This window comes from Amphibalanus amphitrite, unplaced genomic scaffold (genome assembly GCF_019059575.1).
Source record: "Amphibalanus amphitrite isolate SeventyFive unplaced genomic scaffold, NRLGWU_Aamphi_draft 000212F_arrow, whole genome shotgun sequence".
Classification (NCBI taxonomy): Eukaryota; Metazoa; Arthropoda; class Thecostraca; order Balanomorpha; family Balanidae; genus Amphibalanus; species Amphibalanus amphitrite.
The window spans coordinates 228,433-805,148 of record NW_024881707.1 but is presented as its reverse complement, the minus strand read 5'-3'; the positions used below and the strand labels follow the sequence as shown (position 1 = coordinate 805,148).

Below are 576,716 nucleotides of genomic sequence, written 5' to 3'. Positions count from 1 at the left end.
CCGCTTGTCAAGCAGCAAGAGTGGACGGCTTGGCTATCAGCTCTAAATGAAGTGAATGAATTGTCAGTGAATCGTTGTGTAAAACCTGATAACTTTGGAGACGTAGTATCTTGTCAACTTCATCATTTTGCTGACGCCAGTGAAGTAGCATACGGAACGGTTTCTTACATCCGGCTTACGAATGCCAAAGGACAAATCTGTTGTTCTTTTCTCAAGGGCAAGATGCATTTAGCGCCTCTCAAAGGAGCTACAATACCTCGTCTGGAGCTCATGGCGGCAACGACGGCGGTAAAAATATGCTCCCTGATAGGTGATACCATTGAATTCGATGATGTCGAGCATATATTTTGGACTGACAGCACCACCGTTTTAAGGTACATTCAGAACAAAGCGAAGCGTTTTCACACCTTTGTAGCAAATAGATTGGCAATAATCCACGATGGGTCAAGGCCAGAACAATGGAGGTATGTCAATAGTTCAGACAATCCAGCTGACGACGTGTCTAGGGGTGTCCAAAGTAAGAGATGGCTGAATGGACCTGAATTCCTTTGGAAGGACAAAGGCTTTTGGCCCTCAGCACCGATCGCCTTCAGGGAGGTGACGGAGGACGACCCCGAAGTGCGAAAAACGGCGATATGCGCTAAAACTGCGATTGTACCAGATTCTGAAACTCCGATGGAGCGGCTCATTTTACATTATAGTCAGAAAGAATCCCTGCTCAGAGGATTGTCGTGGCTGTCACGATTTACAAGATCACTTAAGGAAGGACAGAAGGGGTTTATAAAAATGTCTCCCCCTTTGTGCTATGAGGAGCAAAGTGAAGCAGAAAAGAAAATAATTCGACATATACAAGAACATGAATTTCCAAGGGAGTATGAAAACCTGTCAGTTGGCGCTGAGGTACCAAGAACCAGTCGATTAGTGAAGCTTCACCCTTTCATGCAAGACGGTATCATTAGGGTAGGTGGAAGATTAGCAGAGGCTTCGATTTTAGAAGAAACAAAACATCCTATCGTTATTCCGAGTCGTGGTCATTTTACAGAACTACTCATTACGGACGCCCATGAAGCCGTAGGGCACAGTGGGAGACAGTTCACGCTAGCGAAACTTCGAAAACGTTTTTGGATTCTGAAGGGAATTTCAAGTGTAAGACGTGTTCTAAACAGTTGTTTGAGTTGCACTAAACTCTACCGACCACCTGAATCACAACAAATGGCCAATCTTCCGTCTGACAGAGTGCAAGCTCAAGAGCCACCGTTTACGCGAACAGGTGTGGATTACTTTGGACCATTTTATGTCACTCAAGGTCGTTCACAGGTCAAGAGATATGGGGTCATATTCACCTGTCTTGCTATCAGGGCCGTACATCTGGAGGTTGCTGAAAATCTGACGTCAGACTCATTCATTTGCGCCCTGCGCAGATTCGTTGCACGTAGAGGTAATGTTCAAATACTAAGGTCTGACAACGGAACAAATTTTACTGGAGCCAACAGGGAACTGCGCTTAGAGATGACAAGGTTATCAGAAAATGAGCATGTGTTACAAAGAGCAATGCTCAAGCGAGGAATTACATGGAAATTCAACGTGGCAGGCGCCTCCCATCATGGTGGGGTGTGGGAACGTCAGATACGATCCATACGAAGAATACTCGAATCCCTTTTAACATCGCAATCGCTCAAGGAAGAGACACTCCGAACCATATTTTGTGAAGTTGAAAACATACTGAACAGTAGACCGCTTACGCCAGTATCTAGCGACGTCAGGGACGATCCACCTCTCTCGCCAAATGACATTCTTCTTCTGGGAGGACATGGTGTAACGTTACCATTCGGAGTCCTCTCCCAGGCGGACCATGGAAATAGAAAAAAATGGAAGCAAGCTCGTCATTTCGCAAATGTTTTTTGGACACGGTGGAGATCCGAATACTTACCGACTCTACAAGAAAGGCACGTTATGACAGAAACAAGAAAGAACTTTCAACCAGGAGACACAGTTCTGCTTGTTGATGATAGTGTTCCCAGAGGCCAGTGGCCACTCGGTTTGATTGAAGCTGTTCGAACTAGTTCCGATGGATTGGTTCGATCTGCGACTGTCCGAACAAGAGGGACAGTAATGCAGCGCCCAGTGACAAAACTGGTGAAGTTAAATTGAAACCTCTCGTTTTCGACCCCTCGTGGTTTCAAGGGGGTGGGTGTTGGCGCCGCCCAGCAAGAGGGTTCGCCGCAGTGTGTATACGCGAGAAAATTGTCACGCGATTTTATAATTTCGAATTCAGTATTTTGTTTCCGTCTCAGCTGGAGTTTATTGCAAGTTTATTGCGCTAAATTGAATATGGAGTATAGTTAGGTGATATTTTGTGTTAAGTGTTAACATATTTTGAACCCCGCCCGCAGACTCATGTAAGTACGCATTTTGTTGTGGTAATAGACACGACTTTCGTTAGTAGTGAGAGTGACGATCTTGGTTATATCTGTAACGTTAGATCTTGTATGAGATGATTTAGGTAAATGCATAGTGTTGTTGTCCTTAAACCTATGTCTCCAAGTTGTATGACGTGATGTCATGTATTCCAGAAACGGCAACATGGAACTCAAGAGAGATATGTTTGTTTCTATTATTTGAGTAAGAAGATGCTCGAATAGTGCAATTAGACCGTATTGAGTGCGGTGGTAAAGGCCATAATTGATTTGCTGATTTAGCGTAATCAATACTAGCCCTCATAGTAGTTTTCCACGTCCATTTTAAAAATTACCGAAAACAGTCATCCTATGGTAGCACTGTCGGATCCAGAAAGGCGGTCTTGGACGCTGCGGGGGGGGGGGGGGGGTGTATCTTCAATAAAGCTTTTCCAAATTAAAAAAACTCATTGGGTTCCATTTGTTACGCAGTACGCACTGCTGTGCAGTTTAAAACAAACTTAAGTCTCAATAAAAGTTGTTTATAGCACATTGTTGTCGATTTCGGGCGCTGCGAGGGGGCATTTTCCCTGGATCCGCCAGTGTGTGGTATTAAATAATAAAAAAAAAAAAAACTGAAAGCTCGCTTGAATAATGCGACGGTAACTTGGATCATTTCGTCTTTGAATCCACCGTTACAGCGCACCGTCACTGTTACAATAAAGAAGAAATCAACACCATCATCATATCATTGCATTTATTTCAGATATGTAATTCCAGATTTTGGTCTTCCTTGCCAATTAATGATGCCAATCCATGACCAACTACACTGTAGTTATGATGGATGAAACTTAACAAAACGCACTCGAATTATGCGACTGTAATGCTATTCTGTATTCAAATTTATCGTCCAGAGTGAAGCTGTCTAGGCCGACAGTCTCAGGCGAAGCAGGCAATTGACGTCAGATCAGAGGCCTCTTGCACCAAACTACCTAGCTAGGTAAAATCGAAAAACCGGTTTCAGAACGGCCACTGTGATCTGTGAACGGCCAGTCACGGCCAGCTCACAGTTCAGTCACAGCTACACTGGCGGTGGTAGCACGGGTGGCTGGTGCTGCAGGCAATTGAGTCGCAGTCGCAGTTGTTGTCGGTGAGCGTCCCGTTGATGACAGTGGTGCGCCAGCACGGGTGTGACGAGTCGCACGGCGTCAGCTGGTTGCAGTCGCAGCTAGGCTCGGTCTCGTTGCCGCTGGGCAGGCGGAAGCAAGGGAAAGCCGGGGGGCAGTACCGCAATTCTGCGCAGTCACAACTATCCGTGCAGTTGAAGTTGGGGTTGCCCGGGTTGCATGGCGGACCTGAAAAAAGATTAGGTTCAAGGTGAAAATATGTCTGAAAAAATGTGTCTTTTTATATGGCTGTTATATAAAACGATATCTGCTTAATAAAACGATCATCAAATTCTGACAAGCAGAGTCTTATATGTTCTTGTAACCACATTTGTGCGAAGTCGATATGTGAATTAGAAATGGTGAAGCATGCACGTCGCACGAGTGAACTTTTTAATTGTGAACTATCATAGTTAAGGTGTTTTACGGGCTCAGAAAATTTTAGGGTATCGGCCTGCTTTGGCTTTTGCTGCATTGCTCAGGCCACGCCCAGGCGGCGCTGACTCCGGGCGGTTGGTGCCATGTGCTGACAACTTTGGAAAATAGTGGAAAGAAGTCAATTCATATATTTCAGGAATCGGGTCGTAATGTTGAAGGGCCGTTGAGCGCCTATAGCTAGCATCTAGGGTGCTTAGCTGACATTGTCCAAGCTAGTGTTAAGTCTATGGGCTTAAAGAGAAATTATTCAAGCGTCTGATTCCCAGCGCGAGAAGTTCTTGGATGCCAGACCAGACGAATCAGCCATTTGGAAATTAGGCAATTTTGGGATGAATTACTTCTGATTGGGGCCTCAGGCACCTTTTCATATACCTCACACTGAATAACACAACAATTTCGGGGGTAAAATCCTTACAATGGCTTATAAAGAAAAGATTGTTTCTTCAAGACCAGCTTGCGCTTCATTTTTACCCGCACCCTCGAAATAAACGAGATCAGGAACCAAAATTTAAGTTGAAAAAGGCTAAGTTGAAATACATTTATTCACGAATTCGATGAATATTTTAGATGAGACCAAACACTCACCCTGCCCCTGGCCGGCGGCGTAGAAAACCGTACTGGCTGCTGCCAAAAACAGTACAAAAAGCGTCGACTGCATGATTTATGATGAATGTACGATATGAAGCACAATGTAAGAATGTGGACATCTGGCATACGGGTCAGTTTTATACAGTTTGTGCGTGACCTCAGCTGTCATTCTGACACGTGATGGCGTCAACTGTGACGGAGATTTATCCAAATGTCACACTGTGTGTTTCTAACAACCGTTTGACGCAGGGTAGTGGAGAGAAGGCAGTAACCAAGTGAAGCCTGGCTACTAGTGCTGTCAATTTCAGAAAACGTGTGTCCGATGTCCGTCCAATGTCCAATACTTACGTCGACTGTCCGTCCAAAAATATCCAAGCCAGCCATTTGTCCAAAGATGCCCGACACCTACGCAATATGTTGAGGATTATCAATAGACATGTACGGTTCTCCAGGGTATTAGTCGTTGGTCGCTCGGCGAGCGGGAGGGCAACCAGTTCCGCCCCTGTATCGCGTGCCCCCTTGCTCCGCCCAGTTACGCACGAGCGTACTCCACGCCGCGTAGTAGCGTGGGGAGGGGAGCGTTAGAATGGTGGCATGTGTAGAGGCTAGAACCGGTTTCCACCGCCATGCCACCGCCCAGCGACATGGAGCGGGGTCAGTGACCAGGGCGCAGGGAAAGGTCAGAGGTCAGCTATAACGTAGAGCTTTGTGTCTCCCTCCCCTCCGCGTGTAACGGCCGCACGACAGCGGCCGGCGGCCGATCAGGCTTGACATGTCAAGGTCACCCGCAGTCAACGGGCTCGGAGGGTTGGTCGAGTGCGCGTCCGTGGCTGACGACAGTCTCGACCATGTGCTATGGTGCCGATTAGTGATGTCAATTACGGAAAATCGGAATACCGGTACCAAACCAAATACCAACCAAAACCGTGGAGAAATACCGAAACCAAACCAACTTGGGAACATGAGCAAAATACCAACTTTTTACCTATTTCTTAGCCTCCTAAACATTAGCAAGGGTTCATGATACCAACAAAATACCAAACACATTAGCAGTGAAATACCAAATACCGAGTTGGTATCGGTTTGGCATCGGTATACCAAAAAGTTTGTATCCGATTGACATCTCTAGTGCCGATAGACTAGGGTGGGTAATAAGCTTTTGTTCAGTGCATATGGCTGCTCGGGTGCGTCATCTGATATGATGCTTTGTAATGTGTATGATACGTTTAAAACCTCGCTGGCAGTGGCCGAGAGGAGAAGAGGGGGCGGGGAGACGGGTGCCGCCTCCACATGTCTATTTGCTGCGAGAGCTGAAATTTTGCAAACCTGACCTTTGATTCCAGCCGAATTTGTATGACAGCAGCTGTATTTTAACCCTCGCTCATATTGGTGTTTTGCCAGCGTCTAGCATAAAGGGGAGGGGGTCCGTTGGACCCCTTTGCCGTTCAGACCCTGATCGAGCTAGAGCTTCGCGGAAAAAGAGCGTATTGCCCGTGACGAGAGGAGGCCGTTGATACACAATTTTAAGGTCCAAGGTCATTTGTTGACTTGATAAGTCAATATATACTCAAAAGTCGGGAAAATCGGGACCTGTTAGAGCCTCTTAAAGTGAGGCTGTTATAAGGTTTTGCGGGGGTGCTGATCACGAATTTCAAGTTAACTTTTATCACAGATGATGTTTTCGTGCATCTAGTCCAGGTCGGGTCAGGTCAGGTCAGGTCACATGTTACGAGGGAACCAAAACTACTTCGTAAATGCTCAAACGGTTTCTAAATGCGAAATCAACTCCAAAATCTACCCTAGAAGCATGTAGAACTCGAAGCAGTGAACTAAGGTCATCAAAGGTCAGTGACCTGACTGACCTTCACGTGACCTTGATACCCACTAGAATCCATGGGATCAACATCCTTTCACATGTTTGATCGCTTAAAGCCACAAAAAGACAATAAACGCGCTCATAATGTGAGTCAAAATACGCTAAATCGCGATTCCGGCCAAACATATCTCGGAAAACAGGTCACAAGTCAAAGGTCTTTTGAGTCAGGGTCATAAGAATTTTAAGGGTAGGCGTAATATTGATTAACTTGAGGGTACTGAAAGCTTCGTCGCGAACAGCCGCTTTTTGCGCGAGTTATTTGCGAAAAACTGAGAATGGGGCGTCTGTTCGACACCCTCTTACAAGTGCGAAGGTTAAGGTCAGGCCGTTGACCAATGACGTCAAAAGTGAACCTCTGTAAGGTCCCAAAATGTTGCGACGTCGCAACACCCTTCGTGCCAGGGGACCTTTCACTGGGTAATGAAGCTTATATGATCTACATAATACTATCTCCTAGAGGCCTCACAACTTGAATGTAGTTATCTCGTATTTTTCTTAAGAGTCACCTGAAGTCAAGTCGGTCACGCAACTTCACGATTATTAATCAATGGGGAAATATGAAAACTGTTATTTTGGCGCCGGGAGCCGTCTAAAGCTATCTCAAGCGCATTAATTCGTGATATTATACAATCTTTACGAGCCCCAGCATTTACTTTTGCATTCTTGATCTTAGGCGACTTCATGTATGACGTCACTAGGGTCACAGGAGTTTTCACCAAAAAAGTCCCGATCAAGTTGAGCTATAGCTCAACTTGAGCTATAGCTCGACTCGGCTATAGCCGAGTCGGGAAGCCACCAAAGGACTTGTGAGGACCTACCGAATCAAATAAGCGATACGACCTCCTTGGGCCAGCTTCGTGGACTGAGTGGCTCTGCCCTGATCATGACCTGAGGTGAACACCTTAAATTGACCTCAACAAAAATAAAGCGTATACTATTCGACGCGCTTGAGCATGCAAAACTCGATGGTGCCATTACCTTGGCTCTGTATCCAACTATGGTGAAGTTGTTTACCAAAAAACCGATCCCGCGACTTGGAGCACTTATTCTGACCTCAGAGTTTATCGTTTGACCTGAGACATTCAACTCGGGCACCAGCTGCTGCATCTCATACGACACACGCGCTCAGTTTTATCCGGAAGGCGCTAGCTCAATTAGGGGCGAAAAGACGGAGAGGGGTCGTAATCGCCCCCCCCCCCTCGGCCTGGGTATATGCAGAAAACCCAAAAGTCTGTTGAGGGTTAAGCACTGAAGTGATATATTATGATATGAGAAGATATAGGTCAAAACAAGTATGCGGGTGTGAATAAAATTGTATTTCAGGTGCCTGCCTTTTTAATTATACGTTCGATTTGCTTTAGTTATTGGTAAGAACAGAGGCAACCAGGAAGAGCGCCCCTGAAGAAAAGGTAGCGCACTTGACGGGTGCGATTTTAAGGTCTAAGGTCAGTCGGGGACCTCTAAGTTCGGGTCAAGCGCTCCATGTTAGGGGTAGAAGAATGGGGGCAAAAAAGCATCCCGATTTTGGCAGCATCGTCTTCGTCATGCTGTGTCACGGCACCTATCCACTCCCTCGCCCGAAATATAGTTCCCTTTTTGTATCAGTTCTGGCATAATCCCGCACATTATGCTGCATGCTGTTTGTCATGAAAAACAATGCATGTTCAGCTACGTTCTACGCAGTACGCACTAACCTAACCACCATCTCACCATCCATCACTAACCACCATCCCGTTCTGTGCTCCCTTCCACCCCACACGAATCAGCCGAGATACAAGTCAGTCGGGCTAGCGCTATCCTCCCCTCCCTTCCTGACTGCACAGCGCTGAAACCTAGAGCCGAGACTTCCCGACTCCCGAGCGCGACCTCTCACCCCACGCGGTCCGAAGGGTCGGCCGTTGCCTAAGGGCGCGCCGCCCGCCGGCCACCCGGATAGCCTCTGCCGAGTCTCCCTTTCATACACCGTTTACTACGCGCTCGACTCATTCATGATTCTGTGTTTCCGCGTTCCTCTCGTTAGATGGCTCTACTGATGTCATAGGCGATCCCAGGCAGATTGCGGCCAGAATACCCCAAACGGCAGAAAATGAGGTTTTTGGTGAATATCTCGGAAAGTATTTGGCATACAAGGATGCAATTTTACAGTCTAGTGGTAAATGTGCATACACACAATTCGGGTTCATACTTATGCATTTGAACATAATATAGGACCAGATATATCCAAAAAAGCAAAACCAACAAGACTTTTACTGGAGAACCGTACCACCTACGCAATTGTTTACACTCAACACTGTTATTTAATTTGCTCCTACCATTACCAGCTCAAAAGTGTTAATCATATCGAAAGCTGAGTTTTCTAATAGCCAATCAATGTTAAACACGATTACTTTATAAAAATGTTGAGGTGTAGCAAGCGATTGTCCAAAGTTGTCCAAAGCCTGCTGTCATTGTCCAAACGAATTCCGAATTGGACATTGGACAAAATCGGAATTCCGAAAATTCAAGTTCCGATTGACACCACTACTGGCTACAGCTTTGTGCCTTTTTGCTTTCATGTGTAGCAGCGCAGCGGACCCTTTCAGTTTTTAGAAGTTCACAACAGCGCGTAATGTTTTTTATTAGGGGAGAGTGTTCAATCTGCGCCCGGTCTCCTAATTGCGCCCTCGTCATTTTCTGTGAACCCAATAGGTCGATTCAGATTGGTGTTTAGAAAACAATTTATTAATAACAATCATCAAAAAAATATTTTTAGACCTACCGCTATCAGCGTCAAAGGCTGTAAGCCGCCTACTTGGAGTGGTTTTGTAAAATGTAGTGTTTTCTTATCCTGAGCCTGCTTGCTTATTGAACTGTTACTGAGTGTTCGTGAGGAAGGGTGGAGTAAAAAGTGATTTTAGTAGTATTATGGTATATGTGCCGGGTATGGAGAGACAAAAAAAAAAACAAGACGGCAAATGCATTATCAATATTTTGCTGCCATATGACACATTCCGAATTGCGCCCACACAAAATGCGCCATGGCATGGGCGCATTTAGGGCTAAGTCAAGACATCGAGGCTTTCAATGTTATCGTATTATGTTATAAAAAACGGTCTTTCAATAATTGGTGTTAGAAGCCGGAATTTGACCCCAGAAGGTCTGAGAGGCCCGTACTGACCAATAAGGACATTCAGGGGAACATTATCGCCCTTGCAAGTAGAAGGGCTAACTTTGCATGGTTCTTTAATGCATTATTTCACGTGGCGCAATTAGGGCATGCTGTGCCTAATTGCGCCTTTTGCAGGGGTTAGGAAAACCGGAATTTGTTCCAATAAAATGTACTTTGATTAAAAGAGTTGAGGTAGATTTAACTAGAAAAAAAAAAACATTAATCGGTCGTTTTTAGGAAGAGACCGAATTCACTAGACACATTGCTTAACCCTATTAGTGGCAGGGGGGTTGTTTTTATCCACCCCTCAGTTTTTTCGGGAATATCTCCGAAACCGCTGAAGCTACGATGCTGAAATTTTCTGACTTTTCCTAAAACTAAATTGGGCACATTCCCTGAAAATTTCAAGTTCATACCTTTACCAGGGGCGGCTCCAGAGCACTGGGAATTGGGGGGTCCTATTCGTGAAGCGAGTCATTTGGGGCGAAGATTACGATGCTGATGTATTATAACTGTATACACCAGTTTTACGAACATTGAATGAAAGGTATCATGTGATAACATATACAAAGTTATTGTGCATCCTCTTTTGACACGTTTTTGCTATAATAGGCGGATCCAGGCGTCCAAAAAGGGGGGTTATGTTTTACCTCCCAACATAGGTGCCCTGACACCGCCTATGCATGACCAATACAATTGTAGTCGTTTTCTCATAAGAAAATTGTAACATAACAAGACCATTGCCACCCTTTTTAGAAACAGTACCAACAAAAACCTTATTTACTATACTTTTTGTGTACCCCCAATCTCAATTATCTGTATCCGCCTATGATTTTTGAAAATGCATATTTTTAGGATCCATGTGAATTCCTGGTTCATTCTCTATCGATCGGCAAAAGTTGCGTTAAGATTGGTTCAGAAACCTGGCCGTGATAAACAGTCTAAAATGTATCTGCAATTTGCCCGTTTTTACCCCTCTCTACCCCCCCCCCCCTATTGATATTTTTTAATTTTTATTTTTTAGAAATGTAGATCACGTTAAGCGAAATCGAATGCCGTTTGAATTTTGAAAATCGGCCCGTTAGATCTCGAGATATCAAGGGGGGGTCGTAAACAGCCCCCCCCCCCTGCCACTAATAGGGGTAGCCAGGAGCCTGCCACTAATAGGGTTAAGCACAGGTTGAGTTTCTGCTTAACCCTCGCCCGTAAACGGCGATCTGCCACTTTCGCCCATGCAGGGGGGGGGGTTGGTGCGACCCCCCTTGGCGTTTGAAAACGGAGCGTCGTAGAGCTTAGCGGAAAAGACCAACGGATTGCTCTCGCCGAGATCTCGCGATTGGTGGTATATTTTTTGGTCCTAGGTCAACATTTGACCTACTTTTGACCGGTCAAAGGTCAAATTTTCGGAAAAATAGACTTTTTCAAATTTTCCGCGGCGATTGCGGCAAAACGGTGGGAGATATCGACTTGAAACCTTCACTATCGTGTTCCTTGATCAATTCTCTATCGTTTGGTATGTATTTCGTTTCCCTAGCTCTAAAAATGGCGCGTTGGGAGCGCCGGAAGTCGGCAAGGTCACAGTCGGCGGCAGAAATTCGAAAAATCAAAATTTAAATTTTTGAAATCTGATTGTATTTTTGGATTTGGGATGTCCATTTGCTCCCTATAGAAGCTAATATTGCTGCATATTCCCATTGAGGTGACAAGAATTAGCAAAATAGTGGTTCGGGCGCTTTTCAAAAATAGTACCGGACGCTGTTCCTCTTGTGACGTCATAGCTCCGTGACCTGACCTGACCCGGTCAAGTTTCTTATACCATATGATAGCCAATACTTGCCCCAACATGCATGGGAAGTTTCATCACGATCCATCAACCGATGTCCGTACCACCGGCAGGAAACCTCGGGCGTTGGCACTCAGTTTGTGAAAATCCGGCCGGAGGCTGTTCCCTTTGTGACGTCATAACTCCGTGACCTGGCATGACCCGGTCAAATTTTTTTATCAAAAGATGCGCAAGGTTTGCCCCATAAGGTACCCAAAATTTGGCGGCGCTGCGCGCCGCCGTTTTTGCACTTTTTCCGAAAAACCTCAGGGGGGGGGGTTGCACCAACCCCCCCTACATGGGCGAGGGTTAAGCGCGCGCATAATGGTAACTCTCCCCTATACTATAGCTTACTTCAAACTTGTTACACGCTCTTGCAAGCAGAAAAGGTAACCAGCGCCCCGTAGGGGGGGGGACACCCCCGTCTTTTTCTGTATAGATATCTCTTTAAAGGGACCCTCCCACCTTAAAAAAAGTTAATGAATTGGCATGAAAGTGATGTCGCTCGGTTCAGAAAGAGCAAAAACGAATATCTACCAAATTTCATCGAAAAATATTCACCGGTTTTCAAGATATTAGACATTTACTTTTGTTTACTTTTTGGGATCTCCGCTGTTCCTAGCGACTTTATTTGAAAGTGCGGCATTTGTTGCGCGCAAAGCAGCATATACCACCGCGTGCTACAAAACGTTTAAGTCAAACATTTAACGGACGTTCGAAACCCTGATGACGTCATCAGATTCCCGTAATGGTTAAGAGATAGGGACCACGCTGGTCCCACCCTGCAAGTAAAGGGAAGAAATTTCTTGAACACCATAAAGCTGCGGGGGTTGCGACCAGGATAAATGGTGGTTTCTGAGCCTGGCCGCAAACTTGGCTATCTCAACTCAAAACTAATGTTAAGGTGGGAGGGTCCCTTTAACGACTGCAGCTATCGTCACCATACTTTCAGGACCCCTCCAGACATCAATTTTACACGTAGTTACTAAAATTGTTTGCTTTTAAAAAACTTTTAAATTGTTAAAAAGTTTGCTTAAATGTTCACAGCAGTTCGAGGGAAACCAAATCCGCGGAGTTTTTGGAATTTGCAGATGTTTTTTTTTTTGGGGGGGGAGAGGTACCAATGCTCTTCATATAAAGCGTCCTAGACTGCTTCTTGGATCCCCCTATGGTTTCCCCGGTTTTCCATCCTGGGCAGGTATAATGTATGTTATATCTGCCCTGCCCTACCTATATGCTCCCCTCAAAATTAGTATGCCTACCGCATTGCATCCGTAGGTTAATTTCACAATTCACACACATATACGGTTGCATCGATCTGATATTTATGGACTCCAATTTTTTTTTTTTCACGGCGGTGTGCCTATACCTACATTATGAACGGGTCGGAAAACACAATTGTTATATAAGGTAGGTACTTCGTTATTGCTATTATTTATCGATAGCTGTTGCTGTCGGAAATGACAGATATCTATCAAATGGTGCTGCTATCAGCCACCAGGCATTATTTAATTAAATTGAACCGCATAGTGACTGCTGAGCGCTGAACTCCCAACGCCTCGTCGAAACCCCTGCGACCTGTCGCCATTCGGCACTTATGACAGCAGTTCATGTTTGAAAGGTCACCACCCGCCGCGCCGATGGCGATCGCTCTGACAAAGGGAAGTGTGCGCAGGGCAGGGCGCCAGGCGACTCGAGCTGTGACCTCGGGTCTGACAGTCCGACGCGGAGGTGAAAATGTCGAGCCTCGAACACCAGCACTATCGGCTATCGCCGTGTACCCGCTGAACCGGCTGCCTTGATCTCTCGAGCAGCTCGCCTCCCGCGACCCGGGCTCTCTGGTGCCGTGCCCACGTGCCAGGTTCTGACAGTCGCCTCGGGAGGACAAAGCGATTATACCAGAGGGTATATCCAATACCCGGTATTGGATAGCTTGTCACAGCATTTTTTCTCAGGCTTTTGGACGAAAGTGACTGCGATATAATCAGAGTTCAGTAAACGTTCAGGCTCTAAATTAACACGCGCACTGCAGGGGGGGGGGGTTGTTTTCAACCCCCCCCCCTGTGGTTTTTCGCAAATTGCGAGAAAACGGCGGCGCGTAGCGCCGCCAAATTTTGCATACCTGTTCTCACAACTTTTCCACACCTTGAGTAAAAATTTTGACCCCAGGTGACCTATGGTCAGGTCACCAGGTCAGGTCAAGTGACCCTACCTCGAAACGTAAATTTCGAAGTTTGCAATCCCACCAAGCCCACAGTTGTTGAGATATGATCTTGAAACCCACAGGAAATAGTAAAGTCATCACGAGCTACAACTTGTATATCTCGGAATTTTTATATCGATGACCTAAGGTCAGGTCATTTTTGCGACCGGCCCATTATAAGTCAATGGGAGAAATTTCAACTTACTCTGAATGCCATCCTATGACTTCAATACGCTCAGGATCATAGTATTACAGGTCCCTGTTGGTGATTTCACCGAAACATATCACTTATAACCTTTGGAAGGTGATCTCCAGGTCATCTTAGGTCACCTGAGGTCACCAGCGGTTTTTCTTCAATAACTTGAGATTGAGTAGAGATAGAGACTCCGTTCGACGTTTATCGTGTTTTTCTCGTCAATGCGGATCGAATGATATGCAACATGACCTATTTCGGTCAGGTCATGACCTTGACCTGAGGTCAAATTTTCAACTTGACCTTTCGAGGTCATATTATATATCATTCGATGCGCCTTGACGAGCTAAGAACGATGGCGTTCGAATCGATCCTCTGTCTTGTGTGCAAGACAAGTTATTCAAGAAAAACTACCGCGAAATTCCTGTTGTGAAAATCGTAACATTTTGTCTTCGGTGACCTCTGGTGACCTCGTTTTTGACCTGACCCAAAAATGATCTTAGTATTTCTTGTCGATCTCATCTTAACCTATCCAACGCCGTTTACCGCTTGTCGCTACGTTGCGCCGTTTTCGAGATCTCAGGGGGGGTTGTTTTCAACCCCCCCCCCTGCAGTTCGTGTTCGGCTCAGACCCGCTGCAGTGCGCGTGTTAATGACCAGTGACATGACTCCATGGCTTGTCAACCAGGAGAGTCAGAGCGGAGCGGTCCAGAACAGGAACGAGTTGTAGAACGAATTAGGCATTCATGACGTCAAAACTGGTCATTGCCAATAAGGATTGGGTGGACTTCAGTCTTCAGTAGGTACAGGTCTCGCGGGTTTTAGCGGTAGGTTTTGCACCTAGAAAATTTAGTGTACTTCAGACTATATCTTCGTCGTCTTAAGCTTTTAAGTGTTGAAGATGCGATCGACTTGTTGGGTAACAAGCCGGCCATGATCGTGTAAAATGGCTTCATCGTAGATCGATTAGTTTCTGATATACATATAGCCGGAAATGTAAAAGTGCAAAACCTACCGCTTAATCTCGCGAGACCTGTACATACAATACATACATGCACAGTGGCGCAGCCAGGATTTCGTTTCGGGGGGGTCATCGCCTCCAAAGCGGGCCCCCTAGTGTGCGGGCCCCCACCCATTTTTCAGAATCTTTCCATATTTCATACGCATTCTGCTGAGCGGGCCCCCTTTACCTGCATGATCCCAGCAAACATGCCCACATGGGTCCCATATGGGGTGAACATGGGCTAGATGGGCCCACGTGGGACATGGGCTACAGATGGGCTACCCATATGGGCCCCATATGGTATAAAAATGGGCCAGATGGGCCAAACGCATGTGGGCTGGAGATGGGCATCCCATGTGGGTCCCATATGGGGTGAACATGGGCCAGATGGGCCCACGTGGGACATGGGCTACAGATGGCCACATGGGACCCATATGGGTCCCATGTGGGCGCCGCGTGGTTCCCATATGGGGCCTACGTGGGCTGGCCCATATGGGTCCCACGTGTCACCCACTGCCATTCCCATGTGGGGCCCATATGGAAGAGGTGGGGGGCCCATGTGGGCCCCATATGGGAACCATGTGGGCATGTTTGCTGGGATAACCCTGAGCGAGTTTGAATCGGAAAATTTTGATAGAACAATAGTTCGGTAATCACCCGGTGTTCAATTTCCACGTGAATTGACCATGACAGAAATATGTTACTATGACGTATGAATTCGTATCTTTCGAGGCCGAAATGTGCCCCTTCTGCAATATGCATAGCATATATGCAAACTGAACTGTTGTCTGCTTCTGTCGGACAAGATTTAAGCAGTCCCACGTGCCTGTCCTAACTCAGTCATCTATTGGCTGCTGTAGTAGATTGTGCTTTATTCTTCTTCATTACGTGATTTCGCTCACAAGCAGTTTTAACCCTCGCCGGCACAGGGGAAGGGGATGATGCAACCTCCCCCCCCCCCCTAAGGTTTTTCGCGAATAACTCGGGTAAAAATCGGCCGATCGCGACCAAACTTTCAGTACCCTCGCGTTGATCACACCTACCCTAGAAATTTCATGACCCTGACCCAAATGGCCTTTGACCTGTGACCTACTTTCCGAGACCATGTTTGGCCAGAATCGCGATTCGGCGTATGCCGGCTCGCATTAGCCGCGCGTTTGCAGTCTTTTCGTGGTTTCAAGCATTCAAACATGTGAGTTGATGCTGCTCCCATGCATTAGGGTGGATGTCAAGGTCACCTGAAGGTCAGGTCAGGTCATTGACCTATGATGACCTCGGTACTTTTTCGAATTGAATTATACATGTTTCCAGGCTAGTTTTTGGAGCTGAATCCGAATTTAGCAACCATTTGAACATTTACGAAGTAGTTTTGGTGACTTCGTAACATGTTACGAAGCTGCCAGAGGAGGCTGGCACGTAGGTATGTACTACGAATACCCGGCAGGACCCCTACTGGTTGACCTGACCTGACCTGGCCCGACCTGGCTTAAATGCATAAAGACATCATCTGTGATCAAAACTAACATGATAACTATTCATGATCAGTACCCCGAAAACCCCTATATAGTTCGTTTTTCTTAAGTTTGCCCCTCACTGTAAACGTCTTTTTGAACAAAGCACGAGAATTGCTAGCTGAATTACTGAGAAAACTGGTTAGCGCACATTGTATTGTAGATATGAACAATATTTTCAAAATCAGTTTTGAACACCGATGATTTAAAGTACCTAATGTTAAGCGCTGTGCAATTTATTTATCAGTTCAGACATAATTCCTGAGAAGTCGTCTATCCCTGTGGGGCTGTAGGTTTTGGCAAATACGAGCTACGAGTCTGTGAAATAATGAATAAATTTGATGAAATTGATCGTCTGTAAAATTTGGTCAAATCAATGTGCGCCAACCAGTTTTCTCAGTAATTCAGCTAGCAATTCTCGTGCTGTGTTCAAAAAGACGTTTACAGTGAGGGGCAAACTTAAGAAAAACGGACTATAGCAGCCACAATTAACGACGTTTTAACAGGTCCCGATTTTCCCGATTTTTCGGTCATTGACCTGACCTGAAAGGTCAACCAATGACCAAGAACCTTAAAATTGGGTATCGTCGGCTTCCTCTCGTCACGGGGAACACGCTCGTATTTCCCGCGAAGCTCTAGCTCGATCATGGGCCAAACACGAAGGGGTCGTACCACCTTGTGCCGTCACGAAGGGGTCGTACCTCTTGTGCCGTCGAAGGACGCAAAATGGCCGGAATGGCCTGTGCCGGCGAGGGTTAACGCGCTCATATGGGACATGTATTGCCATGGGCCGGGTTTGTTGTGGCGTGGTGATGTGGTGACGTAGATTCTGTCTGCTATCGAGGTCCCGGCATGGTGTTACTTAGCGCGGGGTACGGGCCCGACCGTTGCGCCCAAGTGCGCTGAAATTTACGCAACTTATAGATTAAGGATGGGCAACGTGCCTTTGAGGGTCTCAGCTCGATCGGATTGATAGCGAGCACATGACGCGTGCTCAAAAAGTGCAAATTCGCGTTATGGACTTTACATGTATGTATAAATCGGCTTGCAAAATCGGGCGAAAATGACTAAATTTGCCAGACACTGGTCCGGTCCCCGTGCAGTATCTCGGTAACCGTGGGCCCCATCGCCACGGGGTATCGTGTAGAGAATCGAAAGGGCTATCGAATGGTGTGCGGTGCAGGGATGGCACGCGCCACGTGCACCCGTGAGGGCACTTATACTGGGAAATTTACGTTTCGGACAGATTTGGGACTTAATGCTATTTTCGGGTGACTGTTTGACGGAGCGGGTTCAAACAACGCCTGTTGGCAAAAGAAATGTACCGCCTCTCATGGAAAAATTGTGAAAAGCTAATTGATCAAAAACAAGGTGGAACAAATCGCTGGAGAGAATGGTATTTGTTAATGACTTACTTAATTACACGGGTTTTACTGCATAACCTGGTACGTTTGACAGTTGAAAATGGCATAGTTGGAAAGAGCATTCAATTTTGTCCAAAATCCAATCATCGCTTTTGCATGACGAGCAACAGTATTCTTAAAAATATAAATGTTGGAAACCTCTACGTAGTAATTTATCGATGGCTGTCATTTTTCAATAACCTACGTCAACCGTTGTTATAAACTACACATGACATGCTCTATAGTAGAACGCATGCTTATCAGACACGAGCACCTCGATGCAATGGATATTTTTTCTAAATCCAAAATACTTAGCCGTCAAAAAGCAATCAACCGAAATGGATACATCACCCACGGACACAAGACCAACCAAATGCCCACCGATCGAAAATACCCCTTATTCGCTTTGCGGAGCAAGCGGGTCACCCTAGCGGGCCCCATTCAACCAGGGGCCCGGGCCCTATCCACACGGGGGCCCGGGCCACGTCCACCTGGGGCTCCGGGCCCCGTCCACCCGGGGCTCCGGGGCCCGTCCACCAGGGGGCCCGGGCCCCATCCATCCGGGGACCGGGCCCCGTTCTCCCGGGGGCCGGGCCCCATTCACCCGGGGGTCCGGCGTCCACCCGGGCCCGGGGCCCGTTCTACCGGGGGCCCGGACCTATCCACGGGGGTCCCGGGCCCCATCCACCCAGGAGGCCCGGGCCCGTTCTCCCAGGGGCCCGGATCAATTCTCCCGGGGGCCCGGGCCCGTTCTCCGGGAGGCCCGGGTCCGTTCTCCAATCTCCCGGGGCCCGGGGCCCGTTCTCCCGGGGCCCGGACCCATCAACGGGGGGGGGGGGGGGGCGGGCCCCATCCACCCAGGAGGCCCGGGCCCGTTCTCCCAGGGGCCCGGGTCAATTCTCCCGGGGGCCCGGGCCCGTTCTCCGGGAGGCCCGGGTCCGTTCTCCAATCTCCCGGGGCCCGGGGCCCGTTCTCCCGGGGGCCCAGACCCATCAACGGGGGGCCCGGGCCCCATCCACCCAGGAGGCCCGGGCCCCATCCACCCAGGAGGCTCGGGCCCGTTCTCCCAGGGGCCGGGCCCGTTCTCCCGGGGGCCCGGGCCCCGTCCACCTGGGGCCCCAGGCCGACCCCTCACCCGTGGTGTCCCAGTAGGCATTTCTCGAAGCGGGCTCGTCCGATTAGATTAGGGCCTCGGCTCCTCTCTCTCTCTCTCTCTCTCTCTCTCTCTCTCTCTCTCTCTCTCTCTCTCTCTCTCTCTCTCTCTCTCTCTCTCTCTCTCTCTCTCTCTCTCTCTCTCTCTCTCTCTCTCTCTCTCTCTCTCTCTCTCTCTCTCTCGAGCGGGCCCCTGACGGAAATTTCGGGGGGGTCAGCTGACCCTCTGACCCCCCCTGGCTGCGCCACTGTACATGCAATGCATAGCAGTGTTGAAGAATCATCATAGAAATATCCTTCACTAAAGATGTTCTAAAGCCTTCATCTGGTATAAATTTGGTAGCTTTGAGCACCAGCTGACTGCAAAAGCATGTGCGACGATATTAGCGTGGCTGAGACTATTGCGGCGCACAGGTGGTATAGGACGTATAGGACGTTTAAAAGCTGCTACTTTAGGCTCATTTTTGCTAAAATGAGGCCTCTCACAGCGGATGAAACGAAGACCTTCTTCGAAAAAGTTGCAAGATAGTGAGTATCTCTTTTTTGTCATGGGCCACAGTAGTGTGTAACTCCTAAGTTGATAGGGATGGGTGGAATGAAAGCCTAATGGTATTAATATCAATTCAAATGGTGGCATGTGTAAGCATTAGCAATAGTATTATTAAGTTATACTCTAACATTCTGTCTTTGTTCCATTAATAGTTCTTTAAAGTGCTCAGACGGTGGATCCACGGGGCAATGTTGATGTGTAACTGCCTGGGCACCAAATGACATGCAACAGCAAAGCCAGGTGGCACAGTTGGCAACCTAGATGACAATAAATTGTGAATCTAGGTCAGTACACACCAATTAAAATTAGGTGATAGGCTAGTAGGTACTTAACGCCAGCTGAATGGCAACTAAGCATGCTCTCTTCTAACTAAAAATTGAATTATGAAAATGTGTCTATAACTGCAGCTGTAATTGAGAATCAAAACCAGGCCCTCATTTCTGGAAGTCCAACACCTTACCAACTGATCTAGGGGATACAGGACATCGTTGTAATGCATGCTTACTACCTACATTCCATCCCAGGGAAAATGACTAAAGGGCTTGTGGTGCTGCAACAACTGGAGGCATATGCTCCAAATATCTTTCAGTTCACTCATTGCACATTCTATGAAAATAAAAATGTTTATTGGTGCTGTTTCATCCAGAACATTATGGTCATGATTGCACACTTATCTAGAGATTTATCACTGTCTGGTACCTAGCACTTTATGAAGGTTTATGAAACTATGTCTAAGTGAAGATTTTTGTTTAAACTACATTGGCTATCATTTCTTAAATAGGTACTGTAACAGAGGCGGATCCAGCTCAGAGTTTTTTTTTGGGGGGAAACCATAACAATTTATCGATTCTTTCCATGCATCATCCGTAGGCGTAATGTTAAAATCATGCCGTTTGGGGGGGGGGCAAATGCCCATTTTGCCCGCCCTGGATCTGCCACTGTACTGTAACGTGTCTAAAACTTTATAAACAGTTTAGCTGAGTGAGTGCCATTTTCACTTACCATCAGAACTTTCTAAAATTGCATGGCTAATTGGCTGTTTTTATGGTAACCTTGGGTACCTAGCATGTTGCAGCTAATTTTGCAGTGTAAGTGCTTCAGCCATGAGTTGGCTGATGGTTGATTTATGGTGTGGGTCATGATTGTTATAGTTCGTTTTTCTTAAGTTTGCCCCTCACTGTAAGCGTCTTTTTGAACACAGCACGAGAATTGCTAGCTGAATTACTGAGAAAACTGGTTGGCGCACATTGATTTCACCAGATTTCACAGACGATCAATTTTATCAAATATGTTTACTATTTCACAGACTCATAGCTCGTATTTACCCATACCTACAGCTCCACAGTGATAGACGACTTCTCAGGAATCATGTCTGAACTAATTAATAAATTGCACGGCGTTTAACATTAACGTTACATCGTCGGTGTTCAAAACTTATTTTGAAAATATTATTCATATCTCCAATACAATGTGCGCCAACCAGTTTTCTCAGTAATTCAGCTAGCAATTCTCGTGCTGTGTTCAAAAAGACGTTTACAGTGAGGGGCAAACTTAAGAAAAACGAACTATAGCTATCAATCATGGTGATGACACTGCAACAATTCCTACTAAACACATGTATATGGCATACCTTTATTCAAGTAAGAGTGATTGGCCCTAGCCAAGACCATGATGTTAATTTCTAAGTATCAACAGCTTGTTTGAGTGGGCTCTGTTTAAGCCATAGCCCATAGGCATCTACTCTAGCTTTGCATCATCATAGATACATTGCAGCTAGTAAGGCAATGACATGTGCTTATACATCAATTTCAAGCTGGGGTGCTTATTGATTTTAACTGAGACTGATAAAAAAGATGGATTGTACATTGTGAATTGAAAGTGAGTGCGCTTTCAAAGTTTGTCTGAAATGTGTTCTAGCTATCACCAAAAAATTCCATCTAGGCATTCACATTTATGCTTAATCAATTGCATTTACTTGATGCTGATTGCTTACCCTGTATGGATGAAGGTAATCCATGGCTCAGTGTTAAGCGCTGTGGTTCGTGCATAGTGCTGTTATCTGGTGGCGGTAGGAAAAGCTTAGGTTTATTCCTGGCCGTGATGGCGCTCGCTACGCCCCCACTCGCAGCAGTGTCTGCCTGTCATGACAATGGTCCACGACACGTGATACCCATTGCCATCTCATTTGATATCCCTGAAGATCACCAAACAGATAGATGACATATTCCTGATAACGACAGCTCACTTAATCACACCCTGTAAATACTCCACCCATCAGCTCCGTACACTCACAGTCGCAGATCCCCGCGCCGCCTAACTAGCACACCCCGCTCCGCCGCAGTATCGGGGAGAACATCCGACTGCTGCTGGAGCGACCCGACGGCCTCTACTGTTTCCGGCTGCACAAGGACCGCGTCTACTACATGTCCGAGGCGCTGATGCGGCACGCGCTCAGCTTCCCGCGCCACGCGCTCATCTCGGTCGGCACCTGTTTCGGCAAGTTCACCAAGAGCGGCAAGTTCCACCTGCACGTGACGGCGCTCGAGTTTCTGGCCCCGTACGCTCAGGTGGGTTCGCCTCTGGTGACAGAACGGCGCGTCTGATGGGCGCTGGAGCTGGCTATGTTGTTTTCTGTGAGGATAGTGATAGGAGATTGACCGGATGATGTAATCGTATGAGTGGCATTGAGTTAGTGAGGATTTATGGAAGGCTGTATGTTATCTGCTGTTGAGTTTTTCCGCGTGCTTCTCTTCTGGTAAGATTCAATGTCTTGTGCTACCATAGAGCACCTACACAGAGTCGACTGGCTATGTAAATTTTACCGTTATCTCCCCGAACTCTGAGCCATGCGCTGACGCCTCCCCGCCCTCTTACAGCACAAGATCTGGCTGAAGGCCTCGATGGAGCAGCAGTTTCTGTACGGCCACCATGTGCTCAAGTCGGGCCTGGCACGGGTCACAGAGAACACGGCCAAGTACCAGGGCGTGGTCGTATACAACATGAAGGACGTGCCACTGGTGAGGACGCGTGAAGGGACAGAGAGGGGGGGGGGGGGGGGTGAGCGCCCCAATCGTGGAACGTAGATCATGTGTCATACAGGGCCAGTGGTGCACTTAAATTCATGGACAGCGCACTTTATAAGCCAGGGATGGCCGTGGATGTTTCAGCTCTCAGCCTTTTCTCCCTTCTTCTAAATTTCTCCACAAGATTCAAAGTGATGCTCAAGACACTGGCCTGTGAATGAAAATTATTGTGCATTATGGCCATGCCTTTAAACATAACCGCCAGCCTTACAACCCATGCACCCGTCCTTAGCCCTCATAAATGTACCCGGCTGCCCAGTGAAAATCGTGTGGAAACTAAGTCACGATTTGCGTTGCGTAACTGGTCAGACGAATCGTGATGGTAATACGTCACTAGACCTGCGGGCGAGTTGTGGTCGGAGAAACGGTATAGGTTCGCGCGGGGGTCAGAAAGGTCACTAATGATTGCATGCACCTTGGGTCCTGGAGCTCGCACCTATTGGCTCTTTAGTTAGCGCGGGCCTCATCGAGAAAATCAGTCAAGATGCGATGAGTTCGTGCCTGATAACAGTTAGCCAAGCTGTGTATAACCAATTTATTTTGGTGTGAGACTTATTGGTGAGCTTTCATACTACCTATGACACGTGGTCACGATTATTCATTCAGTGTCTAAATCTGCCCTTCATTTCCCAGCGTGAATGGTGAGATCACGTACCGCATCGTTATGCACTCTGTAGGTTCTACTATCGTGGGAGATGCATCCTTATTTCTTGTATTTATTTTCCAATGGCTATTTGTTTACTTTCCACCTTGTCGTGTCATCAAGATGTTTTCTTGCGAGAAGAAGAACAGAAGCCTAAGCTCAGGCGGTTTTCGGATGACCAATATTTTAGCAACAAGGGATCATTGGGTAATGGTCCTTTTATTTCCTCCTGCTTCACATTCCTGCGGATGTGTAGCACTTCCGCAGAAGTGCTACACATTCACAAAGGAGCGTCTGAAAATGACTCTGGTCGACCACTTGAGGAAGTCCTGGGCGCGGGATCCTTCAGAATCGTTCAGTTATATCCATTGCTGCTTATCCCTCTATAGTCATGCTGCTCCGCACTGGGAGGCCTCCAGTTCGATTTAACTCTGGATTCGTTGGGATGTCACGCACTAATCCACTATCCATTCGCTGCCTGCATTTGTGACCCTGGATCATCACCAATTTACACACAAAAAATCCTTTCACCGTTCTTTCAATCGTGTTTCCAATATTAGCCTCGGATGTGTCCTGATCGGTTCCAGCTCCGTGTCGGCGGCTCTGTCTGTGTTTCCTAACTCGCCACGGTTTGGTAGCTCTGTCCTTCCTCCGTCGGTCGTCTCCCAGTATGGTGCATCCTGTCGGTACGACCCGTCAGCGCGCCTCTGCCTGCCACATTGTGTGGGACGTCGGCACTGTCCTTCTGTGTCTATCGGCGCCTCCCGCTGACGACAGCTCACTGGTATTGTTCTGTCCGGGCGAGGATATAGGGAGACCGTACAATGCGTCTAGGTGTGAGACGGGATGTGATGCCGGGTAGGCGGGGTGAGGATGGTGTCGTTTGGAGGTGGTTTGCTCCGGAGCGGTTTCTAAGTGGTGTTAAACCTCCAGAGTTTGTGCGTTTGAAGTATTTTGATTCCAGATAGATATGTCAGTCAAAACCTCGAAGCTTTATGTGTTTCGGTGATGTTTCTGTTTCGTTCCGTTTGGTTCCTTTTTCCTATCCTGTGTTTGTCTACATCGGTCGAAAATTATTTTTGGGGGGTCTGGTTGGCTCGTGCATTTTGTTTTAGCTTATTTTTAGTGCTGTTACTTGTTTCTGCTTGATTGCTAACCACGCTTCTTTTCCAGCTAGGGCTCCTGTATCTAGCAATTGAATAGGCACGTCCGATTATCGAGATGTGGAACATGTATTCATTCATTCATTCATTCATTCATTCATTCATTCATTCATTTATTCATTCATTCATTCATTCATTCATTCATTCATCGATTCATTCGTTCGTCCATTCATTCATATGTGCATTGATTCCCGCATTCATTCATCTGTGTCGGTGTGTTTATTCCTTTTGTTCATCTTCACATGTGCTCTCGCAATGGCTCTTGGTGTCTAGTAAATACTTAAGCTCATTTCGTTTGTACATCCATCCTCCAATCCAATAGTTAAATCCGGAAACACATTTTTATTCGTTGGTTTTTCGTTCACCTCATTCACATTATGCACTTTCATTCATTCCTTCATGTGGTGCTGTATTCGTCCAGTTTTTCGGTCATCAATCCACCCGGCTGTCGATCCATTCGCTAATTCCTCCCGACATCACCATGTATCATCCGACGAAGCCTCTGCCGCCCTTCTGAAGTCTCTGCTCCTGTGTGTGTTCGCCAGGGATTCGGCGCGGCGGCCAAATCGACAGCCGAGTGCCGACACGCCGACCCGACGGCCATCGTGGCCTTTCATCAGGCTGATATCGGCCAGTACATCCGCAGCGAGGACACGCTCACCTAGTGACGTCACCGTGACGTCATTGGACCACGGAGGAGAGCGGTGTATCTCGTCATCCGGCGCAGGATGAGGGGCGTTTGTTCCAAGTGTTTTTATTGAATATACCTGTTTGTGTTAGTCGGTTGTGTTGGTACTTGGTAGTTGGATGCTTGAGTAGTTGGTATGATGCTGGGATAGTGAACGTAGGACATGGACAATGAACAGTGATGGCTTTAGTTAGGTGTGCCGAATGCTTTGAAGCGGATTTTTTGTTTTGCAACAATCCTGGTGATAGTCAATTTGTCGGCTACTAAGACATTCAGTCGGTTTCTAAGCCAGTAGCCTATCTCGTCACTTCCTGCTAAATTTCCTGGTCACTAGTTACATAAATGTATCGGTTCATTAGTATATGGTCTATCTTGTTGCTTTCTGATAATTTTCATGGATGTCGATAATTATGCATAATTTGCTTCTCTGAAAAGGTACTGAGGAATTTCCCGAAAAAAAAAACTGGGAACATCTGCTGATCTCTGATCAACCTTACCCAGCCGCGAGGACCCGCCTATAATTTGTAACTGTCTCCATCTATGGATCCATCTAGATGGCCGTGACACACGCCGGAAATCTTACATAAATTAGTCACTGGCTAGTCACGCTGATAAATTAGTGACTCGCTAGTCACGCCATGAATCAAATACTCCCAAGATCACCTCAGCTGTTCCCATCTCGGATCCATTCTCCGCTCTCGGCACTCGCTCGTCCGTCCATTTCGCTGCCGTGGGCCCTGTGCGTGTTTTCTGTGTACGATTTCCATCGGGTGGGTCGGGGATTGCGACACAGGTGCCACTAATTGCTCGCTGCGGGGAGTGGCGGGGTGTGGTGATGACCAGTCCCAGGGCGGAGGCTGGGCGGTGGGACGGTGGAACGGTGGGTGGAGGGTGGGAGAGGGCGGTGGTCTCATGAACTTAACTACCCGAGGACTTGGCTTGTGTCTTGACTAGAAAGGCATTTTATAGGTAAATATTGAAAATAGCATTATCAGTCTTTTTGCTCCGTTTTGAAGAAACGTAAAACACTACTGCGCAAAGATAACTGCAAGAGATGTGGCTTTGGTAACGTTCATTATCTGTTGGTAATGCCCAGAAGTTATTGAAGTTACGGCGGTGACCCTACCGCGGTGGCGATGCCCGACCCGGCGATACCACTGAAACAGCTGCGCGTGCGTCTGCGGGCCGGTGTGCGGACCGGGCCGGGCGGTGCCGGTGAAACTGTCCAGCGCGCCGCGGCGCCGCTGACCCTGCCGACCCCGGCCATCGGCCCGCTCCGTTTCTCCGTGCCGCTGGCTGCAGCCGGCGGGCCGTGCCGGTGGCCGCTGGCGGGGCACGGGAGTGGCCCCAGAGAAACCGACGGCCGCCGCGCCGCGCCGACACATTGTTAGAGGAGGCTAGGAGGGGATAATACCGCATCAGCGCCGGTGGCGGCTTTGTCACGCTGAGTGGAGTGGCCGCGGCTGTTGGGTGATGATGGATGGGCAAACTCGAATAATGGTCGTTGGGGCGGAAAAGCACACACGGGAGGTAAATGTGTCCAAGCGAAGCTAAATACTGAACTGATGCGTATAATTTGAAGCCGAAGCGTACTTGTATAGCCAATCTCGTTTTTAAATGTTATTCTGAGCCGACTGTTTATGTGTGACAGAGAGGCGTCTTCCCAGCCATACTTCTTTCAGTTTGTGCGTAGTCCTCACTCCTCACCAACTCATTGGTTGGACCACCCCCAGTTACATTGCGCGTATCTTTCATGTATCATAAAATCCCTCATCCCGACCCATGCCTTCTGCAGCATTCAAAAGCGAAAGCGACAAGCAGCTTCTGCGAACCGTTTACCGTTCATCGCGTGCATGTTAGAGCTGCTCCGTCAAGCCGGCAGTGAAACTGATGACTTCCGAACGGGGTCTGGGCTTCCGTAGTTCTTGGCGGGTCATGACCTGGCTGTGGCATCAACAAAGTTTTACTCAATATAATGCGCCTATTTTTAGTCTGCGAACTCCCATATTTACAATGAAGTGCCTCATCAAATATCAAGCACCCTTACATACTTTATTACTGCCCATAGTGGCAAGCTAGCAAGCTAGCTACAGTTGTAAGCAGGGGTGTCGATTTTTCAAAATGGTTGGGGGTGCTCAACCCCTGCACCGGGTGAAAGATTGCAGCTTTGCCATGGGGCACAACCGTGCAAGGCATGGTTGGGTATCCCCATAAGGTACTGATAATCACGGGATTTCCCCCCCCCCCCCATCAGGTTCAGGGGCCCATCGGGTTATTCGGGCCTGAGGGGCCCTGCGGCGCCAATTGGCCGCTGAGGGTCCACGTTGGCTATATTTAGACTCAGAAGGGCCCCACAGGGCTCGTAAGAACACCTCATGGGCCCACAAGTACCAACATTAAGATCTCCATAAGGGCCCCAAGCCAGCCTCTGAGGGCCACTTGCCGGCCTCTGGGGGTCTTAACCGGCCTATAGGGGGCCAGCTCTAGGAGCTGCACACCCGCCTATAATGGCCCCACACCCATTTCTCTGAGGGCCCATATAACGGCGACTGTAAGGGCCCTCACCGGCGCCCCTGAGCGCCACACCGGCGTCCCTGAGGGCCCCACACCCCTAACTCTGAGGCCCTACACCAATGCCTTTAAAAACCCTACATGGGCGGTTCTGAGGGCCATTGTCAGTTACCAGCGACCCTGACGGCTCACACAGGTGGCTCGGAGGGTCCCAGTGGCGTCTGAGCGCACCATGCCAGTCTCTGAGAACCCCACAAGGCTCCTGAAGGCACCGGTGACCTCTTGATATCTTTTTGTCGGCCTATGAAGGGTCCGTTCCGTAACAGCAGTTCTGAGGGCCCCACACGCGCCTGTGATGGCCCTAAGGCCTAAACCAGTGTCTCTGAGAGCCCCCACAACGGCGCCTGTGAGGGCCGTCACCGGCGACTGCGAACCCCCCACACCGGCGCCTCCAGTCCGAGGGCCCCACATTGCCATATCTGAGGGCCCCACACTAGTGCCTCTTAAGGCCCTATATCGGCGGCTCTGAGGGCCCAGCATCGTAGCTTCTGAAGGCCCCACTAGTGCGCATGTGACGGCCACCCTGCCACCGGTGACATTTGAAGGCCCCACACCGGCGACTCTGAGGGCCCCATCGGCGTCTGAGTCCGTTCCGGTCTCTAAAGACGACCCCACAGGGTTTCTGAAGGTACCACCGGCCTCTGATGGCCCTTTGCCGGCCTCTGAGGGCCCGTCGCCGGTCTCTGGAGCCCCCTGCCGGCTTGTAAAGGGTACGCACCAGCAGCTCTAAGAGTCCGACACCCGTGGCCGTGTACGACGGACCCACACAAGTGTCTTTGCAATTTAACGTCTTTTTTCGCCCTTCTTCTTAACCCTCGCCCATGTAGGGGGGGGGTTGGTGCAACCCCCCCCCCCCTGAGGTTTTTCGGAAATAGTGCAAAAACGGCGGCGCGCAGCGCCGCCAAATTTTGGGTACCTTATGGGGCAAACCTTGCGCATCTTTTGATAAAAAAAATTTGACCGGGTCATGTCAGGTCACGGAGTTATGACGTCATAAAGGGAACAGCCTCCGGCCGGATTTTCACAAACTGAGTGCCAACGCCCGAGGTTTCCTGCCGGTGGTACGAACATCGGTTGATGGATCGTGATGAAACTTCCCATGCATGTTGGGGCAAGTATTGGCTATCATATGGTATAAGAAACTTGACCGGGTCAGGTCAGGTCACGGAGCTATGACGTCACAAGAGGAACAGCGTCCGGTACTATTTTTGAAAAGCGCCCGAACCACTATTTTGCTAATTCTTGTCAGCTCAATGGGAATATGCAGCAATATTAGCTTCTATAGGGAGCAAATGGACCTTCTAAATCCAAAATTACAATCAGATTTCAAAAATTTAAATTTTGATTTTTCGAATTTCTGCCGCCGACTGTGACCTTGCCGACTTCCGGCGCTCCGAACGCGCCATTTTTAGAGCTAGGGAAACGAAATACATACCAAACGATAGAGAATTGATCAAGGAACACGATAGTGTAGGTTTCAAGTCGATATCTCGCACCGTTTTGCCGCAATCGCCGCGGAAAGTTGAAAAAAGTCTATTTTTCCGAAAATTTGACCTTTGACCGGTCAAAAGTAGGTCAAATGTTGACCTAGGACCAAAAAATATACCACCAATCGCGAGATCTCGGCGAGAGCAATCCGTTGGTCTTTTCCGCTAAGCTCTACGACGCTCCGTTTTCAAACGCCAAGGGGGGGTCGCACCAACCCCCCCCCCCCCTGCATGGGCGAAGGTGGCAGATCGCCGTTTACGGGCGAGGGTTAAAACTAACTTTTCTTTTCTTTACATCTTTATTTCATGCCTTGTAAATTGCGTAATTGTGTTATTTTTTGTAGTGAAAGACTGCAGAACAATTATTTTCCTCAAGCAGAGTTAGTAGGAGTTATTGAGGGACAAAATCATTGGGGGTGCCCGGAAAACCATTGGGGGTGCTCATTTGAGCATTGGGGGTGCTGCAGCACCCCCAAAGGTATACAAATCGACACCCATGGTTGTAAGGATTTTGAAGAAATGCGTTTATTGGACGCTGTCTAAGTCACGCTTCACTCACAGACAGGTTTATGCGCCGAGCTGCGGTCGTCTGTATAAATAATGACACGGCTCAGTGCACAGTTACGCTGACGGCTATGGCCCGCCAGTGATCGAGCTATCCGAGTAATCCGGTAAAACTGCCGCCCTGTAATCGGCGGGTGCCGCGGCTGCGGTCGAGGTCGCACATCTCATTATGGCTCCTGACGCACTCAGCGCTCTGAGATTCCCACACACAGCACCGAGCTGCAATCTGGGATATGTTCTAATGGCGGCCCCGTGTATAACCCCTCGCGATGTTGGTTAATGCCAGGGCTTCGGAGTCGGAGTCGGAGTCGGAGTCGGTCGGAGTCGACAGTTGTGACCGGTCACCGGAGTCGGAGTCGGAGTCGATTTTAGAAACCCGAGCCGGAGTCGGAGTCGGAGTCACCGAAAATCTGTCGACTCCGCAGCCCTGCTAGGTCTGCGGAGTCGGAGTCGGGAGTTGGAGTCGGTCGGAGTCGACAATTCTGCCCGGAGTCGGAGTCGGAGTCGGAGCTGGTTTTTGAAAGCCGGAGTCGGAGTCGGAGTCGGAGTCGCCGAAAATCCATCGACTCCGCAGCCCTGGTTAATGCGCAAGGGACTTGGCCGCTCTGCCCAACCTACTGGGAGCTCGACTTAGCGTTTTTACGCTTTCGAACGAATATAAGTATCACATTGATGTCACTGATATTTTTAGGGTGCCAACGTCAGTGTTCCTGGGCCAACTGAGGCAACATGTCTGGAACCGATGAAACCAGTGATAGGCTAATAGTCAGTGGCACATAAAGAAACGGCTTAATCAGTTTGTTAGTAGCTGGAAGGAATAGTGGTCAGTTGTAAGGAATTACCTACAGGCTACATATTTCATTACCATTGACATTAAGCTGATACATTTATTCTCTTTGTCTTTGCAACTTAACCCATTAGCGTCTTGAAAAGGACAAGACTATTATTTACGATGCATGTGAACAATGCAAACTTGGATGAAATAGAGCGATAAATCAAAGATGAAACAGCGGAGCCATGAAACAGGCATACAACATAGAACAATAGCTCTCGTTTTTCATGTCACTGTGGTCCGTCCGTTCAGGACTGCAACACAGCACCTGAGAATGGTGTGTTTCGCGTTCGTGGGCCACGGCTCGCATCCTTCCACGTTCACACTCAACAGTCGAGAGTGACCTGTCAAATTAGCGTCACGGCGGCCTCGTCACCGTCCGAGTACCCTCCTCGTGAGCAGAGAGTCACGGCCGTGACCTGTGACCCGGCGTGACCCACCGCAGAGAGCTCAGGTCACAGGCTGGACGCACGGCGGCAGAGGCGTGAATAAAATGACAGAAACTTCGCCGACAGTGCGCATATGTGTGCTACCAAAAGCAGGACTCTGAGGAGGAGAGTGCCAAATTTTGTCCCGCAATCACTCGGCCATCGACATTATTGATACGCAGTATATGTAGTCGATTCGATTTCCTCCATTTCCTTCTGATCACTCCAGTTCACTGCATCGTAATACCTCTCCGTACCACCAGTTTCCGTCACTTTTTCCGAGGCAGCGGCCGCGCCAACAGAGAAAGTGGTGGTTGTTCGGAGTACGAGGCTCGAGCTGACGGTGGCGGTGGCAGAGACGGGTCCGGTACGCGGCGGAGGGCGGACAGCGGTGTCGGGCCGATCCTCCGCGGGTGGTGACCGTGGTATCACGGAGCGGGTGCCGTGACCCGTGATGATCCGTGACATGTGATTGGAGGAAAGGAGGGACGAGGGATGGCGTAGTGATGTGATGGCTCTGAAGTGCGTTAGTGATAAAGAGCGAGAGTGAAGCGGCGATGACGTTGAAGTGGTGACAATTTAAAGGTGTGGACGTGATATGCATCTGAATATCGGATAACGGCCGAGATATTGTGCCCGTGAATAGATTTGTCTCTGGATCAGTCAACAAGCGTTCACGGCAGTGAAAACAGTGGATGACGGTCAACAAAATTCGGTGGTGATTTGAGGTGAACAGTGAGTGAATTAAAACTTTGGTGTCGCTTATCGGTGGTTTACTGGCTCGTTTACTGGCTCTTCGTTGGCTAACAGTCTGCGTTCCAATCAAATTGACGGAGGAGTGGCGCCAGAAGTGACACCTGTTCCGGTTGCAAACTGAGGATGCATTGATGCGATGTTCGGAGAAGCTGTGGCTCGGTACAGCCGACCCTGTAAAGTGATCGCATCTGCCGAGTGTCAGACAGGGTGGACACATCAACAGCAGCACCACAATGTGAGTACCTACCGCGGTAATTTGCACCAAAATCACCTGTGGGTATGTTTATTACCTTATGAGCGTCGTAAGTACATAGCAAGCATTTTGTAAAAACAAAAATAAAACATGATATCAAGACCGTCGCTCAAGTTATGTTTTATCCACCATGTTCAATTCAACTGCGCAAAGCATTAGTCACTATAGTTCGTTTTTCTTAAGTTCGACCCTCACTCAAATCGTCTCTTTGAACACAGCACGAGAATTGCTAGCTGAATTACTGAGAAAACTGACTGACGCACATTGATTTCACAGACGATTAATTTTATTCAAAAGTATTTCTTCCTGGCTCTTATTTCCCAGACTCCTAGCTCGTATTTGCCTATATATACAACCCCACAGGGAAAGACGACTTGTCAGAAATTATAATTGAACTAGTCAATAAATCGCACGGCGTTTAACAGAAGGGTATATTATCGGTGTTAAGAACTTATTTGGAAAATATTATTCGTATCTCCAGTACAATGTGCGCTAACCAGTTTTTTAAGTAATTCAGCTAGCAATTCTCGTGCTTTGCTCAAAAAGATGTTTACAGTGAGGGTCGAACTTAGAAAAAACGAACTATAGTAGGCAAGTTGTGAGTTTTTATCACTATAATCGTTGAAAATTGCGATAACACTGGGCTGGGATAGTCACGATTATTCAAACCGAGCTGCACGACAGGTGGCGTAAGAAATACTGGCGACATGACTTCTGGGAAACAATTTGGTTTTCCTGTAGGTATGTTGAGGTCGAAACCTACCTTATGTCGTTTACGACACATTTGTTTGATATTACTGAGTAAACCTGCAATGATTGAATTTACTTTTTTTTTTACTTATTCTACTGGCTTTTGCTGATGCTGGGAAATGATGCCCTTAGTTTCTATAATGTGTGCGTTTCGCTAGAATATTTAATAAGTCGAAATTTAGGCAAAACAAGGCGCGCTTCAAGAACGATCACCATCACATTGTGTGCGCCTCGCTATTCAAAATATCAGCTGCCCGACTCAGTGATAAGAGCCTGTTGGCACAGCCCGGGCCCGTTGTGAAATAGATCAGCGTAACAGAAGACGCTCTGAGATGCCCAGATGTCCATTTCTGAGATCCATATAGTGTCAAGGTCATCATCACTCCCGCTGTGTTTCCCTCCCACCGTACCTGGAAGATGAATTGTCCATAGTTTCATCACCAGGTCACCGACAGCCGAACGAATGCGTTCCACCCTTGGAGCGTCCTGACACGCTCCTCTTAGTCCGTGGCGGAATGTGCCTTACGTGATGAGGACGAGTCACATAACGTGTAACACTGGCGGATCCCATAGTGACACGTGGTCGCTGTTTTGTGTTGTCATTTATACCGCCATCGCCTGGCGTGCGATGGGTCGCGGTTTGTAACTGGCCTGCTTTGTGACCCGATGTGTCACGGCCGGCACGATCCCTACGGTGACAATTGGGCGCTTAACGGCGTGACGGAGGACGGTACATTCGACGCGCCCATCTCCCGCTTCGCCGGCTGATAGGGTGAGTGATGAAATCATCATGACCTCTATAATGATATTTTCTCCTTCACTATATAAACGCTTCATTAATCAGCAGACAGTCGGCAGTTCCTACAAACACTTTGTAGAGAAGATCCCTGACCTCTGGTTAGCTATGAAGCGTTTATCTGGCTGATGTTTCCTGATGCCGTTCCGCTTAGTGCTTATTGCATATGTTGCATAAACATGGGTTACATGGCAGAACACAGCCGCGAACAGGCTGGTTAGTGGTAAGGTTAGCACCTCGGCTGCTCGCTGCTAAGTCGCTGACGCGTCATCCCTGGCTATGTAGAACGGTGACGGCAATGTTATGACGTTAAATTTATGTAATGCGCGCACAGGTGAGCACCTTTGGCTTGGACCCGTGGATATCTCAGCGAACTAGCAAAGAAACGGACTTCTCGCCAACAGAAAGAACGAGTTTCACATAAAGTTGCGTTAGGTCCCGCTGGGGGAAAATTGGGCCCCGGTATGAATAGTTTTGCATGCTGATTTGACTTCTCTCCTTGGGTCCTGACTAAACGCGAATGAGGTAAAGGTAATCGCTCGGAATATGTAAATTACATTTATTTTACGATCCTAACGGTCCAATCGACTCGCTAATAGTATTAACCGAACAGTAGCTGCGTGGACCTCTTCGAGCTATTGACATGCCTCGTTGGGATAAATTATGGTACAGAAAACTATCCGGGTTTCATGCGATAATTTTAAGTTTGTCAGAGACGCTGCATATATCCGAATTCACACCACAACGTATAATGTATATCAAACAACAACCTAGAGAAAATACACCAAACGCGTGCATCTTACTTGATATAAGTGCATGGGTAGCACTTATGACATGTCGTTCCGATGATATACGCATGTTCATTTAGTTCAACCCAACTCATTCCACGATAATTCACTCCGAGTTTCACCTTTATAACCCGAGACCTTTAATCGGAAGTCACCCACTCGCCATTTCCTCTGTACTGTACGGGCGGGCTTTTTGCACTTCCCGTTCCTGTGCATTGCGTCGTAAGGTAGGTACGGTTCTTATCATTCGTTGTAACAAGAACATATCGGCGACTGCTGAACGTCTGGCTGGGTTCCGAGCCAATGAACCGGCGGGCCACTGCAGCTCCGGTTCCCAGCCGTGAGCAGCGGTCAGGTCGGGCAGAGCTCGCCGCGCGTGTTTGACCTCTCTGACCGTTGCGACACAGGCACAGTCCCGGTACGGTAAGACCAGCCGCAAACGGCACAGCCACTTCATAGGCCACGGATGATCGGCGCGCAGAGCTGAGGCCAAATAAAGAGGCGAGGCTCAGCGATGGGTGGTGTTTCAGAGTAGGCTCAGATGCGCTGGGTCATGGGAGGTTCAAAGAACGACCTTGAAACGTCAGTGGTTCTCGTGGCCGATGTTAAAACGCAGCCAGTGTGGCTCACAAGTAATTTGGGTTGTTACTGGTCAGATAAACCAAGAGATAAAGGGTGCAAGTGGATGCGGCAATAGATGACACGATTTATTACAAGACCCAGGATTAAAATCGCATGATTTTAGAGTGATGTGTGTGCTTGCAAGTCGCTCGTGATAAAAAACAATTGTTTCGAGAGCGAAAACTATGAAGGTCCGGAGCCAGTCAGGGCTCGCATGGCCATTAATTCATGTGAAAGTCTAAGTACTGTTGAACGCCTATCGCATTGGTGGCTCCCACGTGCGTGATTTCTGAGCAGTTGCTAAACCGACTGACGTGACTTACGTGACCGATCGGGAGAGATGAAACGCTCGGGTGTGTCGGCGCACGTCCCCTCTCTCTCTCTCTCTCTCTCTCTCTCTCTCTCTCTCTCTCTCTCTCTCTCTCGCTCTCGCTCTCGCTCTCGCTCTCGCTCTCGCTCTCGCTCTCGCTCTCGCTCTCGCTCTCGCTCTCGCTCTCGCTCTCGCTCTCGCTCTCGCTCTCGCTCTCGCTCTCGCTCTCTCTCTTTCTCTCTCTCTCTCTCTCTCTCTCTCTCTCTCTCTCTCTCTCTCTCTCTCTCTCTCTCTCTCTCTCTCTCTCTCTCTCTCTCTCTCTCTCCTCTCGCTCTGTCCGGCGATAGTGCCCTGTGCTGCGGCCGTGCGGCGGTCTTCCATCACTCGGTCAGCACACCATCTGGTTCAAGGTTCCCTCCCAGCGAGATAGACAGTGTTCGGACGTCCCGCCGTGAAACGAAACTCACCAAGTCACGTGACCCGTGACACAGTCCGGGGGATCTGCACGATATGTGTTTACGTGATATACAGCAATGGGAGGGCTGCTGAACCGGGACGAGATGCCAACTGTCAGTTGAAGCTTAAGTCGAATTTGACTTCCCATGTCTCGTCTCTAGTCTAGATCTATGGTGGAGGCGGAGGCTGAGGAGCCCAAGTGATCTTCCAAGTGTGAACCGTATGATTCCGTGGGTATGCAGCTGTGATGTTGTAATGACCATCCAGCAGTCATAAAACACCAGGTGCAAGAGGCGAGATAAGTGGTTCGTGCGCACTCGCGTGGGCCGGAGCGCTGGGTGGTTATCTGGTGATCAAATTATGGACACTTTCTCCCTCCGTTAGCTAATGTTCCTCATCAGTCTCCGCCCGGACCCACCACGCCTTGTCCCGATTTGACCGTGTAACAAGTGGAGGAACGACCATACATACATCTGCACATTGTATTCAGTCTAGTGTAAGCATTTATAATCCAAGCGCACAGATGTCTATTGAATTTCGGACACACACAATTAAAATTACACATGCTTTATTTCAAAATAATGCCGATAAGTTGAATTTAGTGCAAGAACAGTTGCCAGCTGGTCAAGAACTTTAACCTTTCATTCACTTTTATTGTGGCCAGCAGCAGCACGACATAAAATGTGCTCGTCAGATATCGAGTCTATCTCAGTGAACATTGAACGAGCACTAAAAGTCGAACAGTAAAAACACTCATGATAGCAAAGTCACTACAAAGGGCCCGATACTACTGAAGCAGTTTGTCACCGTATAAAAACGCTCGTTGACCCGGCGGGGAGTATTCCGTTCCGGTCAGTCCAGGTGGGTCCGTTTTAACACGGCTTCCCCGGGCACAGGTGAGTCACCACTATCGCGCCTTTCCCGCCTTATGGACTGATGCAGGTTCATTCCATTCGCAGCACACATCGGCCGTACAATGTCACTCCGTCCACATCGGAAAGGTGAACATTTAAGTCCAGAGATGGTCTCCAGTCTGTTCTCACACCCCAGCACAGAGCTCATCGGCCTCGACATCATCTTATCATTTGTGTGGCCGACCCAGCGCTGCTCAGCGTCGACAGTCTCCTCTCGGAATCCCTCAGAACAGGTCAAGGTCCTCCACTTCGGAGACTACGATGTTCCCGTACTTTTGACGTTTCTTTTCCCCCACGCACCTCGACTCCTCCAGCCTGGTCATCGCCCTGCTCATCTTGTTGGTGCCGTGGATGAGCATGGTGCAGCGCATGTCGGCGGCGCCGTCGACGGTGGCGCTGTCCATCAGGTCGGCCGTCAGCTGGTCGTGCATCTCCTCCCGCGTCATCTTGGGCGGCCTCGGCTTCACGCGCGGCGTCGCCTCCAGCCAGTCCAGCAGGTCGGAGAGGAACGTCTCGTACTCGGTGTCGCAGTAGGAGGCCAGTGCCTTTGTCGAGGCGAATGCAGAGAACTTCTTGGCGGAGCTGACGCCGCTGTCTTCAGAAGAATCGTCGCGAGCGACGCCGCGCGCGAGAATGGAGTTTTGGATGCAGGCCGACACGGCTCGCAGGAACAGACGATGGTAGTGCCTGCAACAGTTGTTGGGTGGGGTTGGGGAGGGCGCGGGAATTTGGTTAATGGCACACCTGACTGGGCAGTTTCAAAGCGCACATGCTCATATATGTAGCAGAACCATTAAGTGATTGGACGCATATGTTGTGCGAGTCTTATGACATGCGTTTTGCATATTATCTTTAAATGCTGAATATTTACTGTTAAAAGTTACTCTTAGATGCAGCAAACGTCCACATGCAAACATAATGTGCGGTATCTGAGAACGGTTGGATGGCCATGCCTACTAGGGTGTTTCATTACACTATGGTAAAATAATGTTGGTTCAAAACTCAGCCACATCGACTTTGCCCCAACTCTACCCGTAAAACTGAATCGATTGATACGCTTGAAACCCAAATTTAAGTATATTTAGGGGTCGCACACTTTTGTCACCAAAACTCGTTACACAGAGAAGGAGGCACATCCTTCCTTGGTGCGCTTGGGCAGCGCCTTCCAGTTGAGTTCCACGACTCGTAGGCCATTGTTGTTAGGGCCCTGCCGCCCTCAATAGACCGTTGCAGAGCCCTCAGATGCCAGCATAGCCCCCGCAGCCTGGTAGTGTTGGGGCCCTCAGAGGCCGTCGCTGGGCCGCCTGAAGCCAAATGGGCCCTCAGACTTGAGTTGGGTCTAGGGCCGTCACGAGGGCCCTCAGAGACCGTCGTAGAGACCCTCAGGGGCCAGTGGGGCCCCTGGAGTCCTGTGGGACCCTCAGCGGTCGTCATGAGGGCCCTTAGTGGTCGTTATAGGGCCCCAGGGGACAGAGTTCGTCGTGAGAGCCCACAGAGATCATCGTAAGGGCCCTCAGAGGCCGTCATAGGGGCCCTCAGAGGCCAGCGTGGCCCCTGGAGTCTCTATGAGACCCTCAGCGGTCGTCACGAGGGCCCTTAGTGGCCGTTGTAGGGCCCCAGGGGACAAAGCCCTCAGGTGGGAGCCCTCAGAGATCGTCATAAAAGGGCCCTCTGAGGCCGTCGTGGGGGCCCTCAGATGCCGTGTGGAGCACCAAACGTGGCTCGGGACACTTCTAGCCGGTGTGGAGGCCCCGACTACCATGGGGCGCTCCTGACCATAAATAGACACCCCGGATGATTCCACATCAGTGTTCGTTTCCCGATCACTGGTTTTCAGGAGAAAATGTATTGGATGGTGCGACGGGCCCCTTGTATGGATTTTGGGGTGCAGCTGCACCCCCTGCACCCCCTATTCCGCCGCCACTGCCTGGCTTTCTCAACCATATCAGTTCGCAGGAAGACTACTCATGTTACGGCCAGAAACAAAATCAGAGATGAAAAGTCGCAGAAATGTGCGACCTCTAAACATCATCAGAATGAAGTGAAATTTTACACAGAAACTTGTAAGCAGATGACATTTGAGGGGAACATCGATATGACTCGCAATATGGCACTTTGAAAATGTGAAACACCCTAATGCCTACATATGTATATGCAGGCTTTTACAGCATTTACCTGGTGGGTCGCGACCGATATGAATCGAGCTTCGAGACTCGCCTGTAGTTGCTGATGCTGGACGAGACTCCTTACAGAACTCACCCGAGGCCGCTGGTGCCAGCTTAGCTGCTGAAGATAGCCGATAATCACCTGATGTTGCTGGTGCTGGCGTGGCTACCATTGGGAGCCGTGGCTCACCTGATGCCGCTGTTCAGGTGCCGCCGTGGCTCACCTGAGGCCGCTGGTGGTGCCGCCGTGGCTCACCTGAGGCCGCTGGTGGTGCCGCCGTGGCTCAGTCGACTGGTGACCTGCTCCACCGCCTCGCGGAGCTGCTGCTGGGTCTTGGTGACCTGCTGCTGCGCGCGGCGGCCGTCTTTGGCGGTCAGCTGGTGGAAGGCCGAGCAGACCAGCTGGTGACGCGGCCGGTCCGCGTCGCGGAGGTGGAAGAAGTTGATCTTCTGTCGGTTTCCGTGCGGTGTGCAGATCAGGCGACCGTTGTCGGCGCTCACCTTCGGCATGTCGTCGTCGAGAGTGACGAACTGCGACCGTCGCGGATCGTCCGGCGGGATGGGCGCCATGCAGAAGATGTCGTTCTCTGCGCACCGCTCAGCTTCGGACACAGTGAGACCGTCCATGAAGAAGTAGCGGTGCATGTGGTCTGGGCCCACTGGAACCCTCTTCGGTTTATCGCTGGGTCCGTCTGCGAAGCTAGGGTGTTTTCTTTTGGCGATCTCTCGCACAGCGTTGTTGATTTCCTCCATGAGCACGAACATGTTCTTCTCCGTGGTCGGCTTCAGTCTCTGTTTGATCCTGTTCACCACGCCTGGATCAGTGGTGCGGAAGCGGCGGCGTCGCCGAGTCGGCTCGGAAATGACCACGTCGTAGACGTACCGCCGGCTGTCCATCACGAAGGTGAGGTCGACTCGCCGGCTGCTGGCGGGTCGACCCTCCGCCGGGGATGTGTGGCAGCGCACCGTGCGGCTGCCGATGGCGAGCAGCGCTGGAAGCACTGCCAGGGAGGGGCCGTTCAGCAGCAGGTCCAGCACCGTCTGGAGATTCTTCACTCGCCTGCGTCGCTCGGAGCGCTGTGGTGGCTCGCAGAGGTCGAAGGCGTGCCACGCAGCAGCGATCTGTCTAAAGCGACAAGGGTCCATGCTGGTAAACAGTCGGCCGCTGTTTGGACGATGCGACGATTCCTTACAGTGCGCTGAGGTTTGCTCATCCTTCTGGTCAGACGATGACTTTGTGTCGCCTTCGTCCTCCCTTCGGAGACTGAACTCGCTCTCTACATCTTCGATGAGCTTTCTGAAGTTGCTGGGATCCTGTCGAGTCCTACCGCTGGGCTCACGTGGGGGACCATCCCAACGCTCGTCACGCGAGTGATTTGATGCGATGTAGATCATCTGCAGGATGAATACTCGCAACTCATCGGGCACAGTGTCAGTCCAGTCACGGAACCTGCGGTCAGATTTCCTCTGTTTTGCATGTCTGTTCAGCTTAGCGCAGAGCTCCTTGAGGACGGCAGGGTTCAGGTGCCGCTCGAGGAACATCTGGAACGGCGTCAGTTTGCCCGCCTTGTCTGGGCTCTCGATGGTATGCCGGTGCAGTGCCATGCACGTCATCGGATCGTCCAGAGAAGGGTCCAAGAAGTCTATTTGCCGGATACACCAGAGATGATGTCGGGTGAGATACATCGCGGCATCTTTTTTGCTCATTGTTGCATATTCTCCGTTTGTATTTGTTGCTCGTTTGCCGCTACTCCAGCTGTCTTGGGCTTCTTGGCAGTATGAATATGGGATAGCTTTCGGGTTGTGATGGAGTCCTAATATGAGCATGAGGTCATGCAGTAGCTTGGGATTAGTCTCCTCTGAAGAGCCGGCCTTACCTACGTAGTCCATTATGCTTCCCTTGCAAACATGGTCGAGCAGCCTCTTTTGTCCGTCTAGGAACTGAAGAATGTGTCCCTTTGTCAGCATAATCTCCAGCTTTACAGCAAGTTGTTCCAGATGCTCGTCGCCGACGTGGGCGTCGCAGAGACAGTGCAGGGGATTGTTTCGCTGCAGTATTTTCTTGCAAATGTTCTTGGCGTCTGATACCCTCTTCACAATCTGCCTCTGAAGAATGCTGCTCAGCCCAAATGGATGCTCATTTATATCTGGTAAAGGTGGACCTGTGCACTGGTCCTCATGATTGGCCTCAGAGTCCAGGCTGCTCAAAAATCTCAAGGGAGATCGCTTGTATGCGCGCCCACTCAGTACAGCTTTGGGCAGGATGCGACCAGCGCTTTCAACATCCTGTGGAACTTCCGGGACTGATGTAGATGATCCTGCTTTATCTGCTCTGCTTGTGATTCCGCTCGTGCCAGGAAGGTCAGAGCCCGCTTTCGTATCTGGATCTTCTTGAACCTCTGAACCATGCAAGTCGTTGCGTCTAGAGGAGACGTTGAGCAAATGTCTGAACGTGTGAGCATCAAAGAGTTGTTTTTTGAAATCACGTTCCGATAGACCTCGTAGTGACTCGTCGATGACACCTTGGCGATCATCAATCCGCATGAATGCAGGGTGCGATGAATCACCGGTGATTTTCAAACAAGATCTCTCGAAATCTGTCATGTATGTTCGCACCTCGTCTCTAGTGATGTCGACGCCTGGATGTTTCACGTGAGCAAACAGTTTGGTACATTTTGATAGCCTGGATGTGTCCTGGTAGGTCAAGTCGTTGACGTGGCTTCCTCTGGACTGCTCCGGCGCACGATTTTGGTTTTCCCGCTCGTTCTTTGCTATTTTGAAACCAGAAAAAGTTTGGTAAGCCGCTTCGGACTCGACGGATGCTGTTGAAGAGGACGGTGCGCTGTTACCTTGGGAACTGTTTGACTTGTCGCCGGTTTCTTTCTCCTGATCAGTTCCAGTGCCTTCTTCAGGAATAGCTTGCACAGCGAATCTTTCTCCGTTTTGTCCTGGTGACTTTGATGGACTAACCGATTTCGCTAAGGCTGCTCCGATTTCATCGAAATCACTACCGCCAGATATCTCTCCAGAAGACCTTCGTCGAGAACTCTTGGTCACTGTTGACGCGCTACCTTTGATCGTAGAGGCGTCTGAGGTGTTTCCGTCATCCGTAGCTAACGTGACGTCTTCTCGTTTCAGGCCTGGAATACTCTCCTCGCGAATTTCTGGTCTAGCATGAAGTGTGCCTGTGTGTACGCTTGCTTCAGACTCAGCAGCGACCACCTCTTGATGTCCGTCGTCAACATCATTCGATGCTGATGTCACTGACGGACCAGAGCCCGAAGGCAGACTCCGGTCACCTGCTGAGCTTTGCTCATGATGCTCGGCCGTCTCACAGTATGTACTGGATTTCTGGTCTGCGGGAGAAACTCGGCCAGAGCCTACGCCCAGCTCATCATACACAGGCGAAGCTTGACCTGAGTTTGACGAAGATGAACCAGAGCCGATGGGTGCTGAACTGCCGTCCATGGACCCGCTGCGTGTGGTTGAATCGTCCCTCGAGTGTGTTCCGCTACCACCCCCACTCCCACTACCGCTGCCACTGCCACTGCTGTACAGATAGCCACTGTCTTTAGACTCTACTCTTGTGATCCTGGCGAGAATGGTATCGGGTTTTTGTTCCGCAGATTTCATGATGGGAACGTCAGGAGTCATCTGCTGCCCAGAACTCAAGTCTGAAAGCTCTGGGGAGCTTGAACTTGCATCCAGTGTTTCTGGCCTGGATTCGTGTGTAATTTCATCAGGGATGTCACTTGAGAAAGACTTCGGTGGCTGATTGCCTTCACCTAAGGAGTCTAGGGAATCATCTTTGTTACTGTCTGCTGCTTGGATGTCCCGATAGTCAGTGGACGACAAGCAATGGAGTTTGTCTGAGCTGGACGTATCTTCTTTCTCAGTCTCGAGAGTTTCTTCACGGGGTTCTTCCAACCTTGAAGGTTCTGCGACATCCTTCTGAAGAGAGTCCTGATCATGAGCTTCACCTTCGACGACTTGCTCTCGTCCACCAGCAGTTTGTGATGACTCTCCGTCCCCCTTTCCGTGTGGTCCAGTAGCAGTGGTGGGTTTCTGGTCTTGTTCAATGGGAGGCTTCCGAAGATGTTCGCTCGGTTGGAGAGACTGGACCCAATGCTCTGGCTTCATCCTCAGTTTCCACATGTACAGCACCCCATTCCACGAGTAATGAGGTCCAAGTCTCGCCGCCCTTTCTTGTCCACTGGCAGCCCTAAGCTCAGCTAAGAAGGTGTGCCTGAAGGTTCCTGGTTTTGGCATCCTTTCCTCAGTGAACAGTCTCTCTTCCTGAGGAACCTCCTCGTGCGTGAACGGCATGTCCAGATAGTACTTCTCCGCCATTGGATCGTTGATGGAGATCATGGTTCCCCAGAGGAATTCACTCAGTCCCGCTACGTGGGCAGTGAGAAGGGCTTCTTGCCTAACTCTTTTCTTGTCATGAGTCTGCAACCACTGCATTTCCACGCAGTTGCGGTCCACTCTAGGGAACCATGCCTCGGCTTCGACATCGGCTAGGCTCATTCCTGGTCTGCACCGAGGTGGTACTGTTCCGTGTAACTTGTGGTCGTCACCTTCTATGAGAAGCCCAGCACCCCTCAGCGAAGTAAGGGCGACAGCCACTGCGAAGCTAAGGAGTTCGGGACGTATCTCTGGGTTGTCCTTACCATGGAAGGGCAAACGAGTCCAGTATCCTGCTATGAACGCAAAGAGCGACTGGATGCCTCTAAGTCCCACCAGCACGGAGAAGAGATGTTCATATTCCTGCGGTCGGAGGTCGCGGGTGTTGACCCTCTCCACGGTGATTAGCGTGTTGGTTGGCGGCGGTTTGTCTACGCCGGTTTCTACTTGCGCTCCCCTTTCGTGCTCCCAGATGCGAAAGGCCGTCTGCTGAGGGTGTAAGCCATTCATCTGTTCATAGATGAGCCTTGCTCTTCCGGTGGTCGAGGCGCGTGCCAGGCCGATGTCTCCATCGCACTGTTGGCACTGATCAGTTTCCACATGATACGCCTTGTAGAAGGAATCGAAGGTCATGGCGACTACTGGGAAACTTTCATTAGCAGCAACAGGGCACTTGCTCGAACATTTGGATTCCTCTTGACAGCGATAGATTGGGATTCCGTCGTCGGCCTCAACGAATTTGTAGCCCTGCACTCTCTTGGTCGGGATTCCTCTGCTCAAATAACCCAAGTGAACGGTGCAGCTGTTCAGACATGGCGCCGGTAATGCAAAGTGCATCAGTGACCCGTCCTGTTGTCGCTCTAGCAGATCACTGTGGTGCCCTCGCCACTGGAAACGTGGTACCTGCTCAGACTTTTCAGTGCTGGCGCCACTACCGTGCTGATCTTCCTTGCTGTTCTGCTTCGTTGATGTGCCGGAAGTGGTGTCCCCACTACTCGAATGCTCCTTCGGGCGTGCGCCTCCGCCTGCCTTCGTCTGCTTCTGCCGTGCGCCTCCTTTTGTTTCATTTCCTACGGGCTTTGCTCCGTTATTTGTTTGCGACTGTTTTGGTCGTGCTCCAACGGCTGCTTCAGATGTTTTGTTGAAGACATTTTCATTGCTTTTTTCCCCTTTTCGTTTGCTCCATTTCGATGGGGATCTCTTAGATGCCGATTCTTCACCTGCCGAGCCCGACAATGTCCCTGGTTTATTTCCTTGCGAACCGTTTTTGGACGCCAACTCGTCTTCAGCAAGGGTATTGACAATGGTTTCAGCGAGTTTGTGCAAAGGATTACTTGAAAACTGTCTCAGTCTCTTCAGCCTATGCACGAGGTCACCGATGCTGTGCTCTATCACTTCACTGTTGTCAGACTGAGAGGCGTCTTCTGCTGATGGCTCACCGATTTGTTCCGCAGATGAACCTTTCTGACGGTCGACCTCTGACTTCTCCTGCTGTCGAGAGGTCTGGGGCTTTCGCTCGTGTTCATGAGAGGTATGTGGTTCCGTGCGCTGTTGTCCAGAGGCCTGTGGCTCCGGCTCCTGCTGTCGAGAGGCCTGTGGCTTTGGTTCCTGTTGGCGGGTGACCGGCGACTCCGGCTCCTCTTTTCGATAGGTCTGTGGCTCCTGCTTCTGTTGCCGAGAGGCCTGTGAATCTGGCTCCTGTTGATTGGTCTGTGGCTCATGCTCCTGTTGAGTGGTCTGTGGCTCATGCTCCTGTTGATCAGTGATCTGTGGCTCCTGCTCCTGCCGTCGAGAGGCCTGTAACTCCTGCTCCTGCTGACCAGAGGCATCTGGCTCCGGCTCTTGTTGACGGATCACCCCTTCAGATTGATGCTGAGAATCGGGATCCGGACTCGGTAAAGTGGCCGTATCTGGTAGCTGCTGAAGAGCAGCCTCCATTTCCTCGGAGACTTCCATTTCAGGTCGCTCTCGTTGTGCAGACCGCTAGTCCTCGAGACCTGTTGGACACACAGGGAGTACTGTGTGAAGGTACTACGTTTGTCAACACTTGGGAGGCAGGAGGCTCAGAAGCACTGTCTCGAAAAAAGCAATCACCCATATTTTTGCCGGCGGCGGGTTCTTACTAGTGGTGCCTATCGGAACTGGGACCTTCGAAATTCAGAGTTTGTTCAGTGTCCAATTCGGAATTCGATTGGATAAGGGCAGCAGGCTTTGGACAACATCGAATAACCACTTGCCACGCTTCAGCATTTTTATAAAGTGATCGTGCATAGCATTGATTGGCAAATAGAAAGCTCAGCTCTCGATATGCTATACTCTTTTGGGCTGGTAATAGTTGAGGCACATTGCGGTGGGGGGGGGGGGGGGGCCTTGTTTGTTGATTGGGGCTTTAGGGCGCGCCGACTGCTAAGGTCATTTTGCGCCCATAACGTCGTACTAATAAAACAAGTGTGCCACAAGAAAGAACCTTCTAGATACTAAGACTAGAAAGTAAGACTCGATATAAAATAGCAAGGTAAGATAAAACAGCGCAAAGGTGTCGTCCTAGACAACTGACTAGATGAAAGGACTAGAGAGGGCTAGTTGGATTGGGGTCAGGTCGAGTATATCACTTGGAAGTTGATCGAACGGATAAAAGAAAAGATGTTGCCGGATAAAACCCAGGGTGACTCGTCACCCAGTAAGCGGCGGATAGTGGTACCCGGAGCGATGCGCCCGAGGTAGCGTGTCCGGTTCGGTTCAGCGAGAGGACAAGATAAAAGCACGTGAGAGACAGTGAGAGGCACGGTACACCTGCGACAGGTGGGCTGCTCTTCTCCGCGGAGGAGATGACCATGCGTGGCATACGTATGGCCGATGCGCAGCCTACATAAGACGACTTCGTTATGTCTGTTACTTTGCATGGATGACGACCAAGGCTCGAGAGTTGGCTTGATATCTCTCAGCTTACTGCTCGCGCGCGAGTCCCACTCTGCCTGCCACTGCGAGAGCATGGAAGATCGTACGACGGGATAGTAATCCCGGGCAGGCAGAGGAAATCGCCGAGTGTAGGGCGCTGCGGCAGCGCGTCTCGCGGCGGCGTCAGCAAGCTCGTTGCCTTGGATTCCAACATGACTGGGAATCCAGCAAAACCGGATAGTTTTTCCGGACTGTTCCACCGAAGTTAGCCGAGTTAAAATGTCCTGAATGATCGGGTCGTCAGGATTAAACCGTCGTAAAGCCAACAGACTGCTTAGTGAGTCTGATAAAATCAAATAGAAAAAACCGTCGGACACCTCAATAAAACACAGAGCCTTTTCGATGGCGACTAGCTCTGAGGAAAACACCGAGGCGCTGGGTGGAAGGGAAAACGAGCGGGTGTCCCGACCAGCGACAAAAGAGCAACCCGCTCCCTCGGATGTTTTTGAGCCGTCTGTGTAGACTGAAATAAAACCATCATACGAGGCTATATGCTCCAAGGCTCTGGTTTGTGCTTCATAGGACAGCAGGCTATCCTTTTTTACTTCGGAAAGCGAGAGGTCTACCTGCGGCGGGGCGTTTCTCCAGGGTGGAGAAGGCGTTCCCCAGATACGCCGAACGCCGCGCAAGGCTATATTCGATGTAGAGAATAAACCTCTCATGCGTGCTCCGAATGGATGACTCGTCCCATTACCAGATGAAGCAATGTGACGCGAAAAGACGTACGGGTACGTCGGATGCGTCGGGAATTGACGTAGTTTAAGAGCATAACGCATCCCCAGCGTCTGACGGCGGAGAGAAAGTGGCGGCTCGTGCGCCTCAGAAAGAATGCTGCTCCTGGGCGAGGTGCGGAATGCTCCGGTGGCTATTCGGAGTGCTGCATGATGGACTGTATCCAGGACCTTCTTGCTGGATTCACTCGCTGAATCATAGACAAAGGAAGCGTAATCCAGCTTCGATCGTATAATCGATCGATAGAGAAGAAGAAGGGTCCTGCGGTCCGCACCATAAGATGTGCGGGCGACACATTTTAAAACGTTCAGGGATTTAAAACATCGTTCCCGAAGCGTTCTAAAATGTTCTCTATACGTCAAACGACTGTCAAAAAAGATTCCAAGAAACTTCGCCACCGGCCGAGTAGGAATCACCTGTCCATGGAGCTTGATTCCCAAGGCTAAGTCGTCACAGCGGCGGCGGCAAAAGTGCATAGCGACGGTCTTCGTTGTTGAAAAACGAAGGCCGTTGTCGTCGCTCCACCTCTCCAGACGGGTTACAGCGAGCTGCAACTGTCTGGCAACGTGACGGGCGGTCGTAGCTGAAAACCAGATCGCGAAATCATCGACAAATAGTGATTTGCCGATAGATGGTGCGAGATTGTCGCCAATGTCATTGATCGCCACAGCGAACAGCGCCACACTGAGCACTCCGCCCTGAGGAACTCCGTTCTCCTGAATAAAACTGCTCGAAAGACGGCTGCCAACACGGACTTTGAACCGACGACCCGATAAAAAGTTCTTGATAAAGAGACCCATTCGGCCACGTATGCCGTACTTATGTACTTTGGAAAGTATTCTGTGTCGTAACACTGTATCATAGGCCGCCTCAATATCAAAGAACAGTGCTCCAAGGTGCTTCTTTTCAGTAAAACAGGTGCGTATCTCGGTGTCAAGGGCTAAGATGTGGTCCACAGGGCTGCGGTGTTTTCTAAAACCGCACTGGGCGTTTGTAAAAACACCGTGATGTTCCAGAAACCAGCTAAGACGCACATTGACCATCTTCTCCATCAGCTTTGATAGCGATGATGTGAGAGAGATGGGCCGATAATGGAGAGGGTCATGTCCCGACTTGCCAGCCTTCAAGATAGGAATGATAATGGCTTCCCGCCAGGTCTCAGGGAAGGTGCCAGTCTCCCAAAGCGAATTAAAGGTTGCTAGCAGCGCCTCGAGGGCAACTGCGGGGAGATGACGGAGCATGTCGTTGTGGACAGCATCCGGACCTTCTGAGACGCTGCGCAACGAGCTGATGGCAGACGTAAGTTCAACCATGGTGAAAGGCTCATTGTACACGAAATTTTCAGCTGTGCTGAAGTCCACGGCGGCTGGTGCAGGTCGTGAGGACTCTCCTCGGCAGCGCTGATAGAGTGCACGGCCTATCGTCTCTGCGACGTCTGAAGGGTGAGCTATGTCCGTGTTGTTCACTCTTAAAACCGGAAGCGGAACAGAGCTGAACCGGCCTTCAATGCGCTTCATGCGTGCCCATATCTGGGTCGTAGGAGTAAAACGGTTTAAGGAACTTACGTAAGTGCGCCATGAAACAGCCTTTGCCTCTTTTAAAACGCGTCGGGCAAAAGCCCGCGCTTTCTTAAAAGCGATGAGGTTCTCAGTGGTGCCACTCCGGTCAAACTTTCTAAAAGCGCGTTTCCTGGCACGAATCGCGTCTCCGCATTCCTTGGTCCACCACGGAACAGGAGGACGACGAGGCTGGCTCGACGTCTTGGGTATGCACCCGTTTGCGGAATCAATGAGTAGGGACGTAAACTCCTCTGTGGATATCGCAGAGGTGTCGGCTCTGGATAGAACAGAGGCCTCTACGGCGGTCTGGAAATCGCCCCAGTCGGCCTTCCGAAGATTCCACCTGGGTGGACGGCTGCCTACTACTGGGGACTCCTGGTGCTCCAGCCACACCGGGAAATGATCGCTCCCGAGTGGGTCGTCATGGACGAACCAGTTAAAAAGCTGAGCTAGCTGCGGGCTGGCTAAGCTCAGGTCCAGAGCCGATGTTTGACCGGAGGGTGTTGTTAAATGGGTGCGCTGTCCTGTATTTAAAATACAGAGCGCCTCATCGCGGATAAAAGATTCTAAAAGTCGACCACGAGTGCCAGTCGTGTCGCAACCCCACGCCAGGCTATGGGCGTTAAAATCGCCGACTAGCAGGACCGGAGGTGGAAGTTCATCGACAAGTCGATGTAGCTCAACCACCGGGAGCGCTCTACCTGGTGGTAGGTATAAAGAGCACACGGTCAGTTCCCGGTGGTTGAGATCAACTCTGGCGGCCACCGCCTGCAGGGGAATCTGCAGCGGCACCTGGCGCGCAGGTACGCTATGGTGAACCGCCAGAAGCACACCTCCATGGGCAATGGTCGGGGTATCTAGGTCTCTTCTAAAAACAGAGTAGCCCTTGATGACAAAGGTGATATTTGGCGCTAGCTTGGTCTCCTGGAGACCTAAAACAAGGGGTGTGCGCCAACGGATAAGAGACTGTAGGTCCTGGTAGTTGGCCCGGAGGCCTCTACAGTTCCACTGTAGAATAAAAGGCGTGGTTAAAAAGGCGCAAAAAGGGCGCGTATAACATGAGGCAAAGGCGCACGCAGATACCTGACTGGCCACAAAAAAGGTAAAAAACACCGAGAGAAACGCACCTGGTCAAAAAGCGCAATAGCGCGAAAAAGATAAAAGGATAAAAGAGGAAATGACTAGAGTAAATGACTAGACTAAGTCCTCTTTTTCCGAAGAGGCGCTCCCCCCGTAGCGGATACGGGGGTGCCCCGAGCCCTCTCGGTGGAGTCTGCCTTCTGCGGAGGCAGATCGGGCGTGGGGGGGCCTATTCCCCCCTCCAGACTTTTCGCTATATCTCCAGAACTACTGGGCCAATCGTCACCAAACTTTGAGTACCCTCCAGGCATCAACTTTGCACATTGTGACCAAAATTTTCCAAAGGCTATGATAGGTTGGCCGCAAATGACGTCAGAGTGACGTCATGTTCTGCCGTTTTCGACCTAAAAATAGGTTTCGCGGGAAGAGCTTTCAGGCCTATAGCTTTGAAGATACAGAAAAACGTTTAAGACGTAAAAGGTGTAGAATGACCAGCGCTACAAAACTGTTCTCTCGAAATTTTGAATTTTTACAATTTTGACCCCCAAAAATGAAAAAAAGTATTTTTTGAATATAATTGCCGACAAATCCAAAAAAAATCGATTTCCGAAAAAACGGAATGTTTCTGCTAGCCGTCACCGACTTCTATTCACATACCAAATTTTAGATCGATACCTCTTTTTTGGCCAAGTTATAGCGAAAAACTGTCAAAATTAATGACGTCACATTTTTAAACTCAATTTTTAGCCATTCTAGACCACGTAGCGCAAAACAAAGAGCATCATTAGACTCGCCGTGACGAGCTGCACCGAATCGATACCCATGTAATGCAAAAATATCAACTTTGAAATTTGACCTTTTTTGACCTGACATTGACCTGACCTCCACCAGAAAGTGACCTAAACCGTTCCTGATGTTCTTATAACCAACACCATTTAGTTTGAAATGAAAAATTGGCCATAAAACATGCATCACACAGGCCTAGTAAAATTGGATTCATGCGCTGACCCTTGGTGACCTGACCTGTGACCTGACCTGGTACTATCAGTGATCTCTTATAGCAATATATGTACTAGGCAACTGACGCCTTATCGCTGATTTTCGATAAAATGCGTTTTCTTAATGTTATAGCGCATTCCCTAGAAGACCCGTGACCGGCAAAACAATTTATCTTTGACCTGAGCTGTGACGTCATCGGTAACCCTGAGGTCAATGAAATTGGATTTTCTTCGACAAATTTGACAGGGCTTTCTAACGCCGTTTGAGTTTTGCGGATCCGTCCAGTAGTTTCGGAGATCGAGAGTGGGGGGGGGGGGGGGCAACAATAGCCCAGATCGTGTTAGCAGACTTCACCAGGGCGCGGGTTAAAAGTAAATTGGATAACAGTGCTGTGCGCTAAAACACGGAAAAATGGTGCATGGACGTGTTTCGATTATTAAATCTTCATCACCATGAGTGAAAAAAAACAAGATCTATCACACACAAAAAAGATATTGCGTAGGTTTCGGACATCTATGGACAAATGGCTGGCTTGGACATTTTTGGACGGACAGTGGACGAAAACACCGGACATTGGACGGACATTGGACACACATTCTTGAAAAAGTTACAATAAACGAAACGTCGGGTAATTTTTGTTGTAATATCTTGCATATTTATGAAATAATTGTCACATTGCAACTCAACACTAAATCTACTTCGTAAATGATCAAATGATTGCTGAACTCGAATTCAGCTCCAAAAACTAGTCTAGAGAAGCATGTAAAACTCGAAAAAGTGGACAAAGGTCATCGAAGGTCAATGACCTGACCTGACCTGACCTGCAGGTGACCTTGACACCCACCCCAATGCATGGGATCAACATCATATCACGTGTTTGAACGCTTGAATCCACGAAAAGACTGCAATCGGGCGGCTAATGTGACTCGACATAACGACAAATATGGCCTGGAGAAATACGTCACAGGTCAAAGGTCACTTGGGTCAGGGCCATGAAATTTTTGGGCAGATGTACAGTTGATTGACTCGAGGCTACTGAAAGCTTCGTCGCGATCGGCCGCTTTTTACAAGTTATTCGCGAAAACCCGAGGGGGGGGGGGGGTCCGTTCGACGGGTTCCGGACAAAATATCGAAATATAAAATATTGAATCGCAAAATATCGAAGGTACAATATCGGACTGATAAAGTATCGAAAGCAAAATATCGAAAAACGAAAAATTTTGAATTGGAAAAATATCGAAGTTGCAAAATATCAAAAAGCATTACATCGAAATGTCAAAATATCGAAATGTCAAAATATCGAATTGCAAAATATCGAGAAGACAAAATATCGAATGCAGAATATCGAAAAGGCATAATATCGAAAGCAGAATATCGAAAAGATAATCTCGAAGGCAGAATATCGAAAAGACAAAATATAGATAGCAGACTATCGAAAAGACAAAATACCGAAAGCATAATATTGAAAACAATCGTTGGTGCATTGACATTTCCAACAATCTTTGCTTTGAGATGCAATAAAAAACTTTAAAGAGGTTTCAGGTTGGGTTGAGTTGAGTTGGGTTAGGTTAGGTTAGGTTAGGCTAGGCTATGCTTGGCTGGGCTAGGCTTGACTACACTAAGGACATCCCACACTGGACCTCGCATACGGGTTGCGAGTTTTTGGGTTGAGCGGCTCACACTGGCCACGCTGGTGTAGCGTATCCTTTCTTTTTTATTTTGCTTTTTCGATATTTTGTCCCTTCGGTATTCTGCATTTGATAACTTGTCCTTTCGTTATTTTGCTTTCGATATTTACGGAGCGAGCGAAGCGAGCGGAGTCTCATACTGAATTAACCCTCCCCCCCTGTGGTTTTTCCTGAATAGCAAGAAAACGGCGGCGCGCAGCGCCGCCAAATTTTCAGTACCTTTCCGGGCATCAATTTGACACCTTCACACCAAATTTCAAGTCTTAGGTCACCTTAGGTCAGGAGTTATTGAGGTCAAACTGAGGTCATGTTCGAGCAAAAATGAGCAAAAAACATGCAATCTTGAAACGCTCACCAAATCTACAGTTATCAAGCAATTTCAAAGTTCTTTATATGGTCTAATAGACAAAAAGCGGCGCTACAAAACTGCTATCTCGGATTTTAAAAATTTTGGGTTTTTGACCCAAAAAATTTCAAAAAATTGATTTTTTTTAGAAAAACTAAAAAAATCCAAAATTTTCCGAATTTCGAAAAAACCGGAATATATGTGATAGTCCCTGCGCTCTTCTATATACATACCAAATTTCAGATCGATATCTCGTTTTTTGGCCAAGTTATAGCGAAACAACTGTTCAAAAATGATGACGTCAAATTTTTGAACTCAATTTTTAGCGATTCTAGACCTCGTACGGCAAAACAAAGACAACCATTGAACTCCCCGTGACGAGCTGCATCGATTCGATACCCATTTTATGCAAAAATATCAACTTTGAAATTTGACCTTATTTGACCTGACCTTGACCTGACCTTGACCTGACCTTGACCTGACCTTGACCTGACCTTGACCTGACCTTGACCTGACCTTGACCAAAACGTGACCTAAGCTGGCCCCAAAGGCTGCCTGACCCACATAATCGCATTTGTCATGTAAAATGGACCATACAACATGTATCACACGACACTTTCATATTGTGACCCCCCAGTGACCTGACCTCAGTGACCTGACCTGGTATCAGTGACCTCAACTAGCAAAATATGTGTTTGAAGAACATTTCCCCACCGATGATTTTCAATGAAATGCATTTTACTCGATTTTACAACGCATTTCTTGAAATGCCTGTAAACGGTGAAAATTGGACCTTTGACCTGACCTGTGACGTCATCGGTTTGACCTAGGTCAATAAAATTGGGTCACAAGGTAGTTCCCTGATAGGGCTATCCAACACCGTTTGCCGCTTGTCGCTACGTTGCGTGGTTCTCGAGATCTTAGGGGGGGGGGCCAAAATGGCCCCCCCAACGGGGCGCGTTGCTCGGCAGAGCCCAACGGGGCGCGGGTTAAAGGAAGACTGCCACCTTCAAAAAGTTTTCTCAGATCGGCCTATGATTTATTCCCTGGACAAAACAAAATTTTAGAATTCACCTGACAAAGTATCATCACGTGAATCGCGAAAAAAATTGTCGATTATCATACAATTATCAATCGGTTAATGTCTAGCGACAATGTTTACACATCACTAGACTTCAAGGTCATAAGATTATTACATTTTATTTGAAAAAGTAAGGTATTTTATGATTTACTAATATATGATTTCATAAGAAATTGGCCATGTTTAATTTATTTTGCATTTAAGTTCGTAAAACATTTAAAAATCATGGCTCATTTGGAATGGGTCTGGCCCATGTTAAACCCCATTTCCCACACTTTTTTGGAAAAAATGAACTACTGAATATATAAGTTTAACTTTTATTTTGACACTCCAAAATTCTTCTCTGATCTCGAAACAATCAAAGTTTTGACATATATTTACCAAAAGATAAGAAAATTCATGTTTCAAAGTTATCGATAAACAGTAGAGATGTCGGTTTTCTTGGACTAAAAAAATGGCATCAAACTGAACTTTGGTCTCCGATTTCTCGCAAACGGGTTCGAATTTCGGAAAACCGACTTCAGTCTGGGACATAGGTGGCTCAGCTCTAGTGAAAACCGTTTTGTGGAAAAAAAGGTGGCAGTCTACCTTTAAGGGAAAATCCTGAGTATGAGCGGCCGGCCGGCCGGCCGGCCGTGGGGACGCTCTTCAAAAGCTAATATCTTAGGAACGGGACATCCGATTGACAAGCGGTCTTCTTTACTGAATGTCACTTGGACGTAAAAGTTCTGTGGTGTGATGGCCACCATGCGTTCTTGCCAACCACCGCACGTGGCGCGTGGTAAAGTTGGACATTTTTTAACCCGCGAGTTGCTGGGGGGGGGCGTTAAACGCCCCCACTTTTTTCGCCGGGCCATAGCATAAAAACGGCGCGCCGCAGGCGCGCCAAATTTTGGGTACCTGTAGGCAATTGATTGAAGTTTATTGTGACAAAGTTTCAAAAAAATCGGTCGGAAAATTTTTGAGATATCGAGGTTTTAGTGACGTCATGATTTCTGAGTTTTCGACCAAAAACGGCATATCTTAAAAAAATCATATAAAATCACAGAATAGACATACAGACATGCCGTAAACGCCATTAGATTGCCAATACCATGATCAATCAAATGGCTATCTTCGATTATTGATTATCGTTCCGAATTTTCCATACTCTTGAACTGAATCTTGGCAATTTTTCGTGACTACTTCACGACCATGATACATGCATTTCTTAAATTGAGCTTTTTGAGCCAAACACGTACACATATGATAAAATGAATGTCACCATCGTGTTCTACGCCCCAAATTACCTATAAAACATGTGTCACAGGCTGCGAATATCAGTTTTGATTTTCGGCGATATGTGCCTACCCGGTTGACCTGACCTTGACCCTGACCTATGCTTGACTGGCCCCTACATGGAGCTGACACTCTTGTAGGCCTTATATGATGGATTGTGCACCGTTTGAACAGAGTTTATGACGAGAGGCGCCCATTGCAAAGTCCTGAAGTCCATGCTACTGAAAGCCCGATTTCAGGTGTTTGACCTGACCTTGACCCGACCTGTGACCTCAAAATTCAACTTTAAAGTACTCATCTGAAGCGTCTCGTCGCGCTCTTTCGTTTGCCGCCTCGTGCGTTTCGCTGCGCCTATTGGTTCTCGAGTTATCGGCTGGGGGCGTTTAACGCCCCCCCCCAGCAAACGGTGGGTGGCGAAATACCCCAGCAACTGCCGGGTTAAGAACCCCCAAAATTGCAACCTCAATAACGGCACAACGGCTGGGCCGATTGAATTGAAACTCGGTACACAGTTAGGTCTCCATCAGATAATTCATCTGCATGTGTTAAAGTTGGGGTGCTGCTGCACGTGCGCACGTGCAGGGGTCGTTTCCAGATCTCGAGAACGGCTGGACCGATGGCGCTCAAATTTGGTACACGGTTAGGGACCAGTTAGTAGGGTGCCGTGCACAAGTCAGTTGGGACCCATTTTGCACGTGCGCACGTGCAGGGTGCCGCTTCCAGATCTCGAGAACGGCTGGGCCGATTGTGCTCAAATTTGGCACATCGCTAGAGACCGGTTAGTAGGGTGCCATGCACAAGTCAGTTGGAGGTACCCCCTCGAAATTTCGCACGTGCAAGGCCCACCCTCTCGCTCGCTCCGTTAGTCGCCCCATAAGGCGTTATACTGGTTTATATTTTCAATGTTTTGTGGTCGATATTTTTTCCTTTCGATATCTTGCATTCGTTTTCGATATTCTGCTTTCGATATTTTATCTTTTAGATATTGTCTTTTCGATATTTGACGTTGGATATTTTGTCTTTTCGATGTTATGTCTTTCGATATTTTGGCAATTCGATAGGTATTTTGACAGTCGATATTTTGCTATTTCGATATTTTGCTATTCGACATTTTGCGATTTCGATATAATGCGACTCGACATTTTGCGATTTCGATATTTTGCGTCTTCGATATTTTGCGACTTTGATATTTTGCTTTCGATAATTTGCGTTCGATATTTTGTGATTCGAAATTTTGCGTTTCGATATTTTGTCATGGAATCCCGTTCGATACCCCCTTGGTTGCGGGGGTCCATAAAAAGAAATCTGAGGTCATAAAAAGAAAGCAAAGTTTCTAAAATGATTCTGAATGATATGTAAATCATAGATCTGACATGTGGCTAGTCAAATGAATGGATGATGACCTGTAACGTCACATGAGGGGTCAGTCTGGACCAATCAGAAAACAAACGCGTTGATCGTAGGCAACGGCATACTGAATTGCTAATATTTGAGTCTTTGAATATATCTCCGGCATTTTTCAAAATTCGTAATAAATTTGAACCAGGCTCGTTTTATGATGTCAAACCACTGGCGGATCCAGGCTTGCGTTTTGGGGGGGGGGGCCAACTCATGCTGGAGCCAAACCTAGGGTACCCCCAAATCCTGTTTTCTCATCGGATTTAGGCCACTTATTTTTCGTCACAGCCCCGACACTATGATTTTTTTTAACTAGAAAGAAAAATATATAAATGGTAGCCCACCCGACCCATGCCTTTATATTACTTTGTAAGCACTTACCATTGCTTTTGTCGACCAGTTAACCCGCTTCGAGTCAGTGCTTGGGTCCCTTTGCGGGCCGGGAGGTGGTAAAACACCCCCTGTCTAACTCGGCTCCTAGGCCACGCACTGATTGAACTATGTTTCATTATCGTTTGGGGGAGGGGGCAAACGGGCCACTTTAGACCTCTGGGAAGGTGGCATGGCCCTAAATGCCCCCTCCCTGGATCCGCCAGTGTAAGAGACCATTGGAGCTGCAGTTGGGTACCTCAGACGTCAGGGTACGCCCTCAGATGTATAGGACTCGCATGAAGACCTCTTATGCTATAGTGGACTGAAAGGACCCAAAGGAGCCTGTCAAGGGCTCCCGGAGATAGACGTGGGCCCTCAGGAGCCCGCCAGAGCCCCCAATAAGGGATAAGTGAGGCATACCAAGTGCCTGCAATTGCATATTGCATAAGCCATAACGCCTTTACAAATCAATATATTATGTATCAGTGGCAGATCCAAGGGGGGCCACATGGGTCATGACCCCCCTTGGTGCCCGGGGGCACCACAGGCGTGTCAGGGGCACCACCGGCTTAGCAGGGGCACCACCAGCCCGCCAGGGGCAACACAGGCCTAGCAAGTAGCAAGGGCACCACGGGCCTGTGAGGGGCCCCACAGGCTTGTCAGGGGCACCCCAGGTCTGTCAGGGACACCAGAGACCTGCCAGGGGCGCCGCCGGCCTCGCAGGTGCACCATGGGCCTGTTAAAGGGGCACCAGAGACCTAGTAGGGATACCACAGGCCTTACAGGGGCACCACCGGCCTTACAGGGGCACCTTGGGCCTGTCAGGGGCATCACAGTCATGTCAGGGCCCAGGGGCACCAGCGGCCTAGCAGGGGCACCACAGGCCTGCCAGGGGTACCACCGGTCTAGCAGGGGCACCACCGGCCTCGCAGGGGCACCATGGGCTTGTCAGGGGCCCCACCGGCCTCGCAGTGGCACCACCGGCCTCGCAGGGGCACCACCGGCCTCGCAGGCATCACGGCATCACGCAGGCCGCAGGGGCACCTTGGGCCTGTCGGGGGCATCACGGGCCTGTTGGGGGCACTTAAGGCTTGTCACTTGTCAGGGGCACCACAGTCCTGACAGGTCCCAGGGGCATCAGCAGCCTAGCAGGGGCACCCTAGGCCCGCCAGAGGCACCACAGGCCTGCCAGGGTCCAGGGGCACCACAGGCCTAGCAAGGGCACCACGGGCCTGTCAGGGGCACCTCAGGCTCCCGTGCTACCCCCCCCCCCCCGGATCCGCCAGTGATGCCACACCACGCGAAACACCGCCAACTACCAGCTGCCGCGCCATAAACACGTGCCAACAACAGTCTTTTTTTGAAGGTCGACTCCGCTCGCGCAACTTTTGACTGACCCTCACTGCTACCATATTGCTTCCATATTATGCTGTGGAAACTTTACTTCACCAAGTGGCTAAAAACCTCCATCAAGGTATATTTTCTTAGAAATTTTTCTGACGTTTTGGGGGGGGCAAACAGGCCACTTTAGGCCTTTGGGGGGGGGGGCATGGCCCCCGTGGCCCCCCTGGATCTGCCAGTGTGTCAGACCATCGCTAACTAAACTTTAAAGCATGAAAATTATGACTGGCTAGACAATTTGAAGCTTTCTTGCAAGATTATGAGCTAAGATGCTTCGCACATTCTGGCGTCCTAACCGTGAGGTTCGGGCCACCCACCCCGTTGATCCTAAATCAATAAAAAGATGCTTTCATTGAATGTCCCCGTCAATAAGTTTTATTTTTGTCGCGCAAGGTCGAAAATTTAACTTCTTATTTCATTCGAACAGAAAAATATTATTGATCTTATTTCATGGTGCATGATTGAGCTTACCAAAATACATATGGGCCCAAGTGACCTCCATAAAGTAAGCTGTTGGCCGCTTATGCGGTTCCTGGGCTCTAAGAGATCAAGGTAAATACCAGCTACGAGTATTATTCTCATTGTCGAGAAAAGAATATGAAACATGGCATCGGCCCATACCTCCCGGGCCATGGCCCATACCTCCCGGTGTATTTTGATGGATCGAAAAAGCACATGATTTGATTTATTGAAAGTTATCTCGAGCCAAAATAGTTGATCCCAGATGCCTAAATCAGGCACACTTTGCAGGCGAAAGGCAATTTCACGTACCTACACAAAGTGAAAAACTGGGCCTAGCCACTGCCCACTGGAAGAAAATTGCCTTTTCATAAAACCGGCCCATACCTCCCGGGTCTCCCCTACATGGCCAAAACTGGCTAGGAAATTTGTGTCACATTCTACTTGAATTATTTTTAAAATCAGTGACCTTTTTTACCTGAATTTGGCCTTATTTTTTATTATTTCAGCTTAGCTGTAATAGCTTCATCAATCTACTGGTCGTATACGATCTAAAATTGGGCTCGATATCTTCGATACTTCGTTCGCTACTCGGTAGAGCTCAAAATGTGAATATGCTCCATGCTCCAACCTTTGACTTTCAAATGCGTTGAGCAATTAATGTTCTGTTTCGGTCCATATTTTAATATACATTGCTACACCATGGATAACGTAAATGTTTTTTTTTGTCAAAGACGTAGCAAAGTTGTGCCAGTCAAGTAAGCATATGTAAAAAGATCAACTTCCATCAAATTTTATATATTCACGTCAAATTAAAGGGACCCTCCCACCTTAAAAAAGTTAATGAATTGGCATGAAAGCAGTGGCGGATCTAGGATTTGAGTTTAGGGGGGGCAAACATTGCGCCGCCAGGCAAGTCGGCGAGAATTTCAAACATCCAGTCTTAGGGCCAAAAAAAAAACGAGCTACCCCTATTTTTCTCCTCGGATTTCGGGAATTACTTTTTTTATTTTTTACATTTTTGTCAGTCCGGCCAAGCCAGGGCAGCGCAAAAAAAATTTGCAGCCACCCTGACTCCGGGAGATAGTTAGCCCGCGCCGGGCCGGGGGTGTTTGAACACCCCCTTGCGGTTTTTCGCAGATATCTCAAAAACGGCGGCGCGGAGCGCCGCCGTTTTTGGCACACCTGTTTGTGCATTTTTTCCGCACATGTTGTGAAAATTTCAGACCCAGGTCACCTTAGGTCAGGTCACCAGGTCACGCCAAGTGACCTCACCTCAGAAAAAATAAGAATGCTCGTCATAGCTACACCGACTGAACGATTGCCTTGAAACTTTCAGCGATTGATTAAAGCAACACTATCTATAAAATGTGTATCTCGGAATTTTGATATCGGTGACCTAAGGTCAGGTCAATTTTGCGGCCTCTCCATTATAAGTCAATGGGAGAAAATTGAAAAGCGTCTGTTTTGCACGAACGCTACTCTAGACACTCTCAAACATCGAGATGTAGGTAAAATAGACACACTGAACCAGAAAATGGCAACTGTGACCCCTCGTTATGTCCCCGAGGTCATCTCAGGTCACGAACAGAATCTAACAGTTTTTCGATGCTAACTTCTGATAGAGGAGCGCTAGAGCGCTGAAAACGCCTTAGATGTGTTCGGCTCGACGTTGCGGATCAGCTGATATGCAACATGACCTTTTCCGGTCAGGTCATGACCTTGACCTGATGTCAAATTTTCAAGTTGACCTTTCAAGGTCAAATTACACTTCATACGACGCGTCTTGACGAGAGGAACACGATGCTGGCAAAAGTAATGTCATAGCTCTTTTGAGTCAAAAGTTATTGCCGAAAAACCGTTTTTCGTAAAAACGGCTATTTTTGGAGTTTTTGCCCTCTGGAGGCTAAACTGTTGACCTGAGGTCAAATCTGAGAACATTACTCAGAAAGGTCTGTAAAAAGGGCTATCGAATGCGCTTTTTTGCGGCGCTGTAGCTCTATCGGTTCCCGAGATAGCCGTTGGCAGTTTCCAAAATGTTGAAATAGTCAACATTTTACCTTTGGTGACCTCTGGTGACCTGACCTTTGACCTGACCCAAAAAATGACCGAAGTGTTTTCGTCCTTATTTTTGACGTTCTTTCGATTGCCGCTTACCGCGTGTCGCTACGTGGCCCAGGAGCCGAGTTAAAAGGGGGGTGTTCAAACACCCCCCGCGGCCCGGCGCGGAATCTCAGAGCACCGGCCCGGCGCGGGTTAGAGAATAGCTCACCGGCGCTATGGACGGTCCGTCCTCTACCTCCCGCATCACCTCGGCAAGACCTCGTCCGAAACGTTCGCCCGCGCCGGTTCTCAAGGGCTTCTGTATCCGGAGACCGATAAGGGTCGCAGCAGCAGGTTCATGTGTAAATGCCCACGACCAAAGGCCACATCAGCGTACCTGCGATACTATACGCAGTCAGGGTTGCCACGTAGTTAAACGTATTAACAGTTGTTTCCGGTAATAGAAAATGAGATCAGTCGATTAAGAATCCCAACAAGAAATAGACGAAGAACAGCGCATTTGTTTTCGGTCCTGCATTTATTGATGCAATTACAATGAACATTCCTTAACTTTGGGACTAAACTTCGCGAGCTAGCAAAATTATACAGTGTTACTTTCGAGAGGAGATAAACGATGCTTCTACAGACTACATAGGACCACAGCGCAACAGCTAACGGAATCACACTGAACAGCGTTAAGTTCCCACAACATACTGAGCTTCTCCAACACCTCGCAAACCAAAAGCTCTGACTGAGCCTTTCTGTGTTTGTCCCCGTTAGATAACGGTATGGCTCATGAAAAAGCCGCGATTGGTAATCTTCTTTACGTTATTCCTCTCAGAAACCTATCTCGCACTTCATGCATACACATATGCAGCTCTTGTAGAGACTCTCGGACTTTGGCACCCTTTTGGCACCCCCTTTGGAAATGGCTGTATCCGCCTCTGGACATAACTAATGTAGCCACAGTGGAAATGCTAGGTACTAATGGATATTTAGACCCACCAATATTTTTTCAGCTCCTACACCCATGCTATCTAGCAATAAAATATTATGCAAACATTTCTTATATACCCATGCAAACCCACCACTGTACAACCGCTCACCAGTGTGGTGACCCCTGACCCCACTGGAGTGACAGGCGTCTGGCGGTCTGCTGTTGACGGTTTGTTTACTTGGTTCAAGGTTTCAATAAATCGCGTTATTTTTTTTTCTTTTTGGTAGCAGTAGCAGTAGTAACACTGCTGATGGATGATGGACTGACATTCATGGGGCGGAGGACTTTTTATCAGCTCACAACTTAATATCACGAATATGACAACCTTCTAGTCCTCCATTTATTTCACATTTTCTTTTCAAACACCATATTGTTAGCATTCAAGTTGTAGTTTTTTTAGGGGGGGGGGGGCAAAAAGATATGTTTGCCCAGAGGTTTTCCGTTTAGGGGGGGCAATTGCTCATTTTGCCCCAACGTAGATCCGCCACTGCATGAAAGTGATGTCGCTCGGTTCAGAAAGAGCAAAAACAAATATCTACCAAATTTCATCGAAAAATATTCACCGGTTTTCAAGATAATTAGACTTTTACTTTTGTTTACTTTTTGGGATCTCCGCTGTTCCTAGCGACTTTATTTGAAAATGCGGCATTTGTTGCGCGCAAAGCAGCATATACCACCGCGTGCTATCAAACGTTTTAGTAAAAGATTTAAAAATCGTTAGATCTCCGCTGACGTCACAAATTCTAAGGGGGCATCCCAATGCATTAGCCCCTTAGAATTCGAAAACTGCAAGTTTGAAATTCTATATCTCCTAATTAAAGCATTTTTCGATGTTGTGAGTGCCCAAACTGGTATTTTCAGGCCATGGCCACCAATTTGGCTATCTCAACTCAAAACTAATGTTAAGGTGGGATGGTCACTTCAACCCGCGCCCCACTGGGGTCTGCGTATAACACGCCCTACTGGGGGGGGGGGGGCTATTCATAGCCCCCCCCCCTAACTCCGAAACTACTGGGCCGATCGTCAAAATTCAAACGGCGTCTGATAGCCCCGGAAAAGCTGTCGAGCGAAACCTAATTTCATTGACCTCGAAGTCACCGATGACGTCACAGGTCAGGTCAAAGTAAAAATTATTAGCATTTTGGCTTCTTCCCGTTTTGGGCTCTGGCCGCCGTCTTACAAGTCAGATCAGGCTCATTTTTGGTTCACACACTTGTGAACAGATGCTCTAGATACTCTGAGGGTACCAAACTTGTACTTTGATTTTCAGGTCAAGGTCAGGTCATCACAGGTCACGAAAATATTATATCATCCGTCGGTCACGTGACACATGTTTTATGGTCCATTTAGGCCAAAAATTTCGAATTTGATGTCGTCTGTGTCATTCGAGGTCATTTTGAGTCAAATTTAGCTTTGGTCAGGTCACTTTCAGGTCAAAAAAGGTCAAATTTTGGAAGTTAAAATTTTTCAACAAAAAAGGTGTCTATTGGATGCAGTTTGAGCTCAGGAACGCGATGGTGCTATTTATATTGGCGTCCGATGTCAATTTTGTGCTGAAAAATTGATTTGAAAAATTGATAATTGTTAATTTTTTGCAATAATGCGTATAACTTGGCCATTTTTGAAGATATTTAGCTAAAACTTGCTAGAGTTAGTCATAATAATGCGTTCTATCACATATATTCCGGTTTTTCGAAAAGTCAAACAAAGTTTGAAAAAATGTAAAATATAAAGTTTGAATTTTATTACATAAAATTTTCGAAATTCTCAAAATTTCGAAAATCCGAGATAGCAGTTTGATAGCGCAGTCTATTCTGAGTCCTCTCATGCAAAGAAATTGGATCTAGCTTAAAAACTGAGCTCTTGGGAGCGATTGCCGTGGTTCAATGTTTTGCGTCGAAATCGGCCGAACATAACGTCACTCTGACGTAATTTCCGGCCGACCTATAGTAGGTACGAAGTTCAAATTTTGACACAAGATGTCAAATTGATGCAGCCGAAGGTACTGAAAGTTTGGCGTCGATACGTCAAGCGGTTTGGAAGTTATTGCAGAAAAACGGGAGGGGGCTATAAATAGCCCCCCAGTGAGGCGCGGGTTAATGCAGGAGAAGGTATGCTAAGTTTCACGTTGCTAGCTTAAACAGTTAAGTTATTTAATTAAAAAAATAATCAGCGGGGGTCGGATCTGGCGCCGCGGGTGGTTGAGGGTTAAAGAAAAAAAAATATTGCAAATAGTTGGCAATATTTAGGTAGTTGAAAACATTTGAATAGTTTTTCAATCAATCCGAACACGAACATCAGCTATATTTATGCTATGACATTGAATGGGATGGCATTCATGCACGTATGCTTCTCATATACATACAGAACACACATTTCACGCCGCACATACATGCATCTCTGACCAATTGAGCTTTTGGTCTTCACCGCACCCTCGTCCACTATTTGTCCGTCTCCCCCCCCCCCCCCCGGCTATCGCTGAAATCACCCGGCCGGCCAAGGGTCCAGCCCGTCTGCCCGACCCCGCTCCGCGTCGCGTGGGGGGGGGGGAGAGGGCGAGCGCCGGACGGGCGTCTGCCGTCTATGCGAGGTCGCGCGGGGGAGGGGAGAGGGGAAGAACAGACGCTTGGTTGTTTTGAATAAGGGGCGAATATGGCATTGTGCAGTAGAGGATATGTCCATTTTCCAACCGCTGAAACTAGTTTCAATTCAGATGCTTCAAATATAACAATATTTTGGAGAAAACGCAAATTTTAATCATAGACAAACATAATGTTTATAAATTTGATGGGCGTAAATTTCTTGCAGTTAAAACGACTGACTTTCTTTTGCAGGCTCAGAATGTTATCAGTTACATAATTACATATTACGCATAGTGAGTGATGTGTTTTATTCAATTCAAGAGGACAATTTTCGACATTGGCTTAGACACCATTACTTTCTGAAGAACTTTATGAATAGTTAACAAAAAAAAATCAAGTGATATGTTGAGCAAGAGTTAACAGCGTGATGCGTATTTGGAGAGATATGTACTTACATTGATGATTCATCCCGACTGAACGCGATGATTGGTATTGCCGGGGACGGGACCAGGAACCACGGTGGCAGTTGTCCGCCCAGTTCCGCACCGGGGCGGAATGCGGCACTGACCGCGATGTGCCCCTCCGCGCCGCACTGTCCCCGATTCTAGCCGGCCCCGTGTCGGACCTGCCCTGGGGGGTCGCCCGGGGCGGTCCAGATGGCACCGAGGGGGCTGGGTGGACCCCAAACGACGCAAACAACTCCGGGACGGCGCTGACCAGACTGGTGGGGCCGGGGTTCAGACCCAGCCGAGACGAGCCGACTGATACGGGAGGAAGCCATGGTCCTTCCAAAACATCACGACTGAGTGATGTCATCGGAATACCGATACCAAACCAAATGCCAACCAAAACTATGGGAAATAGGTACCGAAACCGAACCAACTTGGGTAAATGAGATAAATACCAACATTTGATCAAATTTTCAGCCTCTTATACATAATTTAGAGCTTATAATACCAACAAAATACCAAAAGCATTAGGATTGAAATAGTATCGGTTTGGTATCGGTATTCCAAGACATTGGTATCCAATTTGAATTGACATCTCTAATCACGACCCCTATCTTAAATCACGCCTACTTCAGTTGGGGAAACTACGAGGCGAACGTCAAAAAATGGATTGGTCAATAAATGGACTTTTGATGACCATATATGGGCATAAATGCAGCCCCTACTACTAAGGGTGAAAAACGGTATAACAAGCCGGTACTTGAGGTATCGCGTCCACTTATTGGAGAGAAAAGGCTTCGATTTTTCACTTGGAATTGGTGTGATTTGATTAAATTCGGCGAATTGACCCGAAAATGGCGATAGGAAAACGGCTTTTCTGCAGGTTCTGGGCGTCGCAATCAGCTGGCCATTCAATAAATGGATTGGTTTTATGAAAGAAAATTGTTAAAAGATTTAATTTAATTACAATAGGGGCATTCCACGTCAAATCGAACAAAAATCGGCTGTTTTGCACCTTACCATCAGCGATTTCATTATAAATTTGTGAGCGAGTTCCTGTGTCGCCCTGGACCTTACATTGATGTTTTTTGCACATTCTGACCACAGGTCTTCTAAATATAGGGCATCAAATTTTTACAAAATGTTGCATCTTTATTTTTTTGAACGACCATAACTGTGGTTGTACTTGTTTGATTTGAATGAAATAAACCTTACTCTTTAGGTAATTTCTTAAGCATTTGTTTAGAATTGCATCGACTTAGATATATGTCCTTGAAATTTGCTTAACTCTGTTCTTAAGCACAAAAATTGAAATAGCAAAAAACACGCCACCTTCGATTTGGCTCATTTTCATATATTTTATTGCCTACCATATTCTTAACAACCTGTGAAAAAATTAGAGTGGGCCATTCATAAGTTTTGAAGAAAATGGCACATATGCAAACGTATGTTAGCACGCGCAGTGGAGGGGGAAGAGTGAATTTCGCCCCACCCCTCCTGTTTTTCGCCAATATCTCATAATATTGATGCGAAATTACTTATGGCTACCTGTCCAGAATTGAATTGCACATCTCATCGTGCAAGCAATAAGAAAATCGGTTCACAACTGTTCTAGTAATAGCGGTGTAAAGTGAACATCCTGTCGCCGCGGCGACGCGGCGACTCGGCAGCCGGCGCCGACCGCTACGCGCCGCCTGAATTGTAGACTGTGCCGGGACGGAAGGAACGGTTCCGTCTTTACATCGCGCTCCTTACCGCTGATTACGTTCGATTCGCGTCAAATTTTGTGAGAAGACTACGAAATGTACAGGCAATCTTATGGTGAAAGAATTCTGAAAATAGGTTGGTAAACAATTGAAATATGAAAGTGTAAACACAAAATTGTGACTGCTGCGTTTCCCGCGTCGGCCGATCCCGCCTCAGCCGGCGACATGTTACTCTTAGCAGGACTCTAACTGCCATATTTATTATCGGATTAACTAGAAATTCCCCATACATACTCAAAAAGGTATGTTCTTTCGTATAGTGAAGATCAAAAGACGTGAAGATATCGTTGCGTGATATTGTTTTCGTTGAATTTATGTCATGATGCATTTCCACACGGCTCAAAATTCACCGCCAAAATACCGTTTGCCTGAGACACTTTTACAATGGAACGTGAATGCTTGACTACGATGACTATGCATTTCCATTCTCGCAGAGTTTGGGATATCACTAATCAGCAATCATTCATTTCAGAAAGTGTACACAAGCAAGCATGTCTTGACTCTGTCTTTCAAGGTCACGCGCGGTTGCGTGATGTTGATGCATGAAAACGGCGTTTGCCGCGAAAGTTATGAATGGCCCACTCCAATTTTTTCACAGATGGTTAGGAACATTGTGACGGACATAATATGTAAAAATTACTCAAATCGAAGGTGGCGTGTTTTTTGCTATTTGAATTTTTCTGTTTTAATTCAAGGTCAAATGCATTTCAAGGTCACTTCAATTTAATTTTATAATTAAAAATCAAAGCCTTATCAATTGCCTACAAGACCCTGTTAATATCATTTTGATACCAGAAAAGGAACCAGAGTTATAAGCATTTAAAAAAATGATGTCTGGCATTTTTGGCTATATTCGATGACCTATATCTCGGCGATACGTTATCAAATTTCGAAAATATTATACGTAACTCAGTTTTGAACCATGCCCAGTCTGCCTACAAATTTTCAGAAAAATCGAAGGGGATGACGGATTTCGGTGTTTGATTTGACGTGGAATGCCCCAATAAACAAAAATATTTAATTATAAAATAATAACTTAACTACAATTAGAAAAACCATAAACAAAATAATAAAAATAATGACATTTTTAAACCACGGTACTGCTTACATTTTTTGGCGCGTCTGTTTCAATCCGCCATATTTGCCAATCACGGTTTGACCTTGCGTTGTAACTCTGCGATTTAGAGCCGCCAGTTAATTATGCACCGGGTGAGTGCAGGCCTTGTGTGGTTAAAAAACATTCTTATGCCTTATTTTTTCATTTGAATGCTAAAATTCATTGAAAAGATGAAGTTGTCTGATTTTATGACCATATATGGTCATCGCCCCGCCCACTCCAGCCGCTGATTGGCTAATCCAATTTTTGTTTGGCTCCTCGTAGTTTCCCCAACTGACTTTATTTGACACAACTAACTTGAAACCCGCTGGTGTCAAAACTGATGCAAAGTGCCAGAAATTCTCGATTTTGAAATCATTGGCTATTGTCTATTCGATGTTTAACACCACTCGTGAGAAAAACTAGCTTTGAATTTTTTGAAGATGGCCTGGCAGACCCCACGAATGCCGTCCGCCAATGGTACCTATAAATTTAATGCTTGTAGAGTAATCTTGGTTTGTAGCACCTTTTGACAAACACATTTCGCAAATGTCGCTATGCTGCAGCCACGGATGTATGCCTATACCCGAATAAACGTTTGTGTATTACACGGATAGTTAGATCCGCTAGAATTAAGCGTTAAAGTAAATAGACGTGTATATATTATAGCGTTTGTGGTAATAGATGAAATCACTGTTCACGCTGAAAATTACTCGCAGTGGGTTTTAGCTAAACAGTTAATAATTCCGTTAAATTCCGTAAGTTTGCCACAAAAAAATCTTTGTTATTTTTAACCCTCGCCGTGCCGGTGCTCTGAGATTCCGCGCCGGGCGGGGGGTGTCTGAACACCCCCCCCCTTCTAACTCGGCTCCTGGGCCACGTAGCGACACGCGGTAAGCGGCAATCGAAAGAACGTCTAAAATAAGGACGAAAACACTCAGGTCATTTTTTGGGTCAGGTCAAAGGTCAGGTCACCAGAGGTCACCAAAGGTAAAATGTTGACTATTTTAACATTTTGGAAACTGCCAATGGCTATCTCGGGAACTGATAGAGCTACAGCGCCGTAGAAAAGCGCATTCGATAGCCCTTTTACAGACCTTTCTGAGTAATGTTCTCAGATTTGACCTCAGGTCAACGGCTTAGCCTCCAGGCTCCAGAGGGCAAAAACTAAAAAAGAGCCGTTTTTACGAAAAGCGGTTTTTCGGCAATAACTTTTGACTCAAAAGAGCAATGACATTACTTTTGCCAGAATCGTGTTCCTCTCTTCAATGCGCGTCGAATGAACTATAATTTGACCTTGAAAAGTCAACTTTAAAATTTGACCTCAGGTCAAGGTCATGACCTGACCGGAAAAGGTCATGTTGCATATCAGTCGATCCGCAACGTCGAGCCGAACACATCTAAGGCGTTTTCAGCCTAGCACGCCTCTATCAGAAGTTATTAGCGAAAAAAATGTTAAATTCTGTTCGTGATCTGAGATGACCTTGGGGACATAACGAGGGGTCACAGTTGCCATTTTCCGGTTCAGTGTGTCAACTTTACCTACATCTCGATGTTTGAGAGTGTCTAGAATAGCGTTCGTGCAAAACAGACGCTTTTCAATTTTCTCCTATTGACTTATACCTAATGGAGAGGCCGCAAAATTGACCTGACCTTAGGTCACCGATATCAAAATTCGGAAATATACATTTTATAGATAATGTTGCTCTTATCAATCGCTTAAAGTTTCAAGGCAATCGATCAATCGGTGTAGCTATGACGAGCATTCTTATTTCAGTGGGGGAAACTGTGGTCAAATCTTCTATTTTTGGAAGCCTTCCATTTTTGGAAGGACCTTCCATAAATGGGTATGCATTTTCCAAAAATGGAAGGCTTCCAAAATTGGAAGGTCTAATCTCAGTGTTCCCAACTGTGATTCACATTCTTTGATTTAAGTTACGGCCTTTTTAAATGTGTAACATTAATAGTTGATTTTGCCATTTATGATCATTGATATAAGGAGAAGCAGCAGTGCTAGTGTTGGTAATACAGGCATGCTATGTCAATGTACATAGTGATATAATAGCATGGTGTCCTGGCGCACTGCTCTCTTCTTCTACTTCTAGAGGACACATAGAAATTCAGAAGAGAAAACAGCTGGTCAATAACCAACCAGGAGGAACACAGCTATAGCCCTGACAAAAAATGGTTTAAATTAAACTTACTATTCCTCATATAAATTGAATGAAGATTCATGCTCCTTCGATAGAAAGTAACACGAAAAACGGCGCAGCAACGCCTATTTAATTCGTCCCATATTCCGGAAAAAACATTGAAAAATGACGAGACCTCCACGCAAATGTTTGGCAAAAGCCTTAAAAAATTGAAATCAACCACACAATATGCTAATAAATGCAGAAAACGGCAACAAATACAAGTTTTACTCGCCATTACACTCCCGAAACCGCCGCACTCTGTCCAGACAATTCCGCACTGTAAATAAAGTCGGCGGTATCGAACAAGCATGGCCCGTCACTAAAGTACTTTTAAGGATATTTACTTTTCGTTTTTGATGCTTTTTGCTTACAAAATGTTTGATAAAGTCTTCTAAAACCATCGTTTGTCGGTAAATTTTTGTCAATTTTCCACGACTCATTACTTTGAAAAATTACCTAAAATACATCCACGCTAGGATTTAGGCATCCACGCTAGATTATGGACACTTCACTATGGCGAATAGAAAGCGACCAGGGGCGATAGTCGCATTTGCCTCATGTTCGGCGGAAATCGGTAAGTTCCAACATATGCGCAACATTTTCTATATTTGGGTACGATGACGTCGTCAGCGTACCCATTTTTGGAAGGTGCGTACCCATATATAGAAAATCCTTCCAAAAATGGAAGGCTTTCTAAAAATGGAAGATTTGACCACAGTTTCCCCGACTGATTTTTTCTGAGGTGAGGTCACTTGGCGTTACCTGGTGACCTGACCTAAGGCGACCTGGATCTGAAATTTTACCAACATGTGCGGAAAAGATGCACGAACAGGTGTGCCAAAAACGGCGGCGCGCGCCGCCGTTTTTGAGATATCTGCGAAAAACCGCACAACCGGTGTTCAAACAACCCCCGGCCCGGCGCGGGTTAAACTTACTTTATACATTCTGTTGTTAAAAAGCAAAAATGTATTTATCGGATGATGACATTAGTGTTCCGGAAAAAACATACCAGAAATGAATCAGATGAATCGTTATTTAGAATAAGAAGCAGCTCTGCCTAGTTCATGTTTCGTAGGTGCACGTATTATATGCTAATTATAATCATACGTAGACATACAAACATAAAAGCGATTCATAAACAAAACGCACACCACAATGTTCACAGCTTACCTTGTTATCGCAAAAAAATCCTCCTACAGCTGATGCCGGCTCGCCGTCGCACGGGTCACGAGCGTGTGAGGCCGCTCGGCCGCCGGGCCCGGTCCTCCGGTCACCCGTGCCCCGCGGCGGTGAGGTCACAGGGGCGGCGCCAGCACCGCCGGTCGGGGAGGCGCCGGGCGCGGCTTGGGTCGGTAGTAGGGAAGTCGTGATTGGAGATAGAATAAACTCATCCTACGCAGGATACTTCGTTTCGCGCTTGATATGTCATGTCAAGCGGTGACGGTATTTGTAGTGATGAAAGATATATGTCATGCTATGGCCATCAGCTTTTTTTATTGCAATTCAATGCGACGATAGAGGCCTTGTTTACGGCATTCCCGTATAAGTTAGTTTTACTATTGAGCTCTTGGTAAGTAAGCGAGGTATTTGGCTGTTTCTATAAACGTTTCGCAACATTGATCCAATTTACAGGTCAGTTATATGCAAACATTCGGAAAATTGCCGGATCCACGCCTTCCCGTCATCTCGCCTGTCCATACTCCTCCCTCCCTCTCTCTCCGGCCAGGTGCAGGTAGTCCGTGGGATCCCTCCCGACCCCGGGGGCCACGCCACATTCCACCTGGGCCTGCGGGGCCGGTGAGCCACCCGAACGGCCGCCGCCGGCTCTTGGCGCCCGCCGCTGCCGGCAGATACCGTCCGAAGGCCGCGACCCGCGGAGGGTAGGCCAGCAATCGTGAGAATCAGCCGCCCCTGCCGCTTAGCCTTTTCTACCGATAACGACCTAATACTTTGGTAATTTTTTTTTATAGTATCATGGATGATCATTTCGCTCAGTTACAACTGCTGTACTTTATCGGGTGACTTTCTTACATGAAAATGACACAATATGTAAGTGTTCATGCCGTTTTATTAGACGGAACACTCCTCTTCCGTAAGCGCCAAGAGCCCACATGTATGTGTACTTTTTTGTCCTCATGACACCATTGCCGGCCCACCCCGACCCTGACGCGGCCGCCCTTCCGTCCGTCTGTCGTGTCGCTATCAGAGCACGCCCAGCACGCCCAGTACGGCCGGCACGCCCACCGGCCGCCGCCGAAGCCGGTCTCGGGGTGGAGGGACGCGCCGCCGGCCCCGGCGCGCTCTCCGTATTTGGAGAAGCAGGCTGGGTCTCAGTCGGACACAGGCGCCCGGCCGGCCGACAGCACCGGACCACCTGTGGGCTAATCGCTCTCTGGTGCCGGCGGGGAGGCGGTGGTGGCTCCCGGAATGGTGCTGGTGATTTGGTGACGTGGTGCTGGTGACCCCGGTGGTCGTTTCGGCTCTGTGGAGTGGAGAAAAGTGGTGTATTGGTGGTGAAGCGTTGCAGTATGGGAAGCGACTCGGTGGTCTGACTCGTGGTGCCGAGTGTGCTGAGAAGCAGACCTGCCGTCTATACGCCGATGCAATGATTAAGCTCTTTCGCCAGCTCAGTGATCAGTCGGAATATGGGCCTCGGTAAGTGACCAGCAACCTTCCGATGATCAGGTGGTTTTATATTCCAGTCATCGTCCATGAACTCATCGAAAAGCAAACATGGGATTCCACCTGCGGACACATTATTCTGCGGCTTTATCAACTCCGTGCACATAACTATTACGTTATATTATTACTATTACTATTACTATTTACTATTATTACTATTTACTATTATTACTATTACGTTATAGTTATTTACGTTTATTGCCGCGTGGTTTTCTCATCCGGGGCGCTTTCTGAGTGGTTACTGGTTAGCCGGCGGGCGGGATTCGGTGTCAAGGCAGTGGCAAAGGTCAAGGCATCAATGTCAGATTATGGCTCGGATGAGCACGCCCCATTTGTTTAGAGTCATGGCCTTTACACGGCGGCATACGTGCGGCGAATGCAGAAGCAGGTTCTATTTAGTTCGTGCCTTCACCCAGCTCGCCGATTAAATGCCACGACTATTCAAGCCTGCGGTAATTGTTCCCAGCACTGCATGAACAGTGGGTCATCTTTGTGGGAGCTGCATTCATCCAGTTGTATTCACGGTGTAGTCCCTTCTCTCCAACTCACCTACCGTGCCTTACAAACCAGCCCGTTTAGGTGCCTTCCTAATTACTGCCGAGTTTCGTAATTGGCCTGTGTGTCTCTGTTATGTCATATTCAGCGAAAGTAAACACCCGCTGGCCTGCTACCATGCGGCCGCTTTTCCCTGCTGCACTACCCCAGTCTTCCTGTGCCACCGGGTCGGCGGTTCCCACGGGGCGGCCACTTGCGACCCGGCTCGAAATGGCACACCGACGTAAGCCTTGTAGTGTACTTCCGACACGAGCTCCTTTCCTGATTCACATCGATGATAAACCATCAAAAGACGGCCGTCAAATGTCATTGAACAGGGCCTCGGTCTGTGAACTGTTGTTCGTGCGCTCGTTACTTACTAAAGTTTTAGTTCCCTTCACTTTACATTATATTACTTGCATGCACTTAGCTCCATAGTGAAGCGCGTTTGCACTGTTCATTGATCCTCGTGTCCAGTTTTTCCAAAGAAATTATGATGGCTAAAGTAGCACAGTGCAATGCTTTGCACCGATACGGTTGACACTGAACATTGGACGGTCCTATATCTCTAATACATGACTACCTAGAATCAAGCCGGATATCACCATGGGTATCGTACTGTGCCGTCTTTCGTGACAAATATTGAATGGCCGCTGTCGAGCCGCGCCGGTGAATCTCTCGCTACCGACCCATCCCTACCTCCCTCTGTACCCTCCGTGCTGTGTTCGACCTTGGACATAGACGGACGCTGCATCTCCGTGCATACATTTCGCGCTCATCTGGTGTGGACTCCACCCTGGAATCGGATTCCGCTCTGAGCTCTTGGTCGGCAGAGCGTCTTTGTGTTCCTCTCTCTCGTGTGTTCGCATGTGGGTACCAGTGCCCTTGAGGGCAGAGTTGCTATGGCCCTCATGGGAACCGTACTTATTTGACTTTTACATCAATGGATTTAATCAGTCCTTCCTTCTTGGCTGGCCAGTATTTGTGAAATTATTGATTTATAAAAAAAAAACATTTTTCTCCTTTAAACAGTTTAAACACTTTAACTGTTCGAGGCGTAGGGGAGAGTGGGGAAAGATGCCCAGGGTTTTGCTATGTCATATATTATTCGAAAATGACGATGGGAAAGCAAAAACTTGGAGTTTCAACGGAAGCCGACATCATTTTTCTCCAAAAATATCAATATTATAACCTTTTTTGCCATTAAGCATTTTCCTGAAGAAGTGAAAGGGGGCATCTTACCCCACAGGGTGGGAAAGACGCCCCCTGACGTTGGGAAAGATGCCCCCTGCACTATAAGTGACATAAATGGGCACGTGAATCGCCTGAACGAATCAGTAGTCCCTTCGAGCCTGCAGTAGACACCAAACGTCATCATAAGGGCCCTCAAAAGTAGTCGTAAGGGGCTTCAGAGGTCATCGTTAGGGCCATCATAGTCCAGCACGGCCAAACAAGCCTCTGTGGTGGCGTTCGGAGACCACTGTGGGGCTCTTATAGGTCTTCATGATGCTTGAGGGCCCTCGAGCCCATCGTGGGCACCTCCGATGCCAGCGCGGCCCGTGGGCCCAACGTGGGAGCCCTCAAAGGATGTCGTGAGGGGCCCTGGAGCCAATAATGGGGCCCACAGAGGCCGTCGTGAGGGCTCTCAGAGTCAGATGCCGCCCAAAAAGTCGCTATGTGGGCCGAGAGACCGGCATGGGGAGCACCCGACCGTACTGGACTCTCAATAGTCCAAGATCGGCTTTTGTCTACATCACAAGTATGTAATAAATGATTTGACGGGCTGTTTGAAGGACAGCCTACGGATTTAGGGGGGCGTCTTTCCCCATCAGGACAGGGGGCATCTTACCCCAAGGTACCGAAGTAACATTAAATCAGTACAATTTGTTAGCCATAAAACTACACCCTGAAACAAACTTTTTGGGACACAGTGCACGCATGCAAATGTATCACGACTATAGTAAGGGACGCAAAAATTATTTACCTTCTTTGATATTTACAATGTTCTGACACCAAAATATTTTTTGAAAGCAGCAAATAAAAAACATGCTATCATCAGCCAGCCGTTGCTCAACTGAGCTTTGCAATTTTGTGTGCAGTTAACAAGGCAGGCTTCCGCTTTACGCTAAGAACATTAATTTCCAGGTCCGATTTTTTGTTTCGCCGCTAGAGGGGGTGGGGCGTCTTTCCCACCCTGGGCATCTTACCCCACTCTCCCCTACGAATACCTACCTATTGAGTAAGGCGGAAGCCTGTCACTCGAGCTAGAGCAGTTCGCTGTCGCTCGATAGTCGATACACATTGAAAAGAAATGACCGCGTCGTGCTGTCACGCAACCTAAATATTGATAAATCCAGTCCTAATAGCAGATTCAATTTAAAACACTAAGAAATCGTGCTGCTTCACTCACGGTGCTTCGAATCACACCTGTTTTCTATTGGCAGTTGTGTACAGGTTATATGCTGGAAGTAATAGAGAATGGTCTCTGTACAGTCTGTCTTAAAAGTACCGCGCAAAGTAACGGTGGATCATTCAAGCCTGGCCGAGGAAGGGCGTGCTAAATTTGAGTCACCGAAGCAATAGGGTTGGGACCTATCTGCATGCTCTGTATGTTTTGGTAAAATAAAAAAGCTCAGAATTTTTAATGATTTAATTTAAAATCACTTTGTTAAAAAAATGCCTGGTTAGTTCAGAAATTAATTATTTGTGGCTGAAAACAACTTGCTTCTGATTGGTCGGGCTAATCATGACGTCACATGTAGGTATATAACTGTCTGTATATTTGGCGCAGTTGAGACATACATTTTCTATGTATTTTCCTATGGTAAATCGGAGTGATTGGTCGTGTTTTCAGTGTCTCTTTATTTTGCGCTGGTATTGCGTGGCTAAGAAGTTTTATCAAGAATGGCATATACTAAAATGTTCCTTTAATAATGGAGCTTCAATATCTGTGAGTTTTATTGGCAAGCGAAAACTGATTTCGCTGTTATTTTATCTGGAAATTACTCATTTTTTTAGGTCAATATTCAAAATATTTTACGGGAACAAGTTGGCACTTTTTTTTATTTTTGCACTCAAATCGCGTGCGATTTAACTGTATTGGAACTTGCAAAGAAGCTTGGTGATTAATTAACTGTGTTGTTATGGCACTGTTTGCAAAGCATGGATAATGAAACTCTGCCAAAGACTTAGCTACATAGCAATGCCTCAAGTAATACGCAGGAGGGACAGAATTCAGAGTCCGATCGAGAAGAATCGGTGCAAATGCTACGAAGACCAGGCAGCTCTGATACAATAGCTAGTCGTCTCACTACTCTCACTCCATTAGACCAGCTGATTCCTGACAGCACCGACTCGGATGCAAAGATGGAGCTCATCTTCCAAGCCAGAAACCAGTTCTTTGATGGAAGATGTGATGCTGCCTCTGTCTCTGCTTTGTTGGCCACTTTGGACGGGGCGGAGCTCCGCTCCTTGCGTGAGCGGTTATTCGCCTGTCATCCAGAAATAGTTCCTTCGTTTGCTGGCCGTTCCCTGATTAGGTGCAATACGGGGAGCTGTAATCAGGGAAGTAACTTTCCATATGAAAGGGGTGCAGGTGCACCCCCGTCCCCCATCCACTAGAAGTGCACCCCCATAGGCCATAGGCTAAGCGGCGTCCCACACGCCGCCCCACACGATTAGCTCTAGAGCAGATGGCGAGGGTGATTTCTCGGCTACATTCCATCTCGGCGTCGTGATGCTTGTGGGCTTGGAAAGCGTCCAGTCGTATGTAGGGTAGTGTAGGGGTAGGGTTGAGTTCAATAAGGTCCTTACATTTGAAAGGTTTGAACAACCCGCAATCAGCACAACATACCACAAGTTAAATAAAAAACTACCAAACTCCGCCCAACTAATATTAATAAACATTACAGCCAAACTAATGGCCTAAATAAAAATATATCTCAAATCCTAACAGTTATCGCGGGTGATGGCGCCATGAGTTGCTATTATCCAAAACAGATGCAAATAAACATGTTTGTATGTCCTATGTATGTTTGTTTTAAAAACGTTGCAGCGGCGCTGGGAACTGCAGTCTTAGATCTGGGTATGTTTGGCATCTGCTACTCTTCATATATGTACACATTAACCCTATTTCGGACGGGGAGACCTTTCAGGATTTTCTTGTACAATTGCCAAACGCCGCGAGACATTCAGCTCATATTTGGTGACTTTTCCTAAATGCTCATTGCGCACATCTCAGCAAAAAAAAAAAAAAATGCCGGGTCAGGTCAGGTCAGGTAACCAGAGCGGGTTTGTTGACCCCACCTCAGAAAAGTTTGCAATCACGTCAGAGCTTGAGTTTTTCACGAAGTTATTTCCTCTCATCAAGTCTTCAAAACAGTACCTGCAGTATGTGTCGTTTGTATATCTCAGAATTTTTGATCTGTGACCTGAGGTTAGGTCAGAGTCGTGACCTTTACATTGCAAGCCTATGGAAAAGTATTGAAATGCGACCTGCACCTCGAGTAAACGAGTCAAAACCACCCAATTCTTTAAGAATTATGACAAATTATCTTATCTGTAATGATCCAGGTGCCATTTACTGACAGGGACACCGGAGAGGGTTATCTGAGCCGAGATCATGTGAGGTGATATCTACCATACATCAATGCTCACAATACTTACAATACCTATTGACAATGCTTTTGCTTACAACACTTACAATACTTACGATGAGACCAGCAAGCACTCTGCCGTTACAGTTCTAACTTCTGCTTCGAAAAACGACGTTACACACATTCGCTGCCAGCATAACATGTATTGTTTGACAGTAACAAAATACAATTGACATCTGAACCCCAAACGGACCGCCATCCACTCAAATTTTATAACCCTGACCGGTCAGGGGGCGAATGGAGGTCATTTCCTGGGCATTACGCTCAGCCCTTGCACAAAATATCTCGCCTCACAGTGATCATTACAACAATAGCACCGACTTGATAGTGGATTTCAAAGTACTTGCATCAGCTCTTCCTGCTATTGCAGACGATCATCTCCTCAGGGTAATGTTGTTCGGGACATGAGCGAAGATCGTTTTCGGAGTTTCATAAGTGCTACTGCAACAGCCTGGCACAAAACAGGACTTGTACGCTCTTCTCTGCACTTTGCCCTTCAGTATATCACAAAAGAATTGTTTAGAACCCATCTTACGCAGTACGCTTCTTTCACAGTCTCCCTTGCCACCGTAGGGCGTAGATAGATTGCTGTTGCTGGTAAGTTAAGGCACGGTAGATAGAAATTACCTCGGTTCTCTACGCCTTAAGTTATTTTCATAAAAAAAAGAACAAATAAATGATCAATAAGATGACAGGAATGTAAACATTTTAATCGTAAAGTAGTCCAAATATTGGAATGAGCTTTTGCTTTTCAGCATCCTCCGATTCATCATCTTTATCATTTGAAAATTCGAGGTACATAAAATGTTTATCACGCGCTCATGTTAAGTGGGAATATAGTACACGGCAGACACATCATTTTTTGACACTGAACATTTCATCCGTAAATGTTTTAGCATAATTTAAGGTTAAAAACAGCGCGAATGGCAGAGTGAAGCAAACAACATTTTTCACCCATTGATATAACATGTAATCTGTGGTGCGCCAGATGCGCCATTATTTGTCAACCGCAGAAGGTGACATGTGACGTAACAGCATCAAGAGCATCTTTTTTCAAGAACTTTTCAAAACAAGTTTCCTATCTTTCTTCCCCCATTTCTCTCAGCTTATTGATTTTATGAGGCAATGGTATGCACCATAAATTCTGTGAAAATAGTTTGATCATTTTCATGCATTCTTAAAAAATCGAGTTCCCAACCCCATTGAAATCCTCGTCCATTCCCCAGGTCAACTGGTCCGGTGACTTTCAAATCATAGCAGGCCCTTCCTCGGTCAGGCTTGATGGATCCACCGTCACTGTGCGTGGTACTTTTAAGACAGACTGTACACTGACGCAAGTTTTGAGGCCTCCTGAGCCACGGAGTGAATGGACAATAGGCTGCCGAATTCTGACCGCAAACACGCCCATGTTAAATCACACATCTGAGTTATCATAATGCAGGTGATACAATCATAATGCATCTGCATTCTGCATGCCGGCCTTGGAACAGGTTTTCTCGTACACGAGTGTAACGTAGCAGCTGCTTCCGAGGTCGTTTATGACGTTTTCATTTCTTCTGACGTAAGGGTAGGGCAAAGGAACGCACCCTGAGGTAAAATGTCTTTTGACGACTCTACGGCTAAACTACTTGCAAACATATTTTTTATTGGCGTTTGATTTTGTTTTCGGATGGTAGTCCCGATGAATGAATAAATTTTGAACATGCTAGCGTTCGTGCCGCGCGACAGGTGAGCAAAAACGTTATTTCCTCACATAGATGTTTGACACGCCATTCCATTTGTGATGTCTACCTACCTTCATGTCTGCCTACATATACGAAGACTAATAGTTTATTCTGTAGTTCTGTCAAAGGTACGGCGTGCATTTGTTCAAATAACTTCCCGTCATTCCTGACTTTTGAGCTTCCTTATGTGCCCCACAACCGTTCGGCAATTACTTCGACAGGTTATTGTGCCATTATGGCACCATCGAATTAGGTATCACGTCCTCCTATCCATAGCTGATTGCCTTTAGATCGCTTTATCGATAATTCAATCGGTGCGATTAATTTGATGGATTGAACCACGCCACACATGTATGATCCAACTCCGAGTAAGGCAGATCGCTCCGAATTTCTGATCGTTCTTCAGGCATCGACTTTCAAATCATGACACAACTACACAGCTGGCTGACGAATAAGGAAGACCGGCGATACAGTTACGTCATCAAATTAAAATATTTGACTCATGTGGGCGCTGGGCGGCGGTCGGGACCGCTAATTAGTATGCGCTGATGACCATGATTTTGACAGATCGACTTGTGAAAGTAGGAGCGTGTTTAAAGACAGACTTGGCGTTTTTTTTGCGGTATGGAAGGGAAATAGAGCAATACTGTCGTGCCTTGATTGAGGAAGGGTGATACCTAACGTAGTCTCTGGTGTCCGATGTTATAATTTTGTTCGTTCCGGTGTTTAATAAATGCATTATGCTGAAATAATGCGCTCGGTCGTAACTCTAAAAAGTTAGCCACATTTGCTCCTTTTATGCAACTGATATAATTTCAAAGAGTTGAGTCATAACCCGCGCTCAAACCTGGCCTGGCCCATAACTAACGTTGAACTAACACGCTCAAGAGATGACGCCTCGCTTTGTTCCCCTGTGTTCCAGGCTGGCTCCCGCCGCGGACTCCCCTCCCAGCGGGATGACGTCATCAGCACCTCGGCCGCGGAACCCTCTGCGTCGGCTGGCCAACAGTCTGAAGTCGCACACCCGTCCGACGGTGGTCCGTCGTCGGCAGCTCATCACCGCCGACCCCTGCCGCACCAACATCGAACACCTGGTGTTCCGCTCCGACCCGCGGCCGCAGGAGGGCAGTACCACCGCTACAGGTGTCGCTGCGGTCGCCGTGCACCGCCGGGTGCGCTCAGCCTCAGCTGACGGAAAAGTGTGCGGCTCGCGGTCGCCGCCGCGACAACACCTGTCAGAAAACGACACTTCTGGGACGCTTCCGCGGCGCGGTACTGTGGTTAGAGTCGACGGGGAGACTCCACCCAGACGAAAGCCTCGTCTCCGTCATGTGAAGCCCCCGGAGATACCCGGTACCGACCGGGGTGACCAATGGGACTGGCGACCCCCGCGGCTGGGACGGCTGACAACCAGCGTACCCGATATCCTCTGCAACATTCGAGCTCCACCGGAGGAGCCTAACTCAGACTCGGACGCGTCTAACCCATCCTCTCCGCTACAAATACCTGCCTCATTATACCACTTATCCCGCCTGGACAGTTCCGACTCGATTCGATCATCTGAATTATCACCTCATCCCAGCACAGCCAGCGGCGCCGGCCCGGGTGCTCCCCCGGCAGTCAGAGACAGTGCGTTCCTGCGCCGGGCGCGTGCCAAGCCGGTGCGCCGTCGCTCTCTGACTGTCACCGTCTCCGACCCTAACGAGAGGCGGCGCTCGCGGCGGCCGTCTGGTCGAGAGGTCATGGGGGCGGGGCCTGGGCCGGCAGCCGGCCGGCCCGGCGCCCTGGGCCCGGCGCTGATTACACATTCGGCCCGGCCGGCGGCGGCCCTCTCCGGAGAGCAGTCAGTCGCGGGCCAGCATCCGACGCGCACGGCCCGCGGGCCACCGACGGCGCACATTCAGCGGACAGGCGGCGCGCGCGGTCCCCCACCGGCGCAGGAGCCACGCGGCGGCGCCATGCGCGTGGCACGCTACACCGCAGAGCCGCCACCGCCGCTACCGCAAAACGTCTGGAAAAATGGAAACTCGGCCGATTTTGGGTTACATGGCCAGCCGAGTAGAACATGCGAGTCGCCGCCGCCGCGTGACGGCCGGCCGCGCGTCAGTGCGTTCCCGCTGGCGCTGCCGCTGCCGCCGTCGCCGCGGCCGGCCGAGCGCGCTCAGTGGTCGCGCGGCCCGCGCGCAGGTAGCACCTCTCGGCCCGGCACCGCGCTCGGCCGCTCCGAATCGCTGCACGACTCCAGCGCCAGGGCGCGAGAGAGGTTCTTCGACGCGCTCAGTTCCACCAGCGAGCGGCTGAGACGCAGGAGGAACTCCACCTGGGACTCGACATCAGCGGAGACCGGTGCTGGGCGGGTGCTATTCCCCAGTGAGCGTGTTAGCGCGGCGGACAGTGTCAGTGACCGGGTGAGAAGTGAGACTGTGAGCGGTGAGCGCCGAGAGACGAGCGGTGTGAGCGGGACGGTGAGACGCCGCGCTCACAGTGAGACCCGGCGAGAGGACAGTGCAGTGAGCGCCGCCGCTGGTGACAGACTCAGACAGAGCAGTAAGTACGCGGCTCCCCGTGTGCGTGTGTCTCGGACTGAGAGTGTGGACGGCCGCGTGTGGACGGACTCTTTGCGCAGGTACCGCTCGCTGCCGCGGCCGCGCTCGCCCAATCTCCACCCGTCGATTGATAGTATCGACTTCCATCCGTCGGAGCCGATATACGACACTCCACCTGGCCGGCCGCTGCGGCGCGTGTCGCGAGATGACCTGACCCTGGCGGCGGGTCAGGCCGAGGCGACAGACAGCGACCAGGAGATGCCCGGGCGCGTCTCAAACATCCCCGTGTACCGGCGTCGGCCGCCCGCCGGCGCCGACAGCTCGTCGGCCTGCAGCTCGACCGCCGCTCAGAAATTTGCCGACGACAGGGGCAGACGAGCCCCGACCTCCACCACCACCAATGGTAGCAGCGGCGGCAGTAACAGCGGGCCGAGCGCCGCGACCGGTCAGCGTCAGGGGCGGCCCGCAGACGGTAAACTGATGACGTACACCTCCCTGCCGCGGGCCAAAATCGAGTACTGTCCCGAGACGGAGACGGGATCGTCACGGAGCAATATCCGCGGCCGCGGCGCCGGAGCGGGTCTCAGGGAGGAGCGGTGCTCGTCTCCAAAACCGCCCATTCACCCCGGCGGTAAATCGCGCCCCGGGGTCAAATCGGCCGCTTCAACCAGACGTACCGCCGGCACAGGCACGCTGAGAAATGGCTCACCAGCCGCGAGAGACACGGAATCGACAGCCAACGGTCGGACGAAGACAGCTGCTCAGACAGACCGGCGGCCAGGTCTGACTATCGACACCAGAAACAAACCTACTCGGCGAGAAACGGCAAACAGCCCTCGGCCGGCGACAGAGAACGGAGCTCGACCGGGCAGAGGCGCGCCCTCGCCCGGTTCGTCAGCACGCTCCACGCCCAACTCGTGCCCCATCTCGCCCCAATCCAGCCTCAGTCCCAGCAGTCCGAGGGACTCACCGCGATCGTTCCGCTTCTCCGGGAATAAATACTCGTCCGGTATTCCAACACGGCGCAGCAACGGGGCTGACTCTGTGGGCGGGACAGAGTCCCCGACGAGCGGCTCTTCCATCAACCTCAGTGACATCTCCGGCCTCAGCGCGCTCACCAGTCCTGAGTCGAGCACGAACGGTGGTCCAACCCAGTCGAGCGCCTCGCGAAATGGTCGAAAACTGCAAAAACCCAGTGAGCAGCCGACAGCGCGAAACGGCGCCGCCACCGCTGCTCCGGCGCTCAGCAAAAACACGTCCAAAACATGGATCGGCTCGGAGCGTCGCGGCGGCAGCGTGGGCTCGCCGCTGTGTCGCTCCCAGGAGAGTGTGGCCAGTGGTGTGGGCTCGGACAGTGCGCCGGCCTCACGCACCGCCAGCCAGAGCTCGCTGCACGAGCCCGGCCGGCTACGGCGGCCGAGAGCCACGCCCGGCCGGCTGGACGCCGGAAAATTCGGCTCCAGGTCGATCACAACCATCCGAGCGAGAAATCTGAGCAAAGGCTCATCCGGCGAGAGGGAGAAGGAAAATGAGCCCAGGCAGACGGCGGCCGGCAGAGCGGGAAAGCTCACCGATGCTACCAGCACGAAAACAACCAACAAAAACGGTCTGAACAGCGTTCCCGACACGCGGTCCAAAGCGGCTCCAACTGAGAAAGGAACCGGCACCGGTAGCGATACGCCAGCAAACAAGTCTAAGGTGAAGGTTCAGCGATCTCTCAGTCTCCAGTCGGCGGCCAAACCGAGCCTGCCGCCCAAACCGTCCCACCTGCGGCCGCCGGCGGCGCTCGGCGCGGGCCGGCCTGACCCGCTCACCTCCCTGCCCAATATACAGGGGCTCGGCACCGATACGTGGCGACCCGCCGACAACGACACGTGGCCGTCACGTGCCGAGCAGCAGCGCAGCTCACGTGCCGAGGCCGGCTCGGAGCCGTCTCGGCGGCTCGGCTCGTCTAGCTCCCGCCGGGCCGGCCGCGCCGCCTCCCGCGCCGCTCCAGACGACAATAGGGACGGCCGCGCCAGGGATGCGTCCCCTTCTGCGCCACCCAGCGCGCCGGCCGAGCGCCATTCAAGCTCCGTCGAGCGGCGGCGCCGACCGGACACTTCCAACGTGCCGGCGTACAAAAACCGCCGCGATCCGGCGCCGCGCCCGGACCCGACATTCCGATCAGAGGATGAGACACTGTCGGCCGAGGGGCGGCAGAGGAGCGGGGTACAGCAGCTCGGCTCCATTCACAGTCCCTCGGACCGGGAGCCGGAGTCTGAGCCGGGCCGGAGCCGGGAGCCGGAGCCGGAGCCGGCGCGGCCTCTCTATCGTCAGAGTCCGGACGGCCGGCGCAGCAGCGGCGCCGGCTCCCTCACCAGCCGGGACACGGACACCTGTTCAGACAGCGGATCCATCTGCCTGCCGGTCCCGACCCCGCCGAGGAAGCAGAGCGTCGACAAGGCCGTCTACTCGAGTGTGATCCACGTGAATGGTACAGAGGACGGCCTGGTGACAAACCGTACCCGACTGCAGCGATATGTGGACGCCGGCGAGCAGGTTCAGGCAACAATCCAGGGCCAGAAGGACGCCCAGAACGAGAACAAAGTCCGCCTCTCGCTCAACGTCGACGGCGACTTTCTCAACAACCAGTTCGACGCCATCATCGAGACGCTGAAGCAGGTGGCGGCTTCCGTTCAGGAGCAGGGTAGCCGACCGGCCTCCGTGGCCATGACGTCCCGCAACTCGGACCCCATCTACGCCGAGATCCGCTCACCGCGCACACCGGTCGGAGCGTTATCCCCGGAGCCGATCTACAGTGAGGTACGGTCTCCGGTACCGGTGCGTCCCGGAAGCACACCAACCTCCCCGACCCGGGCGCCGCCGCTGCCGCCGCCGGTCACACCCAGAACGCAGGCAGAGAATGACGCCTTCTTCGACAGCTCGCCGACACTGGACGAGCTGGCCAGAAAGCTACATGCCGACGCCAGGCACCTGGATGACGACTGTGACTATGTCAACTTCCACGACCTCGAGTCGCCGTACCGCACTCCGCCGCCGGTGGCCCCACAGGCCAGTCAGCTGATCGCCGGCAGACGAGGCGCCGACGCGACTCCGCACCCAGACTACGGCAGTCTGCCGTACTCGCGCAACCTGGAGTCGGTCCAGGAGTGCTCGGAGAACGGTTCGAGACCTGACTCGCGCGACGGGCCGGCCAGCTTCGAGCGGCTGCAGCGGGAGGCCAAGAAGGCGCTGTCCCGCAGTCTGAGCGACAAGGGCGCGCCGCCGCGGCCGGCGCTGTCCGTGTATCGCGCCGGCTCCGAGTGCGGGGACGACTCGGCGCGGTTCGGCACGCGCGGAGAGCTCGGGGCTCCCCGCTCGGAGCGCAGCAGCTGCCAGTTTCTGGACAGCGACGGGTCAGTGTTCTCCTCAACGTCAGACGTGTGGACGGGCCGGGATCTGGAGAGTGCCATCCACACCCTGGTCGGCGGCGGACTGGGAAAAACACGCACCCGCAGCACGGGCAGTGAGACGGCGGCTGAGCCGCGCAAACCCAAAATCAAAGAGTCCACCTCGTCGTCGTTCCTGTCGCGTGACTCCAAGCTGCGAGGCTTTGTGCGTAACGGCTGGCGAGTGGGCACCCGCCGCAGTCACAGCTCTAGTGACGACTGCCGAGACTCGACCATCACCATCGACGACTTCATCGCGTCGCTGTACGGCCAGCAGGGGGTCTCACTGGAGGCCCTGGGGCCACACGCACCTACCGAAACACGAAACCGATCCGAGTCGGAACGACGCGCACCGACCGCGCCGTCAGCCTCGACGGCATCGACGTCTTCAACGCACACTCGCGGTCGGAACGCGAGGAGTAACAGCATCACGGGCACGGAGCCGGGCGGGAGCCGGGGCCGTCCGCCGTCCGACGAGCCGCAGATGGAGGAGGAGGGCTTCGGGCGCGACTCGCCCGTGCCGCAGCAGAGGTCCCTGTCGCTGCCCAAGACGTTCCTGGCCGAGCGGTACGGCCTGGCCGGATTCAAGGCGGCCATTCCCAGGTGAGTCCACCGGCCGGCGGACTGGCTGGCGGGGCGGGGGGTGGGGGGTGGGTGGGAGGGTTTCTCCATGCTGCTTCTCTCTTCTCAGAGACCCAAACGCAACCAGCTGGATATTTTTCGGTAACTGACAGTGTTATTCGTAATACATTATTTCCAAATGTGCGTCTCCAAATATGGTCAAAGTCGTAATCCATGAGCGGTACGATCCATTCTTGGAGACGGTGTTCTTGCCGCTCTCGGTACCTTGTTCAATTTGAAGCGTTTACGTTAAATGGATACTTTGGAGGGTAATATTACTGCGGGTTGAACTCCGTTTGATCTTGCCGGCCCGCTTCTATAAAAGGCCACCATTGTTCCGTCCCCGCCGTCTCATTACATTCTGGAGAATTAATGGTCGAGCGTTCGCCCTGGTACGACGCGATAAATTCGCCTCGTGGCGGGTCGCCTGCCATACGGCCTGCCAGCCGGCATCTTACTTAACCACTCACTAACGACCCCAGGACACCTAATCACAACATTGCCGAAACGCAGTTTTCACACAATCGCTTTCCTAATTTCGATGCGCCCGACTTGCGCGCGTTGCCTTCGCTCCCCCATCCATATACCTTCACCAGTCGCTACGCTTTGGTCGCTGCCTCAACACCCCTCGTCCACTCCATTTCCCAAGAGTCTCTCTGTCCCGCTCGCCCGTCCTTCCCGACACTGTGGTGACACGGGCCTGATGACAGCCGGCGGCGGCGGCGGCGGATCTGGCGACATTCCTCGATGTGGTTACCGTAACTCGGGCCGTCGAACTGTAACGTACCGGTCTCACGGCTCTGTCAGCGATCAGAGGACGCCGCGAGGACGCACGGCCCGCTGCGGCGGTCTGTTATGGTCTAATGTAGACACTGAGGTGGTGTTATGTTTGACGTCTGATGTAAAATAGGATATGCGAGGCTGTTTGAACTGAAGCATGCTAAAAGTCAGATGAGCTACATATCAATTAACACAATTGAGTAATGTGGCAAAAAAAAAAATGTATGGCTCAGAAGGAGCTTGCACGATGTCCCTGTCACCTCTTCATATGAAGTCACCTCTACATAGAACCATGCGTAATTACCATGCCCACAATTAATCCCCAGCAAGCTACGGAGTAGCAGCCAACAGATATCAACTACGTAGCCACATCCATTGTTGATCTCAACGCTCATTCATCCTGTCCATTCAACTCTGGATGCATCTCACCGCACGGACCGGGCTCAGGAGGGCTCCTCTGCATGTTTCGCCGGCGTGGTGGGCGTGCGGGCTGACCAAATAAACACATCCGTCAGAGGTGACGCCAATTGGCCGGTCAGCCGCGGGCCGCACCGTCTCGTCGAGCTGCGATCGTATCTGAGGTCGCGGGACGGTCGCCGGACCCTGTCCTTAGACCGGCGCCAGTGGAGATCTTTGTCGCGAGCGAGAGGTGCTCGACAGATTGCCGAGAGGGTCGGAGGTATTCCCGAGTGGTCACTGGTCCCTGATGTTGTACGGTGGTTTGAGAGGGTAAATGAAAGTTCCCTAGCTGGCCTAAGAAACGGTGATCTCTTCAAAAAAGAGTGACGGAGCAGCTAACCGTCATGTGCTTGCAGGTTTGTTATTGGTTCACGAGAGTTCCCATGGGTAACCTAGAACATATAATTTGAAATGATATCGGTTTATGTACTGTCTCTCGAAAGATTCTCGGCAGACGATCCCTGTTGCTTGATCGGTCGCCACTCGCCATCTATTCTAGTTCGGTTGTGAGACATATAGGTGATAACTGAGGAAACCGGGGAAGTCCGTCAGTCGACTCTGTTTCATCATTGGATATGACCTGCTGTTTACAGCGGGGAATTCCGGTGACGGAGGAGAGAAACAGCGTGTTTGGCACTTTTGCTCAGCTCAGAACCAGACTCCGTATGTTCAGATATCTCCCATTACATAAACACTTTGGATAAAGCGCTGGCGCAAAACCCTTTTCATCACACATCTCAGTGATCAAAAGCCTGTCGTGGGATTTCCAGTTGTTTGTGACACTGGTCGGCAACATACAAAGCCTCACCTTTTTCAAACCAGAAGCCTGAGGAGTGAGGAGACGCTCTCCATGTCACACCACAATCTCGCCATGACAGAACCGCCGCGGTTGTGGCGTCTCCCTTACGTCAAACTCTGACCCCGGCTTCCCTCTGTGGTGTCTCATCCCACCCCCATGCATTACCGCAGTCGCCTACTGGCGCTGAACAAATATACACCGAGAGCGCTGACGGTGGGCACTCGCCGGAAACAACATACCAACACGGGCGGCAGGAGCGGCAGGGCATGGGGATAGGGAAAAACTATTGGCCTGAAAGTTGAGGTTGACGATGATTTCATCGGGTTATAACATTTCATTCTTCCCCTCAGATGCTCCATCTGGAGGCTGGGCTGTTCTGTTTGTCTTCATTTCTTGTTTCACCTTATTCTTATTTGCATCGGCTGATTTTGCACGTTTATTACCGGTCCAGACATTAGCCATTTCTATAGGTCCCACCGTGGCTGGCCGGGTTCCCCACACCCGCCCCGTGTCACCGGCTCCGGCGCCGGCTCGCGCGCGACCCTGGGTGCTAATTGATGACCGCCACTCAGAATGGCGGCGCCACCCGGAGCCGTTTGTCATCGGTCTCCTGCCAACCAACTGGGGCTATCAACCAGACGGGATAAATACTTAGCCGACTTAGCTGCATGGAAGGGGTGGTGACCTGGGGCATGTATCGATCTTCCTAAGTGGCGACTGGAGTCCATCGGCAAATGATAACGGTTATGAATGATAAACATAAGCTGTATGTGTTCCGAGATGTAAAATGCCGGCCCGTTTTATCGGTGTTATGTTTGCGTATCGATAACACTCAGCTGAGTTTATGCTTGGAAAATCAACGCTGCAGCGATATAGTTCGTTCAATATTTATTCGATAGTACTGCGTTTGACACATTGTAGAGTGACAGCTCGGGTACCGTCTGAGCATTTAGTCTAACGCCGTGCTGGCGCCCACGACATTGCTGGGCTGGCTGAGCCGACTACTGAACTCGCATCAGCGGCATTCATCACTGTTCAGCAGTAGCCTGTCACTGGCACCTCATGAGCCGAATCTGGCATGACTGGCAGGCTCAAACAAATCCTCACTCTCTGCAGCGTCCATTCTAAAACCATTCACAGTCAATTCGACCCGTTCTGCCATCACATCCGTGCATTACCGGCATTTATCACCTGTGGCGCAGTCCGCAGTGACTTGTCGCGTGCTCGCAAAAGCCGTCCGCTCCTTCACGGACGTTCCGGTCGGCTCTGGGCCTAACGCGGTCGCCTACATTTCTATTTCTCACGATTTCATTTTTTCTCGCCGGCGCACTACCAATTTACACTTTTCTGGCGTGTCGGAGAAACTTTGCTGCCGCGGCCGGGCGGCTGGGCTCGCCATGGGAACTTGCCTGTCGGCGCGGCCGGTGACCGGCGCGCCGTGCCTCGTCGCACCGCGCCCTGCACCGCGCGGCGCTGCTGAGAACAATGCTCGCGCTCCGTGCAATGTGCATAGCCCATGGCAAGCGTCCGTTGTGAACGCAACACCCATGCATGCCGGTACACTTCTCTCGTGCACTCCGGCTGTGCACTCCACCCCTGCACTCAACCCATGCACGCGTACGGCAGGCGGCGACGCTCCTTACACCAGAGCACAGCCCCGGCACCGCTTTAGGGCTCGCTGAACGGGCCATCTCTCTGGAGGCTGTTTTCCCGAAACGGTCGGAGCGGCGGACCTACGATCAGACCCGCGCGCCGTCTTTAGAAGTTCCGGAACCCCGCTGGGGCCCATTTGGCGATAATCCGCCAAATCGCGCCGACAAGAGAGCGTGAGCCGGGCCGTATCGGGCTCTTCGGTCAGCACCGGTCAGCAATGGTCACGCCATGAGATGGTCGGAGGCCCCTGGCAGCGGCGGGGTCATAACATTCCACCGCGCGCAGATACCGGTATCGGAGGGATCACACGTGAGGAGGAGCGGGCCGGGACGGTGCACGCGGTCCGGCCGCTGGACTGGTGACTAAATGAAGAAAATTCAGCTTATCAGAATGCTGTTTTATTCATACTTCTTGTTTATTAGAATTTTTGTGAATCCCATAAAATTATCTCAAGGATTAATATAAAAATGGTTTGACGTCGAGCTGCACAATGCAGAACTTTTTATTTTGTGACAAAAAACTGTTGTCAACGTTTATTTAGTGTCCGCACGTTGCAAAATGCCGCATAACTCACTTGCACTGTAGCACATCTTCTTATCGTGGACCGGCAGATGGACGCCTGCTGTATCGCCACCTCCCCCTCGTCACCCTGCACTGGGTTTTCACGGTCGGGGCTTGCAGGGGTCACCTCGGTCGTCACAGTCGGGTGTCGCCGGCACCAAGGACGGCGGGCGGGCGTCTGGGCCATTGTGGGCCCATTTGTCGACCGATTGGTGCCCGTCAATCGTCATACACTCGTCAGACGTTATACGTCATCAGACATCGTCTGGATCGTCGTGGTAGACAGCTGGGAATTCGATGGATTTTCTCATAGGTCTCTTACTCATAAATAAATAAATAGCAATAAAAAGGTTGGGTCCCGAGTTTTCACTGAAATTGTGTTATCATGAGGGCCGCTGCCGGCGTGGCTCAGCGGCAACGGCTTTCACCGGCGGCCTAAACGAGCGCGTCAAACCAGCCCTGTTCCGTCGATCGGGCCCAAATGGACTCCCTCTCAGGCGGAGCAGGAGTTATGGGTGTTTCCTGATTAGAGGTCGAGTGCCAGAAGCGACGCCCGCCTCGACGGAGGTGGCCGCAGCGGCGCCGACGACGGAGGCCGGACTGATCGCTTCCTGCGCCTGCGACGGGTGACTGCTGGCTCATGATGATGTGGTGGTTGGAAGTCTCGGTAGGAGAGGGGCCCTTTCTGTGTCAAAACACTGCCTGAATCAGAAGCTGCGGTTCCGAGCGCATATCCGGACTCACCGCAGTTACAGGAGTGGAAGCCACGACCTGTCTCCCACCAAGAAATCCGGACATACCAGTCCTCGACGTAAAGAAAACCGACCACGCAGTCGGTAATTTAAATAGCTCGACTGTTCGGGTCCATGCCACGGCGGAATGTATGCACAGGTTTCGTGGTCGGTCACGAGTGGGCGGGACGGGAACATCCGGTTTCCGGCGCGACCGCCGCCGATTTTTTCACACGGCAGATCATTGAGCCCGTGTCGGACAGAGGCAGAGCTGAGCTGAGGCGCAGTCGCGGCTGGCCAGCTGTTTACTTCCTATAATTGTGGGCGGATGTATGTGTCATTAGCAGTGGCTTATCGGCGCTGTGTGCGTCTTCTCCCTGGGCTGCCATGAACACTCTGCCAGACCTGTTTGAGTCTCTCCAGTCTCCACTGCCTCATTAGCGCCACCAGTTAAATGACCGGCAAATGACCGTCTCGCGTGTCTCTAACCGCTCGGTGATCTATCCGCTGGCGCCTCCTCCCCTCCCCTCCCCACTTGGAGCACCCACCCCTGTGTGGGTGGGAGAGGGGAGGGTGACGGGTCGGGGCGGGGCGGCAGACGGGCGCGCCACCGCAGAGACAATGCGCCGCGCGCGCCCACGCTGGAACTGAGTGCACCCAATTCGGCGAGCCAGAAGGTCGCCGGCACTCGCCCGGAACCGCAGGATCAGGAAACGTCCGGTCCGGCGCCGTGCCGACCGCGTTCGACCGCGCCGCGCGGCCCGCCGATGGAGGACGGCTATTGTGACAGACGAAACACCCGCGCCGGGCGACGCTCGGGACGATTTCGAACCGCGGACGGACTGAAAGGCTCCCGCACTTCTCCCATACTTCACCCGATGGGAGTTATTCACCGATGAGCACCGGGCTGGATTTCACCGGCGCTGGTGCGTGGGCCTTGACATGGTTTTTATCGGGGACCGCCCGCAGTCGGCAGCTTCTGTTCCGTATTCTACATTGGGGAACAGGTGCCGGCTCTCTGTCGCGCCGCTCGCCGGGCGTTGGAGCGCGCCGGAGTGCGTGTGGGCGCGTCCACATGCGTGTGAAGTGCGTCCAAGTGCCGCGCATGGCGTGACTGAGCGGGGCGCCGCGGAGGGGACCGGGCGCGGCGCGCCGGTGACGGATGCGACGCGCCGCACTCGTCGCTGGCGCGCCGCCATATGCCGCGCGCCGCCAGCTGTAGCGGCATGCGCCACTTCCGCCGCAGTGATGATGATTGTGGCGCATGTGCGGCGCCGCGCGGACGGCTCAGAGCGGGATGTGACGGCAGAATGGGGATCGGCCGTGACACAGCGCCAGTGGAAATTGACAGGAACAGGTGACTGACATCGGAACAGGGGGCTGCTACAAGCGGACGACAAGCGCTCAGACGGACGCTGCAGCTGTGGCGACCTTACAGTCGCTCCATGTAGGTCAAAGTAGAGCAGTGCTGATACCTTTTCGGAGAACCTTTGAGAATCGTTTCGCTGTAACCACTTAGGAAGTTCTCCCCTACTGTTTGCAATGTTATTACATCGTCGTCGTTAAAAGGCCGTAACGGAAATGCCAACGCCTGAAAATAATTATCCACGAGCTCTGTTCATTGTGATAACCTGTCAGCAACCACTTACGAGGATGCATCAGTTAATCTCTATCGGACTCCAGCCCTCCAAACAGCTCGTATTTCCTTATGCATAGGCTTCAACTGAAGCATTTGGGCCACTGCGATCGCTTGTCCGTGCATGCGACTCTGACCCGTATCGTATCCCCGACGCGGTGATATAGGTGTGATATTTGCGCCTCTCCCTCGGTCGCACGTGGTCGGTGCGGTGCTGAGATCGGCCCGCCACGATAGGGGGCTGACGGGCAGCGGGGTTCGCCGGGCACTGGACGACCGATGCTCGACCGATTCCCCGTCCTTGGCACATATTAGCTCCCGCACCCGACTTCACATGGGCGAATGACGCGGCATACATATGGATAACTTGGCGAAGTCGGCTAGATATCGACTGTTTATGCACCCTTACTTATAGCCTAATTGACCGGATAAGCACTCATTGCATCAGTTAGCGGTGCATATAAATTGGCTCATTGAGTTAGCCAATGTACCCATTAGGTATGTCACACTTCCTAATGTCTTCATTGCCATGCTACGTTCCAGCCTGAAGATTTTTATCCAGCTGTAACAGCGTCATTCGAAACATCCTCGTTATGTCTCTATCCCTTCACATTGTCCAGCCGTATCATTGCATCCCATTGTCCGTCCTGCAGGCCGGCACTGAACCGTCACGACCCTTGCCCGGCCCGACATTGCCGGCCATTCAATGTCGTGTCACGCGGCGTTACGTCTGCACACACGGCCGACTCGGAGCCCGTCACGCCCGGTCGTGACGCAGACTTTGCAGACAGAAGTGGCGCGGTCACGAGACGGGGACGGCAGGGCAGCCGCCGGCTCCGTTCCCATCCCGCCGGAAGCGCCTTATGGCTAAAAATTGTCACGGAGTGGGCTGATTATGGCTTTAGAACCGACGTACATAAATATGGCATGATTGATGATCAGAATAATTGTTGTTTTAGTGCTTGCTGGGACGCAGCGAGACACACTTTTTGTTTTAAACTGTGATTTACTTACGTACTATCAACTGAATTTTTACCAGCACATTTTATTCTTTGGCCGTCTGATATACCATTTTTTTTAAAGTATGCGCTATTGCCACTATTTACATCGGAATCAGTTTGAATATAAATATATTCCCACTCGGGGAGCCCGCCTCTGCTGGCTCGGCGGTACCGGCGCCGTCTCGGGCACGAGTTGTTATGAGGCCTTGCCGGGCAGCGCGGTGAGCCAGCAGAGTGACCCGGTGGCTGTCGGTGGCCTCGGTCAGCCGTGACAAGGTCGGGCCGGACGTGACCGGCCGCCGGCGCCGCTGAAACGTGCTCAGCTCCCCTAACGCAGGAACCGGTCCGCCGCCTCCCCTTCCTACCCTTCCTTTGGATAGACTCTCAGTGGGTGCCGCCGGGCCTGCCCCCGTTCCCGTCCCTGTCCCCGCGGCCCACTCTCTGCCCCTCCCCATACAGGAACAAAACCATTGATGAACAACCTGGAACTGGGCTCCTCAATTATTTTTGTAGTTATATAAGTTCAAAATTCACAGTCTTTTAGCGATTTATTTTCTATTTTTATTCAGGAAACGTTAGCCTCTTGCACCCAGTTTATAGTGCGCCATTGGCAGTCAGTGGGTCGGTCAGTGGCAGTGCTGCTCCAAATTTAGGCAGGTTGGGAGGGGAGGGTGTGCGACCAGCTGGTGCGCAGCATGTGAACGATGGACACAAACTGGCGCACGTGGGGTGAAAGTGGGCGTTCCACCGCCGGGCGCGCCGCGCTACCGAGTGTCTCCGTCTGCCGGACCGCCGCGCCGCGGTGGCTGGATACACCGGGCGACTTGTAGAACTGCTCTGAGTCTGCAACTCTGGTGGGTGTTGATATTGGCTGGCCTGGTATGACACTCATTATGCCTATGCATATTGGCTGGCTTGTTAATGACACTCATTCTGCCTACGCACAGTCCTCAAATTGTAAAAACAGGATGAAAGAAAAATTGAGAGTCCTCAGCCAGTGACTGATAGAAATTTGTAAGAATTGCAATGCGTTTTGTTTGTTATTTTTTAACGGTCGATACAATCATAAACTGGATTTGAAATTCGGATCGACAAATAACGAATGTGTCTAGCAGTGACGAATCGCTAATACCATCATTCCACTTCCTTCTATGCTGATTTGGACTCGGTCTCTTCGCTCCGAGGCCCGCCGCTAGCCGTGCCCTCGCCACCGCCATATGTGGTCCTTCTCAGAGGTCCTTTGACAGGTCAATCTCCGACTGATATATGGTACTCATAGCGCTAGGGTCGCATACGCCATTAAAAGCCCGATGTCCGCTCGATGCATCTGATAATCTGACATCCATCCAACTGTAATATGTTAACCTGAGGCTCATTAAATTAAACTAGGGTGTTGTGGTGATACCAAACCCTGGACTGGAGTATTTGGCTCCTTTGGAGTCAGCTCTCGGTCGATCTGTTACTAACGACATATGTGGGGATTTACCACGGCTTCTGCATCTGATGGTACCAAAGTATGGAAAAGGGCGGGATCATTCCGGTTATGTCTTTGCCTACTAGGTAACTGAACTGACATGTACAATAGTTACTATAGAAAACTCGATAATGAAACATGTGTGATAGGTATATAATTGGCCTCTCACAAATTATAACAGACATGCTAATAATATCTGGTCTTGTGTAATTGTCGAAAGCATGCCTGTCATATTTTCGAAATTAATGATAGGAAGACATTTGTTGAATCGTGCGTGACGATATTTCATGTCTGTTTGTATAAGAAACTCCAAGGAACTGGAGTACATTGTACAGAACGTGGATGTCATTAGTCAATCAAAATTTCCGTCAGGTAACCTCGAGCAGTTGGTTCTAAAATCAGGAAGCCAGCAACGTTACCAAGGAACAACAGCTTTACGCAATTTAGAGGTCAACTCACTACCGTGTTTACTGCCTGGCCGGCCGATCATTGCTGACGCTGGCTCACACTTTGAAGTACTGCTAATGCATACCCATTGCCGTCCTCAAGCACCCATTTAACTTCAACATCACTGTTACCCGGGGCTTAACCGTTTCATGCTCTTAAGGTCCCGTAATTCCCTCAATGGGATTAAGTGGGCCAGCGGACAATACATCCCGATGAGGGCCTGTAATCACCCTATGTAAGGCTCCTGAAATGCCGTTCATATTTTAGCTTCACCATGCAGGTCAATGTCAATAGCGTCAAAATAGGCTGCTTGGCCGTCTCGAAGTTGATAGCTACAAGCTTGTTTTCGTCCGCTGCCGTGCGCGTTTCTTGCCGGATCACCGGCTCAGGCAATCTCCATCAGACCTCTGGGTGGCGCCTACCCCAGCTCCACCCATCCAGGGCCTTGAATGCAGCTGATTCAAAACCCTCCGAAGCAGCTCACGAGTTCTATTCTGTTGGGCCGCGTTCGGAGTACCCTCGTCGCGTTCGGACCGGTCTCGGGCGCGGGTCAAGGCCGCCGGTTTTTGTGGGTCCTCTCAGTCGAGGAACATCGATCACAGGTAGTTGATCGGCTGACGGGGCCGGTAGTTCGGTAATAGACGTCCTGCAGCGGGACAGGTGTGACCAGGAGTGCAGCCCCCCCCCAGGCGTGGCCACTTTCCGGGCGGGGCGGGGCGGGGCGGGGCGGGGTGGAGGGACTAGGTGGAACTGAGAACACCTCGGGGCTGAGGTGTGTCAGAATGACGAGAGTGCCCGTTTGGGGAGGAGCGCTTTCAGTCACGTACTACCGCGAGATTTGGTCCGAAGCGAGAGGTTGTCGGTGATTGGCGACCTTGTCGGTGATTAGTGATCTTCTTTTTTAACTCAACTACGAAAAACGTACGCCTTTGACTTTTATCGTGATTTATTTTGTCAGCCCAATGTATTCAAATGCATTTTTCTTCCTACATATGTTCAAAGGTCTTTAGTCTGAGACTTCATTGCATTAAATCAAGCTCAAGTATATTTGAACATCGCCTGAGCCTGAGATTACACCGCAATCCGAGCATCCTAATCCCCATTTCCGCCGTCAGTTTCTCACACAAACCTCAGCTCGTTCTTCCCGCGCTGGGGGACCCATGACCCTGCCCCAGTCGGTGTCAGTCTCAATATGACGGCCTTGCTTTCACTGATGGGCGCGCCCTCCGCTCGGGAGTCGGACGCCTGCTGGGTATGCAACTCTGGTGTGACACACGCACGTCCGAGGCCAGGGCGGCCCCACGGGCCCGCGCGCTGCAGCCACGTGGCGCGCACACGTGCTATTCCTGCCACGTCCGCCATTAAGGGTTAATTGTCCGGCCGGATCGGCTGCTTAATCACTATGCCACTCGTCGTCTGCCTGCTAGCTAAGCTGGTTAATTCAGGCCTACTTATTAGTCTTTTATCGCGCTTGTCGCGCTGTCGGCTCCCGCCCCAGTTCTCATTAATATCCTTGCACCACGCTAAGTAAACCTGCATCTTTTTTCTTCTCAGCTTCTTCTATATTGTATTTTGGTTCAAGTCTCTTGGTCCACTATTTCTTACAGATATAAATTGTGATGCACGTTTGATCCGTTGCTACCAAATCAACCAAGTTTAATTAGAATACAGGAATGAATTGGGATGCACCTTTGATCCATTGCTACCAAACTCAGCCATGTCTCAATCCCTGTCACGCCCCATGTGTTCGGTTCACGTTCCATGGGACCTTCTCAGCTTGACGCCTCGTGCCGCCTCTCTCGGTCTGAGGTGACCTCCTCAGGACAGTGGGACGCCGTGATCTCGCATCAATCGGTCAGGAAACCTTGGGTGGCGCTGCGGCTATGCGCCCAACTCTCTCCATATAAGGAGGACTGGTGCCGCGCCGGTCAGGGGACGATTGAGGAAGAGGATGGAGAGATAGGTGTGTGTGTGTGTGTGTGTGTGTGTGGTGACGAGAGAGGTCACTGGTCGGGGATGGTCCTTAGAGAGTGACGTGGAAGGGAGAGAAAGAGAGAGAGAGAGAGAGAGAGAGAGAGAGAGAGAGAGAGAGAGAGAGAGAGAGAGAGAGAGAGAGAGAGAGAAAGAGAGAGGGAGAGAGAGAGAGACATGGATGGAGAAAAGAGAAGGGAGAAGGGAGGGAAAGAGAGGTCACTGCACGTTTCCGGGTGATGTGCAACAGACCGAACGATGACCAGATAGGCGACCAAGATAGCAAGACAGAGACAGACAGGACGAGTTTGGAAGATTGAACTATGAATGGAAAAAGGGTGCAGATAGTTACAGTTAACGGTCTGGTGCATAATGAATTTATTGTTATACTGGAAGATAGCATCCGGTGAATGTGTCATTCCGGCTCCTTATTGTACCATACTTAAATAAAAGTTGTGTGGAAACGTCTTGTTTGATTTTTTAAAGTTATTTAACATTTAAAATCAAACTTTATAGCCAAATTTAAACCCCAAAATTGTAATTTATCAGTTTTTATGGCATTTCCATTCATTGAATGTTAAATGGCCATTTATTTGTCTACGCATCGCTGATTCATTTTTAATGCCGTTAGATGTCCACCTCTGCCACTCAGCACGCTAAGTGACCCCACCGCCGCCTGTATGGGGGCGGGGGTGGTCGTGACGCGACCCTCGTCCGTCCCAGGGGTCCCCCGGCCCGCCCACCTGATGAGCCAGCGGTGGGAGTTGAAGGTCGGCGCTCGGAAGGTCACGAGTCATGTCTACCCTCAGAGTGGCTCCTTCCCGGGGAGGATGCTGCGAATACGATGAATCGCTCTTTTTTGCTTTGAATGACATTTTCCCTTTTATTCGCCGCCAATTTCACCTAGCTAAACAGTTCCCCTAATATTGCTAATCCTTCATGCCTGACTAGGTGAAATATCCCTGTACGCCTAAAAAAATGGGATCAAATTACGCCTCGCACTATTATTTTCATTAAATCACATTTCTAATACTTACGCCATTATTATTTACTCAGTAACAGAAGTGCAATCGATTTTCTGCCGCCGCGCCGCCTTGTCTCCATCCCCTGACCCACGGCGTTGAAGTCTCGGGCTGGTGTTACCGTCGTGTGGCGCGTCGCCGTCTCCCGGCCGTGGTGCTACGCTCCTGTAGCAGTGTCGCAGTCTCCGGCTGCGCGCGGGACGCGGTCGGCCGTGGCCCCCTCCGCTCCGCTCGCCGCCGGCTGAGAGCGCTGTCAGACGTGTCAGCAGTGTTCTGCACGCTCTGGGGAACTGGAGCGGCACTGTCGCGATAGCCGGCGGGTCCGGCACGCCCCAGCGCCCTCCCCATCCCTGCCTACCCGCCTGCACTGATGGCTGCCCCCCCCCCCCCCATACAGTGATCGTCTCTCTTTACTGTGCTATTGTCTGAGGCGCAGTAATTTACTTTCTTCGACGCGCGGCACACATGGCTTAGTGCCGGTGCGTGGCTCTGCTCGCGTTTGATTATCTCGCGTGATACAGAGGGCTCTCTCGCGCGCTGGCCAGCACCACATGTGGAGGAAAATGAATCGAATTCAGCGCCCGTATGTTCATGGTAGGCGCCTCTGGCCAGTGAATGGACAGACACGTGGCAGATAGTTAGCTTACTTGCTCTCATCTCGTTCATCTTATCGATGGGCCTCTCCTGTTTGCGTTTGTCCGTCGCTGGTCGTTGGCGCGTGGTAGGCATCCAACAGTAGCAGATGTATGAGGTTTAGGCAAGGAGGACGCGTGCCATGGCAGTTAACTGCGCTATCTCTTAGTACGTGATCTCTTACGGGCGTTTTACTTTAATCGCACAAAGAAAATGCTATCTCTGATGACTCTGAACCACTTGAACGCGAGGATAAGCGGGACACTTCTCATTCTCAGCATCACTATTATAAACCATGTGGATGCCGTGTTTTTTTTTTTGTAACGAAGATGAATGTGAATCAGCCTTTAGTTTTGCCATCCACAATAAGTAACTTCACTACCTCACACGGGTGTCTTAATACCGAACCAATGGACTACCATCTACCATCCGTCCCAGCACCCATCCTTCCACCGCGCCTCCCAATCTTGTTTACTCCCGGGGCTACGTTAATTGCCGGCAGCTCGCAGTAATCGAGACGCGGCGGTCAGGCTGATAGGCACGCCGCCGGGCCTTCGGTCGATCTGTCCATCTGTCTCCCGATGAGGTCATGACCCCGAGGGTCAGCCCGGCGCCCGTCTGGACGCCGTCGGCAATTTCGTCACCGCTCTGGCCATTGTTTGGGGGCAGGGGTCACGCCTCGCGAGCGGTGCTCTGTTTTGTCAGGGTCTGCGGCGCTGAGGGGAATTGTTTGACGTTCAGAGTGTCAGGCGGAGCTCAAGTGGGCGGCTGAGCGCAGCGTTCCACGTCCTCTTTCGGCCGACTGAAGCTGTTTAGTGTCAATAAGTGGATGACAGTTGATAAATGTACACAGTCTGGCTCTATGTCGAACAATGAAAGCCAACTGAATGTGCATTGAGGGGCGTGGAAACTTCCATTATGAAATAGACTACTGAAAAAGTCGTGTATAGGTCCTGTCACGCTTAAATACTGCGCAGTCGTTCTCCCACATAGCTCACTGATGTCGGCCAATAATAAACTATTGGCTATCTCCTGGCCCGGTCTTGTCACACCTTGTTTAGCCGGCCGGCGTTGTCAGCCCAACATATCACCCCCGCTCGGTCACCGTGACCCGCTGACCTCAGAGCATGGCCCTGCTGTCTGTAAATTACTCACCGTGTCCGGAGCAGGGCGACCCGTATCGCGCGCGCGTCACCCCCGGGGCACCCTGTGACCTCGGTGACCCCTGTGACCTTTGGAGATCTCCGTTCTCGCTCCGTCGGTATCAGGCTGCGTTTTGATCGCTGGATACCCTAATAAACTCACTTGATAGCGGGCATTATGGGCTATTATATCACGCACGCCGCTCGAAAACAATGTCGGCGCTTTCCATTTTACTAATGGTTTCATCCACGTCCGATCCGTTGCGGGCGTTGATTTCAATCCTAGAAACGTCATAAATCAGCTGATGGCTCCACTATAATCACTGGCCGCCTTTGTCTAGACGAAACTGAACACAATCCTCGGCGCGATTCGGCCGCTTCGCTCTTAGATCGCCTGTCTGGTTCCTCCGCCTCTGGCTGATTAACTGGGGGAGGAGTCCCCTCCCCTATCACCTGGCCTAACACGCTGCACGTGACCGGGTGGGGAGGGGAGTGGGCGGTCAGGGGGTGCGCACAGAGGGGGTAGTCGTCACGGGCAGCTGCGAGCACCCCCCTCCACCCCGCCCCGTGACCGGAAGGGGTTCATCCGGCCGGGCCAGCCGCTGTCCAACGGTCACGAGACCGTGACTACTGCCTGATGGGGTGGCTGGCTAGATCACCGTGCCCACCAGTGGCTGGTCGGACGGTCTTTCATAAATTTATGTATCATTTTGCGCTTCAAGATAGTTTCTTTTTGTAGCGTCAAGAGGACACACCAAAGTGTACTCGCCTTGGATACACCAAATCTCAATCGCACCAAAATGGCTCTAACGGCAATGCCAAAATATTTCACATGCAAAAATACTCGGCTGAAAATGGCGGTGGTGTTGACACGCCGGGGACCGAACGTGTCTCGTTACCGGCCCCCTGGCGAGGTGTGCTAACCGCCTCTGCCGGGTCGGGCCGACGGGAGGTCGGGGTAGTGATGGATCGATATGTTAGTCGGGGTAGAAACACGCGGGCGCGGTGGTCGGCCCGCTGTTACAGCATCGCACTGCAGGGTTGTCGGAACCGAGTGAGGTGGCCGTGATGTCCCTTCCCTTCGTCCCTGTCCCATGTCCCTGCCTGTCCCTTCGTCCCTTTGCCTCAGTGTCCGTCCCGAAGAGGAAATGGTGATTGAGCTGAATGGAAGGTTGGGTCTCTTGAATCGACGATAGAGCCAGTGTTGTTGGCGCTATTATTGTCCGCATCCTCGCTGGACCGTTTGTATTTTCGTTAACGGCCGCTAGCCGGGGAAGCTCTCGAAAGATGCAGATCCTTCAATAAACGTCCCTCGGGACCTTCTATAAACTCTCCTCCCCAGTGAGGCAGGGCCACCCCAGGTGTTTTGAAATGAAGTGTCTGAGCTGAATATTTATGCTGGGTCGCTCATTGAATAGACATTCCTGCCGACACGGCAGTCGCTGTTATCACAGAAAACACTCGAGGAATGTGTCATCGCTGTCGTACTATAGAGTGGTATTCTTGTCCCACCCTCCGGCAGTGCGTGTGAAGGTTACCATAACATGGCCAAATGAAAACCCGTGCATCACCTTAGCGTCTTCTTAGCGCACAAACAAGTTGGCTGCCCTGCTCAGTTGGAGGTTTGGAGTGAAGAAGGCTGTTCTGCCGCTTGTAAACACGTTTCTTCATTGCCCGCATTTTGAAGACGCCTGCGCAATCAGCTGGTAATGGTGAAGCTAGAACAAAAAGAAATATGACATTTGAAATGATAAACCGCCTTCCGCAATCATGTTGAGATTGCCTTTTTTACTCGACGTATTTAGATACCTCTATGCCCCATCTAGGTATCATATCAACATCGCTAAATATCAGGCCATGTGCTTTGATAAAATTCATATAAAACACCGCTACAACTTCCTAAGAGAAAAAAGGGCAATGCAAGAACTTAATTTTATCGGACTCCGAAATTCACCTATCCACCTGAATATAAAACAGCGTTGTCCTATCGCTCTCCTCAGCGGACGCTTGTGTCACTGCTGAACTGGTGTTTACACTGTCACTCGGTGTAAGAACTCCGCTGCACCGTCACTGACCGTGGGTAGAGTTGAGTCGGTGAGACGACGGCCAACCCGTGCGACCGGAAGGGTCTCCTCCCCAGCCGTCACAGGAAACGAGCCAACGGCTATCGACAATACGCCGCTCCGTAAACCGACCGGGACCGATTGGAAACGAATGGGGTGGATCGGATCCGATCGAATCAGGGGTGAAGGATTGGGCTGGGGTTGATAAAGGCCATTTGTCAGGGTTCGGTATGGCTTTGAATTGTTGAATGTTGAATGGCACCGTATATCGGTTTGCATTAGGCCTGATTTTTGATGAATGAGTATGAAACTTTTGTGGCGATTGGCTGAGCAGGCACTTGAGATCAAGCTTTTCATTTATCACATGCTGGTTGCCCTCTCTGTTTTGCTGCTATTATTCTCACCATGTCTATGCTATCAGTGCTTTTCCTTTAGAGGCTGAGATAGCGCTTCACCTCAGAACCATTATGACGAACATGGCTTTAGCCATTGGCCAGCAGTAATGGTATGACGGCCGCTGGGTCTGCGATGACCTAAATGCCATCTTCAAAAGACGGTGCAATGATGCGCATACTAAATGCGCAAAAAGGTCAGAGTAATTGTTTCTGAAATTACATCTGCTGATTTCATTTAGCCGAAAATGGTTGCTAATGGCTGATGGATGGACATATCTAAATGGTAAACTGTTGTTCTGGTGACGCAATTAATGTCAGGCTATGAATAATGACGCTGTTATGGTCCTATAGCAGAAAAAAACCTGGCTTCATGGGTGGTTGTGCACTGTGCATTGTGCACTGTGCAGAGTGATGCATTATTCAGTCATGATCCTTCGTTAGTCGTCCAAACAACCTCGTCTCTTTGGCGGTGCGTGAGAGACGTCGCGTGGCGTTCCCAGCGATGTTTTGTTGTGCGCACCGCGGTTTGTCCCGAACCGCAGAGGCCAATCGGCGACCGGGGTCACGCCAGGTCACACCGGGTCAAATCGTTAGCGCGCTGACCCAAAATCGGTCGTGACCGGCTCATCAGGGTCGCGGTGGGGCGGAGCCCTACCTCACCCCCTCCCCCGCCCCTCGTCCGCTGGCAGGCGGGGTCCATCTGATCTATTGGCCCCGCCTTCATAGCCTCAATAGTGTTTATTGCTGAGCCGGGGCTGCTCGGCTGTTGTGTCGTCTCATAAACATGGCAGCCTCGACTGACTGCCAGCGGCTCAGGGTCATGCTGCCGCGCGCGCTCGCGCGGTGCGCTCCGCGCCTGAACTTAACCCATTGACCCCTGACCTTGTGCCTTGTCACCGGGCGAAAGGCGTCTGGAATCTTGTTAGTGCCGAACGGTTTGAGTTGAACAAACAGGCTGTCTCGGGGAGCATCGTGCAGTTCTTGTCTAGAGGGAAGAAACTGGTTACTTCCCCAGGACAAACACGCACGAGGGTACATTTTGTAATTTGTTTCCTCATGGGAGAACCAAAATATGTATAATGCCTTGCTTGCATAGCTTGATCGTACCGCTCTAAGCTGCTACACAAGGTTGCGTATTCTTAATACAATCAACGGACTTAATATGCGAATCATCTGAATCTGTCTCGCACGCTGCCCATTCAAACTGAAGGTAACGGCCATACAGCCTGCAAACTCCGCCATAATCTACTAAAGATTGCCGAGGGTCACACAAGGCCGTGCGATCAGCTTCTACCGACCGAAAGATAATGTAATCCTCAGAGGGGTGTCTTCTCTATCTGCAGCTCACTGCATGGCGCGCACTCCCATCCCCGCCGGCTGTAACCGTCCACGTTATGAAACCCGTTGGCGAGGCTCGCCACGCCTGAGAGAGGTCGCCAAACACCGCGCCCTGTGGAGTAACCGGTACCCTACGTGCAACATGGTCCGAATTCCGGCGCCAACGGGCCGCGAGCGATGTGCAGAGGGTCAGATCTGCTCTGAGACGCCGCCGGGGCGGACCTCGAGCTGCAGGGGACGGTGGTGACGGGGAGATAAGGTCGGTGACCGAGCTGTGAGGTGTGAGTGGACCTGCGTGCCGTGCAGGTCTTTATGTCGTGATTGTGACGTAGCGCCCAGTCGCACAGTGCTGGGGTTCGGTGGTCAGTGAACTGAGTTCGGTACGTGACGCGGCCGGGCTTTGTCGCCGCCTCTGCGTGATCAGTGGTCACTGCTGAGCGAACAGCATAGGGCACAGTACGCTACCCTGGTGTACCCACCCCTACCGACGGCCCGATCACTGCAGTTGGAGGGACGGCCTGTGACCCTGTTTGGGCACGGGAGTTGTGAACTCCTGACCTATGCGGCCCGTCAGCGACGTCCGCGAGCCATCACGTCCCGGACCGAACGCCGCACGATACCCAGAAAAGTTGACGCGTGGTTACCGCGTTTGGTGTGTAGTTGCAGCGAGGGACGCTGCGGTGGAACCCCAGTTGTTACCAGTGATTCAGCGTGGTGGCAGGGTTGTCTGCGTCTGTCTCGGCTCTCCAGTCCACAGTGACGTCTCTCTCAGATCAGTGATGTCAGGGTGTGTGGTGACGTAGTGTGCGCGGTCGGCAGAGAGCCTCGCGCGTGCTGTGTTGTCCGCCACGGAGCGCGGCTGCGGACGGAAGTCGGTCTGATAGCTAATGTGGCACACCAGACGCGCGTGGATTCCAACCAACGCTTCCTCTGTGGTGTCATTGTTGACTGTGATTTTCTAGTGTGAACACTGAGTGTCAGTGGGTCATATGGGGACTGCCAACCATCTGTAACGCAAAATCTCCTCATCGGCCGGAAAAGCGCAACGAGAATAGCTCCATGTCAAGGCCAAACTATCCGCCGCCGGCCATCCTGGCTGACCCGCATTCGGATGAGAAGAACACTCGTTGTCGTTCCGTGAACTGAGGCGAGTCGGGACAGACAGACTAAACCACGGCTCCTGTGGATGCAGACTGGAGACCGGAGTTCCAGACGAGTGTCGAGCTCCGGAGATTGAGTGAACACGGCGTGCGACAGCGGCGTGCGTGAGTGAGCGAGCGGCGCGTGAACTCCCGCTCTCAGATCGATCATGTGTGGCGCGGCCGTTGACACGCGTCCGTCGCCGTGGCTGCGGCACTACAGCGTGACACTAATTCTGCCCGTGTATTCGACAAACAGGTGAGGCCGCCCGCATATGGTGATGAGCCGCGGCGAAAGGGAATGCGGAACGAATCCGGCGCGCGCCGGAGATGTGTCGAGGTGTGTGCGTGGGAAATTGGAATCCTCAGTGGCCAGCTGGTAGAGGTTGGTGGGTAACAGGTCTAGGTAGAGATATTTCCAATTACAAGAGAGATCGCTGTCAAGCACACAAATCAAATACGCCTGGATATTAATCTCAATCGTACTGGTGCATGAGACCCAGTGAGTACACTGGACACAGACGTCTTTAACGCCCTTTAATCTGACTTTCATAAACCAGGGAAACGGTTGTTTTCTACTACACCAGTTGTATATTGATGGCCCATCAGTCACAGCTTCCAGCCACTTTGTGTGAATTACCCGGTGGGCGCGAAAGCTCCCATGTTTATCCCAGTCAGTCATCCGTTTCACCGGCGTGAACCACACCCTCCTCCTCACGTCCCGGTTCCGATGCAGCGCGGTCCGCGTGCACACCTCGCTGCTAACGTCTTCACTATGCCGCCGGCTGCTCGCGCTGGCTAGCGTCACGCTCTGTCGCACAATGTCTACCGGTCGGCCCGGGCGGATCTGGTGGGTCGTGTCCGGCCGTGGTTAGCTCGTGTAGGATACGAACCAACCGACTCGCCTGTAACGGCCGGCGTGTCGAGCTGGTCCCTCGTGGAATCGCCTGGCGGTGGGGTGGAGTGGGCCAGTCCTCGGGAGACCCTCCCCTCGGTGACACCGATTTCTGACCGCTGCGTGTCCCTCCGCCCCGCCCAGCAGCCCCGCCCAGCCGTCCGCGGCCGGCGTCCAGTGTCGTATATCCCACTGACCGCCACCGCACAAGGCAGACTTTCACTGTCCCTTGGAAAAGGAAAGCAGGTCTTGGAAAGTGATCCGAGTCCGGCTGGTCTGACAAAAAAGCAGACTTTACTGCTTCTTTACCCTGGTAAGGTGAAGACGTGATCTTTACTCTCGTAACATTATTTTTACCTCGCCACGTTCGCACATTCTGCTGATTGCTGTAAGCGACTATTGGCGATTTAATGAGAACTCTCCGGGAGCATAAGTCACGTTTTTGATGGATTTATTGCCGGGCAAGGCACACGGCCATTGAGTGACCCGCCTTGACCTCTCAGTGCGGCACCTTGTAATTGACACGTTGCGAGTGTCGGAGCGATCAGCAAACCTGCAGTTTGCGCCCAGCTCTGTGGGCGCCACGACCTTCAGTTTGATGATCGATTGTATGCCGCTGGAATGGCGATGAAGATGTGATCGTAGTGGTTACGAATGTCGGAATGGATCGGCTCAGACAGTGAAAATGTGGTTGAGTTGAATGTCGTGATATCCAGCCAAATATCTGTGGATTTATTACGGAGCGAGCGAAGCGAGCGTACACGGAGAAAAATAATTACTCCCCCCGGGAATCACGATCCCCTATTTGGGAATCAACTGACACCCATGGTGTAATCCGATTCTGAAAAACGGTGTCCATACACCGTTTTTTAGTGTAAATTGATCTCGGTCAGAATCACATACCCAAGGGTCATTTGACTCCCAAAATTTTGACTCCCATTTTAGGTGTCGTGTCAAAAGATCCTGCAAGGTGTCAGTGTAAAATGACACATCTAAGCGTTTTTGACGCTATCATGAGGAGTTTTTATATCCTATAGGTGTCATTTCACACAGTTGAGCGTTTTCGCAATCCACGACTCCCTTATTAGGTGTAATTTGATCCTCAGTGGTGTCATAATATTCCGTACAAATGACTTATTGAGTGTAATTTGACCCTGGGTAGTGTCATAATATTCCGGTGTCATTTGAGCCCCATTGGGTTCAAATGACACCGGGAATGTTATGGCACCACTGAGGGTCAAATTACACCTAATAAGCGAGTCACGGATTACGAAAACGCTCAACTGAGTGAAATGACACCCATAGGGTTCATGATAGCAGTATAGCGGCGGAACATCTTCAATTAAGGGGGGAACCGATAGATCCAGCTCTCAAATTTATCGAGAGATCCGTAGGGATCACAGATTCGAGTCTCATTTTTTGCTTGAGATCCTGTGAGATCATAGATCCTCACTTATTTTTTGTCAGCACAGAAATAAAAAAAAAACACTTGTTGCAACGCATAACCGTTCTGTTTGAGTGATTTTATGTGCTCGCACGTCATAATCCATAGTTTTGTGGCACTTATTGATACAGAAACCCTTTAAAACATGGTTTCAAATGTTGTGCATGGTGGGATCCACTCAGATCATAGATCCATGTTCTTGATTTATCGTCAGATCGTATGAGATCATAGATCCAAGATGAGTTTTTCACGACGGATCCGATGGGATCATAGATTCTAACCTGTTACCTGCAGTTTGCTTCGAGATCCACTGAGATCATAGATCCATCGCTCGGATCCATGCACATGTTTGGTGCTAGCCATGGCTGGTCCGCTACGAAGATGAAATAGGCAATAGCCCCATCAGCAGGCTGCACTGTCAATTTGCGGACGAAGATTTGTGGAAAAATGCGAGACGAAGAAATGCGGAGACGAAGAAATGTGCGGACGAAGAAATGCGAGACGAAAAAATACGGAGACAAAGAAATGCGAGACGAAGAAATGCGAGACGAAGACATGCAAGACGAAGACATGCAAGACGAAGACATGCAAGACGAAGACATGCGAGGCGAAGAAATGCGAGACGAAGAAATGCGAGACGAAGAAATGCGAGACGAAGAAATGCAAAACGAAGAAATGCGAGACGAAGAAATGCGAGACAAAGAAATGCGCGGACGAAGAAATGCGGAGACGAAGAAATGCGAGACGAAGAAATGCGAGACGAAGAAATGCGAGACGAAGAAATGCGAGACGAAGAAATGCGAGACGAAGAAATGCAAGACGAAGAAAGGCGGAGACGAAGAAATGAGCGGACGAAGTTTTGCGGACGAAGAATTGCGCGACGAAGAAATGCCATGCAAAGATTTGTCCGGATACGCTGCGGTATCAATTGATTTTCGGTGACTCAGACTCCGACTCCAGTACCGGCTTCCAAAGTCTACTCCGACTCTGACTCCGGCCACAGTTCTGTCAACAACTCCACCCAACTCTGACTCTGACTCTGTAACCCTGGTGCGAACCACAGCTCAGGTCCAGTGGTTTGAGTCAATGGCCGGCCAATCAGCAAGCTGCATTGTCGTGTGACGTCATTTGTGTTCTAGCCATGCCGGTCCGCCACGAAGATGAAATAGCTCGACCTTGCAGGAAAACCGTTAGGAAAGCCGTTGACTTCAGTTGCCGGAAGTGTGCCCACGTGGGTGCGTGTGGTGTGAGCGGGGAGAGGAACTTATTTGAATTAACGCGCTTGTAATGTCGCCAAACGTTGTTTAAAGTGTAGATTTACTTCAAGTGATAGTGCTTTAACGATAGACTTCAGATTTTATTTGTAGTTTGCTCAACATGCGTATTTAAATAACGAGGCGCCCTGCACTCGGCGAAATTTTGAAGTAGGACAAGATAGCAACGCCCCATGGAGACGGAGGTAAGTTTTTATGTCATTAAGCAGCAGAATAACTCTACCTAAGTAAGTAGCAATGATCACCGGTTGATGGAACATTGACATTGTTGAAATGTGAGTAATTCCTTACGGTGAATGGAGTCACGGACCCATGAGCTTTACGATAAGTTTTCATTAGATTTCGCCATACATTTCGTGCCCAAATGTTTTGGAATTTATTGTTGCATATAAAATAAAGAATGACATACATGTATTGTTATTTGCGTCACGTGGTTAACAACTGCAATTATGACTCTGTTTGAGAGTGTATTTTGATCCCATAAGGTGTATGATTCCGAGAATCATTTGACAATATCTGGTATAAAGACTGATTGAAAAGAAGACGTCATCGTCAATAGATAAAATTGTAGCTGCAAGGGTGAAGACACATGTAAGCTACATTTAAAGTCTCGTTGCAGTCTGGCTAATCGTTCCTATAAGCTTCAGAAGCAGAACATACCCATGGGTATGTTGGTTAGTTGTACGGGGACCCGCAGTTGCTACTGTACAGCGACCCTGAGTAAATTGTCCCAGCACCCTCACAGGGAACAACGAAAAGCTGTCAGAGGGCACGCACAGAAAACCTCAGCTGCTCTTGTACACGGACCGACAGTCGATATCAATGTTATCGGTCGTTACTGGACAGGACAGACGGCTAGAGTTAGGGTTCGTGGACACTTCCTAGAGTATTATGACTCTGATTTGGGGTGTATTTTATACCACATGTCAAATGATTCCCGGAATCATACACCGTGTGGGATCAAAATACACCCTCAAGATCCGATTACTCCCTGAAGTGACACCTAAAAGGGGTGTTTTTTGAAGCGTACCAAAAACGCGCAGTTTCCAGGAGTCAGAATACACCCGGAATCAGACTTTTCAGACACTTCCTAGAGTATTATGACTCTGATTTGGGGTGTATTTTATACCACATGTCGTCAAATGATTCCCGGAATCATACACCGTGTGGGATCAAAATACACCCTCAAGATCCGATTACTCCCTGAAGTGACACCTAAAAGGGGTGTTTTTTGAAGCGTACCAAAAACGCGCAGTTTCCAGGAGTCAGATTACACCCGGAATCAGACACTTCAGACACTTCCTAGAGTATTATGACTCTGATTTGGGGTGTATTTTTATTCCATAAGGCGTATGATTCCGGGAATCATTTGACGACCTACGGTGTTAAAATACACCCTCAACCAGTGTCATAATACCCTAGAAAGTGTCTGATTCCGGGTGTAATCGGACTCCAGAAAACTGCGCGTTTTTGGTACGCTTCAAAAAACACCCCTTTTAGGTGTCATTATTTTTTTCAGTGTAGTCTTTCCTTAGATTAACGGAAATTTCTGAGTATGAGCGGCCGGCCGGCCGTGCGGACGCTTTTGCGAGGCTTATATCTCAGCAACCACTTGACCGATTTACACGGGGTAATTTTTGTAGGGTAGCTTCATTCCTTCTACCAAGTATTGGACTATTCCCGATGCATGAGGGTGACCCCTTATGCACGTGCCACGCGCAAAACGAAGAGGTGTCAGTTTTGTATTTGTTGCAATATCTCGGTAACTACTTGGCCGATTGCGCTGAAAGTTGGCATGTAGGTAGGCACCCACTAGGCACTGCATATCCATGTGCCAGAGATGGGGTGCTGCTGCACGTGCGCACGTGCAGGGGTCGTTTCCAGATCTCGAGAACGGCTGGACCGATGGCGCTCAAATTTGGTACACGGTTAGAGACCAGTTAGTAGGGTGCCGTGCACAAGTCAGTTGGGACCCATTTTGCACGTGCGCACGTGCAGGGTGCCGCTCTCAGATCTCGAGAACGGCTGGGCCGATTGTGCTCAAATTTGGCACATCACTAGAAACCGGTCAGTAGGGTGCCGTGCACAAGTCAGTTGGAGGTACCCCCTCGAAATTTCGCACGTGCAAGACTCACCCCCTCGCTCGCTCCGTTAGTCGCCCCAAAAGGCGCTATACTGGTATTAATTGGTTTATTACGGAGCGAGCGAAGCGAGCGGAGTCTTTCCTTAGATTAACGGAAATTTCTGAGTATGAGCGGCCGGCCGTGCGGACGCTTTTGCGAGGCTTATATCTCAGCAACCACTTGACCGATTTACATGCGGTAATTTTTGTCGGGTAGCTTCATTCCTTCTACCAAGTATTGGACTATTCCCGATGCATGTGGGTGACCCCTTATGCACGTGCCACGTGCAAAACGAAGAGGTGTCAGTTTTGTAATTGTTGCAATATCTCGGTAACTACTTGGCCGATTGCGCTGAAAGTTGGCATGTAGGTAGGCACCCACTAGGCACTGCATATCCATGTGCCAGAGTTGGGGTGCTGCTGCACGTGCGCACGTGCAGGGGTCGTTTCTAGATCTTGAGAACGGCTGGACCGATGGCGCTCAAATTTGGTACACGGTTAGGGAGCAGTTAGTAGGGTGCCGTGCACAAGTCAGTTGGGACCTATTTTGCACGTGCGCACGTGCAGGGTGCCGCTCCCAGATCTCGAGAACGGCTGGGCCGATTGTGCTCAAATTGGCACATCGCTAGAAACCGGTCAATAGGGTGCCGTGCACAAGTCATTTGGAGGTACCCCCTCGAAATTTCGCACGTGCAAGACTCACCCCCTCGCTCGCTCCGTTAGTCGCCCCAAAAGGCGCTATACTGGTTATTTACATCATTATCCTATCTGTGGATTGCATGAATGGCTTTATGACCATTACTTTATGACCATCTGCACTACATGTGGCGCCTGTGGTCCTGCGCTCCGACCTTGATCGCCTCATCCAGGCCGTCGATCGGTGCCGCTCTGTCCTGCCGCATTCCTGCGCGCGTCGGCCCGTACACCAAGGTGTGATGGATTTCGGGGCACGCGGCGCGCACAGCCAGCACCTCACGCCCGTCCGCCCAGGGCCGCCGGTCAAGGCTGAACGCAAAACGGACCCAGATCACGGCGGGGTAGCGCACGAGCCGCCGCCGGTGTTCTCCTGTTGACGGGAGAAGCACGGACGGGATGGCTGCTCCACTTCTGGCTCCTTTCACCGCGTGACTTCCGTTTTGTGTTAGCACGCTGTCGATCGATTCATCGACGCGCTGTTTTCTGGATAGATGGTCGCGCTGGCCCTTTTGCTGTTGCGGTTGTGTGCTCCCACGGATGCAGTCCGGCCGCGGTGGTGAGGTGGTCTGATTCGGGATCGGCTGCTTTCACCCGGTGTGTCGTGTCCCGTGCGTGAGATCTGAAGACGGTGGGAGTGTCGATCGGGCCCAAACCGCAGACCGGCCGGAATATAGGGGAGAGCGGGGCCAGTTGAACCACTTTTTATATATTGACATGCACAGCGAGATCTAGTTGTCATATCGAAAAATGCACAATGCCATGAAAAAATATGCTCTTTTAGCTTTATTTTAAGATATGTAAATTATGTTTCAAACATATTTTGCTGCCAAACGCATGCTTATAAAACAGCTCTACACCCGTTTCAAATGACCCCGATGCGAGGGTCAATTGAACCAGCCCATGGGGTCAATTGCACCTATCCTTAACAATGGGATGTTTTCCTCTCTAAGGCCACTTTCTTAAGGAGATATTTTGTCCGGTTTACTTTTCCAAATGCTACATTTAATAGGTCGTTGGAAAGCTAAAAGTGCAAAGTTCCTCATAACAGGTGACATAAAGTACATAGACTATGGTAAAATGGGCGGATGAGGAAAATGAGAAATATCTCAGGCTATAGTGTGCTTTCAAGCAAAAGGCTGGAGAAAAAGGGGTCAAAAATTGAGCTCTATGAAACTACTAGGTATTTCAGTTTCAAAGCTCATTTCAAAGTTGGACTATTTCCTTTAATGTTTACAGCCCCTGAACAATAAACATTGCAAAGGTCACCGGGGTCCATTGAAACGGCCTGTGGCCCTGTTTCAACTGACCCTCAGAGAAGCGTTTCAATTGACCCCATCCGCTCCCGCCATCTCGCACGCGCCATAAAGCATATGTCAAACGAGCTGGAGGGACGGCATCATGCTGAATGAAGGGCCAAATAAGGTGTTATTCCGGAGCCAGGAGTTCTTCTTTCAGCAAACAAAGGTATATGAGATATCACAAAATATTCATAAAAACGATTTCTCCCAAACGCCCCTCAAAAACACAAAAACAAGTGTCAAATCAAAATAACCGTCCGTTTGCCGCCCAAACGCCGTTGACAAAGGAAGTGGTCGAGCGCGGATGCGCAGTGGTGTCGGCAACGCCATATGTTGCATACTGTTGAAAATAAAGCCATGTTTCATCTGACCCCGTGTTTCAACTGGCCCCGCTCTCCCCTATTGAGTGATTTTGGGGTTTTAGTCAGCCGTAACGGTACGACTGGTAGTCGTGAGATCCACTGATGGAATCATCTTCAAATCCCGGTCACTCACAACAAAAAGTCTGTGATTGAATCATCCCCAAGTGAATTCTCTCCTGCGCGGAGGTGACAGGCTTCTGTGCCTTACATACCACGCACCAGCCGACCGACCCCGCTGCTCAGCTATGAGTCACAGTCGTCCGGTCCGTAAGGCGCTGCTGGCCCGGATGCCGATGCCGTCAGTGTTTATATGACATTGACCCAGCGCGAGCAGCGACAAAAAGTGGCGACAACCAGTCCGGCCCGGCCCGCTGCCGACGGAAGGCCAGACTAGTGTTTGTTCGGGCTACGACGCCAGGTTTGTCAGGTTGGCAGTTGCCACTGCTTGGTGACAGTTCAACTTTGATCCGACTCCTTGCCACCACCGCACGCCTCCGAAATCTGGACTCGGGAGTCTGAAATCTTAACCCTATTCCTGGCGGGCTCCGCCGGGGCAAGAAACTGGCGGGGGGGGGGGGCCGATTCGGCCTCCCCTTCAGATCTCAAAAACTACACATCGCAGCGACAAACGGTAAACGGCATCGGATACGCACGGTCAAGATCTACAATTTTTACTAAGGTCATTTTCAGGTCAGGTCAAAGATGACGTCACAGGGGTCGAAAAAGTCAAAATGGCGGCGCTAGATATGGAGAGAGTTTTTCTCGAATAACTTTCGAATTAGTCAAGATAGGAACAAACTAAGGGCATCATCGTGATCCTCTCGTCAATCCGCATCGAATGATATATATGTTGACCTCGAAAGGTCAAGGTCAAAGGTTGACCTCAGGTCACGTGACCTCGAGGTCATCATGTATATCATTCGATGCGTCTTGACGAGCTGAACACAATGAGACCATCCACGCGTCTGTATCTTGTTCCTGTACGGAGTTATTGGCCAAAAACCTTTGGTGACCTTTGATGACGTCACATGACCTCACAGCTGCCCAACAGCAAAACAGACCTCAAGGTAGTGAAGGTTGATCGTATATGAAGTCATGTATGGTATATGGGGCCATTCCGACCCGTTTTAGTGGTAAAAACAGGGAGTTGATTTTTCCCCCATTGACTTATAATGGGGAGGTCGCGAAACTTGACCTGACCTTAGGTCACCGATATCAAAATTCCGAGATATACAAATTGCACATACTGGTACCCTAACTAAAGCCTGAAGAGAAGAACTTGATCGGTCAAAAACTCTAGCTCTGGCGTGATTGCAAACTTTTCTGAGGTAGGGTCACCAAACCGCCTCTGGTGACCTGACCTGAGGTCAGATCAACTCAAAATTTTCAGACATGTTGCGTAGAAGCCGTTTAGGAAAAGTCAGAAAATTTGAGCTTCCTAGCTCAACGCGTTTGGGAGAAATAACCAAAAAACCTCAGGGGGGGGCTCCTGAGGCCCCCCCCCCGCCAGGAATAGGGTTAAGGTTTATGGAGAAGCCGTGCTCTCCGTCGGTTGACCCGCGTCGTAATGGATGTTTCACACCGAACCACATTCCTGACGTCGCTGTGTGAAAACGAAACTCACTCACGACTTCCAAAAGCTCGCCATGTGAAAATCGCTTCGTCACTCGCCCGTCCGGCGCCTCGTTAGCTCGTCCGGGACGATTTTTAAACCCGCCCGCGTGCGCGCCGGACTCGCTATGACGTCATTGAGAGTTCTGAATCCAGCTGAGAGCGGTAACAAATTGCCGCTGGCTGGGCCGAGCACGAAATGGCTGCACCGCTCCCCGTCTTCCGTCACCATCCGTCCTGCGAGTGCCGCTCCAACCCAAACACACACTATCTGGGTCAGGCCACCGAAACGTGTTTTATCTCCGTACTCCGGACGTGCTCGGCGCTGTTATTTGAGCGAACTGCTGGCCAATTCGCCAGGCCTTCTGCAGTGGCGGACTAAGTCGTCTGGAGAAACATGAAAGGAGCGGAAATATAACATATCGACCAAAACGTCTGAAATGTTTGTTTAAACTTCAAGATAGATCAGCAACTGTTGTTGGACCTAATAACTTGTCTTATGAAAATATTTATCGTACATAACGCCCATTCGTATTTCAACAGGCGTGTCGTGGATGACGTCAAACGTCTCTAAACATGACCACACACCCGTTTACCCCCGTCCCTGACTCCGCCTCTGGCGAGCGCCGCACGCTGTACGCATCTGCGTGCTGGCTGCCGGCGGGCCGAGGCGTCTCACCTAATTGCCGCCGGCGCTGAGTCCCTGATGGAGCGGTGTTGACATTAAGCGATAGAGCCAATGGTCCCGCCTGTTTATCTGTGAGGTGGGCGCGATAAGTCGCCGGCTCAGTGTAGAACGGACGGCCGGCGGGGCGGTACGGTAGTGAGGACGGTACGCGGTGACCGAGCGCGGCGGGGCGGGGCAGGTCAGGCGGAGAACGAGTGACATTTGATAGGTTACTCGGACAGGCTGCTAAAGTGCGGAGTGACACGAGAACTCGAGTGGTTAGACGGACAGTTCCGGTGATTCCGTGCGTTCCTGTCGTGTTTCGTGCGAATGACACGGGGTTGTAATCCCGTGCGGAGCCTTTGACAGCTCAGTGACGCCCGATCTCCTTCTCGTGTCCTCCGTCGAGAAACACGTGACCTGACCTCAGCGCGGTGCTACCCGAGCCGGGCTGCGGTGATCGCCGGCCGCCCCTCAGGGTCGGCTGCTGGTGACCTCTGACCGCAGAGCGGGCCGGGCTGAAACCCCGCAGGAGCCTCGGACCGATCTGCAGCGGGTAGCAGTGACTCAGGCAGGCCGCCGGGCCATCACTCGCCGCTGACAGGCCCGCTCCGGCAGTCGCACAGAAACGCTGCACGCGTCCGTTTACTCTCCGCCGCGAGGGAAGTGTGCAAAGTGTGCGCCAGTGTCCCTGCAGTGATCGCAGTACAGTCCCGTCGGTGACGCCAGTGACTTTCGGTGACTGAATTCATCCAGAGAGATCCACAGTAGCGCCTCGTAGTGCATCGACCTGTCCTGGCGGGAGTCGCGTCCAGCTGGGTCTGCGAGTGTGCCGGCCGGCGCGCGGACTAAAAAAGCCCGGACCATATGTGTCTCGTTAGCTGTGCCGAGGTCAGCGGTGGGGCGCGGACTGTGAGCGACATATGATGCCCAGGTGGCGGTGCGCGCTGGCGTCTGTGTTGTGACGGCCGTCACGTACGCTGTGACGGCTTCCGGCCGCCGTGACGCCCTGTGACGGGACGCACGCCGACCGTCTGAGGCGTGCTCCAGACGGTGCCAGGACTGGCTGGAGGGTCTGAGTCACCGCCCCGGACTGCGGGGTCTGGGTCTGGTCCGCCCAGCGCAGGGAGAAGTTCACAGAAGGGGCGGAGCGTCCGTGAACTGAGACTGGAGTGTGTCGTTAGCTGTTGGACCGATTCAGTGAGACAGTGGTGTGTTGCATCAAGAGTGAGGTTACGGTAAACCGAGTGAAGCCAGTGTAAAGCTCACTTGTGTACGGACGAAGTGAAGTGAAGCCCTACGATGATCGTCGTCTCGGTGCTGTTGCAAACGTTGCGCTGCATTATTTAAGCCCCTCCCCGTGGTCCTACGTGACAACATCGTCCCTCCCACCTTACTAATTCCACTCTCTCCTCTCATCTCGCCGCCATGTCTCTGGAGGACGCCGTTGGTCGCGGTCTGTCCATGTTCTGGTCGGACCGCGCTGTCGTCTTCCCTCCGACACCCACTCCTCCGTCGGAGGTACTCCGGCGACGAGCCACCCTCCGCTCCGAGCGCGCCACCTCCAACTCCCCGTCGAAAACGACGCGTCGGCGCTCGGTTAGGTTCGCTGCTGACTCTAAGCCACCGGCCGTGAACAAGAGACACACAATGGCATTTGGAGAAACTGGTGTGATGTCGGATGTAGGAAAGATGGCTGCAGAGAACGCTGAACGCAAAGCTCGGACCCTGAACTCTGTCACAGAAGCTGTCAACCCCACCGTTGTCGGCTCGTCGATGTCCAGTCGAGAGCCGCTGGATGGACTGCTCCGCACCACACGGGGACTGCGTTTGAGTGGGAATAGTGCATCGCGCCAGGCTGCTTGGAACGTTTCATCCACCATCGCTGACTCCGGTGGTGCTGGGACTGGTGTCTGCGAGTGTGGTGCCCATGGAGTCGCCACCGGCGCCCCTGGTGCCGCAAATGGTGCAGCCAGTGCCGCTGTCGCCACCTCTGAAACTGTTGTTCGTCGTACTACCTCTACTCGTCTCAAATACCGTTACAAATCCATCAGGTGCGCCTCAGTGGGGTCAGATCGGGGCGAAAGTATCCTCTTTCCCAAATGTATGGGATGGGCCGAACTAACACGCATAAACGATCCTGAACGGTGCTTGTGAGATGATCCAGGAAAACCGCGAGTCTATTTTAACGACGACAGACTAACCGCTAAATTTCTTGTCTGTCACGCCTAAGTGCCGACCGGTCGTTCCGCGGCGCACCGTGCGCTGACCTCTCGCGACTCTGGCCGCATTCTGAGGGCAGCGATTGTTACCGCTAACGTCCCTATTGATGGTCCGACACCTCAGGCGCTGTTCTGTCCCTATCAGATACCGATCGACGTTTGAGGAGCAGCCCGAGTGTTCACACCCACGTCTCTAACGGTGCGCCGCTGTTGGAAGCATTTCCGTGGCCGCCTGTATGTAAATTCTAATGACACGGAGTAATGTATGTGTCTATGCCTCTGACTGTTGAACTGATGGTGTCTGTCTGTCTGTGCCCGCAGCGTGCTGTTCCCATGGCGGAGAGGGGACTCGAACCGCGCCTCCGGCCGCAGCAGCGTCGGTGACCCGGACACGGCTGAGGACACGAGGAGCGTGTCCAGCGCAAAGGTCAGTCCTCAGACGCCCCGCGGGGGCACCGGGGCACGCGGGGGCAACGGTCGGACGAGCCGGGAAACACAGCGGAGATGGCGACTGCGTAAAAAAGATGGAGGAGATAACCTTGTCAAAATGGCGTATTCTTGTTCCTCTTGAGGTGCAGGATCAAAAGTTCAAGGCGCTCACGTGAATCGCTGTCCTAATCACTGAATTGTTGAGCAAAAATGATGTGCACACATAAGTTTGAAATTAATTTAGTTATTCTATCTTTAAAATAAACATGCATATTTATATCACGCATATCATATTCGAGAGCTCAATACGCCACCACAGTTTTGCCAGCTCGTGTGTTAAGCTCAAATTCAGCACCTTTACAGCAAAGCCGGCATAAAATGCTGATAATCCATGCCACTCAATTCTTTTAGCCGCAGCCCACAGGTGGCGTGAATAGGCCAACGCTTGTCGGTCACAATGGTCTGCTAACGCCTAACGCTCGTCTTCGCTCCTTCGAACAGGCCATCAGAAGTCGTTTAACAGAGCGTTCCACTCTGAAAACGGTCACTGTTTGTCCCGCTGCGCTCGTTTTGTCGCATCTGTTCAATATGTTCCGCTTGATTCGGCTTAGCCCGGTTGATTAGCCTTGGTGTGACGAAATTAATTTATGTTGGCATTAGCGCCGTTTCGCTGGAAGCATGCTCCAATAGTAACTGCCTCATGGTCACTCCATACAGTTGATGGATTCAATAACTCATTGTTGGATTATCTGTCATTCGCTAATGGTGTTTTCCGAATCTCTTGGCTGCCCATGGAGACAGCTGGAGGCGCTGAAAATCCCAAATGGTCTTCACCCTTTCCGCTTTTTAATTAACTGCGCTGTGCGCTCGGAGACTTCATTACATATAACACCGCCTGCTCTGTTCATTTATCTCGCTTTCTTTTCCATTTGGTCGCTGTGGTCTGAAGCTATCCCTCTCTGGGTTTTCTGGGCATTCAAACCGTCCACAACACCACCAGCTATGACAGGCGGCGACATTAGGAACCATGGCGTTTTGATGACACCAATCAGATCGCCTACACGAGTGTGTGTCTGAGACAGGGAGAGACCCAAATGATGACGGTGAAAGTAAAAACCGTCGGCGCACGCGACTCAGCGTGACGTGACGGGCCGTCACACCGTCACGGGCTCGCCGGGCTGTCACAGGAGCGGAGCCAACTGTCACGCGCTCATCTGTCACCCGGAGTCGACTCTGACAGGCCGCTTTGTACCGATCTGTCACCGCGTGCCAGTTCAGAACTGCCCGGTCTGCCCACCCACGGGTCATGGGTGACCTGTGCTTCTTTTTTCAAGTAGTAAAGACCAGTGTCAACAGGGCTTTTTCTCCTGATTCCTTTCCCAAACGCTCGCTGACAGTTCATGAGTGAACCAGATGCCAGACAGCAACAGATTCTCTCAGCAGATCAGCAGCAACAGATCAGCAGCTTCTCAACTATCACTCATATTGTCATCAGTGATGTCGTTCCTCCTCGACAAACACTCACGAGAGCGTGTTTCCACACCCCCGCTTCTTCTCATCATTTTGCTCGCCTCTGTGCGTCCGCGTAAAACTGCGACAGCAATTAGGAGCGATGAAAGTGGCAGCCATGAGTTGTCTACGCACGCACTGCTAGTGAGGAAAGTGCGCCGTGGTTGTTGCTAAAACTGCTCGCGTTCGCGATCACTTTCGCTAAGCATTGCTCAAGCACCACGAGTCCTGGCGGCGTAGCATGCATCGCTTGCCATGTGGCGCGTCGTCACGGTGCGCCGACCCGCCCCAAGTGTTGCCAAGAGAAATGGACTCTTGCACGGTCCTGGCGTCCGATGTCGTTTCATAAACGAAATCATGGGAACGGTCTGTCGTTTCCTGTGCCGGTGCGCCGCCGGAGCGCGTGGGACTCGCTCGCAACGCCGCCAGCCCAGCGATGGGCTAACAGAGCTCGTCGCCGGCGGCGCTGGCAGTTCCGTGATGGCTCGGTGTCGGCGGCACCCGACCGTCGGCCGACGGCGACCACGGACTGATTCTCACGGGCCGCCGGCGCGCCGGTGGGAGGGGCGTCCCGCCGTCCTCCCAGCTGCCAGACCCGCCGTCTGACCCCGCAGGAACGCGGCGCGCCGGTCTTCGAGGCTAGAGATGATCCCGAATCCTGGTCCTGTCGACGGGCCCGCCCGCGCCCGCCCCTTCTCCACCCCACGCCGCTCGAGACCGGTTTCTCCTGACCAGTCGAACGTAATGAACATATTCTAATTCGCCTCGAGAAAGTCGGGTGTCGGCCGCACGGGCGACGAGCTCGGCATTCGCGCTGTCCGTGGGCGGCCTCGCGCGGCATGGCGCCCCGGCCGCCGTGACAATGCCAGTCAGAATGCGCGGCGCGCGCCTTAGATATTCATTCGAAGAAGGTCACTAAGAAGGTCGCGTCTATTGTGGTGGGCGGATGAAGTCCACTTTCCCACCTCTGCCTAATCAGAGAACAGTGTGGGACGCGCGCCGTCCGCTCCAAGGAGAAGGAAATGAGTGAACCTCCGCGGAGGTAATGATAAGGTACTTACCTGGCCTGCTATCTGCTCTGGAGACGGAAAATCGCCGCCGCTATCATATCGAAGGAGATCCGGCGGATTTGCGAGAAGCTGGCTGAAAACAATGGAGGCGTCGTTTTTTATGAGCGACAACTGCGATCTGATAAATCTCTCGAATCTCATGAATCCGTCGGAGATAAAATGCAGATGAAAGGCGGGTATCATACTGACTTCATGATGATTTGATGGGTAAATAGAGACAGTCGTTGATATATTTGTTATCGCGTAAGAATTTAATGACAAAAAGTTTTTAATTTACTAGGCATACTGAAAAACACAACACTGAACCATGACAGCATTGTTCATTGCGTAATGAAATTTATCATGCCTAAATAATTGGTCCGTGTGCTGACTTCTGCCACCATTCGCCACTGCCCGTGTCGCTCAGTGCCGTCCGTCATTCCGCGCTGTTCGTTCACCTCTGCGTGCCGATGGCTGCCAACTGTCCGCCACGCTGACAAACGACACCTGTCACACGCAGCCCACCATCGGGGCCGCACGCGCTGATTTGGCAGCGCGCCGCCGCTCCCGCTGTGCGGACTGTGTACCCGGCTGATGACTTCCGAGTTGTGGTTGGGCCGCTTCCGGCATCCGACTGCTGACCCGTGGCAACTGGCCCCTACGTTCTCTAAGTCTCTTAGTCTCTTACGTTCTGCATTTTCATATTTCCAAAGACACGTACTCATCTCCCAGACTGGAAGCTGACTGTCTTTGTCCCTTTTCACTCTCACCTGTCTAGTATTAAATCGGTTTTGCTACCAAGTGTCATGATTTGTCTTTTCAACGCTCCTCTGACGTCACATGCTAAAACCTAACTAAAATCTGACCTCATTAGGGTAGTGAGCCAGGCTTAACTAAAATCTGGTCTCATTAGAGATGGAGCAGGAGCCAGGTCGGACCGTGGAGCCGAGCCAAGCATCCACTAGGGGACAGGCCAGGCCTCATCAGGGTGGGCGCGCGTCATCACGGATGGCGGCGGGGCGTCATCGGCGTCACTCCCGCGCCCTCCATCCGTCACTGTCAGCCGCCGCCGCCCGCACGCCTACCTGCGCGGGCCTGTGGGGGCGGCCGGTGCGTGTGTGCGTGTGCGGGGGCGGCGGTCAGACGGTCAGAAGTCAGTGACCTGTCAGTGGCTCTGTCGATGACCCGCGTGCCTCGAGGTGCAGCGCCTCTTCCGGCGTTCGGCTGATCTGTTTTCTCTTCCTTCCCCCACATGCTCTGCTTGTTTTGGTTTACTACTATGCATTTCAGAACCTCTGGAACAGTCCTTTTTGGCTCTTTCTCGTTACTTATACGCTTGATTTCAACCAAACTTTGACACAATGAGTTTCAAGGCCCTACCTAATTTTTACTAATATGGTCTTTTAACAAAATGTCAAAATGAAAGGCGTTTGTCATTGACTTGTAATGGTAAAGATTGATCGGAAAACTCTGCGCCGTGGTAGAGGCTAGCATGGCGTAGCAGCGTCAGCTGTTGCGCCGCAGCTAAGCTCCGCCCACTGCGCCGCGACACCGAGACCGGTCATTCGCCGCTCGGGGTCAGAGCAGTGCGGAGCTCTGACGGATTGGAACAAGACACGCTAACGCAGGTATCCTTGCGTGAATTTATGTCGTATCTCGCGCGGAGAGAATAAGGATGAAGAATGCAATGCATATCGGTGTGTGTATAAAATGATAAGCACTGATTCCAGCGACAGATTAAGCTCCAGTTATTCCCTACAAAATTAAAAGAATCTAATTTTCAATAATTTATTGCGAGCTTCTCCGCTGCCCTGTTTTCCTACAGGCTATGGTGCATTTAAGGAGTACGAGACAGAATCTACCGGATTGTCTTTAGGTACGCATGTGACATTCAGCGGCCAATTATTTAATTGAGGATATCCACATACTTATGTACTTGCGTTTAGTTTTTTTTTTAATTTAAATGAAGATTTTTTTTTTCGGGGGGGGGGGGGGGGGGGGGTAATAGTCAATCTTTCCATAATATTTCCACAATGTTTTAAGGATATTGTTGATAGATCTTGGGGTCGAAAAACAATAAAACAGGGAAAGATAGGATGACTCAATCTGAAAATGCAGATATGTAATATCGAGAGTTAATGATCTCCCATCCTTCACTCCCCCTTGTCAGTCTCTCGTCTCTTATCTCTATCTCCGTCATTTGTCTCTGGTCTACCATCATTTTCTGTCTTTCGTCTACAGTCTTTGTCTCCTGTCTCTGCTCTAGCGTTAATGCATATTGTTTGCCGTCCACTAGCCACCGTCTACCGCTCGTCTCATTGTCACTTTGTCTCCTCTTCTTTTTTCTTACTTGCTCCGTCCTTATTTGTTGTAGTAAAAGTTCATGACATGCAAACAAATGCTCCACTCCGCTGCGCTGCGCGCGCGGCCCGCACGCCGGCCGGCCAGACGGCGACTGCCGCCGACATGACCCGAGGCTGGACCGCAAGTGGGCGGAGCCAAGCCGCAGTGCGCTAGCACGTCACGACCAATCAGAGGGGAGACAGCGCCCAGTCTGTGCCAGCCTCTAAGCAGGGCTCTGACGACCTTAACATTATCAGTCAATGACAAGTGCCCTTATTTTTCATTTTTTGTTAATAGACCATATTGATAAAAATTAGGTAGGGATCTTAAACTACTATTACCAAAGTTTGGTTAAAATCAAACGCATATACAACGAGAAATAGCCGAAAAGGACTGTTCCACAGGGTCTGAAATGCATAATAACTTGTAGTTAGATGTTCATACCTAAACATTTACGGGAATAGTGACAGAATGTGTTTGACAGACATTTTAGGGAGATATGTATCCCTTTATCACTGTCTAATTCTTTTGTTGAAGTTTTTTCTTACACCGATGCTTCAGAAAATGTGTATGTCAAAGGCCGATATAGACGGCCAAATCGCTCTGATGACGGCTCCATCCACTGTTCATCCGTCCAGTGACTCCACGGCTCGCCCTGGGCTGACCAGTAACCAGCACCGGCGAAAGGGTCTCATCTGGGTCATATGCAGCCCCTCTGCAGGGGGTGTTTACCTTCCCCTGTGGGGTGCCCACTCTGTCGGTCAGATCCAGGCAGGGGTGTTCTACTCTCCGAGACCACGTGATCTACTCCATGCCGGTCAGACGGTGATTGTGGGAGACACGTGACTGGTCCGTGTGGCACGGATTGATGGCTTCATTATGGGCTCTGCATTGTTGGTTGCAGGCTGCAGGGAGATAGCGAAGTGCGTGAAGGGGTGATGGATTCGCCAGATTCGTATGCATGCCTCGCGCACAGCACAATCCATCCCTTCGCCCACTGCGGTATCGTGTTAGTTCCGTAACCGTATAAATTCCCTCGCTCTCTCGTCCAAATTTATCTGTCAACAAAACGATACCTTTACCGTGTATCGTCTGTCTTCCGCATTCTAGCTATGGCATAGCTTTCCTTTTAAAATTAACCCGAGCCCTGGTGGGGTCTGTTTATAACGCGACCTGGTGGGGGGGGGGCTATTTTTTGCCCCCCCTCGTATCTCCGAAACTACTGGACGGATCCGCAAAATTCAAACGGTGTTCGAAAGGCCTGTCAAATTTGTCGACGGAAACCAAATTTCATTGACCTCGGGGTCACCGATGACGTCACAGGTCAGGTCAAAGATGAAATGTTTCACCGTTCACGGGTCTTCTAGGGAATGCAATATAACACCGAGGAAAACGCATTTTGTCGAGAATCAGCGGTAGGGCGTCAGTTGTCTAGTAGATATGTTGCTATTAGAGGTCACTGGCAATACCAGGTCAGGTCACAGGTCAGGTCACCAAGGGTCACAGGTCAGGTCACATGAGCCCAAGTTTACTAAGGTTGTGTGATACATGTTTTATGGCCAATTTTTCATCTCCAACTCAATGGTGTTGGTTATACGACTATCAGGTACGGCTTAGGTCACTTTCTGGTGAAGTTCAGGTCAAGGTCAGGTCAAGGTCAGGCCAAAAAAGGTCAAATTTCAAAGTTGATAGTTTTGCATTAAATGGGTATTGATTCGATGCAGCTCGTCACGGGGAGTCTAATGGTGGTCTTTGTTTTGCGCTACGGGGTCTACAATTGCTAAAAATTGAGTTTGAAAATTTGACGTCATCAATTTTGAACAGTTTTTTCGCTATAACTTCGCCAAAAAAAGAAGTATCAATCTCAAATTTGGTATGTGGATGGAAGGCGGTAAGGACTATCACATATATTCCGGTTTTTGCGAAAATTCAAAAAACTTTTTGGATTTTTCGATTCTTATATCCCAAAAACTATTTTTTGATTTTGGGGGTCCAAATCCAAAAATTTCAAAAATCCGAGATAGCAGTTTTGTAGCCCTGTCCAACCTACAGCTTTTATGTTTTTTATCATTTTTCTGTATTTGCAAAGCTATGGGCCTGACAGCTCTTCCCGCGAAACCCTTTTTTGGGTCGAAAACGGCAGAACATGACGTCACTCTGACGTCATTTCCGGCCAACCTATCATAGCCTTTGAAAAAAATTTTTGGTCACAATGTGTAAAATTGATGTCCGGGAGGGTACTGAAAGTTTGGTGACGATCGGTGCAGCGGTTCTGGAGATATATCGAAAAGTCTGGAGGGGGGCAAAAAATAGCCCCCCCCCACCAGGGCGCGGGTTAAGGATAGCCACGATCGCAGTCACATTCCGCCCTCCCTCCGTGAAAATAACTGTCTGGTCACACCCCTTCCATTACAGCGCCTCTCGACTTCGTTACATAGGAATGCATATCTGGCTTCTGCGATCACTCTGCTTTGGAATTTGTTTGTTCATCGTGACGTCACTGGTCACATCGTCGTGATGCCACTGGTCATTGGTCATGCTCAGAACTGGTGTCCACCCCATTCTGATATGTGCTCGGCCATTGGATCGTGCAATGCCTTGCAGCTACATTTCGTGATCGGACGATTGGAGAGCACCGAGTCTCAGGGGGAGATAAATGTGAAGACCTTTTCTACTGACGGACGGCGGTTTGTCCTGACTCTGTCGAGTGTCGAGCTGCGTCGATTTATCACGATTTTGTGAGGATTCGTGGCTGAGCCCCGTATGAGACCGGTCGTGAGACTCTGAGTGAATTTCAGGGTGATCTTCGAGATCGCGCAGCCATGTGAGGTAATCTTCTCACACGTCAGCACGTCTGGCGGCTGATGGCGGTCGCGTCATCCAGTACCGGCTGACGGATGGGGCGTTCCACGACAAATCGACAAATAAAAAATTAAATTTGCACCCTCATATTTTATTCTTCGTTGAAAACTGGTGTAAGGGGTTGTGATGGGCGGGGAAGCCAGCTGTGGCAAGGATTTTTTTCTTCGAATAACGGTTTCCGAGATATAGCCTCGGGCAATTCCTGGAGTTTACGCTGCAACCCTATGTTTGGCGGCTTATAACTCAGAAACTATTGGTCTTCTATGATAAAACCTTTATATGTTTCAACTCACAATCAACCAACAAACATTTTGGCTATCTCATATTTTCAATTTTTGAAAATTTCGATCACGTGACCTTTTGACCTACTTTTCGAAGAGTGACCTCGATATTTTTCCCACTGAAAGTTAAAATTTTGTCTGATGACGATTAAAGCCTTATCAATTGTTATTGATATGCGATAATAAAAGAAGTGGTTATCGCCCTGCGTTGACCTCAGGTTAGGTCATTTTTATGACCTGTCCATTATTACGAGCGGGAGCGTCAGCGAGATCTCGAGAACAAAGCAAGATAGCGACAAGCGGTAAACGGTACAGGGTACACACGGATAAGGTCTATAATTTTTACTGAGGTCATTTTCAGGTCAGATCAAAGATGACGTCACAGGAGCAAAAAGGAAGTCAAAATAGTGGCACTACATACATATGAAGTTTTTTCTCGAATAACTTTCAAGGTATCCCAGCTAGGAACAAACTAATAGCACCATCGTGATCCTCTCGTCGATCCGCATCGAAACATATGTATGTTGACCTCGAAAGGTCGAAAGGTCAAAAGCTGACCTTAGGTCACGTGACCTAAGGTCAGCTTTTGACCTTTCGACCTTTCGAGGTCAACATACATATGTTTCGATGCGGATCGACGAGAGGATCACGATGGTGCTATTAGTTTGTTCCTAGCTGGGATATCTTGAAAGTTATTCGAGAAAAACCTCATATATATGTATAGTGCCGCTATTTTGACTTCCTTTTTTCTCCTGTGACGTCATATTTGACCTGACCTGAAAATGACCTCAGTAAAAATTATAGACCTTATCCGTGTGTACCCTGTGCCGTTTACCGCTTGTCGCTATCTTGCTTTATTCTCGAGATCTCGCTGTCGCTCCCGCTCGTAATAATGGACAGGTCATAAATATGACCTGACCTGAGGTCAACGCAGGGCGATAACCACTTTTTTTAATATCGCATATGAATGACAATTGATAAGGCTTTAATCGTCATCAGACAAATTTGCAACTTTCAGTGGGGAAATTATCAAGATCACTCCTCGAAAAATAGGACAAAAGGTCACGTGATCAAAATTTTCAAAAAATGAAAGTCCGAGATAGCCAAAATGTTTTTTGGTTGATTGTGAGTTGAACCATATAAAGTTTTTATCATAGAAAACCAATAGTTTCTGAGTTATAAGCCGCCAAACATAGGGTTGCAGCGTAAACTCCAGGAATTGCCCGAGGCTATATCTCGGAAACCGTTGTTCGAAGAAAAAAATCCTTGCCACAGCTGGCTTCCCCGCCCATCACAACCCATTAGACCAATTTTAAGCAAAAAATAAAATATGAGGGTGCAGGGCACTTGTCGATTTGTCGTGGAACTCCCCGGATGACGGATTTGGCTCAGTGGGGTCAGCCGCCCGACCTCAGGGTCATCGCCGGGCTGTGCCGAGGTCACCGCCGGGTCATGGACAGATGGTCGGGCCGATATGGGACGGCTGGCGGCAGAGCGAACCCGCCGCATGAAACTGTGGGCGCCAGAATCCGCCATTGTTTCCCAGCCTATCCCTCATGACATGGCATCATAACGTGAGCAACGCAGCTCTGATCGAGTCGGATAGATATTCTGATGGCCTGTCAAGATATGAATGAACGTTTCGACATTTTTATAAAAGCTTGCACCTAGCGACCGATAAAATGGATTACTCGCATGATCAATACGCACTTGCTTTGAGCAATCAATCAAATCATCTCCGAATTTCGATGAGCGCCGATGCACGGATTTAATTAACGGTGCGCACTTTATCACTCCCTCATCTCACTATCGGCTCACGCTTAGGCCATCCCACTAAGTGGTGAGAATCTCACCGTTTCGGCATTTACAGTCAGGTGAGAGTGTGTTGTGCACAAGAGCCGGTAAGATCACACAGTACACCGCGTGGAAGCAGATGAGCTGACGTAGAATCATGTGAATCACGACTTCTCTCAGAATAGAATGGCTGGCCGGAATGCCAGCTCTAGCGACCTTGATTCGAGCCCGGAAAGGCTAGGTAGTACCGATGCTGTTCCTTTTGCAATGCAGCGTATACGTGCCTTGTCAGTGTTCACATGCCTCAGTGGTGAAATGCACGCGGAAGCCATAGCTCTGATATTCATGCTAATGATTGGTCATGAATGCTTGGGTGGCCAACCTTCAGATTGAAACTCGGAATACGTGCCGTGAATGAGAATGTCTCCAGAAGCAGTGTGCGCTTCTGTGGTTGTATAAAATTCAAGAATTTCACTTGAAACGCACAAACTGAGCCTTTTCAGTAAATTGCATGCGATTCATCTTCTGAAGCTGAGAAGCAGCTGGCTTAGCATAAACATTGTCTTACATTGCAATGTGGGTCTTATACATAACTATTTCTTATATGCACATTTACGGTAAAATAAATGCTAAGTGTATTTGGTTCAGTCTTGAAAACATGCGTTCTTTCCGCGAAGTGTTTATCATAAAAACTGTTGGCCATTGGACAACAATTTCCCATCTGTGATGGTCCGCTCCGATCCGGTCTGCTGAATGGTCCGCCGGACCACAATGGTCCTAGGTTTCTCTCCTCGCTGCTCGGTCGAGCTCGGTTTATTGGTCGGCGACACGCCTTCACGGTACGCCGGGCCGGCCGGACCGCCGCGCTCGCGTACACGCGCTCACGAAACACGGACACGGACCACGGACAATGAGCACGGACATGAAACACGGACACGGAACACAATCATAAGCATGGAATTGAAGACGGATGTAGGAATATTTTAATTTATTTTTTTAGACCGGAACTAACTATGCAAGCTTGCGTTGTTATATTTAAAAAAAAACTAAATATCTTGATACGAAAATTGAGGACAGTAAGATACCTATTTCATCGCATGGCACTGTTCACTCTTCGTCCTGTACGGGCTGTGCGCGTATAGATCACGAACTGATTCGTCCTCTCTCTGAGACCTGGGTCACCTGTCGCTCCGGCCACCAACCTGCCCACCTGTCTGAGCAACTATGGCCGGCTGCTGCCTGTCGTTCATCGGCGACACCTCGTTCTCAGCGTTTTGACGGTCTTCTGTGGGCAGCTGTATCAGTGTCTCACATCATGTGTTGGGAGCAGCTGTCTCACTGTCTTTCTGCCTCAACTCAGTAGCTTCTAGAGACAGGTGCCGACCGTTGACGGGTAGTTTACGGTGGACGGTGCTATGTCGGCGGTGGTCTATGGTATAGCGCTGAGCGGTGAGCGGCGGCTCGGACAGTACCTGGGAACGGGCTGACTGACCGCGGCGCCACGCCCGGAACTGACCGACGGACACGGTCCGGGCACTGTCTGTGGGTACACGAGCTGCAGGAGAGAGCCGGGACAGCTGTGAGCCGAGCTGCTGCAGCTGCGAGCCGAGCTTCTGCAGCTGTGGGCAGCAGAGCGAGCCGGAGTGACGCAAATCAAAGGAGAGTGCTGGCATCGAAATGCATTTCACAAGTTTCGTAATGGATGCAATAATGACTTTAATTGGCCTGCTTATGCTTGGGTGCCTCTGATTTTTACCTACATACATTGCTTCATAAGTATACTATCTAGATCCAAAAGTCTTGCATGGTTTACCTGGTTGCCTGTCATCGGTGCTTACGTCGTATTTTCGCCGACCGCGTTTCACCCGGACAATAGCTCGCCTCCATTCCCATCCCACTCAGCTCCAATCCAATCTCCAATGACGGATGTTGCACGGCACATGTTTAATGACGTGCCCCGGGGGCCCGGCTACGGTCTCCGCCGTCACCATTCCCGTGGCTGCCGGACGTACTCCGCCGTAGGCCGTGCCTGGGGAGGTGGTCAGCACACTGACCCACTGCCGTACAGCGAACACAGCGCCCGAAACCACCCCAAAATGGAGTGGAACGGGTCCGGGCCGGCGGCGACACGGCGCCGGAAGTCGCGGCTGAGCTGACGGGGTGGTTGTTAATTATTGTTTGACGGGAGATAGTGGTAAGGAGGGATGGAGAGGGAATGTTGAGGTAACACGTCATATTTCGTGGTTTGGTTCGGCCCGACGAAAATCAAAGTGTGCACTGTGCAAGTTATCACTGCCTCAGTAATTGTATGTGTGCATTGGTCATTTTGAATTATGTTCATGGTACAAAACATCGCCTTTGGTGCATTTTGATTTTACTATAGCTATAGTTATAATAAAACACGATAGGTATATGTATATGTGGAAGGTTGGAGGTGTGCTGATGTCAGGAAAGCTTGTAATTGAATTGATTGCCACATTCTTTAAACGTCTTTATCAAAACAGTCACGGTAGATGTTCGGTATTTCACCATGGAGAACTAATGACGGCCAATTTCTAGTTTCACTCCCATGTTTGGCATAGGCGGCGGAACGGGGAGGGCACCGGGGCACCGTGCCCCCCTTTGATTTTGACATTTTAACATTAGCCCTATGGGCGTTGCATGGAAAGAATGGGACCAAAAGTCGGCAGTGCCCCCCCCCCCCCTTAATTGAAGGTGTTCCGCCGCTACTGATGTTTGGCGCCTTTATGTAGGAGTGTTTCGGTGAAGGCTACATTTCAGTTGGGCTCATTCACCCCAGAGCTGTCTTTTTTATCTGAAGTAAGTTTTTATTTCTTTCTTACTGGGGCTCGGTCATTGGCCATTTGTTGCTCCTGTGATCAAATCGCATTTGTTCGAAGCGCACACCGGCACACCTTTTCCTTTCGGTACACAAGCAGATAAAGATATACTGCGTTTGAGTGGTATAATCTTTGTAAAGTGGTCGCACTTACTAAAGACGCGAACCTTGTCTTCAACATTCAACAAGGAGATTAGCGGCCATTGCAATCATGTGTCGCCCGACTGAGTGGATCTGCAACTGATGCATCATCCTCTCAACGCAGCGATAGCCGTCTCGCAACAAACCCGCGCCTGACCGCGCCGAGGTGTATGATCTCGACTCAAACAGGTGTTCTCACATTTCCACCGGAAACCGACCCGTGTCCGACCCCACTTCCGGTGTGTCACGGGCTGATTCAGGTCTGAGGCACGGAGATGGTGACGTACCGTGCGTCGCAGTTTGTCGAATGGTGATTTCGGTGGAGATGTTCGGAATGAAACAGTGAATTGCAAGTGACTGAGTACCTTCGGGTTTGAGCCCATCTCATGGTCAAACCACGTCTTGTCCTGACATTATCTGCCGAGTCTCGACGAGAGCTGTTCAGGTTCGAGCTCTGAAGTCACCTCGTTCTTCTTGGGTGGCTTCTGAGCTCCATGCCCGGCGCTTCTCAATCGATCTGGCCAGTTCGTTAGCGGCCTTTATCCGAATGCTACTCGATCAAGCCTGCAGCCATTACCCACCGCCATGGGGCGACCCTTTCACACCTCTGCGGTTCAGTAGCCGGCCGTCGAGCCCGGCTGGCTGTCCGCTCCAACAGGCGCGTCGGAGCGCGGAGCCGATCCTCTGAGTGTCGCCCGACCTCCACGGGTCGCTCCCCAGGCACAATAGGGGCGGACACCGGCCCGGGACAGGCCAGGTCGCATCGCTGGCGCTGGACAAAGGAGGCGCCGGCGGCGGCACAAAGCGCGTCACCAAACTACCGGACATCCACACACGTCTACCCACACCACACACACACGTACCTATAGGTGCACGTATACATCGGATAGGTGATTTGCAGGCAACGATTGCCGGTAACTGCAGATGGGCTATACTACTTGGTAAATGGGAGAGTCCGTGGGATTAAACAAGTAGGTGGTAAGGAGTATAGATACCGGGAAAAGTACGGAGGTCACATATATATCGTGATACAGCGTGCATGAAGATCAAGGAATTAGATTTAGTGGGGATGATTCCGCCATTCGTTAATCACATCGCTGGTCATGCAAAAAGAATTGGGCCGTATTTGATACACTCATCACATGGGCAATGGGCATAGTCACTAGTCAGGAAGTAACATAAGACTTGCATACATTTGTGCATGTTTTCATATATCTATCATGTAATGTTCACTCGAAACAGTTAACAAATTAGCTGTGCTTGGTCTAGCTAAATTAGAGGTATTAGAGGTCTTTGTAGAATAGTTCAGAGGATCAAAGCAAATTCTTTACCGGATGCTTATTCACAAAGCATGCATGGCTGAGGTGGATGAACCAGACAAATAGCACAGCTCACGAATTTGCACGGTTCGTGATTGATTTCACCATTTGTGAATAAGTTTACTTTGCACAGAAATACATCCATTCTGTGTAGCTTCTTGCCACCACAGCGAGGGGTGCCGGACTGCGTCACATTTCGTCACGCGCTCCGTCGCTCCTTACATACACACATGCATGCATTTACATCATTCGGCGATCTCTGAAATGTTTCTCGGTCGTTTTCCGAGAAATGAACGTCCCCGTTTGACGCCGGCTATGTCGTCCGAGATTCAGCGAATTTTCCGGATGTCGTCGTGCAGTAATCTCAGAGGGTCTTATGTTGGATAAAATGCTGATGTCATCTCGGGGAGATGTCGCAAAATGACGCCTGGGACGAGCAAGCCATGCTGCGATAAAGGCGATGACTGGTGTCAATGTGTCCTTTTAAGCTATTGTGACGTATTATTTCGGGAGAAGAGCAATGTTGCAAGTTCATTCTCTTTATCCCACCTGCATTAGATTGTTTCTAAGTAGCCTTCAGTTTTGCAGCACGGTGGCAATGCATTCTACTTATTGTCCTCGATTGATTTATTAATAAAATGATGTTTTCATGGTACTAAGCATGCTGCCATGCAAACAATGAAGCAAAACATCACGCTAACACAGCACGTGATTTGAGCTCCAAACCCGTTCTGGCTCAGCTCAGCACCCCACCTCGCCGCCTCATCATCAGGGATTTTACCTCATTCTCCGTTGTCGCCGGTCCAGTTTGCCCGTCTTTGTGCGCTCGGCTGTGTTGCTGAGCCGCTCATGAGCCCTGCCTATCGGGTCGTGACTCAGCTCTGTCGTCACGGCCGGGGGAGGTGTTGTCGAGTATGCCGTGCGGTCGGTCTTCCCGTTACGTGTATACCGAGCAGTGCAGGCTCGCCACTCGACATTGATAGCGGCTGGAACGAGTCAGGGGTTCGAGGACGAGTCAGAGCCTCGTGACGAGCAGTCGAGGCCGCTCCGCAGCTGAGGAGAGGTGGAGGAGCTCGCAGTGACCGCCGTGGGTGGAGGCTGAGAGCTGAGGTGAACGGAGAGCTCGTGATTCGTGATCTGAGAGTGCAGCTTGTGATTTGGCCTTCGTGATTTGGGATGTGGATACATCGTGATCGGTGAACGGAGGAGGTAGCTGAAAAGGGCTCATGACCGGCTCCTGAGAACTCGTAATTCAGTGCATTGTAGCTCGTGAACTCGGCCGTGACTCGTGAGTTTACCCGTGACTCGTGAACTCGGCCGTGACTCGTGAGTTCGCCCGTGACCGTGGCACAACCTTCTGCAAGCTGTGGCATATGGGTGCGCTGTTTGTGGCTTGCGGTTCCATGACTACTCGACAAAATAGTGAACCCACTGTAACATGCACACAAAATGCGTTTATCTCATAGTCTCTTTTTGAAGGCTACGCAATGGCTTTAATGCAATGCTGGTGTTTAAAAGGTTAGGTATTCGCCATGTACTTTTTCGCATTGTGACACAAGGAACACTTTTTTGTAGGTATACGCAAGACATTCGTGTAATAGATTTAGCGCATCTAAAGCTTGGACAGCTTTCATATAAATTATTTTCAGTCAATGTTGATTCGATGTTGCAATTATTTAGTAAGTCCATCAGTCACTTAAATAACGATTTCTCACTGAAGCCCGCGCCAACTTGCGTTTTTCATCCAGCTGTACTCAGTTTCTGACCGTCCCACTCCTCTCTGCGCCCCTCAGATGGACGGCTCGACCGGAGCCGAGCGACGCCGTCCGGGCGTGAACAAGACGCAGAGGCAGCTGAAGACCTCCAGCTCGCCGGTGCTGTCCGGCAGGCGGGGCAGCACGTCCAACTCGGAGTGGGACGTCAGGAGGTGGGTAGGACGCGTCGGACCGCACGGTGGAGGGGCGAGGGTGCGGGAGATGTGACGAAGGGTTTTATTTATCGTGATACAGGGATTTACTCGCACTGGGCGAGGGAATAAACCCATGTCTGGATCCGATACAGAGAGATAAGGAGGGAATACGAATACATTATGATGGGCTAGCCCAGTTGACGACTATATGTTCTGTTAGGTATTGTTCTCGTGTCTTGTTTTGCAATTTCTTGCTATACTATAGGTACAGGTCTCGCGGGTTTTAGCGGTAGGTTTTGCACCTAGAAAATTTAGTGCACTTCAGGCTATATCTTCGTCCCCTTAAGCTTTTAAGTGTTGAAGATGCGATCGACTTGTTGGTTCACAAGGCGGCCACGATCGTGTAAAATGGCTTCATCGTAGATCGATTAGTTTCTGAGATATAACCGGAAATGTAAAAGTGCAAAACCTACCGCTTTATCTCGCGAGAGCCTTGCATAGGCGTCGCTGCTTTTATCGTTTGAGAATCAAACTACAAAGGGCATGTTAATACCTTATCATGCCTACCGTTCAGATGAAAGAACGATAAGCTTCCCAGGATTGTTGTATCTCATTTGTGTCATATTCCCGAAATTTGTCCTTGAGAGTGTCATAAACAGCTGCTATCTGAGGGCAGTATCGACACATGACAAGGCTCCCGGATTGCCTCGAGATACCGTATCTATCTCACGCACATGGGCCCGGCCAGACAACAGTGTTCTTGGACTCCAGAGGAAATTGGCGGCTAACAGTGCTCCGGACGTAAGGTCTAATCATCTAATGCCTCTTGCGGCATTGCTGTTTTGTACAATGCTTCAAGATAGTTTTATCGATGTCCCGATGAGAGCTAGTTGGAAAATGTTAGATAAAGCACTTTCGTGATTATGTTCTTTTGGAACAAATGAAAGCTGCTAATTGTCGCTTGTTTTGTCATTCTAAATAGTTTCAGTTTGTTACATAAAAAATATGCGGCAAAGTAACAAAGTAACGTATCTGTTTACCGTGGGGCTGTTTTATCTGCTGTTTTATCACATGCCGTATTTGTTTTGAGGCCTCGGTCCATTCTCTAATCTGTCAGCTACCGTGCTGGGCCTTGGAAAGGTGGCGACATCAATAGTCGGAACGTTTGACAAATCGAATCATTAATATTAATGTAATGAGGCACGCACGAATTCGACTTCTAAATTCAAATCTACAAGTCATCGTCAATCGAGTTACTTGCCAGGAAAGGAAGATTGGCCATGATGGGTAGGTACATACATACTTCCTCGGATGGACGGCTATCGAATTGGAATTTGCCCGGTGTTAGATTTTAAATGGCAGATTTGGTACTGCTTTTGGGGATCATCTCAGTCGAATTATGTTCATGTATGACGTAAACCCGTTGACAGTAAATCGCACATTTTTGCTGTCGTTAGTATTTAACAACCCAGTTTTAGCGAACCATTACCAAAGTTGAAGCAAGTTGAGATGTTTTGAATCTCGCTAGCCCCGTGCGCTTATCGCCGATCGCTTACGAACCGTGAGCCCAATAAGGTGCGGGATGCGGCTGCAATCACGCCCGCCACCCGATCGACAGCACCCGGGCTCTGATATCGATCCGTGCAGCGGATACCCGATCACGACTCGCACCGTTTCCCCGGTGGTATTCGGTGTCGGTGTCCGGCGCAGAGGCGCGGCCTTGGTCGGCACGGCGAACCGCCAACCGTTGGACGCCGAGCCGTTCAAACGCGAACGGCACCGAGCGTGACGCCCGACAACGGTCAGAGTCGGTGGAGGCCCGATCGACCTTCCCTGCGGCGGCCTGATCGGCAAATATTGATTGGCCTCATCTCATCTCCCAGTTTGGAAAGGAAACGTTTAGAACAGTTGTTGGCGGTTAGTGTGGTCAGGCTACTAAAAGCTGCATAGGCGGCGGAACGATTTGAGACAAGGGGGGGCACCATGGCTCAAGGAGCCAAACCTAGGGTACCCCCAAATCCTGTTTTCTCATCGGATTTAGGCCACTTATTTTTCGTCACAGCCCTGACACGATGATTTTTTTTTTTTACTAAACGAAAATTGCAGTTCACCCCCGTATGCAGGGGTGTACCTAATTTTATATCTCTTTGTGGGGGCATATGCACCCACAATCCTGAATTATGCCCCCACAATGATGAAAAAGCACCCACAAGTCTTTTACAAGGCTGCAAGCGTCCTTTCGAGAGCACGGTGCCCTTCGCATGCTCTAACGGCGTCCTCCTAACCGTCTCGCGTTCATGTACCGGGGTTACATGAGCAAGTAAATGCGTATCAGGAACGGATTTTCCTATTCGCTCACCATTGTAGTCCGTTTGTAATGCGTATTAACTCTGCTCATGTAACCCCGAGCATGGATAGCGTTTTTAATCATCACTCGGCGCCCTTCTGGGAGAATGGCGCACTTTTGACAGCACCGCGCCATTCTCATGGTCTAACGGCGCCCTCCTGACCGTCTCGCGTCCTTAGGTCTCTGTTCACCGTGCATCCCTCGACTATTCGGCGCCCTTCTGGCCTCTCAGCGCCCCTGAACCACATATAGCGTTTTCAATCACTCGGCACCCTTTTACGAGAATGGCGCCCTTTTCATGATCTCAAGGCGCCCTCGTAACCATCTGGCGCCCCCACGTCCCCACCAACGTAGCACTACTGACTGTGCGGCGCCCTTCTGGCCTCTTAGCGCCCCTAGACCACATAGCGTTTTCAATCACTCGGCGCCCTCCTAAGAGAATGGCGCCCTTTTCATCGTCTCACGGCGCCCTCGTAAGTCGTAACCGTCTGGCGCCTCCACATTTGGTGCCCCTCCTACTGGATGGCGCCTCTCTACATATTTTTTACGTCCTTCCGGTCAGTTTCCACTTTTAAGCGTGTATTTGCTTAGTCAGACACGTCACTTGAAGCGCCATTCGGCTAGCAATGTTATCAAATTCGGTGTTAATTTAGGCTCCCACATAAAGAATATCTATCGCGCCCCAAAACGGCCTGGCGCCGGGCGCCCCTACAGCTGGGCACCCACAATCATTTTAGGAAAATTACACCCCTGCCCGTATGTGTGGTTAACTTTAAGCTGATCCTCAAGTACCTATGTGTTTGTCTCTTCCTTATTGTCGTTTGATAAATTCCATTTATCCTACATGTATAATTCCCAAGAAGCCATCGCAGTACTAATCAGTGGCGAATCCCAGGGTGGAGGTCACATGTGTCATGACTTAGGGCCTGGGGTCACCACATGCCTGCCAGGAGCACCACAGGCCTGACAGCCGACAGGGGCACCACAGGCCCGCCAGGGGTGCCAAAGGCCTAGCAGGGGCACCACGGGCCTGTCAGTGGCACCACAGGCCTGTCAGGAGCACCATCGGCCTAGCAAAAGCACTACAGGTCTTCCAGGGGCACCACAGACCTGCCAGGGGCACCAGAGGCCTGTCAGGGACACTATCGGCTTCGCAGGGGAACCACCGGCTTCTCAAGGGCACCATGGGCCTGTCAAGGGCACCACAAGCCTGTCGTTGGCAATTTAGGATTGTCAGAGGCACCACAAACCTGTCAAGGGCACCTACGTTCTAACAGGGGCACCACAAACCTGCCAAGGCCCAGGGACACCACATGCCTAGCAAGGACACCACAGGCCTGTCAGGGGCACCACGGGCCTGTCAGGGCCCATGGGCACCTAAGTCATGTCAGGGCCCACCGTAGGCTTGTCAGGGGGCAGGGTAGGTAGGTACCACAGTCTTTCCAGGGGCACCAGCGGCTTAGCAGGGGCACCAGTCATCACATGACTAACCAAAAATAAAGCAAAAAAAACTGAAAATAGGGCACCACCAAAATTAAGTGGGCGAAATCCGTTGAGGTTTTAATTTTGGGCATAGGTACTAGGTAGGGGCACCACTTCGATTCATGAACCTCCCCTTTCCCGAATTTCCCGAGTTTTCCCGAATCCGCCCCTGGTACTAATACATCAAATTTAAGGGGGGGGCACCTTGCTATTGGTGCCCCCCTTGCAGAATCCAAGGGGGGGCACGGTGCCCCGGTGCCCCCCCCGTTCCGCCGCCTATGAAAAGCTGTGGATGTAATTGCCATCTAGCGTACTGCCTTGATAATTGGTGTCATTTTGCGGTGCTCAAGTGCAGGCAAATTGTAGCAAACAAAAGATAGGACCTCAAAATTTCACAATATCTGCTTTTTAGGGATATTAAGAAATCAAGAGTGGGGGAAAGGCATACAAGCAAAGGCTAAAAAATAATAGAATCTGGCCACCGCTTCCATATCCATAAAAGCGGCAGTTATGAGTGGACGTAGACGAGTGTGGTCAACGGCAAACTGGACGCTGACCTTGAGAGAGAAGCTGGGCGTGTTTCAGTTTATGGTAGTTTCGGTTGTTTTATCAGGCTTATCACTACATGGAGGTTCTGACTTATTTGTTTTACATAATGTGACTGAGTTCTGGAGCTGGTAGAGTGGAGAGGGGAGATGTAGTGCGGTGTATTCCATTTGTTTCCCTGGAAGAGGATTGTGATCAGTCGACACATTTCAACCTTCCACAGCCTCAGACTGACTATATTTGAATTTTTGCCTGAGGCATAAGTCTTTTGATCATTTGAATTGCTTTGTGTCAGTCATGTATTTAATCAGTGTAAGATTGCATTGATCGCTATGGCAGAAGATTCTGAAATGAACACACCATGCGAATCTGGGTAGGTTTACGAACAATCTACCTAGGCTATCTACCAGCATAATATGTCAATGTTCCCTGACCAGGAATTCCAATTTTTCAGATTTACTAGCATTACCTATCTTTTGTAATATCAATTTGGTCATAAAACTAAGACCAGCTAACTGATAAAAAAAAAATGGTCATTGGTGGGTAAATGTCAAGTTTACGTCCTAAGCACATTTCAATGATATTTCTTTCATAATCTTACATATTTTGACATGCTGAATCCAAAAATCATACTTACATGTCTCGCAAGAACAAAATTATCACCAATACACTAAGCAATTACACCTTCCCACAACACACGATCAAAACAAATCGAGAGGAAATTGAAAGCAGGGGCGTAGGCAGGGGGGGGGCCACTGGGCCATGGCCCCCCCCCTTGGGCGCCGAAGGCGCCCTTTGCGATTGGAGGGCGCCGAAGGCGCCCTCCAATCGCAAATGCAATTGTGATATAATCGAATCGAAAAACAATCGCGACTGGAGGGCGCCCTCCAATCGCGAATGTGTTTACAGGGAAAATACGGATGGAGGGCGCCCTCGGAGGACGCCCATTCCAAATACGCCCTCCAAATACGGTTGGAGGGCTCCCTCGGGCGCCCTCCAAACACATTTGTAGGCTGTAGCTCTCTAAGCGTAACGGTGGTCGCCTATGTAAGCCGCTGTCCTGTAAATAAGCGCCCTCTCACCCGAAGGCGCCCTCCTGTAGGTCGCCACCCTGCTACACATTGCCGCCCTTCTGCTGATCGGCGTCCTCATAATTATTGGCGCTCTTCTACCTATTGCGCCCTCATGTGAAATTTTGAAGGCCGCCTTTCTCCCTTTTGGCACCCTCTTGTTCAGTGCCGCCCTCCTACCTATTGGTTCCCTAGTCCTTCCTGTTGAATGCTAATCGGGGCCCTTCTCCTATTGGCGCCCTCGTGTTGATCGCCGCCCTCCTAACCACTGGCACCCTCCTGTTGATCACCGCCCTCCTATCTACTGGCACCTTCCTGTTGACCAGCGCCCTCCGCACAGACGCCGTCCTGTTCGTGTCATCCTCTTGAGCAAAGGCGCCCTCCTCACCATTGCCACCCCCATTTTAATCGTCACCCTTCCGCTCATTGGCGACTTGCAGTTGATGACCGCCCTCCCACCTATTGGCGACCTCTTGTTGATCGCCACCCTCCTATTGGTGCTCTCCTGTTCCTCGCCACCCTCTTACCTGGTGGCGCCCTCCTGTTGATTGTTGATCGGGGCCCTCCTACCTATTGGTGCCCTCCTGTTGATCGCTGCCCTTCTATCCATTGGCGCCCTCCTGCTGCTCGCCAACTTCCTACCTATCGGTGCCCTACTGTCGAAACTCGGGATGTTGATCGGGGCTCTTCTACCTATTAGCGCCCTCCTGTGGATCGCAGCCCTTCTACCTATTGGCAACATCCGTTGATCGCTGCCCTCCTATCATTTATTTACTCCTTTGGCATGTTCTTCAACTTAGTCGTTCTATTGCACATAGTTGATGTCTTGCCTGTGAAAACTGCCACAAATGAACGTGCATTCAGCACAATGAATGAAGTACCTATACCTACCAAAACTATCTACGCTCTACGATGCATAAAACACGTCTTTGGTCTTAACGGATTGATCCTACTTTACGTGCATCATGGCATCTATATGTATTACGATTAAGTATTGTCAACAGGTTCGGCCGCAACAGCAGGCATCTGAAGTTTCGGTGATTGAAACTGGTTATGTGGGTACACTGTATGCACCTGTGAGAAGGCTATGAAGGCTGGTCTGAGGTAATTTGGATGATGTTTACGCATCTCGCGCTCCGGTATCAATCCGATACGGTGATCTGGTGCGTAGATATGCCACCGCCAATAAACTTTTATACATCGACACCCATGAGCCAAGCTTTCTATACAGTTTGTGTGGCAGCGGCCCGACCAAACCTTAGGTATTTTTTATACCTTCAAATTTGGTAAAAGAGCGAGAGGAGCTTTGAACACTGATCGTATAAAAGGCGTGCCTAAAAAGCGGAGGAAAAGGTTGTTTTCAAAAATTTCGCGCGCCTTCGGCGCAGCATTTCAAGACCACTTGACCTTTTGTGACCTGGAGTATAAAGAATACACACGATGCAAAATCAATGCAGCACGACCTATACGAGGTTACGCAAAAAAAAAAACTGGTGGCATGGTAAAAAACGCCTCCCAACCCCCCCCCCCCGTTGAGTGATTTTTTATCTCGCGACCGTATGGCGCCCTCCTTGGGTGAGGTGGCGCCCTCCAAACCCTTGGCCCCCCCCTTCGCGATTTTCTAAATACGCCGCTGATTGAAAGTGTCCAGCGTTGCCATTTGTGAAAAAATATTTTGTCTTTTTTTTAATGTCGAGAAATAAAAACATTCAATATATTATAAAAATAGATAGGAAATATGTAAAAAATATTTATTTAAAAAGAAATATTATTATTAGAAATAGAATAGCAAAACAACAAAGGGGAAATGTTGGGAACCGGGGTTATTGGGTGGGGAGGGTTAGAAAAACAGGGAAATGTTGGGGATCGGGGTTCATGGGTGGGGGAGAGAAAAAATGAAAATGACGTCATAGGGAAATGTCGGGAACCGGGGTTTGTGGGGAGGGGATGGAGAAAAATACGATAAGAATGGTTACAATATTTGGGAAATTTTAGGAATCGGGGTTCTTGCCTCAAATCTAATTGTTACCTAACCTAACCTTACCTGACTTGACCTAACCTAACCTAACCTAACCTAACCTAACCTAACCTAACCTAACCTAACCTAACCTAACCTAACCTAACCTAACCTACTGATTTTTGCCTACCGGGGATAAGGAAAAAGTTGCTTGCAGGAATAGATTGCAGGCAAGAGTAAATCAAATATTTTTAGGTTAAGTGGTCATGCATCAGGCTTCAGGCCTTCGGCCTGAAGCCAGATACATAACCACTTAACCTAAAAATATTTGATTTACTCTTGCCTGTAATCTCTCCTAAGGCATTGCCTTCGGCACTGCGCTGCTTCGCCGCGAGAAATATTATGACGTCATTATTCACAGTTGAATAGCAACTGTTAGATATCATTCTTGATTTTGGCCAACTTTGCACAAGTAATCGCCCCCCAGTTCTCAGGATTTTCCTTTCCTCCCCCCCCCCCCCAGCCAATAACCCCGGTTCCCAACATTTCCCCTTTGTTGTTTTGCTATTCTATTTCTAATAATAATATTTCTTTTTAAATAAATATTTTTTACATATTTCCTATTTATTTTTATAATATATTGAATGTTTTTATTTCTCGACATTAAAAAAGGACAAAATATTTTTCACAAATGGCAAGGCTGGACACTTTCAATTTCCTCTCGATTTGTTTTGATCGTGTGTTGTGGGAAGGTGTAATTGCTTAGTGTATTGGTGATAATTTTGTTCTTGCGAGACATGTAAGTATGATTTTTGGATTCAGCACGTCAAAATACGTAGGAATGTGAAACAATTATCATTGATATGTGCTTAGGACGTAAACTTGACATATACCCATTGGTGGGTCAGGGTTGCATTACAAAGAATTGGTGTTGTGGCCACTTTCAACTCAAACTACCCATCCTAAGTTTTTCATGCTCATGCATAAGAAGGTGTGTCTGCACATCACCATTAGGGGGATTTGAATTCCAAGCTTATTCCCTGCTTCTTGAAAGGTTTTGCATTTCTTTGGTGATATACCTAATGTCTGATTGACTGTTCACAGGACCTGGTCCCTGTACGGAGACCAGGACGCTGACATGCTGTCAGCCAACTCTGAGGCCTCTGTGTCACCGCTGCCACCTGATGAGGAGATGGTGACGGGACCCAGGTCTCTGCAGACCAATCCAGGTGCACCATCCCCCACCCCCAGCTCAGGTGAGAGTCAAGTGGTTACTGGTCAGCCCGTGCGACTGTTCAGCATGGCATAAGGAGTGAGATTTCTTTTCTAGTATTAGTAGACTGATATTCATGATTCACTCATTGAATTTGTCCTGATGAAGTTTTGATCAGGATATATTTTCTTTCAGGTTGTGCTTGCTGTGTTGTACCATTGTTCAGCTCATACATAGATAACAGTAGAACTACTACAGTAGTTCCACTGTTATCTATGGCTCATACTATGGTAACAAATTGGTGAAGTTGATTTATATTAGCTACGGGTCAAGGTCAGCCTTCTATTGTTTATCAGGTGAATTACCACCTATGGCATTCTTGCAACTAAGTATTCTGCATGATTATTCAGTAGATTGTACTCAGTCCTCACCTTACAAGCACTTCCCACTTTCTCTGCAGAGAGCGTCTTGCAGAAATTCCGTAAAAGCTTCAGTTTACGGTTCTACAAGCGGGGCGTGGCGAGCGCGGATCCTGCGGCGCCTTCCCGCGGCCGGCCGCCGGCCGCCGGTCGTCCCGACGAGGACGACGATGAGGACGACTGTGACGACTGCGAGGACTGTGACGAGGACGACGGAGGTCCTCGCGCCGGCGGAGCACAGGGAAGGCGTGCCGACAGGTCCGTGGAGAGAGCGGACTGCGCGGCCGGAGAGGATGACCCCATGGACGGCGGACTGAGGTGAGCGTGGGACGGTGGGTGGGATGACGTGTAATTGTTCCATTGGTGCTGCAGTTGTGTAATTTATCACCCTCAGAGACGTCTTAGGCATTTATGGTAGGCCACCCTGCATAGCTCTTGGACAAGGCTTGTTCCGTACAAAATTAACTGCTCATTGAGGCCTCAGGAAATTTCTCAGTGGTAAGGGAGTAGGCCAAACTGAAATTTCGATTTTAGACGTCAAAAGACCGACCTTGTCAACGCCAACGCATGAACGCATCATCCATGTTTGGCAGCGTTCACTTGAAATGGCTGCCTTTCGTCATCCAAACACGGGAAGTGTCTCCTTTACTGCCTCAGTCAATGGCGCTCATATCGGGGACGATTGTCGTTTTTGTTGACACCGGCACGCACTCCGACCACAGTTCGAGTCTGTCCTTGAGCGGCCGGTACCATTGTCTGTGTGAGCACACGGTGAGAGGCACCGCCCGCCGCTTATGGCTCTCTGTGTGTGATCGCGTCGGACTGGCGTGCCGGATATTGTCTCCCTCCCTGGACGGCGGGACGATCAGATGACCCGGCGTCGTGACTGGAACGGCCGGCTGTCTGCCGGGTGGCGGGGGGGGGGGGGGGAGGGGGTGATTGTTCTGGGCCGTGAATGTGGGCCAAAGTGCTGAGGGTGTCACGGAATGGACGAGTGATGACAGTTATGGCCTCTGATAGCTGCTCTCTGGGTATCTGAGGACTTACTGCCGAATGTCTAATAATTTCTGGCATTCTTCACTCGTTGGATGTAGTTGCAATGGACTTTTAAATGTCTAGCTTAGCAGTTTGTTGTGAAGTGATCATGATCAATAATCTTGGTAATAGATAGTATGCATTGGGATAAAATGACGGTGGATTATTGGCCATAAAGATTATGATCCTATTTACATCGCCGCAGCGTCAATATAAGTTTGTACTCCACTGCAGCCCGACCAACCTATTGACCTAACCCGCCCGCCCCTCTGCCCACAGATTGCCCCGCGCGTGGCGCTCCAGCAAGGAGCGGCGCCGGCGGCTCAAGAAGGAGGCACGCAGCGCCAAGTGTTCGAGCGCTGACAGCGGCGACAGCGGAATTCAACTGGAGACGGCGGCGGCGGCCGGGATGGCCGACAGTCCCGGCGTGCGGCGGAGGCTGCGCAGCACCACAGACGCAGAGGATGCATCGTCAGAGCCCCGCAGGGAGAAGAGACCCCTTTCGGATATATCAGGCAGCTCCATCATTGAGGAAATCAAGGTGGGTGATCTGGTGAGGAGGCGCGGAGCTGTGGCACTGTGGTCAGAATGAGGGAAGGGGATGCTACTCGATCGTAGTTTTGGTGTTGATGTCCTGAAGATTTGAACCGAATCGATCGTGCTGCTCTTAATTCTGTAAGACCAGGAGAATTTGTACCACATCTCCAGGGAAAGTAGGAGATAGCTAGGGCAGATATCGGAATTTGTCTTTAGTTCCAACCCGACAACCAGTGAGGTTATCCGCCAGATCTTCCTCTCTGGAAGGCCGGGTCGGGTCGTTACCCGTTTAACGCCACAACTTCAAAGATGCGACGAGCTACAGCTTTAAAACCTTTCCTCTAAAAGCATTTAACGAGCCTCTTAACGGACATTTCACACCACTCCAACTCTCCGCCCCGTATCACGAAGACAGGAGAAATTTACGGCTACTTGTTTATGACCAGGATGAGTATGGACTGAAACAAGTCGTCCCGTGTCATGTCGAACGTCTTTCTCCGTGATGCATTTCCCTCTTCTGACGAAAACCTGAGTCCCAGATCGCCAGATAGTTTGTAGGGAGGCATAGTTAGTTTGCGCGTGGGCGTTGACGGATTGGTGTACGCTGTCAGACTGTGTCCGTCTGGGAGGTCCTTAGGGAGGTAAAGGGCCTGTGGGCGGCACGGAGGGCGACATCGGGGTTTCGGCGTGCTTTGATACTCTCCGTTGGTCCTCGGCTGTCGATCCTAGTAGGGTCTGGAAATAGCGTTCCGCTTTATCATTGTTCGACTTTAACTTGAGCACGGTCAATTTTCGTGAACGAGAATCAAGTTTTCCATCGCCAGCAAACCTGCAGCCACTTGAACTTAAACTAGCTCCTCGGCTCCAGGAAGGATTCCGCCGATCCCGGATGCACCCATTGTTTGCGGCTGCCCGGCTGCATTCCTCCGTGCCCGCGGTGTAACGGACGGTACTCTGATACCACGCTGGCGGGGCTACCTACCGGGCCACGACCGCTGATAAAACCCCGGCCGGCCGCTGGCGGCCCGTCACGGCGCACCTGTGCGTGACTGATAGCGGCCGGAGGCTCCGATAGTGACGCCCGGTGACGCCGGGTGACCCGCGGTCATCGTTCGGGCACCGGCCCGGCGCTGAACAATGACCCGGAGACCGGAACGGAACGGTCAACGGTGTGGGTGGTGGACCTCAGCGTTACTTGGACGACAGCGACGGGGCTGGATACTGGAGATGGGCTGAAGTTAGTTGTATGTGGTTTCGACCAGTGTTAGTTAACCTTTTTGGAACTTGGCGATCCGTTGTTGTTCCGCTTTTTTCTTGTTGTTGAATCTATTTCGGAAGAGCGACGCTTTTGTGATAGCAATATACCCAACGATATAATCAACTTCCGCGTAACATATTTCCCACGGGCATTGCGTGTCCGCCCCATTTCTCCGTCGTGTTGTTCACACTGTAGTACCGACGACAGACGCTCCCTCATTCAGCTGGAGCGGTCATCCATCCATCCATCGTTGTGTCGCCACCCGGTTGTTGTTGTGCCCCCAGGTCTAAAACCACTCTATCCTCACCAACTCCCGTGCCGCTGGGCCCTTCATAGCCCGGGGCGGTGACGGTGGACCAAGTCCTCCCCCTCTCTTGCGATTTTTGCCGCGAATCTGCGCCTGTCACCAGGATTTTTCGACAAGTCGCACGGAGCCTGGGCGAAAGTTACGCTCGTTGCTCATTAGTGTATCTGCCGCTGCGTAACGAACAGACGTGTGTGGGAGGCGGCCGGTGTGCCTTCCCACCCCGCTTCCTCCGCCAGTCCACTTACACGGGTGCACGGCGGCGACGGGCGCATGGCGCCGGCGAAAGGGATTCATTATGCGATGACGCATGCTTGTGCCTTTTGACGTGGGTATGGTTTACCTGGCTCTAATGACGTGCTAGTCGGTGATAGTGTCCCTAAATTACGATTACATTATTTGACACGTGTTGCCTTACAGTTCCCATCGCGCTTATGAGCAATGTGGTTACATGGGTTTGTTTTGAATCGTGACTAATTTGCGAGACATCGCGATCGCTTCATGTCGTGACGAAAGCACTGCGGCGGTTGTGACGTCAGACAACAGAGCACACGTCATAATGACGCCACCGCGTGGGACGGACGGACATGTTTGTTACGGGATCCCGGTCCAGCCCGGGCGATGATGCTGTCCTGATAGCTTCGTGAAGTCACTTTTTAGCAATCTGTCTCAGAAGTCACATTTGCGACTATGTAGACCAATGACGGTACTTGTGAGCTATATGAAGCTGCATTTGTGAAGGCGCCGTTATCCAGGCCTGGCCTCACGCCTTCCCACGCCCACTTAGGGTCGCCGGTGATGGTTTTATGCAGGCGCGCTATCGGCGGAACAAACGAATTCCGCCCTTATTGGATGGTGGGCGGAGATAGCGCACTTATCACCTCTCATTGGCATACCATGGCGCGGAGATTGCTGGCAAAGCTACGCAGTTTTAAATAGAAAACCTGACAGCGTATGAAAATTATACTCATCGGTGGATACAATTGTCTTGGATTAAAGCAAATCTGAAAGTAAAAGCCGAGTTCCGTGTGGTACTGGAGTGCCTTGACCTTCTGACCTTAGCTAGCTCAGAATTTTAGTAATTAATCGACCCTTGCCACGCCGACGCTTGCTCATTTTCCTTGGCGAGTTCATTGAAAACGAAGAATCGACGGGGCGGTTGTTTTCCTTCTGTCGTTCACGCCAGTCGCCAGCCGTCCCAACTGTCGCTCCAGGACAATTAATCAACATTTGAATTGCGTTTATGTTTTAAAAGAGCGCGTTTTTACAGCAAACGCCTGCCTCGGAGGACCAAACAGTACCACTCTAATGCCGCCGACATGGCCTTGTGGGCTGACTGCGGCCTGAATCACACGATTTCCTCAATGGGAGTGGGTATAGCTGACTGCTGGGGTGGGAACTGTGCCTTCTGCGTCCAATCTATCGTATGACTGGCCTCTCTCATTAGGCCTTAGATCTACAAATGTACACACAAAAAAAAAAACACATCACGTATTAGGCGCATCTATTTCGACTAGATCCCGTCCAAACCAAAGCAAACCGAAGTCACTCCCAGATCCCTATCCTACTCGAGCTAACTATGTTTTCCCATATCCAGATACGTCAGATACAATCCAGATCCATACCAGACCACACACAGGCCGTCGCCGCCGCTGCTCGGTGGCATGACGTCACGGCTGCTATCGGCACGTCCGTCCGTCCGTCCGTTTGTGCGGTGGACAGTAGCCCGGCTTGGCTTGATTTGGCCTTCGAGGACGGCCCTGGCTGCACGAGGAAGGCACTGTGACAGCCGACAGTAGCGCGCCTGCAGTGGGGCAGTGGCGGGCGGCGGTGGAGTGGCTGTGAGGCGGTGTTAGGCTGCAGTGGAGAATTAGTAGTGTTGGTGAGTAGCGAGAGCTGAGCAGCCTGTGTGTGGCGGCAGCTAACAGACGGACCGCGGACGGTTGGGTGGTCTGATCTAGAGGTGGCAAAATGTGGACCCGGGGACCCGGTCCAAAGAACCAGTCTGGACCCATATGGGTCCAGACCGGTTCCTGGAAATTTTCTGACGGGTCCAACCGGGTCCTACCATGAACTATACATCTTGCACACTACACATTATTGCAAAATATGAAGTGAATGAAGTGAATGTTTCTTGGCACACAGCAGCTCTTGAGAATTCCCAGTGAGAAATAGGCTGTTTTAAATGATGCAACTAATGATACCTACAAGTAGTTTGAATTAATTGACTTTTGGGGAACGGGTCCAACTGGTTCCGGTTCCAACTAAGACCGGGTCCGACTGGTTTCAGAAATGTCCAGCCGGGTCTGGTTCGAGTCTGGTTCCCAAAATTTTCATCTTTTGCCGCCTCTAGTCTGATCCAGTGACCAGGCACGACGGAGCGTGGCGTACCGTGTGTGGCCACCTCTCGTCGATCGCCGGATACGATACTAGGGGAAACCGTCCTCTGGCGCAACGGAGGAGAGCAGAGCCCAACTGTCAGGTAGGCGCACCGGGACGGGGCCCGGACCAGCAGGAATGTCCCGGCGATTGGGAGCGAGCCGGCGGCTGTGACGAAATGTGAGCGGAGAGAGACGGTGTCGAGACAGATCAAATGAGCCGTAGCGACCAGCTGACTTCTATCTCCGTCTGTACGCTTCAGTGATTCGACTGGAACGAGAGGGAAAGTGGTGGCAGCGTTTAGCTTTCTGTAGATTCTTCCGCCTGGTGTCTGAGCTGGTGGCTTCTAAGCTCATTTGATTTGCTGGTGTCATGCTTACCACTGCAATCTTAGTAGGCTCTATCCTAGTGATATGCTCGCCTCTTTCATTGTCTGATATTCTACAGCCATGGTGCTAGCAGGCTTGAATCGCCCCCTGTTCCATAAGATTCATGAACCTCGGCCAGCGCTGGACGGTGCCGTGGCTGCACGTGCAACAAAAGGAAGACTACAAGGAAAGTTCCTGATCTCATTGCCGCCGTTCGATTCACTGGGCGTGTATGTATAACGGCATTTTCCGTGGTGCCGTGCAGAGGTGCGACCTTTCCTGGTTGGTAACAGGGGGTGTCACTTACTGCAGAATGTCACTGACTCGTATCGCGTCTACCGTGAGTGTCTAATGCGGGTAGCTCATTTATCTACCAGTCACTGGCCTTTGCATTCGGCGTGCTATGGGGTCCTGGCGTTTTTCACCGTACGTATTGCAAGTCGCTCACTATCAAATAAAACGCGATGTCTGCAGCTCGCGTAACTAGATGATCAGATCAGACGATATCTTCTCTAGCATCAGAAGCTGTCAGTTGTCACATATGGTTCCAGCTCTGTCAAAGATGGTTATTTTTTACATGCACCCAATCAGAAACGTAGTCCAGTGATCGCGACCTCCTGAATTTCACCTCTGTACTCCCGTCTACCGTGTCGCCACGGTCGCCAATCGCCATTGCACCCCCACCTTCCGTCATGTGGTTGCGACTGAACACGTCATTCCCCACCACGTGCAATCGACTGAGTGATGCACATCCTGCCAATGGCGGAACGGGAGGGACCGACTTCCACTCAGACCTTCCTTCCTTGTGGAGCCTTCCTGCCGTCCATGTTCCCCAATCCACCACACGGGTATCTGCGGTTTGAGCCATGTTGTCAAAATTAATTTCAGTTTGCTGCTGATGTTCTGGTTGTTTTGTCGTTGGGATTACATGAGTCATTCGCACATGACTCGCAGGCCAGCAATGTTGCAGCCAGTAGTCGGCATTCTGCGTATTAGCTATGCCGCGCAAACAGCCTTCGTCATATCCGCTCAGATGTTTGTGAGGTCCGTGGGAAGGAAATTCCACCAGTCAGGTGTCAACGCGGTGCCGGTGTAGTGGTTTACACCTATTCATCTCTTGCTCTTGCTGAGCAGGTTACCATTCTTCCTTCAGTGTTTGTGCGTGTTGTCATGGGGCCTCATGTGGTTCCGTGGTCGGAGCTCATGATCACGCCTCTTTGTGAGCTGACTTGACTTTACCTCACATCGAATCTGTCTGGGCTGACCTGACCTCTCCCTCTATGTGACCACTCTAGACCTCCCCTCGCGCCCTGTCTGCCCTGCCCTGACCTTCCCCTCCCTGCCCCTTCCACAGGCCGGTCTGCAGAGCGAGGTGAAGCGTCGCAGTAAGCTGGTGCGTCGCACCCACTCGGACTTGGGCTCGGACCTGGTGCGCGGCTACAGTCGTCAGATGTCCCAGCCGGCGCCGATCACAGAGCACCCGGCCTCGGCGGCGGACGGCCGGCGGCCCCACCACCACCACCGGCTCAGAAAGAGGTGAGCACGGTGGGGGTGGGGGAGGACAGGGGGAGGTGGTGGAGAGGGGAGGTGGAGAATGACAGAACGTGGTGAGGGAGGGAGGCGGGGAACGACAGAAGGTGGGGAGAGAAAGAGGAAGCAGGCAGAAAACAGCAAAGGAATGTGGCGATGGAAGAAGACAATATTTTAAGTCGCTCCGCTAAGATACAAAAATTAAACAACCAGTGTGCAAATATGAGCACACCTACACCAGCTCATATTCCGTCACCTCTTCGGTTACGATTTGCAGTCTCTCACGTGCAGTCCTTTAGTGCACACGTGTTCCAGTGTCACACGTGACACACGTGTTCTCGCTAATCGTTCCACTGTTGGTGACACTTGAAGCCCACCACGTGTCTGGTTAGCTGTAAGAAATGGTAGCTATCTGAGCCGCTGCATATAGTAATTAACCACTGCTCTCTGAGTTGCTGAGTTGCTGAGGGTTGCTGAGATGAAATCAGACCCATCTCCGTGTACGTAGTGTGCGGAGTCTGTTGATAGGGTTGTGTGCGCGGCGTGCGTGGGTGACATTCCATCCTACGTTGCAGGATTTATTGATAGAGTGGGAGGGTTGCTGATTACGGAGCGAGCGAAGCGAGCGTAGTCTTACGCAGAATAACGGAAATTTCTGAGTATGAGCGGCCGGCCGTGGTCACGATTCTGCGACGCTTATATCTCAGCAACTACTTGACCGATTTACATGCGGTAATTTTTGTAGGGTAGCTTCATTCCTTCTACCAAGTATTGGACTATTCCCGATGCATGTGGGTGACCCCTTATGCACGTGCCACGTGCAAAACGAAGAGATGTCACTTTTGTAATTGTTGCAATATCTCGGTAACTACTTGGCCGATTGCGCTGAAAGTTGGCATGTAGGTAGGCACCCACTAGGCAATGGCCCATGTGCCAGAGTTGGGGTGCTGCTGCACGTGTGCACGTGCAGGGGTCGATTCCAGATGTCGAGAACTGCTGGACCGATGGCACTCAAATTTGGTACATGGTTAGGGACCGGTTAGTAGGGTGCCGTGCAAAAGTCAGTTGGGACCCATTTTGCACGTGCGCACGTGCAGGGTGCCGCTTCCAGATCTCGAGAACGGCTGGGCCGATTGTGCTCAAATTTGGCACATCGCTAGAGACCGGTTAGTAGGGTGCCGTGCACAAGTCAGTTGGAGGTACCCCCTCGAAATTTTGCACGTGCAAGGGTGACCCTCTCGCTCGCTCCGTTAGTCGCCCCAAAAGGCGTTATACTGGTAGATAGTTTGAGTGGTGGGGGAATAAAGATGTAGTATAAAAGAGGGATGTTTAGTAAGCTTGATGAACGTTTGTGGCCAAGATTACTTTACGTTTGTGGCCTCTAATTTCGATGTTCTAACCACTTTGAGCCACCATTTACAAAGTGACAGTGTACGCTCAGCCTTTTCGTGGAACGGGTTAGCGCTATTTCCGCAGCTCTCCGCTGAAGCCACCAGTAAATGAATTGGTCATTGTAGCCGCTCCCATTGTCATTGTGGTGGCTCAAACAGTCCGAGGTGGTCGTGTCTAAATGGGTCATTGTGGGAGACCTCAGTCTTCAGACATTCACTTCAGAGACATTGTCTCCCACGGCACGAGTGGGTTTTGTTTGCGCTCGGGTTGGAGCGGGCTTGTTGGATTGTTTCAGTGGCAGGCAGTGCTGTTACGCAGGCGGGCGAGAGTGATGGTGGAAAGTGGATGAGAGTCTGTGTGGTATTGCAGGGAATGGGATGGCTTTGGTGACCTCTTAGGTCGCGTAGGGGACACGCAGTCTGATGCCTTTTCCTTTCTGTCGCGTTATGAAGCAGCTTGACCTGATAGTAACAGTTCTGGCGACCAGTTGACCTGTTCATCAGGAATCCCCTTTACATTTATCATGTGTTTTTCTTGTTATGACTGCCTTTGATAAGTCGCCCCGCATATTGAAAGGCTATCCTGGAATATGTTCAGCAGCATCCACATTTATATGATCGTAAATGTTTCTTACATATGGTGGGTGTATGTCCCAGGGTCTCAGCCATCATATTGACAAAGTCCGGTATCTCACAGCATTCATCGAAGCACTATCCTAACAAGCTCGGTCCACCCTGTAACCTCCCATATATATAACCTCTGACCCTTGCTCGTCTGTCTCGTCAGCCTGGGCCGGGCGCGCGGCGCCTCCCGCCTGCGCCGCTCGCTCTCGGACCCCAGTGTGGCGCCCTCTCCACCGCGGCAGCGCCGGCCGCCGCCGCCCGCCGCCGGCCACGCTACCGACGACGACGCCATCTCTGAGTCGGACGAGGAACTACTGTCGGACGATGAGAGCCGCCGCAGGCCGGTACGTGGGGACGATTCTTGGGGGGTTTGGGGTGGCGACGGAGGCTGCCAGATGGGAGGGGAGGTTGATGAAATTGCATGTTTTTTTGTTGTTATTTGAAATCGGACATTAAAACATTTTGGTCTTATTAAATCGAAGCCATTTGCCTGCGTGCTTGGAAAAGTTGTTCAACGTATTCAAAGCTAGGTATCTTTTCGCACCTAAGTGCACTATGTTGTTATGGTGCGCTCCTCGTCTTCTAAGCTGTGATAGTTGGTTTTCTAAAGTCTTCAAGGGTCTTTAGCGTTCTCACCCCTGTGACCCTAGTCGATGACCCGTCTCCCTCGGTCCCACAGCAGCACCTGGTGCGCACGTTCGAGCCGGCCGATGACTCTGTGGTGTACGCCGAGGCCCACTGGGACTACATCACCCTCGACCCCGAGGAGCTGGCCTTCAAGGCCGGCGACGTGATCGAGGTGCACGACTGCTCCGACCGGCACTGGTGGTTCGGCGCACACCAGCAGAACCAGGGCTGGTTCCTGGCCGCATTCGTGCGGGTGAGTGATGGAGAGGAGAGGGGTGGGGCGCTTGGTGGGACATGCATAGACGAGGAAGGAAGAGGTGTGATTGGTCATGAAAATGAACGTCGAGAGAGGTTGATGGTTTGGAGAAGAGAGTGCCTAGGTAGTATCAGTATATGTATAGATTGGCAGTTGGGGTTGTCAAGTTAGGCAAAGACAGAATGAATCAAACGAATATCGTAGAAGAGAGAAAATGATCAAGCATATCCTTTCCACTCCTCTCTGCCTCTCCCACAGTCCCGCCTCCACTGTGACCTAAGTTAATGACCTCGCCCCCCCCCCCTTCTTCCCTCCGGCAGCTACGAGTGAGTCAGGAGGAGACGGTTGAGGAGACACTGGACGCCATCCGGTCCGGCGCCGCCCGGCCGCAGCTCAGTCGCAAACAGTCTGTGTCGCTGCTGTCACACGATCAGGTGCGCGCCAAGGTGGTGATGGAAATCCTCAGCTCCGAGCGCGCCTTCGTGCAGGACGTCGGCAACGTCATAGAGGTGAGGAACGAGCGGGGGAGATGGGACTGCCCTAAAATCACAAATCAGCAGAGGGAGGGAGGAGAAGCGGGGAACTGTGATGGTCAAAATAAAAAAGCATTCAGGTGCATGCAAACTGTTTTTTTTTTTTAATGCAGCCTTGACCTAAGATTTTTATTATTCAGTAACACATCTCTGTGATATTACTGCAATACCTACCGCAAACTAGGTACTGCAATGTTATGTGTTTTTCTGATTCACTTGATTGTTTGTTTACTATTAATTTTGAATCAACTTCACAAATATGGCATACCATTGGGTTACCATCGCCATCTCTTCCCTGAATGGGCCTTCCCCTGACCCCCCGTCCCCTCGACAGGGCTACCTGCGCCAGGTGGTGCGCCGGCGGGACTTGTTCACCGACGAGCACGTCACCACCATATTTGGCAACATCGAGGAGCTGCACCGGTTCCAGACGGAGTTCCTGCGGCGACTGGAGAGTCGGGTTGACCGCGCCCGGCCACACGCCAGCTGCATCGGGGCCGCCTTCGTCGAGTTTGTGAGTGACGCGCGGGGATTCGGAGGGCGAGTAGGTGTTAATTATCTGTGGGGAGGATGGGTATCGGTTGTTTCATGCGACCAAAGTGGGAATTTTATTGCTATTTATTTCTTGTTCCGTCTTCTCAGTGACTTACTTTTTTTTGCTGCCACTTTACAAGAAGTAGGGTAAGGGCGGGTAAGAGTACGCGGGCGATAAGAGTACGCATCAGCTGTTTCGGTTGCTTAGCAACGCGGGTTTGTCGAGTTCATGAAGTGACATGAAGCCGCCAGTGCGTGCATGTCACCAACGGAACGTGGGCGTTGAGCGGCGACGCTGTTGAGTTTAAGGCGATGAATATTATTTTCGAGCGTTATGATATTATTATGATATGTTACAATAATTTTGATACTTGGCAGTTGAGATAAGGTACATTTCCGTGATTGTTGTGGGAAACTTGTGAGGTTATCTGGGGAAATACTGTACAGTGCAATATTCTGTTTGCGAAGTTTTGCACAACGTTTCGGGGTTGTTTTGTGCGCGAATTGCATGTACGGTAAGAGGACGCACTGTTCAGGAGGGTAAGAGTACGCAGAATTATACATTAAATCGAATATACAGAAATATAGAATTATTAATTTATCGCTCAATGACGTTTGTTTTGTAGGTATATCATCAATGGAGCACTGTGATGCAGATGCGTACCCGAAATTCTTCCAAATACGAGTTATTCTCCTTTTTGATTGTGCATTTTTTAAAGAAACACACGACATGATTATTTCCTGATTTATAGACTTGAAAGATTTATTTTATGTTTTTCTTTTTGGATACTAGAATTAACTTAAATGCCTTCTGAGTTTGAAGTTAAGCATTTGGACAGTGCAAGCTGCATAGGTTGTGTTCATATGCTTGCGTACTCCACCCGCCTGGCGTGCGTACTCTTACACACCCCATATGGTAAGAGTACGCAAGTGCAACGGTTCAGAAAATGTCGGTTTTAGACCACTTCCTTTTACGCTGAAGGATCGTTGCCCCATGGGTTGATGGCTAATTCAATGAACTTTAATATTCCCTATTTACGATTTCTTTCCTTCAAATATTAAACAAATGAGAGCAAGAAATCCACTAAGTGCGTACTCTTATACGACTTCACCCTATTGATATCCGATCATGCAACATAGTCTGCCCACTTTTCAAGACTGTTCTGCATCATGTTGTGAGACGGACAGGTCAGGGACGGTCGCACCATGTCTTAAACACCGCCCAGTAGTCAACTAACACCCCCCCCCCCCCCCGCAGCAACACGGTTTTTCGATATACGCCGACTACTGCAACAACCACCCGTCGGCGGTGTCGGAGCTGCAGCAGCTCTACCAGAACAACCGCTACATCCACTTCTTCGAGGCGTGCCGCCTGCTGCGCGACATGATCGACATTTCTCTGGACGGCTTCCTGCTGACGCCCATCCAGAAGATCTGCAAGTACCCGCTGCAGCTGGCCGAACTGCTCAAATATACTAAGGTGGGTGGTGGTTTGGGGATAGTCGAGGATGAACGCTCTAGATAACCGGGCGTTAGCACCGTATACCCATTTTACTTTAATACATATGTCTTCGAATATGTCACGATCTCGCAGTAGATTCTAGACTAGGATAACAGCCCGAAAGACATAACTTTTTTCGTCCGCTCCGTTTTTAAAACGTGTATTTTAATATCGGCAACATAACGCCTTTGTCCACTTACAAGCGAAGAGCACGTCGCACTTGTAAGACGTAGTCCGGTGCCACTGCACCCCCTCTGACCCCCCGTCCCCCCTATCCCACAGACGGATCACCCGGACTACGAGCACGTGCGGCAGGCGCAGGCCGTGATGAAGGCGGTGGCCATGGGCGTCAACGAGTCCAAACGACGCATGGAGAGCCTGGAGAAGCTGGCAGCCTGGCAGATGAAGGTCGAGGGATGGATGGTGAGGACACGGGGCGGGGAGGAGAGAGGGCTAGGAGGTGGCGGAGGGAGGAAGGAAGGGCGTTTCAAAGGAAGGGTGGCTGGAGGAGGGCATTTCAAGATGCATGAACACGTTGCACAATACTTTCTGTCAGAGCATTGGTGTGGTAGAAAATAGAAAGTATTTTCTTTTCTTTTTTTTGTCTCCATGGGGTCAAAACGTCGTTTCTGTAAGCCATTGCTATCAAATTTACAGTGTTTGACACGACTTTCCTCGTTTCAGGGTCCGAACCTGTTGGACACCAGCTCGGAGCTGATCCACCAGGGCGAGGTGACCAAGCTGACCTCGTCCAGCTGGTCCAAGGAGGTGTGCACGCTCTTCCTGTTCGACCACGTGCTCATCTACTGCCGCAAGGACCTGCTGAAACGGAGCGTGCAGCAGTTCCGCGGCAGGATCAACCTGGATACGGCGCACGTGGTCGACCTCACTGACGGAAAAGGTGCGTGTCGAAGGATCGCGGGCAGCACTTAGGGACGGAGATGCTCAGATGATCAATAAAGTCAGTTCGTTCTACTGGTGTTTGCACAACGAATTGGCTCTATGAAGAGCGCACAGAACAAGGCCTGGTTGTCCTGCTTCTCTGTATTTTTTCATTCAGTCTTCTAATTCTATTACTAACCGTGTTTTTTACTTTGCTGGCAATGCATTGTGATATGGAGTCACATGTGCCGGAGACTTAGAGCTCGCGACGACGTTAAATACCAAGCTCTGAATTGTTAACACGATGGTCTGCGCCCGGTTCTGACGCCCTCGTGTCCGCCTTGTCCACAGACGAGTTCTCCGGAGCGACGGTGAGGAACGCGATCCGTGTTCACTCGCAGCTGAAGAACAAGTGGTACGTCTTCTGCTGCAAGTCCGAGGACGAGAAACTGCGCTGGATGCTCAAATTCCGGTCAGTAGCTGTCGAGCGGACACTGTTTTGCTGGGTTGGCATTAGGTAGTATTGGGTAAAGATCTTTCGCTATGGTAATAATGGGTCCATTTGGTGATAGACAGGTGTTTGCCAGTTTTAGTGCTTTGTCGCTGCCCCCTGGACTCTTTTTTCTGACCACGAGAAAAAGATAATGATCATAATGGCAGCATTGTCACTTTGCTTCTGTAGCTCTGCGTTCCTCCTTCGCACTACTGTCGCAAGCCAAAAAAGCCAAATTTTAGATTTTTCTGACGTGTGTCTCGTGTCTCTGTCTCCAGGGAGGAGCGGATACGGGTGTGTCGGGACCACGAGAACGGCTTCCGGGTGTCTGATAAATTCCGCCGGCTGGCCCAAATTGCCGCCAGAAATCACCAGAACACGCCGAAAAAGCCCAAAAGTGAGTACAGTCAAAGTCGCTAGGCGGCGGGGTAGTAGGGTAGTCTGCAGTTTGAGTGAGGCAATGTATCTATGGATACATCCAATTTAGCTTCCTGCTGTGAATACCTGGCAGTGCGGGCGTTGCTTGGTCTGTGTGTTGGTGTGATTAATCATAAACCAGTTGTTCAACTGGGTGTTGTGCTGTATTGGATGAGATATTATATGTTTGCTGCTTGCGGAGATTTCCTCGCCCTCCTGAAACCTACGAGCAAAGCGATTGCTGCATAAGATTGGAGAAGAATGTCAGTATTTTCTGCAATGTTTGATATTATTACTTTTCCTCCCTCTCTGTGTACTTTGGTGCAACAAGAGGTGCACCTTTCTCTCCCGAAATATATAGTCTCCTGAGGTTTCAACCGTTCATGAGCTGTCCCTTTCGTTCCCTGATTTTCCTTGTTCCCCTGAACTTTGAGCAGTCATGAGTGTGTTTCCGAAAAAGGAGCCTCATCGGACCTGCCCTCCCACGGGACTCCCTAACTGTCCCACGGCGCTCCCTGCTGTCCCACGGGGCCGTCCCACGGCGCTCCCTAACCGTCCCCCACGGGGCCGTCGGCAGCCCAGCACCCCCGTTGCCGGCGTCCCATGACGCTCTCCCAGGCAGAGCTGGTGCTCAGTGACGCCAGCCCATCCCCGGCTCCCAGTCAGGAGATCGTCAAACGCAAAGGCAAGTGCTGCCACCTCCTGGCAGCAACTCACACTAACCACTAAATTCAACGCCTTCTCATCGCTAAAATAATGATCCGGCACCTAACCTTCCTTAGTGGTAGCCCCTTCGTAACCTAGCCACAGGCTTCTTGCTAACACGCTTCACAGGTGCTGCAGCTGGGCCGCGCTTTGCTCTGAGAGGTTTCTGTGCTTTCCTCGGGTTCCGGTTTTCATAAAAGCTTTATGAAAAGAATCTTGTAGCATGCGCTTAATAATCACACATTTTGCTAAAATAAGATTAGATGAATATCATTCGTATCTATAAGCATTAGTACTAAGCACTTACAAACTTACGTGCTGCTTCCTTGCAACAGTCAAGCATATCGACGGACGACGTCAAACGAGCTCACTCATGACAATAATAGACTAAAGGAGTCCCCTTTCCTCGAGTTAGGTGTGAATCGTCCCCTACAATACGATAGCATTTTTGAAGTTAATGATGCCATGAAAACTGCGTCGAAACGGTACATGTCCTCGCATCGGTGCTTCGCTGCCTGTGTGTACGAGGTGGAAGATGTCCCTGCCCCGTGCCCATGCCCCAGCGGCCTATCTTGGACCCAATGTCACTGCGTTGCGTCCCTTTCTTTTGAAAACCCATGTCTGCAGTCTGACATCTCTCGGCATGCACGAATAACGGCCTTTTTTCGTTTCAGGCACTTGGTTCAGCTTCGGCAACAGTAAGAAGCGCAGTCGGGCAGCGCCGCACATCATTCACCAGCACCAGCTGGTGTAGGTGACCCGTCTCCATGACAACGAGCAGCCACGCTCGTCGGCGCGGCCCGGCGCAGAAGCTGTGGTGCCTTCGGCGGCCGCCAGGTGTCACTGGCGCGCCGGACCGTGGATCAGCTCCATCCCTCAATCTGTGATCGCCACTGTGTATTTGAGATTGTCGTTGATCATGCAATATTTATGGACTCTGTATGATTGGTGGACTTTTGATAGTGACAAGCCGCATGTGCTAGAGTTTTTACATATTTGCATGTCGTAACATGTACTGCCCTAACCGACCGACCTTTGTCGTCTTTTATTGTTCTTTTTGCTCCGTCTGCTGTAAATAAACAACTCAGGGCGCGCTATAACGGTGGGTTTTTATGCGGCGCTGATAATGCGCTTTCGTCTGATGATTGGGGAGTGCGGTAGGCTGAGAACCCAACGCAGCGCCCGTAAGCGTCGACCCTTACAGCGTTGGTAATGGTAACGGTTGTTGCCAGCTGCAGGGGCTTGTAAAGAAACACTGCTATGTCGACATCCAGCTGCGAGGAATGGGATAATATGTGCCCGGCGAGTTACCGGACATTAGATGAATGTGTTAGAGGAGTGGCAGGCCGCAGCACTGTTATCCAATAGCTCCCACACGAGCTCAGCGTTTTCTAACGCCAACACCGCCCATGTTTTCATTTGATGTTCTCATAATTCTACTCTGCGTCCCATCAGCTACTGCATATATCTCGCTATATATTTCAGGATTACACGGGTGAATACCGCTCGCTTGGCGTTTCGTCACCTGAAATTGCCGGCAGAGTCACGCGCAGGCCTTGGTGCCGTTTAGAAGCCCCCCCCCCCCCCCCCCCAGTTGGTCAGTTGAGGTCGGTTGAGAGCGTCAGCTGTCCACTTGCTGAGAATGAGGGACGGGTATGACTAGTGATGATGCGTGACAAGCGGTGTGCACTGTGCAGAATGGTCAACTCCTGTCGAACGGAGTGCTCGTAGGGAGCAACATTTATGATGTCTAAAGTGATCACTGATCATGTTCTTTGACGGGCAGCCGCAACTCTCAACGAATGCATAAGTCATAACACGCATCTGGCCAACAGAAATTTGTCTCGAAGGGCAGACTTCGCATCGGTTTCATACCGACAAGCATCTCCTGTTTGCCCTATCCAACTTCCTTTCCAGTCTCGCACATCTTCGGTACCGAATCACCCCTCGTGAGCAGTGAAGTAAACCCATCCGTTCGTGACTTACTCTAATCCCTTCCATCTCTTCCTCTCTACGTCCTGCTCTCCTCCCGCCTCTCCCAGAGCCCGAAGTGTGAGCCAGTGGCCGTTCAAGTGGCTCTCAGCCCTGCCCGGCGCCGGACCGCCTTTTTCTCGAGCCTTCCCTCGGAGCACTCGTCTCGGTCGTAATAAGCCCTCGTCGAGCGGACGGTCGGCGAATCGCCACTCACGCGGTCGGCTGCAAAGAGCAGCTACTGTCTAGAGTTGCAAAATTTCCCCCAAAGGCTGCTACCGGCACCGCCCCGCCCCACAAAAATTTTCTGGGATACCGGCATGCTACCACGACCCGAGCAAAAACACCACCAGATAACCGGCATACTAAAAAAACCTGCAATGTTGATTCTAGCTTACCTCTACAAGAGATGCCACACTTTGGCAATTTCAGTACCCATCCCAGTTCCCACCCAGCAGCCACCCAATGTCCAACCCCAACTACGGGCAGGCTGATTTTGGCTCAGTTGGCCCCACAAATACCAACAATTTTGAAACTCAGTTCCAGTCTATAGCTGTTAAAATATCACCTGTAATCAAAGAGGTATTGCCTGCAAAAAAGCAGTAAGAAAAAGCATAAAAAAGCAATGACAAAAAGAACTTAAAGTACTGAATTGTTTCTGAAGACTGGACAGTTCAAGTTAGCAGTAATCACATTAACATTTCAGAGGTGTTCTACTATTCCACATTCTCCTAAAATTTTGCAGGAACTTACCAACCAAAATCAAATTTTTGAAATCTAGATGGTCACAACATAAAAAGTACCTACAGATTTGGCCATGTGCCTGGGGAAGCGAGATCAACACCTTTTTTTCCTTTTCGCCATGGCTTGCTGGCTCATGAATAAGATACGAATCATTTGAAAAATGTGAAAAACTCACTTGTCCTGAGAACAGTCACCAAATAATATGCATAAAAACGATATAATACCCGCTTTCTCGAAGAATCTTCCTCTCCAAACACAAAGTTATCAACTATGAAAGATTTCGAAACAGATGCGCCATAATAACAGAGGCTTTTAATCAGCTGATTAAATTGCTGCAAAAAAAAGTTTCTGAACTGTAGCAAACTGCCTCATAAATGATTTGTTGATGTAAATGATCCAAAACGATATTTAATTCTGATGTGATCAACATTGAGGGTTTAATTCACTACAAAAAAATTCATTTCCTTTCAGGAATCAAACCAAAAAGGCATACGAATGAATATTACGTCATCATGTTACATCCTTCCATCAGGGGAGAGAAGATCTAAAAAGTCAATCCTTGGTTCCCATTCTGCGCCACTTTGTTTATTTTGTATGCATAGTGTTTTCTTGTAAAGATGAGACAAAAATGCCAGTTTATTTGATTTTCATTTCATTTTTGGGACCAAAGTCAGGCTCAGGGCTACCTAATACCAGCCTTTTCAGCTGGATTTTCAGTGTCAAATACTTTGTAGAGTATCTCAGACCACATCTCAGGACTCAAGGCCAGTTTCCAAACAATGTGTTTTGTGGTGTTTTGATTCTGCCTTTTCCCCTAGGGAACGTTGTCATGAACATTTATTTACTTTGTTGTATTTTACCTATTACATACCATTAGACTTACTGATTGATCGAGCTTTTGCAGCATGAATGAGTATTCTTCCATTTATTGACCACAGTAGATTCTTGACAATCCTAATTATAACGAAACCTGTGAATCGCTGAGGTCCATGTGTTAGGTATGCCTACCCTTAGCAATGTAACTTCTACCACAAAATGTATTTTGCAGTGGCTAATATTGCTGTTATTATAATTTGATAGCCTCTTAGTGCTTAAAGTTTAAACCAACTGCTGATATTTTCTATTTTTGTGCAAAATCAAAAATACCGGCATGCTACCGGCAAGACATGCCAGATACCACGAAAAAACCTGCGGTAGTGAAAATTTACCGGCATGCCGGTAGTGCGGTAGGGAAACTTTGCAACTCTACTACTGTCCGACGGCGTGACGACTCGGCTAGAATGTGGCGGCCCAATAGCCGCGTTCGCAACGTGACTTAAGGCACGCAGCTTATTAAGCTACCTAGGTGGCTAACACCGGGTTCACACCTGGCAACACCTTACGATTGTCACCGTTGTCAGGTAAGCACACTGCTTCATAGCAGTTCTTAGCCGGTGTGACTTGGTCCTTATCTGGCATCCCACGATGCCACGTTAGCCACCTCCGCCGGAGGTAGCTTAGCAAGCTGCCTCGGTCTTCGGGAAAATTCAGATAGCTTACAGTTTTACTCACTCGGTACTTTTTTTATTTTGTTGGCACTTATTCCGCACTAAATCGATAGAAAATTGCCTTCAGGGCATAGCTCGATCAACTGCGCTGCGTTTGTCGAGGTTTGAGAAGTCGACGGCTTGTGTCGTATAATAAGGTTGAATGGTTTATATTTTATCAGTCATCGCGTTTATAGTTTGGATTTATTTCTATTATTGTTTTTACTTATGGTATCTATTATGTGATAGGCTTTTATAGTGTGTTTGAGTTGTATTTCGAACAGGAGGTTGGAGTATAGGTGGAGTATTTATAATGCAGTGACAGTGATGGTGCCATGAATCAGGAAACAAATGGATCAAAGTCAAATCGAAGCTACAGTTTGCCTTTTTACTGGAGTGTATGTGAGTTCTTGAGTTAGTAATTAGAATCTGGGAATTATTGGTTAATGTTCAGTAATGCAATACATTGCTGTAACGTTTTGTATACAAAATGATTAGAAGTACAAATTGAAAAAAGGTTTTTAGAGTGAGGAAAACCTGATGCATCAAAATTACATTCGTGTTGTGTTTGTGGACTGCTTTTCAAGCTGGTGTGTTGTGTCGTGTAATAAGGATTGTTCTTTTTTTATTTTTAAGTGCTTTTGTTTATCATTTTTATTTGCCTAAATTACCTATTATTGTTCTTTGTGGCAACAATTATCCAACCAGTAGAGGGAGAAAACTTGGGCTGCGCTGCAAGCTGGATGGCGAAGCTGCGTTGATAGGGAAATGTTCACAAGCACCTTTTTATGGGAACCTATCTACCAAGTTGGGGAGAAGGTGGTTTTAATCAATACGATTTCATCTTTTAAGTGTTTGGGTAAGAAGCATGCCAAATTCATTATATTTTAATTGCCCAAGCTTCTTTGGAATAAACAAACGATAAGACTTATTCTCTTTGCTTCAGTAACTCAGATCTGGATGTGAATTTTTTATACGATTTCATCAATACTTAACAAGTTATTTGCCTAAATGCCAAACAAAATTATTCCTTGTTCATTCTATTTAATCGAGCTGTGAAGCAGTAAATAAATCATGGTACAGGTATGAGGTACATGCCTTTATCTTTCAAAGCTGGTAAGTAATTGATGTGACGGAGCTCACTTAACTTGTTGATAAAATCAAAACCATGTTTAAAGTTTGCCCTCACTCATTTGCAATCCTGCTTCAAAGTCCCCATTTTTGTGTATAGCTAGGAAAAGTGTCACATGCTTTTCTAATGCAGTGTTAAAAGTTGCATACTATACCTATTACCTAGGCTTTATTTAGACTTCATCCATTTGATGCACACATGACTTCGTCTTCCATCTTCATTCTGGCAGTGTCTATCTAACTTGTTTTTGAAATTATTTGCTTATTTTGGCCAATATTGCTTCCTCTGGTAACAGTCAATAATTTTTATATAAATTTAGTCCGAATGCTTTGAATGGTTGGATTTCTCTCATCTAAAACTAGTGATGGAAGCTAAAATAATTTCTGTCAGCTAAAATTCACTGTACAGTGTACTGTCAGCTAAAAATTATTAAAGTAAAAGCCTCAGTCTCTTTTTGCCGCTTTCAAAGACATATCCTTGCTTATAGAATCTTGCTTTGTCACAAAGAACTGATATGGCTGAATATTTAGCTTTCTAGTTATCAACTTGTTAGTGTTGATCATATCCACCTGCCTTGTCAGTGATGCACATAGGTATCCAACTGTTTCATTCACCCGTCGTATTACATGTCCTGTGTTCAAAAGGTCCTGAAAAGCACAATTCCACCCTTAAAAGGCCGAATTTGACATAATGCTATGACACATTGGGTGTGCTGCTTAACTGTGCTTCTTTAATAGTTTTTTTTTTTTTTAGAAATTTTGTCCGAATGGATGGATGGGTGGCTATGGGCCCGGGTGCCCCGCTAAGCAGTGCTTGTTGCGAATGACACCACGGACCCACCACCCCACCTTGCCCGCGCCCGGTTCACCGGTGATAATTTGGATCGAAAGTTTAACGTGCCGCAGGTAGATGGCGGCACGGTCCTCCCGGGTCTAGCGTGGCCCTCTCTCGCCAGTTGCCAGCTGGCTTAATTGCTGAAAACAACCTTGAATGAAAATTGTCTATTACATTTTGCTTCATTGGCGAACGCACAATTGTTATGCTAAACACCAGTCCCGGTTTATTGAGTTTATCCCTGTTTACTGGGGCCGGCGCGCGGCCCGGCAGCGCCGCTGGGGCCCGTGCTCGGTCCGGCGCGCGTATTTTGAATTCACCATAGGGCTCAGCCACTCCTAGCGGAAAATTCTGGGGAATTCTCCCCCTGGCGACAAATGTGGGGAAATGAGCATAAATGTGTAAGTCCCTAGAAACTAATTCTTCCCAAGAAGTCCCCCACTACATTAGTGATGCAAGTTTGACTGGGGTATATTAGAGATGCAAATTACATGAAAAGATGTTATATTTTATGTTAAGATTGAGAAACCGTGCTTATAGTGGAAGGTATGTTAATGATGCAAACATATTAGCGAACTGGGAGTGGTCACTGGTCACCTGCTAATTTTGCGTCATTCCGCTAACGCTAGTTGAGCCAGTTATTGCTTGAAGCGTCATAACTTCGGTATAACTATACATCATTATTTGTTGGCTATTAACTGAGATCTGATTTCTTTATCTTTTAAAGAAGACTTAATATAAGAGAGATGGTAGCATCGTCTTGGTGTCATATCTGATCAAAGCGGCCATCCTCCAATGTCCCAACTTACCCCGCGGCGGGGGGTCAGTTGGGCCAAGGCCTAAGGCAAGTTGGTACACTAGGAAAAACAGTTTATCTAAACACATTTTTATTCATGTTTCACATGAACAATCATCGCTAATCCATGCGGGCATTAACGACAAAACACAAACGTTTGCAGTACTCCTGCGGCAAACAAAAAGGCACACACAACGACACTAGAAGAGAATATTTTCACAGCAAGAAAATCACTTTTGGTACCTGAAACACATTTGTAGCGATTATTAACAGCACTTACCTCAGCACGCGCCGACACCACGTTGACAAACAGACGGCGTTACTGTTCATGTACAAAATAAGTTTGAACGCCAACTGTCGAGAAGTATTGGAAATATCCCTTCCGTCCCAACTTACCCCCCCCCCCCCTGGCACCAACTTGCCCCGGTCACCCCCACTTCACCTCTATCACTCAGCGCCCCAGGGGGCGGTTCTGGTCAACACAGGTGGCCAGGCTGTGGGGCGCCGCCGACCGCCTGGCGGAGGCTGCCACGTAGCCGTGCTCCCCGGTGCGCGCGGAGCGGCACGGCCGTCCAGCGGGCCAGCGAGCGCGCCCCCGCACGTTGGTGCTGGTGCGACGGGCAGTGCTGGTCGGCTGGACCGGAATCTGGGTGGCGTTCCGCCGGCAGCCCTGCGCGCCTCCAAACTGGTGCAGAGCGGACTGGCGGCCAGCAGTGGGCAGCTGGCCCCACCTCTGCTGAAAGGCAGCGGCAGCCCTCTCCCAGGTGTCGTCCTGGACGACTGCCTCGCACATGAAGGCTGCCCACTCCTGGATGAACGCCACGGTTTGGCGTGTCCGGTCATCTGAGCGTCGCTGCTCAGCTCCACTGACAGCCGCCGCCGCAGCGGCGGGGTCCTCGAAGTCCATTGCGTCGTCGTCGTACTCCTCGGGACTCGGCGACGGCTGGGGCTGCGCGACTCCGGGGGCGCTGGCGGGCGTGGGGACAGGAGGTGACGAGGTGGACGGCTCGGCGACCAGAGGGTCGAACCAGTTGCCTGGCAGCTGCTGGCTGGTCCCCATGGCGATGTCCATCAAGGCCCTCCGCGTCTCCTTTGTCGCCGTCGCCTCCGGCACAGCGCCAGTCTGCTGCCGCACGGCTCGGAGGTGTTTGCAGCCGCCAGTCCGCCGGTTCATCCTGCAGGTGCAGGCGCCGACGTTCAGGTCCACCAGGTAGGTGATGCCGACCGACGTCAGCGACTTCACCTGATAGGTGAACTCCGTCACCTGTGGGAGGGGCAACACATAAAATCCTGTAAAATTCGTATGTACAGTCTGTCTTAAAAGTACCGCGCAAAGTGACGGTGGATCCATCAAGCCTTACTGAAGAAAGGCCTGCTTTACTTTGAAAGTCACCGAACCAATTGACCTGGGGAATGGACGAGAATATCAATTGCTTTGATGACTCAAATTGAGCAGGCCCTTCCTCGGTCAGGCTTGATGGATCCACCGTTGCTTTTTCGCGGACTTTTAAGACAGACTGTACAACATAAACTGACGGACGGTTACTTGTACGAAAATCCGAACCTGTTCATTCGCCCCAGTACTGTCAGCTTGGCCTTTTAAAACAGACCCCCAAAGGGAAAAAAGAAGAAACAAGAAAAAACGCGAAACGAGTCACGAGATGTGGCACACAGCGCCAACACCACGCGGCCCTACAGTGGCACAGCGGTACAGTGACAGACTCTTGTGTGTGAATGCACAGCAATGTGGTTTATTGGTGCTTAGGGGTGCGCCGATTGCATTGGTCACTTTGCACAGCCATGTGGCAGTACGGGTGGGACCAGCATTGGAAAACGAGCTGTCTTATGTGACCTCAATCAGTTCTCGTGTCATGCAAAATACCTGCGTCACAGTGCCCGTTTCTTGGCTGGTGCCGCCGCGGACCGGTGCCGCCCGCTGCCGGCCGTTGGCCACGTCGCACGCCCTCCTGGCGTAGTGCTTGCTGAGCTGGACCGTGACGAAATCAAACAGCTGCAGCAGGTTGAACGCCCGAGTCCTGGAAAAACAGCGCGTGTCAAGCGAATATTTCAACAATTTCTTTGCAGCTATAATTAACGGTAGACTGCCATCGTATGGACACAATAAGGCTTTCAGAAGAGCAGCCAAAAGCACAACTAACAATTTCACAACCTACCCGAAATGCGAAAGTTTGTTTTTCTTCCACATGTAGGGTTAACAGAAATGTAAAACCGTGATATTCACAAGTTAATCCGTGTTAATCCATGAAAGTCACAAGTTAGTAATTAACGTCTTTGACGAAGGGATGTATGGTCCAATTCCGTTTCGGGGGCTTCAGGCTCTGAACTTTGGCAGACACTGGGGAGAATTGCACAGTCCTAGGGATTTTGATGGTGTTTTCGAGAACATTTTACCGGCTAACTCTCAGCCCTCCGACCTATATTGAAAGGAAAACTACTCCCCTGCTTTGGCTTTTTTTCCAATTATTTGTCTTTATTAATTGGAATTTGTCTGTAACTGCAACTTTGACATTTCTTCAACATTTGCCACTTTTGGGCAACCTTACAACTTGAAATATTTTAAAATAGTAATGAATCTATCGCAATACCTCCGGTCACCGAAACAGTTTTACAATCAACTTTAGTTAAAAGACAGGTTTGTCTATGAACGCCAGGTTAACTGTTTTATTTATTGAACCGCAATTAGGTGAAACATATGAATAAAGACTGACCTGTAGAGGACAGAGTCTTTGAGGACTCTGAAGGCGGACTCTACGATGTTGTTCGTGTTGTGTCCCCGGGTGGGGACATCCGTGCGGAGACACAGCGCCCACTCTTGACGGCGGGCAGCGAAACCCTGCAGGTACTGGTCCAGCAGTGGGTAGCGCTCGCCCCACTCGGTAGCCACCAGCTCCATCGTCGTCGCTATCTCCGCCTCATTGTTGGCGTACACGAGCTGTTTGGCTAGTGCCATGATAGCCTGCCTGTGCTGGAAGAAAATGCACAATTTAACTGGTATCCGAGTGTGGGAGGCGGGAGGGGTGAAGGGTGAAGGGTGAAGGTAAATGTAAATATAGGGGGTGTTTGAGATGAAATTAATCAAACTCATTTACGTTCTTTTACAGCTTTTAGACCAGTATCACTGCATGTCTATTCCTGACTGCCAGCCTATGCCTGTCTAGTCTATGCCTGACTGCCTGCCTATGCCTGCCTCTGCCCAGCTGTCTGCCTGCCTCTCTCTCTCTCTCTCTCTCTCTCTCTCTCTCTCTCTCTCTCTCTCTCTCTCTCTCTCTCTCTCTCTCTCTCTCTCTCTCTCTCTCTCTCTCTCTCTCTCTCTCTCTCTCTCTCTCTCTCTCTCTCTCTCTCTCTCTCTCTCTCTCTCTCTCTCTCTCTCTCTCTTTCTCTCTCTCTCTCTCTCTCTCTCTCTCTCTCTCTCTCTCTCTCTCTCTCTCTCTCTCTCTCTCTCTCTCTCTCTCTCTCTCTCTCTCTCTCTCTCTCTCTCTCTCTCTCTCTCTCTCTCTCTCTCTCTCTCTCTCTCTCCCTCCCTCTCTCTATGTCTCTGTCTCTTTCTCTGCCTCCCTCTCTCTCCCTCTCTCTCTCTCTCTCTCTCTCTCTCTGTGTTTCTCAAAAAGGGGTAATTAGACAAAAATGAACGGAAATTCATTCCCAGTAGAAACTACTCACTTGCTTGTCGATGCCATGTTTGCCGTTGTGAAGCCATCGCCAGACGGCCTGCAGCACGTGAAACGTGCACAGCAGGAGCCGCGCCTCAGGCCACACCGCCGACAGCGCGTTCCGCTCGGCCTGACAGTCGTCCGTCATGAAGCACAGAGGGCCGCGCCTTCCACGCCCGCCAAAGGCGCCTGTCAAAGAAGCATTCTCGGTCAAACACGATATTGGATTTTATACACCAATGCACAACTGACTGGACAATTCAGAGTTTAGCCGCCAGATATGGGAATTCATGGCAAATGTAGGTATATCGTACCGTCTGGTAAAATCCCGACGAGCAGCCGGAAGGCTTTGTCCACCACGGCCTCGGTCTCCGAGGTGGAGACGATGACACCGAGAGGCAGACCACCGGCCGGGCTCCAGCACATCAGCAGGAAGACGCGCTGGCCGTGCCGGTCCATCCCTCCTGAGGCGTCGACGAAGACCACCTCTCCCGCGTCGGGGAGCGTGTGGACGCGCTCCATCAGCGGCGTCACCGCCGCGATCACCGTCTCGCCGTCCTCGACTGAGACCGCCGTGCGGACGTCCTTCATGTGGCGGATGAGGTCCATGGTCTCCTCCTGGGTCGAGGCTGGGTAACGCTCCCGACAGTGCTTGTAGTACAGGCTGAAAACACATTGCATTGTCAATTGACTTCCAGCTGCAAGTGGTGGTCAGTTTCATTTTGTGATAAAATACCGATTGCATAACAGTGTACTTATGGTTAAGCTTCAGCTGTCCCACTTGTTCCTGATTCGTCCTAATCAAAATATAGCTTACCCCTCAGCGCATTGAATTACACAAATCCAAGGTGAAAATAATGTTAACCTGCGCTGGGCCGGAAGGGGGGCGTCTAGACGCCATTCCCCTTCAGGTTTTTCACGAAAAGCAGGAAAACGGAAATGACCCTGACACATAGGCGTACGTAATATGATTATCGATAGCTTTTACTAAACCAGAGTGCATTTATCGCAGCGTAAAATGTTGCGAGTTTTTAGCACAACACAATTCATAGATAACAGTAGAACTGGATGTGACACGAAAACAGGCAGATTGCAATAGGGGACCCAAAAATTGTCAATGGCCAGATCAGTCTCGGATCGCAACCACATATCCCAGACATGCGGCCTTCTTTTCTGAGTAGCCCTATCATCTCTGCTCCGTGTAACGATCAATTGCATCTCATATATGAGAATCATGTGTAACTTTATAGGGAAAGTCTTATTATTTCAGATACTGTCCCTACAGACTTGCTAACTTGTGGCAGTGTGGCTTTGCATCAAGCTGTTAAAAACTTACTAGTAGACGGCCATCCGATCTGGGACAATGGCTCGGTCTGCGGCCACCGACGGGTAGGCGCTCCCATGCTCCTCCTGAAGCTGTAGTTTCAGGGTCTCCAGCGCCGTGGAGGGCGAGTGGTGGTGCTGGAACAGCTCCATCAGCCGGGCCTTCGTCAGCTCAGAGACGCGTCGATGTCTCAGAGCGGCAGCGTTGTCCACGGCGTGGTTGTGGGGCTTCTTGTTACATGTCACCCGTAGCTCGTAAGCCGCGCATGGGTCTGTAGACCTATTCCTGGAAAGGGAGGATTCGTCAACAAATATAAAAAAACACGAGACGATGGTGTTATTCAGAAGAAATTCCGCTCCTTCCACGCACTTTTATAGGGTACCAACAAGAAACCTTTTGAGGCAAGGAACGAGCGAGGTGAAATGTTTCGGATTATCACCGTTTTTAGTTTTCTGAGCCAAGATTGGCACAACTAAGAAAGATAGCGACTTGAAATCTTTTCGGCAGCGAACTCCTTCATCAAATATGTAGTTTTTTTTTTTCAATTGCGGTTGATCGTTTGATCAACTAAGGCGTTTGTAAAAAGCAGGGCTGCGGAGTCGGAGTCGGAGTCGGTCGGAGTCAACAGTTTTGGTCGGAGTCGGAGTCGATCTTTTTTCTTGGCCAGAGTCGATAAGATTTTACCGACTCCGGCCATGTAGTCCGAAAATCGCCTTTCATCAAGTGAAATTGTTGTCTGGTGAAAGCAAAATGGCAATTATCCCGATGATCCAAAGTGGTCAGACAACAAAATCGACCTACGATTTTGATCAGCCTTTTCTTTTCTCCCGAAGTTCACGTCTCTGCACTGGTTCGGTGAACCAAAGGACCAAATAAATGCTTTCCAGAACTAATAGGTCGGAGTCGGAGTCAGAGTCGATTTTGTGAGGCCGGAGTCGGAGTCGGAGTTGGCTAAAGTTGGGTCGACTCCGCAGCCCTGGTAAAAGGTGCCAATGACAAAAGACGGTGAGAAACTTGCCGTTTTGGAATGTTGGCGACAGTCACTTTCAGGCGCAGGGGGCACCCGGTGTCCTTGGCGGATTGGTTTTTCCTCGGACGACTCGGCTTTTCTGGGACGTCGTGGTGACAACGAAGCCTGGCCTGAAAAAAAAAATTGACAACATTAACAAAAGTGATGAAATCAATTGCCACTCATTAGTCCGTCATTTAAATGAGGATGAAAGTTTCTCGATTTAAAAACGTTACCTTTTTAACTGACCCTGATCATGGTGTTTCATTAACCCGCACCTTCCTGCGATATAAAAGAGTAAAAGTTACTGGGTGCAGTGGCGCACCCAGGGAGGAGTCAGGGGGACAAAGGGGTCAGCTGACCCTCCCGAAATCTAGCGGGCCCGCTGGTAGGTGCCCGTCCAGTCCTCCGAGACACCCGGTATGACGGCTGGATGACTGGTCCTCAGTACGCGGCATCAAGCTGGGGATTCATGCAGCCAGCCCAGGCCGCCGGGCCCTCTGTCAGTAGACCCCGACAGGCTTTCATACGGCGGGTCTTTGCTGAACCCTCAGGAGGCTCTGCACCAGCAGAATTTTCCATTGGCGGGCCCAGGTCGAGTGCTCGGGCAAAAGTACCCCCCTGCCGAGCTTTACACGGCGAGCCCAAACTGGTATTTCATAAACTAAAGCTCTCACCCAGTACACCACCCTTTGGCCATTCGACATGGAGTCGTACGTCGTCAGGGTGATGTTGGCGGCCTCTTGGTACAGCTGAATCCACTGCAGGGCCGATTCCTTTGACGCCGGACATCGGTAGGCCACAGTGGTGCCCTCCATCAACTCCTGAAACGAAATAATGCAAGGTCTCACTGGGGTATTCTTGTCTGGGACCAATGCACGATCGTATTACCGTAATAGTCAGCTATAATGCAGATGACAAATACTTAGTGACAAGACGCGTTATATTCAAATACAGATCACCGCACACACCACTCATACCAATAATATTGTCATTCACAATTGATAAAACTTTGTTACCGAAGCCTGTGGGGAAAGTTGATAGTTCCATTTTAAAAATGGAAGTTTTCATTCATGAAATGATTGCAACATGGCTCAAACCAATTACATATAATATGTGTTACTGCAAATTGAAATTGCCATCATCGGCAATTGCTATTGCTTTAAGCAAATTGCTATATTTGATGCTCACCGGTTCCAGGTCAGGAATCATATCAAGCTTCTCGCACAAGATGTACTTGGCATCAGCCTTCCAGATTACTTGGAAGTGATCCTGTTGGAAGAAGGAATGTTCCATAAAGTTAGTGGCGGACTTGTACCTATTCAATATTTAATATCAATATAGTAACAATGGTTACACGACTCATAATCTTCACTTACAGCATTTCTTAAAAATTACCTATGTAAAGATTATAATTCTGCTGGTGATACCTATAGCCATGTGGGTAAATGTCAAGTTTAAGTCCTAAGCAGATTTCATGGATAATTTTTTCATATTCTTACATTATTTGGCCGGTACACATGGAGGTCCCCGCTTCAAAATTAGTTAATTTTGAATTTAGTGTTTCCGACCATTATTTGACATCCTGAATCCAAAAATGATACTTATATGTCTCGTAACTAAAAGAAAAACATAATCAAACCTGAACTAACCTTACCTTTTCACCTATAACCTACCAATCTACTACCTACAAACCTACAATGCAACCTAAAACTTACAGCCTAACGTAACCTAAAACATAATTTTTTTGCTGTTACAGATTTGTATCAACAGCGTCACAGTTATAGTTAGGACCTAAACTTGACATATACCTGTATTTCTTGCGCCCTAACCCACAACAACAGCAACAACAACTGTATTTCTTGCAAAGAACATGCACCTAAAATGGAAATACTTATTAATCACCAACCTTTTCCAGCATCTTGAAGCATATATAGGCCTCCGCAATAAACGAGCAAACATGAGACACGAAAAAGGCGCTTTGGATTAAAAGGCGCGCCAGTGGCATCGGAAGAGCTGCCAGATCGGCTGAAATCCCTAGCGCGATTTCGCTTTTTTCCAAGGTGCCTAGAATTCCTCTAGGAATGGCTGAGCCCTATGGTGAATTCAAAATACGCGTCCGGCGCGCGCCGCTGGGGCCACGCCACTGGGGCCAGCGCGCGGCCCGGTAGCGCCGGCAGGGCCGGTGCTCGGTCCGGCACCCATCCCGTGGACCTCATCGCCGGAGCCCGAACGCGGTGACACCGACGCTCGGCGCTGATCGTTGTCCATGAGCAGGTCCTCTTCGGTGTCGCTGAGAGCATGCGATTCCTCGGCCACGCGACTGGGACCATCACGCGGCGCTTCTGCAACGCCGCGCCGGCCAGCGCGCGCTCTGAACGTCTCGCCGGGACCGGTAGCACCACTGGGGCGGGGGAACGGCGCCCGGACAGTTTACAGCACCGCCTGGGCTTGGGCGCTGCGACACATCTAGTTCCCAGGAAAACTCCGTTTCCTCATCGCTGCCACTGGGGCTGACGCGCGGCCCGGCAGCGCCACTACGTATCCAGCCCGGACGATCTTGCACGCAAACTATCGCAGCCCAAGGCCAAACACCGCAACACGTGGACGGTATTGGGAAGAGATGAAAATTGAGAACACGATATGCTTGCCAATTTAACTAACCTGAAGGTATGAGGCACAATTTGCGATAAATTAATATAATTCACAAAGATGTACACATCAAATAGCTGGAGCACCACTCAAGACACTGGTTCTAACACAGAATAAATAAAAGAAGACATCGAATTGCACCTCATCACAGCCACTACTGCCTTCCCGCAGCCTATTTGGGATATTTTATGGTAGACAATTTGGTACAACCGGATGAATACATTTTTTAAGTTATTTTGGATTATTGACTTACAGCAGGCTTCAACAACAATTTCCATTAAGTAATAGTGCATAATATTATGTATTTACCGCAAAACTGCCCTATAATTTCCAATATTTCGAATTATTATAGTTGAAACTAGACGCCTCCTCGTGTCTACTATACGCTCTCCTACCAAAGGTGGCTTAGTTAGCTACCTAGGTAGCTTATTAAGCTGCGTGCCTTAAGTGTCGTTGCGAACGCGGCTAATGTCACAATACGGCAGTCGAGGGGGGGGGGCGAGGGTCTTCTATTGTCGAGCGGGACTGCAAGTGAAGCGTGTGGTAAAAGAACCGCACAGTGCACATGGTCAGGCTTTTTTCGGGTCAACAGGCTTTCTAAGCAGCTTAGCTGGGATATCAGGCCGTAAACAGGGTGTAGTCACTTGTTTACAGCACGGCTGAGCTGTTTGATGCTCAGGCTCGCGACTCGGTTGAATAAGCCTGTCTGCAAATACCTTGCTACGACATGAGATGCCTACATCGAGGGATACGGCCGTACCCCGTTCCTTGGATCCCCCGGTGATGGGATTTGTGCCTCACATCTTGTTTCGCCTATCTTTTTGCCTTAAAAAAGATACTTATGTATGTTACGATTGTGCAGATGAAAGTGGATATTTGATGATAGATTTACTGTTGTCTGCTGTACTCATCGATTACGGTTTCTCATTAACTGGGTGGCAAACTTCAATAAAAAAAAAAAAACACAAATCATCGGTCACCGTTTCAGCCTCCTCGTAACAATGCTGATTCTCCCGTTGCCGAAAATGTGTTGAAATTGAAAGCACTGGCCCTTCGTTCCAGGCACAGTTCCAATCCAGCATGCTTTCTTCGTTTCTTCGGTTTCTTCGAACGCCGGCGCCGGCTTGGCACCGGCAATGGCAATGCGCCCTCGGGGCATGGGTCACGTGACTTGAACCAGGGTATATCGCCTCGAATTGCGCCGCAGGGCCGCAGGTTGCCCGGCGACCATCTGTTGCTAGGCGACTGCGGGGCGGGGCGGGGGGGGGGGGGGGGCAGTGCCGCAGTTGTGCCACGAGGAATAGTGCGGGGAGGGCGTGTTTTGTTTACAGTGAAGAACAAACGAGATTTCTGTCGCTTATTAAGTGGTGGAAAATGGTGTCGATTGTTTAAACTAAAGACGCTAACAAACTACGTAAATAAGGAGGCCTTCACGGATAAAGACTTCACGGCTTCTCGGTTCGGGAATTATACCTGCTAGAGGAGCTCAGGCCTGGCGTTCCATGGCGGTAAGTCCGGTCTCTGAACCGAGTGAATCTCGTATTTGTGATTTGATCTGTGACAGATTTCTGGCCCTGCAATCGTACTGATCGCACTGCAATCGCAAAGAAAGCCCCTGGGAAAAAAGAGGCGCTGTCAACTATCACCCTACTGTCGCCCCCCCCCCCCCGCTGGCAGCACACGGCCCGAGCCGGCACCCCTGTGTTGCATATTCGACAGCCGCCGACCCGTGATCGATCGAGTCTAATCGAGAGGTCACGACTCACGACTCAAGCGGCGCGGTATCAAAGGTGTGCTGCCGCCGGTACTCAGTCACTACTCAGTTGACACTGGGGCTGGCAGACAGCCGCCGGTGCTCTGTTGATGATGCTGGACGCTGGTGTGTCAAGGAATTGGTGATGTCTGCTCCATGCTTCCTCGGCCCTCGATTCATTATTTCTTATGCCCATAGGGTTATCGGCTGCTGAGCTTGATAAAGTTTTGAATTTGTTTCCAATTTGATGAGTTTTAATGACATTTAATCTTTCCTAGGTCGTGATGGTAGTGAGAATGCAATGAAACAGTAGGCATCTATCGCAAGTCAGTGGTGTACCAGGCCAGCGCCTCGGTCAATGGTCATTGTGGTCAAGTGATGTCATTGGCTACTCAGCAATCATACGAGTCCGGCCGGAGTGATACCTTTCATCCCTCATTGGCCCTCAGCTCCTGACATGGTGCTTTGGGATATTTTTCCGTATTCAAGTGAAAAATGTAGGCTAAGCGAAATTGCGAAAAAAAATAGTGACTATGCGAGTTTTAGGGGTTCAAATTAGGCTGGAGTGTATAATGCCGTGGCAGTGAATCATGCACGCTGAAGTCATCGCTGTGGTATGCGGCGTGTTAAGGCGCGCGGCAGATCTGGAGACCATGAGTGTCCGTTGTTGGTGTATTTATGCAGAGTTTGACACTAGAATTAAGTTAACGGCTGCTGCACTTTATTCCCAGTCCCACACACGGCGTGAGAGGGCAAAACATGAAGTAACGTCACCTTAACGTCTGTATTAACATATTATAATGGACGCGGCTGGTAGAAATTATTCCGGCCTGGGTGTAATTAAGAGTCACATGAGCTACTTACCGCTTATGAATATGGATCAGTTGCACTAAATATCATTTTATGCCGGGTCATTTTCATTTAATCAAAATGTACCACCCTGCATTTGTATATTTTGACGTCGGTGCACCGGCCATTTAACTGTCACTTACACAAAACATTTATCTCTGTATTTTTCTGAATTTGGCATGAGAGCATGGATCATTGGATACACCTCTCATGGTGCTGACATTTTCTACCAAGATATGGCTCGTACAAAATTATCTAAAATAAATCTGGACATGAAATACTTTTGTGATGGACGAACGGTGGGTGGGGAGCAAGGCATTATGCGTAATGGCCTATGGACATAGGTATCTGGCTTTTTGTTTCCAAAGTTAAACGCAAGTTAATGCGTTAGCAGATGTGTGGATGCGTTTTTTTTTTTACATGAAGTAATATCGATGCCTGCACTTAGCTGAGGACCACTGACTTCATAGGTATGTGATTGGTTGGCATTCGTGATTGTTGACCATACACTTAAAGCAATCAAATACCTAAAAGCGATTGGACCACATCGTTAATGTTATTGAACCATTCTCTTTTCCCCGATAGGACTAGACTAGACAGGCCATGTCTTCTAGTCCGCTTCTCTCCCGTGGCCGTACCTTTCCCATCCCCACCACCAACCCCGCCTCGTCTCGCCCCGCCCCGCCCCGATCACCCATCCATCTGGGGCGGCCGGCGCGGCGCGGCGGCGGCTAACGCGGCGCCCCGGCGGCACTGGCGGCGCATTGTTCGACACCTCTCGGCGCGCCGGTACCGACAAAGGCCCCTATCGGTGATTGGCTTTCATGACTGGCCAAGATCGGCGGGTGGTCAGTCGGCGCCAGTCATGGCGTTAATTCCAGCCGGCAGCGCCGGAGACCCATATGGCGCCGGTCAGTCAATGTTCATTGGTCAGTAGTCACCGGTTTTCAGTGATCGAAAGCCAGAGGTTAGTGATAAGCTTCCATTGGGTATAGGTTTAGAGGGGCAAATGTCGTAGACTTGGAACTATGCAAGTAGTCAGGGGTCACATGAACACTGGACAGTGGACAGGGAGCAGTGGTGAGAAGCTAGTTACCGTATATCAATAATCCCACTGCATTGGTCAGTGGACTTGGAAATATGCAAGTCGTCAGGGGTCACGTAAACACTGGACAGGGAGCAGTGGTTAGCTGTCAGTGACCGAATATCATGATCCCATTGCATTGGTCAGTTTCAGCAGTCGTGGGTCATATTCTGTCGGCGGTCGTTAGTTGTTGGACTGGTTGCTGGTCGTCAGCCGTCGGTCACCGCTCGCTGATCGTTCGCTGCTGGAGAGCTGTCGTTATCGTCAGTCGTTGGACAGTCGTTGTTCAGCTGTCGGCGGTCGGAGATGTGTGCCCAATTGCCGTCGTTGGCAGCGGCCGCCGACTCTGATCGGGCCGTCCCTCCTCTGTCTCCCAGTGGGCAGTCCCGATGGACGGGCGAACACCAGCAGTCAGTTATCACGTACCCACGGCGGCCCAGTGTCGATTGAATGGCCATAGTTATAAACGTAAACAGAAAATACTGCTGCTAGGTGTTCGGCTGCCTGCAAGCCTGCAAATATCCATGCATGGCGAACATGGGACTTTATTTTCCGTTCGCTGCTTGTCTGTTGTTGCTCCTTGCTGTTTCATGTTTTATATTCTATTTTATGACGCTGAATAGCAACTTCTCTCTGAATTGGATTGAAACGCTTGATGTGTGCATGTAAATGCCAAATAAACCGTTTTTAACGTGCCGACAATGGTGCGGACAAAGGCTTGATACGTAACAGGTTATTTGTTGCACCACATTTGTTTTAATGTAACGATCAAGGAAGAATTGAATGGTCAACCAATGTTGAATAATGCATGCAACTGTGATAAAGCAGCGACCTCAAATAATAACCACCTATCATTTGTTTTGCGTGTTTCTCATTCACTTCTCATTCATTCCTTAGCCTATATACTGTGCCTTCAGTGAGGGTATAGCTCCTTATGCAAACAGAAATGCTTCACCGCTGTCATACATCCTTTGTGGTTTTTATCACAATACGTCGCGTTCTTCTGTGATGCGCTATTTGTCTGCGACAGTGACTGGCGTGCAGTGTGTCAGCATAGACACCCGGGGAGGCACTCGAGTCATGCCAGCGAGCATGATGATGCCTCCCGTGAGACATTGTCACCGTGACAGGGTCAGAGTTTGACTGATGAAGTCAGTCGGCTCCCGCGGAGACGAGGTATCGATCGGTGCTCGCGAGTCTGTCTCGGAATTATAGTCGGAGTCGGTGTCGGAGTCGGGGTCAGATGATTACTGGGATGGATCTCTGACGATGAAGCCTCCCGCGCTTTGAAATGTTTACAGCCTTAACCATGCAGGGAGGCGGAGCCGACCGTGGCCACTAAAAACTCATCGGCTGATGGGCAAACGTAGTGAGTTGCTACCTACCATCACACGCGATTAAGACGGCCACCGGGAGCTGATGAAAAGCGCTCATAACCGTTTTCGGTGGTTAACTGCAGACGTGCGCGGCTTGGGGTCGTTAATCAGAGAGCCAACAGGCGATAATGGCCGCGGCCGGCACGGAGTCTCCCCTGACCCGAGCTTCCGAGGGCTGCCGGCATTCGGCTCCATCGACAGAGAGAGCCATCGGGGTTCTACATAGGGCTCTTGTGAGACAGATCTGATTCAACTATTAATTTCTTTGCTGGCTTCTTGTGTGGATGCCTTCCGCCATAAAAATGAATATATAAACAAATAATGCGGTTTAGATACTAAAAGCACTAAACTACGATGTCCAAAGCATCATAACCTTCAACGTTACGTTTGTCATGCATACGAGTACATATACGTGGGCAATGGGCGTGTCATGATCCATTAGCACTCAAGTTTGTTCCTATGCGTTCTGATTGGTTCTCTGTTTTGCCTTTGCTCCTCTGATTGATCACGATACGATACACACACTTATCAAACACCCAACCATATTGCCTCGTCCGCCAGCGCCCTCCCAGCAGGGGGCACGTCAATCGCGACCCACGGCTGCCGCTTACTACAAACGGATGTCACGTTATCTGATTACGCTGTGATATATGTCGTCATTTGGTCACTTCCAGCGCATAAACCCCAGATCTAAGCGCCAGGTCTGTCAAATAGATCGCAAGATCATTTTCGTCATATTAGACAAGCTGAATGGTTGTTCAGCAGCGATCGTAAGGAGCTTGCCCGACCCTGATTGTCCTACTGAAGGACTTCAGCAAAGTTGCTTTGAAAGAGGTTCACCTGTTAGTGACGCTCCGTATAAAATCACCACTATACACTTACAGCCGTGATATTCGACCGCGCATACGGCCCACCTGTCTGAGATCATCTACAATCACCTTTTTGACATAATCCTCTGACGAACTCCTCCCCCGTCGCCATTACGCCTTATGGAGCCGCCTCTGGGGCGCGATACCTCCGCCCGCCCGCCGATACCATCTCGGGCTGTCTGGAGCCGTGTCTTTCCGCCACCATCAGTCAGTGAGTCCCCGCCCGCACCGCACCGCTCTGAGCTCGTTCAGACGGGGTGGGTGGTGCCGAGAGGCTGTCAGAGGCCGGCAGATGTGCGCTGCGTGGGTTCTGTTACCGCGTGTTTCTCGATGAGGTCAGGGGTGGCGGAACAACGGCTGATGACCTTTGTTGACCCGTGTGAAGACTGGCTGTCAGGTTGTTGATGGGATTTTTCGGTAGATGACAGGCGAGGTAGTGAGTTTGCCCCAAAATGTCCAGATTCAAAGTATGCCGCATGGATGAGTGTTTATTTGAGTTTGAAAAAAAACGAAATGACACTCTCGCCTTTTTTATTTGTTGCCTCGTAACTGTTGTAAATGTCACTATAGTTACAATTTTAAGGGGATTTTTCAGCTTCTATGTTTTCAGTTTGCCCGTAAGTGGAAAATGAGATCCGTTTGAGAAGTTAACCACTTCCGCCCAAGTGCTGCCCATTTGTCGTCTATTCTGGTGCTCATTTCGTCCAAGGATGTCCCCTATTCAGGCTGGTGGCGGCCATCCATCAGACACCTGTGTCGGCCCGCTGGCTCCGTCCCTGCTCAGACTGACCTCAGACGGTCCCCCATCAGCCGGGGAGGGGTCGGGCTTTCGCACAGACACCGATCGGCACCTCGCCTCTCTCCGGCCCACAATGGGCCGCCATTAGCATGGCTCGGCGCGGCTCTCGTTAATCTGCGGCCGTTTAGTCGACTGTCGCCGGCGGCCACGTGACACGGGCGCGTGCTCGGCCGTGCTGTCGGCCGCTAGTCACGTGACTATCAGCCATGCTAATGACCCACCAGCCGGGGGCGGCGCCGCTCGGGAAGTGAGATGACTCCAGCGGTGGTTTGGACAGAGTTTGGTTTTTCGTGCGCGGCGGCAGTGAGCGCGGGGCCAGCAGCCGGCAGTGGAGGCTCCGACTGCTCTGTTCATCTCTCTAGCAGTCGGTGTCGGGCCCCGCGGCGGGTTTGCCGCGGCTGCGGCACGTTGGCCGCTCTGCGCCACGTGCCCTGCATTTCATTACCCTCGCGCGGCGCTGGCTGGTTTTAATGAACGTTAATGACTCCGAGATTATCTAGACTTGAGAAGTAATCGCCGATAGGTCTTAGAATGCTTGTGTTAGTTTCCCTACGGCACCGCATCAAGAAGAGAATTCAACGCTGGTGGATAAAAACTGGGCTCTTAGTGTCTCATCTGTTTTGGAAAATCATAGTGCTCGAGATTTTGTGGGCCTATTGCATGGATTCTGAAATGATATGGAAATCAGAGAAGTTATGTCTATGTTTTGCATGAAATTTCTTATTTATAACCGCATATGATATCTTTACTTATTCTGATTACCTCTTTATAGCTGTTCTCGCATTCTAAAGCAGTTATCTTGAAATTCAATATGACTCTTCTCGCACTCAATATTCAGCTTTATGTGAAGCCTTTGAGGGGTGATCCTAGTTATAGGGCTTCATACCTTATTTGCAGTGAATTGCTTTTCAAACGGATATACAGATATATTTTATACATTCAGATACGCTTTGTTCTTAATGATGACGTTAGCAACGGCCTCAGAACTAGGAGCTTCTTCAAGCTGACAGCCATAACAAACTGAAAATTTTAACAATGTCATACAAGGGTGCCATGTGCACTTCTCCAAATGGTAATTTAAGAGCAATTTCTTTGAATAACTTGCGCATTGATTCTAACTGCTTTATGAAATTGAATAACACTGCGTTGAAATATCTACTTGGTACGAACACCAATCCGTTTTAGGTATAGCTCCAGTGCTGCCCCTTCAATACCAGCTTAAACATTTAACTGCCCTCCCAGCGATGCATCCATGCTCAAACGACACCGGTTCTTATCATCCATCCCACTATTGAGAAAAAGGGGGACAGTCTCCCATAGTCGCTGGATAAGCACGGTATAAATAACGGATCGATTCAGCCGGTCTGACGCCTTCGAAAGGGAGCCCGCCGGAGCTGAGAGTGGTTGATCCCGGTACCGCCCGGCTTAGCCGGCCTCAATCGCGGTTCACTGGGGACGACTCAGACCCACTCGCGGCTAGGATCGCGGTCCTCTCTCTGATCCTGCACTCAAAACTTTTTTACTACCTCCTGGAGGGTTCATTTTCATCAAACCAGCAAGATAAGAGTACATTGAAAGGGTAACTCTTTGCTACCATTATGTGCATAGTAACGGTACGTGGTTGATATGAACTTATTCGCCAGCGAAGAGTATTATTACCATGCAAATATCAATATTACTCTCGCGATCCAGAACATCCCGAAAACTCTTTCCTTCTGGGTATCGTGACTCGTGTACAGATAGTCGTTTCATGCGTGGATCTTGTTTACCCTCGTGAAGATGATATTTGAAATGGAATCACTCAGCCAATCAGAAACGAGATCGGCCGTTTGCGGTTTGAAGGCCGCGCGCATCTGTCAGTTTTCGGCCGTTGGTCTCCGAGAGCGGATGTGAGCAGTGTCGGTGCCGCGCGGCGTGGCCGTTGGTGATTGTGCTTGTGTGCTGTTCATCGCCTATAGAGCCTCTGTGGACATTTTATTGTAAGTACCGATGTGCTAGAGCATTGCATGCCGTTGAGTGGTGCTAATTTGACCTGGTTAACAGGACACCGTGCACGGCCACGTGGCCTACTATGAACGTCAAACCCCTTGAGACCCCACTTTTTTGCGATAATTTTTAAATGCGTCAACTTTCGTTGACAATATTCTGGCAATGTATGTTTCAGAACCTGCCGAAACTTTTATTACTAAGGTATTTTGATGCCAAACGATTATGAAAGGTACTTCTCATTCACTCGTAATGTTAAGGTCAATTCAGGCCCGGGCAGAGGCTTGCGCTCGGCCACACTCGAGCCCCGCCACCAGCGCCATCTGCTCTAAATGCCATCTACCAGCGCCCGCTACCGCTACCAGCTACCGCCCACCATCAAGCCTGAATGGAGCGAGAGACGCGAGTGACCGGTCGCCGGGCAAGGAGCGCCGGAGGGGTAGGGCGGAGCTTAGCGCTGACGTCATTACGTGGCTCCGCCCCATGAGAGCGTAGCCTCTACCCAAACAGCAGATTTGTTCCGTGAAATTTAACATTACGAGTGAATGAGAAGTACCTTTAATAGTCGTTTGGCGTCAAAATACCTTAGTAATAAAAGTTTCGGCAGGTTCTGAAACACACATTGCCAGAATATTGTCAACGAGAGTTGACGCATTTCAAAATTATCGCAAAAAAGTGGGGTCTCAAGGGGTTTGACGTCCATAGTAGGTTGTGAGTACGTACATTAATTTTGTTGTGATGCTACAAGTTTATGCATTTTGTTGGTGACTTTGAAAAAGCCTTGCACTGTAGTGATCCAGTCTCATTACTTCACGCAGACGGGCGACCACCCAGGAACGCCGTCGCTCTCTTCAAATATTGTGCGCTGTGCCTTATCCAATATGAGGGCGCTGAATGTCTTGTATTCACATTCAAAGTGCATTCAAGTTGTATCGTGGTGTTTATTTACCGCTTGTGCATTGCTGAACGCTTCGTATAAATTCGTATGCATAAGTGAAGAGTCTCACAATGTTCATGGCTGGTGTGCCCCTCGTATTGTTTGCAGGGTTACTTTTACAGGAAAAGTTGAGAGGGGGAATAAAGTTCGGGGCAAAGGCGGATCCAGGGGCATCTGAAAGGGGGTGGGCGGCAATACCATTAGGTTTTTCGTTAGGATGGAGCCCGCAGAACCTTACCTACCCCCAAATCCTATTCTTTCCTCGGGTTTCAGCCACTTTATTTTGGAAGGTTGCCAAAAAATAATTTTGCTAAAAAATATACGCACCTACCTTGGCTGTAAGGGGCGGGGGAGGTCCCAACTTGACTGCGCCCTTGCAAATGCCAATCAGTAGTATCAACCTATCAGTGGTATCAATAACTAGTAGGTATACCCCGGCCAAACATTAAGTAACGCCTTTCTAAAGAGAGAGGTTAATCCGCGCCCTGATTGGAGGTCATTTTGGCCCCCATGTGGGTTTTCTTGAAAAGCGAAAAACGGCGGCGCGCAGCGCCGCCAAATTTTTAGTACCTTACCGGGCATCAATTTGAAACCTTCGCACAAAATTTCAAGTCTTAGGTCACCTTAGGTCAGGAGCAATTGATGTCAAACTGTTCGAGCAAAAATGAGCAAAAACATGAAATTCTTAAACGCTCACAAAAGCTACAGTTAACGAGCAATTCCAAAGTTCTTTGTGTGGTCGTGTATGTAGAGAAACGACGGCGCTACAAAACTGCAACCTCTACAACTACAAGGTGGGCAGTGATATCCGAACAAAAACTAATGAAGCACAAAACTTGAATTATTACTATTAGTATTAGTGAGCAGTGAAAGTTCCATTGGGAAAGCCGGCTGTGATGAGGTACTTTTTTTTGCGCCCTGCTCTGCATGCAAAGCAGATGAACGTGAATGCTGCATAAAGAGAAAAGTCATTTATTACTCAAAGCTTTGATGCCTATGGGACAAAAATAACGTTGTTTTTCCTTCAATGATTCCGGTTTGGAGGATGGTTAAACACGGCCATTGTCATATTGGGACAAAAATTTTAGATGTCTGGCCTTGGCGTCGATGAAAAAGTGAAAATAATCGTGAATAAATGGGTCGTTTCTGAGAAAGAACACAGAATATAAAAGGGGGTCCAAAAGGGGGTCACCTTCTTTTTGCGTCAAAGGAGGGGCCATGGCCCATTGCCCCCCCCCCCTCCCCCTGTATCCACCCTTGGTTCGGAGAGGTAATCCCGTCCCCCGCCGGTTTCTACGCCGACGCCTGTACCGATATGTCAGTGATTGCGAAAAGACGGAAGAGACAAGACAAGAGACGGTCCCACCGACTATCCGATCGGTATCGGGTCAAATCTGGAGTTCCTGCTGCACTGAACGTAAAATGGTTGGATGGAACCGAAAATTGAAAATTAATAATTATCTTAACGCCAGCAACGTTGATTGATGACGAGAATCTGATTAACGATGACTATAGAATCTGAATAACTAGCGAATTGATTGAAAATGGGCTCCAAAATAAATTTGAAAGGGGGAAATTCCCCCTTCCCTCCCTAGCCGTTCAGACACGATTTGAAAGGGGGAGCGGAATTTTCGAAGGGGGGAAATTCCCCTCTTCCCCCCCTTTAAAAGTAACCCTGATTGTTTGTACGGAAGCCAAATATACATTGTTGCTCTTGAAGCATGTTTTTTAGTTGGTGAGCTCCGGTTAACAGAAGCTTCGCGAAGCTTCTGAAGCAAGCGTCTGTGAGTCTGTTATCATCCTCTGGGGGGTTTACACTAAAGGAAAGAGTAAACATTACCATGTGACAAAGGGTAGGCCAGAAGAACATGCTCTCTGTAGGAGGGTAAAGCACAGAGTAGATGATGCGTTACTCCCTGGAAAAGGGTTCCGTTTAAGATTTACCCTTTCAAAGAGTGTAACCCAAAAAATGTTACACTCTAGACAAGAGTAAATCAAAAGAGTTTACCATTCAGAAGATGGTAAAAAACGTCTGTGTGTCATGTTACCCCTCCCTGGCGAGTTTACTCTTCATGAAAGAGTAAAATTTACCATCTGGAAGGTGGTAAAAAACGTCTGTGTGTCAAGCTACCATGCTATGGCGGGTTTACCCTTCAGGAAATGGTAAAAAAGTTTTCAGTGTGACCTGACGCCGCCCGTTGCATGGTGAGCCCTCAGAGGTCAAGCTATGTATGTAAGCACCATCCCCCGGCTCCCCAGGAAGTCGGCCAGTATGACGGGCACGGTACCAGAGATCGATGATCAGCGGGCCTTACTTGGGCGGGATGAGCGATGACCTGTATTCCTTTAGAGTTCCACTCGCCACTGATAGCTCTATAGCGGGGCCAGAGGAGGAGCCGGCTGACAGAGGCCGCCTCTCGTCTGCTAGATTAGAACTGGAGCGGCTTAGGCATAGCGAGGACGACTGTCTGACCTCAAAGGCATCCATGTCGACGATTACGCTTTTTTCATCGCAGCATCGCCGCTTTCAGGGAGGATTTTCCGTTCATTGGGCCATCGGCTATTAGACCTTCACTATCGGTCTTAATTGTACCGTATTACGGCTGGAATTTCACGGCCGATACTCTCACCATTAAAAATCAATAAAACGACTCGGGCTCCGATGTGTGTCGCCATCGTCACAGACTGTGTCCCCGGGCGGACTGTGCTGTATGTGTGTCTGTATGTGTGTCTGTCTGCGTGCCTGTATGTGTGTCTGTATGTGTGTCTGTGTGTGTGTGTGTGTCTGTATGTGTGTTTGTGAAGGTCACAGCGAGGCTCTCTATGCGGAGACCCGCTGCGGACGACACTGGTGTTCGTGGCTGTGAAATTCGCCACGCACCGGTGCTCCATAGAGCGCGCCCGGCGAGGGGCGGCCGCTGTCAGCCACGGCTCCCCGGGACGCTGTCACGGCTGCCTGTCAAATGTCACATCAACCGTGACCAGTCTGTCTGTCAGGCGGCAGATCGACCGTGACCGGTTTGTTCAGGATGGCAGAATGGTGAGAGATTTGAGCGAGAGAGGAAGTTTTTCCTCAGAGATGCCGTGGGGACGGGGTAGGTAAATTGTGATCTTCGATGTGATTAGTGGTCTGGATGTAAAATAATTTATATTTGTCCACAAAACCAACCATTTAGTAAAGTCACCCTTTCCAAATTATCTCTCAACACCCACGTAATAGGCTGTCCCCCCCCCCCCACATCTGTCCTCACCAAACAAAACCACGCCCGACCTGTGCCTCTGACCAACTCCAACTCCCTTTCAGACCCCTCAGACCCACCTGCACTATACTCCCTGTCACCATGTGGGCGTGCCTCCCTCACCAGTCTCCCCGCCCACTCCCAGGGACAATTTACAGTCGTGTTTACCGTGAGTGGAGACCACTGCGGCGGCTGGCGCGCACCCAGACCCGCCCATCTCAGTTACAGTGTGTCCACGCAGTGTGAGACAGGACACGTGGAGTGAGAGGCTGAGGGAAGGTGAGCTCGCTGCTCGACTGAGCACGCTGCCAAAAATATTTTGTGTTAAAACTCGCATAGTGTTAGCTTCGGCAGTCTATCATTCGCTTTCAGTGACCACCACAGAGTTGTTTTCTACACCATCATCGACTTATTAATTGCTTTCGTGTGCCTAAGCAATTGAATGAAGTTGCAAGGAAGAGTGTGGATATGAAATGAAACGCAGCTCAGGAAATTGCTAAACAAAAGAGACAATTAAGAGGGGAATATATGGTATGTTGCATGGTAGGCTTGATAGTGGTTCTAAACCAAAAGCTTACCTCCTTGAGAGGCGGCGCTCCACTTCCTGGTGGCTCACCAACCGCAGGTGAGCCGCAGCAGGTCGGACAATCAGTTTTTGTTGCTTCCGAGCTGAATCTGAACATAGCTGGCTGCGAGACCGGTGCAGTCAGAGCATTGGTGAGGAACGGCCTCTGGCTCGCTGGGGAGTCGGGTGACGAGGATGCACGTGCCAGAGGTGTCCGGTTACAAGTACGAGTAAATGCACGGAGAGGGATAGCTTCTCAGCAAATGAGAAGACATCAGTAAAATAACGTTTGAATGGGCGAAAAGAAAATGTAGCCGGCACGTTCTGTATCAATGCCTAATAAAGCATGGCATTTATGTGACTCAGCTCCTGAAATAATTTCTTCGTTCTGGCTCGGAGATTGCTAATATCTGCAAGCCTCGTACGCTAAAACTCTGTGAAATCAAAGCGTCAAAATGAGGAGGTATACCGCCTAACCTCACTTCAAAAGCTGTCGTCCTCACCTTACCAGCGTTTTTGGCTACATGAGGTAAACGCCAGTTGTGAAGGTAAAAGGTAGTGCGCAACCGGGAGAAAGCGTCGCCCAGAAATAGTGCCGCCGGCTGCGGAGCGTGCCGTAATTACCTGCCTGGCGACAAATTGGGGCGTGTGACAACACAGGTGTGGCTCGGCTACTGGGTGCACCCAGCCGGGATTAGTCAGAGGCTGGATCTTAATAAGACATGTGTTCTATGTTGTATTTATATTTTCTAGCTGTCGTCGCTTTCGTTACTTTCCGCTTTTTGTATCGAATAGCAAGGCTGTCATGCAAACAGCCTACTAGCCTAAAGCGAGCAGTTCTTGTGTTTCATTGTAAAGTTTTTCTTCGTACTGTGATCTCAGTGATCCATTTTCTCTTAGCTCCCGGTATTACCGACCCAGAGTGCAGCGTCTCAGGTCACTAACACACATTCTATGTTTGTCGAGCCGGTATTTATTACCGAGTTTTTCCCGGCCTTATCTCACCCTTGCATTAAAGCCTCGCCGACCGGGCGCTCTGGTGTTACCTTTGTATGTTACACTTGGGTCTCTGGTGATAGGTTTTTGTGCGGGCGCTGCAGTTCCTAGCCGGACAGTCGGTCGGGTCGTTTGCAGTTTTTTCCATCGATCGTAACTCGCACGCACCTGTACCGTCTTTTTCTGCCGTCCCTTATCGTTTATCAGTCGTTTGGCTGTCATTCACCTGCCTTTGAACCGACTTTCTATCGTTATTTGTATATCGTAACCTAACATTAATTGCATACTTCTAGCTTCATTATCCTAGCTGCACTCCACAGGCCCATGAGGTAAGGATGCAAATAACAATACAAATGCCTTCTTACGAGGGGGTATCGAAAAGTTCTGATCATCACATAGAAGATATAGACCGATTTTGATGATTTTTGGTTGGTAGTATATTTGGTTCTTAAGAACAATGTTCCCGCAAAGAGAATCCTGAGAAGTGGTTTTATGTTATGTAGGAGAGACTTAGAAGTAAAAAAGATGAGTATTGGGCCCATTGAGGACCGAACCGTCATCCAACTAATGCATTTGAAACGGTATCACCCTGAGAAAATACATCAAGAACGTGAAATTAGTTTATATAGCTAGGAAAGCCCATCTAATGCACTTACCGAAAATGAAGAAATAATTTTCAACTTGGTTGCATGACCCTTGCAGGGGAGTCAAGAAGTGAGTGACTACCAGTGACTGACAAGGTGGTGACTGTGAAGGAAGTGGAGGACCTCATCCTTACAGATCGTCGTGTGACCTTTCAGATGATTGTGCAACAGAAAGGTCGCAATGCTGGCAGTGCCTGAAAATATTATCGGCGAAGAACGACAGACGATAAAGGAGGCAGCCCGCTTAGAAGTTCGTGTGTCTACTTTGTTCAAGAGAAAAATGCGTCTTGGCCTTTCGAAATGAAAACTAGGCTTTTTTATAGGAAATTGAAGACATCTTCGATCATTTAATGACTTGTGACGAATGCTGGGTCTATGTGTATGATCCAGAGACAAAAAGATGATCAAGAAGTTTAAGCACGGCACATCTGTCCTTCATAAAAGGCGAAGATGCAGAAGCCGATATGGAAGGTCAATGCTATCAGTGTTCTGGATTTGGCATAGGATAGTCATTACCGACTGTCTTGATGATGGTCGGATAATGCTAAGCAAGCACTACTGCACACTTTTGAAGAAGTTGCCAGATGGCCTCAAGCAGAATCGCCGCAAAAAAAGCCCAAGACAGATGTTTTATCCGCACCGACAGCGCCCACGCCTGCATTCGTCCTGAGCTGCGATTTAAAAATCAACATGATGTGGACATTAAATCCTACCGCATCTAAGAAATTCACCTGACCGGGTATTAACTGACTCTAGATTGTTACAGGAGATGAAGAATCCACAGTATGGCCGGTGATTAAAGGCCAGAAATGACGTCATTGATGAAGTGGAGCAGTGATTTACGGGACAAGGCGAAGGTCCTACAATGACCGTCTGAGGCATCTCAAGAAACGATGCAATAAGTTTGCGGTCGTATGTGGTGGCTTGTTAAGGAGTAATGAACATCATGTAAAAAAATCAAATTTCTATCACATCTAATTCATGGTGATGATCAGAACTTTTCGATACCCCCTCGTATAATCCCCATGGGTGTTATTGGTATCCTTTTTCGCACTCTGATGTATACCATTGCTCAATACTCAGTTTCATATAGGGCATCGGCTGGTTGATCCTAGTGGTTGCTGGTTGCTGATCTTGTTTCCTTTCCTTCCGTTCCGTTCCCATACCTCCCCCATAAATCATATTTCCGCCTGCCTCCTATGATGGGACTCGTCGCCACAAACCTCCTCCGTTTGGACATTTCAGAGTGGCGGCCGGAAACGAAGCCGACATACAAAGGGTAATTACGGCGGGTCGGTGGCGCTACAGTGCCACCCGCGCGCCATTGTTGTCACTAGGTGAAAGTCTGACGCGCCGACTCTTTATCACACCCGACTGCTCACCCCGGTGGGAGTAGAAATGACGGGGTAGAAACAAAGAAAACAGTGGAACTAGTGGAGACAAAACATAAAGCGGTGAGTGAAGTGGCTGTATGGACATTCCACCCTTGTCGGCTAAGAATATAAAGTGGAAATTTGTCTTTAGTAGGTGCGCTTTTACCATTTTTAAACCGATTTCTTATTTTCAAGATAATTGGAACGCATGGCCATGCTCATTGACCAGTTCACGTCAACTGCTTATCAGCATTTATTAGCAAGAGCATACGTCGTACCACTCATAGAGATCTTATATACATCTCTATGTATCATCTCTATGTATATAAGATCTCTATGGTACCACTGGTCACTCCAGGCCAGAGTCAGATCAGGTCAATCAGCAGAGTGACTGCAGGTCACGTGCCACCCTCACTCCGTCCCCATCGGCCAGGCAGAGTCCCATCAGCAGTGCTCCTTGGCTGCCGCTCTCCCGGGCGATCCGGCACGCAACCCGAGTTCCATATTCCATCCACGTTGATCTCAGTAGGAGCGTGGCCGCTTTTTGCAGACACCATGCATAAATAGTCGAAGATGCTGTTCATATCGTGTGCGGGGTTCAGCTGGATTGACGGCGCTGCGAACTACGGGTGGCCCTCGAAAAGGAGGCCGCGGAAAATTGGCGTGGGAAGGGACTGTGATATCAGAGATGGAGCAATGCGTGGGTGTCGCAACCGAAATCGCCGGGCGGAGGAATGGGAAAAATGCCTACTGCGGGCAAGAAGAAATTATGTGACCTCAGCCAGAAATTATGGTCACATTTAATGAACGTGGGTCTCTTCATTTAATAAAATGTTACTAGCCCATCATTTTACTAACAGACCTAGACCAGTGGGGTAGGTAGTTGGTATATTCTTATTACAATAAGCTGTTCGTCAGAGCCCATAGGTGGCCTCTGAGCCCATGAATCCCTGTCACTCTTTGAGAGCAATGACTAACCTATCTCCGAATTAATCACATTTGACATGAGTTCCTATACCATTTCTAGCTAAAACACACTAGCTTTCCAGACTTCTAGCTTTCCAGACTGGGTCACACTCACATTTGATGCCATTTAGGTGGAATCCGGCGTTACAAAACACCTTACGCCTTATCTATCCATGTCAAGATAACATCGTCGAAAGCTTATTTGGTCCGTTTGGAAGACATCAGTAGGTACCTAGCCGTAATTCTTTTTCAGGCTCAGAACCCACCCGGTCAGACCGTTTAATCACTCTGAACTGGAGCAGAAGCTGCTGAGAGGTGACTAAACTATCCAAATTCCCCGGCGAACCGCTGGGAGAGTGATGACTCCTCCTGCCCCAGTGCCGACTCCTCCCGCCCCAGTCCCGTTCCTTCCGACTACCCTCGGGGTGACGATGCCTTATTTGTACGGGAAACGTAATTATGTGCTGCTCCCCGGCGCGGTTCGCACATCAATAACGGAACACCACTGAGAGCGTGGCATGGCGATGGGCTAAATTCTGGGCATGAAATTCCCGGCACAGTATGAGGGAACTTCTAGCCAGGGTCTTTTAACTACGGACCAGTTTCGTGGACATGCTGCCACCACACGGCCACTCGGCTGGAGCTAACTACTGATGGGCTAAACGCCCGAACGGCCGGAGTACATGCCTTTTACATTACCGCAGCAAATTGAAATCGACAGCACGACATAGAGTGCAGGCAATGTAAACGATTTATTTAATAAATAACGAAAGTTGCACACGCCAGCGAGTGCGTTCACATCATTAACATGTCACTCCAAGCTTGTCGAACAGACACTAAGTGCAGTCTGGTAAGTGGCACCGGCTTCTGAGCTGCTTCACCGTCAGTAGCGAACGTGAGAAAACATATTCTGACGTCACCAGTTTCCATTTGACGTCATTAACTCATTAGAGGACACATTGATGACGTTCGTGCATTTCGAGATAAGAGATGCTCTGATATTGATTTTATTTCATCGTGACTTAATTCCAAGGCGGGTGGTACGAGCATGTAGAATTTGCAGAGGTAATAGATGCTCTCAAGCTGTCTTTGGCAGGCGGTGGTACCGCTTTCATCTCACGGAAGAGAAGTTTTGGTCTAAAATTTACTGATAAGTCACCACCCGGTCCCCGTCTTTCTCCACCAGGTAACATCCAATTCCTGGCTCACCATTGCCCCTGTCCCCGCGTTCCGTCTACTATCACCCCCCCCCCCCCCTCCCCCGGATCCCACGGCTCCCGGTGTTGGCACACACGGTGACACCCGCCGTCACGTCACGGCCGTCGCGGGGTGTCACGCTCCCACGCCGGCCGTTACGACACCCGGGAGCCGTAATAAATACGTCACCGGCAGCCGGCTGTCACTGGAGGGCGAACATGGGGAGAGAGGGAGGGAGAGAGAGAGAGAGAGAGAGAGAGAGAGAGAGAGAGAGAGAGAGAGAGAGAGAGAGAGAGAGAGAGAGAGAGAGAGAGAGAGAGAGAGAGAGAGAGAGAGAGAGAGAGAGAGAGAGAGAGAGAGGACGGAGACGGGACGGAGACGGGACGGAGACGGGACGAGACAGAGACAAACTCTAACCTTTGATAAACACTTGCAAAAATGAGGAGGCTTGAGTTGTAATAAAATAGCACATTCATCATACGCTACAAGTGCAGAGTAAATCGTAGAATCCATTATCGCAAAGCTGTGGATAAATTTGCCGCAATACGTTGTCAGAATTCACTCTCATAATCCACTGAAACATTTCGCATAACAATTGAAAACGCACATAACCATTTACGATGATATCCCGTGCTGGCTCAAGCTAATCTTCTTTCAGTCTGTCTCTTTGTCTGACTTACAAATCCAGCCCTCGACCCACACATGTAACCTAATTCTGATGGTATATCAATCCTCCATTACCCAATATCAGGGTCTCGGCATTGAATACGATGACGTGGCCTTCAGATATAACCTCTATTACCACTGGATATCACGTCTTAATACCGTCTTAGAATAGCGTGATATCTTCGCACATCAATCAGCGAACATTCCACGCCGCGGGCGTCTCTGGTTGCTATGGTAACTGGCAGACCAAACATCACATGGCGCGATCCTTGCACCGCACGTCGCACTATAAATAACACAGCAATCGACCAGTCTTACCCACCAGCTCAATGTTCGCGTACCAGCCTGAGTCGGGGTCATCTCGCCCCTTCTTTATTGTCCCCAATCACTTTGACGAGCTGCGCCATTCGCACTGTCTCGCGAGCCGCGATTGGTGCGCGAGTGGCGCGCTCAGCTGGTGGATTCCCGCAGATCACTGATGACCCTGCCGAGTGACCTCAGGAGTACCATGAGGAAGATGGCGACGGCCAGCAGCCCGGCGCCGCCCGTCACCAGAATACCGCCGATTGAGGGGTCCGTGTTCGGGGGTCGGAACCGCGTCAGCAGGGCGCCCTGCCGAGAGAACAGAGGTGTCAGTCAGAGGTGCTGACCAAGGGGGAGTTGGGTAAAGCTCTGATACGACATTCAAACAGGTGGGGATTGAAGACGTGTCAGCAGCGGTCGCCACTGGCTAGAGGAATGAAGAGCGTTTTGTAAACATTACGAGAATACTGAAAAAAGAAAAACACGAACTGGGTGACGGGTGCCGAGCCAGGAACGTTGAAGCTCTTCAGCAGTGCACATTGCTAGCAACTAGGCTGTGAACAGTCCAAAAAGTAATTAGTCATCAACAAAGATTGACCAGAGTCCAGAGAAATGATCTGAAATCTGACTGAAGATTTTAAAGTCGAGCTATTTTCCCATCTGTCATTCATTCACGGGCTGGCCATCTATTGAAAGACTGAGGAGCGAACGACGGAGGTGAACGCCGAGCGGGCTATGGAGGTGCAGACAGTCTCGACACAATGGAACCATAATTAGATAGGACAGTGACAGAGACAGAGTGGTGGTCAAGAGGCCAGCCTGGTGGTCGGACGAAGCAAAGCTGTAGCTAGACTGTAGACATAAGAAGGAAGTTTCAGTTGTAAAAGAAAATAGATCAAAGTTACCGATTAAAAGCAAGACTATCTCATTTCAGCTTGAAAAATATAGGACGATTGTGTCCAAGGGTACAGAAACTGTATTTTAGTTCTTGCACATTAAGTAAATATAACATAGGAATATTTGTCCGGAAGCCCGTGCAATCGCGTCGTCATAAATGAAGCCCAGCCGGCCATCGGCCTTGATAGGCGCTGGGCAGCTTTCATTCAGGACTGTAATCCGACGTCCCATATTCGCCGTTTCTTCAGCGATCGCCTCTGTCAATACAGGAATCTCGCCACATTCGATCCCCGATAGAATGTTCGGAGCCGGTCCCGACAGATCGAAACCCGGTCTCGGGCCGCCATTAGCAGCTGATGACGCTCGTTTTCACTTGGATGACGCTGACGGGCGCAGAGCCGATCGGGGAGTCCTTTGATCTGAGTCAGGGCTGGTGAACTCAAGGTAGCGCTAATTTGATAGTGGTAAAAAACGGTCGATGTCCTCTGAAGCTTTTCGCGTCACAACACATCTATTGCTCAATACAGACGAAAGGTGGCTAGAGAAGCATCGCAATGCCTTGTCTGGCTCCCTTATGAATGAAGCCCAGCCATTTCATAACGGGCACCAACCATATTTTTCATGTTGCATTTGAGTTGATGATACAAATATGTTATTCTCAACCCCAAAAATATACATTTCTCATGAACCGCCGTAACAGCTGCATGCAGTGTGATTTATGCAAGTATGTCTGGGTTAAATTATCTCTACTTTATGTCCTCTCTGGACTCGAGGAGACATCTCGGCACTCTTTCTCCCTAAACAGCTGTCTGTACCCGCAGCACGTCTGGCCGCTGGCGGGGACTGACTGCTTTCCTTCCTGTCCCCGGACAGGGTCGGTCGGGGGCCAATTAACGCGTGGCCCCGATGGCCCTGATAAGGCCGCCGACACAGGTCGGTCCGGTGTGGAGAAATGGTCGCCGACCGAGCTCAGTCGGGTACAGTCGTCATTAGAGGGCAGAACTCTGTGGTGACAGACAGTCCTGGCTGGTCGCTAGTCACGAAACAACTCTCACTTGCTCTAAATGGTGGGATGTCGAAAACTTCTCTCCTCTCAAACTTCGTTGCCCAAATGTTTTCCGTAGTGAAGCTGATAATCATTTATTAATATTTGTTTTATTAGGGAGGCTTCTGCTCTCTTATGAACCATATTCGATGACAACATTATTCGATGGACGGGACACATTTCAGGCAGTCCCGTTGCAACGAATGGCTTCATATTTGGCAACGACTGTATCTTCTTCCTAACTTCTTTTACTTCTTCCCGTGTTACTCTGCCTCATGCTGTTGCGCTTTCTGCTCCATTTCTTCATCTCCCTCTCTCCAATACCTTCCCATCTCTCCTCTCTCCCTCCAATCTTCCTCCTCTCTCCCTGGGCTGCGTCTTTTTCAGGCGCCGCCTGACAGCCACCTGTCATCGTGTGGCCATTAAATTCCCTCCGTTTTACAGCGATAAATGTGAGAATCACGCTGTGCTGGCATGTGGATGTGCGCTGGGCCGGGACGGCCAGGCTCTCCGCCCGGCGTGAGGCGCTTCACGGCACGGTGAGCGTCTGGGAATTGTGGGGTTGGCGCCGCCAGTCAGGCAGTGGTGGCGACGGCGGCAGCTTTGACGGTTTGGGCCTACATGGTTGACAGAATGAGCGCTGATTGAGATGACAAATGGGTGGTGCATGGCATGTTGAGGACATTGAGAGATGTTGTCGTTTACTTCGCCAATCGTCGCTTCTTTGATAACTTGTCAATTGCTGAATCGCCACATTTCGCAAACGTTTGTTTAATTATATTCCAAGATGTACCGGAAACAATTAGGAGGGTTTCTCTGTTCATTAGGGGGCACTCGGAGAACGATTACAGGCCCTCTGAGGGTCTTCGGACCTACTTAGAGCTACTGCCGCGTTCATTTACATGGCAGCTCTCTGCTATTTAAGATAAGGCTAATTGCCCTCTCAGAAATGCTTATGTTCCGTCACGAAGGTTAGTCAAGGAACCACCGAAGGGAACTTCCATAATGATGCAATGTTATTTATGCACGTTTCTAATACTTTGATGTTTGTTATTTGTGTTGTTGTCTCACGTTTAGGTTCGCTTCTTCCTACATCGTATCCTCTCGTCTGTAGCCATGCGCCGGTCCTGCCTCCTGCCCGGTGCTCCACTTCCCCGGCCACTTCCCGCTGGGCCCGGCTCCTGACTCGGTGATCTGATTACCGGAGAGGGCGATTTAATCAGCCGGTCCGCGTGCCGGCCGGGCTGGCCGAGCGGTCAGACCGGGCTCGATTACACCCGGCTCGTTCCAGGAGTCGGGCCGGCCGGTCGACCCGCCCTCCTCGGACGCAAGCCGCTCGCGCACCTCGAGATCGGTATCACCTGAGAGGTGATGACAGCCACGCACGCGTCTTCCCCTTACAGCTGAGCGCACCTGAGCTTTTGAGAGGTGGTCGCTGGACCGAGTATAGCAGTGGATTAGAGTGGTAGACCAGCTCGGTGTGGAAAAAAGAACATGCAGGATTAAAAATGTGTTGAGTGTCTCCTTGTGATTAATGCGGTGATTTAGCGAGATTTCTTGGAGAAACATACTCTTGAGTGGCAAGTGCGTCTGCTTTCTTTTTATATGCAATGACAAAATAGCATTCGAAATCATGTTTCCATCTATAGGTGCACGTCCAAAGAAGAAAAACCTCGGTATATAGATGTCTACATTTTTCACAGAAATGTTTCATTTTTTCAAGACTCGAGTGATCAGGAAAGCAAGGCATAACTACATATAGCAGAAAGTCCCATTGCTTGAAAGATGCCCCTTTATCGTCTATCAAATGAAAGGCTCATTTCATCAGCGTCGTTCGCTAGGATATGATTTATCTAGTGAGGAAAATACAGACTTACTTGACTGTGACGATCATGTTCGCTCAGAAAAAAAAACATAAACCTCATGTGCGCATGCAAGTACTATATTGGGGGTTCGTTCATCTAATGGCTAATACCGTACGAGTATATCGGACGTAGTAGCAAAGTGACTGTGAATTTGGTCACCGAAAAGTGACTAGCCGGTAGCCCATAAAAGCGCTTCAGTGGAAAGTCAGCCACCGCCATGACCAACTCCACTTTTTATGTGAGATGTCTACAGCATCATAAGATTGAGGGGAGTGATGCTTGAGCTGATTCGTTTCTCCCTGCCCTGATCAACATTCAGTATCAACATTCACTATCAGTTATTATTTAGTAGCCGCTCGTAAAGCATCGCTTTTGCTGCTGTCTTTCGAGCACGAGCGGTCACTCCCACGAGGCACGAAAAAGCCGGACACTCCTCTTTGCTAATACATTTTAGCTCTGACGGCCTCTCGATGGTGATTAGTTACAAACGACAGCACATGCATATCATTAGCCTGTCGTTACGCGAGCGTGAGTTAGCGTTTTTGGCCGTTTCCGTTTACCGTAGTGTCAGCAATGGAGGTGTGCATGATAGCCGGGCTCCCGGCGCCAGCACAAATGACCATCATCATTTGTAAGGTGAAAAGTTGGGTCACGGGTCAGCCATTCAATGAAGCTTCCGACAGAGCCAGTGCAGAGAGCTGAGTAATTAAGAGACAAATAACACCAATGACTTGAGATTTTTCCCACCCGCCGCCGAGCCAGTGACATTTTAGCTGACGACGTGACATAAACTTTGGGAGTTTCACCTGTGTGATATGATAAATGGATCCGTTTGGCGAACTTGATATCCCAACTGGCGTAATTTCAGAGAACGCTACTGTTTTATGTAAATTTTAATTAGGAGTACTGGCATTTCACCTCTGCCTCCTACCAAACAATGCTGATGCATGTAATGGCCCAGGGCACTAGCGGTAAGCCTCATTCATGATTATCACGAAAACAAGAGTCTGCATCCAGAACAGTTACCAGCAATTTCATAGTTTATGGTGACGTATGGTTACGTGTCAATTGCCATAAGCCAATTGTCGTCACGAGTCATTATATGGTGTTATTCATCTTGATTTTATACAATGAGTCGTAGTTCGCATCATGCTGCTACAATTTTGTCTGTTGTTTATACAATAATACGGAGACCACCTAAACTAAGTAGGCCATGTCAATTGATAGCTAATCGAGGCTATGTCGATTGATCTACCTCATTATTTACTGCTCTGGCCATTGCAATTGGCAGTGGCCCGCTTCCGTCCCAATAACACAAGCAGACCATTTCGTATCTGGCCGTACCGGCGCACAGTGGCCCGTTTCGCTCCCGCCGCTGGTCACCACTCTGATCAAGCTCCGCCCCACCCCGGCAGCCGAGGTCGCTGACTCAGCCGCGCCGGCGGCTGCTCCGAACACGTCCGAACTGTGGATTATTGGTCAGCCCCGGGAGCGCCCCGCAGGCCGGCACCGAGAATAGCTGTAATCAGAGCGCCAGTGGACGCCCGGCGGTCGATGTAAGTGCGCGGAATGTCGGAGCCGCCGTCCGATCACTCAGCGTGCTCGGTCATCGGTGAAAGTGAGTAATGCTCCCGGGATATTTGTTATGTTTTATTGGTAGAATGGTATTTTGTTGGTGTTTGAGGACAAGCCGAAGAAAGTTGAATAATTTATCAGTTTTTGCATGCAAACCCGTGTCTTCAAAGCGCGTCCTTCTTCAGATACAAATTTTGGGCTTCCCTTACACCATAAAAAAGAAGATAAGAAAGAAAACTCTGATTGGCAGTAACTTTCTAGAATTGATCTGACGAAAGTTCGGCACGCTAACATTCTCAATCAAATTTTTAAACCAATGTTGGTCTCAGTGACGCAATAATGCGGAATGCGGTTCTGCACATTAAACTCAGTGAACCAATCATAGATGAGGGACTCGGTAAATCTGGCCTGCGCTTACAATAGAGCAGCTGGCGTTCCTAAGTAAATCGTTACCCCTCTCGGAGCGATTTGTCAATGCAATTCGATAGCAATATAGTTCCTCGTGCAAACAAGCCTTGACAATTCAATTGCAAGGGCTCAATGGACAGCCGCTGTTGCGCGGCAGTCAACGCTATTTTCTACCGCTGGGTTCAGCAGCTCAGCACAGTTCACAAGTCTATTTGCGGATCAGGAGCAATGTACCCAACGTCGGGCGCCGCTTGCAGCAGTGATGATAAGCCAGCAACGCTAGCAATATTGGCGTGCATGCTGCCGGGGTAGACTACGTTCACGCAGTTGTGGCCTGTTTCTAATCGAGGTCTGTGATTCCTTCCCGACCGTGACAGTCACATGAGCGGTGATTGTCTCCAGCGGTGAGCCAGCGCTTCTGTTTACTGTTCCTGTCAACAGACCCTGTCCCAGTTCCACGGCCCACTGCCAGGCCACCGGAAATGCGTGAGTTCCGCCCGTCCCGAGGCCGTCACGGGAGAGAAAGACAGTAGAGTGGCTGGTTTTTCTCAGTTCGTGAGTTTTACCGACCAGAGGTAGTGATTTGAGCAGCCAATGGTAGCAGCTGTTGCCTGTTGGGGCTTTCCTCAGTGTCCACTGTCTCCAAATGATCAAAGCAAATGGTCCATTGTAGTATCGGCTTTGTAACTGTATTCGGCCGTGTCATGGCCATTGGCCACTGTCTCATACCGGTGCCTGTTGGCGCAGTATCCTATATTTAAATTGCAGCGTACCTACTACCTAAGCATTAATAAAAGCGATGGATTCGAAAACGTTTACAGTGCGACATCAACTCAAAAGATGGCACACTCCACAATTGTTTCCAATCGTTTTTAAAGTCTGACATCATCTTTGTCTTACTGCCAGTAATCAGTGTCTCCATTGCAACAGCTCACACCTTGTGCCAGTCGCACCTATAGCAGATTTAACGATGGGTGTCTATTACCAAGCTATTTATGAGACAAATATTGGTCATTGATCATGTTTCATTCTCCCAAAACTTGTCCCTGGTGAATGCATGCGAATAATATAGCACCTGAAAACATCCGTAATTGCCTATCTATAGCCCATCAACGTGACCTATCCGTTTTTAATAGCGGTGATTTCGGTCCGAGCATAATATACTGTTATTGAAATCAGCGTGGTTACGGCGAGTTACCTGCATACGCCCTTTACCGAGAAAGGTGCCAGGGTGCGCGCTGGCCTGTGTCATAAAAAAACATACGCGCACCATCTTAGCGGTCATGAACGGGACGTGTATCGTGCTACAGGACTTGTAATTTTACGCCACAGAGCGTAACAAATCTTTTTAGCTAAACGGACTACTTCAGTGACGTAAGATTAACCGAATAACTTTTTAATCTAGCTTTGTTTTATGAATGATCTTAAATCTGCATTTCATTCAAACAACTATGGGATTTCGCAACCAAAGGGAGCGACCTGTCTTTTAAGTCTCCACATCCCATGGCACATTCAAGTTCCCTCTCAATCTGCATGAGCTGGTCCGTTTCGGAGGTTCACGCTGCAGCCCTGTGTGGTCTCCATTGTACGGAGGTGGCCGGAGAATTGAGCCGATCACGCCCGAACCATTAGAGAATGGGTGCAACAGCGGTGGTCTGCCACGGGCCGTCGAACCACCCCATCACGACGTCACACGTCACAGCGCGTCACATGAGGGCGTCACAGCGTCACAGCGTCACACACCGAGTCACGGAGACAGGGCGACCATCGGAAATAACGCGTGACGACATGATTGTTCGTAGCGAGGCGTGAAACTATAGGAGTAAGCTTCAGACTTTGATTGACAGAAAGAACGACACTGCGCAAAATGGAGGCTTTATAACGCTCCCGAACTCTGAAACTTGTCCAACAAAGAGTACCCGCAATAAAACATTCCGGCCTTATCGTGTGTCGGGGACATTCATCAAACTAAATCAAGTCCTGTCAAAGCCCTAAAGCGCGGACCAAATGGCTACCTCATTACATCCGTGCGGCATTGCAGGGCGGTGAGTATTCATGTCGCATTCCCACCACTGCACTGCGTGAGTCGGAGCACCCTGCAGCTTCATTAGACGGGGAACGAGGCCATTTCTATGCGCTGGTCACTCCAGCCGCGCGATGTGAACAAAGTCATTGCTGATATGATGGCTGCTCTGGTTGCTGGGTGACGGTTGACTGGTTGGGTGGGGGTTCATGAAGGAGTTTTTTTGGGAAGTTTCGAATTGCTTCTGGAAAACGAGGCTCCAGTTATGCCCACCTATCACTTCTTGACACGATTGACATTAGAAACAACTGTTCACAGTTTAGCACGCATGCATGGCGAAAAGTTGAGGTCAACACGAACAGGAGAAATATGACTCGGAAGCTATTAGCATCGTAGCGTGCTCACTTGCTCTATGTTACTGGCTGACAGGTATAATGATATCGTTATGCGAGTCAGAGCGGCGAAACCCCTTTCAATCATTGATACACCCGATTACAGTGTTTATATACTCGCTCGCACCTTGTCCAGTGCTCTGCCGGATCTGGTGACGGATGCCGGTGACGTCTGCACCGTGGGGGCGGGTTCATAACGCGGTCCCGGTGAGCTAAATATAGGAGCGTGATTGACTGACGGTGACGCTGCACTTTGCAGCGCGTCATGTCTCGGTGCGGAGATGGTATACGCCCCTCTGGTAATCGGTGCTGCTCATCACGAGGTACTCATTTCTATTTAAATCTCGGTTCGAGTTGGAGTCATCGGGCTTGCCGAGATCCCACACCTCAAAATACTGTTCATTTTATCAAATTGTGTGGTATCGCAGCTCATTCCGAGGCCCTGAGAGCAGCATGAATTTGCTAAAGTGAAGTTATATTTATTGTTTCAAATCAGGCGACTGGTGAGTGAGCGATCAATGATCCGACACGGTAAATAAAGGTACAAATATATTCAGCGCCCGCTGTTTAATTACTTCTTCGACTTTAGGAACTAACCTGATTGTAGGAAAATTTTATATAGTGTAGCTCCCTCCCTATTTAAAGCTGAACTCTCAAAGTCGAACAGACCCCTGTCTCGACCTAACCTATACGCCTCCCAGGTTGGTGGCACACCGTGTCCTGCGCTAATCAGACCCCGCACCTGGATAATGCCCGAAAAAGACGGATCGGGTGATCGCTCAGACGGAGCCGTGACCTCGAGTACCCAGGTCACACCGTTAACCCAGGTCACAGCGGGGGGCGGGGGCAGCGGGCGGGGTGTGACATGGTGACGGTGGTAGAGAGGAGGGGGAGAGGGGGTGCACTGGGTATGAAATGATAAGCGTTACAAGATGATGCACTTTAGGTTGTCTTTTCAATACTCAGCATCATATTTCAGTCATCATTGGATATGACCTCTTCTATTTTGAGTTGTGCCCATGCCAAAGGTGACAAATACCTATGTGATGGAATGCACTTAACTGAAACCTTGACCGGTATTAGAGCCTCTGTCTGTCTGCATGGCATCTCGATGTGTCAGCGGGGACACGTTTCAGTCGTGTTACAAACATCTGACACACCCTGTCCGAGCCATACACAGACAAGTGACGGGTCAGACAGGAGATGGTTGATATAATGAGAGCCTTAAGGTGACAGAGCGGGTCAGGTCAGTTTGTCTGAGTAGCACAGGAGGGTGAGTCACTGAGGGGAGAGCAGGGTGGACAGTTGGGGACTGGACAATGGATATGTCATTGTCAGACAGAGGCGGACTTGTGATAAGTAGCTACCTAATTATGGTAGGTATGTACGCATTGCCGTATACGTTCAAAACAGTGCAGTACAACACAAATCAATCGTGAATATATTATACACGTCACTAACTCACTAAATTCCAAAAATACGCCGGAGCACTCACCCATCCTCCTTGTGAGGCGATCCACTGTCCGGTGTCCCTCTCTGCCACCATACCCAGCGACTCGATCAGGCCCAGCAGGTACTCTGGGTGACCTGGAAAGGAACAGGTGAGGTCAGAAACGGCCTCTGTATGATGCTATATATGGTTGCTGGTTTTGCTGTTATGTGCTGTTGTTTGTGACATGACGGCCCACGCGATCTTGACACAACCAGAGCAAATCCAAAATCAAAGTACCTATCATACAAAGATAAATTGTAATTGCAGACAAGTAGAATACATTGGCACGTTAGAAAGAAAACTACCAATAGACTTTGATCGATTTATATCACGGCCAGCCGGTATCCCACCAATATCACGTCAGATGAACGTTACGCCATCATCCCAGCCCTCCGTGACCCCTCAGCTCCGACATGCCGCCGGTCACGCCCAGATTTGGCTCGGTCCGTGATGAGGCGACTGTACATAAGTGGACGGGCGGCTAATGGCTGTCTCAGGTGTGACTGCCGACTGACTGGCATGCAAGGCGCTCCTACCGCGGGTAATCCCATGCAGTATTTCTTCCCATTGTTGCGGTAATGCGGAATGTTGCATAATGAAGAGTAATAAACATCTCTGGGTTCTAATGAGGGTGTTATATATTATACAAATGAGTGATTCAACTCATTAAGATAAACATGTCAAGCGTTGGGTAAATCATGTTCATCCGTGGGCAAAGAGAGGGAAATTTTCAACTAAAACGAATATACCATTTTTGATGTTCGGTTCTCATCATTATTTGATTTCTAAGTGAACGCCTAAAAGGTCAGGAAGAAAACAGGTAGAGCTTTTGAGTTTTGACTAGAGCTAAATTGCAATGGCTGATACACACACAAAAAATAGAAAAGCCTTCGACACAACGATGCTGCTGAATTCTGGCCTCCACGTGCTCCTGATCCCACCTGCCTGTTCAGTTCCGCCACCGGCTACCAAATGCGCTCGCCGCCGTGGGGTCTGCGGCGGCATTCTGAGATACCGCCAGTGCCGCTCCAAACAGGCGATTACGTGCGGTGGGCGGCGCACATACATCAGCTCCAGTGCATGTAACACGCCGGTCCGTCCAGCCGGGCACATCCCAGGTAGCACTCAGGCCCGCTCGTGACATACATCAGACAAACGCGGGCTCGCTGGGACCATCCCGGCCAGTGGACGGATTCTCCGGGGCCGCGGGGCCCAGATAGACCCAGAGGCACCCAGCAGAGCCCAGCAGGGCCCAGCGGTGGCCGGCAGTGCCCATCAGGTCTGATCCTCCAAACTCAGACACTACGCCCACCCCCCGCGAACGCATCTCAAATACTAATCAGCGCATTTACATAGTCAAATATGCTGGGTCCTTCGGCGCGGTCGACCAGCTGGGGTGTTCACAGGTGGCTATAGAAAGGTATCAACGTGAAGGAGATGACTGCAGTGGGCTATCCGGGAACAGATATTCGCAGGTGTGTTTGGAGACAAGGGTGATACGATATTCAGTTAGTGGATTAAAGACATACATTTGAAAAGAAGTAACTAAGGTAGTGCAATGTTATGACATTGCATAAAGAAGAAAACATTGCACGAACGATGAGTAAGACTCATATTGACAGTCGACTGTGGTAATTGTAAGCACAATCAGATCACTGCAATCTATAAATCGGTTATATACAAATCTACGCACAGTCATAAACGATGGTTTGATGAATGACATATGCAAGATAGCGCTATGCGAAGCTGGCTATTGGCGGTTAGGCAGACCTCAGATATAAACTATATAAACAGGGACGTGACAGTTATGGTATCATACATTGCGAACAAACCAGTGGGTGCCTAACAACATCAGACAAATATTTCAGAACCTACATACTCATTTTGCCATTTGAGCTGCAATTTACAAATATGGCCCGGAATCATTCTTGTTCTGCTGATGGCTAGCCTAGACATATGTTATTATCAGTCAAAATGCATGGATTTTCCACCGAGGAACAATTCAAACCTGCAGGTGGGATGGTAACTGCTTCAGTTTTGTGAATCCATAATAACTAATACGCTATCCCGCAGACTTAATGGGCGTTTGCTCGCGCACCAGCATCCATAATTGTACTGTAGCATTGATCTCGACTCTAAATATGGGCGAGGATCGGTCCAGTAATAACAGCCTGCCGCGATGATAGTGGGCTGGGTCGGGTAGTTTACGCCAGATTGGGAAATGAGATAGAAGGGCAGAGAGAGGTGTAATTGGACGGTCCGTCAAATATTGTTAGGCATCACGAGGAATAAATTGTGAAAATCAAACATTCCGTGACTGGGCTTAAAACAGATGCGAATGGAGAGGTGTCATTTACTCCCATTAGCATCACAAAGTCAAACGCGCTGCATTTTGTGGATGATTTACAAAGTTTATGGGATGTGTGGTGGGTCTTTATATAGGCCATCGATTTATGTCGAACGACACCTCCACGCACAAAGGTGAGCCTCTTTTTGCCTCAGTTTCTCCGCCGGGACCTCCTATATCAATTCTGATTGCCGCCAACATTGACAAATTCGCCAACACTTTGGCTTTAGACCTCCTGCCGTTTTCAGTGCAACCGAGCAGAAACAGTTCGTGCTTTTAGGCCCGGAACACACTGCGACCCACTCTCTGGGAGGTCTGTCATGTGACACCCCCAGTCAGAGGACCCCCAGCTGACGGTCACGTGACCGCCCACCGGGGCTCGCCGGCTCCCAGACACGTTCTGCCCGTCACCTGTGTCTGGACGCGCGCCAGACACTGTTTCAAAGCACGTACTGTTCATGTGGCATGGCTATTTCGGTCGTATACGGACGCTATTGAAGTCTCGGGTTTGTGTTCAAGTTGGTATGGTTGCTAGTTTCATTGCTGTGCCACGAGGCATGCCTTTTTTTATAAAATATTTTTGTTGCCCGACCCGGGCTTTTGTCGTTAGTAGCACACATTCATACTAGGTTAGTACACTATATACACGGCAGTGGTACGAATCGTTTTCGGCACCCGCTACGCGGGACAGCCTTGACCGCACGCTTCCTGTCACGCACCCCAGGTGGCACCGCACTGGTGCGCACGCTGGGGCTATCCCGATTTCTCGGGCCCGGCAGGTCAGAGGGCTGCTCCGGAACATGAAGCGAGGCCGTGCCCTCGGGACATGTCACCGGACCGAAGGATCTGTTTAAAGGCGGATCAGGCCCGTGTACCTGCGGCCGGGGGCGCTGGCTGGCACAGCGGTAATCCCCACGACCGAGCGAACACTCCCCAGTTACTGCCATCTCCTGGGTAGGAGCCGGCCGAGGAAAACGCTGCCAGAGGTCAGCTTTGATCCAAGGACCTCCCACACCAAACGTGAACGCACTTGCCAACTGCGCCACAAGGGTGGTACGAGGCACGCCTGGAGTCAGCACGTTTGCGCGCTGTGATTGGTAAGTGAAACGTTAGCGGCTCTTTGAGAAAGGTTATTGGCATATAGGCACCGACTATATCTGAGACGCTGCTGCTGTATTACCATATTTTTCAGGTTGGTGGTTTTTGAAAGACTGGTACCTTTTATTTTATTTTTATTTTTTGCATGTTACATATAAATGAATAACGTGTTACCAGTATACACACATTTTCTATTCTGAAATCACCACGACGACACGAAAAGCTGTCAGTCACTCATTATCCACAGCCTCTTCCCGCCTGTCCTCTCGCCGTCCTATCCCGCTCCTCCCAGTCCCACCACCACAACTCTTTGCTCTCGGCCGGCGAGTTATCACTGTCATCAATCTGGTAGATGGGCACGGATGGGACGCACTGAATCACCCCTCCAACCAGCCCGGGTCGGGGGAGGGTGCGTGACGTGCGGTACTTTTCTCCCCCTCCCACCAGCCGCCGGGGGGGGGGGGGGGGGGATCGGTTCGTGATGTCGACCATGGGCGGCAGCTACCGGACATGGTGAAATATTTGAAGGCTGGGCTGGGGCGTTTTAATGACAGGTGTGTACAGTAGAACGGACGCTATGAGAGAATAACCGGGGTACGCTAAGGACGATGTGTGAGTGGGACAATGGGGGACTAACCAGCAGTTCATGCAGTTGTTATGTTACCTTGTCTGTGTGAACACGTTTTAACCTTCTATTTGGGTGGTTTGAAAGTTATCTCATGACTTGCTTTAGGAAATGCTTAAATCGACTCGGAATGATAGTGAAATGTTTTATTTTCATTATATATATGGTAAATGCGGCCGTGACCGTAAACTCACAGGCAAAAAACAGAGTCTATATATTTTTCTGATATAAATGGCTACGACATAGTCCTAATTCAGGTAGGCGATTCGGGCTATGCCATCAACGTTCAACTCGAGCCAGCCGGGCGATAAACACCTCTAAAATTTGCACCGATTTAGTAGAGGCGGATCCACAGGACTCGCCGCCGCTTCAATAACTCAATGGAGCATCAGGAGCCGGGGATCGCGCCTAATCAGGGAGGCACCGGTTCTGACGTCACACGAAAATGTCAGTCGGCTGGTTGTGGCACTGCCCCCTGCCGGCGCGACTGTGCTGCCACCTAGCTAAGCCTAGTCAGCCTAGGACGGGACGGTTCAATTTGTTCTCGTCGAGTGGGGCGGCTTGCGACGACACCCGGTCGACATGGCTGTGCTCAGTAGCGGCGGAACACCTTCAGTTAAGGGGGGGGGGGCACCGCCGACTTTTGGTCCCATTCTTTCCATGCAACGCCCATAGGGCTAATGTTAAAATGCCAAAATCAAAGAGGGCACGGTGCCCCGGTGCCCTCCCCGTTCCGCCGCCTATGGGTACTGCAACATACCTCAGGTTCGGAGTCTCTCGGACGGCCAGTCCCGTTCCATAACCACAGCCAAGCCCCCGCTGACCTTAAACGGGATTGGCCGGACGACGTAGAATCTTCGTGCTCCGAGAGACACCGAACCCGGGGATAGTCTGTCGAAGTCTTGGCGGCTGAAGAAAGGCTAGACATCTCTCACTAGATAATGGCATGGCCATTGGCCAGCCTCACTTCCGTAGTTTTGCTTCACAAAATTCCATGTCCTATTGGGTTTCCAGTTACGTAGTACTAGGCCACCTTTAGGAACTTGATGTTTTTTTAGATATTGGCAGCAATTACATTGGTTACCTGCATATTTTGGTGAGGAAAAATCACTATCGCAGTCGTACAATCAAGACATACCACAAAGGATCAGATCTAAAGCAGCATTATTAACAAAAAGTGTATTGCAGTGATCACCAGCATGTTCGTAAAATAAAATACATCACGAATACAGATGACAACCAAGCCGGACTAGGACACTTATAACAAATATGAAAAAGAAATGAAATAGAGAAGATGAATCTGCCCTACGCAATCGTCAACTTAAAATAAAACTTCAAACAAATATGTAACAGATCTTTGTGCATTAAATGAACATGAATATATCCGCTCTGTCCTAGACACATAATGGGAACATCCTGGCGGGCCAAGCCAAACAGCGCGCCCGCCTTCGAGTAGGGAATACTGGCGGCCGCAGAAGTGACTAACAGATGCCACATTGTTCGTCACGCCACCCACGCTGAAAAATAACAGCTATTTAATCGCGAAATGCAACTATTCATTCAAAGATGCTGCACTACACCAGCACCACCGCACAGTTAGCAAATAGTTAGATACGGACCGCAGGTCCTGGTCTCTGTCTCTTCCGAGTAGGGTCTCCGGACCGGTCACCAGCGCCACCATCTCCGCGCGGTAGCTATAGCACAGCTGTCCGATCGGGGCCTGCAGTTCCTCGGCCTCTTCGTCCGGCCAGACCAGCACGGCTCCCACCCAGCCCCTGAAGACTCCGCCCTCCGCAAGTCCGTCCGTCCAAAGCCGGACAGCACACAGCGGCAGGGACGCGAGGTGCAGCGTAGCCACGCTTTCCCTTTCCGCCTCCTTAGCCCCCAGCCCGGATCAGGCACACGTCCAACCGGAAGGTGACGCCAGCCGTCTGTTGCCACCGTGGGATTCGCTGGCGCCGAGGCCTCGGCGGTCGCGCGCAGGAGGTCCCCTGGTGGCAGAGCCAGCGCCCTCCCCCAGCAGCCTGGCAGCCAGCGTCCAGCTTCTCTCCTCCATCGGAGAAAGTCGGGCTTCCGCCATTGGTGCGTGGCACGGTGTCGAGCGCGGACACCAGGTGATAATGCGGCCGCCTCTCGCATTTCCCGCTCCAGGAGCTTCACGTGCGAAGGGGGCGGCCGCCGGCAGCCACGCGGCGGCAGCGTGTTCGAGCGCCCCTCGGACGTAACCGATTGGTCACCGTACTGAGGGCACCCTCGCCCAGGCCTCAGCTATTCAACCAGGTTGACGGCGCCGTAGCCGTCAGAAGCTGATGATCACTCGAGCCACGCCACAGAGCTCACGCCTCAAAGGGGTTGGCTCTCCGGTCCTCGGCATTGGCGTAGCCAGAGCAGGTAAGATGCCGGCCTCAGTCATAACCGGAAAACCTGTAAAAAAAAAACGATGTGTGATTGGCAAATGGAAATATATTGTATGCACAGAGTTGATAAATATTGATACACACTGCCTTGTGACAGTAGATAGTTTAGTGAGATTGGCAGAGGAGGGACTTTTGTAAGAAAACAACAAACGATTGAGGCATTGGTTTTGTAGCTAGCTACCTACCCTTCTCATATGAATCTGGATGATTTGTATCATGAAGAAAAAAAACAGGCGTAGGATCGGGGGGCCGAGGGAGCCATGCCCCCCACTTTTCAGCCATTTTATAAAGTATGATCTTTATTTTTATTTAAATACAGATCCGATAGATTATCTTCCTAACTTTGTAGGAACTCCGCTACGTGAATTGTGTAGAACAGATGAGGAAGAAGTAAAGAAGATTGTTCATGATATGCGAAATGTGGGAGGTGGTCATGATAAAATAAATACCAAAATATTTAAATCAACATTCAGTGCTATAATGGTACAAATTGTACATTTTTTAAATCTGTGTCTTGAGAATAGTGTCTTTCCAACATTATTAAAACAAGCAGTTATAAAACCAATTTATAAAGCCGGCGACAAACATATTTTTAGTAACTATAGACCAATATCGTTACTTCCAGTTATTTCTAAGCTATTAGAAAAGATAATATATGCTCGTTTAAGCCAACACTTATTCTTGAACCAAATTATCAGTGACAAACAGTTTGGCTTTAGATCTGGCATGAGTACATACATGCCTATAGTGTTATTACAAGACAAAATCATAAGTGCGTTTGAAAGTGATTCGAACATGTGCGGCATTTATCTCGATTTACGTAAAGCATTTGATACTGTTGACAAGGAAATTCTTCTTAGAAAATTACTTCAGTACGGTATTTCTGAAGATGCCCATATGATGTTTCACTCATATCTCAGTGACCGTACCCAGTGTGTGGAAATAAATGGCATGCGTTCATCCTTCCTTCCAATTGATATTGGAGTCCCTCAGGGATCAATTTTGGGACCACTTCTGTTTATACTTTATATAAATGATCTCCCTTTGATATGTGGTGAACACATAAGTACACTCTTATATGCTGATGACACTGCTATTTTAATAGAAGGGGAAAGTGAGCATATTTTACAAACAAGATTAAATACCTTGATGCCAAAGGTAGCTGAATGGTTTACTTCTAACCAACTGTCTCTCAATGCTGATAAAACATATTATCAGATATACACGAACAAGAAACGACAACTTGAATTGCGAATCGAACTGAATGGTGTGATATTACAACGTACTAATACTGTTAAATATCTTGGTATTTTCATAGATGAGGATATGAAGTGGAGAACTCATATCTCCAAACTCCAGAAAGTACTGTCGAGAAATGTAGGTATTATGTTTAAATTGAAATTTTTCCTGGACAGTAAACATTTGTTATTACTCTACAACTCACTCTTTCTGTCTCACGTTAATTATTGCTGCTTTATCTACAGTAATACGTACATAACAAACCTAGGTGAATTAGACAAAATACAGAAGCGTGTCGTTAGATTAATAGACGGCCAATGTAGATTAGCGCACACTGCACCAATCTTCAAAAAATTTAAACTTCTTCGTATCCAGGACATCGGGCGACAACAGATGTTGTTACTACTACATAAAAAGATTCAAGGAATCTTACCACTTTCGATTGATGAATTATTTGAGAGAGTAGAACAAAATAGAAACAGTCGTTATAACAAACACTTCAAAGAAATATTTTCGTACAAATTATATAAAACACACACAATCTCATGGGCTGGTCCAAGGCTGTGGAATCAGATAATGGTCCCCGTTTACCCTGCTGTGCCTCTGGTGCCTCATTCAAAACACACAATAAAAAGACTAACAAAAAACTACTTTTTGAGCCAGTATTGATTATGTAATACAATACTCTCACATTAAGTATATTGTGGAGGTTCGTAACATTACGAAAACTATAAATCACATGGTGCACTATCATGATATCTTTACTCTTACCCCATGGTTTATTTTTCTTCACCATTGTTTTTATCTATTATTATTTTTATTATTATTTTTATTATTTTTTACTCTTATTCATTATTATTATTATTATTATTATTATTATTATTATTATTATTATTATTATTATTATTATTATTATTTTTATTGTTATTATTATTATTATTACTAGTATATTTTTTTTTTGTTTTCATTTCATTTCATTTCATTTCCCTCGCATACTCTACATAACCACTCATTCTCATGAAACTGATCTCCGTTGGTTGCCCAGCAACAAGCCTCGCTTAGCTGGGCAAAACAACGGAGATTCAGTAAATGACCCAGCTTGAACACTGACCAGCAGATTTGTATATAATACCCCTGAATGCATGATTCCCTTCATCTGAATCCTTCTAACACTGCTCCTGTGTGGATGTATGAACGAATGTGTACTCCTGGGAATTAGAAACTAGTCACTAACTGTTTTCAGTTATGACTACTATGCCTTCTCTTACACCTTTATACTAACAGCATGATAATGTGTCTCGTTTTTTGCTTCCTTGAGTTTGTTTCATTTCCTAGCTGGGAGTGCCGCGACAATTGTCTTCATTATTTTCCTGGTGGTGTTAACGTAAGGTTCTGTGTGTCGTTGGGATAGAGGGAGGGGGCACTCCTGGTCACCTGATAATGGGTGGCGGTGTAGAAAAAAAAAAAAAAAAAAAAAAAGAACTAAGCGCAGGAAATGGTTTGGCAAGGTGAGATGAGCACAAAACTGATAAAAATTTCTTCATAAGGGGTTCACACAAAGTGACATTGAAGTTCCCTGCCTCCCCCCCCCCCCCACTTAACATGAGGTTCCTAAGCCCATGGAAAAAACATTGCATGATGTGCATCAAGTCAACACTTTTAACCCTTGCACTTACAGCGAGTAGGTTGATACCTAGGCTGTGTTGGTTGTAGGTTGTAGGGTTTAGTTTGGTAGGATGTAGGTATGCTGAAAGGTTGAAAGTTGGGTATTTGTTAAGAAGATGATGAACCCAAAAATGGTCATACTGTTTGTTAAACAGTTTTGGGACAAATTTTGGGACACTGCTAGCATTATATTTCAGCTTGGGTGTCGGAGGGGAATATTCGTCACTAGAAAGAGGGCTGAGAGTGGAAAAATGCCAGTCAGAAAGGCACAAAAAAGAGAGCGGAAAACAGGGATCAACCATGTATTTCTGAATGTTGAAGGATGTGGGAGTTGCTTTAAAAGATAATTGAATCGAAAATGGAGGGAGGTAAAAGGTACCCACAGATGCACTTTATTTGTAAAATAGGGAGTGAAAAATTGTTCTGGAAAGTTGGTGGTGGGAGCGGAAAATTATTTTGATTTTGATTTGGATGTCATTTCCCACTCTCACCCAAACTGGCAAATTTTGGGACACTGCTAGCATGTCTTGTTATTTCAGGTTATGTTAGGTCATATGTAGGTGAGTTTTGAACTGAAGCTTTTAGACATTTATACGGGCTTCATCTGAGATTAATATTAAGCTAGGGGTCAGGGTACCCACCTTCCTGTCAGGTCAAGATGCTTCACACGGCATCCTGCTATCTGTGACGGCTCAGGAACCAGCTCAGGCAATTAAAATGAAAATCAACAGCCGTGCGTGCATTACACCACTCCGAATGAAAATCTGAAAACAAATAATTACTATTAGCGACGATAATCCCGATCCGGCAATCCATACGAAGCATACTTTGCTCCCTTTGATTTGCCTTTGATGTTGATGTTCCTAAAAGAAATGCCTAGAATGATTTGTAAGCGAACGTGTTCTTACGCAGCTGTGACATAAGCTGCGCATGCGAAAAACACCCGCTAGACCAATTGAAGGCGAATAAACCTGTTGATGAGGAAATACTGGTCTCCCATTGGTCTGTGAATAGAATCTGCAGGAAACGCAGCTCACACTACAGTAAAATTTTGCAGGAAATTCTGCAGAAGATAAGAAAAATGCAATTTAAACATATTTAGCCAATAAGTCCGGCCAATCTGTTGATTGATTTAGGTAGATATTGAGCGTATTTAGTCATTTTGAGAAAATTGCGGTCCGACTCTCTTTATTTTTAAAGCAATGACGCATAAAAGAATTATTGAGAAATCGACAAAAATATTTTTATGGAAGAAAAAGTGGGACTAGCGTTGTCTTAAAAATCAAAATTAATTCACTGATCGAAACCTCGCCTTCAAAAGTATTTATCAGTGCATTTTCGCATCAAATCTCTCTAAATAATGAACAAGCTTGGGCAAAAACAGCAAGATTGCTTACTTTGTCTATTCACACATTTTCAGACTTCGGGGCAATTTTAAAGTTGATGGCCAATGTTTTCAAAGTCAACATTTCCACAGCAAAAAATACTGCTATTTTTCTGCCAAATTCATTCATTTGTAGAGTCCGACTCTCTCTTATTTTCCCGCAGTGTCCGTAATGCTCTGAGAGAAACGACCGTGTGTAGGGTGAATGGGTCAAAAACGCCCCCCTTAAGCGCGAAACCTTCTGACACTCAACCCAACACAGATTACTTAAACCTTTGGGCACCATCATGTAGCTCATTCTTTTTACTACGTTTTGAGACCAAGAAAAGACACCTGCGTGTGGTATTTAACCCCCCAAAAAGATTTTCGCATACCCTTACAAAAGGGCGTTTTGCCCCATACCCTGGGTAATACGCCCACACCCATGTGCAAAGCGCCCCCACCCCATCCATCAACAGAAAATGATGAACATGGCAGAACTTGACGTCATTCTGACGTCATTTGTGGTCAACCTATCATAGCCTTTGGAATAAAATTTTGTTGCAATGTGCAAAATGGATGCCCAGAGGAGTCATCCAAAGTTTTGTGACGATATCTGCAGTCGTTTAGGATATATCAGCAAAAAAGGACAGGGAGAGGCCTTTTCGGCCCCGACCTACAGGGCGCTACCCTGCACTCTCACCACCGTGCAAAACGCCCCCCTTTCAGAAACCTGGGGGCGTCTTCACTGGCGGATCCAGACTTGCGTTTTGGGGGGGGCCAACTCGTGCAAGGAGCCAAACCTAGGGTACCCCCAAATCCTGTTTTCTCATCGGATTTAGGCCACTTATTTTTCGTCACAGCCCTGAAACGGTAATTTTTTAAACTAAAAAAAAAAAATAGAGAGAGAAATGGTAGCCCACTCAACCCGTGCCTTAATATTACTTTGAAAACACTTCAAATTGCTTTTGTCGACCACCGCTCCGGGTCGGTGCTTGGCGCAGCCTTCGCGGGCTGGGAGGTGTCGGTTGAACCTCTCTGCCGTTCGGCCCCTGATCAAGCTAGAGCTCGCGGAAAAAACGAGTGTGTTGCCTGTGAGTGACGAGAGGAAGCCGATGATACCCGATTTTAAGGTCCTTGGTCATTGGTTGACCTTCCAGGACGGTGTTTCACGGTCGCGCTGCCAGCCGCTGCCAGCGCATTCCGCGAGCTAAGGTCAACCTTCGGTAGTGTTGTAGGTATAGGCTAGTTGATGTCTCCATGGAAACCAAAAGTGCCAACAGCGCTGGCAGCGTGCCGTGAAACACCGCCCAGGTCAGGTCACAGACCCAAAAGACGGGAAAATCAGGGCCTGTCAGAACCTCCTAAAGTAAGGCTGTAATAGATTTTTTGTGCAGAGGCCAGTTTTACCAACAGAAAAATAGCAGCCCGGCGCAATTTTTCTGTCAAAAACCAGCCGACGAGTTTCACCAACCAGGCGAGAAAATATCCGCCGGCGTGAAAAAGTATCAGCCAGAAAAATAGCCAACGAGTTTCACCAACGGCAAATGCGGCATTAATGGAGTGTTATTTTGCGCCATTATTTGTAGAAAAACAGCCAAAAAAATAGACGGGGGACCCCGTCTATTTTTTTGATGTCGTGTTGGAACAATTGGCCTCATTTGTTACTAATTATCGTGATTTGCGCTTCCCAGTTGATATAATAATTTAGTATCATTCATGGCCAATTTGTAAAGCCTGGACTTCAAGATTAGAAGAGGAATACTGATGATATTGCGTAAAGAAAGAGCCTTTGTCACCAGGCAGGACCAAAAGGAACCAACAAGACTGGTGTTTGGTGTTGTGTTAGTTTTTTCGTTTATATTATCTTTTTGCTACAAGCACCCAACAGCAAGATGATAGCACATTATTAACTAGTGGACAGCTTACAAGTTCATTGCTCGTGCGAGTCGCATGGAAGTGGAAAATAATGATGGAAGATCATTTTCGAAAATTGAAGGTGCTTGAACAAATGCTGGAAGGAGAGGCAGAGAGGGTAGGCTCATTGGACTCAAGATTTTAAATAAATATGTCACTGTTTTCACATATTCAGCTACATTTGACAATGCAAGGCGCCAACTACTGATACCACTACTACTTTTGGGTGGAACTTACTTGAGCTGTGCGGAATAGGGAAGGTGCAATTGACATGGCTAAGACTAAAATGGCAAGATTTTCAAGATCAATGACAGTAAATTTAAAAAAAAGAAATTGAATAGCATGAAAGAAATGTATAAAGGCTTGTTTTTGAAGCCAAACGTGCAAAGTTTGCATGGTTGCGAAGCCGAACAAACTTGCTGTCATAAGATTGTGCCACTGAGCTCAGCAAGTCATGCTGCCAATATTGAAGGAAAAGAAAATAATAGTAATGTTGTAAAATGTAAATGAATCCATAACTGTTGTGTGTGCATTGTGCTGATATTGAATGCATGTGTATCTTGCATGCATGAGTCATGCAGGGATCATGTTAAAACTGGCTGTAAGTATTGTGAGTTGGTTTTGCAAAATTGTGGAAGCACCAGGCAAATTGCGGCCAAAATGTTATTTGTTCACCTCGGCGCTGAAATTTCTGCTCACAGAGTTTTCAGATCATGCGCCGAAATGTTCATGCAGCCCATCCGTTACACTGGTCATGTTGACAGTGACAAGGATTTTTTCCCAGTCTCATGTTGAAATACAATAATAATTCACTTAGCTTGATTTTAGCTTATGTTTTTCATGCCAGTTCCTAGAATAAAGCAGCCAATATTTTCTGTCATGTGAGAAATATAATAACAATATGCACAATTGCAGGCTGTGGCATGTTGTAAGGTTTTCCTTGTTTATTGCTGAGGTTTTTCCAGTCTCTGCTGCAAAAACGGTGATGAATCCACCATCGTCCGACGGTTTCGATGACGCCAATCATCGGCGAGTGTTGCTGTGATGGCCGACCTGACTGAGCGCACAGCGGCAGCCGCCGTCGCCAATAACGACAGTGAGGACACCTCCGAGTCGGACGGAGACGCCGCCGCTGACGACTTCACCGTGCTGGACGAGGTGGAGCGCTCGAGCCGACAGACCGTGCACCGCGTGCGCTGCCCGACTGGCTGGCGCACCTGCAGCCGATTGGCGACCGGCGGCCGGCGCCGGCCAATCTGCCGGCGCTCTGCCCCGAGCTGTGCGCCCGGCTGGCCGCCGAGGGCATCGAACAGGTGTTCCTGGTGCAGGTGACCGTGCTGCCCGAGCTGCTGGCGGCCGCAGAGTCGCCACTGCCACCGGCCGACCTCTGAGTCTCGGCGCCGGCCGGCCGCTCGGTGCCCGCCGTGTTCCGCCAGTACGACGCCGACACGCCGCTCTGCGTCCAGCTGCTGGGTGGAGACACAGTGGCACGAGGCGGCGCCAACTGGTGGCGGTGGGGCCGCGCGGCCCGGCCTCCCTGGCTGATCGTGGTGAGCACTCCCGGCTGGCTGATGGATCACATAACCAGCGCCGAGGGCTTCTCGCTACCGCACCTGCGCTACCTGGTGATCGACGAAGCCGACCGGGTGATCGAGATGGCCGAGACGGGCTGGCTGAAAGCGGTGGAGCGGGTGGCGGCGGCCACGGCCCGCCGCCCTGCATCGCCGGCCGGCTGACGGCCGCCGCCGTCTGCGCGCCTCACCTACCGCTTCAGAAGCTGCCATTCTTGGCCACCCTGTCACAGAACCCGGAGGCCGGAGAAGCTGGAGCGAATGTCGCTGTTCCAGCCGCGACTGCTGGTGGTCGGCACGGCGGCCGCCGCCGTCGTACTGCCCGGTCAGTTCGTCGGCAGGTTCACCGACACCACGCCGGCCGAGCTGAGCGAGTCGTTCAACGTGGTGGCGCCGCAGCCGCTGAAGCCGCTGGTGATGCACCATTTGCTCCGACAGCCCGACTGGCGACGCTCGCTCGTGTTGGTCAACTGGAACGAGGTGGCGCACCAGCTGGAGCTACCGCTGTCTGTGCTGGGCGCGCGCGTGACTGAGTTCTGTGGGGTAGTGCCGGCGTGCCGGCGGCGGCGCGCGCTAGCTGAGATGGCCGCGCTGGTGTGCTCGAGGCTATAGCGCGCGGTATTGACGTGGACGCCGTGGACGCGGTCGTGTCGTACGACATCCCGGCGCGGTTGAAGACGTACATACACTGCGTGCGTCGGACGGCGCGCATCCGCCGGGCCGGCCAGGCGGTCAAGCTAATGTTGGAGCGGCAGCGCAGCAATTTCCAGCGGCTGATGGTGCAGGCGGGCGGCCGGGTGCGGGAGACGCTGGCGCTGCTGGACGAGTTACGAGCTGCGCCAGTACGAGGCGACCTACGTCAGTGGATTTCCACACTAGCTTCTAGTGGATCGCTGTTGTTTTTTATGCTCATTGTTCATGATTTATTTACATTTTAGAAATATTGCAATGAAATAGATGTATGCGTTGTCATCAGCCTAGAAAAGTTAAAGTAAGTAAAGCGTTTTAGTTGCATAATGTATGTTTGTTCATGAACACGGATTTAACATGTCCTAACTCCCAAACATTTCGATATTAGACCCGAGTTACAAACCAATCGAAAGGCTTAGACGATCATTTGGGGCGTAGCCAGACGGCTCGGCTGGGTGTGAAAGCCGGCGACCAAGGTGGTGACCACCCGATCATAATGCAGAGCGGTCTCCGTCGGACGATTGTGTCCGCGCGCAACGAATGATCTCGGCACACGCGGAGGAGTTCGGCAGGACTCTCCACTGAGCGATACTGGGCGCAGTCGAACGACGGTCGACGACGCTAGCGCAGGTATTGTTAATTTGTTACGACTTACGAGCTGGACCAGTGTAGCGGGCCCGGAGCGAGTATTCTTTGCTGTGTGGCGTTCCTTCTTCTCGACCGGGCCCGGCAAACGGGGCCTGCATATCGGCTAAAACCACCTAGCCGGGCAGTCTGACATCCACCTCGCCGAAGCGGAGCGAGCGACCACCCTCAGCCCTGCAATGACCGCGGTGCAGCAGTTAATCTGGGTAGGTATTTTCCTAAGGTAAGACACTCGCCTTGGCACAATGCTTTATATAGGCCTTGGCGAGTTCGTTAGCCCTCTTACTCCCGCTAGAAGGTGCTAATGCAGTGCACGCGAAGCCGCCTCGTAGCACCGCAGTTCAATCGCTCGGCTGCGGAACTGTCCGTCGTCCGTCCAGCTTCAGGTGGCGTCTCTGGGAGCAATGTTGACCGCTTCTTTGCCGCTCTTTTGAAAGCTAGGAAAGAGGTGCGGCTCCCGGATCTGTCGGGAGCGGGACTCATAGGCGGCAGAACGGGTAGGGCACCGGGGCACCGTGCCCCCCTTTGATTTTGACATTTTAATATAAGCCCTATGGGCGTTGCATGGAAAGAACTTGGGACGAAAAGTCGGCAGTGCCCCCTTAATTGAAGGTGTTCCGCTGCCACTGGAGTGGTCCCATCTAGTCCCCACCTCATAGGTGGAGGTCCACTCATTGCGTTCTCGGTCTACACGATGATTTTCTACAAGGTGCGACTAAAAACAGACAAAAAGGTACATAGCAAGTTGAAGGTATTGTAAAAATTAATATAATAGGCTGACAGGAAAAAAGATCCATCTTAAATTTGCCTTAAATACAAGCTTCCTTACGTCACCTTTATGAATGACGTACCTACGTTTACAATTTGGTAGTTTTGTATTGATTGGCTTTTGCTGGGCACCAGAATGTTAATATAGATATGAAAGTTGATAATGCTCTACTTTGTTGTTATCACTCTGGAAAATAATGTAATAATTTACGATAATAATATTTCGAAATGTATATAGCATTTGCATTAGAAATCACGCTTCAATTTGATTGAAAACATGCTCTAAATGATTTATTAACCTCCTTGACATATCGTAATTTGATATCGTAACAGAATATCAGCTGACTACCGGCGACAAATAATTTCCGTCCGAAGTCGGCTGGAATTTTTTGTTGGTGAAACTCGTGGCTGTGTGGCGTCTATTTTTTCGGCTGGATATTTTATTTCGGCGGCCGGCTGGTATTTTTTGGTAAAACTGGCCTCTGATCACGAATTTCATGTTAGTTTGGATCATAGATGATGTCTTCATGCCTTTAGGCCATGTCGGGGCAGGCCAGGTCAGGTCAACCAGGTCAAGGTCAACCAGTACTTATGGGCGTCCGTGTAGCAGGTGTCCGACTACCACTGGCAGCTACGTAACATGATACGAAGGCATCAAAACTACTTCGTAAATTTTCAAATGGTTGCTAAATGCTAAATTCAAAATCAGCTAAACGAAACTATCCTAGAAACATGTTAAACTCGGAAAAGTGCACCGAGGTCATCAAAGGTCAATGACCTGACTTGACCCTAAGGTGACATTGACACCTACCACAATGGTTGGGACCAACATCATTTCACATGTTTGAGCGTTTTAAACCACGAAAAGACTGTAAACGAGCGGATAATGTGAGCCGACATACGCGGAATCGCGATTCCGGCCAAACATGGCCTCAAACATGGCCAAACATATGGTGCGTTCGGAGAGGCACATTCCACGTGGAATCCGTGGAATACTCCATGCGCGCGGAACATTCCCGGAGATTGGCCGTTCAGAGAGATACGCCTCCGAACGCGGCACGGGGAATATTCCAGGGGACGGTGAATATTCCATGCTCTCCGAACGCACGGATAGTCTCGAGAAATAGGCCACAGGTCAAAGGTCACTTGGGTCAGGGTCATGAAATTTTCAGACTTTGTCAACATGAGGGTGCTAAAGTTTCGTCGCGATCGGATTCATGATAACTTACACGATAACTTCACGCGTCGATCGAGAGGTAAAGTATGCAATAAGAACTTCTTGGGTGAAGACGAGACCAACACTCAAGCTCACATATTTTTAATGATACGGTAGTTTCTACCTACTACGCTACACTGAAAACACTTTGGAAGAACGTTGAGAACGTACAGGGGTATTTAGACCCCTGTGGGGTAAAATGTTATGCCACCGTTTTTCAGAACCCCCATGGTTCTTCACGTAGACGGCTTTGCATTCTCATGAAAAGAATCCACACGATTCTTCCAAAGACTCTTATGAGGTTTAGGGTTTATAATAAGAGCGTTCCTAGCACCTAGATAAGAACCCCATAGGGTCTGTGAAGAAGTCCCTGAGGTTTATAGGGAAACCACCCTGTGTTCTGAATATCGGTTGTAGAACCCTTTCAGTTCTATTGCAATACCGCAAAATCCCCGTTCATTCGTCCATTGAACATCCCATGCATGGCTATCGACCTGCGCCGTCACATCTGCTGCGCAAACACAGTATTTGATACGCCTTAAAATGTATTACCTTCCTCTTTACTCTGAGCAATCAGCCTGCAAGTCTCCAGTCAGGAACAACCAGCCCGCAACCAGCCCATGCGATCAGCCCGCAACCAGCCCGCATTCAGCCTGCGATCAGCCCGCAATCAGCCTGCAAGAACGTTTTCCCCTCGGCTGTGTCACTTGCCTTACACATCCAAGCCAAAGAACTCCAGAGCCTTTCGGGCATGTTTAATTATTCAGGTTGATTCCTTCACGCTCAGGGCTGCTTTCTACGGTACAAATATGAACACATTTTTAGCTTTAGCAAGTGGATGTTTTCCCAAACACAGTATGCGCTATCGCCCATGTCAGCAGCCGGGTGGCGATATCGCATTCTCCCAAATCACATACAGTTTCTCCTTCCACCACCAGCTTCAAGCCAGCGTTTTCGACGATGTCGACGTCTCCACGCGCCAGGACGCTCTCCTCAGACTCCATGGGGCCTCAATCAGAGCGGAGATGGCCTCGTCCCCTAGAATGAAGAGTCGGGCAGATGCGTTATTCAACAGGCAGGGAGTAAAGAAACTTAGATTGACTTCAGACACCATGAGCCTACTCCAAAAATAAAATAATGCTGTCAATGCACTTAACATATAAAGTGTAGCTAGATAAAATATTGTAGGTACTAATCAGCAAGAATTCATGTGTTCATCAAAATCAGCCAAATTTATATCTAAATCAGTTGATCCCAAAATGGCAAGCTGATTCTATTCCTGATTTATCTTCATTTGGAAGATTTGTCTAAATACCACATGCATGATTTAAGCTATGGGGCAATTATACAACATATAAATACTTACTGCATTGATTGGTCTTGCATGTGAATTTTCTTCATCCAATGCATTCATCCATGCATTTCAAGAGCGTTGTGATATTGCTATCATTGTCAATCACAAGTAATATAAATAATACACAACACTTGACAAGCCAAAAATTAACCTTATTTCAGTTCTTCAATATTCGATTACTTGCCATTCACCCAATCTTGCACCAGCCGCTCGTCACTGCACAAAGCGTGATCCAACGCGATCGAAAAATGGCGATCGCTTCCGGTGGACGCTAGAACGTGGTAACGCGGGCGTGGTCTTGATGAAAGCCATTACACTGTTTAAACCACAACCCCTTCTTCTTAAACCCGATGCTAGTCCGTGCAAAACCTTCAAAGGGTTTATCTTTCGCGCGCTTTGTGTGACGTAATATCACGTGACTAGGGAGAACGAAGAAGAACCGGTGTTGGTCGAGTTGAAGCCCCCTGGGGCCGCTAAGACTGCACGCGAAGAAGCAGCACGGGTCTTCGGTCTATGTACATACAACACTGTGTGTGTTCTTCATGAACCAGACGTTCTGCTTCGCCTCTAAGCCAGTTTACCCTAATACCGAAAAAACCTAAGTGTGGAATATTTTAAGATGCTTTTGCATTACGTTCTTTCAACTTGTTTTCAGTGTACTTTCTCACATTCATATTTCTTAAGTGTTTTTGGGGGCCAAAATACATGTTGCCCCCTTTCAGGCTTGGGGGCATGACCCCGTGGCCCCCCTGGATCCGCTAGGCCGAAACTAACTAGGCCGTTTTCAAACGGTCTGATATTTCAGGTCATGGTTTGCAAACGGCCGGTGTTTTCAGGCTGTTTCATATGCCCTGACTGGGCCAGGCCGTTTGCAAACGGACAATTTTCATACGGCCTGTAACATATATTCATATTTCACCATCTGTCGCAGCATCAAATGCTGATGTGGTGCACTCAAAAGCCGGAATTGGTCCTTGGATGCCGTAAGGACCCTTTTAAGAAATAAGTGACCCGACTGACCCCTTAGAGATTGGCCTGAGCTCTGACCGAAATAAGTCTTTTACCGTTTCACGGGAAGGGACAAAAAGGTCCCTGATATGCTTCTTGTACAATTACCAAACAAAACAAGCTTTTCAACGCCAACTCAGTGAGCGTTCCTAAAAAAAATTATTGCGCATATTCCGTGAATGAAAAATTGCCGGGTCATGTCAGGTCAGGCTGCCAGAGCAAGTTTGTTAACTTGACAGTTCAATCGATAGGTATGCAATAAGACCTTCTCGGGTGACGACGAGACATGACGACACTTTATGAAGGAAGCTAGTAAACCCGGTAGTTTCTCCATAGGCGCGGGAACCGGGGCAGTGGGGACAGCTTGCCCATCCCCCAACTATGGGGCCGTGGGGGCGGTGCCCCCACAACTTTCAGACGGAATACCCCATTTTTTGCAAATGTTTTCTTTTTTTGTTGAAAAAAGCCAAGGGATGAAAAATAAGTGGCCCAAAACCGGTGAGAAAACTAGATTCGGGGGGACCCTAGGTTGATCTCTGTTATGGTGTGCCCCCCCCCCCCCCCCCAGTCTGAAAGTAGTTCCCGCACCCCTGAGTTTCTCTACGCTATTGAATCACGCCGGTGATTCTAACTTTTAGGTATCTACTACGCAGTACGCAACCTTCTCACATTAATTTTTCTTCAAGCGTTTTGAGAGGGGGGCCAAAAGATATGTTTGCCCCCCTTTCAGGCTTTTGGGGGGCCATGGCCCCGGTGGCCCCCTCCCTGAATCCACCAGTGGGGGGCGGTGCCACCACAACTTTCAGACGGAATACCGCCCTTTTTGCAAATGTTTTCTTTTTTGTTGAAAAAGCCAAGAGATGAAAAATAAGTGGCCTAAAACCGGTGAAAAACTAGATTTGGGGGGACCCTAGGTTGATCTCTATTATGGTGTGCCCCCCCCCCCCCCCCAGTCTGAAAGTAGTTCCCGCACCCCTGACTTTCTCTACGCTATTGAATCACGCTGCTGATTCTAGTAGGTATCTACTACGCAACCATCTCACATCAAGGGCGGATCTAGGGGGTCGTTTTGGGGGGGGTCACCAGTCGGCCGACATACCAGGTCTGGTGAATGAATTCTGACGACCGGGGGGGGGGGGGGGGGTAGGGAGCGAGTATGTCGAGATCAAAAAATGACATTTGATCTTCGTCGTTTATAAGATGAAGTTTTATCGTAAGTCACTCGGCTCAGTAGTTTTAGTTAGTGAAACCCACCTATATAGGAGCGTCGCCACGGATTTTTTACTGGGGGGGGGGGGGAGGCGGGTCGACCGACTTAAAAACCCAGAAGTAGATATAGTTACCTCACTTTTAGCCTAATGCATTAGTAAATAGTAGCATACAGTCACGATCTCTCTTATTGACCTGTGTATGAATCGGCGGCGCGAAGCGCCGCAAAAATTTGCAAAAAAAAGTTGTCAAAACACAGCTCTAAAACACAAATATTACAACCTTTTTAGCATGCTAGTACAAGCCGGAGTTCCTTCACAGTACACATATGAATTCCGATTCAATTTGACACGGTTGGTGTTATTACAGTCACTGTTATTTCTCTCTTATTGATTGGTGTATAAATCGGCGGCGCGAAGCGCCGAGAAAATTTGCAAAAGAATGTGTCGAAACACAGCTCCAAAACACAAATTTTACCACCCTTTTAGCCTTGCAGTACAAGCCGGAGTTCCTTTACAGCACACATATGAATTCTGATTCAATTTGACACGGTTGGTTTATGTAATTACAGTCAAGATTTCGTATTGACCTGTACGTATGTACATAAATCGGCGGCGCGAAGCGCCGCGAAAAATTTGCAAAAACATTTGTCAAAACACAGAGGGGGCCTCCTCTCTACAGAGGACCACCGATCTCTACTGCGGGCCTCCTCTTTTCACAGGGCCTCTTAACTACAGAAGCTACAGGGCCTCCTCTCTACAGAGGGCTTCCTCTCTACTGAGGGTCTCTCCCTTTAAGAGGGCCTCCTTTACAGAGGGCCTCCTCTCTTCAAAGAGCCAGAGGACCTCATCTCTGCAAAGGGCCTCCTCTCTTCAGAGGGCCTCTTCTCTACAGAGGGCCTCCTTTCTTCAGAGGGCCTCTTCTCTACAGCGGGTCTCCACTCTTCAGAGGGCCTTCTGCATTCAGGCGGTCTCCTTTCCACAGAGGGCCTCCTCTCTACACAGGGCCTCCTCTCTACATAGAGCCTTCTCTCTACAGCAGGTCTCCTCTCTACAGAGGGCCTCCTCTTTAAAGGGGTCTCCTCTCTACAGGGGGCCTCCTCTCTACTGAGGGCCTCCTTTCTACAGAGGACCTCCTCTACAGAGGGCCTCCTACCTACTGAGGAGTCAGAGGGGCCCTAGCGGTCAGACACAGACACTAGCGGTTATTCACTGGAGGCCCCAGGAAGTAAGAAGGGCCCTAGCTGTCAGGCTGGTCAGAGGGCCCTGAATGTCCTGACGTGATTTTTGGGATTCCCGTGAATTTCTTTCGCCTCAGACGTGATTTTGACCTGCCAGGGCCCAGGGGCACTAAAAATAAAACAAACAAAATAAAAAATGAAAATAGGACATCACCAAAATTAAGTGACCGAAATCCGTTGAGTTTTTAATTTTGCGTATAGGTAGGGGCACCACGAATTAAATTCATGACCATCCCCTTGGAGTTTTCCTGGATCATCCCCTGGTGCTCGCACGGTTGAGACAAAAACGAGTAAGATTCTGGTCTTCAATACGCCTTTTCACGCAACACGATCCAGAAAAACAAAGGTATTAGCTCAGAAGTGTTTGACAGGTGATTTTGAGCATGCAAGACGGCGTCTATAGCGCATTTAGGTCTTCGGCTTTTGGGGGGGGTCAAATGACCCTCTCAGACCTTTTGGGGGGGGTCATGACCCCGTGGACCCCCCCCAGGATCCGCCAGTGTCTCACATTAATTTTTCTTCAAGCGTTTTGGGGGGGGCCAAAAGATATGTTGGCCCCCCCTTTCAGGCTTTTGGGGGGGGCCATGGCCCCGGTGGCCCCCCCCTGGATCCGCCAGTGGGCGTCTTGCCCCATGCATCGAGTAGGCGTCTTGCCCCATCCACTCCATTTCCGGTCAACAAAATATTGACAAAAAACGCGCTACTAACGCCGCAGCATAATACATTCAACAGAAAGACAATAAAACGCAGTTTTGAGTGATGTGCACAATAGCAAGTTTTGTGATGTAAAGAGGGCATCAAAATATTAGGAATCTTCTGTAAAAACAACAAAAACCACACCCAAAACCAACATCAGCACCTACCCACGCTGCTCCTCAAGACGCAGAACCGGAAATAGAGACCTACGTAAACAAGCAGCTGGCTGTTCTGACAGACAGGATAAAACACCTATCCGTCGATAAGAAATACGATTTTTTTTTAGGGGAGGCGTTTAACCCAGGGGTGCGTTTTCCCCACAGTTACCCTATCTAAGGCGTTTGGTTTACTTCAAGACTTCATAATTTTGACTTGCATTTTCTGCCGTGTGAAAGACCAGAGGCAGTCAGCTAATTTATGACAGAATGTGCTTCAAAAATGACTGGTGAATTATATCTTTTGTCAGTGTCTGACAAATATTCATATTTTAAATCACGCTCTTCAGCTGTCAAGTGAGTTCCAAATGGCCTAAATTGTCAGCTGCTTAGAACCCTAGGTCAGCTCAAGGTCACAGACGTCAGCTGAAGAAAGTGGTGACCATTGGCCCTGTGTTGAGCGGACAAACCGGTGTTACCTAGTATTCTATGTACCGTGCGCCTAATGCTAGTGCTGAAACACTCCAGCTCCATACATCAGCCAGGAGGATACAGGTATAGCATTCGGCTAACATATATGAGCCGTAAGCATGCATATCGGGCTAACATAACTCCCGGTTAATGACAGCCATCCTGTTCTGACCGATGCATCCGCGAGGTTTACGTGAGCACGATCGAAAGATGTTTCGATTATATAGGTGCCGCCGGCCCCTCCCATCCACACCATTCCTCTCTGACGGAAGCAGCCCGGGTGGATCGCCACGAGACCAGCCCGTGGCGGTGATAAGGCAGAATATAATCAGCCGTGACCCGTGATTAGCCTCAGGTGACGTCACCGATTAACCCGCGGTGACGTCACACAGCGCTAACGAGCCGCCGCGTCACGATGCGGGGCTGTGGAGCAGGGATTGGCTACTGAGCCCCCTACCCCCTCCCCCGGCCCCCACTGACACGTGTCAGCGCCCCCGCAGAGTCTAATCTAGGGGCTGTATCGGACAGATAGAGATAGCTGCACTGAGGGCCGGCCAGGCGGATTTGCATATATATCTTGTCAGGAGTCCGTGACTGCGCGGAGAATGCGGCCACAGTCGATTGCCGGACTCGTTGTGCATGATTTAGTGGCCTCGGTTTGAGCTGTATCTTTGACGTTCTGGATCTGTCGATACGACAGGAGTTCGTGATGAATGGCCTGTGCTGAAAACTTAAAATAAGGAATGTAAGGCTGTGCTATAGCTGCTTCAGCACGTATTTCCATATGGTTCATGGAAATTTTGGTCCCTCAAATGTCAAGCGGCACCGGTCAAATGTCGACGGTCTCTCTATAGCCTTGCTGCATTTGGCGGGTAGCAGTCGCCAGCTGGTATGTGATTTCATTCTGTTGATTTATTTTGGTAACGAATAAGGGGTTTAAACGGTGCCTTTATGCCAGCAGTTACGTGATATCTATACACAAGTACGCCTCTAATTATAAACATCTGTCTGGTGCACGTGTAATCATCGGGTATGCGAATGACAAATATCTTGGCAAATGACAGGCTGGACGGGCCAAATGATAAACACTTCAATCAATTATTTGGCGTAATTAATGTGCTGTTATAGATAAAATCAGATTTATAGCTGATGAGAATTAACACGTTTGTAGTCCAAGTAAGGGAACTTTGCACGACAGGCAACTGAACTCCTTTATAAAAGAGCCGCGCTTCTTTGAGAACTTTATTTAAACTGACATAATTTATAACTTTTTATCAATTATACATTGAGCACACACATGCGACGTTGTCGCAATCCTAATGCTAATTTTCAAAGGATCTACATCTGAGTCAGAATGAAAAATAAAAGACCTGAAACAACACCCAAATTGACCAACAAAAAAGATTAGTGATGTCAATTACGGAAAATCGGAATACCGATACCAAACTAAATACCAACCAAAACCATGGGGAAATACCGAGACCAAACCAACTTGGAAACATGAGGGAAATACCAACTTTTTACCAATTTGTCAGCCTCTTATACACTAGTGAGGGTTCATGATACCAATAAAATACCAAACACACTAGGATTTAAATACCAAATACCAAGTTGGTATCGGTTTAATATCGGTATACCAAAAAGTTGGTATCCGACTGACATCTCTAGAAAAGATGTCATAGCTTAATGGCTCTTTTGACTTTCTATACAACCAATGGTATGTATCCATACATAGATAACATGAATTCATGTTATCTATGATCCATAGTATGACACTTACCAAGAATATACATACTTATGCAGCAGTGTCGTCTCACAGCTTCATCGCTAATATCGCGTTGGCCACAAAGTTGACCACCGGTGCACAATCCTACGGACCAAGTCCCACGCATTATGACATTACAGACATTACCAAACCACCGGCCATTTCCAATGGTGTATAATTATGTTGACTTCAAGCTGCCGACTTCATTAATCAGAACAATGACAACTGTGTCCTGACCAGTCATCAGTGCGTGCCGCTGTACTTACAGACGCGTGCGTATCATGGACGGAGAGAAACGGATGATCTACGAGTACAGCAGCGTGACACACGGGGATTAACCCAGAAGTAACGCGACAGGGCCTCAGCCGTAACGGTTTCGACGCATGACGACCAGCCTGCTGCTCATTCCAAGCTAGCTTCCGTGGCGTGGTTACTGCCCACCGAACTAGAAACGAAGTGAGGGCTGCCTGTGATGAATATTATCTCCAGACACGAAACCTGTTCAGCACCACGTCTTTATCACTCATTCTTCCCAGAAGCCATTCCATTACAGACATAGATTTCACCGCTTCCAGTCAGCCCTCTGCCTGCTGCTGGTCGGGCAGCCCCGGAGAGTGGCCGTGATATCAGTGAGAGGGCCGGTGGGCTGCTGATATTTATTGACGTCGCCATCAGCAGGGCCCCCTGCCGGCGCCGCTGACGGGCCGCTGCTGGGCACGGTCACGGGACGGACGGGACCACACGGGGCCCGGCCGATCGGCCACAGCAGCTCGTCAGGCTCATTAGCAGCGACCGGTGTTCGAAATGGACCGACAGACCGTGGCTCTGGTCCCTCGGCCTTGGTATCGGTCGACTGGTGACCCAGGTCCTGGAACCGATGGTTTGTTATCCACTGGTCCTGGTGAGCTCGTGGTAGCACCAGTCGTTGGTCCTGGTCCGGGATCCCTCCAGCCAACGGTTTTGGTATGCATGGCTCCACCAAACCTCCACACCCAGCCATTTGGGGCAGTTTCCATGGAGTGAAGGGGGTAATGACTGAAGCTGTTAAGGAAGCTCAGAGATAGCGGTTAATGCTGGCACCATCGGGTGGATCCGGTAACATAAAGTCACGTCAAACTATAGAAACCCTACTAGAATCAAGTCCATTTGAACTCATGCTTCTCTGCAGATGCGCTGAAAGGAGCACAAATGTAATAAATGACGCGTCATACTTGTGAGTCATAATCAATCGCCTCTTGCGCCGTCAGGTATTTCTGGTCAATTTGTCACTGTCATCCAACTGTTATCGGTTTGTGAACCGATATTTCAATCCTCCTGCTCACTGTAGACTATAGACTATGGTTGAACATGGACGAAGGCCGAGCATAGCATGTCAATGGGAAGCGTTAGGCACATAACCACAGCTGTCACTCATCTGTTTTTGGTCATAAGCTCGAAATTGTACAATTTATGATTTACATTGTACATATTAACACCTGTATTACCTACCCGGTCCTGTATCCGTCCCCTGCAAAGATCCGTGTCGGTGAGATCAGATGACTGTGCCGGCCAGGCGGCCCTCTTTCAGTCGGTTCGTGGGCATTCCTTCGTGAGTCTGTCACTTCGTGACATCCTACTCACCCGAGCTCACGGTGACTCGACAAATATGACCTGTAGCTCTGATTGTAATGCGAGGACCGTGATGGAGCCCAAAGAGACCAATCATTTCTGCCTGCTTCGTGCATTGGTGGAACACTTGGCGTTGTGGGTTTCGCTTTGAGTGAGCTGGAACATGGCATACTCGTATAACGCACATTGCCTTGTTTAAAACACCCATGCACTTATGGACATACCGCGCTTATTTATTAATATGAGTCTTTTGAGAGGATTTTTCGACATATCCAGAGTCCATGGAGCCATACAAAATGAAATATCACCATTCATCTCTACCAGTCGCATACCGGTAAAGTGACTGATCCGTCACCCTCGAGCAGTGCCACTGTATGTGACAGTTTGGCAGTTCCGTGATAGCCGTACGGCCGTGGGACAGTTCCGTGATAGCCGTACGGCCGTGGGACAGTTCCGTGACAGCCGTACGTCCGTGGGACAGTTCCGTGACAGCCGTACGTCCGTGGGACAGATTCGTGACAGCCGTACGTCCGTGGGATAGATCCGTGACAGCTATGATGCGGTCCGTGGGACAGTTCCGTGACAGCTATGTTGCGGTCCGTGGCCGAACCGTTCGCACACAATGTCCCGTGGCGGAGACCAGTCACGATTGTCAGTCACGGCTCGGAACTTCAGACTGACTGAGACAATACAGCTCCAGCGCTGGCTAAATAGAGCTGTTCTCACGCCGACTACCGCGGTTGTATTGAGTGGTGATTCCACAAGGCGACGATTGGAGAGAGAGAGAGAGAGAGAGAGAGAGAGAGAGAGAGAGAGAGAGAGAGAGAGAGAGAGAGAGAGAGAGAGAGAGAGAGAGAGAGAGAGAGAGAGAGAGAGAGAGAGAGAGAGAGAGAGAGAGAGAGAGAGAGAGAGAGAGAGAGAGAGAGAGAGAGAGAGAGAGAGAGAGAGAGAGAGAGAGAGAGAGAGAGAGAGAGAAAGAGGGGGAGAGGGGCTCAAAAGCAGTGAGCAGTGAACTGTGATGAACAGAGAAGGAGATATCAGCTGTAGAGAAGGCTGTATGTTTCAATAGGGACTCCACCAGCAAGCTTCCTTCACTTCTCTCTCCCCTTCCCCACATTTCATGGCGGACAAGCATTCCTTCGCCCCACTGTTTCTGTGATAGCTGTCTCTGTCATCAAGTGGCCGCCTGGATACAGTCACAGCACCGCACACAACCAGCGTCCTAAAACACAGAACGAAAACCGGATCGGACGTCGGTCGCATGTGCGGGTTTTTGTTGGGACGCGCGTGCCGCACTGAGACGTGGCCGGTGACCGCGGGACAGACAGACGACACCGGTCACAGGTCACCGTCCACCAGACCGGCCGAGTGCACAGCCAACCGTGCACTGAACGCAGGCACGCGCAGCGCGCAGCGGCGTGCTGCGCGGAGTGCATGATGTGCATAAGATAGGTATATGTGTAAAATATAAATGGATTAAATCTTTGGAATTCAGTTCAAGCTTTCCAAAATGAGTCAACTAGAAATATTATCGCCACAAATGAGTGAAGTTGTACACGTAATGCCAATCATTTACGCAAGATATTTAACCAAGTGACAAAATGCAACCATCTACACAGCGTCATGCACTCTGTACAGCTGGCTGCACATGTGCAATGTGCGCCTGAATCCATTCCGGAAACCAAAGCAACTGTTTAGCTGGAAACACTTCCACTGTGGGCGCTGGACGGAGGCGAGTGGCGGTGAGCGATTATTGCGCGGTTCTTGTGGGATACGCCCGTGTGAACGAAGGGTAATTGTGCGAATAATGTGAGACCGCGCCGCACAGCCTTGAGAAATGAGACGTACCACTTCAAACAGTGGACCAAGGCACCGCTGCTTCAATGGCACAGGCAGCATGCATATTGCATTATATTGCATAATGAATTTACCATTTACCTACTGCACCGTGACATCGTCTTAAAATTGTATCGGCTTACCAAGTTATAACAAGAAGTTCACCGCTGGGATGCTGTTAGCATACGAGTAGTGCGTTGGCTGCCTTTCTCTGACAAACTTGTATCCTCAAAATACCAGTTTCATATTCCCCGGTGCTGATTAGCAGTCCATGAACAGCTGACACATCATTACGGGTAGACCTGCTCAGTATTCATTTAACCATCGTCGTTCGTCTTTCCCACAAGCAGCCGAATAATGACGTTGGCCCTGTAGCGGCACCAGGTGCAGCGGGCCATATGGGTTCGGGGTTTCAGTGAGTGGCACGGGTCAGACTTCACCGTGACACAAACAAGCAGTGCCTGACCCCGGCAATAGCCGGCCGGCACTCCAGACAATAACAGATGCCGGTACTATGTTTAAGGTTTGATCATCATATGACTAGGGTGATAACATTGTTCAGTCTTGCTGCTGTGGTACACTGGGCTGAGCTTGCTTTATCACGTCAGTGAGCTGACAATGAATAACGGGGCTGGAATGCACCGAAATAGTCTACTGAAACGGGAAGTGATACAGCTGGGTTCTTGTGTCCTTTACCGTTACCGAGGCCGTGTTTTGCTGGAGAGGAAATACATACTGCAGTGTCTCCTGTCTAACAAAACAATGCAGTGCAGTGTCTCTACATGTGCTATCACCGGAAAAATGACATCGCATATATCAAATGTGGTCAGCAGTAATTAATGAACTCATTTTGAGACAGTTTATGACTTCACAATCACCTAACTTTTCGTCTCTTTTGGCGAACCACCAGCCTACCATCTTGTCCATCGAACCATCACCTCACCTGCCGGCCCGCGCCGCTGTGGGTACTCGGTCTCTGAGGTCATCTCGCCGCCGCTACTCCATCTCCGACACCGTGTGACCTGCCAGCCTCTAATGACCTCCCTGGCGGCCGGCCTCACACTGTATCGGAGCCCCATCTGCGCCCGGCGCCGTGCTGGACCGGGGCCGCTCCGTCATGTTCTGAGAGTTAGGCAGGAGAGCGCACTCCTCCATCACTGCCCCATGGCCGCGCCGATATGAGGTTTTCCGTCATGAATCGAAAGAACGGCGGTGAAACGATTTGGCGCTCATGTTCAGACATTTTGCTTGATTGTGTGCGCGAGGCTCGACTTCTGATTGCGTTAAAAGACAGTTTACCAAATATGGTGGATGTAATCTCCATAGTCAAGAGTCATTTTTTACACTTCTCCCATTTGCATACATGCTTCTGACATTGATATAACTTGTAGCGGAATTTCCTAAGCTAAGCAGCGAGACAGTGTATACGACAGCACGGCACCTCAGCTCTCAGCAGGGTCACTGTAGCTCGCTCTGGGTTCCGATCTCTTGGCGATAGTGAGGGGCCCGAGCGACGGGACGCGCCAGATACGTCTCTCAGCCGCCGGACCGGCGCGCCACAACTGTCACGCGGCGCTGATCGTGGCGGATGTGGCGCGGTAGTGAGCCGTTAGTGTCTCCGCCAGTGTCTGATCGGAAATGATGAGAACTGTCTTACACTTAGGTGTGTTAGGTGTGAAAAAATCATCGCCTTTCGGCAAAAACAAATAATGACCTTCAGTGACAATTATGTAAGCTTGTGTTCTATGCAGTCATCCAAGTTTATTAAAAAATGGTCGATCGAGTCGTTAAGCAACTGGACAAGTGTTCGCGTTTTTACAGAATCTCTTTCCGAGAATGAATGTCTTGAAAGGTATAACAAGAAGCAATCGTGACCCGCCTGATTGAAACCAAAAAAGTGCATCGACTAAAACATTGACTTCAACGAAGCGTTTTTACGTCCGGCTGATCGGATGCTGAGTGCCGTATGAAATTGATAAACCGATCCTACCAGAGACTGACGCGGCTAACAAATGCATGTTGAGTCGTACGCCATGGCGATTTGTGGAGAATGGTAAACAAATACTAGAGATCAGACGACAATATATCGTTCTAGGTGACAGTCAAGAATGCATGGCGACATGCTATTTAAGAAGATATTCAGATTGTTATTGACAGCCTCAAAAGACTGCTCGTATATTCATGATTCCTCCAATGAAATGAGAGTTGGCATACTCGTATGCAGAAACATTTCATGAGAGATTGTGCGTTGCTCTGGAGGTCAATGGTGCTACGATATCAGGGATATCGTCGCCAATGAAGCGTGCGGCAGCAATACCTATACTGTGCGAAGGAAACGGTCAGTTGACGAATGCACCTTAACCCTAGAACGCCTAGGGGGGGGGGTTGTATCACCCCCCCTGAGGTTTTTTCGAAGTGCACGCTAAACGGCTTGTCGTAGCGGGCTGAAATTTTCAATACCCTCTGGGGCAACCGTTGCGCATCTTTTGACGAAAAAAAATTGATCGGGTCATGTCAGGTCACGGAGTTATGACGTCATAAGAGGTACAGCCTCTGGCCGACAGTTACCAAAAGTGTGCGCCGAATCCCTAGGTTTTCTGCCGGTGATACCCACATTGTTTGATGGATCATAATGAAACTTCCCATGCATGTTGGGGCAAGCATTGGCTATCGTGTGGTGCAAGAAAATTGACCGGGTCAGGTCAGGTCACGGAGTTATGACGTCACAAGAGGAACAGCGTCCGGTACTATTTTTGAAAAGCGCCCGAACCACTATTTTGCTAATTCTTGTCACCTCAATGGGAATATGCAGCAATATTAGCTTCTATAGGGAGCAAATGGACCTCCCAAATCCAAAAATACAATCAGATTTCAAAAATTTAAATTTTGATTTCTCGAATTTCTGCCGCCGACTGTGACCTTGCCGACTTCCGGCGCTCCCAACGCGCCATTTTTAGAGCTAGGGAAACGAAATACATACCAAACGATAGAGAATTGATTAAGGAACACGATAGAGAAGGTTTCAAGTCGATATCTCCCACCGTATTGCCGCAATCGCCGCCGAAAGTTGAAAAAAGTCTATTTTTCCGAAAATTTGACCTTTGACCGGTCAAAAGTAGGTCAAATGTTGACCTAGGACCAAAAAATATACCACCAATCGCGAGATCTCGTTGAGAGCAATCCGTTGGTTTTTTCCGCTAAGCTCTACGACCTTCCGTTTCGAAACGCCAGGGGGGGTCGTAACAACCCCCCCCCCCTGGTCGTTCGTGTTATGAGAAATGGCCTGGTCGTGCGAGGGTTAATCTTTCCTGATCCGTGTTTTCATATATGTACCTACACCGTATTTTTAGATACCTACAGGCTGGGCATATATAACGACTTACCTCCGATAGAGCGCCAAAAAATGCCGCTGCCAGATCTCAGACTGTTTGCATAGTGGTCTGATACCATGGTAAACAAAATGCATTAATTACGCCTGACGGTATGTGAACGCCACTGATAGCTGCGATACTCTCCTATAAAAATGTCACCGGTGTTTGCCGCATGGCGTTCAATGGCTTGTTGAGACTACCAAGCATGAGCAACCATATAGCAGATAAAAGTTATCTGGCCTTTCACATACCTTCGGAAAGGGATATGGTCGAAGTCTAAGTTGACCTTTTATTTAGTTCCAGCGAAAACTGTATAACAGCATCACAATTTGAGCCTGTGTTCTGCATTACCTGACAAGATCAGATAATCCGGAATCCACGCGACTGGCTGATCTGGGCGGGTATTCCCCTGCCCTGGTCTGAGAGCCCGTTTGGAATGACGATGTTCGTGCGACCCCCACCAAGCCGCGTGATTCTGGCCAATGAGAAACAATGGAGGGGTACGCGCCACGCGTGCAGTAACAGAATTATCGTCCTGCTCATGGTGGAATTTCAGGCCCGTACAGAAGAGAGAATCTGTGAACTTCCCTCGCAGCCGACATCCTTTATCTGGACATGTTTTTGCGCAGTTTGTTTTCGCCACAATCTGACCTAAAGTTATCTTCTAATTTCATCTTCTACATGGCATCCCAGATCCCGTTTATTGCCAGATTGCTTAGAACTTTAATTGAGTACCTACGCAGAATCGTTGTACTGATGTTTAACCTTAGCTCTCTTCATAGCTATGACCTGAATGTAGCCTCAGCATATTGGCTATTTGTCGGTAGCGCATACCTACACAGACTAAATTTCATTACGATCAAGTCGGTAGGTTATTAATATTGAAGGCTCACAAGCATGATTGAAGAACCCACGCTCAATTGCTCATCGTCATAGCCCATAGGTTATTGGATAGAAGCGTAACGAATCGATAGCCCGTCTAATGAGATTTTTAATGGCATGCGTTAACAGTCGTGCATAATTAGATCAACGATCAATGCTTTGACGTCCGGACTGTCAGAGAAATATGGTCTTGTCTCAGTACATGATGTGTCGAAGCATGATGAAAATATTACATGCTAAGCTATAGGTATTATAGAACGCGTATTTCTCTTATCTATTAGGCGTGCGCTTTTCAATGTCGGTCAACAGGATTCTCCGGGGTATGAAAATATAACAGGAAACTCCGGGGTGACATTTTCCGTCCGAACAGGGTGTCAATTCTCAAACGTAAAAGGGAAGCACTCTCATGAGTCAAAAATTATAAGTAAACTGAAAGAGCAGCCCTAACTGTTTGTTGAGACAACTTGGAGACATTGTTAAACGTGACAATTCCAGTATGACGTCCAACACCCTATGTTAAAACAGACCAAACATCCTCCTCGGTCGCGTGAAAAATGTCAACATTTACATGACACTTACGGACCAAGTTCTCCAAACACGAGAACACGGAATAGGACGATGGGACAGCTATAGAACTGCAGGTGTTAGGCGCGTGCCGTTATTGATTTGAAAATACATAGAAATGCCCTCCCGACCCTGCAGCCCCGGTAGCCGTCCGTGGAGTACTCACCGAGTTTGACACACTCGACGGCCAGTCCTCCTGCCACCGAGTAGAGCGCTATGATGCGACCCCACGTGACCTCCGATCGGAACAGATCCACGGCCACCGAGTTCACCACGGCGCGCACCGTCTTGTCCGACGTGATGGCCATGTTCACCTGTCTCGAGATGGCCGTGTACACAGACGGGTGCATACGCTCCAGCTCCACCCCGATCAGCACCATCTCTCTGAACACGTCACAGATCTCGGCGCCGCCGTGCAGACTGGCCAGCGAGCTCAGCCGCTGCAGGCCCAGCTTCCTGTGGAACACGCCGCTCCGCTTCAGACGCGCCCGCACGTACTGAGAGCCCAGGCTCTTGGACTGGTGCACGATCTCCTGGATGTTGTGGGTGCGCCAGCCGATTGTCGTGCTTAGTTTGCGAGCCACCACGTCACTGACATTGCTGAACTTGCGGGAGCGAGGGACTGCCACTCGGTCGCTGGAGGGAACGACGTGGCTCGACTTGCGCCGCGGGCGAACCTCCTGCGCGGATGAGTGGAAGGCGGCGGGGAAGCTGCTCTTGCGGCTGTGGCGTAGTAGCTGCCTCTGTGGAAAGCTGACCTCCAGTGAGGTGAATTTGTCCAGCTTCTCAAAGCTGTCTGTCTTGTCCAGCGGCGGCGCCGCCGTGCGGGACATGGCTGCGAACGCAACCACTGCACGCAGTTCAGCACCACTACCCTCTTCTCACTCACGCTCACAAAGCTCTCCCTCCCCCGCTCACACAGACGCACGCGCCGTGCTCCGTCTGCCCCGCTCGGCGGTCACCGATCGCTCTCGCTCCGCGCTGCCGCTACCGACCGCGGACCGGCGCCGACTAGCGTTAGACTCTCGTGGGTCGCTCGCGCCGCCGCCGCCGCCGCTGCCGCCGCCCACCGCTCTGTCGCCGGCGGCGTCCAGTGCTCACCGCTGCACTGACCACTGTCCAGTGCCAGGGGCGGGCGAATGCTGCAGTGCACGCAGCTTTTTGGAATCCTGATTGACCGGTAGCCAACGCCCAGCGGTGCCTTGTCTTACGACGAGTACATTCTTATTCGCCCAATGTTGAAAGTAGTTGGAAGTTGTTTGTTTTTCGTCATTCGCTGGTAGATAAAAATATTAATGCATACCGCAATCAGCAATCATCAGCACCAGATAACTTTGTCACTTAAAACACAATTGCCCAGTCTGTCTAATTCATGTGCAGAAGGAGGGGCTGGTGTCAAGTGAACGTGAACGTCGAAATGAACAAAACTCATTGCAGAATTATTTACTGAGGAGTGATCGTCCTGCTGAGGAGACGTCCGGCCAATAACAGAAATGTTGACTATGAGATGATGTTTTTTCGTACTCCAGCGTAGATGGGTAGCCATACGGCTTCCACGGTTGACGGTAATCAACACCTAAGAAATGTTGACTACCTGAACATACCTACATAAAATGCTATAGAGACTTTCCCCCACCTCATGACAGTGCAGCTAAGACACTAGGCAGTGGTGTCTCCTCCTTGCCGCTAAGACACACCCCTGGTGTACACATAAACTTTCACAGTCTCTTCACGACCGGATAGCTGTCATACTCATGTGGTCCGTTCTTTTGTGCTGCTGACGATCCCAGAACTCGACATCCGCGACAAAGACGTTATATGTAGAAAACTGCGGACTGAAAAGTGGCAACGAAAACAAATCAAACATGACAAACCTTATTATCACAAAATGATGCGATATCGGACAAATTCGTGCAGTGTGCTCAGAAGGCCAAAAGGTGTGAGTACAAAAGGAGTGTTAAACATTGCGGCCTATTACTATATTATGTATTGCATAATGACTTTCGTGCAATGTAAACGATAAATGTCATGCATCGCTTATAGTAATGAAGATAAACTGAAAGATGGCATGTAGTCCGCTTACAGCACTCAGCAACTGTATACCTATGTATCAGTGCACACCTATTTGATGTTATCTAATGTTTAGTTAAACACTTATATTGACTAACATCTGCAATTATAGCACGCAATTTGGCAAAGCACATCTCACCAGGTGCAATTTGACGGCCTCAGAAAAGGTGCAGGTGAGCTATCCATCATTTTCAGGGGTCATTTATTATCTCATGGCGCCCCTCCTTTGCGCTGTTGCCGCCCCATCCCTGCGGACTAACAAACAGCAAGAGCGATACATTTGTCAGCAGTAATATTATACCTTGCAGCATCGCTCACATTCGCATGGTACCCACGACGTTCGAAAAAAAAAAGACCGATGATCGCACGTGGATGGAAGAAGCATAACTAATGAGTCGATATACACTTACGAGTATAGCATTTCGGTTTATATGCACTTAGCTGGATTGTTTCGTGTCTAATGTTGCGACATTTACACTGTTGGATTTATTTTGACTTCAGAGAGCTCTCGTGTCGCGCAACGTCGGTGACGCGCACGCACAACAAAATCATCTTCGGCGTTTTTTTTTTTTTTACTGACATCTGGTTAATAATGCAAAACATTGAGAACGAGAACTAATATGCAGACTACATGTATAATAAATGATAAAGTAATGTGTTCACTGAACATATTGAATGAAATTGGTAAAGTACATTATAGCCGTTTTCACGACGGGCTATCCGGCGAGTGCACCTGATTTGAACAAATCTGCACCTAATTTCTTTTACAACAAATATCTTTATTTTATGAATTTATTTCAGTGTTTTAATCGATGATACTCTCTGATAATATGACAAAGCAGGCATATAAGCAAATAGTACAACTCGTCCCTAGCTGATAGCTACTAAGAGACACACTGAACCTGATTTGACCAAATCTGCACCTGTCTGCACCAGATGTGCACCAAATGTGTACCAGATGGCCGTCGTGAAAACGGCTTATACCGGGTGGCCCCCCCCCAAAAAAAAACGTTCCGAACTTTGGAGGCCTATATCTCAAATTTGAGTGCAAATAACGAGCCAAAATTTTCATAAAGTTTGCGTCACTTCTTTGCGCATTGGTACCTATGCCAAATTATAACACTCTATCATCATTTTCAAGCCAGCAATCTTATGTTGAATTAAGTAAGACGTTTTTGCTTTTTTTGCCTATGTTGGACGGTAGTGATGATTGGCTTAGACGTACCATGTTAGGAAAAAATAGAAAAATGGAACACGTGAATGAAATCAGCACGTGTGTTGTTGTTTTAAATATTTTTGTCCCACTTATGTGCCGAATATTCAAATACTGAGCCAAAATAGTGTTAATGGATGCAATTCGTTTCAACACTAAGTCCTGTTTCGAGCAGAAGGAGTGGCACGGTGCATGGGTTACTGCTGATCGCCCTCCCTTCAAGAAGATCGAACAGTAAATCGACCGAATAAGGAAAGCTAGAGGGAATGTGCCACCCTAAGGCCTGAACCATCAGTGAGGCTAGTTGCCAGTAGCAGTCATGGCATGCGGGCCGTGGTACCGATATGGAAGTGGCCCGTTCACTCACATTTTTTTTTTAGTAAACATCTGAGCAAAAAAGTAATTTTTACATGGCATGCTAGAAACACGAACCATTTAAAAAGTAATTGCCCGATTAACATAAAAATAATACAATTTACTGAAAATATACGCTGCATTGACTATTAGAAGTTTCATTGTTGTGTCTTTATTATTTTCTGAGAAATGTTGATTTAAAGTTTGGAACGTTTTTTTCTGTGCCACCCGGTATATTATGTGGTAGGTCAAAGGCGCTTTCGAAGCGTTTTTCTTCATTTTTTTCTGCATTGAGCTTGAAATGTTACAGTGCACAATCGGATAACGGATTTACTGTGTGTGATTAGATATAATCCTAGTACGGTCTTAGTATTAAACCTATGGCGAGCTGCTTTCAGCTTTGGGCTCCAATTGAGAGCAATAACCCTTTGTGCATATAAGCAATGAGCATCTTACTTCTTAGTAGGTGTAAACTTCTTGACGTAAGAGACTGGAGTTGTACGCTCCCCGTTCCATGTTTACACTGTGTGTTTATGTAAATTGCGCTCGGCGCGTTCCATGCGTCACCGTCGGACAGACACGACTCAAGGGATGAAAAATCAGTCCGGTTCGTGCGACTTTTGATTGGTGCATGTGATGGATAGATGGATATGAAAGCAAATAGACCGATCTCTGATGTAGGTAAAAGAGGTAAATGTTGCAAAACATTAAGTAAGTTTTAGCCTAGGTCTTTTGATATTCCCAGCTGACTGAATCGAAAAAACTAGCATCTCTAACATATCAGAAGCGTGCTACATACACACACCTATTGAGCGCGTGAGCGGGGCGAGGAACGCGAGTCTCTTCTACTGGCGCTAGCAACAGCCAGCCACTTCGGCATCAGTCGTTCAACTGAACCTCTTCACTACCTATGTACTGCTGCTGTGGCTTGGCTGTGGCGAGTCAGGTGAGAGAGAGGGAGATAGGGGCAGAGGGAGGGAGAAATGACGCAGCTTCAGTGCTATGCCACATGACCAGTGAACGTTTTGTAATTGGTCAATTACGGGTGGTCGACCGCTGTAAAGCGGTGGCAACAATTGCTCTTCATTGCCAGGGTAATGGTATGGCCACTGTTAACTGCAGCTAGTCGACTTTTCCATGCTCTTATCTTCGTTTGGTCCTGGACCCGAATGACATCACCAAAACTGATTCCTGTAGGTACCTACGCATCGTAGTCTGCTGAAGTGACTTATAAACGTTTCGTTGTTTGACAATGATGTGAGATTGTATGCAATGATGTAAGAAATATGTTTCATTACTTAATTTAGATAAGCATGGTGTGGACTGTGGAGTTTGGATGTAGCACTTCTTTCATGAGTCTGCTCCGATTCGTTTCCTGCAAACGGTGTCGCCAATCTCCAATCCCCATTCCCCAGGCACCACCAGGCCCCGGCTCGGCGACCATGGCTCTGTCCACCTGTCGCGTCCTCTGTTTTCGGCTGGGGCCCGGTCAGGAGCTAGTTGCCGAGCTCACCGCTAGGTGTCAGCAGGCGGGCCTGAGGGCGGCCTTCGTCGTCACCTGTGTGGGCAGTGTGAGCGGCTGTCGACTGCGACTAGCATCGACTCCGGACGGGCGAACAGACACGGTTAGTGGAGACCGCTGGGGTTTTATGTGGGTTTGATCAAACCAGATCACATTGACGTCCCGCACGACCGATGCATCCCTTCGTAAGTTGGTGATCCTAATATCGCTCTTGCTTCTGAGCAAAAGACAAAAGTAGATATCAATTGTTGGTATTGGTACCTAGGTAAGCGAAGTTACACAGCATAGCTTAATTTCTAAAGGCAACATGTGACTTGGTCCTGGCATCTATGTTTCAGACTCGACCTCTAACTGCCAATCACTGTCTGTATTGTCATTTTTCGCCCTCTTCATTTCAGTATATGGACAGCAGCGAGTTTCTGGAGATCTGCGGACTGGTGGGGACCGTATCGCCGGACGGCGCGCACCTTCACGTGACCCTAGGTCGCGCCGACGGCTCGACGCTGTCCGGTCACGTGATGTCACTGACGGTTCAGACGACGGCCGAGCTGGTGGTGGGCGAGGCAGAGGACTTGGAGTTCTGCCGGGAGGAGGACACCGGTACCGGATACCGCGAGCTGGTGGTCAGAGAGAGAGAGAGAGGACTGACGCGGGGCTCAGAGATTAGCCCCGATAAATGATGGGAGTTAAATACATAACAGAAGGGAAGTGGGCGCTTTTGAGAGACATGGGTGCCGTATTTTGAAGCGTTTGTACTGTAGCAGACTCCCACACACAAGGCTGGTTGTGAATATTTAAAAACGACGGTGCCGAGTAACGTCACCGTTTTCATGCCGTTCTTGGCATACCTATGTAAAAGGTGAAGAGCCGTTTGTACGACGGGCTACCTGGCGAATGCACCAGACTTGACCAACTGTACACTAAACCTCTTTTGCAACAAATATCCTCATGTCATGAATTTATTTCAGTGCTTTAATCGAAAATAATGTCTGGTAATTTGAAAAAAGCAGGCGCTAAAGCAACTGTGCAACCCAAGCTGATAACTTCTAAGAAATACAATGAACCTAATTTGACCAAATCTGCACCAAATGTGAATCAAATGTTTACCAGATGGTCGTCGTGAAAACAGCTAATATGAACTGTTTCAACACTGAGGAAGCCGTATCAGCTAATACTATTTGAATTGAATTTTGCGTTTTGATAAGAATTAAATCACTGACTCACTAACAGCATTATGATAATACAATGGAGACACATCATGAAAGTTTTATGATTTTCTTTTTAGAATGCTAATTGGCATGGCTATCAAGAAACACTATTTTGATAAGTCCTGCAGTAAATGCACATAAGTACCTCTATCTTGACAATGCCTCCTGTTGAGGTTGCTATCGATAACACCTGCACAACGCATGATGTTCCGTGACTCACCAGCTAAGTAATAGGATATCATCAAGTTATCATATCAATGACGTCTGCCGACGTCATTTGGAGCCGCCCTTTACTCAGTGTGCATTGAGAACGCAGACAGTGCGGAGCCGCCTCAGTCGAGACCGAATACTCTGACCGAGAAACATTGCGCACGAGAAACATAGAGCGCACCTCGCCCAAAGTGCATAACGAAAAACAAAGAGTGGATGATGTTCATTGTCCTGCGTGCACTGATGTGCCTACAAAGTTGCATCGATTCAGGTAAGATGGCGCAGCTTACTAAAAGAGATCAAAACGGCCTAAAACATGCTATGCTAAGATAATATTCGAAGCCTCGCGTGCCGTGGCGATGGGCCGGTGGTAACACATGACGGTGCAGAGACATGTAAATGCCCCTCCATTCTTAATTCGGGTTCTAAGTCACTCGCCGCAGACATGAATAGGTGGGAAAAACGTTAAGGACTGTGAAAAACGTTAAAAAGTAAACGCATCAGTTAGGTATGTTCAGATGCAGAGTCAGGTCAACAAGTCATCAAAATTGTCTGCGAAATTTAGATGCTACGTGTTTCTCTCATTGCGATGCTGCAAAAGAAATATAGGTACTTAAACTCGCGCATGACTGGGGTATTTTCCATGACGCGAGTGACTAGGATGGGGGGCTCTCCAGAGCCCCCCTTCTATCTCCGAAACTAATGGGCCGATCGTCAAAATTCACACGGCGTCTGATAGCCCTAAAAAACTGTCGAACGAAGCCTATTCTCTTTGACCTGGAGGTCACCGATGACGTCACAGGTCACTGGTCAGGTCAAAGTAAAAATTATCAGCATTTTTGCTTGTTCACAATTTAGGATCTGACCGCCGGCTGACAAGTCCGATCAGGCCTATTTTTGGTTTACGCACTCCTTGATATATGCCGTAGATACCCTGAGGGTACTGAACTTTTACATTGAATTTTTCAGGTCAAGGCCAGGTCATCCTAAGTCACGAAAGTTGTATATCATATATCGGTCACGTGACACATGTTTTATGGTCCATTTTACTCATGGCTTTAGAAAACAATGTCGTCTGTGTCGTTTGAGGTCATTTTTGGCTGAATGTACCGGAGGTCAGGTCACTTTCAGGTCAGAAAAGGTCAAATTTTGAACATTAAATTTTTCAACAAAAAGATGCCTTTCAGATGCAGTTTGAGCTCAGGAACACGACGGTGCCATTCATAATGCTGTACGATGTCAAAAAACGTACTGAAAAATGATTTTGAAAAATATATCATTGTAAAATTTTGACAGCCCGGCTGACTGCAGCGACCACAGCGACCTCAGCGACCGCACCGCAGGGCTCATGAACAGGGCCCAGATGACTACCCACGTGTCATATCTATGATACATCATATCCAGACTCAGTTGGGAAACCTATATTTCTTTTTCTAGAACCGACTGCTCGTCATTGTAACTTGGACAGATTTGACCTTGTTTGACCTCCCTGCTCCCTGTGACGTCACAGATTAAAAATCGAGGCCATTGAAAGCTCATCTTGTGCATTTCGATGAGTTCTTTCGATCAATTGCCGTTTGAATTTTCCGATCCTTCTATCATGGTTCCGGAGATGCTTGTCCCCCCCCCTTCAATAGGACGTGAAACCTGCCAGACCTCAACGGGGCGCGGGTTAAACGGGATATTCTCGAAATACCTTGGGATAGACTGGCATTAGCACGCCCCCCCCCCCCCTTCATCCCTCAGTCGAGTTGAGGTGTATCTAAAACGGTTTGTTTTTAGTTATAGCCCGTAGTGGCTTTTAAACCACGTAGCTAACTATTATAACCGTTCAGGTTATCATAATATCATAGGTATGTACAGGTCTCGCGGGTTTTAGCGGCAGATTTTGCACCTGAAATTTAGTGTACTTCAGTCTTCAGGCTATATCTTCTTCGTCTTAAAGGGACACTCCCACCTTAACATTAGTTTTGAGTTGAGATAGCCAAATTGGTGGCCATGGCCTGCAAATACCGGTTTGGGCACTCACAACATCGAAAAATGCTTTAATTCGAAGATATGGAATTTAAAACTTGCAGTTTTCGGATTCTAAGGGGCTAATGCATTGGAATGCCCCCTTAGAATTTGTGACGTCAGCGGAGATCTAACTATTTTTAAATCTTAGACTAAAACCATCGTTAACACGTGGTGGTATACGCTGCTTTGCGCGCAACGTCTGCCGCACTTTAAGGCTGCCAAATTATTGCTTCCAAATAAAGTCGCTAGTAAGAGGGGAGATCCCAAAAAGTAAACAAAAGTAAAAGCCTAATATCTTGAAAACCAGTGAATATTTTTCGGTGAAATTTGGTAGATATTCGTTTTTGCTCTTTCTGAACCAAGGGACATCACTTTCATGCCAATTCATTAACTTTTTTGAAGGTGGGAGGGTCCCTTTAAGCTTTTAAGTGTTGAAGATGCGATCGACTTGTTCGTTCTCAAGCCTGCCATGATCGTATAAAATGGCTTTATTATAGATCGATCAGTTTCTGAGATATAACCGGAAACGTAAAAGGGCAAAACCTACCGCTTAATCTCGCGAGAGCCGTACATTCAATGAACAAATAAATGACTTCACCTCCTTTGAAGCACACACACCAAGACCCAAGGGATCTCGGGCTTGCAAAGCTTGCCGTCACTATCTCGAGTGTTCATATATCTTAATTCCTGCATCTATCATTCAGATAATTCTCTATCGCATGTTTGCTGATTGGTCAACATAAGCGATTCTAGTACCTACCTAAAATAGTTGAACTTTTTTGATCAATTTGATTTATGCACTGACTGGATATCGTCCACGTGTACAGCCGACTACAGAATGATGTTTCACTTTTCTCAGGAAATAATTTGCCTTGAGTGATAGGCTGTGCCGCATCACACGAACTGAATTCACAGACCAATGCTGTGACCAACGTTCACAATAGGCATTCTAAATTGCGTGATAAACGGCACAACTTATCGTTCCAGTCAAATGATAGCTTCTGAGGAGTGGAACATCATTCTGTAGTACCTAACTCAATGAACATACGTTTGCATTGAGTTCAGTGAGGTGCCGAGCTGCGCATGCAGTCACGTCAATACGCGACTGGGTAACACGATACGTAGCATATCAGGAGGCATGTCGAACGGATAAACTGAATGGCGAATGTCTGCCCTCGTGGAAGGCATCAGTAAGGATCGAAAATAATTGGAGACTTACCTACACTAGGGCTTGATTCAGAGGAGACATGTAGAATGCGTGGACAGAAGCAAATGCCAAGGTTCAATGAAAGGCGCTGGCGAGGATTGTGGCATCCGAGTGTTGGACCGGACACGGTCACATGAAGGGACCAAATTTTTGCAAAGAGGTGACTGATTTTATTTTTTAGCCAATGAAGGCTTGGCCGCCTAATGTAAAGTGTTAACAACCGAACCTGGAATTTAGTTACGAAAATGGATGAATTTTCGCGGTGAATGTTGCGAGTCATACCTATTGATCGAACCAGTGTCATCTCGAGAACTGTTTATTTTCGTCGTCAGTTTGCTTTGAGGTAAGTTAGTTTAGGCCAATTGTGTATTCATTTGAGTTTGTGGTTATATATCTTATTGTCTGTAGATTATTGCCCACTAATGCCGCGCTTGTTTTATGTATGTGGGTGCAATGCATATCCTTATTACAGGCTGTCGGTGATATCTATATTATACATACAAACATACCTATAGGCATAAAGTAGCACATTCGCTTTTACATCTAGATGAAATCCATGGACGGACCTTGGCCATCTCCCAGCCAGCAATTCACTTGGGCTGAACTGTGGCAAACGTCGGGCAGCTTGGGCTTAGCTTGGGTTTGCCCACTTTGATCAAAACCAATGTATTTTTTACTAGGGCTGAGCTTGGGCATGCCGCAGCTATGCCCACGTGCGGATAGCAGTAGCTCAGCCCGACATCTGCCCACGCATCCAAAACAGGCTTAACTTGGGCGGAGCGCGGGCTGATCAAGCTGGCTGTGTCCTTCGGCTAACTGGAGTAAAGCCGGAGTTAAGCCATACTTGTTCGGCTGTTCGCGCATGCGCAGTTCTGCGCCAATCATGTGCAGCGTTTGTGACAGTCTGCGCGCTGTGCGACGAAACGACACACCGGTGTTTGGGCATTTGGTGGTTGATGTTTGGGCGCGTGTGACAGCGCGAAGAACGGATAGTGCTCATTGCTCTTATCAAGTGGACTGGCATGGAGTTTTACGGTAGGTAATTGTATTGAATGGTGCGCTTGATCGTATGTAAACGTCATTATTTTGAATGAGTTTCACGCCATCAAACATGAAGCTGAATAGCTGTTCAGCCTGGCGAGTTACACCCTCGCTCAGAAAAGCCGCTTTCCGTGCCTTTATGTATATCTTTGTGAAATACCAGCACTTCTGAACCAGGAAAATGAAATACAAAACACAAATACTTATCTACTTATCACCGAGCACGCTCATTCTCTGTCCGCGTTGAAAAATTCGAATGAATATTTTATACGGATCAATGAGAAGTGCTGTTACAGTATTAATGCAACAATAAGTTATTTTTCAAGCAAACATGCAATGTAAATTAAACCAATTGATCTCTTTTTCAGGTACGTACCATTAGAGCAAATTGTTCCAAAAAAATGGAATAGTTATACAAACCAGGACCGGGTGGACGCCGCTGTCGCCCTCGCCAAGTGGTTTAGCGGAAACTGCCTGCTTATAATTAAGTAGGTATACCTACATATACGGAAACTGCGCCGAAAGCTGGCCGACCACCTACTGCAGATGTGTGTGTGTGTGGAGGAGCCAGACGCCTCCAAAGCTCCCATTCACCAGAGTGAAGTTCTTTATAAACGATTGTTTGCTAATTGCTTTATGTCTTATGAGCGATTACTTGCTGTCCTTACTTTATGCTTTCGGTTAAGTGTTCAACCAAGTATTATGAACGCCGAACGGGGAGGAAGGCTAGCGGGTCTTGTGATTGATTTATAGTTTTGATGGCGCTTTTTCATGACTCATGCCATATTATTGCTGCAGTTTGCAGTCCACTGTTTCATGTATTTGTGTTTCATTTGACGTGTCCGTAGTCGTTTGAAATAAACATTCAATCAAAGTCAGCCACTACTTTCCTTTCGAAATGCTCGATGACCGGTTAACGGAGCATATGAGTGACCGTAGCAATTTTAAATATGCATTAAAACCACACAACCTGCTGAAAGTGCATTGGCTGCTCCTTGCTACTTGATCCAGTGTGAAGCAAAAACAAGATGAAGTCAAGTTGAGACTTGAGAAAACAGGAGCCGTCACTCGAGCCGAACCCGAGCAAAGCCACAGCAGTTTGCAATGTATAAACCCCATTCACTTCTATGGCTTAAGTCGGGATAGACAGGGCACACAGAGTGGGCTTGCCGGAGTTCAGCCCGCTCGGGCCCAGAGTAATTTCCATTATATAAATGGATTCACTGCTCGGGCTTAAATCGGGCTAACGCCAATCGTCGCTCAACTAGGGCTAAACTACGGCTGCCTGGAGCTCGCAGAGCGGGCATACCTCCGGCAGAGCATGGGCTTTAGTCGGCGTTTCTGTGTCATACGCCGACTTTAGCCCAAGCCCTAGCCGACTTTAGCCCGACTAAAAATCTCGGGCAATCCGCACTTGAGCCTGCTTGGGCCCGGAGCAAAATTGCTGGCTGGGTTAGGCATTCAGCAATTAGGTATGTAGGTTTTCCAATATTGCCTATAGGAACTAGGAAGGTATGTATGCCTGGTTTACGAATAATTTATATGACCCCTTGAGCCTTTTAAAATTCTTCTGCTTGAGATTTATCTGCTATTTGGGGTGTAAACAGCAAGGATGATGTGTAGGTAGTAGGTACCTATGTATTATTGGTTTTGATTTATTCTTTGCTGACTTACTGATAATTAAGTATAATGGTTTACTGAATCAAAGAACACAGTTCTTGTAGATACAATTGTAGGTGTATAGTTTTATTAACGACATAAATGACTTTAGATGTAGATACTCGGTCCGTGTGAACAGAAATGCTCACCCCTGTTTACTGCTAGTGTAGGTCGAGACTTTATCAACTGTGTGCCCTATTACACATCGGTTGTGCATATACTTGAGGACTCAACCATTGCCTAAACAATATGTAAAATGTGAACATGTCTGGTGGTTAGACTTTTAACCTGAATCAATTAACTTCTTCAACAATAAGTTATGCTGATTAGACCTATACCTTATCACTTATTTCGGTTGGTGTCATTTTAATTTGTTTTCAGGTTGAATGAGACACTTGGAAGCCAAAAAAAGGAAGGAAAGACAATTGGCCTCGTCAAGGTGTCTCATTATCATCCAAGATATGAAATGAATAGTTATCTTGAGCCTGATGACTAGTGGCTTCCAGCACCACAGAAGAACATGCGAAAACATCTTCGAGAAGCATGCATACTATAGCGGACAGTGCAGTCAACGTCTACGCTACGAGCAGTGCGAACGACATCTTGCAACGTTAGCTTCAAGGACTTCTAGTGATATGCAGTAACTAGTTTATGAATGACGCTGCATAAAAAAGTAAAATGCATATTTAATGTTGCTTTATGATGTTGATTAGCTTTTTCTAACGAATGCTGTTTCTTTTTCAGGTGCTCTCTACACACAGTGGTGGCTACGGGATTCTTGTCAACAGCAAGCCAAATAAGCAAGAGACGAATAAGGCATAGGTAGTCGACACTCGTCAGCCCCACCTACCAAATACCAAATAAGTTCTCCGATTAATAGCGGCTCAAGAACGATGACAAGCGAGGCTGTCATATATGTCTGCTGCGTGTGTTGCGTTAATCATGATAGGCCTGGCATCATGATAATGTCGATGATTCATATAATATTGATGAGATTGAGGACACTATGGCCTTACCGTTGTCCATCACTGATCACTCGCTAGGTCACCACTGTACCGGCCCGTCGCAGGCCACCATCAACAGACGATAGGTATTGCCTCAGCATCTGTTACCTATGGGCAGTAGCCTTTAGCCAGTAAGATGTCTACTTCATTCCATATAGGGAAGGTGGGGTAAGACGGCCCAGCGGGGCAAGACGGACCACCAGCCCTCCCGGCTGAACCGCTGCTGTTATCTGCTGCTTTATGCACTCACTACCCTTGTTTTCCTTCGCACTAATGACCACCTGGGGCTCATGGGGCCAGGACGCATGGATTTTCAGTTATTGATAATAATGTTGTGTTTCGTCAAACCGATCTTATGTTAGAGACCTGAAGATGATTTGATTTAGGCGCCTTTCTTGCATGATTTATTTTCCTTTGTACCTACTTTACTGCGAAGAACAATGTTATAGCCACACTTTAGGTCAAGCATGTGGTTTTGCAATGTTGGGCTGTTTAACCTATACGTCAAGATAATGACAGAATTTAGATTTGGGGCAAAACGGACCACTGTGGTCCATCTTACTCTGTGGTTGTTCATTTTACCCAGCATATGAAAACATTTTGCCATACGGCCCACAGGGCTCCATTTTAGGACCTCTCCTTTTTCTTATATACATTAATGACTTTCCCACTATATCTGACGATTTTACTGCGTATCTTTACGCAGATGACACGGCAATTTTTATAGAAGGCAAAGATGAAAACCATCTTCAAAGCATCATCAATGTCACCATGCCTAAAATCACAGACTGGTTTAAATCAAACAGACTTTCACTAAACACTGACAAAACAGTTTGTCAATTGTATAATATTTCTAAAAGCGATATAAGTGTATCTGTTTCTCTCTCTGGTGTTAATATCAAGTTCGTTAAAACTGTGAAATATTTGGGTATGTATGTGGATGATGATATGAGATGGAAATCCCATATTACTTATCTTACTCATACGTTAGGTCGTAACGTAGGCTTGATAAGTCGAGTTAGGCATTTTCTTTTGCCTAAGCAGCTCATACTTTTGTACAATGCACTGTTCCAACCATATATTAACTACTGTTGTATGCTTTTTAGCAATACCTACACATGTAACTTATATTGAGAAGCTTGAAAAACTACAAAAGCGTGTAGTAAGAATGATTGATGGACAAGACAGATTTGCCCACACTGCACCCATTTTTAAGAAGCTGAAGATCCTTCGTCTGAGAGACATGGGCAAGCTACAAATGATGCTATTGATGCATAAAAAGTTGAATGGTACTTTGCCCACGCCTCTTGACGAACTTTTTACTGTTTTTGAACCGCTCCGAACCACCCGTTCACTTCATCACTTCCAGGAAACATTTACACACAAATTATACTGTACGCACACAGTACGTTGGGCTGGACCCAGGCTTTGGAACCAAGTTATGGGGCCAAAGTTCCCAAACCTACGAGACGTTCCAACCCCCAAGAGACTTATCAAAGGTCTCTTAAAACAATTTTTCTTTGATTCTTACTGAACTGACACAATTGACCACGCATTTTATATTACAATAACTTTATACATTTTCATGCTGTCACAGTTCACCCCCGCACTGTTTTTGTCTGTATATTTGTATACAATGTGATAAAATGAAGGAGACCCATAATGCCACTGCGTGTTTACAATAACATAGGTAGGTATTATGCATATATACCTAAACCAGAGCGAGAGGTGGCCTACTTCGATGAATCGTTATCTCACTATGTCATCATTGTATTTTGACCTCTTTAATGTATTTGTGCTTTCCATTTTTTTTTTCTTTAGTTACGCTACCGTGTATTTTCCTTATATCTTTTTCGTGGAGTCACTCATGTATGTGTTGTGTTCGCATTCTCGAATTCATGTTTGTAACAACATGATATATTTCGACCGCTTATAAACTACGTAACAATACGTAACACTTCAAATAACGCCCTGACGTTTGCCCGCTGATTTGAGTTCGCTGAGCAACAAGCTTGCTTAGCTCGGCGGCTCTTTTCAGTGGGCATTTGACTCTGCCGAACCCAGACCAGATACTGCCCCCCCCCCCGCAAAAATGTGTGAATGCGCTGCACGATTAACCTAACTAACCGATGGAATGACTGATCCTTTGGCTTATTCTTAAATGGGAAGGTGTAGTGGTCAGTCAAGCTACATTTAGCCTTGACTTCTTTGCTTCTCTTTTAAGCCATATACCATACTAACAAGGGCCTTACCGCGCTTATTCCAGCTTTGATTTTGTTTTCTTCATTCTCCTAGCAGGGAGTGTCGCGACTTGATGTATTATGTTTCGGGGTGGTGTTAACGTAAGGTTCTATGTGTCGCGCGGGTCAGTGGGTGGACACTCCTGGTCGTCTATTCATGGGCGGCGGCTTAAAAAAAAAAAAAAAAAAAAAAAAAAAAAAAAAAAAAAAAAAAATTTTGCTAAAACATTGACACAAGTTTTAGTTAGCTATTTTTTTCGGGAAGATGTCTTTGTTGCATGTGAGCCATGCATGTAGGTGCTCAGCTAGCATGCATTCATGCTGAACGACAATCCACACACACACTATACATATATGGCCTTCCGCCTTGCCACACACAGGAGTTTTAAATTGCACTTCCATCACATATGAGTGCCTATAGAATAAAGGCTTACCTATGTTGTGTTGAATAGGTGTTAGCTTTGAAGTTTGGTCTTAAAGGCGCATACTCCCCGCTCCTATGCCCCTACCCAGCAGTCTTCAGTGGCAGGGGCGCAGGGCTGCGTAGTCGGAGTCAGAGTCGTCAGAGTCGATCGGAGTGGACATTTCTGACCGGAGTCGGAGTCAATTTTGGAAACAAGAGCCAGAGACGCGGCATCGGAGTCGAAGTCGGTCAGAGTCAACAGTTCTGCCCGGAATCGGAGTCCCTTTTTGGAAGCCGGAGTCAAAGTTGGAAACACCGACCGAAATTTCATCGACTTTGACTTCCTCCGCATTCCGCGGCACTGGAGTGGAAATAAAAGTGGAGACACCTGGGATGTTGCGGCAAATAAAGAAGACAGCTTTTCCGGTATATAGGGCCTTGGCTTTTCCTAACTAACACTAGATGTCACTAGTGGTGGGCGGCGGCCAAGGCTATGCGGCGGCCCGTCTGCGTATAAACAAGTCTGGTGCTGGGCTGGCAGTGCCAGGGTGTAGGCAGTGCTGCCACCTGGCTTGTGGCACAAACAGCTGGTCGACAGTTCTCCATCCGGCAGTTCTCCGGCTCGCGCGAGTGTGGCGAGTAGCGCGGTTGGGCGGATCTGGCCATGCTCACCATGGCCGTCGTCACGCGGTGTCGACTTGTCCTTCTGGCCTGCTGGCTCGGTGGAGCATTCAGCTTCAACCTCGAGCCACGAATTCCGGTCATCAAGAACGGCGCGACCGAATCCTTCTTCGGATTCTCGGTGGCGTTGCACCAGTCCTTCGAGGAGCGTTTCGACGGTTCAGAAGTCCGAAAGGATTGGTGAGTACAGACCATGGCGCTGTTGACCCAGACCCTGCCTGCCAACTCTGCAGAGTTGGCATGGGTGGAAATATCCATCCATGGATGGAAATAACGCGATCGAGCCGGCCGTGTCGCGGTTGCAACTGTATGCTTTCCACAACCACCTGTGGTGCCGCCGTGACATTTTGCCTTCACTATGCAACGTGACGCCTGCTGGTTGCTTGTTTCGACGACCCTTCGTATGAATGACGTTGACGGACGGCTGCTCAGTGCCTATTCCGGGGATAAAGCATCAAGGATTCCCCGGCACCACTTCGAAACGGCAAAGCAAGACTAGCGTGAGTGCAATGTACTGCGTTGCATTGCAACACTGCGCAATAACCCATGGGCTTCAGAGTAATCACATAACCTATGACTCCATGCATCCAAGACACGTCCATGCATACAAGACAAATATTGGGACTGAACTAGAAATAACCGATGATTAGAAGACTGCAGGAGCAAACTGCAGCCGTTGATATTTTTGTTGCTTTTTTTTCTCTGTCCGATAACATTTCCTAAATTTTAAAACGTGGCTTCTCTACCTACGATAACCTAAACGAATATAATTAATACGCGTTGGGGACATTTGTAAGCGTTGATATTGATATCATAATGTGTTATATTTCACCACAATGGAATGGCCGGTTCATCCCGAAGGACCTCGGCTCAGCGAACAGTCGTGACCTGACCGGTCGTGACCTGATCGGTCCGCAACTTATACCAGTTCACGATTGATTTGCTACCATCGGTCCATCGTTCGCATGTCGCAAGAGCAATGTTTTACCTTTTCTTCTCCTTGGCCATGATAAACGGGATGCGTACTTTAAAAAGTTGAGTCGATCAGTTTGACCCAAGCTGTATCACGTCTTGATAATTATTTTGAAGAGTGCTTCGGGTAGGTACGGATAGCGATTAACATTGCAGACTGCACCTTTATTCGTATAGGTATGCGTATACAAGTATATGCATTATGCATAGACCTATGAGGGCGGGGATGGAGGTATCTCACTATCAGTTAAACTCTTCTGTTCGGTCCCTGTGCGAGTTTTCTATGCCCGTGACTCCAATTGTTCTTCGACGTACGACATCGATAGATATGCAAATCAGCCACTCCGATCATATCAGGGTAAAATATTGCAGCCTGGTTATGCATCGGCTGGCTGTGGCACCAGCACTGTCTGTCTGCCAGCCCTTTTGTACCGGGGCTGATTCCAAGGCCGCCCCTACCCACATCACATGCACGTGGTCATTACCGCGACACGGCGCGACCAGCCCATCCCGCTCTCAGTGGGACCGCGCGGCGCCGGCCACACGAGCTGAGTTTTATCGACGCTTTGTCAGCGGGCCACACTAATTACCCCCCCCCCCCCGTACCCCCCCCCCCCCCCCTTCACCACCCTTCCCCCTGCACCCGGCGTGACGGCTGTCCGTAACGAACCGACTGCGTGGTATACGGGCTGACGGACCGGTGACGGAATGGTGACGGGCGGTCAACGGACGGTCGCCGAGCGGCCACCGAGCGGTCACCGAGCAGGCGGTTGGCCGTCATCGATAGGTCCTCGGTCGGTTATTGCGAGATCATGCGGGAAAGTCGTTGGTAAAGTTTTCGGGCGGGGATTGAACGCAATGGACGGCAACCGTATGGTTTCCGGAGAGACGGCATCTGATTATGACCGGTCACCGGCTAGTCCGTCGGTCAGTCGTAGATTGGTCATCTGACGGTCATCGGGTGTTCAACCATCGCGCAGTCACCGCACAGGCCGCGTGGGTGATGTCACTTCTCACAGGTGTGCGCGGCGGCAGTCAAGGCCGGCGCCCGGCGCCCGCCCTGACGCCCGCCTGACCGCCTCCGGCACTCCCAGAGCGAGGCGGAACGAGCCGGAACTGCAGCGGCGTGGCTGGCCGCGCCGCGAGGATGTATACGTGGGACCGCCGCCGGCTGGTCCGGGCCGGGCCGCCGGCGCACACCCAATTAGTCCAGAGGTAGGTACCCGCCACGTGGTAAGGTGTGAGACTGCTCACCGCCGCGCCGGTGGGACAACCTACACTTGGAGACGACGGTCTACGTACCGGGCAATGGGGAATCGGGATTGCAGTTCATCGTTATGCATGAAATGCATTGATGCATTCAATTCAAACTCCATCCCGTTTGAAATGAAGGTGAGGCATACTGCCTGCAGCCTGTAACGCGAGAAGCATATTTTCACCGTGTTTGGAGCCGCTGAGTCAGCTGTTGTATTCGGTGCAGTATGCCTCAGTCTCGACTCGAGATTCCCTGCTGGTTTGTAGTTATTCCAACTGGCGAGGAGCTCGCAGGCCGCCAGTCGCGGTAGGGCGACTGACCGACCTGGCCGGCCGTTAGGGCGTGTCCCGCGCCCGACCGATAGCGGTGGGCGCCACCCACCGACCCCCAGTCACTCTCTCCCGGCCAGATGGCCGGAAACGGGGCGCTGCCGGCGCGCTGGGGACCTCTGCTGATCCGGACCGGTCACCAGCGGCCGGTTTACGGTGACAGGGGGCCCCCTGTGCGGCCTGGCGCCCCGCGCCCCCCGCCGGGCGCCGCCGCGGCCGGCCGCGACCCCACCTGGCTCGGGCGTCGCGCCTAGCCGCAAGGTCACGTGATTCGATGACGTCAGCGGCGGTGGCGCCGGCGGCGGACAGGTATGCGGCGCGGCCCCGGCCGCCGACCGGTGTGGGCATCAGCTGAGCAGCCGCGGCCTAGCCCTCTGTCTCCGCGAACGATGAGGTGGTTTTCGCTGGAATGCGGCTGTGCTGGCTCAGCACGAGCCTTGATGAGCTGAGTCCCGCCGATGTGATTCGACTCGGCACTCGCAGCCGGGACTCGAGAGATTTTGAGTCAATTTGTGACTCACAAGTCACAGTCATAGCCAGGGCTCTCAGGTGCGCCAGCTGTAACTGAAGACGCACCTGTAGCTTGTGCCTTGTGCCACTTGGTCAATGGTCACGGGTGTACCAAACGGCCTGACATCCAAAATGAAAACGGAAGAGAAGAGCGCTCTCTGCTCGCGCTCGGCGCCCGCTGGCTCGCCTGAAATACTTTAAAGTTTTTACACGAGCAAGCGCTTAGAAATGCGAGCCAGGCCACTGATATACCTTCATGTGGACACTGCACCACCCTCCATTTCATTCCATTCCATTCCATTTCATCCCATTCCATTGGCTCCTCTGCGGGATGCTGCCGACGCCCTTTCTTCCCACCAGTCCACACGCTGGCTCACTTCTTGTTTGAGCCCTTTTTGTGAGCCCGTGGCGCCAGCCGAGAGATAGAATCGCGATGAGAGCATTTATCGGCCATCTCAGCGGCACGTCGTCAATTGGGCGCACCGCCCCCTCCCAGTGCGCGGCACGCCCTTCGTTAAGGCGCGTCTCGCTGTGGCCGGAATCACTTCTCTCGGCAACCAAGAGCCGCTCTGGCTACATTGATGACCTACGCGTGTGTTATGCGTGACCTGTGCGTGATTTGTACGTGACGGCGCGTGACCTAATGGCCCTTCCATGTGTGGATTGTTCACGACTCGGCTCTAAACATCGGACATGATACTTCTTCGTGACCGGAGTCGTGCTTCCTGGAGTTTTATCTCGGTGGAATAACCCACCGCCTGTCCACATCCATCCCTCTCATCCCATCCGAGATCCTCCGTCCCCCACAATCTGATACGGACCCTCGGCTCGAGGAGGCAGCGCCCGAGGCGGTCACTCAGGCAGTCAGCTGATTGGTAGTCAGCTGTTTGCGACCTCCTACGGAGCACCCTGAGGTCGACGGCGGTGAGTTGGCGCTTTGGAGGCGGCCACGATCTCCCAGGTGTGTGGTGGTTAGGTCCGAACAATAGCACGTGATTTCACTACGTATGGACATTGGTCATGGTTGGTAGGCTAATGGGAAACGTGGTCAGTGGGGCTGCATTGGGATGCAAGGGAGTCCATTTCCTTGGCACTCATTAGTAAGCGGGGCGTATGAGCAGCAGGTAATGGGATATGGTTACCGCCGAAACCATGTCGATAATTAGTCGAGCGGCGGGGTGTAACGGTCCCTGTTGATGTCCGTTTTAATGTTCACCCACTCTAATCGTAATTTTTGGTTCGGTTCGAAGCTGTCTCTTCCCCAATTATCACAGCTGTGCGCCAGAGCCATCACTTTCTCCTGTGCCGACCGGTGGGCAGCTGTGCAGTTTTTACCTGACCATAACCACATGTTTCGATTTCGAAACTGCCCCCGGTGCGTGCTATCGCGTGCTGTCGCCGCCACTGCATCCGTCACTGTTCCCGGCATTGTCAGCGGCCGTCCAACGAGCACTTGACACTTGACATGGTCGCTGGCAGGCCAACAGCGATCCCCATCGCCCGCTACACAGGCCAGCGGCCTGTCGCTCTGTCGAGAGCAGAGCCCCGGCGGCTTTGTGTCCAGTTGCGCCGTGGCTCCGCTCGTTTCGGTAATGCGGATGGTATGTTGATTGGTCTCGCTGGCCGGCCAGACGGACGAATGCCGGGGCTACCGCGGCTGTTCGGGGGGAGGGAGGGTGGGGGATTTAATTGTGATCCTCTGCAGTTATATGGGAACGCCACGACTGATGTTCGCGTCTGGCGCGCTTGAGTTTCACTGCATTGCAGGCCCGGAAAAAATGAGGTTTTCTGTGTGCTTTGATTTTGTATTAGCTCAAAGGTACTACACCTTTTTTCAATCCGAATCGGCATCCGGTCAGTTAGTTTCGGCAGATCTGCATTAGGAACGTCAGCTTGAGTGCGCTTTCGACAAACCACGCCTCAAACTCGGCATAGTGCAGCAGCGTGACATGGGGCATTTAATGTCGGCAATGAGCGTGGTTTCGACACTGGCCAATGGATTTCGGCACACGGCATAGGACTGTGACATCGGGCATTGGAAAAAGGCAAATTTCATTTTACAATGACAATGGTCATGCAGTTTCGTTGGCGGTATAACAAGTTAAGTCGAACAAATTTCAAACCATATTTTTTACTTTGATGCGTTTCCAATGCTTACCACTAGAATTTATAGCATTTTTCCTTTTCTTAGTCTTTCCTTGGATTAATGGAACACCAAGGCCAAGGCCAAGGCCGTGGTTTAAGGTCTAAACGTTTTTTTTTTTTCTGTGTATGGAGAGTGAATAGGCTAGCAAGCCATGTCAGAGTCGTGAGATGAGAGGATCATGCGGATGAAGCATTTGGGTGAGTCTACCAGTGACCGGTGAGCTGCAGCGGCTGACAAGGCGCCGGTATAAAACTGTCCCGCTACGGCTATGCAGCCAAAGCGATCGATGGGTCTGCCCGTAGGGTTTCCACCTTTCCAGAGGGCAGTTCTTTTTGTCCAGAAATACAGTTGACCATGACTGACCACACCGCCGTCCTGCAACCATTGCTGCCGCTCTCCGGTGACACGCCAATTCCCATCTCGGCAGACCTGAACCATCCGCGCTGGCGGTCAGCGCCATTCACTCACAATGTGTCGACAGATCGACACAAATGAAAAATCAATATTTTTGTTTTTCATGCAAGAAATACGGCTAAAGCATTGTCAACTTTAGATGCGTTGAAAGGAGCGAGGCCCCGAATGACCCCCGTCAACCTTTGGATTCGCCAGGAGCGTGGCCCCGAATGACCCCCGTCGCCCTTTGGATTCGCCATGCTTCCACATTGTCACGGAGTGACGCAAGGATGGTGACCTCGAATGAGGTCAGCTTGTGTGCTGGAAGCGGGTGATGTTAGGGACGAACCGGTGTTAAGGTTCCAGAGCGACTGACGAAATTAGGTGCCCGTTGCCGTATTCGAATGAACGGTTGCCGATTCGGATTGAAAAAGGTGTGGTTACTTAGCAACCAAGCGCCCATATTGAGTGTCTCTTTACAGTACCGTGGCACATTTTAACGCACATTCTTAAATGCCTTTCCGAAAAGATAAGAGTTACTTAATTCACTGATGAGACAAATTGACCATTGTCTAGCTTGGCTGCAAGCTGCCGACGTAAAATGCAATATAACAAAACATAATGCCCTTTGTCGATATTAAATGCCCCTGCCGTTGTTCAATGACCCTGGTCGAATATCAACAGATACTAGTCTAAATCCGTGAAACGTGTCGAAATGCGTGCTCCAGTGTCGAGTTGTTGGAGTGCCTGTCGAGATAAGGTGCCCGCTGCCGTAATTGAATGAACGGATGACGATTCGGATTGAAAAAAGGTGTAGGTAGCTCATATTGATATTCTATGTCGCCTATCAAAGCAGCAGCTGCGTCCATCCTAATATCACAGCCTCCACCGCTCTTATCCGCTCAATGATAACCATCTGGCGGCCGTCGCCGTATTGCCCTCCGCCCCTGCACTGGCCCACGCGCGGACCGCCGGCTCCGCCGCACTGCCTGCCGCCGGAACCCCGTGTGTCGGCCGGCGGCGGGCGCCTGGAACCGCGCTGTTTTACCGACACCTCTGTTTGTCGGCCTGGAGCCGGCGCCTTTGCATAATCAGCGTGCCGCCGCCCCCGCCGCCGCCCCCGCTCTGGCCGGACGGCCGCCGCCCTCCCGCCGCCCCCGCTCTGGCCGGACGGCCGCCGCCCTCCCGCCGCCCCCGCTCTGGCCGGACGGCCGCCGCCCTCCCGCCGCCCACGCGGACCGGCCGCTGGTTGATCGCGGTCCGAGGAATGTGGGCGGATGGGAGGGTGAGCGCACAGCGCACCGGCCGGCCGCGCTGCCCGCCTCCCTGTTACGCATGCATGAGATCCCCGGCCGGTCGTCGCCGCCCCTTCCTCCGTCCCTCGGCTCCGATGGAGCCTTTCAAGCCCGCCTGGCCCGCCTCGCACTGGCCTTTTCTGGCGTACACCCGACGCGCGGGGCTGGAACAAGACTGGCCCGTGTTGTGAATGTGGTTGAACAGGGCCGAATGGAGCCTGGAGAGCGGACTTCAGCGAACAACGGGTGGCCGACGAGGGGCTGGGTTTTACATGCTTGTGTTCGCGACCATAATGTTTATTTAGCAGGCTTTGTGGGCCGTTCCCACGTCTGAGTCTGGGTCCGCCCGGCCCGCTGAGGTGTCCATTATTCTGGAATGTCCTGCCCGAGAGCCCGGCTCGGAGCGGGGCTGGAACTGGAGCACCTATACGTGTGACCGGTGAAAGACGATCCTGGTGCAGGCCGCGTCACCATCGCTCCCGCTGCGCCAACATCGCCGCCGGAAGCGTGCGGCACGTGGCGGCGATTAGTGACGCGTGTGTCAATCTGCGGCGCGCACAGGGCACCGGTGACTTGTGATCCGGGATGTAAACGCACACCTGATCGCCCGGCCAGGGCACGCTGCGACGCTACGCATGCCAACGCAAACAGCCGTTAAAAGCCGGATGCCTGGGCTCTGGGCTCTGAAGTCGGGCCGACACTGCCCGACAGCTGCAGCGGCCAACGGCCTGGGCCGGGAGGGCGTGGGGTGGAGATGGCGAAGACCCGAGGGAAGCTGAATGAATAACTCCGCTGGAAAATTCCTGTGAATGATGCCTCAGACAGTTACCTTTAGGGTGACTACTGATGCACCCCGCTGACGCTTGATGACGTCTGACGCCTCGCGGCCCGATGACGCCTCGCGGACCGACTTGCACCGCCGGCTCGGCCGCGGACGCAACCTCCCTCGCCGTCTCTGCTGCCCCCTGCGGCGATGACGGGCCTCCAGAGGCCCACGCGCCCGATCCCGCTGAGACGATGTCTCATCGAACACAAACATTCCAGAGCGATGAGAATGGTGGGTGACGCCCGCCCGGGGGCGCCAACCAGGGCACCGCGTGGGTGGATGGTTTGGTCAGAGCACCTGCCCGGTACTGTGAATTGTGTGTGTGACTGGCAGTGCTCCATGTTGAGAATCTGTGCGTGTTTAGTCTGCCGAAGAGCTGGCGAAAACACACGGTTTGGCCTTCGGAATCCCTTGGCTCTCTGGCACAGATCCCTGCTTGAGCGCCAGAGTGAAGTCGATGGAGGCGAGGTGGTTCGCGATATGACTGTTATAGTATGCGGACGAAGCGACCAGCGTCTAGCCTGTTTTTCAGTCGGTATTTGTGCTCAGCACTATCGAGCAGAACAAGGGACTGATTGTTCCAGCGGATGTAGGCCCCAGTGAAAAATACCCGCTTATTTGAACTGGCGCAATCTTGCAGATAGGTATGAGGCCACCGCGGATTCCAGTTGATATCTGCAAACTGTGCTTAAGCAGCACTCTGACTCACTTCCGCTGAACACATGTTGAGTGACTATCAGAGTTGAACCATTCTCTAAATATATCCCAACACAATCATTTCCTGAACGTTTTTCCCTCTCTCGAAATTAGGGGAGAACCGTTAAGCAAACATTTTACTGATTTTTTTTTTTATTGTATTTAATCGTGGACAATTTGAATGAAAAACACGTCCCATTCCACTGTCCAACTCCGATCATTTGTCGATGCCAACACGTGTTCGCGGGCAACCCTTTCATCCCCACCAACAATCGGCTTACCATATCAGGCACATATCTGTGGACAACTGGCCCAACCCTAAAAAATAAAACGGGAGACATATGGGTCCCTAGCCAACCCCGCGGTCCCCGCTAACCACGGCTGTCACTCGGCGTTAACTAGCGACCCGTTCACGTCCCTCTCGTTAGCGCTAAACCGCTGCTCTGCGCCCGGTCTGTCCCCTCGCCATGAACCCCTGCCCCGCCCCTATCGTGGGGAGGGGGCTGTTAGTACCACGTGATCCCAGGGAGGGGAAGGTGCGCGGGACACGTTTCGACCGTTGAATAAACACCGCAGCTGACGCGTGGCCGACTGGTCATGACGCGGAGGGAGGGGACGTCCGTCTCACTGGGACAATGGCTCGTAAGTCATCTGATTGCCTCAGCGGTGTGGCTGTGCGGTGTATTGTGCCGGGACGGGCTCGGAGTGGGTCTCTGGGGTCGCCTGGTCGCTCGCTGGTCCGGGCTGCTCCGAGCTGGCGGGGGTCGCCCCGAGTTGGCTGGGGCCGTCCCCGTGCCAGTTACGGTCGCCCCGAGCGAGCGGGGTCGTCCCGGGAAGGAGCAGAGTGTGACTGGAGTCACACTCTGGAGGCCATCAGATGCGGTGTGACTGTGTCATGTCATGCGTCACGCTGTCACGTCGGTGACAGCTGCGGTGTCACCCGTCACCAGCTGGTCGGGTGGCCGACTGTGTCATTTGTCATAACGCTGCTTTTGTCCCAAACAAAGCGAGATAGCGATTATTGTTCTGGACTGGGGGACTTTTCATAAACTTAGGGCGGCACGCTAACGAATGTATGTAGCTGATGGATGTTTACTCACATGGTGACATGTTCATAAAATAGGTAAAGGTAACGGCTTGATCATTTGGTCGGGGCTGGTCATGGTGCTTTCCCTGGACCTTGTTTTCTCACCGACTGGTCGGCTCGACGGCTGGGAGAGTTCACCCGGTCTGTGTCGAACAGGTGCTGCAGTACCGGTCTCTTGGACACTGGCTCAGCCTGTGATACATGACTAGAGGATTTGTTTCGGTCTGATCAGATCCCGTTCTACCTGATCCAGCCTACCCTGACTCTCCCCCACCCTCCCCAAAATCGCCATCTGTCATGTCTCCTAAGCTCACCAACCGGCGGACCGGCCTCGGCGGATATTTTTCTCGTTTTCGCCGCCGCCCGTGCTGGTGCAGGCTGGACAGACGTGTTCTGGGTGCCTGTGGTCGGTGCCGCATTGTCGTGAGGTGTAAAAACTGCACCGGCGAACGACAGGTTGGGCTCTGCGCGACAGGTCACGTGACAGGTGTTCGTGGGTTCGTGCGGCGTGGGGTGTGCCATGGGTGGAGTGTCACGTGGGAGGCAAACCGCACCGGTGACGCCAATGGATTCCGCCGAAATTTTGGAAGTGAGAAGATTGACTCAGGGTAAGGACACCAATGTCTAAAGTAGAAGGAATGAAAGCTTGGTGGCTTGTGGTAAATATTTTTATTATTCCCTCAACAATAACATCGTCTAGTTTTTTGTTTCCTAGATTCATATTTAAATCGGTACCTGAGCCTGGCTGCTAAATTATTCGTTTGAAACTCAGTAGCCTTCAATTCCATCAGCCGGCGCTGGCCATTTGCACATTCCAGCCGCCGCGCTGGGTTCTGTCTGGTCAGCTTGTTTTGCTATGGCGGTATGGGGTCCTGCCGTGACCCCTAATGGATCACTAGATCACTAATCTCACTCTGAAACTGGACTTTGGCCCCGGGTGTGGTCGGGATCACTCCCGTGCCCGTCGTAACGACCACATGCACTGTACGATTGGGACATTACGGACATAATTTACCAACTGCGTTATGAACTCGGAGACCTTGTGCCTGTTGTTGGCTCGCGCCAAATGATGTTTATATGACGCGTGTCTTCGGGATGGTACGGGGTTATGACATCGGTGGTTAGTAGGCCACTGTGGCAGACATTTGACGAATGGATACAGTAAATGACCGCGGTCGGCAGTTGGATTTTATCGTGGTTCGGACGGCCCTCTGACCTGCCCGGCTACTCGTTATAGTTGAGTAACACCGGGAGTGGAAGAACGATGGATCTTATCGGGCGCTGAGGCGACGTGACCAGTGTGGAAATTTCTTAATAAGCCCGATTATGTTGAAATTTTGGCTCACTTTATCCACTTTTCTTTTCATAATATATCTCGATGTGCCTATCTGTATACCTGTACGATGTACGATGTATATGACACAATTTTAGAATAGGTAACTTTTTGTACTGCTCCGTGCTACGTGGCTCAGTGCTATTTGGTGTTCCTTGTAGAATATTTCCTTCAAACATATTTCTGCTAGCTCTGGAAAACGGTTGGATCTCCAGCACTCTCAGACCATTCGTCCCTGTTTCCCACTAGAATCACGGGCCAGGTACGAGCCCTCCGCTGCGCCGTTCAACACAGCCGCCCACAACTGGGTCACCCAACCTGACGCGCGCCCGCCGACCGGCCCTCCGCCGCGTCAAGTGTCACCCCCTCCCCTGGACCGGGGGGAGGGGCGGGCCGGACGGGGGAGGTGCCGGTCATGCACCCGCCGTGCACCCACCCCTGCCGCTCCACCCTGGGCTGATCTCGGGTTACCGGTATTGTAAGGCGACCCGCTCCAGCACCGGGCTCGTAATGTCTGTGAAATGTGTGCGGGCGCCAGCCGAACCCGGCCCGTACATGACTGCCGGTGGGAGGGCAGCGGCCCGCCCGCGGCCGACACGACCCGTCCGGACCGCGTGACAGACGCCGGCAGGCAAAGTCTACGTGTGATTGGTCAGATAACAAAGGCAGAACAATGCTGGACATGGTGCAGCGCCAGCGGCCTCTAAATCACAGCGTGTCATGGCGTTTTCCTAGAACTCACTGCGCCATGTCTCGACTTCATCTCCAGGCTCTCACGTCACCTCCTCGCTCCCTTTCCCAACCTCTCGCGTCGTGATCGGTAACATGTCCATTCTTTGAGCCGCTCAATTAGTTCCAACTGGCCGAGCTCATCGCCGACAATGCCATTGCATTTCGTCTATTAGCCGCCCGGGCACGCCGTGGGCCGCCGCGGTGCGCCCCCAGCAGCGCACTGCACCGGCACGTACCGGCCGCGCATTGTCTCCGAGCGCGGCGCCGTCTCGTTAAAGCGTCGCAGCGCGGCTCGATAAATGGCATAACAGCGCCGCAAATGAGACGAATCGACCGACCCGTCATCCGCCGTGATGAAGTGAAGCGGTCGAGGCACGCCTGCGGAGCGGCGAGCGGTCGGGTCGGCCGCGGCGGCAGCGCGCGCTCCGCAGGTCACGGCTGGAATATGCGGTAAATGCGCGTGTTGCCGTCAGCGCTGCGGGCATGGGTCATGCGATGAGACGCTACTTGGTGACGACAGCTCCGTGTCGGAGCGCGCAGAGCTCGTCACGCTACGGTGCGGCGCGTTGCGCTTGTCACCACCGCGCCAGTTTTGTGCCGTCCGCGTCATCCTTGTCATTGGTGGCTCGGCTGAGCCCAGTTCCGGCTCGGAATAGAGTAACTGTCGACCTCGCGGCTCGGTTCTGCGCTGCATCGCGCGACGAATACGCGTTCCTCGCACCTCCGGCGGGCGGCGGGATCGGGCGCAGTCACGCCTGTTTGGCTCGAACCTCGGGTGGTCCGGGGTGCGTGCTGCGCCGCGGGCCCGGCTCGGCGGCAGTCGGAGCGGGTCGCCACTCGGCGGTCCCGTGCCCGGTGTTGGTCGCCGTGACTAGGCCTTTTGGACGACGCACCACGCTCCGCCCATCCTCTGAGTGATCACCGGCGGCGCCTCGCCTCCTCTCGACTCGAGCGCGACTCGAGCGCGACTCGGCTTGGTTCGGCCTTCTCATTACGCTCACTCACTGAGGTCAGGATGAGACCTTCAGACCTGGCCAATGCTCGAATGTGTCTCTTGAATTTTAGGCTTGATGTTTCGGATGAGTGCACCCTATATGGCTATATCAGTAACGCAGAGCCGTTGTGGGACACTCCAATGGTCGCTGGTAGCTGTCTTGCATCCAAATTCTAATTAAATCACGAATAGCGGCTCTCAAAGACTGGTCCCTAAATTTCCCCACAAACCCTTCCACAATCATCTCTCACGTAAACCCTACACTCTGCTGATCTTTCCCACTCTCTCCCTCTCCTTCTCTCCCTCTCCCCGCCCGGAGCGTCCGGCCAGCGCGCCGTGAGTGAGATCGGGTGCCGTCCGCCCGCCCGTCCGGTCGACCGTTTGTTTACACTCGCGCCTGATAACCATTAGCCGGCGGGCCCGCCGCCAGCGCGCCGGGCCCGCTCGGGTGCACGCAGCACCGCGCCGCGCCGCGACTGGCACGCACCTGTTGTTGTCCGAGGTGTCCTCCGGGACCATTGCTCTCCGGTTGGTGCGGTGTTGGTGCCAGTGGTGCCGATGGTGATGGTGCAGGACGCTGGTGGTCGGGAGGTGACGGGGTATTTTTCACGGGTCGGGTTGGAGTGGGTTCGTATGGTGAAACTGATGTTGAGCTGTGTCAGAGCCGGTGTGCAGGACGGTGATGATGGTAGCGGTGGCGGTAATGGTTCTCGACTGCCAAACTAATGGTGTCCGGGCCAGCCGCGGTGCCCTCCTGAGGGAGTGTGTGTCTGATGTTAGTCGGCTGCTGGAGCTGCACCTGGCACCCACCCAGGTCACACGGGGCGGACGGCGCCGGGCTGGGCGGAGCACCGGCCAGAAATAGGCGCGGCGGGCGCTCCAGCGCGGCAGACAGGCAGCGGCCGGAACACGGTGTAACCGCCCCCACACACACCAACCCGTCCGTCAGTCGGTCTGAGCTGTCAGTCTGACAGTCTCGTCTGGTCTGGTCCCGTCTGGTCTGGTCTGTAAGTCCGTTCTCCTCTGCTCTCTCGGTCTGGCACTATCCTTTGCCGGATGAATACTATCCGTAGTCGTATCGTAATCGTATGCCTGATATTTCCTGCTAGTTCTGTTAGTTTATCTCATAAGTTCAGCTATTAGTTGAGTGTTCGTCGGTCGGGTCCATTCATTTGGTCCATCCGCCTGGTCCCGTCTAGTCAGTCGCCAGTGTGGCCTGTTTGATCTGGCTTAGCCCGCACCGAATCACCTTATTCTGGTCTTAGCCAAACTAATTAACTGAATGGGTTTCGAATCAAAGCCGTCTCGGTGGCTGTCCGTGGCTGCTTTGGTCCGGAACATCACCTGTTCACCTCCCACGCTACATCAGTCGGCGGGCGCATACAGCAGCCCTCTGATTCAGTGAGGTAGTGAGAAACCCTGCCAGCCCGCCGGCCGGACCAGCTTCTGACTGGACCGGGGCTGGCAGCCATCTCCGTTTGAACTCGTGATTCACCCGGATGTTACAAACATTGAGAGTCAGTTGGCTGTCCCGAAACGCACGCAGGGTGAGTTATAGGTGCGTCATAATTTAGCCGGACCACCAAAATAGACCTGCCAAGAGAAGAGCCGCCCAAGTTTGGCTATTCAGCGGCAGCAAATCAAAGCTAATGTATGCAAATTGCAGTACGCTGCAACATATAAGAAATCTGAGCAATATATCACCCATATGATGCATGCGTGCTGCTGTAATGCAACGCTGAGGTATTTGCATGCATGCCAAATCTCGTACGGTGGCTGATAGTCGACCTTCCCTTTTACCTATAGACAATTTAAAGCCCACTCGCACTACCGTGCTTGCAATTTCATGGTGATCTTTCTTGCTGTGATGTTCAGCTGGATTGTCCGATTGTCGCGCCTCGTCGCTGGCCAGTTGCCACAACCATCCAGCCGACCGCTCTGGCGATCCCGGTCCCCTCTATTTGGTCCGGCCGACCTTTGGGTCATGTGTGGCGTGACTGCAAGATGTCAGCTGGAGAGTGGTCCGGTCAGCGGACATTCAGTGGCACTTGTCAAATGGTGGCCTGCAGCGCTGCCGGCGAGGGCGCAGTCGGCTACTGAAGGGGCCTAGCGGGCACGCCAGAGCTGATAACGGGGTCTTTGGATAGTGTACACTATTGGGAAACGTCTGTGATGTTCACGTATCATTCAGATGCGTCACATACCAGCTTGGAGCACTGGGGTTGATAAAAAACAAACACGGTGAACATTGACACTTTATGTAAGCTTTCGCCATGGACACAAAAAAAAAAGAACTAGATCGTCGCACTTCGTTCGGAATCATATATTGTTCAATGTTCGGGTATGTGTATGTTCACTGTTCACTTATCCGTTCTACGAAAACCACCATTATCTGACGGCGTATTCCGAGTCAATGCATCACTTGATACTTTCCGCGGACGCACATCCCTATTCCCTATCCACCGGCTCTCTTGCACCGCACGCCTGGGACGGAGCGCGTGTGGTCGCCGCCTGTGCACCGGCGCCTGCAACTTTACCGTCATTAGAGGCAGTTGGTGGGCGCCCCTGCTCTCCACGCTGGCAGTCTGACCTTGTGGCCAAACGGGCGCCGTGCAGGGGAGGAGGGCAGTGACCACCGGGCGCCGGTCGACCGGCCGACAGGCGACGCCGAGATGGGTCACGAGCTGATGCTATTGATATGCTATCGGTACTTGAGATATAGCCAACTTGGAACTTGTTGAGCGGGGGCTTTCGACATCGGTCTAGCGCTGCCATCAGCAGAACCAATACTGGTAATGCGATTAACGTTAAGCTGTTCGCGAGTTTCTGGTCGTACTTTCCCTGTTTGTAATCTCACCGTTTTCCTGTTCATTTGATGATTTGGTAGCATTATCGTGAGCAGAATCGTGCAGATCTCGGATCCGCTCGGTTGGTGCAAATCGAATTCCGGCGGCTGGTGGGGCGTTTCAGTCGACCAGAGTCTCGTGCCGCTGGGCACGCGGAGCCGTTATGCTCGCCTGACCGGACCGACTCGCCCCTATGGCGTGACTGCTGAAGGCTGTCGACGCCTTATGGGGCCCGGTCAGGCCTGCCGACTCGGAGCAACAGCTGCGCGCTGCAGTAGCTGCCGTCAGATTCACTGCTCAGTGCTCGCTGTCCTTCGCTGGTCACCGATCGCTGATTTCCGCCTCCAAACCGCCCACTGTCCATCACCTACCGTCAGATTTTGATGATCACCCTTTCACCTCCCAGGTTTGAAACCGTCCTTCTGCAGCCCATCGCCGCTGCCAGTGCTCCCTGGTTCTCTATCCGTGATCACTGTTTGGTCGAGCCCGGTGTAATCGAGTGCCTGTCCCGGGACACCAGTGGATGGGACTCATCCGGACCGCTATGGGTCCCACCCGGACCGCATTCGATGGTCGTTACCGGTGACTTTCGACCGTGAAGCGGCGCCCACCTATAGCGGGCTGCGGCCGGCGTCCGTGCGGTGGCGCGGCCGGTAAATATGTATGTCCCCTGAAACGGGACAGCGCGCTGGCCACTGATGTAAATTTAATGGGCATTGTGATACGACATCTATAGAATCGAATATAATATCCATGTTATCTATATTATAGCAAATCATTTAACGTTTCACCCACAGTAAATATTGCAATTAAGTATTGTCCCTTCAAGTGTGCGCGCTGCAGATTAGGTAATAATCGGTTTCTCCTGTAGTCCCCCGTTCTAACATATGTAGATTTTACCACGTAAGATTTGATCCTCTCTCCAAACCTGGAGTGAGCGGCTGGTTTTACCATATAAGGCTCGTCTATTCTCCTCGCAGCCTTTCGGCTGGCGGTCGGTTCAGAGTCGCCTGGCGCGGTTCCCTATCGTAAGACCCACTGACCCAGATGAGGTCAGCGGCACGCCGGTCAGCGGTGAGCCATCCGTCTTCCAGCAGCGACGCTCCCTCATCTTTCGTGCCCGTGACGTCATTAGGGGGTCTGATGACCGCAGCCGCCGCCGCCGCAGCCCCGCTGTCGGTGTGTGTGTGCAGTGTGTGACCTCATCAGGGTAATACAATAATGGCATGACATCATATCCGAGCCATATGTGGCAGCTGTGGTAAGCGTTAGGCTCATAACCCTGTGGAGAGTTTTTGCTCGCAGTTTTACCGGCAGGGTTCTAGTCGGGTGAGCTCGTTCGGTCGCTTCCCTGTCGTTTCGTGCATGCGATTATCAAATGGCTTGCGTTATTTTCCGGTCGCTACCTTTCCGGGTTATGCTGTTCATGGAGTTCTATTGTCTTTGATGAGTGATCTTGTTAGATGCGTATCATGCGCTGTCATGATGCTCACGCAATGACACGCGTCGTGTTCTCACGCAAGTGTGGATGATTGTGCGCCATTGCTAACGGATGTTGCCATTAACTATCAAACGAGCCGATTCATCGCGCGGCTGCGCGGGCCCACCTCTTCAAAGGCCCGCTCGTAGCTCGGGCCGCCGCCGGAGCTGAAGCGCCTCATTTGCGGCCACTTCAGCTGCTTTGGTCGGTGCCTTCTGAACTCAACATGAGATGCCATGTAGTCGGCTTTTTGCCCCCGGAGGTCACGCACATGCCTGTTTGTAGGCGACAGTCACCAGGAGTGAACTGGTGACCCCTAATGGTAGGGCTAATTTTCTTTTCATCCATTACGGACGCGACTGAAAAACGTGCATTAGCTGGAGTGGGAGGCACGCGTCCGCTGGTCCGTCAGTGCTGTGGCCTCTGCTGCTTTCAGAGCCGATGCCTACCTCTGGTGGAGCGTTGTGCTCTCGGCTTGTGGCGAGATTGAGAGCTGTTATCAGCGCTATCCTGGCGTTCTGTCAATAACTGGTTTGCTCTGATAGGACTGTTTGACCGATAAGTGTCAGGACAGACGCCGGTCGGACTGTGTGCCACGTGGCAGTTCCTGGGCGGAGTCCGCCCGCTGCGTCCGCATGCGGAATCCGCCCGCCATGTCCGAGCCGAGTCCGCCAGCTTCGTCCGCGCGGAGTCAGTTGACTCAGCGACCATCTCTGACGTCGGACGTCCTCACTGATGCATGACGTGCCAGTGTTGGCAGGTAGCGGGACATTTCTGACATTCTGCCACATCCTACAGACCGAGTATCGCCTCGGCCCGTGTACAGGCGGAGAGGCCAGCGTCGCGCCCACGTCTCCTCAAGCGCGCGGCCGTCAGTCGCGCAAACACTTGACACCTTATTCCGGCGTGCCCGGCCGGCGTGGACAGCGAGCACGGACCTGGCTGGTCGCCGGGAGACAGGTGTCAGCCTACTGCCCCCCCCCCGCTCCACTGGGGGGGGGGGGGGGTAGGGGGATTGGTGTACGGACGGCGAGTGGCACGCGCCGCCCCACCCCCTGACAGCGCCCCGGGCTATTACGAGGGACGATGATGGATCCAGCCTCGTTGGACATCACCACCGGTAGAGGGGGGGGGGAGGCTGGAGAGGTCATTGAACGGATGGTTTGGGTTGTGGGATAGCTGAGGCAAGCCCACCCTGTGGTGCGCTGTCGGTGGTGTTCTTTACGCCATGACAAAGCCGCCATTACTGTCCACGTTAGCTTTATGTTCCGTTTGGCTCATTTTTATCTATGATGCTCTTCGCGATAGCTTTGCGGTGATCTAAGACATCTCTGCTGTCTTCGCAATCGGCGCACGGTGTGTAATGATTTGGAAACCGCGGACGCTCTCCGAGGCGCAATCTAAAGCCGCACTCGGATTGACTGAAATAGCTGCTTGTCTATGCAAACGGAGCGATTCCTTGGCGTAACATCGGTTAATGGATTGCAATCAATAACGGCAATCCAATCAGTATTCTTGGCGCAGTGTGGCGTGTGGCCGGGCAGACCCGAATCCTGCTGCGGAGGCCGGGAGGGGGACTCGGGGGGGGGGGAGGCGCACCCAGGTGCTTAGCCCTGACAGAAACTGCAGAGACGATGCCTCCCGCCGGCTAGACGGGCCGAGTTACGAAACAAGCCGACGAAAACGAGATGGTTACATACGGCAGTTGGCACGGTGCTGAGAAAGCCAATTGCTCAGGCTAATTTCATTAAGCTGTGGGCTCAGCTCCAGCGTTCTGCTTCTTGTAAAGAGTTAAATACATTTATAACTGCAGGAGACATGCGCATTATCTCGTTTATCCATGTCAGCTTTTATCTCGGGCACATTTATTCATTTTAAACCGCCGGCTAATTCCCTCTGAAGTCGAGAAATATCTGCGTTTCTCGGCTCGTCTGTCGGCTGTCAGAGGTCCGACGGCTCGACGTTTCCGGCCCGGCCGACGCTCTCCGTCGACGCCGACAGAGGAACGTCGGCTCCGACGCTGCGCCCCGCCGCCGGTCGACCACCGCAGTGGCTCCCGTCCCGTCTCGGGCCCGCTCTTCCCGGTGCCGCCCGCTCTGCCTGCCTTGTCCGGCGCTGGCAGCGTCCGCCTCGGCCCGGCCCGGCCCGGCCCGCTGCCGAAAATATGGCCCGGCATTGATCTGGACCAGCGACCTCCCGCCTCCCCTCTCTCCCTCATCCCTCTCTCTCCATCTCCCTCTGCAGAGCGGCATAGCGATGCGCAGTGCAGCATCTCAGTGGAAGGAGACGCTGAAAGGAGGCGCCTCCGATAATGTTTTTTGGTCCAGTCGACACTGCTCCCTCGAGTAGGGAGGGGTTCAGTTTATGGCTGAGGGTCGTGTCATCCAATAATCCTGCCGCTGAGCGCACACAATGGGTCCAATCGGCGGCAAAAGGTTAGCCGTGTACCGGCCCAGGACCCCGGCTTTTTTGGAAGGTACGGCCGCCGCCGCAGCATCCATTTCGAGTGTTTGTAGCTCGACGCAGCGAGCTGAGATTGTGGCAGCGGTCGGCGAAAGGCATCGTTTTCCGGGATGAGTGTTGCAGCTCCGCCGGAGATGACGTGTCTTGGAGCTTGTACAGTTTGTCGTCCTCAAGCGATAAAGGCTGGGACAAAAACGGGGAATCTCAGCCTTCTGAATCACGGCTTCCTGTACCATATATCTCCACTTCCTAGCAGCTGCACTAAATTCGGGAACTCCGAGGGGACCGCAGTGGGTCCCCGTCAATTATCACCAGCCTAATTGGCGTTTATTGAGGAGGGTCTAAGTGTACACTGTACCCATGGGCAGTCGGGTGGAGCGCTTCGGCGCCCCTCGGCTTCAATCAAAGGCAGGAGCTCATATCCTGTCGGAAGGGTGCCCGCATCTGCCGATCACGCCCTTCACCTGCCATTTGCCAGTCAGTCTTTGTCATGGTGGGTGTGCCGGGGCTGGCAGCGAGCGAGCAGAAACGATTTTGTTCCTGTTATATAGCGCCACACTGTTGCAGTGAGCTCAGACATTGTTTGTTTTTTAGACGTTTTACATGTTTTCAAGGCATTTCGTTCAAGTAGATTGGGCTATATTCAGATGTTTCCCCCCTAGCTCCCCGCCGTTTATCCAGTTTGTGTTGTTTGTCTCAGCCCTCATTATATTAACGCCGGCAGCCTCTGCCTCCAATTGCTGCCCCGCCGCTGCAGCTCGACGAGCGGCTCCTTACGAGGGGCGTTCAAAAAGTTCTCGGCCCAACCATGAAGGAGTTGGAATTTCGGCCTGCAACGCGGTGTGCTCAATGATGTGTTATTGGGATGTCCACTTACGTAGCCATTAACCAATCTGCCCTGTGATTGGTTCAGGCTGCTAATTAATCGTAACATAGTTTGCTATTCCCGGTCAGAATGGATGACGCCCAGAATAGAACAGTGATTTGGTTCATGTATTGCAGAAAAATGCACCAAACGTTATTCACCAAAAGCTAGTGCCAACACATGTTGAGGTTTGTCTTTCTTACAGTAGCGTCAAAAAGTGGGCATCTCTGTTCAATTTTGGTCAACAGATCATTAATGGTCACCCCCGCAGTGGCCAGCCATCAACAGCATTGACTCAAGAAAATATGAAAAATAAGCACTTCTTTGTGAAAAATGACAAATGTTCTGGTCTGAAACAACGCAGCAGAAGCGGAGTCGTCTGTCAGGTTCCTCAAAGCCATTCTTCGACAGCGTATTAATATGTTTAAGATCTCTGCAAGATGCATCCCCCGTTTGCTGACTGCAGAGGAAAGGCAAACTCGAAAGGAGGCGTAACGCGAAAGTTTTGGCCCCTATATCGAAGATCCAAAAGAGTTCATTGAACTACTTGTTACCGTGGAGGGATTGTGGGTGTCACACATTGACCCTCAGGGCGTGACCGAGTTGCACAAGTGGAAGCACACTGAGTAAAGGCCACCAAATGTGTGCGACGTGTTAAAGTCAGACGGCAAGGTGACAGTGGTTGCATTTTTGGATGATGGCGGGGCTCTGCTCGTTAACTTTCTAAAACAGGGGCGCACAATTAATGATGAATGCTACACCTCCCTTCGATAACAGTAGCGAGCAGCAGATATCAAGGAGAGACTAGGGAAGCTGACAAAAAGTGTGCGCCTGATCCAGGACCACGCACCAGCACACATGAGCAGGGTGACGATCAGCGAAGCAGTGAGCTGTGGCCTCGAGTTGTTGTCACAGCCACTTTTTTCTTCGTACCTTGCACCCTCAGGTTGCCACCTCTTCCCCAACATAAGGAAATTGCTTAGCAGTGGCAGCTTCGCTGACAGCAAGGAGACAAAAGCAGCCGTCTTGGACGTGCCAGATGCGTCCAAAACCCACTTGGCTATGGAGACCCAGGGGCCTCTCGCGAAGCGCTGCGCGAAATATTTTTGTCTTAACACTGGTTATTTGACTTAATGAACATTTTTGGTCTAATGAGTCGACGTCGTACCTCTGCTCCTTCATGGTCGGGCCGAGAACTTTTTGAACGCCCCTCGTATAGCAGCCCGGCAGCTCCTCCATCCCACGTATGCTAATCAGAGAGCTGTTTTTGTTGAGCGTCTTTGTCGGCGGGCGAATTCGATGAGCCCGACCTCACGGCTGCCTGCTTCCCGTCACTATTCAATCATCATTACTTGACGCTTAAAAACCGGCCCGCTCCGGCCTATTTACGATAACGGCGCGGATGTCGTCCACTGCGGCGAGCGGCGGCGCGCGCCGGGGCGGAGAGGGGCGTGTCGATCCGGCCGATCCGGCGCGTCTCTCGGATCTCTCTCACTCGCCTCCTTCTGTCTTCGGGCGGGTGACCAAGTCGTGAAGCGAGCGCTAACCCTATCTGGGGGCGCTAACCATGTCTAATCAGCCGGCACGCCACCCGGCGAAGACAGCCCGCGGGAGCCGCCTCCGTGCCCGCGGCGAGGTTCTTCTGACTCCGCCACCCATGTGGGCGTGCATGAGGAGCGCTAGCACGAGGGTCACAAAGAGCCTGCTGTCGTGCTTGGTGGAGGTACTTAATTAAGCTTGCAAAGAGACCGTCGCGAAATCGCTCTCCGTGGAAGCGTGCGGGATGCATGTCGTTCTGTTGACGATGACGGTAATGGGCGTACGCCGTACAGTGACGGTCGTGTGCCTTACGCGGGTGGTCGTTTTCCAAATATGGCTCGGGAAGGCCGGTCATGTGCTGAATCGATAGTTGATGACGGGTTTACAAACGAAATGCTGAAAAGAAAGAACAGCGACTGCAGACTAAATTTGAGATTTGCTGGAAGCTCCATAGTTAACCTTTTTGCATCACCAACGTCCATGAAAGGAGACAATGCTATCTAACAAAATTCAAAAATGAGAATAATGACGTCGAGCCTCTTTTCTGGACAAGCACGGCTAGCCATACGTAGCGTGGCGTTCCTTTGAAGTCGCGGCGGCGCGGTGCTTTCTTCTGCTGCTAGCGCCGCGGGTCGTGCAGACTGGATCATGCGGGTCACAGAGGTGCCCTCTCGCCCGGGGGGAGGGGGTCGGCAGCGGGGGAGGCGCCGCGACAGTCGTGTGTCCCCATTTGGGCCGCGGCACTCCCCCAGGACTGGCTCATTGCGGCCGCAGAGCTTCGCCGTCCCTCAGTTCGTTAGCTGGAAGACCGGCCCGCGTGGGTGGCGTTCCGCGAATTTCGCTCCGTGCATGAACCGCCATGGGTGAGGTGACGTCATTGAGTGGTGACGTCACAGCGGCCACAGACGGCTGGCTAGGCACGGGCGGCTGTCGGCCGGGCACGGGCGGCTGTCGGCTGGGCACGGGCGGCTGTCTGGTATGTCCGGCCCGCCGGCCCTCCTGACGCCGCGCTCGGCCGCTGGGACCGGCCGGACAGCGCTGTCCGCGGCACAGAGCCGCCGAGCCGCCGCGGGGTGCTGTGGCGTCACACGGCGCTGGGTCAGCGGCAAGGCCACGGACGTTTTGCATGCGCGACCCGTGGCGCCCGATCGGGGCATTCCACGTCAAATCGAACAAAAATCGGCTGTTTTGCACCTTACCATCAGCGATTTCATTATAAATTTGTGAGCGAGTTCCTGTGTCGCCCCGGACATTACATTGATGTTTTTTGCACATTCTGACCACAGGTCTTCTAAATATAGGGCATCAAATTTTTACAAAATGTTGCATCTTTATATTTTTGAACGACCATAACTTTGGCTGTACTTGTTTGATTCGAATGAAATAAACCTTACTGTTTAGGTAATTTCTTAAGCATTTGTTTAGAATTGCATCGACTTAAATATATGACCTTGAAATTTGCTTAACTCTGTTCTTAAGCACAAAAATTGAAATAGCAAAAAACACGCCACCTTCGATTTGGCTCATTTTCATATATTTTATTGCCTACCATATTCTTAACAACCTGTGAAAAAATTAGAGTGGGCCATTCATAAGTTTTGAAGAAAATGGCACATATGCAAACGTATGTTAGCACGCGCAGTGGAGGGGGAAGAGTGAATTTCGCCCCACCCCTCCTGTTTTTCGCCAATATCTCATAATATTGATGCGAAATTACTTATGGCTACCTGTCCAGAATTGAATTGCACATCTCATCGTGCAAGCAATAAGAAAATCGGTTCACAACTGTTCTAGTAATAGCGGTGTAAAGTGAACATCCTGTCGCCGCGGCGACGCGGCGACTCGGCAGCCGGCGCCGACCGCTACGCGCCGCCTGAATTGTAGACTGTGCCGGGACGGAACGGAACGGTTCCGTCTTTACATCGCGCTCCTTACCGCTGATGACGTTCGATTCGCGTCAAATTTTGTGAGAAGACTAAGAAATGTACAGGCAATCTTATGGTGAAAGAATTCTGAAAATAGGTTGGTAAACAATTGAAATATGAACGTGTAAACACAAAATTGTGACTGCTGCGTTTCCCGCGTCTGCCGATCCCGCCTCAGCCGGCGACATGTTACTCTTAGCAGGACTCTAACTGCCATATTTATTATCGGATTAACTAGAAATTCCCCATACATACTCAAAAATGTATGTTCTTTCGTATAGTGAAGATCAAAAGACGTGAAGATATCGTTGCGTGGTAATGTTTTCGTTGAATTTATTTCATGATGCATTTCCACACGGCTCAAAATTCACCGCAAAATACCGTTTGCCTGAGACACTTTTACAATGGAACGTGAATGCTTGACTACGATGACTATGCATTTCCATTCTCGCAGAGTTTGGGATATCACTAATCAGCAATCATTCATTTCAGAAAGTGTACACAAGCAAGCATGTCTTGACTCTGTCTTTCAAGGTCACGCGCGGTTGCGTGATGTTGATGCATGAAAACGGCGTTTGCCGCGAAAGTTATGAATGGCCCACTCCAATTTTTTCACAGATGGTTAGGAACATTGTGACAGACATAATATGTAAAAATTACTCAAATCGAAGGTGGCGTGTTTTTTGCTATTTAAATTTTTCTGTTTTAATTCAAGGTCAAATGCATTTCAAGGTCACTTCAATTTAATTTTATAACTAAAAATCAAAGCCTTATCAATTGCCTACAAGACCCTGTTAATATCATTTTGATACCAGAAAAGGAACCAGAGTTATAAGCATTTAAAAAAATGATGTGTGGCATTTTTGGCTATATTCGATGACTTATATCTCGGCGATACGTTATCAAATTTCGAAAATATTACACGTAACTCAGTTTTGAACCATGCCCAGTCTGCCTACAAATTTTCAGAAAAATCGAAGGGGATGACGGATTTCGGTGTTTGATTTGACGTGGAATGCCCCGATCGCCAGCCTGCCTGCCCTATTCCTAACATGGTGCGGTGGCCGGCGGCCGGCGGACGACGCGGTCCGGCCCTCACCGGCCGCGCTTACTACACAGCCGACTGCAGAGGCATGCTCCGGACATGTTTTTTACATGAACCGTTCGGCGCCGGGCGACTTCGGCCGTTTTCCTGGTCAGGTGGCGGTACGTGCTAAACAATGTCTCATTCTTTGGTCGCACGTGGTCGCACGAGTCGCGTCCGGTGCGGAAAAACGACCGTTACCATGGCGACGTGCGGCACACAATCACGTCCGTGCGGGGCGCTGAATATCCCGCAGATTTACAGGACAGCTGGGAGGTTTTCACAGTTTTTGGATGTTTGTCTAGGTCTGACCGGAAAGTGGTCAGGGCTTGCGGCCAAGTGTCGTTTTTGCTGCCGGGGGAATGTGTGCCGTTCGACACGGCACCTTGCCAAGCTTCAGGGTGTTCGTGAAAGGTCATCTGATGACCGCTGTCATTTTTTTAAGTACGTCCGACGAGTATTTTTAACTACAGAAACGTGAGGTATTTTTTGTTCATCGGATACCACGTAAACCTTTATGGACTCCTTGAATTAGTTCCACTTTAAACAGACCGGTAATCCTCTTTACAGATCCATTCGTGATTCCAGGAAACGCCCCGCTACTGTAAAAGGTCATCCGGTTGAGATTTTCATCCATTCACTTTTAGATTACAACCTGCAACGCGGCAACATCAAAGACTCGGCGGGTGACCGAAGGAGGCATGCGTCGGTCAGCATTGTTCAAAGCGCCGCGCGGTGACCTATCGCCCTGGTCCGGCCGGGCGTGCGGCCCGGGTCAGGGGTCACGCTGCCCGGGGCGGGGCGCCGCCGCCGGCCGGTGGCCGCACCTGGGCGGCTTTCTCTCAGCGCGCCGCGCCGCCCAACGCCTCGTGAGCGCCGCCGCTCGCCGCCGGCACGGGCACGCCCGTAAAAACACGACGCACTGATGGCCATTGATTTCTCATTACGTTCCTCGGATGGTGGGCCGGCCACACGCGTGACCCCCGGTCAGCCGGCGGCGCCGGGTCACGCCCGGGCCGAACACCCACGCTGACAACGCACCCACGACCGCACCCCGGCCTCTGATGAGATCGACAGATGAGCGGCGTCACGGCTGCATCCTCTCCTCAGCGGGCGCTTTGTGCGTGGGGAAAGGGTGGAGGGGAGTCGAGCCACTGCCGGCCATTGATGCCGAGATTTGGCGAGGGTCGCGCCACGCGCCGATCTGTCATCTGCTGATGCGGTAATGTGGTGGCCCGGGCTGGCCTCCTGTATGGACCCTGATGATAATTGCCGCATTGTGGAGCCAAAAGTGCTGCGACGGCGGGTGTGCTACCCGTGCACATCTGGCGTTTGAATTAATTAATCGACGTCGGCTGGGCCATCACAGCCGGCAACGACTATGTTGACACGGAGCATGATAAATCTACCAGCCGACCTACAGCTGGCTTCTGACGGAGGGATTCCTCTGGGCCCTGTGCCAGTTGTGGACGGCTCAATCGCCCCCCCCCCCAACAACAACACCCCCTACACATCGTTATCATCACCCCTTACCAACAGCGCTGCCGGCCCTATACGCGCCCGAGCCTGACTCCCGTTTTATGAGGCGATCGTGCCGTTGCTCGGCGTGCTTTACGCCCCGGTGACCATTTCACCGACCAAATGAAGCTGTCGCCTCGCGTCGAACCGTGTCCGACGGCGCTGCGGTCTTTATGCGCGGCCGTGCCGGGGTGTGAGATGAATAATTACGACGCAAACACGCTGGTCGGCCACGGTGCCTACATCCGTCAGTCAGGGGGCGCAGAACTGGTGGGAGTTGCTGCCTGCCGCTCGGTCCAACCCACCGCCGCAGCCCGCAGCCGTCAGCCAAGAAGCAGGTTATGAAAACAGGGCAACGTCGCTTGCGACGAGCTCAACGAGCCGCTGCGAGCCCCGTCGGGCCTCGTCGGGAGCGTCACCGATGCGTCGAATACGCCGCTGCGCGTCAGAACCGTCGCCGCTCGTCGCTCGGCGACCTGTCGGCAGTTGCGGCTACCGGAACCATCCATCACCAGGGCCTTGTCACGCCGCTGCGGTGGTTTTCAGCCACTCTCGGACCACCGCCCGTGAGAAAGGGGCGTGTCGCTGCGGCTCCGAGGACGGTATGTCTTTGTGTGGCGGCGGCGGCGGCGGCCGGCGGGCGGCCGTTCGCGCCCCGGGTATGTGTGTTTGTGAGGCGGTACGTGTGTGTGGTGTACGCGCCGCTGTGGACACAGTCGCCGCCGACGGTAAATGGCTGTTTGAGCACGGCTACTGTGGCCGACACTCCGTGATGGACTGCTCGGAGCTCATGAAGTCTCCGCACTCAGAGCTGGGATTGGCCGGGGGACGTCGAACTCTGAGCAAACCACGCGCGAAGTCCCACTTTCGTCAGAATTCCGGGTTGAAGGAACTTGTAATTCAGCGCTAGAATTGAGCCTTGGGATGACTGGAAAGTAAGTAAATGATGCATTTCTGCCGTAAATCACCATGACGAGATGGAGGGGACGTATTTTGTGGAACAAATTACACTGTCAGAACGTGGCTATACAAACGATGGGGGCGACAGGCGACGTTAGCTTTATGATGCCTGCGCTCTGTTACTGACGCCATTTATTTGCGTTAAAATGGAAATCGAAAACGTGTCCGCCTCTTTGTGGTTGTGATTGGAGCGTCGCCCGACCGTTCCGTGGTGACTATCGGCACCAGATCGGCACCCTCCGCCATCGGTCTGGCCCGGCGCTGCTCCGATTTGTCATAGTGACTGCTCTATCTGGGGCCGTTTCCTGTCGCGGGGATTCCTCCTTTATTCGACCGGCGGCCGATTCGGTACGTTGACGCCTGAATGGTCCCCTCGTGCCGTTCGCTCGTCCGTTTCATCTACCCCTCTCCCCTCCTGTCGCGGCGGCCGATCGACAGTGACGGCCATGGTCAAGGCCCTTGTCGTCACACGCTGCTGCCCCGCGACAAGTGACCGACACGTGCCCTGGGGCGCCGCCGGAGCCGCCGCACGTGCCGCGCCCCCCCCCCCCCCCCGGCACGCCGGGAGTGTAATCGCTGGCCGCGGTCCCCCTCCCGGTTATTGGCGCAGCGGAGTGGCGATCCGAGGGCTGACTGTAATGGAAAAGTCAATACTGGCGCTCTGAACGGTCGCGGGATGTTTGATCTGTGGATGGTCGCGGATGGCATGGGCGGGCCACGGATGTCGTACCTACGTCCATCAGCGTGTCAGATGACCATATGGGGATGAGACGCGCGTATGACGGCGTATGACGCCTGTTCTGAGGCGTCCACCCGGATCTGCGGGCTGGAGGGCGTCCAGAGTGCGTCTGTCTGTGTGAAGGGCTCAGCTGGAACCGAGGCGAGGGCATGCAGCCGCCGCTCCTGAGGGCGGCGCTGTCGAGATCCTATCGGCCGGCGCACCGCGCAGGGTCGGGGGGCGTCGCCGGCTGCGTGCAGAGCTGACAGGTCAATCTGCACGGCCCGGACTGGTGTCACCCCTGTACCCGCCCCGCTCTCGCCCGGTTCGTCGGCCGGGGAAGGGTGCCCCGCCCTGTGACCTGTCGCACTCCGCCCGGTTAACGGACGCCCTCTGTCTCCGTCCCGGTCACCTGAGGCTCTCTCCAACCAGCCGCGGCACAGCGCCGCCGCCCGCCGGCACAGGTGTGTCGCAATGCAGCTCTGTCGATCGATGTTTGTTTTGCGGTATTTGCATTGGTGATTGGATTTTCAATTTAAGCATCCTTCGTCATTTTGTTCGTTTGATTTTGTTTTACTCATTCGTTCGCCAATAGTTCCCTTGCTCCATCGTCTTTCATGCCTATACCTTTCAGAAATGCCTTCGCTCAGTTTGACATCTAACGTTCTAAATAAAATCTAACCTAACTTGTCAATATCTCTATCTTAGAAGTGCTCGTTTTTATTACCAGCTTGCATTTCATTGCTTTTCTCCTCACCACACAAGAAGCGGACAGCACTGATCACCATTTACAAGCTGATAGCGTTAATGCGCCGAGCGGTGACTGGCTTTTTACGTCACCGGGTTTCAGCACCGAGTAATCTGTCGTCGTCGGACAAATTCAATCAGTGGCTTGTTGCAAACACGTCTCTGCAATTTATCGGACGGCCACGTCAAGACCGTGCTCTGTCCCGTCCATCTTCGCACTCCTCCCGCTCCCCTCCCCTCTCTCCCCTCTCTCCCGCTCCCGATCTGTGCCGCCCTTCACCAAGGCCCGGCCTGTTCGGCCGGTCGTCTCAATCCGCCACTGCGGAGGCTGCCTGGTCGGTAGCAGATCGGAGCACATATCTCGGCGTTACCAAGGAGCCCACTCGGGAGACGCCGTATTTGCTCCCGTCTGACGCTTACACGATGAGCTCGGCGTTCTGTTTTGGCGATCGCTCCACGATGAGCGCCTCGGCAGCCGATCTGAGGTGCCGGGGTCGACAGAACCGGTCTGTAGCCGGCCTGTCGGAGCTGTCGGGGCCGGCGCTGTCTGCCAGCTCACCCCGCCCCTGCTCTGGCTGGCACAGGTCACAGCGTCACAGCGCGCTGCCCTGAGCCGGCGGCGAGCCGGGCCGCGTTAAAATACGCCTGTTTATTTGGCTGGGCAGCCGTTCAGAGCTGTGATTCAGCCGCCCAGGTTTAGCCAGGTTTAGCGGAGCTGAGCGGCCGCCTAGAGCCGCCGGCGCTCGCCGTTTGCCTGCGAACGGAAGCGGCTCCAGCCGAGATTCTCATTGTGGTGGGCGAATCCCACTTCCGGCGCAAACTGATCCCTTTTCATCGGCCGAGCCGCGCCGCGGATGGAATCGAAGCGATGGGGTCGATGCGCTTTCCCAGGCGACCGTGACAAGAGCGGTTGCTTAGCGGGGGATTACGATGGCTCTGCGAGATTCCGACTGTCTGGTGGGTGAGCGCCCGCCCAGAAGAGACGAGGCCTTTGTGTTTGGGGACGGTGGCGTACGGTCCACCACGCTCGCTGAAGTGGCTGCTGAGATAAAAGGGCGACATTTAGGTCACAGAACACTATCTTGGCCGCTGATCAGAGTCCGGGCTCGCCTCTCTCTGCCTGCCCTCGCGGTCGGGTGGCTACGGTTTCCGAGCTAGTGTACGACCTCGGCTGTGCCCTTTTCTCAGGCCCCAGTCAACCGACGTTTAGCGGTTAGCCTGTTATCCTGCCTGCTGGCGCGACCACCCTGTCCACATTGGTCGTCACGAGGCGTAGTTAAACAAGGGTTTAATATATCATCACCGACCATTGTTTATAAAAGCTGTAAACAATCTGTCAGATATATAACGTACTGCGTGTATTGTACCAACTACGCCGCTTCACCGCAGCTTGCCGGCCGCCGTCGCCTCCGACCCGTCTCTCCGTCTAGTGACGTCATCTTCTGTGCACGGATGACGTCACCGGCGCTGAGAGAGCGTCTGCAGCCGGGCAGACGGGCGATCGCACGTCGGCTTGCATCAGGCATATATCGTAATGACCACGCTGTCGTCTTGCACCGGGCTTCTCCCGCCGCAGCGGCACTGTCTAACGGCGGCGGCCGTAGAGGCCAAACGCTGGCGGAGACGATTCGACCTTGGGCTATCTTGAGCGGAGTCGGCGGTGGCGGTGACGCGGAGGCGGAGGGGGGGGGGGGGCGGCGACACGGTACGGTTTGAGTGACTGGTGTGATCGACAAGCTACGGGTATGTTAGCGAGTACAGGTGGCGAGCTGCGAGGCAGTGTGAAGGTTCTGTTTGATTGACCTTTCGTGGGTGGCCTTGGGAGGGTATGAATGTGAATATCTAATACATGAACGCATGAAACGACAGATACTGATCGCTGTTTTGCTTTGAAGAACCCCATGATTGTGGGTCATCTCCGTTAGAATATGGAACTCACTATTTGTTGTCCCAAATTTTCTCACCAACCCGCTTCCAGCGCCATTTCTGTGAGTTATTCACCGATTCCGAAATCCCGTCACGCGCCCCGTCATTTCACCAGTCTCTCTCCGACGAGCTTTCTCAGACGCCGGCCACGGGACAGACACGGGACAGTGGGCCATGACTCAGGATGACAGTCGCCTTTCCACCCCATACTCCGCCGCCATGGCCGGCCTTTTAAAGACGCGCTCCTATCGGGCCATCGGGACGCCACGACTGGCGCGCCAGCGCCGTATATGTCCGCGGACGGCGGCCGCTACCGCTGTGACGAACCGGCGCGGCGGAGCGGCGGCGCGCGGTGGCTGCTGTGGTCACCGACCAGTGGCGACGGCTGGGAACACTTTGGCAGCCTACTGCTCAACTGCGGCGTGGAGCGGCGTGCAGCGGCGCGCCACGCCTCGTCTCATGCGCTGTTTGTTGTCCCGGCCGCGCGTTTCGCTTGGCAGCGGCCAGTTTTTGCTGTCGTATTTCGTCGCCGGCTCCAATTCGTGGCAATGAGCAGCGGGGACGCCGTCCCCGTCCCCAGGGCGGCGGCTCGGTCACAGTGTGACCTCCAGCCGGTGCATGCCACTCGGCACGGTTTGTTTGAACTCCGAAACACTCGAACTGGAGACGCCGCGTCTGCAGCTGAGTTGCAGTGCGGCGCTGCAGTGGAGGGTGCCGCTCCCGCTCCCGCTGAGCGGGCACGTAGCGCCTCGCCGCGCCGGGCCGGGCCGCCAGCGCCGCACTAGGCTACTCAAGGGCGTGTCCTATTTCTGCTGGTGCTAAGAACGTGCCGTCCGTCAGAGAGCTGCCGAGATGTGTGATGGAGAGAGAAGTCTCGTCAGCGGGGCGGGCTGACCCCGACCGGCCGGCCTCCCGCCGACTCCGCGCGGCCCATTTTAACGAGCTCTATGAATTCAGACAGAGCGTGCCCTGTTCGCAGCGCCATTCGCGTCTGCTGTCAGCGTGTGCTGATACCGAAGAGGTTATGTAAGCTTACACTTTCTATTGGTGTAGCCTATAGCAGATCTCAACATGCTGACTGCTTGGTAGGGTAGTCTTCAGGGAGCTCGTGAGAAATCCGTTGTTTACACAAAGTTATTCAAACATATCAGGAAAACTAACATATGCATGCTAACTTTGAATAACCACCTGTCAGATTTTCCCGCTCTTTGATGGATTGGTATGCTTAAAACAAACAATTCTGGACTTTCCACACAAACCAACTCTAATACCGTCACGGTGCGGGCTGCCTACCCACCACCCACCCATTTGGCCTTCCTGTCCCGACTAGAGATTGCAATCCCGGAACGTTTTACCAATCCCGGGATCCCGAAAGTTTTTATTTCGGGATCCCGGGATCCCGGGATCCCGGTCTTGTCACTAAATGTCGTAAGAGTGATTTCCTACTGACATATTTTGCGTCTTTTAGCTTACCACAAACAAAGAGGCAACCAAAAGCCATCCTTAGACCATGTCATTTGCATTAAAAACGATTGAATTTGCGAATAAAACGTTTCGATTTGATTAGCATTAGCATTTATTCCCAATTGGCCTTCATAAAACTGTGCCTCGACCAGTACGTTTACTAGACGGGTTCCAGCACATCCACGCCTCACTCACTCTTCCTCTATGCTACTCGTAGTTAGCGCGACAGTTTTAAGCCATTGCTATGCTGAGACATTTTCAAAACGTCGCTTGGTCACTTTACCTCCTTCCGGTTCCGTTTTCATCACTAATGTCTCTCAGAATTTGCTCGAAAGTCGCTTTGAGGGCAGAGTCACTGACTGGGAGAGCTCCACTCTACCGTCTTGTCTGAATCAGTGAGCTCTGCCGTCACTTGCGTGACATCTGTGACATGTTTCTGCGACACGAGCTTAAAGACTGTCTTGATGACCTCTTTTGTTCCGGCCACGGACGGGCAAGTCAGAATCGCTGAACGATCTGTGATCCTGATAAAGATGTTGCAGCGCTGATGCTGCAATTTTTTTTTTTTGGCGTTCGGGACCCTTTTTCGTACGTAGTTAAGCGGCTTAACCGCTGTGGGTGATACCCGAGAGCTACCAACACGGTTGATTGTCGACGGCCAATACGGGGTGCCAGGTAAATAGTTTATCTGCTTTATGTCACGCAGCACAATAAACAGTGTAAACAAGACTCGTGCAGCGGCTGCATTCTTTTTGAAAAACTGATTCTTTTCGGGATCCCGGGATTGGCGGAACTTCGGGATCGGGATCGGGATTAAAATCCTGCCGGGATCCCGGGATCCCGATCCCGGGATTGCAATCTCTAGTCCCGACCCGCGTGTATCCTTTGGCCCGCTCTGGCGACCTGCTCCCGCGCCGCGGCGCTGGCAGCTCTCCGATTCAGCTGTATCGGCTGCCAGTCAGCTGTCGTCGTGACCTCGTCTCGGTTACTCAGCATCCGCTGGTGTCATCGGGACCGACGCCAACCACCGCCGCCGAGCGACCCGTGAACCGGGTCGGAACAACCCGACCCGGCCTGGGGCGAGTCGGGGCGGGTGGTGAGCCGTCCTTGTCATGCCAGGCTGTGCCTGTGTTCAATTGCGCTTTTTCGTTTCATGCAGTGCGTGCTGTGTTGTGGATTTATTTACCTTTCTCTGCCACATCGTCAGATACCGAATCCCGAGGGATGTTCCCAATGTTGGCAGTCACTGCATACAGATCTGAAGGCTTTGCCAACATTTCTCGTCAAATGCTCCTCGACGAGCATTGTAGACAACTGGCTGACCGCATTTCCGTCACCATTTTGTCATGACCACAGCGACCGAGACCCCAGTTAACTCGTCGACCGTAGCGCCGCGGCGCGGGCCAAGCGTCGTTGGCGACGATTTACGCCGCTCGCAGCTCGTCGATGGCGACGCGACTCGACCGAGTTCCGGCCGCAGCGTGGGGCCGGGGCGCGGCCTTGGGAGGAAATAGCGTCTGGGCTGACGCCGCGGTATGCGCCCCGGGTCGTCTTCATTTCATGCGTTGACGGACTTTATTCGGTCGTAGCTCGCGCGCGGTGATGTCAGGAACTAGCGTGACGTCGTTCGTGAAGCTGAGTTAGGTGATGTGATGTGATGAGTGCTAGAAGCGTAGCGCCGTTTGGCTGAGGATGTGAGACTATTTCTGTGGTGGATTGAGAAGCTGGTCGTGTCTTCGTTTGTATGTTAGATGTTGTGGTTGAATTTGTGAGATGGGGATGTTTTTGACGTGACCGCTAAATCCTTGAAATGTTCACGGAAAGTTCGAAATGTGGGCTTAGTAAACATGCACCGAGTCAAATGCTTTGATGTAAGTGGCGACTATGCTTGAAGTTGGAGATTGCTTTCAAGAGATCACTTTAGAGGACACCCCTGACACAGTTATTGATGGGCTATGAATGCGGAGCACCGAGTAGGGTTCAATTTCCATCGTGCTATAATGCTGCCCGTCTAGTTTGATATCCGGCGACTGGTGCTACAGGGAAAGTTAGACGCCCGGAGACAGCCCTGGGTTACTGCTCTGTTCGCTTTTGGGCATTGCCCACTTTACAGACGCTGCAGCCTGCATTGCTGCTGGCAGTGGAATAAAGCCGTCCGACATGCCTATCCGAAACCAAACCGAATCGATTTTATCGCACGCGACTCCTTTCCGGGTTGTTTTTGGTGGGTTTCATTGGGCGTCGGATTTATGAACCAATCACTAGGGGAATAATGGTCTAAAGTTCGATAGCGAGTATTGGTCGCACTGCTAAAGCGCAGGGAATAGCAATGAGACAATGAGAAATCGGCGTCTCTTGTTTCGCAGCGTTACCGAGGGGGCGGCGGAGCCGGAGCGCCAGTTTTATGTCCCAGTTTGTGGTGCATTAGAGGGGAGGAAATTACCGAAATTGCCGACCGGGATGACGGAGCGCAGATGGTCACGTACGCGCGCTGACGCAGCCGCTGCGGCCATGTGGTCGCAGCGCGACTCAGAGCGACTGCCTATGGTCAGGCCGCGCTGGTCAGGCGAGCCGTGCCCGCGTCCCTCCGATTCACCTTAGACAATAGCAGCTGGGACCCTGGCTTTTGTCCAGCGGTGTCGTTCGCTGCATAGCTGCCGCCCATTGGCCCCGTAACGACCACTGTGACACGGCCTGTCACAACCGGGTCACCGTTTGACCTCGTTGTCTCGATCTGGCCACAACAAGCCACTGTCTCTCCCAGTGTGCTAGTTCATCATCGGGGAGATCTTGTCGAAGTGTGACCTGTCCCAAGGCGTGTGCCCTCTCTCTCTCTCTCTCTCTCTCTCTCTCTCTCTCTCTCTCTCTCTCTCTCTCTCTCTCTCTCTCTCTCTCTCTCTCTCCCTCTCTCTCTCTCTCTCTCTCTCTTCTCACCCCTCCCTCACCCCCTCTGACCTGACACGCGTCAAGTCAGATACCAACTGCGCGCTCCAGAGGCGGCCACCTGCCCCGAACAGCCGCCCTGGCCGCCGGCACACCTCGGAATGCTGATGACTCGCTGCCGGTGTCCAATAGCGTTGTCGTGAGTCCGCCGTGACATCGTGTTAGCTCGCGGCGCATAACTCACGAAACATTAGCGTCGTGTCGGTCACAGAGCGGCTCATTCATGTCCGGAACAATGCGGCCTGGATGGCATGACTGACGGTGATTTGGGATGGATGTGCTGCTCGCCAGTACAACACAAATTGTGATTTGATGATTGTATTGTGTGCGGCGTTATGAAAGGTGAAATTTTTGGTGAAGAGTGAGAGCATTTCATTCTTTAGCCGTTTTACTATTTAGCGATCACCGGGGATGTTTCTCCGGTGTCGCTCCCCCGCGGACTCCAGTCTTCTACCATCTGGTCCCAAACATGCCGTAAACGTCACAAAAAAAGACGGAGGAGGTCGGCCATTCTTCTGCGTGAGCCGGGCGCCGGCGTCCTCCCGGCGTGGGGTCGGCCGTCCGGGGTGGTCTGCCTGTCGCCGGCCGGCCATTTACGTCTCGGTATACCGTCACAGCCCGAGCGCTGCTCATCGCGCCGACGGACCGTGGCCGTCGCAGCGCCGCTATCGCCCAGCTGCGCCGTTTTTGTCGACGTGCGCCGTTTGTGGCGCTCAGCGCCGCGCCCAGATCGCGCTCGCGGATAGAATGCCGGCTTGTTTCGGCGCGGCGGGTTATGCCGGGCAGACGGTGGCCGTTGTGGTGTGTGCTCCGCTCCTGGCTCTGAGTCTGACAGTGCCCAGGAGGACCCCTGCCTGCTCCCGCGCAGCCTGTGAGCGGCTGCTGCCGGGCCGGCTGACATCATGCCGTGCCATGTGTGACATTTGCCACCGCCCAGATGCCGTGACGAGCTGAGACGCTGCAGGACACCGTCAAGTGCACGAGGCCTGTCGCCGGGTGGAGCAACACCAACTGGTCCGCTCTCACTGGCGCGGCGCGGCTTCTGGCCCGTTCCCACAGTTCGTCTCGGGAGCTGCACACTGGAGCTGCACACCGTGCACTAGTGCAGAGACAGCTGCTGGCCAGCTGGGCGCGATCCAGTCCTGACATCACTGGCTGTGAGCGGTAGGCAGACAATACAAATACGAACGGCGACCCATCTGACACTAAGGGAACGACGAACGGTTCCACGCTAAACCCAGTTCAAAAGTAAACTTCACTTAAAACTGACTGAGAAGCTTGCGATCGCTAGCAGTGGTCAGTAGAAGCCAAACATTGATCATCATTTCAGCGCGCTACACGGCTTCCGGCTGGTCAGAAAACATGATCCGCGTGTGCTGGCAGCCTGCATCCGGTTACGTCCGTTGCATTGCGGCGTTTACTGGCGCAGTTGCTGCGAATGCGTCGGCGGACCACACGCGGACTGCGCGGGGTGCAAATAAACACTGGCCCGCGCTGAGACGGTCGACACTTGACTGAGGCTCTGCAGTGTGAGGGGGGGGAGGGGAGTTGCACGGTAGGGGGATGTCAGCGCCAGACGAGGCGCTGTTCTGGCACGGTGCCAGGCTGTCCAGGCGTGGGCTCAGCTCAGCAGTGCTGGCTGGACCCGCCCACCTGCACGGCAGTCGGCAGCCGCGCCAACAGCTGATGGTGTACGCTTTTGAAGTGGGCGCAGATGGCGCTGTTTTGGCAGGCTGGCTGCGGTTGTGTGGGGGATTCATCGCCCAGTGTTCGACTTGTTAGTTGTTTTTTGCTACTACCAAGTCACTTTGTTTATTTTTTCTTATTTTTGGACGACATGGCTTGACTGTTGGCCACACTCCCCTTAGGTATTTTTCAAGCATCGTGTCGCGTGCAGATAGCCTTTTAAGTATGTGTTGAGCCAGTCCGTCACGCGCCTTCTCGTGTGCCCTGTGCGGAGTCCATCTCACCTCAGCGTCAACCTACCATGGATTTCTCCATCACCCTTCTCACGCCTGCGTCCCTCACCCGTCTCTCACTGTCTCTCACCCGACCTGGCCTGCCCTCCGCCGGGTGAGACACCCCTCCGCTGCGGCCCCACGCGCCGGCCCGCAGTCGGCGGTCTCACGTGCGTGCCATCCATCTAGCCGAGAGGCGGCAAAACGAGCCAATCTGAAATGATTTCAAATGTCTGTCCGTTCTATATACGGGGTCGCGTCGGCGGCGAACGGCCGGCCGACCGACCGCCTTATAAGGAGCCCACGGACCCCGGGCGCGCCGGAGACCGGTTTTGGTGCCGGTGGGGAGGGCTGGGGCGGGGCGGGCACGGCGGCCTTGGCCCCGCGAACGCCGCTGCCACCTGAGGGCTCCTAACCGATCGCAGCCGTCGCCGAGGGCGGCGGCGCGCGCGCGTCGGTCGCCGGGCACCGCGCCCAGTGGGTTAGCCAGATCAGAGCTGTCGGCACAGACCAGCCGGCAGCCGAGTCTGAGGACGGCTTTGACGTCTGGTGGCCGCAGGTGCAGGATGGCGGGACGCAGGTGTTACAGTGGCCCTGTGCGTCGGGTGTCCCAGTGGGCGGAGGGGGGGGGGGGGCGAGCGGCGTGTGTGTCCGAGACGGACCGGCCTGACCGGCCTGGGCGTGATGTCACCGTGACTAATGGTCATACGACGTCCAGGACTGGAGCCGCCCCCGCCTCCGCCGCCGCCGCCGTCCCCGCCGCCGCCTCCGTCCAGCCACTGTCCTACTGCGGCACTTTACCGCACGTAGAGGATGCAGCCTCAAAGCTGAAACTCCGGTGCCTATTTTCACCTACCTTCTCTTCCACCTTGTGACACCCTCGTATACTGCACTCACACCTACATTCTCTTGCATCAATCTCGATGTATTGTCTGTGCAGCGCGGCCAGTCCACCATTTCTCAGGGGTGCACCGATCGCGCGCCGAGTGCTCGTTCATCTGGCCGGCGAGCAGCCGAGCGTCGATAACACTGTCGACAGCCGCCGGCGCCGCACGCACTCCCACACGTACAAACACGCGCGCACGGCTAACGACGCCGTGATTTGTGGGCGTGGGCGCGTCGCCGCCGGCCGCGGGATGGAGTGGTTGGTTAGTGGTCTATCTGATCAGCCAGAGGGCCCCGGTGACTAGGTAGGCAGGGGGATGTGGTGCCGTGAAGGGGCGACTTGGAATGCTGTGATGCAAGGTTTGGGATGATAAGAGTGGTTCGTAATGTTATCCTGAAGGACTTAGGCACTTGTTACAATTACACCGGGACTATTTTAGTGATACCTTACACACAATTCAGCCAAGAACAGATCCAATCCCGCCACACACTGGCCACTCACCACTGCCACAGCATTATAAGTAACCGTGAGCACCGAACTGCAACTGTCAGCCGAACCTGCAGCTCGTATTCCTTGCCCCCGTGACGTCATCGTGTGCCTAACCGCCAACCGCCAACCGCCAACCGCTCGGAGACGGAGACGGACAGATGGAGCCCCGCTCATCTGTGTCACCAACGGCCTCCCTTTTCCTCTCCATATTCAGTGCACGGGGCTGCCCACAGTCCAGCCTCCCTGTCGATGGTGTGAGGTGGTGGGTAGGTTCGGTCCTGGCTCCTGAGTGGTCCGTTTACAGTCCACGTGCTCAGTTGCCCATTGCTCACTAGAGGTGGCAAAATGTGGACCCGGGGACCCGGTCTATGGAACCGGTCTGGACCCGGATGGGTCCAGACCGGGTCCCCCAAAATATTTGGCCGGGTCCAACCGGGTCCTATCATTTCCCTGTGCTTTATGGTAAACATTAATATCTTTTATGCTTTGGCAAACATAGTCATAGTTGATGCAGTTTCCAGTTCATAAGTCCCAATTCCACTTTTGAATTTTAATATTCCAGCAGATTGGGCTACCTATTCTATAGCATACTGATACTGGTCAGTCTTGCTTCAATTTCTTATCTTGTCACCTACAACAGAATAAACAAGTTCTAAGTGCTAGCAATCCAGAAAACATTTCACCAAATGTTTGTACGGATCACTTCCATTCAGTTTGCTGTACAGCACCTAGCAATATTTTGAGCTGTAGAAATCAAATACCAATAACATATGTAGGTAAGTAGGTATGACTGAAATCCATTTATAAATGGACACAAATCCAATTGAAGCAAGGCTGACCAGTGGCATTCTCACCTGCCTTTTCAAAGACATTGACATACCTACCAAAGTCACTATGCCCACCGGAAATCAGAGTTCATGTTTGATATTCAAATGCATTTCATAACTCAAAACAGCTTTGAAATTATTTCTATCACGGCCAGAAGACAACTCATAAAACCAACATGCCCTTGCATAAATCCATAAAGCTAAAAATGAATCCAAGGCATTCTCCAGAAACCGTAGTATTGATCAGATTTTAGCCAACTGGCGCCGCATGGTGGCGCTAGCAGAGCGTATTATACATATAGCGCTCTACTAGCGCCATCATACGGCAGCAGCTGACAAAAAACTGAGTCAATACCAATGCCCTTCTCCAAGGCCAATGATTCCGTGTTGATGTGAAAATGGCGCATTTGAGCGTCATATATGCTATACCTTACGCACGCTAATCTACTGCATAAAGGTTACAATTTTGGAACACGTTCGGGAAGAAAGTCTCAGAACCCTTGGTATTTATTCTATGTCTAGGTACTAACAACAAAATGTAGTTTGTTTTCTACGTTAATAAATTGGCACTTAAGTCATGATCGCAACCTACTTAACCAACTTGCAGTACTTAAAAGTTTATTGCCATTACGATTTTGCAGTACTTTATCCCCAACAAAATTTTGCAGTGATTTAACGCCTGTTTTGTCCATTGCTATCGTGTCGACATTTCTGGCGAACCTCACACAGTTTTCATGTTACTATTTTGATTTTGAATGTTTTATCTTTTGGGGCCTTTGATAGTTGATAATATTTGTAAGGACTAACATGGGTGGAGAATGTTTGAAAAAGTTACCCCGGCCGGCGACCGAAAGTCAGAAAGACGATGATGCACAAATATTTGTCAACGCAACGGTTATCAACAAACCCCTATTCTGTGGCATGGAACAATGGATGTCTGCCGTTACGAGTTATCCAATGTTTTATTTGCAGTGATTTAGCTCGAATTTTTGAATGGACCGATTGACAGAGCCGGGGGCCCACGCTAAGCAGAGCTTGTTGCGTAGGTAGACCCCGAACCCTACCGTCCGATCGCGCAATTCCGGGTAACGGGATAATTTAGATGCCAAAGTTTAACGTGCCCTTCAAAGCCGGACACGGGCTGTCCCACTCAACTGACTTCAACTGGCTGAGGCTGCTCCCACCAACCGCAGACCATCACCGTCAGGAGTCTCAAATATCGAGCGCCGGAGCGACTCGAACCCGGGCTCTCGGGAGTCCGTTGCCTCTACCAACTGAGCTACGGGACAGGCTTATGTTATGAACTTTGAGAAAAGTCGTTGGAGAACGCTAAAATCAGAGAAATTTGGATTTTATTATCCATGGTGATTTTATGATTGAGCTTGCCTAAAACTTGACCAGATTTCTCTGATCACGTTTGTCCCTCTTTCAAACGTCGTTCCGCTTTTCGCCTCGTAGCCCAGAAGCCGAGTTAGAAGGAGCGTGAAACGCCGACCGCTCGACTCAACGTGTTAGGTACGATAGGGCCACCACCCTGGCGCGGGTTAAGTTGGAGGAGCCTTGAACCCCAGCCCCCAACAACTCGTCCTTCTATCTCACTGATATTACCCTCGTCCTCTCTTGTGATGATATTGCAGTGCCATCTTACGATAACGGCCCTTAAATATGATTTAGGTTTGTTAGATGAAACTTGTCGGGCTGCGCAATGAAAAAAATTGAGAGCATAGAAGCTCCAAAATGAAAATAAAGTAAATTTTAAAAAACCTTTCAAGGTAGATAAAAATAATGAGAGACACTTATAGGTGGCAGTTTTTCGCATGGAGATAGCTTTTAGGATTTACAAAAGTGGACAAAGTTACCCCGGCCGCGCCGGGGTAGGCTGAAAGTTACCCCGGCCACGGCCGGGGTGGCCGGGGCAGGTTCTCCACCCATGAGGACTAATGAATTTAATTCTAAAAAGGAATATCTTTTAGCAAGAATATTAGAAAAGGTATGTATCAGTATGGTTATTGGTTATCTTGTTCCATGTTGATGTTAGGTTCTTGTTCTGACTCTGGTGAAGGCACTGGTCCATGGATCCCCAGTTCACATCATTTTTAGCAGCTGTAGTAAAAGTGGCTTAGGTTAGCATGAAATTCATTGGTCTACTTACTTCTTATATTCTTAAATATGACCTGAATCTGGTTCCAAAATACAAACTGCGAAGCGAAGTGAAATGACCATGGCATGAGTTTTTTACTTTGCAACACAAGTATGCCAAATTGGAAAGAAACTATTTTCTTTTGCTATACCTACAATTGTACACAATTTTCATAATGAATTTCGGGAACGGGTCCATCTGGTTCCAACGCTGACTTAGACCGGGTCTGACCGGTTCCAGAAATGTGCCAGTCAGACCGGGTCCGGGTCCGGGTCCCAAAATTTTCCAGTTTTGCCACCTCTATTGCTCACTCAGCGCAGAGCTCACAGTCGAATTCAGCTCACAGCTCACAGTCGAACTGAGCGCGGTGAGAGGCTGACTCAGCTGAGCAGCGGCTCGTGAGTTTGCTGGCTGTGAGCGGCGGAGCAGCTGAAGCCGGGGAGATAGGACCCCTGACACGGAGCCCAGTGGAGCGGGCATTGAGAGCGCACGCTATGGTCTTCTTCCCACTGGCGTTTCGCAATGGGAGAGTAATGTTCCGCTTTTCTTGGCTCGCGCTCACGAGTTGACACGACCAGAGGGGATGATTGAAATGGGGACGGAAGCGATGACACCCCAACTACCGTAACAAAAGTTTGACTTCCCGGATGTATTTGTGCATGCCCATAGACACCCAGTGCTTTCATCAAACGTCCAGACGTCCCAAATGCCCGAGCGACACGTCACACGGGATAGGTAGTAGGTACCCTGCTTCGGAGGCTGGTTTTCGCCTCGCCCTGCAGCCGGCCTAGGCGCGGGCTGTCGGCTGATGACGTCATAAGTGGGCTGATCATTCAGCTGGCACGGCCGGCGACGGCGACCAGTTTCTTTATCGTGCTCAGCTCCGTGATCGCGGCCAGTGTGAAGTAATGGACCGCGTGCGCTCACCGCAGTCACGTCCGAATTCGAACAGCTGGCCCGGGGGCGGTGGCGGCGCCGGAGATTCCTGGATAAAACTCTGACGACGGAGGCGTGCAGGGAGAGGTCGTTCGGTGTGCCGCATGGATCAACTCATAGCGGCGACGCGGCTATGGAAGGTTAGGACCCTGCCCGGGCGCCACTGAACGTGACCGGAGCAAAGGGAGACGGGGGTCGGAGACAGATAAATCACCCCGCCGACAGACGCGGGGCAGACCCTGACTAGGGGTGGTGCGAAGGGGAGTGTAGGAACGGGCGCGCCGCTGGCAGGAGAGCCGAGAGGCGCGAACGGCAGTCGTCGACTGCGACGGACGGCGAGTGGAGCAGAGAGTGGGCGAGAAGTTTCCCACCCACCCTCACCTATTTAATAAATGCGACTTCGAGATTCGTCAAACCTGCATATCCTTAATCCCGACCATATACCTCGTCGTTATCACTCCGTCGGTGCGTTTTTTAGGGGCCATCCTACCCTACAAACGAGCCGACGCGAGTGGTTTCGGCCGCTGACAGCCAACTGAGGCGAACGCTTGGTGATAGTGGCGCGGGCAACGGGGGCCTAACCTCTGTTAGCTGTCGCGCGGTAATGTGTCTCGCTCGACCGGCCGAGTATTTATTTACGGTGTGTTTTTAGTGCGCGGTTTGTTTTCGTGTGCGCTGGTTCGCCGCAGCAGGGAGGGGGAGACAGAATGGATAGGATCCCCGGTGCGAGTCTGGATTGTATCTATGGACGTGATAACGGGGTGTACTTCCTGTGACGGTGTCTGTGACGGTGTGACATTCAAATCGTGGGGGGAAGGGGGGCGTGAATTCCCCCCGCCCCCTCCAGTGATATAGAACTCGATCCTGAATAGAGCCTGATTGGACAAACTTGGAACGGGTATCTTCATCTTGTACATTTTCTTTTTGAAGGCGCTGACTTCAAAATACCTGACACGACACAATTGACTGGCGGCACCTTATGCCTGCGTTCGGCATCTGGAAAATATTATCGTTGGGATATTCTCGGGCGGAAAATTATTGGTGATCCCCTATCTTCAGCATGTCTCGCTATCGCGATACCGAACGTGATCCCCGATAACTCTCTGATCACGGATAATTCTCCCTGATTTTCCGGATGCCGAACGCAGGGTAAGTGTTCCGAATTTCCACACCATGTCTTAGTACCTCAACAGTAGTTAAATGAGCAGTCTGATTATGCTTGTGTAGGTAGGACTAGGGCCGATCGGGCGGGCGTCAGTGATCCGCCGAGACTGGCGCCAGGCGCGAGGTGGCGCAACAGCTGTCTGATGACGCGTCGCGCCGGCGGGCGCCACCTCCGACCTTGGCCAGGTGGCGGGGTCAAGTGGGCTCCGAGTCTGCGACCGTCAGCCGTTTACCTAGCAGCCGCGCAGACTGTTCCGAAGGACCGAAACTCCGCAACAATCGTCAGATTTGGCACGATCACCGGCGGGTTTAGAGCATGACTTGTTAAAGCTATCCGTCTATAAGTGCCAATCTACAGTACATGCATATCTACCTTATGATGATCACGCGATTTGGATTAGCCGCAGCCTGGCAGTTTCAATTGGTTTGGCAGGTAGACGTGATAGTGGATAAGTTTTGGATGCGAATGAACGCGCGTCTACCTCTGCGTTGAGAGGCGAGCTGAATACGCCGGGACGCTCCTTTCTCTCTCGGTTATCGCCGGTGGGCGTTGTCTTCCCGCATATCATTATTGGTAATATAAATAACCGGCACAAAGTGGCTGCTGTCTCCCTGCGAACCATCTCAGAATCTCAGAATGCATGAATGCAACATATATGTTTATGGAAATTGCTGAATCTTTATTAGGCGTTTTATGCTGGCTATGTTGTTAGCATTATGACTCATTTCCTCTACGTAATATTTGAAAATGTATCGTTTATCAGCCATTAACAGCAATTGACAGCTTACGCAATATGCATGCCTAGCCGTGTGTTCACGACCGACATGATCACGTCGACCGTGGTTATACGGAGGGGCGACCACGACACGACCATCGAGCTCACTTCAAACTATTGTTCGTTTTTTTCTTCTAAGTTTGCCCCTCACTGCAAACATCTTTTTGAACACAACATGAGAATTGCTAGCTGAATTACTGAGAAAACTGGTTGACGCACATTGATTTCACAGACGATCAACTTGATCAAAATAATGTCTACCTGGCTCCTATTTCTCAGATTCGTAGCTCGTATTTGGCCTTATTTATGACCCCACAGGGATAGAAGACTCATCAGGAATGATAATTGAACTAATTAATAAATCGTACGGCGTTTAACATAACGATACATTATCAGTGTTCAAAACTTATTTTGAATATATTATAATATATTAATATATTAATATATTATAATATTATTAATATTATTAATATATTATAATATATTAATTAATATATTAATATATTAATAGTTATTCATATCTCCCATGCAATGTGCGCTGAACAGTTTTCTCAGTAATTCATCTAGCAATTCTCGTGCTGTGTTAAAAAGATGTTTACAGTGTGGGGCAAACTTAGAAAAAAACGAACTTTCAAACCCGACTGGCCGCCGCGACCGCGCGGGCAGACGACGCTACATGAGTAATGAGGTCTGCGCCAGGTCCCGCCCGCCTTGGGCTGCAGGCGGACGCTTCTCCGGCCGCGCCGTTCTAAACGCCGCTGTGATTGGCGGAATCGGCGTGGCGTGATTCTGGTGAGGGAGCGATATGCCGTCGCTCTAAGGTTGCAAAGGGTGCCATGGCCCGATGCGTATATAATCTCGTCGCGTTTCCGGGAGCGGTCAGTAGTTCGGAAGCGGTCGCGGCGCCGATAATTTCCCGTGCGACATGGCTATTACCAAGTGTGCAATAAAATTTAAACATCTACATCGGGTGTATGTATGGATATTCATCACAGGTGTTGTCGGACTTTGTTTTGGCATAACTTCTGCCATTAACCTGAGCAACGGCGAGGAATTTCTAGAAGATCTATACTGCCAGCTGAATAGCATTGTGAAGGCCGATTTAGACGTGTTACATGAAAACTATACGAACCTTTGTGAATCGGAAGTAGTGTTAAAATTCACTGTGGACGAGCTGAGGCTCCTGCTGGTACCATCCGGCATGCAAGTCGCCATCGCCCTTCCTCTGATCCTTACCGGTGCGCTCGCCATGTATGGGGCGTACCGGAGCAGGGGAGGACTCATGTGGCCTTGGCTGATTGCCATTGGACTGTTTCTCATCATCATCATCATGCAGATGATTATTTTATTATTATTCGGCTTCAAAAACTACGTGTGGTTCCTGCTGCCGTTTGCCGTGTTCGCCGTCGTTTTCCTCTTGGATGTCGGATGGTTCACGCTTAAGATCCTGCGGACCACCGGAGTCTACGAAGTGAAGCCTCTTCCAATGCAAGATTTCGACGACGGCCGCACCCCTGCCCTCGAGCTCTCCAGCGTCTGACGTCACACTGCGTCATCACGGCACTGGACACCGGACAGTGGACAACTGGACACTGTCCGCAGAAGGGCACAACCACCGCACACGGACCGGCCTGAACCAGACCAGACAACAGAGCTCAGGCTTTGTTTTTCGCCTATCTAGTGGTGTGCGCTGCAGCATGCATTTTGCTGCACCAGCATGTCAGCGTGTTGCGACCTGTGTGCTCTGTGGTGTGCTTTGTGAGTGAATGCGCTTCTCTTTTGTTTCTCTGTAGTTTCAATGTTTCTTCGGTGGTATTAGCCGTTAGGTGTACCTATGTCATGCACTGCTGTTTGTGTTTGTAACAGAAAAAATGTCATTGTCGAATCACGTCTTTTCTTTTCAATAGGTACATAATGAGTCAGTTCGGTAGATCGGTAGATCAGCTGACGACCGCGGACGCCCCCCTCCCCCGCCAGTGTCGGCGCAGTTTCTGGAGATCATTATATAGCGGCCTGCTCACTTCAAACCAATCGAGTGAGTTTGTGAGGCTAAAGCTGAAAGGTTAAGCTACATCACAAAGTTTTCGAGGTGAATCTCTGCGGCCATGTTATGTGGTCAGAACCGATTATCCTCATGTGTTTCCACGACAAATCGACAAATAAAAAATTAAATTTGCACCCACATATTTTATTCTTCGTTGAAAACTGGTGTAAGGGGTTGTGATGGGCGGGGAAGCCAGCTGTGGCAAGGATTTTTTCTTCGAACAACGGTTTCCGAGATTAGCCTCGGCCCTCGGGCAATTCCTGGAGGTCACGTTGCAACCCTATGCTTGGCGGCTTATAACTCAGAAACTATTGGTTTTCTATGATAAAAGCTTTATATGGTTCAACTCACAATCAAACAACAAACATTTTGGCTATCTCGGATTTTCATTTTTGAAAATTTTGATCACGTGAGTACGTGACTTTTTGACCTATTTTTCGAAGAGTGACCTTGATATTTTCTCCACTGAAAGTTGCAATTTTGTCTGATGACGATTAAAGCCTTATCAATTGTCATTCATATGCGATTCATAGCGCAACCTGTGCCTGGCCACAGGTGGTCGGTATCGATTATGGTGGCAGCAGCTCGAACGCTCTGGAATTCGCCTACCTGACAACTCCTGAGACGGCCCACAGTTCTGTGGGGAGGGAGCAGCGCGGGACGGTGCAGGTGCACCGACCGGACAGACGTCATGGACTCATGACACATGGGCAGAGGCGGCGACAGCGGCACAGGGTTGGGGTGCAACTTGCAAGAGGAGAGTGACATTTTGTGATGGTAAAACTATAACTAAAAGGCTGTTTGCTGGTATTCATGGTCGAACATCACCACTCGTGATGGTCGAACTGGGGTCTGAGTTCCCTCCCCTCCTCCCTCCCTCCCCTCTCCTCTGCCGGCGAGCCGCGCCGGGCTGCGATAGGTCGGGCTCGGCGGCTGTCGTAGAGAGCAGTGGAGATCCATCCGCCGATGGGGTAGATGATGACGGGCGGACAGTGACGGATCCGGCGGGGTCGGGCGCTGCCGGCAGCGGGGCGGGGCGCACGCGGCCGCGCCGGCAAGACGGATAGCGGCGGGCGCCGGGCGGCGGGCGGCGGGCGAGCTGTGCACTGTTGGGCGGCGCTGCGGCCGGCAGCCGGGGGGGGGGGGGGGGGGGGCGGTGCAGGCGAACGCTGGACGGGCGGCGGTGGCGGTGGCCGCGGTCTCGGTAGAGGCGGGCGATGACGGTAGAGGCGGCGGTAGCGGTGGGTGCTGATAATACACTTTAACCCGGCACCGCCTGGGCTATTTCCGTACCCACGACAGCCGGGGGGGGGGGGGGGGTCGGATCCGACCCCCCCCCCCCCTGTTATCTCGAGAACCAATGGTCGTATCGAGCCCCGCGAGGCGGCGTTCGAAAGGTCTCTACGAGACCTTCCCAAAGCACTCTTAAGATTTTAAGATTGAGGTCAACTTTCGGGTCAAGGTCAGGTCAAAGGTCAAATTCAGGGGTTTTGCATGATTAGGCTTACGGACAGCGGAATCGATAGCTGCTGCTCGAAACTCACCAAAAATGACCTCAAAGGCCTAGTGAAGGTACCATGTGCGTATAGGGGTCATACTAAGTACGGGTCAAGGTCAGGTCAGGTCACGAAAGGTCACGGTTTTCAATTTCTGCTACATGGGCGTGCGACACATGTTTTATGGCTTATTTTTCACGCCGAATCCGATGGTAATGGTTATATGTGACCCCAAGTCACTGTGCTGGTGATAAGTGTGCATTGAAAGCATAAAAAATCGTTTATACCCTACATAACTAAAGGAGGGCTAAGAAAAAAAGTCAATTTTTCAACTTTTTATTTTTGACACAAAAATACACTTTTCTAGACGAGCTTTGTCCCAGGAATCTAGTGGTGCCATTTGTTTTCACATGCGATGTTCAGAAGTGCCTCTAATTCACGAAAATGCTTATGACGTCACCATGCCCTATGCATGTTGGAGCTATTTTTTACAATTTGGGGGTTAAAAATAAAGATAGAAAGTTGAAATTTGGGGCATCTAATGTTCTAATAGAGCTCTACAACGTATATTCCGGTTTTTTGGAAATTCCCAAAATTTTCGATTTTATTAGCTGTTTTCCAAAAAATGTAGTTTTTTGAATTTTAAGGGGTGAAAAACGCATTTTATGGAAAATCCGAGATAGCCATTTTAAAGAACTCGTTGAGCTGCGTCTTTTCATGTCCTTGATTTGCAATTTGCTTTAAACCCTGATTTTTGGCGATTTTTTAAACATTTACCACTTTTTGACTAAAAACGCCATGTAGTTACATCACTAAAATCGATATATCTCAAAATTTTTTGGAAATTTTTCTTCAAAATTGCACAGGAGACGTCAAATTGATGGGGGAGAAGGTATGCCAAGTTTCAAGTAGATAGCGAAAGTGGCTCATGAGTTATTCAAGAAAAACGGAGGGGGGGTCGGATCCGACCCCCCCCCCCAGGCGGTCGCGGGTTAAGGTATTGGATGACGCTACATGGACCATCTATTATATACACCCTACGGATAACGCTGGTAGGTGGCAAGATTCGTGAATGGAGTGCTGAATGTCTTCTCAAGGTTTGAGGTGACAGAAACGCAAATATTTTGCTTATAGCGACCCACGCAGAGACCTGCTGCCATCTATTATTAAAAAAGAGGGTACCTGAAATATGTGTAAGTATCACCATCAGTGGTTTCGCATCATATAGGTATATGAGGGAAGACAACTTTCGGAATGCTCTTGAATTATTCACGCATCAAGTGGTTTGAGCTCCTGGGTGAGTTCGTGACGCCAGGCTCCTGAAAATCGCGCGATCTAAATTTATTCTCGTTTAATTTTCTTTGGCAACGTTGAAAAACCTAACCACGAATATGAGAGCCCAGCCACTAGATTTTTTCGATACGCTCCATCATCTCACAGAGCCCTGTCGCGAACTGCCCTCGGATTCACAGGTGGGCCGGCGGATTTTCACACGCGCACCTCATTTCCGCCGGCCCCGTGTGACCGTACGTGCCTGGTGCTGACGGATAGAGCGGCACCCCAGCCCTGTGGGGGAGGTGGGACCGCGGGCCGCGGCGCACCCAGGTACCCAGTGCCGAGCTCATCACTCGTGGGATTAGGCGACCCCAGAGTCCTTCATCCCTCTCCATCGTTCCCAAGTCGAATGGACGGACGCAGCTTACTCAGCCGGAGTCCAAGGCACTCGTGGGAATCGAGCTCTCGTCGTTCGCCAGTCGTCTGTGTATCGGTTACCTTTCCGTCTCGTTTCCCCCTCTTACCCTCCTTTCGTCGCCTCCGCTATCACCTGATGAGCTGGAACCGGTGCATCCCTCACATTCCACCTGGTTGTCGTAATTATTCCCCTGTTTCCCATATTTCGCTGCCGCCCCTGCCGGCCGAGCTCCAGGAATGCGCCGGCGGCGGCGGCGGCTGAGGTGTGGAGCGGCGCGGCGCCGCGCCATTATTCGCTGCCGGACAGTGTCACGGCGCTGTCGGCGGCGCTGTGGTCACACTCGGCCCACAAACACCGCGCCTGTGTGCCGTGGCCCAGCGACGGCGGCCGGCGCGGGCGCGGGCGGGGGCGGGGGCGGCCCGCCGGGACTTGACGTCACTCACAGCGCGCTCAGCTGTGCTCGCAGGCCGCTTCCGGGCGCCGCCAGTTAGCGGCGCTGTTGACGCGCCAGGGCCGACCGCGGCAAACACGACGCAGGGAGGCAAACACGGGCCGTGGGGGGAGGGGAGGGGACAGCTGGCTCAGTGGGCCGGCACGGTCGCCGGTCAGGCACGCGGTGCCGGTGCACGTGCGCGGCGGGCGGGTGCCGCCGTGGCCGCGGCTGCATGGGCTGAGGGAACTGGCCGGCGCCGTGTCGCTGTAGATAGCGCCTTCCTCCCGAGATCGCCCCTCCCCCCATGCACCAGGTGGACCGGTCAGTGGGGATGGGGAGGGGTGGGGGTAGCCAGCCACGGCTGATACCGCGCAGCGCGTGGGAGGGCGGCCTTGAGCCCCGCCACCGGCACACCTGGTCCGGTAGGACGGAACCCGCTCGCTCCGCACTCAATGCGCGTCTGTATGGATACCGCTGGAGCGGGATGGTTCTCGAGGCTGCACCTGGTCCCATTCTTTCCCCTTCACTCCCGTTCCTCCCACCACCTTCCTCCGCTCTCCAGGTGTTCCCCACCCCAGTCTGATCGGGCAGTGTGACGATACAAGTTCTCGAGTCGTCCTTCCCCTCACTTATGTCTAGCCGGTGGTTGCAAGCACCCGAGCGGTTGCCTGCTTATGACGCCCGACCTCTCACCGCTCCTCTCCGACCGAGCGTGAAACCCGATCACAATTACCAGCCGGGCGCCGGCTTTTTGCGCGTTTTGCGACAATGGTTTGCGTTTTTGCGAGCTGCTAAGTGGGCTGGCAACCAAGCCGGCAGTGCGGCCATGCCGCTGGCGCCGCAGTGTTTGTGTGGCAGGTTATTTCCCGCGGCGCCGCGGCCGGGCGACAGGTCACCAGGTCGTCGGGTCACGTGACCTGGCCAGGAGAGGTCGCCGGCCGCTGATGAGGGTCTCGGTGTCAACTGTCGTCACGCGGCCGTGATGCGACCGTGACGCTGGGGTCACGCACCGTCGTAACGAGACAACGGGACGAAATGAAGGCAGGCACGACGAACCGGTCAATTGTGAGGCGCATGGAGCCTTTCACCGAACTGGGAGGTAACTTTGGCTGTCCCTACTGGTTTGATATACATAGGAGCAATCCTGACGGCTCAGCGGAGATGAACAGCTGTGTCGTCATCGCGTAGTGGGTGGTATCTATTGCGGTCCCCGTGCGAAATGAAAGCACGGGCTATCGTTGTGAATGTTCAGAGGTCCTGTGTCATCAGGTTCTGAAGTGGCTAAGTTTGTGAGTGCGGTTACCTACTATCTCCTATCTCGCCTGCCCTACGATGCCGTTCGTTGAGTTCACCAGTCTCACCTGATCCACCGGGCTATATACCGTCTGTTTCTCTGACTAACAGTGATAGGGCAGTTAGATAAGACTTCTATCTGAACTTACGGTTATCTCGGGCCACTTCGACCCCATGTCATCATCTGTATTCCTCTGAATGTCGTGGACCGTTGTGTGTCTTTGCCCACGACCGTCCGTCTAGCTCTGCCGGCCCTCCGTATATCTCCGCCCCAATTACGGCCATCTCATCGCCCATTTTCATCGCCCATCGCCCCATCGCCTATTTGCCCATCGCTTGTCACCTAACCGTCCCACCGTCCCATCGCCCAGCGTTCCATTTTCCACTGCCTGCCGACTCACCATTATTCTGCTTAGCTGCCTCTCCCACACACTTTCCCATGCTCCTCCCGCCCCACCTGCACCGTCCCACCACACTGTCCCATGCTCCTCCCGCCCTGCACCGTCCCGCCACACTGTCCCATGCTCCTCCCGCCCCACAGTCCCACCACCGTCCCATGCTCCTCCCGCCCCACAGTCCCACCACACTGTCCCATGCTCCTCCCGCCCATCACCGTCCCACCGCGCCGCTGCCGCCGCGCCTGCCGGCCGCTCTCCTGCCGTTTCAATTAGTATGAGCTGCCGACACCGCCCTGATGGGGCCGGAGGTACGCCGACGTGAGGAGCCGTTAATCAGGAGACGCAGGTGGCGGCACCTCGAGACGGGCTTTCTCCGGCGCCTGTGTGGGTATGTGTGTGCCCACCCGGACACTCGGCCGGCTCAGGTCCAATGGCCGCACACGCGCGCACGTGGAATGCTGCGGCGCTAGGCGTGAGGCCGCCTGCATTGTCATCGTCGGGGTGCGGGCTCCCAGCTGACTGGTGCGCCACGGTGGAAGGACTGGGCGGTGCCTTGGGAGGTCGTACACGAATTTGGAGTGCAGGCATGGGATGTCTCAGCTAGGGATGAGACCATTCTGAAGGTATACATGGAAAGTGGAGATATTGATAGTTTGAGGACTTGGGAAATTTTATTTTTGCGTCTTAATAATCAGAGGTATTGCTATCCCTCTGATTATTCCCAGAGGTATAGCAATACCTCTGGGTAGTGTTGAGAAGTTCAGCCCGTGGCAACTCGCCGTTCCAGGACATACGACTTACGAGCATACCAAATTGCGTGTTTTGTGCGCACTTTTCATGCTTGTGTGCTCACCATGTGTGGGGCACAATACACGCCTTTGGAGACGGCTTTGTTCCCCTGTTTGTTTAGCACAGTGATCTGACTGTGTGCTGCCGAGGGTTCTAATGGCCCACAGCTGGAGGTGACATGATTCGCACCTGGGAGCAAATGCACTGGGGGTATCAGAACTCAGAGCGTCAGCTGTGCGGAGGTATTTTGTTCGCACGCCAGCAGCCAGGAACGGGGTGCACCATACTGGGTGCTGACGAGTGACGGGATGTGATGCGGGGCATTACGCATCACTGCCCCACCACCTGGATCAATGTCAAGAAGACGGGCGGTGAATTTTGAAACGTTGTGTTGGACCCCAATTAGGGCTTTGTTTCTGATTTGAGTGAGGCTATGTTAAGCTGGCCTTTCCTGAGTTGAACACTTTCATTTTAGCTAAGGACATCCTAACTACATAGCGCTCTACGTACCCATGTTCCTGAATGCTGGATCGCTTGCCATCGTTGTGTTATGACCTCTGTCACCGAGTTCCGTTTGCGGTGCATGTTTCCCCGTCCCCCCGCCTTAACCCGTTCACATTGCGACACGTGCAGCACCTCATGCACACACCCCACCGTGCACCACTGTGCACTATCTCCCGGTGCACAGCGTGACCCGTGCTGACGCTCACGGTCGCCCGGCGCCCGTGTGTCGGCCAGCAGAACAGATCTTCCGACCCGTGTGTGTATGTGTCATGCATACCTAATCGCGAACTTTGGTGCCGGCTGCCCGAGTCAAGATCCGGGTGTAGCTTGCTCGACAGGCATCGGGAATTGGTGAAGGATGATGCCCTTTTCTGTCGAGGTGCGGAGATGGTTGCTGTCAGGGGCTGTGGGATACAATCTGATGGTGGCGCTTTTTGGAAGGAGGGAGCATTGCAAAGATGCTGAACCATTCCAGGTTTATATCGCAAAGACATGTAGCGTGTTTGAGCTCAGCTCGATTTTCACGCAGCGTGAGTATAACTCCAGAATTATCACGCGATAGCCTAAACCGTTTAAACCTGCGTCGGATTTCACGTCGCTCGATTTTACTCTTCTTGCATGCAGTTCGGCACTGCATTTGTTTCGTGTTGACCCGGGCGATTTACTTTTCGCCTTGCACTGTGACCTACACAACACGACTATGTATAATTAGACGTCGCCGTGTGACTGGATTGTCAGGTCGAGCGCGTCGTTTGACCTTTGGCTGTGTGGGTGTCAGGCGGGCGGCACGCGCGCGATTTTCAGCCGCTGGTTCACAGACAGTTTGTGGCCGCCCTGTCGACCGACCAACTTCCGAATCCGGTGAAGGGAAAATTTAGTACGTCCGGCGGTCAACGTTGCGCTAGCCCTGGCTGAGTGGTTCGTGTTGCAATGCCGATGTGCTGCTATGAGATGGAAGGGATGGTGGATTGATGATCAGAGTTTTGGCTGTTTTGTTGTGGTCGTTGAGGTTTGTTGTTGAAAAACCATGTGTCATGGGTCGTACCGCACCGTCTATCGTTCGTGATTGACATATCATTAACCACACAATTTATCAAGCATTATTCAAGGTGTCTTTCATATTTCGTGCAGTGATTCTCAACGACAAACTCCCGTAGCATAGCATGGCCCTTATTGTTAGTCGTCGCACGTCCGACATGATAGGCGAAGTCGATGAATTGTTTTCACAGCCTGTCTCTCTGTCTGTCTGCAGGCTTCTGGTCGGCGCTCCACTGGGGAAGAACCTGCAGCCCAACACGGAGAAGAGCGGGGCACTCTGGAAGTGTCCTCTCTCCACGCGCCAGGACGACTGTCAGCAGGTGGAGACGGACGGTCACTATGGTGAGTGGAGCGCGAGCTGCGCCCCTGTCCGGTCCGGCAGCGGGGGAGGTCTGGAGGCGAGGATTGGGCCGTGTCACTGGTGGCGGGCTCTGCAGCTGGCATCTCAGCGATTAACCCCGGCTCCTCAGACCGGTGCGGAGGTCCTGCGGAACCCGTTCGATGTGTTTGTCGGCTGATCTCAGTGAACAATTTAACTGTCACAGCAATTAATCCGGGCTTCTAGAGGAGCGTTATGCAAGCGACTGGTCCGGCAGGCTCTCAGACCCACAGGCCAAACTGGGAGCGCAAGTTCGCAGCCTGACGCATAATTCTGCTACCAGTGTTGTGTAACGCCGGCGTCACATTTTAAGCTGCCACTTTGCAGTGATGAACGTTGTTCAGCAGGGTGCAACGCTTCTAAGAGCGCTGTCTGGTAAAACTCTTCCCTGGTTCAAGACAAGATGCTTCGGCCAGTGCCCTGGGGGCGTTGCTCACTTGCGTCACAGTTGTTCTAGCTTCTTTGAAAAGCGATGCGTGTCCTTCTTCTCCGATAAAAGTGGCGTCATTAATGACATAAATGGTTGCCATCAGTCAGAGCTCGCTAACGAAATTCCAATCGCCAGCTGAACTGGACATCAGCTGAACGATATTATACTGTGGCAAGGGGTGGACCAAGTCGTACTAAGCATCAACAGGACGATCTGCTAACTGAGCTGCAAGAGACAGTGCTGAGCCGGCTTGAGCCGTTTCGCGTGAGCCGAGAAGCGAGAGAAGAAAAGCCTAAGCTACTTGTCCAGGCTTAGTTGCTCTGAGCTTATTGAGCTGGTTGGATATCAGTAAAAAATACCTGCACATTATGTCGAGCCTGATTGAACTGATCACTTATTACGAAATGCTAGTTAGCATACATATCGGACCAATTTTACTTAACGGCATTTTACAGCGTATATTTTATGCATAATGAGCGCAGCGCATGTTCACCTGGCATGACGAGGAAGTGGGACATCGTCGTCTGCTCATTTGGGAAGTGGCAGTGCCATGAATAACGCCACTGATGCCGAAAGAAGCTACATATAGCTACGAGTTGTTGACGTGGCGGCAAGATGAGCAACGTTTTAATAGAACTGTTGCTCCTTGAAAGTCCTCACCTTCGCTTCAAGAGCTCATTTCGATGATGAGATTCAATTTGTTAAGCACGCTGTGCCCAGAACGGACAAGCGGGACCTATCACCATAGCAAAGGACGGTCACGTAAAGCACATCCGTCTCCTAGTCACGCCTAGTAATATAAGTCCTCTAACGGCTGCCGAGAAGAGAAAAGGCGCAGGCGTCTCCGCCCCCGCCTCCTTGCGTCCCGTCGAGGTCGTCCGCGAGTCGAGTCGATCCCTCTGGGTCGATCGGTGCGGGTCGGGTCGCCGGGACAGGTAAGGGTTGACCCGGGGCCGGGTCACGCCTGTCGACGCCAGCTCTGATCATCTACCTGTCCTCGTTGCTCTGTAACGGGTGTCTACCTTTCTGACGAATTTCTTTTTCATACTGCTTACTCTATGTATGTGTCTTTCACGTCTCACGTCGTATTGGCTTGTGTTGTAGTTTGGGAAACTATGGCTGTCGTTCTCTGTAGGTTTGCTATGAATGTCTCTGGGAATATTTACTGCCTTTGTTCACAAAGTATTTGTGTTGTTTATACTTTATGGGGATTTTCACTGTGTGTTTTAGTGCCTTGCTTACTGGCTTTTAACTATTCTACTCTGGCTATCCATGTTTCTGGTGGCAGGCTGGCTCCCTCCAAACCGGTGTAAATATCCCATCTAACAGACACTGTGCTTTTCAGATCCCGTTAAAGGACGGTATATCAAGAGTAAGTGGTCACCAAAGAGACGAAAAGGCATGCTCGGGCAGGCCATATGGCTGGCGGTTCCTTTGCCAATGGCTCACCCCTCTAGCTGCATGATTCCACACTGCTGGTTGGTTTGGAGTGTGCTTTGTACGCTATGCCAAGAACCGGAGACGGACACCACAGCTGGCTTATAGCTTTCAGGACGGGTTGAGGGGACCGGCGGGCCCCAGACGGCTACAGCTCTGCTGCATGCGCGGGCGGTTGCTGAGAGGACGCTCGCTGCGTGATTGGTACCACGACTGGATGCTCCTCGACTTGGATACGACGTTGCTGCTCGTCGGACTGCTGACTGTGACGGGGGTTGCTGGGAAATTTTTGCAGCTCCGTTGGCAGCCCTCCCGGCCGTTTTTGTGAGTGCCAGGATTTATAAGCCGCGCGCATCAAACCGCCCCGGGCTCGCGTGATGTCATTAGAACGCAGGCGGATTAGCAGGGTAGCATTATCGTCTTCACGCTCCTCATAGGCCGCGATTAGATGGGGGCTTAATCTGCCATGGTTGTAGCTGCTACTAAGTTCGTTATACTGGCTCTCCAGGAACTTCAGCGAAATGTCAACGATGAATGCCTATCTCACGTGTATTACATAGCCCGCATCCCGAAAAACTCGCCTTGCAATGCTTCCTTACTTACTAAACGCTAATTTACCGAGCCTGAAGTAGGTAGGTATCGGCTGCAGCGTAATCACGTATGATAGGTGTGCAACAGTATCCTGATTTCCAGTGACATGAAAGTTACGATCCGCTAAACGTTTACTTCTCACAGTTTGTCATTGAATCAAAATAACTCGTCATTATTAAAATCGTGACAAGATTGCCAGTCTCCCAGAATGTGTCAGAACATTGCATTAGGGGAGATGCGAACGGCCTTGTCGCGGATTGATCGCAACATGGCCAAAGCTGAGCGTTACGAAGTCGTGTCTTTCCGACGCAAAATGCTCATTGTTTTATAGTTTTTTTTTGTGCCATATGTCTATCGGTAATTGCCGATATACTTTTCCTGTTGTAATTCCCTCTCGTGTGTGTCACCGCGGTAGATAGCGGGTCCTTGTTGCGGTCTGCACACCTAATAGCACCTATCTTATCGCTGGCAAACACAGTTTGTGTGAACACTGAACAGCCAGCGCGCTCATTGAGATAGCGCTGCACCGATATTGGTAGCCCGGGCCGGGATATTACGGTGGCGCCAGCGGACGGCCTGGAAACCAGGTGCGAGGTCGGGCCTTCAGCCCATATTACAGTGAGCTGTGAATTAAGCGGCCAATATAAATATCAGCTAACTCTGTAAGCAAAATCTTTAGCTAACTCAGCTCAACTAAATATAAGTAATGTAGTAACCATCACACCTTTGTAGAAATGCAAGACACCAGTTTGTATGCCTGCATTGCATACCTACCATAACGCAGAATTAAGGTGCATACCTATTTCAAATGTGGCATTGGCTCCTAAATAAGTTTGGCATTGCTTGTACGGCCTTGCCTGGGACTTGGAAATTATGACCGACGCCGTTCCAGCTGCTATGGAATATGGGGCTCCTGCTTTCCTGCGGTTTCCAGCGAAGGCACAGGGTGAACAGATGGTAGACGGGCGACGAGGCGATGCCAGCTGAACAACCGCTTCTGGTGATTGCCGGGAACAATGCACTGTGCATGTGTATCGTGAACATGTTTGTTAATGTTTGATTTCTCTGATCAATCGATGGGTGATATTCATTCGACGGCCAAGCTGCGTTAATCGTACCAGCCAATATTGCACTTGTTGCGCGCAACAGTTGCATTTTTATGAGTTTTTTTAAGAGGAAATATTTTTTGACGGTACCGTTTCAGCATGGAATGAGTTGTTGTGGTGCATTAAAATCCTTGAATTGTCTTGTAAGACCCCCTGACACTGATACAATATGTTTGCCGTGAGTTTCGTGATATTTAGCATGCTTCACCACTAACTGAATGATGTGTGCGAACTTTTGGAATGGTTTGGGCGTGGAGCTAACTGACCGTGATATTGTCTATATCCTGGTGACATTTTTATATCACTGTCGTGACAACAACACAGTTACCGTCGACATATATTGTCTTGCTCAAAACAAACCGACTCCGTGCATTATCCTACCGTGGAACACTAGAAACCGCTACCAGTCCCACCTCATTTACATCCAGCCAAGGTTATGTAAACCAGCATCCAGCCCTGCCGCGGTTCCACTGCACGTCCTGTGAGCGCCTTCCCGAGTCGAGCTGGTTTTCCTGTGCGAACCCCTCCTGCCTGCGACCACATCTGATGGCCACAAGCCGCAGCAGCCATCTGTGGTTGGCTAATAGTCGGCTCTGCACATGGAACCGCGGCTGTAGCCTTCCTGGCAACACGTGAGTGCCACAATCTTGGCTAGGGTGTCCTGCCTCCCATATCCCCGTCCCATGCGGTGATGTCGCTGATTGTTTGTCTGTGCGAATCGAGCGACCATTTGAGGACTTCTGACTTTGCCTGACTGGCAGCGCTCGTCTGACTGAGACGACTGTTTTGAGTCTGACTGTTCAATCTGACCATCTGACTATATTATATACCCGTCTGTCTGACTATTACGGTATGCCTGTGTCTGTCGTATTGAACCGTCTGGCCGTCTGTGTGTATGATTAGGCTGTATTCGACCTCTCTCGTCTAACACCTGACTGTGCCCGCCTGACCGTTTGACTGTACCCGTGTGTGACCGCTAGACGTTTGTGTTGACCTGCCGTCTGACCGTCTAATTGTACCTGTCTGACCATCTGAATGTACGGCTCTCCAGGTATTTAGTTGTTGGTTACCAACTTCACAAAAATCGGTCTGCGTTGATGAATACGTCTAATGGTGTTTGAAAACCGTTGCCAAAGTATCCGCACGAGCCCTCTTCTCTTTTCCATTGTGTCGTTTTACTGAGGTGGCCCTGTCATTTAAAGTTATATTACGAAAAACACATCGGTTAACCAACGACTCTTTTGCTGGAGAGCCGTACCTGTTTGACTGCCCCTGTCTGACCATTTGACCGTACCCGTCTGACTGTATATAGTTATTTTTACCCGTCTGACCTACTGAGTGTCCCGAGTACCCATCTGACTATCAAACGCCGGGTTGCAGACGGCATCACTCTGAACCCGCCGGCCGATACCGAGCTGAAGGAAGGCCAGTGGATGGGTGTCACCGTCCGAAGCCAGGGGCCTGGACGCAAGGTTATGGTAAGTCAGAGGCGTTTTATCTTCACATGACCAGAAATCCCAGTTGCAGTTATATTGATCACCTGTATCACCATTAGGAAGATATAATGCTCGTGAAGATGCCAGTAAGTGGAAGGTGTTTTAATTTTTATGTAGCCAAGCGTCAAGGCTTCATTTTCGGGCGATTTTAATCGGCATTGGACGGCGCAGCGTGGCGTCACTGGTCTCAGTGACGCCACTTTCCGATGGTATCTGGAGTGGACAGGGCCTGCGTGCCGGGAATAATTCGGCGAGCGTTCGAATCGGGCTCCCGACCAGGGCGGGCGCTCCAGTCGCCCTAATGAAGTGGTCGCCCGGACCAGACAGTGTCCGAGGCCGGCCGATCGGGAGAGTGGCATTTGCACTGATATTGATATTTATGGAGCTCAGACTTCTGCTGTTCATATATTAATTTTGATACAGACTAGTTAATATACTTTAAGTTAAGTAAACGAAAAATTTTCTTCTTTTCGGCATGTTTTAAGCGTTTGCCGTACTGACTTAGGTATAATTTCTCATTTCCCCATTTTCTGCTGATAACTTTTGCTCGTGACCTTTTCAATCGCTTACGTGCAAATGCCAAAATAACAGAACCTGATCATGTATCACTCTACTATGTTTCTGCTACTGATAACTCGACAGGAATCGCACCCGTACGCGCTAGCTGCCGTTGTGTTAACCCTGGTTGTTTCCTGGTCCTCAGGTGTGCGCCCACCGTTATATAAACCGCGGCCTGGCCAACGAATGGCACTGGGGTCACGGACTCTGCTACACACTGCAGCAGAACCTCGACTTTGAGCACGAGTGGATACCCTGCCGCAATCTGGATGTCACCAGGTGAGAGGGCAGGAGAGAATGATAGAGGGGGATTGAGGAGAGTGAGGGATCCCCACCCCATCACCAGTGCCGCAGCAGGTCGGGTCGACACGCCACACTGGGCTATTTCTGCCGCACAGTTTCGCCGAGATTTTGTCGCTATATGACAGTACAAGCTACAGGGAGCGACAGCGCTGCTATCGCGCCGTCAGACACGCGACAATCAGTCGATGGACATTCGACCGCTTTCCTTGTGCGTAGGTCGCCGGCATTGTCAACCCGTGCGCTGGTTTAGCATTCGGTGCTTAGGAAATTCCCATTTGAGGACTCTGAGGGCATGTGAACCACTTCGCGTGTCGTGTTTCTTGTTCAAGCTTCTGCTCCCGTCTTTTCCCTCCCCTTCGCACCCCTCCCCGTATTCCGCGCCACTGTGTGTGTCCCGACAATGAGTAGCTGTCTGAGGAATGTCAAACATGCGGTGCATGCGATCACTCTGGTGTGTGGGGCCGCTGTCAGAACACGAGACTGTGGTTCATTTGTTAGACTGCCTGACTGAGAGACAGTGACGAGACGGTGTCTCCTATCGAGGCGTAAAACAAGGAGAGTGATAACGGTCGCTTATTAGTTGCATTGTGAGCACTATCAATGGCTGAGTCATGACCGATAAATCGGCATGATACTCGCACCTGCATGATCGGCTGGTTTTGGGTAAATCTGCATCATACCACAAGAAGCCTTCCGGCTGTTCCTGAAAAGCTCTTGCTACCTTCAAAAAAGAAAAAAAAAATCACAAAAGAAATTCCTGTCAGCCGCTCGGAGAAACTCATCTGATCTTCCTTACTGAACTTTCTATCAGCCCGCCAAAGAAACTCATACCGAACTTCGTAAAAAAATGTATCCCAACTCCTCAAGGAGGCAGCCCAGATCTTAGCGCTATCTGATATCTCCCCCAGCTCATTGCGGAAGCTCCTGTTCCTTGATGAAGCTCCTCCAGTCGTATACACCAGCCGAACTTCCAGCGGCGGTCACCAGCGAACTCACAGCCTTCTTCCCATAAAACTCACCGAGCCGGCACAAATGCTCACACTGCACGGCAACGGGAGGGGGGGGGGCTCAACAGTGCCAAATTGCTCACAATTGACGGCTGAGCTGTCTGCCTTTGTCACGCATAGCCCGCTGGCTGTGGAGCGGCTGGCGGCGCCGCGCCCTCGGTGTGGTGTCGGCTGTTTGTTGTGTACTGCTGTGTACGCTGTGTTTGTACTGGCGCCAGTGACAGGGTCGATGGATGGGAATTGGGAGCGCTCGTGTCTCGGGATGACGGAGCGGCGGTTCGTCCTTGGCATGGTTGTCTGTGTGTCGGCGCACTGTTCCGGTAGTTTGGACGACGATTGTGGTTTGTCCGTCGCTCGTCAGATGTGAATGGAAGACTGCAGTGACAGAGTCCGCCCGTAGAGTTACATTGGTGTGTGCTGAGACGTAATGCCTGGAGTTTCCTGGACAGTCGGATCTCGTTGCGGTTTACTGAGTCATTTGATGGGGCTGGCAATGTCATCCTTTGTTTTAGGCAGTCTGGCTTCGTCAGAATGGTGATGGAAGTGAATTAGTGACTTGAATCAGTGTTAGTTGGAGTGGGGAGCTGATGTGTGGAAACTATCATCCATCTGTACTCTGTAGGTAGCTGACTGGAGCCCTCCTCTCCGATCTCAGGCAGCACGAGCAGTACGGCTACTGTCAGGCGGGCACCTCCGGCCTGCTGACAGAGGATGACAGTGCCGTCATCGGCATGCCGGGTCCCTACACCTGGAGAGGCACCGTGTTCGCCGTCAACATCTCCGACAACTTTCTGCAGCGCGACAAGACTCAGTACTTTGGCCCGGTGACCGCCTCCACCAGCCCCGTCGACAAGTACAGCTATCTCGGTACGTGAGCGAAAGGCGTCTGAAGGATATGTTTGTCTAGCAATGCTTCTAATAAGTGTCTTCTTTTGGTATTATCGCGTTGTGTATTTGCCTTAGGGCACTTTCGAGTCTCGCGGACGACGAAGATTCTACACCGTCCGGCCAAATCACGTTCAATGTCAACGGGGGGCTTGGCCACGGTTCTCGAATAGAGGTGGCAAAATGTGGACCCGAGGACCCGGTCCTAAGAACCAGTCTGGACCCATATGGGGCCAGACCGGTTCCTGGAAATTTTCTGCCGGTTCCAACCGGGTCCTACCATAAACTATACATCTTGCACACTAGCCATTATTGCAAAATATGAAGTGAATGTATCTTTGCACACAGTAGCTCATGAGTATTCCCAGTGGGAAATAGGCTGTTTTACATGATGCAACTGATGATACCTGCAAGTAGTTTGTATTAATTGACTTTTGGGGAACGGGTCCAACTGGTTCCGATTCCAACTAATACCGGGTCCGACTGGTTCCAGAAATGTCCAGCCGGGTCTGGTTCGAGTCTGGTTCCCAAAATTTTCATCTTTTGCCACCTCTATTCTCGAACGCTATTGGCCGGATGACATAGAATCTTCGTCGTCCGCGAGACTGCGAAAGCGCCCCAATTTTGATATTCTTCGCATAGAACGTCGGTGTTTTCCGTAGATGTGTTTTGCATGTGTGAAACAGACACGACAAAGTAATATTTTTAATGTCGCGAGCGGACGGCGTGTTACGTGTGTCGGGCAAAGCAGTCGTGCAACAAAGAATGCAGGCCAGCTTTTTGGATATTACAGCTGAATGTGTTAGTTGTTACCGTGCTTTCATCCAGTGTGATGTTCGTGAAAATCCTGTCAGGCATTCCGACCCATCCCTCACAGACCCTAGAGATCCCACCTCACCCCATCCCTGTTCAAAATCGTGTTCTGCGCTCTGTGGGCACTGCTCACGCACCACCGCGTCGTCCAATCAGGCGACTGTCACTGTTTGTGGCTAGGTAGGTAGTCTGACGGACAGTCTCATTTGTGTTTCGTGACGGCTGAATCGGGTTGAGGGTGCGGCTCGCGTGGGGGGGGGGGGGGGGTGTCAGCAGAAGGTGTCAGTACGGTGTCACAGTACAGTGTCATTGTTGTGTCGGGTGAAGTGCGAGGGAACGGATGTAAGGTGTCCGAATTGTCGCGGGTTTGTGTATCTGCTGGGTTGTAATGATTGGCTTTATTTTTGTCTGTACTCTGCGTGTCTTCTGCTCTTATTGTCCACTTGTCCATATCAATCCACTTATTCAATATCTGCAGGATGGACCACCAGTCATCGCAGACTCGTGTTATTTCAATGAGCACGTCGAATAACACCTGTTGCACGTTTGTCCTCGGCGACAGGTATGGCCGTGGCGTACGGCACGTTCTTCCCCAACCTGGCCTCCCAGTCGATCGTGGCCGGCGCACCGCGCTCCCAGGGCACAGGACAGGTGGTTTTCTTCTCGAAGGTGAGTGCAGAACACACTGAACACAGAACACACTGAGAACACAGCACGCTGAGCACATAGCACATGCAGAGTCCACGCACAGGGTTATACGTCAGGTTGGACTGATTATTCGCGGCGCTTAAGAAGTTGCCGCCTGCCGGGCGCCTGCTACGATCGTGGACAGTTGTACAGTTGTTTGATTGGTGTACTTTGGGGCTTGGATCCATGCTATATGCGACATATTTATTGCATAACCGGCTGGAGGGCGTAAAAAGTATCAGTTGTTGTGTGTTCGGTTAATTGCGGAGCAGTTTTTCATGAATTTATTACCTCTGTGGCTCATTAATATTCGCTTAATGACCATTTACCGCTAATCTAATGCACAGTACAAGTGGACACAACCATACCGGTTTGCAGCGATAGAACAGGGTGGTCTCTGCTCTCTGCTCTCTCGCTCTTTCATAGTTCTCCCTTCCTCTCTCTTTCTTTGACGTATCCCACCCTCTTATTTTTTTTCAGGAGCGAGTTGGCCAGAAGACACTACGATACGACCTAATTATTGATGGAGAGGAGCATTTCTCCCAGTTCGGATACGAACTCTGCGCTGACGATTTCGATCAAAATGGGTAAGTGTTCGTCGTATTGTAACTGCTATGCTAGTGTGTTATGGCAATAGAAAATATAAAACCTTAAGTATCTTTTTCTGCCACTAGCCATGAATATTTTGGATTGCCAAGCTGTGGTGTTTGGTCTTTTGAGCTAACCATGTAGTTTAGTGTTTTATTTTGTATGTGCAGAAAAGGTATGTCCCTTTTCCATAAATTCATACCCTGACAAAGTGTTTGTTTGCTGCTGATAGTGGCGCTGGCGATCCTGACCGATGGACCAGGATGTGACTGACGTACGTACCATCCCGCTCGTTGCAGTATGACCGATCTGGTGGTCGGTGCTCCGTTCCATTTCACCGGCGATGGCGAGGCGTCCGGTGGCGCCATCTACATCTACTCCACACCCCGCTCGGGCCTGACCAAGAGCACCAAACCCACCCGCATTCTGGGTAAGGACCGAGTGAAGACGGATGGTGGGTGGGTTCTATACTCAAGCGAGGTACTTGGAGATGAGTAATAGATGATATATGAAGATAATATACCAATGCTTGATTTGCTACAATTTGTATCCTGTGAGATGCCTTTGTTGAACGCTTGCAGATTCTATATAAGAGGTTGAGCTATCCCTAAGTTCAGAGCTCCTCAGGATGATTCTATTGAACGACGTTCTCTCACTATGAGAGTCAGCTCTATATTTATCTATTAAACACCCACAGCTCACCCGGTCCCCTGTCTATCTAACTCGCTCCTCTCTCACCAGGTGCTCCCGAGTCCCGGTTCGGTTTCGCGCTGGCCAGTCTGGGCGACCTGAACAAGGACTCCTATCCGGACCTTGCTGTGGGCGCTCCGTTCGAGGGCGCCGGCGTGGTGCGCATCTACCTGGGCGGCTCAAAAGGTCTGAGTACAGAGCCGGCACAGGTGATACGATCCGAGGACGTGGCAGGAGCGCGCGCGCCCATCACCTTTGGATACTCCCTCGGAGGAGGTCTGGATATCGACGGAAATGGCTACCCGGATCTGCTGATCGGGTCGTTCTGCAATGATACGGTGTCGCTGATCAGGTGGGTAGAGTTGAATGCAGTGGGAGCCTGGGAGGGGGCAGAGTGGCGGGGTGGGATGGTGAAGCGTTTGAAAGATAGTTCTGATCGAATGAATCTATACAGATATAAGCACCGACGTTACGAAAAATCACATTTTGGGTATCTCTCTGTTTGATGTTCTTTTCTCTGGTGCCAGGCTTATTCCGATGCTCTTTTGAACCTTGCGATGTGTTATTTATCCGATTCTTTTTTTCAATTTTCGACCATTTTTAAGATGCGAGGCTGGTTTTAATTTTTGTGTGCTCTCCTGTCTTATTCGCCCAGTCAATACCTACTGTTTCGGTTTGCCGTCACCCCGTAAACAATGACGTCACTCCTAATCCTCAGAGCGCGGCCCATTGTCGGCATTGTTACCAAGGTGGAGGGGATGGACCAGCTGACCAGAATCAACCCATCCGAGCTCAGCTGCGACAAACAGCCCGGCATCGGACTCAAGTGGTGAGCCACTGGGCCGCCAGGGGCGCTGCGATCGGGCCGCGCCGGCCGTGGGTGTAACTGTAGTGGGCGGCTGTTTATCCAGGGTGATCTGTGGCTGCGAGTGCCGAGTGCGGCTGCTGGGCGGGGTATTGATGGGATCCAGAGTGTTTGCACTGTACGCTGAGGTTGTGTATGTCGGCAGCCGTCAAGTGGACGCCGATTGCGCTGCCGCGAGATAGCGACATAGAGCTGTCGTGATATCAGCATTAGATTAGCATGGATCAGCGCCTGTGCTAACGGCAAACACAGGCCACTGCTCAGTTTAACCTAGTCATAATATACGTCCTGCTTGAATGTCCGTCTACAAAATGAGTGTATTGCATCTTGGATTGACTTCATAACTGAACTTTTTCAAAGTTGTGACACCGCTTAGTATCTGCACTTGTATTCACCACACTGCTAACATTTCCCCTCTGCTGCGTTTTTCCAGCGTAACGTTCCAGGCCTGTTTCAAGATGGAGTCGCTGGAGCAGCTGAAGACTACTGTGAACCTCGAGTACCGTCTGGAGGCGGAGACCTTCCAGCCGGACCGGCGCTTCTCCAGAGTTCGCTTCCTGGAAGGTCTGCCCGAGCGGCGCCACGTGGTCGAGAGGACGCTGCCACTGAGCGCCGATAACACCCGCGAGTACTTCTGCCAGGAGGAGACCATGTTCATCAAGGTGCGGACCTATCGGTCCAGGGGAGGGGTGGGAAAAGGCAGGGGAGGGTAAAGAAAGGGAGTGAATTTAATAGTTTAGGTCAGCGACCCAGCGAAAGGTTTATATGAAATAGATCATCTAAGTATAGCTAGTTAAAGACATTGGCTTCGCTGGTTTACGTCCGTCGTCCCCCTTCGTAAAACTTACTGATGCTGCACGCCAGTGCCGCCTCTCAGATTCTACCCCTCCCTGCACGCCCCTCCCCCTGTTGTGACCCGTCCCCCTAACACCGCCCTGCCCTCCTCTCTCCGCAGAAGGACACCCGCGACATCCAGACGAGCATCCCGATGAAGCTGACCTACTCGCTGCAGCAGAGGGTGCCCCGCCAGGCGTACCCCGGTGGGTCGCTGCCAGACATCGACAACTTCCCCATCCTCAACCAGGAGGAGGCGTCCAAGGTCTTCTACGCCAAGTTTGTCAAAAAGTGCGGCTCCGATGAAGTGTGTCAGAGTCAGCTGAAGGTCAAGCCTGTGTTCGATCTTAGGACAGGTGAGATTTGGTGGGATGGTGAAGGCATTGGCTCTGCTATTTTGAAGAGCTGAGCGGTCATGCGTTATAGGGTGTTACCGTTTCTTATGACTGAGAATAGTGTCAGCTGAAGTCAGTGTTAGACGACAAACGCCTTGTAAACCCTTTGGCCTCACAGTTTTTCCTGTACTTTTTTCCTACCTGTTCTGACCCACGGTCTACCGTTCTCATTGTGATGACCAGCATGCGTCTGAACCCCACCATCCCAATAACTGACATTCACCCCTCTCCTTAGACGAGGAGGGCTTCTCCGTTCTGGAGAAGGAGGTCGGGAAGCTGCTGCGCATCAACACCACGATCCGGAACGACGGCGAGCCGGCCTACAACGCCCGGCTGTTCGTCACCTACCCGCCCAGCATCAGCTTTGTCGGCAAGGAGCCCACGGTCAGTATCAGAGCGGAGACAGGGTGACACCGGGTGGGGAAGGGGACAGAGTGTCACCGTGGGAGAGGGGGAAGGTATCGGGAGGTGACGTCTCACGGCGTGTGTGCGGTGTGTGGGCTGGTGTGCGTCGATAGGTGGTTTGGTGTTTTTGCCGTGTGTTGTTTGCTTAGCTGATAGGTGTAACGTTGGTGGTCTGTGACTAACCTAAATATATCGGAGGCTATTGTCGTTAGAATTAACCCTTAAATGTATTTCTAGCACGACTTGAAAAAGAAATCATACTGATACCTCACCTCCACTAACAAATGCGTGTGATGTAGCCAATAGCTCCCACTAACGTTTGAACCTGTGTACGATCTCTCCCCGCTGACTAACTTATGGCTCGGACGGAGCAGTTCAGGGCTCCTGAGGTAGGAATGGTCCCCTTCTGGCCGGACTGCCTGCCTGTAAGTGGTGTTCGCTGTGGTATTTAGCGCTGTTCTCATGGGCATGGACGTTAGAGTTATAGGGTGCATGTTGATCATGAATGCACTCGTATGCGGCGTAAATATTTAGCTCTTTCGTTAGTGATAACATGACTTGGTATACGAGCATGACTGTACTACACTATGCAAATGTTTGGTAGCTTACAGTTCGTTCTCCAGCTGCTTGTTGACCTATTGAAGGGACATTTGCAGGAGTATCAGTAGTTGATTCATCACTGCACTTATTGTCGAATGGCGAACGCTGTCTAGCCAATGACCATAGCTTCATTGCAAGATGTAAAGACTTTAGATATAAAATGCATTAGAGGACAAGGCTGATAGAACATATATATGGCATGCTCGGAATGATTGTTGATCGATAAGTTAGTTCCACCGCTACTGGCATCCCCAGCTTCACGTATTCTCAAAACCGTATATGCATTTGCAATAAATTCCCATACATTTACAACCCTTCATCGCGGTAATAAGCACTCAGCATACGCTTTATTCAGGTATCAAACCCCTCCAAGCCAACCCTCAGGCCTCAGTTGATTGAGTAACCATCCCGTCTCACCTCTTCTTATCTGCCCCCCGACAGGACCACATCGCCTGCCAGAACAGTGGCAACCAGCTCATCTGCAACCTGGGGAACCCGGTCAGCCGCGGCACGCAGGAGATGGTGCTGCGCTTCAACGTCGACAAGCTGGACGATGACGAGGAGATGGTGGAGCTCAGCTTCAGCACCAACACGACCTCGGAGCAGACGGAGCCGCAGGGCGAGAGCATCATCCGCGCCCGGGTGGCCAAACGCAGCGAGATCTCCGTCAGCGGGTGAGTGCGGTGAACGGGGTGGGGGAGGGGATCGAGGGGGAGTGGAGGGGAGTTGAAATGTGGGTTGGGATGGAGCTGGGATTTGATAACAGTGGGAGGGGTATGAAGATTGAACAATGTAACGCCATTATTATGTTTTTGTTTATGGAATCCGGTGCTCCGAATGCTGGCGAACGCCGCCAGTGCGCCTATCTGCCTTTTTGTGACTAACACGGATCGTTGATTTGTATCTTCCTCCTTTTTGATCGGTTAATTGTTTAGCTGTGACTGCCGTGTGCCGTATATCGGACCACCTCTAACCTCCCCACCCCTCCCTCCCTCAGTGTGGCCTGGCCAGAGCAGGTGTTCTACGGCGGCGAGGTGAAGGGCGAGAGCGACGTCAAGAGTCTGGACGAGGTGGGCAGCCCGATCCTGCACAAGTACGAGGTGTACAACGATGGCCCGTCCACGGTGGACTGGGTGGACGTGCTGATTGACTGGCCGGTGGAGGTACAGAGCCCAGGGCCGCGCGGAAAGTGGCTCCTCTACCTCACCAAGCCGCCAGTGGTGGAAGGTGAGAGAAGAGGAGAGGGATGAGAGAGTAAAAAGTGGAGAGGTGAGGGTGGGCTTCGGGGCTTGAAGAAGTAAGATGATTTGGTTTTGGGATCTGATATGCTGTTACCCACAACCCTTGGAGACTTAGCTGATTGTTTTTATGCACGGTTTCGATAACTGTCCAGCTAACAGGTTTCTGAACTTTTTCATTCGTCGTGCTTTAGTTCGTACAATCCACGCTGTTTTTATCTAATTCTGTCACCTTGAGTGTCTACCATTTTCACGCTGCGACACCTACCCTCTCCCGATCTACTACTACAACTCTTTAACCCGTACCCATCTCCGCCCTCTCCGCAGGCGACGGCGAGTGTACGTTCGACAAGGCGATCGTGAACCCGCGCAATCTGCAGCAGCTGGTCGAGGAGCCCGTCTTTTCTCCGAGTATCACCGGCGCCTACGTGGGCGCCTCCGGTTACCAGACCGAGTCGGGCTTCACGTCGGCCGGCGGCGGATACTCCAGGGCCACCTCCGGCAGCTCTTCTTCTTCATCATCTTCATCATCTTCTTCCTCTTCCTCTTCGTCGTCGAAGGAGTCCTCCTACAAGAAGGAGTACAGCTTCTCCAACTCGTCCCGTAAGGAGTCCTCCAGCGGCGGGTCGTTTGGAGGAGGAGGTTCGTTCACGGGCGATCACCACGACAGAGTCGTTGTGGAGGACACCACCGTTCGGAAGACCGACTACGGTAGCGGTCTGAATGCCATCGATGATCGCAGGCGGAAGCAGGAGGACGCCTATCGACGCCGGCCGTACGGCACGGTGGCGGGGGACACAGAGGATGACTACACCACCCGGCGGTACGGCTACACGGAGCGGCGCTACACGGGTGGTGCTGGTGCCGGTGCGGGGACTGGTGATGGCGGATACGACAGCCGGTACCAGGGCGGTGCCACTGACAGGCGCTATCAGGGCGGATCGTTCTCCGAGAAACGCTACGGTTCGGGTCAGTCGGGCGGGCAGGTATCGGCCACAGTGGACCGGCGAGGGTACCAGACCAGCAGCTCCAGTAGCGGCAGCGCCGGCTCCACCACCGGAGGCAGCTACGGCGGCAGCTATAGCGGCAGCAGTAGCGACGAGCTGGAGCGGCGCTACGGCGCCGGCCAGGGATTCCGCACCAACTCCTTCGACAGCCAGTCGGGCGGCGGGCGGTATGAGGGCGCTCTGGGCGCCGGCGGTGACGCGCGCACCGGCGGCGGACTGCGGCGACAGTACGAGGACGGCTCCGAGTACGAGTCGGAGTACGAGGGCTCCACCTACCAGGGCGCCACCGGCGGCCGCGCGCGCCGCCCTGGCGGCCGCCGGCGCGGCTACTACCGCCGCCGCCGGCCGATTGGCGGCGCCACCGGCGGCAACCAGTCGTACACCTATCGGCGCCAGTACGAGTCGCGCCGGCCGCTGCCCGCTGACGGACTGGGTCCCGTCGACCTGGCCACGCGCCGGGACGAGCTCAGCTCGCGCCGCGTCCAGGGAGGCGTCGAGAGGGTGGAGGACCTGGGCGACGGCACGCGGCGCACCTACCAGGCTCACCGCGACCTGGACGGCGGCGACGGCTTCGAGCGCGAGCTGACCACCGAGGAGGACCGGCGCACGCGGCGCGATGTCGGCGTCAGGAGGCGCCGCGAGCGCGAGATGGTGGTGATGCCCGAGGCGGTGACGTCGCCGTCCGGAGAGGTGCAGCAGGTGGTGTTCTTTGTGAGTACCGCGGCGGGGCGGGAGGCGGGAGGAAGGGGGAGGGTCTGCCTCACCTCAAATTGCAATTATATGGCTAGGTCGTTGATTTATGATAGTTTAATTACGCTGTGGAAGAGATAGTAACATTTCAAAATGCTCTTTGAGCAGCTGCCTCGTGATGGCTGGATATGATAGATAAATTTTGCGGCTATTAATAAACTTGCCGTCCCATGCAAGACATGCGAGAGCGGGATTCTCACATTCTGTACTGTGCTTCACTATTGATATAACTAATTATTCGCTGTCTGAACTCCACCACGCCGATCTAACCCTCCACCACCCTTCCCTCAGGACTGCGCGCGCAACACAGCCAAGTGTGTTCAGTTCCGGTGCCGCATCAACAGCCTGAAGCCGAACCAGTACGCGCTGGTGCACATCCAGGGCCGCATCTGGAACCACACTCTGGTCGAGGACTATGACCGCGTCTCGTACGTGTCTATCAAGTCGCGCGCCACGCTGCAGATGGACCCCACCCTGGAGCAGCTGCAGGATGTCTCCGATGATGTCTCCATGGTAGGTGGACGGAGGAATATGGGAGATGGAAGGATGGAGAGTGGTGGGTGTAGTGTTCTGCATTGGCGCGAGAAGAAAGGGCGGATGAGAGGTGCGATAGTCGTATGGAGATAGGACAGAGGAACATTGAGCTTGTATTCCTGTATTCACTTCAGCAGACACACCACAGCAGAGTGGCTATTACGTGTCCATTGTCAATCAATAAAACGGTTGGGGGAGTCAAAATGGTACAAGGCATAACATAGCAATTGTCTGGCGCAGCAACACACCCACACCCACACATACTCGTACACACTAATAACACCAAACCCACGCGCACTCACTCCAAATAAAAGATATGTTTTGCCGCCTGCTTAAAAGCTGATGGCTCGAGCCGTAAGCAGCTCTGAACGCTCTAATGCCCTTTCAGCTAAGTGTTGTTAGTCTCGTTCGATGTCTGCCAATACGCTCCCCGTCTGACTGTGTGCCGTGCTCCCGCAGGCGGAGACGATAGCGTACCCGGCGGTGCCGGCCAAGGCCGAGGACGGCGGCGTACCCATCTGGGTGATCGTCGTCTCCGTGCTGGCCGGACTCCTGCTTCTGGCAATCATCTGCCTCATCCTCTGGAAGCTGGGCTTCTTCAAACGCCGGCGGCCAGACCCGACGCTCAAGTCCAACATCAGCCGCTAGACGCGAGCCGCTGTTGGCGAGCGACATCTATTCGAGCGCAGGTGCTGCCATCTACAGTGAGCCGTCCAAAGCGCCGCGGTGACGGGCCGGGCAGCGGCCGCCGTGTGCTGGTGCTCGAAGCCAGTTGTGCCATCGGCAGTATGTGCCAAATATGTGTCTGTGAAGGCACGTGCGAGCTTGCAGGACGGAAGGGACGCTGCACAGTGGCGAGGCGTGAGACGGTTCTGCAGACGCGTGCCTTGTGCGGACTGGTGGGCAGGGCCTGGATCGGCGCTAACCCAGCCGGAGGAGCGCTGCGGGGCGCTGCTAACTGGTGACTGAGTCGTCCCGGCGTCCTCTGGTGGCCGCCAGTGAGGGCGGACACAACTGCCACTGCCCACGCCGCCCCTCAGTCGCGCAGGTTTGAGTGTGCTTAAACCATCGCTTAGTGTTGTATGATTAGCATTATGCAGTCTAGTTAGTATGTTTTGGCAGCTAGATGACTCTCGTAAAACCTTTTATACATTACACCGTCATCTGTCATTTTCATCCTCCCCTGTTCACATTGCCTGCGCGTGCTCCTCTGATTCGGTCGCCGTTCCCCGTAACGAGTCGTCGTTCCAGTAACTCCACCGGCGCTCACCCCCCTAACAAATCGGCTGCGTGGGTTACCTCGGTGGCCGAACGGTGGTACGGTCCGGTCACAAACGGCGAAATACCAGCGATCCATGTATATCGGTCATCAGTGGTCAAGCATCCCGTGAGCCTCATCCAGACCTCGAATGACCTCCCGATGGGTTCAGGAAATCCAGGACTCCAGTTGAGACTCTAGATCCAGCTGAGCTCTGACCTCTGGTTATGCTTAAATGACAGATTGAGTTCTGACCATTCTTCGGGCGGCATCGCATCCCGAGGTTGAGCTACCCCTCTACTTCTATCCCCCTTCAAATGCCCAGTCATGTTCCTTGCTCCCCAGCGTGGGGAGAAGCCGGGCGGCCCCACAGGTCGCTAGTTGCATGGTCGCCCGACAGATGGCAGTGAGGCGCTGTTGTGCGACTGACGCGTTGTAATACTGTGATATTAACCTGGGGCAGTCGGGTGGGAGCCGATTCGATGCTGCTCCGGCGGCCAGCGGCCTGTTTGTATGTGTGTGTGTGTGTGTGTGTGTGTACCGCAGTGTTTGTGTGGAGAAAATGATCGAACTCCCAGTCTGACTGATAAATGGTGGACCCGTGTGCTTTTGAGCCGTATGCCTTGGTGACTGACATTGATAAATTTTGACAGCATTGATCGATCACCATAGCAATGAGGCATGTCCGATTATGCTTGTGGATTTGGGAATAACATGAGACCATCGCTCTGCTTTTAGGTGTTCCCGTCCCAGGTAACTTGAAGCACAAAATTTCGACAATAATTGCTGAAAATTGCTCGGGGAATTTTTCATTTTTTATGTCATGACTTCTTGTATTCATTTTTCGAACTCAAGTTCCTTGGAGGCCTTTAGAATCTCGGCTAAGTATTATTACTTGTAAGTTCACATTCATCATTTTATATGTCATTATCATTTAGTGTTTTATATTTGATCACAGCTTCGATTTATCTGAAGCCGGCTCTCCTAACTAGCAGAGCGGATGCCCATGCTAGCGCCCTTCCACTTAATGTGGAATCAAGCTGCGTTTTCGCGCACCTTATCGTCAACGGGCGCGTTTCGGATTTGGCTAGCTGATTGACGCGTTTCGTAATTGACGACCTGTCTACTGTGTTGGTGTGCCAGTCATGTGTGTTCGCGAGGACTGGCAGCGACCGACTGGTCGCTTCGTGTCGCTGTCTTGAGACCGTTGTGTGGTGTCGTATAAAATGTGCGATCGATAGAGTGCCGAGAACTAATCCGAAATGCCCAATAAAATCATAACAACGTGTGTGCCATGTGAAGGCGTGTGCTGTCAGGGGCGAGTTACAAATGAGTTAGGCCAGGGACCGATTCGTTTGTCAAAAGAACGAAAACGACGCGAGGCTAGATCGAAGAATCGAGCTCGGATTGCTGACGTACAAGTCTACCGCCCTATTCACTAAGCCATAAGAACCCTAGCTACCGGTGGATTTAATCCTGGTAGATTTTTTATATGGTAGACTGTTTCCATACCTAAGCATCCGTATACATACGTATGCGAGGTAAGCAAACCGAGCCGGACAAAAGCTTGCACTCCTGCCGCTAGATGGCAGGCGTCTCAAGCGCCTGAAGGTAGGCTGTCCCGCATGACAGCCTCAATGACAGGACGGTAGTACGGACGGGTCGCGGCTGATGGCGGTAGCGTTACACGACAGGGGAGCGCGTCACTGGCGGTAAAAGCACAATGGCATAATCTACAGAGAAACAGCATGGATGTTTAGGCCTTTGGGGCCTCGAATGCCGGCGAGGATCCATGGAGAAGTTATGGTATCTCGAGGAGCCGGTATGGGCCCCCAAGAACCAGTGTGGGGCCCTCAGATGACGTCGTGAGAGTGTTTAAGTGTGGTCTGTCCAGGCCGTCGAACCTGCGTGGGGTCCTCGCAGGCCGTCATGGGGCCTCCAGTAGCCATGATGGGACCCTCAGAGGCCAGCCGGGGGGGGGGGGGGCAGGTGCATCGAGAAGCAGGCGTGGGGCCCAAGAAAGGCCATTGCTGATTGCAGATTAACGGTTGTCGCATTCCTATTAGCTGTAATCGCACACACACTTCAAAGGTCCTTCGGGTGTCGGCTACCTTCAATGTTCTCGCAATCAACACGCACATTGGTGGTGACAGAATGTATTGGTGATCTACATTACAAAAGACTCGGCGTTTACAGCTCTAAACCTATCGGTGCGACAGCTCTTAACGGATAGAGATTATAACACTGGATATTTTTTTCACAACAGAACACACCGCGGCGCGCTCTGGGGCGTCGATGACGTCACCTCCGGTCGCCGATGACGTCACCCGTCAGTCCGGCGGCTCGGCCGCCGCGCCCGTCAGTCGCACACCGCGCGATGCGAGATGGAATGTTAATCAGACAAACACCGAGATGGCTACAGTGACGTCACGTTCCGGCTCGCGCCGGCGCCATGATATGGTTACGGAGCGGCCGCGCGCGCGCGCCTCTCTCTCGGCCGCCGCGCGGCTCCGGTCGTCGCGGCTGGTTCCGGATGGTTCCTGGCGCCGCCGCTGGTTCCGGCACGCCGCCGACGGTGACCGCTCGTGCCCAAAGATATGTGAGTGAATGTCGCGCTGCGCAGGTCAACAGAGCTAAAACCTAGCCACAACAAACACGACCCCAGTCGTCCGACGCTGATTACGAGCGGACCGGCCGGGCGCCGGGCCCGATATCCGGTCACTCTTCCCACCCCCAACAGTCCACGCCACGTCACACACACGCACCCGCACATATACCCACCGCCCCTGTCGTGTGTCCCAGAGCGCGGCGGCGCGGTGCCTCACACTCTGCCGAGCCAGGCCGGGCCGTGTGAGGTGCTCCGGAGCCGGCGGTGCCAGGTCGGCCCCAGCTGCAGCCAGGGGTGCCGGGGTGCCATCGGCAGGCGAGAGGCACTCGAAACGGCGGCGGCCGGCGCTCTCACTCGCCGTCACTCGCATCACCACACGTCAGTCACAGAGCAGCTGCCAACACAGGGAGGAGGCGCCGGCGGAGGCCGGCAGACCTCTCCGGGGAAGGGAGGGAGAGGAGAGAGGAAGAGAGCAGACAACCCATCCCGGGCCCGTCAGCGGGGTAAAACGGATAAAAGAGAGCAAGGGTGGATAGGACAAGACGGATGACAGAAAATATGGTCAAGTGAAAGGTGATATAAGGCGAAGGAAGATATGAAATGAAAGGAAATAAGCATAAATGGAGCACTAAGGACGAATGAGATTCAGAGGATAGAAAGGAGATGTCTCGAGCAGACAGTTTGACAGAAGCGCCAGAGTGGACACAGCGTCCATTGTGGTCCGGACAGGGTGGTTATTGCGGCCGGGAAGGGGGCCTGTCAGCACAGACCTCCGGCGGACTAGAAGTGGGTTAGAGCGCGCCTTCTACCGCCCCCGCCCACCGCCCCCGCCCGCTGCCATCAGCACCGCCCACCGCCCCGGCCAGCCCGACGTGCGGCGGACGACCGAGGGACCGGCCCTCGAGACGCGCCCCACGCTGTGTATCTACTCTACAGTGTATGGCACTCAATTCCCGGCGACTCAGCTTCTGCAACTATATAAGCATTGCTACAGGCAGCGTCAACCGCGATAGCAGTAGCGGCGGCGGTGGCGACAGGAGCAGCAAGAGAGACAGCAAGAGGGATACAGGGAGAGATAATGTGAGGTGAAAGGAGAACCAGCAGTGGATAAGTCTGAGGACATGACACCGCTCCAGCGCCACGAGGCTTTAGTAGCAAGGATGGTGGACTCACGGAGGCGGGCAGCGCGGCTCCGCAGAGCCGGCGGGGGCGGAGGCGGGGGCGGCGGCTATCACACAGGCGCCGGCGCCGCTCAGATGGCCAGGTGACTGTTATCCCACTCGAGCTGTTTGCGCGGCGGCGGCACCTCCTCCTCGTCGTCGTCCGGGTCCGAGCTGTCGTAGTCGCTGCCGTCGTCGGAGCTGTCGTCGTCGACGGCGGCAGGCTGTCCGGCAGTGGCGGCATCCTGCGACGGCGGGGTGGGGGGGGGGGGACGGTCAGGGAGAGCAACAGAGGACCACACAGGCCTCGACACGCGCGGGAGAGTACGCGAGAATGCACAGGAGAGTACGCACGACCTCATGTTATGCGTAATTGCTTGCCCCAACATCGAAGACATATACCGACTGGCGTGCCCAGCACGCGATAAAAATAATTCAAACAAAAAGGAACCGGCCGGACTGGAGCTCTTTCTCAGCTTCCCGGCCCACCCAGATCCATCTCCATAGTACCCTCCCCACGCCCCTCCTCCCTCCCCACCACTCACGCCCCCCCCCCCTCTCCGCTGTTTGTGAGGCAGGCCACGTTTCAATATGGCCAGCGCCCGAGGGTGGCGGCGGGCCCTTCCCACAGAGGCCACAAATTAGGACCGGAGCCGTAGTTCAATCAGGCTCGCAGCCTCTGGCGGCGGCGGCGGCGGCACAGAAATTAAACTCGGCCGCCGCCGGCCGCAGCCACGCCGTGGCGATGAAGCCCTCAGCTCTGAGCGACCGGTGAACCGCGCCGGGCACGGGAAAAAGGGGAGGAGATGGGCGGGACTTTTTGTAAAACTGAATGCTGCCGTGAGTTAGGAAAACCTTTAGTACGTCTCTTGCGTGATTAGGCATTATCTTGAACATCCACAGAATCCAGCCACTCGATTTTCACCAGGGCAACTTCCTTTATTTAATCAAGCAGATTTAACCAAATAAAATAAAATTCCTTTGAAGATGGATCACATCTTCCATCAAAAAAGCTGTAGCAATTGCCATTGCCTCTTATTCGAAAGCAAATATTGCCCATTAAAAAAAAAAAAAACGGGACACGTTTTTGAAATCTTGTACATATATGGGGTAATAAAACAGCATGGCAAAGTTCATCACCACCTCTTTTCACACTCTTGCCTTGATATTTAATCGCACTCGGCACTCGTGTAATGTGACGGGTACTGAACGCCCTTTCCTCCCTACTCCCTCTAACACTCTACCCTTTCTTTCCTTCCCCTCCCTCCCTCGCTCCGTCCCTCTCACCTCCTCCATGGGGTTGACATTGATGTTAAGCCCCTCCCTCCCTCCCCCTCTCTCTCTCTCTCTCTCTCCGTCCCTCTCTCACCTCCTCCATGGGGTTGACAGTGATGTTGAGCGCCGAGTCGTCCCAGGCCATCTCGGCGTCAGCTGCCTCGTCCTGGTGTCGCCGGTGGGCGGCGCGGATCCGAATCACGCCCAGCACGATCATCGACACCAGGAAGCCGATACACACCACGATGATGATGGTCACCGCGTGGCCTGCGCGGAGGGGAGGGGGGGGGGACAATGGTCAGCTGTTTACCTTGGATAATTCGCACAATCAAGAGAAATTAATGATGAGTTTAGCAAAACAACGTCTCGTTATTCGTGCTACTGTACTTTATCGACTGCACATCTCTTTTTGTTAATGCGTGATATAACTGTTAATGCCAATATTTTGCATGACGGAGGAAGTGAGCAGGTCAATGCATTAGAAAGCTGACTAAAACGGCTAAAATTAAAAAAAAACAGCGCCATACAACCATTTGATCCATATCTATTAAGTTCAGTTCACTACAGTTCCACGTCTTCTATCTCGTCTCCTCCTTGCTCTCTCTCCCATCCCCTTCTTCCCTCCTTATCACTCACTGGCTCCAGCCGAGCGCATCTGATGGCCGGTGGTCCACGATTTGAGCTGCACGTGGTGACGGGCGTCCTGGACATGAGCGGCCGGCGGCGGCACCGCCTCCTCGACCTCCGGCTGGGCGGGGGCGGCGGCGGCGGCGGCGGGCTCCTGGTCCTGGGCGGCCGGAGGGGCGGCCGTGGCCAGCCGTTTGGGCGGCTCGGTGCGTCGCGCCGGGTGGATCACCGTCAGCGTCTGCACGTACTCGTTACTGATGAACCGCTGGCTCATGCTCGAGCAGAGCAGCTTGAAGGCGCGGTTCAGGTAGTAGGCTGGTTTGCGGTTGGTGTACTGCACGAAACGCAGCGCCTGCCGGGAGCGAGAGCGATCCGTTATAAACGTGCAGTTGGAAAGAAAGAACCTTTGGAGTTTTCATCGACATTCGACTTCATATCGTTTAGGAGTTCCCCATGCTGAAATTGGCTACAAGACGCTCCTAGGTAATCAGCCGCCTGATATCAGTAAGTGCATACCTAATTACATAATATTAAATGTGGCGCAAATATAACAAAAATTACATTAGCGCCAGGAACAGGTTGATTTATACACAAAGCAAAAATGACTCACATACTATGAGGAAACGTCGGGAAACATAAATCAAAGTCCAGGGCCTCGTTTCATAAAGCGAGTCCGTAACTTACGCCGGTTTTTGGTCTTGTATTGCAAGTGCATGTGAAGAGATAAATTTATTTACCGTTCTCCCTTCTGTTCTTGCTTGCAAGATAAATAAATTCAACGGTTCAAACTATCGTCATCGCTTCATATGCACTTGCAATACAAGACCCAAAACCGGCGTAAGTTACGGAGTCGCTTTATGAAACGAGGCCCAGATCACCGCCGAGTAAGAAAAGATCGCTATCATTAGGCCCCCGATCAAATACACCTATGCGGCGGCAAACACCATTACACCGCACAACTCTGACGGCTCTGCACAAACGACCTCTGTATGATGGTGGACGGACGGCACGCCTCTGATTCTCCGAACTTGGCCGTGTACGGTCACCGCCGCCCCCTAATCGACCCCGGGGGACATCAGCTAATGGCTGGCATTAGGCCGAAACCAGACACTAGTGCAGTCTCGCCAGTGTCATGTGTGGTATTGCGCGAAACGCCGGCGCAGTGCTGCTAAATCGGTAGATATATTCACTGCGAGGGAATGATATCGGTTTGGCGGATGTTTGCCAAGAGAGACGTGTTTTATTGCAATCATTCATGACATTTGTGGAAAGTTGTCCCAGTGGTTGTACATGTGGATTGTGGAACGTGAAATGCAAACACCTCCGCCTGAGTAGCTAATGTCAGATGGGTCTGTCCTCCCCACTCGACACATTATTTTTCAACCGATAACTAAGTTCATCACTTCAGTATCTAGAGTCGTGAAACTTATCAACACGAGCACGGTTATTTTAACTCATCGCGAGATTTCTAACAGAAAATGAGATTCGCCTTGCTCACAACCCTTCTTTCCCTCCCTCTTATTCTACACGCTCTCCGGCGACCCTTCCATTTTCCTCTTTGACACCAAACGGACCCACCTCCGACCCTTCCGTATTCCCCTCTGACCCCAGATGAAACCACCCCGATCCTACTGTCCTCCCTCTGACCCCGACGGTCCCTGTCCGGCGTCTCTGACCCACCTCCTGGTAGCTGTCGGGCTGGCCGGGCCCGTACACCACCAGACCGTCCTTGTTCAGCTTGGCCCGCAGCTGGAAGCTGTCCAGCAGTCGCTGGTTCAGGGTCAGCTCCTCGTGCTCCGGGTTCAGAGGAGGATAGACCGTGACGGCGCACTTGTCCAGCTTGTGGCCGACGCTCCTGCCGGCTGAGGCGAGGGGGGGAGATTAGAGGTGGTGCCTTTTCAATACTAGATAATAATACACTGCATTGGTACATGGCAACACAGAACAAATAACGATAATGCGATGGGCAAAGCATTAACTGCAGAACTACAGTGCCCACACTTCCCATTCAGGTCATTCTTAAGTGGGAGCGTGTTTAACAAGACGTGAACATTAAGCACTTTTGAAGGCGCACCAGACCGCACCAACTTCCCGCACGAGCATGAGTGGTAAAGTTTCTGCTTCCAGTATTGATTACCCAGTTCATAGAACCTTTCCACGTTACAGAAACTAACCGCAACTATCGAGCGAAAAGGGCATCCGGGTACTTCAGCTTATTAGGGACAATAGTTTCGCTGTCCTACTTGAAATATACATGAAATTATCTCCTTGTCTGCACTTAGAATTTAGATGCGTAGCTTAACGAAAAGCTATCACGCACTTTATGAGTCACCCTTTAAGTAGCCTTTTCACTGTACAAGTCCAATAAGACATTCCGGCTCTCACAATATGTGCGTCACGCCCTCCATTCCTCCCCTCCCATCCCCTCTACTCCTTCCTTTATTAACAAGCAGCTGACGTGCGTCAGGCGCCCATCAAATCCGGAGCACGCTCACAAATCTGCAATAAGAACCAACTTCAAAGAAAGCCCGTTAGCGCCGCCAACAAAGAATGCGGGCGCCATTTTCTGACGGACCTTAGCGTTCCACGCCAAGGCCGCCTTCTATTCAGACATGTCTTCCAGTACGTTTCATCACGTCTCTGGGACCTTTTCAACCCCTTCCATCGCGTCCCTGGCACGTCTTTCACAACTTCCACCGTATCTTTCAGCACATTCTATCACGTCTCCCAATACCATCCAATACCCCCTATCACCGCTCGCCCCTTCCCTCCCGCCGTGCTATCACCTTCTCCCTCCCACTCCCCCTCCTGTATCCTCCACCGGAGCCACATTAGCACCATTCTATAACACCAGACGGTGGCCAAGCCGGCGATAAGACGGCCAGACGGCCGCCAAAGGTCACCTCCCGCGGGCCGTCCCGGCCTCCAGTGGGCAGCATTTCATCAACACAGGCCCGGCACCCGCGCCAGACGACAGTAATTGCGTTCTGACGACGGCCGGCGCCGCCGGGCAGAGTTTGCTGCGAGTGCTGGCTGGATTTTGACAGTTCAAATACGCCAGTCAGGAGCTGCCAGTGGACGTTGGGACGAGGGGCTCAACTTACTGGTGCTCTCTTGAGCCGTGTGCTAAGCTTGGCCTCACAGGTGCAGGAGGGGAGGGGGATGGATCGGTTTGTTGAAATGCGTAATAGAGGCTGACCTAGACCGCCGCGGTGGGCCCGTGGGTATTAATAAGCACCGGCTGTGACGCACGTCATATTGTTCCAGAGACGGGGAACACCTCGGGCATTAAACTGCATACTACGTCACATACTCGTAATACCCATTCAGCGAGATGCACACTAGCTGAATTAGTCAAAGGCAATGGTGCCTGAGAAAACTCCAAGACGAAATTATGCGAGCATAATGTGGCGGACCCTAAAAGGCATCGTTCTATACCTTTGACGAAGGTCCTGGGCCGTTAATAGGGTGCACGTGGGACTGGGAGCCGTACTCATGCAGCATAGGCCTGTAAAACTGGTATATCAAAACGGCTTGACCCAGTTCAAACACGAGCGCTCACAAATTGTCTGTGAAAACTACCAAAAAACGTTGAAGACTTATCGCCCTCAGATCTTCCTTCCACGCCTTGAACCAGTTCATAGACTCCTGTGAGTCTTATCCCATAATCCACTATAATCCAACCTTCCCTTCTTCCCCGCCCACCCCAGATTCCCATCAGTCCCGTCCTCGTATTTACCGCTCATCTCCTGCTGGTCGGTGCCGGCCAGCACGCGGATGTCAGGGAACACAGACACGCCCGTCTTGAGCTGCTCGTAGTCGTCAGAGAAGTTGTCCGTGCCGTTGACGGCAATGTGCAGGTAGCGAGGCTGACGGACGATGACGTAGCTGTCCACCACGGGGATCTTCACCATCTTGCCGTTGGTGCAGCTGAGGGAGGGAGAGAGGCGGGGGTGCTGGTGTAAGGCATGCTTCTGGGCGTTGTTGTAACTTGGTTGCTAGACGCAGTAAGCGGCGGTATCTTTATTTGGTATACCTAGACAGTATTCATTTGATAATGGAGATCGTTTTGGTAGTGTCAGATAAAGCAAAACTTCGACATGCCACAACGACTCGTTAAGTTTGTGTTAACTAAGACATCTATCAAAAGCACGTCAGGCTTGCTAGCCTAACACCTTCTCTGACCGCTCAACCACTCTGTGCCACCCATTCTATCTGCAACAATAATAAAGTCATTAACAACTGCCACCACCGTGTGCGATTCAGACCGAATCCAAACTACCTCCAGGCTCCAACTGCGCCAGAACACAATAACAAACCCATCAACTGACACCGGCAAAATGCCAGCAACCTCCTAAAATAGCCGTATGTCCCAGCTGCTTGGTTACTGACGATATTTCGGTGTTTGCCGTAACTCTTCGATCCTTTGGCCACAAATTTAGCCGGCGGCCTTCGCTACAAGACCTAAGCACTAAGCGGCTGGCGCCTGCTCAGTTGATGGGCATAACCTCAGAGATTGGCGGCCATCAATACATTGACTCGGTGGGTCGTTATTGGCGTATCACACCCGCACACCAGTCCTCCTGAGCGGACGCAGGCCGAACTGCGTCCCTCGCCAATGAATTATTGGAGGATTTTCTCGGCTCGCCGCCATTTTCACTGACTAAGCGGCACTTCGTCTGAGGGACTTACACGGCCAAAGGCTCTGGAGTTAATGACACTGCCCGACAATCGGCCTATAAAGCGAAATAAATGATGATCGGCAACATAAATTTGGTCACTGCGCTGAGGGAAGCAAACTCCTAAAAGGCCACTAAATATTTACCAGCCACTTAGCCAACAATACAGAAACTAAATAACGTCAGTTTTCGAAAAATTCCCTTGGGCAAAACTATCACCACCAGCAGGATTGTGATTAAAAATCAAACAGCATACCGAATCAAACTGCAACCCTCAATAACAGTGAGATCAATTCAAAGCCTATCAATTCGGTATTCATCTCCCACCAGCACCAGATACTACGATGGTTCTGGCCGCCAACCCACACAACACTAGCTTCACAGCTTCCGAATCACATGGGACCAGTGGACAGATTATCTGCACTTACACGAGGTTGGTGATGACCTTGAGGCCGCGCCGGCCGGCCGTGGGGAACTCGCGACTGTTGACGTAGGCGATCTTGCGGAACAAGCTCTGGATGTGGGTGCGGTTACTGCCTTCCACAGTGACCTCGGTCATGTCTGTTGAACAGGTCACACGAGGTCATACGGGGTCATACGGGATCAAGTACGGCCACATAAAAGTAACCCTACAAATTAAACCGTTTCAACATTAGTATATATAAAAATTAAACGAACATCATATGATCAAATCATTCATACAACCACTAACTTTTCAGCAAATAAGTCCTTTCCAGAGTCTAACGTTACATTTATCTATTATTCTGAGGCTGAACACCATATCTCGTGGTTGGCTCAGTGTCATCCGAACTCTACCACCATCCCACGGCCCACCACAGCCACGCTCCACCCACGGCCCATTTCGGATCCATCACCGCCCGCCCCTCCACACACACACAGGCCCGGGGCTCAATTCCCGCCTGTGTTTGGTTTACGGCCGACACCGACAGGCGGCGACGCACAGGCTGATTGAATGTCCGCCGAATGCGTGTCAAATTTCGGCAAAATGTTCTGCGAAAGGTGGGTGAAATATTCTGGAAAAGCTCCATCTACCTCTTTGTCTTAAGGTATTTTTGTTATTTAATTTATAAAACAGATGCTAAATAAGTAATGCGGCGAGGATGAAGTTATTCACGTCTGTTTCAGGAATTATAAAGACGACTCCCAAGTTGCCTTCGCTCCATCGAGCCAAATTGAAAAGTTCGGAATTTAATTCATTGAGCTGGAACAAATTGGCAGCCAGCGAAAGAACTTCTGTCGGAGTCTCTTATCGGGGCCTGCGAGTCGGCTGGCTGGCCGGACCCAGCCTCCGTATTATCGGCAGGAGAAGTGGAAATAGATGTGAAAGTCACCAGAAAAAGCGTATTAAGTGGCAAACTTCCAGACTGAAGAACCACACAGATTGCAAAACATCGATCATTGGCTACAGCCTGGTCAATTACCGAACATGAATGGATTGAAGCATAATAAATAGCCTGGCGCAAAGACCAGCAACTAGTTAAAGCATTAATATTTAAACTGATTAAAAAATATCCGCAGCGCGTTCCCCGCTACCCCCACCGTCCCCTACTCCACCGTTCCGTTATTGACACCTGCCCATCTGTGGCGTACCGTTGTTGGCGAGCAGCTCCATGCCGGGCAGCAGGAACTGCACGTCGGGCGCCTGTAGGGACTCGCTGCAACTGTGCAGACAGGAGAGCACCTCAGCCTTCTCGGTGGCGCCGCGCAGTACCGACAGACCCGCCATGTAGCCGTTAAAGATGTGCTTCATCCGCGACTCGGAGCCTGGCGAAACGGGGAGGGTTAGCGGTGAGGTCAGATCACTTCACGAGGAGGGATAATGGGAGCGTGCAAACGAACGGCTTGTGACTTGATTTTACACACGTATCGAGCGATTGAAGTTAAATGCCCAGGCAATCTAGAAAAACGAACTGATACCACGAAGTTTAGTTTCGCTATTCGTTTTTCGCAAAACACTGGTCGGCATTAAGTTACGCAAAGTTGAAACACAGCCAAAAGGTCCAGTGAAGTGATTTCCCCAGAAACTGACTCACCCTGCCAGCAGCCGCCCACATCCAGCCGAGTGGACAGGTAAGGTGACTTTCCCCACAAATAGACTCACCCTGCCAGCAGCCACCCACAGCCAGCCGGGTGGACAGGTCGGGCGCCGAGTGCAGGGGCCAGTCGTCGATGACCTCGTGCATCTGAGGCTCGACGGACACGGGCCGTCCGTCGACGGTCAGGGTGAGGTCCGGGTACTGCATACTCAGCGAGTAGTGGTGCCACTCGTCGTCACACACCTGTCGGAGAGAACAGGGGTCAGGGGTCAGGGGTCAGGGGTCAAGTTAGGGGTCAGAGGTCAGAAGTCAGGGTCGTTTCAACATGAGATACGGGAACAGAGGCCAGCCGAAAATCGCCATGACTGGTATCCTACGCTTCAGTCACCAGGCAAACAAGTTAGAAACCATTAGGAACGTCACTCTGTGGCACGGTAGTACAAGGTACTAAAACATTCCCAAAGGACGCCAGGTTGAAGTTATTCAGCTACGAAACCCGTCGAACATATCTTATATACCGCGCCTATTCGTCACCATATGCCATGTCACAATCATACATCAGCATGGATCCCTTATGCCAAACAATTCCCAAATGACACATCACAGGATAGCGCTGACCGTATCATAACCATCTACCTGTACATTACCCACCAGCTGGCGCAAAAACCACCATCGGCATTGCACCAGGGTCCAAAGGTCGGTGCGCTAATTTCGCCGCTGGGGCGCCATGTGCGTCACAAAGGTGATTTGTGACGTCACACGCCGCCATGATAGACGACGAGGGGTCAGGTCGATAACTCGGTAGGTCGAGTGGATGCGGGGTGATTGCTGGAAATAGGGCGGAGGGAGGGGATAAAAGGGAGGAAGGCAGTTTATTGTGAAAATGTATACGATAATTGGTGAGGTAAATTGGGTCCGCGAAGACAATCTTAAGGGCATCCAAGAACATCACAATCTCCCTTGACCAAAGATATGCCTCTTCCCAGTTACACCAAGCTCTATGCTGTTATAACAAAACTCTTCCGAAGCTCCGCGCTACAATTCTTCCCGTAGCATGAGCGAACTAGACAAAACCGACAAAAGTCGGCTCCACCTTCAGCCCCGCTATGGTCCCCTCCGCTGCCGCTGCCACACACTCTGGTCATTTCACGGGCCAGCAGCGCCCTTCATCACCACAAAACAGACCACGAAATCATCGGGCTGCGTTATGTCAACAGGCAATCGGCCTGAACACACTTGTGTTGCCCTCCCGAGGCAGCAAAATAGCTGGAAATATTTCCGCTCTGCGTGCTCGGTATTTACCCAAGTGCCACTCAGCCGAGTTAGTATTCAAAACAGACAGGTACAGAACAGAAGGCAGCAGTGTTTTTGCCTTCTGACACGGCACAAACAATGGTTTTGGCCAGAGTTTGCAGGGAACGTTGCCTAACAAATCACAGTCACAAGGACAGCGCCGGACGGCAGCAGCGGCAGCCCGACACCAGTCCACCACACGGACAATCAATGTCCTGATCCAACAACTGAAATCAATAGGGCCATTATCGGTCGGCCGAGGAGGGCGGGTGATCGCAGGGTAAGTCCACAGACCGACGTTCTCGGCTCGCAGCTGTCTTCCCCGATCGGCTTTGAGCAGATAATGACGGTCGTTTGCCTCCCGGTGATCGGCTTTGCCCGTCTTCTCAGGCAAAGGCGATCATCTCCATGCTCACTTTTCCGAATACATAAAAAGGAGCACACATACATAAGTAGTTTGCCTAGTAAAACGAGCGCCTAAACAAACGAAAAAGACGAGCGGTGATTTTCGATACTGACCTGCGGGATCTGCCAGCGCCACTCGGCCGGTGAGAATGTGTTGAGGTTGGCCTCGTCGTACTCCCGTCGCAGCAGCATGATCAGGTGGCAGTTGCGGATGAACAGCGCATAGTGGTGGCGGTTCATCCCTGAAACAGATCGCATTCAGCTGGTTAAAACAGAACCAGGCACTGCACTGGTCGGGGAAAGGACCGGTAGGAATCAGGACCTATTTTCTGCAATGATATTAATTTACTTGTATAGCGAGGCAGGTGTGCTGGTGAATAGTTTTGCTTAGTTAGTTATGTAGTTTTCCTTTTTAAAGTGGCGCTTTGAACGTACTGTCCAAAAGCTTCCATATGACCTATGTGCTCGGGTACATTTTCAGCTCACAATGGCACCAACGTGACAGAGCAAGGCTAGGGAAACTTTGCAGTACTCTGTCTGTATTCCACTTTCCAACATTTCACAAAGCTTCAAAGGCAACGCGCTCTGCAAGACTACCTCACCGATTCCCTTGCCTGAAGCACGTTTTTCACTTAGGCTCCTCGATCTCCACGCAAACTTTCCGAAAGCATCGAATGTCAGCCCAGTGCGATAGCTAGGGTTGCACTGTCTGACGCAAAAAAAAAAAAACGGTCAAATCCCAAGCAAACCGGTGAAGACTGGTAGGCATGAGACATCAGTGTGCATATTTATATACATACACCGTGAGTGCACCTATCTCCGCCGGATTTATTTTCATATAGCTCAGGCAAGCAATACCACACCATTAGCAGCCTAGCGTACTATTTTTACTGATATACATAAGGTTGTCGTCGTTGTCTTAGACGCTAACCCAATCTCACTTACCATAACATAATTCTCCAGATAACAAAAGGTAAAGTTCGATACGAATTGAGCCAACAAATGTTAAATCCCTCCTCCCCCTGCGCTGAGCCCCGTCGTCCCGGTGTATGGGCTGCAGGCGCGCCTTGGTGGCCGGCCGGCGCGGTGTATGAGCTGGCGTGCCTCGGTGGCCGGCCGGTGTGGCGGCGCGCCCGATCACTGCAGCGATTGGCCCGCTCCCGTGGGAAGTGCCCGTCAGAGTGAGGGCCTCTGTCCGGCGCCGGACGCTGTTTTCGTGCCGGTGTGATACGATGGCGTGCCGCCGGCCCGCCAGGAGCGCCACACAATCTGGCCGGCCGGCCGGCCCGCCCCCGCGGCAGACAGGTGTTTGCCGACACCGTGACGGGGGCGGATGAGAGCGGAACCGACGGATAGACGGACGGACGGGAAAACAGCATGGCGATACACATCCGCGGTGAAACTGATACAGGGAAAATTGGCTCTGCTTCGAGTCTCTAGCATTTTCTTAGAAGGTGGAATCGAGAAAAGGCGTTATGTTTACAGCGACTGATGGATATTATGCACATGTGTATCGTTTTGTAGAGTCAATCCCGTTCAAGTGGCAAACAGTGTTCCAGTTCATCCAGGCGTCCAAAAACAACCAAACATAATCGAATTCCCAGTCGATACAGATAGTGTTTTCATTCTCGTTCTTTCCTCGTTTTCCGAGTCTTCTCGCGTTCTGTATGTTCTGTTCCTCAGGAATTCGACTTACGACAACCCTCGCCTGCTCTTCTGCCTCGGGCGTGGTTGGCGGCGGCGCTGGTCCTCGCGTTGTTGGCGGCGGCGCGCGTCTCGGTGCTGTTGGCGGCGGCTCTAGTCTCGGCGCAGCTGGCGGTGGTGCTCGTCTCGGCGCAGCTGGCGGTGGCGGCGGCGGCCTCGGTGGCGCAGGAGCTGCTTTCTGGCGCAGTAACTCATAAAATCACGATCACGTTCTGTGACTTGACAAAACGGTATTATCCCTCCACTCCTGCCCCCGCTTCCTTTTCAGCGTTCCAAAAAAGAAATGCTATGATGCTCTAAAGTTCCTGTCATTCAATTGCAGAGGGTTAGGAGGCCAGGAGAAGAGGCGTGACGTGTTAGATTATTTGCGAAATCTTAATTACGATATATATTTTTGCAAGACACTCACTTAACCAAACGTAATGAATATGCCCTTTAAAACCCTATGGGCATGAAAGGCTATCATGCTTTTGGACATTTAATAGCAGAGGTACATCGGTTCTATTCAGCCCCAGGCTCCAATACGAAGCATAAAACACCAGGAATTTTGCCCAAAGGGAAACTTTGCATACTTATTTGCACAATATTTGCAAACACTTTTACATTCATCAACATTTACGGTCCGAATGACGACCAGCCAGTATTTTTTTATCGCATTAATCAGCGTCTAAATGACTTTCAAACGACAACTAATCATCGGTGGCGATTTTAATTTCGTTCTCAAGTCCAGCGAGACTCAAATTATCACAGGCAGAATAACCCAAGAGCGAGGATGTTTTCGTAAAAACAATAGAAGAGCACGGGCTCATTGACGCATGGATCGAGCTGAACCCGAATAAAAAGGCATTTACCTTGGTCTAAACAAAATCTCACAAATTTGACGACCTAGATATGTTTTTTATTAGCGACCAACCTCAGAAATATTGCCAGTCTCGAGTTCCATGCTCGCCTGGCTATCGTCAGAACCACAGTATGATTACCTTACACATAACTATGTTCCGCAAAGGAGAAGAGGCCCGCGCTTGTGGAAGTTTAACGACTCTCTGAGGCCTGTTTCACTAACAAATAAAACTTGTATTTACAAAGAAAAAGCTTGAGTTTACAAGAAATAATTACCAACATTTGAGATTTGGATTTCACGAAACCTTTGAACATGAATTTTGAGTTTAAAATTTGCAAACTTTTTTACAAGAAAAAGTTTGCTCGGAAAACATGGGAATCGCAAACTTTCTGTTTCACGAAGACCAAAAACTTGAAAGAAACATCGTAATTACAAACCTGAAATTCCAGTGGTCCTGACGTTCGGAATTTTGATACTTTTGTGCAATAATGCAAAAACAGTCATATATTTAGAACAACTATGCTTTGTTGAGTCTTTCATGCTCAATTTTCACTTAGCACACACATTAAGAAGCAAAATAATCGGTATTAAAATATCGTCAAGTTTTGTCATCGCGCGCCATAATTGCATTCAACAGTCTTCTGCTGTCAATGTTTTGCGTGTTATTTTTTACAATAATGGACAATGTGAATTATCATTTATATCTTTTTCCAACAGCATCATTAAATATAATTTAATTAGGCAACTTTTGACATGAATACTAGACAATATTTGATACAAGAAGCAGTATCTTTAACATGCTATAGTTTGATTAGAAAACTTTTTACTGTTTTTTACTGTTTACAAGTTTATTTGCAAACATTTTCTTATCGGAGGTGCCACTGGCGATGAAGCTTAGTGAAATCGGTTTTTACGTAGTTGGTAAAAATACTTATGAATTGTAAACTACAAACACTTGTAAATACAAGTTTTTAGTGAAAACAGGCCTCTGATTGCAGATGCTTCGTATGACAAAATCGTCAAAGATCTAATAGTGAATGTAATTGGTCAGTATGCAATACCGGTCTATTCGGAAAAATACATGTCTGATACAGTTAACGTCGAATTCAATTCAGTTTACAATAAATGATAATCTTTTTATGAAACGTTACTTATGCTAATTCGCGGGGAAACTGTGAAATATCAAGCAAAGGGCTCGAAAATACAGAGAAAAGGAAACAAAAATCTGCAATGAAATAATGTCAATCCGAAAATCGCTAAACGATTATCCGAATCCAGAAAATCCTTAAACGTTTAGAAGATAAACAAAAGGTTCTGGAAGAACTGCGTAAACCAAAAATTCAGGGCCACATTACTAGATCCAGGTTAACTGGCATGAAGAAGGCGAAACATGCTCGAAATACTTTTTGTCACTCGAAAAGAGAAATTCAACGAGAAAAAACAATTAATGCTCTTAAAACGAACGACGGTGTTATCACTGATAAAGAAATGATACTCAAATATTTTTCAGATAACTTGAGAAATAAGTACAGTAAGAACAGTAACAATGCCAACCCTAATGAATACTTACAAAACAACATAACATGTAAGCTTTCAAACGAGCAAAGTCGTGCGTTAGACGAACCAATATCCTTTAATGAACTGCAGTTAGCCCTAAAAGTATAAGAGTAGAAGAGTGGTAAAACACCAGGATCAAACGGCTTTACGCAGTGGCGCGGGAACCGGGGGGGCTAGGGGGGGGGGGGGGCTGAGCCCCTCCAACTTTTCGGCTGGGGGGGGGGGGCTCGTAATGTATTTGAGCCCCCCAGCTGGAGGAATCGAAATCGGAAATCTACCAACACAATTTCATAGATTCATACATAGGCGCGAGAAAGTAATCTTGGGCGCGGGAACCGGGGGAGAGGGCAGTGGGGGAAGCTTGCCCTCACAACTCTGGAGCCGTGGGGGCGGTGCCTCACATCTTTTTATGAGGCCAGGAACCGTTGGGGCAGCTTGTCCTCCCCAAATTAGGGGTTGTGAGTCACAAAGAAAGAAAGCATGTAAGTGAAAAAATCTACCTATTTTACTGACTCGGCAACTCATTTGGCAGCTTAAAACCTTTATTCCAGGTTGCCAAAACGGTAGTTCTTCACTCAGCTGAGACGGAATACCTATCTCACTTTTTTGCAAATATTTTCTTCTTTTTTTTCGTTGAAAAGGCCAAGGTCTGAAAAATAAGTGGGCTAAAACCGATGAGAAAACTAGATTTGGGGGTACCCTAGGTTGATCTCTATGATGGTTCAGCCCCCCAGTCTGGAAGAAGTTCCCGCGCCACTGGCTTTACGGCCGACTTCTTCAAACATTTCTGGTCATATATTGGTTGCTTTCTGTACAGAGCTTGGTTAGAAAGATTACAAGAGAATAAAAATTTGGTTACTCATAATGAAAGCATTGTAACTCTCATTCCCAAGCCCGGCGTCGCCCCAGACTCTCCAAAAGGTTGGAGACCGATATCGCTCCTCAACGTTGACTTCAAGATAATTTCAGCTGCAATTACGAACAGATTAAAAACGGTTATTCACACAATAGTTTCGCCCACCCAAACAGCGTATATCCCTGGCAGGTTCATAGGTGAAAATACTCGTTTATTGTACGATGTTATTGAACATTTAAACAGCACAAAAGATGCTGGCATCATCATGGCAGTAGATTTTGAATCGGCATTCGATACAGTAGATTGGGAGTTTTTGACTGAGGCCTTTAAAAAGTACAACTTCGGCCAATACTTCCGGAAATTAATAAGTGTTCACTATTTAAATCCAGACCTGAATTCGCGGATAGTACTAGAAGGAAGCCTCGGGTCAAAAATAGCTATGAGTAGGGGTATCCGTCAAGGTGACCCAATTTCTGGTTATTTGTTTGACTTAATAATGGAGCCCCTCGCAAATCATTTAAAATGTTCCACGCGCTTTGAAGGAATTCGTATAGGCAGTCTGGAGGTAAGAATCTCTCAGTATGCGGATGACCTTATAGTCTGCTCAAGTCCGGATTCGAACTCATTAGAAGGTGCGTTGCATGAGCTAAATGAGTTCACGAGAGTGAGCGGTTTGAAAATAAACGTGCAAAAAACGAAATGCCTACCAGTTGGTGAGGTTGACTCAAGTGCTATAGTTAATCTCGGACTGAGCACCGTGAGCCAACTTAAGGTGCTTGGTATACTGTTCAGCAATTCAAATCAAAATATTTCATCAATTAATGTGGAAACGATTCTACCAAAGATAAGTAAAGAAATAGCCCAATGGAACAGAAGAAACCTAACATTAATTGGGAAAATAACTGTTGTAAAGTCATTGTTGGTTGCAAAACTTGTGCATGTGCTAACAGCCTTACCTAACCCCAGCGACGAGGTTCTAAGAAAAATTAACAGTATCCTTTTTCGCTTTGTTTGGAATAATGGACCAGATAAAATCAAAAGGTCGTGGCTTGTGCAAAATTACGAGTGCGGGGGACTAAAGATGATCGACGTTAGATCATTTTTGTCCAGCCTGAAGTCAACCTGGGTAAAAAGGCTCTACTGTGCCGACAGTCAGGTGACATGGGCAAACATTGCTAAACTAAAACTACCCCCAATAGAAAATCTCATATGCTTCGGATCAACAAAGCTAAAAGAACTAGAAAAAAGGACTAGGAACAACTTTTGGAAAGACGTAGTAAGAGAATGGGCAAATTTTTCTGCCGCCTACGTACCAGATGGAGACGAAATTCTTTCCGATAAGATATGGTTTTCGGACAACACTAAGTACAAAAAGACCTTTGTGAGAGATTGGGACAGAAAAGGGCTGCGGTTCATAGCGGACTTGTTTTGCAAAGAGACAGGCTTACTACACAGAAGGGAACAAATCAACTCCATGTATAATATACAAATGACGTTCTTATGCTACTCTTCTCTTATGAGGAGCATACCAGCTGACGTTAAAAACGTAAAACAACGGATAGAGGCACCAGTTCTACCTTTCAAAATTGCGTTACTTTCCGAAAAGTCAAAAATATCGAAAATACTTTACAAAAGCCTTGTCACGGCACTCTACACGAAACAAAGAGAGAGACCATCTAAAGTAGAACAAAAGTGGGTGAGAGATGTGGGAGACATGCACTTTGGCACAATGAGACATACGCCTCTCAACCAAAAATAGTTATTTGCAAAGCTTTCATTTCCGAACAGTGCACCGAATAGTAGCCACGAATACATTTTTATATCGTATCGGAAAAGCGGACAGTCCATTATGCACTTTTTGTGAAATGGAAGATGAAACTCTTTACATGTGTTGTGGAGCTGCGATGTGGTGCAGCGCTTTATTAAAGAGGTTGAAGCACACTTAACATCCACATTTAGCATTGTTTGAATGTAAAAAAAGAAACATGGTTCTTCCCTCGTCTCCCGAGCGAAGATAGGTTGAAAATATTGATAATAACATTAGCTAAACGTATGATATTGCGCTCAAAGTATATAAACGTCCCCCCTAGCATGTCACTATTTTTGTCACTACTGAGAGCTGAAGCATCAGTAGAGAAGAACGCTGCCGTCAGGCGGCAGACTTTAGATAAACACGAGACCAAGTGGGGCAGATTAGCTGGCATTCTTGAAGAATAAATCAGAATTTAGCAGCAAAATTTAGCGGATTTCCTGCAACATTTTCCCGAATTCAAAACTTGCATACACCTATCACCCCCTCCCCTCCTCTTCCTACCCCCCCCCCCCGACCTCCACCCCTTGCCCATATTATCACTTCACCCACTGATTCGGCCCCACATTATGTGTTCGTAACCGTCCCTTGGACGCTGCCGAGCCCGTGTGGCCGTCGCCGCCGCAAGCTAGCCCGCTGGGCCTGTGTCGCCGCTGCCCTCGCTGGGATGATGTCGCCGCTGCCCTCGCTGGGGCTATGCTGCCGCCGCCCTCGCTGGTGGCGTGTCGCCGCCGCCCTCGCTGGGCCCGCGCTGCCGCCCACCTGTCGGTAACCTCTATCCTTGCGCAATCTGATTTGTGTCAGCTAAGGCTTAGATGTACGCTTGTAGGCTTAGATGTACTCTTTTGGGCTTAGGTGTACGCTGGTAGACTTAGGTACAGCCCTCAGCAGACTGCGTGGTAGGTATTCTTTTTTCGACAAAACCGGCGATAACTCAAAGGCTATGTTATCAGTCGGTCGGAACTCACTGCAAATAGATGCGCTATGCTCCACTTCTTCGATTAGGTCCATCACTAGACAAAGTATACGCCTTGTGTGGCAACAAAATGCAAAAGTCTGTTTTGGGGGCAAATATAAACTTTTGGATTTTGTTGCCAAACTGGATAGAAAATGAACACGATGATAATGCCAATCTAAGGTGCGAAGTCTCGCGCGTCATACTGTTACGATTTCCGAGTGACCGATGGCATAGTATTCGCGTTATTCTCGGTTTTGTCGAAAAAAGAATACCTACCACGCAGTTTGCAGAGGGCTGTACATGCGCCTGTAGGAGGGAGCAGAGCTGAATGCCGCTGAGGGCGGTTTAGCCCACGACTGCTCTCTGTGTCAGCAGGCATGGTATTTATAAGGACACAGTCACCGGTTGCGGACAAGGGGCAGTGCCGGTAGACTATCGTACGAAAATGTTATCATTCCATCTTCCATAAGTTTGTTGCTGGCAGTCTCGCGAGTCACGTGCGGGAATCTCGCGCGTGTGACGTCGTCACATACTGCGCCGCGTCAGTCCAGCGGGCGGTCCGTAAGAGGCGCCTGACGTCCGTGATGTGCGCACAAAGTGCCTGCGTCGCCCGGTGATGTGACGTCTGTTGATGATATCGAACGAAGATGGACTGGTCTCACCGTGTGTACTGATGGAACAGACGTGGTTCTGTGCGGTCGCGGAACTGATGGTGGGAATGATGTTGATCGTGTGGTGTGGCGATTATGATGGTCGTGATGGTCATGATAATAAAATTTAAAAAAAAAGTCGATACAGATAGAGCCTGATCTACTTTGTTCATCCCAACGGGCGACACTGTTGAAAACAAACGTAGTTCAACAGCTTCGTCGAAAGACACGGAAACAAGCCCATTCAATCTCACAGACCCCGGGCCAGGCCGGCCAGTGTCATCCCTCCGGGACAGGGACAGAACTGAAGGCTGAAATCTGAAGCCAGTACTGGACTGGAGCTGGTGTAGGGTTTGGGATAGAGCTAGAGCTACGGCCAGCCCCAAGGCTGAGGTTGGGGCTGAGCTGAATGAAGCTAAGAACTGACGCGGGTGCTTGCTTGGTCTGTCTGGTAGAACAAGTGTGGGATATGATCTGAAAACTGTACGACAAAGATGGCCTACCGCCACCACCCTCTCGTCCCCATCGCTCCTTTCTCCGATCGACGGCCATCCGGAGCAGCTGATTAGCGGTCTATCGATCAAACAGAGTGGTGACCTTTGCCCACATACAGAGCGGTCGGCGCTAATGTCCCGGGCCGGGTCCGATGGGGAGGGAACAATCGAGGGGGGGGGGGACGTTGGGCGAGGCGGACATTACTTTGATAGTCAACTCAGAGCAGGTAGGGAAGTGGGAGGGAAAGAAGTTTCGAGGAGCCACGAAATATTCAACTGGGTGAGCTTGAGAAAGGTAGAAAACGCAATGTAGCCGAACCAGGGAAGAAAGGTAAGGAAGCAATGAGGAAGGCAACATTCTAAATTACTCTTGTCCCTATATTATTTCTCTTTTCCCTCTTTTCCTCCCTCCCTCTCTCCTCTCTGCACCTCTCTGGCGCTGATAACGCTGCAGCGCCATAGAGCTCTCCGTCTACTCAACAGACACCAATCACCAAATCACCGACGTCAGCTCTGGTGCGCGGGCCGCGGCGCCGCCGTCCGATGTTATCAGCTACCGGACGGTGGAGCACTGACGTGGCAGAGAGGCGCCGGGGGTGCGAGAGGGGAGGGGGAAGAGAGGGAGGGAGGGGGGGGGGAGAGAGAGAGAGAGAGAGAGAGAGAGAGAGAGAGAGAGGGAGAGAGAGAGAGAGGAGGCAAAGAGAGAGCGAGAGAGGGGGACAGGCGACATAAACATTGAAACACTAATGATTCAAAAAGTAAAAACTTCACAGAGCACCAAGAGGTTACACAAAAACCTCTTCCTTCAATGCCTGGTCACCGCATATTCTGTTTGCCCGTCTTTCACTTACTGCGCGGCAAACAACTCCTGGCGGCAGTCAGAATATGATATCCTGTCTCACCCGTGAAAAAAAAACAGTTTGCAGCTGTCGGACTCATTTCAAACCAGCTAGCCTAGAGGCCATTGCGTCAGCGCTTTCAGAACTATTGTATGCTGCGCCGTCTCATATGGCGGAGAATCAACAATAACATGCTTCAACGGCCGACCGGAGGAAATGTATTCGCGCGTGGGGCAAATTGAATCTATTCGGGCCGGCGCCACGGCTGGAAATGAATAGCGAGATCCTCCTTTATGATCCGACGACTGATATTAGCGTTGTACCATTGATGTAGCCAGCTCACAGAAACGACCGTAGGTACTGAAATAAGCACTGGGACGGATGTGGGATATCAGGCTTCGAACGTACAATTACCGGAGCCGTTGAGCCTTTTTGCGTTTGACTCTGGGTTGTTTTTAGCAGTTTCAAGCGCGGGGAAACTGAGTAGCCTCGAAAACACGCAACTTCTAAATGCGTCTCTCATTTGCGCTTGTATCACAGATGAAAGAATGGGAAATTTCACCTGATATCCTGCAGAGATAACAGGATGTGGAATTTGACGTAATATCCTGTACCGTGTCTCATATACCATCAATATCTCCTTTATATCGTATTGTCCACATCCCACACTAATATGAAAAGCTGATAAAAAGCTCCCGCCAGTATAAACTACAAGCACACATTTCCAACCCCGGCTTCGATGTTCTTTTGGTAAAAGTCATTTTCAGTATACCCGTCTGCCCACTTACTGTGATCGTCGGCGTTGCAGAGGACGTGCTCCTTGACGTGCTTGTCCTGGCCGGGGTGGTCGGCGTGCCGCAGCCAGACCGAGATGGTGAACGTGTTGCCCAGCTGGGGCTCCATCACCGACGGCGGCACCACCACCGCCGTGCTCGTGCCGTCAAACTGGGGACGCGGGGAGTGGGGAGTCGTCAAACTGGGAGACACAGTGGGCAGGGGCGCGGGACATCAAATGCAATCCACGGATCAACGTATTGGGGATAATCATTGAGTGTAAGAAAGGGCGGGTCGCATTGGTGAAATAGTTAGACAATAGTTAGAAATAGTTAGACAGAAAGGGTCATCAAACCTGGATAGTGGATACACGGTACAACACACATCTCAAGCGATTTAACTGGAGGACGAGAAATGTCGTCAATCGTCATCGATGAGTTCAAACTGGATGAAAAAACAAATTCTGTTTTCCAGTGATAGCATGCAACTACTTTATAATCGAATCAACTCATTCTCCTTTCATCCCACTCTCTCCTTCCCTCCCGCTCACCTGGAACACCTCGTCGGACTCGTGGCCGTGATCCCGGGGCAGCGGCCGCGTCCACTGGCTCTCCGCTGTCGGCGACGGCAGCAGGTCCACCGCGCGGGCGTCGGCGCCGCACAGTCGGCGCTGGTTCTCCACAGAGAACGTGTCCCGGTCGCAGCCCTTGCCGATGTGAGACGTCTGCAGCGAGATCTTGCTCTGGACGCGGTCGACGGCGCAGGGGACCTCGCACATGTCCAGCGTGGCGTCCGGGAACAGCGCCACGGCGCCAGAGTTGGGCGCGTACTCCACGTGTTCGGGCAGATCTGCCGGGGGGGGGGGGGAGCGACCGTCAGTCGACGTAGGGTCCTACACACATGATGTGGAACACTGCAATGACTTGTAATTCATTCAATCTTGAAGCGAATGCCACATAAGCCGGCAATAAGCCGTGCCGTGCCGGCTTCAGCTTTGCGGATTCGGCACAGAATAGGCTGTACCGCAATACAGAAGCGTATGCGGCACAGCATAACTGGCAGGCGCCCTCACTGCTGCCATCTAGCGTCAGATGTATAAGTTACTCGAATCACTTGGTTTCTTCTCGCATCGATATCGCTCGGATTTCGCAAGAAACAGGTTATTGAAGAAAACTGCCCAGATAGAAATCATAACTGGGAAAAACAGACTTAATTGCATAATGCTGATATAGGTAATGCATGTTTTTATGCCCGAGGAATCCGATTATAACGAGTAACCGTCATCAAATGACCGTCATTTTTGGGCATTAGATCAGAAAATCGGGGTTAAATCGTGTCATCAATCCATCATATGTCTTTAGCGCAGTATCCAACCAAATGAGCTATATCTGTCGCCCGGGAGACCAGCCAAGCGCCTGCCGGCCCAGCCAGCCAAGTAGAGAGCTCTCCACTCCCCAGCTTGATACTGAATAGCTCCTTTACATGATATGCGCCGGTACTCTGGGGAGCACCGTATAGGTCCTACCGGACCCGGGAAAAGATCACCTCTTCTCCTTTTCCTCATCTCCTCTATTTTTCAGCTCACCCTCCCGTCCTTCGACGGAAATGTATCGTTCGATGTTGACCGACAAAGGCGGATGGGAGAAAGCGATGCAGGGGAGGGGGGGGGGGGGTGTCGAGATAGGGTGCCGGAGGGATGTATTGCTGACGGAGGATGATGGAAGAGGAGGATCAGTATCGCCATAAACGGACCAGTAACAGTGGCTGAACAAGACCGAAAGGAAGGCTTATGAAACAAAGAAATTAAAATCGCGATTGACGTTTTTTTCCAACACGGTTACTGTTGCCCGGTAAATACATGTTTCTTTTGATGTCTGATTTTACACTCTCCCCCGAGATGGAGCAACCACTACGCTCTGAGCCGCCACCTGAGCGGTGCCATTCTGGGCGGATGGGAGCGGCGGGGCTGACACGGGACGGACATTAGGGCTGGGCGCTGGGCCGGCGGCGGTCCCAGCTCCGGCATCGACCCGCGAAGCCGCACCCGGACGGCTGATTCGGACCGGCACCTGCTAACAGCCGGATTCAGTGGGTCCCCGAGCGGCCGCGCCGCCGCTCACTGCCGGCTTCATGGCCGCCGTAATCATGTGTTCGTCCTCGGACCCGGTGAAGAGGCTGCCTCGGCGACGGGTGCGCCGGAAATGAAGGCGGTTTTGAGACGCTCCAGACCAGATGCAGCCACAGGAAAACGAGAAAACGTGAGGAGAATAGAGGCGGATGGACTGTATCGAGCTTGTGGGTCATGTCGGAAATAAAATCCGCCTTATAATTCCGTCCAGTACTCAGTAAATTTGCGGAATATTTCGAACTCATCCCAGCAATATTTACTCATACCGACTTGATTGGTCGTCGATGCCTATGCAATGCATGCATGCGGGCAATATGACAATCGGTACATGATAATTAATTTCACAAACTTCTATGTTCTTGAGTCATGTTTAAAACATGCCAGCATCCGCATGAACGGAATGGATAACTGCATAGAAGACGGCCTTAGCCTGAGGCTAATAGATACGGAATGTTACGGCAACAATATTTAGAACACCTACTTAAAGATTGAACATTTGGAACATCAATTCAACTTATCTGAAGCTAGGCCTTATTCCAAACTGATTTCATTACAGCATGGCCCGCTGTACCATAAAGATCTTACGCTGTACCCGTTCCCCTTGTCGCGCATTTGAATGCAACTGGCGAGCTGGCGGGTCTTCATGTATACAAATGCCTTCCATACGGCACGCCAACAAACTGATGCTTATGAATGGCTTCATTCGTGGCGCAATGTTTCTATTACACCGCCGCTATATATCTCGGCGGCATTTCGAAGCCAATGAGCAGAACGATGGCGGTGGCACTAGACATTTCCGGGTGGAATATTCCCACTGGGTGAACGAGACGCGGCCATCAGTGCTGTAGGGCCAGCAGACCGTATGTGGTGACCCAGGCCTCCCAAGGCTTCAGAGACCTCCAGAAATTCCGTGACCCTTTACTGAAAGACGTAGATTGTGGTCGTGTACGGGTTGCAGCGGGGGTGTGTGACAGGCTTTGGACGGGGGGATTGAACAAATACGTGACGCATTAATGGTAATGTCGCATGACTGGATAATAAATCCTGTTGTCGAGATCGGTCTTGATAGCTGGGTCACATTTTACGCTCTAACGAAAGCTCTCGATCGGCCGTGCACAACAAACTGCAAAACTTGCGATCCTCGATCAACATATGATAAATATCGTATGCGTTCAGCGAGGATAAATTCACAACTTCTCCTTATATACGTACGCCAACTTTTCTAGTCGCCGCTTCCAAGTTCTGTCATTTCTCATATCCGTCCGACACCCGATCAGTTCTCGGACGAGACACCTCGATCAGGGTTTGACACGGACACTGACACCGACACGTGACACGCTGATGACACGCGGCCCTCGGTGATCGCCGACACGCTGTCCGGACACGAACGATCGACCAGGGAGCCGTGTCAGCCTCAGCCGCGCTGCCGCGGCGAGTTACAGGCGGTCCACATCACCGACAGACAATGCTGGCCGGAGGAGCGGGCTCGCCCGGCAGAGGGGGACGGACTTGTATACCGCAGGGTGATAGGACGGTGAGCTTAAGAGGATTGAGCAGATGGTTCGGGACGCGTTCAAATGATTTCCAAAGAATTTCCAAAGAATTAAAATATTTTCACACAATGTTGTCGGTACACTTAAATAAAGTGCCAGTAAAATAATGGATACCTATTTTCTGGCAGTACCGTAAGCTGAAGTAAGCAAGAGTAAGTTGTCTCACCTTTCCACCCGAGGTGGCAGACGCGGTTGACCTTGATGGTGACGGTGACCTTGTCCGACATCTTCATTCCGCAGTCGTAGGCCACGATGAACAGAATGTGGTTATGAGACTTCTCATAAGAGAGCGGCTCGGTGTTCCGAATGGTGCCTGTAAACAATGTCAGAACACAGTGTTAAAACACAGCACACTAAGCTCATAATGGGCTCACTCATTTGCAAACTAGCAGCTTAATCTAATTCCCAGCGTCATTCCTTGGCAGCCCACTCGACCGTCCTAATCTGGCACTTCATTCCTCACCAGCTAGTGTGTCACATAAAATACCAGCTCAACGGAACAAAGTGGCGTCTAAGTGAATTTAAGATAAAATGAACCCAGCGCCAGTTAATTATGTCATGCTAATGAGTCAAGATGACCAGATAAAACGGCCTACGCATGATCCGTTCATTAGCATATCGGCAAGACTGATAGCAGTCTGTGCTAAACTTAAAGTCCCGATACGGCAAGCAGTGACCATTAAAACTCTGCGCTAAAGTGAGAGCTTAAAGGGACTATCCCACCTTCTAAAATGTTGTTAAAACCAGTTAAATTGTGCCTGACTTTATAGATTGGATGACCAGGAACACGGTTCTGGCGTTTATTTTTCATTAAACATCTTAGGCTTCCCATATTCAAAACACAAACTTTCAAATATGTGACGTCACAGCCCAAAATTACCTCCTTCCCCAGGCCACATTACTATCATAAAGCTTTTTACTCTGTAGGCACCACAACAAAGTTCAGACCAAGTTTTAAGCGATTTTTCAACGAACAAACCCATTTAAATCAGAATGACTAAACGAGGTGACGTCACACTAACGGTCGCTCCATGTTGAAGATAGGGCCTTGTACAAGGCCCATTTTCAAATGAAGGGAACGAATTTCTTCAACACCAAGAGGCCGCGGGGGTTGCAACCTAGATAGATAGTGGTTTCTGAACCTCGCCGCAAACTTGGCTATCTCAACTCAAACCCCATGTTAAAGGTGGGATAGTCCCTTTAACGCACAGCCCACTTCCCAGTCATCCAACGGAAACAATCCTTTTTCGTAAGTTCGTTGGTCTATCGGTGTCCATCCCAAACCAAGCGCTTTCGTCAATTTCATCAAAATTTCCATAACGCACACCACCTTTTCAGACCCCCGTAGAGGCTTCCAAAGACCTTCCCTGCCACCTTAAAACGCCATCAGGCTAGCAAAGGCCACATCTCATAGTCCATCATCATCCGCATTCGTCGTTTATCATCTACACCGTTTCCGTAACCCCCAAGACAACAGCACAGCCCAGGGACGCCCCGTCGACCCGACTCAACAGGCTGTCTGTCGTCGGAAGCGTCGTCCGACATATTGAGGTACCTCCGACGGCAGCCTGTGTTTGACGACCGTCCAAATGGCCGCGTCAGTGACAGACACATACAAACAGCAGTCGACAGAGACGCGACGTGAAGGCCGTGGCTAGGTCATCGGGCGCAGAGACAGATTTAAAACTTGTAAAATATGGGCATCTGCTGGTCACTGGCCTGAGGTCTTATTTCGGAAATAATAGCGTAAAATCACACATTCGCTTGAATATAAGCGATGTTGCAAGGTACCGAAACAGCACTTACAGCAAGGCAACTCATCCCAAAATAGACTGACGAAAACACAACCATATCCATCCATATAGCAGGTGAAATTCAATTCTCCCACAGACTGCTATTTCCAGCTGAACTAAACGTCCCAGGCAGCTCCACTTAGATTCGGATCCCGTTAATTATGCAGAACGCGATAAGGCAGACGCACCATCGCTTTGAAGCTGTGAAGCTCGCAACTGTCAATGCCCTAGTGTTTTGCTCCTTTATATGTGTGCCCATTTCCAACTAAGATTTCCAGATGTCAAATTTAGACCCAGTAGGCACTTGACTTGCATAGTCATTAAAATATTTTGTGCAGAAAACACCCCTCGATAGTAATGTCGTCTACAAAAAAAATAATAAGCCGGGCTCGAACCACCATCCTGCAGCATATAGGTACTGTGTCTCCAGCACAAGTTGCTCTCAAGTCGCTCGCAAAACAGACTCACTCGAAGAGTTGAGAAGTTTGACGCTCACCTCGTAAGGCACACACGCGTCAGCCGTGACTCGCCAAGGACATCTTTGATTGGATCGGGCTTAATCTCACGCCTGGAAATTGCACGCTGAACTAATTTCAGATCGGAGAATGACTTTAGGACAGAAACCAATTAGCCGGTTGGTGTCTTTAGGAGGCGATCGCCAGATAAGATATCGGGGTGAGCCCAATTCGATTCCAACGAAATGACATCATCACTAATGTACATTGGCTCGCTTTTAAAAACATTCCTTGTCCTCTAAATATTATTTTCGATTGCCTGTTTAAACTTTGCAAGATAAAAACTGAAATCCTTTACTTTCAACATAAATTAATACATATCAAATCATCGAATAAAACAAATATGAAGATCCCAAAAAGCCCATGAATATGAGAAGTCTTAGGTGGCTAGCCCTTTCAGTGGGTAAAGCCTGGCGCACTACATGCCATACGGACCACGCTTCATCACTGTCGTCAATGTCATCGCTTCAGGGCATAATATCAATCCGCCTGCCATCAATCCGTCGCCATAAACCCTACGACTGTCGTCGAGCCCTCCCTGCCATCACGGAGCGGACTCTGGGCCGTCGCCGTGGCGCTCGTAGCCCGGTTACGCGTGCTCGGCTCCTCTCCGATTCAATATCGTCAGCTAGCTAATCGCTGCCGGCCGACCAAATCGGTCACTCAACCAAATTGACGCCTGCGACACCGGCCATCCGTCGAAGCGTTCCGCGGACATTGGCCACGTTAGCACGTCATACGAGCCGGCCAGATCGGCCGAGGTAACGAGCCGGCCGGCATCTGTCTCCATCCGGCCCAGCGGCCAAATTCAGCCACTCGCCTTTACGAGCGGCCCGCTAGCGGCTCGGGGCAGCCGTGCCGAAATTTCCGCCTCGTTCGGCCGTATCGATTTGGCCGGCTCGTTTCGATAATGGCAGACGCGATGGTGGCCCGATTTGAGAGATGGTGGGGGATGGGTAACGCTCCCCTGTTCCGCCACGCATGCTATGCAGGTAGTGGAGGTAGATAATAGGCTTGACCGACCCCTGACGTCTGCACGGAATGGGAAGCGGAAGGGGAAATAAGCACCTAAACCTTATCAAAACGAGCTCCTGGCATGCAAATGTCATTTAACTGACCTTTCGTGTTAATCACTTTAGCAGAGCAAAGGTTTCCACATTAAAAACGAAACGATAAAAGCTCTATCGCAAAAGCAAACTAAAACGATCGCCACAAAATTCGGGAATTGTTCAGCTCTGATACTCTTCCATTTAGCGGTATCCATAGCAACTTCAAATTTTAGTTGTGCGGCAGATATGCTTTTTAAGCCACACGGTTCTCAGCCAAGTCATTTGGAAATAGTCCATGATGCGCAACAAGTGAATACATTCCCCATGAACACTGTTTGTATCACTCGGGGTCATGGTGACGAAAAAAGCCCGCTGTAATTATACGTCTGGCGCCGCCGGCCACTGGGGGACCTAGTCGTATCATACTTATCTCCGGAGACCCAGAGGGGATCAGCTTCGTCCCCTCTGATCCTTCGTCAGACGCCCTCTTTCCCCTGGGAGGGGGCACGTCAGGGCTGGCTCAAAGAACGCATCTCAGAGTCAGACTATTTCCCAGAAGACCTGGCCATGACGGTAAGCCCCTCGCTCGCTAGACCCTCGCTAGACCCTAGGACAGTGGGGGATATTATGTCATGCCACTATAGACCCTAAGACACCAACCATGGCTCATCTACACCGTGCCTCTATGGACCCCAATCCCCAGCCATGCTGAACAGCCCACTCATGCCTCGGCAGAGCCCAGCCCGGTCTTCTGTCGGTCCCAGGGGACGCGGTAGGCCGCTACCGACCGCCGCCTGATGAGGTCAGTCATTACGGCCAATCAGCAGGGAGACGACTGACCCGGGCTCGGCTCCGCCGGACACCACCCCGATCGTTACACGCCGTGACTCCTGATAATTATACAGAGACCGAGCGCAGCGGCGGGCTCGTGTCTGAGGCAGGGCCAAGTATAGAATCAAACGGAAGCGTCTTTGAGGCTGAACTTTGGGACACTAGGTGGCACGGACAGAGTTAATCGTGTCTCATTTATATCGGTTCTGAGAGATGTCGAGACCCATCAGTATAAATTCATTTGTGAAATGACGTCGTTCATAATGTCCCTCTCAAAGTGAAATAAAATCAACCAAGGATGTTAGCGCGAAAAGCGAGTAAAATTGATTAGAACTGTTGTAACGAACCTCTAAGAGCATATCTGACGTTATCACAATGCATATAAATGGAGCAAATAATCCGATATGATATCCATAATGACTGAAAAACTAAAATAAATGCAATAAAATAAAATGCATCGGTCGGTTCCTTCCGATTCCAGCAAATTCCAGCAGCCGGCGATTTTTCTGTTGGTAAAGCCGGCCTCTGGTCAGAAGCGCTCACCCTGGCTGTTGATGACGAACGGCTGGTCGCTGCTGAGGATCTCGTAGCGGCAGATGTCGCCGTACTTTGGAGAGCAGTCGTCATCCTCCGCGGCGACCTGGACGATCTCGTCGTACAGCCGACCCTCGTCCACGTCCAGGATGTACGAGCGCTCGGTGAAACGCGGCGCGAACTCGTTCACATCCTCCACCTCGATGTGCACGGTGACACTGCCGGATAGAGGGGGCGGGGTTAGAGAGGTGACGGGTGAAGGTTAAAGGTAGTGTGCCACCTTTGAAAGATTTCCCATTTTATTTTTCCTAGGATAAGAGGCTTCTGTTTTTACCTAATATCGCAAAAAAAATCAAAAATGGGCCTGGAATAGTGCCTTTTTCGCCTAAAAGTTTTTCGGTTTTTAGATATGTATAACAACTGTAGTGGGCTCACCTGCAAACAGGCGTCGGGCAACAATCGCGAATGCGGCGCACTTGTGACAATAAGCAAAGGTCATCGTAACACTATATAGTGTTACGACCATACGACGTACGGGAATGAGTTATCAGCTGTCTAATCGTAGACAACACAATGTCGAGCCTTAAACTGTAAGCCCGTATTGGTATTGTTTCTTTTATTTGGCTGTCGAACATTATTTATGGTTTGAAATATGATTTTATGTAAAATAATTGATATGAAAAAGCCGTCTTATAAGTTTTGACCCCATTTCACCACACGCAAGTGGCAGAAATGACAATGATCAGCTGACGCATTTTTCTTGGCCGAAGTCAGAGCGCGCGGCCCGACGCACCACGCGTATTTGGAAATTCCGACCTCGACGAGCATCAGAAGCCACCTAACAGGCGTGTTTGAAACCGCAGGAGATGATGATGAACGGGTTTATCGAAACTTGATTGGATGAGCATATCGGTAATAGCGATTTCAGTGTGTGCATTTATTGTTCATAGTCATGTGAAATGTGGTTGGGGTACGACCGACAACCCGTCGGGGCGAATTTCGCACTGGGGTACTCAAAATTTGAAGAATTTAAGACGTTTCCATGAGTTTTGAAGGTATGGATAAGTTCTAAAAATCCGGTTCTCCTTATCTGGGCCATTAACTCCATACGGTCCAAGAAAGCTGGCACACTACCTTTAAGGGTTGGGGTTATTAGGTGATACATATTGTGCACAGATTGATCAGGTTTGATGGGCGACACTGCAGTGAAGTGAGTGGTGCTGAAAAGGCCCAGGGGCGGCTGTAATTCAAACCATTACAGAAGTCGGTTAAATTAATTACTAATCTAACGTGTAGCACAAAGTCCGGCAGTAAGGAAGCAGCGACAGTGTTTTGGCCAATATATTACGCCCCGTAGCCATTGCATCCTCTTCAGGCGTAAATTAAATTACGCCGCCCTCTGAAGCAAGTGCGCAAGAATAACAACTTATTTTATTTGAACAGCGATATTGCCTCGCTGCGCATTTAAACAAGGGTTAAGCGGCCTAAACGAGACAAGTTCGCTGGCTGTTGGTACTGGCAAACTTCCCTAGTATCTTGTGTTGGAGTTGAGCAAGTTGGAAATTGACGAGCACCACCCTGTCAGAGATCGGAAATAATTTGAGCAGGCCGGTCTAACAAGCAAACAAGCGCCACTGTCCCGTCCGGGGGCTCCGAAATGGTGTCGCAGCTTCAGAGGCGGCAGTCCAACGAGGATGCTGTCGTCTGGAAGACACGATTTGAGCAGTAGCCTCTCCGGAAAAGTCCAATATATTGGACAACTGCGCAGTGATATGGCACCGCACCGTAAATGGCGGTCTGAAATGGCTGGGAGAGTATGGCTCGTTTCTTACAAAATGGTGCGCAAAAACGGGATACGTAAAAGCAGGCGTGAGGTAGGCGGCGTCGGCGATAATCTCAGTGCTTTTGAGCTGGCATGTTGATAGCCTGTATGACCCCCATGCAGAATTGGATAATTATGCCGAGTTGGGGTTGCACGGGCGCAGCAAATCCGCCGCCGCCCTAGCGGTGACTTTGACCTCCGCCGTCTGGTGCGGCTCCAAAGCCAAGCCAGCGCGGCATTGGGAAGGCTCGTGCTACCCCAACTCGGCACAACTGTCCACCCCTGCCCCCATGTAGCTAGCAATGGACACCATCCCAAATCCTTTACCGTAGTGATTTGGATGACAGCTGTTGCTACCTCTAGTGGCCATACACCGAACTAGCCCTACCACCTAGCGGAACCGATAGAAACTACACACCAGCGACCAGCCACAGCTGACACCTGGTGGAAATCTTACGAACTACACAGGTCCCACAGGACTATGACAGGACTGCTGTAATTTTGGTCGTGGACTGGGTGGAAGAACAGGGGTGATGAGGGACACGAGTAACTGATCGCGTGACACGCTGCGGTGATGAGACAGGTCACGGCAATCAAGGCATAGGTCGGCCGTGCCAGGACGACCCCCATCCCCTCCCCCCCCCCCCCACTGGGGTCACGGAGACCCGTCACCACCCAACACCGACACGATGATATCACGACGCCAAGCCCGTGCATCTCGTATTGAGGGGTTATACCGACACCAGACCTGACTCAGGTATGTTCGGGACTCTCAGGTTATCTACAGAGCCAGTCGGAACACAGCCATAGACTAGGCGCCGGCTTCCGTACCGTCCAGTGACCAGTTCCACTCGCAGGGCCAGGATTTAGCGGACGCCGAACCCAATGAGCGAATTTAAATGCATGGCCCACGCCGACGGTTTTAGAGGACGATTGGAGGGAAAAGTGTCGCCCATGAAGGGGGCCATGGCTTACAGAGGTATAACTGTGACTTGATATATCTAATGCGATGGCGAGATGCATCAGTACGCCGACTTTACGTACGCTTCTAATGAAGATGAAATTCGTTTTTTTTTTTTACACAAATTTATGACAGCAGTATGCTATAGTGAATACGGTAGTATCTTTAGCCCGGATACCTATTTTACAACTACTGAATGGTAAGAAGAAAAGAGCCCCTAGTGCTCCTAAATTTAGTTGAGAGTTCAGCACATAATTGAGTGTTCCGCAGTATTTCCATACACGACTTTCATTATTTTACAAGATGGGGCAACTTTTAATCCATAACGATCAAACAACATCGACTACTATTTCAAAGAACAACTTCCTGTTCCACGTATGGTTAACGATCACCTCGATTTTTCTCTGAGCTAATCAATGTGTTTGATGTTCTTCTTTGATCCTTACCGAAACGATAGCCGCTACTGATTGGGCTAGAGCGGCGCAGCACGGCGTCAAACTTCCAAAAACTGCTCTCTCCCGCCCCTCCCCTCCTTCCAACCGAGACACACCCGCTGACAGGCGCCGCCGCCGGTCCGGGGGTTTGAGCGGCACGGACCGCACCTCTGCCGGTTCGTCCCCTCAGAGGACCGCTAAGCCTGATGGATGGCGGAGGAGCGGCCGATCGGACCGGGGATTTGTTTGGAGGCTCCCCGCCGCCCATCCGGTGGTGGGTGGCGCAGCAGCGGACCGGGCCGGTGGTAATTCACCAGCATAAACTGCTGAGACAGTCAATAATGCAGCGGCGGTGGAGGTCGACACCCAACTCAGCGGCAAGTCAGCAGCCAACACCTAACTCAGCGGCAGAACCCTGCGCTCAACAGTACCCGGCAGCTCTTTATAGCACCCGGCCGCTCCGCAATGTCTGTTCAGACTGGGCGCAGTTTAGGCTGTCTTCGCGCCCACCTTTGATGTTGCGCTGCAGCAGCAGCCGGTGCTGAGGAGCTGTCACTTGTGTTGAGCTCTTACAACTTGAACAGCCCACACTTTGGCTTTAACACAGCTTCTCCACTTTGAGCTTACGACAGAGCCATCGCCCTCCCACATGTTTAACAAGCACCGGTCTTTCTCAATATGTCGTCACCTGCCTCCATCTCAATGTCACCTCATCCATCTAACGCACCCACATTCAACCACCATCAGCTCAATCATCATTCCCTAGATCCCTGTCACCACTCCCTCCCTCCACAAACTTCTGATCTGTCCTCAAACCTCCTCTCCCACCCCGGCGGCCTTAACCGTCTGCAGCCACCCTGAGCCGCCGCCGTCCCGTCAGGAGCGCCACTCGCCGACCTGATGTCGCATCGCTCGCCGATTATGCAGATACCGTCTGCTCCCAGGAGCGTCTGCCACCGGCCCGGAACGGGGGATCGGCGCGGAACAGCGGGCAGGACTGAGGTCGGCCAAAGTCAGACGCGCTGCGCACATGGAAACATTAGGCAGATGAGAGAGGAGTTGAGGAAGAAATGTTTGATTGTGGAGCGGTTCTGGGGTGCGGACCTCTGAGAGGGAATGACGCAGTTGGTAAGAAATAAGATGAGACAAGGAAGTGGCACGTTCAGTAGGTCAAAGAACAGGGCAAAACAAAACAAGAGGACATGCGAAGCATGGTATCATTTATGTTTCTTAATGTTTCTTTAATGTTTGGTAAGAAAACAAACCATTCCATCGTGGATGAATAGTAGATCAGGCACCAGTTACAATTTTTAGTCACATCATAGATAACATGAATCTATGGATTACATGAATCGATGGATTCATGTTATATATGGTCACATTAATTTAAAACTCATTATTCACTCGACTGTTCCTACCCACCGTAACACCACAGACACACCGCCTAACACAGCCCAATACCATAAACATTGAGCATGGAGCACCATTAGGCCATGTTTGGATGCCATTTAAAAAGGTCCATTTTTTAAGAGGTCCAACTTCCAGCTCCGTCTAACGATGTCCAAGAATGACACAACCGTGTCAGCAGGTAACTAGATACAACACTTGGAAGTACTGTATACCCTGGCACGACATACGACATTTTTGAAATGTTTGGGAAGTTGCATTCTTATCGTCCCTCAGCGCCTGAGCTGGTATTATGTACAACCGAGTTGGAGCTTTCTACGCCAGCTCCCATCCACTAACATTATAAAAGTACCATTTCTACAAAAAGGAACAATGCGGAAAGGAAACTACCAGGCGGATGGCCAGATAGCGAACAAAGTCATGCTCGTGGTAACGTCACCAATATAACGACCGGTGACAACAAAAGCGACGACGGGACGGGGCTTTGTGAGCGTTCATTGTCGGTCTAAGATGCGTGTGTGGCGAGCGATCATCAATAACTGAACAGCCAGGAGTGAGAATCAATATCGGAACCGGCTATCACCAGGGCGGTAGCAGCCGTCACAGAGCATCACAAGTCACGAACATTCAGGCTTCAGCGACTGGCAACCCGTTCCACCCGTTGTCAAGCCGGTGGTGAAAAGGACTTTGAAATACTATATTTTTTCCGGCCCTACATGCAATTATCTGCTTTTTTGTACATTTGTCGAATGCGTTGAGGTTGTGCCTTTCAGAGCGGAAAATGTCTACTGATTGGAAACGCTGTGCTCGAGACCGTGATCCATTGCCGACACAGCAGCAGCGGTGTAATTAGCTAATCCATCGAGTCAAAACAACCAAAAAACACAGGACTAACTTCGAAATCGGATGCGAGCCAAACAAGCTTCGCCTTTACTACGCACAGAAAACATAAGAAAGAACGTGGGACTAAGTTACCAGCAAAGAACGAAAGGACGTTGCCTGATTTTCCAGAAATACGGAAGATTGATGCTGTTGCGTAATGGTAATGATACTTTTCCATTTTTGCGCATCTCCTGCAGTCCAGTCAAGAGCAAGCATAATTGATAACCCTAGATAAACTGCGCGAAAAACAACCATCGTTATCTATCATCAAACATAAAACAAGACTTTTATCCGAACCCACACGGATGGACAGGACGAGCATTATCAGTTGCCTGTTTCGCTTCTATCCGGGGAGACAACGATATACGCAGTTCTGACGTTTGTGTGTATCAGGTTCAAATTGGAATAGCTCTGGGGCATGCATCACGGACTCGCACTGAGCGGAATTGAGTTCCAAACGATAGCTGTTTTCAGCTCATGTTTCCCGACAAAGCCGCCGTCGGTCGCCCACGGCATCATAAAAGGTCCGTGGCAACTCTGTTTGGATTCGCTCCGTCGCCATGACAACGCTAATTGTGAAACAGAGCTATGCCTTTGTCTTGCTATCCTGAATAGACTAAGGCCTTCTGGAAATGTGAATATATTGACATTTCATATTGCTTCGGTCGCATATGCGCAAGAGCGTTTCCATTGTCTAAACGTTAGTAAGCAACTAATATGCGCAAGGACGTTTCCATTAGCCAAACGTTAGTAAGTAATTATGCCACACAATGCCTTCCTTTAGACGTATAAATTCCACGCACTTGCACATTTCAAACTGCAAGTATGATCAAGGCCGAAGTATGATAACAAGACACAATATATACCTAACAAATGGCAACTACGCCATTTTCTAACTGGCCAAAAATAGCTAGCGAATCACTCTACGGCATCGTCGGAAAAGCTCACAATGTCTTCAAAAACCGGTGTAATAAAGATGAGCTTAGAGCCCCTTCTACTCATTTAATTACCTCTGTACCTGCCCCAAACTACAAATAGCACAGCCACTTGGCCATCACATAATCAGTCCACTGCACGGGACCTCCAGCATTACCAACCGCACGTATTTCGCTGATTATATTCCCCACCGCTGCCGTCTCAGCTGGCTCAGTGGCGGAAGCGACCGTGGACCTACCCTTCATTACACTCGTCGCGGGAGTAATTTACGGCCCGCGGACCGGCCATGCATCAGGCTAACGAAAGCAGAGCCACTGCCCGCGGCTCTACGGAAGATAATGGGCATTGGACTGGCCGGATTTACGTGGTTTTAAGGTCGTGACGAAAACACGTGGGATGCACGGAAACAAGAGGCGCTCAGGATAATTAGTTCCGAAAATAGTGATCTAAGAGATGTATTCATTAGCAAATAGGTTGAGGTTGATGTTTGATAAAAAACACGGATCCGATCACAACCGTGGTTTCTCAGCCAGTTAGGTACAAGGAGCACAAGCAAGGCGATCCATGACGTCTAGTTCACCGCATCCGTGCCGAAGAACGGTTTGGCCATACGCCATGTTGGCAGGAACTCATTCGCAAGATCGCCTCGCACTGACATCCTCCAACATCCAGCTAACACATCCAGCATCCAGCTCAAACCTGAAGGCAATTGCAGCTTCTGACACCAGGTGACTGTTTGTTGGCTGTTTGTGTTGTTTTGAAAATCGACCGATGACCAACGACTCACCCGGCGCAACTTTTGGGCAGTCCCGGACCTCTTTTTCGATAGGCCAGGAAACATCCCCGCGCTAATGTATGGTCACTCCTTGGTAATGCTCCAAAATTACAACCTTCTTCCTTCAGAGATGCAAATAATCGCGTATGCGAAATAAAATAAGCGTAAGACAAGTGCTTGACTGGTTTATGGTTTGATGTTAAAACATGCAAATTTTCTTCCGTGTTCCAGCTTTCAAGACAACCCATCCAGGAGCCGATTAAAGACCACTCATTCTCTAATTTTGACGGCACACAGCTGCGGGCGCTACCAACTTTAATATAAACCGGAGAGAACTCCATTACATCGCTTATTTGACGTAAACTTGATGAGTCATGAGCCGTTTATGCTGGACGGCCGGAAACGACTATCCAAATCCATTAGTGTGGAAAATGGTTAGTTTTAAAATACACACTAACCATAGAAGGTCACAAGAAATAAAAAATGAACTAATGGTGAATTAGAATTACAACTGCTACCTAAGAAGTAGCAGCGTTACAAACGATTAGCCGCAGCTAAGAGAATTGGGCTCGATTTATTTTAAATCGTTTGATTTGACATCTTCACGTTGCAAGTCATTTGTAAGTCGTCAGCTGTTGTATAAAGCCATTCTCTTCCAGTTTTTTAGCCGGTCTATCACTTAATCATAATTGATTCAACAAGCCAGTTAGCACAATGTGTTGTTATGTGATGATTAATGGTTCATCTAAATGAATAACTGGTTCAAGAGCTACTCTGAAAGTCCAAAGAAGCAGTTCTCTGGTTAGTTGCTTTGTTCGACATGCAACTGTCGTAGCTGTCAAGATCTGCCATGTTAGCTTCAACATTTGAACACGTATCTGTTCATTAACCCTCGCACGACCAGGCCATTTCTCATAACACGAACGACCAGGGGGGGGGGGTTGTTACGACCCCCCCCTGGCGTTTCGAAACGGAAGGTCGTAGAGCTTAGCGGAAAAAAACAACGGATTGCTCTCAACGAGATCTCGCGATTGGTGGTATATTTTTTGGTCCTAGGTCAACATTTGACCTACTTATGACCGGTCAAAGGTCAAATTTTCCGAAAAAATCAAACTTTTTCAACTTTCCGCGGCGATTGCGGCAAAACGGTGGGAGATATCGACTTGAAACCTTCACTATCGTGTTCCTTGATCAATTTTCTATCGTTTGGTATGTATTTCGTTTCCCTAGCTCTAAAAATAGCGCGTTGGGAGCGCCGGAAGTCGGCAAGGTCACAGTCGGCGGCAGAAATTCGAAAAATCAAAATTTAAATTTTTGAAATCTGATTGTATTTTTGGATTTGGGAGGTCCATTTGCTCCCTATAGAAGCTAATATTGCTGCATATTCCCATTGAGGTGACAAGAATTAGCAAAATAGTGGTTCGGGCGCTTTTCAAAAATAGTACCGGACGCTGTTCCTCTTGTGACGTCATAGCTCCGTGACCTGACCTGACCCGGTCAATTTTCTTGCACCACACGATAGCCAATGCTTGCCCCAACATGCATGGGAAGTTTCATCATGATCCATCAAACAATGTGGGCATCACCGGCAGAAAACCTAGGGATTCGGCGCACACGTTTGGTAACTGTCGGCCGGAGGCTGTACCTCTTAGGACGTCATAACTCCGTGACCTGACATGACCCGATCAATTTTTTTCGGCAAAAGATGCGCAAAGGTTGCCCCAGAGGGTATTGAAAATTTCAGCCCGCTACGACAAGCCGTTTAGCGTGCACCTCGAAAAAACCTCAGGGGGGGTTGATACAACCCCCCCCCCCCCCTAGGCGTTCTAGGGTTAAATAGACACCACCAGCTTCCACCCTGCTCGACACTTGCCAGTCTTCATTTTTAAACAACAAAGCAATACCATTAGGTATGTACTATCACACACGTTGCAACCCTTTCAAAGCAAAGAAATCCCGTGCCCCGTGGCTAAAACCCATCCGACTCTGCGCCAAGTGGTCGAACCTCGAAGGTCACGGGGAGGATCGCAAGCGACAGCCTCCGCTTACGGTCAGCCCATCGTCACCTCGCGTGGACGCAATCTGCATAGCATGAATCGAAATGGGCCCACATGGGCAGCACGCCAGCTGGCAGAGCGCGGCCCGGGGACCGTCAACCGACACTAACCCCGCGCCCAAGTCCGATCCGCCAATCATTCAGCCCCGGCAGTGATTCATAAGTGGCCACGACCACAGCTGCTGCCGGATAAACTGTCAGACGAGAAGTAGTTTCAACGCACGATGCGCGTCAGCTTTTCTGACAGTTCATAAGCTTTCTACGTCTGGGCGGTGATTGATATACGCTCAGTTGAGGGTGATGAATTCATTAGTCAGCTGTCCAGAGCTCATGAAGATGGAGCTTGTTGAGAGCAATGAATAGTGACGTTGAAAGGTTTAAATTAAATCGGGCAGTGAATTTACAGTGTCAGAAACGTGGTAAGTGACAATCAGCGGTATGTTCGAAAGAGGATCGCGTCGGGACTATACGGGCAAATTTATCTTTCCGAACATGCAGCATTGCAGAATGTCGATACGTTAGAACCGAGGGCGACTCAGTGCGACACAATCATTCCATTTCATAGAATGTTTAGAATAAGAGTATGGTACACAAACTACACAAACGGGTGTGAGTAAATTCAGCATTACCGTTCAAATTACCCTTGTCAAGCTTCAATTTAAGGCCATTACAAGTTTCCAAAGTAAAACTAGTCCATCAGTTTCCCAATGTCAGCCAGACTTCAACCCCAGTAGCGCAGCGTCAAATTCCATTCTACGACACATTCTCATGCCATCGGCACATTCTACAAACTCGTGTCGCCAGCCTCTTGGAACATTCATCACTTGCCGTGACGTTTCTGAGTCTACACCATTAGTCGTCCCACGAGCCTCCATCCGTCTGAGCCAGCCCGTGCCGACATCCCATGCCGTGCATGGCTCCGCCTATCCACCTTGCACCAGCATTGGTGCCAGGTTTCACCACCCCTCTGCATCACCAGGCCACCGGACCCCGCCGGCACCGCGGCCGGCCGGCCGGTCAGGTCGGGTCGGGTCGATCAGTCGGCATCACCTAATGGGGTCGACAGGGGGCCACACGCACGGCGGGCGGACGTAGCGCGCCGTAGCCGAGCACGCCACGAGGACGGAGCGGGTGGCGAGCACGCCAGCGTGCCAGGTACCGCTGGGGTGGCGGGCAGTCGGAAGGATGGAGTTGTGTGGCTGACAACTACCGAGGATCTGCAAAGGACAACAGAGGATGCTATTCAATAGGAAATTGTCATCCCATGCAAGATATGCCGCTTCAAAACAGTGGTGGTTTTAAAGTTAAAAACACATACGCGTCCATCTTTTTCTCGTGGGTTCTTATGCAGGTTGTTCACACCCAAAAATGCATTATCACACTACAGCGGAAGCCTCCCGCCGTGGACCCCGCCAGCGTTTGAGTGACTCACTTGTCGGAGACCTGCGGGCCGGGGTCACAGCCGACGGCAGCGATCTCGAACCGGTAGCTCTTCCTCTTCTCACAGCTGAGAGGCCGGCGGGCCTGAATCACCGCCTCGCCGGTGCTCGCATCGGTGGACACCACCTGAGGTCAGAGGTCAGAGGTCAGAGGTCAGGTCAGGTCAGGAAAGGTCGAAAGAGGTCAGGTCACAAGGTCACACATAGTCACAGGACAGAGAGGTGGCACACAACGCGCTGAAAAGACCACAAACAAACGCGCTTTTAAGCTAAATCATCAAAGATAGGAGGCAAACAGATCAAAGGGTCAAAACAGGTGTTCGTCGCTTGCCGCCAAAGTCTGTCATATTGGTATAAAACGAAGACCGAAATAGCACATGGAACTGCAGTCGTTTACGATCGAGCTGAACGCCATCGACCAATCGTGCGACGAACTGCACTCTCTCGATAACGGGCCAGCTATGAGACATAAATCAAACCCAAAGATCACAGCTCGCAGACAACAGAGGTCAAACCGGCCGGCCGGAACCGGTTCACTGCTGTTGTGACAAAAACGGTCACGTGTCAGACAAATCCTACATAAACAACCAAGTAACACGAGTATTGAGTACATAGATCACACAGAAGATGGAAGGCGATATGATAACTTCGCTATTTAACCTGTACCGCAAATGTACCTATAATGACATTTGACGTCAGAACAAGCTAAGTCCCAGGCTGACAGCAAGTAGCCAATACATCTTCCATCTCGCCAACCATGTCCGTTTTCACACTCCAGAAGCCTTCCCACGTGTGCAATTACTTTCCGACGCGCGCGAGATCCTCCAAATCCCATAATGCCATCAACGGCCACACCGGTCTGGCTTCAACAGATGAGGCCAGCCAGAACCGGCACCTGAATATATGAGGTGCGAACTAAGCCGGCCGGTCTGCCCGGGAGCTGGCGCAAATCCTACCCACCGACCGGCGACCTGCAGAGGGTTTGGACACCGCTCGAAGCGCGGCTGCAGACCGCACCCCCCCCCCCCTCCAGCAGCCTCCCCGTCCCAGAGCTGTCGCAGCTGTTCACCGGAGCGGCAGGGCGTTAATTGGCAGCGCCGGCGCCGTCTCTGATGGCACTAATTCTCCGGTCGGCAAACGCCCGGCACGGCTCATAGCCGAATTACGCTCCGACCCAACACCCGGCTGCGCGTAATTTAAATACGGCCTCCGGGGATCCTGAGCGGGCGCAGTTTCCGCCCTCGGAGCCGCGCAGAATTCTGATCAGACCGGCCGGTAATGTCAGTCGGAGACCCGGATGGGGCCAACGAGCCAGCTAGGGGTCACATCCGCTGAGTCAGGCGGAGACCCAGCCGGACTTACAGACTGGGCGTCCAGGGAAATTAAGAACATGTGCCCACTGAGATGAGCTTATGGGCTGAACGTAAATGGATCCATCTACGACTAATGACAGAACTGAAGAGAATTTCACTGGAATATATCAGCCTACATCAACATGGCATGTTCGCCCAAATTACCCATACATTCCCATCCCCCCCTCTCTCTCTCTCCTTCTCTCCTTCTCCCCCTTTTTTTCTCTCTATCTCTCTCTCTCTCTCTATCTCTCTCTCTCCTCTCTCTCTCTCTCTCTCTCTCTCTCTCTCTCTCTCTCTCTCTCTCTCTCTCTCTCTCTCTCTCTCTCTCTCCCTCTCCCCTCTCTCTACGCACCTCGAAGGGTACATCGCCGTGGTGTTTGTTGACGATGCGGAAGCCGCAGACGGCAGCGCCTACGGCTCGGATGGGCGGCGATACGTCCACCAGGCGCTGGTCCTCCCGCACCAGGCCGTGGTAGCCGTCCGAGGGTGACACCAGGTCCAGCCGTGGCCGGGACGACCCTGTGGAAGATGAGAAAGAAGGGGAGTTAGAGGGTGTGTCGGGCGGAGTGGGTGGTAAAGTGACAGATAACCTTCCATTTCTTCCAGTACTGGTGAGATCGGGATCGCTGAAGCCTTTGTGGACGCCATTTGCACCCATATAAATATTCAAATATTTAATCATAGCTTTCACGTGACGACAATCAGCTCTAAAGACGTGCATCATATTTCAATGACAAAGGTTACCAGAACCGCAACACTTCTACATATTCTTCCATCAACCCTACATCTCTAACAACACACAGCCCTTTCAACATTTCGTCGTCCGTGTCACATCGCGGTCCAACATCCAGCAGCGGCGACCCGCGGGACCCGCGGCCCATCTCCGTCTGGAGCTGCGCCGCTCAATCCATCACGGAGCAATCACTGTCGCCGTGGACAGGAGGCCAGCCGACGAAAAACGCGCCGAGATCGCAGCAGCAGCGCCACGGTCGTCGCCTCTGCGCCACAGACGCCGTCCGTGTCCGTCAACAGGTGGCGATGTGGCGGAGCGCCGGCGAGACACCATTGTGGCGAGAAGAAAGGCGCCGGGGAAGAATGATAGTGTGGCGGAGGCGAGTGAGAAAGATTACCTGCAGAGCACGGTGTTTGGGGCGTTGGAAAACAAGCTATTTGGGTAAAAACACGACTGTGTTTGGAGCAGAAGGGAGGCTTCGTACAAGCGGATGCCTTTGTAGTTTGAAGGATAACATTGATGCATGCCAGGTGTATATGGTAATAGCCAGCATTCCGTCCGTGAAAAGCGTAAACGCAGCTTCAGGGACCACGCATCAGGGCTCTGCCGCGGTGACCTACCAGTCATCCTGGTGGCAGCCTGGGTGACCCGCCACAGTGACCCCGCCCCCGCCTCAGTGACCCCGCCCCGGCCCCGCCTCAGTGACCCCGCCCGCGCCGCCTCTGGGACAGATCGTGTGTACCGACGGGCGCCGGTCTGCAATCATGGAGGGTAAACAGCCATTCATCAGGGACGCCGTGTGGTGGCCCATCAGAGCCGGCTGCCGCGCCGGTCACAGCGGTCAACATCCGACGCAGCATCGGGTACGGCAGCATCGGACGCAACAGCAGGGGACACGATGCAGTGGTTAGGGTCACTGTTCCACGCAACAGTGTATGCAGGTTTTAATTCGTGCTCTCACAATTTGCATATACAATTAGCATTACCGCGTTTTCGTTGCCCTTTCTCTTCGCTGACTCACTCGTCGATGGTCATTGAGCTAAAGCACATTTTGGAAAAGTCCAAGCATTTAGGAAATAACATTTTGTTGCAACTACCTATTTTCAATAGAAAATTGGGATTGTCAGTAAACACCTTTATTTTACATCATCTTTAACCTGTCCATCTTTACAAGGACACAATGAACTGGAGCACAATGAACTGGAGCCTACTGAACTAAGTTCAGTGTGATGATCCTGGCAGTGAAGCGCTCGCTCCTTCGGCAAACTTTTACATAATCCCACCAGACAGCCTTGAGGGTCGCCGACGACACGTGCCTCTCGTCGTCTGGACCGCTGCTGATGACGGCCGCTTGACAGATCAGATCAAATCAAACTAGATCAGACCCAACCGAGCTCTCACCAGATCAAACGAAACAATGCCGGACGAATATTAAGATATTTCAAAATAGAAACAGATAAGAAGCAGATCACATGAGGGCTTCAAAGCAAACACGAGTCAAAATGTAATCTCTCGTCTATTACAAAGACCGGGTTTAAAATAAGGACATTCAAGGATCCAAGGCGCTCAGATGATATCGCGTGGACTAAGAGGCCAGATTACCTAAAGCTAGGTGCGAGGTTGCAGATGTGTCGGCTTTTGGATGAGTCGTGCTGATGCTCTTGTCGCATGACGGTCACGATTTGACGGCTACTGGGGGTCAGTCAGCGAGGCATGGCGATCGGTGCGATTTGCAGAACAGATTCAAGGAACATAACTAATTGTGCTGGTGTTACATAAATAAATTGACAAAATGTCGACAGTAAAAACTAAGGGCCCATAGTGAACGTCTCAACTCATACCAAGTCGCCGTCAATTCCTAAATCTGCTGACTGCTCTTCACAGCGCACACTACAGGCCGTATATTGCGGAGGCATCATTTCCGCCTCAGTGAGCGTATATTTGTCAAAGCTCGCATGTTCGACACGCAGGACCTATTGATCCCAGTGACACCCTGTTTGGGACGCCGTCGGCCCAGTGTCATTTCGCACACACGCGCCGTGGCTCTGAAATGATAGCCGACTCCCTGTCATATCTCCTCCTTCCAAATACCATCGACTTCAAGGGATCCCACGAGGCATTTTTGGAGCGCCGTGCCTTTGTTCTGTTCACACCACAGGCTGTGGCGTCTCCACGGCTAAATGTGACCTGTCAAACCTGGTATGTCTCCGAGAGCGGTCAATTCAGCGCCCCGGCTCGAGTGCCGGTTGCAAAAGTAGGCTGCACCAAATGGAGACCATCGATCTATATGGATCCGGGAGGCATCAAGAGCGGACTGAACGAGCGGGGAACTCGAGTTCTGATTCCAGCCGTCAGCCTGACGAAAGTCTCTCAGTACGGAGCATCACAGTCAGCTGTAGACCGAATCTGAGGCAGGCTGGTGGACATTGGCCGCAACTCATGGCGCCATCAATGTCTAACGTAGCCACCAGTGTTAAATGCAGGCATGATTGAAAATCAATGCGAGGGAAAGAGAGAGAGAGAGAGAGAGAGAGAGAGAGAGAGAGAGAGAGAGAGAGAGAGAGAGAGAGAGAGAGAGAGAGAGAGAGAGAGAGAGAGAGAGAGAGAGAGAGAGAGAGAGAGAGAGAGAGAGAGAGAGAGAGAGAGAGAGAGAGAGAGAGCAAGATCCGGCAGAGAGATCGCTCTGCCGCCATGAGCAGCAGCCTCCGTTCAACTTCTAATCGCGGCCACTGCAGTGGCACCGCCCGCCGGATGGCGAGGCAGTTAATTTGGCAAACGAGGCAGCTCGGTCGCTAACGAGTCGCAGTGGTCGCCGCCGGGGCGCAGCGACTGCCTCGGCGACCCCCGGGCGACGGAAAGGGGAGGAGGGGGGGGAGGGGCGATACCGGGCGACCGGCAACGCTAAACCGCCACTCATTCGGGGCTTAGGGAGTTGAGGGGGCCGGCTTAACCGGGGCTTGAACGAGGGGGTAGTGTCCAACGACCCTTTGGACGACCCTCCTAGAGCCTTGCTAACTGTGGCTTGTTCCGGGGGATATGTCGCGCTCAAGCGAGGGCTTAGTCGGTAACGAGCTGGGATAAGTTGAGGACGTGTTTTAGATTGGTTGCAGGGAGCAGGTGCTACATACCTACGAGTACCGTTTTGCTAAAACGGCAACTTTAAAGATCGGGAAGTGGTATAGTGGTTTGAAGCCTCGTCTAACTGCAATCGGCAGCATTGAATCGGAGAAGTCGGCATTCGAGAAATCATCCAGCGTTAATGTTGTAGAGTGCATCAAAGCTGTGCGCTAGGAACGCAAGATCCAGGAAGCAAGACAAATCAAAGCCGTTAATCAGAAAGCTGAAACATTTTTCCTTTCAAAAAACGTTAGCAATGAAGACAAATGACTTTTGGACATATTCCAAAAATGGCGTAAGGTAGATGACGATTCCCAGCAACGTCAAATCTCCCTTGTAACACAATGTATCTTGTAAAATGTAACAAGATGGTCATACCAGTTCTTTTGCTACATATTTTGACATCGCATACCAAAAGAGAAAAAATCTCTCAATCATCCCTGCCGACCTATGTAAACAGACCACTGAAACTTTCCGGGACATATCACTTGACAGTTACCTCTAACGAGGCAAAGAAGCCAGCAGCCTTCGTTTGCCTGCTAATCCCACCCCGCAGCCGACGTCCAACGGGCCAGCCTGCCAACTTCTCCGACTAGCCACGTCGGGCCGGGCCGAGCAGCCATCCAATGAATCTCATTCCCGCTCATTTGCCGGCGTGCCGCGGCCGAGCGCAGCACAGATCCCTTTAAGCCTTCGATGGCGTGCGCGTAAGCGTCGGGATTTCGAGTCGGGATAGAGCGGTCTGCACTGCAGAAACTCCAGCTCGTGGCTACGAGAAACGTCACTGAAAAAAAACAGCCAAGTTGTCCTAAACACAAACCAATTAGAGATTGACACAGGAAGATGGCTATCTCGGCAAATGTCATCAGCTCTCCATTTTTACCGTTTGGCTGGTCTCCAAAGTCACGTCGTTTCTCAAGTGGCGAATATATGACCACTGATGGCCAAACACCACCCTGACTCACACGTCAGTCACCTGGATAAACACAAAAATACGCAGGGTGCCAAGCGGTGACTCACGCGATTATAAATGCAATTGGCCAACTAAAGCTCCCCGAGCTCGATGTGGCCTAATAGAGATAGGCCCTAATATGTAGAGGCCTTCCTTTGATAGAGCGTTGCAGATCTCGCGGCAGGCAATCAGAAAAAAAAATTATTTTACGCACATGTGGGTGGCTGAAGAGTAGGTTACAAGTCTGTTGAAAGAAGAAATCCAGTAAATCCGAGAGAGGAAATTCATTCAGAATATCAGCGCTGAACACGTGGCGAGAGCATACGGAACATTCACACGTAGGCAATTGTTTCACGTAAAAAGCAAAAAAAAACGAAAAAATACGGAGGTTCATCGACACACCCTGGCTCAGCAGACAGTTCCCTGCCGGAGGCTGGGTGACGGGTGTAAAATGACAGTGCACATCCGACGAGCTGTCAGTTTCAATCGTCTCCAAACGACGGTACGCTGTCGTCAAGTCAGCAGCTTCCAAAAACAGCCCTCTGACGCGGCAGCTGACGCGGGGAGCGGGGTCGGGGGCAGCAAAACGACCGATTACGGTCTATCAGGGCCATATCCCCCTGCCCACGCCCGGGTGACGCCACTGCTGAGGTGGCCAGCAGCTGCTCAGAAATCGCACCGAGTCACTAAAGCAACAAACGGCCGGGATGCGGTGTTCACCCCACACCGAGCGGCACGGTCGGACCCAGACCCAGTGGGGACATGCACACTGAAGAGAAACACAACAACAGCAAGAGGAGAATTGTTAGCCAAGCGACTTCTGTGCATATAACCGGGTGGGAAAGGTCCGCGGGATCGGAGGGGGTCGGGTAGGTTTGGAGGAGGCAACGTTACCACCGCCGGAAGAAGGGGTCACGGGTCATCTCTGCTCTCGGAGGCAGACTTGTAAACGACTCAAATTTTTTTTGAGTCGATTCTTTGTTTGAGTCTGGAAATTTGAATCGATTCATCAAACGACTCATGATGTTAAATTTAATTGATTCGAATCAACTCATGACTCATCAAGTTCCTCGATAAAATGATTCGAATCAACTCATGACTCGAGCAACTAGCCAACGGAATGATTCGAATCAACTCATGACTCACATTTTGATGAATCGATTCAAATCAACTCATGACTCACACGACCTTTTTATTGAACTTATTTCATTCAACCCATGACTCACTATAGGCATTTGTTGATTATTTGACTCAAAGCTATGACAAAATGAATATGCCGCATACCACAATTGTATTAAGCAGCATAGTAGCCTTGACCAAAGATTCAAGCAGCTACCTAGTAGGACTAGGTAGTAGGTACATAGGTACCTACCTTACACCTACCTATCTTCAACACTCAACAGTCAACAGTGCAATATCAGATAAATTTGTAAGTAACTCTGAGAGACAATTATAATATAAGTGAGGACTAAGGAGTAGCATAGTAACCTATCTCTTATTATTACCTAGAAAGTCTTTTTGAAAATTCAAAAGCACAAGTTCCGAGAGGCATTCATGTTTTTTTTTTAATCAAACTTTTTCTACATGATAATGAAACAAATGTTACTACTTCTTACTTATCACATAAAATTATTCAAACAGTACAACCTCAAAAATAGGATTAATCCCACCTGTGACACATTCAGCATCAGCAGGGACTCCATGGGCCACGAGGAGCAAACGAGGAGGCCATGACCTTGCATGGGTGGCTCAGGCCTCAGAATCAGATATGATCCTGAGTTGAGACTCGAAAGTGGCGTCACCTTGGGCGTCACCGTCGCCTTCCCGCCAAGGTAGGCCATAATGACCAAGGTCACGTATGTCAAACTAGTGGCAGCTTCAGATCGCAGTTACCGTGCGATCGTACTAACTTACTACAAATTTGTGCTAACCTGCTGCAGTGGAAAACAAGTAAGTATTATGTCCGTGAAGTTAGCGTCAGCAACAACAACGAATACAGCGTCGGATTCAGAATCACTCCAAAAACTCATATTCGGTCAATTGGGGGACGGGGAGCAAGAATATGACCTTTATTTGGCCCTAGCTTTTACCCCTTACCCCTTAATCGGCCCTTAAGGGAAGGGGCGCGTCAAAAGTGCCTCAAGGGTTCGTCTGATCGCCAAAATAAGGGTCGCAATCGATTCCCCGGGTTAATATCTAACCGCAGCCTTGGGTTCCAGATGTGTGCAACTTACCCCTTACCCCTTAATCGGCCCTTAAAGGAAGGGGCGCGTCAAAAGTGCCTCAAGGGTTCGTCTGATCGCCAAAATAAGGGTCGCAATCGATTCTTCGGGTCAATATCTAGCCGCAGCCTCGGGTTCCAGATGTGTGCAACTTACCCCTTACCCCTTAATCGGCCATTAAAGGAAGGGGCGCGTCAAAAGTGCCTCAAGGGTTCGTCTGATCGCAAAAATAAGGGTCGCAATCGATTCCTCGGGTCAATATCTAGCCGCAGCCTCGGGTTCCAGATGTGAGCAACTTACCCCTTACCCCTTAATGGGCCCTTAAAGGAAGGGGCGCATCAAAAGTGCCTCAAGGGTTCGTCTGATCGCCAAAATATGGGTCGTAATCGATTCTTCGGGTCAATACCTAGCCGCAGCCTCGGGTTCCAGATGTGTGCAACTTACCCCTTACCCCTTAATCGGCTCTTAAAGGAAGGGGCGCGTCAAAAGTGCCTCAAGGGTTCCTCTGATCGCAAAAATAAGGGTCGCAATCGATTCCTCGGGTCAATATCTAGCCGCAGCCACGGGTTCCAGATGTGTGCAACTTACCCCTAACCCCTTGAGGCACTTTTGACGCGCCCCTTCCTTTAAGGGCCGATTAAGGGGTAAGGGGTAAGTTGCACACATCTGGAACCCGAGGCTGCGGCTAGATATTGACCCGAGGAATCGATTGCGACCCTGGATCAGACGAACCCTTGAGGCACTTTTGACGCGCCCCTTCCTTTAAGGGCCGATTAAGGGGTAAGGGGTAAGTTGCACACATCTGGAACCCGAGGCTGCGGCTAGATATCGACCCGAAGAATCGATTGCGACCCTTATTTTGGCGATCAGACGAACCCTTGAGGCACTTTTGACGCGCCCCTTCCTTTAAGGGCCGATTCAGGGGTAAGGGGTAAAAGCTAGGGCCAAATAAAGGTCATATTCTTGCTCCCCGTCCCCCAATTGACCGAATAAGAGTTTTTTGAGCGATTCTGAATCCGACGCTGTATTCGTTGTTGTTGCTGACGCTAACTTCACGGACATAATACTTACTTGTTTTCCACTGCAGCAGGTTAGCACAAATTTGCAGTAAGTTAGTACGATCGCACGGTAACTGCGATCTGAAGCTGTCACTAGTTTGACATACGTGACCTTGGTCATTACGGCCTACCTTGGCGGGAAGGCGACGGTGACGCAAGCTTTACCGACCTAGGTGAGTTTATTTATATTATAGCATAGCCTATAGGTAGTTTATAGGCTATAGGTAGTTTGGGCGTATTTGACTCTATAGACACCCGGCTAACTCTTATGCTGTTGATTGATTATTGGGACCAAATTGGGACTGGGAGAAGGGGAGGCAGCCGCAGGTGTCAATTCTGACTTCTGACATGTAAAATGTAGGTACCTAGGTAGTGTAGCAGGCACTTGGCTTGGTAAGACTAAGTACCTACCAACTGCCAAATGCTTTTGGCTCATTAGGCGCCTGTGCCTGAGCCTCTGAGGCTCTTGTAAGTCTGAAATATGGAGTTAAGTGATGGCTAAAGCTGAGGGATTGATCTAGCATTGATTATTAGGGTGTTGATGGTGACTTGTAAACGACTCAAATTTTTTTTGAGTCGATTCTTCGTTTGAGTCGGAAATTTTGAATCGATTCATCAAATGACTCATGATGCTAAATTTAATCGATTCGAATCAACTCATGACTCATCAAGTTCCTCAATGAAGCGATTCGAATCAACTCACGACTCATCGAAAAACGGTTTGATTCTGAGTCGATTCACGAATCAACTCAGAGTCGTTTACAAGTCTGCTCGGAGGTGATTCATTGGGTCCTCTACGGACCGATTACCGGTGCCGTGGTAGGAAAAACATGCCCGGGTATCAGTGACATGGTGAGATCGCTGCACATGAGTCAGTGGCCCGGATATAAACACAGAAACGCTAGGTTAGGTCATGGAGGGACGGGTCGAATTGCAATCAACCCTAAGGGACCATGGGCATTGGGCAGTGGGCAGTGGGCAAGACGATGTCTTGCGCCTGCAAATAATGAATTTCTTATAAATAAATCAGTTCATCTAAAGCAAAAAAAACAAAACAAAACAAAACAAAACAAAACAAAACAAAACAAAACAAAACAAAACAAAACAAAATCAAACGAAGCATTGGCCGAGCATTAAAACGCTACAACGTCCATAACGCAACAATCATTATATGACATGAGCATACTTTACATCAGCATTGTATAAAAACAATGCATATTTGCCATATTATGTGCCTCAGCTTTGCAGTAATGAACCTTATTTTGCAGCCTACACACATCTAATATCAATTGTGTTCCCATTTATCAAAGGAATTCAAACTGCATAACATGAAATAAGGTAATAGAACAGGATGACTAATGCCATGCTTCTCTATTTATGGAGCCCACAATGTGAGGCACATTTCGCTCAGCAGACGGAAATTAAGATGACGTAAGTCGGTGCAGACTGCAGACAGACTGAAAACAGTCCAGAAATACCCGAGGAAAATCCAACATAATACAAAAAAGAGCGTTGGGTACTTTCACAATGAATGCATTTAACCAAAATGATTTCGAGCTCCGAAAAACTGGTACGTCCAGCTTATGCCAATGCATTATACGACAACGCATCTTTCGTACTTCTGACTGAATCAATGAAGATTATCAAATATATAATTCCAAGGCATTATCAGTTCAATGTGACGATTCAATAATGACGCATAGCGTAGGTAAAACGTTTGGCATCCTTTCAGACAATCCGAAGACATAAAATGGTTTCATGTAGGGTGCTGAGTGAATCAGGTTGTTCAATTTGGTAGAAATAGAGCTGTCACCGAGGCATTTTTGTTCTCAAAGAGGAGCGTGTCTGTTTTTAGAACGTGGTAAAAAAGGAAACATGCACGGATTGGAGTTACTTTACCCTAATCATGTAAATATTCCCACCTCAATGCACTTTTCAGTGTGAAACATGCTGAGCCCATTGTCCGACAGTCTAGACGTTCAACGGAAATAACGCTACACGGAATGCACAAATGCTGATAATGCTGCCCATTTCGTACATTGCCAAGGGTTTCACTCAACATATTACGTAACTGATATCGCCATCACACTTGAATTTGTTCTGTAAATGTGACCCAGATATTAAATAAATAAAAAATCATTGACATCATGCAACAAAATGGCCACGAAGGCAGTCACACAAATAGGGCAGAAACGGTGAAGAAAAACAGCAGTAGGTAGACGACATTCGTCAAAAATACAAAGAACTCAAGGCAAGCGGCTTCGAATTAGAACGACTGCACATACGAATGCCTGCAGAAATGTAACTAATCGTTTGATATTTCTGTTCAGCAGCTCATAAGTTCGTTGAAGAATAGGGTGGCGAATACGGCGCCAGCAGCACCCATTCATTCTGACTATAATTCACATTAATTAATCCACTGGCAAGCCGTGTGTCTGAGGGGATTTTAGGCAGCCTTCAGCGTCCAGCCTTCTCAGCTGAAAACCACCTTCCAAGCAGAGCTCCAGAAACATTGACTTATTAGCTGAGTCTCATTATTTCTGGATTTTGTTGAAGAACATTTATAACATGAGGACTTCTCATTACAAATTGATGGCCAAGGATACAAACACAACGTCTAAACGATCGAAGGCCCAAAGTGCGCTCTAATGTACCCTTTCTGCCAGCTGGCACCTGGTGAGACACATTAACGCGCCGGGTACGCCCCACCTCTTCACGCGCCACCTGTAAACGCCATCACAAACACATCCTCCCACCTCCGACGGCAAACACCGGCCGGCACGCGCCGCGCCGGCCCAGCCCTGTCGATCACAGAGCTCTAAAATCACCACCAGCGCACCAACACCGTCACCGTCCGCGCTCACCCCTCCTCCCTCCCCGGCCCCCGCCTCCACCGCCAACCCAAATACGCGTCCCTCAGCGGCGCCGGGCCGTCAAAACCCACACCTCACGCCGCCGGGGATGGACGTGTGATCGCTCCCGGGCCGGAGGGATTTATTCTCCGGAGAAGCCGCAGGAAGTGCGGCACGCCGCCTCCGACACGGAAAGAGAGGAGAGGAGAGAAGAGAAGAGGAGAGGAGAGGAGAGGAGAGGAGAGGAGAGGAGAGGAGAAGAGAAGAGAGGAGAGGAGAGGAGAGGAGAGGAGAGGAGAGGAGAGGAGAGGAGAGGAGAGGAGAGGAGAGGAGAGGAGAGGAGAGGAGAGGAGAGGAGAGGAGAGGAGAGAAGAAGAGAGGAGAGGAGAGGAGAGGAGAGGAGAGGAGAGGAAACCAGCTGAGGCGGCGGGAGGCGAGGCGGCAAAGGCGATGTGTTTTCTCAGCTCCGCGGAGTGTCACGAGCGTTTGAGCGAGCACCTTTCGTCGGATTACTGATGACCGTACCAATGCGTCAGTGTCAGAGAAAACGCCTGCGCCCTTACAGCGCGCTGTGAGAGAGCATCCACACATCCGCAAACGAACGGGCTGGTGGGCGTGGGTTCAAAACACTAGAGCGAGTCGCATCCTTGTTCCGGGACTTTGAGTGCCAAAAGCCACATCCGTGACACTCCGCACCACTTGCATCGTCAGTCACACACATCAACGACACCAAAACAAGGCCGACACCAAGTGACCCCAGATGACCCCCAGCGGTGCAGCAGTGCCAGTTTCCGGGTGGGCGACACCAGGTGTCTGTGTCACCGGAGTCGGGCGGCGCAGCGACGCCCTCCCGGCGCGGCGCTCGGCGACAGTCGAGTCCGACAGTAACCGGTAGCCAGACCTGTGGCCGACGGTCGTGTTTGTGTTGGCGACGCAGGCCGGTCGGACCACACCTGCGGTCCCGAGCGGTCCCGGACCGGAGGCCCACGAGCGCGAGCCGGTGGTCGAGAGGTCTCTGAGCATGGGAAAGTCGAATGGAGTGGTCTTTGCCTGGGTGCACCGTGCAAGGTTGGTACAAGGATGAGGCGTTGATGAGCTAATCGCCGTCGTCTTGATGGCGGAGTAGTGCTGAACCTGTAGTCAGCCTCTCCACTCTGAAGCTTGACGAACTGGTAAATGGATGGGCCATTCATCTTCGGATATAACGAACATCTTTCAGCAATCTATCACGTTCAGCAATGTAAACATTTTCCCACCTAGTTACCATCGTGAGGTAACCAGATGTTCAATTAACTACGTCACTTTTCACCGAGAAACGAGCACGCTCTTAATCAGGCCGGCAGTGCTTGCAATATTTCAGCCTGACAGGCAATAAGACACAGCTCGGCCCTGAAGCCGCAGGGCGAACGAACGAGGTGAAAGGCGGGTGATGGACTGGTGGGCACGTCAACGAAAAACGTTCGGTCAGTGGAATCTAGCGAAATATATCACACCAATCGGGCTAGTCGGCAAAATGAGCTGGAGCGGCTACTCTTCATTGTTTGTTTTCTGGCCTCGGCGATAGACGGATAAAATTGGGCAGATCTGAAACTCGCAGCTCGCACTTGTTCAATTAGTCCCACATCCGTCGTCAGTTATTCAATCAACTTCAATCCCTCCCCCTATCACCACCAGCCCATCGCTCGAGACAAACTCCAAACTCTAAACTGCCCGGAGCCCAACTCTCGTCTCTCAGATAACTCCACAGACCTACCCTCCGGACCTCAGTCCAGTCTAACCACCGAGCCGTTGAACCCGGCGCCCCTCACGCCATATTGTCTCAACTTCACCGCGGTGGTCGTACAACAGAGCGTAAATTCACCAAATCGCCCATAACGGTAAACATTGTGGAACTTTGAGGCTCAGTTTCCTAGCCGGCGACCGTCCGGTCCTTCTACCTGCGAGCGCTACACCGGCTATCAAGTTGAGACTGCCAGTGTCGCCTCTTCCGAGCATGCTGTAGCAACTAGCACTCTGTTGAATAGAGCATTACGATGTACGAAATCCCAGGTCAGTTCGGACTAGTTTCCTCTCAGTACCAGACCGGCTGTAGATTGGATTCGAGTTAGTTCGGAGCGGTTTCGGGTCATCCCCGCACCGATCAGAGAATCTGGCACGGGTCCGGGTATTTCATACCTACCGCGTCATCGGGCCAGGGAACAGGGTACGTCCTGTGATGCGTTACGAGACGGTAGGTTAGCATCTAACGGTCGAGGCGGGTGCCAAGAACGCGTTATCGGACCAACCGAGAGGGATGGGGGCTCGAGAAGGGCCAACAGGATAGAGCGAGTCACGCCGGATCGGTCGTAAAAGGGTCTCCATAAAAATTGGTTCAGATGCCTGTTCTAGTGAACATGCTGTTAACAGCATAGAGCAAAAACCCTATGTAAATTGTTGAGAGGAAACGAGTGAAGCAAGTAATCAAACAAGCATGACTAAAAAAATGTTAGGAAAGACAATGAGCGAGAAGCTTCTGGAAATTGAATTGCAGTAAAAGGGGCCAATGAACAATAGAGATAGGAATCGAGTGTCAGGTAAACACGATATAAAACACAAACAAAGCAAGTATGGATAGTAATTAATAACTATTATACCTATGTAAGCGGAAGCTTGTTTCACAGAAACCGGAAATGCGAGTGTCATAGACAAAGGTGACTATTATAACGGCTATCGAGTTGAGCCTGCGTCAGCTACTGCGTAGCGGAGCCAGCAGTGTTTCATTCATTTTAGCCGTGGCATATTGGCTCCAGATCACGAATGCTGACAGTACTGGTAACATGAATGGATCCAGAATGCAGAACGGGCCGGCAAAACCAGCTCCTGAATCTGCGCATCAGCTACGTTCGTGCTCATTTGATTGGCCGCGCTCTCTTCACTCTCTGGCCAACTGGAATGTCTGATTGGGGCGCTGTAATGGAGGGGCGCCACCAGCTCAAGATGCCGACGCCTTATAGTGCGGCCAGCAGTCGCGTGGACGAGCATCCGTGCAGTGACACGCGGGGCAGGCGCGAACGGCGTGCCGTTCCGAGTGACCCAGGTGAATGTTTCGTGCAGCATCTGTGGCGATGTTTCTGAAGTCGTGATGTGGACGGTGCTGGAGCACGGAAGCCAGAGTCAAAGGAAATTGGCACTTTCATCACAGGAAAGGAAAAAATACGAAAGCTTCTTGGTTACAGTAAAATGGCGTTTCCGGTACATTATACAGCCAATTTCACAGTCTCAAAATTTCCCTACGAAATCACCAAAACAAAATTGAAGCTGTTAAAACCATCAACGCTTTATCATACCGATTTTTGTTCCCAAAATATACCTCAAGAGTGACTAAGGCCACAGAGAGCGTCAGCGCACTGCACGTTGCAGTAAAAACGCCGCACAGCTTTGCCAAAATCCACCACTGGCAGTGCAGCAAGACGGCGCACAGTGGATCTAACCACCACAGAGCCTGACCAGCATCCCCTGACGGAGCTGCGTGGTACACCCGCGGCCAAATTAAACAGCCGGGACGGCAGTGGTCGGGTAATAAGTTCAAAACGCGCGTCTTGGAGCGCGGTGTCGGCTGCAGCAGCGCTGCCCGGGAGAGGCGCTAATACGAACCCAGACGGCTCCTACAGCTGACGGGTTGGACGGGAAGAGAGGGAGGGGTGTCGCAGAGCTTGGAAGAGGAACCAGGGATGAGGAAAACAGCTCGGCGAAGACGGTAGACGGGAGGCACACTTGAAAAGGTTAACGAACTAAAACACGACTAGCAATGGCACCTGAAAAACGCGCAAGCATTTCAACATTTACATTATCAGGCCTACGGAGTCGGAGTTGGAGTCGGTCGGAGCCGATAGATCTGCCCGGAGTCGGCGTTGGAGTTGGAGTCGGTTTTCGGAAGACCGAGTCAGAGTCGGAGACGGAGCCCTGCAAGCACTGCAAATGAATGCCAACATATCTTTCCAACGTGATCAATTTCCATTTCTCCGCAAGGCAAAACGTTCGTGGTATACCTAAGTGATATGATAAAAAATTGTACAGTCTATGGATCATGAAATATGCCTCACACGCATTAGTCCAGGTCTTTGTTAACGCTAATCTGACCGAGCGTTAAGCAGCACTCCTCCGTTTGATGTCGAAACATTCACCCACTGCTAGCCGTAGTGTCCGATCATCCGCGCGTGAAACATCTATACGTGTTCCAGCGCAACTCTTTCCACCTCAGCGGGAGGCTCTCCCCGGTGGTACTCCATCACCGATTGAAGCTATGGTGGTGACCTTTCCTTTCAGCTATGCGGCCGGCATCAGAACATTACGCTCCGTGTCGCCACATAAGTCACCCGGGTTCGGCTTCCATTCAGACCATTTTTTTTTCTACCGGCGTTAGTTGGTTTGAGAGCGGCCTGAGACTGGATTTATGTGGACAACAGAAAACCGGTAGGTAGTTTATCTCTCGCCACCTTTTTCAGTAGCTCTAAGCCTCTCGCTATCCGAGGTATTTGTTCTACACCGCGGGTAGCTCTGCGGCCTTTGTGGTTCACATCCAAACAGCGCCCGAGGCAGGATGAGACCAGAGTTGATTGCAGACTGCGCTCATGAGGCACCCGCGGCGGGGCGGAGACGAGACTCGCAAACAGCCCAAAGGGCACGGCAAACAGAGGCTCGCGGCCATCATCCGCCACAAAGAGCCTCCAGTGGCAGGCGAAAATTGAAAGCCGTCGCCTCCGGGAAACGGTCGTCTTTGGAAAGGCTCTCCGGCCACGGCAAATACACGCTCGGGTTGCTGCCGACTCTCCGCAAGAATTGGCTCGAAGCCATATCGGCTCAGGCCGCGATTGGATGACACTTCTTCCTGTGCCGTCGGGCTTTTTCCGATTTTATTGATGCGTAAGTGAGTCCTCGGGGAGCGATCCATTGCCTGGGCGACATTGATAATAGATGGTCGGATACCTTCAGATCGCAGCAAAACCATTTGTTGCGCGGTCAAAACCTCGGGCTGATCTAGTTTTGGGAGCAGAGTCCCATGAGCAAGATTCGCCGGACCGCAATCAAAGCTGATATTACGGATAAGTGGCATCAGATAAGCCTTTCCGAATCAAAGTTGTGACAAGAAAAGTATCATATATCATGGGCTTGTGAGCAGCAAATGAGCACAAAGAAGCCGGAATGCATATCAACAGTTAACCACACATTTGCATAATCACTGGGAGCATTCCCATCCCTGATCCCACCGCCATCACCATCTTTGGCGCCGCTTATTCTCGTCACTTCTGAGCCCTACCGCAATCTGGAAACATCCGACATTTTGATTGAGTGGCAACAAGTGTCTGCCTGCAATCATCAGAACGTCTGAATGCGGACTGCTACCACAATCTCCAAGGACATCGGCAGACTGACGATTCAAGCCAAAAATAACCTCTCTCTGGTGCCACAGAATAGCAAACATTACGTTGAGCCCGCATTCAACGACATGATCCGCTTGGCCCACCATTGTCGCCCGGTCAGTCTGCTTATGCCCTGGAAGGCCCCTCTCTCGCTCGAGGGGAAAGTCGTCACACGACGAGGCGACAGTGTATCGCGCATTGCCTATGCATGCCTGCTGTTAGAGGCTCAGTGTCCGTGGTGTCGGCCCGGGAATCCATCACACGTCGCCCACACCGGCGGACCATCGGACACGCCGCGGGAGCTCACACGCGCCGCGTAAACAACCGGTCGGCAGAGCGACCGTTTCACACCGACTCCCGGGTTCCGGAACCCGCTCACCTTCATCACCTTTCAGTCAGACCTGTTCCGGATTTTCAAGGAGGATATTGGTCGCCGGCCACCCAAGTTCACCAAAGAAGTTCAGCCGAGTCAGCTCCGTAAGGAGACGCTGGTTCTCCGCCTCCTGTCAGGCTCTTATAGTGCAACAGGCAGAAAGTTGGAGAAAAGTCCGACAGGTCAAATGCAGCCTCAGGCGACCACAGCCACAGTAGTCGTCTGGTTTCTTTTTTCCCGAGGAGTTTACCGACTCTTATCCAGTCATCAGTGATGTGAATATTTCATCCGGCCTGCGCTAGGAGGGGAAACAGCAAAAAGAATAAATGTTCCGGGAGACTCACAAAGCCGGATGCTTTGGGGTGGGATACCTTTAGGGATTCACTTTCTCCAAACATCCCAGCCACCAGGAGCTCACAAAAGTTGCGGTAGTCCGTCCATGGTTCAGGCTAACCCATTGGCTACGTTTCCATGACAAAAGCTAAGCCGATTTTGAAAAATGGATTTGCTCCATCATAGCATTTAGGCATAATTTAAAAATGTAAATATAGGATTAGGTGCTAGCTAAAACCATATATACGCTCATTCTTTTGCATAAGGTAAATAGTTTCCGAGAAAAACGCACGTGAAATTTCGCTAAATCGATTTAGACGTGTCATGGAAACGTAGTGATTGTGTCCCCGCCCCGAGGGGCCCGACACCGCCCTGGCCTGAAGTCGCTCCACCCTCCCACACGGCGACACGGTGACCCGCCCGATGATAATGTGACGCCCCGTCACACGCACAGACGCACCTACAGCGCACAAAGGGTGAAAGGCGCAAACGCATCCGGGCCTGCCACTACGAAAAACAGCCGGCCGGAACGTATGTGCGCGCCGACACTGGCGTACAAAGGTGAGTCTGAATTACGGTCTTCAGGTGCGCAAACGAGTCTCAGGTCGTATGAGAGAGAAATACATTAGGGCGCACGTTTAAGGTGATGAGGCAGCCATAAATTCACATAAATTTTCCACGAATCTCTACTTGATTAGGAGTATTGTCCCTTTCTGAAGTCACAAGTGAGCACGGACCAAGGCTTGGTCAACAAAGCGGCGTCAGACTGTCGAGGAATTATGCAGTTGCGAAGCCGAACTAATCAACAAATTCTAATTAACAAAAACGTCAACATCCATCAACTAATCTTGGAAGTGCCTTCTTCAAAACAACCAAACAAAAGGGCGAAATGTCAGAGTGCGCGCCGGAAGCCGGCTGGCGCGGCCATCGGCGTCAGCCGCTCCATATTCGGCGCACGACGGCGACCCTTCATCAGCGACCATTTTCGCCGGCCCAGTGTAACAACGCAAATATTTGCCTTCTCCGCCGTGAGTGACGCGTCGGTCCCAAAACGCCCGGGGGCACTGCCCGTGGCCGTGGAAGGAAGGGGAGAAGGGGGAGGGGCGGAGGCCATATTGATCCCACAGGAGACTCTTGGCCCCGGAGTGCGTTATGGGAAAATAAACGGGCTGGGCTCCGGCGGCGGACGCCACGGATATGGTGAACAATGATGAGGCATTGTGACCGGTAATGGAGTGGCCTTTTGATGGGTAATGTCAGTCGTAGTCATTTCATGTGATGGTTAGACTTCCAGTGCAGCTGGTACCATGATAATGTAGAAAATAGTAATGCATTACTTTGGCATGACAAGCATCATATTTGTCCGCGAGCACCCAAGGCGAGCACCAGCAGTGACTCAGCAGCACACATTTAGCACAGTTTGCTTCAAACGCAGCTTCTTACCGCCAAGCCCAACACTGCTTCCCAAACAAACACGCTCCTAACGCCGCCCCGTTCTGGACAAACGCGACATAGCGCCCAGCAACATAAGCACCTCTTCTTCCGACAGGCTCTCTGCTGAAGAGGGTGGACCCTCTATCGCGACGGAGGTGCGAGAGTTCAAGTGACACCTTCTCCAGTGTAAAGAGTTTGTGAAAAGCGGAAAGCTACAGTGATATGAGCACATCAGAGGACATAGAGGAGAATGTTTCTGCTAACAGAGACGTTTTGTCGATAAGCACGTCCAATGTTTCGTTTGAGAGAACGTGACAGGTTTGAGTGTTGATGGCCGTCAACGTCTGTCACACATACGTCACACCGATTTGTCGCTTTGCGTTACGGCTCGTGCGAAGCGTTACGGTGTTTTACCGTAGGTCACGGCACGTCTAAAAGCACCACGCTATGCGTCATGAGGGACTAAGGGTGTTGATGGCCAGGAAAACCCCGTGGATAACAGCCCAGCTCTACGCTCCATTTCAGTGAGTCTCGGGTTTGACGAATCCAGACGGAGACATTTGTGGCAACGGGCAGAGAGGCATCGTGAACCAACATCGTGCTTAATCAAGCTGCAGTTAGACAGCAAATGGTTTCATCGCAATGCCAAGAATCACAAGGACGGTAGGCATACCTACGCAAGAACATGTCTGGCCAATATTCTCATTGATCGTGACCGCCAGCTACGCATGAAAAAGAAAGATAATGGTTGTGAAAACAGAGAACACAAAGAGCACACTAGCGGCAAAAACAAGCCTACGGCTGGTGTAAGATCAAACATGTTGGCATAAGTCTCAACAAAGACACTAAACACTACATGGACCACCACTTTTGTCTTCCCTTTACTGCTATTATTGACTTGGGTAAATGTTGGGCTAAGAGGCTATATCAGCACACCTAAAGAAAACGTCGAAACAGGCGTAACTCCAAATGATTATTCGTTGTAAAGGGAATTGTTTTATTGCGGGATCTGGAATGTTGTTCATTTTTCGAATAATGCAAAAAAACGAGAAAAAAACACGAAACTACAAATGTCTAGCTCGACGCAACCTGACAACTCCAGGAACACCCTTCAGGACAGCTGACAAGATGCACTACATGTCAACCACCACTCTAACCTTCATTCTGTCATCCACCCCTTCCTCCACCCAAAGATCCCTTCCGTCGACTCCTCTGGCCCGTTCCAATCCTGTGACGTATCCGGCAATGGTTGGAGCAGCCGCCAGCACCACTCGGAGGTCGTAGCACGACCAATCGCAGCCAAAAATAACAAATCCGCGCCCCGCAAAAACCACACCGCGATATATAGGTCGCCTCCGGGAGAGCTTTGCCTTCAGGAGTGAGCTGCGGTCGGTGGTTTCATCGGAAGCTCTGCACCGTGGGCTAAAAACTAGCCTGGTTTTATATAGCCCATCGCTTACTGAATATTTCCCTGGCTTTGCCGCTTCCCAGTCCCCATTTAGCCGTCTAAATGCAGGGATCACCACAGTAAGCCGATACTGGCAGTTGCCTCCTAGCTGATGAGAAAACGTGATCGCCACGGTCGCTGTGTCGATTGCCAGGCGCTCGTGGGTCAGTTCTGGCTTACCTGGTGAGGTAAGGTCGAAGGACGACGGTGGACGGGAATTACATCGCGGACTAGCAGGTCACTGAACGTGACTGGACTTGGAAAAACTTTATAGTAAAAGACAGAAATGGGATTTCAAACCCACTCATTTGAAGCTGCAACAACGAAACAGAAACCCAATTTATCGATACACATGTTCAATCAAACTTTTTTTCAAAATTCACTAGTGTGCTACTTCTAGTTCGACTGTTTTCTTTTTTGCACTTTCGCGATATCGTAGCGGAAGAAGCTGAGCTGTGAATGAGCACTAAAATTGTTTTTCTTTCGGGGATGTCACCTTAATAAAAAACGCAGCGACCAGTGAACTATCATTATCCCGCGCCTTACCACACCCAAAACAAAGTCGTATCGCACAAAGTATGTGACCTTAGTAGCCAGTTTGGCCGTTGCAAGAGACTAGATACCAATATCTCGTCCGTTGTTTAATGCACAAGGTCCGTCGGCGTATCGGAACGGTGGAAAAGTGCCGCAGCAAAAGACTGTACCTCGCACAGGATCCCTCACTCAGCAATCTGCAGGCAGCCCTCCTGGACACCGAACGTACCTGCAAAGGAGGAAATATTTCGTCATTAAATGAAAGAGACAGTGCGGTAAAAGGCAGCACAACAACATAACAAAACACAGCTGTACAAAGAGCAGATACTTCTTGTGTGGTTAAGGTTTATTAATCGGCGAGACACCTGTGATTATCGACATCCCCAGCTTCCAAGAATATTGTCGCGATCAACAACACCTGGTGTCCACTGCGACAGACAGAAAGTCGTATGTAATCATCGCTGATATAATCAAATACAGGAGCCGTCACCTGCTACGGAACCAATTAATTCCAGGGATCGATATGGGGCTCTTACAAAAACCGGCAAGCATTTTCTCCAGAAACATATATTGCCAGTTTTTTTTTTTTTTTTTTTTTTTTTTTGTCCCACTGAAGGGTTAGTATATTTTCCTTTACAAACACAACAGTAAAATTGCATCAATCGCTGCTTTAACAACACAACTTTTCACAAATGAAACAAACAAAACAGAAGTACAAATAACTTAGGTAATAAGTGTAAATAAAATACGTCAATAGGATTAAATAAGTCAGTATAGTTTTGCCTGTGTGTGTTTGTGTGTACGTGTGTGTGTGTGGGTATGTGTTTGTGTATGTAGGTGTGCGTGTGTTTGGCGCTCCAGACGGGCCGCCAGCCCCCGCCCGCACCGCCCGGCAACTTGTCGGGCGGCGCCCCCTAACCACCGACCGGGCGGGCGAACCGTCCACCCGACGGCCGGCGATCCGCTCGCCCGGCCGGCCGACCGGCCCCTTCAGGGAGGGCCGGTCCCGGGTTGGCCCGGATGGGTCTTAGGGGCGGGGGCCTAATCTTCAGCGGGAACTGTTCCCCGAGTGGGGATGGACAGTACCCGACTATACATGTATTTATGTAGGTGTGTTTATGTTGGTATGCGTGTAACTGTGTAGGTGGAGTTGTGTGCTTGTGTATGTGTGCTCTCGCTATCATGAGTAAATCTGCTATAGCACATAATACAAAGAAATTCGCTTTTAACGGAGAATGTGCCTCAATGATTTCCATTTTTGCTCAAACCTGTCAATCTGATTATTAATGCGACTTGCAAGGTATTCTTTTTGAATTTCGTTTTTAATTGCTATTACCAAATGTTCTACACTCGGCTTCTCACTGTTATTACGTGCTTTAAATATTACTGCTTTGGTGATTGTTATTATAAGTACTTGCAATGAGTCCTTATTTTGAAGAAAGAACCATGACTGAACGTCATTTGGAAAGGTTAAGTTATATTTCGTGTTGAGAAAACTTGCTGTGTTTTGCATGAATGTTTGGGTTACTGAGCAGTACCAAAACAAATGTATTATTGTTTCTGGTTCTCGCTTGCAAAAGGTGCAGGATTCCGTGTTCGATATTTTTATTTTATGTAAGAAAGTATTCGTGCTTATTATTCTGTTGATTATTCGATAATGAAGATATGATAAATACACAGATTTTGTAGCTGTTTTTATTTGCCACATACTTCCTACTTGGAAGCATCCAATGTCGCGGATCCATTTTTGCTTTAATTTGTCACTCGATGCTTTATATTTATCCCCTAAGGCCTTTATTAATAATGTGTATATGAACTTATTGACTTTTGGTTTACTCAGTACTATTTGTGTCCTGTACGGTATGTTTGGTCTTTGGAGTAATAGATTGTTTGCTGTTCTTACTTCGTGGGGAAGACTTCGAATTAAGGATTCATAGCATAGGAATGACATTGAGATACGGTATTTTGTTTTTATTTCTTCCCTTGTCAGAAGATTCCCTGTATCTGAGTTAAAAAGATCACCGATAAAGCTAAGCCCTTGTTTTTCCCACGACAAAACTGTGGAAGTTCTAAATTTCGTGTAATCTGAAAACCAAATTGGCTCTGTAAGTATTTTGTTTGGTTCCATGTCAAGTGCTTTATTGAATTGAATTAATGCGTCAATAACATCACGCCAGAATGCATTATATATGCGAGTTTTTACATTTGTTAGCTTTGCCGTGCCATATATTAGAAGTTTGTAAGGATCGATATGTTCGTTTTTTGAAATCGCTGTAAAAGCAGATTCGTTTGTGAGTCGTTTAATCCATGCTATCTTCAAGGTATGTATGAATGTGTTAACGTCGACCATCTGGAGTCCATCTGAATTGTAACCCTGGATTAATTTAATTCTTTTAACACGATCTGGCTTACCATTCCATAGAAAGTCATAAAACATGCTTTCTATTTTTTTGATAAATAATTTAGACGGGTTCGGTAAAGCCATTAATATATGTACAAGTTTTGCAAGCAGCAATGATTTTATTACCGTAATCTTGCCTATTGGGGTAAGGTAGCGTCTTTTCCATTGTTTAATTTCGGTTTCTAGTGATGTTATTTTCAATGCGAGATTTTGATCGGTTACGTTGGTAACGTCCCGAGTAAATCGTATCCCTAATATTTTAATTTCATCTAAAAACTTTATTTGGTGTGCTATACTATTGTTTGGAAATTGTGGTGGAGCTACTGGACTGAGCAACAGACATGACGTTTTATTCCAGTTGAGCTTCAGACCAGATTGGGACGAGAAATAATTTAGTTCTTCAGTTGCGCCTACAAGTGAGCGCTCAGATCCATCGAGGAACAGGATAGTGTCGTCTGCGTATTGGCTGATGCGAACTTCTGTATGCGTATTTATAGCAACTCCTGATATTTTATGTGAATTTATTATTTGTTGGGCTAAAATTTCTACCGCTATATTAAATAGATATCCTGATGCTGGGTCTCCTTGTCGAATTCCTCTTTGTATGTAGATTTTCTCGCCTAGAAAGCCATTGAGTAATATTCGAGAAAAGTTTTGTTGATTTAAATACAGGTTATTAATAATATTTATAAATTTTATTCCGAAGTTCATATTTTTCAAGACAACTCTCATGTAATCCCAAGATATAGTTTCAAAGGCGGCCTCAAAATCTGCAGCTAATATTTGGTACTTTTTATTTTGGTACTTATTGCAAGCTATAATATCATATACTAATTTTGTATTCTCTCCAATATATCGTCCCTTTATGTAAGCCGATTGCGTGGGACTTATTATGCTACTTATCACTTGTTTAAACCTGTTTGCTATTGCCGTGGAAATAATTTTATAATCAACATTCAACAAGGATATTGGTCGCCATCCCTGTAACACATGGTTTGATTTTCCACTTTTCGGTATTAAAGTAATGATGCTTTCACGATGTGTTGGTATTGTGGAGTTTTTGTCATGACACTCATTAAATGCGCGGAGTAATAAAGTTCCTAGTGGTTCCCAGAAACAACGGAAGAAATCTACTGTAAATCCGTTGCTGCCAGGGGTTTTTCCTTTTTTCATACTATTGAGGGATGTTGTTAATTCTTGAAGTGTTATATTTTTTTCTAGCAACCCTTTTTCGCGATCCGATAGGGCATTTTTAACGTTCTTTTGAATAAAGGATGGATTCGTCTCATTGTCCTTCCTACGTTGATATTTATTTTGCAGGGTTTGGGTGAAAAGGGATAATATATTATTTTGTTTTGTTATTGTTTTATTTTCATGTTGTATATATTGTATTGTCTTTTTAACAGCGTTCCTTTTTTCTAAGGACAAAAAGTATTTTGAGCTTCTTTCTCCTTCTTCGTGCCATTGTGTTCTAGACCGCACTATTAACCCATCTATGTATGGTTTCCTATGTTCCTCAAGATCTTCTTGAGTTTTGCGTAAACGATTTGCATTTTCATCGCATTTATCTCTGTTAAATGCTTGATGAGCTAACTGAATCTTATTTTTTAGGTCCTCTTCTTTTTCTCTTCTTTTGCGTGCTTTTCTTTTGCAATACTTTATAGTTTCGCCTCTAATGGTCATTAGTAGCGTTTCGTACATCAGGCTATCACTAATTGTGAGTTGGATCGAGGAGTAGTTTGAAAAATGGTTTGCAAATTCTCTATTATAAATGGGAGCTGCATACTGAAATACAGTATTTCTTATTAACGTATTTATCATATCTTTATATTCAGCTTCTTGGAGAACTGCCTCGTTCATTTTCCAGAGTCCAGGTCCTTTCTCTAGTTCAGGTAATTTTAGGATCATTGTTACAAAGGAATGGTCTGACCTATATCCTGGTTTAATTTTTGTTTCAAGCACTGATGTTACTAGGTGTTCACTAACAAAAAACATGTCTAATCGGCCGCATTTAAGTGGATTATTTCTGGCCCAAGTAAATTCTGATTGGTATGGATGTTTAACTCTCCAGATGTCTACAAGTGAATCTTCATTTGCAAACCTTAGAAATACCCCTTTTGCGTTCCTGTTGTACTCTCGTGCGTAATTGAAGGAATCGACAGATGGGTTGGGTTGGGTTAATCGGCGAGACACCTGTGATTATCGACATCCCCAGCTTCCAAGAATATTGTCGCGATCAACAACACCTGGTGTCCACTGCGACAGACAGAAAGTCGTATGTAATCATCGCTGATATAATCAAATACAGGAGCCGTCACCTGCTACGGAACCAATTAATTCCAGGGATCGATATGGGGCTCTTACAAAAACCGGCAAGCATTTTCTCCAGAAACATATATTGCCAGTTAGCGCCACCAGATATTCCAGACAACGGAAAGAGCGCCGAAGTGAACTACTAGACGCTAGATACGAATCCAATCGAACAGCATACATGATAAGCGATAATTATCCACCACTTTCGGTGAGCTATGCGGGTTATTACAGGCTGGGTGATCGTAATCGAACCCCGAAATCTCTCCAAATCTAAAATCATCACCTCCACTTCCAAATCCCTCAGCTCCACATCAATATCTCTCCACTCCATCCCGTACTCAGCAGCCCCTCCCTTCAATCTTCTAACGGTGCGTGACCGGTGGCGCTCGGCCCACCGCCCTGATGGCGATAAGCCACGTGAAAGGGCGCCTCGCCACCGTGGCGTCGCGTACACAATCAATACAGCGAGTGGCGGCCCGGCCCGACCCGGGCCGCACTTCACCATCGGTATCGACACAGGAGGGCGGTCGCATGGAGTCCGCGCCACGCTGGAACACCAGGCTGAGTACAGCGGATTAGTGCAGAAGTGGCAGGAGTGATGCTGGAGGATGCTGCAATATGCTTTTCGGTGAAGCACGCTAAATGTTCAAGAGCGATACGAGGGCCCGTTGAAATGCTAGCATGTAGCACTGGTTTATGTAAACAAGCCGCTACAGTCTGCTTCAGCAGGTGAAGAGCTCTGATTGAAGACAACAGAGTACGGCACAGGGCGGAGATGATAATAGTATTGTGATGGCAGGTTTGAGTAAACATCCCCCATAAACCTGTGCACTCTGCAGTCTGCAGTGTGCACTCCAGCAGGGCACTCAGTATCTGGAGGAGGGGGGGGGGGGAGGTATTTGGGGACTCATTATTCTTAGACAGTCGGGAGTCGGGCGGTGTGGCGTCTCCCCAACAGCGGGGTCGGTGCCTTGAAGAGAAAAGGCATTTCCTGGTGGACACAGACGGAGCCGATCCGTCTGCCGCGCCGCCCAATCGGTACCAAATCCCATCCTGAGTCCGCACCGAAACTCCAGTCTCAGACTGAAGGTTCACAGGGCACGGCGGATTTAGTTCGACTATCCGATTGATACTACAGATTCAAATCAGCGGGTTCAGAGGGTAGGAAGAGTTCGCATCCGGACGAGACCGGTTCCTATCGGGACGGAGAATCTGGTAGTAACTCATACAGCTGGCCCAGTTCCGTCCACTCCGCGCTAAAGCGCCCTTGACCTTCGCGAGTGAATCTCTCTTCAGAGTTCGACCAGACGTGACGAGTCAGAGCCGACGAGAAGTGTTTGGGTGTTTCAGGAACAGAAGCGCCGACCTCTAAGAGACGGCCAACTCCGGCCAAAGCGGGAATGCTGTTGTCACGCCTGCTGCTGTTGCGGCGACAGCTCAGAAGGACGAGCTTGATTTACTGTCAGAAGGGTGAGCGCACTCATAGCCGTCCCAGGGATGTTGGGTAGAGCAGATCAGTCACGTCTCCCCACGAACCGCCGCACCGGTCCGACTCATCCCACACGGCTGTTCAGTAGCCTCCTCACGTCCCGAATGACTTCCGGCCACACACAACTTGGCCGTTTGCATTTGCTCAAGTTTACCGAGCGCCGTTCCCGTTCAGAGTTGCAGACCAAACATTCCTCAACACAGATTGTCACTTCCGGGACAATCCTGACCGCACCTCAATTTACATCCACCGATCGACAGGTTAGCGATGGGATTTAAATCGGCCACCAACCATTATAGCTGTGTTTGGAATAGCTAGACCGGCCGCATCGCTCCACCATGAGTAGAGGAGCGGCGATTTGAACGTTAAAAAGTCAGCGGGGAGCGGCGAGCCCGCGGCGAATGGTAATAGGCCCGTAAAACATCCGACCGCGTCCCTCTGCTATGATTCGGGCGGGATACCTGCTGGGACCGGAAGGTAGATAGCGTGACCGGCCTAGTGGTGGGTGTAGAACGGGTATGGATTTAATCAATAATTCTGAACACAACGGCACTGGACAGCTGGCGCATCGCTGGTCTGGCATCTTGACATTGTCCCGGGACGCTAAAAAACTTGGCATGTCTTGCAACGCATTGCAGACATTGTGGCATTAAACAATTCAGTACCCACTCTTTATGTAGCAAGCATAAACTTCTAACTTGTGAACAACCGAACCAATCCAGTATCAATCCATTCGCAAATATAGCGAGCCACTGGTCAAACATCTTGCATCAGCATCCAAACCGTCACTCGGCTCGGCTCCGCACATCAGATTTTCCAGCATCGGTCTTATCTAATGATATTCACAACACACCATCCAAACCTTCCATCATTCCCACCTCTGCAACAGCAACCACACCCATCCCCACAAACACGAATCGTCTCCGTGACCGGACGAGTCACATCACGACGACGAGTGAGCCCCCGTGTCACCGCCCGGCACTATCAGTCTGTCAGAATGGTAACTATGCAGGAAAACAGGAAAATCCCGCGATCCTCAGCAGCTAGCAGCCAGCTCCTCGCTTTTCAGCAGAGATCTGCTGGCACGAAGGCAGTTCTAGCTCAGCAGCTGGACCGGAAAAGTCCCTGCATTATCTGCAGTAAACAACCAGTGAAGACCAGCTAGCTGCACTCACCGATATCAAAGTAAATTCAGAAAGTCGTAAGGCATCAAAGACGTATTCAAATGCAACTTGTGAGTTTTTATAAAAACTGAAAAGCTACAGGTTATTCAACATTCAGTTGTCCGGATAGCAACACAATATAGTTTCAAAATGTAAAGTTGAACTTCATCATTAAAGACAGTGGCAAACCCATTACATGATAAATTTTCAGAGCAACTGAAGCCGCACATGCCACCATCAAGGGGTTGGTGCTACAAAGTGGTCGTTGACGAAGACTTCCGGACGAAGACGCCAGACTCGTTACCACCGTGACGTCACCAAGTTCCCGTGGCGTCATTCGTTTCGAACCCCTGGGCAAGGCCGGCCAGCTCCGTTGCAGATGAGCTGGCTCACTTGGCACGCGCTCAGTTCTGAATGCTCAGTTGGAAGGCCCAACAAGTGAACTGGAATGTCGAACGAGCGAGAGTTGGAATATCGCAATAGCGCGGCATGTCGTCGCCGGCTAAATGCGCCGATCAGCCCGAGTCCGTGTCAAATCAGACGGGCGGCGGCGGCTGGGGTGTCAGCACGAGCGGGCAGCTCCACCCACCCACCGTACCGCCCAGCTCCTGACCTCAGCAACCCCGGCCCTGGCGACCCGCCGCCCCGGCCCAGAGTCTTGTGACTGACCCATTTCGCGGCTCGGCGGGCGCACCTCTGGCACCGCCCCTCAGTCAGCTGCCCTCAGAGGGTGCGTCACCACCCACCGCCCCCGCCCCCGCCCCCGCCCTCGGGAAGGTGCCAGGTGCGTCGGGAGGACAGAGAGAAACGTCAGCCGGCGTATCGGAGAGCTGACAGGCCGCGACGAGCGCTGCTTAGATGGAGCCCAGGTAAAACGCTCAGCACACAACGTCTCGATGGTTATGCAGCCGATGAACGAGTTCGGGGAGGCATTCGGTGTGATTTTAATAAAATCATTGCAAAGTCTCGAACAAACCATCGTCATCGAATAATACCCACCCCTCTAACGTCTCCCAATTCAAGGCCTTTTCTGGCGATGCGGCCCATTTCGGTCATTAATCTCCCCGCCCACCGCCGTGTCAGCGCCGTGTCCCCGGCGTGAAACCGGCTGACACCAGCGGTGTCGCCGGTGCATAGCCCGCGTCCCATCCATCTCCGTGACCCGGGCCGCTGCTGAGCCGGCGAGCCGTCCCAGGCGCACGTGCCTCCGCAGTGCCCCACCTGCCCGAGCTGGCCGGGCTGAATCGAGCCGAGCCGCGCCGCACGGGGAGCCGACGGGAGGCGGGAGGCCCGGGAGGCGGCCGGGAGGTGGGCGCTGTGGTCCCGGCTTTCTCCCGGCGGGCCGACCGGTCGGACGGGGCAGACGAGGGGTGGTAACGGGTCGTGCCTCTGTGCCGACCACCGGCGGCGTACGCCATCGAGCGGCGGCACGACACGGCCTGGTCGAGATGGTCGCAAGATATGGGCCGCGGGATGGAGAGAGGAGAGTGAGAGAGAGAGAGAGAGAGAGAGAGAGAGAGGGGGGAGAGAGAAGAGAGGCGAGGGTGTGAAGAATGTGCCATGAGTTGCTCCATGCGGTACGGTTATAGTCTGCCGAACCGCGTCGGCTGACGGTAACGCGGCATTCTCACGGCATCCTGCAGCTGGGTGCAGGCAGAGATAGCATCTCAGGAATGTTTGAACGTTGCGGGAGAGATGGGAAAGGAATCCACCAGGCAGCAGAGAAGAATGCACAAAACCGAAAGCAAACATAGCTCACGGCCGCCCATGCGCGATCGCAGGCGTCAAAAGCCACAAAAGTCAACCATATCTACCAATGGGTAATTACACACTTTACTGTCATTACCAATACCAGCAAAAAGTTCGTCCTTTCTTCCCCTCACTCCCTTCTTTCCACGATTTCCATAATTTGTCGGTCAAGGGTGTTGCTGGGCAGAGAGTAAAGAAGGTCAAAAGGATTCGCTTTCCCTGTCCGTGGAATTATGAGAATTATTTTTCTCCTCCTTCCCATCTAATTTATGCTAAGACACATTTTTCCTGGGAAACCCAGTTACCAGCCGACAACCCTTCATCCCCTCCTCACAGACGACCCTGAGATGCCAGGAATCCGCCAGCCCTCCCGCGACTGTTGGCCCAACCCCGTCACCCGGGACCCCACGCCATGCGTTAATGGGCTGCGATCTCGCCTCCTCACGGGTAAGGCATTCGACGCTACCCTTTTCCCCCGTGGCCGTCAGTACGTTCCACGTGCCTGTGCGCCTGCCAGTCTGACTGCCTGCCTGACTGCCTAGCGCCTCCTTACTGGAGTAGGGGAGAGTGGGGCAAAGCGGCCACCCGGGGCAAAGCGGCCACCCATCGTTTTAGCCCTTCATAGCTGGCGTCAGTTCCAATTCATGGTTTCCAATTATACTTCTCTGCACGGTCGTTCGAATGAGCCAGACCGGGGTTTCAGGCCCATCACCATTGTTCTGTGAAACACGGAAAAGCATTTCTTGCCAGGTTACCAACTATGTTTACAATTTTTAAATGTTATGTTATTCCATAACCGTTTGGAATTTTTATAAGCGTTCTTGTCCATGCATTGCATGGGTATTGTACATGTATTCTACCAATTTTAATGTTTTTTACCCCACTAATAGCTAAGCTGGAATATTTTTGACGGTATGCGCGGGGCAAAGTGGCCGGGGCAAAGTGGCCACCCCCCAATTGGGCATAAGTTGCTTCCATCTGGATAAAAAACATTATTTATATTCAAACGTGTCGTCATGCATTCATCTTTGCCACTTTTCAGTTGCATGAGTTACCAAATAATGCAATTAAATGTTTATTTTCATGAAAATCCTTTCTTTGTTTACCTACAGGTGGAAGATGATAAAGTAAACATCCATCCTCGCTTAACCTTGTCACCATCAAATACCCTAGTCGTACACGAGGCAACTATTTTGTTTCTCATATCGGGACTTGAGAAGACGCCGGTGGCCGCTTTGCCCCAGGGTATGGGGCAAAGTGGCCAATATGCATAGGTTTAAAGTTTTGTCAATATCTTTCATATGTGAACGCCTTTGGAAATAAAACGCAGTTGAAATTAAAGGCAACTTAATAGGGATCACATTGGTATAGAAAGAATCTTTCCAAGTTTAAAAATCAAGCGTTGGCATCGTGAGAAGTATTAGGGTGGCCGCTTTGCCCCACTCTCCCCTACTGGCGAGTGTCGGTGCGTGCCGCCGTGCGGTACGTGCCAGAGTCACTGCGTAGCCGCCGTAACTCCATACCGCGCTGACGGATGCCCCTGTTTTTCGAGGCCGTCCGGCTGGGGTGTGTTCGGCCCGGACCAGCGCGAGGCGCCGTCACTAGGCAGCATACCGCCACGGATGGCTACCTCGCTGAGCGGGGTGGCGGGGGCGGACCCGATAACAGCAGCTGTTCAACCCCACCGCGGCAGCCGCACAACGCCGAACGCACACAGAGTATAGCGAAAACATCGGCGGAATCCGACCAAGAAACGACGGGAAGGCGAAAGCAATGCAGATTTTCTGCAATTAATGAGGCATGCATCTGCAACTTGTGGTCAAAATTATTTTGGAAACCCTCCTGGAATGTGTTAATTCTTGCATTTCTATGGGTCCTATAACCAGACTATTCAACATTTAGTAATGCCTTTTTGTCTACGCAGCAATTTACGCTTGCTCTTGAATCATAACAAATGACCGGCAGCAACCACGACAAGCAGCATTCTGCCGCTAACACACGAAGTGACGTCCCGTGACCCTTCAGAAGCCCCCGAGGCTGGGGTCACAACTCATCCTGGGGTCAGACTCCAGGTCACTGGAAGTCGCGGGAGGCTGGTGGCGCGGCGGAACAGCTTAGTAGGATGTGTCAGAGCGCCTGACAAATGGCCGGTGTCTGCTGTGAGAGAAAACTGCTGACTACCGCTGCTCAGTAGCGGACAGCCACCCCAGCATCTCTGCACGCCAGACACTGCTGAGAAAGAGGAGATTTAGGTAGTCAGCCGTCCGTGGAATCCAGGCGGTCGAGATTCAATCGGTGCAGGGTCAACTGGTCCGTTGAGTTTTTCATGCCGCTTTCAGCAGTGAGCAGGAAATCTCTTCTGAGAGGTTAATAAATAAGCATAGCGTCCACACTCTGCCCTCTGGTCTGGCAAAGTTCAGAGCCGGGTCACGTCAATCTCATGGCGGAAATAAAATAAAAGCATGCCTTCAGCACAACAGCAGCATGGCAATAGTTGAGGGTGAGCTTGGTACCGGTCAATGGTCACAAACAAACAGCTGACGATGCTCACCAAAGTCAAATGTTCTATCAGAAAAGTGCCGACATTCCAAATCAAGTTCCAGATTGAGACACACCGGATGTTACAACTATGCAAACATCAAGATGATTAGGTGAAAAAGTTCGCAAATCAGAAAGCTGTCAAAGTTATGCGGCATTCGCCTGAAAAGTCGATAGTGCTAACGCTAACTGAGACGTACGGCAGGACGACCAATTTCAAGTTGGTGAAAACGGGCCTCTGCAGTCGGCGACAAATGAAATTAAACATTAGCCCACTGCAAACTGCGGAGAGGCCCATTGAGACGATATACATCCGCCCATGAAACTTTTGATTGGCGAATGACGTTCGGTTTAACTTGGGGCAGACAGTTAATTTGTTACTCAGCACCCAATTCATGGATCGATAAACTTACACCCCGGCCGTCTCCTGGCACTTGGAAGTTCATCCCGTCATAAACCCAAAACGTTTAGCTCTGGGATATGACCCGCCCAGATCGGCCGCCAAAATACATCACTCAGCACCATTTATCAGGACACCCAACGCTAGTCCCTGCCAATACACTAACCACCATGCGACACCGATGCTGATGATCTTCCAACTACTAAACCAGCTACTTCACCAGACAGGCGGACACGACAATCTCTGGGGCCGGTTGGCCTCATCAGTGCCGGGGCGGTGCCGGTGCCCGTCTTTATCTTCATTTTCAGGACAGACGGCTGTAGATGAGCTCGTGGTGCGAGCCAGTCCCGCACCGGCGCGGGGGGGGGGGGGGGGGGGGTGGAAAATGGAAATTGATAAATTGATGCTGGGCGACTAATGACGTCCACTATCTAGTCGTATGATGGGATGTTCTTCAAAGTCTATCCCGAGTAAGCAACACCACTGAGTTTTGACTGCCTATCCACCCTCAGTTGGCTGTCCCTCACCCTACCTCCATTACCATCTAACCAGCCCACAAAACTGATGAGCCAGGAACCCACCACTACGCTGTCCCATTAACCCTAGCTAGCCTTCAGTCATGCGCGAGCGGCTCGACAACGCCCTCCTGCGAACCGACCGTGCGTGACCACGACAAATGACTTGTCCATAGCACGCACGCAAAAAGCCACTCGGGTCGCATACGGCTATCGAGGAAAGATAGCTTGCAGGATAGCACCCTGTGCTATATCTGAGATAAGATCGAACGCGAAGAAAAAGAGCGGAACAAATGCGTCAGATACACGCAGATTTCTTGTCGAAGTCAGTCAACAACTTGAATGCCTTAGTAACCCCACGTTAAAATCAGACTAAAATGAAGCAAAACAGATCCTAGTGTAATAACATCCTCTTGATCGCACAAATGCAGCGCTGAACACGACAAATTGTCGACGCTGTGGGCAAAACCGGTTCCACATTACAATGCAATGTTATTCCGTACGCGCGAGAACAATGAATTACAGAGCAACTGTCAAGAAAAAGGCAGCGACATTTGGCTCAACATACCCAAGTGAAACACCACATTAACCCCTAAAAACGACAAAACTTCAAAAACTTTGTTCAAATGCGGTATACAATCAACGCAGCTTAATTAAATTGATGCCAAAATTTACATTTCGTAAATTGAACAACAAATTATTTTCCAATTAATGGTGTGTAATCATAGTTGTCGATGAAAGATCATTAATTGCATCAGACGGCTACTTGAAAGGAGACCGACACATGACGTCTGACCATTATCAACCTTCATCCTTTCTCTTCCTCACAGCCATTCTGCATTATGGCTGCTGAACGGTGGATGCAAGATCCATCAACACTTCCCAGAAGTTAGCCCTCCCAAGAAACTGCACGCTGCATAGAAGGGGAGACGGCTTTCAATTACGTCGTCGATAGATTGCTTGGGGCGTTCGAGCGACGGTTACTCTGTAATGTCGGCCATTGTCCGAACAGCAGTGTAGAAAGACATGAGCCGGATTTACGAGCGGGTGAGAGAGAGGAGAGGAGAGAGGGGGGCAGAGGCAGATCAGACCAGCTTAGAGCGGTGCAGAGTTGCAACGACTGGTCCTAGCGGAAGCTGTGCAAAGTGTAGCTTGTTTTTGTGCAGCACCCAAGAGAGACAGAGAGACAGACATAAAGAGATAGGGTGACAAAGAAGGAGAGAAATAAAGAGAGAGAGAGAGAGAGAGAGAGAGAGAGAGAGAGAGAGAGAGAGAGAGAGAGAGAGAGAGAGAGAGAGAGAGAGAGATGGAGGGAGGAAAGAAATAAAGAAAGGAAGAGGGAGGGGGAGAGACAAAAAGGAGGGAAGTTGCAACAGCTACAAAAAAGACGATAAATCGAATAAAAACTTAATTGAAAAAGTCAAATGACAACCAGCAACCATCTGCCAAGAGTTCAACCATTCATCATTATGAAAAAATATACCTTATGCACGTTGCACAGTGCACCACTTCATATCACACATTTAGATAACTCCGTGCAAGCACAAAGCACAACCGTGACGAACACGGCGCACCATTAGGCCACCAACCCACTCAGAATCCCATGGGTTCGCTGGAACCAGCAGGGGAGATCTGTGGGACATTGGTCGTCCGCTCCCATCATAGCCCCATCATGCGGTCAGTCGGAATAGAGGTCATCCAAACAAGGTCCAACACAAGGGACCTCGGGGAGCGTGCTGACCGCGGGGGCGGGACAAGGAGGGACACCGGGCATAAAACACGGCGCGTCCGGTGGCGAGCGCAGGGGACGCGAGCCGGCGGGCCATTGCTTTAGAACTCCCGGCGGACAAATGTGTCTTCTCTGAAAACCACATCCGTGTGCGTTTTGGTGAAAGATCCGGCATCACCGCAGCTCGTCGTGTATCACGAGGTAGCCATTAACCACAAAAGACACTGTATCCTACAGCCAGAAATATGATACGACTATGGCCTATGAGTCGTGTAGCGAGAAGCATGTGGCTATGGATCCTGTAGCGAGAAACATGATATGACGGATACCGAGCAAACCCAATTCCACGGGGTCATAAACACCACCTACCGTTGACAGAGTCCAATTATGTTTGTTGCTATTCATCCCTCAGCTATCTATTGCCAACCTATTACCGTCAGGCGCAGCGCGTCCGCTCTCATGTGGATGCCATTACATATTCCGGCATGCGGGGCGTTGCTATCGTCCATGGCATGCAACTCTCCCAGAGCCTCTGGATGGTATGTGATCGCTCGAGGTAAATATCTCACCACATTTCAGGTCACCCATATTTCGGCAGTGAAATGACGCACCACTTCGACACTTGCATGCAATCCTCCCTCGTGTATCTAACCAGCATCAATAGTCAATACTTTCCTCAAACCTTTCTGCAAGTGTTGCGGATGTACCCGACATCATCTCCACACATGGGTCATCATTCCCCTCGCGAGGCCGCAGATTTGGCTCCATGGAGCACAACACGCCCCTCTAAGCTGCAGACTATGTAAGCCTCAAAGAGCCTCACTGCCCGGCGCCCCTCATTCGCAGCTGCATTGCAGCCTATCGTGACGGGCCTGCCAGATCCACAGCGCGATGACCATACCAGGGGGCAGACTTGTAAACGACTCTGAGTTGATTCGTGAATCGACTCAGAATCAAACCGTTTTTCGATGAGTCATGAGTTGATTCGAATCACTTCATCGAGGAACTTGATGAGTCATGAGTTGATTCGAATCAATTAAATTTAACATCATGAGTCATTTGATGAATCGATTCAAATTTTCAGACTCAAACAAAGAATCGACTCAAAAAAAATTTGAGTCGTTTACAAGTCACCATCAACACCCTAATAATCAATGCTAGATCACCCCCTCAGCTTTAGCCATCACTTAACTCCATATTTCAGACTTACAAGAGCCTCAGAGGCTCAGGCACAGGCGCCTAATGAGCCAAAAGCATTTGGCAGTTGGTAGGCACTTACCAAACCAAGTGCCTGCTACATTACCTAGGTACCTACATTTTACATGTCAGAAGTCAGAATTGACACCTGCGGCTGCCTCCCCTTCTCCCAGTCCCGATTTGGTCCCAATAATCAATCAACAGCATAAGAGTTTGGGCGTCTATAGAGTCAAATACGCCCAAACTACCTATAGCCTATAAACTACCTATAGGCTATGCTATAATATAAATAAACTCACCTATAAACCGCAAAATTGCGATGCTCAACTGCCAATAAACCACAAAATGCACATTTTTCCATGAAATAGAAGTTTAAAAAGAAACTTGTTTCATGACATCATAGAATCTTCAGAATAATGTAAAGGAGCGGCTTTGAAATATTTCCTCAGCGATCTCCATTCGCCTAAAATATGTACTATGAGTGACGTCATGAATTCGAGAATAGAATGTGAAAGTCATAGTATGTTTTAAGAAAACTACATTAATGGCGCAGTTGATAACTTTCACGTCTGAATCTCGATAAATATGAAGTCAACGAGTAATTTTGTTGAAAAATAGAAATATACGATGACAAATAAAAAATTGAAAATATTTTTTATTTGATGCATAGGAAGAAAGAACAATTTATTTTTACCAAAAGAGCCACTTGGTCAGTGCTCCGGTGCTTTTGATATCGATTAATATTCAATGACGTCATTTTTAATCTAAAATTGTAGACTAACAATATTTTTTTATATTCCTTCATTTTAATCTCCACGTTGAGCCAACATAAATGGTAAGTGACGGATGGGCTCTATCTAGCTGGCAGCCAGTTGGCACTGCTAAACTAGGTGCCGTTTGGAGAATGTATATTGTATACCTACATTAACTACTTTCAATGAGTCTCAACTCAAGATCATATCTGATTCTGAGGCCTGAGCCACTCATGCAAGGTCATGGCCTCCTCGTCGCCCATGGAGTCCCTGCTGATGCTGAAATGTTTCACAGGTGGGATTGATCCTATTTTTTGAGGTTGTACTGTTTGAATAATTTTATCTGATAAGTAAGAAGTAGTAACATTTGTCTCATTATCATGTAGAAAAAGTTTGATTAAAAAAAACATGAATGCCTCTCGGAACTTGTTCTTTTGAATTTTCAAATAAGACTTTCTAGGTGATAATAAGAGATAGGTTACTATGCTACTCCTTAGTCCTTACTTATAATTGTCTCTCAGAGTTACTTACAAATTTATCTGACATTGCACTGTTGACTGTTGAGTGTTGAAGATAGGTAGGTGTAAGGTAGGTACCTATGTACCTAGTCCTACTAGGTAGCTGCTTGAATCTTTGGTCAAGGCTACTATGCTGCTTAATACAATTGTGGTATGCGGCATATTCATTTTATCATAGCTTTGAGTCAAATAATCAACAAATGCCTATAGTGAGTCATGGGTTGAATGAAATAAGTTCAATAAAAATGTCGTGTGAGTCATGAGTTGATTTGAATCGATTCATCAAAATGTGTGAGTCATGAGTTGATTCGAATCATTCCGTTGGCTAGTTGCTCGAGTCATGAGTTGATTCGAATCATTTCATCGAGGAACTTGATGAGTCATGAGTTGATTCAAATCAATTAAATTTAACATCATGAGTCGTTTGATGAATCGATTCAAATTTCCAGACTCAAACAAAGAATCGACTCAAAAAAAATTTGAGTCGTTTACAAGTCTGCCAGGGGGACGTGGGAGGCAGACACAACACCGCCCGCACTCGGTGCACGGGCTGTGGCGTGGTTAGCAGGCTCAGCATAGACGCCGCAGTCCGCCGGAAGGAGACTGGGGGTGTACTGTGGGACTAAATGACATAAACTTATCCATCGCGTGGGTGTAGAAGCTTAGCATCCAACCATGAAGAAAATTCCACACCGTTGACAAGCACGACGGATTCACGGAGATAATTCGCAATGACTTAAGTGTGGGCGGTCACAGTTGGTATGTACCATATTAGTGCTCTTGACAGCACTACCAGCGAGGTCTGTCATCAGGACAGATCTCGCTTAGGTTAGCGTCGAGGGTAGGGCGAAAAGAGCAGCGCCCTTCGAATGAAGCTCAGATCAAAGAGCTTTGTTGTCGGGCCGTTCGCGGCCGTCTCTAAAGCGGCACCGTTATAATGCTCACAGACGTTGCCGCATCGCTTCTCAACTGGCGTCGACAAAAACAAGCAGCCTGGCTGAGGCTCACACCGGCAACCCAGACGGATCAGCGATATGAATTATTGAACAGCTACTAATGCTCCATTGCAGGGATTGTGAGGGGAAGGCGCAGACCTGGCAGTTTGCACGGCTGAGAGTTACGGCCGAGATTGTGAACTGGGTCGGGTGAACTCCTGAAAGCTGTTCCAATTACGCCAGGGTGACAGGAAATCGAAGGTGACAGCGTGGGGCGGTAAGGCCTGTAATAGTCGACGTGCCTCGGTTCCAACTGGCTGTATTCGTCTCAGACACCACGGAATTCACCCTACCGCCGCAGGCGGTCACGTGACAGTGCACAGTGGACAGCGGCGGCGCCAGGTGCACCACGGCGGTGAGCGCGGACGGTGCACAGCACAGTGGCGGCGCCAGACACACAACCGCAGGGTGGCGGGACGGCGCGCAAGGGCGGCAAACTATAACATCCCTCCACCACGGCTAACAAAGACGTAACACACTTCTGTTCACAACGCAGATATCACGGATGACACCAACACGAATAAACAATGGTCACTCATACATGAGCCGATCGGGCCGCGGTATACGGGTTCGGTCCCGCAGACGATATCGCGGCGACACGACGGCGCGGCTGGGGTCCCGGCTCACCGACGAATCACCGTCGCCGGCCTCGGACGGCCTGCTCGGCAGATCAGCAGCCGGCAGCGGAGCGACTGGTGACCGGTCCCGCAGCCGCACCGCCGCGGCCTCAGGCGGCTCCCGATCTACGGGCTCCTCCGGAGGTGCCGGTGGGGACGTCTCCTGGGGGAGAGGTCGCTCGTTAGGCACCGACGGCACGTCACAGTGACGCTTCCGAACCTTATCAGCATGTCTGACAACAAGCCGCCTATCTGTCAGCTCAACAGTCAGCTTTAAACCATTGCGACATACGACGTGACCAGGGACCCAGCGACATTTACCGAGACCCCTAAGATTCTCCACAGATGAAACCCACACCTTGTCACCGACAGACACATGGCGGTCCTGACACCCGCGGTCTTTGTACGCCTTTTGAGCCTCCTGCCGCATCCGCACTCTATCCTCTCTGCCTGGAAGCAAAGCATCCAAATGTGTGCGAGGGACCCGGCCCAAAAACAGCTCAGCGGGGGTACACTGAGTGGTACTCTGAGGTGTCGTTCGGTACCGAAAAAGGAAGCGTGACACTTTGGTCTGTACTGATCCAGCTCTCTGTTTATATAAACCTCTTTTTAGAATATCTACCGCTTTCTCGGCCGCACCGTTGGATTTCGGGGACAGACAGGGCGTAGTCAGGTGGCGGATACCATTGACTCTGCAAAAAGAAGCAAATTCTCTTGACACGAACGCCTGAGCGTTGTCAGTCACCAGTACCTGTGGTACTCCCCAAGCTGCAAACGATATACGAAGCTTCTCAATTGTCGTAACAGTGTCTGATGAGTGTGTGGGATAAACATCCATCCACTTTGAATGAGCACAAACAACCACCAGGAAAAGAGTTCCGTTCATACTGCAGTAGTCCATATGAACTCTCTGCCAGGGACGGGTCGGCCAAACCCAGGGATGGAGAGGAACGTCAGGCGACCTGTTTTTGAGCTCCTGACACCTGCTACATGCTCCCACCACGTCCCCGATATCCTCATCCAGGCGCGGCCACCATAGATACATTCGAGCCAACATTTTGGTGCGCGTTTCCCCCGGGTGACCCTCGTGTAAAAGTCTCAGCACATCCGCTCGGCCCTGGGGCGGCACTACCACCCGCGCTCCCCACAGAATGCACCCATCTTCAACGCTCAACTCGCCGATACGGGACTTATACGGTTGGAATTCCGGACCGAGGATCCCGCCGGTGGACGGCCAGCCGTCACGCACGAACCGATACACCTGTGACAGAACCGGGTCCACGCTGGTCCACCGACGGATCTGAGCGACACTCACCGGGGAGGAGTCCAAAAACTCCATCAGATGCAGCGACTCAGCCGGCCGGGGAACGGTCTCGGGCGCCGGGTTCACAGCAGGTAAGCGGCTCAGCGCATCGCAGTGAACCTGCTTCGAACCAGGCCGGTACTCTAACCTACAGGGTGTCCCATAAGTTCGTTCTCACCTAAATTTTACGTTTTTAGGCTCTCTTGCTTAAAGGCACGCTGAAATTGGTTCGTTACTGAGCTTCCGTGGTTGCCATGGCTAGTAGAAATATGCTCCACAGTAACTAATTTCTGTAGACAAAATAGTTTTTGCTAGAGAGCCCGTTTCCTACACAGACGGCTAACGCCGCAACATAGAGGTCTCCAATACGGGTACGTCTCGGTATTTAGTCAGCACGTGACCATTCGCGACGATTGAGGGTGATTGAGGCCTACCAGTCTGTAGACAATGTCCATCGCTAACTGGACGCTTAGTCAGCAAGTGACACCGATGATTTGTCGGGAGTCAATCATTGCAAGTTTATCCTCTTTTTTGTCAGCTCTCAGGAGTGAGCCATGTGGCCAAAACTGTGTAGCGCCAAAGTGGCCATCAAAAAGGTCAAAGGGTTAGAAAGTTGGTAAGAGGACTTTTCAGGATGGATTACCAGCTGTCTAAAATTGTTCTTACGGGGTACATAACTCAAGGTGACTTAAGCTTTGCTTACCGGAGGGCTCAAAACAGTCAAAAACGTCTTAAAATGGCCAAACATGAGTTTCGTTATGCCTGAGGCTAAAAAACTAAAGGGCTGAGGACATCAACCAGGTCATCTGGACTAACTAGTCCACGTTCGAGATGAAACACCCGTCCAAACCCGAAAACAACCCCATAAGGGTGAAGGAGGAGGCCTCCGTTTCGTCCCGTTATGTTCCTATGCGAGAGGCCAAGATCACGGTATTGTGGGGTTATAGGCGTCCAGACGCTGACCAGGTTGCGATTGGTGTCCCAGAAACAGCTTTGGGAAGCATAATGCTTTTCCAAGAAAATCTAGGAGGAGTTTCAGCCCTCAAGCTGAACTCGAACCGCGAGTATGAACACATTTATAGAGGAGAAAATGGCATCCGAGAGGTCGTAGGCCCATCTTCAGGCAAGACAGTGCATCAGTGCACAGGCCAAGCAAAGCTTAAAAGCGGTGGAAGGAGACTGTGACAGGCGTTTGTGGCAAGACCACATGCCAGGCACCTCATCGGATCAAAATTTCATAAAAAATTGTTGGTTATGCTGAAATTTAGGCTCGTCGAAGCGTAGCGCTGTTCCAGCCTCGAGGAGCTCACGGCGCATGTCAAGTCAGTCTGGGTTAACTTTAAGCCTGCTATGCAGCCAAACATGCCGGTTGGCATGCCGCAGCATGTGTTCATGTGTTTGCCTATTAAATGGGGAGCACATTGAGGGGTCATAAATATATCAAAACGCAAAGTACTCTGTTTCACATGCAAATAAAATGTGAGAACGAACTTATGGGACACCCTGTATAGTCATAGGCTCCGAGCATGAGAGCCCAGCGCACCATGCGGGGAGACGCCATCACTGGCAGCGCCCTCTGTTCACCGATGATACCCAGCAGGGGTTTGTGATCCGTTTGTATGGTGAATGCCCGCCCGGCTAGGTAATAATGCCACTTTTTCACCGCCGTGATCACCGCCAGAGCCTCGCGATCTGTTTGTGAATATCGGGTCTCCGTATCGTTCAGCGTTCGTGAATAAAATGCTACGGGCCTCTCCCCCTCCCTGGTTCGCTGACTGAGCACACAACCGACCGCGCGGGGCCCCGCGTCGCACGCTACAATGACCGGCAGGGCCGGGTCAAAGTGGGCCAAAACGGGAGGTCTCACCAACAACGCCTTAGCCTTTGCGAAAGCAGCGCTCTCCACATCCGTCCACTTCCATGCCTGACCCGTACGCAATAGCTGATACAAAGGGGCTAAACAGGTAGCCAGGTTCTGAAGGAACCGGCCGTAGTAGTTAATGAGGCCCAGCCACATACGAAGCTCCTTGATGTTTTGTGGATCAGGAGCTTTCAGTATGGCGTCTACTTTGTCTGTAGAGGTCTCCACGCCCCTGCTGCTGAGTCTAAAACCTAAGTACGTGATCTCGCTTACAGAGAATGTGCACTTTGCTCTGTTGACACGGAAACCAGCCTCCTGCAGTCGCTGCAGTACCTGACGGAGGCTAGCGTCATGCGCCTCCTGATCACGACCCGCACACACTATGTCGTCTAAAAACAGACCGACCCCGGGGATGCCAGCCAACACTGACTCCATAGTGCGTTGAAACAAAGACACAGCGCTAGCATACCCAAAACCCAGCCGACAAGGTCGCAGCAAGCCCTTTGTGGTGTTCACCGTGAGATATTCACGTGAGCGCTGGTCGAGCACCAGCTGGTTATATGCGCTTTTCAAGTCTATCTTAGAGAAAACTGTACAGCCTGCCATCTTAGAACACAGCTCCTCAATTCGGGGTAAGGGGTACTGCTCAACTTTAGCTGCTTTGTTTATTGTGAGACGATAATCGCCACAAATCCGCACAGATTTGCCCCCATCCTTGGGCACTACTACTAGAGGTGCCGCCCACTTACTGTGTCGAACAGGTTCCCAGAGACCGTCTCTGATCCCCTGCTCCAGCTGGGCGTCGACCTCTTCCCGGTAGGCCAGTGGAACGGTGCGCGGCTTAAAAAAGCGCGGCTGGACGTCAGGGTCGACCTCGATGTTGACCTCTCCTCCAGTGTAGCACCCCAGCCCATCTTGGAAAACTTCCGGGAACTCCTCCAGGATGCCATCCACCCGAGCCTGCTCCTGGACCCGGCAGATGGCCGGCCAGTCCAGCCGGATGTGGTCCAGCCAGTTCCGTCCGAGCAAGAGCGGTCCGGCTCCGTCGACCACGACGAGAGGTAGACGGACCACCCGACCAGCGTAGTCTACGTCCACCAACACCTGACCCAGCACGGAGAGTGCCTCCTCGCTGTAGGTCTTCAGGTGTACCGAGCAGGGCAGCAGATCGGGCCCGTGGTCGGGCCACAGACGTCTGAAGCCGGCAGCAGAACAGACGGAGACAGCTGCCCCCGTGTCCACCTCCATCTTCACCGGTCGTCCGTCCAGCGCGAGGTCCACCAGCAGCGGCGGGCGCCGCTTCACCGCCTCCGGACGCAGGTTGAACAGGGCATACACCTCGCTGTCCACCAGAGCGACGGACTCACCCGGTGGGTCCTCGCCACCGGACCGGGTCTCAGTGGTCGCCACCGCACCGCTGTCCCCCTCCTCTAGCTGACGTAGATGCTGCGGCTGACTCCATCTGGCACAGACCGCCCGGATGTGTCCCAACTGACCGCATCGAAAGCACTGCTTTGTGCGGAAGGGACACGACTCCGGACGGTGGCGGCGCAGACAGCGGCCGCAGGATCCAGCGGCCCGGCCCCGGCCACCGCCACCACCACCGTCCCGGCCGGCAGCCTGCCGCCGCCGCGCCTGCAGTGTCTGGGCCGGCAGCTCCGATCCGCCAACACGATGAACAGCTGACTCACCGGCGGACTCTGCCGCCAGAGTAGAGCTCAGCTCCGCCGCACTGGCAGCAGCAGACTCCTGAGCCATCGCTAGCCCCACCGCCGACTGCAGAGTCAGCTGCGGTTCGCTCAACAGCCGGGACTGCAGCTGCTCGTGACGAATTCCACAGACGAGACGATCTCGAAGTAGCTCGTCTAGAAGCTCCGAAGGAAACCGACAAGGCTTCGCCAGTTTCCGAAGTCGCGCCAGGAAACCACTCACGGACTCGGTTTCTTCGCGCACGCACGTATGAAAACGGAAACGTGCTACGATCGTCGAGGTGCCAGGCTCAAAATGCTGCTTAAGCACGGCCACTAGCTCCTCATAAGTCCTCTCTTCCACTGACGCCGGTGCGATCAAGTCCTCCAGAAGGCCGAATGTCTTTGCACCGATCGCACACAAAAACACCGCACGTTTTTTAATGCTATCACTCACGTCATTCGACACAAAATATTGCTGCAGCCGCCTCGCGTACGCACTAAAATCCTCCACGGTCCCGTCGAAGTCCGGCACACGCCCCGCCATACTCGCTGTCCGGGACGTCTCGTCGCCAATGTAATAGTCGACGTGCCTCGGTTCCAACTGGCTGTATTCGTCTCAGACACCACGGAATTCACCCTACCGCCGCAGGCGGTCACGTGACAGTGCACAGTGGACAGCGGCGGCGCCAGGTGCACCACGGCGGTGAGCGCGGACGGTGCACAGCACAGTGGCGGCGCCAGACACACAACCGCAGGGTGGCGGGACGGCGCGCAAGGGCGGCAAACTATAACAAGGCCCAAGCTGACTTCTGGACTAAAGAGCTCCAGGTTTCGCCTGGCGGCCAGATATATCACAGAAACGATATAAATCTGAGCATTGCAGGAGCATCCCCTAGAGTTTGCTCGGGGATTTCTTTCCTATACAAATTTACTTAAAAAGTAAAAGTTAACGTGCTCTGTCTGATCCCACTCGTTCTTTTACCAACGTTAGGTCTATACTCTTGCTCAGGAGTCCATACTCCTGCACCTCTGAGTCTCCTGCGCACCACCATCCTCCCGACTCGCCTCTCCTCTGGCCTCACGGGAGCGCTGACCTCCACCGCTACCTCCTCCGTGTTCGTATGCTCACGATGAGGGTGTGACTGACGGCACAATAGCAGTCGAGGGGGCAATCTCGGCTGGTCGGGCCATCACCGAGCCAGCGGCGCCGGCCCCGTCCGGCTGTCACTCCATCCAGATTGTCCTGTCCGTTTCAGGAGGTCGGTCTGCTCTCGAGGGTAGTTGGGTGCCATGGAGACGACGAGGTCATGGTGGTTGTCGGATGGGTGGTAGCAGCCACAGGCGGAAGGCTTGGTGTCAATGGTGATGATAGGCATCGATAGGGATGCGTAAGGAAGCAACGGTTTATTCAGAACAGGTGTCATAGTCTGACAAGAAGAAGAAGCAGTAAGGCACCAAGACGTCATACCACACCGCAGCACCGTCACTTCATGGCCACCGCGACCAACGTCACGAAGATACCACAAAGACGAGTCGTCGACAGCACACGCGTCACGAGTGACCTCCAGCGTCCGTCGTCAGCCCCGCACCCACCCTGCTCGCAGCGTGGGAGTCGCCTAACGACAACAGTAAAAAGCCAGCTGAAACGACCTACACCGCCATCACACACCACCCACTACACTGTGCGCCCGCCTCTCAGAGTCAGTTTCACTCACTAAAGGCATAAATCTCCCAGCACATCACCGGTACTTGATACATAAAAGCCGTGCATGACTCTCGCCATCTAAGACAGCGGCGGGGCAGCAAACGAAACGAACCATCCTGATGGCATTAATAAGGCGGGTGTTCGATCGGGCGTCGTCACGCGCGGCGCTAGATGAGATCAGAGGGCGGCGCCGGGCGGTGCCCGATCAGGCATTCACTCGAAACAACAGCATCGGCGCCGCGAGGATAAATGAACATGGTGCCGCGAAACATGGCTGATTACTAGCGGCGTCCATACGGCGGACGGCGCTGCGGAGAAAATGATGGAAACTGATAGAATGTGTGACGAAAATTGGGTGCAATGTGAAAAATAAGGTACTGAAGAAAGCAGCGAATGCATTAAGGACAAGTAGCAAAGCACACTTCAAAGAAACCGATCATTAGGTGACGATAGTACTCTGTACTTCAAACATACTTCAAAGGTATGTTTTCGATTGAAGTAGGAAAACAAATAACTAAACGTTCAGCACTTGTAAAAGTGATACAAACTCGTAATGTTACGTCCTCCATTGAGCCATTAGGCACCCGCAGCTAATCGATTCTCAGGCGTTTGACGGATCAGCAATCTCGTTACGATATGCCCGTTAGAGTGGATGGCCCTTGGCCAATGGTGATACCACCCTCTACGGCCTCATGGCATCGGGCATGGGGACGCAGAAACCAAAAAGTTCAGCCCGACTTGGCTGGACCCGGGGACATGGAACGGCCCACACATTCGGGTTATATAAATTATTCAGTCACCGCGCGCTGCCTAGACTGCCAAATGCGCCCAGAAATGTTGAAAGACACGTGACAAAGCCACGTCTTTAATGTCAACACATACGACACTTCAGATGCCATTTGAGATAGGCTGAAGCATTAGCTGTACCTGGACAGGTAATCAGCATTCCAATGTCCGCTTTAGTGTATCACTCAGCTGTTAAAAGGACATCAACTATTTATTGACACGCATGGCACCCATAATCACCTCAGTCACGATTTGACTAATTCAGTTCTAGGAAACTCGCAAGACGACATTTGTAACCACGGAATGTGTGACTGCAACTCATCATGGACCACCAATTGAACCCAAAAATATGAATAAATGGTGTCCGTATTCGTCATTCTGTGACTAGCCTCCTCATTCACCAAACACCAGTCTTCATAAATTTGTATCGGGCGGGTTATACATAGGAAAACGCTTGCAGCACCATTCATAAATTAGGTTCATGACCATGGATCTACCACACAGCATACTCCCTATCTCCATACCGCTAGAATAGCGCCGTAAATTCCATCTTCTATTAATAAACCTGGCTAAATCTGCATAATAGGATACTTCTTGAAATAAACACCGATGGCTAGACCGTAAGAAAAGCAACGATACCAATTCCCAACAAAGAACGGTGATGGTACGTAGGCATTCGTGGATTCTAAGAGAGCATTCTTCAGCTCTCCTTCGCAGAAATACCACAACAAACTCGGATTACCAAAACTAACCAAAAAAATAAAAAAAAACAATAAATACAGTTCAAACAACAGTACTTAATGAACACTTCCACAGCAACATCAATCAGACATAGTACCTAATGCTGAAGGGCAACACTCCGTAAAAAGTATCAAAACAGGGCAATCGACCGTTTTCCGTCGTTCATTAGCACGAAACTCTGCCGTCGGACATCAGAAGGCTTTCCCGGAGAGACACATTGGCGACATGGGACGAGCCACGATGCAGGGCTAACTCGAACCCGTGAATAAAACATGGTCTTGTGACGTCATCGACCAACAGCTGAGCTTGTGATGTCCTCGACCAACAGCTGAGCCGGCGTCCGCGGAGAACGACGTATTTACATTGACGAGAAGAAAGCTTTTATGCGGATCTTTCACCTGGGTTTTCCAGCATTTTTTTTTTATAAATTTTGTCCGAACCTTTTTGATGGGAAGGATTCACAAGGACAGAGCCACCGCTAAGCGAAGCTTGTTGCGATGACCCTGCCCTCTACCCTCCGATCGCGCAATTCCGATTCTATGGCAGAATTTAGAGTCCAAAGTTTAACGTGCGCACAAAGCCGCGCACGGCCGGTCCCCTCGCTGACTTCGCCTGGCTACGGCCTGCCACCAACCGCAACCATACCTGTCAGGAGGCCCATAAATGTCGAGCGCCCATCGCGCTTCGAACCCGGACTGTTATAACCGGGAACGCGTGCTCTCACCACGCGGAGTCCAACGCTCTAACCAACTGAGCTACGGGACCGGCTCAATCATTAGCCCACATTGTCGCAAAACTGTTTAGCTTGTGTCTGTATTCGTACTTTCGTTGTCTTATCCCCTTCGCCACCATTATCAGCAATCGCAATGAACCTCTGAGACAGCACTGGCTCACCATTCCACTCGCCAAACTACTGCTTAATGAGCGCTGAGCAAGGCAGAAAGTGCGGTTACTTAGCACGGAGCAATGAAGGATCCACGCAGCCACTAACGACCCGCGGTTAAAGTTTAATGGACCATGATCGGGGATCGTTACTCCCAAAATAGGCCAATCTTCATCATCGCAAGCGTATAAGATCAAACCTTTAAATATTCAGCATTATTGAACCATTATGGATACATCATTTCAATTCAACTTTTAAACAGATCTTTGATGTGCCATGACAATGTAGGATAAGCCGCACTGTCTGGTACTGAAAGACGGATGCTCCGGGATGCAGGCGCACTGCGTGGGCAGCAGGTAGGCGGTGGTAACGATCAGACGCGCGGCTGGCCACAGCGGGCCCGCAGGTCGTTACAATACGGCAGCGTAAGGGCCGGCATTCTCACTTCTCAGCCTATTCAATTCAATTCATGTATTTAGCAACTTTCCACTTTACAGTGGCTGTTTAAAAGTTACACGTCTTGTGAATAAAAAGGTGGGACATAAAACGAGATAATATAAAAGATGACATGAAAAAACACACACACACACACACAAACATCACCACCACTAGGGTCAGAGGTCAATCGGCCAACCAGACACATCCGTATCATCGCCTCACATCATATCATTGTCTAGAAGAAAATCTTTAAGACGGCGCTTGAACTGATAGATATGCTGGGCATTACGTACATCGGGTGGGAGGTGGTTGTACAAATCAGCTGCTCTAAAACTAAATCGGCGGACTCCTGAGGTGCTTACAGCATGTGAGCGCCTTAGCTGGTGAGATTGTCTCGTATCATAGCCATGGTCAGCAGTAGTCAGCATCGCGGCTATATCACCTGGCTGACCCGTGAACATGACTCTCTTCAGCAGGCAGAGAGTGTGATAGCAGACCAGTTGATCAGCCCTAAGCCAACAAAGGTCCTTTACGACATCAGATATGTGATCGTACTTCCTCCTTCCGCGCCTACCCCGTCTCACGGACACGGACAGGAGAGGTGGAGGCGGAAGCGGGGGCGGGACCGGAGATGGGGGCGCTCGGGAGGGCTGGAGTGGTCGGGAAAGGGTTGGAGCGGTCGCCGACGGTTTGGGAAGGAGTCCACTCGGTCTGGGCTCGACGGCAGCGGTTGAACGAACAGTGTCGCTGCAGCTATCCCCGGAGAGCCATTGGCCGACCGGCGCCGGTCTGACGAGAAATGTCCGGTCGGTCAGACAGGGGCGGGCCCGGCCACCGTCAGACATCACTTCCGGGGGAGCTTGATCGTCCACCAGACCGTCCCCCACTGAACCAGTCATGGTATGTCGCGTCACCCTGTCGCGAGACCCTCCTGTGCGAGATAGATAGTCCACTTCAAGTTGGCAGCAACAAAATAAGGACGAGAGAACAGAAAAAAGGGCTGAGACACTGATAAAAAGCATGACAAGTTCACCCGTCTGTCTGTCACCGAAAGGTTTCGATGGTTTCGCTTCGCGCCCCTCCCGGTGATTTACCCGACACAGTACAGGGCCTCCTGAAGTGACAGCTTGCGCAGCTACCCTCCCCTCCCCTCCCCGTCCTACGACCTACTTGAGGGCCTGGTGCGCAGTTTTCTCTGAAGGAACAATCTAACCTTTAACCTTTGACAGAAGACCTTCATAAGAATTAAAATCTAACAATATATTTGAGCGAAGGCAGTGACAGCACAAAATTATATGCTTTATTGTGATGAGATGACAGGCAGCCACCCAACACAACTACACGCAAAGTTGTCCGTGGGGAAATAATGCACGGGTAAGCGGGTCTATTTCGTTTACGACGATCCATCAAATGGGCGATTCCGTGCGGAATATCGCCTGTCCTTGCACCGTATGGGCCCGGGGCCGTGACAACGGAGCACATATTGGACGCCTGGTAAGACGGCGGCCATGTAATAAACGGCATCACAAGTTTGTGCTTCTCATAAGGCACCAAAATGAAAACTGTCGCCCAGCAGTAACGTATGTCGAAGTTGCTTCCACCCCCAGTGCTAAATTGTATACTACAAAGCGCCTGTGTCCTATATATTTCAGCTAAATTTAATATAAAGCACATATAGACCGGGTATGTCGCTAGACAGCAATATTGCGCGTGGATGACGTTTTACGAGCGGGGCGAGTGAGCGCCTCCCAACTGTTCAGGGAGTAGCAGCTCACCGCGGGCATCCGTGACGAGAGTAAAATACAATCCAATGTCAAATTAAATTCCATTCCCGTTCAAATAGTCCTCAATTTATAATCAAAATCATAGCTTGAAGTCAATATTAGTAACTAAATATATCATAGCTACTGTAATACATCAAACAGTCGTTACAAATCTAACTAGACACACGAAGAAGTGCCTCCAATCTGGCACTTTGTGACTTCAAAGTGGGATTGTCGCTAATACGCAAACCACATGATCACGAACTTGCTTTTTTCACAAGCTACAAAATGACTCGAGCTGTCCACTGATAACACATTCGCACATCTGTTCAGCCTCCCCTATATCTGACAAACCGCCCCCGCTGTCTGTCAACAGGCACGCCGCCGCCGTGGTCCGCGGGCGCACGGTGGTCGGATGTAATCGGGAGAAATCTGCGGCGTGGGCGGAATGTCTATGGGGTAACCAGTTGCACCGCGGGCGGGCGAGCGGGCAAGAAAAGATTCGAGGAGCGGTGGGTGAATGAACAGACAAGTTGGGATGACAAACCGAGAGATGGGGAGAGGTAGAGGTCAAACATCTATAGCGGAAACTCAATAATCATGATGCCAATGCCGACTGCAAAGCCTAGTCATGAATCAATGAAGCAAATAATACAAAAAGTGGACAATCAACCCTGGTGAATTTGAACATTTTCATGAGGACAATATCTAAAAGCAAAGTGGCTGAGGCCAGTCCTCAGACCGTCCAAAGCAGCCAGCATGATGCAACGTCAGGAAAACCCCACCCCTCCCCTCACACATTCTGGGGCACCACGCATATGAACCACTCTTCACATACGGCCTCTGAACACGGGCGGCACACCTCTGGTTCCGAGAACGGTGGGGTATGTTCACATGGAGGGTCCATCCTGGAGCGAGGAAGCAGCGCCAGGTCATCGCCGCACCGCCAAACTAGCATGAATAATGAAAACGGGCCGTGGATGTCGGAACGCAAGGCCTCAGTCGCGGTCGGACCCGGCGGACGGAGCTACCAAGGTAGCCCCATACGCAGATCCCTAGCATGCCGATTGCTGAAAGGTATGATTCGGCTCTACTGCGGTCCTGGTTGACTATTGGGATAGTACATAAATGATGGCATGGGAGGGAGAGGCGTTGTTCATTGCGCCTTCCCCTGACCCCTTTTGGGTATCCTACAATTGAGCGCCGCAGCTATCTTTCACGTAATCAACAAAATCAATCAATATCCAATTATGTCCCATCATTAGTAAAGCTAAGAACTGATTTGTCAGTCAGCCTGACATAGCACAGTTCGTCTTTCTTTGCAGCGTTGCATCAGTTTCAGAGGCGGCCCCGTCCCTGCAGGGTCAGCAGATGGCCTCTGCGTTCCCCGCGACCCGGCACTCCTCCCAACGCTCCGCGAGTTTAATGGTCTAAACGAACCCTCATGTTCTCCATGCTCCCCAGTGGGTCACGAATGCCACTGACTCATCCTTCGACGTCAGCCTGCCCCCAGTTAGACCGCCGAACACCCCTCACACCCAAACACGCACCAGTCTAACAGCCTTTTTACCAGGAACTCGACTTTCAGAGTCTCAACACACCGCGAAACCAGCTCGTCAACTTCAGTCCCATTAACACCCACTTCAGAGTTTTGAGAGCGGCTTCAGCACTGACCTAAAAGTGACCTTCAGCAATGGCCGGACAGTTAGGTGGAAGCTCAGTTTCCTGTACGTTCATGCTGCTGTTGACAGAAATTGATTGGTCGACGGCCAGAGACCAGCTCCAGTAGTCGCCCGATGACGCATTGACGACCGACCAATATGTTCTCAGCAATGTGATATCCGCTCCGTGAACGAACGACGTCGTTTATAGTAATGTGCCAGCTGAAAGTTCAGCTGGCAAAAAAGGTATTCGATTACTGGTGTGCTTTACAGTGTGCACAATATCTGAGGATTAAAACGATTACTCGAATGAATAATTGCAGCATGAAATAGACAATCATAAAATATAATAACTTTATAACAGATAAACTTAGGTCGAACTCAGATAAACTCAAATCAGCCACCAGTCGTTCCTCAATTCCAGAGAAGGAAAGGTGTAACTCGCCACGATTAAGGGCAGGCTCTTTTTTCAGTCGACCTGCCACTCTCACGAAACTAATTCAAATAATCACTTCCATCTTGGCCGTGAAAACTAGCTGGGCCTTGCAAAGCATGTTTTCTGCAAACATTGCCCTAATAGATTTCGGAGCGATTTCGCATCCAAGACCAGAGCTTCCTACAAACCCAGCCACAAACAACAATCCAATTATTCATTTTCAGACGTCCAAATGTGCCGTATCATCTCCCCATTTATCACTAACCAGCGTCCCGCTCGGCCGCGGGTGTTATGCAAAAAGGATACGGCGCCGGCCATATATTAGCACTACTTAGCTGATTACACGGTGTGTATGACATTCAGAGGCAGTTTGTCAACGTCCGACAGTGACGTCAGCAGGTCAGGTCACCCGGCCTCGCAGCTCCAACCGACCCCACTGAGGGGCGCATATTAAAATCCAGCGTGAAAAGAGCATGGTCCAGTAAAAAAAAAAAGATCAAAAATAGTAAGGCTGCATCTAGGCAGGCTATAGGTAAGGTTAGGTTAGAATAGGGTTTGCTGTTTTTCAGACAATACTCTGTTCATACTGGATTTCAATATACGCCGGAGGGGTCGACCTCCGGCCAAAGGCGCTAGTGTTTGTCCAAGGCCTTACGGGGCAATGAGGCTAAATTATTGTGATCTTGAAGCCCTTTTCTAATTAGATGATTAACAAAAAAGATCAAATAGAATCGCGGAGCTATGTCCATATTGCGCCAGTGCCAGCTAAAAATGTAGGCATTTAAAGAGCACTAACGGTTTATCCCCGCTGAGCCTTGCACATAATAGATAAAGCAGAATGTCATTCACCTGTCTTTGACTGTTACTCAGCAGCGGACCATCAGCGGGCCATGGTAGCAGCTGCGGGCCTGCCGCGGCCCAGCCGCGGGCCGGCAGGGAGCCCACGGCGCCGACATCGCTGACTAAATAGATCAATGCCGCCCGGTAGTCATAGTGACCGCCGCACCAAACAGACCCCTCCCCACTCCCCCACCCCCAACCCCCAGCGGCCGCACCCAGGTCCAGGGGTGGGTCGACCCCTGCCCCGGCCAGGTTCGACCCAAGGACCGACCTCGACCCACAACACAGAGCGGGGGGGGGGCTCGGAAATGTACAACTGAAACACCGTTTACATTACGTATAATGTATATAGTTTGTGGGCCAAATTTCATTTAGCAAACAAACTAGTTTTAGGAAGATACCAAGCGAGCATTGAGGAGGTAAGGCCCCTCGCTGCCCCAGCAGCGGCCATTTCAAACCAGGCGCGCCAAGAACGTCTCGCGCTGCACCATGAGCGTATCCGGCGCGAGGCTCGCGTGCCTGGCTGGCCTTGGCTCGTGACGAGAGCGGCTTATGTGGCGCACTTGCGGCTGACCGGCGCACGCACGCTGTCGCCGGGTAAATGGGATGGATGGATGGGGCGATCAGAGCGACTGACCTACGGAATATACAGGAGCTCTGTCAGAACGCACGCGACAAGATGCATCCGTTATGGCCAGAGTCCCCCCCCCCTCTCCCTCCAACCCCCCACACCGCGGACACAGCATAATGGGACTGCGACAGGTGCAGCGTGATACAAGTTATCGAACAGTTGATTGACATTTGGATTCAAAATATTTGGTTAAGTAACTTCACCTAACATTTCCCTGTATATATTTCAGCGCTTACCTTTAAAGTGCATATTGCAACGCAAATTTATGCAGCAAAACCTAGAAGGCTAGTTAGGCCAGACCAGTAAGAAAGCCAGATAAATTACGAATCTTATAGTAATATTACAGACATCTTTCATCTATGTACCTCATTTGTATTCACTTGCTGGTGTGAATCATTTCAAGACATATTCCTAACATCCATCTTTCTGGGCTCCTCATTCATTCTAAATGATGATTTAATTTCACCATTTTGCATATCACCGATCCATTCAAATCCGACATCTCTCCAGCCGAGTTTCAAGCCGACCAGAAAAAAGAGCGAGGGGAATCTGGAGCGTCTTTTGGACCGGACACCGGTCGCCCGCCGACACAACCCACCGATAGATTGACCCCCGGGGGTCCGAGCTCATATTTCAGCGACGGTTTCGTAACGATAACCAATGGAGGGCATCCTTCTGTTGCCAGCACGACGGTCAATCTTTCAGAAGTTAGTGGACAGGGCCGAACAAGATTGGACCAAGACGGGATGAAGTCCGCAGGTCGGAGAGTGGTGAAGACTTAACGATAACACGGATGCAGATGATAAAATAAAATTGAGATAGTAAAGAGCATGCAATAAAATAGCGGTTGTGAAGCTAAACTTTGGTCATGATAAAAACTATAACGATTTCCTTGCTATATTTTATGCAACAAAACTATGTAGATAAAATATGCAACCGGTTTTCTATGTATAGAATCAACTTATACTTAAATGAATGCCAGTGACCTCAATGGCCGAGTTCCTCCATTGTTGGCGTAAGAACCGACCTCATGAATAACAGAACGGGGAATGAATCGCTTTGCAACCCGAGTCGCGACATACCTACCAAGAACCGTTTTGCACGTTGTGTAAATAGAATAATTCAACAAAACAGCCCACGTCATTCACCAGCTATTTCATTTCGCTGAACTCCCCCCGGGGACTCAACAATCAATGCCGGTATTTTCCAGTTGAAAACGCTGCCGTCCAACTCCATCATGGAAACGTAGCTCCCCCGGCCTCTCGGGTCCAACTCGACCGGGACAAACACCGCATTTGGTTACCAACCAACAGAAGGTGCGGCCAAAACGGCAACAGGTCACCGGCAAAGAGCGCGGCGCGTGCGGTGGGTATTGAACGAGCGACGCCTGGCGTCATGTCTAGCAACGAACGAGTGCGGCGCTCAATACGGGAGCCATACAAACGGGCGGTGAGGCGTGTGCACTGTGCAGGTATGAAGCCAAACAAACCGAGCCCGGCCAGCTACCTATCTACAGTGGGTTGGAACCTATATCGCTAACTCTATATCGATATCAAAGAGGTCTTTCGTTGAGCAAGACACAGGGAAATCGCTATTGCCTGAGCTGTATGTTATAGAGGTTGCTATGGGGTGAAAGCCACACGGGGAGCCATGGCAAGGTAAGTCAAGCCATAATCGAAAAGCAAACAAGGTGACGCTAACGACATAAGCCTCCAGACAGAAACATGGCCGGACAGCCTGTCCCAGACGGTCAAAGGGTACAGAAACCAGACACAGCCAGTGGACAGCAGTCCAGGCCATGTGACATCCGATCCCACGTGTCTTGGGCCCCTATCCAGCCAGGATGGAGCGCGTCGGCATGCAATGCCCGTGCACGTCTGCACGGAACACCTGCGCTCGTGCACGATGCACTCGAATGGCGCACTCCTTAAAGCACAGGCCACTCCTCGGCCGCCACCAAAGACGGTGCACCACCCCCGCCGACACAGAGTAAACCGGTAAGGAGGCGCGAGACCGAATCGGTAGGGTGGCACCGGGTGCTAAAATTGGCGCTATTCACCAGTCGCCATCTGATATGAAAGTCTATTCTAAACTTTCCATTTCCCGCAAATCACAGCTTAGTATTCCATTTTCATATTAAACGTGGTTTCATCGCCTTCCACGTGGCGTAAAATCGATGGCATGATTCAAGGCCGGCTGGCGTTTCGGCTCACCACCGACAGAGGCAATTTTGCGCGGCATCTGGCCGGTGGCAGTGCCGTCTGGGAGGCAGTCACTATCAAAACAAAGCGAGTGTGGCTGCGGCGGCCGGCCGAGCTGGCGCAGCTGTGGGCGAACGCAGCTCCGGGCCGGGGGGGGGGGGGGGCTGCGGCTCCAAACTGGCCAGCTGGCGCCTGTGCCCGCCCCACTGCTCCCCCGTCCCTCGGCGCTCCTTGCAGCTGTGACCGCACCAGCACACGGCCCGTCGTTAGTCAATATCCCATCATACAGCCCAAAAGGGAATATCGCAGACTAGGGTAGTGTGGGGTAATTTGAACATATTTTTACGTCTTCTCCGTTGTACCAAATTCCAGTTCAACCCAGGATGAAGAAAAACTGCTTCAGTAGCGCAAGTGTCACTTGCTTTCACCATGCAAGCCTCATTTTTGGACGAGCCGAGCATACCTTGAATAGCATAGCCTCACTTCTCCATCAAGTCACGGTGTGTTCAAATTGCCCCACCGTGGGGTAATTTGAACATACTGCCTTTAACCGGTCATAAAAACGATAGTCTCGCCAGCACCGATGTTGTTTGACCCATAAACAAATAGGCAGAACAATTCTAAACATACCTTCACTTGAAAAATCAACACAACAGCAAAAATAACAGTTGCAGAGTATCAATATCTGCACGCTGCACACCGGTCAGTTGACAGAATTCGCCCCTCTTCAATTAACAGAACGTCTATCATTTTTGTTCGATAAAAACTCTCCCAACCGTACTACATCTGTTAAAGTGGTGCCAATCGAAACCTGGACATTTGGAGTTCTGATTTTGTCCAATGTCCAATTCGGAATTGGTTGGACAAAGGTAGCAGACTGGACAACATTGGACGATGGCTTGCTACACTTCAGCGCTTTTTATAAAGTAATCGTGCATAGCATTGATTGGCGAATGGAAAGCTTGTTAAGCTCTCAATATAATGAACTCTTTTCGGCTGGTAAAATTACATGATAAGCAATAAAAATGACGGTTTTGAGTGTTGATAGCTGCATAATTTTCGGACATATTTGGACAAATAGTTGACTTTAACATTTTTGGACGGAAAATCAACAACAATGCCGGACATAAGACGGATATTAGACGTAAATTTTCTAAAACTGGCATCACTTATCTGCTACTGCCTTGGGTCGAAAATATTGGCAAAAAAAAAACTGGGAGCGTCGTTTTTTCGGAGCTATCCCTGTCTTCATTCAAATTCTCACACTATGTTCAAATTACCCCAAGCTAAAAGTTATTTTGCCATTTTAAAAAACAGGGTTCAAAAGCAAATTTCTTGGATTGAAGGCACTGATTAGGTCATTATACAACAAAAGCCGTTGCGTATTAGGCGCTAGCAATGCAAGATTTTGCGCTGCAATGAAGTTGCAATGACGAGTTGTTAGGCGTTTTTCCTTGCGAAATTGATTTTTTACACTGTGCGTCAACATCTTCATTCCCTGAAACTTTAAACCCCGTTCATATGATAACCCTTTTAGTAACGATAATTTCTCTCATTGGTCTTATTGTCATGCCACTTATGGATTTTCCGTAATTTTCTGTTATTCACACTATGTTCAAATTGCCCCACATGTTCAAATTACCCCACCCTACCCTATAGAGCGATAACCAAGAGAGCAGCTATACGAGTAAAGGAAAGATTCCCTTCAGCATAATTGATGCTCAGGTTTGAGGAATGATGTTATGATAAACAGAACGGAGCAAAGGCGATTAACAAACAATCCTTCCGGCGCCATAACGTGAGAACAGCAAACCCAGATCTTTTCCTCTAAACTGGGAAAAATTATCAAGTAAATTACCAAAAGTCGATCAAAAGGAAAAATTTAACGTGATTACAACTACCATCAACCGCTCATGATAACAATACATATTTTACGTGCAAAACACTTTATGAATTAACAAACGCCTGTAACCAGAGTCCTGGGAGCTCTAAAACATGAAATTTTCCATCACAATCAATAAAGTAGACGAACACGAGCATAATGATGTAATTTTGATAAATTATACAAAATCATCACAATTACGCATATCTGGAGGGAATACGCACTTCATCAGGAGGCGAGCAAGTCACCTAACAGAGCACGTGCCACCGCTAAACTGGCACCAATCACCGGTGCGTGCTAAGCGGTCGTTAAAGGCAGTCCAATTAGAGAACTACACCTTTTGTCAGTTAAATTCGGTGCGTAATCGTCCATTTTAGAACTAACGAAATGTGTGTAGACATACCGCAATATTATGTACAAGAATCACATAATATATCGGCGCAGGTCAGGCAGTCGGCGGTAAAGCATTCAATTTCGGCACAGCTGCAAAACGCTCCATTTTCGGCGATAGCGCAAGTAGAATCGGCGACGCCAGCACAGGTTTAGAGGTAGCGCACGCTATTTAGCAACAGTAACAACCAAATTCGGCACTGTTCATTCAATTTCGGCGGGTAACCGGAGGCAACCAGATGATTCACATTTTCAAGAACGCTTCTTGAGCATCAAATGAATCCTCATACAGCTTTGTGGCTTTGAGATATTCTCAGGGAAAGAAAAGCAGGCCATTGTTCGTTTAGCGTCACAGTACCTACCTAAGATCGTTTCGCTGTTTCCCGTTTCGAATTCTGATGTGAAAATTGATAAGCTTTACTGAGTTAGTACCTACTATTCATCCTAAAAAGATAACATCTGTGGGCTGGTTTCTTTTTTATATTACAGTACCCGCTCCTGTCCGCACATGGCGGACGACGATCGACAAGGCAAACGCCAATCGTTGTTGGACTGGAGGCAAACCCCGATTCTCTTTCATTGAAGCACGTCTGCGCTGTCACTGTGTGCCAAGTTTTTGCCCAAAACCTGAACCCATTTTATAAAAAACCTGTTATTTTACTTCACCTTGAAAGCAACCCATCACCTCGTCAATCACACATAACACAATCATCTCAATCATACCAGAATGAGTCCTACGAATCGGTTATCTTGGCACTTCTTGTTAGCATCTCCTACTGCAGTAGGAGAGTAGTACATCTCCTCTCAACTGCCAGCAAGAAACATCAAACATCAAATCGGGCCAGTATTATTTATATTACAGTACCCGCTCCTGTCTGCACATGGCGGACGACGTTTCCCGGGCATCAAGCAGCTTAACCTACTGTGTGCAGAAGGACACGAAAATAAATTCAACATTCCGTATCGTATCACCACGCCTCTCCTCACCCCGCCCCAGCCCCATTAACACCACCAGAGGCTTAGCGCCAACATTCTAACCCGTCCCGTGGACCAGTCACTCGTAGTTGCGGCAGGTGTATCTTTCTCCCCCCCCCCCCCCCCCTCCCCTTCCACACATCAAACAGCAGCTGACTGTCCATCCGGCGCTCGGCGCATCCTTTCAACAGCCGCGCGACGACACCGGGCGACGGGCGTCTCTGGCGCACGGGCGGGGTCAAAGTTCAGTTGTCGCGTACCCTGTCGGCCTGGTTTTGTTCTCCGCCGGCTTCGTTTTGAGCAGGTGCATATGCACTTATGTTAGTACTTCCTTGATAGAAATTAATAGGACTGGTACATTGTAATGTTTTGTTTAACCCACAGAAAGCACGAACATGAAATCAATCATGCTCATCGCTGGCGATTGCAAAAGGAATATTCGTCCATAAAGGAGAGGGTGGAGGGCCGGAGGCATGCACATTGCACAAGTCCAGACAGTGAGACAGTGGCAACAGTAAACACCTTGAAAAACGTTTGACTTAATAACAATGCTCCAACAAGCTCCTTCTGTAAGCGAGAAGTTTCTGCCTGCTTCCAAATAGCCGCCGAAATTGAATGAATATCGCCGAAGCTGGTTGCTGCTGTTCTAAATATCGTGCGGCCGTCTCCAATTTCCAGCGGCATCGCCGAAATGCAATGCAGACACGCGGAAACCGGGCGCCTTTTGCTGGTGCGCCGAAATTAAATGCTCTAATGCCGATCACCGCTATAAACGGCCGACATGCAATGCTATACTCATACATAGCCTTGCGGTATGTCTACAAAGAATCCTTTAGGTCTAAAATGGACGCGTACGTACCGAAATAAACTGACAAAAGGTGTAGATGTAAATTGAGACAAAGACGGGGACCCGCCCCAGCAGACAGCTTAGCATACTAAACAACTACCTGCACAGAAAAGAACAAAGTGGGTTCTAAACTGGGAGGTTACCGCCTTTCTGTGGTAAAAAGTGATTGTGGTCACTGTCATGCCTTGGTGCTGCTTTTACATTATTTTTATTATTTTGATAATATATTTGTAAACAGAGTAAACATGATGCTGTAGTGTAATATAAAGACGATGCAATAAGTGTAACATCTGATACATTATTCAATATATGGAAACAACTTTTATTTCATACATAGAGCCCAGCCCACACACAATACCAATCCGCCAATGTTGCTTGCGTCCTCTTTCTTGCGTCCTGTCACCGCAGTCCGCACCGCTAAGACAGAGCTCCCCATCCTTCTACAGATCCCCCTCCGGCCCAAACTCATCACAGACGCATTAAGGCCTCCCCGGGGCGAGTACGGAACAAAGCGACGGCACACCCCTCTCCCAGGGGCTGCCTCCCCTCTGAATCGGACTGCAAAAGCCCCTACACAAGCTCTCCCGCAGATGAGGGAAATTTAGCGGAGGGAGAGGCTTGGCAAGGGAAGAAAACACTAGCAAAAGACGAGCTGACAGAAAAAGACGAGACACGAGAGCTGAGACGGAGGGAGGATCTGAAGGGCATTAAGACCACATCCATCCACAAAAGGTCCACTGGAGGCGAGTGATAAGCTTGTTTCAGTTTGATGCTGTGGTTACTGACATCAGCTATGCACGGGGCTAAACAAGTCATTTCCATTCACACAACCGCAGTGAGCCATGGACAAGTGAGACGACCGACCGCAGCGCAACCTCCCTCAGGGAGAGCTGCCACGTCTGATGATTTCATTTTCGCAGCGCTTTGAGGCATCATTACGAAGCACCAAGGTTATGCAACCGCATTCGGCTGAATGGCCGCCTTTTCGGGAGAATTTTCTCATCAACGAATCCAGCCAGCCAATTTTCTGTCCTTATATGCAGCTGCCTGGTGCAGACTGGCTCCTACCAAGGCCGCCACTTTTCGGGCGTTCCGTCCTGTCTTCATGGGGCATCCGGCAGCTGTCATCAACAGACTGACGGCTGTCACGTGTCAGCTGCTATAGCCCGCAGTCACGTATTGAACGGCCGCTGATGTCCTGGAACGACCCGGCGAGCGTCTGGCCATCACCTGCTCTGGACGGCACGCCCGTGGCCGGTTCCACTCTGGTGCCTCCCCACACCACACACGGCCGCCGCTATCATCACCTGGGGTCTGGGGCGCTGGCGCTGTGACCTTGGTGTCGCCAGCGCCGGCAGCCGGTCGCAGCTCGGCCTGCCGCCGTGTGGCCAGACGGCAGCGCAGCTACCTGGACCGGTCTCCGGCAGCACCGACCCGGCCCCAGGAGGACAAGGTCACCAGAGGGGGCGCGGCGCACACAGCTAGCAACTGATGCAGTGTGTGTTCACTTCAGAGCATTGATGGAAGCTCCACAACAGAGTCTTAAGAGTCATCACCCAACACGAGTCTATTGCGAGTTTGATTGATAAGCAGCTGATACGATGACACATGCCTGTAGCTGGAAGAATATCCTTTTCCCGTTGGGAACGCACCATTGTATAAGAACAAGTTTCTGCCGAGCTGTCAAAGTGATAAGTGGCAATTTTTTATAGCTTCACCGTCATCACTAGGTTCAACGTCTGCGTCGGATCACAGTAACCACCTTCGCCGTAACTGTCATCATCATCTCAACCACCCTCCCCGCTGCCCACAACCAACCGAGCATCCGAAAAACCGGGCCGGGCAGTTCCAGTCGCGTAACGCGCGTCTGACGACCTTGGTCGGTCCACGCGAGTGACAGGCCACCTCCGACCGCCGCCAGCAGCGGGGTTAGGTCAGTTCTGCGCCGCTGTGGGCGGTTCGTAGTAAGCAGGTTCCGTCTGGCCGGTCGCCACACCGAAGGCCGGCTGGTCGGCGCCGAGCGCGCGTCTGGCCAAATCGCTATGCAGAGGACGCAGCCGACGCCCAATTAGGGCAGAGGCCGGGCGCAGGATGAATATCACTACGGCATGGGGACGAGAGAGAGAGGGGGAGAGCTGCTGCAGCCCGTCTGACTCATCCATGGCCGGAATCAGGTCAGCCATGGGCCAGACAGGAGGTCGCAGAGATAATGTATGGGAGGTCACGTCTGCTTAAGATTGGTGTACAAAGAGGCACGGGGTGGATTGAGATACCCTTCGTGCAGTTAAGATTTTATTTGTCCCGCACAACCAACGAAAATGCCGTCACATCTCAGAAACCAACTATGGTCTATCTCGACTCTGCTAACCTTTCCTTCAGTCCGTAACCACGTTTTAATTAAACAAAGGAGGAATAAGCTGCAGAGAGAATAAGAAGCTTGGCGTGACGTTAAATGCGGACACCAAACAGGGCGAGACGGCCTCTAAGCAGCGCTGACTTGCAGACAGGGTGCCAGTCAGAACCGGGGGCCCGGCGCTGGAACCCGGCCTCAGCAACCGGTCCAGCTCTCCCTCGGCCGCCGCCGCGCCCGTCTAGACTAGAGGACAAGGACAGGTAGCATGGCGGCGCGCGGGCAGCATCCACCCAGAGACACAGATCTGAGGGGCCGACGCAGCGGGGAGCAAGAAACCCGAGAGGGGATCATCCCTCGCCAGCAAGTGATACAGAGACAGGGAAGCGATACCAGGAATGGCGACGCCGCATAAGGAATGACACTTGATTAAAGAAGAGAAAAGGAGAGATAGTGTTCAGTGTTCGGTGTCCACTGGTTGCGTAAAACAGCAGTGGAACGCGGAGCGAAACAACGCCAGGACGTAATTTCGTACACCATGATGTAACTTACAGACAATGCATATCTAATGATGCCTCGGTGACCCCATTCAACCACTGGCACTGTCCTAGAAGTGACAAGGCCGCACGCTGTCCTATCGAAGCGCCGTCGGTTGCACGCTCAGGCGCAAAGCTGCAAAGGCACCGACATTCCCAACTAGGGTTAGACTGAAACAGCAAGCTGGCGAAACCAAATGCATACGGCTCTGCAAGCCGGACAGAGAATGGCCGTTTTGCGAGAGGAAAGCGGCCCGGACTAATCAAATAGAGTACTGGGTACGCTCTGAGGCGATCAGTGGGAATAAAGGAGCGACGAGCGAGACGACAAAGCGGGGCGATAAAAGGAGGGAGTCGGACGATGGAAGAAACATCGAAAACACTGCTCACGTTAGAATAATGAGGGTGGATGCCTCTAACAAACCACAATCAACAAACTGATAAACCAAGGCGAGAGAAAGAGGGAGAAGTATAGAGAATGAATAAGAGATAGTGGAGAGAGGAGGAAGGATGCAGAGAGAAGAGAGAAAGAAGAAGAGAGAGAATAAGGGGGAGAGCGTCTTCCCAGCGGGTCGGCCGCTCTGTCCGGTCGCCGCTAAAGGTAACGGCCTCAGCAGCGACGCTCTGAAGCCGGCGCTGCCCACTACAATGGGCGGCCGTATATGGCCCGGCCGGCCGCCGCCCTGGCGCTGTGATAGATGGGTCCCGTGCGCGTCTGTGAGAGCGTCCCCGCCCCCTGCCTCGGCGGCTCGGCGGCCGGTTCCGTCCCGCTCTCCGCCGGCCCGTACTCCACCCGGCGGAAAGGAGCCCAATGGGGCGCGGACAGCATCAGCCACTTAGCGCCGCCCGCTTCAAAGGGAACGGTGGCGACTGCCGCCGGCGCCTTGTTGTGACGCTGTTACCATTCATCACAGGGCTTTCCACAGAAATACGTGTCTTGCTTTTTAGACAAGACGATTAGTGGAGGGTATTTGGAAATGCTGAACAAGGTCTTGGAAACCGAGCCGGCCGATGGTCATATCTGTGTTCGAACTATGAGAATGAATTAGCTGTACCGGGCCTCCTCGTGTCGATTTAAAATCATTGGCCGTGCTTACATGTCATAGCGCCGGCGCAAACGACTTCAGAAGGCCATATATTCCGCTAGACATGCACGTCGAGTCGAGTGCTATTCAGCGAAGAGAGGTTCTGCGATGTTGCAGGCCATAAAAGGCGTACTGAAGACATCAGCACGTCAAGCTAGCACCGCGCGCCAATAGAGGCAAGAATACCACCCGCCACACATTAGTGGTGAGCCTTAGCAGCTTCGTGCCGGGAAGAATGGGTGACGCAAAATCCTGTTGAGCTTCAACGACAGTCGACTTTTTACTTTGTAAGTCCTCCAAAGTCTCGTACCTGCTAACCCCGCGAAATCCGTCAGGACACGCCAGTAGTTCGTCCACGGATGCAGTCCCACATCATGCCCCTTGCATATGAACAATCCACAAATCCCCCGTGACAATGTGCCGTCCAGTTTACGTCCCACAGTCCACGCCCCCAGCCTCCCACCCTACCACGTGGCGGAGCGGTGTTTCTGAGGCATCCTCGAAGACAAAACATGACCTCCCACCTTCTCTCGCTGTCCCGTTCCATTACAGCGCTAGTCTACCGTTCCGATACAGATCTAGGGCTCGCGAGCGTGCCTCGAGCGAGCGTCGAGCCGGCGCCACGAGTCGGCGCGCGGCGGCGGCGGAGCGCAGGGGTGGCGGAGGGCGGGTCGAGGCACGCGGGTAGACAAACGGCAGGGGCGGCCGTACAGGTCAGTGGATCAGCCGAAACCGGATTCCTGACACAGTCCGAACGGCACGCAGGAAGGACGTCGAACGAAGGCCGTGGTCTGACTCAGGGGATAATGAGACCGATGCATGTGGACTAGAGGCAAGTGATTCGCGCAACAGGTTTGGACTGTACACGTAAATTGTAATGGTCACATAGCACTGAAGGACTTCATGCGTTCGGCATCCTGCATCAAACGTGTTACTAAATTCCGTACAATCGCAACGGTTGATGAATGTTGTTCGAGAAGAGAAGACTTCCGTGGGACAGGGTCATAAAGTTCGCTGTGATTTACAGCAAGCGGTTCTGCATCATTTCACTGATCAGAAAGGTCGATAACTTACAGACATTTTCAATTCCAGCTCGTCGGGAAAATGCATGGGCCCAGCCAAAAACGTGAAAAGAACAATTAACAAACGAGCCCCAGATCAGAAAGTGTTCGACTTGCATACTTGGCTGACCACGCCGACAAAGCTGAGAGTCCAACGCCCAGGTGACCATTTTCAAACTCGTCTGGATCGAACTCCCCGAAGCCAAATCAGTACACTTCCCGTCTGGGCGAAGCCTTCGCGGTTTCTCCAGCCCCCTGAGCCCCCAGCTTTCATCGCTGCGAGCTCCAAAGCTCGGCGCTCCGTCCCAGAGGACCCTAAAACGAGCCGCTATCGCGCCCGCGGACATGGTCCGTATGCCGGCGATACATTGCGCCAATCTGCCGGCCGCCAAATCACCCCGCACTGAAGCTTGTCACAAGCGGCGCACATGAATGCCAACGAGCCGGCCGAGCGAGTTGAGGCGCCTTACCGTCACGCGATAGAGGAGCGCCATCGCGGCCCAGCGCGCCAGGAATGCCGTTCAGCGACGATATTGGCGCATGAGAGTCGCAAGGCGGCGATATTGGCGCCCTTGCGATGCCGCCCCCTGCGCCCCGTGGTGGCTGCTATCGCGTGGAAGGCGGTGCATCGGAGGCGACAGTGCGAACGGGGAAAATGAACACCTCGTCGCAAAACCGTTAAAAATGGAACTGCTCGTGCGATGATCCGGCTAAGCACGAAGGAACTGCACCCGAAATGAAGTGACAGTGGGCGTTACAGTTTGCTTTTAAGATAGCCTCGTACCTTGACACTTTAATCTAAACGGTTCATCGTTAGCGTCAAATAAGGAATATCCATAAGTTATCAGTGTTTGTGAAACCTGAAACGGTACTGCCTAATACCACAACGGAAACCTGTTTCCAGAGCATATGCCTAACGGAGCAGCCACGAGCTAAGATAGACTTAGCACCATTCGCTTGAGCGACATGTAATCTGTTCAGTAATACCTTTAACGAATGTAACAAAGAAATGGTCACTCGCTGTGTAAGGGAAAGTTTTCTCTTGGTGTGCGAAGTATCAGCGCTTTGAAATGCGTTCTCAGTCTTCCGAACAGCTTGCGTCACTAGATCAATTCATCAGAACAAGAGCTGGTCGTGCAGAATGGGAACATTCGTGGCACCACGCTACCCACCGTACCTGTACCGAGGGACGCCCATGGCCGGATCCTCGCGAGATATTATCCCGCAACATACCTGCAACAGAACAAGCACGGTGTCAGGCTCCAGTGGCAGGGAGGCGCGAGGGAAGACAATGGTCAGGTAGCACTCCTAGAGCTGTGAGCCTCGGCAGGCATGTATCTGTGGTGCGTACTTATAACAAATAAGAATATTACGACAAGGGGCTTTGAGCTGATAGTAGCACGCATGAAACACAGTCGTGACGTCTTGGAAGCGATCGATACGCATGGCGCGGCCACCTGGCCACGTGTACAGAACGTGGGAGTTTGGCACACACAGCATTATCATATGTGGGATAGAAACTCGTCCAGCTCCCAGCTCCCACGTCAGGTGCCGCCAGGTGGCCATCGGCTATATATGCCCCATTGGCACATCTACCAAGTAGCCAGGTCGCCTAAATTCCTGTAGGAGCTATCACTATCCGCTCCATTCACCGCCTAGCCCGATCTGCAACCACAACACGGGTCGTGTTGGCCTCCCATGCACAGTAGGACCGCGACGACCCTTTTTCGGTCCCTTTTTCACCCTGTGGCCGTCACTTTCTCCGGTAGCGTCTGCCTCAGCGCATTGGCAAGGGCATCCCTCACTACTGCGCCTTTCCCCTCATTTTCATGCGGACTCGAGCGCCCCAGTGCTTCCCCCGACCCTGCCTGCTCGTCCCTCAATATCCAGTAGGTATTACGCAGTGGCGGCGGCGGAGGTCGGGGTCGCTGAGAATGACGGCGGCTGTGGCGCCGAGCGGCAGGGGAGGGGTTCGAACACCCATCGGCTCGCAGTGGAGAGGTGCACAATGGAGAATCCCTCTGGAGTCAGACGAACCGTGAAGCCACAGGACGGCTGGCGAGCCCGTCCGACCGTCCGACGTCCGTCTCGATCAAAGGCCAGGGGGCTTTGGTGGAGACTGGACGAGGATTTTGACACGGGTGGTTATGAGGCTTCTGACCCAGGTAAAGGCTGGAAACGAAAGGACGCTGATACCGCTGATTTAGGTCGACTGAAAAACATCTTTGATTTCATAAAGTTGTGCTCATCCTTGCAGCCGGACATTCTGTGAGCTCTAACCTCGTCCTTAGGACAGAAGTAAGCAAGGAAAAGCTAACAAGCGAGTAGACTCGGTCATAACAGATCCCACGCCTCAAAAACAGCCGGTTGCACAGTACACACTGCTGCTGCTGATGACGTCACATTGAATGGCGCGGTGACGCAGCTGCAGCAGCTCTGCGAAGCACTGAAGTGGCACACAATGAGCCACCTGCAGCCCACCCACCCTACCCCACTGCTACCCCTGCCCGTCCCTCCCCGGTGATCAGTGCTCGCCCTAGCGTGGCCGCACAGAGGGATCAAGTGTTGGTAGGTTGGTAGATCACTACCGGTTCCCGTCTCGACACCAGGCATTCCGTGAGAGATCACCACCTCCGCTTTCCATCTGGACACAGGGCGCCGCGGAAAATCCATTTCACGGTCCGTTTCGGGGGTAATCTTTGCGGCCGACACCCATCCAAGCTCTGCCGGCCGGTGGCGACGCTGCTTTTTTGTCGGACCGGTCAGCCGGAACGCTGTGCGGTGACCGAACACAGCGCACATTAGTATGGGCGACTTGTGCTATCTGCATGTGACAACCGCGGTCCGTGTGATCTTGTCACAAGGCGGCACAGATCTGGGTTTATGCATGAGGGTGGCCAGAAGACAGATATAAATTGACAGGCCAAAGTAAGGGCGGAGCCTCCAGGACTACTCGGAACCTACGCGCTTTGAGTTAGGTAGAATAGAGAAGAGAAAGCGATCGATTATTTTAAGAATACCAGCACGAGAGAGAAAAAAAAGATGAAGGATGGTCGAAATGTGAGGTAGCCAAAAAAAGCAAATCCTGCTGACTCAGCAAAATAAAGTGCAACTACCACAGCGAGCGGCTCAGGGGCTCCATGATCTGTAATAATCATTATTTGGAAAACAATTAGGTACCTACATTTGCGGAGAAGATTCCTGTTAAGAGGATTAAGCATGAAAAAAAACATAAATGCATAGTATTCGTGGAAAATTCAACAATATGAAAGTTTCAAGACAAAATAACCACCGCAAGCTTGGCCTTAAACGGCTCGGGTGGTTTAATGATCCATTTTCTCCGTTGCCAATCCTGGCTTTCATCGCAATTCACACTATTCTGGGATTCAAAGGGTAGCAATTTAGGAAGTATCATTAGAATATATGACCTTCTCCTCGGAAAATGACCAAATGAATGAAAATGATTATTTATTGATGAATTGATGATATTTCGGTCACAGACCTTCGTCTAAATCGAATTCGTTAAATCGTACAAGGCAAAAGTAGCGAGTGAAATGCGCAACAATTGTCGACTGCCTGTAGAAAGTGAAAAATTCAAAATTCGTTTGTCTCGTGGTCGTCATGCAGGGCTAACATCACATTTCGAGGTTCGCATCGCTTTCGATCGTATAAACGTATCGATATCAAATCGTACAACAATATCGAACAACAAAACATCAACAAAACATCTGATCATACACCCTAAAGATATCATGCACTTAAAAAGCAAAAATATAGCTACGCCCTAAAAGGTACACATGAGCAGAAGTTCGGTACAAACAGATTGGCAAAAGCATATTCATCTAAATACATGCTTGCTGGCAAGAGGGCGAAGCGCCGGCAAGACGGTGCAGCGCCTAGACCCACAGCGGGCCTCGTGATGGATAGGTCAGGCGGCTGGCGGGGGGGGGGGGCGGCCGTCGCCGAGCAAAAGGTGTGCGTCATATATAGGTAGGGGAGAGAGGTCATATTGCGCCATGTTCTTAAATGCGCCACACCTTCCTCCTGTCCAAAATTCGATTCGAATGAATGCTCGAATGTGTGCATTTACTTCACCACCAATAACTCGCTCTTATTCCGGTCCACGGGGGCAGGTGAGGTGTCTCAGCTTTCTCGCAGACCATTTTTTGTGATTTCCTCTATTTTCTTACGCGAAACAGTCTATTTCGACCTTTGCTAGTGTCATGGTTTATCTTAGAGATAGTGATTCAACTAATAATCATTGTTAATTGCTCGTTTAATGGTAGTTTTGAAAGTTTATCACCACCGTGGCTTCGCTGTCCTTGCCATATTTGAAGCTCATGAAAAATGTGTTCCATTCGTAATTGCGCCCACCCTATTTGCGCCCTATTCTTCAACCCAGAGAAACAGCATCTGGTGGTTGGGACACATTTCATTGAACACTTTGATTATTAGAGCGCTCACCTTACCATTACCTTAGCCTTCACAGCATAAATGGTTAATGGGCTGACACGTTCAAATAGGCTACTTAGCTAGGTGGCAAACCTTTGTTTTTAATAGGGCGCTTTTACATGAGAGGCATGGGCGCTTTTTGATGGGGTAGTCCGTAAATGCGCCCTTTGCAGGTGTGTCGGAAAACTTTTCTCTTGTTAACTTTTATGGGTGTGATACAAATTAGGAGTTGTAATTTGATGCCAAAATAACTGAGGTACAATTTGAGATATCATCAAGCATGACAGCTGGTCAACTTTAGCCGCAATAGGCCGATATCCTTAAGGTGGCGCAATATGACCTCTCTCCCCTACACTGTACAACGTACATACATATAATGAGGTACACATACATGGTGAAATATCAAAAACCAGTAAAATATATATAACATACACATCAAATCTAAAAATACAAAAATACAAAAAAGTCACACTACTCGCATGATAGGCCATGACCGCTATCGAAATCTGGAATCCATTTGAATATCCATTGAATATTCAGGGATCGTCATGGCCTATCATGCGAGTAGTGTGACTTTATTGTATTTTTGTATTTTTAGATTTGATGTGTATGTTATATATATTTTACTGGTTTTTGATATTTCACCATGTATGTGTACCTCATTATATGTATGTACGTTGTACAGTGTACCTATATATGACGCACACCTTTTGCTCGGCGACGGCCGCCCCCCCCCCCCCCCCGCCAGCCGCCTGACCTATCCATCACGAGGCCCGCTGTGGGTCTAGGCGCTGCACCGTCTTGCCGGCGCTTCGCCCTCTTGCCAGCAAGCATGTATTTAGATGAATATGCTTTTGCCAATCTGTTTGTACCGAACTTCTGCTCATGTGTACCTTTTAGGGCGTAGCCAGGCCCATGTCACTCCACTTTTGATGACATCATAAGGGGGCCTCAGGACAACAATGGCGCGGTGCGCCACAATCGCTTCAAAGCTACTTGCCAACAGTTGCCATTTTTGAAAATATTATTTTGAAATAAAGTTACAAGTAATAAAAATATTGTGATAAAGTTGTTGATTAAATCGATACCATATCTAAAAACTTACTGAAAAATGATTTATTCATAGTAAAAATATAAGCTCGATGCGTTTTTACGTTGCTTTCCTGCAACTGCAGAGGATTTTTAAATCGTGTATATCTTCAAAACCGGCCATTTCTTAGCATATTGCTGCTCTTTTTTATCGCTAGAAAATTAGTTGGACTTTTCAATGACATCAACGGTTGAGCGATATGTGTAAAGTGTCACCAACAATCTTCAAATGAAGTTAGTCATTTTTACGTTGTAAAGGAATGGAGCACCCCTTGCGAGCATCAGGGGTGACGTCACTCAGGATCTGTCTCTGATTGGTCGGCGGGAGAGTGACTGTACCTTCTATAGATGGCCTTGGGCGTAGCTATATTTTTGCTTTTTAAGTGCATGATATCTTTAGGGTGTATGATCAGATGTTTTGTTGATGTTTTGTTGTTCGATATTGTTGTACGATTTGATATCGATACGTTTATACGATCGAAAGCGATGCGAACCTCGAAATGTGATGTTAGCCCTGCATGACGACCACGAGACAAACGAATTTTGAATTTTTCACTTTCTACAGGCAGTCGACAATTGTTGCGCATTTCACTCGCTACTTTTGCCTTGTACGATTTAACGAATTCGATTTAGACGAAGGTCTGTGACCGAAATATCATCAATTCATCAATAAATAATCATTTTCATTCATTTGGTCATTTTCCGAGGAGAAGGTCATATATTCTAATGATACTTCCTACATTTATCATGCTCCTCGCAGCAGCTCTCAACGGTAGCAATTTAGGGATAATTTCTGCGAAAGTCAGATGCATCAAGCCACCAATACCCTTAGTAGAGACAGCGAGTGATGCCACAGTTTTAGAGCGATATCCAGCTGGCCAATACGAGCTTCATTCACACTGGAGCAGCTGTGATAGGCCGTCCAACTGCCGCCTAAAACGCCACTGGATACTGGGCATTGTGATCCTATGACGTCATGATCGACCATTCTCCTGAAATATAGCCAGCCGCTTCACAGCGAATGGTGTCATTCCGCGCCCGAGCTGTGGACCTTTGTTTGCTTCGATATTTTGATACCAAAACCGTCTGGCAGTGGCAGCAACGCATAAGTTTTAGAAAATTCATTTTGAACCTGTTTCCTGTTCAAACCAAGTTGAGCAGAACAGCTAACAAACCTGTCTCTAAAGAGTGCGATGCGTCCGACCGCTTTCCATGCCATCACTTTGCATTGTGCCCCTGAGCACACTCTTCTCCAACAATCCCTTTGTCAGCCTCTTCCTCCTCCACTTCCGCTGTTCCTTTCCTTCCCATGACTCGCCCAGTTCCGCCTTTCTATCTCCGGTGTCTCCCGGGACGCTACCATCCCAATATTCCCCACTGCCTCGGCCGGTGCCATTGCAGTACGGCAGCAGTCGGCGTGCTGGCCGGTGTCATAAATCACGCCCGCCGGCCAATAATCGGGTACGGCACGGCGGCGGCCGCCGGTACGTGCCGGGAGGAGACGAGCGGTAACCTCTCCGAGCCGCCGCCACCGCCGCCGCCCACGGGCGGGGCAGCCCCAGGCGGAGGCACGGGGGTCGTCGGGCGCCACGCCAGCCGCCGTAGTCAGGTGAGGTGTGGTGAGTCACCGGTCAGGAGCAGCCGTCTCGGCCGACCGACCGAACCCGGCCTGGCGCCTCAGCAAGGTCGGTAGTCTGTACAAAAACGGCCTCAGAGCGCACCCCACCGCCGCGGGAGGCCGGTCCCACTGTATACAGAGGTCCCCGTACCCTGTCCAATGTCCATCCTTCCCGGCCCATCGCGTACCTCGGTGGGCCCGCTCCGCGTCCGCATCGCACCTGGTCAGGTAGGTTACCTGGGGAGGGGAGGGGAATACCGCATGGCCGCGACAGGGACGGGACGGAACCAATAACCATGCGGGCGAGGAGGGGAGGGGGTTACCACAAGACGAGACGGGCGTGGGGTGAGGGCTCATCGCACTCCACAGGGATCATGGCGGCGCGGGTCGGGGGCCCACCGCAGGACCAAGACGGGGACAGGGCGCCGTGGGGAGGGAATCACCACAGCACAAGATGGAAAGGGACGACCGATGTGCCTCACGACTCATTTCAAACATTCCGCGCCGATTGCTTCCATCAGTCCTCGGTTGGATGACCAGACGGTGGCGAATGGCGATATGACGGCAGTTAGATGACGGCGGTCAGATGACGGCCTCTCAGATGACATCGTGCCGGACCGTTCAGCTCCGTGACCGTCCGGCGGCGACCATTGGAGGCCAAACGACCACTTGGAAAGCCATCGCACGTCATCGGATGGCATTCGGCCCGGCCCGGAGACAGGACGGTCGGAAGGGGCTGGCAGCGAGACGAATTGGCGGAAGATCACGGCGAGGCATGACGGGGTTTGCTGAAATGTCTCCGTTGTAAAGCACACAAAAACCAACAAATATCCGCGAAATGTCTTACACCAGTCGCTGCACTACGTGTGTTATCCTGTCTATAAACCTCCATAAACATCTAAAAATACATCGCCAGGAACACGGGAAATCAATTGTCAGAACGCATACCAGTCTTGCTGGTTCAATGCAACAAACACAAACACATGATTCACAAGAAAACACGCGTTCCGTCAATCCAACAGAGTTGAATACTTGTGTGCTGATCTCATGCACCAGTGCAAATTTACCAAACCAAACAACCGTTCCAGTGCACCAACATCCTGTTCCGTCGCGTCATTCGCCCACCGTCCAAGACCCGCGGGCCGGAGCCGGTCACCATCCTCTCGTTAGTCGGGGCCATTCTGCCGCCTGGCGTACACAACGTGCTCACAAACGATCAACTGCGCCAGTCGCAGGGCCTCGTCCAGGTAGCGTCAACAGCTACGCCGGCCCATCCCGGCACCGGGAGACCCCGTGCGTCAGCAGTACAGTCGGAGCCGCACTGGCACGTGCTCCCGTAATGGCGGCAGGATCGTGTTTGGAATGTGCCCGGGCGGCTCGGGTCCTTACGGCGGCTCGGGTCCTTACGGCGGCGGCACACCGGGCTCGTATTGCGCGGCGGCGTGGCGGACCGTGCGGGCGGGCGGCGGGCGGGCAGAGGATCATCAGGTCAGCGTGAAGCGGATGGAGGGTGGACCGCGGGGTGGCACTTTCCACCGAAGCGCGGCAGTTTGTCGTGTGAGCGATGCAGTCCACTCTATCGCCGTCTTGGGTCGGACGCAGTCCTGCCGACGGACCGTATTGCCTGCTATCGAGAACAGAGCGCCGCTCGTTCACTGGACTCTGCCGGCGACGGCTGTCCAAACGGGCTACTTGGCGCGGCGTCCGGAGAGGGCGAAATACGACTGCAATTCGACAAAGATAGACGCTAGCAAGATCCAATTAAAATAAAAAACAATAGCTATCATAGCAAATGCAAAGGGCTTAGTGCAGACAGTGCAGAAAGCTTAATGGCTTCAGCTGATTCTATTTATGTATTCGCCTTTGGCAAATTGTTAAAAAGTAAACGTAACTGTGATTTCCGCCTTGACAAGTCACTATAACCAGCCTGACAATGTCTCATAGTCATGGGACGGAATTCTCCGCCGGACCTGTCATGGCGCATCTGTCTGTCGCAAAACTGTGGGCTGCCGCTGACAACTGCTGCATCCAACTGCTGTATCCAATGTTGGCAGACGACAGACGTTTGGAAGCTGGCGGCCATTGAGATGGGGATCGACTTGACATGACGGCTGCTGCTTGTGACAGGCTCAATCAGCAACGATCGGATGAGAAACTGTCTTCGGTTAGAGGGTTTTCCAGATATTTCACCAGATCACTGCAGTGGTACTCGGTTCCCGGTTCAGCGTGAACTCATTCCGGAAAAAAATCAAAAAGATCACCAGCCACTGAAGCAGAAACGCATGCAATTATAAATAAAACGTAAGCATCTAAAATTCCTTCATCTATTAAAACTATTACTACTTACCTCATCAAAAATTACTTAATTACTTCACCGGTCATCACGGCAACACGCAATCCAACCATTACGCTTGTAGTTTTAAGGCATCCGAAATGCTAAGTCATCGGCGTCCAGCGCAACCACCGATCAACAACCCTTGGCCACTAGCAAGATCCGTATTGGACCACATTAATAAAAGGGTCGAAACTTCAATGACACATTCCACTATGACACTGCCCCCGTTACATTGACCCGATTTCAGGGCCGCTCTCGATCTCCGTTTCCCGTATTCGGTGCGACGGCTACTATTCCAGCCAGCATATCGAATATCAGACGGCAGCGGCCCGGGAGAGCACCTCTGAACTCCAGCCGTCCCTGGCTCAGCCCGCCCGGTCAGTCCTGCCACCAAACCACCTCCCATCCCTCCCTGATCGGCTCCAATCCAGCCCAGTCGATTGCAGAGACGGCCATGAGACTCAGACAATTGGCCGTCGCTATCCCGCTACCGAAATCACCGTCCAATGTCTCCACCGTTATAGCCCGCCGCCCGTCGCGGTCGACCCTTCCCGACGGAGAGCGACATTGCTATCGGCGTTTCTGCTGTTGAGCTTCACAGAACTCCCATCTCGCGGTGGCGACCGGGGCAAAAAAAGGAATTCCTGGTGCGGCGAGCCGAGAGCGGCGGCGGCGGCGGCGGCTGATTACATTTCAGATTGAAAGGTTTGCGACATCCGACAGAGATAGAGCAGGCCGGCGATACGGGCCCGCGCGCTCCGTGCAGAAGCCGCAGAGATGTTTATCTGCGGCACGAATGGTGGGTGTTCGAGGTTACCCGAGAGGCGTCCCAGTCAGGGCTGCCCGAATGGGCCGCCAAATTAGGAAACCCACCGAGCTAGCGAGCCACGGGGAGAAGACGTGATTGGAAGACGGTGAAGGCTGTGAGCTCGTGTCGTAGATGTCCTAGATTCAATCCACAGCGAATGTGAGGTAAGGACATGTCCAATATCCATGTGCACAGTGAGATGTGCAGGTACCTGGATGTAGCTTGATAAATGCATTAGCATGATTGGTGTCAAGATAAGACAGGGGCAAGAGAATAACTAGCTAGAGGTTTTTAAACATCGCTAGGCAGCGATCTATTTATTAAAATAAATTCAGGACCATTCCCCTTTACTGCAGCAAAACAAAGGTCGAGTACAACATAATCCGAAATAACCCCACATCATAAATATAACCACAATTTATACCATATCGTGCCCTGAGTGCGTCATGGTTCACGGACCGGTCAGGCACTCGGGACTCGGCGTCTGTACCCGTTTCCGCCTGCGCAGGACGCACTCAGTACGGCAGCCGGTAAGCTAAGCGGCCACGACGGCCACGCGTCAGGCGGAAGTTTCAAATTTACAGCGCCATAACATGGAAGCCGGCCGTACAAACGGCCACGAAAGGGCAGGACTGTGGGCGATGTTCTCTGGACTCGTGACCGCCCGCCACCGACCTCGCCGCTACCATCGCCCAGCGCTGTCGTTCAGCCTTCCTGATGCACCATATGACTAAGTAGATAGCATGCGTGCCTTTCGACCTCGTGTTATATAGGTGTTGTTTTAAAAACAAACGCGGCACGACCACCGGTAAACAGAGGTGGCAGCAAAGGATGATGGAACGGAAAGTGTTCAAACTTTCCAGCAAAGTTACGGAAACTTTTGGATTTATGCATTGTGCACATAGGTCAGATAAGTTATTGATGACCTTGGTGGATAAAAAAAAAACAGGCAGTTTGGGTTAGATAAATAACAAAACCCGGTTAAAACCCGGTTAAATACAACAGAGAATGCATCACGTAGAATGGTTTCAATTTTCTTCTAGAATGGTGGAAACTGATATTAGCCACGGAACAAACGGGTTTGAGTTACTAAGCCACTTTAGTTTCCGGCTCGTCATGCAGAAAGGCCATTTCATTGTCCTTGATAGGATCCCCAGATAGCAGTTTTCCGCAGCAAACCGAGTCGATTTTGATTTATTTTTATGACTTGGGCTAACAGCGCAGCGCAATAATGATTATGAACGCAGCAAAATTTGACATTGAATTATAAGACGAACGAGAAATCCGCAAACAGATATCAAACACAGTATCATCCACAAAATACCGTCCTCGGACCACGTCATCTTCATGAGCCAATGGAGGCAACTATCACACCTCCTGCACTAAGCGTCTCCCTACTCGACTCCTCATCTGCTGCCATCGCCATGTCACAACCCATCCAGCACAGCCCCCTGGCTATCACGCGCTACGCACCTCTTGACACCTCCTCTCGACGTCAGGTCCACTGGCCAGACAGTCCTGAAGACGCAGTATCCAGTGAGCGCGAGTGGAGAGTACCAGAGTGCGTGCGACAGACGGAACAAAGAAAGTCATCACAAGCGGGGGTGAGTGTTCCCGTGATGACTTGTGTATTTGACTCTTACGAGTGACTCTAAGAAAGATAGAGGAGTGCACAGGGCAGGCGATGACTCATACCGTTTGCTCCTCACGATTCTCTGGCAGGGGAATCGTGCGCGTCTTCAAGCCACGAAAGCAGCGTAGAGAACATCTGAAAACTCCCCGAAAGGTCATAGGATCAGATATTCCTCCTCCCAGACTCTCTTTCCGCAGGCACTGCGACCCGGGTAGTCAGCTGCAGCGTGCAGGCCCCGCGTTCGAGTTTCACGACCACCGGGGGATAGTTCGAGCATCTCACTGGCTGGCCAGATTCAATTCCGACATTCAGAATGGCGCTGAATTAGACAGGGGGACGGCACTTTGAGTAGGCTCGCCGGGCACGGCACCTGGCGGCCGCACTAAAAGACGTTTTAATCGCCGGCTCTCTCCCAAAGACGGCACTCTGCAGAGGAAACGGCCAAACTCTGACTTTCCCACACAGCGCGTGTCGAGAGGAAATAAAAGAGCAGAGACGTCTGCATCGTTTTAGACCGGTTTTATTCAGAAAGGTTGAAGTCTCGTCAGGAAAATGCGACAAAAAGTGGAAGACCACACCACGCGGGACCACAGACAGGCCAAGGACAGGAAGCTCGTCTGGCGTGGTGAGAATGTGCAGCGGAAAAATGGGAAGGACGTTGATGGAGATATGAATGGAGTCGGTTGAGGGTAACAATGACAGCACATGTTACCTACCATAGAGCCAGGATGTCAAGCACTGTATCACGAGTCCACCAAGACCCGTCACGAATCCCACCAGACGCCACACCCATGTCATTCAGTTGAAGTCACGACTCACGATTATCCTTATAAACCCTGGATCAACATTTTTCATTCTCTTGTGAAATGTCTTTCACGGTTGACACTTGCCATATGCACGTTCCGGTCACAAAAAACCAGCTGATTCATTATTGGTCTTCTCTTAACCCTCGCCGGACCTATTGGTTTTCTACATACGCGCCGGCCGAGGGGGGGGGGGGCGGGTACGACCCCCCCCCCCTCGCCGTTTCGCCCCTGGTGGAGCTAGCGCGTCGCGGAAAAAACGAGCGTGTGCGCCGTTACGAGACGCAGAGATTGGTACCCGATTTTAAGGTCCTAGGTCAACCGGTGACCTCTGAGGTCAGGTCAAGTGCCCCAAGGTACGGTTCAGTTTTTGGTGAATAACTTCGCAAAAAACGGCCGCAGAGCCGCGATTTTGGCAGCATCGTGTTCGCCTCGCTCAGGCGCGTCGAATGATATACTTTTTGTCCGGGTCAGGTCAACTTGGGGTGTTGACCTCAGGTCAAGGTCAGGTCAGCACCCCCAGGTCACGAAGTTGGTCGAAAGAGGTCATGTCGCATATCATTCGATTTGGCAGGTCTTCCTGAGTCCATTGGTGGCTTTCCTGACTCGCTAGCTCAATTTGATCAAGAGTTATTGACGAAAAACTAATATGACCTTGATGACGTCATAAATGACGTTACGCAAGGTCAACATTGCAAAAGTGACGCATCTTACCTTGCAAGGAGTGCATCAAATCACGATTCTATGTGCTTGAGATAGTTGGAGATCGTTCCCGGCGCCAGAATAGCAGTTTTCATTTTTCCCCATTGACTTATAATGGTGAGGTCACGAAAATGACCTGACCTCATATGACCTTTAGGAAAAATCCGAGATATACAAACTGTGAGACTCATAATGGATACTAGACCCTGCAAGTTTCATTTCCCTGTGACATCTCCTCTGGCAGTGAGGGCGTTGCGAAGTTGCGACATCTGAAGACCGTGCAGAGGTTCACTTATGACGTCATAGGTCAGTGACCTGACCTGACCCAAAAATGCGGTTGGTGTCAAAAGATCCGGCTTGAATCAAAGGTCAGGTATGCCAAGTTTCAGCTCTCTATCGCCAGCGTGTTCGGAGCTATCGCGAAAAAACCCTATGGGGGGGGGCGGCACCCGCCCCCCCCCCCTCGGCCGGCGAGGGTTAATTCTGTATTTTTTCCAGCTTCTTACACAGGCGTGAAATCACGCCCAATAGGAAAACAGGCAGCACCCTTACCAATACCACCAGCTAGCCAAAATGCATGATGCAATTGCATTCCCAAATCTAGCTTCCATGCGTTTTTGACGTCATCGTAAAGTGATCGCCAAAGCTTAAAACCAACGGATCACGACCGCCTCTCTACAATTAGTTCCATCCCTTCAGCCGCAGCTGCGCTCTGCGCGGTTACCCGCTCCCTACAGCTGCGGAGGCTGCCACCGAAGCTCGTTGGGAGCTGCGCTTTTGCAGCTGTTCTGAAGCCGTACGGCTCCCCGGCGGCCGGTCGCGGCGCCGCGGTCTCCCTAGTCACACAGTGGTAGAGGTTTACGGCAGGGAGCCGGGAGGGTGACGTCAGCGCACAGTTTGTGACGTCAATAGATCCACGCAGATCAGAGCGTACCAGCAGATCAATATTGGCAGAGTTCGGCTTCGGATGAAAGTAATAACAACATAAGAAATTCAGCGGACTTTGGTTATTGACGCAAAAGCCATTGGCTGATCATGCTATGCACTGAAAATAATACGATAAGTTTGAATGATATTGTACCAGCCGAGCTCACGTGAACTGGACAGGACGAGAGAAATTCAAAAATGCAGCTATGGTGACGCATCATACACTAGGTGTCATTCAATGTGTAGCAAAACCTCCTCTCCTACAGAAAAGTATCACGTCAATGATCCCTCGCGGCACCATCAGCCTCAGCACTGCATGCCGTGCCGCCCGCACCGGCCATCACCGGCCGGTACGACCTAGCACGGCCCAGTACGGCCGTCTACGCCCACCGCTGGCGTGCATCGATTCCGCTGCCGGGTGCATTCAGAATCGGTCGATACAGTGCGCGCCGACCCCCGCGAAACCTTCACCGTCGCCGGAGCGATGCGCCGGAACACCTCGCACACATCGACCCACGGAAAGGAGGGCGATCTGGCGCGTAACGTTTATCATAAGTTCTGCTATGATGGTCGTGGAGCAAAAGGATCCCAAGTTTTACCATTAAGCGAGTCCGCAAAAAAAGACTTCCTTACTAGTTCGAATGGATATGTTGATTTTTTTAATGTTTCATGCATTTCACTTAACACTTTGGCCGGTACAGCAGGCTTGGTATACAGCTTAACAGAAATAACTTTTTCCAGTTTTTACTTGAAAATCTGTCTGTGGAGCATCCGCCCGCTACTTAATCTGCCTAGGCCCCCATTAAAAATTTATTGAGAGCATATATCGTCAATCGGCAGTCGTTGCCACGTGAACTTCTGCCTACGCAGCAGAGCACCGCCAAGTGACGCCCATACTTGCCATGACATTGTTACGATGAAGCCAATTTTCCACCGCGAGGAAATCGATGATATAACGCTCTGGGCTGACGCAACGGCTCGTGGCGGGCGTCAACAGCGGAGCGTCATAAAACGACCGTCACGTCTTGGCGAGACGTCACGTTTGGCGAGACGTGACGGTCGCCGGAGGCATTCAGCCACCTCCGTGCGACGCTGAGCGTTGTCTGCAAATCTCTTTGTAGCCGACAGAGACATTAGCCGGCTCAAATGGATCGCTGTTGCCGGAGGCGGTCTCACGTCGGCGCGTCGGCGCTCGGTGGAGCCAGACTGCGGGACGCCGGTCGCCGGAGAGCTGGCGGCGAGCGGCGGCGAGTTGGCGACGAGTGACGGCGCGCGGAGAGCGGCTTGGGACAGTGCCGCCCGGGGAGGGGATGGGGAGCCGATCGCACCCCAGCCGGCGGCCACACTGCCGGCCGACTGATCAATAATGTCGGCCACAGGCGCGTGCTGAGCCCGTCCGAGCGGGCTGGCGGGCCGTGGTGACGGCGAAGCACATGGGGACTACATGGGGCCGGTCGGTGACAGTGGGTTGTGGGTTTAGCGAGACAAGTCGAGCCGTGGAGACAAGTCGCAACTGTGGCCGGGTATGGATGTGTCACCGCAGCCTGAGCCCCAAGCACGCACCCGGTAGCTTCACGCATCACTTCTGCTCAGCCTTACTTCACGCCCGAGCCATAACTTCAACAAGACACGGCTGACCAAGCGTGCCCTCAGTGCTTTTGCAGCGTTGAAACCTCTCTCCGTTACTTCGTCACTGCAGACACGCACCATCGACACCAATCAATGCCGTCTGTCGCTCATCGAATTCGGGACAATGCTAGCAAAAGGGGAAACACTATGCACAAGAATCATACCCTATGCGTGTGAGTCAAAACTGCTCCATACAAGTAAGCTCTGAAGAGCTGTGCGAATGGTAATAAGGCCTTCCAATCCTGTCTATAGCCAATCTAAACATACGCATTTTTTCATGCCTTGCTAAATTTGAGCCCGGAACGATTTCGCGGTTATGCCAGTCCAGTACCGATTGTCGATAATTAACCAAGAAAAATAACGGAGGAATACGAACCAAAAACATACGTTTGGAAAGTGGATTATGGAACAATAAAAAGGCATTTCTCCCAATGAAGCGGAATGTCTAAAAAGATTACCCTGTTCATAAAGATTATCCTATTCATTCCAGAAGCAATTTTATTACTTCGGGAAAACCTCCGCGAATACCTGTCAGCACTTTTCTTGCTATGATCCTATAATACCGCTGTGAACAGTCTAAGAGGACTACGTTAAGAGCATTTGCCATAATATCATATGGACGATATCCCCTAGATATGGGCTGATTATGATCCGGGATACGTTTGTACCGCCATTGGGTATCCGGGGTCAAGAATGGTTAGCAGCAAAATATGGTTATTCCAGCCAGAATGCCATTTCTCAAGGATAACGGTCATCTGTACCGTTCAGCTAAGTAACTTGTTAGGAAATGGTAGCCAAAACTCAACACGTCAATGGCACGAAACAGGATTTCCAAATCACGCAACCGTCTACTCTCTGAGAGCGAGGCAGCGTCCTGACTTTCGGAAAGACGGGCAAACGTCCAACGCCACGAAACCTGAATCCCGTGCGCTATATTACAGAGAGCAAATATTCCTAGTTCTTGCTGATTGAAACCGTTTTGATAGAATGAACGCTGGTCGCTGCAAGAACGCTGTTCACAACAAATACAAGACATCACAATACATTTTTGTAACTTGTATCCCACCTTCAAAAAAAGTTTATGAATTGGCATGAAGTGATGTCGCTCGGTTCAGAAAGAGCGAAAACGAATATCTACCAAATTTCACCGAAAAATATTCACCGGTTTTCAAGATATTAGACTTTTACTTTTGTTTACTTTTTGGGATCTCGCTGTTCCTAGCGACTTTATTTGGAAGCAATAGTTTGGCAGCTGAAAGTGCGGCACTTGTTGCGCGCAAAGCAGCATATACCACCGCGTGCTACAAAACGTTTTAGTCAAACATTTAAAAATCGTTAGATATCTGCGCTGACGTCACACATTCAGAGGGGTATTCCTATGCATTAGCCCCTCTGAATCAAAATGCTGCAATTTTGAAATTCAATATTTCCGATTTAAGGCATTTCTCGATGTTGTGAGTGCCGAAACCGGTAATTGTGAGCCAGGGACCCCGTTTTGGCTATCTCAACTCAAATCTAATGTTAAGGTGGGAGGGTCCCTTTAAACTCTTACTCCTGCCGTTGCACCGTTCCGTCCTTCTCTGCGCGAGGAGGACGGTCTTGTCTGTCTAAAGTGGACGTCACCGGCTGCTCGGTTTTCTGGCTGGTTTCCGCGGTGGAAGCTGTCTCACACCGTTTACATCCCATTGTGCAGCTACACCACGTATATCTACGTTACGCTACAGTAATGCATGACACAGTTTACATGTAGTGAAAATAATGAAAAAAAATCGGCCTTTTCGCCTTCCACCTGTGGACACATCAGTTGAAAGAGAGTAAAAACGTGGCATTTGGTATGTCTGTCAGCAACATTTGAGAATCTTGAAGCACAAAAACGTTGTTTTTCAACTTCGATTTAGTCGCAAGCTTAAATTTGGAAACTTGATTTTTACGAGGAAAAATGAAACTTTGACCTCGTTGAGCGACCTCTAATTTTTTACATATTTCCAAAATATTTTGCACATCTTGTTTTTATGTCAAGTGGAATGCAATGCGGGGGTGTCCCGTTAAAAAATCCAAAATATTATTTTTACCCCTAGAATAAGTGCCACCCTATTGTAGCCACTACGTGATCTTTGCGGTGCGCAATGTGCATTGTGCAGTTACGCCTGTCATGCGTGCGCCAACAAAATTTAGGACTGGATTTGTCTTTGAGGGTAAATCCCATACTTAACATTTGGCAGCACTAGGCGTCCGTAAGACGCATCAAACAATTTGCATAAGCTCCGCAACACTTGTGAAACGAAAGCCGCATTTCACAGCTACCGCCCCAAAACGACAACGCAAAACAAAACATCCGTCTGAAAACCAGCTCTGCGAGGCACGTCCTAAAATGTTTCGCTAAACTGGGTCTAAGACCGCCTGGAGACAGAAACATTTCCACCATATAAGGCACTCAGACGACAGGCAATGTATAATATATTTACAGCTGGGCGACCTCAAATACCTACATTGTCGAGTTGCCTAACTGTACCCCTGCGGTAGGCTTCCGATTCAACTTTCTGCCATGCCTTCATCATGCAAATACGTGAATACGTAAATAAATACGGTAACACGTACATTCATCCACGACAATCTCAATAATTCCCAGTACCATCATTTGCCGGTGCATCACTCAACAAGGAATCGAGTGACCCACTCCAGTTCAACAGAGCATCAAGCGATCCGCCAGCTCAGTCGTGGTTCTTCAACACCACAGGAGCGGAAACAAGCACCTCGAGACTATTGAAAGATGTGCTTATCCAGACAGCTGCAGTTGGCCAAATCGGGTTATACGGGTTGGCTGAACTTAAAACAACGTCCGCGGCTGCATTGCACGAAGGGCCGTCCTTATATAACGGTAGAGCGGCGGGTTCCGTGTCCTGCACCGGCTGGCTAGACGAAGGACAAGGAAATGGGTCTGTGAGACATGACACGAATGGGACTTGTCCTATATATGTATACCCACATCACGGAGGACATGTGTGGAGATATGGCAAAGGACGTGTCATCAGTCATGCAGATATTGCAAAGGCGATGAGGGAATGGCGTCAGAGAGATCCAAACAACAGATGGTTGTGGGCTCTGCTATCTTCTTGACAAAGTCAGAAGTACGAGCAGCAATGGTATATGTATAGAACGATGAACTTTGCATCAGGGTTCATTACCTATATCGCAATATCTCCGATAGCAGTGGTTACAGCAGTTCAAACTTCTTAAGAGCTGAGCCCGAGAAGCGGATGTTTCACACGAGGCGAGGTAGATAACGCATAAGGATATCCAGCACGCTGGGAAGCATGGGTGAATGGGGCATTGTCTCTAATATGGTGTATTTTACCCGGAGTTCCTGAGACGAGCTTTGGTGAATACTGCCATTTAGCGGAGGTAAAAGAGAAAGGCGATATCCATTAACATTAAGAGCTTGTACGACGGTTATAAGTGTGCATATCGGTGCAGCACCTTTGACACTCTTCCACTATCGCATCGCTACTTAAACGACAATTTTGCTGGCGGAGCTTGGGCCAAATGGTTATCAGGTTCACATAGAAATGCACTTGCCACTACTCTTCAACAGCCATGCATTTGCATTCCCGGCTCAGAATGGCCATCGACTGTTTAACCTAAGCATAACACGGATCGTTATGGGGGCTAAGAAATTGCTATCGTGTCGTTACATAACGAAAACACCTCAAAGACTCGACAAAAGGAGCCGACAACACAGGCCCCTGGATATACGGGTTCAGCGAGTTCAGAGACCTACTGCATTGTCGAATAGGTGCTGACACAAGGAAAGACTCCTCAGCACCGTCCCACCCACCCACCACAACTCAGTTCTCAGTGCCCCGCCGAGCCGAGGTCCCGGGCTCCGCGACCGGCGGGCTGCCGACATGCAAGGGCGTCATCAGCCCTGACGGCAATGTCATCAGCATGCCGGCGTCATAGTCGGGCGGGGTTGGCGCAAAATTCATGGGGACAGTTGCAGCTGGGCCGGCGAGCTTGATGTGCCGTGGGGACGTCCGCAGCGCCGCCGGGCATTGTGAGAGCGCTTTTAGACACGGCTCGGAGCTTCCGGGTTCAGCGCCATTCTGTCAGAGACAGGAGGCTACAAAGGACGGGTTTCGCAGAGGCTGTTAGTTTTAACAGAATACGAGGTGGTTCTGCATATCCGCCATAAACTGCGCCGAATGAGTTATGATGAATGCTGCCAGGGGGTTACGATTTACGCAGAGGCTCATGCAGGAGACAGGACACTGCAAAACCCGTACAGGACCAGCGTACGTTCCAAATTCCCATTGTCGGCCAATGCCAGTCCGCTCTGTCCCCGCCACACGAACAACGGAGTGCCCTTGCGAAACCGGGCGGCCGTCACGGTTCCAGCGACTGCCACGCGCCGCCGGCGGCTGGCGCGCACTCACCTGTATCGGACAGAGCTCCAGACGCCGCGGCCAGGGCGGCCAGCAGCAGGGTCAGCGTTCCCAGCCCCATCTCCGGAGCTTCTCCCAGCCTTCAAGCACTGTCTCTGCTCCTCACTGGGCGCGTCGCGGTGCAGAATCCGGTCACAGCGCAGCGGAGCGCGACGCAAAGGACCTCCCCCGCGGCCCGGTCACTGCCGACTGCCGCCGCGCACCGGCCGCCCGGCCGGCCCTGATTGGTCGCCGTCTTACGTGACCGTGTGACGTCACGGGCGCAGGTGGCCTGCGCGCGCAGGCGGCGGCCGGCCGACGGGGCACGGTGGACCCGGCCGGACATCGATTTGTTTAGGTGGCAACGCGTCGATGGATTTTTTATGCACCGTCTAAATCAACTAATGACTTATCTTGGGGTTTCAGTGTCACCGACGAGTTTTGGAGCTCACACCCATGACCCCATTATATGAGCCTTGGTGTGCCGTGTGACATAGCATTTCCTTGTGACATTATTTCTAAACTAAAGCAAAATATTCACTTCCAGCCAGTTGGCAGTTACGTTGGAATTATGACTATAGAAGTTCTGATTAAATTCAGGAAGCGTAGTAACTGCTCTGGTTAAACACTCTATACCTATCCTCACCGGACCTATTGGTTTGGACATGTGACGGCCGGGGGCGGGGGGATTACAGTAGGACCATTTCACCGTTTCATTCAACCTATCTCAGCAAAATTTTCCTTGGAGAAACAAGGGGTTGAGCGTGAGCCGATAATTTACGACAGGCAGGCGGCAGAGAATGCCAATAAATGGCCAATCATGTCACCAATCATCAACTGGTGACCTTAGGTCAAGGGCCAAAGTTCGGTAGGTTATCGGTTTCCGTAAAATCCTTCGGCAAAATAAGTAATTAATGGGCAATGGCTTTGCACCAGCCAGTGAACTTGTCTTCTCAGCTGTGTCGAAAGTTAAAAGTGGCTGTTGTTTCTGTACCTAAAGGTCGACAAGCTCGGATGTAGATTGTAGGCTGCTGAGCTCAGGTCCCGGCGGCCGTGAAACTGCTGTCGTCACGGGCATTTGACAGTTCCCTCTGCCACCACCGGCCCACCCCACCCACCCAACCGATGGAGGGTGGCTCCAGTAAGGAGCATCCCTTCGGATCGGACTGTTTGAGCGGCTGTGACCTGACCTGTCCCAGCGGGATAATCACGTTCCAGCGCGACGGGCTCAGCCGCCGCGGTGCAGCTGTCCACGGTCGAATCGGCCCATGTCTCCCTTTCGGTCCATTGATCCATACGAGTACCACACCCTAATCCTGAAACGTTTCAATTGAACGAAAGGAACTATCGAGCAAGAAACAAAAGTTCAATTTCATATTCTACCAGCCATCGACGTGTGCCGTCATACCGCTCTACGTGCTTCAGTGTTTGGTGCCTGGGGGCTAAGGAAATCCCCCCCCCCCCTCCCACCGTACCAGTTGATCACCACAGTAACCGTCAATGCACATGTTTTATACATGTCCAAAAAACAAAATGAGTTTTATATTTTTTCGCGCATTCAGCTGTATTGTATTTTCCTGGGTTACATTTAAAACTGCAATGCCGTCCAAGTATGACAAAAGTCCTACCGTTTTATGACACAGCGTTCAAGCATATGTTCTTATTGCAAAAAATCGCTACATGAGACAGAAAATGACTGCAAACAGAGACCAACATGTTGTCATCTGCAAATGTGACAAACGGAAAAGACGAGTGAGTCTATGTCAATAATATATTTTACTGAAAATGATGTAAAAACTCCAAGCATCTACCACCCTGCTTCAAATCAACAGTAATTCAAATCTCAATCCATCAAATCAGGTTGTTGCATACATTTCAGCTAATCGTCACTTGACACAAATAACCAACCGATGCTTACGACAGCAATTGAATACAACACTGAAGTTTCCCTTATGATAAACCAATGCCAGTTATGAAGCCGAATCACAGTTCGCCCGGCGAGGCCGTCCAAAGCCATATCCACAGACGCTCTTTATCCGCCAATCAAGCGGCGCTCAGGGGAGCAAGTCACGCGGCATACTCTCCGTACGTGCTCCTCTGCATATGGATCGCTCGCGGGCACACGACGCACTTCCTTGAAAATATTTATTCATATAGCAACAATCATAGCCGTGAATTTATAAATACGCCACGGCTGACGGTCGTGGTACTGGAGGCGGCACGCTGGCGCCGGCTCTCAATCGCTCCGCGCTCGCCGTGTGACCTCCGAAGCAGGCGGCGACCGCGTCGCCCAGTCTCTACAGCCACACACGGCACCGCACAAGCACCCAAGCAGCGCTGCCGGCGCGCACGGCCGACCTAAACTGGGATAAACAGGGGTGGGCGGGCGGCAGTGCCGGACTCGGCGCCCATACGGGGGCACGCGGGACGCTCATACAGGGGCACACGGGTCTCCATCCGGTCACACTCCAGTTGGGCGCGGGCCAGGCTGCGAAGGGGCGCCACGTCAGTCCTACTCCTCGTTACGGCGGGGCACGGTCCCTCAGGGAGCCGATACGTGCATCACAGGTGCCCCACGACAGTTCTATCGCCACCGATCCGCCCTGGCCCCGGCACGCTCGATCACGTCACGCGCGCCGTGCTGACTTGCCACGTCACGTCACGTCACTGCTGGTCACGGCCCGGCCGCCACCTCGATTCGTCAGTCTGTGTGCAGGGGGCGCGGCGGGTGCGCTACTCTGTTTTGGTCTGGCGCCTCTGCAGGGCGGCCGCCAGGTCGGTCTGCAGTGCCGCCTTCCGTCGGCTGTCCTCGAGCGGCGTTACCGACCGCAGGCCGTTCACAATGTCCCGCGTCTTACCTGTAGAGGGCAGTGCGAGCAGTGAGCAATCGCCAACGAACGGCCAGACGTTCACATGTATCAAAGGTGGAAGAGAGGGAATGACGGCAATATGGAGGAAGCATTTACATGACTCTTCCTTGAACTTATCTACTAGACGTAAAAAGCTATCACTGTTTCATAAGAAGCACAACTTGGGCCAGGAACGGTGTAGCACGACTGTACCTAGCCTGTAGGTCAGGCATGCATCAAGTAACAACGCTGCATGGTGATTCGGATGCCACTGGCCATGTCACAGGTCAACATCGGCAATCTCAACACCACACTGAAACAACAATCAATGACGTATTCGTGTCATTGACCGTGGCCGATTCGCACCCGGAATAGGCGAATAAGTGTCAATATCTCCACAGTGCCGGCTTACCGGCTGACAGTTTAGCCAGGCTATCACTGACCAAACACACGGCCGGATTAGACCAGCATGGCGACATTTGCGCAGCACTTCAGCCCGTGGCCAGAATAGCTCGATTAATGGGTTTAGAAAGAGTAAAACGTAACTGTTTTCATTGTAATATAACCTAAAAATAAATGGGTTAACTGTCAAAAATAGCGATACAAAACAAATTAACGTCGTAATAAAACGACACTGTTCACAATATTCCGCAGCGTTCTTCGTTCGCAGCAAACCTTAACGTTCACGCTCCTCCAGCCTCGTCAGGAGCTGACTGACTCACCGAAGTAGATTTCGTTGAGCGTGTTGCGAATCTTGTTCTCCATATCCTCGACTAGGCGGCCGATGTTGGCGATATGGGGCGATGTATCGCTCACTACCGCGTCCTGTTCCGTCTGCGGGCGAACACGAACGGACGGGGTGTCAGTATATGTAGATAGAGCACCGCGCCGGACGGGTAGCACCGGCGGTCACACCGCGGTAGTTCCTAGACAGATAGTTCCATGAAACTATGGTGCTTTGACGGCTCCACGGTGCTATAATCCATCTAAGCTTTTGCAAAAAAAAAATGATATGAAAAAATATCAGTTCATATTGACCTTTCATCATTTTCACTACACACATCCTAAGGACCAAATTCATCCATTCAAACGTCCCAGACACTAGCCCGTATTTTATGCTCACGAATAAAAAATGGGGCATCCGCCATGGCCCACGGGTCTATTGCTCGATATGGCAATGCCTCGTCTATTCTGACCTGAAAATCCCAAACGGCACATTTACCAACTCTAGACAAAGTCGCAGCGTGCATCTAATACTCCTCGAACACCCTATCAATCGCTACAGACCAAGACAGGCACCCCCCCCCCCCCCAGTACGCACGCCCTCCCATCCTCCCAGTTCCCCGTCCAACTAACCTGCCGGGTGAGCGAGCCGCCCAGGTTCATGGTGCCCGAGCCCTCCTTATTGGTTTGCAGCCACAGCATCACGGTCGAGGTGAGCTTGTAGTGGGCGTTCCGACCGGTGGACTTCTCCTGCACCTCCACCACGTGCACGGCGTCCCAGCAGCCCTTGATCTTCTTCGAGCCGTCGCCGGCCTTCTTTATCAATATGGCACCTGGGGGTATAGGAGGAAGGTGGGGTGAGAAAAAGAACGCTCAGCGAATAACAGTGAGTTACCCAGTCATATTAGTCATTATTCAAAACAATAGCAAGGGTTTATGAGCAGTCAGCGGTATAGCAGTCTGCAGATCATTATGAAGAAATCAACCGCAAAATGTTCACCAAAGATCATGCAAAAAAATATCGAACGACAAACCGCTTACATTTTCTCGCCTAAATGCGGCAATACACACATCATCATCCCAGTCCGATATCAGTTGACGATAATTTACCTGCGAATCCGTGGTCGAGGTCCCAGAGGTAGACGGAGGAGACGCCGCCCTCGAAGTACATGTCTCTGTACTGATCGAAGGCGGCGTTAGCGTCCACCTCAAGGCGCCGCAGTCGGTCCGAGGGCATGGTTCCGTCCTCCAGCGGCGGGTCGTACTGGTTACTCCACGGCGACCTGCAGGCAGATATGGGAGGATAGCAAAGTTAGAGCCAATGGTTACTCCGTGGCGACGTGCAGGTCAGATGGGAGGAGGAGGGGTTAGTGAGGTTTTACTCAGTGGTAACCCCATGGCGACCTGCGAGTTAGATAGAGAGGGGGCACCGGTCACCAGATCAGCGGCTAGGAGATGGAAGACCAGCTGTGCTCAACAGCAGTCTACATAGTATGAGACCACTGCTGGGGAGATGGCATGGCAAGACGGAGATGGCATAGCGATGCCATGCTGGGGAGACATAGTGTGAGTGGGGACAGGAATTAGGAGTCGTGTTTACCGCCTATCGATTGGCAAATGGACGGAAGATTGGTTGCGTCAAACAAACGGAGATTCAGTCTCTACTATTAAAAAACCTGTATCGCAGAGACATTAACAATCACTCAAGCTAAAGTCACCGGAAATATATCTTTAGAATAGGCCACTGATTAATAACTCCACGCTGCATGAATATGGGATAAAGGTGGCACAGATGAATAATTCAGTGGCACTACTAGCCACCTAGAATGACTCACATCGGTATGGACTTGAAAACTATCCAGCGATGCCCCAAAATCTAATCCCAACGTCCTCGCAGCACCACTGTCCGACAATCCATCATAGTTTCACTGCCCACACACCAACAGGCTGGCGCAAGACGGCCTTCACAATGGGTGATTCATCCGCCTCACCTACCACGACCAATGCCTACACACCATTAGACTGAAACAAAAGCCAGTGGCTAGTCCCTACCTGTACGAGTCCCCATCCCGGTTGTAGTCGCACAGCAGGTAGTCCTTTCCGACCGTTTTATCTCGGGCTATCTTGAGCGGCTGGTCGACTGAAGAGAGCAGTTCCTCACACAGGCTGGGCACCAGGTCGATGAGGTCGGAGAGGTTCTTTTCGATCTGCTGCGGCGGCAGGCGCCGCATCAGGTCCAGGGCACAATCCAACTCCTGGTCCGTCTGCGGAGGGGGGCGGCGGGGGAGGGGGGGGGCTGAGGTCAGAATCAAACGGGTGCCACTCAGTGTCCACGTATCTTACGAGGCGGCCATTCAGAAGGACTGATTCAGTTTCCCTGGGCATCACGTTTCCATGGGCATCACTGATACGGATCAGTAAAAATGGATTAGCTTATCCAGTATAGTTAGACACTATATGAAAATGAGAATAAGGGATCAAATGATTTTATAAGCCTAATCCACTTTGAATTATATCCTGTAACGAAGAATTCGAGAAATATCATACACTTTGAATTTACTGATCCGGATCGGTGACGCCCATGGAAATGGGGTCATGGTATTCGATTTTAACCTTGCCCCTGTGTATAAAGATAATGCCATCCTCCTTCTAGTAATGAATTACCTGAGACAGCATATTTAATGAGTAGCCCTCGTCTTGGTGCTCACTGCATGACACACGTTATTTGTCTCCTTATTTTGACAAAACAGAGAGCAGCTGAATAGTTATATTGTCAGTTACCTGCACACTAAGAAATTGACGCAAGGAAGCATTATCTTCCATGCTTTATAGTGACCCAATAATTTAATTCACTGCCCACCCTGGGCACCAACAGGTCTGAGTTTACCATGAGTGAAAAGGTAGTCAATAGTCAAACTAGTGCCTTTTGATGCCATGGTGACCAGAGCATGAAACCAGTGATGAATTAATATGCCACGAGGAGCATAATAACATGTCACCATAATTTGATTTCCAAGTTTTTTTTTCGGATTTTATTATTTTGATGGTAAACCTCAGCTATGAATATCAGCTTAGAGGTTTAATTCTAGACTCATCAGGGAAGCATGAAATGACAGATGCAAATGACATAGATGGCCACCAAACTTAAAACGGCAATTGATGATAGAACAATCCAATCAGTTGATGATTTCTTGGCATTGGTTGAAATTGCTGATGGATAGTACACATGACTGCTCAGTGCACATATCTATCACAAACATGCAATAACAAGGTCATGCAAGGTTTTAAAAAGGCAGCTTGGATGTTATAAAGGAACTTTTTCCAGGCAAACTGGCCACCTTCAAAGGTAGCTGGAACTGCACAAAGCAGCCCTGAACCTAGGTACCTACTGAGCCTGTCATGGTGACGGACTGAGTAGGTAACTTTTAGTTGGTGACATGGTGTCACCAACTAAAAGTTAGTAGGTATGTACCTATACATCAATCTGAAGATAAAATTTGGTTTGATCGGCTAGAGCTCTATCCCTGAATACTATTATTGGTGATATCACTCTTTTGCACCATAAGCTCAAAATTGAATAAAACCACACTATATTGTCACAAACCATAAATTAACCTTGAAAATCGTTCAAATGATTATTTAATGCTAAAAAATCAGGCATGATACAAGCAGAAATAACAAAACCTTATCTAACCTGACATAACTAGACCCTACCTGACTCACCAAGAGGTTGGGTGTAAATTATAATGTTTTGTGCAAAAAGTATAAGTATCAATATGTGGTCTCACTTTTCAATCTTAGAAGGATGTGTTCTTTCTTTCATGTGTTTGTTTTGTGAATTTATTCAGTTTTTAAAGGGTGCAAACTCAGTTGGGGAAACTACGAGGAGCCAAACAAAAATTGGATTAGCCAATCAACGGCTGGAATGGGCGGGGCGATGACCATATATGGTCATAAAATCAGACAACTTCATCTTTTCAATGCATCAGGGCTGCGGAGTCGGAGTCGGAGTCAAAGTCGGAGTCGGTCGGAGTCGACAGTTGTGACCGGAGTCGGAGTCGGAGTCGATTTTAGAAACCCGAGCCGGAGTCGGAGTCGGAGTCACCGAAAATCTGTCGACTCCGCAGCCCTGCTAGGTCTGCGGAGTCGGAGTCGGGAGTTGGAGTCGGTCGGAGTCGACAATTCTGCCCGGAGTCGGAGTCGGAGTCGGAGCTGGTTTTTGAAAGCCGGAGTCGGAGTCGGAGTCGGAGTCGCCGAAAATCCATCGACTCCGCAGCCCTGCAATGCATCCTAGCATTCAAATGAAAAAATAAGGCATAATAATTTTTTTAACCACACAAGGCCCACACTCACTCGGTGCACAATTAACTGGCAGCTCTAAATCTCAGAGTTACAACACAAGGTCAATCAGTGATTGCCAAATATGGCGGATTGAAACAGACACGCCAAAAAATGTAAGCAGTACCATGGTTTAAAAAATGTCATTATTTTTATTATTTTGTTTATGGTTTTTCTAATTCTGGTTAAGTTATTATTTTAAAATTAAATATCTTTGTTTATTGTAATTAAATTAATTCTTTTAACAATTTTCTTTCAAAACACCAATCCATTTCCCAGCCAGCAATTTTGCTCCGGGCCCAAGCAGGCTCAAGTGCGGATTGCCCGAGATTTTAAGTCGGGCTTAAGTCGGCTAGGGCTTGGGCTAAAGTCGGCGTATGACACAAAAACGCCGACTAAAGCCCATGCTCTGCCGGAGGTATGCCCGCTCTGCGAGCTCCGGACAGCCGTAGTTTAGCCCTAGTTGAGCGACGATTGGCGTTAGCCCGATTTAAGCCCGAGCAGTGAATCCATTTATATAATGAAGGTTACTCTGGGCCCGAGCGGGCTGAACTCCGGCAAGCCCACTCTGTGTGCCCTGTCTATCCCGACTTAAGCCATAGAAGTGAATGGGGTTTATACATTGCAAACTGCTGTGGCTTTGCTCGGGTTCGGCTCGAGTGACGGCTCCTGTTTTCTCAAGTCTCGACTTGACTTCATCTTGCTTTTGCTTCACACTGGATCAAGTAGCAAGGAGCAGCCAATGCACTTTCAGCAGGTTGTGCGGTTACAATGCATATTCAAAATTGTTACGGTCACTCATATGCTCTGTTAACCGGTCATCGAGCACTGCGAAAGGAAAGTAGTGGTTGACTTTGATTGAATGTATATTTCAAACGACTACAGACACGCCAAATGAAACAAAAATACATGAAACAGTGGACTGCAAACTGCAGCAATAATATGGCATGAGTCATGAAAAAGCGCCATCAATTCAAAACTATAAAACAATCACAAGGCCCGCTAGCCTCCCTCCCCGTTCATAATACTTAGTTGAACACCCAACCGAAAGCATAAAGTAAGGACAGAAAGTAATCGCTCATAAGACATAAAGCAATTAGCAAACAATCGTTTATAAGGAACTTCACTCTGGTGAATGGGAGCTTTGGAGGCGTCTAGCTCCTCCACACACATACATCTGCAGCAGATGGTCGGCCAGCTTTCGGTGCAGTTTCCATATATGTAGGTATACCTACTTAATTATAAGCAGGCAGTTTCCGCTAAACCACTTGGCGAGGGCGACTGCGGCGTCCACCCGGTCCTGGTTTGTATAACTATTCCATTTTTTTTTTTTGAACCATTTGCTCTAATGGTACGTACCTGAAAAAGAGATTAATTGGTTTAATTTACATTGCATGTTTGCTTGAAAATAACTTATTGTTGCATTTATACTGTAAAAGCACTTCTCATTGATCCGTATAAAATGTTCATTCGATTTTCAACGCGGACAGAGAATGAGCGTGCTCGGTGATAAGTAGATAAATATTTGTGTTTTGTATTTCATTTTCCTGGTTCAGAAGTGCTGGTATTTCACTAAGATATAAAGGCACGGAATGCGGCTTTTCTGAGCGAGGGTATAAGTCGCCAGGCTGAACAGCTATTCAGCTTCATGTTTGATGGTGTGAAACTCAGTCAAAATCATGACGTTTACATACGATCAAGCGCACCATTCAATACACTTACCTACCGTAAAACTCCATGCCAGCCCACTTGATAAGAGCAGTGAGCACTATCCCTTCTTCGCGCTGTCACACGCGCCCCGGCCCAAACATCAACCACCAAATGCCCCAACACCGGTGTGTCGTTTCGTCGCACAGCGCGCAGACTGTCACAAACGCTGCACATGATTGGCGCAGAACTGCGCATGCGCGAACAGCCGAACAAGTATGGCTAAGCTCTGGCTTTACTCCAGTTAGCCGAAGGACACAGCCAGCTTGGTCAGCCCGCGCTCCGCCCAAGTTAAGCCTGTTTTGGATGCGCGGGCAGATGTCGGGCTGAGCTACTGCTTTCCGCACGTGGGCATGGCTGTGGCATGCCCCAGCTCAGCCCCAGTAAAAAATACATTGGTTTTGATCAAAGTGGGCAAACCCAAGCTAAGCCCAAGCTGCCCGACGTTTGCCACAGCTCAGCCCAAGCGAATTGCTGGCTGGGTTATTGAATGGCCAGCTGATTCTGACGCCCAGAACCTGCAGAAAAGCTGTTTTCCTATCGCCATTTTCGAGTCAATTCGCCAAATTTAATCAAATCACACTAATTCCTAGTGGAAAATGGAAGCCTTTTCTCTCCCATAAGTGGACGCGATACCGTAAGTACCGGCTTGTTATACCGTTTTTCACCCTTAGTAGCGGGGGCTGCATTTATGCCCATATATGGTCATCAAAAGTCCATTTATTGACCAATCGATTTTTTGACTTTCGCCTCGTAGTTTCCCCAACTGAACTTAACTTGAAGCACTGCTTTGGCAGCCCTAGTAGCACACACATTGACTCAACATTAAAATTGGTTGAACCCAGGTTGATTGGTAGGTTGTAGGTGAAGGGCAGGTTAGGTTAGGTTAGATCAGCTGATGATCAGGCCAGCTCTACCAATACAGAAAATACAGTCTTTCAGCGCAAATAACCTTTTACAAGTTCTACGATCATAAAATTGATAGCATGCAAGTCAAGGAGCATGACATGAAGTTTTTCACAATCAAACCATCTTTCAAGATCTTGCATTAGTTGCATTTCACTAGACAAAATGAAAAATGAGTGAGCATAAGGCAACAAAATGACTGCAAAATCAGTGATTTACAAAATAATCAGTGAAAACACCATCAGCATCATTGAACTAAGTTCTTGAAGCCATCATATGGAGCTTGAAAATGTGAATATTATGTGAAATATTTGACACTGAAGCATTCATTTTGACCGAAGTCATCAAAACCACAAAATGGGTGAGGCCGGTAGACAAATTCAGCGCGCCGGACATTGAAGAGCTTTCTTCGACGGACAACCTCGATGCAAATAGCAAGCAGACAAAAATGGAGAGAGTACTTACCATCTTCCCGCAGAAAATGTATCGGTTATTTACAGGACTGGAATGTTTAGAAATTCCAAGGGCGGCTTGACTTATCAGCCTCCGCCCAAACAGAAAAAGCGTCGGTGCTCGTCGTCACAAAACCACCAAGCGCCGAGTCAGTGCTACCAAATTCTCACACATTTGTTGAAGGGAATTTCGTAACGGCAAGTATTTTTCTACCGATATTAACCCTAGAACGCCTAGGGGGGGGGGGTGTATCACCCCCCCCCCTGAGGTTTTTTCGAAGTGCACGCTAAACGGCTTGTCGTAGCGGGCTGAAATTTTCAATACCCTCTGGGGCAACCTTTGCGCATCTTTTGCCGAAAAAAATTGATCGGGTCATGTCAGGTCACGGAGTTATGACGTCATAAAGGGAACAACCTCCGGCCAGATTTACGCTAAATTGGAGATTGCTTCACATTGGTATAAATGCCGACTGACCTGGCACACTGATGGATTGTTTTAGAACCATAACTGGCTGATTTGACATTGGCACAATGTCCGTTGACCTTTTCAAGGTTACTAAAGGTCAAGGTCAGGTCAGTGACCTCGGTTGACCTGTAATGACTTCTTGCACTTGTATGCCTTTTCGGGGTATTTTGATGCCCTGAATTCGAATTTGCTATCCATTTCAGGCATCGTCGGTTGTTTCTTGTAGTTCATTTTGGGTCAGGGTCAGGTCAGTGACGTCACACGCCTGACGTGACCCAATGCACAAATGACCTTGCAGACTTCCGATGCTCCCAACGCATCATTTTTAGAGTTATGACATCGAAATACGCACCAAACGATAGAGAATTGATCAAGGATCACGATAGTGAAGGTTTCAAGTCGATATCTCTTACCGTTTTGCCGCAATCGGCGCGGAAATCTGAAAAAGTTAGATTTTTCCGAAAATTTGACCTTTGACCGGTCATAAGTAGGTCAAATGTTGACCTAGGACCAAAAAATATACCACCAATCGCGAGATCTCGTTGAGAGCAATCCGTTGGTTTTTTCCGCTAAGCTCTACGACCTTCCGTTTCGAAACGCCAGGGGGGGTCGTAACAACCCCCCCCCCCCCCTGGTCGTTCGTGTTATGAGAAATGGCCTGGTCGTGCGAGGGTTAAGGAAGGAGCCGGAAAGGTGCTTAAAGGTAGTGTGCCAGCTTTCCTGGACCGTATGGAGTTAATGGCCCAGATAAGGAGAACCGGATTTTTAGAACTTATCCATACCTTCAAAACTCATGGAAACGTCTTAAATTCTTCAAATTTTGAGTACCCCAGTGCGAAATTCGCCCCGACGGGTTGTCGGTCGTACCCCAACCACATTTCACACCACTATGAACAACAAATGCACACACTGAAATCGCTATTACCGATATGCTCATCCAATCAAGTTTCGATAAACCCGTTCATCATCATCTCCTGCGGTTTCGAACACGCCTGTTAGGTGGTGCGGTAGACCGCGCCCAAAGCCAGGGCCCCGGTAACGTGAGGTAGCCGAGTCGGGGCAGCGTGCGCTGACCCAAGCCGGGGCCGCGCGTCCTCCCGGTGTCATGTGATAGCCCGGGGCTGCCCGCGGGGATGCGGTAGACCGCGCCCAAAGCTGCCGCCCCGGCTTGGGTCAGCGCACGCTGCCCCGACTCGGCTAGCTCACGTTACCGGGGCCCTGGCTTTGGGCGCGGCTTCTGCTCATACTTTGTGGTGCGGTGGTGGTGCGTCGGGCCGCGCGCTCTGACTTCGGCCAAGAAAAATGCGTCAGCTGATCATTGTCATTTCTGCCACTTGCGTGTGGTGAAATGGGGTCATAACTTAAGAGACGGCTTTTTCATATCAATTATTTTACATAAAATCATATTTCAAACCATAAATAATGTTCGACAGCCAAATAAAAGAAACAATACCAATACAGGCTTACAGTTTAAGGCTCGACATTGTGTTGTCTACGATTAGACAGCTGATAACTCATTCCCGTACGTCGTAACTCTATAATGACCTTTGCTTATTGTCACATGTGCGCCGCATTCGCGATTGTTGCCGACGCCTGTTTGCAGGTCAGCCCACTACATGGTTGTTATACATATCGAAAAACCGATTAACTTTTAGGCGAAAAAGGCACTATTCCAGGCCCATTTTTGATTTTCTTTGCGATATTAGGTAAAAACAGAAGCTTCTTATCCTAGGAAAAATAAAATGGGAAATCTTTCAAAGGTGGCACACTACCTTTAACCCGCGCCCCACTGGGGTCTGTGTATAACACGCCCTACTGGGGGGGGGGGGGGCTATTCATTCAGCTATTCATAGCCCCCCCCCTCCTAACTCCGAAACTACTGGGCCGATCGTCAAAATTCAAACGGCGTCTGATAGCCCCGGAAAAACTGTCGAACGAAACCTAATTTCATTGACCTCGAGGTCACCGATGACGTCACAGGTCAGGTCAAAGTAAAAATTATTAGCATTTTGGCTTGTTCACATTTTGGGCTCTGGCCGCCGTCTTACAAGTCAGATCATGCTCATTTTTGGTTTCCACACTCGTGAACAGATGCTCTAGATACCTTGAGGGTACCAAACTTGTACTTTGATTTTCAGGTCAGGGTCAGGTCATCACAGGTCACGGAAATATTATATCATGCGTCGGTCACGTGACACATGTTTTATGGTCCATTTAGGCCATAGATTTCGAATTTGATGTCGTCTGTGTCATTTGAGGTCATTTTGAGTCGAATTTAGCTTAGGTCAGGTCACTTTCAGGTCAAAAAAGGTCAAATTTTGAAGTTAAATTTTTTCAACAAAAAAGGTGTCTATTGGATGCAGTTTGAGCTCAGGAACACGATGGTGCCATTTATATTGGTGTAAGATGTCAAATACGTACTGAAAAATTGATTTGAAAAATTCATAATTGTGAATTTTTTGCAATAATGCGTATAACTTGGCCATTTTTGAAGACATTTAGCTAAAACTTGCTAGAGTTAGTCATAATCATGCGTTCTGTCACATATATTCCGTTTTTTTTCGAAAAGTCAAAAACTTTTCGAAAAAAATATAAAAATATAAATTTTGAATATTATAATATAAAATTTTCAAAACTTTCAAAATTTTGAAAATCCGAGATAGCAGTTTGATAGCGCGGTCAATTCTGAGTCCTTTCATGCAAAGAAATTGGATCTAGCTTAAAAACTGAGCTCTTGGGAGCGATTGCCGTGGTTCAATGTTTTGCGTCGAAATCGGACGAACATGACGTCACTCTGACGTCATTTCCGGCCGACCTATGGTAGCTACGAAGTTCAAATTTTGACACAAGGTGTCGAATTGATGCAGCCGAAGGTACTGAAAGTTTGGCGTCGATTTGTCAAGCGGTTTGGAAGTTATTGCGGAAAAACGGGAGGGGGGGCTATGAATAGCCCCCCCCCCCAGTGGGGCGCGGGTTAATAAAGCGAATGAAGTGCCTTGCCCTTTTCAAAAAGCCAGTGGCTCGACCTGCAGCGAGAATTGAGTCAAATGGTCAGTTTAGTCTATCTCAATTTTTCCCAGGCCAAGGTGCTTGAGCCGAGTCCGGTCTGTCAGGCGCTGGCGGTCCCTCAAATAACTGTCTCACTCTCGACATTCTACCAGGCGTCCAGCTCCGTCTGCTCCAGGACCTCTCAGACGGCGTCGACCCCGAGTCCCGACCCTCCGTTCTAAGACTGTCTAGATATAAGATAGCTACAATGTCCAGTTTGACAAAGTTCTTTGAACGAAATGCTCACTTAATCCAACCCCAACCGGACGGAGCTTGGCTTCACTAGCGAATCTTGGGGCCGATTCAGTCGGATACGATTAGTCAGATCTGCAGGCGAGACCTTTCGGACCTTTCGGACCTTTCGTATCGGGCGCATAGGCGCTGGGGGGGGGGGGGGGGGAGTGGGGCAGCCTGCCCCCCCCAACTCTGGGGCCACGGGGGCGGTGCCCCAACAACTTTGAGACGGAATATGGGGTACCCTATTGGTCTCTATTATGGTGTGCCCCCCCCCCCCCCCAGTCTGCAAGTAGTTCCCGCGCCCTTGTTCGGGCGAGACCTTTCAATGAATATCTTGTAGTGAACCAGTTTTCAAATAGAGTTGGTGAATGGTGAATAAGAATCAAGAATGTAAGAATATACCGACCTGCTATTCAAGGACCTGTAGGCATGGAGGCTGGACGTGTTTGGAGTGGATCAGTGGACGATGCAGTGTTTAGTGCTATAAATGTGAATACAATAACTGAACCAAAAACCACGACTGAAATTTTGTCGCGCGTTTCTCCTTTAACTTCCTGAAATCTACCATACTTTGTCTTTTCCCTAACTGTGATCATATAGTGACGAGAGCCGGTATTGGCCGTGCCTTTTTCAAAGGACGAGCGGGAGACGCACAATGCACATCACATCACCCCTCTCCCCATTCCCCTCCCTCCAGCGAACGCACGAGGCGTCAAACAGCCTCGGGCGAACCAATCAGCGAGCTCAGACGACATGTGACCTTGAACCGGAGATCCTGAGGTGTCTCGTTTGGTCGGTGCCCGCGGGGATGCGACTCAGTTAGCGTGTCACCATTTGTCCAGTGCGTCGCGAATTGGGTCAGTGGACAGTGTGTGCAGTGAACGAACGATTTGTGGTTGGATTACGTTTGGCAGTGTGGCTGGAGTGTTGGTGGCTAGTTTTGTTAAACTGTCTGATTGACAAGCGTAGGATTTATCGGCGATTTGCGGCGACGGCGGCATGTAAAACATCGATGACAAGCGCAAAATGAAATCGTGAACTTGTCAGTAGCGACCAGCAATGACGGTGAGGTAAGTCGCCGATATATCTTTATTGTTATGGAAAGTCGCGGTGCAATGGGTCGATTGGGATTATCGTGAACTGTGAAGAAAGCTGGTAATACGACGATTTCATTTTGGCACGATTAAATATCTTCCATGATTGTAAGCAGCTCGCCTCTTCCACTGCGCTTCGAAGCTGTAGTGATCAGTTATCACGAATGATAAATAACGTTGAATTCAGATTGAATTATCGGAGTATCCTCAGACTGTGTCACTGTCCATGTTTTATTGACGTTGCAGAACGTAATTGCAGGAATCATTCTTTGGTGTTGAGTGTGGTTTGTTGCTGTTTGTTTTTGCAATTCACGGACGACATTTTTTAATTTTGCGATGCTAATTAAACATTTTGGAAACAATCATTTTTTACATTTTGCTTTTTATTACAGTTCACCCTGGATAAAAACATACAACAGCGGCCCTCCGGGACTCGAACTGACCGGATATCAGGACATGGAGTCGTCTTACAAGGTCAGTGCACAGTGGAACTGTGACAATACTGTATTTGTTGTTGCATGATCCTGTGCATTTTCCCTGTAGTTTACGAATTCAGCAACGCATCGACGCATCATAACTCATCATTATCATCATAATGATGCATCAATGCATCATTAACTGTAGCAACGCATCAAATATTGATCGAGGAGGCTTTATCTGTGATCAATGGTCAGTGGCGTCCATTAGCCCTCAAATCTTAGTCTGCCGATCACAACATAATGCATGGTATGAAGAATGCTTACCCGTTAGTGTAAGCGACCTGAAGGCTATTCGCAGTTGATCTTAAATCTTAATCTATCATCTAAATATCTTTTGCTCATGTTGGGTGAGTGTCACACTGGCTGCAGCTCCATTGTCACCTAATGGTTTAGGTGCACCCTGATCATCATATGCTCATTGACTTTTATCACCGTGACATATTGCTGTACCCTCCACGACCACGTGCTTCTTGTCGAAGAGTTACACACATAATCAAAGTGACACAAAACGGTACAAATTACCATAAATGTATTCCAATAAGTTAACACACGGTCTAACGGAACCATTCCAGTACGGTGGCATGATTTCACACAGTAAGATCAAGACGTTGTTTTAGTGGTGGGCAGTGTTATAGGCCGGCGTAGAGTGGTGAGGAGCTGCCTTGTAGGCAGGGGCAGCGTGCTGCTCGGGGTAGGCAGCCTGTCCGTCGTAGGTGACCTCGGCGTTGTATCCACCATAGTGGTCAGCCGTGTACTTGACGTGCTGGGTACGGCCGTCGGGCAGAACCACCGAGTAGTAGCCCTGCACGTTGTGACCGTCGCTCTGCTCGTTGCGGGCGAAGTTGGTGCCGGTGTAGTGGTCGTTGACGGCGTATTCGAAGGCGAACGGCATGGCCTCCTCCTTGTACTGGGTCTGCGGGTGGTGGGGAGCCGGCTTGTAGGCCGGAGCAGGGTGGTACGGAGCCGGAGTCGGGTGGTACGGAGCCGGAGAATCGGCGGCGGCCACGGCCAGCACGGTGGCAAAGATGAACACCTGGAATGTCATCATAATTGGTAAGTCAGTTTTTCACCTGATCTGTTCAGTATTTATGGTAATTATCAATATTTTACAAAACAAATGATGTAGCTCATCGAAAAGCGGCATTGACTGCTCTAGTGTACCTATGTTTGGAAATTATAGCTGAAAATCAGCATTGTGGTTTGTAAATATGATTTTTTTCTCACCTTCATGTTGGTTGGTTGGTTGGTTGGAGGAGTGTGCAGAGCAACTGGTGCCGACTGCCACGTTCCGACACCTTTTATACGGCGAGCGGACACCCTCACGGTCTAGGTCACGGTCTAACCCGTCCAACAGAAACCACAGAGCATGCAATGGTCAGTGGTTTACTGTTCGGCCCGCCTGAACGCACGGACCCTGTCCAGACGACCTTCAGAGGCCCGTGTAAAGTGACAGTTTGCGATAGGAGCAGGCGTTAGAGATCGCCGATAATCAACGACTTGTAAGCTACAGACGATAGAAGATAGTGAAACAGAAAATTGCGAAAACTCTTGATAATGAGAAATACAACGTGCCTATAATGGTCTAGGACACGATGTATGTAAATACTAACGGTCTAGGACACGATCCATGTAAAGACTAACGGTCTAGGACACGATCTAATTGCTCCAACTTTTGTTCATGCCTACACTTCGTTGGCAGTGACAACACGCTGGCAAAATTCGCTTCTACAATCAAATCTACTCAACAATCTACTTCTACAATCAGATCTTCTTACGGATGGATGCTACAAAGTTGGTGCATGGTAGGTAAATGGGGTGTAGCAACTAGCAGGCACTTATCGCAAATATGTCAAAATTACTTTCCTGACTAAAAAGTAAACAACTCTGGATGCATTGCTCATGGCGCCAAACCATATTCATATCAACGTATGTCGTGTACCTATTGGTAGGAGTGAAAAGGTAGGTTCTCTGTTCTACGTAATCTATGGACGTGATCTTTCTCTCAAAGTAAAATTAAAGAGAGCAGAATAGATAGGTATACCCATCTTAAAGGGACCGTCCCACCTTCAAAAAAGTTTATTAGGTACTTGGCATAAAAGTGATTCACCGTGGTTTAGAAAGAGGGCAAAATAATATATACCAACTTTTGCCTAAAATTTTCACCGGTTTTTGAGATATTTGACTTTCGCTTTTATTTATTTTTGTTTTGCTTATTTTTGGGGGCCTTCGCTGTTCCATTTGACGTCATTTGGGAGCAATAATTTGGTGTCTTAAAAGTGCCACAAATGTTGCGCGGAAGGCGGTATATGCTACCCACTGAACTCTATAATGTGGAAGGCGCATCGGTCGCCAGATGGTGTCCAACGGTGCCGCCATGTTGCGCAGACCAGGAAGCGGCCGCCGCCGCCTGTGTTGGGGAATAGGGAATTCGGGACCTCGATTTACGTTTGCGGCCGCTGCATCCGTTACGTTCAAGCTATGTAGACACGGAACCCGGCATCTTACACAGAATTGAGGGGAGAACAAGATGCAATCTTAAAAAATCCTCAGATACAGGGAACTTATACGTTAAACCCTTATAAGTCAACGGGGAAATATGGAAATTGCTATTTTGGCGCCGCAGGGCCTCGGCTAAGGAATTTTGACTGGTGGGCCACTTGGGCAGCGACATGGACTGACCTTCGTAGCCATAGCCCCCCCTCAATTTTCGATTTCTCCCCAGATTTCGGCCACTTTATTCTGCAAAAAACGTCAGGATGGCATTCAAAAAATGTAAAAAAAACGGGGCTCGACCCCCCCCCCCCGACTCTTCACAGAGAGAGGAGAGAGTAGGGACCCACAACCCTCTCAGTGGTGATACTCCCGCGGTGCACATAAAATCGCACAAGCACGGAATATATAGTCTACGACATATCGTAGTACATATCGACATATCGACATGTCGTAGACTATATATTCCGTGGCACAAGTATGCACACAATATTGACGCAGATTATAAAACTTTGGACGATAACTTACGGCCGTGAGTGGATCGCTCGCCGACTAGTCGGAGATTCGGAAGCGGTCGGACGGGATCGGGCGTTGTTGGGTGGATCGGGAGGAATTGTGAACAGCACGAGTGCAACTTTATATACATGTATAAAGTCGGTTGTAGCAGGAACCCCAAAAGGGGGTTGTAGCAGCAACCCCAACATCTCTGAAAATGATCATTAAGCCTATTGGTGTCGCATGGAAAATAATTGACTCAAAAGCCCAAGCGCACTGCGCAGCCCTGATATTTTCTTTAAAAAAAAAACTAAGTTATGTACACGTTCACTTCTGGTGAACAGTGTCCCAAACTTCAGATTTCTCTTGGGTGTCTGAGTGGAAAATTCGAGCCACCCAAAATGTGAGAGTGGAAAATTATCCATTCTTATTCTTGAGTGTCATCTTCAGCCCAAATGATAAATTTTTGGAACGCTGACTGTGAACGGTTCGAAATTCGTCCAACTGGTCAGATGTGTGACTGCAAGCATCATACCGGTCGTGAAGACGCATAATATCGCTTGCAGACTTCAATCGGCTGGAAGTCGCCGACACTACCTCTAGTTTGACTCTGGCTTATATCGTGTCTATCGGCGAGCCGTCTGAGATCGCTCGCAGGCTTATCCCCGACCGTCTGAACTGGTCTGTTCTTTTTTCGTAGTCTTTCTTGTAACCGACTGGTCTGCGGCAGATGCTTATGTGACTGCAACCACTCGATCGATCGGAAAGCTTGCAAGAACTCTCGCAGACCTCGATCGGCTGGAAGCCGCCGACACTATCTGTAATTGACAGAGGCAGACGTCTTTCACGATTATTGCATAAAATTTAAAGCCTCGGTCACACTTCACCGGATTGGACCAACGGACGAGAAACGGACGAGAACTGTCAGCGTCCGGTGATGTCCGTTTGTTTCCGTTGGACGTCCGTTTGTCATCCGTTAATATCCGTTCCATGTCCGGTGGTGTCCGGTTGAGCACACCGGACACCACCGGACATGGAACGGATATGAACGGATGAGAAACGGACGTCCAACGGAAACGAACGGACATCCCCCGGACATCACCGGACGCCGTCCGTTTCTCGTCCATTGGTCCAATCCGGTGAAGTGTGACCGAGGCTTAGTCCACTTAGTCCACTATAGTTCACTTTTTACCCCAAGAGGATATTGCAAACAATAGGTTGAAGTTTTTTTTTCACAAGAATATGTTTCACCGATGGGTCCTTTACAGCCTGAAAATGTACGATAAGATCTGCTAATTCAATTTGAAATGTGAAAAATGTGAAAACTTAGATTTTTCGGAAAATTACTGGTGGGCCAAATCTTTGAGGCTGGTGGGCCATTTCGGGTCACTGGTGGGCCATTTGGCCCACCAGTTAACATGTTAGCCGAGGCCCTGTGGCGCCGGGAATGATCTGAAACTATCTCAAGCATATAGAATCGTGATTTCATGCACTCCTTGCAAGGTCCGATGCTTCACATTTGCATTGTTGCCCTTGCGTGACGTCATATGCGACGTCACAAGGGTCATAAAGTTTTCTTCAATAACTCCCGATCAAATTGAGCTAGCGAATCGGGAGAGCCACAAATGGACTCAGAAAGACCTGCCAAATCGAATGATATGCAACATGACCTTACTCGACCAGCCTCGTGACCTGGGAGCCCTGACCTGACCTTGTCACGACTCACGAGGTCAATGCCTTAAATTGACCTCACCCGAACAAAAAGTATATCACTCGATGCGCCTGTGCTAGGTGAACACGATGAACACGAACACGATGCTACCACAGCAACAATATTCTTTTATCAAGGATTTAGTATAAGATTTAAAAATCGCTAGATCTGCACTGACGTCACAAAGTCAGAGGGGGCACTCAAATGCATTAGCCCCTCTGAATTCGAGTGCTGCTGACTTTGAACTTAAATATTTCCGATTTAAGTTATTTCTCTATGCTGTGAGTACACAAACCGGCAGTTGCGACAATTATTGTTAATAATTTTTGCTATATAGGGATGACCTGAGGGTATGTGAGGATTTGTCTGGATGGAAGCCGGTCAAAATGAAAAATGTGTGTAGATTTAAGCGAGTGCGCTTTATTTACTTGTGTTTTGAAAATGTGATTTCGAAAATGTTTATATTACTTGTATGCCGCTGACGAAGTGACAATAATACAGTCACGAAACTGTCCGGAAAAGCCGAGTACTTTAATTTTATTTCAATATACTTGCTGAGAACTATTATGCTTCACCAGTAATTGTAAACAAAACACGATATCACATTTTCATAATCCTTACGTACGATAACGACACGATTCTCTCGATCGATTCGACATGGATATTCCTAGAAGATTATTCGTCCCTCGAGATTTTGAAGATCAGTTTCTGCTTCAGGCTGAAGGTAATACCGTCCAGGGTATTGAAACCTGTGGGCTCTTGTGTGGCCAGGTGGATGAAGATAGCATTGTGGTCACCCATTTGCTGGTTCCACCACAAACGGGTACCTGTAACACGGTGGAGATGCTGAATGATCAACTGGTGGCTGAAAAACTTCTTGAAACCAACCTCTCGGTGGTCGGCTGGATACATACTCATCCGACTCAAACTGCCTTCTTAAGCAGTATCGATGTTCATACTCAGTACTCTTATCAAGCCCTTTTGAATGAAGCAGTGGCAGTAGTCTGTGCGCCTACATTTGGTACCGTCAAGTGGTTACGCCTGACGGACGAGGGCATGGGCCTAGTTGGTGCCTGTGACATGCGTGGGTTCCACGAGCACGTCAGCAGAAAACGACTGTTTCAGCAAGCTCTCAATATCTATTTTGTACAAAGATCAGTTCATCTCATGGACCTTAGAGCGGGTTTATCCCTGTTGCCGCGACCTGTGAGGCTTTCGGAAGAAGTCCCCATATGTGGAACCAGCAAGCATATGGTGTTGTGTGACGACGTCCAAGACCTTTCGTCAGTAGGCCCTCCTACTACCACTCACTCAGACAGTCCTTTGTTGTGCGACGAGGATGAGCCAGAGCGGCATCAACAAGACGTTGCTGAATCTCAAGCCCCCCTGCCGGTGCCTACCGGTGGCCCGATGACGGCCAGCAAACTCAGGAATTTGAGCAACAAGATAACTCGGACTCAGTCACACAAGGACTTCTTATCCGTTTGCGTCAAAGAGCATCTAATTCCGAAAGGCTTTCAACTAAGATGGAGATCGCAGTTTGAGGAAGAGGACAGCATCACGATGAAGATAGTCGACCGGGCTTCTCACGACCTCGTCAGATCCTGTCAACAACTCGCCAGTAGGAAGCTGACCTCCCTGAAGGAGGAGTACGACCGGGGTTGGAGGCATCTGTCCATCGTCCTGTCTGCAGCTGATCTGAGCTCTCTGTCAACCCAGCTAAGTCGTGACCGACAACGGATAGGTAGCCGCCTTCAGCGGGTAAAGACAGGCAAGCTTACCAAACTTCGAGAGGGGCTACATACTGGTGGGAACACTAAGGGTATTGTAGATGAAGAAGCTGTACCCGTGACTGGAACGGCGGCCTGCCACCCTGTAGATGATTTTGTGACCCCTGTGCAGCTGAACTCGCCAGCCGCTGTGGCACCTACTACCGTGCCAAGTCTAGCTGACCCTGGTGAGGGGGTAGCTGGTGGATCAGGTGGTCCCGCACCGTCTCAGGTGGCTTCTTATCCCAGTGCGGCCCAGGCGGGGGATAATGATACAGCTGGGGGTTGCAATGTATCTCATACCGCTACGGCCACCGATAGCTCGGCTGGTCCGATGCGCAAAGGGAACGGCAGGTGCATGGTAGAAAAGGGTCGCGTTAAAGTTACTAATTTATCCAGCAAACAACTGTCACCTAGCCAGCTATCGCTTTTAAGTAAGGGGCTAGGATTTGTACCTGTAAGGAGACAGAAAGTTACGCACCTTCTTGCAGAGCTCAGAGAATGGGAGAGGTTAATGAGACTGCGTGAATTCTGGTCAGCAGGCCCTCAAGGTGAAGAGTCGGGTGTACCATCTAATGGGACTATTCATGGTGGTGAGTCCTTAGTTGACCAGGATTCGAAATATAAGCAATCTAGATGGACACCTGAAAAGGGTAGGGACCCATGGCTGGATCTATATTTAGAGGAGGTCATCCAGAGCGCTGTCAGAGGGATTTCAAAGAACCGAAAGGGTAACCTTAGTAAAAAGGAGGAGGAGGCACTGGTAGAATTGATGAACGACCAGGATATTGTAATTAGGCCGGCTGACAAGGGATCGGGGGTAGTTGTCATGGACACGGTGGACTATCTTGACAGGCTTAAGCGTGAGACTGATGACTCCTCCACCTACAGACTCCAAGACAGAGACCAGACGAAGATTATTCACAAAAAGGTTAAGAACCTGGCAGATAGGCTCCTTAAAGGTGGTTACATTGGCAAACATTTACACAGGTACCTCATCCCGACACATCCTACCCCGGGATATCTACAAGGGAACCCCAAACTTCACAAGGAGGGGCACCCCTTGCGGGTAATAGTAAGCGGACGGGGTCACGCGACAGAAAGGATCGCCGAACTAGCAGAAAAGCAGCTTGAACCACATGTCTTAAACCAGCCTTCTTTTGTAAGAGACACTACAGATTTTATTAACAAAATAGGCCAAACTCAGTTACCTGTTTCGACGACACCACTGCTCTTTTGTATGGACGTCAGTAAATTATATCCTAGTGTCCCGAGAGACGAGGGTATTGCAGCCTGTAGAGATGCCCTAGATTCTAGATCAAATCCGAGCATTCCCACATCAGAAGTAATCGAAATGATAGAGCTAGTTTTGGATAATAATAACTTTAGCCTTGGGAATTCCTACCACTACACTCAAGTAAATGGCACGGCTATCGGGTCAAAATTAGGTAGAAACTATGCGTGCACGTATTTGGGAATGTGGGAGGGCAAGTTACTGGAGTCTTCTACACTAAAACCCTTTTTATATTTACGATACATAGACGATATTTTTGGAATTTGGCTTCATGGTGAAGAAAAACTACGGGAATTTCATACCCTTGCCAACAGCATCCACGACAACATCAAATTAGACCTTAGGTTTTCACCCACTGAAATAGAGTTTTTGGATGTACGTGTGACTATAGACAAAGGAAAACTACACACCACAATATTCTCGAAACCTACGGACACAAAAGCTCACCTCCACTTCCTCTCTGATCACCCGCTGCACGTTAAGAAGGCTATCCCTTCAGGTCTGGCCATGAGAGCTAAGAGAATTTGCAGCTCTGAGGGTGACTTCCTGGACCAAACAAATGAGATCACTCGCAATCTTTTAGATAGGGGTTATCCGGAAACTATAATTAAGAGTGGACTTAGCCGGGTCAAGAATGTGGACAGAAAGGCAGCTCTGGAGGGTAGGGTGGGGAGGTCTGTCAAGAAGGGGGTCCCTTTGGTGGTCACTTACTCTAGTCACTTGCCTGATATTAGGAACATTGTTAGGAGTAAAAAGCATTTACTTATGCGCTCTGATAACCTTAAAGACGCATTTGGTGCCGACAAAGGAGCATTTGTATCTTTTAAAAGGGGATGCAATCTTGGGGATCTTTTGGTGCATAAAAAAACGAAACGAGTGAGCCAGACAACGGAGGGAAATCATGGAAGCTGTGGAAAAAATTGTGTGGTATGCAAGGTTATGTATAAAGAGCAAATGAAGATTCGGGGAACGGGGGGTGGCGTGTGCACCTACGACTTAACGATTGGATGTAAATCGAGCAATGTTATTTATGGCATATTCTGTACTGTGTGTGACTGTGTTGTTTATGTGGGAGAAACAGGGGGGATCCTATATCACAGAATTCAAAATCATCTGTCGTCTATACGCTGCATGCGAAATGAAATTGAGGTAGCGGCGCATTTCAATGGTGAGGGTCATCACTTATCGAACGCTAAATTTGTCGGACTAGAAAAAGTTTGGAGGAATTGGGTTACATACAGAAGAATACGGGAACAGAGATGGGTGGGACTTTTTAATACGCATAGGGGTCAGGGTGGGCTTAATAAGAAATTGGCGTAGGCGTGACTGCATGTAAGTTGTAAGGTGTAGTCATGTAGTGACATTTGGCGGCTCTGTCTTGTAACGGTCTGGTATTATGTCGTATCACATATGTTGTGTCACAGCAAATGGTTACAATTATTGTTAATAATTTTTGCTATATAGGGATGACCTGAGGGTATGTGAGGATTTGTCTGGATGGAAGCCGGTCAAAATGAAAAATGTGTGTAGATTTAAGCGAGTGCGCTTTATTTACTTGTGTTTTGAAAATGTGATTTCGAAAATGTTTATATTACTTGTATGCCGCTGACGAAGTGACAATAATACAGTCACGAAACTGTCCGGAAAAGCCGAGTACTTTAATACATAAATACATATACGCTGAATGGTAAAGATGTTAAAGGAAAAAAAGTACAGCACGCATGACGTGGTATCACACATTATAAGAGCCTAAAGCGCCTTCCTAAAGCGCCTGCGACACCCAGCAGACGTTTTACTGTCACGCACATCCAGGGCCAGTGAGTTCCAGCGTGCAACGGCGCGGTACCGGAAGAACCGCCGCGCCTGCTCGGTGCGGGGTTTCGGCAGCTGGAGCAGGTCGCTCTCAGTGGCACGAGTCTCTCTACTAGAGACGTCACTGCGGCGCTCGAGCCGCTCCGAGAGACACCTCGGCGCACTGGTATTGTTAACCAAGTAGTGAACAACACCGCAGTCACTCTCCGCCACAAGCTTGTCTATCTGGGGCCACCCGAGCTCCTCCAACAGCGGAGTCACGTGTGCTGAGCGGCGCGCTCCCATAACCACCTGTGCGCAGTGATTAATAACTCGCTGCACGCGGCGACGCTGAACAACGCCACAGCCCGACCAGACCGACAAACAGTAGCGGATGTGGGGGAAGATCAGCATCTCAACGATCAGTTTCTTCACTTCTTTCGGTAAGCATCGCGAAGATTTACACAGTCCTAGTGTGGCGTAGCATCGGCGAATCACCTCCGTCACATGTGACTCAAAGGTCAAGCCAGAGTCGACAATTACACCCAATACCTTAATGCTAGCGGAAGTTTGAATAACATCATCTCCAAACAGTACATTAAAATCAAAGTCAAGCTGCCTCCTACGTGATTTTACAACTAACAGTTCGGTCTTTTTGGGGTTGATTTTTAGGCAGTTTTGAACAAACCAATGACTCGCAATGTCTAAAGTACATTCGGTATCTGTCTTGGGCTCTAAAATTCGCTTCGGTGATGCTAGATGTAAAAACTGAACGTCATCGGCGTACATCACTATTTTGGAGTCGACATAGGACGCAAGATCGTTTGAAAATAGCAAAATAAGATCGGTCCCAAAAGTGATCCCTGTATCACGCCGTGGGTGATTGGCTTCACCTCCTCACCACCCCGCACCATCTGGCACCTGTCACTCAACCAGTCACGGAACCAGTGTGCGCTAATACCGTACCAGCCCAGCTTTTCCAGGAGCCGGGGATGCTGGACACTGTCAAAAGCCTTGCTAGTGTCGGCGGTCGTGAGAGAACCGATGAGACCGTCATCCAGACCATCCATGAGAAAACTGACAGTATCCAGCATCGCCGACTCCGTGGATCGGCCGGGCCGGAAGCCGTGCTGCACCTCGGAGAGAATATTGTGCGTGAGCAGGTAAGTCATCAGCTGACCGCAAACAACACTCTCAGCGACCTTAGCGACAGTTGACAGGAGCGACAGCGGACGATAGTTAGACGGGTCATCCATCGAGCCAGACTTATGCAACGGTATGACATGAGCCACTTTCCAGTCGGCGGGTAACTTTCCAGACACCAGCGACGAGTTAATGACCTTTAACAGATGCGGGCCTATCACTGGGAAAGTCATGCGCAGCATACCTATCGTGATACCGTCACCACCACTCGCATTAGACGCTGACATACGTTTCACGGCAGCTGACAGCTCTGACAGTGTCACGGGGTGGACGCGGAAAGCGCCGCTGACCACGCGAGGCGGCCGCGGCGGCAGCGGCTCGGTCACGCGCTGCGCCTCCTCCAGCGCGGCGGCCACGCTCGGGCCGACCGACGCGAAGTACTCGTTTAGTCTGTCAGCCCAGCGAGGGCCACTCGGAGATGAAGACGCAGAAGACGCTCCGGCTCTAGGTGAGATGAGGAAGCGTCTGATGTCCTTCCACGTGGTACGGCGCGACCGGCGGTAAGATGTCAGGAAGAAGTCTGACTTGGCGCTGATCTGGGCGCTCTTCACTCGGTTCCGACAGAGTCTGTACCGCTGGGCCGCTTGCTCGTCAGCCGGCTGAGCACGTCTCTCAGCGTCGGCCAAGTCACGCTCTCTCATCATGGTCTGCAGCTCGTCGTTTTCGGTGATCCATGGCGCCGGCGAGTGTCTCGGTCTGATATGCTGCTTTGTGCGCAACATCTGCCGCACTTTATGGATGCCAAATTATTGCTTCCAAATGACGTCGTAGGAACAGCGGTGGAGGTCTCAAAAGGTAACAAAAAATCTAATATCTTGAAAAAGAGTAAATATTTTTGGGTGAAATTTGGTAGATATTCATTTTAGATCTTTCTGAACCACGGAACATCACTTTTATGCCAATTCATTAACTTTTTTGAAAGTGGGAGTCTCTTTAAGTGAATTTTCTTCCTAGGTCACCACCCGGCTATTACTAATCCCAATAACGATAAGCAAGTTTGTATTTGTCTGATGTCGTCGTGTTGCTAGCAACGAAACCAAAGTTGCCATTTTCATCATTTTTTCCTCTTTTGTATTTTAACTACATTCGAATGAAAAGTTATATCTATTATATAATTACTCATCAGACAATGTTCATCGTACAAAACGCTCCGTAATGCATGAAACAGAATTGTACCTAAGTACAGAGTGCTGAAGGTCCTTAAACTTCAAGTTTAAGTCAGATGCGTTGACTGAAATGTCTACATTCCCTTCCCATTCTTATTTATTCTTTGTTAATGCAAAGAAATGTACGAATTATTCTAAATATGTGCGCTGATGCTTCATGCGTGTTTAGCCTCCCTTTATAGTGGTGTTGTCTTATATTTGTAATTCTGTTTTTGTTGGCTGTAATACGTAGTTTTGCGTGTCTAGTCTCCGTTTTGGCTGCAGTGGAACGCCGTAACCTAACCAAATCTAGATTTGTGGTTATGCTATCGGCGGGTCAGGCCGTGACCTAGACCGTGAGGGTGCCCGCTCGCTGTATAAAAGGTGTCTGACCGTGGTAGTCGGCACCAGTTACTCTGCACACTCGTTCAACCAACCAACCAACCAACCAACCAACCAACCAACCAACCAACCAACCAACCAACCAACCAATCAGCATGAAGGTGAGCTATTTATTGTACATATGCCATAGATGTAATATTAAACTTATTACGATTTTATATGATAATGCTTTGGAGTTTTACCTGTTTCGGTTTGTGTATGATGATTTATCATGAGTACAAAAATGGAAAACAATTCAGCCGTTATATTGACTGCACTAATCTGCATGTTTCAGGTGTTCCTCGTCGCCGCCGTGCTGGCCGTGGCCGCCGCCGATTCTCCGGCTCCGTACCACCCGACTCCGGCTCCGTACCACCCGGCTCCGGCCTACAAGCCGGCTCTCCACCACCCGCAGACCCAGTACAAGGAGGAGGCCATGCCATTCGCCTTCGAATATGCCGTCAACGACCACTACACCGGCACCAACTTCGCCCGCAACGAGCAGAGCGACGGTCACAACGTGCAGGGCTACTACTCGGTGGTTCTGCCCGACGGCCGTACCCAGCACGTCAAGTACACGGCTGACCACTACGGTGGATACAACGCCGAGGTCACCTACGATGGACAGGCCGCCTATCCCACGCATCACGCCGCCCCGGCTTACAAGGCTGGTCATCATTAAGATTCTTCTTTTTCCTCCGTGTAAAACTTTAAATATCTTTTTTTATTTAATAAGAATGCCGTAAATATATGTGATTAAATGCTCAAGAATGTGTCTTCGGAAATTAGGGAGTTTGATATAAACACATGCTTAAATCTGCGTACATCAGCCACTTAATGGACAGACAAGGAAATTATTTACGGGTGGGAAAGACTGTTCATCCAGCCGAGTCTCAGCCGCACTCAAGACGAAAACAGACGAAAATACAGCCCGCCATTACACACTATGACATGTTTTGTTTTTTTTTTGCAAACGCCAGGGCGGCGACGGATACATTTCTATCTCAACCTCCTCTAAGGCGCAAAAAATAAGCCCACTGAGATGCAAATGTCTCGAGGGTTTCAGCTAAAAATCAAGCTCGAGTCTTTGGGACTTGACGTTTGAATAATGTTTGGTGTATTATGGCAATTCACATTTTCTATCAAACTTCTTTAAACCTCACCGATCTCCTCATAAAGCTAAGCATCATTTGGAGGAGCATTTGCTGGAAATGGCTGTTACCACCCAACACTTATTGGTCTAAGGCACTGGCGGATCCGGGGACCGGGAGGGGGGAGGGGGAGGTCATTTGGGGCAAATGCATCCCCCCGCAGCGCCCAAAGTCCAGGACAATGTATGGTTTTTCAAGGATAAACAGAGAACACAAAACAAGTATTATTAGGGAAGTTTTCCTTTAAAGTGACCATCCCACCTTAACATAAGTTTTGAGTTGAGATATCCAAAATGATGTCCCTGGCTTGCACTTACTGGTTTGAGAACTCACATGATCGAGAGATGCCTCAAATCGAAAATATCTAATTTCAAAGTTGCAGCACTTGAGTTTAGAGGGGCAAATGCATTAGAATGCCCCCTCTGAATGTGTAACGTCAGTGCAGATCTAACGATTTTAAATCTTTTACTAAAACGTTTGGCAGCACGCGGTGGCATATGCTGCTTTGCGCGCAACAAGTGTCGCACTTTAACCCTCGCCCATGTAGGGGGGGTTGGTGCAACCCCCCCCCTGAGGTTTTTCTTAGCTACACGCCGAACCGTTTCAGATAGCCTGCTCAAATTTTCAGTACCCTATGGGGCATCCTTTGCACAACTTTTGGTATTTTTTTTGTCAAGGTCATGTCAGGTCACGGAGTTATGACGTCATAAAGGGAACAACCTCCGGCCAGATTTACGCTTAATTGGAGATTGCTTCACATTGGTATAAATGCCGACTGACCTGACACACTGATGGATTGTTTTAGAATCACAGCTGGCTGATTTGACATTGGCACAATGTCCGTTGACATTTTGAAGGTTACTAAAGGTCAAGGTAAGGTCAGTGACCTTGGTTGACCTGTAATGACTTCTTGCACTTGTATGTCTTTTCGGGGTATTTTGATGCCCTGAATTCGAATTTTCTATCCATTTCAGGCATCGTCGGTTGTTTCTTGTAGTTCATTTTGGGTCAGGGTCAGGTCAGTGACGTCACACGCCTGACGTGACCCAATGCACAAATTACCTTGCAGACTTCCGATGCTCCCAACGCATCATTTTTAGACTTATGACATCGAAATACACACCAAACGATAGAGGATTGATCAAGGATCACGACAGTGAAGGTTTCAAGTCGATATCTCTTACCGTTGTGCCGCAATCGGCGCGGAAATCTGAAAAAAAGTTAGATGTTTCCGAAAATTTGACATTTGACCGGTCATAAGTAGGTCAAATGTTGACCTAGGAACCAAAAAATATACCACCAATCGCGAGATCTCGTTGAGAGACAATCCGTTGGTCTTTTCCGCTAAGCTCTACGACGCTCCGTTTTCAAACGCCAGGGGGGGGGGGGTCGCACCAACCCCCCCCCCCTGCATGGGCGAAGGTGGCAAAACACCGTTTACGGGCGAGGGTTAAAATAAAGTCGCTAGGAACAGCGGAGATCCCAAAAAGTAAACAAAAGTAAGAGTCTAATATCTTGAAAACCGGTGAATATTTTTCGATGAAATTTAGTAGATATTCGTTTTCGCTCTTTCTGAACCGAGCGACATCACTTTTATGCCAATTCATTAACTTTTTTGAACATGGGAGGGTCCCTTTAAGCTGCACATCAGTGCATACGAAATCGAAATTCGATTAGATTTTGAAGATTGGAGAAACTTGTTTGGGGGTAAGCCCCGCATGGGGTCCAAGGTCGCCTTTCTGGATCTGCTGATGGTCTGAGGGGTATTATCACTGGTGCCATGTCTGCCCTAATAGCCGTTTTCACGACGGCTCATTGGTACACATTTGGTGCACATTAGGTGCAGATTTGGTGCAGAATTGGTCAAATTAAGTTCATTGTGTTTCTCAGAAGTTATCAGTTTGGGTAGCACAGTTGCTTAATACCTGATTTTTCTTTCAAATTATCAGACATTGTTTTTGATTAAAACAGTGAATTAAACTCATCATAAGAAGATATTTGTTGCAAAGGAGATTCCGAATCAGAATCAGAATTTTTCTTTCAAATTATCAGACATTGCTTTTGATTAAAACAGTGAATTAAACTCATCACAAGAAGATATTTGTTGCAAAGGAGATTCCGAATCAGAATCAGAATTTTTCTTTCAAATTATCAGACATTGTTTTTGATTAAAACAGTGAAATTAACTCATCACAAGAAGATATTTGTTGCAAAGGAGATTCAGAATCAGAATCAGAATATATTTAAAGCTAATCCAGACAATCACTGTTTCTTCATGTGCTCGCGTCTACAATATGGGCAAAAGACACTCAACCGGTGAAAGACACGATCTGGGTAGAAGACACTTAAAACATGTAAAACAAAAGTGGTCGTTCTAAGATCACAATAAAAGCTCCGTTTGCGTACATATATGTGCGTTTACCGCCGCGCCGTGCTCAAGTATTTCTTGACGGTCCCTTGGAACGCCGATATGCGGGTCTCCCTAATGTCGCGCGGCCTGGCATTGAACGCGCTGGCGGCTCGATGAGTAGTAAAGTAATCTTGGGCTCGATAGGCAAACCTTCGCTTGCCAGACTCGGTTTTTGACACGTGGCAAAACAAGAAGGTCATCCTGTCTGGTCGACCTCAATCTCACACTCAGCGCGGTACGAAACAGGCCAGCAGAGCCGCTCGGCTGTCCATGGGTCAGGACGGCTTTGATTAAACACAATATTCGGTACATTACGAGGCCCTGGGCAGGTAACCAGTTCAACTCAGCCAGTATATCGCTTACGTGCTCACGTCTACGCCGCCCTGAGACCACTCTTGCACAAAAGTTGAGTAGTTTCTGCACACGCGACAATGAGTGAGCGGTAGAGTTTCCGTATACAGAGATGCAATAGCGGATCACTAGTCCATACACGAGCGCTGGTAGTACCTCATGGGGGATACGATGTCTTGCATGACTGAGGCCGACCAATAAGCCAGTACACTTCGCTACCAACTGGTTGACATGCGGTTCGTAAGTCAAGTGTCTGTCCATTTGCCTAATTTTTTGACTCGCGGAATCTCTTCTACAATCACACCGTTTACATTGATACACATTTTTGGAAGACCGAGTAGCATTTGACGAGTGCCGAGTACAATCAGTTGAGTCTTGCTAGAGTTTACTTTCATCTGATTTAGAGCGAGCCACAGAAGCAAAGTGCACAGAGCCGATTCCATGCGCTGAACGAGTTGCGCAATGTCACATTTACGTCCGGTGACCAGGATCTGTGTTTCATTGGCGCATTGCGTGATGTTGACATCGCTGTTGACATATAAGCTGAAATTGTTGGAGAAAATGTTGTACAGCCCTCAGCAGACTGCGTGGTAGGTATTCTTTTTTTCGACAAAACCGGTGATAACTCAAAGGCTATGTTATCAGTCGGTCGAAACTCACTGCAAATAGATGCGCCATGCTCCACTTCTTCGATTAGGTCTATCACTAGACAAAGTATACGCCTTGTGTGGCAACAAAATGCAAAAGTCTGTTTTTGGGGCAAATATAAACTTTTGGATTTTGTTGCCAAACTGGATAGAAAATGAACACGATGATAATGCCAATCTAAGGTGCGAAGTCTCGCGCGTCATACTGTTACGATTTCCGAGTGACCGATGGCATAGTATTCGCGTTATTCTCGGTTTTGTCGAAAAAAGAATACCTACCACGCAGTTTGCAGAGGGCTGTACAAGTGTACAAGAGGGGTTCGCGCGAGGTGCCCTGATAGACGCCAATTATATTTCTGATTGCATTGGATAAGCGTTGACGTCCAGCGGAAGTGCACAGTCTGACACGCTGATAGTGATTTGAGAGGTAACTCGAAAACCAAGTGGTCTCCACTCCGTAAAGCTGGTGATTTGGTGCAGATTTGGTCAAGTTTGGTGCATTCGCTAGGTTGTTCGTCGTGAAAACGGCTTATATGTATCTTGTGCGAGAAAAAGAAAGTTTTACGAATTTGACTTGGAGAGCCGATCCTTCAATAGCTACTTCAACCAGTTGTGATTAATTTGGATGTACACTATTTCCCTTATCGAAACCATGCCAGGCTTCATGGAATGCTGACTGCTGATACGCTGATGCTCATATGATAAAGGGGAAAGCACAATGGAAGCCAATACTTATAAATACCACAACGAATGAATGAATGAATGAACGGATGAATGGATGAATGACTGGTTGTGCAGTGTGCAACTTTCCAATGCATTAAGTTCGTGCTTCTGCCGAGTACTTCATAGTTAGCTGCTGCTCTCGTTACAGTTTCGGAACTTCCATTGGCTGGTGATATTTCTGTGCTGTTCAGTGTTCATGAAAACGCAATAATAGTTCTTTTCGCTGAATATCAGTAACGAATTAGAATATTCGTTGCTAAACATGATACATTCGCAGGTGAATGATAATATATTTATAAATTCATCAAGCATTTATATGTATTTGGCAAACAATTCAGCCTATAAATAATATTACTATCTTGTTCCGCTGACCGCTCCCCACACAAATCATCGCATCTCATTCAATTAATAGCGAGCTGGCTTGTAGGTAAGAGCTGGCTTATAGGCGGGCGCCGGCTTGTAGGCAGGGGCCGGCTTGTAGGCGGGCGCCGGCTTGTAGGCAGGGGCAGGCTTATAGGCAGGGGCCGGCTTGTAGGCAGTTGCCGGGTGGTAGGGGGCCGGCTTGTAGGCAGGGGCCGGGTGGTAGGGGGCCGGCTTGTAGGCAGGAGCCGGATGGTAGGGAGCAGGCTTGTAGGCAGGGGCAGAGTGCTGCTCGGGGTAGGTGGCATATCCGTCGTAGGTGACCTCGGCGTTGTATCCACCGTAGTGGTCAGCCGTGTACTTGACGTGCTGGGTACGGCCGTCGGGCAGAACCACCGAGTAGTAGCCCTGCACGTTGTGACCGTCGCTCTGCTCGTTGCGGGCGAAGTTGGTGCCGGTGTAGTGGTCGTTGACGGCGTAGTCGAAGGCGAACGGCCTGGCCTCCTCCTTGTACTGGGTCTGCGGGTGGTAGGGAGCCGGCTTGTAGGCCGGAGCAGGGTGGTACGGAGCCGGAGTCGGGTGGTACGGAGCCGGAGAATCGGCGGCGGCCACGGCCAGCACGGCGGCAACGAGGAACACCTGAAAAATGATTTAGCTTTATTAGCTGGTGTATATTTATACCAAGTGAAAGTAATCGTTTGTATGTAATTGCTCAACGATAAGACATAACTGCTACGGCTCTTCTATTTGTATGTAAGAGCATAATGGAAACAGGTCCAGTCGACGGGTTGCGCTCATTGAATTGGTTTCCGTGCAAACATTTTTTTTATTCCTTTTCAAATAAATGCTGGTTTTCCATCAGAACGCTTGTACAGTAGATTACTGTGTTTATTGGAGCCTGGAGCACTCACCTTCATGTCTGGTTTGGGAGTGTTGAGACCGACTGGTGCCGACCGCCATATGGCGTTCCGTTTTATACGGCGACCCAGCCCCCCGGGCCCAAGGTGAAGGTCGCAATCTGGCGCACCCAACACTGCTCTGACGGTGCGCCTTTCGCATTGTCGTGGGTGTGGCAGCGGACTGTTAGCTGACCTAAAAAGTGTGGTTTCCTCGGTACCGACTCAGTTAATGCGAATCCCTCTCTTCCTTGTAAGTTGATATACCATGATAAGATAACTAACTATATGCCAATATGTGCCTATATGCCTATGTACATGACTGACACCATGTACTGCGATGGTGTCGTTTCATGCAAGTAGTATGTATTTATTCATGCGTGGATGTGCGTTTGCTTTCAATATGTTTGGTTTCTCGTTCAAAATGATATATGGAAGTTGATTTTTGTGATTTGTTTGTTGTGTTATCTGCATTTTTCTTATTGATGGTTATGGAAAGTTTTCACTGCGATAATGTCATTCCTTAATCGGCTATTGTTAATATAGTAATTATTGTACTATTCTGATTTCCTCTATCCTCTCCTTTCCCTTTATGGTATCATATTGGTAAATTGTGTTGAGTTGTAACCCGCCTCATTCGATTTGTTTTACAACTGAGATTTCACTTATGGTAGATCAAACTTATCAGGAAAAATTTAAATCAGCAAAGGTATGAATATGAAATAACCCTTTTGAACAGTTATGACCACTATAAGAGCTCATTTAACCCTCGCCGGACCTATTGGTTTTCTCTCTCTTTCCCCTCTCTCTCTCCTCCCTCTCTCCTCCTCTCTCTTTCTCTCTCTCTTTCTCTCTGTCTTTTATCTCATTCCGAAATCTGTCTCATTTCCTCTTTTCAAGATTTCTTTCTCTTTTTGTTTTAATTGCACGTTTGTATTTGTCACAAGAATCAGTCTTTTATTTGACTCTGCCTGTCACAATACTTTAACCCTCGCACGACCTATTGGTTTTCTACATACGCGCCGGCCGAGGGGGGAGGGGCGGGTACGACCCCCCCTCGCCGTTTCGCCCCTGGTGGAGCTAGCGCGTCGCGGAAAAAAACGAGCGTGTGCGCCGTTACGAGACGCAGAAGTTTCTACCCGATTTTAAGGTCCTAGAACAACCGGTGACCTCTAAGGTGAGGTCAAGTGCCCCAAGGTACGGTTCCATTTTTGGTGAATAACTTCGCCAAAAAAGGCCGCGGAGCCGCGATTTTAGCAGCATCGTGCTCACATCGCTCAGGCGTGTCGAATGATTTCTTTTTTTATTTGGGTGAGGTCAACTTACTCAGGGTGTTGACCTCAGGTCACGGTCAGGTCAGCGCCCCCAGGTCACGAAATTGGTCGAAGTATATGTAGGTCATGTCGCATATCATTCGATTCGGCAGGTCTTCCTGAGTCCATTGTGGCTTTCCTGACTCGCTAGCTTAATTTGGTCGGGAGTTATTGACGAAAAACTAATATGACCCTAATGACATCATAAATAACGTCACGCAATGTCAGCATTGCAAAAGTGACACATGTTACCTTGCAAGGAGTGCATCAAATCGCGATTTTGTGTGCTTGAGATAGTTGGAGATCGTTCCCGGCACCAGAATAGCAGTTTTCATTTTTCCCTATTGACTTATAATGGTGACTGGTGAGGTCACGAAAATGATCTAACCTCATATGACCTTTAGGAAAAATCCGAGATATACAAGCTGTGAGACTCGTAATGGATATTAGATCCAGCAAGTTTCATTTCCCTGTGAAAGCTCCTCTGGCAGTGAGGGCGTTGCGAAGTTGCGACATCTGAAGACCGTGCTGAGGTTCACTTATGACGTCATAAGTTAGTGACCTGACCTGACCCGAAACTGCAGTTGTTGTCAAATGATCCGGCCTGAATCAAAGGTCAGGTATGCCGAGTTTTAGCTCTCTATCGCCAGCGTGTTCGGAGCTATCGCGGAAAAAACCAATGGGGGGGGGGCGGCACCCGCCTCCCCCCCACGGCCGGCGAGGGTTAAGGAGAAGGGTAACAGAGTAAAAAGGAAAGGCATGGACTCTTATGACATGACTTATACCGGGTGCCCCCCCCCCCTAAAAAAAACGTTCCGAACTTTGAAGCTACACTGACAGCGTTACTTATGCTGTAGACACTTAACATTTTCGCCAGGGTAACATTTTGACATTGTTCGTACAAAATTTCAAACATTTTTGTCTATTCGTTCTTCTTTTATTGCATTGGAAGTAAAAGGAGACCAAATCAGGTTTTCCCTCGATCATTTTTCCTTGTTCGAAGTAATATGCGCGCGAGTTGGGAGCGCGGACCAGAGTTTGGTCGGCGTTTCCACTATACGGGATGCTTAGCATGATACTGGCCGTAACCAACTTCCTTCACGGAGTTTCTATGTTTGCCCTCAGGGTGTTAATTAACGCTGGTTAGTGCTCCCGTGAACAGTCAGGTTTTGGCGACTTTTGTCTCGCCATGAACTGGGCTCCCGAGATGTTCTCTTGGGATAACAACTGCTTGATGTCGTCTCTGCACTTCCCTTGTTAAGAGTGTGGACATCCTATGGGTACTGTTTAGTTAAATCCTGACCCCGACCCCACTTGTTGTACTCTTAAATAAATGATTAATGTTGATTGATTGTTGGTTCCATTTTCGCGTTGAAACTCCTTTTCCAAACAAGCACTGCACCAGGCTTTTTGTTGCAAAGGCATTCTGACGGTGCCTTTCATAAACGCGCTGCATGAACGTTCCAGCTTTGAGAGGACTAGTGCAAAAATTAATTAATATATTTATTTTTGTCCTAGATGACAAGCTTTTAATGATATGACACGTTCTTATGTCGTTATGGATAAGAATGAAATTAAGATTTAATTGTAAAAGGCAGGAAAAAGGCAAATGACAACGTTTATTTTAGTTCAAATAAATTCCGTTACAATCAAGATATTTCAACCAAACTCTGCCATGGCATCAAAATATGTCAAAATTGGACAGCATCGAAATTTCATGCATTTGGATGAACAATTTAGAAATGGTACGACTTTGAAGTTCGGAACGTTTTTATTGGGCCACCCGTTATAGCTCAGTTGAGCAGTACAGAGCTCAGGTGATGATAAGTTGCATTACCATATGCTTAGAATTTAGATGGTTCAGAGAAAGTCGAGGAAATACAGCAATGATACATCGAATGAAGACTGACTCTGGATATGCAAATGCTGCTTAGAGGGTGCGCTTGTGTCATAGCTACACACGATATGTTCTCCTTAGAGAAAACTGCATCGAAGGACTGAGTGAGTCCTTTGGAATGCATATGCATTGTCAATTGAAATTATTTGAATGTATTTTACAAAGCACCTTCTGGTTAATGGTTGATGATCTGAAATTTTAATGCTCCAAATTGCATCAAGTGTGTCTCAAAATTTCAGTTTTGTAAGGTTTTTCTTGCTGGATTTTTTTTATACCAATGATTAATGATGATAAGAAATTTTGTAAATAATCTAGATGTTTGATAAGCTACATTCCTGAAAGAAAGTCGTTTTTCTAAATTATTTTAAGTGTAGAAATTAAAGATTTCTATTAGCCACCATGGCAAAAAAAGAGCTTTCCTCCACACATAAAAAACATGATTAAATCTAACATGCCTTATCGCTGATGGATTCCAGCGGACAATTAGCCTATAAGCGAAAAGTGCCAAAGTTGATTACCCAAGACAATATGCGGATAGGCCATGCAATGGTGAGTAATCATCTCCTCTGCTTACCTTTGCTCGTTCTCGGTCAATAACTGGTGACAATGGACTGATCTCCTCCGACTCTCGGCTGCAGCCAGACCTTCGATTACTTCCAAACGGTTTATTTAAAATGATCATAAGTACATCAAAAGATATTTGCATAAATCTGTTTAGAACTATCCAATATACATGTGGTTTGTTATTCGTATCTTACCAAACATTCCGTTGTAGAGTATGACCGATTTTGACCGTCAAAATCCACCAGCATTGAGCAAATCGCTGTATTTCTGGTTTATCACAAATAGAATCATCAGAAGTACCTACATGTTGGCTGCCAAAGAATAAACATTTTCTAGTGTTGCGAAGGCAACTCTGTGCTGCTGAGAATTACGCATCGCTGTCCCGGCACAAGTTTTTCATTGCCCCGACTGAAAGCATACTCGTATGTATTTACACGAATATTTGCATTTATTCAATCTGCAATAGAGTTCCTCAACCTGACATGGGCATGTTTTACCTAGCGCGATAAGTGATATGGTTCCCGTGGTGTATCTTTCACAACATTGCGACATTACCGGGCCGGCGCGGCGTCACACACAGTAACTATCTCTATGATATTCATTGATGATATATCTGAGGCGCAACGATCGAAATGAAAGAGATTTCATTGCATAAGAATTCACATCAGTCATGGGTGATTTTAGAAGTTCAACCGATGGAACCAAAGTGATCTAAACGGGAGTGTCATCAACCATGTGCACATTTTTTCCACGCGATCTAAATGTTTCGGAACTTTTCATTTCCACTTTTTAGCTCCCACTATGAAAGCCTCCGGAAAACTATCGATTCTTGATTCATTGAAAACCATGAAGTCATTAGGAAAGCGAAAAGCATGAATGAATTGCAAGGCTTAGTGAATAAATTAATAAGTTAATGAACGGTGTTCTTTTTCAGTGAAGTTCCGTCAACAGCTATCCAAAGACGTTTTAACACATTCATCTGTATTTGTCACACATGTCGATTGTATGTAAATAAAATATCAACCATCACAAAAATCTTACAAAAATCAGCAAGCCTCATTCAACTAATAATGAGCAGGCTTGTAGGCAGGGGCCGGCTTGTAGGCAGGGGCCGGCTTATAGGCAGGGGCCGGCTTGTAGGCAGGGGCCGGCTTGTAGGCAGGGGCAGGCTTGTAGGCAGGGGCAGGGTGGTAGAGAGCCGGCTTGTAGGCAGGGGCCGGGTGGTAGGGGGCCGGCTTGTAGGCAGGGGCCGGGTGGTAGGGGGCCGGCTTGTAGGCAGGGGCAGAGTGCTGCTCGGGGTAGGCGGCCTCTCCGTCGTAGGTGACCTCGGCGTTGTATCCACCGTAGTGGTCAGCCGTGTACTTGACGTGCTGGGTACGACCGTCGGGCAGAACCACCGAGTAGTAGCCTTGCACGTTGTGACCGTCGCTCTGCTCGTTGCGGGCGAAGTTGGTGCCGGTGTAGTGGTCGTTGACGGCGTAGTCGAAGGCGAACGGCCTGGCCTCCTCCTTGTACTGGGTCTGCGGATGGTAGGGAGCCGGCTTGTAGGCCGGAGCCGGGTGGTACGGAGCCGGAGTCGGGTGGTACGGAGCCGGAGAATCGGCGGCGGCCACGGCCAGCACGGCGGCAACGAGGAACACCTGGAATGACATGTAAGAAATTAGACAATTCATTCAGTACGTTATTGAGTGACGGAATAGCGGTTAAACAATTCATTTAGCATTCAGTTGCATCGGTTGCTGACGGCCAATAGTTGTCATGCAACAGAAAAACAGTCTTCGAACTTTGGTGTAATCGCTCGAAAAACAATCTATGGGAAGACGTAAGTAAATAATTTGCACTTTGCTCATGGTGATCAGATCATATATAACTATCATAGTCAATGCATAACTGAACGCTCTTACCTTCATGGTGGTTGGTTAGTTGGACGAGTGTGTAGAACAACTGGTGTCGACTCCCATGGTCCGACACCTTTTATATGGCGAGCGGACACCCTCACGGTCTAGGTCACGGTCTGACCCGCCCACCGGTAGCGGGGCTGGCATACGCTGAGGCGAGGGCGTGGTCTAGAGGCGGGCGTGGTCACTCGCCGGGCTCGACCTGGATATGTAGCACCTGCTGATAGTGTATTCTAGATCGGCATTTCATTGATCCTGCAGCTTCATGGCCCTGTCATTCCTCTGATATTTATTTTACCCCTGTATGTTACTTAGCGGCCTTGTATCATATTCTAAGGTACGGTAAAATCAGGGATAGTTTTTATCTGATTGTCACGCAAACCTTTTTGTGAAGTTTTCAGCCTCGTCGATTCTCATAAAGCCATTATATCCAAAGTGTTTATTATAATATCTCATGGTATCTGTTATTGGCAGCTGCATGGTGTTCGAATGCCCATGTCACGGTTATTTAGGCTAACGACAAGCCGTGAGATTACATATGTGTATTGTGTATATTCGGTGCCTACGTATTTAAGGTAAAGAAGTATTATGTATTAAGTATCAAGCTAGGTCAGTTTTTTGATAACATGTCGGCCTGGGGAAGAGTTAACCCCACCAAATGCTCTGTTTCACACGTTACTGGCTTGGAAACGTGGAGATAACACAGCGGCATGTATTGCTTGTGTTGAGTTGAGTTCAGCAATATCAACTTTTGCTTCTTAAATCACGTAGGCGGCTGGGAACTGGTTTAAAAATATCCACCTAAATTGATAGGTATTTTTTCTTTTAGGGTTTTCAATACGGAATTGAGAGAAGAAAGAGTATAGGGGAGAGTGGGATAATACGCCCCCCCCCCTTAGCCCTCGCCGGACCTATTGGCTTTCTACATACGCGCCGGCCGAGGGGGAGGGGCACGACCCCCCTCGCCGTTTCGCCCCTGGTGGAACTAGCGTGTCACGAAAACACGAGCGTGTGCGCCGTTACGAGACGCAGAGATTGATACCCGATTTTAAGTTTCTTACTCAACCGGTGACCTCTGAGGTCAGGTCAAGTGCCCTAAGGTACGGTTCCGTTTTTGGTGAATATCTTCGCCAAAAAGGGCCGCAGAGCCGCAATTTTGGCAGCATCGTGTTCGCTTCGCTCAGGCGCGTCGAATGATATACTTTTTGTTTGGGTGAGGTCAACTTAGGGTGTTGACCTCGGGTCACGGTCAGGTCAGCGCCCCCAGGTCACGAAATTGGTCGAAGGAGGCCATGGAGGTCATGAAGGAGGCCGCACATTTTTGCACACTGTGCAGTGTACATGATATGTATGTATGTGCATGCATTGACTGCAGTCTGCACAATGGCAGCGTGCATCAACAAATTGGACATACGGATCGTCTATTTGTGATCGACTTCACTCATGTTGCAATGTTTACTTTCTCAGTTCAGCAGTTCTGATAGTCATATCGAGCCCAGTCTGATGTATGATAGTGTCTTTTTTATAAGACAGTTCGTTTTCATTGATATAGGAAGCACAATGCAAATACATGTATAAGAAAGCTTCGTTGTTATTTCGTTTTGTTCTCTTTTGTTTTCTTGATGCAAGTAATCTTTTCCAAGAAGTGCCTGGCGTCTCATTCTATAGCCGTTTCTGCCTCATTGTCACGGACATTCTTTGCAGTGCAAAACGGCATCATCACCTCTGACGGGATCGTGCTAGCGACCCAACGTTTGGAAACCAATTTGTCACACACGACAAGATAATTACTGGCAAGAATCAGTCAGTCACGTTTTTTCAACAATCACGATCGAATTGTCTTGAAATTGAATTGTCTTGGAAACCAATTGTCTTGAATTTTGTCGTTTTGACCCCCTCGGTGCGGCTATCCATTAATAAATAAAAAATGGTGACACTATTCGCAGGCTTTTTGGCACATTTTAATTCTTCTTTTCTGCAGAAGTAAACATATCAGGTCTGAGTCTGTCAAAATCAGTGCTACCAGATCATGTCAAGTGACCTAATCTCAATAAAAGTTGTAATATGCTCGTCACAGTTATACACCAGCCGACTGATGCCTTAGAACTCTAAGCGCTTGATAAAAGCGACAGTTTTCCTGAATCTTGCACATACTTCGTATTTTTGTATATCGTTGACCTAAGGTCAGGTCAGTTTCGCGACTTCTCCTTTTTACGAAAATTGATGAAAATTGAACTGCAACTTTTTTGGATGCAGGCTATTTTAAACACTTTGAAACATTGTGAAGGAGGTTAACATTAAATTTGGAATTAAAAACCTGCACCCGTAACCCCACCTTAGACCCCTGAGGGCATCTTAGGTCATTTTGGGTAACCACCAGTTTTACAAAAACTTTTGATAGACATGTTCTAAAGCCATGAAAATTCCTTATCCGTAAATACCTATGTACAGATTGATGATATGAATCAATTGATAATCCTACGGCGTTAAATCTATCTTAAGATCTGGATTTCTTTCTGATGCGGCTAATCTCTTTTACACGTACGAATACGCTGTGTGCTCAACGGTCAACACACATGCAGGTCGCATAGAACATATATGCAATGACATAAGCGTTTATTTACACCTCATAAATAGCTCAATGATCATCAGTCACTCCACTAATAACCTATCAACGAATTAATAGTGAGCGGGCTTGTAGGCAGGGGCCGGCTTGTAGGTGGGAGCAGGCTTGTAGACAGGCTTATAGGCAGGGGCTGGCTTGTAGGCAGGGGCCGGCTTGTAGGCAGGGGCAGGCTTGTAGGCAGGGGCCGGGTGGTAAGGGGCCGGCTTGTAGGCAGGGGCCGGGTGATAGGGGGCGGGCTTGTAGGCAGGGGTCGGGTGGTAGGGAGCAGGCTTGTAGGCAGGGGCAGAGTGCTGCTCGGGGTAGGCGGCATATCCGTCGTAGGTGACCTCGGCGTTGTATCCACCGTAGTGGTCAGCCGTGTACTTGACGTGTTGGGTACGGCCGTCGGGCAGAACCACCGAGTAGTAGCCCTGCACGTTGTGACCGTCGCTCTGCTCGTTGCGGGCGAAATTAGTGCCGGTGTAGTGGTCGTTGACGGCGTAGTCGAAGGCGAACGGCCTGGCCTCTTCCTTGTACTGGGTCTGCGGGTGGTAGGGAGCCGGCTTGTAGACCGGAGCCGGGTGGTACGGAGCCGGAGTCGGGTGGTACGGAGCCGGAGAATCGGCGGCAGCCACGACCAGCACGGCGGCAACGAGGAACACCTGGAACATAAGTGAGTGCATTTTATATGGTGCGTTTCTAAAAAAAAAAAAAAACTATGACTCGCCGCCACCAAAGTTCAGACATTGATAACTTTGACCATAGCTATTCCTGCGATATTAGCCTAATATGCTGACGAAATTAGACAACTTTCATGTCGTTTTGTATCTTCATACCTTACCTTCATGTTGGATAGTGTGTTGTCCGAGTGTGGAGAGCAACTGGTGCCGATGCCGTCGTGGAGTCGCCCTTTATACCGCGAGTGAGCCTCTGTCGTCTGTCAAGGCTATGAGCGTGACCCGCCCACCAGCCGCTAAGGCACCCCATGTAGTGGGGGCGTGGCACTGCTCCTATGACGTATTCCTGAGTCATTGCACCGTAGCGATACATGACAATACTATGCATAGGTATTTGTACATGATTTGGTGCACAGGGTTAACCCGCGCCCCACTGGGGGGGGCTATTTATAGCCCCCCCTCCCGTTTTTCTGCAATAACTTCCAACCCGCTTGCCGGATCGACGCCAAACTTTCAGTACCTTCGGCTGCATCAATTTGACACCTTTTGTCAAAGTTTGAATTTCGTAGCTACCATAGGTCGGCCGGAAATGACGTCAGAGTGACGTCATGTTCGTCCGATTTCGACGCAAAACTTTGAACCACGGCAATCGCTCCCAAGAGCTCAGATTTTAAGCTAGATCCAATTTCTTTGCATGAAAGGACTCAGAATTGACCGCGCTATCAAACTGCAATCTCGGATTTTCAAAATTTTGAAAATTTCGAAAATTTTATATAATAATATTCAAAATTTATAGTTTTATATTTTTTTCAAAAAGTTTTTGACTTTTCGAAAAAAAACCGGAATATATGTGACAGAACGCATGATTATGACTAACTATAGCAAGTTTTAGCTAAATATCTTCAAAAATGGCCAAGTTATACGCATTATTGCAACAAATTCACAATTATTAATTTTTCAAATCAACTTTTCAGTACGTATTTGACATCGTACACCAATATAAATGGCACCATCGTGTTCCTGAGCTCAAACTGCATCCAATAGACACCTTTTTTGTTGAAAAATTTTAACTTCAAAATTTGACCTTTTTTGACCTGAAAGTGACCTGACCTAAGCTAAATTCGACTCAAAATGACCTCGAATGACACAGACGACATCAAATTCGAAATCTATGCCCTAAATGGACCATAAAACATGTGTCACGTGACCGACGCATGATATAATATTTCCGTGACCTGTGATGACCTGACCCTGACCTGAAAATCAAAGTACAAGTTTGATACCCACAAGGTATCTAAAGCATCTGATTACGAGTGTGGAAACCAAAAATGAGCCTGATCTGACTTGTAAGACGGCGGCCAGAGCCCAAAATGTGAACAAGCCAAAATGCTAATAATTTTTACTTTGACCTGACCTGTGACGTCATCGGTGACCTCGAGGTCAATGAAATTAGGTTTCGTTCGACAGTTTTTCCGGGGCTTTCAGACGCCGTTCGAATTTTGACGATCGGCCCAGTAGTTTCGGAGTTAGGAGGGGGGGCTATGAATAGCCCCCCCCCCCCCTCCAGTAGGGCGTGTTATACACAGACCCCAGTGGGGCGCGGCCGTTACCTATATTTTCATAGAACGTCACACATACGAGCATATCTTTATCTTCTGGTAGATACATTTTTTCCTGTCATCTTCTGCCAAAATTGTACCCTGAAGTAATGACATAGCTATAAAGTTACCAAAAACACATTGAAATCAGTCGATGTTCGCAATAGCGACCCTCACATCACTTAGATGACTTCTATGACATTTTCAATTTGTTAGTGTTACACTGCATAATTTGATTTTCGATGGTTTGAGTATAGCCCCTCTCTTCGGATTGTGTCAGTCCAAAAGAGAGGTTAAACGAGGCCCACTGCTGCGGCGCACAATGCGGTAATGCCACATGCAAATCAGGCCAATTGGTCTCCCACATCCTCTTGTTCCATAGACCTGAAATGGCTTAGGAACATAACCCGAAATTGCCCAATTGAAGTCTGTTTGGCTTGTAGGGTTACAGTCTGTCAGCGTAGTGAGACCATTTCAGAGCCGGAAGGGTGCAGCTAGGAATGGGGGTGTGACATTGGTCTGGGCGGTCACCTCATGGTGCGCCATCCGAGGCTGAGCTCGTCTCCAGGGACAGGACACACCAAGCTTCTCAAACTGACCTCACCCTGCACAGATGCTCAAATACATGCCTCGATTACAGCTTACCCGAGTCGGATGAAGGTAACCGTCCAGACCTGAACAGAGGCCTTGAAGCGTTGCGGGAAGGATTTGTGCGTGCTGAGGACACATCAGAGGGGTCAGAGGACAACTCAAAACAAAGCATCCATGAGTGCATTTTGTATCGAAGCATAACAACGAAGCATAACATCCTTTCTTCAAAGCACTGTGCTCAGCTTCCGAGCTGCGCACCGTTTCCCATGGCCGGATGGTAAACACGGTGCGCTGTATGCACCCACAGCTAGTCTGTGGGCACTCACAGGCTGGTTGTGGGCACCCATCAGACTGCTGTGGGCACCCACAGACGGCTGTGGGCACTCACAGACGCCTGTGGGCACTCACAGACGCCTGTGGGCACTCACAGATGGCGGTGGGCACCCGCAGACTTCTGAGGCACAGTGCCTAGAAGTCTGCGTTTGAGACTTCTCGTTTGAACACCCTCTTTGCGGCTATCCACCAATCAATAATGAATGGTGACACTATTCACAGGCTTTTTGGCACAGTTTAACTCTTCTTTTCTGCAGAAGTTAAGATATCAGGTCTGATTCTGTCAAAATCAGGTCACCAGGGCATGTCAAGTGACCTAACCTCAATAAAAGTTGTCATATGCTCGTCATAGCTACACCAGCCGACTGATGCCTTAGAACTCAATAAAGCGCTTTATAAGGGCGACAGTTTCCCTAAATCTTGTACATGCTTCGTATTTTGGTATATCGTTGACCTAAGGTCAGGTCAGTTTCGCGACTCCTCCTTTTTACGTAAATTGATGAAAATTGAACTGCAACTCTTTTGGATGCATGCTATTTTAAACACTTTGAAACATTGTGAAGGAGGTAAATATTGAAGTTGGAATTAAAAACCTGCACCGCTAACCCCACCTTAGACCCCTGAGGGCATCTTAGGTCATTTGGGGTAACCACCAGTTTTACAAAAAACTTTTGATAGACATGTAACTTCTAAAGCCATGAAAACTCTTCACTCGTAAATACCTAAGTTCAGATTGATGATATGAATCGATTGATTACGGAGCGAGCAAAGCGAGCGTAGTCTTTCCTTTTCTTTCTGAATTTCTTTCTTTTCTTTCTGTTTCTTTCTGAAATTTATGAGTACTAGAGGTACAGGTTTACGCGATAACTGTATGTTTTGATATGTATGATTAACGGATGCATTAGTTTGGGTGTAGACACTTGCTGGTATTATTTGTGTAGAACTGGGTAACTGCTTTTAATTGAACTGTAAAGTATGATGGTGATGCATGCGAGTTGTTCGAGCCCTTTGTAAGATTAGGATGTTACTTAATTCAACCCTACCCTACCCTACCCTACCCCTATCCCTACACTACCCTAACCTACCCTACCCTACCCTACCCTACAATCCCCTACCCTACCCTACCCTACCCAACCCCTACCCCTACCCTACCCTACCCTACCCTACCCTACCCCTACACTACACTACCCTACCCTACCCTACCCTACAATCCCCTACCCTACCCTACCCTACAATCCCCTACCCTACCCTACCCTACCCTACCCCACCCTACCCTACCCTACCGTACCCTACCCTACCCTACCCTTATACTACCCTACCCTTCCCTACCCTACCCTACTCTACCCTACCCTACCCTACCCTACCCTACCCGACCCGACCCTACCCTACCCTACCCTACCCTACCCCTACACTACCCTACCCTACACTACCCTACCCCTGCCCTACCCTATCCTACCCTACCCCTACCCTATCCTACCCTACCCCTACCCCTACCCTACCCTACCCTACCCTACCCTACCCTACCCCTAACTCTACACTACCCTACCCTACCCCTACCCTACCCTACCCTACCCTACTCTACCCCTACACTACCCTACCCTACCCTACCCTACTCTACCCTACTCTACCCTACCCTACCCTACCCTACAATCCCCTACCCTACCCTACCCTAACCTACCCTACCCTACCCATACCCTACCCTACCCTACCCTACCCTACCCTACACTACCACCGACAGTCCAAGTTTCAGCTAAATCGGCCCAGAAACGGCTGAGATATTGCAAACACAAATTTATCGTATTTACTGGCGAATCCCCTTGGCGAGGGGTGCCCGGCGCCGGTATTCGTTGTCAAAGGTCAATGACCTCCCGGCTCTGATTATTTCCAGTCAGTTTTTAAGCGAACAACTGAGCCTAAAGCACGTGCCCTCTGCTCGGCGCCGGTCGCGGCCCCACCACGTGCACACCGCTGAACCCACACCCTCGAAAATTTAATACGACAAATGAGTGCACGCGTCCGACTTGTAGCGAAAATTTCACCCCCGTAGCCCTTACCGTTCCCGAGCAATGGCCTGTTTTTGTCGATTCTAATGCTGCGGTAATTTTTGTAGGGTAGCTTCATTCCTTCTACCAAGTATTGGACTATTCCCGAAGCATGTGGATGACCCCTTATGCACGTGCCACGTGCAAAACGAAGAGGTGTCACTTTTGAAATAGTTGCAATATTTCGGTAACTACTTCGCCGATTGCGCTAAAAGTTTGCATATAGGTAGGCACCCACTAAGCAATGCATTTCCATGTGCCAGAGTTGGGATGCTGCTGCACGTGCCCACGTGCAGGGGTCGTTTCCAGATCTCGAGAACGGCTGGGCCGATTGTGCTCAAATCTGGCACATCGCTAGAGACCGGTTAGTAGGGTGCCGTGCACAAGTCAGTTGGAAGTACCCCCTCGAAATTTCGCACGTGTAAGGCTCACCCTCTTGCTCGCTCTGTTAGTCGCCCCAAAAGGCGTTATACTGGTAATCCTACGGCGTTAAATCTATCTTAACCCGCGCCCCACTGGGGTCCGCGTATAACGCGCCCTGCTGGGGGGCTCTTCATAGCCCCCCTTCTAACTCCGAAACTACTGGGCCGATCGTCAAAATTCAAATGGCGTCTGATAACCCAGGAAAAACTGTCGAACGAAACCTAATTTCATTGACCTCGAGATCACCGGTGACGTCACAGATCAGGTCAAAGTAAAAATTATTAGCATTTTGGCTTGTTCACATTTTGGGCTCTGGCCGCCGTCTTACAAGTTAGATCAGACTCCGTTACGGTCCAAACTCCATAGTGAGGCGGACATACGAATCTACCAGAGTTTGGCGACGAAATGTTACACCAAATTGCTAAGTAATGGGTACCATTAGGTAGGTCATACAATTTTCTCTAGCATCGCACCGTAGATGCAGTAAAAAGTGTTATACTTTTCAATGTCTATACCAAAGAAACATGCTATGTCATCACCGATGACGCGACATAGTTATGCTTTATTGGGGTTGGCGGTGTAGTCTGTGATGCCATCACAATGAAAATAGCCTAGTTTTGTAGAGCATCAAATTCTGATTCCATAACGACTCTCGCTAGTCCATTTTCAATTATAAATAAGCCTTTTAGTGCGCTGCAAAGTCAAAACGAAGCCCGAAATGGTGCCGACGGCCGCCGTTAACACAGTCCCCTATGGTAAACAGGTTAGTTCACATTCCGGCCGCTATGCGGGCGGCGGCGGCGCCACCTGTCCTCATGTCCGCCTTGGACCGTAACGCATTTTTGGTTTACACACTCGTAATCAGATGCTTTAGATACCCTGAGGGTATCAAACTTGTACTTTGATTTTCAGGTCAGGGTCAGGTCATCACAGGTCACGGAAATATTATATCATGCGTCGGTCACGTGACACATGTTTTATGGTCTATTTAGGCCATAGATGTCGATTTTGATGTCGTTTGTGTCATTCGAGGTCATTTTGACTTGAATTTAGCTTAGGTCAGGTCACTTTCAGGTCAAAAAAGGTCAAATTTTAAAGTTAAAGTTTTCCAACAAAAAAGGTGTCTATTATAGATGCAGTGTGAGCTCAGGAACACGATGGTGCTATCTATATTGGTGTACGATGTTTAAAACGTACTGAAAAATTGATTTGAAAAATTTAATATTGTGAATTTTTTTGCAATAATGCGTATAACTTGGCCATTTTTGAAGATATTTAGCGAACACTTGCTAGAGTAAGTCATAAGCATGTGTTCTATCACATATATTCAGGTTTTTTTTTCTCGAAAATTCAAAAAGTGTTTGAAAAAAACATAAAGATATAAATTTTTAGTTTCATTTTATATAATTTTCGAAATTTTCAAAATATTGAAAATCCAAGATAGCAGTTTGATAGCGCAGTCTATTCGAAGTCCTCTCATGCAAAGAAATTGGATCTAGCTTAAAAACGGAGCTCTTGGGAGCGATTGCCGTGGTTCAATGTTTTACGTCGAAATCGGCCGAATATGGCGTCACTCTGACGTCATATTCGGTCGACCTATGGTAGTTACGAAGTTCATATTTTGACACAAGGTGTCAAATTGATGCAGCCGAAGGTACTGAAAGTTTGGCGTTGATACATCAAGCGGTTTGGAAGTTATTGCAGAAAAACGGGAAGGGGGCTATAGCCCCCCTCCCGTTTTTCGCCAATAACTTCTAAACGCGTTACGCCAGCGACGCCAAACTTTCAGTACCTTATCATACATCAATGTAACACGTTTTCTGAAAATTTGAGCGAAACCTGTCGGAATTTTCTTTTAGGAAGTGACGTTTAAGTGACGTCATGTTCGCCATTTTTGCCTAAAAAACGGCAAAATTTCAAACGCCGCTAATATCTTCATTTTTAAAGGAATCAGGACGTAACAAAAAGGTTAGGTATAGGTACGTGATACTACCTTGTCTATCAAATGGCTATCTCGGTTTTTTGAAAGTTTTGGATTTTGGCCCAATGTTTTTCAAAAAACTGATTTTTGGGGGGGGGGAAATAATGATAAAATCCAAAAGTTTTAGTTTATCGAAAAAACCCGGAATATTTGTCAGAGAAGTGGTCTATGTGCACCTACATACCAAGTTTAGGAAGAATCGGTTCAAAAATGTGGATTGAAAAATGAAGTTTTTGGAAGTTCTAGACCTCGTACGAAAACAAAAAACAGCACCATTCGATTTGCCGTGAAAAACTGCATCAGAATAGACACCTTTTTACGTCTTAACAACCAACTTCAAAATTTGACCTCACTTGACCTGACCTTGACCTTACCTCGACCTGAAACTCATACAGATGTGGTCCATATCACTTTTTGAGTGTGCCTATTGAATTTTACGAATAAAATGACCCATAAAACATGTGTCGCATATGCCTTTATCTATATTTCGTTTTTGGTGACCTGACCTGACCTTGACCTTGACCTTTGCATGACATTGTATGCAACGAATATTGTCTTGGTAGCCTAAGAACACGTTTTGGGCAATCCGTCTCAGTCCATTCTTCGGCAACTACGGTGTAAGGCCGATACTGTAGAAACTTGCGTTTTGTACCCTTACCTGACCTTGACCTGACCTACGACTTACCTAAGCAAAAAACATGGCTCTCAAGATCCACCTTGTTGAGAGCTTTCGATTGCCGTTTTCCCCGTCTTTGTACGACCATCGGTTCGGAAGTTAGACATGAGGGGGGGGCAGAATCTGCCCCCCCCCAGCAGGGCGCGTATGGCTGAATAGCCCAGCGGGGCGCGGGCTAAGATCTGGATTTCTTTCTGCTGCGGTTAATCTCTTTTACACGTACGAGTGCGCTGTGTGCTCAACAGTCAACACACATGCACTGTCGCATAGAACATGTATGCAATGACAAAAGCGTTTATTTACACCTCATAAATAGCTCAATCATCATCAGTCACTCCACTAATAACCTATCAACGAATTAATAGTGAGCGGGCTTGTAGGCAGGGGCCGGCTTGTAGGTGGGGGCAGGCTTGTAGGCAGGCTTATAGGCAGGGGCCGGCTTGTAGGCAGGGGCAGGGTGGTAGGGGGCCGGCTTGTAGGCAGGGGCCGGGTGGTAGGGGGCGGGCTTGTAGGCAGGAGCCGGGTGGTAGGGGGCCGGCTTGTAGGCAGGGGCAGAGTGCTGCTCGGGGTAGGCGGCCTCTCCGTCGTAGGTGACCTCGGCGTTGTATCCACCGTAGTGGTCAGCCGTGTACTTGACGTGCTGGGTACGGCCGTCGGGCAGAACCACCGAGTAGTAGCCCTGCACGTTGTGACCGTCGCTCTGCTCGTTGCGGGCGAAGTTAGTGCCGGTGTAGTGGTCGTTGACGGCGTAGTCGAAGGCGAACGGCCTGGCCTCCTCCTTGTACTGGGTCTGCGGATGGTAGGGAGCCGGCTTGTAGGCCGGAACGGGGTGGTACGGAGCCGGAGCCGGGTGGTACGGAGCCGGAGCCGGGTGGTACGGAGCCGGAGCCGGGTGGTACGGAGCCGGAGAATCGGCGGCGGCCACGACCAGCACGGCGGCAACGAGGAACACCTGGAACATACGTGAGTGCATTTTACATGTTGCATTTCTTTCTAAAAAAAAGCTATGACTCTCGTCGCCACCAAATTTCAGACATTGATAACTTGCACCATAGATATTCTTTCGATATTAACTTTTAAGTTTTTTAGTATTTTAAGTATATTTAACTTAAGTATTTAGGTAAAGATATTAAGTATTTTTAACTTTTTGTCTGATATCACGTTGTTTTAATGCATAAGGTGATCTCTGACTCCGTTTTAATTGGGCATGTCTTGTTGACGGTTATACCAAATACACAAATACACAATACACAAATATTAGCCTAGTATGCTTACGGAAAATACAATTTTTCATGTCGTTTTGTATCTTCATATCTTACCTTCATGTTGGATGGTGTGTTGTCCGAGTGTGGAGAGCAACTGGTGCCGATGCCGTCGTGGAGTCGCCCTTTATACCGCGAGTGAGCCTCTGTCGTCTGTCAAGGCTATGAGCGTGACCCGCCCACCAGCCGCTAAGGCACCCCGGCCCATGTAGTGGGGGCGTGGCACTACTCCTATGACGTATTCCTGAGTCATAGCACTTTAGCGATACATGACATTACTATGCATAGGTACATGATTTGCTGCACAAGGCTATATTTTTATACAAGTTACACACACGAGCATATCTTTATCTTTTGATAGATAGGTACATTTTTTCCTGCCACCTTCTACCAAAATGGACCCTGAAATGATGACATGGTTATGAAGTTAGTAGAAAAGCACATAACCCGTGCATCGACGGGGGGAGGGCGGATATCCGCCCCCCTGAGGTTTTTAATAAATAGCGGGGAAAACAGCGGCGCATAGCGCCTTAAAATTTACCATGGATATTTTACATCAATTTTACACATGATGTGCAAGATTGAACCTCCTACCTTTCAAGCAGGGGTGTAACTTTATGATATTGTCCTGCCCTTCACGTACGGTTCGTCGCTGCGCTGCGCCGGCCCGGCCGGTGGCTGGCCGGTGGCCTCAATAAACAAGACAGAAATGAAAACACACATTAAAGAAATATGGGACTACGACAACATGGATGTGGAAAAACTCACCAACTCCTTACTTTACACAGACTGGCAGCAAATACTTGACAAAGACGTTGACGAAGCTACCAAACTATTCACATCAACCATTTTAACTGCTGCAAAGGATGCTATCCCAACTAAAACTGTATACAGCAAACACAAAAACAAACCATGGATCACAGGTCAACTGAAACAAAACATTAGAAAGAGAGATAGACTGTTCAAGCGGGCCAAAGAGAAACAGACAGAACACAATTGGCAGCAATGGAAAGCACAAAGAAACAAAGTAACAGATATGAATCGTAGGCTTAAGAAGAACTATATTCAATCCCAACTAAACATGCTCACTGAAAACAAGTACACCCCATACAAATACCACCAAATACTTAGACACAATACAGGTAGTAGAAGAACCCAGAATATCCCACCCTTAGAAGAACCAAACGGTGACATTATAACAGATGACGACAAAAAAGCAACCCTACTAAACGACTACTTTGCCAAACAATCTCACTTCGAACATGACAATAACGAACGAGCCCCGCCTACTGTTTACTCTAACACAGACGCTCCACCGTTAGAAAATATGTATGTGACTGGACGTGAAATCCTCTCAATACTCAACTCTCTAGATCCCAATAAGTCATGTGGAGCTGATAAACTTCCGAACAAAATATTAAAGTTAACAGCACTGCTTATCTACGAACCCCTTACCCAACTCTTTAACAAATCCCTCAGATTTGGTATATTTCCGGACTCATGGAAAGAGGCTATAGTTCACCCGATATATAAAAATAAAGGCTCTCAATCTGACCCCCAAAACTATCGCCCCATAAGCCTTTTACCGTGTCTCTCTAAAATATTAGAAAAAGTTGTATTTAACCGAATCTACAAGCATATAACTGAAAACAACTTACTATCGGACAAACAAAGTGGATACCGACCGCGACACAGTACCCAACTACAACTGACTTATCTGACACACAAAATTTACAAAGCTTTGGACGACGGACGAGACTTTACGGCAATATACCTAGACATTTCCAAATACTTTGACAAGATCTGGCACACAGGACTATTGACTAAATGCGAACGAGAATTCAATATAACGGGACGACTTCTCGACTGGCTGACTTCATACTTGAACGACAGGCGACAACAGGTAGTCATCAGTGACACATTCTCTACAACACAGACGACTAACGCAGGCTGTCCCCAAGGCTCAGTATTAGGACCCCTTCTCGCTATGATGTATCTCAATGGACTAGCAGACAAAGTGACAAATGACATTCTTTTCTTCGCTGACGATACCTCTCTCTATGCCTCTCACACCAGTCAAAACATAGACGAATTACAAACTTCCCTACAACAAGACTTAGACACTATAGCAAGTTACGCAAGAGATTGGAACATCACCTTCAATTCCACAAAGACTACACAGCAGACATTCAGCAATAAAAGTTTACTATGCTCCCCGCATCTCACTTTCGAAGGACAAACCATACAACAAGAAAACAATCACAAACACCTTGGAGTCATCTTTTCAACTGACAACCGTTTTCACGCGCATATAAACTCGATTATAAAAAAGGTCAACATTGCTTTGAGTCCACTTTACCCAATAGCCCGGATGACACCGAGAGAAGTCCTTAAACAAATTTACACAACATATATACTGCCACACTTCGACTACTGCGACGTGATATACGACGGACAAATAACAGTCACCGACGAAATCAGACTTGAAAGAACGCAAAACAGGGTAGCGAGACTAGTGACTGGTACAGACTTACGGACACCAACGGACGGACTCAGACGGGAACTAGGATGGACAAAACTCAAGACCAGACGTACCAAACACAAACTCATATTCTACAGAAAACTCTTACACGAACAAGAAACAATGCCCACCTACATAACAACTATGCTTCCCGACCTTAGACAAAATGCAACAAACCGGACATTACGCAACTCAAACACTCATACATTACCAATCCATCGAACCCTATCCTTTAAAAGATCCTTCATCCCAGACACGACCAGACTATGGAACAACCTTCCCGAATCAATCCGCTCTCTTCCTACCCTCAAATCATTTAAAGCAGCTCTCGAGCAACACCTAGGCACTGAAAAACCACCTCCATATCTCGCCTTCGGAAGCCGAGAAGGCAATCGTTTACACACCCAACTACGCCTCAATATGTCCATCCTGAACGCTCACCAATATAAAATCCAAAAATGTCCCACTCCCCACGGCGCTTGCGGATATCACTCAGAAGATACACCACACTTCATACTTAGATGCCCACTCTACCAACAACACCGAACACAGCTATTCACAATCATATCAACCACTCTAGGACACGAATTCACAACACTAGATCATCAAACACAGTTAGACATACTACTGTATGGTGAGGGCCTCGACACCGGCAGCGGCCTCAGAGTTGCCTCTGAGTTCCAAAAATTTATCTTCAGTACAAGACGGTTCAACAATTAAATCGTCCCCAGACCAGCCAGTGGCACAACAAAAAAGTAATCACTCGCATCAGTAATAACATCCATCATTAACACATCCGGTGGTGTTCTTTCCTTTCTGTTGTATGTGCTGTATGTTTTGTTCAAGCTCGACTTCAGCTTCGTTCGTTTTTTTTTTCAGGAAAGGTGCTTTAATTTAAGCCGGTAGGCTTCTGCGCCGATCCTTTGTGTCACTGATTTATGATGTTTTCTATTTCTTACTTACTTCCCATGTGACGCAAAAAATATATGATGATGATGATGATGATGATGTTGCCTAATGTACACGTGCAGTATAACCCGGCGGCCTCTGCCCGCGCCGCCGCTGCCGCCGCTGCTGCCTGTGCTATCGCCGCCGCCTTGCAGCTACTGTATCGAGTGTTTGTTAAATTAATTATAAAAAAAGAGTGCGCCCGTTCAACTGTCGGTCGGTGAGGACTTGGGGTGGTCTGAACCTATTGCTGTGTTTCTGTGCGCACGATAACACTGAACCGCCGCTACAAAGCGATGACACGGTGCGGGAGCGGCCGAGACCCCGGCAGCCCGGACGGCAGGGCCTTTCTTCTTGTTACTAGTGCTGCGACGGTCGCAGGTGATTTTGACGTGTGTCAGTGCTTTTGTCACCGTGTGGCGAGTTCACTGGTGTTTATACCGCACGTGGTTTCATGTGACCCGTGCGGAGAAGACTGGCGGGTCGAGAGGTCAGTGCTGTGTCCCCTGATGTGACAAGTGTGTGATGGATGTGATCCAATACAATAAGTGCTATGAAAAAAACTTTATGATATTGTCAGGGGGGGCTCAGCAGTCAGCAGCAAAACTTTCCATATTTGGGATGTCTGTACGTACCTACCTACGGGTTTTCGTCAGGGGGGATGGATCGGCCGGCTAAAAACTTAAACCTATAGATATTGTTACTGTACTTTGTCAGGCCGATGCACTATATGTCTAATGGTATGGGCCAAATGCCTGCACAGTACAGTCTGAAGTCCGTTTCCATTTGACACCGTTAACGGTAAAGCCTTTTGTCTTCTACGAGGTATACATGTTTACAATTACATGTGCCACCGCAGTCTGATAGGCAATGCCATAGACCACTATATACCTATATACGATATATAGTGGTCTATGGTAATGCATATACATGCCTGCGTCTGCGTGTGGGGGTGCTTAATCACATGCTTGATGAGGGTGCTTAACGAGGGTTACAACTCCCGATCTGTTTTTGACTCGAGTATGAATTGGCGGCGCGAAGCGCCGCGAAAATTGGCAAAATCACTTGGCAAAACAGCTCTAAAACATGACTTTTGCAGCCTGTGTAACAAGTTTGATGCCAGAGCACCTAAGATCTGATCACCAAGTCAAGTGGCCTTGCATATAAAAAAAATTGAGGCCCTTTCAACCGTATAGCTTATATCCTACAGGGTGTTTCACAATAAACGTTACTTTTGATAAGCTTTTAAAATGACCTCATCTATTTGTATGCCCATAAATTCTATATTCATTTTGTTGCAAATTCTTTCGGTTTTTTTATCCTTACAAAAACTATGACGAATCATCAAGTGCATTCTTTATGTACGTGCAATGTCCACGCCATCAAAACGGGTCAATTCGCTGTTAAGCTTCAGGGTCCTTCACAATGAATGTTGCTTTTCAAATGACGATGTTTCAGTGACATGTATTACATATGGCTCATTAGTATTACCACATGAGACAGCAGAACAGTAGGACTGATGAACATATAACTTTCAGTTCAGCACCCTTCACGGGTTATCCACTATGCCACCTTTCCGTCTGACTTTTTCAACCAGATTTTCTGGGATCGCCGTCCGGCCAGGAGGCGGGGCTGGTCTCGTGTTTCCAGTCTTCTGGAACCTTTCTACCACCCGTTTGAAAGACATTTTTGACGGAATATCCTTCCTCCTTTTAAAATGGCTACCGAAACTCCGTCGCACTGCAGTCAGACTCCGCAAAGCGCCGTAATGCATGACCATTGACCACCCATACCGCCTCATCATCTGTACACGGCGAATTGACCCGTTTTGACGGTGTTGGCATTGCACGTCCATACAGATGGAACCGTTGACGGTTTGTAAAAAAAATATAAGCACTAAAAACCGCAACAAATTTGCAGCAAAATGCATATAAAATTTACGCGCTTACGAACAAGTAAGATCTTCATTTAAGCTATTCAAAAGTAACATTTATTGTGAAACACCCTGTAGAAGTTTGAGTTTGTTTTAAACTGCTCAGCACTCAGCAGTGCGTAAGGAATCGAAATCCGGCGAGTTTTTGGAAATTGGAGAAACTTTTTATGGATATCCCCAATCTGTAGCGTCCAGGACCGCTTTCTGGATCCGCCACTGGTCAAGAAACATTCAGTCAAAAGAAAAAGGCTCATACCACAATTCAGTTTTACCGTGCTGTGGGTTTTAGGAGCATATCTGTTGTCAATGGTACAGAAAGAGTCGATCAATCGACTCTGCAGCACTGCACAGTAATGTAAAGGTAACGGCGCAAGCAATTCGTGTAATTCGGATTTTATATCTGTGATCTTACGAAGGGACAATGGACAAGTAAGCAGGAAATACAAAAATTGGCCTAGGCATTGTTGGAGGGACCCATTTGTTTGGAGCAGTCGATCGCTTTTTACGAATCTTTTTATCTCAGCCTCTGAAATAATGGGACGCCCTCACGACGGTGAAGCTGACTGAAACTCAGAGACCCAGGCGCAGGTTTAACCACCGATCCACATCTACCCAGTAGCGGCGGAACACTTCATTTAACGGGGGGGGGGGGGGGGGGGAGCACTGCCGACTTTTGGTCCCATTCTTTCCATGCAACGCCCATGGGGCTCATGTTAACCCTCGCCCGTATGGGGGGGGGGGGTCGACCGGACGAAACGAACCCTTCGTTTTTTGCGAATACTCGCGTAAACAGCGGCAGATCGCGACGAAACTTTCAGTACCCTCGCGTTAATCAATTTTACACCTACCCTGAAAATTTCATGACCCTTGTCCAAATGACCTTTGACCTGTGACCTACTTTTCGAGACCATGTTTGGCCGAAATCGCGATTCGGCGCATGTCGACTCGCATTAGCCGCGCGTTTGCAGTCTTTTCGTGGTTTTAAGCGTTCAACATGGGATATAATGTGGCTCCCATGCATTAGGGTGGATGTCAAGGTCACCGGAAGGTCAAGTCAGGTCATTGACCTTTGATGACCTCGGTTCACTTTTTCGAGTTTTACATGGTTCTAGACTAGATGCATTTAGGCTAGGTCGGGTCGGGTCAGGTCAGGTCAAGTGAAGTCAACCAGTAGGGGTCCTGCCAGGTATTCATAGTAGGTGTCAACCACCTCTGACAACTTCGTAACCTATTAGGAAGGCACCAAAACTACTTCGTAAATGTCCATATGGTTGCCAAATTCCAATTCAGCTCCAAAAACTAGCCTAGAAACATGTAAAACTCGAAAAAGTGAACCGAGGTCATCAAAGGTCAATGACCTGACCTGACCTTCAGGTGACCTTCACACCCACCTTAATGCATTGGGAGCAACATCATATCACATGTTTGAACGCTTGAAACCACGAAAAGACTGCAAACGCGCGGCTAATGCGAGCCGACATACGCCGAATCGCGATTCCGATGTCCGACCAAGCATGGTCTCAAAAAGTAGGTCACAGGTCAAAGGTCATTTGAGTCAGGGTCATGAAATTTTCAGGGTAGGTGTGAAATTGAATAACGCGAGGATACTCAGTTTCGTTGCGATCGGACGCTTTTTACGCGAGTTATTCGCGAAAAACTGGGGGGGGGGGGTCCGTTCGACCCCCTCCCCCCTACACGGGCGAGGGTGTTTACAAGTCCATGATCATCCCCCAACCTGGAAACTCATGTGTATGGTGGAAAATGGGGAAATTGGATGTTAGTGTCTTGCTATTTGTGTGTGTTTTGTCAAGAATTAAAAATTAATCAAGGGGGGCTCTAAGCTTCCCAAGGGGGGCTCAGTTCAGCACAGGGGGGGGGGGGCTCAAGCCCCCCAAAGAGATATAAAGTTACGCCCCTGCTTTCAAGGTCAGGTCATCAGGCCACTTCGAACGACCCGACCTCCAGTCGCTTAACTTTGTCACCGTGTCAGAGCTACATACAGTCGATGACGGAGTCATTTGAAAGTTGCAGGAGGTAATATAAGGTCATAGTATGTACGCTACAATTTGTTGATATCGGAATTTTGATATCGATGACCTAAGGTTACGTCAATTTATTGACCTCCCCATTATAAGTCGACCATTGGGGGAAAATCAACTACCCGATTTTTTCACTGAGGCACGTCGTATAATGGCCCATTATACCATAAATGACTTCATATATGATCAGCCTTGACTACCTTGATATGTTGTCTGCTGTTGGGCAGCTGCAAGGTCATAAGACGTCATCAAAGGTCATTAAAGGTTTTTGCTAATTACTTCTCACAGGAACGAGATACAGCCGCGCTAATGGTCTATTGTGTTCAGCTCGTCAAGGCGCATCGCATGATATGCATGATGACCTCGCTGTCATGTGACCTGAGGTCAACCTTTGACCTTGACTTTTGACAAACCTTTGACATCTGTTCTCTCATCCTCAATGTCCATGAACCTGAAATTGCTGAGGGACATAACCCGAAATTATCCAATTCGAGTCTGCCTGGTTTGTAGGGTTAGAATCTGTCAGAGAAGCGAGGCCATTTCAGAGCCGGAAGGGTGCTAGGAATGGGGGTGTGACATTGGTCTGGGCGGGCACTTTATAGTGCGCCATCGAGGCTGAGCTCGACAGCACACGCCAAGCTTTTCACACTGGCCTCCCCCTGCACAGATACATGCCTCGAAGGGAGGTTATTTACCCGAGAGCTTAAATGAAAGAAGCTAACTCGAGTCGGACGAAGGTGACCGTCCATCCAGACCTGAACAGAGGGCTGGACTGGAGACGTTGATGGGAAAGTTGTGTGCGTCATGAGGACAGTGAAGCAGAATAACAGCGAAGCGTAACATCATATCTTCAAACCACTTTGCTCAGCTTCCGAGTTGCGCACCGTGTCCCATGACCGGATGGTAAACACGTATACACTGTACTAGGCCCCGTCATATTTTATAAAGTTTTTGGAAGACCAGCTCCCCTGATGTTTTTCCATAGCTTGTTGGTCCAATAAGAAGTGTGCAAAATTTCAGCTTCCTAGCTCAACGTTTGCGTCTGCCTCAACGGCCTCGAAGTTTGCCTCATAGGGCATAATGGAGACTGCAATGCCGGTGTTAGCTGCATTCTCCCGGCAGCGGCGTTCCTTGGCACAATATCGCCACGGATCAACTGCTGCCCCAGCAAGAGATGAACAAAACTAATCTTTGCCTTCGCCCCCCCACACCCCTCCCCCTCCTTACCCTCCCCCCCCGCCCCGATTTTTTGTGCATCGTTTGATTTTCACGCATTGTTCACGATCACTTCCTGTTTTTTTTTTCAGAATGCCTAAATGCTGATTGAGACAAATATCACGTCGGTTTAAGATAGTACCTATCTTAAACATGCATGTACCTATCTTAAACATGCATGTACCTATCTTAAACATGCATGTGCATATATTAATATCGACTCAATACTGCGGCGACGGCAAACTGATAACTACGAACGACAGCAGCAGCCAGAGACCAAGACGGCGGGCACGGCTTTGGTGACGGTGACGGGCACCGGTGTCACCTACTATGGTCGAGTCTGCGTGTCCGGTGTCGTGACTTACCTACAGCACGAAGGCTTTATTGCGGGGCTGTTTGGAAAACTCCTGCAGTGCGGTCTGGGAGTGAACTCCGCACTATTCAAAACTCAAGTCATTTCTTTCCATGCAACGACATAATATTAGGGCGCCTTTAGCGTCCAAAGGGGGCCCCAAATTTAAAGGGACCATCCCACCTTAACATTAGTTTTGAGTTGAGATAGCCAAATTGGTGGCCATGGCCTGCAAATACCGGTTTGGGCACTCACAACATCGAAAAATGCTTTAATTCGGAGATATGGAATTTCAAACTTGCAGTTTTCGGATTCTAAGGGGCTAATGCATTGAGATGCCCCCTTAGAATTTGTGACGTCAGCGGTGATCTAACGATTTTAAAACCTTGTACTAACATCTTTGTAAAGCAGTGGCGTTATATGCTATTTGCGCGCAACATCTGCCGCGAACGCCGCACTTCCAAAATGAAGTCGCTAGGAACAGCGGAGATCTAAAAAAAGTAAACAAAAGTAAAAGTCTAATATCTTGAAAACCGGTGAATATTTTTCGGTGAAATTTGGTAGATATTCGTTTTTGCTCTTTCTGAATCGAGCGACATCACTTTCATGCCAATTCATGAACTTTTTTGAAGGTGGGAGGGTCCCTTTAACCCGCGCCCGGCTGGGGGTCCTGGATTTCCATTTTCCACGCCCTGCTGGGGGGGGGGGGGTGTTTGAACACCCCCCCTTGTAACTCGGCTCCTGGGCCACGTAGCGATACGCGGAAGGCGGCGTTCGAAAGAGCGTCAAAAATAATGACGAAATCACATTGGTCAATTTTTTGGTCAGGTCAAAGGTCAGGTCACCAGAGGTCATTGAAGGCCAAATTTCGCCGATTTCCAGGTCGAATATCGAAAATTTCCAAGAAGCCAACGCATAACTCGGGAACCAATAGAGCTATAGCGCCGCGGAAAAGCGCATTCGATAGCCCTATTAACGCCCTTTCTGAGTAATTCTCTCAGATTTGACCTAACGTCAACGGTTTTGCCTGCAGGGTGCAAAAACTGCAAAAATAGCCGATTTTTTCGGAAACAGTTTTTCGGCAATAACTTTTGACCCAAGCCTTGTACGAGCTTACTTTTACCGGCATCGTGTTCCTCTCATCAAGACGCATCGAATGAACTATAACTTGACCTTGAAAGGTCAACTTGAAAATTTGACCTCAGGTCAAGGTCATGGCCTGACCGGAAAGGGTCATGTTGCATATCAGTCGATCCGTATCGTCGAGCTGAACACATCTAAGGCGTTTTCATCGCTCTAGCATGCCTCTATCAAAAGTTATTTGCGAAAAACTGTCAGATACCATTCGTGACCTAAGATGACCTCAGGGCATAAACAAAGGTCACGGACACCATTTTCATGTTCAGTGTGTCTAATATACTTGTAATTCGGTGTTTGGGAGTGTTTATAATGACTTTCATCCAAAAGAGGCGCATTTCAATTTTCTCCCATTGACTTATAATGGGGAGGTCGCAAAATTGACCTGACCTTAGGTCATCGATATCAAAATTCTGAGATATACATTTTGTACATTCTGTTGCTCTTAGCAATCGCTGAAAGTTTCAAAGCGATCGGTCACTCGGTGTAGCTGTGACAGACATCGAAACTTTTTATGAGGTGAGGTCACTTCAAGTGACCTGGTGACCTGACCTTGAATGACCTTGGTCTGAAATTTTTACAACATGTGTAGAATTGATGTATGATAAGGTGTACCAAAAACGGCGGCGCTCCGCGCCGCCGTTTTTGAGATATTCGCGAAAAACCACAAGGGGGGGTGTTCAAACACCCCCCCCCCAGCAGGGCGCGGGTTAAAGGTACCTACAGGACAATGGGCTTGACCTGAATGCCGCGAATGCCATGGATACGGCTCTGCTCTGGAGGGTGAGGGCCGAGGGGCGTCATGTTTTTTTTTCTCAATAGGACGCCCAATTGCCTGTAATCTTCCAAGGGGCGCCTGTTACGCTTTGCAGATGCGTCCGTGGTGTTGACAAGTGTGCCGAGCGCCCTGATAACGTTACATGTAAGGCGCGCTTTAGCACTACCAATACCTACCCACGACCCGTGCACCTGCGCCCCACACAAACCTCGCAAGCAACATGGTAGTGGATTGCATACTTAACATAAATCCCTGAGGTGCCCTTTCAGATCCCGACATCGCCCTGTCAGTATTATGTGCGCACCATTCAGAGTATGTGACGTGCCCCTTCCGAAAAAAAAAATGTTGCCCCCTCTTGATCACTCGGTACGCCATTCAACACCACCGACGTGTCTCTAAAACGTATCAGGCGACCCACTGAAGATCACGGGTGAGTGGGCGCCCCATTCATATCGCTGGCGTCCCTCTCAGAGCATCAGGCGCACCATTAAATATCACTGACGCCCCTCCAGAACATCCGGCGCCCCCATTTAAGATTACTGTCACCCCTCAAGAACATCCGGCGCCCCTCTGAACGATTACGCCCATTCCGGGGGGGGGGGGGGGCAGGGCACTCGGCACACTTGTCAACACCACGGACGCATCTGCAAAGCGTAACAGGCGGCCCTTTGAAGATCACAGGCGATTGGGCGTTCCATTGAAAAAAAAACATGACGCCCCTCATCCTCCAGAGCAGAGCCGTATCCAGCATTCGCGGGCATTCAGGTCAAGCCCATTGTCCTGTACCTTTAAATTTGCCCCCCCCCCCTTGGACGCTAAAGGCGCCCTCATATTATGCATGGAAAGAAATGACTTGAGTTTTGAATAGTGCGGAGTTCACTCCCAGACCGCACTGCAGGAGTTTTCCAAACAGCCCCGCAAGAAAACCTTCGTGCTGTAGGTAACTCACGACACCGGACACGCAGTCTCGACCATAGTAAGTGCCACCGGTGCCCGTCACCGTCACCAGTGCCGTGCCCGCCGTCTTGGTCTCTGGCTGCTGCTGTCGTTAGTAGTTATCAGTTTACCGTCGCCGCAGTATTGAGTCGATATTAATATATGCACATGCATGTTTAAGATAGGTACTATCTTAAACCGACGTGATATTTGTCTCAATCAGCATTTAGGCATTCTGAAAAAAAACAGAAAGTGATCGTGAACAATGCGTGAAAATCAAACGATGCACACAAAAAACGGGGCGGGGGGGGGGGGGTAAGGAGGGGGAGGCGTGTGTGGGGGGGGGGGGGCGAAGGCAAAGATTAGTTTTGTTCATCTGTTGCTGGGGCAGCAGTTGATCCGTGGCGATATTGTGCCAAGGAACGCCGCTGCCGGGAGAATGCAGCTAACACCGGCATTGCAGTCTCCATTATGCCCTATGAGGCAAACTTCGAGGCCGTTGAGGCAGACGCAAACGTTGAGCTAGGAAGCTGAAATTTTGCACACTTCTTATTGGGCCAACAAGCAATGGGAAGACACCAGGGGAGCTGGTCTTCCAAAAACTTTATAAAATATGACGGGGCCTAGGCACCCACAGACTGCAGTGGGCACCCATGGACTGCTGTGGGCACCCACAGACGGCTGTGGGCACTCACAGATGGCTGTGGGCACCCGCAGTCTGGCTGGCGCCCAGCCGGCCCGGCGTCGGCGCCGCGGGGAACAATTCACAAGGTCAGAGCGTCAATGGCTCGGCGTTTAATCTCAGCGCGACATTGACGGAGCCGATACGCTGGGTTACGGCCGAGCGACCTGTCGCACACAGCAGGGCCGCTGATCCCAGGACCCTGAAGGAAATAGGTTAACTATCTGCCGTGTCATAACGGCAGAACGGCCGCTCGGCCCCGCCCACGCGTCTCTGACACACTGGTAATGGATGGGGCGGGGCGGCACGGGGGCAGGGCAGGGGCGGGGCAGGGTGGCGGTCGCCGCTCAGGGGCACGCCGCCGTCTCCGGTAGGTAGTGGCAGTGTGACCTCCACGTAATCACACAGTACTTATTACTTCCATGGCGTGCGAGACGAGGAAATGGTTTGGCCGGGTGCTGTGACCTGTAGTTGGGTGAACGCCACCTGCTCTGGGAGTGTTCAGGGATAGCTAATGATCGATTGGTTGTAGACAGGCGGATACACAAGGGGCGCTGAGTATGTGACTTGACTGATAGTGAACAATCTACTTACCATCTACAATCACACACCGTTATGAATCTGAATCTATGTCAGCTTCCGACTCCTCTGTCCCCAGGTCTCTTATCCTGTAGAGTGTAAACTCAAAGTCTCCGGCGTCAATGCCACGGGATACCTACTCGTAGACGGTCACTGCTCACTTTCATCATATGGCGAAAGCTCTCACTGGAGCAGACTTTCGTCTAATACTGAAATGTTATATGCTGAAGAAGTCTCACCTGGCCAAAAGGTTTAACCCCGCAAAACAAATGATTTATTCGCCGATTATCTATAGGACAAAAAACAGAAGTGACTGATAATGACGGCAGTGAAAGCAGTCGATCAGAGGGCGGCACGGAACCACGGCAGTATAACTTCACGATTCGGGACTCGGGTGCAGGTCTCACTCTTGGGTAATGCTATCTTTAGATAAATAGATAGGTCTTAGACTGTGACGGATCCAATCGAAACATGCTGATGTGTTCATTCATGTAGGGTAGTCTGGTGCAATTATCGGCCTTATGGAACATTTATTTCGTTTTAGCTATGTTACAGGGAGTTTGAGAAATCCGTGAGTTTGCAAACTCCCTAGTGAGTTTGCAAACTCCCTAGTGAATTTGTAAACTCCCTAGTGAGTTTGCAAACTCACTGATGGGTCAGGGAGTTATCGGGGTTATCACTGACCGGTCAGGGAGTTTGAGAAATTTCAGAGTGATTGGGCCAAATAAAAACAAGTGTGCAGCATGTGGGTGGCATACGTGCCGTCCGTGATGTTAAAAACAAAGGAGGCTAGCTCTAAGGCCTCGCACGCTGACAAAAAGCTTATAGATCATATGCACACCATAAATACCTTTTTTTATTTGAAACTGTTCAGTGATTTACCCATGCATGTACCGCCGCTTTATTTAGTTATACATTTATTTAGTTCACGTCCCAATTAGACCCGTTCCACTCAAGTGCGGCTATTCCAGAGTCAGGCTAAATATATCAAAGTAGAAACAGCTGACTGTTGGTCACTTATGCTAAAGTACAGGCACACGCATCAATTCACGCCCATTCCCACTCCGCCATAGACGTGTCATCGAGAGCCGGCGCTGCTGGCAGCCAGCCCAGCTGCGACTGGCGCACGCTGCTTGTTTGTTTTTGTTTTGTTGGGTTAGGCCCTTTCGGTCTGACAAGACCATTTCAGAGTCGGACGAATGATAGGAATTATAGGGGGAGACATTGGTCTGGGCAGACACCCTATATGCAGAGTCGCCGGGGCTGAGCCCGTCCGAATTGACAGACCGACCAGCCCCCCAAGCACTCTCTGCACCCGGCTACGGGGTGCGTGCGCTCCCTCGGGAGCAGCGGTGCCGCTCCAAGGGAGCAGCCCGCATGAGATAAAGGTGCCTGTCCAGCCCGGAGTGGGGGTTTCGGCGTGGACGAGAAGGATTTCAGTATCCTGATTCCTGAGGATGGAAACGACGGAACGGAGGAGCACGTTGCTCCGAACCTCCCCTTTACATAGCCGCGAGTAGCATTTTTTTCGGTAAAACAATGAAGGATCTGTAAGCTTTTTGTCAGCGTGCGACGGTTATATAGGCCGTACCACTAGTCGCTTTTGTTTTAACATCACGGACGGCACGTATGCCACCCTCATCTTACACATTTGACTTTATTTGGCCCAATCGCTCTGGAATTTCTCAAACTCCCTGACCGGTCAGTGAGTTTGCAAACTCCCTAGTGAATTTGCAAACTCCCTAGTGAGTTTGCAAAGTCACTGATGGGTCAGGGAGTTTGCAAACTCACTAGGGAGTTTGCAAACTCACGGATTTCTCAAACTCCCTGTAACAGCTATATGGCATGGGCCTTGGATTGTTGGAACATAGCAATGATAACATATGCAATATGCATGCTATGAACTTTTGTTCAGTGCATCGTTATTGCATACTAGATTGTGCATGCACCGAATGAGGGAAAAGGAAACGGCTTCTACGGTGCAGCGAAATGAATCATTTTAAGATTTTTGATACACCATACGTGTATCATGATGGAATGGGACAAGAAAGAAGCTTCAGGAGCGTATTGGCATTGTTTCCAACAAGATCAGCTTCTTTGAAGCGCGTAATATTGGGCGGTCCTAATATGAATCAAGTTATGACCGTGCTAATACACAAGTAAGCTGTAAAATGCCAGGGGCTCCTTTGATCTAAGCCTGCGGTCACGCGTGAACCAAATCAGTCATCAGTTATACAGGACCGCGCCCCCGCCTCGGCGTATGGCAGCCCCGCTACCGGTGGGCGGGTCAGACCGTGACCTAGACCGTGAGGGGGCCCGCTCGCCGTATAAAAGGTGTCGGACCGTGGCAGTCGGCACCAGTTGCTCTGCACACTCGTCCAACCAACCAACCAACATGAAGGTAAGACATAGCGCAGCATCAATTCAAAATGGGCTTCTAGATTTGGTCTGTCGGTGCACACTGTTTTATGACTAGACAATGAGCTTGCTTGATTGACAAAAATTGTATCAAGGGTCGGGAAAAAGGTGTCAAACACTTGGTGCAAGTAACTTTGTGCCTTTATAAATTTGAACAGGGCTTTCTGTTCTGTTCTGCTGCGGTTTTTGTTTTGAGTGAATGAAAAACGTATTTTAGATGACGCAATGCTGTTTGAAATTGAAGTTTGCTATTGCTTGACATTATTCATGTACACAACCACATAAAGTTACGGTGAACATACCAAATAAGTGCGGAGAAAACAGCGATGAATACTTTGTCGTACGTTTCAGGTGTTCCTTGTTGCCGCCGTGCTGGCCGTAGCTGCCGCCGATTCTCCGGCTCCGTACCACCCGACTCCGGCTCCGTACCACCCGGCTCCGGCCTACAAGCCGGCTCCCTACCACCCGCAGACCCAGTACAAGGAGGAGGCCAGGCCGTTCGCCTTCGACTACGCCGTCAACGACCACTACACCGGCACCAACTTCGCCCGCAACGAGCAGAGCGACGGTCACAATGTGCAGGGCTACTACTCGGTGGTTCTGCCCGACGGCCGTACCCAGCATGTCAAGTACACGGCTGACCACTACGGTGGATACAACGCCGAGGTCACCTACGACGGAGAGGCCGCCTACCCCGAGCAGCACTCTGCCTACAAGCCGGCCCCCTACAAGCCGGCCCCCTACCACCCGGCCCCTGCCTACAAGCCGGCCCCCTACCACCCGGCCCCTGCTTACAAGCCGACCCCTGCCTACAAGCCAGCTCATTATTAATTCATTGAGTCACATTTTAGGCAGCGAATGATTCGAGAATGAGATATTTATCATGATTTGCTAACGTGCTGTAAATAAATGTCAGTCATGTCCATCCCTGTGTTTAGATGTTTAAATGAAAAGGATCACTATTCAGCAGGTATAACTGTATTCTTATTCGTATATCCATGCATTCATTCATAAATGGTGGGCTTATGTACAGTTGAGGAAGGGTGAATAAGTAAATTGTTTGCACGAGACCGAAGGACATAACGCCACTCATAAGGCGAAATCGGCCAAACTATACGTCCAAACATCGGCTCACACGAGTGTAGTTTCTGTCCAATTTACCGATCACCAGGCAATCGACCGGCACAAAACGGTATGTCGAAGAATAAACGGGCTCTGAGCAACACAACCGCTAAGTAACATAAACAAGCCCTTTGCGACGCGATGCAAGCAATACAGACGCTTGTTATATGCTAAAGCATTTACACTGCAGACTTAACTATCTGTTGCCCATAGTATTGCACGCATGCGAAACCAATAACAAAAATTAGGGTAGGGTGGGTAATTGGAACATGTGGGACAATATGAAGATAGTATGAATATCACAAAATAACGGAAAAACCATAAGTAACACGACAATAAGACCAACGAGGGAAATTATCGTAACTAAAAGGGCTATCATATGAACGGAGTTTAAAGTTTTAGGGAATCAAGATGTTGACGCACACTGCACAAAATCAATTTCGCAAGTAAAAACGCCCAACAACACGTCATCGCAACTTCGCTGCAGTGCTAAATCTTACATTGCTAGCGCCTAATACGCAACGGCTTTTGTTGTTCAATGAACTAACAAGTGCCATCAATCCCAGAAATTTGCTTTTGCTTTTGAAACGATTTTAAATATGGCTAAATTCATTTTAGCGTGGGGTAATTTGAACACAGTGTGATAACTTCAATGAAGACAAGGATAGCTCCGAAAGAACAACGCTCCTGTTTTTGTTTTTTTTTTTGTTTTTTTTTGCCAGTATTTCGACCCAAAGCAGTAGCAGATAATATGCAAATTTAAAAAAAATGTCTAATATCCATCCAATGTCCGTGCTAGCCATCGTTCCTCTGGCGGTTATCGCCAGTAGTTATCCGCATAGAATACACGTGGACGTGTGGGAAGGCGAGCAAGGACCTCGGTCTTAAATATCTATTTACTCAAGACTAGTTTGTTCAGTAAGACGCGACTTAATAGCACCGTTCGCTGTCATGGAAACACATGGTTGCAGCCACCACTAGACGAAGCATCCTGTTATAGTTTAACCCTCGCCCGTATTGGCCTTTTTACAGCGTCTAAGGTAGGGGGGGGGGGGGAGGGTCCGTAGGCCCTCTCCTACCATTCGGCCCCTGATTGAGCTAGAGCTTCGCGAGCTTGCTGCCCGTTACAAGAGCAAGCCGATGATACCCATTTTTAGAGTTCTAGGCCATTGGCTGACCTTCCAGGTTAGGTCAAAGACCCAAAAGTCGGGGAAATCGGGACCTGCTAGAATTTCGTACAGTGTGATTGTTACGGTTTTTGGGGCGTTGATCACGTATTTCGTGTTGCATAATTTCTTCATGCATTTAGAGCATGAGTGAATTCGCCACGGGCCGCAAAATCCCAGTCCAGCTCAGCCCAGGCCCATAGGTTCACAGCCCGGCCCAGCCCGAGCCCATTCATGATTAAAGCGTCAAAGCCCAGCCCGGCCCAGCCCGTCAAAAATGAATGGATTAAAAATTATTGACACCACACAGGTATCCAAAGGTAGCAAAGAAACCATCTTTTTCGAGCAGCATGCACAATGCACATTGCATGCGTGCTTTATGAACTCGTTTTTAAGTCTTGCACAGTAATAAGCTATAGGTAAAGTTATAGTTTTTGTCTCAGTTGCGAACCCCTGACTCCACTTTACAGTTCTTGGCCCAGCTATCCACAGCTTATCGATCCCTAATATTTGAGGGCCCAGCCCAGCCCAGCTCATGGCCCATTGGGCTGGCCCGGCCCATGGCGAACACTGATTTAGAGATTATGTATGTTGTAGGTCGAGCCAGGTCGGGTCAGGTCAGCCAGCAGGCATTCTGCCGACTATCCATAGTAGGTGTCAACCACCACTGACAGATAGGAAACATGTTACGTAGACTCTACAACTATACTTCGTGAATATTCAAATGGGCGCTAAATTTGAAGTCAGCTCCTAAAGTTATCACAGGAAGATGTAAAGCTCGAATAAGTGAACTTCATCTAAGCTCAGCGACCGTGACCTGACCTTGACGTGGAAAAAACGGATAGTGATTTTATACGAGTATGGTGGCGGGAGTAAGGTTTGACAGCTACGCCAGGCTGACTGTCTGTGTGTGAAGTGACCTTGACACTAACTATAATGCATGGGCCAAACATCATTTCGCATATTTGAGCGTGTACAACCACAAAAAGATTGGAAACGCGAGGATAAAGTGAGCTGACATACGTCAAATCACGATTCCGAGCAAAACATAGCCTCGAGAAACAAGTCACAGGTCGAAGGTAAACTGGGTCAAAGTCATTAATTTTTTAGGGTAGGTGTAAACATAATCAAATCAAGGGTACTAAAAGTTTCGTGGCGATTGGCCGCTTCTTAGCATGAGTTATTTGCGAAAAACCTAGGAAGGGGTTCCGTTCGACACCCCTCACCCGATCACTGTGAAGGTTAGGCGCCAGTCAAACTTTGATTTGAGCCCAAATAAGAGCGTGCTATTGTTTTCGTATACAAATAAAAACATCGGGCAAAAAGTTAGCGGCCTGTGTTGTTAATTCCACTTTAATAAAAGAAAACGATTAACCAAAATTAGCCCTAAATTTGTAGAAATAATGACTGAAATGTCACTTGTTGCACACAAAATAAATAATATCCCAATTTTGAATCCTCAATTGGCTCTGAAGTAGTGTCTTGAACTTTTACCTATATATTGTCTCCAATTGGGGTCAGCGGCATGCAAAACTATATGAGTCACCGTACACCATGACTTATATATCCTAATCAAGCGTAGTATCCTTGTGCTAATTATCGGCAGCTACATACACTATCGATCAGCTGAGCACCGTGTCAGGACCACACCCCTGTGCCGGCGTATCGCGACGCTGCGTCCGGTGGGTGGGTCAACTGATGACCTTGACCACCAAGGGTGTCTGCTCGCCGTATAAAAGGTGACGGACCGTGGTAGTCGGCACCAGTTGCTCTGCACACTCGTCCAGCAAACCAACCAACATGAAGGTGAGCTATATCCTAGATACTTCTCACATAGAACAGCACGACTCACAGTCTCTTCAAAGTTCATTGTAGCTCCAAAACGTGTTCAGTGCACAAGTTGCTGGTATATTATGGTACGTACGTAGCATCATAATACCGATAAAAATTTAATGAAACATAAGAAAATTTCGGAAGCAAATAAAAGCACAAGATCAGAGATTGTGTCTGACCTTGCTCTCCATCCTGATCTTTTCGAATTAAAGCGACATGGATGCATGCAATATTGCGTAAGGCCAAAGATGTAGGGTTACCAATACCTGTATCGTTTCTGACCGGCACAGCGCTGCTTAATTCCTGTTTTGTAATTTTGATATGCATTATAACATACACTGACACTTTCAGACCAATATATGAGATGACAAAATGTTATATTTCAGGTGTTCCTCGTTGCCGCTGTGCTGGCCGTGGCCGCCGCCGATTCTCCGGCTCCGTACCACCCGACTCCGGCTCCGTACCACCCGGCTCCGGTCTACAAGCCGGCTCCCTACCACCCGCAGACCCAGTACAAGGAGGAGGCCAGGCCGTTCGCCTTCGACTACGCCGTCAACGACCACTACACCGGCACCAACTTCGCCCGCAACGAGCAGAGCGACGGTCACAACGTGCAGGGCTACTACTCGGTGGTTCTGCCCGACGGCCGTACCCAGCACGTCAAGTACACGGCTGACCACTACGGTGGATACAACGCCGAGGTCACCTACGACGGAGAGGCCGCCTACCCCGAGCAGCACTCTGCCTACAAGCCGGCCCCCTACAAGCCGGCCCCCTACCACCCGGCCCCTGCCTACAAGCCGGCCCCCTACCACCCGGCCCCTGCTTACAAGCCGACCCCTGCCTACAAGCCCGCACATTATTAATGCAGTGTTGCTTGGTCTAAGGAGTAAATGAGTTGTGGAATGTACTATTTATCGTGTTGATAAATGTATTGTAAATAAATGTTTGTATTCGCATAACATTTGTGTACTTGCATTATCTACTGTCCGAAAGCGTTCGATGGCCGTACTAAACCATAAACCGCTACGGCTTTAGAATGATTGCAAAAACTGCTTTAAAAACCATTCGTTATAATACGGTCTTCTAGAATTGATTGGTTGACTACTCGTACTCCACCATCTTAAACCGGCAGTTTCTGGGATATTTCGGCACCCATCACTTGGTGTGTGTGTGTGGAGGGGGGCATTAAATGCCCGGGGGCATTAAATGCCCCCAGCCGATATCTCGAGAACCAATAAGCGCAGCGAAATGGGCGAGACAGCAAAAGAAAGGACGCAACGAGACGCTCCTGATGAGTACTTAAAAGTTAAATTTAGATGTCGCAAGTCGGGTCAAGATCAGGTCAAACACCTGCCAAATTGGATTTTCAGTAGCATGACCTTAAGCACCACGTGCTTGGCATTTCTAGTCATAAACTCTGTCAGAATTGTGCAAAATCTTTATCCTAAAATGCCACGCGAGTGCTAGATTCGTGCAGGGGGCATTTAGGCATTGGTCAGGGTCAAGGTTAGATAAATCAGGTAGGATTATAACCCCCGAAAATTAAAGTGCGCATCCGCGCACATGATATACCTATGTTTTATGGGTACTTTTAGGCGTACTATGGTGACATCCATTTTATCATGCGAGTACATTTTTGGTAAAAACGAGCTCAACTTAACGAAAACATGCACCGGGACCACGAAGTAATCACCAGAAATTCCCAAGGTTCAGTTCATATCTCACTGAGAAAAAAATGACACCCTTTTTGATCCGGCAGAAAACCACTCCCAAAAAAATCACGCCCTAAATGGGGTCAAAATGACTCCACGATAAACTCCAATCAAAACTCCAAAGAAGGAGTAAAAAATACTCTATAAAAAGAGTAAAAACGACCCTTAAAAAGAGTAAAAAATACTCCCTAGGAGAGGTGACTCCTTTTAGGGAATATTTTTTATCCTATTTAGGGGATATTTTTTACTCGTTTGAGGGAGTTTTAATAGGAGTTTACCGAGGAGTCATTTGACCCCATTTAGGGAGTGATTTTTTTGGGAGTGGTTTTCTGCCGGATCGTCAGAGGGTGTAAAAAATACTCCCTCAAAAGAGTAAAAAGTACTCCCTTAAAGGAGTAACTTAATTTTTGTACACCCCATTTTCAAAAGGCAGAAAATCACCCATATATATATATATATATATATATATATATATATATATATATATATATATATATATATATATATCCATATATATATACATTACACCCATCCAAAATATATGTCCATCAGCTGAGTTCAAAATGTAAAGAGTTCAATTGAATGCAAGTCAATTTATTTATAACCAATCGCGCCGACCGCAGAGCAGCTTCACATGTACATGCACAGACCTATAGCCCATTTGCAAGAGACGCACTCGATAGACGCGGACAGTCGCTCCGCGCTCTGTCTTGATTATGATTTGGCAACAGCCCTCAGTCTCGCACGCACTCTCACTGGGCTAGAAGACTACTATGACCTACATGACCTTGCGTTCAGTTTTTGGCCATTTTTAACAAATAGCACAAAACTATTTCACTTTCGTGTGAAAGCGCTAATGAAAAACAGAAAGGGAAAAGGCGCCTCTGTCATAGGAGAAGCGTATTTCTCGTGCCTTCACCTACTATGTATGTTAGCGTCTTCTATATCCAGCTGAAAGATCTCGTCGATTTCAAGGATGGCCGGCCGTCCCTCACACGGCTGCGTCACATCTTCCAAGGCCCCAACACTTCGAAGCCTCAGCCAAATACTGGCATAGCTCCAAATCTGAAAGGAGGGGAATATCACAGTCATTTTAGAGTACACCATGCATCCTGTGTCGCCCGGGAGAAATAATCAAGTAAAGGCCTGGCTACACTATGCGTTTTCTGCGTGCGTTTTTTGCGGGTTTGCGTATTTTACGTAATATCGTTCTGGAAAAAACAACGATATTACGTTTTTGTGATGTTTTTTATATTAAATTTTAGTTAATGTAAGAGTTATAATAACTTTTGTATATAACTAATGTAAAAGTTATATTATTTATAACAAACGCAAACCCGCAAAAAACGCACGCAGAAAACGCATAGTAAAGCCAGGCCTTCAGCACTGAAGTGAACGTGACAACAAGGGGCAAGGATATAACCGAACAAAGGGAAATGACAAGAAAATGTCCTGAACACTCACATGGTAAACGCCGATAACCAGCGCGACGTCAAATGGGAATTCTGGTTAGGGTTAACCTTGAAGATAAAATTAAGGTAGATCCGATTTCTTTGAATGAGAGGATTAGGAATACAGGTGGCCATCAAACTGCTTTAGAAAACACATGCTGACGATTAACTCTAGGAATTTTCACGCCAATATTTATTAAATAATAGCTATAATGAAATGGCCCTAGTGTCGTCATAAATGACGTCACGCAAGGTCAACAATGCAAAAGTGAAGCATCGCAACTTGCAAGGAGTGCATGGAACCACGATTCTGTGTGGTTGAGCTGGTTTGAGATCGTTCCCGGCGCCAAAATAGCAGTTTTCATTTTTCCCCATTGACTTGTAATGGTGAGGTCCGTGACCGACCTGACCTCATGTGAACTTTAGGAAAAATCCGAGGTATACAAGTTGTGAGACCTCTGATGGATATTAGGTCCTAAAAGCTACATCTCCCTGTGAAAGTTCCTCTGGCACTGAGGGCGTTGCGAAGTTGCGACATCTGAAGACCGTGCAGAGGTTCACGTATGACGTCATAGGTCAGTGACCTGACCTGACCTGAAGATGCGGTTGGTGTCAAAAGATTCGGCTTGAATCAAAGGTCAGGTATGCCAAGTTTCAGCTCTTATCACCAGCGTGTTTGGAGCTATCGCAAAATAAAACCCTATGGGGGAGGGGGGGGGGGGGGGCAACACCCCCTTCCCTCGACCGAGGTTTATTAGTTTTTAATTTGGGATAGCCAAATTATGATCCCTGGCTCACAATCACCGGTTTCGGCGCTCGCAACATCGAGAAACGCCTTAAATCAAGAATATTTAATTTCAAAGTTGCAGTACTTTGGATTAAGAGGAGCTAATGCATTTGAATACCCCCTCTGAATGTGTGACGTCAGCGCAGATCTAGTGATTTCAAAATATCATATAAACTTCTTTGTAAAGCAGTGGTGGTATATGCTGCTGCGCGCGCAACAACTGCCGCACTTCGAAGATACCAAATTTTTGCGTCCAAATGACGTCGTAGGAACAGTGTACCTCCGAATAATAAAGAAAAGTAATTGTCTAATATCTTAAAACCCGGTGAATATTTTTCAATTAAATTTGGTAGATATTCATTTTGCTCACTCTGAACCATGGGACATAGGGATGCGGAGCCGTGGAAATTTGAGACGGCTTCGGCTTCGGAGAAAACAATCGGCTCCGACTCCGGGTGAAATGTCATGGCGGTTCCGGTTTAGAGTAAAATGGGCCGGCTCCGCCGCTCCGACTCAGTACATCCCTTATGCGAAACAATGGCCGTCACCTGATGACCGGTCCTCAGGTTCTGGGCATGCAGTAGACGTGGGGATGGAGGAGCTGACAGGACTGGGAGGTTGATTGCGTACTGTGGAACACTGGGGATACGTATTCAGTTTTTTTTTCACGTGATGGCCCGTGACGTACCACATGTTTTACTGCCTTGTACTGCCAAACCGAACTAGGTCAATTATTTTTTTCCTCTTAAAAAAAGAGCCGGAGTTGCCCCTTCTTTGACGGCTCCGGCTTCGGACTATATTGTTTCAAGGCTCCGGCTCCGGACAAATTGTGCCCGCTCCGGCAGCTCCAGCTCCACACCCCCTGATGGGACATCATTTTTATGCCAACTCATTAACAGTTTTGAAGGTTGAAAGTTCAATTTAAAAGCAGTTTTCTCAAATAAAAATTGTTGATTTGACTTCCTATTCTGAAGCAACTAATCGATGCTGGGGGAAGAGCAGTTTGTCCCAATTACATTAACCCGGCACCGCCTGGGCTATTTCCGTACCCACGACAGCCTGGGAGGGGGGTCGGATCCGACCCCCCCCCCCCCTGTTATCTCGAGAACCAATGGTCGCATCGAGCCCCGCGAGGCGGCGTTCGAAAGGTCTCTACGAGACCTTCCCAAAGCACTCTTAAGATTTCAAGATTGAGGTCAACTTTCGGGTCAAGGTCAGGTCAAAGGTCAAATTCTGGGGTTTTGCATGATTAGGCTTACGGACAGCGGAATCGATAGCTGCTGCTCGAAACTCACCAAAAATGACCTCAAAGGCCTAGTGAAGGTACCATGTGCGTATAGGGGTCATACTAAGTACGGGTCAAGGTCAGGTCAGGTCACGAAAGGTCACGGTATTCACTTTCTGCTACATGGGCGTGCGACACATGTTTTATGGCTTATTTTTCACGCCGAATCCGATGGTAGGGTAGACCGGGGCAAGTCGCCCCGCCGAGGTAAAACGCCTCACCGATGTTTCTCGGAACTGGCAGAGTTCTGGGGAAACATCCTCTCTTCTATAAAACGTGCACTATATGATCATTATATGAGCAGACTGGGAAGAAATTGTGTTGACTCTTTCGGGAGATATAGCCGAAAATGTGTTTTTTGAGTGATTTTTATGTTTTGTTGTCAGATTATGCATCATGGCGTTCTTTTATGGTCCATATCAGGTTAACGACTTTTATGTATTTTGAACAACTATTGTCTAACGCTTATCATGCCGGGTTGGTTCGTGTTAAATTATGTCTTGCTGGAGTGCAAAGCGCTGTTCTCTGACCGAACTACGTGATGGGGTAAAACGCCCCAGTAGGTCGCGGGGCAAAAAGCCCCATGGGGCGTTTTACCCCATGTGTTGTTCGGGCTACCCACTTTCTAATGCTCGGTAGCTGGCGAACAGTAAGTTTCTATGCCTTTATGTGTATTTTTCTCAGCACCTGGATGGCAAAGGAAGTATTCTGTAAACATTTGCATTGCAATAATTTATTATTTGGTCCTTTGAGGCAGGTGAAAAACCTGCTCATACAATAGTGTCATAGCTGAACACCTGACAGGATGGAATGTGCTAACTTCAGTGCCGTGCCTCCAGAGGTCTAACGGACCTCTCATATAAGATTTAGCCAACTACCATGTTTAATCTTTAATCTAGAGTATGGGGCTTCTTGCCCCAGGCCGTGGGGCGTTTTGCCCTGGGGCTGGGGCAAAATGCCCCATTTGCAGTTGCTTCACAAATCGCTTCCTAGCTGGGAGTCCGATCATAGGTGAAATAATTTGAGGGGTGGAATTTAAAGTAAAATGTCCCAAGAACGCATTGAGCACAAATTTAGCCTTCCAGGTCATGTGGGACAAAAGTTATGTAGCAAAATAAATTATCTGGGGCGTCTTGCCCCAGGCTACCCTAATGGTTATATGCAGGGCTGCGGAGTCGATGGATTTTCGGCGACTCCGACTCCGACTCCGACTCTGGCTTTCAAAAACCAGCTCCGACTCCGACTCCGACTCCGGGCAGAATTGTCGACTCCGACCGACTCCAACTCCCGACTCCGACTCCGCAGACCTAACAGGGCTGCGGAGTCGACAGATTTTCGGTGACTCCGACTCCGACTCCGGCTCGGGTTTCTAAAATCGACTCCGACTCCGACTCCGGTCACAACTGTCGACTCCGACCGACTCCGACTCCGACTCCGACTCCGACTCCGCAGCCCTGGTTATATGTGACCCCAAGTCACTGTGCTGGTGATAAGTGTGCATTGAAAGCATAAAAAATCGTTTATACCATACATAACTAAACGAGGGCTGAGAAAAAAGGTCAATTTTTCAACTTTTTATTTTTGACATAAAAATGCACTTTTCTAGACGAGCTTTGTCCCAGGAATCTAGTGGTGCCATTTGTTTTCACATGCGATGTTCAGAAGTGCCTCTAATTCACGAAAATGCTTATGACGTCACCATGCCCTATGCATGTTGGAGCTATTTTTTACAATTTGGGGGTCAAAAATCAAGATAGAAAGTTGAAATTTGGGACATCTAATGTTCTAACAGAGCTCTATAACATATATTCCGGTTTTTTGGAAATTCTCAAAATTTTGGATTTTATTAGCTGTTTTCCAAAAAATGTAGTTTTTTGAATTTTTAGGGGTGAAAAACGCATTTTATGGAAAATCCGAGATAGCCATTTTAAAGAACTCGTTAAGCTGCGTTTATTCATGTCCTTAATTTGCAAATTGCTTTAAACCCTGATTTTTGGCGATTTTTTAAACATTTACCACTTTTTGACTAAAAACGCCATGTAGTTACATCACTAAAATCGATATATCTAAAAAAAATGAAATTTTTTCTTAAAAATTACACAGAAGACGTCAAATTGATGGGGAAGAAGGTATGCCAAGTTTCAAGTTGATAGCGTAAGCGGTTCTTGAGTTATTCAAGAAAAACGGAGGGGGGGTCGGATCCAACCCCCCCCCCCCAGGCGGTCGCGGGTTAATCCGGATAAGGCAGTGAGAAATTGTACCAACACGTATACATACCTACCCCAGGCATCCACGGTGTGCAGTTCAAGCCGACAGCAGTCATGCTCCCGCAGCAGTCACAGCTGGGATTTCCAGCCACTCAGCACACTCAGAATGGGGAGGTGCCCACTCGCATTGCGCTGATTTCCTGCCAATCTTGACAGCATACTCCAGATCTGGGAATGTTGAAACAAATACAAATAAGTAAAAAAAAAAAAGAATACATCTACACCTTTTTATGCGCAATTTCAAAAAGTTAAAGACCAAATTCAAAACGTTCACGTGCATTTCGAACATAAACTTTTTGAATTTGGTCTTTACCTTTTTGAACTTGCGCCTAGAAAGGTGTAGACACTAGACTGACATAAATGAGCATAAAACTGAGTCTAGTCAAAGGAAACTGGAGGACTAGGAGCATATGTCCAGTGACATCATCATAGTCTACATATTTTGTCAGTCACAACCTTCATACGTTTACCCAAGCATAAACTAACGTACATGTGTAGCAGGCATCTTACATGTAGTCAATGCTTTGTGAAAAGTATGAAGAAATAGTATGCAGTGCTCTAGCGAGGAACATCTTGATATATGTAGTTTGGTTTTCAAATGACCTTTTCCTCGATAATTAATTGAAAATGCAATAAAAAGCAAATATTATATTGTTTGGCAAATTTTCGAACGACAGTTCATTATCAAGCCACATGAAACAATTGTCAATTGTTTCATGTGGCTTGAGAATGAACTGCATTCGAAAATTTGCCAAACAATATAATATTTGTTTTTTATTGCATTTTCAATTAATTATCGAGGAAAAGGTCATTTGAAAACTAAACTACACTTTGTGAAAAGTCTCTATGATCCAGTTCTTGAGACATTTACATGAATATCATTTTAAGTTACCTACGCATTGTAGATGTTAAGTTTGTAGTTTGTTAGGTTGTATGTTAGAAGGTAAGCTTAGGTGAAGTTTGATTGTTTACCTAATTCTAAAAAATGAATAATTAGGAGACTTTTATGATCAATTTCATATAAGTATCTCAAGAACTGAAGCCAAGCAACTTTCTTCAAACAGTTGGCAGCATGTAAGATGCCTGCTATAGTAATACCCAACCTACATACCTACAACCCACCAACCTACAACCTCACAACCTTAAGCCATGGATGGATACTTCATCCATGCTTAAACCTATGCAGACCTTTTGTATATGTACTAAGTTCAACCATCACTGTAATCGTCTCTTTGAACACAGCACAAGAATTGCTGGCTGAATTACTGAGAAAACTGGATGGCGCACATTTATTTCACAGACGATCAACTTAAATCAAAATTATTTCTACCTGGTTCCAGACTCCAGTGTCCTAGAATTAGGGTGCGTTCTTTGCACGGAAATTTCACGTGAAATTTCACAGCTCAGTCAGCTGATGCGTTCTTTGCCGACCGCACGGGAATTTCACGGCGCAATTGTCGCAGAGGCTTCATAAATGTAATATGCTCAGATTTTTGAAACATGCATTGAACTTAGCGTTGCTTGTATTGTCGGTAAGTTACATGATGCATCTTAAGTGATAAGAGGCAGATGGAGTTTTTATAGAAAAGTCGCTGGTGTGCATACGGCTTGTAAGAATACCTACCGGTTAATATTTCCACACCAGTTTGCTAGTTAGTAACAGCGGAAACAATCCCTAAAAAGGTTTTTGGTAAAAACGGTAGCATTTTAGTAACATATTCCGCAAAACCAGTCCATATCATACGCACACATTCACATTCCCTCCTCCACTGGGCGTCGCCATCTTGAAAAAAGCGCTCGGGACAAGCTTTTCCGATTCCCGTATTTCACGTGGAATTCCGCGGGATTTCACGTGAAATTCCGCGTGGAATCGGCAAAGAACGGCTTGACTTTTGATTCCACGTGAAATTTCACGTGAAATCTGTTCAAAGAACGCACCCTTAGTTGATTTCTGTGGGAAATGACATTCAAAAGAAGACAATTTTCCACTCTCAACTTCAATAAAAAAGAGCATTTCCATAGATGGTCTAAACAACATATTGATTCACACATTAGAAGGTACATCCTACTGCATTTGTGAGGAAATGCATGCTATCAATTCATTTTCCTTCCATTTTTACCACCATCTTTTTTTTTAGGTTTGCCGGACCCAAAATTTTCCACCCTCTTCCCCTGTCCACGGAATAATTTTCCCCTCTGACACCCAAGTAAAAATGTAATTTTGAGTCACTGTTTGGTTCCTATTTTCCCAGAATCGCATCTCGTATTTACATTTACAACCTTGCAGGGATACTTATTGGTAAGCCACACTTTGATTAACATAACAGCATTTTATCATTGTTAAAATCTTATTTTGAAATTATTATTCATAGCTCCAATACTGATACAAAGTGCACTCACCAGTTTTCTCAGTTAAATCAGTCAGCAATTTTCATGCTGTGTTCAAAAGACGCTTACAATGAGGGTCGAACTTTGAAGAAAAAAAAACTTCAATACCAAATAGCCATTTTGCACCCTAGGCTCTAAACTAAATAAGAACCATGTCACATTCTGGCACTGAGCCAGACTGGGAAAATACACATTATGCCAAATATCTCCGGCGTAGTGGTGGGATTGCGCCGAAAAATTGAGCGCATGTCTGGCATAATTTCACATGCACCAAATTCAGTGCATGGTGGCCGCTGAATTTTTTGGCGCAGGGCTGCAGCAGAATTTTAGGTATTTTTCAAGCTGAGCTCCTAACTACAATTGTGACACTGTTGATACAAACATGCAACAACAGAAATTTTAGGTTTTAGGTTAGGTTAGGTTGTAGGTTTGTAGGTTTAAGGTTGTAGGTTGGTAGGTTGTATGTTGTTAGGTTGTAGGTTTGTAGGGTGTGGGTTGGTAGTTTATAGGTAAGTAGGTAAGGTTAGGTCAGGTTTGATTTTTTCTTTTATTTGCTAGGCATATAAGATCATTTTTGGATTTAGGATGTCAAATAATGTAAGAATATGAAAAAATTATCCTTGAAATCTACTCAGGACTTTATCTTGACATTTACCAAATTTTACTGCGAATGGTGGTCACCAGATATTTCAGCACGCTGGTCAATCTAGCAGCAGACTCGCCCTGCGAGCTGGTCTGAAGAGGGTCTGAACTTGCCACAGCATGACCAGTCGGGGAAACTATGGTAAAATCTGCTATTTTTAGCAGTCTGCTATTTTTAGCAGAAATCTGCTAAAAATGGGTACGCATGTGACGTCATCGTACCCAAATATAGCAGATTTGGGTACGGCCCCATACAAAAGCAGATCTGCACCCTAATTGAAGCAAATGCGCATCAAATGCCTGGCAGATTCATGATGAGAATAGTGCTGAGAGTGTTCTCTGCTATTTTTGTTCAGATCCGACTATTTTTAAATTCATTATTTAAAAATAGTCGGATCTGAACAAAAATAGCAGAGGACATTCTCAGCAGTATTCTAATCATGAATCTGCCAGGCATTTGATGCGCATTTGCTTCAATTAGGGTGCAGATCTGCTTTTGTCTGGGGCTGTACCCAAATCTGCTATATTTGGGTACGATGACGTCACATGCGTACCCATTTTTAGCAGATTTCTGCTAAAAATAGCAGACTGCTAAAAATAGCAGATTTTACCATAGTTTCCCCGACTGTGACGCTAGTGTGACACGCGCATTGTGGTATTGGGTCTTCATGGGAACATCAACTGATTCAGATTCTCAAACAGGGGAGAGCGTCCATTGTCCAAGGCCCCAGAACATTCCTGGTTGATATAGCCTTCGTCGGTAGGTAGATGTGCACATGCTTTATTGTTATGTAGAAGTGGCTTCCTTCGGCACAAGTAGGCACAGAGGCGGATCCAGCTCAGAGGTTTGGGGGGGGGGCAAACCATAAAAATTTATCAATTCTTTCCATGCATCATCCATAGGCGTAATGTTAAAATCATGCCGTTTGGGGGGGGCAAATGCCCATTTTGCCCCCCCCCCCCCCTGGATCCGCCACTGAGTAGGCACCCAACTTTCAGGGCAAATGATGCAGAAATTTCACCGCAAAATTGCTTGCATCGAATTTCGGCACATGAGGGTCTCACGGGCGTCCGGCGTAGTGTATGGATGTTTTCCAGTCTGGGCACTGGCACCAGCACTGAGAGGCGGCGTACCTAACAATCATTTGACAGGCGAATTGAATGATCTTGATCTAATGCGAAAAAAAAAACAGGACAAATAGCATGACAAGTGAAATACGTACCTTTCTTCAGCGGTTCAATCTTATAGATCTCATTCTTCGATCAACCCGCCACAACAAACACATGTCGCGACACAATCCATCACAACAAATCGGAAACTAGCGTCACGCAGCGCTGCCTGATATAACAAATGTTTTTAAAATAAATTATCGCTTTTACCATATATCTCACTTTAAATAATAAAATATTTTTGAAATAAATATAAATGAAAAGTTCATTTAAAATTATAATGTAAATTCAAATAGGTAGAGCTAAAAATTAGCCAATAATATCGGGGGGAATTGGCCAGCAAATAGTTCAGCGCTTGTCACATGCAACCATCGCGTATATATCTTTCCCGAGCGAAAAAAACAAACATTCCAGTTTTTTGGCGCTTTTGTTTCAATTATGGTGGTTCTGTTCGAAGGCTCATACAGATGGTGTTTGCGCAAAATTTCTAACGGAAAATCACCGACTATTTAGTGTCGACAGCTGCATATTAACTTTTTGAACACGCCTCCATCACTGCTTGTTTATTGGCTGTCCGTGGTATTGGGATTTGGGCTGTGTTGCTGTATATACCGTGTGTTGCTGGGTGATTGTGATAATATTCTGATGATTAACCTTTTTATTCAGCGGTAGAGACCCACAAGTTGACTCCATTATAAATATTGTCTCTTTATCATGAAACAGACTCAGAAACCTTGGCATGAATGCTCTCAGGCTCTCAAGAGAATGTTGAAATTCAGGTCTCAAAAGATTAAAATTACAATAATGAAATGTTTCACCTACCTTCCAAGCCATAAACACTCATATTGGTACTGGATGGAACTTAAAATAAAAAAGGGGTGGATAATTAGGGGTTTGTAGCACCCCCTGGGATTTTCCACCAATGAAGTAGGTACCTATATGCTGCAGAGACCAGGGCCCTGTTTCACCGTTGATAGCAGCATGCTACTATCAAATTGCGCGAGCTGACGTAATGTGATGAGGTCACACTTATGACGTTTCATGTAATCTGTGAGCTGCGTTTGGAACAGAGTTGCTGTTTCGTTGAATGCGATGTGTTTGATCGCACGACCGTGAAGCTGTTGGCAGCAATGTTTGATGACATCACACAGATTGACGGCGTCATGGTTTGCTGATGTTTCCGTGGAAACCCAATTTGACACGTGTGATAGCAGCGTGCTGCCATCACCGGTGAAACAGGGCCCAGAATAGCATGGTCTGTGTTGCACATATTGATGCTGAAGCTATACCTACAAATGTCTTTCAGATAACCTACTGAGTGTTCACATTCATCACAAATGCAGTCATTCTCCGGTATATTACATCTGATGTGCTGGGCATCATCAATGTCAGGTATGCACCCTTTACTTTTTTCCTATCATGCATCAGTGATGCATCCAATGTCTGAGTTCCTAAGTAGAACATATGCTATTTTCTCACCAGAACTGTAGTGTGTACTCCATAAGAAAAATGCTAATTTTGCTGAATTTTGCTCTGAATTTGCTGAAAAATGCTGAAGCAGTTGCTGACGGAGGGCGAGCGCTACCTGATGACCGCCTTCCACCTGCTCGACTTCTCCGAGCAGGGCCTGTACGACGTGGTGGCCAACCTGGGCAGCCTGGCGGCCCGCTTCCTCTTTCAGCCAGTCGAGAAGAACGCCTACGTCTACTTCTCGCGCACAGTGGAACGGGGAAAGGTAGGTGGCAACGTGGCTGATTGTGTGGTAGGAGGTGATTGATGTTAGTTTTTTTTTGTGTTTTTTTTTACTGAGGAGTAGTGGCATTTGGTGAAAATATCAGTAACGTTGACCACAGTGTGTCGATGCCCGGTAAGGCGCCGAAAAAGCTGTAAGCACACACTCCTCTGATATTAGCCAATTATACTCGTAGCTACTCTTCATCTCCGCTATAAGTCCTTACTGCCAGTCGTTGTGATCTTCATCTTGGTGTCTTTTTTGTCATTCGGTTTGTTTTATTGCCCAGCTTCTATCCTTCTGGCCATCTCTCCCCTTCTCGCCAGTCACTGGAAGGGGACAGTTTGGCACCTCTCCTCCAGCCGGTGCCTGACAGCTCCCTCCCCCTCCAGCCGGTGTCTGCGGTGGCGGGCCGGGCCGGGTGCTACACGACCTACTCCGCGCTATGAGTCTGACCCTACCCCCTCTCCCTGCAGCCGGTGTCTGCCGCGGCGGGCCGGGTTCTGCACGACCTGCTGCGCGCCATGAGCCTGCTCGGTCTGGTTGCCGTCACGTTCGGCTGGAGCTACCCCCCCCCCCCCTGCTGCTGCGGCTGTACGGCGGCGCCCTGCTGGCCGCCGGTCCGGCCGTCAGTTTGCTGCGCGCCCAGTGCGCCTACGTGCTCCTACTGGCGGTGAACGGAGTGCTGGAGTGCTACACGTTCGCGGTGATGCGCCAGGAACAGATCAATGGGTAAGTGCCGTGGAGGGTTTATGGAAAGCAGTCGGGAAATGGTCGGTGGCTTAGTAAGGAGTGAGGTAAATTAGTCGGTAGAGGCTGAGCGGATTAGGAAATGACGTTCTCATGTTGGTTTTTGTTGTTAGACTGCCTTTTGCGGCTAAAGGCGAAGTAGAAAGGCTGGCCAGTTGTGTCGATAAAGTGAAGCTAGGAACGCTACTATCGGGCGCTTTGACAGGTGTTGTGGCGTTTTCCGGTGTTTCAGGTATAACCGGAAGATGGTGCTGCTATCTGTGATATTCGTCATCTCGACAGGGATCTTTACTAGGCTATTCGGCGGGGTTGGATTTATCCTCGCCAACTGCGTCAATATGCTGACCAGGATATACGTTTGGTGAGTTTTTGTGTTTTTGAATAGATTTGATTTGTCCTAATTGGTCTAATTATTTACATCATTATCCAATCTGTCATGGATAGTCAATATCACGCTTTATCGCCGATCTCGATATACTTGGATCTCGTTACTTCACCCGTCCACGACTGATACGAATGTCTGCTGTCCCCAATAGTGTCCTGCACCCCTCTCAATTGTCATCCCGTCCCCTCCCCGTATGCTGCTGGTTCCCGATACAGTGCCCCGTGCCACTCTCAACCATCATGTCTTCGTCCCATTTTCTGCTGCTGCTGCCCGCTCGCCCCGTCCAGTGTGTTGCTGGCGCTTGATGCAGTGTCCCGTACCCCTTTCACCCTGTCCCCACCCCGTGTGTCGCTGATGCCCGATACAGTGTCCCGTACCTCTCTCACCCTGTCCCCGCCCCGTGTGTCGCCAGTTACCGGTTCGTGGCCGGTCTGCCGCTGGAGCCGGCGGTGTCCGTGCCGCCGCTACTCGGTCTCCGCCCGCCGCCCGCCGTGGCTGCCGCGCTGGTGACCGCCGGCCTGCTGGCAGCCGGCTCCGAGAGCTGGCTGTACCCCAGCTCCGCCGCCGCCCATGTGGCTGTGGGCGCGCTCTGTGGGGCCGCCGTGGTGGCCGCGGCGGTGTACAGCGAGCTCCGCCTCCTCCAGGCGGTCAGGGAGCGGGTCGGGGATAAACTGAAGCGCAGCTAGCGGGGAGTGCTACTCACATGGTCATGCAGGGAATAGGTTTGTTTTGTTGTGATATTTATGTGCATTTTGGGTTGAATATACACCGTGCCTGTAAGTAGAGTGGATGTATCAATTTTAAGACTAGTGCGACTGCAGGGGGCGTTGTGGCTATCGCCCATTTGAGAGCTGGACAGTGCTTGAAAGCAACTTCCTACCCATGAATTTTGGCATTCAGATCCTAATTATAGCCATCTGTGATGAACGATGCAGGGGATGCAGAAAATCGATGCAGAAAATCGTGGCCGGTTAGCGTCTGGTGGGGCTTGTAGGCTAATGATGGGCACGACCGGGTGCTGTATGCTATATGTGGTGACAGCAGCGTTCCTGAGCGTCAGGTGTATCTCTTGCTCTGAAGTCCAGAAGTCCTTATCGTTCTTGTGCATTCACTTTGTCAGTGCCTGATGTCAGTGTCAGTGTTTGTCAGTGTTTCATTCTGTAGCAGACATGCAGTCATATTTGGTTAAATAGAACCTTGCAGTCTGAGGCAGTCTTTTCATTACAGTACCTCATTACAGCGTCTCATTCATTACAGTTCAATATTTAGAAATGCAAGACATTGGGGCCGATCGGGCATAGAAATACAAAACAACAGTATACGCTCGCTGGCTATTATTCTGAGACTCAGCATTGAACCTGCCATCACTACAATACAGGAGGCGACAGGTGTAGAGGTGATGTCATAGGTACTCATTTATCAAGTTCAAGTTCTGCTGACTTGACCCACAAGTTGACTCCATTATAAATATTGTCTCTTTATCATGAAACAGACTCAGAAACCTTGGCATGAATGCTCTCAGGCTCTCAAGAGAATGTTGAAATTCATGTCTCAAAAGATTAAAATTACAATAATGAAATGTTTCACCTACCTTCCATTGCCATAAACACTCATACTGGTACTGGATGGAACTTAAAATAAAAAAACAGGGGTGGATAATTAGGGGTTTGTAGCACCCCCTGGGATTTTTAGAATTATCTACCGCTGAATAAAAAGGTTAATCATCAAAATATTATCACAATCACCCAGCAAAACACACGGTATATACACTATACAGCAACACAGCCCAATACAACAGACAGCCAATAAACAAGCAGTGATGGAGGCGTGTTCAAAAAGGTAATATGCAGCTGTCGACACTAAATAGTCGGTGATTTCCCGTAAGAAATTTTGCGCAAACACCATCTGTATGAGCCTTCGAACAGAACCACCACAATTGAAACAAAAGCGCCAAAAAACTGGAATGTTTGTTTTTTTCGCTCGGGAAAGATATATACGCGCAACCATCATGTGGCCAATACAACTGAGACGACAGATGCTGGTAAAAAAAGCAAGCGAAAACAGGGACGTACTAAAGGGGGGGTGGACCGGAGCCCCCACAGTGTTTTCGGGGCCCGGGATGGAGTCGGGGCCCCGCGGGCCGGGGGCCCCACGTTGGCCGGAGTCGCGTCAGAGTCTAGGGAAATTCGCGGGAGTCCCTGGGGTCACGTTGGGACGGTCGGGGTCCTCCATAGCAGCTTCCCCCCCCCCCCAACTCTGGGGCCGTGCAGGGGCGGTGCGCCCACAACTTTGAGACGAAATACTGCACTTTTTTTTGCAAATGTTTCCTTTTTTGTTGACAAAGCCAAGGGACGAAAAATCAGTGGCCTTAAACCGGTGAGAAAACTAGAGTTGGGGGTACCCCAGGCTGATCTCTATTATGGTGTGCCCCCCCCCCCCCCAGTCTGAAAGTAGTTCCCGCGCCCCTGCCCTGGGGCCCTCTGACCGGACTGACAGCTGCAGGGTCCTTCTTGCTGCCTGGGGCCGCCTGTGGATGGCCGCTGGTGTCTGTGTCTGACCGCGGCCCCTCTGACTCCTCAGTGGAGGGGGCCCTCTATTATAGGTGAGGGCCTTCTGTCATGGGTGGGGCCCTCTGTGGAGGGGACTCTTTGGAGGGGGTCCTCTGTGGAGGGGGCCCGGGATTCCTCTGCCCCCTTAGCTGAATCCTAGGTATACGTACTGGGGGTCGTATCGACCCAACTCTCCGTGAAATGAGAAATGCCCCGCCCATGATGCGAAAGTTAATGGACTCTGTAAAGGGAGTTTTGTATGGTTTCAAAAATACACTTTTTCGGGGGTAAAATATACACCCCTTAAAACACCATCGTCTTCGCTTGACACGCTATAAAATACCCTTAAAAGTATATTGTACTCTGTAAAGAGAATTTTATAGGGTATCAAAAATACACCCTTTTAAAAGGTTTAATATATACACCCCTTAAAACACCCTCATCCGCTTGACACCCTATAAAAAAACTCCTAGAAAATATAACGGACTCTGTGAAGGGGGTTTTTAAAGGGTGTCAAAAATACACCCTTTAATGGATAAGGTGTTGACACCCTCCATGACTCCCCTATTTCTCCTTGACACTCTGAAAATACACCTTGAAAAGAGTCGTCATTGGAACAAAACTCACTTTCAAGAGTCATGTGACCCGTAAAAGGGTCTTTTAGAGAGTGTATACACCCTTAAAAACTCCCTTTATTTTTTATAGGGAGTTTTTATTTTTCTCAGTGCTGGGAAAAGATAGAACAGTAATCAAGAATCGAAGATGGCCATTTCATTTCATAGACTAGCGGCAGTCTACTGGTGTTTGCAGTATGTATATGCTTTTCTGTGATTTCCTAGGATTTTTAAAAACCAATAATGTCATATTTGGTCGAAAACCAAGTAATCATCACGCTACTTAGTACTTAAACCTTCATATCTAAAAAACTCCGATCCATTTTTTTAACGTTGCCATTATAAACTTCTATCAAACTGACCACAATTACCCAAAATTTGGCGCGCTGGCGGTGTGCCATTTTTATCCTACAGCGCAGCAAAAAAGGGAGGCATTTAACGCCCCCCCCCCTCCCACCGCCCCCAGTAAGTCTCTGGCTAACTTCTGCGCATGTTTTGCTTTCTGTAGCGGTAAACGTAATGTGTTCGTGAGAGTCGGTCGAATGATGATAACATTTTCTCCATGATGCAGCATTTTTGGTTGTTGGCTATTCATCCGATTAAAACTTCGGTCACCTATTTCAGCTCCCCTTCTTAGTGTTCATCGGTCCGATTGCTCAGTTGGTTTGGGTGGCTTTCGTTTATGAAGACAACTGATAGGTCTGGCAAGGATTAATATAATTCGGTGGAATCGTTGATTTTATAAAGAGCAATGACTTAATGATGTGGAATTTTGCATTTGCATTCATGTATAACTTTGCATTTATCTATCCTTAACATAACTACTTTCTGCATACAGCATACTGCATAGTGCATACAGCTTATATGACTATGTATTGCAAATTTATAAGCACTGGGTTCAAGTTGCACGAGCATGGGCGCACAATGACCATCTCAGTCGACGCGCCCGTAAACCCTAAATGAACGAACAAGTTGCACGAGCGAACGATACTTGCGAACGATCAGTTTCCCGATGCTGAACGGTTTTTGTGTATGTTTTACTTATTTTCTTTATTTTTAGCAGCCGCGGCTACTTAAAACCTATAGGTGGGATGTCGCATGCCCGGCAATGTGAGCTTAGTGTCAAAGTCAATCCATGGGGTTATCGGAGTACTTAATAGCATTGCCTGTTAACCCAGAAGTTCACGATATGACAGAGTCTATACATCAAGTACCTATGTTTTAGTACTTATTCTTAACCCGCGCCCTGGTGGGGGGGGGGGCTATTTTTTGCCCCCCTCCAGACTTTTCGATATATCTCCAGAACCGCTGCGGCGATCGTCACCAAACTTTCAGTACCCTCCCGGACATCAATTTTACACATTGTGACCAAAATTTTTTCCAAAGGCTATGATAGGTTGGCCGGAAATGACGTCAGAGTGACGTCATGTTCTGCCGTTTTCGACCCAAAAAAGGGTTTCGCGGGAAGAGCTGTCAGGCCTATAGCTTTGCAAATACAGAAAAACGATAAAACATAAAAGCTGTAGAATTGACAGGACTACAAAACTGCTATCTCGGATTTTTGAAATTTTTGGATTTTGACCCCCAAAAATAAAAAAATAGATTTTTTGAATATAATAGCCGAAAAATCCAAAAAGTTTTTAGACTTTCGCAAAAACCGGAATATATGTGATAGTCCTTACCGCCTTCTATCCAAATACCAAATTTGAGATTGATACATCTTTTTTTGGCGAAGTTATAGCGAAAAAACTGTTCAAAATTGATGACGTCAAATTTTCAAACTCAATTTTTAGCAATTCTAGACCCCGTAGCGCAAAACAAAGATCACCATTAGACTCCCCGTGACAAGCTGCATCGAATCGATACCCATTTTATGCAAAACTATCAACTTTAAAATTTGACCTTTTTTGACCTGACCTTGACCTGACCTTCACCAGAAAGTGACCTAAGCCGTACCTGATAGTCTTATAACCAACAGCATTGAGTTCGAAATGAAAAATTGGCCATAAAACATGCATCGCACAACCTTAGTACCTAAAGTTAGGTTCATGTGACCTGACCTGTGACCCTTGGTGACCTGACCTGTGACCTGACCTGGTAATGTCAGTGACCTCTTATAGCAACATATGTACTAGGCAACTGACGCCCTATCGCTGATTCTCGACAAAATGCGTTTTCTTCGGTGTTATAGCGCATTCAATAGATGACCCGTAAACGGTGAAATATTTCATCTTTGACCTGACCTGTGACGTCATCGGTGACCCCGAGGTCAATGAAATTTGGTTTCCTTCGACAAATTTGACAGGCCTTTCGAACGCCGTTTGAATTTTGCGGATCCGTCCAGTAGTTTCGGAGATACGAGGGGGGCAAAAAATAGCCCCCCCCCCCACCAGGTCGCGTTATAAACAGACCCCACCAGGGCGCGGGTTAATGCAGATTGTGGGTTCATTAATTCGTCCATCAAAATGACAATAACAATATGTGCATGAATGTTTTAAGTAAATGTCTCTTTAGTCTTTACTAAACTTAATTACTTAAAAAGTGCCCTCTAATAGTGAAGAACTAATAGTGCTCGATGAGTGTGAAGATGGTTATCAATGGTCATGCACTGATAAAACTCGCTCTTTTCAAGAAAACCTAGCAGCGGCTGTGCTGTAAGGCTATGTTATGTTTTGATTTTTTTTTCTAGTAATTATTTTATTAGACATCTAGGAATCAAAATTCGCTTATTTCAACTGACACTATAAGGAAAGCCATATTCTGCATTCTAATTTGCAGCTGATGCCTAAAGCTTGAAGCTTTGAAGAAGTTATGTTTGAAGTATCTGACATTAGAATTTGGTTACATTGTTTTTTTATTTTTTATATTTTTTGTAACCGAATGTATCATGAGCTAGGTATACCATAGCGGAGCTGCAAACGCGCATAAGCTATGCTTCGAAATAAGGATGTTTGAAATTGATGAAAGAAGAAAACTTATAGAGCAAATGAACACAGAGATTATAGATAGGTAACGCTAAAAGAGTAGGAATCATAGCAAGGACTTGACTGTTGCAAACTTGACCTCTCGCAGGTTGCCAAGTAGGTACCGCGCGGTGAAATGACAATGCTTAAACGGTTATTGACAATGAACGGCAGTTTAGTGTGAACATGGGGCCACACCCTCCCATCAGCAGACCGCAGCCTTGGTCACTTGCTGGGCGGGTCAGACCGTGACCTAGACCGTGAGGGTGTCCGCTCGCCGTATAAAAGGTGTCGGACCGCGGCAGTCGGCACCAGTTGCTCTGCACAATCGTCCAACCAAACAACCAGCATGAAGGTGAGCAATATATTCTAACTTATAGGTGCAATTTTATAATCAATACAATTATACATGATAGTGCTTTTGGAGTTTTATATGTTTTGGCTCTGAATGTGTATGATGATTTATGGTTGAGTGCAAAAATGGTTAGCAATCCAACTATAATAGCCGTTTTCACGACGACCATCTGGTACACATCTGGTGCACATTTGGTGCAGATTAGGTGCATATTTGGTCAAATCAGGTTCAGTGTGTCTGTTACTAGCTATCAGCTAGGGTTGCGCTAATTGCTTATATGCCTGCTTTGTCATATTATCAGATACTATCATCGATGAAAACACTGAAATGAATTCATAAAATACAGATATTTGCTGTAAAAGGGATTAGGTGCAGATTTGGTCAAGTTAGGTGCACTCGCCGGATAGCCCGTCGTGAAAACGGTCCCTATTGACTGTGCAACTCTGCATGTTCCAGGTGTTCATCGTTGCCGCCGTGCTGGCCGTGGCCGCCGCCGATTCTCCGGCTCCGTACCACCCTGCTCCGGCTCCGTACCACCCGACTCCGGCTCCGTACCACCCGGCTCCGGCCTACAAGCCGGCTCCCCACCACCCGCAGACCCAGTACAAGGAGGAGGCCATGCCGTTCGCCTTCGACTACGCCGTCAACGACCACTACACCGGCACCAACTTCGCCCGCAACGAGCAGAGCGACGGTCACAACGTGCAGGGCTACTACTCGGTGGTTCTGCCCGACGGCCGTACCCAGCACGTCAAGTACACGGCTGACCACTACGGTGGATACAACGCCGAGGTCACCTACGACGGAGAGGCCACCTACCACGAGCAGCACTCTGCCTACAAGCCGGCCCCCTACAAGCCGGCCCCCTACCACCCGGCCCCTGCCTACAAGCCCGCCCCCTACCACCCGGCCCCTGCTTACAAGCCGGCCCCTGCCTACAAGCCGGCCCCCTACCACCCGGCCCCTGCGTACAAGCCGGCTCCTGCCTACAAGCCCGCCCCTACCTACAAGCCAGCCCCCACCTACAAGCCTGCTCCGGCCTACGGTGACGAGCATTAAGAACACTGGTTTTCGCTTGCGAAATTGTACCTGACTACGGTAATGTGGGTGGCTGTGCAGTGCGTGTGTGTGGCTAAATACCCGTGTTATTTAAAAAGAATGTATGCTGAATAAATGTGAATGGCAAATTACCAAGTGATTTGATCCGTCACGATTTCGATCAAACATGAAGAGACAGTCTCCAGATAACAAACGCCATCTTGCACGTCACTGTCAGCAATAGCTGTTTTAATATAGGAAGGCTATTTTTCAGGCACCTATTCACGCAGTGGTTCTGACTGTGAAACGCACTTCATCGGCGGTATGTGTACGTCCATGCACCACTTGTTTTTTTTTCTCGTCTGTTTCGATCGCCGACCAGCTGTTTCCTAACATGGGTAGGCGACAAGTGTACCTTGCCACATTGCAGCGTTATGATCTTGAAGTTATATGGGGCTATTTTGTGTGCAAAAATACCATCGAAAAAGCGAGACTGACATTAACGGCCCTTTCAATTGATACACAGTGCATACTCAGTTAATGTGCATAAATGTATTCCATGCCGTGGTTAAACACCAATTTACGAAAACTGAACGCTTAAAAGCCCACTCACTGCACACCGAAATTGTATTGTTTCAGAGACATAAGTCGCGTTTACACAACCTTTTTGACGAGACTCTAGCTCATTTATTTTGCGATAATTTCGATCCAGTGATCTTTGTTTATTTAGAGGGGATCATTTTGTAAATTGTGAAGCACTATTGGCATCTTTTGCAACATAACGGGCGGAGCTATAAGCTTGCAACAATCCGTATGGTGGTGCCACGGTGTGGCCAAAATAGCCACGGTGTGGATGGTCTCAACAATACACGAAACGAAACGAAACGAAACGTATGTAAACGCAGCTAATAAGCGTATCAGACAATAATAAATAGTTACAGCGAGGCAGGGCTGTAGAACATCGATACATATACAGAGAAGCAGCTAGAAAGATGAAAATCACACCAGTGTGGCTATATACCAGTAAAACGCCGTTTGGGCGAAGAACGAGCGAGCGAGATAGTGAGCCCTGCACGTGCGGAAGGACGAGAGGGTTCTTCCAACGGGCTTGTGCAAAGCATCCTTCTAACCGGTCGCTAGCGGTGTACCAAATTTGAACGCAGTTGGCCCAGCCGTTCCTGAGATCTGGAAGCGGCATTCTGCACGTGCGCACGTGCAAACGGGGTCCAAACTGACTTTTGCACGGCACCCTACTAACTGGTCCCCAACCGTGAACCATATTTGAGCGCAATCGGCCCAGCTGTTCTCGAGATCTGGAAGCGCCCCCTGCACGTGCGCACGTGCAGTAGCACATTAACCGCAACACATGGGAATGCATTGCCTGGTGGGTGCCTATACCTGTATGCCAAGTTTCAGCGAAATCGCCCCAGTAATTACCGAGTTATTGAAATGGGAACAAATTTGGCACCTCTTCTTTTTGTATTTTGCACGTGCAGTGGGGGTCACTCACATAGATCAAGAGTATCTGACCTTTGGTAGAAGGGATGCAGCTACCCTACGAAAATTACTGAGACAATCGCCCAAGCGGCTGCTGAGATATGAGCCTCTCAAAATCACTACTTTTGCAAAACAACTTGAACACCCTTGACTTTTCACGTGGCACGTGCCACGACTGTCACTGAGATGTATCAAAAGTAGTCAATTACGGGGTAGAAGGGATGGGGCTACCCAGCAAAAAAGACCGCAGGCCAATCGGTCTAGCGGTTGCTGAGATAAAAGCCTCTAAAAAGCGTTACAGGCCGGGCCGGGCCGGGCCGCTCATACTGAGATTTTTCCGTTATATTGAAAAGACTCGCTTCGCTCGCTGCGCTCGCTCGCTCGTAATAATGTTTATGAACCTCCTGACGGGTTGGTTGCAGTTGATGGCAGACCGTAGGGCGAGGTCAGTGAGGGGACCGGCCGTGCGCGGTTATGTGCGCACGTTAACCTTCGCCCCAGTGGGGGGGGGGGGGGGGGGCATATGTTACCACCCTGTCGCGTTTTCCGCGTGTGAATAAAAAACTGCGGCGCTACGCGCCGCGCCGCTTGGGGTAGCTTTTCGCACATCAATTTTGGACAATGTGTGAAATTTTTGATCCCAGGTCATGTCAGGTCAGGTCACCAGGTCAAGTTAACTGACCAAGCCTAAAAAAAGTTTGCAATCATGTCCAGCCTGCAGTGTTTGTCAGAAAGGTTTTAAACTTGGTGGATTGCATAATGTTATGGGCGCCTACAATTTGTATGTCTCGGATTTTTTATATCCGTGACCTAAGGTCAGGTCAGTGGCGTGACCTTACCATTATAAGTCAATGGAGAAAAATGAAAATGCCTCTAGATCCGTGTGTACGCATAGGAACAGTCCAAATATTTCAGAATCACAATGATTTGGACCACCCGTGACGACCAAGGTGTCGTTTTTGCTGATAGCCTCTAGAAAGGTCATCCGAGGTCATTTGAGGCTACAAACAGATTTTTGCCAATAACTCTCGATTGGAAAGAGATAGAACGCTGGGGATGGTCTCATTGTGTTTGTCTTGCCAAGACGCATCGACTGATATGCAACATGACCTTTTCCGGTCAGGTCATGACCTTGACCTGAGGTCAAATTTTCAAGTTGACCTTGCAAGGTCAAATTATAATTCATTCGATGCGTCTCGGCGAGAGGAACACGATTCTGGCAATAGAAATGTCGTAGCGTTTTTTAGTCAAAAGTTATTGTCGAAAAACACTTTTCGTAAAAACAGCTACTTTTGAAGTTTTTGCCCTCTGGAGGCTAAACCGTTGACCTGAGGTCAATTTTGATGATGATCTTATCGAAAGAAGAGTTCAAGAGCTATCGATTGCTTTTCAATGCGTGTTTCTAACTATCATAGTTCCTGAGATAAATGCATGTTTTTGGAAAAATATAATGACATTTGGCAAATTTTGACCTTTGATGACCTCCAGTGACCCCAATATTGCTCTAAGATGAAAAATGACCGAAATACTTTCAAACGTACACATTGAGAGCTATCGATTGCTTTTTGCCGCGTCTTTCTAGCCCTCTTTGTTTTTGAGTTAGAGGTGGGTGGTAACATATGCCCCCCCCCCCCCCACTAGGGCGAAGTTGGCCGAGACCGCCACTGGGGCGCGGGTTAAACTTTGGACTTCAAATTCTGCTATAGATCAGGAATTGCGCGCGATCGGAGGGTAGGGGCAGGGCCAACGCAACAAGTTCTGCTTAGCGGGGCTCTATCCTTGTGACTCCTTCCATTCAAAAAGTTCGGGCAAATTTTATAAAGAAAAATAGAAAATAATGTTATTGATATGGCAAAGCAAACTGCCTAGACATCAACTGCTCAACGATCTATTTTATTTTAATTTGCAAATGATATATGAAACTTTTTGACTGTCTCCTTCGTCATTCGTGTGCCTGGCGTCATTAGCCGTTTTCACGACGGCCATCTGGTACACATTTGGTGCACATTTGGTGCAGATTAGGTGCAGATTTTGTCAAATTAGGTTCAGTGTATCTCTTAGTAGCTATCAGCTAGGTTTGCACTAATTGCTTATATGCCTGCTTTGCCATATTATCAGAGTATCATCGATTAAAACACTGAAATAGGTTCATAAAAGCCGTTTTCACGACGGGCTATCCGGCAAATGCACCTGATTTGACCAAATCTGCACCTAATTTCTTTTACAGCAAATATCTTCATTTTATGAATTTATTTCAGTGTTTTAATCGATGATGCTCTCTGATAATATGACAAAGCAGGTATATAAGCAATTAGTGCAACCCTAGCTGATAGCTGCTAAGAGACACACAGACACTGAACCTGATTTGACCAAATCTGCACCTGATCTGCACCAGATGTGCACCAAATGTGTACCAGATGGCCGTCGTGAAAACGGCTAAAATGAAGATGTTTACTGCAAAAGAGATTAGGTGCAGATTTGGTCAAATTAGGTGCATTCGCCGGCTAGCCCGTCGTGAAAACGGCTATTATCTGCTTGGATTCGACGATTGAGCACGGTGGCCTTATCCCGGTCATGACCTGACTACAGGACCACGTCGCGCTTTCTGATTGGTTGGTATGACGGCAGCGCAGGTTCTGATTGGCTGGTATAATCACACCGCAGGCTCGGATTGGCTTGCATGGTGACACCACACGCTCCGATAGGTTGGCTATGGCGTGTAATGAAATTAATTCACTGTGGCCGAGCCAGGAAACAACTGGACAGCTAAGATCAGTCAAAGGCACCGGTCAAAGTTATTTCATTGGCAAACACACCGTCTTCATAATTGGTGTTTGGCTTAACTTCTTCGGTCACATGTGTCGGATATTCCGTTCTGATCATCGGATCTTTTTCATCAGCGATAAACCCCATGAAGGGCAATGAATCGCCTGGATTTTCCGTGTTCGACACTGGTGAAGTGTTCTCGCCGTCACCTTGGTAAGGCGACTGCCTATCAAAGAAGAGGTTGGTCGGCGCGTCGGTCTCAGGTGCTTGAAGGGCAGTGGACAATATGGATTGAGGAGATTCAGTGGAGGATCCTAGTTCTGTGAGGGATGATGCTTGGACGGCATCTGCGCTTCCATCGGACCACGCGTCTGCCGACGACGGTGTTGATTTAGGGAACCAATCCGATTGAATTGGCGTTTTGTGTTCAGTGACTAGGAATTCAGTGTAGAGTTCCTCAGTCCCGTGGACTGACCCCTCAGATATGGTGGAAGCTGTTGTCTGACCGTTGTCTGGTGTGTTCATATGAATGCTGTCCACGAGAGATGAAATTGTTTCTGGTGGAGATGCCGACAACAATTGTGTTAGCCGCTGGTCGTTAGACTCTGAGTCACTAAAAACACCGTCAGATAAGTCGCTATTGAAGTTCCAAGCAGGGTCGTTTACTGTGGTTTCCATTGTGCTCATGCCAATGCCTTGTGAAGGATCAGCTCCTGACGCCGTGGTCTCTTGTCCGCCCCAGGCAGATGGTAAATAATCAGTGGGAGCAGTGGATGAAAGACTGGAGCGTTCAGTGCTTAGAAAAGCGCTGCTTTCTTTACTGTTCGTGGTTTCTGGAGGGCTGTCAGCTGTGGAGAAAGGCTTTGTAGATGAGCTGTCTGGATAATTGGCAGTTACGCTGTTCAAGGGACTGGTAGCTAGGGTATCTGGACCAGTAGTACGTTCGCTGTTGGTAGATGCAGTTTGAAGCTGTTGGGTAGATGCTGTGCTAAGGGGCTTGCTAGATGTGGCATCAGTAGTTGCAGTCATGGTGTCAGAACGATGCGTAGACGTTCGCTCTGTGGGATTGGACGACATGCTGTCTGAAGCAGTAATGGACGTATCGTGAAGGTATTCTGGCGTTACGGTCTGAGAGGACTTGTCGACTTTGCCTTCGCCCTTTTTCTTTATGGTGCGCTCTGTGGTTTGACCGGATGAAAGAGCGGTAGAGGTGATATGAGACGGAATGGTGGAGACGGTAGGCGAATCGTCGGAAGAGGCGAGAGATAGTGTTTGGTTGAAGTTGATTGACGAAGACGTATTTTGGTAGGTGGTGCTGGACGCAGCGTTTTCGCTGTGAACGCTGACGCTCAGTTTTATCATCTCTGTAATATTGGAGAGCATGTTGTATTGCGGGTAGGTGGCTGTACTGCTCGTCGGACTGGTTGAATCATCGGTAGCAGATATGGCAGTAATGCTGCCAGAAGAAGTGGAAGTTGTGCTAGTGCTGTCAGTAAAACTCGTAGACGTGTCTGGGGAAGGAGTGTAAGAAGTGTCAGTTGGTGTTTGGTTGAGGTTATCGCTAGTTGATTCAGCAGAAGCAGCACCAGTGGGAGTGAGCGATGTAACAAGCTCATTGGTCTGTGTCGTGTCATATGGATCTCCGGTGGTTGGGGCAGAAGTGTCAGATTGGATGTACGACTGGCCGTCTGTGACCCCTGAAGGGTCAGTAGTTGCTCTGTCAATTGATTTGGCAGTTGTAGTAGTGTGGGACTTGGCAGACATCCTGGCACTGGGATCGACGGACGTTTCAAAAAGTGGGAGGGTTTCGGTGAAGCTTTCGCTGACCAGGACAGAAGGGGAGTGATCTTCTGTGGGTATGGCTGGCATGGAAGGGGCTGAACCCACTTCGGAAGAGTCCCCTCCCGTGTTTGCGGAAGAGGGTTGAGACGTGTCCCAAGCTTCACCGCTTGGAGAGCTCGTCGAAGCATCAATCTGATAATCGATACCAGCATATTCATCATTCCCCAGACCCTCGACTGTGACGATGTCGGGCTCAGTGCTGCTACCTGAAGGTGCTGCGGTACTTGTGGCGTGTTCTGCGCTGGCCGGTGGCGGGGCCGGGGGAGCGCAGCGCGGGTCGTCTGTGTCCCCGCACACGCACACCTCGCGGTACTGGTGGCACATGCTGCCGCTGACCCCGCCCGAACACTCGTCATCGGAGGAGCAAAAGTCGCCCGGCAGCGCTGTGGGGGAGACGAAAATGTGTACAACTACGAGTACAGCGGTCAGTGGTCACTCATTCGAAGTTTCTTCCGGCTGCATGAAATAACATATTAAAAACCGGATGACAATGCTGATATGCTGACATTTTCGTCTTGCTCTCAAGCTTGCTGAATTGCGGCATGTAACGCTTTCGACTGCAAAACCATTTTGCCTAAAATCATGCACCTTTTAATAGTTCTTAACCCGCGCGGGGCTGGGGTCTCCAGCCGAACGCGTGGGGCTGGGGGGGGGGGGGTAAATTTTACCCCCCCCCCTGTTATCTCCCGAACTAATGGTCCGATTTGGAAAATTCGAACGCCAATCGAAAGATCTCATCACGAACAACTAAAAACATGTACTTTATTTAAAATTTGAGGTCAAGGTCAAGGCCAGGTCAAGGGTACAAATTGCAAGTTTCTACAGTATCGGCCTTGCACCGTAGTTGCCGATGAATGGAGTCATGGACTGAGACTGATTGCCCAAAACGTGTTCTTAGGCTACCAAGACAATATTCGTTGCATACAATATCATTCAGAGGTCACGGTCAAGGTCAGGTCAGGTCAGGTCAGGTCACCAAAAACAGGGGCGGTCGCAGACTTGGAGTTTGGGGGGCCAACTTGGCAAAGGGGCCCCTGCGCTGACCCGGGGGGCCCGGTGCTAGCTTAAAGGGGCCCACGGGCGTAGTGCACGGGTGCAGAAATCTAGGCCATGGCCGGTGAAGCGGGGAGGGGGGGGGGGTAGGGAGCGGCACCCGAGCGGAGGCTCATTGAGAGCTTTGAGGGTGCACCATGTCGAAAAGGTACCGAAAAGTGCATTTTGAAGCATTGATTAGGTATGTCAATAATTCACGCAACTGTGAATGGACTACCGCAAAAGTAAAGGCGGCTAACTTTGCAATTTTCTTTGCAAAAAAAAACTTTGCCATTTTTTAAGATCATCGTGCTAAAACTTTTAACAGTGGCTCATCGGTATCTGTTCACACATGTGTTCCGACTTCCGTTTAATCTTTTTTCACTTGAGCACAAATGCAAATTTTGAAGACCATTACAGTAGCAAATGCTTCGAAAGACGGATAGTGGGCAAAATATCCTAAATTTGTCGTGCTGCATGGAAAGTAGTGTTGCTGAGGAAAGGGGGTTTTGTTCCAGATTATTGTGGATGCAGAATAGGTACATTGTCTGCACTCACTGCAGAATTATTGTTGGTGCAACTGCGCCCACTGCACCCATGGTTCCTACACTTATGGGCCCATCGATAGCGCTTCGGCGATACCTATCGCTGAGGCTGCAATGGGGCCCTTAGAGTACGGTGTCAGACCCCCAGAGGCCGGCGTTGGACCCAAGGGTCAGCAAAGGGCCTCAAAGGCCCCAGGTAGGGCCCCAGAGGCTGATGTGGGCCTTCATAAGCAAGTGCGTGACGCCCAAAGGTAAGGCTTGAGCCCCCCAGAGAACATAATAGGGCCATCAGTGGCCGGTGTAGAGACCTCATAGGCCAGTTTGCGGGCCCCTCAGAGGCTAGTGTGGGGCCTCAGGTGTCGCTATGAGGCACTTAAAGACCGGTATGGGTCCTCAGAAGCCGGCATCGATCCTTCAGAAGCCATTACGGGGCCCTCAGAGGCACATAAGGGCAGTTTCGGTCCCAGAGACAGAAATGGGACCATCAGAGGCCGGTGTGGGTCGTGGGACCTTTAGAGGCTGGTTTGGGCTCTTAGGGGCCAGTTTAGAGCCCTCAGAGACCAGTACAGGGCCTGCAAAGGGCAGTTTGAGACCATCAGAGACCGAATTGGGCACTCAGAGGCTAATATGGGTCCTTACAGGCCAGCATGGAGCCCTCAGAGGTTAGGGTGGGGCCCTAAAAGACCGACATGGGCCGGCGTTGGACCCCAGAGGCCAGAAGAGGGCCCTCAAAGGCCAAGATGGGCCCTCAGACTAGGCCGATGCGGGCCCTTAGAGGCCGGCATCGGGTCTTCAGAATCCAGTGCGGGGGGCTCTCGGAGGCTAATATGGGCCCTTACAGGCCAGCATGGGGCCCTCAAAGATCAGAATGGGACCCTAAAAGACTGGCATTGGCCGGCGTTGTACCCCAGAGGCCAGCAGAGGGCCCTCAAAGGCCAAGATGGGCCTTCAGAGGCCGATGCGGACCCTTAGAGGCCGGCATCGGGTCTTCAGAATCCAGTGTGGGGCCCATAGAGGCTAATGTGTATCCTTACAGGCCAGCATGGGCCCTCAGAGGTCAGTGTGGGGCCCTAAAAGACCGGCATGGGCCGGCGTTGGACCCCAGAGGCCAGCGGAGGGCCCTCAAAGGCCAAGGTGGGCCCTCAGACGCCGATGCGGGCCCTGAGCGGCCGGCATTGGATGCGGGGGGCCCTTAGAGGCTAATGTGGGTCCTTACAGGCCAGCATGGGCCCTTAAAGGTCAGTGTGGGACCCTAAAAGGCCGGCATGGGCCGGCGTTGGACCCCAGAGACCAGCGGAGGGCCCTCAAAGGCCAAGATGGGCCCCCAGAGGCCGATGCTGGCTCGACATCGGGTCTTCAGAATCCAGTGCGGGGCCCTCAGAGACACTTTACCCGCGCCCGGCTGGGGGTCCTGGATTTCCACGCCCTGCTGGGGGGGGGGGTGTCTGAACACCCCCCCTTCTAACTCGGCTCCTGGGCCACGTAGCGATACGCGGAAGGCGGCGTTCGAAAGAGCGCCAAAAATAATGACGAAATCACTTCGGTCAATTTTTTGGTCAGGTCAAAGGTCAGGTCACCAGAGGTCATTGAAGGCAAAATTTCGCCGATTTCCAGGTCGAATGTCGACAATTTCCAAGAAGCCAACGCATAACTCGGGAACCAATAGAGCTACAGCGCCGCGGAAAAGCGCATTCGATAGCCCTATTAACGCCCTTTCTGAGTAATTCTCTCAGATTTGACCTAACGTCAACGGTTTTGCCTGCAGGGGGCAAAAACTGCAAAAATAGCCGATTTTTTCGAAAACAGTTTTTCTGCAATAACTTTTGACCCAAGCCTTGTACGAGCTTACTTTTACCGGCATCGTGTTCCTCTCGTCAAGACGCATCGAATGAACTATAACTTGACCTTGAAAGGTCAACTTGAAAATTTGACCTCAGGTCAAGGTCATGACCTGACCGGAAAGGGTCATGTTGCATATCAGTCGATTCGTATCGTCAAGCTGAACACATCTAAGGCGTTTTCATCGCTCTAGCATGCCTCTATCAAAAGTTATTTGCGAAAAACTGTTAGATACCATTCGTGACCTAAGATGACCTCAGGGCATAAACAGGGGTCACAGACACCATTTTCATGTTCAGTAAGTCTAAACCACTTGTAATCCAGTGTTTGGGAGTGTTTATAATGTATTTTGTCCAAAAGAAGCGCATTTCAATTTTCTCCCATTGACTTATAATGGGGAGGTCGCAAAATTGACCTGACCTTAGGTCATCGATATCAAAATTCTGAGATATACATTTTGTACATGCTATTGCTCTTAGCAATCGCTTAAAGTTTCAAAGCGATCGGTTACTCGGTGTAGCTATGGCAGACATTGAAACTTTTTATGAGGTGAGGTCACTTCAAGTGACCTGGTGACCTGACCTTGAATGACCTTGGTCTGAAATTTTCACAACATGTGTAGAATTGATGTATGATAAGGTGTACCAAAAACGGCGGCGCTCCGCGCCGCCGTTTTTGAGATATTTGCGAAAAACCACAAGGGGGGGTGTTCAAACACCCCCCCCAGCAGGGCGCGGGTTAAAGGCTAGTCTTGGGACTCGAGAGACAGAAATGAGGCCACCAGAGGCCGGTGTGAGGCTCTCAGACGCCGGTTGGGCCCCTGAGGCCGGTTTAGGGGCCCTCAAAGGCCAGTGGAGGGCCCTCAGAGGTCAATACGGGTCCTCAGCGGTCAATGTGGACGCTTGACCGCCACTGAAGGGCCCTCAGAGGTCAGTGTAGGACCCTCAAAGACTGGTATGGGAGCTGTTAATAGCTGGCGTGGGTTTCTCGAGCCTCGTGACAATCGAATACGGGCCAGGGCCCCATACGGCCATGGGGGCCCATCGGTTGTTTGGGGGGGCCAAATGATATGATGGCCCCCCTGATTTGCCTTTGGGGGGGCCATGGCCCTGATGGCCCCCCCCCCCTGCGACCGCCACTGACCAAAAACAAAATATAGAAAAGGGCATGTGCGACACATGTTTTATGAGTCATTTTACGCATAGAATTCAATAGGCACACTCAATAAGTGATATGGAACACCTCTGGATGAATTTCAGGTCGAGGTCAGGTCAAGGTCAGGTCAAGTGAGGTCAAATTTTGAAGTTGGTTGTTAAGGCCTAAGAAGGTGTCTATCTGATGCAGTTTTTCACGGCGAATCGAATGGTGCTATTTTTGTTTCTTTACGAGGTCTAGAACTTCCAAAAAATTCATTTTTCAATTTTTTTTGTTTGTCGTGACGTCATTAAATTTTGAATAACTCCCACATTTTTGAACCAATTCTTCTAAAAATTGGTATGTAGGTGCACATAGATCAGTTCTCTGACATATATTCCGGTTTTTTCGATACACTCAAAATTTTGGATTTTATAACTATTTTCCCAAAAAAGTCAGTTTTTTTGAGAAAAAAAATTGGGCCAAAATCCAAAATTTTCAAAAACCGAGATAGCCATTTGATAGACAAAGTAAAAAGACGTATAACCTTTTTTGTTACGTCTTGATTCCTTTAAAAATGAAGATGTTAGCAGCGTTTGAAATTTTGCCGTTTTTGAGGCGAAAATGGCGAACATGACGTCACTAAAACGTCAATTTCTCAAAAATTTTCCGACGGATTTCGCTCAAATTTTCAGAGAACGTGTCAAATTGATGTAAGAAAAGGTACTGAAAGTTTGGCGGCGCTGCGCGCCGCCGTTTTTTAGATATAGCCAAAATTCGCGAGGGGGGGGGGTAAAATTTACCCCCCCAGCCCCGCGCGGGTTAAACTAAAGAACAATTAGGTGATTGCCAGTTCGGAATTGTGTCTGAATAGTTTGACCCTTTCGATAGGCTTAGAACCTAGAGCTTGGCGCTCTTACTTACCGACGTGGAGTCTGTATTTGTGCATCATCTGTCCCAGCTCCAACTGCTCGTCATCTGCCGGGACCACGGGTCGTCCTCGCCTTCTGAACAGGCGACAGACCATCTCGGGCTCCGTGATGAAGCTCAGACAGCGGGGGTTAGCTGCGCAGGAGAGGTGACAGAGACCTGCCGCAGGGGTCAGTGAGTGATGAGTGACTTTGAACATCGCATCTTTATTTGTTGATGTTAGTTTACTAACTTTTAACATATAACTAACACATCTTTATTGTCCTCGAGCACTTGTTTTCTCATTGCTCATATATGCATAATGTATATTGTATAAGCCTCGGCCCGATTTGGGTCAAGCGTGGCATTCCGTGTCCGGTCTGATGTTTCTTTAATTAGCCGATGCCCACATATGACCTAGCTATCACATCATTTAGCTCATAAGGTACTCACTTGGGGGCAAGCTTCTAAAGACAGCCATCTGCTCAGCGAACATCTGTGTAACATCAGTGAGCATTTGGACACTCTCAAACTTCATCATAGCTTCGGGAATAGCCCCGGGTTGATCTGAATCCAGCCTTACGACACTGGAATCGGTGGCATAGATGTTTGTCCCCTGTTGATGAGTCCATGACTGGACAACTCGGAACCTCAGCAGCATCAGCAGCAGTAGCAATAGCAGCAGCGGCAGCACATCAACCAGCACGGGCGACGCCATCTGTCGGTGATTGAACACGAGAGAGAAGCTCCGCTGAGATCTTTGATTCAAATACGAAACAAACCCAGTGAAATTAAGAGAACGCGATGGTAAACATTATTCAGTGAGATATAACAGAAAGATATCTTGAAGGTATAAAAATAGCTACAAAACCCAGCTTATGCGCATAAGACTAGAAACAATATCAAGATGCGATGAATAAATGGCAAAGATATACAATCACTCTTCGGGTGAACGTTTACCGGGCAGAATCATATTTTGACGGGACAAAAACTCGCAGTCTAAGTAATATTCAGTGTTCACAGTATTCCACAACATATGCCCGACAACTTACGCTGGTTGATTCGTGTCGGCTACGCAGCCGTCAGTTGGCTGACTGAAGCCATATATACTGCGACTTGTGGTCGATGGGCCACTGAGTGACAAAGAAAAACAGCCATTTCATCGGGAGCTTGGATTGCAGTTGGACTGAAAACTTCAGAGAGCTTAAGTGGAGCGTGGTGTATGGAAAAGAAAACTTAGGTGGAGGTGAAAGCAGTTAAAGAAAATAGGACAGGAACTGCTTGCGGAAAGGTTGAACGAACATTAATTGTGGAAAGTCATGCACAATACACACAATTTCAGGTAGACGATGGCAAGGAAGAGCAATACGGTGCCAGAAGTTTAGTAGAAGTGACTTCTTGACCTACAATCATAAAGTACATTCGAAAACAGCTCATCAAATAACCAACAATGATGAACATTGAACTTAGATTGCATCTAACGGATACGTGCAAGACTGCTATACATAAGCGTTGTTTCCGATGTGCACCATCTCAAGCTTCAATTTACCTTGCCACGCAATAAGCATGTTTTGTTGGTAATGTTATTTGGTGTATAGCGTGGCTACACCCCACTTACCTACGATGCCCCTTTTTTAAACAAACATTCGTACATACAAAATTGACAGCTTTGATGCGAATTTTGCCAGCGGCTTGTCAGCCAACGAAGTGCGTAGACAAACTGGAGTAATTAGATCGTGTCCTAGACCGTTAGGGCCGCGTTGCATCTCTCATTATCAAAAGATTTCGTTATTTTCTATTTCACTATCTTCTATCGCCTGCAGCTTACAAGTCGTTGATTATCGGCGATCTCTAACACCTGCTCCTGTCGCAAACTGTCGCTATACACGGGCCACTGAAGGTTGTCTGGACAGGGCCCGTGCATTCAGGCGGGCCGAACAGTAAACCACTGACCATTGCATGCTCTGTGGTTTCTGTTGGACGGGTCAGACCGTGACCTATACCGTGGGGGTGTCCGCTCGCCGTATAAAAGGTGTCGGACCGTGGTAGTCGGCACCAGTTGCCCTGCGGCCTGCACACTCGTCCAACCAACCAACCAACCAACCAACCAACATGAAGGTGAGAAAAATATCATATTTTCAAACCACAATGCTGATTTTCAGCTGATATTTAATTGTACACTAGTGCAGCCAATGCCGCCTTTCGCGGTGACCAACATCATTTGCTTTGTCATTTTTGTTAATTACCATAAAAAGTCAACAGATCGGGTGAAAAACTGACTTACAATTATGCTTGTGTTTCAGGTGTTCCTCGTTGCCGCCGTGCTGGCCGTGGCCGCCGCCGATTCTCCGGCTCCGTACCACCCGACTCCGGCTCCGTACCACCCGACTCCGGCTCCGTACCACCCTGCTCCGGCCTACAAGCCGGCTCCCTACCACCCGCAGACCCAGTACAAGGAGGAAGCCAGGCCGTTCGCCTTCGAATACGCCGTCAACGACCACTACACCGGCACCAACTTCGCCCGCAACGAGCAGAGCGACGGTCACAACGTGCAGGGCTACTACTCGGTGGTTCTGCCCGACGGCCGTACCCAGCACGTCAAGTACACGGCTGACCACTACGGTGGATACAACGCCGAGGTCACCTACGACGGACAGGCCGCCTACCCCGAGCAGCACGCTGCCCCTGCCTACAAGGCAGCTCCTCACCACTCTACGCCTGCCCATAACACTGCCCACCACTAAAACAACGTCTTGATCTTACTGTGTCTGATTGAAGCCGTGCCACCGTACTCATATGTTCCGTTATGTGTTAACTTATTGGAATACATTTATGGTAATTTGTATGGTCTTGTACCATCGATTATGTCCGCGACTCTGCGATAAGAAGCACGCATAGGGTACAGCAATGGTTACGAGGATGAGTCGGTGAACACCCTGCTCAGAGTCACGGCAAAAGTCAGAAGCGCAGCAACAACTGTTGTGCCGTGTTTGAAGGTTTTGCTGCTGTCTCTACCAGTGAGCGAGGCTTGCTTTGCTCTGAGCCTCTGGGTGGCTGCTGTTTTCATTGCTCCACAACCGGCTCTCCTAAATTATTGTCTCACTGTGTCCTTTTTCATAAAGATTCTACAATCCGATTGTAGTTTGTACATTTGTAGTTTTCAAAGTACAATTTTACAAACTACTTCTTTTCATAAAGCCTGGACATGCGGCGTCAATAGAATTGTACTTTCGATCCGGGAGCGTAGTTTTGCGGGGCTTTGTCTCCATGGCAACGGAGTAAACAAAAACTTCTGCAACAGTTTTCGATGTTTGTGTTGCAAATTGCGTATGGTGTGCTGACAGTTTTTTGCAATTTTTAAAAGAAATAATTATTGATAAATAACTTGTATTGCTTTTAGGAATCAGCCATCGCTTTGAACATGCATAGCAAGAACTTTTACGCTGAAAGTATTAACATTTTCAACTTTGCAATCATTTCAAGATGTGCTTGTTTCGAGATTTGGTATCTGGGTAAGTCCAACAAGTCATTAGTTTCTTGAAAGACTGTTTCATGAATTGTTCAGGCAATAATGCAAAAATGGCTGAAAAAGGTTTAGGTACCGTAAGGTGGGGCTATTTGAGACAGTGCGGCTATTTGACAGTATTTAAAATTGCTATAAAACAAAAACCACTTAAAATTTATACTTAATTTTTTGCTCAGGCGATTTACTGCTCGATTCCACACCTCCCTGAGCAAAAATATCGCACACAAATCAAACGATCTTCATTTTATAGCGATTTTAAATACTGTCTCAAATAGCCCCACTGTCTCAAATAGCCCCACTTTACGGTATGACCTCAGTAAGTCTATCCGAGTTATAGAGTGGCAATTATGGATATTGTTGACCGTCATATTACCTAGCGACGGGTTGTGTGACCTCAAATTGCTTTGAGCCTTGAATTACCCGTTTTGATAAGTAATGCAGCCTAGTGAAACATGAAGCAACAAGAAAGCCAGCGAATGAAATGCCAAAATCAAAATGCAAGAGCATTGTGACGAAGCGAGAAGCACATAGATGGAGCCGGAGGCTGGAGCCACCCAGGAGACGGGATGAAAACTGATAAAAATACAAGCCTTTCCTAAAGGAAATGAATTACATCTTGAAGAGAAGGTGCATGGTCATTCCATGTGTTGGTTGAAGAGACTGAGCCGGAAACGAATAGGACATGATCGTAAGTTGCTCTTTTTTCCAGAGAATTTCATCCGCAAAAAAGACTGCTATGTTAATGTAAGATTATAAGCAATGTTAAAAAAAAAAATGTTATATGAGTCGATCGATGGTAGGTATAGTACCTACTACCTACCTAGGCTAATGTATTCAGATATTGATATCAATAATAACAAGGTATAGGTATATCCTTCACTTTTAGATATTACTCGTGAACTTAATATGACTGCCTAGTGCCTACTGATAAATGTTTCGTATGAATAAGGAAAATAAATTGTTGATAAAATGCCGTCTTTTTATCGAATTATAAACTCTGAATAGGCCCGAACGATGCTACGAGCTTCAGCGCCTTAGTTCCATCTGTTCAAAAACGCCATTGGCGTGGGTCAGCCGGATCGAGGGGGGTCGGGTCGAGCCGTTCAATGCCGGCATTTTTCGGAAATGTGGCACACATGAAGTTATATATAAACAGGGAAGTGATGAAAATAACCAGTCAAGTGCCTTTTGGGCGAAGAACGAGCGAGCGAGCGAGCGAGTGAGCCCTGCATGTGCAGGGCGCCAGGGTACCTCCAACTGGCTCGTGCAATGTGCACGGCACCCTACCAACCGTTTATTAGCTGTGCACCAAATTCGGATGCAAGCGGCCCAGCCGTTCCCAAGATCTGGATGTGGCGCCCTGCACGTGCGCACGTGCAAACGGGGCCCAAACCAAGGCCATATATAGGGCCCAAATTGACTTTGCACGGTACTCTATCTAACCGGTCCCCAACCGTGTACCAAATTTGAGCGCAATCGGCCCAGCGGTTCTCTATACATCTGGAGGCACTCCCTGCAAGTACCTCCTTGAAAATGAACACCCCTGACTTTTCACGTGGCACGCAGTAGCGGCGGAACACCTTCAATTAAGGGGGGGGGGGGGGGCACTACCGACTTTTGGTCCCATTCTTTCCATGCAACGCCCATAGGCTAATGTTAAAATGACAAAATCAAGGGGGCACGGTGCCCCGGTGCCCCCCCCCCCCATTCCACCGCCTATGGTGGCACGGAGGGTCTCTGAAACGCATCAGGAGTAGTCAATTACGGGGTGGAAGGAATAGGACTACCCAACAAAAAAGACCGCAGGCCAATCGGTCCAGCCGTTGCTGAGATATTAGCCTCTCAAAAGTGTTACAGGCCGGGCCGGACCGGGCCGCTCAATACTGAGATTTTTCCGTTTTATTGAAAAGGCCTCACTTCGCTCGCTGCGCTCTCTCGCTCGTAATAATACATATCGTGTATCTGAGCATTATGGTTATTATTGAATTAAATTATTAGCAACGCTAAGCTGATTCCTATACTTCATCTTCGAAAATCTACACACGGTTAGGGCGTTGTAGATTTCGATTGTATTTTCCGTCAAGTAAATCCCAAAATCAGAGGAACCGTTCTTTTTATGAAACAGATTGCTAGTTTTTTGGCTGATAATTGCCGAATGTGAGTTGTAGGTTTGTGGAATTGTAGTTTGTACTTTCGGATTGTACTTTTTCCTTTATGAAACAGATTTGTACAATCGAAAGTACAAACCTACAAACTACAACTACAATTCTACAATTCCAGGCTTTATGAAAAAGGACCAGTTAGTCTAGAGCAGAACGAACCCAAGCGGATGGGAGGTGAAGAGCGCTAACGGTCCATTATTTTCCATGCATGCTTATTTAACTTATTTAACATGCATGCTTATTTATTAGTCCTTTCTATCTGGGTGCATTTAACAAAATATCATTAGAAGGGGGCTGGTTTCACGCCACTCCGTCACCCCTAACGGTTGCAAGTGTTCACTGTAGTGATTTTTGTGTTGTTGGGTTAGGCCCTTTCGGTCTGACGAGACCATTTCAGATCCGGAAGAATGATAGGAATTAGGGGGAGACATTGGTCTGGGCAGGCACCCTAGTGAGTCACCGGGGCTGAGCCCGTCCCGAAAGACAGGCCGACCAGCCCCAAGGTACTCACTGCACCCGGCTACGGGGTGCGCTCCCTCGGGAGCAGCGATGCCGCTCCAAGGGAGCAGCCCGCATGAGATAAAGTTGCCTGTCCACTGTCCAGCCCGGAGGGGGTTGCGGCGTGGAGGAGAAGAATTGCAGTATCCTGAGGATAGAAGTACGGAACGGTGTGCACTGTGTCTTGGGTGTACCTAAAATATAAATAATTGCTCAGCACCGCTCTGTAGAAGCGTTAGTTCATCAAGAACTGCCAGGTGGCGCACAGGTTCAGGGCGGCTCAGTGCTGGTAGCTGGCCATTGGCCATAGATGTCGCTGTAGGCGGCTGGTGGACCCACTGTTTGTCCGTCACTGAGTTCGATCAATTTTTATGAGTTATGACAGACTGTTTTTATTCACTAAAGTCCGTTAACCATTTATATTGTTTGGTAGTGTAGTTTTTTACTAACAGTTAATTGTTTTTAATTTATTTATTAAGTGAGTGCTGAATGAATTTGAATGTAATGTTTCACACTATGTTTCATTAAAATGTAATGTTTCATTAAAAATGCGTTTTTAAATTTTTATTTTAGCCACTGTTGATGAGTGCCGCATCTTACAATGTCTGCATAGCATATCAAGGCGCCAGAGGTCTGAATGTCAAAGCGTGCCTTGTTGGGCTAGGCGCGATGCGGCGGAGGAATCTCAATACGAATACTTTCGTTTTAGACTTTCTACTGCTCAACCATGGGAGCCCCTGGCCACAGGGGCGGCGAAAATAGCAGCCAGCGCTGCAATCGCCTCCATGGCGCTCTAATCGCCTCAAACGCGCCAATTTTGCGTGATTTATGACCGTGACCGCCCCCACGCAGCGATGGGTGCGTTGGACGTGTGCTGCGCGCGCGGAGAAATGTGCCCAGCGGGGAGACAGGTAGGGGATAATCGGACTGGCGCACGGACAGAGGTGTGGCTTTATGATCCGAAACGGTTAACTCTCTTCTGCACAAGTTTAGCACTTTCTCTGATTTCGTAACTCCAAGATGCATACATTATTAGGTAGGCTCACGTAGGTAGGTATGCAAGCTATTTTGCTTGGTAATAGGGCAAAGTACAATTGACAAACAAGGTAAATGGTTTGACCTTTTATCCAACATTTGCTGTAATAATTTGATTTTAGTCGATAAGGGATGTAAAAAGATATGATGGAAAACCGTAGCCCTAAAATGAAGTCGAATAATGAGGGATTTAACTTGATTTGCGTCATAAAAGCAGAAAAATGCGTTACATGAGATTAGCAAAAGGATTGACATAAACTTTGAGTAAAAAAAGAAGGTTCAGGTGATGACGTCAATTTATGTTTAAAAATGTTTCAAACGTTCAAACGTTTCTACATTTTTATTTTTACTTTTATTTTGCCCTAGACCGCATTGTTGAACGGGTGTTAATGGGTTCGGACTCTGTATGTCGGTTAAGCAGAGCTGATTGTGTGACACCACACACCGGGCTTCTCAAAAAAGTTGGACGATTTTATAACTAACGTATTGGAGGGTGTATCAGTGTAAGAAAACATAATTGGGTATCACCCAAGGCTATATAAACCAGGTAGAACGCTCCGGGAAAAAAGTTGGAAACAATAAATTAGTTGCGGCATTCCCTGATGACGCGAATGTGGGTCAGCGGCCGGCGGCCGGCGGCCGCTAACACTGTATGAGGATGAATGCACGGAACTTTTGCTTGTTGGAGATTGCGCTAGGCAGTTAAATGTTAATGTTAGGATATGTTTCGAAAGTAAATTGAACGACGCTTCGAACGCCGTCAATGAATTTGCGATACGACGACTATTTGTTTAGTTAGAGCCGGCGAACTTTTACCTTCCGACCGCGCGGGGAGGCGATATGGTGCCACACTGACGGTTTTTACGACAGCTCAAAATTCTTTTCAGCTAAAGAGCTGAAATTTGACATGACCAATCTTTTGATCAAGCTGGATCTTCTGGTACAAGTCGCATATTTAAGGTACGTCAGGTTGTTGAGCTATGTTGTCGCTCGTGAGCCTCTACACAGTCCAAAAGCAACGCAATTTCTGAACACTCAGTGCCAAGAAATCCTTCACAGAAAGATGACACTTGGCAAAAAGAATGGCTGTCGGTTTCTTACCGTTCGTATGTATCGTGTTTTCACAAGAGTTTAGTAAGGTCAGGTCCCTCACGTCACCTCCCCTCATAACTCAATAGGACTAGGTGTACTATCATAGAAGCGTTTATCAATCGCCGGAAATCTTAGCCAATCCCACTGGACACTGGATCCATACCCACATGGGGCCCTCCTGACTGGCCACTCCCTCTGAAATCCACAATAACATTGGGCTGCGGCCATGGTTATGTATTAATACCTTTCACTAACAGAAATACAACAACTTCAACCAGCACAATGCACGCCGCCACAACAGTCCGAGTCCGACCAACGTCCCTGATATCGACTAGCACTCGGCCGGATGCACATATGCGGAGCCAATCAGTCCGAATGTGACCTGCAGCTTACAATTGCTGTGTCGCATGGCGCATGGCACAGGACGATTCCTAGCAGCTGTCGGCTGGAGTGGAGAAACAGCACGTTGCAACACACCGCGCCGGCGACAGAGCTCAGCAGGGCTGGTTGGAGGCTGGAGCCGGAGGTAAGGGCGGACACAGGCACAGACATTGCAGGACAAATAACAGGATGTCAGTTAGGGATATAATTCAAGACGAATGATTCAAGACGGACTGAAATAATGCACATTTTGCTCACTTGGATACCAACTTCAAACTTGACGTTTATAGCACCACGGAAACAATGGCCACACAGGAAAGAATCAAAAGATGAGGTGTTTTTAACTCAAGGTAAATAGAGGTTGCATATGATGGAACAGCCCGAAGTGCAGACAAGCACATATTTTTTGTAATAGCTATCAGCTGTCCTACTCCTCTTCTCCCTTCATCAACCACTGGACACATCTGAGGAAGCACCAATGTCCATAACAAAAGCTTGCAAAGTAGTTTTATGAAGCCAAGGGAAATGTGCCTACATCATGCATGTAAACTCAAAATTACACATGCATGACAAAGGAAGCTTATGTAAAGAGAAGAGTTGGCAATAGCATTTCATAGTTAAAATTATTCAAAACTGCACACAGGGCAAACATAAAAAGCAGCAAGTGTACTGTTCTGTTATGCTAAGAAATAGTCCAAAACAAAATACATCTTTTCATGTTTGAACTGGTTGTTCTTCAATGCCACTTCATCCATATCTTGATTACAGATGGGCTGTTGCTGTAGGCTGTAGGCTGAAAGTGACACTTGATTGCCTTTGTGCGAGTTTCAGTTGCAGCCTCCTGGGTACTGCACTGGAAAGCAGATTGAATTGAATGCCTCTGAAAGTTAGGAATACAGGCAAAGTTAGCTGTAGTAGTGTCAATGATAATAGACATGACATTTTTGTCCTTTGACATACATTTGTTGAAGTACAAAAAGGTACAAAATAAATTGGTTTGTTTCAAGACACGCGCACTGCACAAAGCCGCACAGACATTACACAGGGATATGAAATTGGTACACATAAAACTTGATGATTAAAAAGGTCAAAACTTGCAATAATAATTGAAGTAAAAGTTACAATCACAATCATTTGATTTAAAATGACTTGAAAAGTCACAAGACGCAACGCTCCTATTCACTTAAGAAAGGTTTTTATGCTTTCATTATCCTCCACATATCAACCAGCTTGATACCAGGCTGTGCAATAGTGTGTACATAACCCCATGTTGCCATTTTATTTGGGCAAGTGGGGTTACAACAACAATGCTGATGTCAAACCCACATCTGCAACCCATACTGCAGTTTCAATCACCTTACAAGCACACCTTCTGGCAGTTTGATAGGCAGAATGGTCATTACTACTTTCTCCTCATATTCAACACACATTCCCTTTATACAGATATAGTTTAGAGACCTGGTTATGGCAAGCATTTTCGAGAAAAGATATGATTAAAGTCCAAGACAAAGGTCGAGAGAAACAACACCAACATAAAACACCGACTATTGTAGCACTAATACTGTCAAATTCATAAAAATATATACATAAGTCGATCAGAAATTCACTGTAGATTTCGAAAATGGTGTCAAATGCCACTCAAATACCCCCATTCGCATGTACGAAGCAATAAAACACTGACCTTAAATTCCGCGTGCCATTCTCCATAGGCCACTGTGTATTAAATAACGCGTTCACTGATAGCAAAAAATGAGACCCACATATGACGCGTTTGCTACCAGCCAATCAGCGCTCGAGATGCCGAACGCTGATTGGTGGAGAGGGCCGTCGTTAGCAGTCCATTACACATTGTTTTCCTTGAACATGTGCGTGAGCGCTGATGCTGCTCACGGGTTGTTGCCATTTTTCGTAATGCTGAAGGCACGGGAGCGAACCCCCCTGGTATCACCTGAAAGCCTCATCAAAGACATTTTGTTTGAGGGGATTTCGATCCTCGGCAGTCGCCTTTCTGAGCCGCGCCGAGGTCATGTTCGAGATGATTCCCTTTTTGCTCGATGCACAGTTTAGCCCGACGCAGCGCGACCTCTGCTGCAGCACGACCCACAGAAAGCTGCAGACGGCACACCGCTGACTTCACTGCATCCTTATGATCTTCGGAACTTTTTGGGTGGTCTCGGTACACCTGGGACTTGAGTTGGTCCTATAGGAAAAAGTCCGGAAGGGTTACGTTCGGAGAATTCGCCGACCACGGGCGTGTCTCGAACCTCGACATCACGCGCTGCCCGAAGCGCTCCCACAGCCCCTCCCGGTTTTCTTTAGCGGAATTGGCGTGGCACCGTCTTGCTGGAACCATTGGATCTTAAGCGTTTCCGGATCTCTGCTCACCCTGATATTGCAGAACCCTCCAAAACGTCGCCAGAGCCACCCGATATCGCTGACCATTGACAGTCTGAGTAGCGCATCACTTACACGAGTGGTGTTCGCCGTGAGCCTTTGATTGGGTTTATGGCCGCCGCTGTGTTCCTTGAATTGCGTGAACCTATTGTTAACACTTCCTCGAGCCAGAAACTTGTCAATAATGTGGAAAATTGTGTTTCAAGATGTTCCTCTCTTTGCCCTAAAGTGTTTGCGGATCTGCCGTGGTGTCGAACCGACCGACTTAGTCTGGGAAAGAATAATTTCACGAGTTTTGCTTTTGCTTGCTAAGAACACGGCTTCATTTTTTGGGTGCAGTTATTTTTTTACAGCTTAGTTTTTGTTTACGCGTTTTTAGACGTTTCTCGGCGCACTGTTGTTGAAGTTATATAGGCCTATTTTACAGCTATTTTTGATTCACAAAACTGCTGCAACTTTTAGAACTTTTTTTTTGCATATTGACATTTTGATGGAATTGGAATGCATTAAAATATTTTTATTCTTAAATCTTGAATGCCAATATAATAACAATGTGAATCGAGCCACGCTCGTAGCGAAATATTACGAATCAATGATAACAGTAACCGGCAGAAAATATGTACATAGTTACCGCGATTGTATAAGATAATACTATATGTTCCGCGTGAAATTGACAGGAGATACCACAAGAATAATAGCCTAAACAAATATTGAAATAACTGAAAGCTCATAATACTCGCTTAGCACTGCTAACGCTGACCATTTTCTTCGAACATTAAATGCTACCATACCATAACATCTGAAGATAATGAACTTGAACCTCGAAAAGCGAGTTGTCCAGTTTCAGTCTCAGTTTGTGCAGTACTGGGATACATTCATTATCAGTGAATCAAATAAAAATTGTCCGGAGCATCATGCTGAGATTATATGAACCAGTTAATATGTATAAACTCTAGTTATTGGCCAAACGTAACGGCCACGGACCGTAGGTTGACGACCCCGAAATTTAGCGAAATGAAGAATAGGTTAAGCAGTTTAAATCAGGGCTGCGGAGTCGATGGATTTTCGGCGACTCCGACTCCGACTCCGACTCCGGCTTTCAAAAACCAGCTCCGACTCCGACTCCGACTCCGGGCAGAATTGTCGACTCCGACCGACTCCAACTCCCGACTCCGACTCCGCAGACCTAGCAGGGCTGCGGAGTCGACAGATTTTCGGTGACTCCGACTCCGACTCCGGCTCGGGTTTCTAAAATCGACTCCGACTCCGACTCCGACTCCGGTCACAACTGTCGACTCCGACCGACTCCGACTCCGACTCCGACTCCGACTCCGCAGCCCTGGTTTAAATAATGCTGGTGCGTGGAGTTGAATAGTGATGTAAATGTGGCCGCAGTCTACAAACACGATAACAAATATCGATTGCGCTTCGCTCAACCAGAGCCATGCTCGTTCTTGCTCATGAAACAGTGCATCCCCATAAAATGAAAAGTCTGAACGAATGCATTCAGGTTCCTACCTCTGAATCACTTTATATTGAGATCCGTTTCTTAACAGGAACACAAACGCGGCCCATCAATTTGTCGGTACTAAGGCAACAGCGTCTGACAAGTGACAACGCAGCAAATGGCCAACTTCTGACACTATCTACCAATACGGTAACGGCAATAAAATTGCATTGCAAAATGCAACGATTTCCAAGCGCAGCTTGAAACCAAGTGCGACCAGCTAGTGTCATTTTCACAACCAAGTGCGACCAGTTAGTGTCTCGAGACACATTCCAACTGCATAGGTACCGCAGTAACCCATTAGGGGCGAAAGGAAACACATGACTTGTGTACGACCAGCGTTCTGTCAGCGTACGACGCATAAAGCAAACTGCTCAAACAACTGCGGTCCCGAACAACACAACACAGAGCTCCGAAACGAATGGTTTACAAAAGTCTACGACTAACGACATCGAAACAGTACGTTCATCGGGACTAGTCACATGACTCGCTCAACCCAGCTGGGTTATGGGTACTAATTGCGCTTCAAATTGACCTCTGACAGCCATTTACTTACGCGGCTAGTTTGATGCATAAAACTGTGCATTGAAACTCAAGCGGCAGCACATAGGTCTCCATCAAGGTGGTTATATACAACAGAGCACCTCGCTAAAACGAGCGCGAGCGCACGCTTGA

The 576,716-nt window shown here is 49.6% G+C and overlaps 20 protein-coding genes and 1 long non-coding RNA gene across 33 annotated transcripts in view; 12 read left to right on the top strand and 9 right to left on the bottom strand.

Annotated features, from left to right (window-relative positions):
- Nucleotides 1–2,600, top strand: part of LOC122385245 — a 2,693-nt gene extending 93 nt beyond the window's left edge. The window contains exons 1-2 of the mRNA XM_043373379.1: nucleotides 1–2,399; nucleotides 2,574–2,600. The exon at nucleotides 1–2,399 is cut by the window's left edge and continues 93 nt beyond it. Of these exons, the coding sequence (XP_043229314.1) occupies nucleotides 1–2,151 (2,151 nt within the window). The 3' untranslated portion in view covers nucleotides 2,152–2,399; nucleotides 2,574–2,600. The remainder of the gene's footprint in view (nucleotides 2,400–2,573) is intronic.
- A 538-nt stretch (nucleotides 2,601–3,138) lies between these two features.
- LOC122385249 (cement protein 20-like) lies at nucleotides 3,139–4,699 on the bottom strand. The gene is made up of 2 exons (XM_043373383.1): nucleotides 4,586–4,699; nucleotides 3,139–3,751 (listed from the first exon to the last, which is right to left on the bottom strand). Exons 1-2 carry the CDS (start codon nucleotides 4,656–4,658, stop codon nucleotides 3,468–3,470), a joined length of 357 nt encoding a protein of 118 aa, XP_043229318.1. The 5' UTR covers nucleotides 4,659–4,699; the 3' UTR covers nucleotides 3,139–3,467.
- A 14,581-nt stretch (nucleotides 4,700–19,280) lies between these two features.
- LOC122385247 (60S ribosome subunit biogenesis protein NIP7 homolog) lies at nucleotides 19,281–25,117 on the top strand. 2 transcript variants are annotated; one of them, XM_043373381.1, is made up of 4 exons: nucleotides 19,281–19,427; nucleotides 21,791–22,016; nucleotides 22,326–22,466; nucleotides 24,884–25,117. In XM_043373381.1, exons 1-4 carry the CDS (start codon nucleotides 19,372–19,374, stop codon nucleotides 25,001–25,003), a joined length of 543 nt encoding a protein of 180 aa, XP_043229316.1. In that variant the 5' UTR covers nucleotides 19,281–19,371; the 3' UTR covers nucleotides 25,004–25,117. The 2 variants fall into 2 exon arrangements, with proteins under 2 accessions (XP_043229316.1, XP_043229317.1); XM_043373382.1 differs by lacking the exon at nucleotides 19,281–19,427 and adding an exon at nucleotides 19,696–19,733.
- Nucleotides 25,118–71,890: 46,773 nt separating this feature from the next.
- Nucleotides 71,891–82,220, top strand: LOC122385230 (serine/arginine repetitive matrix protein 1-like). The gene is made up of 3 exons (XM_043373353.1): nucleotides 71,891–72,258; nucleotides 80,121–82,147; nucleotides 82,195–82,220. Exons 1-3 carry the CDS (start codon nucleotides 72,209–72,211, stop codon nucleotides 82,218–82,220), a joined length of 2,103 nt encoding a protein of 700 aa, XP_043229288.1. The 5' UTR covers nucleotides 71,891–72,208.
- Nucleotides 82,136–159,611, top strand: LOC122385244 (serine/arginine repetitive matrix protein 2-like). Of its 2 annotated transcripts, XM_043373377.1 has the most exons (18): nucleotides 82,136–85,778; nucleotides 117,953–118,058; nucleotides 133,991–134,124; nucleotides 142,613–142,764; nucleotides 143,182–143,458; nucleotides 144,455–144,716; nucleotides 150,376–150,557; nucleotides 152,730–152,910; nucleotides 153,246–153,446; nucleotides 153,770–153,958; nucleotides 154,317–154,496; nucleotides 155,775–155,996; nucleotides 156,300–156,440; nucleotides 156,702–156,918; nucleotides 157,251–157,371; nucleotides 157,671–157,789; nucleotides 158,387–158,494; nucleotides 159,189–159,611. In XM_043373377.1, exons 1-18 carry the CDS (start codon nucleotides 82,225–82,227, stop codon nucleotides 159,266–159,268), a joined length of 6,426 nt encoding a protein of 2,141 aa, XP_043229312.1. In that variant the 5' UTR covers nucleotides 82,136–82,224; the 3' UTR covers nucleotides 159,269–159,611. The 2 variants fall into 2 exon arrangements, with proteins under 2 accessions (XP_043229312.1, XP_043229313.1); XM_043373378.1 differs by lacking the exon at nucleotides 158,387–158,494.
- A 5,984-nt stretch (nucleotides 159,612–165,595) lies between these two features.
- Nucleotides 165,596–173,638, bottom strand: LOC122385243. Its single transcript, XM_043373376.1, has 10 exons — nucleotides 173,431–173,638; nucleotides 172,713–172,793; nucleotides 172,199–172,345; nucleotides 171,531–171,652; nucleotides 170,525–170,797; nucleotides 169,503–169,852; nucleotides 169,199–169,377; nucleotides 168,247–168,503; nucleotides 167,400–167,553; nucleotides 165,596–166,781 (listed from the first exon to the last, which is right to left on the bottom strand). The coding sequence occupies exons 1-10, from the start codon at nucleotides 173,527–173,529 to the stop codon at nucleotides 165,969–165,971; spliced, it is 2,475 nt and encodes an 824-aa protein (XP_043229311.1). The 5' UTR covers nucleotides 173,530–173,638; the 3' UTR covers nucleotides 165,596–165,968.
- Nucleotides 173,639–193,159: 19,521 nt separating this feature from the next.
- Nucleotides 193,160–238,205, bottom strand: LOC122385242 (bcl-2-related ovarian killer protein homolog B-like). 3 transcript variants are annotated; one of them, XM_043373374.1, is made up of 3 exons: nucleotides 237,359–238,205; nucleotides 203,476–203,567; nucleotides 193,160–194,084 (listed from the first exon to the last, which is right to left on the bottom strand). In XM_043373374.1, the coding sequence occupies exons 1-3, from the start codon at nucleotides 238,023–238,025 to the stop codon at nucleotides 193,923–193,925; spliced, it is 921 nt and encodes a 306-aa protein (XP_043229309.1). In that variant the 5' UTR covers nucleotides 238,026–238,205; the 3' UTR covers nucleotides 193,160–193,922. The 3 variants fall into 3 exon arrangements, 1 of the variants encoding a protein (XP_043229309.1); XR_006257178.1 differs by lacking the exon at nucleotides 237,359–238,205 and adding an exon at nucleotides 213,505–213,696 and having other exon boundaries at nucleotides 194,055–194,084; XR_006257177.1 differs by lacking the exons at nucleotides 193,160–194,084; nucleotides 203,476–203,567; nucleotides 237,359–238,205 and adding exons at nucleotides 208,770–209,966; nucleotides 213,505–213,696.
- A 4,047-nt stretch (nucleotides 238,206–242,252) lies between these two features.
- LOC122385229 (bifunctional protein GlmU-like) lies at nucleotides 242,253–243,031 on the top strand. The gene is made up of 2 exons (XM_043373352.1): nucleotides 242,253–242,454; nucleotides 242,750–243,031. Exons 1-2 carry the CDS (start codon nucleotides 242,272–242,274, stop codon nucleotides 243,029–243,031), a joined length of 465 nt encoding a protein of 154 aa, XP_043229287.1. The 5' UTR covers nucleotides 242,253–242,271.
- Nucleotides 243,032–253,946: 10,915 nt separating this feature from the next.
- LOC122385241 (integrin alpha-PS1-like) lies at nucleotides 253,947–328,074 on the top strand. 2 transcript variants are annotated; one of them, XM_043373372.1, is made up of 19 exons: nucleotides 253,947–254,200; nucleotides 308,145–308,272; nucleotides 310,085–310,111; nucleotides 313,254–313,351; nucleotides 314,073–314,206; nucleotides 315,893–316,104; nucleotides 317,498–317,604; nucleotides 318,103–318,209; nucleotides 318,510–318,640; nucleotides 318,952–319,252; nucleotides 319,619–319,729; nucleotides 320,199–320,427; nucleotides 320,721–320,955; nucleotides 321,230–321,378; nucleotides 322,441–322,673; nucleotides 322,997–323,226; nucleotides 323,565–324,955; nucleotides 325,286–325,507; nucleotides 325,988–328,074. In XM_043373372.1, exons 1-19 carry the CDS (start codon nucleotides 254,004–254,006, stop codon nucleotides 326,174–326,176), a joined length of 4,431 nt encoding a protein of 1,476 aa, XP_043229307.1. In that variant the 5' UTR covers nucleotides 253,947–254,003; the 3' UTR covers nucleotides 326,177–328,074. The 2 variants fall into 2 exon arrangements, with proteins under 2 accessions (XP_043229307.1, XP_043229308.1); XM_043373373.1 differs by lacking the exon at nucleotides 310,085–310,111.
- An 852-nt stretch (nucleotides 328,075–328,926) lies between these two features.
- Nucleotides 328,927–457,389, bottom strand: LOC122385239 (calsyntenin-1-like). The gene is made up of 16 exons (XM_043373371.1): nucleotides 457,169–457,389; nucleotides 372,196–372,362; nucleotides 370,482–370,615; nucleotides 359,786–359,994; nucleotides 355,221–355,367; nucleotides 351,924–352,222; nucleotides 351,388–351,544; nucleotides 341,005–341,132; nucleotides 339,258–339,435; nucleotides 338,747–338,920; nucleotides 337,564–337,696; nucleotides 336,196–336,386; nucleotides 334,137–334,318; nucleotides 332,466–332,808; nucleotides 331,924–332,096; nucleotides 328,927–330,799 (listed from the first exon to the last, which is right to left on the bottom strand). Exons 1-16 carry the CDS (start codon nucleotides 457,236–457,238, stop codon nucleotides 330,647–330,649), a joined length of 2,838 nt encoding a protein of 945 aa, XP_043229306.1. The 5' UTR covers nucleotides 457,239–457,389; the 3' UTR covers nucleotides 328,927–330,646.
- A 1,520-nt stretch (nucleotides 457,390–458,909) lies between these two features.
- Nucleotides 458,910–468,302, bottom strand: LOC122385238 (F-actin-capping protein subunit beta). Its single transcript, XM_043373370.1, has 6 exons — nucleotides 468,145–468,302; nucleotides 462,781–462,992; nucleotides 461,839–462,011; nucleotides 461,362–461,561; nucleotides 460,728–460,839; nucleotides 458,910–460,014 (listed from the first exon to the last, which is right to left on the bottom strand). Exons 1-6 carry the CDS (start codon nucleotides 468,145–468,147, stop codon nucleotides 459,890–459,892), a joined length of 825 nt encoding a protein of 274 aa, XP_043229305.1. The 5' UTR covers nucleotides 468,148–468,302; the 3' UTR covers nucleotides 458,910–459,889.
- Nucleotides 468,303–472,694: 4,392 nt separating this feature from the next.
- LOC122385237 (cuticle protein 7-like) lies at nucleotides 472,695–486,486 on the top strand. Its single transcript, XM_043373369.1, has 3 exons — nucleotides 472,695–472,952; nucleotides 473,369–473,450; nucleotides 486,030–486,486. Exons 1-3 carry the CDS (start codon nucleotides 472,942–472,944, stop codon nucleotides 486,414–486,416), a joined length of 480 nt encoding a protein of 159 aa, XP_043229304.1. The 5' UTR covers nucleotides 472,695–472,941; the 3' UTR covers nucleotides 486,417–486,486.
- A 4,915-nt stretch (nucleotides 486,487–491,401) lies between these two features.
- On the bottom strand, nucleotides 491,402–492,293 carry LOC122385228 (cuticle protein 7-like). The gene is made up of 2 exons (XM_043373350.1): nucleotides 492,288–492,293; nucleotides 491,402–492,015 (listed from the first exon to the last, which is right to left on the bottom strand). Exons 1-2 carry the CDS (start codon nucleotides 492,291–492,293, stop codon nucleotides 491,422–491,424), a joined length of 600 nt encoding a protein of 199 aa, XP_043229285.1. The 3' UTR covers nucleotides 491,402–491,421.
- A 4,794-nt stretch (nucleotides 492,294–497,087) lies between these two features.
- LOC122385227 (adhesive plaque matrix protein-like) lies at nucleotides 497,088–501,232 on the bottom strand. The gene is made up of 2 exons (XM_043373349.1): nucleotides 500,631–501,232; nucleotides 497,088–497,702 (listed from the first exon to the last, which is right to left on the bottom strand). The coding sequence occupies exons 1-2, from the start codon at nucleotides 501,230–501,232 to the stop codon at nucleotides 497,111–497,113; spliced, it is 1,194 nt and encodes a 397-aa protein (XP_043229284.1). The 3' UTR covers nucleotides 497,088–497,110.
- A 7,949-nt stretch (nucleotides 501,233–509,181) lies between these two features.
- On the bottom strand, nucleotides 509,182–510,222 carry LOC122385236 (cuticle protein 7-like). The gene is made up of 2 exons (XM_043373368.1): nucleotides 510,190–510,222; nucleotides 509,182–509,822 (listed from the first exon to the last, which is right to left on the bottom strand). Exons 1-2 carry the CDS (start codon nucleotides 510,193–510,195, stop codon nucleotides 509,229–509,231), a joined length of 600 nt encoding a protein of 199 aa, XP_043229303.1. The 5' UTR covers nucleotides 510,196–510,222; the 3' UTR covers nucleotides 509,182–509,228.
- A 15,425-nt stretch (nucleotides 510,223–525,647) lies between these two features.
- Nucleotides 525,648–526,516, top strand: LOC122385226 (cuticle protein 7-like). The gene is made up of 2 exons (XM_043373348.1): nucleotides 525,648–525,653; nucleotides 526,022–526,516. Exons 1-2 carry the CDS (start codon nucleotides 525,648–525,650, stop codon nucleotides 526,499–526,501), a joined length of 486 nt encoding a protein of 161 aa, XP_043229283.1. The 3' UTR covers nucleotides 526,502–526,516.
- Nucleotides 526,517–529,471: 2,955 nt separating this feature from the next.
- LOC122385235 (cuticle protein 7-like) lies at nucleotides 529,472–530,755 on the top strand. Its single transcript, XM_043373367.1, has 2 exons — nucleotides 529,472–529,764; nucleotides 530,178–530,755. The coding sequence occupies exons 1-2, from the start codon at nucleotides 529,759–529,761 to the stop codon at nucleotides 530,655–530,657; spliced, it is 486 nt and encodes a 161-aa protein (XP_043229302.1). The 5' UTR covers nucleotides 529,472–529,758; the 3' UTR covers nucleotides 530,658–530,755.
- Nucleotides 530,756–532,084: 1,329 nt separating this feature from the next.
- Nucleotides 532,085–541,658, bottom strand: LOC122385234. 2 transcript variants are annotated; one of them, XR_006257175.1, is made up of 3 exons: nucleotides 541,550–541,658; nucleotides 537,307–537,464; nucleotides 532,085–532,571 (listed from the first exon to the last, which is right to left on the bottom strand). It is a non-coding gene; the product is annotated as an uncharacterized LOC122385234 (long non-coding RNA). The 2 variants fall into 2 exon arrangements; XR_006257176.1 differs by having other exon boundaries at nucleotides 537,311–537,464; nucleotides 541,550–541,657.
- A 251-nt stretch (nucleotides 541,659–541,909) lies between these two features.
- LOC122385232 (protein RFT1 homolog) lies at nucleotides 541,910–545,571 on the top strand. Of its 7 annotated transcripts, none has more exons than XM_043373361.1 (6): nucleotides 541,910–542,068; nucleotides 542,803–542,888; nucleotides 543,058–543,231; nucleotides 543,705–543,960; nucleotides 544,211–544,339; nucleotides 544,776–545,571. In XM_043373361.1, exons 2-6 carry the CDS (start codon nucleotides 542,834–542,836, stop codon nucleotides 545,047–545,049), a joined length of 888 nt encoding a protein of 295 aa, XP_043229296.1. In that variant the 5' UTR covers nucleotides 541,910–542,068; nucleotides 542,803–542,833; the 3' UTR covers nucleotides 545,050–545,571. The 7 variants fall into 7 exon arrangements, with proteins under 7 accessions (XP_043229296.1, XP_043229299.1, XP_043229301.1 ...); XM_043373364.1 differs by having other exon boundaries at nucleotides 541,911–542,109; nucleotides 543,121–543,231; XM_043373366.1 differs by lacking the exon at nucleotides 541,910–542,068 and adding an exon at nucleotides 542,078–542,100 and having other exon boundaries at nucleotides 543,121–543,231.
- A 5,267-nt stretch (nucleotides 545,572–550,838) lies between these two features.
- LOC122385225 (cuticle protein 7-like) lies at nucleotides 550,839–551,942 on the top strand. The gene is made up of 2 exons (XM_043373347.1): nucleotides 550,839–550,844; nucleotides 551,301–551,942. Exons 1-2 carry the CDS (start codon nucleotides 550,839–550,841, stop codon nucleotides 551,901–551,903), a joined length of 609 nt encoding a protein of 202 aa, XP_043229282.1. The 3' UTR covers nucleotides 551,904–551,942.
- A 13,616-nt stretch (nucleotides 551,943–565,558) lies between these two features.
- LOC122385254 (cuticle protein 7-like) lies at nucleotides 565,559–566,190 on the top strand. Its single transcript, XM_043373392.1, has 2 exons — nucleotides 565,559–565,564; nucleotides 565,750–566,190. Exons 1-2 carry the CDS (start codon nucleotides 565,559–565,561, stop codon nucleotides 566,188–566,190), a joined length of 447 nt encoding a protein of 148 aa, XP_043229327.1.
- The last annotated feature ends 10,526 nt before the right edge of the window (nucleotides 566,191–576,716 follow it).

Excerpts from the sequence above, each read along its gene's own strand:
- LOC122385249 (XM_043373383.1), bottom strand. The coding sequence starts at position 4,658 with ATGCAGTCGACGCTTTTTGTACTGTTTTTGGCAGCAGCCAGTACGGTT. Across the intron at positions 3,752-4,585 it reads CGCCGCCGGCCAGGGGCAGG|GTCCGCCATGCAACCCGGGC; the intron begins GTGAGTGTTTGG and ends ATCTTTTTTCAG.
- LOC122385247 (XM_043373381.1), top strand. The coding sequence starts at position 19,372 with ATGAGGCCTCTCACAGCGGATGAAACGAAGACCTTCTTCGAAAAAGTT. Across the intron at positions 19,428-21,790 it reads TTCGAAAAAGTTGCAAGATA|TATCGGGGAGAACATCCGAC; the intron begins GTGAGTATCTCT and ends GCTCCGCCGCAG. Across the intron at positions 22,017-22,325 it reads TTCTGGCCCCGTACGCTCAG|CACAAGATCTGGCTGAAGGC; the intron begins GTGGGTTCGCCT and ends GCCCTCTTACAG.
- LOC122385230 (XM_043373353.1), top strand. The coding sequence starts at position 72,209 with ATGATTAAGCTCTTTCGCCAGCTCAGTGATCAGTCGGAATATGGGCCT. Across the intron at positions 72,259-80,120 it reads CAGTCGGAATATGGGCCTCG|GCTGGCTCCCGCCGCGGACT; the intron begins GTAAGTGACCAG and ends CCTGTGTTCCAG. Across the intron at positions 82,148-82,194 it reads GACCTCCACCACCACCAATG|CGTCAGGGGCGGCCCGCAGA; the intron begins GTAGCAGCGGCG and ends GCGACCGGTCAG.
- LOC122385244 (XM_043373377.1), top strand. The coding sequence starts at position 82,225 with ATGACGTACACCTCCCTGCCGCGGGCCAAAATCGAGTACTGTCCCGAG. Across the intron at positions 152,911-153,245 it reads ATGAGAGCCGCCGCAGGCCG|CAGCACCTGGTGCGCACGTT; the intron begins GTACGTGGGGAC and ends TCGGTCCCACAG. Across the intron at positions 156,919-157,250 it reads CGACCTCACTGACGGAAAAG|ACGAGTTCTCCGGAGCGACG; the intron begins GTGCGTGTCGAA and ends CCTTGTCCACAG.
- LOC122385243 (XM_043373376.1), bottom strand. The coding sequence starts at position 173,529 with ATGCCACTGGCGCGCCTTTTAATCCAAAGCGCCTTTTTCGTGTCTCAT. Across the intron at positions 172,794-173,430 it reads GCTTCAAGATGCTGGAAAAG|GATCACTTCCAAGTAATCTG; the intron begins GTTGGTGATTAA and ends TTCTTCCAACAG. Across the intron at positions 171,653-172,198 it reads GCCAAAGGGTGGTGTACTGG|GCCAGGCTTCGTTGTCACCA; the intron begins GTGAGAGCTTTA and ends TTTTTTTTTCAG.
- LOC122385242 (XM_043373374.1), bottom strand. The coding sequence starts at position 238,025 with ATGTCCCGCACGGCGGCGCCGCCGCTGGACAAGACAGACAGCTTTGAG. Across the intron at positions 203,568-237,358 it reads CGTCGAGTGTGTCAAACTCG|GTCACCCAGAGTACCTGCTG; the intron begins GTGAGTACTCCA and ends GTTCCTTTCCAG. Across the intron at positions 194,085-203,475 it reads TCGCCTCACAAGGAGGATGG|GGCGCCCTGCTGACGCGGTT; the intron begins GTGAGTGCTCCG and ends TTCTCTCGGCAG.
- LOC122385229 (XM_043373352.1), top strand. The coding sequence starts at position 242,272 with ATGGCTCTGTCCACCTGTCGCGTCCTCTGTTTTCGGCTGGGGCCCGGT. Across the intron at positions 242,455-242,749 it reads CGGACGGGCGAACAGACACG|TATATGGACAGCAGCGAGTT; the intron begins GTTAGTGGAGAC and ends TCTTCATTTCAG.
- LOC122385241 (XM_043373372.1), top strand. The coding sequence starts at position 254,004 with ATGCTCACCATGGCCGTCGTCACGCGGTGTCGACTTGTCCTTCTGGCC. Across the intron at positions 313,352-314,072 it reads GGCCTGGACGCAAGGTTATG|GTGTGCGCCCACCGTTATAT; the intron begins GTAAGTCAGAGG and ends CCTGGTCCTCAG. Across the intron at positions 316,105-317,497 it reads CGACAAGTACAGCTATCTCG|GTATGGCCGTGGCGTACGGC; the intron begins GTACGTGAGCGA and ends CCTCGGCGACAG.
- LOC122385239 (XM_043373371.1), bottom strand. The coding sequence starts at position 457,238 with ATGGGGCTGGGAACGCTGACCCTGCTGCTGGCCGCCCTGGCCGCGGCG. Across the intron at positions 334,319-336,195 it reads CGACCAGCAGGAGATGAGCG|CCGGCAGGAGCGTCGGCCAC; the intron begins GTAAATACGAGG and ends CCCTCGCCTCAG. Across the intron at positions 330,800-331,923 it reads CTGTCAACCCCATGGAGGAG|GATGCCGCCACTGCCGGACA; the intron begins GTGAGAGAGGGA and ends CCGCCGTCGCAG.
- LOC122385238 (XM_043373370.1), bottom strand. Across the intron at positions 462,012-462,780 it reads CGGGATGGGGACTCGTACAG|GTCGCCGTGGAGTAACCAGT; the intron begins GTAGGGACTAGC and ends ATCTGCCTGCAG. Across the intron at positions 460,840-461,361 it reads GCGGCTCGCTCACCCGGCAG|ACGGAACAGGACGCGGTAGT; the intron begins GTTAGTTGGACG and ends GTTCGCCCGCAG.
- LOC122385237 (XM_043373369.1), top strand. Across the intron at positions 473,451-486,029 it reads ACATGGAGTCGTCTTACAAG|GTGTTCCTCGTCGCCGCCGT; the intron begins GTCAGTGCACAG and ends TGCATGTTTCAG.
- LOC122385227 (XM_043373349.1), bottom strand. The coding sequence starts at position 501,232 with ATGCACTCACTTATGTTCCAGGTGTTCCTCGTTGCCGCCGTGCTGGTC. Across the intron at positions 497,703-500,630 it reads CCTGCCTACAAGCCCGCTCA|TTACATGTCATTCCAGGTGT; the intron begins CTATTAATTCGT and ends TTGTCTAATTTC.
- LOC122385232 (XM_043373361.1), top strand. The coding sequence starts at position 542,834 with ATGCAGTCATTCTCCGGTATATTACATCTGATGTGCTGGGCATCATCA. Across the intron at positions 543,232-543,704 it reads GCACAGTGGAACGGGGAAAG|CCGGTGTCTGCCGCGGCGGG; the intron begins GTAGGTGGCAAC and ends CTCTCCCTGCAG. Across the intron at positions 543,961-544,210 it reads CGCCAGGAACAGATCAATGG|GTATAACCGGAAGATGGTGC; the intron begins GTAAGTGCCGTG and ends CCGGTGTTTCAG.